At 40.3% G+C, this 576716-nt stretch overlaps 12 protein-coding genes, 2 long non-coding RNA genes and 3 other non-coding genes across 43 annotated transcripts; 12 read left to right on the plus strand and 5 right to left on the minus strand.

Annotated features, from left to right (window-relative positions):
• Nucleotides 1-22100: 22100 nt before the first annotated feature.
• AHSG (alpha 2-HS glycoprotein) lies at nucleotides 22101-28766 on the plus strand. Its single transcript, XM_065672633.1, has 7 exons — nucleotides 22101-22382; nucleotides 23786-23896; nucleotides 25117-25201; nucleotides 25922-26085; nucleotides 26367-26480; nucleotides 27214-27294; nucleotides 28138-28766. Exons 1-7 carry the CDS (start codon nucleotides 22179-22181, stop codon nucleotides 28414-28416), a joined length of 1038 nt encoding a protein of 345 aa, XP_065528705.1. The 5' UTR covers nucleotides 22101-22178; the 3' UTR covers nucleotides 28417-28766.
• A 4599-nt stretch (nucleotides 28767-33365) lies between these two features.
• FETUB (fetuin B) lies at nucleotides 33366-43200 on the plus strand. Its single transcript, XM_065674459.1, is given in 9 exon segments — nucleotides 33366-33689; nucleotides 34611-34717; nucleotides 38343-38453; nucleotides 39444-39531; nucleotides 40066-40232; nucleotides 40991-41104; nucleotides 42024-42113; nucleotides 42619-42724; nucleotides 42727-43200. Coding segments are annotated over 8 exon segments (1086 nt in total). The 5' UTR covers nucleotides 33366-33689; nucleotides 34611-34618; the 3' UTR covers nucleotides 43038-43200.
• Nucleotides 33440-36648, minus strand: LOC136011913 (uncharacterized). Its single transcript, XR_010611505.1, has 3 exons — nucleotides 36515-36648; nucleotides 34091-34153; nucleotides 33440-33531 (listed from the first exon to the last, which is right to left on the minus strand). It is a non-coding gene; the product is annotated as an uncharacterized LOC136011913 (long non-coding RNA).
• Nucleotides 43201-51873: 8673 nt separating the features above from the next.
• On the plus strand, nucleotides 51874-63124 carry HRG (histidine rich glycoprotein). The gene is made up of 7 exons (XM_065674456.1): nucleotides 51874-52182; nucleotides 55614-55721; nucleotides 56762-56849; nucleotides 57380-57546; nucleotides 59240-59356; nucleotides 60849-60935; nucleotides 61626-63124. Exons 1-7 carry the CDS (start codon nucleotides 51964-51966, stop codon nucleotides 62658-62660), a joined length of 1821 nt encoding a protein of 606 aa, XP_065530528.1. The 5' UTR covers nucleotides 51874-51963; the 3' UTR covers nucleotides 62661-63124.
• A 2559-nt stretch (nucleotides 63125-65683) lies between these two features.
• Nucleotides 65684-83895, plus strand: KNG1 (kininogen 1). The gene is made up of 10 exons (XM_065674458.1): nucleotides 65684-65988; nucleotides 68879-68989; nucleotides 69941-70025; nucleotides 72407-72579; nucleotides 74270-74377; nucleotides 76427-76508; nucleotides 77608-77774; nucleotides 79233-79340; nucleotides 80981-81070; nucleotides 82598-83895. Exons 1-10 carry the CDS (start codon nucleotides 65794-65796, stop codon nucleotides 83384-83386), a joined length of 1908 nt encoding a protein of 635 aa, XP_065530530.1. The 5' UTR covers nucleotides 65684-65793; the 3' UTR covers nucleotides 83387-83895.
• Nucleotides 83896-100042: 16147 nt separating this feature from the next.
• EIF4A2 (eukaryotic translation initiation factor 4A2) lies at nucleotides 100043-107388 on the plus strand. Its single transcript, XM_065674460.1, has 11 exons — nucleotides 100043-100148; nucleotides 101310-101355; nucleotides 101448-101580; nucleotides 101835-101974; nucleotides 103145-103313; nucleotides 103508-103617; nucleotides 103745-103888; nucleotides 104292-104429; nucleotides 104716-104805; nucleotides 105045-105124; nucleotides 106585-107388. Exons 1-11 carry the CDS (start codon nucleotides 100120-100122, stop codon nucleotides 106727-106729), a joined length of 1224 nt encoding a protein of 407 aa, XP_065530532.1. The 5' UTR covers nucleotides 100043-100119; the 3' UTR covers nucleotides 106730-107388.
• On the plus strand, nucleotides 101686-101755 carry LOC136012439 (small nucleolar RNA SNORD2). Its single transcript, XR_010611737.1, has one exon. It is a non-coding gene; the product is annotated as a small nucleolar RNA SNORD2 (small nucleolar RNA).
• LOC136012436 (small nucleolar RNA SNORA81) lies at nucleotides 103936-104114 on the plus strand. The gene has a single exon (XR_010611734.1). It is a non-coding gene; the product is annotated as a small nucleolar RNA SNORA81 (small nucleolar RNA).
• LOC136012484 (small nucleolar RNA SNORA63) lies at nucleotides 104513-104639 on the plus strand. Its single transcript, XR_010611785.1, has one exon. It is a non-coding gene; the product is annotated as a small nucleolar RNA SNORA63 (small nucleolar RNA).
• A 917-nt stretch (nucleotides 107389-108305) lies between the features above and the next one.
• On the minus strand, nucleotides 108306-123075 carry RFC4 (replication factor C subunit 4). Its single transcript, XM_065674461.1, has 10 exons — nucleotides 122775-123075; nucleotides 122163-122241; nucleotides 116957-117036; nucleotides 115666-115785; nucleotides 114673-114816; nucleotides 114267-114387; nucleotides 113688-113813; nucleotides 111394-111474; nucleotides 109532-109648; nucleotides 108306-108533 (listed from the first exon to the last, which is right to left on the minus strand). The coding sequence occupies exons 1-10, from the start codon at nucleotides 122906-122908 to the stop codon at nucleotides 108438-108440; spliced, it is 1098 nt and encodes a 365-aa protein (XP_065530533.1). The 5' UTR covers nucleotides 122909-123075; the 3' UTR covers nucleotides 108306-108437.
• Nucleotides 123076-131557: 8482 nt separating this feature from the next.
• Nucleotides 131558-312284, plus strand: MCF2L2 (MCF.2 cell line derived transforming sequence-like 2). Of its 9 annotated transcripts, none has more exons than XM_065674463.1 (34): nucleotides 131558-131660; nucleotides 168886-168969; nucleotides 180742-180856; nucleotides 190623-190713; nucleotides 191934-192053; nucleotides 197611-197727; nucleotides 200907-201056; nucleotides 202065-202189; nucleotides 203782-203896; nucleotides 206918-207037; nucleotides 208323-208514; nucleotides 209329-209520; nucleotides 209906-210083; nucleotides 219860-219963; nucleotides 223407-223495; nucleotides 268885-268951; nucleotides 270077-270192; nucleotides 271503-271572; nucleotides 279356-279448; nucleotides 279968-280060; nucleotides 283755-283880; nucleotides 286489-286710; nucleotides 287999-288091; nucleotides 288521-288599; nucleotides 291810-291882; nucleotides 295072-295181; nucleotides 299149-299244; nucleotides 303151-303240; nucleotides 305349-305420; nucleotides 307139-307225; nucleotides 309428-309546; nucleotides 310108-310220; nucleotides 310827-310930; nucleotides 312100-312284. In XM_065674463.1, the coding sequence occupies exons 1-34, from the start codon at nucleotides 131558-131560 to the stop codon at nucleotides 312198-312200; spliced, it is 3819 nt and encodes a 1272-aa protein (XP_065530535.1). In that variant the 3' UTR covers nucleotides 312201-312284. The 9 variants fall into 9 exon arrangements, with proteins under 9 accessions (XP_065530535.1, XP_065530538.1, XP_065530534.1 ...); XM_065674466.1 differs by having other exon boundaries at nucleotides 131586-131660; nucleotides 191934-192047; XM_065674462.1 differs by lacking the exon at nucleotides 131558-131660 and adding an exon at nucleotides 153997-154138.
• B3GNT5 (UDP-GlcNAc:betaGal beta-1,3-N-acetylglucosaminyltransferase 5) lies at nucleotides 226040-246222 on the minus strand. 9 transcript variants are annotated; one of them, XM_065674477.1, is made up of 4 exons: nucleotides 246090-246222; nucleotides 245621-245792; nucleotides 244734-245229; nucleotides 226040-229199 (listed from the first exon to the last, which is right to left on the minus strand). In XM_065674477.1, exon 4 carries the CDS (start codon nucleotides 228871-228873, stop codon nucleotides 227749-227751), a length of 1125 nt encoding a protein of 374 aa, XP_065530549.1. In that variant the 5' UTR covers nucleotides 228874-229199; nucleotides 244734-245229; nucleotides 245621-245792; nucleotides 246090-246222; the 3' UTR covers nucleotides 226040-227748. The 9 variants fall into 9 exon arrangements, with proteins under 9 accessions (XP_065530549.1, XP_065530553.1, XP_065530552.1 ...); XM_065674481.1 differs by having other exon boundaries at nucleotides 244734-244803; nucleotides 245621-245904; XM_065674480.1 differs by having other exon boundaries at nucleotides 244873-245229; nucleotides 245621-245904.
• Nucleotides 312222-345427, plus strand: LAMP3 (lysosomal associated membrane protein 3). Of its 2 annotated transcripts, XM_065674473.1 has the most exons (8): nucleotides 312222-314792; nucleotides 318461-318672; nucleotides 322311-323101; nucleotides 324430-324552; nucleotides 327299-327356; nucleotides 329244-329411; nucleotides 336764-336904; nucleotides 345261-345427. In XM_065674473.1, exons 2-7 carry the CDS (start codon nucleotides 318627-318629, stop codon nucleotides 336901-336903), a joined length of 1326 nt encoding a protein of 441 aa, XP_065530545.1. In that variant the 5' UTR covers nucleotides 312222-314792; nucleotides 318461-318626; the 3' UTR covers nucleotide 336904; nucleotides 345261-345427. The 2 variants fall into 2 exon arrangements, with proteins under 2 accessions (XP_065530545.1, XP_065530544.1); XM_065674472.1 differs by lacking the exon at nucleotides 345261-345427 and having other exon boundaries at nucleotides 336764-341755.
• A 1855-nt stretch (nucleotides 345428-347282) lies between these two features.
• MCCC1 (methylcrotonyl-CoA carboxylase subunit 1) lies at nucleotides 347283-368571 on the plus strand. Of its 6 annotated transcripts, none has more exons than XM_065674484.1 (19): nucleotides 347283-347388; nucleotides 348559-348605; nucleotides 349580-349719; nucleotides 350143-350238; nucleotides 350404-350525; nucleotides 351554-351701; nucleotides 352241-352362; nucleotides 353318-353429; nucleotides 353749-353830; nucleotides 354889-355016; nucleotides 356700-356883; nucleotides 357382-357491; nucleotides 358855-359071; nucleotides 360118-360204; nucleotides 360780-360829; nucleotides 363099-363236; nucleotides 364569-364676; nucleotides 365731-365802; nucleotides 367333-368571. In XM_065674484.1, exons 1-19 carry the CDS (start codon nucleotides 347330-347332, stop codon nucleotides 367450-367452), a joined length of 2142 nt encoding a protein of 713 aa, XP_065530556.1. In that variant the 5' UTR covers nucleotides 347283-347329; the 3' UTR covers nucleotides 367453-368571. The 6 variants fall into 6 exon arrangements, 4 of the variants coding, with proteins under 4 accessions (XP_065530556.1, XP_065530558.1, XP_065530559.1 ...); XM_065674485.1 differs by lacking the exon at nucleotides 347283-347388 and adding an exon at nucleotides 348380-348447; XR_010611507.1 differs by lacking the exons at nucleotides 364569-364676; nucleotides 365731-365802; nucleotides 367333-368571 and adding exons at nucleotides 360973-361040; nucleotides 362221-362401 and having other exon boundaries at nucleotides 363099-363187.
• Nucleotides 368572-376777: 8206 nt separating this feature from the next.
• On the plus strand, nucleotides 376778-396665 carry DCUN1D1 (defective in cullin neddylation 1 domain containing 1). The gene is made up of 7 exons (XM_065674494.1): nucleotides 376778-377277; nucleotides 386471-386687; nucleotides 387989-388157; nucleotides 388731-388861; nucleotides 393331-393413; nucleotides 393663-393759; nucleotides 395189-396665. The coding sequence occupies exons 1-7, from the start codon at nucleotides 377275-377277 to the stop codon at nucleotides 395266-395268; spliced, it is 780 nt and encodes a 259-aa protein (XP_065530566.1). The 5' UTR covers nucleotides 376778-377274; the 3' UTR covers nucleotides 395269-396665.
• A 2633-nt stretch (nucleotides 396666-399298) lies between these two features.
• Nucleotides 399299-469716, minus strand: ATP11B (ATPase phospholipid transporting 11B (putative)). Of its 5 annotated transcripts, XM_065674490.1 has the most exons (32): nucleotides 469606-469716; nucleotides 455431-455547; nucleotides 454520-454609; nucleotides 452202-452282; nucleotides 448022-448129; nucleotides 447723-447851; nucleotides 447471-447574; nucleotides 445947-445994; nucleotides 443986-444050; nucleotides 443334-443415; nucleotides 441927-442077; nucleotides 437199-437396; nucleotides 436748-436906; nucleotides 436279-436451; nucleotides 435818-435886; nucleotides 434959-435032; nucleotides 434769-434872; nucleotides 434450-434631; nucleotides 433519-433722; nucleotides 433095-433248; nucleotides 429614-429716; nucleotides 427794-427939; nucleotides 426584-426643; nucleotides 426161-426288; nucleotides 424601-424739; nucleotides 421121-421186; nucleotides 420725-420828; nucleotides 419918-420083; nucleotides 408306-408439; nucleotides 402869-404660; nucleotides 401657-401726; nucleotides 399299-401490 (listed from the first exon to the last, which is right to left on the minus strand). In XM_065674490.1, exons 1-30 carry the CDS (start codon nucleotides 469630-469632, stop codon nucleotides 404579-404581), a joined length of 3447 nt encoding a protein of 1148 aa, XP_065530562.1. In that variant the 5' UTR covers nucleotides 469633-469716; the 3' UTR covers nucleotides 399299-401490; nucleotides 401657-401726; nucleotides 402869-404578. The 5 variants fall into 5 exon arrangements, with proteins under 5 accessions (XP_065530562.1, XP_065530561.1, XP_065530563.1 ...); XM_065674489.1 differs by having other exon boundaries at nucleotides 399299-401726; XM_065674491.1 differs by lacking the exons at nucleotides 399299-401490; nucleotides 401657-401726 and adding an exon at nucleotides 415819-415904 and having other exon boundaries at nucleotides 404572-404660.
• Nucleotides 469717-516326: 46610 nt separating this feature from the next.
• Nucleotides 516327-527199, minus strand: LOC136010905 (uncharacterized). The gene is made up of 4 exons (XR_010611055.1): nucleotides 527091-527199; nucleotides 525614-525683; nucleotides 518017-518092; nucleotides 516327-517324 (listed from the first exon to the last, which is right to left on the minus strand). It is a non-coding gene; the product is annotated as an uncharacterized LOC136010905 (long non-coding RNA).
• Between the last annotated feature and the right edge of the window lie 49517 nt (nucleotides 527200-576716).

Raw genomic sequence — 576716 nt, forward strand, 5'->3', positions numbered from 1 at the left:
TGAGCTGCACAATATGTTATTTGTCATTTTTTGCTCCAATCCTCCCCCTATAAACTCTGCTTGTTCTACTTGTATTTTGCTACACGGGTGAATCTGGAAGAAATGATAAAGCGTTTTTCATAGGCATCTTAATTCACACCTATAAACACCTTAAGAAGAAAATGACCTCCTGCCTGTTGGATGTGTGCCTCATATCACTATGGGTCATTTATTTTAATTATTTAAATTTTCGACATTAAATCCTCCACCACTAGAACAAACAAGGACTTCAGCCATTGAATTTAACAGCAGCAGGATCAGACAGGTATTTACTTTCAGGCTCACAGGAAAATGAAATAAGATAAAAAGCCCTATCTGTTAAGCATGCAGTGCCCCAGTATTGATAACCTTTATGTCAAATATACATGGCACAGGAGATGACTCAGCGGCTACTGGATTTTCAGTGCAGATGGAATATCAGTGTCCCTGTATGAGAGATTTCTATACACCTGCTTCTTGCTGAAGACACTGGTTCCAGTCACGGAAGCAAAGATTTTCTCTCCAAAGCTGGCTTTGCTAATAATAAGTGTGAAATAAGGATATTTCTCAAGGGGATTTTCTAAATTTAAAATGTATTCTCCTTCTTGACACCTCCTATCCTACTGAGTGCTTTAGCCTACCACAATCTAAGTGCAGTAATTAAATGTAAGTGTAATTGTTACAACTGTCTGTAGTTGGACAAAGGTAACTCTCAGGGAACTGTCATACCACCACACTGTCCTCCTTCCAGCCTGTAAGTCACGGCTGTGGGACCAAATTATTCCTCCTGATTCCCCTGCAGTTCCACTCCAGTGTATTTAACTTGACTAGTGGTAGCATGACAAATATTAGTTACAGTCCATCCAATCTCTGTTCAGAAAATGCAGGAATATGCCATATTTCTCATTACATGACCACAACAAAATCTCAAACAGCCCCAGTGATATTTAACTCCCTCGATTCTTTTACTCCTAATATTGGTTAAAAGGAGACACAGAGCCATGTCTAAATGTGAAGCTCAACATTTGGTGTCTTTATGGTTTTTACACCCTCTGTCCACTCATATACAGAGCAATGGCCATTTCTACCCTAAAAATAAACCCATCAGCCAAATTCTTTGACAGTCCTTATGTTGATCCATTCTGTCGCTGTAGCTTTATTTTCTGAATTTTTATATGGAAACAATGACTACAGCGTATAGCCAGAAATTGTTTTCAAGGAGTAAATAGTAGAGCTGGGAATTAATCACAGGGCATTTGAGATGGGCCAGTAAGCTCTCTTTCTTTGCCAGTGAACACTAGCTCTGCAGGGCTGCCCCCTTGCCATGCTGGCAGTGTCTCCAGGCCCCCTGGCTGCACTGCAGACTGGGCTTTGCCAGCCCAGCAAGGGGCAAGCACCACCTGAGAGCATGCCAGTATCTGCAGAGAGTTGCATCTATGGATGCATCCCCTCCTGATGATAGTTGCATCCCCTCTATGGAGGGGAAGATGGGGCTTGTAACACCAGCAAGAAGCACATGTAGGCTGGTCTCACCTCCATGGGAAGAATCCAGTGTTTTGGGAGCAGGCTGGTGGGCCACTGAAGGGTGGAAATGGCCTAGTGCTAGAGGGTCTGCAAGCAGCACTGAGGTCCAGGGCTGAAAAGGCAAGGAGGGTGGCATGGCTGGGTACACATGGATCAAAGGACCCTCCCCCAAAACCCCCACCCTTAGGTGGGCAGGGTCCTCACTGCCTTCCCCTTCCCCAGTTTTCCAGCCCCCCATCTGCTCCCCAGCACCTCCTGGACCCTCCTACCTTGCAGGGTTCACCAAAAGGGCAGCACAGAGGGCAGAGCCTGTGGGAAAAAAAGTATTAACTGCTGTAAGAGGCACCAAGTCATGGGAGCTGGGTGCCAAGGGTAGGGATTGCTTCAATTGCTGCTAGCTGCAAGATGCTTTGGACCCTGCAGGGACCAGACCCAGGATCTGGGTTGTTCTTCTGGCCTGGCCAAATCAGGCCATCAGCTTTCTTGTTTCCTGCCATGTGACAGGGGCTGGCAGAAGGACAGAACTTTTCCCCTGTTCCACAAAAGCATCCATGTGAAAAGGACAAAGCAGGCTATCTCATCTCTGTGCTCTCACAAGACCTTCTTTCCCCAAGAGCACCTGGGAAACAGTGCTAATGGCAACACAAATTTGTGCCCTCCATCTTTTTTCAGGAATTTTGGAATGATCCTGCTTAATGAATCTCAGTGGTAGATCCAATCATCCATCCTTATTCCATTAGTTTTGCTGCTCTAAGAATGGCAGGCTAGATTTTCCTGTAGCCCTTCTGAATTTCATACATTCTTTTAACTCTCAGCATTTATTTTCCCTCTGGAGTCTAAAGTAATATGAGAGAGCAACGAGCCACTGCACCATTATAAGCCCCAGTTTCTCTATCAGCACAGTCCAAATATGCTTCTTATTCTGCTCACTTCTGTAATAGAGACAGAGTTTGTACAATCCACCTGGCAGAGATGGATGGTACACAGGATAGGTAGTTTCTGCCCAGAAAACACAAAACATTATTAGGCAGTGCACAGTTAAGAGTAATACTTGCTAAGATTCAACTAAACTTTGCTGGTTTCCCCATTTAAGGTGACAACAAAGACAAGGGAGACTTTTGTTGCGTGTATGCTTCACCACTGATGTGGAGGCGGCTCTTGGGTGAGATGAGTTAGCATATTAATGTGAAGAAAGAAATATTGGTCAAGGTTGACTTGATACAAGTTTTTCCCTTATAAGTGCACTGAAATTCCTAATGTTCACACAGGTAAAATGGACATCACTTTAAGTCACATTGGGAAACTCTCTGCCTACCAAATTGCCTATCACTTGGTCATTAAAGGCAAAGTTCAAAACCATTTTCTGTAAGTCCAGTGAAATATTATTTCAGAGCTTTGGTGCTTTACTCGACAAAAACAACTTTCTCATTTTTAAATGCCATGCCAAGTGTTCTAACAACTGTAGCTACGGATCATGTAACTGAAAACCTTCTTAATGTGAGCTTGAGAATTTTTACTAGCTCTGAAAACAGCTGGCCATGAACATACTAGTCAGAAAGAATACAAAACAAAAGTAGTAAAAAAAAAGTGTTGATTGGTAGCTCTCTCACGGGTATATTTAACCATTTCTTAAATACATTTTGCCTGTCTGAAGTGAGAATATTTACATTATTTATTTCACAGCTATCTGGGAAAAAAAACCCACCCTAAATTCCTAATGAAGTACATTTGTTTCTGACAGATACTTCTAAATTGAAACCTGGTGTATGTACTTAGACAAACAGTTTATTAATTTTGACTGTTCCAGGATGAAGCAAAACTCCTTGAAAATGAGTCCTAACCTCAAAAACATTTTTGAGTAGATTTCAGGGATCTGTCTTCTGTAGTTCTACAAGTGCACGCATATGCATGTGAGTGTAAAGGTGAGGGTGCATATCTACAGAGAGAAGGCAGACCCTGTTCATTCACTATTGTGGGTAAGCATCCTTGCACTGAATTCAGTGGTACTTGGTTAGACTGTACCAACCTGTTTGCTCATAAAATCTATAGGAACCTTTCACTGACTTCACTGGGGTCTAGACTGGTTGCTAGCGTTGGTTTTAATCACTAAAATTTTTAGCATCAGTTACCTAGATACAAGTAATGACTAGGAACCAATACTACATGTTCTCAGTAATCTTAGCTTCAAGGGCAATACAAAGACACACTCAAAACATCAGTCAGTAGGCATTGGTAAACTGGCTTTTATCACATCTTTGCCAATTACTGTGCAAATGAATCATGCACCTTTTTACCATGCAAAGCTGTATTAGACTACAGCGGAAGACAGATGAACAAAATATGCCTTCTGTTCCTATCACTGCCACAATAAAAAGAAGTAGATTTTTTTTTTCTCAGACATTTTAATGAATAGTTGAAGTTTTGCTATAAAACTTAGAAATTTAATATAAGCCCATTCCCCAAAGGCTGGGACAGTTATTTTCAAGCCATTCCTGGTCAAAACAAAACCTGTTCTTTAAGATGTTAATCTCTTTCTATTTATACTGTACATGAACTTCAATAGCTGGTAGCAATGGAGCCTTCAAACCAAAACATAGCTCACATTATCACTAAAGAAGCAGAAGAGTCTGGGTGGTTCATGTAGGTTAGCAAGTATTTGACTGACCTTTCACTGCCTGCTGAAAGGAATTGTCATATTGCAAATCTGATTTCTCCCTTTAATCAGTCCTCACTGAAAATTTCTGAGAGTATGTCTAAGAAGAGTACCTGAATACTTGAAATCCAATAAGGAAATAGATTAACACTAGTGACCTCTACCAAAAAAGGTCAGAGGGAAAATTCCCTTTCAACTCCTCATCAGCTCTTAGCAAATGAGTGCCAGATCCCACACTTTCAGCTTAACAGTACCATGGAAACCGGTCCAGGTGAACTGCTACCCGTGACAAAAATCTGTGTTAATCACATGCATATGGATGATACAAAAGTGCTCCCTGGGCTCCCCTGTGCAATGAAACAATGAGACTTAATGGCATCTGCAGGATCCTATGTGCAAAGGCAGGAAAGAGTAGAATTTCCTTCAGAGATAATTAAGATATGGGACAGATACATCAGTAGGGAAAAAAGGTTAAAATAAAGAGTAAAAATCTATGCTGCTGTATCTCAGAAGTTTTCCACCTTGGCCTTTCATATCTTTGCAGTAATTTTTCAGAGTGCTTCCCCAGTGCAGGCCAGAGAGAATTTTTTATGAACTCCTGAAAATAAATTTAAAATTCACAAAGTCTCATAACAACCGCTGTGCTTCCTGCCATTCTCCTATATGGTCATTTTTCAGCTGAGAACTCAGCAAAGCTCAACAGACTGACATATGGCCGTGACTGGGCTGCTAAACACCCTCTGATGTTGAGGAGATGATATTCTACAGCCTTTGGCTTGTGTGATTTTTAGCGGATTCAGATCTAAGCCTCTTTAGGCCTTTCAAATCCATCAGAAAGATGATGTTACTGGAGATGCATTAGTACCATCTACTGTTAGGAAGTCAATACTGCACCTTAGGCTGTTTGTATGCCTCCGTGCTTTTTGTGTTTCTGCTTATTCGTCTTTCAAGATAATGTTATGTTTATCTTGTAAGGTAAGATTAATAAAAACCCAGGCCACTTAGGCAGGTCTTGAGAAACCAGTGCTCAGGAACTCACAGGTGGAAACACACTGCTGAAGCCAAACCACAGTTTGGCCTTAGAGAGCAGGGAAATGGAACAAATACAGCGCGATGGCTTGGGAACAACTTTCTCACTTCCCCAGCAAGTACTCACACAATAAAGATGTCCCCAACTCATGAAATGAGGAAAGACTTCTTTTTTATCACTAATTTAAGCTCATTGAAAAACACAGCTAGCTCTTTTACATAACGAAATCAAGTGGCTAGGTCAGAACATTTTCTGGTAAAAATCAGCATAGCTCCAGGGACCTCTGCTTGAGTGGATCTGAGCCAATTAACTCAGCCTTGTGTACAGAGGTCTGATAAGTAAGCCTGTGCTGGGGATTAAGTCACCAAAAAGAGCACAGACAGGGACAACTTTTATCTGCTGCTGTTTGTGAGCAAAGGTGAAAAAATTCAAGCAAACCAAACCAGGCTAAAAGCCAACTGCTATAACCTCACTGACTCCAGCAGAGTTACTCCAGATTCAGGTCTGAATAATGGAGGCTGCAATACAGACTCTCCCCCGCAACTCTAAGGCATTTGACTTCATGCATTTGTTTTATCTGTTTGTGATGTCAGATCTTGAACAAGCCTTTGCAATAGATCTCAAGTTTTGGCTGTTTTATCAGCATCCTCCAACTCTCCTTTTTAAAGGACACAAATACCTAATATTTCTGCAGTCAGTGCACACCCGCCTCCCACACAGGGGAAACAGAATTATCTCCATATTGCTGCTCCTCATCTCTGCAGTTTCTCTTTTTATTATTTTTTTTTTTCAGATGGGCCTAATTAGGGCTGTCTTTGGTTCAGCGAAGGCCATCGACAGGCCTGCAGGGACTGGACCATGCCTAGATCTGGAAGTCCACAGCAAAATGCAAACATAGGCTGTGGAAGCACAGGTGAACTGCATTCTTTCAGACAGACAGACTGGTCAATATGTCCAGGTTCTAGTGACTGATAAAGTCCAACTACAATCAGGCTGTACTGTTAAAAAAAAAAAGGCCTTCTTTGCTGTTAACCCCACCTCAGTCTTCATTTTCCAAGAATAAAAGAGCTACTCTTCCCTAGTCTGCTCCAGTATAGGAGATTCTCTGCTCATCTTAGAAGCCTTTTCCTACACCCACCTCCACTACATTCAGTCCAGAGCAGAGTCACCAGATCAGGTTATGGCACTGCAGATGTCATACTGGACAAAGATGTCATACTGTGAATACCTGGACAAAGGTATTCACACTTCCCTGGCTGGCTACTCCTCAAGACACCATCAGGTGCTGCATTTCTTTAGCAGATGCTTCATGCTAACAGTCCAATCATCCTGAAATCAGGCTAAATGCCCACATTTTCCTGTCCCCTATGCTACTGATGAGCTTGCAGCACCATGTTCACAACCACACCGCCCCACTTTTCTCTTCTTTAAGTTTCATGCCACTTCTCAAGGTCATCTGGCCATTTATCTAGCATATCCTGATCCTCCTTTACTAATGGTGCCCTCTTAAATGCTGACAACAACTTGCTTAAATGTGTCCCTACCAGCAGTGCGCATAGATGTTGCTCAGTGTGCTGAGGACATTAATGCATATATTAAAGCAGGATCAGTTTCAAGACTAACCCGAAGTATCTGGGAAACGTCACTATCAGTTTTCCTTCAAGCTGATACTTTCAATATTTATAGTACACATTTTTGTCTCCCCTTAGCCAGAATTGTAATATGAAAGTTAACATCTTTAGTAACTCCCCATATGGCAACTGTCACTTACTAAAGCCCAGGAGATCTACCACGGTTTCCCTGGCTGTGAAAATTTACTATCTTGAAAATTATGCTGTGATATAACCCAACACTGGTTAAAGCTTGTTACATTTTATTCAATATTCTTCTGCCTCTCCTACCTTCCCTTTCATACTGCTCTTCCCTCCAAGTCTATTAGTAAGCCTTACATGCTACTGTTACAAGTCTAGCAACCCTGTTGTTACTATTTGTAAATATAGGAATTTTTTTTCCTGTTTTCCAATCACAAGCCTGATGACCCATTCACACATTTGTTAGATATTTGTGGGATAAACAATTCCATGTGCCCAGTCTGAAAGACTTCTAGGACAAAAAGTGCCTTGTCCTCAGTGCCCACTTCCCACTTCCATCCATGAAAGTGCACAAAGCTGTCCAGATTTTGCTGGACCATTTTCTCTCTTCTACTTCTGCCAATGGCTTTTATATTCTTTAGGGAAGGAGAATCCAGGCAGTTTGCTGCTAATTCCTGTGGCAGCCAGAGCAAGGCTACAGATTGTGACATAATGAAGAGATGCAGCAAAAAAATTTATGTACCATTCTCATTGGGCATAAATGGACTTGGATTGTCCATTGTATGGACCGCAAACTCCTTGTGCATGTCCACAAAAATCAAGCTCTTTTCAAGATGCAGTCCTCTAGTTAACTCATACTCAGCCTCAGACCTGCTCAGCTATTGAAGCATCCTCTCACCAGCCAGCAGTCTCCAGTTCTGAACCCACGTAGTGTGGGCTTGCTTTGGGGAGGTCCTCCTCCCCTGAAAGGAAACCAAGCTCTGTTTCTTCCCTAACACAGGACTCACAGGCAAGACCCCTGCCATGGGCTGAGGCCACTAACATGGTATTTCTTACTTCCTCCACCCCTTTCTGTTCTATTACCAGCCTGGCAGACCTCTTTTTCAAGAACCCCACAACATCTGTCACCAGGCCCTTCCTTCCTCTGGAGAGGATTCTAAGTCTTTCTCTTCTAATTTTCATTTATTTATAATATTTTCACACAATTCTCCCTCAGACGTCTCTAATAATATGAGGCTCACCTTAAGGTGTATATATGCACTAATACTTCCTGCCTGCAGTTAATACTTTCAAGGCCAGTGCAGGATTTTTGCATGAGGTTCTCAAAAATGTACTGAAGAACAAGGTGAAAGAGACTGACCATGAACTTCTCCTTATTGCATCACAGTGTGATGGTCTGGGTATTTACTAGAGAAAGCAAGTGCTTTGATGTTGACTTAAATGTTGTTCATTAACTTCTTTTCCATCTCCCATGTTTCAAACTATGCTGAAACAGTATTTGTTCCTTTGGAGAACATGTTATGTAAACTCCTGATGAAAAGTAAATATTTTTTTTGAAGGGACTGGTTATAACTGATCCAGTCTGAAACAGCTACTAGAAAGGAGCAAAGAAAATTTCTCTTTTCTGACATCATTGTGTTTAGGTAGGCAAATATGACAGCCATTATCACATCAGGAATAGCTTCCAGGCAACCACTGGTTTTATACCTTCTGAGAAACAGATGAATATTTAGTACTGTGTATCATCCCTTCTTCAATGACATATGGTTGTATTTTTTCCATAGGCTGTGAGTAGAAGATTTAATATTTGAACAAAATCACCCTTGTATCTAAAACATTAGTTCACATCACAAACACTACAAAGGCCAGGAAAACCACAATTCCTATCTTTGGCACCCAGCAGCACTGCGTGGTCTTGTAAGTCCTTCATTTTAAGTCAGTACTTGTCAGTACTTGTCACCTACAGATCTCCAGATGCATCGCCAAACAGTGATCCAGCTTCATCATGGGGTAACCCCTATTCCGCAAAGAAACTGACACTAAAAGAGCCAGTGCTTCCAACCACGACTGTAATGCCAGTGTTAGTCTTGCTTTGTGTCAGCGGTTTGCCCAAATGATCTCCAGAGATCTCTTCCAGATGAGTTTCTATGATTCGGTGACTTGATTAACCTTAGATTATCCAAGTTCCCCACTGGCTGCTTTTTTTTTCCCATGTGCCACCTCACTGGATCTCTGTGAACCCAACTCACACAGTGAATGTGCCAGAGAGCTAACCTTACCATAACGAATGATTCATTTTCTGCTGGCATAGCTCCTTGCATCACCTCACCGCATAGTCAGATGAATGACGGAGGAATGCCAGGGAAGGGTGAGAGCCTGTGGCTAGGAACAGGGGACGGGACCTCCCCTTTCCGCAGCAGCTAGTGGCTACATCAACTGGACTGGTAATGTCAACCTGTGCCTCAGGGGCAGACATGGGAATTGAGCCTGATCCATTCTCCACGCCTGCCCCATTTCCACAACCTGTCACAGCGTCACAGATGTGGTTGAGTACCTCTGATGGACATCTGCCAAATTGCCCCGAGTTTCCTGCAGTTGGGAAGCATTAGGCATGAATTCTGGCATTCGGTCTGCAGGCACCAAGTGCAGTGGCAGTCCCGGAGTCCAGTGCTTAATACCTGTTACTAGCACCATCTCCTTAATTTTCTCCCAGCATGTTCACCATCTTACTGAAGGTACAACCCCCTTCAACCAGAATGTGTTTTTCTGGGATATATCACTGGTTTGGGTTTTCCAGTTTTCTGAACACTAAAAATTACAAGCGTTAAGAGAATTTGGCTGCAGGCAAAAAGTATTTAACCCCATACACAGCACCTCCCCTAGTTCCTAGCTACTTTGAAGCAACTTTGGTTTGTCAGTTCATGTTCTTCTGCCTTAATAGCTTCTCTTCAAAAACATGGACACCTTTCTGCTCAGGTCTGATTTCTTTGACCTTTGTTACACAGCAAACTTGAACTTCTACTCTAGGAAAGCCTGTTCATCTGTCCCTCTCTCCTACCACAAGCTGCCCATAGTATTCTGCAAGTCTGTTTAGCACTGTTTTGATATTTCTTTTGCTCTTGGTAACTTTCCATTCTGTAGTCCCTTCAAACTTGGCTAAACTGGTTTCACAGCTCAAGTTCTCTGTTTAAATAACCATAACCCAAAAGCCTAAATACAATCTTTAGTGTTAACTTTCCCACATTGTCCCTAGTCTGAGGGGACGGGCTGTAAATGCAGTCAGTAAGCGAGAAATGTTTTTTAAAATATCTTCAAAACTTTCAAACTGGCTCTTCCAACCTGATTAGTTTCAGTGGAATTTAATGGGCTTTCCTATTTTTCCCTCCCTCTATTGTTTTCACAGATTTAGTTGCTGGTAAGTTTTAATTTGTGGTATCTAAAATCAAAAATACCAGATCTCCAGTTCACCTCTCTGCTCTACTCAAGATACCGACCAGTCTAGCTCATTGCACAAAGGTTTTTTTTCCAGAGGCACTACTGCACCCTCTCCAGTGTTTTTGGTAAATATAAACTGGATTCAGACAGAGTGGGAACTGAATATGGAAATGGCTATTTCAGAAATAACCTAGTATGTGGACAGTTCTGCCCCCAGACAAGGTGTTTTGTGTTAAACCCCAGCTACAGAAAATGTTTGGGGCTGGAACAGGGGAAGTTACTCCTGAATAAAATCTACTGCTAGCATGTTGGAGCCACACACATCTTCTCACAGACACATACTTCTCAAGGGATCACTACTTTCTCTGGATTTATTTGCGGGCACCTTTGGGGTGAGTTACAGTTGATTTCAGAATGTAGAAGAAGCCAAAGAGCATATATTCCTTGGAAAGCAATTAGTCATTTCCTTGCAAATGCATATTGATCCTAACAGTGGGACCTAATTTTGACTGAGTCTGTAGGCCCTAATAGTTTATTATTTTTCCAAGAAAAGGGTTCCCCCCTCATTATTGTCATAATACAGAGCAGAAATTGTTCATTTCATCTTGCCTTAGAGTTTACTTTCAGTAAAACTGAACAGAAATTATTTAATCAGTCACCCTCTATTTACCTTTGATATCAAAGCAAAGTTAACATAGGCAGCTCCGTGATGCATGTAAAACAAATCCCACCAGAGACCATTCCAGGATTTTAGGGGAAATTATTTGTATCATTATTATTCTATTGGGCTGCCTGCAATTTTCAGATCAAATCCAGTACATTTTTCCCCCAGTATCTGCAATGACTTCCAAAATTATGCAGATGATTATTTTATTAGCCTGTACCCAGATGGTAGACTGCCAGGCACAGTTACTGTCATTGCATCTAGCTCTCAGTAATGCAAGTGTTACTAAGAAAACAGCACATTTGGCCACTGGTTATATAAATTAAGACCAACCCAACAGTTACAAACTCAATTCAAACAAAATCAATAAAAGGCATGTGAATCATCAAAGTGGTAACATTAGACATAATGTTCACACTAATCTTTTCATTTAAGATGTCTAGCACAGCACTGAGATGTGGGAAATGTCTGACAAGCTACTCCTGCCCCGTATCATCATTTCTCATTGACTTTATTTATAGCCAGTTCTATTTAAAACAATTCATCACTGATGTTGCAATTTACACTATTGGTAAACAGTGCTGAAAGACAAAGTCCTAACAGCAAACTATAGTAAACAAGGAAAAATACATATTCACTTTAAAAGATAATTTTTGGATCGTAGCAATCACGTCCATTTGTGACATTCACCATGACAGAATGGTAGTGGTGTTTATTCCAGGTCTGTATTTTTTATAATGCAATGTTTGCCTCTTCCTACCTCAAAGAGATTATTACCCTTACAGTTTGTAAAATCATTTTGGATATGAAAAGCACAGAGTATAATACTGGCTGTGAGGATAAAGTACCCAGTGTATTGTAAGATTACTTATTGAATCACAAAGCCACAAAACTGCATGGCTGCAAAGAACTTCCAGAGATGATTCTGTACAAGGAGGCTGGATCAACTGTCTGGTATGTACAGGGGCTAATGAGTTGTTTGCAGCAGGCAGCCATCAGAGTTCCAGTTATTTGAGCACCCATCCTGACTCTAAGGTTTTTTCAGCTGCTGAACACTCCCCTCCTTTCCCTGCTTTGATTTTTTTCCTTTGGGTGTCCATCTCATCTCCGTGGCTCCTTTCAGCAGTTGTGGACTTCTTCTCTGGCATCAACACTAGCCCTTCTTATTGGGCAGTCACAGTGGCCAGCTTGCCTCAGGTGTATTTACACTTAGCCCCAAGACTGCACAGTATTTCATTCTTGCTGGGCACACGGACCAAATATGGTCTGGGAATTCCTTTCCCCCACTAAATCTTGGTCCCCTCTCTCTTCTCTGCAGTTGCCCAGTGCACTCTGTCTGCCTCCCTAGAAAGATCCCTGGGAAGGAAGGTGATGGCAGCAGAAGTCACCTGGCTTCCTCTGTTGGACTGTAACAGGTAGGTAAAGAACTGTGGCAGTGTTTGCTGTTTGGAAAACTGCTCCCCATCTTCTTCAGGATGATGCAGAAGGCCAGATTTGGCCCACAGGCTACCAGCTTAACCCCATGGGTTAAGGCATGCCCCGAAAGTGTGAAAGCATAATCCACAAGAGCAGGACTTAGCATATCAAGGAGACAGCAATATAAATACACCTTACACTGTTTCAGAAATCTGTTCTCTATCTTTTCAAGCACAGCTGGGAAGACTGTACTGTTGGATCTGGATGAGCTCGAAGCCAAGTGTTATATTAAAAACCGTATGCCACAGGAGGCTTGTGAACACAGGACTTTTGTTGAAATGTACTATATATACTATATCTGCAGATTGGGTTTAGCTTTACACCTTGATTCTTCTGGCACAGCTGTTCACATTAGGAAAGTCAAACATGATGATAGATCTGATGGCCGGCACTGTCTGATGCAAACATGGGAAGCAGGAAGCAAGCAAAATCAAAGAAGAAAAATGCTTCTCTCCATTAATGCACAACAGCAAACAGTCCAGCCATATTCTTGCTGAGAGGAATTTGATGTCTCGGTCAGTGCTTTGCCTAATGAGCTACCAACATCAATCTGTCATCATCTGTATTATTTGAAATGGCCTCTGCTGACACAAGGTATATTCATGCACTGGCCCTCCTGGGCACTTGAGAGTTCAAGTCCTGGCCAGTTTATACCACACTGAATGATAATGAAGGGTAACAGAATAATCATTGCCTTCTTTCTCTCAAGGGGAGGCAAGAATGTTGTTGTAGGGATCTCCCCCAGCCAAGAATGGCTTTTGATTACAGAGCAGGGAATATGTTCTCTGTGCACAAATAGTCTCTAGCAGATCTTTGCAACTGTGTTTTAACTCTCTATAGCACATGTAGCACATCCGTATTGGCATTTCCATAAGCCTGTCCCAAGTATCTGACTCTCAAGGACTTGCAAGGCTATATCAAAAGCTGAGAAAGACATGAACACTGACAGTAGTGGGAAATTTTAGGCAAAGAAATCCCCTTTTAGCACTCTGTCTCTACCTATTCCTATAATACACACAAAACATTACACAATAATCTTCAAGTACTTCAGCTCAGAAAATTATTTCCTCTGGAAATACCTACTGAGATTTCAGATTGCAAGACTTCTAACCAGTACCCATCAGTTCTCTCAAAAACTGAATAATTAACTTGCAGCATTATACAACAGCATAATGTAAGCTTCATATGATGAAGCAAATAATTTGTCATGAAACTTCAGCCAAATGACATCTACTATATTCTTACTGGTGCAAAGTTAACAAAGTCTTGCTTCCTTTCAGAAAGTACCTGGGAGTTGCCATACCATAATCCTAGTCAAACCTTATATTTCTGTGTTAATGCATCCTAACAACTGTAGCTGAGTTCCAGGTGACTTATATAGCAAGATAAATAGAAATGTTTAACTCCAGTATTAACAACTTTTCTGTTAGGAACTCACAGGTTTCAAAATGTATGAACTCATTTCCTTTTCTGTAGCAAGTAAATACTACGTGTTCCATTTTCACAGTGAAAGGCTTTCCTCCAGGTATGCCAAGGACAATGTTGTTTTCAAGACTTGTGTGTGGACTACAAGATGGTTTCCTCCCTCCTTACATATGCCAACATGCATAATTTCCAAAGAAACATTTCATACCAAACTGCTCTTGGTAAGCAAAGAAGATAAGGCAAACCCTAGAGTGGCATTTCCATGTGTGCTCTTAGAGGCAGATTAGGCAAATAGCTGACAAAACAGAAACACAGCAGACAAACTCACCATTTCAGGTGGTTTTCAATCATTTTGCCTTTTGGAGTCCTAAATTTTTCCAGTGTAAGTGCTGCCCTCTGTGTAATAAACACAGGTTTAAAAGTCATGTTACACGCTACTAGAGATAATGTGAGAAGGGCCCTGTGAGAATTCAGAGAGGTGATAACCTCGAGGACAAACTGAGAAATGGGATTTTTTCTGAAGAGAGTGAGAGACATACCTGTCAGTGTCATGGCTGAACGGCTCAAAGAGATTGTGATGGCAGAGGGGATGAGGTGAGCCCCACATGAACAGTTGAACAAGAAGGTCTGGTCTTGGCCAGAGCCTTGCAGATGAGAAGAGAAAATTGGGTTTGATGTTCTCATTAATGGGGAACTGCTTGGAGATACAATGACATATTCAGCAGACTAGTATAGAGAGTATGAGCAGTGGTTGTGCTTAAGAGAATATTATAAGGAAATTAGCCTATATGAACATTTTGAGCTATAGTGACAGATAAAATAGGGATTTCAGACATGTTTGGAAGAAAGAAAATTATGATGTAGACCCAGATTAATTGTGCTAACAAAAGAACTCAAAAAGACACAAGATTCCCTTCAAGATACAGGCTTGTGTGCCAGGGAAGGGGTGCTGCCACCAGCAATAAAGAGCTGAAACAATTAATGGAAAAATCAGAAACTCATTGAGACCAACAGTGCTCAACAGAACAGTAGAGGGGATATGCCAGAGGCAAAGGCTGAGATGCCCACTACAAAATCTTATAGCCTCACCAAAGCGGTCCTGTGAGTTATCTTTACCTGTTTTATTCATAAATCCACAAGTACAAAAGCAGTATTCTGCACTAGCCAGTTATACATTGTGTACACATTCTGTCTGGCAGAATTCTGTATACAGTGTACACATTCTATCTGGCAGGATTTAACATTACTTTTAGGTTCAGAATTTCTGGGCTAATCGTAAACAAAAGTATAGCTCTTTTTTCTTTGACATTACAAAATTTAACAAATTCACAAACATATCAGGAAAAGGTGTTGATCTGCACTTCTTTATATAAATGTGTCAGTGGATGTTATTTTTAATCAGTTCACGATGTGTACATACACATCTCCCTTTCTTTTAGACACTAAGGAGAAGGTCACCTGGGCATCTTTATCTATTCAGAAGTCCTTATATTTATTGCTCCTGACAGTCTGGAGTCCCTGTTTGCTGTGAATCTGATGTTGTGTAAATTACGCAAAGAAAGCTGTAAGCATAGCTACTTTGTTGTCATAAAAGTCATCCATACTTTATGTCTAACATGCAAAATTCCTTAAGCAGGAATGTCTATATAATTTCTTTCAAATCCCACTTACTTGGGAAGACCCACTTCCCCTACTGCAAATGTGTTATTAATATACTGTCTCCATGTTATTAAATTAAAATGTCCCTGTCATGTTTCCTATCCCAGTTCCAGTTTTTATCCATGTAGCTGGAAGTCAGCAGAAAGAATTGAATAAATGGGTGATTTAGGGACATGTAGCAGTAAAAAAACCTTCTTGATCATCTGCCTCACTAAAAATAAATAACTTTAATTTTTTAAAAACCCTCTTACTTGTCAGAATTATGTAAATCTCACTGGGATATTGATTGAGGTTGTCACGCTCCTGAAGGAGTGCTCCAAGGTGAGAAAGCCTATCAGTTTGCCAGCCTCTCACCTGCCATTCCTTAGTCCTGCCTCTAAGTAACATTATGAACCCTCCTGCCACTCATGCGAACGAGCCTCGACATGGAAAAACATGCACCACTGTCAAAACAGTAGCCCAGTGTAAGTAGGTAACAATTTCATGTTCTTAGACTGCCACAGCATGAGAATGAATGTGTAGCTTTTTCTACAAAACTCAGTGGAAAAAGCACGCGCCAAGAGCAAATTTTGTTTCTCACATCAAAAATATGACATTGCAGCTGAGCATGTGGGAATCCAGAGAGCACAGCAGGTTTCCCTAACACTTGCTACTAAATTTCAGGATTTAACTCAGCAAGGGAAGATAACATGTGGAGTTATCATGTGGAGTTCTCCATCAAAGAGACTAACGGCATCATAGAACATGACAGCATCCAGACCAATTGTGCATTTACATCTTCAGACATTCCTGTAAGTAGAAGAAATTCATGCAGCATGTTTCAATTTGCCTTTTTTAACTGGTGCCATGTGTCTGTGGGTAGCCTGGTGATGCCAGGACAGTCATTGGTTCTCACAGTGAGTGGAGTTTAAATTCAATTAAGTTGACATGCTGTTCATGGAGACAAGGAGAGGTCAGTTTGACTGCAGGGTGTCTGTTTACTCAGTGTGAAATACCCTGTTTCTGCAGTCTGATGCACTGTTTGCACCTGCTCTTTAGCTCTGCATTTCCTTCCCAGGTATCTTGCTTTATTTGTTCTAGGTTCTGATATGGAGCAGTGGTCACAGGGAGTACCCATATAATCTGTAAACCCAAACTATACCATAAAGACAAAAGAAAAACTTTAGTAGCTGCTAATCTCTGATTTCACAGTTGCCACCTATCCATCTCCAACACAGCTTTCCCACACCCATCAAATTGCACAGGCATGATACTGAGAGAACCATGACATCCCTGCAGGGCTGAAGCAAAAATATCCCACTGTTACGAGTTGCATGGCAACATAAATAACTTTGACCTTGATAAAAGGGTAAAAATGTATAAAAATTTAGGAAGGGGGTGTTACATACCAGGACAGCATAACACAGGGTAAGTCATACAGGGGCTTGAAAACCCTCAACTCAGAAAAATGCTCTTGTTACTGACTGCAACATCAACACACATTGCAGAGAAAATGCAGATATGGGGAGGAAAATTCAAATCAATCAAAAACTTCACTAAGACAAAACATCTTATATAATCTTCCCACTGGGAAGAGGAGAATAGACTTTCATGTAAAAAATGCTAGTTATGTCACTTGATGTACTTCTGGAAGGCACTCAAGTATTTCAGTGGCACAGACAATAGAAGAACAAAATGGAGCAAGAGAGAAAAGGACAGAAATAGACTTGGTTGGCTTTGTATGGGTCAAAACTCAGAATTTTCGTTACAGTAAGAATTTCAGAATTCTTGCCAACTTATCATGCTCTTTCAAAAAACAAACAAAAATATCAGTACAGTTTATGAAAAGAAACTCCAGCAAATAACATTTCTCTAAAATAATAAATACTAAATCTGGGAGCCCAAATTTCAACCCTTTTAATCATGCTACATCTCCATTAAGTCCAGGAATCCCTAAATTTTTACTGACTGGCATCTGATTTGTCTGAGTTTTAGATTCCTCTAATGCTTATGCTTTGAATAGATCTTTCTACCCAGCGATATCAAAACCTTTTACAAAATTCAGTGAGTTACTTCAGATCACTGAAGTAAAATGGAAAATAGTTATTTCCATTTTACAGTTAAAATTAAATAGATATTAACAGATTGAGATCAGAAAAGTTGAGTGTGAAGGAATCTCTAGCTGGGCACCCAAAACTAGAGGCTCCCAAATTAGAGGCCATGTCTGCACATTTTATTTTGCACAATAAGGAATCTCTCAACTGCAAATACTAGAGCAGACCATGCCACATGATCAGCCTTCCTTCTCTTAAAGATTCTCGTATATGTATAAAAAAAACCCCCAAACATATAATGTTCTACGATTACAGTCTGGTAAAACTGTTCACACTTAACAGGTTTTCTGGTATGGGAACACTGAGGGACTTGGACTGTAGCGAATCTGAGTCAACTTATATCTGCTGAAGATTTGCCCGTGTAGTGGAAAGGGGAAAATAAGACTATGCAAACCAATTAGTCTAACTTGTCTTAAGGTTTTTCTCAGACTTATTGCATTTTCATACACTTTATTTTTAAATGCTGATTATACTGTCATTTAAGGAAGCAATATGCCGCCTTGACAAGACTGGTCACTTTAGCTATCTGACATTTTCCCTGCAGACATTTTCTTGCCTTAGCGTGCAGGTTTCTGTGTAGGTGGTGGCTATATAGAAGACAGCCCTGATGTTCCAAGATCTTGTGAACTCTATGATCCAAAAGTAATGTACTTAATCAAGTGTAAAGCAAAAGGTGATTAAGTTTTGCAGTACTGTACAATGCCTGGCTGCTCAGAAATGCATCTTTTGATGTGGTGCAGAGAATTGGAACAGTCCTGTCTGCTTTACCAAAAAATGACGGTTTAGTAATCTGAAAAGAGAGCCTCAGAAATCCCCACAAGTGTTTAACTTTGATCTGAAGCTTTAGAAAGATGATATTTATCTGTTTGCTTGTTTAATTTGTTTGAATTTTAAGCTCTGGAAGGTGTCAGCTTGACGTCTTGCGGAAGTAATTCTTTGCTTTTTTTCCAGATGAGGTTGAGCAGGGGCAGCAAGTTTCCAATCATCACCAGTTGTTCGAAGCATCCAACCAAGAAAAAAAAGAAAAAAGAAAAAAGAGAGAAAGCAAAAAAGAAAAACCATCAACTCACCTTTCCATTGTGGTTTATATGAATTATTAAGAACTAAGAATCAGAGGTGCCTCAATTCTTGAGCATAAAATCAATACTATATTTTATATAACAAGGGCAGTAAACCCAGCTTGTTCTGCTTCCAAGCCTTGTCAAGTCTCTCAGGCAACCTAATTCACTAGGGCCAAAGTCTAACACTACTGACATGAAAGGTGGATTGAGGTGGATTGAAAACTGGCTGAATAGCTGGGTCTGGAGAGTAGTGATCAGTGGCCCAAATTCTAGTTAGAGGCCAGTGTGACCCTCTGGCAGTGTACCCCAGGGTTCAGTCCTGTTTAACTTCTTCATTAACGATCTGAATGACGAGGCAGAGGATACCCTCGCTAAGTTTGTGTATGACAAAAAATTGTGAGGAGTGGGTGATATGCCAGAGGGTTGTGCTGCTACCTAGAGGGAACATGACAAGCTGGAGAAATGGGCTCACAGGAACTTCATGAAGTTTAACAGGTCTGAAACCTTGCACCCTGGAGAAACAAAAACCCATGCACAAATATATGCTGGGGCTCACCTAGCTGGAAAGCATTTGGCAGAAACAGACCCAGGAGTCCTGTCGGGCACCAAGTGGAACATGAGCTAACAATGTGCCCTTGCTGCAAAGAGGGCTAACAGTATCCTGGGCTGCACTAGGTAAAGTGTTGCCAGCAGCTTAAGGGGGATGATACTCCCCCTTTACTCAGCACTGGTGAGGCCACACATGGAGTGCTGTGCCCAGTTCTGAACTCCTCAGTACAGGAGAGACAGGGACATACTGGAAACAGTGCAGCAAAGGGGTCTAAAGGTGGTTATAAGTTGCTGGAACATCTCTCCTAAGAGGAAAGGCTGAGAGAACTGGGGCTACTTAGCATAGGGATGAGAAGCTTTGGGTGATCTTAATGTATATCAAGACCTGAAGGGAAGGTGCAAAGAGGACTGAGCTTTTTGCAGAGGTACCCAGCCAGAAGACCACAGGCAATGAGCACGAACAGAAATAGGAGGTTATGTCTGAATATCAGGAAAAAATTTTTACTGTGAGGGTGACCAAGCATGGGCACAAGCTGTCCAGAAAGGCTGTGGAGTATCCCTCAGAGGTACTCAAAAGACATGGTTCTGGACAACTCTTTCTAGATGGCACTGCTTGTGCAGTGGCGTTGGACAAGATGACCTCCAGATGTCCCCTCCAATGTCAACTATTCCATGATACTGTGATTCTGTAAAAGACTTGTTCACTTCAATGGGGTTGAGATGTGACCTTCTGCCCATGGAATTTAGCTCACTTTCTTGTGCTGTAAGAACTATTTGCAGCCATTACTAAAGGACAACTTTTTACTATGTTCCAGACATGAAAGAGAGAGAATAGATCTCCACTGAGTTCACTGAGAAGTTATTTCTGCAATTACTGCATCTCAAGTGAGGGTGACAAAAAAAGGCCAGTCATGATGGGACACAGGCCTGCAGGGAAATTACATCAGGAATCCCACTTTCAGAAGGGAATACTCAGGCAGATCTGTATCAGTCTGTATCCAAAAGGTGAAAGGCTCCTTTGTTGTATTACCCGTAGCCAAACTACTTGATTGCACTTTCAAACTCCATTTGCAGACATAAAAATCAAATAACAATTTCTTCACACATACAACAAGCACCCAAAAAGTGCTAGCTGCAAACATTCTGCATTGCACTGAGTATTAATAATCATGTGGGCACATTTTTGATCCTCTCTATGCCAGCAAAGAAATTCATACCGTCACCAAGAGGGGAAAGTCTTCAGTAAGCCTACAGAAAAACTGAAAAGAGGTGCATCAGACTTCAAAGTATTTCATTTTGTCCTGCTTAGTAAATGCAACACTGCATGTGAGTGACAACTGAGAGGGAAGAAAGAGGATAATAAATCCTGGTTTTGCTATGAGGTTTTAAGTTGTTCCTTGAAAATGGAACCTGAAGTTGACTGAATTGGGTTATATATTATATTTAGAAAAATATATTATATTTAGGAATACTTAGAGCTTGACTGCAGAAATGTTACACATCCTAGAGTACTTGCAACTCTGAAGTGGAGAAGATGTAACCTAAGAAACTGAGTAATGACCACACTAAATTTATAAATAACGATTATATGATACTGAAGTGAAAACCAGTTTCAGTGCTCGGCTGTTGGAAGTTTTCCTCAATGTTTCATATCAGAAAAGGAAAAAGGGAATTAAAAGATTCACAGGATAGAAACTGACCTATGGATCGAAAATAAAGAGTAAGAGACTACATTTTAAAATAAATTTGTCATGATTCAAAAGATACTCGCAAGGATCACCCAGAATATGTTTTTGGAACACCAAACCTTCATCTTTTAAGTGTTCCAGGCCAAACTGAAGAAGACAAATGATCATCCACACAAGAGAACAAATGCCAAACAGCACCTGCTTCAAGTGTCAGGAAGAAACAAATCATGCTTAGAGCAAATTTTTATAGCAAGAGAGAGGAAAAGCCTTTCTTTCCCCCAGGAATCTCTTCAATATGCAAATCCTAGTATTAAAAACTTACCTCATCCTATACAGCTCAAAAAAATCATTCCATCTTTTTAGTCTTTTCCCATTCTCTTTCTTCATCGCTAAACGCGTCCAACTGAACCATTTCTACTCAGCTACATTGTAGAAGTTTTATTCTGCTCCACAGAACATTTTTGTTATCCAGTTACTGTTTTGTAAACATGTACACTGTGAATGTAAGTCCAGCACTCCTCAGCATTAAAGCAGCTAATTTTCATCTACATTCTCCTTAAAACTCTTTTGTGTCTTTTAGGTCCTTCTGCCAAATCCTCAAATCTGTACATGTTCCAGAAAAATTTCTGCAAGATGCCTGGCTTTGCAAAATAAAATTCCAGGAACTACTGGAAATATTCAGATTATTCAGAAAAAGAAAGAGCTGATTAAAAAGATCTAGAAATTATGTCTCATTTCCTAATCCAAATGAATTTAGTAGCAAAAGTTGCTATACAATTACATTTACTGTTGAATGTGATCCTTAGAACTGTTTCAAATTCCATTTTCTAGTTTATCATGTTACTGATCTCACAGTTTAGACTGGTGTCTGGTGAGATTTTGGCCCTAACAGAATGTGTCCTGTTTACAAGAAAGTGCAATTAGCTCTAGCATCTAGCTCTACACATTTAACAGGAGGGATCATATTCTTCTTGCATGCACTGTATTTGTTTGGTAGAAAAGTGTGTAGAAATTCTGTTATATTTTTGCTGATGCTTTCTTCTTCAGCTGCTTTAGCAGACTTCGCAATATCCTACCTGATAAAATTTACTTTGGCCAATATTAATCAGTCAGGTTCATGTCCTAACATTTACTTTTCTCTTTTGTTGTTTGCAATGCCTCTTGGAACTGGGACAAATATCAGACATGTGCTCCTGCAAAGTCTGTGGTATGTACTATATAAATGAGACCCCAGTTCTAGCAACCTAGCTACCATCTGAACAGTATTCTTAGATCTTTATTTCTGAAAGGGACTGTTTTTCCCCAGGTGCCATGAAGGCACTAGTAGCTTTAATATTGCTTGTTCAGCTTGCAATTCACAAAGCTGTACCAGCAGCTCCCCCTGCTCCCTTGGGCTGTGATGACCCAGAATCTGAAGCAGCAGCTGAAGTAGCTGTGAATTATATTAATGGCCACAGTCAGCATGGATACAAGTTTGCCTTAAACAGAATCGAGAATATCCGTGTGCTACCCCAGGTAAGTGAGGAGCTTGCAGGCAGAGCACTGTGCTAACCTGGAGATGCTGGAAATGACCAACAAGCCCTGCCAAGAGCTGTATCCTCACACAGGGTAAATCAGCATGGCTCTGTTGATTTAAATGGGGCAGTGCCACCTGGTAGCAGTAGAGAATCCAGGTCACTGGAATGTATCTCTCAAAGAGCAAGACAGAGGGGGAGAGAGAAATGTTCAGATATTTTTGTACAGTGCTTGAAAGGCCTGAGTTTAGAAATGCAGTATGCTTGCTAGGGCAGGTCCTTCACAGTGCTGATTCATGAGCCCGGTAGCTAATCTGAAGAAAAACTGTGAAGATACTCTTCATGATGCAGGTAATTATTTATTGGCTAAATGCATACTTATCATAATTCCATGTGATTAGTGATTTTGTAGTAGGCATTAATTTTACCTAATACCCTATTGAGCTGACAAGGAAGCCGAATAGAAATAACTGCATCTCATTTTCACTAAGATCTATTGCCATCATTGTAAGCATCTAGAAAGGCCATAGAAATGGTCATGAATACAATGTATGTGCCCATTCAGAACCTGTGATTCTCTCAGATCATTGAAAAATGTCCCAAATATTAACATAACTGAAATTCCATGGTTGTTTTCTATTTGTTATGAGAGACAGGATATCAAAGTCATTTACAAAAGACTAAAACAGACTAATGAGATTAGAAGCATGCCCACAGTTACCCACACAAAAACACTGGTGACACTGCTTTGATCATATTTACTACTTTTATACTAAAATAACTTTATTGGTTTAAATGTAATTGCTCATGACTCAAACCTCAGAGTTAATCTTGGAGCTAGGGAAGCTCACTTCTGCCCTTCCCCTCACGTCTTATGTTAGAGTTGCAAAGGTTCGGGAATAACCATAAAAGACCCTGCAGTCTATAAAAAACATTAATACTGGGGCTGGAACTTAGCTGGTGCAATTCAGTGCCATTCCAATGGACTAAATGGGACTGGCCCATGTGCACCAGTGTTTACTTGGTATCTGGTTTTAGAAACACAAAGGTTTTTCATCAACAAAGACAGCTGTTGTTTTTTTAAAACTACCCAACAACAAAAAAATCAAGTTAACTTAAGAGAAGTGTTCACTACATACAGGCTGTGTTTTCCAACATTTATAGGCTAGTTCCTTAGCTGGAAAAATATCAGTGTGACTGTCTTGACCATGACACTTACTCCAGCTAAAAAACCTGTGTTCTGTTTCTTATGAAGTTATATAGTAAAGACTTAGTTACTCTAGTCTATACCTGGAGCTACCCAATGACAATCAGCAACAGAAACCACAGCACAGCTCCAGAAAAAAAATCTGATGATGTTTTTTGAAGTAATTACTACAGTTCCTGTGTTGGGTTTTTTTCCAGGGGCTGAATAATGACATAATATTTATTGAACTTGACTTATTGGAGACCACATGCCCCATTCTCAGTCCTACGCCTCTTGCAAATTGCACAGTAAGGAGCTTCACAGAACATGTGAGTATCTAAAACACTACTAGCTTGGTCCAGAGGTGTATTTTCAGTACGTTGATGCTAGAGGCTATCATCAGATTTCCAAGCAAACGTTGTATCACTGTTATGGTTTGTAACCACCCAATCACCTGTAACCTCCTTGATGATTTTGTTGCCTTCATGTTATGAAGGATTTCTCTTCTAGTTTTCTTTTATGTCTTATGTGAAGAGGACAGGTCACTGTCAGCATAACATTCCACATACAGTTCACGGATGCCATGAGGCATTGTTTAGGGCCTCCACATTCAGCCCTGCATGGTCAGTTCAGATTTCATTGCATCACTGTGAACCACAGACAGGGCAGGTTGTGAATCTGTGCAAACACAGCCTTCCATTGGCTACATGTGGGGTGTTATCTAGTGAAATGCTTTCAAGTCTAGCCACCTAGTCCTGGTCAAGACTACAGAAGAGCTATTCCCTTCAGACAGGGCTTTGCCTTCGAAGTAACGCCCAGCTGGAATTTACTGGCCTCAAATATTTTGTTCTTATGCAAGTGCCATCCAACTGTGAAAAGCTTTCCATAACCATGCAGTGGAAGTGTTGTCTGAGTATAGGTTTCTAAGCAGAAAACTTAGAGAGCAATTGACAATTTAAGACTGCTGTTTCTAGAATGGGGCCCAATCCACAGAGCTCATGACTAAATTTGAATTCTGACCCACCCCTGTATTCATCAGGGCTCAGATCCCATTTTCCATCTTGGGGGAAGTAACTCTAACTGTTCCCTCTTCCCGGAGACTCCAGCGTTGCCTTTGATATCTCCCCTCCTGGATTGCATTGCATGTGAGCCAGCTTGCACAAGGCAGCACACTGCTGTTAGCATGGCCACTGACCAGCTGAGATTAGTGAGAACATTATCAAAATGCTCTGCAGAAGGACTTAATTCAAAAGTATTCATATTCTTCTTCTTTATGAGGGAGGAACCTGAATTAAATGTGCATAATCTGGCTACACTGGCACTTCTGATACTTCTGAGATCCAGATTTGGATCCAAATTTTGCAGCTCTGGTCTGTGTTTTACAAAATCACAGACACCTGGACATGCCTCAGCAGCGCCTTTGCAATCAGACTGATATTGCCAGGAACACTCGGCCAGGATCTCTCTTTTGAATCTAGTAATAGTCACCCTTTTCATAAATTCCTATTTATCTGAACAATGTAACCCTTTGATTTTTTACTCTGTCCAGGCAGTTGAAGGTGACTGTGATGTCAAACTGCAGAGGGTGGATGGAATATTATCTGTACTTGCTAGTAAATGCCACTCACATGCAGGTAAAGACTTTGCTATTTAAGTTTGAATCTCATTTCCTTCACCTACAAACCCAGCCCTCTTTCTTTGCTCCTTTCTACTGTGACTACTAGACACTATAAGACTCTCTGGGGAGCAAGCCCCATATTTGACCTAGAGTTTACTGGTACTGAGACTTTTCACTCAGAAGTTTAGCCTAGAGAATTTGATTCCTTGTTGTTCTGAATTTACTGAAGCTTGCTGATATTCAGAGTCCCTTTGCCAGATGCAGCTTATTTACTAAATCCAGCATTTTCAATATTGCCACTGGTCATATGAGATCTCTTTGCTCTGTATGAGATATCTTTAGTACTACTTTCAAAACTGGTGAGTTAATGAAATAACACACTCATGAAAAAAAAAAATCCCAATAAATGAAAATACCTTCATTTTCCCACCATTTCTTGGTGAGCTGATACGTATTTTCGTTGGTGTCATGGATAGTTTGCCTGAAAGAAAATTTATTAAAACCTGAGTAAGAACATTCGAAATGCGCTGCTGAAGTCCACAGCACTTTTAACTTGCAGACTTCAGTAGGGCAAGTCGTGTGAAACACTGCCATCTATAGTCTGTACTGCAAAAATTCCTTTCGCTGTAATTTGGGACTGATCATGAAACAGTATTTTCTGTGGCTGAACAGCTCTACAATGCCTTTCAAAACAGCCAATCGGATCGAAACATAATCTGTTTGATTCCTCCCACAGACTCAAGTGAAGATGTTCTCCAACTCTGCCCTGACTGTCCACTGCTGGCAAGTCTGAATAACACTGAGGTATTAACAGCTGTTACAGCTGCACTCAGTGACTACAACAGCAAAACTGCTGATGCTTACCTCAGACTCCTTGAGATTGGAAGAGCCAAAATACAGGTAATTGCTAGAACTATGTCTGCCTTCCATGTGAACAGAATATTTCTTCAGGGGTAACTGTACAGTGCTAACTAGGTATGTTTGCAAACAGATTGACCTTGCTCTTATTTGCCCTCCTAAATTGCTCTTGATTTCCTAAGCATTTTGTGTCATTTTAGCTACAGGATTCTTTTTCACTTCAGCGAGAGATGCAGAGTTAGAAACCACAACATTTGCCTCTTATCTTTTGTCAGCAGCTCTCTCAGTGCAAAGTCATTTAAACAATTTTCCTGTATTAACAGTATCACCCAACGCATACTGTCTCTGTTGAGTTTGCCGTGGCTGCCACGAACTGCTCAGCAGAAGTCGCTAAAGTTAATGTGGAGGCTTGTCAACTACTGCCTGAAGATCAGTCTGTAAGTAGGGGTGGAAAAGCAGCATACTGTGATATGCTCACACTTGTGCAGGAATAGCCCTTTGTGAGGATGAAAGTACAAGAGTGGTATACCATCATTACATGCTTTTCAATATATGATTCCTAAAGCTATATCACGCCTTTCTTTTCTCTCTGAAGTATCTGCACTGAAATCTGATATATTTGAATACATTTCAAAAAGGCCTGAGGACTAAAATGTCTTTAACACAAAATATTTTGAATCAACAGAATATATATTATTTTTTAATTCTTTTTATCATGAGCACCTGAGAAAATCAGGCTGTTTGTACTGGGCAGTACACAAACACATAGCAAAAGGGCAGACTGTTTCACCTTCCTATAATTTAAGTGCAGTCATTTTGCTTTGTTCTGACATATAGGCTCTTGAGAATTATACTGTACACTTTATAATGCTATTTTATTTTTTTTTTTTATTTCTGATCAAATTGAGTCCTAAGCAGTTTTAGTGGGTGGGAAGATTCCTATATAGTCTTTCCCTCATCATATCCAGACATACAAAGGATATTATTCTAGAAGAATGCAGGCGTTTCGCTGATTTGCTGGTTAGGCATTTAAACAGCTTGGCTTTTTTGTCCAACAGACAAAACATGAGAAGATGTAGCTGTTTCTAAATATACTGATAACTAAATATCGTAATGCAGATCTCCTGTATTTTATAACTATTTCCTATTGACTATGTTCTGCTTTGCCAGAATTTTGGTTTCTGCACAGCAACAGTGGTAACACGCCCCTCACAGCATCTCAAAGTGGACTGCCAGCTCTATGGACATCAGGTACCAACACCAGATATTCCCTTCCTTTCCAGAGTATTCTAGCCTACTAAACTGTAGAAACAATCCCTGAGTTTACTTCTTTTGCTGTCTGTGATAACTTGAGTTTAATTTTGTACCCTAAAAAAACAGGTAAAGTAGCCCCTGATAATCCCATGGATTTCTGTGCCAGGAGTTATGTCATCTCTGCCATCCATGCTTTTTTTCCAGTTTTTCCTCTTAACTATCTGGAAGCTTCACATGTCTGATGGAGAAAAGGGAACCAAACTCTGCTCAGTTAGGGGGATGAAGCAGATAGATGTCAAACATAAAAGAGCCATTGTGGTAGATGAAATCAGCTGGGTTTTTTTACTAGTAGTCCTTAGATGTGACTGAATTCAGGGAGCCTGATCTGCGCTGCTACAGCAACAGGAGGGAAACATATACATGCTAGCACCAGGGTGCTCTCCAGGTAATTTAGTCTCCATTTGGTTTGAGAAGTACTAGGTGGTGGTTGAATACTTTCTATGGACCAGAGCTCTTGGTAACACAAGAGCTGTCTAGGAGGTATATGAAATAAAGAGTAAGACAGCTAGTTTTGAATGCTTCCTCAGCTGCATAGGTGGCCCTGAAAGTTCATGTAGCACAGAATTTGGTGCTAATGATCTGCCTGATACTAAAAATGTGTTCCTGGGCTCCTATGTATGTGTTAAAATGCAAATCAAACTTCTGTGATGGTCACGAATATTTTGTACCTGATTGGAGGTCTATATCTAGTTGGGAGCAGGGTACCTATTAAGAGGTCAATCATGTTTCTATTATGAATCCCAAGATACTGAACACAAATACAAACTTCTTCTTTTCCAGCCTGGAGTTACCTATGCTCAACCAGGCCAAGGTACATCAGCTGGACTGGTGCCCAGCGTTGTACAAGGCTTCACAAACCACAATCTCAGGCTCTCCCACAATAACCCTGTTGCCTCTGAATCCAGCTCTTCAGAATTTCCTACTTCTGTGCTCTCTGCAAAACCTGTAGCAAAGAGAGCAGTTGCAGAGGTTGCTCAGCATGACAAAGTACCTCGCCCAGTTGGCTTTGTGCCTCCTCCTCCTCCATGCCCTGGGAAGATTCGCCATTTCAAGATATAGGCTGTGTTACAGACATAGCACTACAGCTAAGTGAAGCACCAGTATGCAGCAGCAGCATCAACACACAGGCCACAGCATCAAGTGCAAATAGGTGAGAATGCTTGACTCTGAGCCTAAATGAATTTTACCCTCCAGAGGGCAGAGCTGTGGCCAGCATCTTGCAAAGGCCTGGTTCAAAATATAGATGATTGCTACATACAGCAGTTCTTTTCCCTACATACAAGGATGCTCTAGTTAAAATACAGAAAATAGTGTTTCAATGAAACTGTTGTAAGACCTATACAGCAGTTGCAGCTTGTGATAGAAACATCACCTGAAATGTTATTGCACAATAAAATGCTCAACAGAAATGCTTGGGTATCTTCTATCTGTATATATTTTCATTTAGTTGCAAGTATCTCCTTCACAGCATTATGAGTCATATTGTAGGCTTGATCTCAAAAACAGTAAGCTCCTGCACTTCTCATCAGCTTCACTGGGATGTATGGGTACTGAGCACTGTAGAAAATCAGGTCAGTCCTTTCTTTTGATCACACACCAGTAACACTGAAGAAGTGGCAGGAAAAAAATGTACTTATCCCTTCCACCTGTAGTGTTTCCTAGCATGTACCTACTTTTATTATCTACCAGAAGTACTTCAATACTTTTGGACATGGCATCCATGTCTATGAAAAGAGCAAAGAATCAGGACGCATTCAAGGCTGTACAGGCTGAAAGCATCAACCCTTCCAGCCACACTGAAGTGCATTCTCTGTCTTCCAGCAAATACACAGATGCAATATGATCATGGGTACTGCATGTGCTATGTGTATATGAAGGAATACCAATTCAAGGGAATAAAAATATATTACAGACATATATCTTATGTAATAGGAGTCAGACAGTGATGGCAATTTACCATTGCCCTAGCAGTCAAATCTTCCCAAAATTTCTGACACATGTTAGAGGCAAAATCTGTTCTAGGTAGAAAAGTAATAAGAGACAGGGGCCAGAATGATCTTTACTGCCAGCCAGACTGGAATTCTGCAGGCCCTGTGGGAGCAGTCTCTAAGACACTCATGAATCTTTAACCAGGAACAGTGCTTGCTACAAGGTAATTATCATGCAGGCAGCAAAAGCTGCAGAACACATGTCATTTCGGAACTGTTTCCAATAACCGACACTGTTCTCCTAGTTACAACCTTCTAGTATTCAGAAAGCAACACAACTAACATTTGTTCTTGGTGACAGTGCAACAAGTTGCTATACAGAAAGGTTCTGCTCTGTTATACCAATGGCGAAAGAAACAGCCATAGGCATTTGAATCAGTGCTTCAACTGGGTGTATGGAAGGGAAAGAAAAAGGACAATCAGCCCAGCCTATAAGCCGTAGTCGAATGTGATAGCAACATACTGAGGAGAAGCTCTCCCTATGAAGGCAGCAGCTGTCACGTTTCAAGAATACAATGCGTTCTGGCAGGAAGTGTGCTGCAGACCATTGCACCAGCTACTGCCAGTCAATTGCTAAGTGAGTTTTTGCTTCTCTGTAAAGCAGTGACTCCAGTATGTTCTGCATGCAGCTATTCATTCACAAAGTGCTAGCACTAAGCTATAGGAATTTCTCAAAGCGGTAAGGTAAGTGGTCCTCCCATCCTACTGCATAAGACACAGTACAGGATTTAATTAAATGGCTACTATTATGATCTGCATTACTATAACAGCAGATACATGAGGATGAGTTTTTAACTCACCTGGGGCAATTAGTTTTCCTACCTTTTGTATTTTAAAACCAGGAATTGCCTTAACCATACAAATTGTCTTTCATACAATGAAATGAGCACTAAGTTATAGAAGAGACAGTGTTTTCCGACTTAGAAAATTCTTTATCTGATAGCAGAAACAGAATGTTTATAAAAGGGATCCCTGCCAGTGGGGATCTCTGAACTCCAGAAATGCTGCATTGTCGTCTTATCTTTTCCAACCACACAAAGCAAGGATATGTAGTAGAACACATGCAGCCTCCACATTTCACAGATGTTCTCCTACACTTGGGATAACTATTCCATTGTTTCCCAAAAGAGGGAGAAAAAACCCAAACCAAACCAAACAAAAAAAAAAGGGGGGGGGCAAAATTGCTCTGTGCATTCCAGTTAGTAGCTGCACCTCATCTTTTCCTTAACACTTGCCCTCTTACGAACACATTTTTCCCCCTAAAGGATACATTTTCCATGGCTGTTTTGTCTCTCCCCTGAATGGCCCCGTATTCATGCACCTGCACCTTAGCAACAGATTCAGTATTTAATAATAGAGTCTATGAGCAGCAAGTGTTGCAAAATGGCAGTACATAAAATACAAATGCCTCCTTTCCTGAAATGCAGCAGTAGTTCTGCATCACTAGCTGACAATATTTTTCAGTTTTTTGAAGCACTGTTTTGCTAAAGCATACGTACTTCATGTGCTGCTTTGGCTGGACATGCTCAGATTTCCCAGCTGTGACTGTGTTTTGATGTCAGCTACTTCAATAGAGAAAAATTTTCCTTTCCAGTGGGAGGAAGAGTGCAAAGAACAGTCAGGGATATGATGATTATAAGAGGCACCGACACAACAAGTACTAACTGGCACCCATCTCCGTAGAAATGCCTTGCACTGTATAGATAAAGAAAATGAGTTATTATCCTTTAGTTCCAGGGGAATCATCCCCAGGAACAAGGAACAATGTGAGTGAGTCTTGAGTTGCTGCTTCTGCTGTTCCTATACTATGGCTACAGCAGCATTTCTCAACATTCATCCCTTGTGTCCTTTCCCTCCAAGATACAGTCCATACGTTATCCCTCACCCTGAGCCTGCAAAGCAACTGGTAAAAACATGAGGATGCTCAGTCTAGCAACCATGTGCCCCTTCCAACCAGCTATTTGAGTTTTCCACATCTGCCATCAGCCAAAGTCTTCTTATAAAAGTTTCAGCCCCAGTGCTGTTGCAGGTCTTCTTGGCTCTATGTATAATCCCACCCAGCTTTCCATAGACATGCTCTGGGACAGACTCTGGTGTCTCCCAGAGGAACATGCTTTGAGCGCTTCTGGGCTAAAGAGCTGAGATTCTTTATACCACCAGTAAAACCCCATGACAACATGTAAAATTTTTAACTCGCCAAACTTTACATGAGTATTAGAGACAATTATGTCCTTCACTTGCACTTTTCCTTCCTTACTCAATGCAACCCTCAAACCTAAAGGTCCCCTGTCATCCAGCAGACAGCTGTGATCATACAGACTCTTATGACAGAAAATGAGGGCCATAGATAGAGTTACCCGATTTCTGGTATTCTTCAAGGTGAAACTGAAGAACTGCAGAATTGAACTAAAGAATTGCTCCTTAGTAGGAAACCAATTACTTTCACTGGATCCTCCCCAAGTAATTGTGGTAGATCTTCAAGATAACAACTATCTGTACAGCTATTTTACTTTATCCCCAGCATGGAGCTCCTGACAGGTTAGCCACAAGGCACACTGATGTAATTTCAAACTGAAGTTTCTCCAGGCAGAATTTTCAAGGACCTTTGAGGGGTCCTTCGAGCAAATCCTGAAATGGAGCCTTCAATACCTTAAGACTGTTCTGATAGCCCTGGTTCACTTATTGTCTATTTCCTCCAGTCTCTTACAGTAGCTCATTTTGCACCATCTCACTGAAAGAAATTAAGTCTTTGGTGAAAGAACAAAACCTATCACGTCTGTGCTAATGATAGAAATTTCTGCTTAGGAGCAGGAACTGTGATGAAACCATTAATTCTTTACAGTGCCTTGTTAGGATGTTATCTAAGGGTATTTAATATCTTGAGCCACTTATCCACAGGCTTCACCTGCTACACTAGCAACCGTTTTCTGCTGGGGGGGGGTGAGTGTAATCCTTTGGTGGTTTAGTTGTAGGCATCACTTAGGGAGAGGGCGTGCTTGAGGTATTGGCCTTACCTTTCCGGTCCTTTCATATTAGGGAAGGTTAGTCACAGATAGAAACCGACCTGGGTTGCTCCGATCTGAACTCAGATCACGTAGGACTATTAATTGTTGAACAAACAAACCCTTAGTAGCGATTGCACCACTAGGATGTCCTGATCCAACATTGAAGTTGTAAACCCCCTCATTGATAAGGGCTCTTGGAGGGGATTGTGCTGTTATCCCTGAGGTAGCTTGGTTCATTGGTCAAATTTATTGGGTCTGTGTGCTTTTAGCACGTTGAGGGGTAGCTCTTGGTTAAGGGGTTATAGCCTTGGTTTTTGGAGGGTTTGTTTTTCTCCAGGGTCACCCCAACCTAAAAATATTAGCCAGTGTTTTGGGTAGTGGGCCTGGTAGGTTTTGAGTTAGCTGTTGGGGTGGCTATTGATTTTAAAGTTCCACAGGGTCTGCGCATGGACTGCATTTTGCTAGCTTCACCTGCGCTGAGGGTTAACATTCATCTGTAGGTATCCAACTGAATAGAAATGCTCAAAAAATTAATCCAGACTGAGCTTTCTATCCCAACCAAACTGACCGCATATAACAGAAAGTCAGTGTATTTGTTTACAATTAGAGTTTAAAAACAAAGTGTAAAATTGGTCAATGTTGTGGCCCTTATCCAATTCCCATTCAAATTACTTGGACCTTTGTCATTATCTTACTTGGGAAAAGAACCAGCTCACTGACAGAACGGAGCTGGAGACAAACCCGTCCTGCATGTAGGTCTATTTAAACAATTCTGGTTTCTTAAGAAAGCAGCTTCGCGTATATATTCTTGTCCACTGCGATGAAGTCAAAGTTATACAATCTGCCCAGTGAAGTTTGAATTAGAAATGTAAAGAATGAGAAAGTGCTCTCTGGTCTCAGAGGGAGCAACAACACTTTTGTAAAACCTTGTAATCATTGACTTACTGTTTGCTGTTGCAGCTGTAGGTTTAAAGGTGATGGTCAGTATGCAATAAAAAGAGGACACAAGTTTAAAAAGAGACACAGCTCAATTTCAAAAATCTGATATTTCATGCAAGTCTCAGCTTCTCCATACTGACTTACCATTTTAATCTGCTGCACTGGTTTACTGCGCAGAATGGTTTTACTTGGTTCAGTGCTCTTTGGCATACAGGCGCTTTGCTTCTGGGCTGCCTCTCCTCCTGCCAGAGAAGTACAAGCTGCATTGCTTTCCCTCACCTGTGATGACACTGCTGCAGAGAAGGCTGCAGATCTGGCTCTTTGCCAGACCAATGCTGACAGAAATGAGGGCTACATACTCAGCCTGTACTGAATTTTCAGTGTCCAAGAACATCCTCAGGTAAGTTGCCTGCTTGTTCTGTATCAGTTTCTCCCATTAAGAGCCCTGTGCCTATCACTATTCTTTAGCAATATCTATTCGAACTAAGAAATATTTCAAGAGGCAAATGTAAAGTTACACTCAGAGGACTCCAGAGGCCATGTCAGCTTTATGCACAGATGACTAGGAACAGTTTCATCACCACTGTGAGCAATTAAGAGCAAATCTCAGTCACGATTCTCTGCTGCCTGCCGCTGGAAAAGCTCCAGGCATCAGTTCAAAATTGCTATGAAACACCACTACTCTGATTTAATTTAATTTTACACCTTCCTCCCACTGCCTTGAGCAGTTGAAGTGCAAAGGCTATTAAGTCATTGTACGTTTTGCACAAAAGATGTAAGCACTAACAGGTGTAAACATACCCAGCTTGGGACCAGGGAATTCCTTCACAGACCTCCAAATGATGACTCTTCTCCAGAAGAAGTCTGAAATGATTTCAAGTACAAAAATTACGCTGGAAATATCTATGGAATATCACTCTCATACACTCAAGTATCTTGTTTCTCTCTGTGTGCTTAATTTATTATTATTTTGTGTTACAATAGCTGAATCTATTCGCACTAGCCAGGGACTACCTGAAATGAGTGCACAAGGCCCAGAACACATAAGGTATAGTGGAAGCATGTACTAACATTCCCTGCCATGGCTTGCCTACTTCCATAATCTTAACCTGAAAGGCTGAATTCTGAACCTTTAAAGAAAATCAGGCTCATTGCCAGATGTTTAAAGACCTGTACTGGCAAGAATTTGACACTACCTGCTGCTCTCACAAAGACATAGCTTTTGCAGACATGCTGTGGCCTCCAGCAATCTGAGATCTCACAATTACAGATGTGCGCTTCACTGTGTTTTACACTATGTTCCCTACACTGCTTTGCTCAGGTGACAGAATGTGTCCACTAAGCAACTGGATCAAGTCTCTTGAGAATTTTTGCACATGGGATGCCTCTGAGCTGGCGCAGAACCCACATCATCACCCACGGAGTCTGGTACTTAGACCCCCATCCTGGGGCTTTTTCTTACCGACAATAATTAGAGCACCCCTGTGCCCACCCTAGAGTGCAGCATGGTGGGAGCAGACATGCTGTAAACCACTTAATTCATCTCCATGCTTCTCCCTTCACCTGTGCCAAGAATATCTCAGCACAGGAGAATTTTGGTCCTTGTTTGTGATTTGATCTGTCACTTAATTCTGTAGATGCTTAAATTATTGCCTTAGGGCATGCTGAGCTCTTCGTTAATTTAGGAATTTAATTTACTTTTTTTATTTTATTTATTATGCTTATCCTATAAATAATTTATTTCAAGACAAGTAGACAATCTAAGCCCTTTGTCACATTTTCCTGCTGCTGGAACTTAGTACATATGAAGCAGTCAGCTATGACAGGGATGTTCATGGACAGTAACAACCTTCTACTTCACTCAAAAAAATGGAGAGGTTTCTTTTATTTCATCAGTCAATGGTCCTTCCTCCCATTTTTTTACCGATACTCAGGATAAAAACATTTTCAAGTTACTTCAAATTCAAATCTGCCCTTAAGCAACCTACATTTCAGTTTCGCTCTAATTGAAACTAATGAGACATTTGCTATTAACTTATATCCAAGTAGGACAAAGCCTTTCTTTCATACAAGATACTTATGATTAGTTTCACTGACAGTCACTTAACCAAAATTACAAAACATGTCAAAGTATTTCATTTCTTTCCCTTGCACCAGGTCACTCTGCCACAAAGGCACCTCTCTTCTGATTCCCAGGCTCCCCAGCATGCATTCCAGTGGCAATCCTAGCATCAGCACTGCTGAGGAAGGGATCTTTTGGCAATGCAGAAAAGACAGATTTTATTCAATACTAAGCAGACATCAAAAGGCCTTTGCATAATGGTCTTTTAATGAAAATTAAAAGAAGGATGATGAAACCTTCAGTGATCTGCTGAGCTCTGAATAAACCCCAAATTATTCTTTCCCCAATGGAGGATGATACATACAGAAGCAAGTAGACAAAAATATATATGGAATTTATAATAACCTCATCTGCGTATTGGAGCTAGTATTATACAAGAGAGCCACAGGCAACAGGAAATTTGGTCCACCCTGCTTGCATTTAGAATTCTCAAGATCACTAAGCTTTACGATCAGTCTTCATGATTCAGCTGAGTAAACTCATCTACCTCAAACATTTGACTCTTAAGAACACTTCTTTAATGAGACCTGTGTGTGCTTTTGCCACCAGAATACCTTGAGCAGCCAGCTTGAAAGCTCAGGTCATCAGTCCCAACTTTGGGACTCCTTAAAGATACACATTTTTCTTGGTTATTACTTCCATGCAGGATAGTCTTAATGGTGTTTTTTTCCTCGTAGAGGATATACTTAAAGTAACAGGCTTGTACTAAATCACAGAACCATAGAATCATAGAATAGTTAGGGTGGGAAAGGACCTTAAGATCATCCAGTTTCACCCCCCTGCCATGGGCAGTGACACCACACACTAAACCATGTAATCCAAGACTCTGTCCAGCCTGGCCTTGAACACTGCCAGGGATGGAGCATTCACAATTTCCTTGGGAACTTGTTCCAGTGCCTCATCACCCTCACAGTAAAGAACTTCTTCCTTATATCTAACCTAAACTCCCCTGTGTAAGTTTGAACCCAAATGCTGCACTACTCAACAATACACCACATTTTTAGCAAATGGCAATTACTCTTTCACAAGTTTTACTTTCTCTTTACTGATTTAACCTATATTAGGGCATAGTAAGGAGACATATTATCATGGTATTTAGGTACCTTGTACGTAAACAGAAGATTATGACTAGTTCTTTCCACAGTAAGATCTATGCAGCCAGGTGTGGGGATACTGTCATGCCACTGTACACAGAGCTGCTGCACCTCAGCTTCACTCTTTGTCAAAACAGCTTTTGATCTTTTCACAACCTTCAAAACAACACAGATAATTAAACCTCAGAATTAGTGTATGCAAACCTGAGAGCTAAGTGAAAGACATTACCACATTATTTCACAGAACACATAGGGAAAAAAGGCGATATGAAAATACAAAAAAATCATATAAAACATTGTAAGTTGCATATGTGAGAATATAAGAGACAAAGCTAACAATTTATTCACTCTTTATATTTATTTTTAATTTCTTTTGCTCTTTCATATTTAAAGGGTTCAGTATTACGTTTACAAGTATATATGGTAGAGCTTACATGGAATCACCATCCCACTCTCTTTCAAGAGATCTCTATACTATGAGAACTCAGAACTCAAGAACGGGCACCTCTTAGTGTTTTTCCAAGCAATATAAAACCAAAACCTCATCAGTACTCCAGCCTTCAGATGCCTCTTTCGCTGGTCTTTAGTCACGGTTGAACAGAAATCAAACCTGAAACCAAAATTGTAGAGACACTGGCCCCAGACTTCCACAAGACTCTTGCCCTATAGAGCATTTTCTCCATAAAGCAGTGAAATCAACTAGGAATGAATGAATACTGCTCTCATTCATTTTCAGGGTTTCTCTCTCTTCAGCAAAGACATAATCTCAGTCTAACTATGCAGCTAACACTCACATCCAAATTCTTTAAGATGGATAAATGACAGCTGCTCTCTTTCCTGTTTTCCACTACAGAAAATAAAATATAACCCTGCTAAGCTGTATCCTTGATAAATATCCTGGAAAGGTACTTACCCACATCTACAGTTTAAGCAGAACCAGGAGCTGCATCATGCAGCACCTTGTCTTTCTGTACCATATGATGTAATCACTAGATACATAGAGCTGTTCTTTTAATCTTTCCCTGTCCCTCTCACATGGAAACACGTTTGCCCAAAAGCTGAGCCCTTAACTGCTTTGTACGCCTGTGCTGCAATGAACTGAATAAAGGTTTTTGGACTTAAGCACAGGCTCACAATTTAAGCATTGGACTGAAGCTTTAAGTAAGTCACAGACATGCAAGGTCTCTCATGGGACTTTCTGATATCTGAGAGAATATTTAAGTTATCTGCATCAATGCACTCATTTCCTCTTTACGGCAAGTGCAAAGCATACATACTTGAAGAAGACACTACTCTAAGGAATAAAATAATAAGATACTGTTATTTCTAATGCCTACTGAGAATGATCCACATCAGCTGTTTGTGGTTTTGTTTGTTTGGTTGGTTTGTTTGTTTGGTTTGTTTTTTGTTTAGTTGGGTTTTTTTAATTTTTTTTTATTTTATTTGTGGTATTTCTCGCCTCATTCTTATTGAAGGTAAAATAACCTGCCTTTCAAATCTAATGATAAAGTGCAGTTGATGATGGAAACATCATCATATTTAATCCTTATTCTTGGGTTCTGGTTGGTACCAGAATCAGAAAGATAAAAATTATTCCAAAGAGCTTTTCTTTAATTAAAGCTGGCTAAATGCAGGTCCAAGCCTGTTCTAACACAGCCTGAATCTCTGGCTATTCTCAACATGGCCACTCTCGAGAATTTGTCCCACAGTACTTTTGGTTTTCAGAATATCTATGTGTCACACCTGTGTGTTTTGTGTTTCTCCATCTCTCCCTTTTATGTGTCCCTACTTTGGTCTATCAAATCTGGGATACTACCTTTTCTTTTTTTGTTTTCAGGAGATCACTGGTTCTGTCTTCTATCTCATCTTGGATGTAGCAGATACCGAATGCCACGTACTCAGCAAAAAGTTGCGGAAAAACTGTATGGCCGGATTTGATCATACAACTGTAAGGATTTTATTTTCTTATTTAATCTCAGGTACAATGAGTTATGCAAGTACTGCTGATGACAGCAAAACCCCTACACATGCATTTTTAGTAGGCAGCAGAGTTTAGAAGACGTCAAACTCCATTTTTAAGCTTCATGGTTTCCCTCTGTATTTTGTAATCAGTTTCAAAACTGGTAAATCTCATTTTTAAAAATGAAAATTAAAGGAAAGTTTTTGACCAGAGCTAATAAACAGACATAACCAAATAGCCATGCTAGGACACTATTTAGAATAAAGAGTTTACTTTTATAGCAACTCTGTAAGAGTTTATTTTAAAGACAGCCTGTCAAGAAGGGAATAAAAGAAACTGACTTTTATGTAATGTGATTTTTTGTTTAGTTTAATTCCACTTTTATTCTGACAACTTTGCAAAAATTGCAACAAAAGAGTTAGAAAAAGAAAGTTCAGCAAAATAAGCTGCAAAGACAGAAAGTGATCTAAGAGGGTTGCTACAGGTGACCAAAAAAGATTCCGAACAAGTGAAAAAAAAACCCCTAACCAAATCCTTATGTAATTAAGAATGACAAGAAAGAAGCTTCAGGTGGGAAAAAAAAAAAAAAAAAGTTATGATTAAATTGTCCTGGGCTGCTTCTTAGGTCAATCAGTTTTCAGTTTTAAACTTAGCCCTCCTGCTCACTTCTACTTACAGAGCTTTCAGCAGGAAAAGGGTGCAAAGCATAAATGGGCAATGTGTCTTCTGAGAAATCAAGAAATAGAACCATAGAATCATTTAGCTCAGAATTACACCAGTGGAAGATCTGGCCTTTTGTTTTTGAAGGGGATACTTAAAAATGTGCTTCACTAGCACTTCAGGTGTATTAACACAACTTTTTCCTTGACAAGAATACCACGACTGCAAGCTAAAAATGAATCACTCATTGTCCAGGTGCTAGTTAATTGGTGCAAAGAGTGCAATATTAACTGTTTCTCAATGTTTATATTGTTTTAGGTTTACGGTCAATGCAAAGCAATTATTTACATTAATCAGGCAAGAAATTTTGCTCACCTGAATACTTATGAGTGCATTTTACAACCAGGTATGTCTTTATTTAACACACTTTAAAAGAGGACTGGTAAAACACTCTTTGCTATACAGCATTGCTACAAATTTTAATTGCAATTATGGCACCACCATGTCTCTATTAGCTCTCAGCTGCCCTAATTTTCACAAGTCAGAGATCATAGGGCCAGTGTGGACCTGCAGCTCAAAACAGTCAATAACTGTTTTCATCTCTGGGAAATGCAGCAGAGCCTCTATATGGCCTTTTACCTTCTGGTCCAAAAAGCATTTTTATGGGTTTGTAAAAGGCAAGTACAAGCAGCAAGCCCACTGCCAGCAGGTTGAGCTTTTTTCTTGCAGTGTCTCTGCCTCCACTGCAATATTTTTACGAGTCTGAAATTCATGAAGATTCAGAATTGTTGAATGAATCAAACCACATATTGTTACTCCAGGGGACTGTAGGACAGGTGGGTAAGGCTGGGGGCATAGATGCATTTACAGAGACCTACACTAACAATATGCTCCAATGATTATGCTTTCTCTAATGACATTGTTTTGTTTGAATATAAAGTTCCACCCAGATATATTTGGACAGTATGTCCTGACTGCCCAGCTGATGACAATCCAACTGAGCCCAAATATTTGGAAGCTGCTGTTCAAAGCCTTGCCAAGTTCAATGTAAAGAGTGAACAAACTCATTATTTCTCTGTCCTCAATGTCACAAGAGCTTCAATGCAGGTAAGCCAAGATTCATCTGATTTGTTTTAGCCCTCAAGAAGTTTGGATCCAGCTGTTATATTTCATATGAATTGTTATGTCTTACAGATTGTTTAGAGTTTGTATCTGTATTGAACAGAGAATATTTCTATGGAGAATTCCCCTGGGAAATGAGGATTTGCACTGATTCAAGACTTTGACTCCATTTATTGCAAAAAAACCACCAAAGTTTAGAACTAATTTTAGACTAACAGAGAGTCTAACTGATCTCCTGGGTAACTCCTGTTTGTTTACCACAGGAATATTTGGTCTCTCTAAAATTCATTATATATAGATAGCAAAGCGGTTTTCACTCTTTGTCTCAAACAGATATTACTACAATATCTAATTGCTCCTATTTTCCCTCCTTCACGTACTTGCATTTCAGAAATATAAAAAGTGATCCTGTTCATTAAAACAGCCAGAAATTATAAACAAGGCACTGAAGCAGGTCTTTGGACATGTAGTTCTATGTGGATGCTAACTTACTACTAAACCCAAACTAATTTCAACCATAAGTTGAAAACCATAAGTTACTAAGAAGTAAAAATTAACCAGGCAATAAAGCAACACTGACAAAAAATCATTTTCCTGTAATACAAATTAATAGTAATGCCCCAAGTGTAACCTGCTGCTTCCACACTTAGGAGGAGTTTTACATCTATTTCAAGGCCTGTAGGATTCTTCTTTCTTCCTGACACACGTACAAGGTCTAACTTACACTATTCCCTCATTTATAGTGGGTTGAAGGTCCTGCATATTTTGTAGAACTTTTAATTCAGGAAACATCCTGCTCCAAAACTGACACGATTGCTGACATCTCCAAGTGCAAGCCACTTTCATCAGAACTAGCTGTGAGTACTTTTCCTTCTATAAATGTCTATTTCTCAGATACTATGATTCCTCAGTGAATATGTAGCCTATCCCTTTGGTTCTTTGCAGGCAAGAAGCAAAGCCCACACGCATCTTTTTATGGGTTGTAGCTTTATACAGACTTGCAACTGTGTAAACTGCTTTAGATTAGAGAAAACATTTCAGTAAGAGTTCTGAATTCTTACCTAAAAGTCCATGAATAAAGAAAACAGAAAAAAAACCCAAAACACCCAGAAAAAGGCGGGGAAGACACTGCCTTACAAAACTGATTCATTCTTAAGGATTTTCTCCAAGTAAACAGGCATAGACAGTAAAGCATAAATAATGCATAAAGAGTATATTCATACAGCAATCAGGTCAGGAAGGAAAACATTTAGGAACTAAGGAAAAGTGTAAGAGAAAATGAAAGAATAAATTAGCATGCTGCCAAGAGATAGTCTTTCAAGCCCCTTCTTAATTGAGATCCAAGCCATGTCACCTGCAGGCCAGTAAAGCCACAACTATTAGAAACAATTTATTTTTCTTATGGTTTCTTTCAGTAGTGTGGTGTGAAATTGGTTTTGCCTGAAAAAAGATGTTATGTTCCATTACACAACTTGCCTGCATGGCGATATTCTGGTACAGCAGAACTTAAAATGTGCTGTTGTAGTTGGGCCTTAAGTGGCCAACTTATTTTTATTATCACGTTACCTAATCCTCAATACAAATATAAAGTCTTTTTCAAAATGCTGCCTAGCTTTGTAAGCTTGCCAATCCCCAAGTAGAAGTTTGACCAAGCTGCTTATCCCTACAAATACACACAGAAGCTATAACTATTCAGTCCTTCTTAGTCATTTTACAAGAAGGGAGCTAATGATCAGTGCCACAATGTGAAAAAATGTTTGCACTTTCTTCTTCCAGCAAATAGGCTTTTGCAAAGGCTCTGTAGTAAACAGTCACTTGGAACAGGAACAGTTTGTCACAATGTCCTGTGGAATCTACCATCTGCAGGTATTTCTTAATCTAATCTTAATATTGCAAGAGTAATACTCATTTACAAAACAAGAATTGAACTTTTTAAAGCCCAGACATTCTAAAGTTTTTTTATTCACAAAGATACAGGCTTCAAGAGAGTGATAAGACCAAATAAGAAAGAAATCTGAATTGTGATAACACAGAATGTTGCTAGGTGGACAGAGATTGTTTCTAGGTGTTGCAGAGGCAATAGAGTAAGTATAGAGTCAATTGTACAGACTGTGTTCAGAATGCTCTACAAAGAAACTGTAAACATCAAAGGTAATACAAAGAGTAATAATTGTCTAGTTACCCAAGCTTCATGAACCCGTCTCCACTGGCATAAGGAGTTCCATCTGTCTATCCTTTGACCTTCTGTTCTGCAGCTGGTCTTTGCAGACTGGAATTGCAGCAGGTCCTTAGTGTGAAGGGTGATCTTCTTTATAACTGAAAGACTTTGGAATAGCTTCAAAATAGGTAATGCTTATTGCCTGTTATATAGGATCCTGCCACTGAAGAGGGGAAACAGCAAGCTAATCAGACACCTGTAAATTCCAGCCAGAATCATCAACAAGCTTTCCCTTCAGAAACCGATCCTTTCTCCCCACACCAGAAAAAACAGTGGGCTGGGTTATGATTCTATCACCTTCAACTGAGGAGATCTCTTTCAAAAATCTACCAAAAAGTCAAAATAAACATAAAGATGGAAAGCCAGTTCCACCTGAGGCTGTAGGACATATGCCCAGTCTCGATGGAGAAAAGACTCAAGCAGACAAACCAGACATGACCAAACCAGTTACTGGACCAGTTATTCTCCCTTTTCCTGAAGAAGTTTCTTTATCAGACTCATGCCCAGGAGAAGCAAGGAAGATAAATTCCTTCCTCCAGCCTTTGTTGCCTCAAAAGCCTACCAAATTCTAGCCAGCATTCAATCACTTCAACTACCTGCAACAAAATAATAGCCACATTGCCAACCTGGTCTTTCAATTTGTGTAACATCTTTAAATAAATAAATTGCTTATTATAGTCTTCATCTTTGAAATTCTCAGGTTTAAGAAAGCCATGAATAAATTAGAAAAAGAAATTTAGCTGGTGCTTTTTCCAACAAAAGTATTTGGCTTTTAATTCTCAAATTCCTCTTCTCAGTAAGAGCATGAACTAAAGTTAACCAAGAAGGGTAAAAGAACTTGCAGGGCTCAGACAGCCCAAAGGCATCAGAAAAAAACATCCTCAGTAGCAAAAATCTGTCACAGCACAGTGCAGGACTGCTACTCCCCAAGAGATAGATGGAGCTGAGCATGATAACCAGGCTGGCAGGGCAGGAGCCTGTCCCACGGAACCTAAGCAAGGCAAGCAGGGCAGACCCAGGCATGGTAGACAGGTTATGGGAAAAGGCCAGATCACCACGTAAGTTCACAGGAAATGAGGCAAGTCTGAGGTGAAACCAGCAATATGAGTTAGTGACTTATTGTCAGGATTGGATCTGGTTATGGTAACCGGAGTCGGACACAGCCCAGTGGTCTCCAAACAAGTCCATGGTGATGAGACAAGGGTCTGCCCAGAAAGACAGGCTGCAGGACTGCATGTGGATCAATAATACCCATGTCCAGGCACAGGCACAGCTGCAATGCAGCAGGAGCTGTGTAGCACAGGCAGTGCCCAAAACGCTAGTCTCAGCTTAGCCGCCCCTGTGGGAAGTGGGGCTGGGTTGGCTCTGGGTGTGGCCTCCCCACAGCACTGCCTGGGACCGTGTCCCCAAGGTCACCAAGGGAAAGGGGAACAGCCTCAGACACACTATTGCTGAGTTGGCCCTGAGCCCTGGTGGCCAAGCCTCCAGAAGAAGGGATGCTCTGTGGGCCCTTACAGAGTCATACCCAGTATAATGGGTGTGACTCTGTATAAGCAGGCAAAGAGAACTTCAACATTGTTTAGCATTAAAAGCGAGTGGTTTTTTATTATTTTATGGGTTAACTTCTTAATTGTAATGCAATGAGCTTAGCCCATTTATTTATTTTTTTTTTCCTGTGGAAGATCTCACAAAAGATTATTTTTTCCTAAGGCTTTATAACTTCACTTAAAGACAGTGGAAAAGGCTACCCACATGTGAAACCTCTGCACATAATTCTCACTGGTGTAGAATCAAGCCCAGGGTATCCATATTCTTACACTTTACTAACCCTGCTGTGCAGGAAAAATGACGGTTCACAAAATCAGCCTAATTCTTTCTTGAGGTAGGTCATATTAGCTGTTTTATAATAAAAACCACAGGGACACTCTACAGCCTGTAGCTAAGAAAAATCCATTTCACTAAAGCGAGACATAGCAACTGTACTGACAATAACAAATATAAATAAATAAGAAGACAAGAAGAAGAAAAAGAGTGAACATGAAAAAGAAATGTCATTTGTGGCCAGAAGTACACTGATATTTGCAATAATTATGCAGTTTGTATGAGACCAGAGAGCCTTTCTTTAGTGGCACCAGATATGTAAAATCATTTGTTCAAAACAAAATCAATAAAATATTATTGTTTCTGAAGATTGTATGCTGCTGAATCATCCCTCAGGATGCTGGACAATTTCTCCATACAAAGAGTCTTTCTGGAAAAAAATATGGGCTTGTTGGAGTATTCTGGCATTGTGCAATTTGCTTAAAATGGATTATTTTATTGTTATAAATAAAATATAAATAAAAGTATTATTTTATTTTGAGTGGATACAAACTAATATGGAAATATTGTATGGAGTTATGTTCACAACAAATATGTTTGTTTTTTCCATTTGAAAAGCTCTTAAAAACATAAATTTTACATAAAGGAGTAATTTAATTGCATCCAAGATTAAAAAAAGCCAAAAAGTGATATTTGAAACATAACAGAGGCAAAAATAATTCCATTTCAATTCAACATGATATGAAATTTCAAGATATTTTCATTTTATTCATTACAGAGTAAAAAACAGTTCAAAATCAGGTAGTTCTCAAAAAATCATAAAATTCAAATCTATCTAATTCTTACCACAGTATGAGCTGTTGGCTGTGTCGGCATTCCCCTTTATACTAAATCATCAAATTGCAGCATCTTGTTTTCCCTTTGAAAGTTTCACCTTTGCCAGCTAGGTTTTGCCTAGCATGACCAGTGTGTTCTACCTCCCTGCACAGGCGCTGCTGATTTGCCACATACCAAAATCAGGGATAGCAGACATCACCCCATGCCCTTACACAGAGCACTCACTATGGGCTTTAGGGAGTCAGAGGACAAGAGCATTGGGGCAGCAGCCGATTCCGATTTTCAAAATGCTTTTTTTGCCCCTGTCACTTCAGCTGTTTTTTAAGGCAGTCTATTGCATTAATTGTTTGCATGTTGATTCTTATCTCACTATCAGTTTAATGACACTACTGAGATTTATATCAATATGAATAATAAAACTGTGTGGTTCGGTTGATACGCTGCAGGGAACAAATGCCATCCAGAGGGACCCTGACACACTTGTGAGGTGGGCTGATGCCAACCTTATAAGGTTTAACCATGCCAAGTGCAAGGTCCTACACCTGGGTCGGAGCAATCCCAGGCACAGCTACAGGTTGGGCAAAGAAGAGATTCAGAGCTGCCCTGCGGAGGACTTAGGGGTGTTGGTCGATGAGAAAATGAACATGGGCCGGCAGTGTGTGCTTGCAGCCCAGAAAGCCAACCGTATCCTGGGCCGCATCAAAAGGAGCGTGACCAGCAGGTTGAAGGAGGTGAACCTGCCCCTCTACTCTGCTCTTGTGAGACCTCACCTGGAGTATTGTGTGCAGTTCTGGTGTCCTCAACATAAAAAGGACATGGAACTGCTGGAACAAGTCCAGAGGAGGGCCACGAGGATGATCAGGGGACTGGAGCACCTCCCGTATGAAGACAGGCTGAGAAAGTTGGGGCTGCTCAGCCTGGAGAACAGAAGCTCCATGGAGACCTCATAGCAGCCTTCCAGTATCTGAAGGGGGGCTATAGGGATGCTGGGGAGGGACTCTTTATCAGGGACTGTAGTGATAGGACAAGGGGTAATGGGTTAAAACTTAAACAGGGGAAGTTTAGATTGGATATAAGGAAAAATTCTTTCCTGTTAGGGTGGTGAGGCACTGGAATGGGTTGCCCAGGGAAATTCTGAATGCTCCATCCCTGGCGGTGTTCAAGGCCAGGTTGGATGAAGCCTTGTGTGGCATGGTTTAGTGGGAAGTGTCCTTGCACATGGCAGGGGGGTTGGAACTAGATGAGATCTTAAGGTCTTTTCCAACCCTAACTATTCTATGATTCTGTATGTAACCAGATTCTCCACCAAAAGGAGTACTGGGAAAGAAATCCACTACATCAACTACTAGCCACAGCCAAGAATACCCCATTTTGGTTAGTTCTCTTTCTTTGACTACAGCTGCTTACAATAATAAATTGAACAGCCGCAGCAACAAGTGAAGATAAATGTAGTGGGGTTGGTGTGAAGATAAATAGGGAGTTAAAGAGAACATCTGAATGTCTGGATCCAAAGTTTTGAGCATTTAATTTGGATATTGGTCAGCCTGTTCCATAGACCAGGCTCAGAAATGACATTTGACTCAATTCCTTTTCTAGCATTGATCTGAGATTTAGGTTCAAAGATTTCTCTGATTTAAAAATAAATACCAGAAGGGGTATTTATTTAAGTGGCAACTGTATCTACAGTATGGATCAGCAAGCATCAGTGGTCAGTAGAGATTCCTGAGCATTTCCTTTATTTGCTGTGGCTGCTCCAGCACCAAGTCCTGTACCCAGCTTTCACATCACCTAGGCCACCACCAATGTTTATCGTAATTGAGGCCTGGCATTAATATCCAAGGCTGAATTACTGAAGTACAAGTAGGAGACTGTAGATGTATAGTTTCTGTGTTTATCTTCAGGACACACATATTGCAGTGCTCCCAGGTGGCATTGATACGATTGACAGCTGATAACGTTTAGTCATCACTACTTCAAATCCTGCTGCTGATTCAGCAGATTTATGCAAATCTTTGAGTGGGCCACCACTCCCACCAACATGCCCACAGGGACAGATAAGGGGACAGGATGCAACGTATCTGGTCACCACACATTTACTCTATGTGACAGCACGATCAGACAGGACTGCAGCAAATCTTCTAAAACGAGGCCCAGACAGTGCCAAACCTCTCATCTTTGGGCCTAGTTTCTCGGCTTCTAACCAAACTGAGCAAAACAGCTGGCAGTAACACCCCACACCTATCTTCAGTCATACCCCAAATGGTTTCTTCTTCTGCTAGGACTGTGAACTCCCTGTTTGTGCTTGAAGCGCTGCTTCTCCTTGTCCAGCAGAGAACAGGCCAGTAACATAGAGAAGCCATCCATCTCATCACTGGAGATGAGAAGCAGGAAGATTTTGGAAGATAATTCCCAACTCATTTTTCAATTTTGTTTCACAGTTTTTCAACAGTTATTGATTTTACAATATTAAATAATCCATTATTAACTTGCTGTCTGGGCAATGTCCCCTAAAATCTGGTCTGATGTTTTATCTGAGCAAACATTCCAGTTTCACAGGGACAATGTTTTTTATTCAGGCACAGATAAGTAATGGTCAGTGACCTCTGGGGCTGTTGATGTTCTTACCAGATACTACCAAGCCTTTATTTCTGAATATAGATGAAGCACTGTAAATGAAAAAAAAAAAAAAAAAAAAAAAAGCCAATACCAGTCAAAGGTACAGAATAAGATGTGCTGGCTTATTTATGCATGCATTGGCTATGCATTTTTTTAGATTTTTAGCTACCTGAATTTTCAGCTATCTGATTCTGAGTCTATGATTCTCTTACACTTACCCTTGGCCAATCAAAAAGTTTTTAAAAAGCGAGACCCAGATGTCAAAGTTCTCAAGATGGACTTAAAAATCAAGATTTTTTACAAAATACATTAATTATTAATTCTATTTATAACTTCAGAACCAGCCCATTGAACACATTTCATGGTTAAACATTTTCTTCCACATCTGAGAGATTCTAAATATTAAACCGCTGTATTCAGAATATACATATATATCAGAATCAAAGAATGGTTTGGGTGGAAAGGACCTTAAAAACCATCCAGTTCCAATCCCCTTGCCATGGACGGGGACACCTTCCACCAGACCAGACGTCCAGCCTGGCTTTGAACACTGCTAGGCACAACTTGTCAGGGCGACCTGTTCCAGTGTCTCACCACCCTCACAGTGAAGAATTTCTTCCTAATATCTAATCTAAATATCCCCTCTTTCATTTAATGCCATTTCCCCTTGTCCTGTCACTACATGCCCTTGTAAAAAGTCCCTCTCCAGCTTTCTTTTTTTTCCCCTTTAAGAACTGGAAGCTCCTCCAAGGTCTCCCTGGAGCATTCTCCAGGCTGAACAACCCCAGCTCTCTCAGCATGTCTTCACAGGAGAGGTGCTCCAGCCCTCTGATCTGCTTTGTGGTCCTCTGGACTTGTTCTAACAGCTCCATGTTCCTCTTGTGTTGGGGGCCCCAGAGCTAGACACAGTACTCCAGGTGGGGTCTCATGAGAGTGGAGTAGTGAGGAAGAATCACCTCCCTTAACCTGCTGGCCAAGCTCCTTTTGACACAGCCCAGCATACCGGTTGGCTCTCTGGGCTGCGAGTGCACACTGCTGGCTCATGTTGAGTTTCTCATCAACCAATATATTATTTTGATTTTAAAGGTATAATTTAAAGACTTCCAACTAGATGTAATCATAAATACTATACAATCACAACGGTTGCAAATACTTCCCTTATGTTAATCTACTACAACTTATAAGCATGAATTAAAGCTTAAATATTACAAACAGTATCATGCCTCAAGCCCTGAAAAAGTAAAATCCCTTGGAACTTCCTCTGACACCAACCTTAACATTAACTTCTTAACCTCACCTTTTTCCCCAGCCTCTCAAGCCTGACAAGCAGATCAGTCTTGTACCATATCCTTAAGGACATCATCTTACAATTGGGGTATTTTTTTCTAGAAAGCAGTTTGCAGCCAATGACACTGAGGACAAGACAAGGAATACTAACACCCTTTTTATTCCCTGTATTAGTTCTTGAGGCCTCCTAAGTGATGAGACTTCATTGTTAACCTGCTCACTTGACAGTTGGTCTCCTCCAAATAGCTTTTGAACTTTAGGTTTCTTTGAACAACATTTTATAGACAAGGTGATGAAGCTTCTAAATATTTCATTAAAAAAATGGTGACTGGTAAAGAAAAATAAGTCATGGGAGGGGAAGCTATATGACCGGGGTGTAAAATCAGGCCATCCTGGTCTGAAGCTAAGAGGCATCACAGACTGAAAAAAAGGTAAGACGTGTTAGCCAGGATTTCACCTATAAGTGACTGGAGCCACATGTGTCTTTGTTAGCTCTACTCTTGCTTAGCAGCAGAAATAACAGCAACTGCAGAGCAGCACAGGCTACAGGACGGGTAAGGTCTTGCCACATGCATAACTGATTGAGCTGTATGATTTGATAACCCCAGCCTATGAGTGAAACACTACTGCAGAAGGCAGAGAACAGCCAGCTAGCGTAATAGTTTCCTCCCAGGAAATCAGAGATACCTGTAAATACTTATGGCTATACTTTAGGAAAGGAGTAATTGGTTATTGCATATTACCTCCTTTATTTGTCAGCTTTTATTTTCTTTCCCCCCTAGAATAAATTCCTATTTATTAAGTGTCTGGCACACTGTTTTCCAAGTGAGGAGGATAAATCCCTTTTTTGTGTGTTTTCCCAGATTTCTAGAGGAAGGTTTTGAATGGATGTTTCTTACAAACTCCTTAAAGTTTGAATGCGGACCACCTCTTACTCTTGCAAGTCAAGTCTTGGTAAAAGTCATAAAGATAAACAAGCTTTTGATAAGGTAGTCAAGAGAAATGCCATGTTTGGATAAATATTCCTATTCCTGTCAGCAACCTCTTTATAGAAATAGGTTCATTAAAGCAACAATCAAAACTTACAAGTGATAAATATAAAAACAAAATAGGTATTAAAAAAGATATCAAACTGGATGAGAAATACATTACACTAATTCAGCTATGACCGACACTTAATCAACTGCTCTGACTGTGCCTGGAGTGCTTGTCCATGCTGTATTCCAATAATAGAGTCCAATCTTCCTTTTCCAAAGAAATTAAGGACAAAACTCTTTACAGAGGGAACAGAATCTTACTTTTACTTCTGCAGTCAATTTTGCAGGAATTGTACATTTTCTACTGTTTATTCATAGTGCTTCTATTTCATACACAAAAAATACATAAGCCACTGTCAGGAAAATGATTGGTGTCACAATGAACAGCACAGAACAAAAGGAGAAAAAAGAACAATATGCAAACAATAGATGACTACGGGAATTATGTTCTAAATTACCTAATCTGATGCCTTTCTTCAATATGACGGCCCATTTGAAAAATTAAACGGTATTGTAAGTAATGAATGGGTGTGCAACTTGGAACACAGCAATGAGGCGAATATTACTTTTAACTGATGGGATGTATTTCAAATGTCTTTGATTATTTACATAACATTTATTTCACCTTTTTTTTTTTCAATCTTCCAGAAGAAATTCTGAATTATTATAAAGAAACATTATAAAAACATAGATAAAAGAAATGCCCCACTGCATCAGAACAATGGTTCACCCAGCCTAGTATTCATCTCTCAAAGTGGAAAGACGGTTGTGGTTAAGAGAAATATATGACATGCCCTCTTTCTGCAAACCATTCCTCTGGTATTTTTCCCAGAATAGTTGTTCTAGGGATTTTAAAAAGCACATATCTGCTTAGTCCTCCTAGCATCTACTTAAGGACATGCTATCTATGAACTTTTCTAAGACATTCTGACACTGCTGATACTGTCTGCCTCTGTATCTTTGTGCATCAACAAGTTACAGAAGTTCTCTACCATTTGTGTGGGGACTATTTTCATCCATTTTAAACTGACTCACACTAGTTTTGAGTATCTCTGGTTCTAATATGGTAAGATTCTCCATTTAGCCTATCTACTTCCTGAGAACTGTTAAGTGTGTCCTGAAGTAACTATAGAAGAAAGCCACTGCCTCAGCTCTGCTATTTAAAAATATGGTTTCTTAGACACCAGACATGCATCAGATGGATTTTTTTTAACAAGGATTAATGAAATGAGGTAAGGGTTAAGTATGACTACGCATTGTATTTCCCAATGTTTCTCTCAAAAATAAATAAAAAAACCCCTCCAAAAATTTTCTCAAGGTGGAAGAGTAGCAGGTACTCACATAGCAGCTACAGACCACCAGCTTGCAAATGCACTTTAAGCTACATCCCCTTCCAAATCTGAGTGATCACCTTGTTCCCCTTTCACTACTTCTCTGCTAGGTAAGGATCTGTAAAATCAGTCATATGGATATAGCCATCATTGGACCACAAATAATTTCACCATATTTTCAGTTCAACTGTTTTTACAATAAACAGAAAACCAAGATTGCGTAACACATGCATACATAAACTGGACCTTCTTAATCTCAGGCTCAGCAGCACATTGTTAGAAGCTACATATTTTTCATAGTAAAACACTATTGCACAATGTCTGCTAAATAATCACATAGTCCCTTTGATGGGCCTTATAAGGCCTACCTTCCTCAAAATCTGCTAAGTCACTATCTAATCATTTACTCGATGTTTCTAAATGTTAATCCAGGTTCAAGGTAATGGCCCTCTGACACAACACTCAAATTTATATAAAAACATGCCCTTCTAGCATTCACTTATAACTTTGGTGGCCTACTCTGATTTAAATTTAAAAGCAGACTACTGACTTTATTAGAGCATAGGCAGATGAAACCTGATGACACAAACAAAATGCTGCTTCTAGCTTCAGCTTTTTTCCTAATACTACTGCAGTGCTCTAATGCCCAAAACAAAACAATTACACCTGCAGACTGTAATACCATTGAAACAGATGCAGGAGTGGCCCTGGATTTGGTCAACAGACATCGCAGAAGTGGCTATGTTTTTGGGTTATTCCGTATTACTGATGCACATGAACTACATATAGTAAGTATCAATTTAAAGGCTGATTTACACAAGACTTGTGATTTTGAAATAATGACTCAACTCTTTAAAAGCTTATGTTTATTGCTTTTAACAGAAGAATGTTGGTGTAATTCAAGGAATCAGTTCTGATTTACATTGTCTCAGTATTCATTTGTGCATGGTTTATTGTACATAAGCTTGATCTTGAACAATGCTGAATGCCCTTATTCTCTTGGCTGACAAGATCTTGTTGTAAGAGATGCTCCAAACAGCTTTATACAACACTGGAAATTATTTTGTCCTGCCTATTGTCATGTCTCTTTTGTGTTCAAAATTTATATTTGAAGGGTTTCTTTAATCTGGGAATGTCTAATATTAATTAGATCAACCTATCCTCAAGACTGGCATTTTGTTATCATCTTAATTCTGGGAGATGAAAATGCCACTCTGCAAAACAGGGGAAGGGCTGGATAGAGAATCTGCTTCAGTCATTTCCTGTTTCCTTCCTATTTCTATTTCCTAAAGAGAATACATAAGCCTTTGTCAATGATTGCCTAAATGCCAAAGCAAATCAATAGCAGAAAAAGCAACAGAATACAAAATTTCATCAACTATTAGATAAAAGAGACCAAGGACATAGAATCATAGAATCATAGAATAGTTAGGGTTGGAAAGGACCTCAAGATCATCTAGTTCCAACCCCCCTGCCATGGACAGGGACACCTCACACTAAACCATCCCACACAAGGCTTCATCCAACCTGGCCTTGAACACCACCAGGATGGAGCACTCACAACCTCCCTGGGCAACCAATTCCAGTGTCTCAGCACCCTAACAGGAAAGAATTTCCTCCTTATATCCAACTTAAACTTCCCCTGTTTAAGTTTTAACCCGTTACCCCTTGTCCTGTCACTACAGTCCCTGATAAAGAGTCCCTCCCCAGCATCCCTATAGGCCCCCTTCAGATACTGGAAGGCTACTATTAGGTCCCCACGCAGTCTTCTCCAGGCTGAACAGCCCCAACTTCCTCAGCCTGTCTTCATACGGGAGGTGCTCCAGTCCCCTGATCATCCTCGTGGCCCTCCTCTGGACTTGTTCCAACATTTCCATGTCCTTTTTATGTTGAGGACACACAATACTCTAGGTGAGGTTAGACAAGAGCAGAGTAGAGGGGCAGGATCACCTCCTTCGACCTGTTGGTCACACTCCTTTTGATGCAGCCCAGGAAAATATACTAATGCACCTGACTACCTTTCAGCTGTTTGCCTGTGAAACTAGAATCCAGGCACACAGCCACTGTTTAAGAAATGCATGGCACATCTCAGTATGTCAACTGAAAAAACAGGCAGTGTTTGATGGAGGTGCTTAAGACTGCCTGTTAGGACAAGAAAAAGGTCAGGAAGTGACCCAAAGCCCAGATTCCAAGGATGTGGCAAGTGATACTTTTGGGTTTTACACAATAGCCAGGTAGTTAAAGAACTCATCTAGGGAGCAATCAGCCTTCTTAATCTTCAGCATTAAGAGAGTAAAGCCTCAAGTCTCCCATTCTTGAAGAATGCTGCTGCCATGCAACTAGGTGTGTGCCACCCTTGTGAAGGGGAGCCACTGGACAGTAAGACATGCAAAATTCATGGGATGGATGAGTAGAGCCATAGTTATTTCTAAAAAGAAAAATCTCAGTGTTTTTACATTTTAATCAATTATTAACTCCACAAACCATAGAACCGTAATTTGGAATAGGGATCAGAGCTGAGGATTCACATTTCCAGGTGAACGGTATAACCACTAGACTACCATGATTATGGTCTGCTTTATACCCTTAATGAATTCTGCTGTCTTTGCAATCCAGGGTCACAGCTTCAGCTATCATACAGAGCCTACAAGAACAGCAAAGACCCTTCTGTCTATCCTATTGCTAAAGAATTCTCCCTGTAAGGTCTCTGCACCTTCTCAGTTCTAGAATGTCTGGTATGGCAGCACTCAGTGGCAGTGCGGCTTCATTCAGGCTATGATAGTCTACTGCTAGTCTCTGCTCTCCATTAGACTGTCACACTGGCCATATGGCGCTATTAAAGGGTGAATGAATGAACATTTTTTGTGACCAATGACTATTACATCAATGTAATGAATGTTTATAACAAATTTGTTATAACACACTCTGGTAAGATCTGTTGTAATCTCAATACTTCATGTCCCATGTTGGGCACCAAAAAGGATTGTCATGGTTTAATCCCAGAAAGCAACTAAGTACCATGCAGCCACTTGCTCATCCCCCACCCCGGGTGATTCCAAGGGGGTTCCAAGGAGAATTGGAAGAAGGTAAAACCCGGCGGGTGGGAAAAGAAGAGTTTAATAATTGAAAAAAAGTAAATAGTTATAACAACAACAACAACAATAATAATAATAGGAAAAAGAGAAAAGGAGTAATAAAATTCAGAATTTAGGAAACACAAGTGATGCACAATACAATCATTCACCACCTGTTGACTGATGTCCAGCCAGTCCCTGAACAGAGATCAGTGGCTCCCAGCCAACTGGCCCAGTTTCTACACTGAGCATAACAATCTATAGTATGGAATATCCCTTTGGCAAGTTTGGGTCAGGTGTCCTGTCTCTTCTCCCTCCCAGCTTCATGCGCATCTCCTCACTGACAGAACATGAGAGACTGCAAAGTTCTTGATCAGGGTAAGCGCTACTTAGCAACAACTAAAACATAGGTGTGTTACCAACCTTATTCTCACAGTAAAGCCAAAATACAGAACTGTACCACCTGCTAGGAAGAGAATTAACTCCATCCCATCCAAAACCAGGACACTTTTACATTACAAACAATAATCAGCTTTGTTGCGCTGCTCCTTGAATAACTTGAGCAGGAAGCAAAGTTCTGAAAAAGTATCTGATCACAAAAGTCATTTGAGATGGATGTAGCTATAGAATTGGCTGCCTAGGCAACTGATTTCCTAATAGACCAATATGTTCTATGTGAAAATCAGAAAGACATAATGGCAACTTTTTAACACTGGCATTTTCCCTACTTGATGGATGACAGGATAACAACACACTCTTCTCACAGGTTCTCAACAAAAAGGTAACAGTTGTAAGTTGCAGTAAGGGAAATTCTCACTAGATGTAAGGCCAAAAAATAAATCATGGAGAAAGTGGTTAAGTTTTTCTATGGAAACTGGAATGGCTTAGAGAGGTTGTGGAACATCTTTCTTGGTGATACACCAAACTCATCTGAATCTAACTTTGGAGCTAGCTTTGCTGTGAGCAAGTGGCTGGACAAGATGATCTCCAAAGTTCCCCGCCCCCCTAAACCCTTTCTAGGCTTGTCAGCTCAGAAAAAACCTTAGGAAGCTACATTAAAGATTAAACATACCTACTTCAAAGAAGTTTCCTTCAGACCAAACTTCTTATATACAAACTCTTTTTAACCTGCAATTCTCTTCCAGGGAAATTCATCTTTCCTCTACTTAACTTTGGATGTGCTGGAAACTGAATGCCCTGTATTATCCAGAAGACACTGGGCATCCTGTGAATACAGTGACACCTATTCCATGGCAAGTAATGGCACCCAGGCAGAGTCATATGTCAATAATCCATTAACTTGATCTTCAACTAACTGCCCAGAAATTTCTATGTCACAAAATCTCTAAGACTAGGCTTTAATATGGCTCACTATAAAATAAAATCTATGGAATTCTAGACTTATTGAATGTAAGCTAAAGGTTTGGAAAAGGGTTGATTCCTCAAATAAGTGCAGCTTTATTTATTTGTCTTAGAGAAGATATACTCAGCATTCCACTGCTGGTAGCAGTACTGACGTTTAAAGAATAATTTGCTGACAACTAAAGGGCATTAGAAATTATTTTTAAAGCATATTCCTAGTATATTAGCCAGAAATACTAGTGTTACATTTTGTCAGTTTCCTGTCATAGCATTTGTTGTATGACAATATGAAATACTAGTAGTGTCATTATACATACAATATGTAGCAATACTTACCGTTTATTGTTGCAGTCCACTGAAGCAGTCTGGGATGAGAACCACCAATCCAAAAGTTTATCTAAATAGGAGAGTGGTGGAACTACCACACAGGACAAAAGAGGAAGGCTGTGAGGAGAACAGAGAGAGGAGAGAAGAAAAGAGGAGAGGAGAGGAATGGAGAGGAGAGGAACAGAGAGAAGTTAGAAGGGCAATTTATTCTTTTTATTAAGTTGGGGAAAAGGAATGAAAGAAAAGGTCCACCCATTTTTTTGATATTTATGTAACCTTGAGTATCTCTGTCGTCCTAACATCCCTTGTTAGCTAGTATTATATTAGTGTAAGTATTAGAATGACTGAGAAGGCTGGTTTAGTTTTTCATTGTCTACTCAGTCATGCAAACTGAGAATTAAAATAAAGGCTCTTGTAGAGGGATATCCCATTTTATTTGACCACAAACTTTGGGAGCTACCAGATAAAACATTCCACTAATGACCACATCTATTATTCTTAGAAGTACTGTACATTAAAAGGAGGCATAATTTCTGTGATCACCTACATCCAATTAAATTTGGAGAAAATAACATCATAATCTCATATCCTTTTTTCTTCTCAGGACTTTGGGCAGTGTAAGATTATCATGCATACAAACCATCTGCTGCAGAAACCTCAACTATATGGATTCAATTGTACATTAAGTCCAGGTAAAATAATCACTGTTGTAAGCCAATGCATTCCTCAAACCAGCCCTAGTACCAAATTACAAGTCTGTGTATTACTATATATGGTAACCATATAGCAGATTCATTCATCTGCTTGCAATTCATTTATATTTTAGATAATTCAAATGGAATGTTAAGAATTAGTAATAGAATTGAGGTTACCCTGCTCTTCTAAAGCAGACTTTATTAATGTCAGATGATGTCACCATTCCAGTCCACCCTAGCATGATAATGAGTATCAGGACAAACCTAAACTTAGAATGGATGCCCTTCTGGGGCGGTAAGATTCTAAAGTGGAGCTAAAAGACTTATAAGAATATTCATTTCCACAAGTTTGTATTTTTTCCACATTATAGGACAAACCCATATTTGAGAAGTGAGGCATGGGTATTATACTTCCAAGGAAATGTTTGCATTTCAGTTTCTCATTATGAGTTCACATTAAAGGCATATGCACACTCCCAAGAGTATTAATATCCATTGCAATATTAGTAATTTTTCTGTTTTCACAGTTCCGCCAGATTTATTAGAGTGCAAAGATTGTCCTGTGAAAGTTGAAGTCTTAGAAGTCACTGAGCAACATAAAAATATTGCTGCGAAGGCCCTGAAGAAATTCAACAATGAGGGTAACCACACAAACTACTTTGGCGTGGACAAAGTTGAAAAGATTTTAAAGATGGTAAGTGGCATTTTGTCCTAAAATTACTTATAACTGACAACATTTTGTGAGGAGCTCAAAGCCATGGGACCAGAACTCAAAACTTTCTAGGATCAGAACTATTGCTTGTCACCATTCAGTGTAAACCATCTGCTTAAAATTGAAGGCCCTATTTCTGCAAAGACTTGTTATTAACTTTAATTCAGGCATGTGAAAGCAAAAGGACTTCATCTGCTAAAAACTACGGCAGTGAGATGGCAACCAAAATGTCAGAGCCTTCTTTGTGTACCTGTTTTTATTTTGAATGCCTATTTACCTATCATACCATAACATACAAGAGTGTATTTACTACTGAACAGAGTTCTTCAAGATGCACAGTCATTGTATTATCACAGTCACACATTCTGCCAACCAAAATCAGATAATTTTCTACTCTTAGCATATTTAGAATTTTGAATCTCTGCTTGCAGAGCAAAGCAGCACTCCAAGAGCTCTGAATGACAGGAGGTATGCGTCTGTGCTGTACCTCTTCAAGAACTGCTGGCTCTAGTAAATAACTCCTCCATCTTTGAGTGATGTCACCACAAAGACTTATCCTTTGGGTGATTTGAAGTATAACTCTCACATCACCACAATTTCTTGTTGCTAGATACTGGAGACCTTCACTCAAACAGCACAAGATCATCTGCCAACACATGTCAGTTCAGGACACCTCAGTAATGAGGTCCCATGGCCCTTCCCATAATACATGTTGATCTTGGAAACTGCCAGAATTATAGCATGCCAACCACACCTCCCTGCAGCTTTTAATATTGCTCAGAAACACTACAGTGTTCTACACTGCAGTCCTGTGCAGTGTATCCCTACCCCCATTTAGCAAGTGGCTGTTTTCAGATTGCCTGATTCATAGATTTGTCCCTAAAGGCTTTGCCTTCACATTTTGCTGCCTTCAGCTACAGTGACAATTTAGATTGCACCAGTGGATTTCAATAGACTTCACAGCACTTAGAAACTATTAATTATGATAAAACATATACCATAAAGTATGTGCATCCACTTTTAACCAATTTAGTTAAGTTAATGAAACGTGTGTGCACACATATGCTATGGACATCTTTCACACAGACTTAAAATAAACTATTCCTACAGTTGGAAATTAAAATGAAACACCTTTTTATGGATTTTACTAGGATCACAAAGGCTTTCTCTCATGTTCTTATGGAACAATGCCTTCTCTATGAATAATGCCACTGACAACAGAGAAAGCAACAATCTCATTGTAACTGGCAAAATTTTATCTCAAAATAACATCAGCACTGTAGTACTACGCATGCCCATCACTGGATAAGCGGTGGTTGTCATCCAATAGATTTCTATACTTTCAGAGGAGCAGCAGCTCAATTTGGGGAGAAGAATCTAAGGATGCTACTTTCTAAAAACACAGACTGTAAAAGTAACAGGTCTTAATACATACACATACCAGACAAAGAAATAAAGCAAACATTCCTGGAACTCATAAAGGTGTTCAGAAAGTAAGGTATAAAATATATAATCTATTTTCCTTACAGTATATACATGAACATCTGAATAGCACAGGTAATGAAAGCACGAGGTAGGTGGGATTTTGACAATGATATGAAGTATGGTTGCTTTTAAAATTACAGAACTTTAAATACACCTAGTTGCCACTTCTTGTTTGACCTCTTCGTTTCAGATTGGATCCCGTGAAGGTCACATTTTAGGATTTTCTATAAAAGAGACCAACTGTTCCAAATCTGCACGACAAGCAGATCAGGCATTGGAATGTGATTTTCTTGATGACTGGCACACTGTAAGTAGTCTTAGAATGAAAACTGATAAAATGAGAGGCACCAGGAAGATCTTCCCACAATATTTCCAAGTATTTCTTATAAGCATGCACCCCAACTCAAAATTAAAAATCCAGCATGTCCATGTCCAGATACTAATCTTACAGCTGCTCCTTTTTATTCTATAAGGAACCAGTCTGAATTCTCGAATTTAAAAGTAACTGGAGTCTGGTATATTACAGGCCTACAGGTGAGCTTTTCAGTTTATATCTGGCTTTCATATTCAAACTGTGGCCATTCCCTAGTAAATCATTCATACAAACTTTTACACTAACACGAATCACAGATCTTGAAAAAAATGCATGTGTTGTCATCCCATTGGGCCCAGGGTTACTTTTTTTTTCCTCTGCTGCAGGGGAACGGATAGTGGAATAATTCAGGCTTGCCTGCAAATTACTATCAAAGTACTCTCCTCACCCACCTTCCCATTGCAATAATAATCTACACCAAAGAAATAACTAGGCAAGGTCCTAATTTCAGAATAAATTTCAGAAATTAAATTGAAGGAATCAAATAAAATATGGAAAAATAAAACATGTAGAACTTTCATTTTATCTACATCCATTTTCCGCTCTGGCTCTTTATATTCCAGACAACTGGGAAGGGTTGTGAATGGACAGGTAGCAGAAACAGAAGTTCACTAGAATGAAGGAGAAGCCAGAGAGATAGCTCGAGGTTTTGAATTCTGTTCTCAATGCTGCCACCACTTGTGTGTGCATGTAAACTGCTGTTAACATTTACAACCATTGATCACAACAGGCTACTAATGGCTCAAACATATATCAAGACAAAGCACCCACTATAGAGAACATAGAGAACATACACAGAACACTTTACCTGAGTTCTGTGCACTTTCACATGAGCAATTCCACACACAATGGCGGGACAGCAGGTGAAAGTCACAGCAAACAGAATGCTAACGCTAAAAGATTATGAAAAATTACTTCTCAAAAATACATATGGGTGAAAGCTCTACCTTGAGCTTTGTCTGAAGCAGCATAGCTACGCAGTGTCTGGTTTTGAGGACTTTGAGCAAAACTTCTGAGTAGCCAGTCTGAGCAGATATTTGACAAGCAAAGACAGAAAAAAAAAGTAAAAAAAAAAAAAGATCAGTCACCCATGGGGTACTCATTTTGGAAACATCAGTAGCTGACCAATCAATTACTTACAGACATCAAAAGAGAAGTAAGTTGGAATGTAGTAGCCCTCTACATGCCCATGGCAAAGTGGTCTTCACAGCAAAGAATACTAAAAAATGGCACATATTTTAATCATGATTAATCACTGACAAGTATCACTGGTCAGAAAGCTCAGGATCTAGCCAAGTTACATAAACATACTTAGGTATTGAAGGAACTAGCCTAACTTTCAAAATGTTAAACTTCCAGTAGCTTCTATTAACTCCATCACAAGAACCCAGATGTGCATTTTTTTTTTACTTTTTCCTTTGCTTAGCACGTGGGATTCTGCAAGGCAAGAATTATCAGCGGTTCAGATGAACCTGATGGAACAGATATAAGCTGTGAAATCTACCATCCCTGGGTATGTATTCACTTACTGAAATATTTCTGGTTATATCCTCATGCAGGCTACATAATCATCTGTTAGTCCAGACAGACAGACGATTGGAACGACTGTTTATGCCCCTTTATTATTGCCTGGGTGTGATGCAGCATGTCAGGACAGGCTGGCTTTTGACTGCTAGGTCAATCAGTGAATGAATTAGAACTCAGCTATCCCTACTACTCCCTCCAAGGGTGTCTCCTCCTAGTCCAATTGTACTCCTTAGTTAAAGTGAATAGAGACTGGCAAACAAGTTCAGAGGAATTTTAGAAAGCAAGAGGAGGAGAGATGCTCTTTACCATACTTGGCACTCCAGTTTATATTATGACAGCTACTCCAATGTGGGGTTTATTTTGTTTTGATACATCACAAATTTTGCTCATTTTGCTCATTTCATTTTGTTATGGTGTAGTATTTCCAGACAAATTTCAGTAATTTAGCATTTTATCATGTACTCCTTCTCTTCTATCCTGAAAAAATGCAGAGTTTGGTTTGGGGGTTTTGGTTGGGTTTTTTTTTTTTGTTGGGTTTTTGTTTTGTTTTGTTTTTTATACGATCACCAGATCCATAAATGCAAACCTACTACCTCTCACTTCTGCCTCTTTCTCACCACTTTCTTCTGTCCTATTAACATCTTAATACTACCTCCCCTGGTGTTTTTACAAACAGAAGCATGGCTATGGGAAAAGATGCAGATATTCAGCTCTGGGACAACCTCACAGACATACTCATCGTCATTTTGGTCACAGACATCATCATAGACATCATCACAGGCATGGATATCCACCCTCTTCTCAGTCCAGACCTGAAGACCCTGAGCATGACCATAGTTTCAATGAAGAACATCAAGACGGCCATGAAGAACCTGCTCCTCCTCCCCTCCATGATGGACCACATCACCACCTTCACCCTCCACACCACTGTCCTCCACCTCCTCCCCACGGTGGACCACATCATCCCCCTCCTCCTCACCATGATGGACCACATCCTCCTCCCCAAGAAGAATCACAAGATTCCCCTTCTGCTCCTCCTGCTGATGATGCACCACATCCTCCTCCTCATGGTCCCCATCATGGACCACACTGTCCTCCCCCTCCTCATGGACCACATCACCATCATCCTCCTCCCCATCATGGACCACACTGTCCTCCCCCTCCTCATGGACCACATCACCACCATCCTCCTCCCCATCACGAACCACACTGTCCTCCCCCTCCTCATGGACCACACTGTCCTCCCCCTCCTCATGGACCACATCACCACCATCCTCCTCCCCATCATGGACCACACTGTCCTCCCCCCCCTCATGGACCACATCACCACCATCCTCCTCCTCCCCATCATGGACCACATCACCCTCGTCATTTCCATGATCACCATTTTAGACATCATTGCAACAAGACAAACATGTCAGGAAAGTATATTCCATTCCAAATAACAGAAGCTCTCTATCGCATTCCAGTTCTAAATCAGCAGGATTCTCTCACACCTCCCACTGCAAACTTTCTTTATCTATTCCAAAGCAACTCTCATTCTGGTGAAGGTATTCCCTTCACTGGCTCAAGTCTCAAGGAGATGCCAGAAGCTCCAGGTTTTCTAGATCAACTTACACAATCAAAGTCATGCCCAGGAACGCCCAAACTTGTTCTTCCAAACATTTTGCCTTTATTTCCACATAGCTCCATGGCAGAAAAATCTACATGACCACAGAGAGAGATGTTCCTGGCTTGAGAGTTGCAGGGCCAATGACAGCTGTACAGTGAATGAAAATGCCATGTGGAGAAGGGGGAAAAGTATACAATTTCTAACAAGCAGCACAAAAACTAATGCTTAGGTATTCCAGCCTGCCTCTTGATCCCCTCTATCTCAGACTCCACTGTAATGGAAAGGCTCTAAATTCTGAGTCCCTCAGCTAATGTGAATGGACTCCATCCAAATCTCCCCAGCGAACAATATTCCTTTAGTTCTAACAGAAAATTTCCTAATAGTCAAAACTACTATGTAAAATCTTTGATTTTCTCATAATTCGTAATCATAATGTACTTTTCTGAGGAAATCTGACTTGAGGAAATCTGACCAATTTCTATAAAAAATTATCCATAGCACTACAGTCATGTTTATAAAAATTCAAAGAAAATAAAAATATGTACGCTTTCTTTTTTTCTTGACACAGTTGCCAAATTTTGTCTTTTTTGTTACTATGTAAGTTTAGCTGCACAGTAAACATCCATGAGGCATACTCTAAGACATATTGACCAATAGTGGTTGGGTTCCCAACATTATTTAGAAAAGATCTGAGAATAGTTAATAGCTTGGAGTTTAACACAGCAGGGTGGCCTGCGACATTGGTATAGTTACAGGTGATGATATGCCAGAAATACTGCATTCAAGGACCGCCCTTTCAAACAGTTCATAATTGCTCTCACAAGAGGAGAAAAGCAAATGCATGTAATAACTATTTCATGTAAATGTTTTCTTCATCATTGAACCTTCCTCATTGGAAATGGAGCTGGGAGGAGTAGGAAGAAAGATTACTGGTGTCTCTATGAACTCTAGCCCCCATCAAGTTAAAGTCCATTCAGACACACCTGGGATGTCAATGAGTTAGTTCAGAATGGTTATCTCATAAGAAAGAACATGGGATTAATCTTAAAAAATTAGTTATTTGGTCCTCAAAGTAGATTTTTAATGGCATAAAGTAAAACACAGTGTGAGGGCTATGCTGGAGAAAAAAGAAACAAAATGGGAAAACAGCATTTTGTGTAACTGAATGGAGGTTGTCTAATTTTTTAAAGTGCCTTACCACGTATGAACAACCTTATTTCTGGCACAGTTTATCCACAAAGCCTCTAAAGTGCATTTTCTTTAAGCAAAACTTGTAGCAAATGCAGTGGGTTGACCCCAGCTGGACTCCACCACTCCCCTCTTCAGCTAGAGAGGGGAGAGAAAATATAACCAAAAGCTCGTGGGTTGAGATAAGGACAGGGAGAGATCAGTCAGCAATTACTGTCAAGGGCAAAACAGACTTGACTTGGAGAAATTAGTTTATTACAAATGAAATCAGAGTAGGATAATGAGAAATAAAACTGCATCTTAAAATCACCTTCCACCCATCTCTTCCTTCTTCCTAGGCTGAACTTTATTCCCAAATTCTCTATCTCCTCCCGTTCCAGTGGTGCAGGGGAACAGTGAAAGGGGGTTGTGGTCACAGAATCACACATTGTCTCTGCCGCTCTTTCCTCCCCAGAGAACTCCTCACACTCTTCCCCTGCTACAGAGTGGGATCCCTCCCACAGGAGACAAGCCTGCACTAACTTCTCCACCATGAGTCCTTCACATAGGCTGCAGTTCCTAATGAACTGCTCCAGTGCAGGTCACTTTCACAGAGTGCAGTCCTTCAAGAACAGACTGCTCCAGTGTGGGTCCCTGCTGGGTCACAAGTCCTACCAGCAAACCTACTCCAACGTGGGCTCCTCTCTCCATGGGGTCACAGGTACTGCCAGGAGTCTGCTCCAGTGCAGGCTTCCCACAAGGTCACAACCTCCTTTGAGCATCCCCCTGCTCCACCATGGACCTCCAGGGGCTACAGGGAGACAGCCTGCTTCACCATGGGCCACCCCATGAGCTGCAGGGGTTTCTCTGCTCCAACACCTGGAGCACCTCCTTCACTGATCTTCATGTCTGCAGGGCTATTACTCTCTCATATTTTCACTCCCCTCTCCAGCTGAAGTTGCTATTGTGCAGGTCCCCCCGCCCCCGCCCCCTTCTTAATATGTTATCCCAGAGTCACTGCCATTTGCTGAATGGCTCAGCCTTGGCCAGCAGCAGCTCCATCTTGGAGCTGTCTGGCATTGGCTCTATTGGACACGGGGGAAACTTCTAGCAGCTTCTCACAAAAGCCACACCTGTACATCCCCACTACCAAAACCTTGCCATGCAAACTCAATACAGCAAGATACAACTAGAACAATGGAGCTGAGGCAATCCTAAAGCATTTGCAGATTTAAAGCAAAGCTATTTGGTACTCAGCACTGGAGATAAGCACCAGATGTTCCCACAGATGTTCCCAGCCAGCTCTAATTCTGGCTCTGACAGACACAGGCAACATTACTTAATCACTTGTTCTTGGGCATCACTTTCCCTGCCTGTAACAGTAACAAAACATTCTGAAGACTAACCAATCCATGGTCCAAAGGTAGCTGTCATAAGGCAGCAAAGATGGACCCTTCCAAGAGTAGCATGAAGGACAAGGTTTATCAAGTGTTATTGAAGAGTTACACGACATTCAATGATATGCATCTGTCCAAAGGCTTTTTCAAACATGTTCTGACTTCTCAGAACTATTGCAGTCTGAACACTAAACAGATCTATAAAATTTACAGGGTTGTTGTCCAGAACCAGAACTTCATTGCCACTGTGACCTTCTTGGGTGTTTTACTTAAGCCTTCAAAAACAGATTCTCAGTAGCAGTTTAGACTTAAAGAAGCTAGAAACCTATAAACATTCTGCTTTCTCTTTTGCCTGGGGGCCATCCTACTTAGTCTAATCCTGTCCCCAGCTGCAGCCATTTATCCTGTTATCTTGATGGCAGGTGGATAACCCTAGTGTCATTCTGGTGACCACATAAAGTTCATATAGATAAACTCAGAAGTTTATTTGCAGTATAAACAGGGTATGATGAAAACCAACCAAACCCAGCAACCCACTCATTCTGTTTACTTAGCTGTAGCTCCTGAAAAACAGGAGAGGTGACTAAAACCCTGTCAAGCATTCCTTTTCCATTTGGTTTTTAAAGAGCCTTCTAATTCGGGGGGGGGGGGCTTTTTTAAATCTAATTATGATCTATTTTATTGTAGTAGCACTCTGCTGTAGCTTTTTCTCTAGCAGAGCCACCCCTCTCCTATTCGAGTTTTTGGACTGTGATGATCCTGATGTCTTTAAAGCTGTCGACGCAGCACTGAAGAAATACAATGGAGACATAGCAACTGGTAATCAATTTGCTCTACACATGGTGATGGAAGCCAAGAGAACTGTAAGTAGATTTTGAAAGAAAAAAAAAAAAGAGGTTTGAGTTGTTCATGCACTCTGAATCAGATTCTCTCTCTCTCCTTCATAAGAAAGTAAGCATGACAGCAAACCATATTCCAGAACATTTAAAAAACCCAAAGAAATTACTTGCACAGTAAGATACTCACTACTCTGACAAGGAACATATATTATGTTCTTATCAACAGAACTTTGTGTGCTGGTGAACCGCTTATTAATTCAGGGACTGAAGAATAGAACGTTTCTACCACTAATACAGTTTGTGTCTTACTAGTCCACTCTCAATTCTCCTTTCTGTGCTGGGAATCCTATCCCTTTCCATCATCAGTAAGGTTGTCAGATCAATGGCAAAACCATACTTTCTAAAAAATGTGAATATTACCTTGATTTGGGAAGAGCTGGTAGCACATATGAAGAAGAAAGACCTCATAAAATTTGGCAATACTGGGAATAAATTATCTGTGACTCTTATTTGATTGACACTAGTCCCAAGTCACAGCTCTATCTAAAAGCACTAGGTAGCAGTTTAGACAAATAGGGTGACAGCTAAAATTACAGAAGAAAAAAAGAATGAAACATGATCCTTTGCCTGGAGTCCTTCTGCATAGTGTTAATCTAACAAAAGGGTATTTACCTCTGAGAGGCATACAAAGAAGGCATTACCATAATAATGACAAGCATTACTTTACTTGAAAACATCATTAGCATTTTTTTCTACTGGATTGGCTTTTCAGATGTAAAATATAAGAAACCCAGTGTCAGAGAGAATATTTTGCACTACAAAACCACAAGACACTTCTACCCAGAAAGGGGACATGAATTGCTAAATGCTTTAGAGTAAACTACTCACGTCCCATGGTACCTACCCTCTGATTTTCCTGTTTTCAAACTGGGGAGATTTTATCATGTAGTGACAAAGACTAAAATCTGGCAAACCCTTTATGCAACTAATATTAAGCAAATGGATAGTCCCACTGTCCTCATTGAACAACACACATCTTTAACAACAGCCAAATGCAAATATCATTATATCATAGCTGTAACATCACCTTCCTTTTGCTGACAGTCCCAGAGGACAGGTATTAGTTTCAGTATTTTATCTTAAACAATGTTCTGTTTTTAAGAACATGTTTATTGCAATTATTATTTATCTTTCTCTAGATATCCATCTTTTCTTTCCTTAAAGATCTGAGACAGAAATCAGTTATTACTTTGAATCATTGATCTGACTATGATGTTAAGTAAAAAAAAGGAATCTGCAATAGAGATTTCCTCATATTCATTACTCTTTTTCTAAAAAGAGTATAGACTTTGCTCATCATTAGTCTCACAATGTTGAATGCATTAATTAAATAGCTGGGTATTACATATTCATGTACATTCATTATTGATAAGGTAATAAAGCATAAAGGCTGACTGGTGAAAGACTGAACCTGCCCCAGTTAAAGGCATAGCTATTCATTATAATAATGAAATAGACCAACAACAAATACAGAAACAATGTCTTCTCTCAGTTCTTTCATTTACTCACTGAGTTGATTTACTGCAGACTTAGAACACTGTAACAGAAAATGGAATTCAGCTCTTTTTAAGTCCACATCCCCAATAATATGATCTGATGCAGCTCCATAAATGTTAATTTATACCTGCTGAGGATTAAGCCCATTACATTTTTAGAGACTCTTTCATCCTGTTTTACAACCTTCAACCATTATGTCAGGTACCTCTACACTTCTGTAGTTGTAGCAATATGCAACAGAAACTGAGAGAACACAGAATCTAGTTCTGTGTCTACACAAGTGTAAATCCAGTATGTTCCACTTGCATCAGCTCAGCTTCAATTTCTTGGTACCACTAAGGCAAGAATTATAATTTATTCTCCAGCAGTATCATTTGAGAATAACTGGTGTTAAAGTCCAGCAGCTGCCTGCGTTTGTACTAGAAAAAGCACTTCGGAAGAGCAGCTTTAGTGGCTGTGAAAGACTAGTGATTTCCGGCTTTATATTTCCTATACAGGATTTACCACAAACCTTGCCGCGTGTTAATGCTACCTGTAGGCACAGCCTCTCTACTCAGTTTATGTCAAGGAGAAACTGCCCCTCCTAATTTACCAACATCAGAAACTGATCCAGAGGCCAGGCCTAACTTCACTTAATGCATTGTCTGTATTTTCTCTTATGGATGAAATATCATAATATACTTATCTATATAATCTACCCTCATCAGCAGCACAGCCTTCAACGCCTAGAGGAAAACTGCAGGCACTGCCAAAGGCTGTCTCCAGAGCATATGCTCTCCTCACCCCTTTCCACCAAGTAGGCAAGGCAGCCGACATACCCTGTTACTATAGTGTAAAGGCAGTTTGGGCACAGCCAGCCTGCCTGAGGGTTGCTGGCTGCTGTTTCTGGACTGCCTATAGAATTGTACAGAAGGAAAGTAGACAGATCTGGGAGAAGGCCAAGAGTAAGAGTGAAGGAGTCAGACAGGAGCACAGTCCAAGCTGGTAATTATGCTAACTATTTGAACAGCAACCCAAATTTGCTTATTTGGAGTACATTTCAATATGAGTATGAATATAACTACTTATTTCTGGTTTTAAAAATCTTGGTACTATAATTTAAAATGAAGGTGGCTGAGCATACTGCATCTATTGTGTCAACATACTTCCAACATATTACCTACCTTTGTAAATAAGGGCTCATTAATATAATTAGATAAGTTAATTGTTGAACTATGAAGACTTGGGAGACCTTGTATGGAGACCAGTAGCTAATCTGAGACAATACTATAAAATGGATAGTGTTTACCTTTTGAAGCTCTTATCTTTTCACCTGATCTATCACTACACAAACAATGACATGCATATTTTCATCCAGGCAGGTCCTGACGCACAGTTCTATGTGAAATATGGAATACGAGAAACCACTTGTGCCACTGAGGAAAACAAACTCTGGCAAGACTGTGATTACAAAATATCTGCAGAGGCTGTAAGTATCTGTTCTCTTTAAAAGTCTTCTGTACAGAAATATCAGCATAATGACCAGGACTGCAGCTGCTTGGGGAAAAATATAGCAGAAAATTTAGCTTTTGTTGCTTCTGAGAGAATTAAAGTACAGTACAGAAATGTTTACAACATTAAAGTTAACCATTATAAAATGAGTTTACCATTATAATCCTGAATATGTACAGAAGGGAACATTTCAGTGCTTCAATAGGAAGGTTCACCATAAATTCAACATAAGATACACGGAGAGTATGAGGGCTATAAAACTTTCTGTTAATTATGTATAATGGAAACTTGCACAATCAAATTTACTTCAGATCTGCACCAACAAAAATACTGACATGGAAGCCACCGTGGCAGAAAATTTACAGAGGACTTTTAGCAGTATAAAACATGTCTGGCTCATGCTACTAGAGAGCACCTAAAGGAAATACAATTTGGGCACACATAGCAGGCAGGAACACTACATATATCCAGTGGAAGTCACTGTTATTTCCCACATTACACAATGCAAAAAAAGGGATGGTTGTGATACCATACGAATCAACGTGAAATGCCATGGTCATTGCGGCATATCTTGTCCTAGCAGCGTGGAAATGATGCAAATACAAAATTTACACAGACTTCATTTATGAGGATGTGTTCAGTTCCATTATTCTGACTGCAAATTCTTTAGTTAATTAATATGCATCAATCATGATACAAATCAATCTTTTAAACTATCTGCTCAGTTCATCTCCTATTCTTCTCACAAACAAAACTGTTCCTTTTTGGGTAACAAAACAGCAAATTAGATATTACTGCAAGTGTAAATATGAACTTGTTCCCCAAACTCAATCTGCAACTGTCAACTTTGTTCAACAGCTACAGGAATATATAATATTGCCTTTTTCTTCAGCAAGTTTAAGACAAATGTTATCATATGTTTTTGCAGAAAACAGGAGAATGCACAGCTCGGATTCACATGAATAATGCTGAAAAAACAAGTAATGTTTCACAAGACTGCAAAATATTTCCAGGTATGGAACTGTTTGGGGCAGCATTCAACAAACACATTGACAAGCAAGAATGGGAAATACATAATACTGCAACTTTCAGGTGATTTTAAAGATAGGAGCTCCTTATTGTTCTATTCAGACATTTATAAATAATCATCCTTAAGCAATGTCGTGGTTTAAACAAAGTCAGCCATAAACCAACTACATGTTAAAGACAAAATTTCACTTCACAATTATGTACATATAGACTAAGTCAGTGAAGCACTGTCAGTGTCTGTCCAGGGTAATGAAAACCAGCACGTGCAGGTGTAGTAAGTTTCTTCAAACACTGGAATTATACCAAATTACAATGAATTTGGTTAAGATGAAAACATATCAGTAACTCAGAGATTCGATACCGCTTCTCATGCTTTGAATTTTGTCTTTATTTATTCAAGTATAAAATTGCACCAGAAATTATTAGCAAAGAACTATATGACAAAATTGTATCTTAATTTTCTCCAAAGTAAAAATTACTAATTATTTCTGTTTGTACACTAAAATAACATTTACCCCCGTAAAAAAAAATTATAAAATAAAATAAAAATCTAGCAGTTACATAATTATGTATAAGAAACTGTGATATCTTTTAGACCTTAGCAATAAGCAGTACTACATTTCTTGCCTGTAAGACATTCATATATGACTATGTTCACATAGTAATTTTCTGTATTACAAAGAGATCAGTGCTTTAAAGCTTTACAACTGAGATCTCTATGTGCTTATGCCCCGTGTTCATGTAAGACATATCCAAGCTAGTTTTAAACTAACCGGTAGCTGGGAGCTTGCGGGTTTTTGCTCCTAATTACCTTGTTTAAAGCTAAATGTCTATACCTACAGCCAGTGTCATTCTAGGAACTGCAGTACACACAAAATCCATGTTCTGCTACAGAATAAACACCACTTGGTTTAGACGGATCTGTGGGGCAATGGTGACATCTAGTTGCCAGTAGAAGCTGTGTGAATCCCACAGAGAATGCATGGGAAGGAAATTTGCATTTGAATCTTTGCTTAGAAAACTAATAAAACATACATAAATTAATTATCTATTCAGCCTAAGAAGCTCATCTCCTTTTAGCAAGTCATTGCATTCTGAAAAAAGAATACACGTATGTTCAGCACTTATGAAAATGTTGGTACCATAGTCACTTTATGTTTTATTATCTACTTTGTGATTACTCCTTGGAAACATGGTCACATTTTTCTGTAACATGCATATATTTGTCAGTCAAGAAAAGTGATGGTAAAAATATGAAGGGCAGGACTTCACTCAAGTACCCCTTGGAGAGCTAAGACTAAATAGTATTGTTTACACTGAGATATTCACAATGTACAGAAGAGACAAACCAAATCTGAAGGATTAAAACAGAAAGAGTAAAACAATAGATCCTATCTGGTGAGGGATTTCCCCACCATGTCAGGTAGCAGCCTTCTTGGTAGAACAGTTTATTCATACTGACTCTGGACTGGTTTCTGGCTGGTGGAAGCTGGCTTACCTCCATTAAAACCAGTTTAAGCCAGCTGAGGATAAGGCACACAAATTTTACTTCAATTCCATAGAGACCACATACTGTCCCACTTTCATTCTCAAGCTCACTGAATCATGAAATTAATTTATGTACTGAACTATAAAATTAATGTATGAAAATCCAATCCATGATTACTAGAAAGGAAAGAGAATTAATAGGATTAGCAGTAGGAAACAGAAGTTTGAGCATCCCCATCAAGCTTGTCTATGCACAAACAATCCAGTTGGTTAATCCTGAAGGTAACACCATGTGGTAACCGGCGACCACAGTGACTAGCAGGGGTTTCAAACAGCACAGCAGTAACATAGTTCAACTACAGTCCTGAAGAAGCTCAAAGTCAGAGCAGTTCACATGGGTGAGCCAAAACACACCTGCCAAAGTCCCCACCCTGAAACATGGGGAGGACAGTAAGCAGCTGCCCACAGTGGTTGAGCTTTGAAGAATCTGAAAGAACATCTCCTAAGTTGTAGCCTCCAGTGGCTCTAGCCTGACTGAATGAGTGATGACTTTCCCTGGATGGTGTCAGGTTCGGAGATTCAATGACTCCTGAACTCACCCACCCCTTTGAATGAAGTCTGCTGCTGAAACCACGCCTAGATCCTAATGTCATGGATGCCCCACCCCCCCCAGACAAAACCATGATGCAGTGAATGCCTTCGCAGGCCCTGAAACTGAAATGTGGGTTTTGCTCATCCCAATTAAATGCAAGAAAGGTTCTAGCTCATTGAGCTTTTTCTCTCATTCCCACATAGGAAAAATTAAAACCTGGGGCTGTTTTACATTAAGTCCTTTTTTTTGTTGTTGTGTTGTTTTGTTTTGTTTGTTTTGTCGCAGCTACGCCAAAGATAACACTTACTCAGGCTACATGTCTTGGATGCTTTCATCCTATATCAAGTGACAGTTCAGTAGTGTTGGAAATTCTGAAACAAGCCATTCAGAAGTTTAACAAGCACAGTGCTGAACCTGCCCTTTTTAAGCTTGTGGAAATAAAAGAAGCTACCAGACAGGTTTGTGTACGATTTTTCTCTAAATTTTACCAAAAAACCCCCCACAAAACTCCAGACCCTGATTGTTTTATGTACATGTTTCTGATTTCTAAGTTAGCTTATAATTCACAATAAAAGTATACAAAATACATATAGAGTAGACCCTGTAAATAATTCTCTTCATTTATGAGAAATCATAAATCGTTACCTACTGGATTTTCGGAGCTTTCAACTTTACAAACTGATGGCAAACATACTTTATCTGCAGTTCCATCTAACCAGTGTTCAGTCCCATTTTATTTGCATTCACTGCTGACACAGGCACCTTGTGTCATCTTCGAGACTCTTGGGTATTCTACTTGGCCTCATCCTGAAGCTCCAGCAGGAGCAGATCTATCCTAGGTGCTGTGCCAAAACTCCCAGCTAGCACAGATGTCTCATATACACTTCAGCCACTCAAACAGCAGCAGTCAATGCATTAGGGCTCATATGCAGCAGCTGCTATACACTACAGGACAAGTAAACCCCACATGGGAAAACTGGGTAAAAAAAAACAGAACACCAACATGCTACTTGCTGAAAAATTTCTGCACACAGGAATATCTGCTTTGCAAGAAGTGACTTCTCAAGTTGCAGAAATTCTGTGTCAGCTGGTATTGCAAGCAACAATTATTTCCCTGTGAAAGGCCTTCCCTTGGATAGTGTGATTGCTGCTAGAAAGCAGAGTTTCTTATTTGTTTTTTAACCAGTATATAACCTAACACAAAATACAGATCCTTTTCTTTGCATGTATATGTATTTACCTAGCCAAAAAGCATTTCTATCTCATATCAATTTGACCTCATATCAATTTGAGATTAAATTCAGACTGTCCTCTCTCTATTTACTGATAGCAATGATCCTCTTAGCTGAAGGACAAGATTGCACAACATTTAAGCTACATGACAAAATGTCACAAACAGACTAAAATCCAGCAGCTGGAAAGAGAACCATCATGTCACTTCTGGCCAACAGAGAGTAGTCAGAGACCTCCACTTCATTGAGTTGGAATGGAAAGTTCTTATATTTGATTCTTATTTCCCTTTCTAGCCCAACACTGTGACTTGGAGAGATTTCATGGGTGAGCAGCAGTAGCCATAGTGAGGAAAACTGAATCACTTCCAGGACAGAAAATGAAAAAAAGGGTCACAAATCTGGACAAAACAGAGGACAGGGGAAGGCAGACAGAATTATAGGTAGATGATAAATGCAGGACAGTCAATAACAAATGATGTCAGCAGTTACATTATTCAGATACTTCTTTACTATGTCCCATGCTCAGGAACATAGGACTTGCCAAGCTATATTAGTATAGTCATCTATCTAGACCAGCTTCCTGTCACTGGGAGTAATAAGTTACACATACTTTGGAGAAAAGCACAAGAAACCAACCATTATGAGGCTGCAGGCTTCCCAGGAGAAGTGGAATCTAAATACAAAGTGTGCTTCTAGAGTATGCAAGACTTAGTTTAACTTTCGTATCACAAGAACAAGCTTGGGTGTTTTTTTTTTTTCTCTCCATGAATATTCTATGGCTCAATGACTGCAAGGTGATCTGATGGATGGAAGGCACGAGAAAAGTTGTTTTGTTTTCTTTGCTAATCACATTTAATTGTTTAAGTTCCAAGTTTATATTGGTTTACATAATGTATCTCCAAAATATCTGTTCTAGGTGGTAGCTGGATGGAATTATGCAATTAAATATGAAATTGAGGAGACTAATTGCTCCAAAGACCAATTTCAAGATTTAACTCCAGAGTGCAAAACCACTTCCAGAGGTGTAAGTAATCTTCAAAATTCGTTACTTGAGAAAATATCATATTAAAAAATAATCATTAGTATCTAGCTCAAGAAAATATTTATAGTCTTGCTTCACTTTGCGAATGAAGTTTAAATCCAGGCTTGTAGACAGCTGTCTATTTATGCAATTAAAACATCTGTCTTCTCCTGAATTGGTTAATAAGATGACCACTGAAATGCTTACAGATTGCTCTACAGAATCTAAAGAGTCTTACCCATATAATAAATCCCTTGAGAAGCTCTTATCCAGATATTCAAGGAGTTACTCAGGTACAGCCCCAAACCTGATAATTAAAATAAGTGCTATTTTTCCATCTTAAGACATATTTTCAAAGAAAAGTACTTTTCTTTGTACACTTTACCCCTACCATAGTCCAAATAAGAGAGCTTCAAAAGACACTCATTAACAAACATACATACACTAGCTAAACAGTATTGCAAAACCAGGTATTTCCTCTGATCTGGAACAGAATTAACTGCCTCTCAATGAACGAAGAAAAGTGCTTCTGCAAATACAAGGTAGAGGGCAGGAACATGAATAGTAATTAACAGTGGTGGCAAATGGGAGGGGAGGAGCCACAGGAGTCCCAACTCACATCTGCTTCAGCTGTTCTGGAAGTGCACTGTTAAGTGTTACATTCAAGAGCCTCTCTTGCTCAAAACTTACTCCTTGGATGTCTCAAGAATGCTTTGGCATGTTTCAGAGGCATTGATCAAAAAAGGAAAGAATGACAACACTGGTAAATAATAGAAGAGTTAGAATAAACTAGGTAAAGCAAATCTTTTAATTACCCACACTTGCCCTTAAACCTCAAGTAAGTTACTCAATCTGCTTGAGCCTGAATTTTCCAGCCTGTCACCTAGAGGTAATGACTTCTGTCACCTCATTCACATAGTGCTTTGATCACACAGGGTTAGTGGGATTAGATTTTTATTGCTTATCCCCTGAACTGCTAAGAAGCCTTGCTAATAGATCATCAGCAGATATTATTAGAATATATATTCCAAGAATATTCCATACATTGGAATGACCAAATTCCATGGATGTTGTTTCACACCTTTGTTTAGCTCTGTACTATTCATTTTGAAATGGGAGGATACAGGGAGCACCCTGTATCCAACATACATGTGAACCACAGAACTACTTCAGTGGAGCATAATAGCATTCTCTTTAACCTGGACAATAAGCCTTGATATTATTTTTTATTATTTTTTCTAAACCAACAACTAAGCAGATATTTTTATGGATGCTTTGAAAACAGTATCTGTCAGAGCCCTAAGATCTTATTCTACAATTGATTAGTTTCTTTTAGAGTCTTTGATAAGAGACTTCACTGAAACCTTTTTTAAAATCTACATATACTTTATCAACAGGTCTCTTTACCCACTTTTCTTGATGCTTTTGAAGAACTTTGATAAATCTGCAAAATATGACTTCTGTTTACTACAGAAACCTGGGTCTCTCCTTGATGTATTCATGCCCCGTAATTTCTTTCCTTACAACTATTTCTAATCACTGGAATGGTACAGACATCAGTTCTATGGGTTTATAACCTTTTTAAAAAAGAACTGGATCGATAGCTGCTTTCTTCCAGCTCTAAAATACCAAGACAATTTTAAGCAAGCCATCTACCATTGTTTCTTTAGAACACCTGAGTAAATACAAGAAACTTAATAATGTTTGATTTGTTAATTTCGTAATATTTTTGGTCTTCACAGTTTGAGACAAAAATGCCAGTGAGTTCTCTACTAAACAGGATTCTGGCTTGTAAACCTCCCTGTTTCTGTAATGAACACATACAAATAGTCCATTTAGCTTCTCTTTTATGGTTTTATTTTCCCTGAGTGGTCCTTTTGAACCCAAATCATTTGTTGGCTCTGCAGACTGCCTGTGAGGCTTCTTCTTCCCAGTATATTGAAGGAAGGAATGAATTATTAGTAGTATGCTTGACTTAGCAGTATGCTCACTTAGAGCATGAGCTTGTTCATTATTTCTAAGTAACAAGCTGTTTCATGTTTTTTACTCTAGCGTGTAGGTAAATGTGATGCCAAAGCATATCAAAGTCTTCAGGAAGTGATTGTGGACATTGCAAGCCAGTGCAAGCTTCCAGGTATGTCACAGGCACTATCAATTTGCCAAGTTCTGCACTTTTCAATGTTTTTTTACAATTGTAAAAATAAAGACAAAATAAAAATACAAGAGATGAAAACAGATAACAACAAAAAAGTAATTCTTCTGGGACCAGAAAAGCACTGACTCTTAATGAAAAATGACCACAGACTTTACACTTCCTACAAGTATTTCTTATATAGCTAAAAGTTAAATTCTATCTGCCCTATTTCTATTACATGGAAGTGGTTGCTGACTCTGACTTGGAGATTAACAAACTCAATGAGTATAACTGTCCTACAAGAATTAATTCCTTTTCCACCACAATGACAAGGAAGTTAATATAATATTGTTTAAATAGTAGCTTCTTCTAACATTCCAAAGAATGCCAATGTATTCTTTTGAAAGCAAAAAGAGCTGCGGGCTTTAAGATTTTGTCCAAAATTGGTAATTCATCTAATGATGCTACCATTGTTCATTTTCTATTGCATAGCTATATTTACGTTTATGTTAGAGGCTTTCCTTTTTCCCCAGTAAATAAATTCCTTAGAATTTGTAAGTTCATTGCAGTCAAACTCCCAAATGGTCTTCTTATTGCTACTTTTTCCTCCAACCATCTATTTCAACACAGGTTATCATAGCTTCAGAGCTTTACAACAGGGTATACAGTATTACTCCATGTAGTAAGTGATGCATTCTCACACATTCAAACTTGTTTTCGAGAGATGATAATGGCATTCTTCCACACACTCATTCATTGCAATAACGTACACCTCTCATTTCACCTGCGTCAGGTCTTTCCACATGCACAGATGTTCTCTCTCTTTATTTGCTAGCTACCCACAATTGGCACACACCATTCGTGTTTCTGTGAGTAAACTGTTAAGCGTCCAATGTGACACCAGGTGCTGATGCAGTACTCTTTTAGATAACCAAGACCTGATCATGCTGATCATAAAAAACTCTAAGATATTTTGGTTTCATTTGATAGAGCCAAATATGAAGTGTTCCAGAAGGCAGAGGTTTATAACTTTTTTTCCAGCCATTATCTACATTGAGTTTTTTGTTCCTTATATCTGAAATCTGTTGGTTTCTTTCAGTTGAAGAGACAGTAATTCCTGCCACTCAAACTGGTTGTCCAAAGACTGTGGCAAAAGACAATCCAGAACTGAAAGAACTACTGAAGGTTTCCATGGAGAAGTATAATTCGGAAAGCAATGATGATTTCTACTACAAAAGTGGAGAAATTGAAGCAGCGACAGTTCAGGTTGGGATATACCACAGAGATGAGGAACAGACATGGCAGTGTTATTGGTTTGAGCTGAATGTTAGCTAAAGTTTGTATTTCTATTTAAAATAATGTTTTTCTCTAAGTGTTGATAATATGTGGTAACTGAAATATCAATGCAATTTTCCTTGCTAAGTTTTATCCATCTTGGCTTGAATTCAGAACTGAGTTAAAAACCTCCCATCTCTTGATTTTTTTATATTTTTTTTAAGCAACACAATTTTAAAAGCATGGAGAGAAGGTTGATTCAGATTATCTGATTTCTGTATATCTACTCCACTTTTAACCAGCCTTTTTTAACATACCTTAGACTTCTAAAGTAAAAAAAAAAATGATTAGATGAAACCACTCATGTGGTTTCACCACACCAATATTCTCTATGTTATTTTAGACACTGTCAACCCTATTCTAAGCTCCAAGAAATGGGGCTTTACAGTTTCCCTGAGAAATATGTTCATTTATATACTGATTCTGTTAATAAAAATACTCCAGCTAGATTCAGTGTATCTGCGCATAACTTAAGATGTACAGATAAATAGAGCTGGGTAAAGAAGAACAAGGAATTAGGAGGATAACATTGGTCAGTACTTGCCTTGTTTACAGTCCCAACGTATTAAAACAGAGGTTGAGGACAGAAGTGGAAATAAGACAGTGGAGTAATTTAGAAAATACTTTGGTCACAACGTCTGAGTATGATGGTACTAGTGGAGAAGGCAGGAAAAGCACACCAGAGTTTTTCTCAAAAGCTCACTTTATCTTACTAATAATATCAGTTCTTTTTCTTTTTTTAAACCTTTTTTCTTCGTTCAAATATTATTCTTCTTTCTCATCTTTCATATCATGGTTGATATTGGCATGCATACACATTAAAAACACCTTAAAAGAGACAGAATTTCATGTTTTGCCTGCTATCTCTGACACAAGATATGTTATCTTGGGCTCTGTAAAAAATACTAGGAAAACTTGTACCAGGCACATTCTTGAGCCTATGCAGTTTCTCTCCTTAATGCATTTGGCAAATACGTTCATTTTCAACTGAGCCTGTTCATCACACACTTCATTTTACGCACATTCCACTTTTCTTCCATCATATCTGGCTCTCTACAGAAGTATCTCTAATGACTTCATTTGTTATTGATGAAATTGCTATAGGCATCAACTACAACAAAACCAAACCTGTGGGGCTGATATTATTGTGACCTTTCTGTTTCCTTTAATTTCAATACTGGAATTTTTGAGAATGAGAATTGGAGTAAAGTAAGTTGATTAGAAGCAGATAGGTTTGCTGCCAAATATTTTTATATTGTTCTTAACATATATTGTCCCAGTGGTCAGGGCTTGTAGAATGCAAGGAGTATAAGCTCGTAGAAAAATTTCCTGTGAACCCTTTTCAATAAAATGTCTTTACCACAGAAAGTCTTCTTGCTAATTTTCCAGGAGGTTGCAGGACAAAAATATCATGTAACATTTGCAATCCGGAAGACAAACTGTTCAAAGACAGACTTTGAAAAAATTAATGAAGACTGTGAAGCCACATCAGACAGTGTAAGTAATGATGACGTTGCCAACTGTAATATTCCTCATGGACAAATTCATTTGCATTAGAACTTGTAAACACTTAAGTAAAATCACATCCAGAGTTCTCTTACCTCTTTCAGTAGACTTTTGTTTCAGCAAGCAGGACATGTTTCATTGTTTGTAACCCCAGGCAGTGTCAATGTTAATAAAAAATGAAGCTGAAACTGAGTGACGCTGAGTCACTCCAACTGAAGGATCAATGCTTATGGCAAAGCAAAAGGAACTTTCTTCTGATACTAATGAGCCAAGGAAAGGGAGGAAAGAGGCTGCTGTGAAAAGAAAGAGTTACAATACTCCTGATTCCATGGACTTGAGAGCAGCGCTGAGGAGAAAACTTGGGGTTATCGGTTGATGCAAAGCTCAACATAAGCCAGCAGTGTGCACTTGCAGCCCAGAAAGCTAACCATCTGCTGGGCTGTATTAAAAGGAGCGTGGCCAGCAGGTTGAGGAAGGTGATTCTCCCCCTCTACTCCACTCTCACGAGACCCCACCTAAAGTACTGTGTCCAGCTCTAGAAGCCCCAACATAAAAAGGATGTGGACCTGCTGGTGCAAATCTACAGAGGGCCACAAAGATAATCTGGGGGCTGGAGCAGCTCTCCTATGGAGACAGGCTGAAAAAGTTGGGGAGACCTTGTAACAGTCTTCCAGCACCTGAAGGGGACCTACAAATAAGGTGGAGAGGGACTTCTTACAAGGGCATATAGTGACAGCACAAAGGATTTAAACTGAAAGAGGGGAGATTTGGATTAGATACCAGTAAAAAAATCTTCACTATGAGGGTGGTGAGACACTGGCACAGGTTGCCCAGAAAAGCTGTGGCTGCCCCATCCCTGGCAGTGTTCAAGGCCAGGTTGGATGTGGCTTTGAGCAACTTGCTCTAGTGAAAGGTGTCCCTGCCCATGGCAGGGGGATTGAAATTAGATGAGCTTTAAGGTCCCCTTCAACCCAAACCATTCTATGACTTACAGCTAACGAAAACATGAAAATGGAGTGTTACTGGTGTGCAAAGGAATGATGTTTCTGGAATGCATACTGCTCATGCCAGAAAAATGTGTTCCAGACACTGGAAAGTAATGTTGGTAGGGCCAGAAACCATTGGCAAGGGATTTGGTTGGGAAAAAGAGGCTTCATTTTCCCTCTCTTTTCCCATTAAATGAGCAGTATTTACCTGTGAGAATTTAAAATCCATTACTGCAGCAGGCTCTGAATAGGAAAAAATGCTGTTCAATTTCCCAGTTTTTTAGAGAGATAAATATCATCAACAAACTATATTTCTTAGGAATATCAAGATTAAACAGTGCTCCAAGAGTGCTGGAGATGAAATATCCAATTTTTCAAGATCCAATCTTCAATCTAAAGTTAAATTCAAGTGTTCACATAGGTATTCTGTAACCTCAGAAAGCTATGCAGATGTGTCCCAGTAAAGAAGTCTCCATTACTAGGATGGATTTCATAGATATTTGGGTAAAGTTCTAAGTATATTTGTATTTAAAAGTATTACTAAAAAATAATGTTTGTATTTGTTGGTTTGTTTGGGGTTTTTTTTGGCACAACTCTTCCTTTGTGTTTGATGCCTGAATGTGTTGGGTTTTGTTTTGTCAACAGGTACCATTGTCATGTGAAGCACAAATTCATGTGATCCCATGGGAGAATAAAATCTTTCCCCAGGTTAACTGCTCCAAAGAACGGTCAATGGTATGATTCCTTTTCATTACCCATCATCGTAAGTAGAGCATAGAACCAAGGCAGTCATTAAATTCTTTATCCATTCCAAATGAACACATGCTTTGTACCAAATATAAAGGAACACATTGCTCTTTTAACAACCTCAGTAATGTCACACTCCTCCCTCTCAACCTCTAACCTCAGCAACTTGTTACACTGGAGTCAGTCTCATGACAATGTGAGACGGGATAACCCAGTGACTACGGAAATATAAAGGCAACAGGACAGAGAGAACATTCTGCTTGTCAACTACTCCTTTGCATTATCAGTTAAGCTCTGAAATATGAAGCCCCAGCAGCTCCTTTGAATTACGTTTCATACGAGGCTTAAAAATTGAGACAAAAATGTATTTGACAATGCAATGATTATTCTCCCCAGATTTCAAAAGCATCTGCAAATCTTTTCATATGAGTAGTGCATCTCCTGCCATGGGTTGTCAATTTCTGCAAGAAGATCTTTCAGTTTCCTTTGTGCCCAGCTCCACAATTAACTAGCCCTGAACATGGGTCACTTTGAAAATTTCAGAATGAAATTTAAATCTCTTTTATTGTCAGAACTTTTGTAGTTCTGATGATTGCAGGTTTTTTGATAAATGCATGGACTCCCATACTCCCTAATGAAGAAGATGCTCTGAATAAAGTCAGATTGATTAACTTGCATTCATAATCAGTAGCTTCATTGTGCTCAGCATCTTCATAACTACATATTGTTTCATTATGTATCAACAATAAATGTCTCTCTGCTTTGTTTTCACTACAATATCCATATCAACTTTCAAGTTTAGCTCCATCCCAAACAACTCTGAATTGCAGCTAGAGACTGCAAATGGTGGAGAGATATGAAACTCATACTGGACAGTGACTGCACATCATGCATTCAGTCTCTGTCTTCTAGTTTAACAGAGGTGGGAAATAGAGATTATTCAATAACAAATGAATATTTCATATTATCAACTTTAACCTGTATGTATTATTTCTAAGCATTCTTACGAGATGCATATGTCAAATCTAGAAACAAAAAATTGAACAGTTACATTTCACACAACAAAACAACCCAGATCTTTTGTGCATTCTGGTACTGAGTACTCAGATATGTGTTTGTCTTTAGCACAAACCGGTTTTATACATCGGAGTGTTGTATTCTAACAAGTGCAGGGACATTTAGTCTTAGAAATCAGCTATATTTTCATAAATTAAAACCAGTACATATTCTTCTCTCTATAGTACCATTCCCATGTTAAATTGGCAATATTTCAGCGATACTTAAGTTTTTCTTTTAACATATAACTGCTAAAATACTCTGGAGTTATTCAGGAGGATGTTTGTTTCCACACTTATCACAGATAGAAAAGATAATTATTTAGCTTACTTTAAAAATATAACATATTTCTGCTAAATGATTCATATACTGCAATGACCCAACTTCTGAATCTCTCAAATCTGAAATGATCATTCTTGTTTATGTAAGAAATATGGCTATTATTGCAATGTTTTTTAGGCTGTATTACTAAGAAGGCCTCCTGGATTCACACCTTTTCGAAGCCTCGTTATGCTAAATCAGCCAAACGAAATGTCATGCTCTGATAAAAATGAAGAAGAAAATCAAAGACCTGATAAAGAAACGAAAGAAGATGAGCAAAGACCTGATAAAGAAACAAGAGAAGATGGTGGACAGGAACCAGAAGGCGAAGGTGAACCTGAGCATAAACACAAGCATAAACACAGGCATGAACATGGGCGTGAACACAGACATGAACACGGACATGAACACGGGCATAAACATGGGCATAAAAAGGATCATGAGTCTGACAGAAGGTATAAACATCAAAGTGGTTGTAGGCACAGAAATGGTCATGGGTGTGGGCATAAAAAACACAGTAAAAATGGGAAACATAAACATCCAACCCCCAAATCTTCTGAGGAGTCCAATGAAAGTGGTTTTAACCAAAACACAACTCTCCCATCATCCAGTGCTGAAACAGCATCAGAGATAGTTAACCCAGGGGTTGCAAGAAAGGAAACCAGTACACCTGCAGAACCACTAATGCTTCCTGATACTTCTCTATTTAATGGGTTGTCAGATCGCCCAGAATCTCCTCTCCCAAGATGCCCTGGAAAACCATGGAAAGAAATTATGGACATTCCAGCTCCTTCTAGCTTTCCCAGAGAATTCACAAATGAGGATCTCTTGCCTTCTGCAGTAGAAAACAGCAGTCCAGCCACAGAAAACTCAACACCTTCCCAAAATGAAATGAAAGACTTTGATCTCTCAGATGCTTTACTATAATTCAAACACTGTAGTAGCCTTTCCAGAAATTATATATAGAAAAAGAAAAAAAATATGGCCTTTCAAAATGTTTAAAATGTGAAGAGGCAAAAGCTCCTATTCTGTTAGCTAAGATACCCAAGTAGGTCACCACCAGTTCTGGGGACCTAGGACCATAAGGCAATACTCTGCATTTTCATATATTTGTAAAGATGTAAATCACGCAATGGCACCGATGCTTCGGAATCTGTCTAGTAAAGGCACCAGGCAAGTCAACAGCCTTCAGCTGCAGAAGTTAAAATTGTATCTGCCTCAAATTGCTATAAGTACAAAGTGAATCACTGCATCAAATCTCACTGTATCATGTTTGAAAGTGCCACAAAGTATTTTGCAGATTACATGAAGACTCTTGATCAAATATGGATAAGACAAAAGCAAGCCAAGGATGCCTTTCTTAGATATCTGAAATAGTATTTCTCTAATTTTCTGGAAGGAGCTTTTAAAGAACAAAATAAAACAAGTGAACTTGTTTTACCTGTCAGTTTCTTTAAATAGGTTAGTATTACCACCACTCTATCACTAGCAGTTGTTCTGTTGAATGATATAACCAGGAACAACTGGAAAAATCCTGAATAATGCAGCTCTTTTATTCCCTATGAACATTATGCTAACTACACCGCAGAGGCACTGTGATTGACAGATTTTCATGTGGTAGAGGTGCACAAATACGACAGATGAAAAAAATGCAAACACTTTAGTTGCTTACAATTTGTCTGCCTTCTTCTATAGGTTGTGCATAATTTAGAGAATGGATTGTATTTTCTGCTCTGGATATCTTCCAAAGGTTGAGCTTTTGGTGTGATATATTACCTAAAAAGCACCAAGTATTTCTGTCAACTTAAAATATGTTTTCTCTTTATGGAGCCAATGATTTATACAGCTGACACTCCCCCTCCAGCCCCCAAGAAAAAAAAATACCCCCCTCAGAAAAAGAAAAACAAACCAAAACCAAACCAAACAACCTCAGCAATAAATAAATACTTTAACGCTAGATCACTTCACCAGTTCAAACTACCATTTTGTCCTGTAAAAGGTTATTGAAACCATAAGGCACTACAAATGGTAACACTTCACTGATTCTGTTGCAAAAGACCACATTCCTTGAAAGCACAGTGTAAGTACCCTCCAAAAAATCCAGAGAAACAGAAAATATATTCTCTCAAATTGTTCATCCCAACTGCTGGGATTGCTGTGGCATCAAGATACATACTCAACAGCTGGGAATGTGTCCTTCTTTTGTGTACTATGCGTCTATTGCAACACCTCACTGGTTAGGAAGAATTAGACAGATGAAGACCAGTTAGAGGATGCAAAAGAAAGGGATGAACAGGATCAGGAGGTTTTGGCACAGAAGATCCAGTGGAATCTTGAAAGAGAAAATAGCTACAGGAAAGGACAGAAGACACAAAAGTGGAAAAGACAGAGTAATAAGGATGGTGTGAAAAGAACAAAAGAAACCAGCAGCTTAGTGGCAAAAATGGAAACAGAGTAAATGGGATAGAGAAGCAGATGAAAGTTTTGCTCCATGGGCAAGGAGAAAAAAACACAACAAAACCCAGGAACTGGGATCACTACAGTTTCGCATGTGCAGTTTCTTTTTCTTCATTTTTTAATAACTGCTTTAAAAACTACATTAAAATTATATATTTGAAAGGCATGAAATCCAAAATCAGGAACTGTCCCTGTGAGTATAAATTCAGCCTAGTTACATGCATCTAAACTTTTTTTTAATGTTGTGTAATTTGCTGCCATATAGGCATATGATATAATAGATGATAGACAGATAGATAGATAGATAGATAGATAGATAGATAGATAGATAGATAGATAGATAATTATGTGTCATGACTGGTGATATATGATCAGAACTGCTATACATACTTTCTGAAAACAAATAACTCGTGGATCTATGACTAATCAAATCCTGCATTTTCTTCTTTCATTCCTTTCCTTTCCTTGCAGGATAAAATGCAAAGTCAATCTTTTCTTTTTAGCATGTGACAAGTAAACTTACAAAGCTATGCAAAGGAAAGCCTTGAGAGTTATCTCTAGTTGTTTGCTTCTTTTTTTTTTTTTTTTTTTTCCCTGAATATTGACTGCTATGATTTTGGCTGTAGCTGTGTATTATTTTTAGTATAAGCTCAAAACAGTTTTTCTTTAAATTATTGTAGTAATTTAAGTAATTAACGCAAAAATATAATAAAAGAAGATGCAAAGATGAGAAAAACAAGATTTTCTTCCCGTCTTTGATCTCCCTCATCTGAATGAAAAGATAGTCACACTCTTGACATATGCTCCCCACTCAGCATACATACATGACCACAAGTAGTGAGACATAAACTGAGTGGTCAGAGCAGGATAATAAAAGCCAAGACTCCTAAATTCTTGTCTGCCTTGAATTTACAATATGCTATAGTTGAATGATGTGAGGATTCATGAATGTTTAATACAAAGATGACAATTTCAATTTTGACTTCTTGGTTTTATAATGTAAAAAAAAATATTTTTTTAATCATTTTGGAATACAAATCAAAGTACTATAGCCTAAAAAATTGGAACAGAATATTCTGGTATTTTTAGAATGGAACATTTCAATTTCTCATTGATGTGTTCCCACAGAAAGTTTTAATTATAACAAACCAGCGCTTTCTGATGAAAAATATACTATCAGAAAGCTACTGGCCAGATCTATTTGAGATATGCTGCTGAAGAGCTCTGCACGAAGACCAGTTTCTCCTATCGGGGAACAGCGCTGTAACGCTGCATCCAGTGCACCGCGCTGCTTAACAAGTACTTTTTTCCTTGGCCAGCAGATGGCAGAATTTTTGCCACAAGGTTTAATGCGCAATTAGGGGTTTGTGATTTCCAGGAAAGGTTTAGCAGGCTTAACACTCAGCGTTTCTTCTGGGCCAGTAACACTGTAGATAAAACCACCACGTCTGTGCAATCTCTTTTGTATATTAAGCTCTATCAATAGAGCATTAAAATATTGCCAGGTACTTATTATGGGCAAGGTACAGAAATAATGCCCTAACTGTAATTTCATGAATATAAAAAATAATAGCTAGTCCTGCAGCAGAAAAATTGAATATTTCTGATACAGATAATTGGAACTAAGAGGCTGGGGCATGAAAATATGTCTGAATTAAACCTTTGTTGATCATACTGCTGAGATGCAGAGCCACCTGATGGCCATTCTGCAGTTGTCTGGATTTAATGTGCTCTCTCTAGTCCATTCCATCTGTGACAATGAGATAAAAATACGTATTTTAACTGACGTATAAAAAATTCCTCATCTTTATTATCGAAGGCCTACTGGATTTTTTGCTATAGTTCAGACATGACCTTTTAATCATACTTGGCAATTCCAACTATCCTGTAATGCTGTGCTCACATAGTGTAACTAGCCAAGGGAAAGAGATGCGCAAGCACCTGACAACAGAAAATGTGGAGAACATTGGCATTTTATCTGATGTAAGAAACAGTTTCTTCCCTTGTTTTCTCAGGTCTCTCAGACAGCAAGCTAATTACTCCCAATTTAGAAATACCAGACCTGAGGATAAAATGGGTCTAATTGCCTGGAGAATTAGAAATAACAACACTGCCTGGTCATTGTCACATAGACAGAGCTGTACCAAATTCAGTGTACAAATTCCTCAGATATAACAAACAAAAACCAAAACCAAAACAAAACAAAAAAACAGGGGGGATAGATATTTTCAATTTTGTGACTACTCACACTTGACTCCTAATTCTGCCTCGTTTACATGGCTACATTAGTATAATTCAGCTTCCACAGTTTTAGTAAAGCTTTAAGCGAAGTTAAATTGGTATAATATGATTAATAATGCAGTGGTTCTACAGCATTCTAAAATAAGAAGGCTGCTTTAAGGAGAAAAGAGTGAAGGCTTTCCTAACTGGGTAAGGCATCTTGCCCAGGGAGGTTGTGAATGCTCCATCCCTGGCAGTGTTCAAGGCCAGGCTGGATGTAGCCTTGGGTGAGATGGTTTAGTGTGAAGTGTCCCTGCCCATGGCAGGGGGGTTGGAACTAGATGATCTTAAGGTCGTTTCCAACCCTAACTATTCTATGATTCTATGATTCTACAATGAATGCTAGTATTACTGCTGTTACTGAACTGTTTTCAATCTGCTGCTCAATGAAAACCTAAATGTAAGTTCCAAAGGAGTAACTCCTACCAGTATGAAGTAATAGGGATTATAAACCTGTTAGTGATTCTTTTCTCTTCTGCCATGAATACTGATAGTGCTGGTCTGTGGGTTGAAGATCAGGCATTAAACTACTGGTTTCACACAGCAAATTATTTCCCTTGCTGTTTTAACTCAAAGTGAGTCACAGAGAACCAGATTTCCCCACAGAATCCAGAGTCGTGCCAAAGAAGTATAATTGTTGTAAAACTGAAGAGCCTGTACCCAAAATATCTTTCATGAGAAGTCGCTGTATGAATTCAGTGGATGACTCTCCATCTTCCACTGGATACACTTATTACAGAAGCCCTGACAGATCTCTTGGCTTGAAATGAAAATATAACTGTGAATAAAAAACAAGTGAGTGAACAGGCAAAACTGATTAAGGCAGAGAATGAATGAGGATGTACCTTTTATCAAGGGAAAATGAATTTTTAACTGAAAGTTAGATTACTATAAAAAAACTCGAACAGCTAAAGACAAGAATGGACAATTGTTGATTTCAAGGGGTAAACATAATGCTCACCAACAAAACAGGGGGAGCTATAGCATGTTTTAAGAAAGACTGACTTACATGCCCAAGACACTATAGTTCAGTACACTGAAAAATCCACCAGATGCATGTAAAGAAATTTAAACAATAACGGAACGTTGTTTTAATTTTTTGTTCTAACCCTTAAGCATGACAGCAGAATTCCTTGCCATTCAATCCAATAGAGAAAAGATTAATGCCATAAAGCATCACAGAGAATTAAATCTATTATAGCTGAATTCTCTTCATTCATATGTGCCAGCTGTTCTACTAGCTGTATATTAAGTAAGAGTCATAATGCTAACAAAATTAATAAAGGTCAAGGGATATAATAAGTCATAGCTCAGCTTCCCTGGAATCAAGAAAATAATGGCAATATGTTTTGTAAAAAAACAAAAAAAAAATCATAAAGTATCTAGAATTCAGACTATCATTTAAGCAGTCTTGTGACTGTTAAACTAAAATCTCTTGTTTGAGTGCTGAGGCCTGATTTTCTATTATGCTGAGAAGCCTGTGCTCCCATTAACTTTACCAGCATTGCAGGTATTCAGCATTTCTAAATATCAGGCCTTAGAGCACTCAGAAAAAGCCTACAGTGTAGAAAACTGATGCTACTTGGAAATGACTGAGATGGACACTGAGCAGTGCAACACCTCCTTACAAGCAGGAAAAGGTAATTACAGGCAGTATCACCCATCAGTATACCATCTTATATTTTGGAAAGTTTGGGGTATCAGTGCAGGTCCTGGCATTAACCACAACAGCACTAGCGGCTTAACAGCTTTATTCCTGGCCCAAATGCAGATATTACAGTGTTCTGGATAATGTTTTGCCATACTTCCTTACTCTCTTGACCATTCCCACAATATAAACTAGATGGAAGAAGCAGGAAAAACAAGCATAAGCTGTAAGATTGCCTCTTTCTTCAGCACAAATTTATGGACAGATGAGTAGATTTATAAACAACTCTTTTGCTTTGTTTACCTTCCAAATAAGTTACTTTTTATCATAAAACATGTCTCTTTTATCATAAGAGATGCTTCTGAAACTTTCTCTAAAGTTGGTAGATCTGTTGATTGTACCTGACAGTCTAGCATAGGAACAGTGTCAACATGAAGATTATGTATCTGTGCTTCACTTCACACACTGGACACAATTAATCAACCAAGACATTTCCATATTAGTGCTGCTGTAGCTCTTCTCTTTTCCACTCTAAATATTAGCCACCATCAACTGGATCCAGTGAATATACATACTATTTGCAAAATAATAACCTGTCAATTAGCTATATTGTGTTTCTGGCTACCTGCTTTTGTCAATGAAGAACTATATTAAATTGATCTAACACTAACCTTCCACTAAATCTTTATTTAAAGCAACTAAATTTTAGTCTGCATAGGGACCAACCGTTCTTCTTGAACAGTTACTCTATAAAAAGGTGTTTATTATACAGTCATATTTGTTTGAATAATCCCCTTAGATCTCTGAAGAACCCAAATAGGTTTGATCCAGAAATTCAGTAATCTATTCTGAAATGTAGTGCCTAATGTTCTGTGGAACTCAGTGCTAACACGATTATTCACTCCAGCAGGATGCTAACAATTGTTTGGAGCAGATGACTAAAACTCTCGCTGACATTGAACTAAATCACAACCACTTGTATTGCAAGGGTTTCAGTCATGGATTAAGTTTGATCGCCATGTGTGCTGGCTCAAGGGACCCATGCAAATCTTAACGGATGTCATCAACCACTGACTGCACTGGGGACTTTCATAAATAAAAAGAATGGTTCTGAAGACCACTGAAAAAACCGTCTGCAGCTAATGGATCTGACTCAGGTAGTCTGAATCACAAAATGAGTCTGACTAGTAAGAACACACTTTAGACATCAAATTCCTTATGACATACCTTTGAAATGGCAACAATGATCAATATACTTTACATGGTGAGATTTCCTGTAATTGGGAAATGGCATGTATGAGCTAAGTGCTAGAATCTCAAAGAATAGCAATTCCACAGCGAGAAACTGTAATGCTAAGAAAAATTCTGAATCCTTAATATGCCTTTATTTATTCTTACCCTGAACTGCTGATTCTCGATCCAACTAACAAGCTGCTATATAAGAAATTTACTCTGACCCAGTCTTCAGTCTTCAAAAAGATACCAGGAGAAATAGTCAAACATCATTTGATAAATGGTCATAAAGTGCAAAAAAGAAAAATTGTAAGGAAGGGCCGTTCTATCCAAACACACACAATAATACAGCAATCAGATGGTGAAGCAATATCAAAATACTAGTATCACATATTTTAATACAGATACATTTTAATACAGACAGAATTAATCAGCTCAAGATTATGCTGAATTTTTTTACTGCCACTTTCTCTTCTTGGTTATCTACCTACTCAGAGTCACAGCTGTCTTTACCCAGGGTAACAATATTAATGCCAAAGCACTACCTATAAGCAGCTATCTGGAAGCAGCAGTATTTTCTAAACGATAAAGTCACTCCTCTTCTCCCTGCTTTCTTCGCAGTATTTCCTCCTGAAAGCAAGGGAGTGCGCTTGCTTGCTTGCTCATCATTCTTGCTGCTCTAAACAACTGAGATAGCTTTGCTCTTCTGCACCAGCAGTTCTGCTCATGAACACTGACACTGAATTTCCTTTTTTAGACAGCAAGGACGCAGACTTTCTCCCTCTTCTCCCTCCTTCTGCCTCCCCTCCCCCTCCTACAGTCTTTGCTGTGCCCTCATCTTACCTTCAAGAGCAGAAGAAATCCATGCTGCAGTTTTTTTCCTTGTTAGCAGCTCTATGGCAACAGCAGCTCTAAGGCAGCAGTCCTTTATGGTTCTCACTCTTCTCTCTTTCCTTCTGCATAAAGATACACAGTAAATCAGCAAAGACAATTCTGATGTGATGTAATTTAACAAACACAATTCCAGTGTGTTCCTGGGGGTACAAACTTTAGAAGAGCTGAATGTTTGCAAGGTAAATGAACAGTAAAGGAAATCAGAGAACTCCTTTTGGGTAATAAACTGAAAATCACACTTGTAACTCAGCTTTCATGGACAGAAATATGGAAAAAAGAAAAAAAAGTCTGAGCTTAAGATACACAAAATATCGCACCCAAATGAAGTCCTGAAACTCTAAGCATCTTGTCATTGTTTGACTCTATTTGTTATTGACATATAGATTAAATCAGTGGTTTGTTTGTTATATTCCTGCTGAAATAAAAGGAATAAGGTCATACAAGATCTTGTAGTCTCACAACCCATAAAAAAGTGTATATCAAAATATGTTTAAAAATGATAATACAAACTACAGGGGACAAAAAGGCAAGCAATATAAAAAATCAGTAACTGGATTGTTACCGAGTAGTGTAGTATCTGCCTGCTTATCAATTGGCATTTTCCTGACTTTGCTACTTTTAAATTAATTATAAGAATGAATTACAAATAAATGTTGAAAATGATAGCAAATAAACCACTCCTTAAGACTCAGAAACAATTATTACCAGAAGCTTTTAAAGTACCTAGCACAAGATAAAACTGCTTTGAACAGAGGCATATATCTGTTCTTTATTTATTGAAAACAATGCCAGTAAATTATAATCTAGTCACTTTTCAATACATGCATGAAATAAATGAACCAATATATTCCGAAATCCAGCATGAACTCTCCTGCTGTGTAAAGAACAAAGGTTTTTGGCCACTGCCAATTGCTGTGACATGGCATGATAAAATGCATGCCCTAGATTAGCACAAGCAATGCCACAGTTACTACTGGCTAAAATGTGATTACCTGTATCCTGTCTGTGCTTGCATCAGTGCATGTCCACACTTGTTTGAGTCATTGGACCTCAGGAAAATGTGGGTAGCTGTTCCTGGAGGTAACCAGAGATGAAAAGAATTAATTCCCAACTGTCCTGCAACTTACATGTTTATTTTTGTCTCATTTGGTAGTATAGTATATTAGCACACGAAATAATATATAATAGTATTCCGGGATAAAGCGCTAACAATTGGGACTAAGGACTGTCTTGCAGAGGCTTTACAACACTAAAAAGAAACCGCAAATAGCAGAACAGAACAGCTACAAGACAGTTTCTCAGCAGCCCATTGGGCAGCTTAAGCTTCTTAGGCACATATTCCTGACCCAGTCATGACAATAACAAGTGTCTATAACACCTAAAGAGAAAAGCTTTGCTATATTTTTAATCCCCAAAAATCTCAGAAGGATTAACAAACAAAAAAAAACACCCCATACGATTGAACAAGTTGCAACGTTTGTCTTGATGATTTTTTCAAACTTTAACCCAGGTAGAACCTCAGCTTCACACCCAGTACTGGCTGCTTTGTAGGCTGAAGCATAGCACATCATGCAATCAGTCCCAGCCTTAAACAGTTTATAATCTAAGAGTTGCTTCAAAGAGGGGACATTGTAATTTCCATTTTAAAGGCAGGTGAAACAAAGGCACAAAACTGAAACTAGTTGTCGCTAGTTTCATATTAAGCCAGCCTCAGTGACAGAAACAAACCTCAGGGAATCTGAGCTATAGTTATCTGCAGAAATGAATAGTCTCTCTATTTTCCTTCAAAAAGTAAAGCTCAGTAGAAAACTTGTAGTTTGTAGAAATTAAGATTTCCCTTGAGACACTACTTTGTACTACACAGCTCATTTTATTAATGACAAAGTATTTCTCTTTACTGTTAAAATTTACATGTTGTAATGAGCTCTATAAACTGCAAAATACTGTTTCGGAGGTTAAAATGCTCTGCTAGAGAAGGAGGAAGAGTATTTAACACACAAGGCTGGATACGGACAGAGAAAGCTTCTGTTAAAGAACAATTAAGTAATTTTTATGATATCTTACTCTTGCTGTTCAGGGAACAACATATTTTAAATATTCTGACAATAAAGGCCTGTAAGACATTTATGCCAAAGCTTCCTGTGCAATGCTGTATCAGTAGATACAACCTAGGCATTTTGTTGTTTCTAATCTGAAATGGGCCCTCAGAACTCACAGCACTGTATGCATACTCTGAAAAGCACTGAGTGTTTGCTCTGATGTCTAAAAGTGCAATTTGCATGGGGAAGAACAGAGTTGTATGACTTGGTCTCATCAGTCAGGACATAGCGCGTCTATCATGGTAAGCATATCTACACGACACATTACAGACTGTTATTTTTTTACCACAAACTCTGGCCCCGTGAATATACTCCTGGAAAATCAATGAACTGCTTGGCCTTGGTGGTGTTTTCATTTTGGGCTTGGTTCACATGCATTAGGTCCTCCTACTAGTAACATAACATTCAACTTTTTTACCAATGAAGAAAGGTGCTCAAAATAAAATTCAGAGAAAAGGTCTGCCTGTAGTGGCTGTTTCAAAAATTAAACAATTGAAGTCAGCTCAGCAATAAAAAAGCTCAAGCTTTGTCAGTGGATTCTAAATTCTAACCATCAGCATAACTAACTTTACATAGACAATTAACCAGTATGAGAAGGAAACATGTTTTCCTCAAAAGAATGCATAAGCTTATATTTACCTTTCTCTTCGAACTGGAAAAAATGCTCTTTGCAGACTGTTAAACAGCAATATACAACATGTACTATTTCATGGTAGCATGGAAGTCTTCCAATTGACTTAAAAAATGAATGCAACTACAGTGCTCTGCCAGGATGTTATCAGCAGCTGACACCTGCTTAATCTCTCAAGCTTTCTTTACTTTTGTAATGAAGGAAAAAATTCTACCCTGAAAGTACACATGAAACTTCTATCAAAGATTTTTAAGCCTCCTACCATTAACGATCTCCATGTTTTTCAAGCTTTTGACCACACATAACCTCTGAGGCAAATACCCCTGTTTTACAGAGGAGAAAACTGGAGTGCAGTGCAGAAAGAGCTCTCATTCCAATAAAATGCAATGGTGAGTCTCTAATATATGTCATCTGCTCAATTTTAGTGCTACAATTACATGTCTGCAGTCACACTGGGAGTCTGTAACAAAACAGAGAATAGAGCTAAGCTGACTCCATGTCTTGGGCCTGACTACAAGCCTTAAAAACTGCAAGAAAGAATCTAATCACTCAATCAAGGAGAACATTCGAGACATAAAACTACAACTATTGAGTTTTATAGCATGGAGAGGAGTGAATGACTAAAAGAATCACTGAAAGAAAAGTGTATTTCCATTTCAAGTATTTGGTTTGGGATTTTATTGTGCCAATGTTCTTCTTATTACCAGAAGAGTTACTAAAATTACAAGACCACCATAAGTGATCCCATATGATAGTTTTCTTACTTTTATACTTATTTAAGGAATTAACAGTAAGTTAAACATTTATTCTAACAAAGGACAAGGAGGAATGGCTTTAAGCTGAAAGAGAGTAGACTCTTCACTGTGATGGTGGTGAGGCACTGGAACAAGTTGCCCAGAGAATTTGTGGCTGCCTCATCCCTGGCAGTGTCCGAGGCTGGATGGGGCTTTGAGCAATCTGCTCTAGTGAAAGGTGTCCCTGCCCATGGCAGGGGCTTGGAACTAGATGATCTCTTCCAACCTGAAGTAAATTGGAAATGTCACAAGTCCAAAGGCCACAGGATGAAACCATATGTACCTACTATAAAAATAAGTATTTAACTTCCCTTAGTTCTTTAGTTTTTTGAACCCTTGAGACAGGGTTGAGAATACCATGTTCCTCTGAGGCCCCAGAACATTTCTGCCACTTCCTCTCAGCAGCAGGTTGCAAGAACTTTCCCACTGTATAAAAAACAAACCATCTTGCTTAAACTCACAGAAAACTTGATTATTCCAGAATAATAACTTCAGAACTCTGAAGGCACTAAGGTCACAATAACTCTGAATTAAAGCTCCAGGCTCTAAGAGGAGATGAATTAATGGATGAGTAACCATAAATAAGGAATTCTCCCAACTTTGCTGTTTGGTGGTTTTGTTGTGGGGTGGTGTTTTTTTGGTTTTTTTTTTTTTTTTTGTAGTTGTTGGTGGTTTTTTTTAAGCAAGTAAATTAATCTTAAATAGATTAACAAATGAGTATCATCAAGAAAAATAAATCTTACTCAAAATGAGAGAACTTGAGTTGAGAAACGAAATATGTGAAACTTCAGCAGGAACACTCCTTGGAGACTTGTGCTCAAAGCAATTAGGGATCACAAGCCACAAACCACCAAGCATACATTTCAGGCAAGTGAGTCAGCTGGTCAGCAAAAGATCCTATCCACCCTGTATCTTCTGTGCCAGTCTGAATATCTTGAAATACTTAACGTGTGGGATAATTAAATTAACTAAAGCAGCTAAAGTCCCACTGGCTTTCTTTAGTGCTTGGCTCCTAAATCATTTAAGCATTTTTGAAAATGCTCCTTGTTGGTCTAGCGCACAACTGTTCAGTGAGAGAAAACTTCAACTGAGAGAGGAAATTCTGTGTCTGGATGCACTTACAATTCATTCAACAAAGACATCACTGAGATTTTCCAACACAAGTTTGCTTAGTTACAAAGGGTAGCGATATCTATCAGAGCGTAACAAAGTTGTAAAATAGCTTTAGAAAACGATGACAAAACAAGCCTAGTAGCTTAATGTCCTTAAGTCATCATAATGTGGATTTCCAGTTGCACCATGATACTAAGGAATACAAAGCGAGCTTTCTCAGTGCATTGAAAACACTGCATCTTCTAAATTCTTACTATTTTGTTTGTTTAGATTATAATTCCAGTGGAATGACCAAAAAAAAAAATATATATATAAAAACTAAAGGCATAAAATAACATTAATGAAACCCTGTGACTCCATTTAAATAACAAGCACGGGACTCCTGGATTTTTGCTTTCTCTCTCCCCTAGAGATTTTCCAAAATCTTTCCTATCCACTCCTACGTCTGAGAAAGCATACTTTTGTTTAGGATCCTTTGGGAGTGATGAACTGAAAAATACTACTTCTTGCTAACAACACTCTAACAAATCATCTCGATCCTCAAAGTGACCTACTGGGAGTCAACTCTGTTTACAATTACTTTCTTTGCCTTGCTAGTTGTGACAAACAAATAATATACAGTAGGTACTCTAGCATCAGACTTGCAAATGCAGAAGAGAAACTCGGGATCTTCCAGGTTTCTCGTGAAGTACCTGACAGCTTCACAGAAAATTCAAATCATGGTATGAGATTTCTAAAAGGAGATTTCTGAGATCTCCTAATGCAAACCGTGTCATCGCCTTTGCCAGAAAACTGATGAGCAGGGAATGTTCAAATGAGGCTGTGTTTCAGGAGGTGTCAGCTCCTACTGCTTTCTTTAGATACATCACTCTTTACTTCAGTCTGCATGAATAATGACTGGAAACCCAGCTGCTAAACCAGCTAGTCCATCTGCTACCCCCTGTTAATAAATGTATAATTATGTTCACTCTCACTAAAGAGCTCATGAGTCACTAGGGTTGTCTTTTGGGGAGACATCTACTGAAGTATATTACGTGCACATGGAAGTGTGGATCCTATCTTTAGTAGTACAGACATATTAGTATCTTTTTGGTATCTCTTCTGCCTGATGATAGCATGAACGTGGTCCTTGAGGAGCAAGTTTTCAGTTGAGACTGCTCTAGAAAGCTTAATAAGATTTAAAGCCAGGGGGCTTTAAATCCCAGTGTCAACCCAAGATTTTTGTTAGTGACAAAATCTGACCTTTTGATACCTCCCACTGTGATGCTTCATATTCAGAACAGAAACACAGCTTGGCTACTGCCAGTCTAAAAATACACAAATTAGACACAAGCTCACCAATGAAATGGCTTTTTGCCCTACTATAGCTTAAAAGCTATCTCTCAAACACTGTATTCAGGTACACAGTGTTTTAAAGAGAACAAAATGTCAAAACTTTTTCCTGTAGCACAGTTAGGGTCACCGTTAGGACAACAATCTTGTACTTCTGCTACTTTGTTTCACAAAAATAAAAGAGGACTGATACAGTGTTTCCAATCCTTTGCTTATAGGAACATAATGAAACAAAATTTCTTTCCTCTTTTCATTTTGTGAAACAGGCAATGATTTTCACCGGAGGAACCACCGGATGCATTTCCTCTTTTCCCTTGATGTGGAACATCCATATGAAACACATGATTTGTTTCTTAAAACATAATTTCATAGTTCCAGTCATACAAAACACAAGGCAACTAGAGAGCATCTGACAAGAGGCCACCTGGCTGGGGACTGTCTGATTCCATAGCAGTGGATTAAAATAATGAACATGGCCAACTAATCAGGTTTGTCAAACTCTGCCATGACCATGTGGCAGGAGATATCAATATGGTCACAGTCTTTTCTTTATATATTATCACCAGGTAAATCACAGATGACCAAAATCCTCAGACATGGAAGTTTCAAGCTCCTCAAGGAGGAGTAGCCAGGGGTCAGGAGCTCTGCAGGGCACATAGCGCTGTTTGCCTTTATAGTTGCCTAATGTCTGCATAAAGAAATCTTGGCATCTGCCTGAGAAGCTCCTTGTTACCATAAAAATCCATTAAAAAATTGTCCCTTGATTGAAGCTAATGGCGAAAAAAAAATAATTCTAAGGGGTTTTGAGGAGGTTGAAGAGTTTTGTTCTGTTTTTGTTTGTTTTTGCTTTGTTGTGGGCTTTTTTTTTGTTGTGTATTTTTTGTTTTTTTTTTTTTTTTTAAGGGATGAAGTTTGGTTAAGTAAAACAAGACTTGGAGCAAATTAGAGCAATGGGAGCAGTTTCTCCTATAATTACCCTTAAAGAAAGCTAGGAAAGCCTTGTTAGTTAAAAACTTCTGTCAAAACCAAACCTTCAAAGTGATTTGGATACACAGGTATCAGAAATAACATAATTTATTTGCAAGAAAAGATAAACTAGATGCTTGTTTCTGAGATGACAAATGCTTTAAAAAAAGTTATTTAAAATCTGTGGAAAATGATGGCTTGCCTTCCTGAAATTCCCATGGTAAGAAATCCTTTCCACTCAGGTTTGCAAATATACTAAGACCCAATAATAAGAAGAATATAATTCCACAGCTTTCTTAATAAACGCTCAAGACCCTTAATTAAAACAAATATTCAGTAATATTATTTCTTCTCTCTTTAGACCCAAAGTATTTTTTAATGGGAAATCTAAGTGTGCCAGCTTAAAAAAACCCCCACAAACGTGTTCATGAACAAACCTGCATTCATGTCCTTTCTTCAAACCATCCTGTTTTCTTTTACAACCAGAGGTTTAATGGTCCGCACAAACTGCTATCATTCATTTGAAATGGCCTCTGGTTATTGTTGCTTGACTGTCTAAATTGCAAATACAAGAAGCATCTTCAATATTTTCTACCCAGCAAAGGGTGGACAAAACCTGAGAGGATTAGGATGGGTTGACAGAGAAGCTGCATTTACATCATTATCTGGGATATTGATAAGTGTTGCACTATTGCTACAGATCATATTGCCCCAGCAGATGCTACCATAGGAAGAGCTGAGGTACATTAAGTCTTTCAGAGATACCCTTTATGGATATTCTAGATGGTTCCAGACAATTTACAATATTCTAGACAAGGAAAGGGCTGAGTTTTTCAAGCACTGCCTCCATATCTCCATACATAATCACTATGGAAACAAGTCTGAGACGTGACACCCATGAACCTCTTACAGCTATCACAAATTATTGCTTCCAATTTATATTATTTGTCTACACAAGAAATATTGATGAACAGATTATTGTAAAACCCGAGAAGAGCATTAAAAAGATCAATGTTTTTTCTACAGCAGCATGAAAGCAACGGGCACGATCACTGATCATTTAATTTTCCTTACTGCTTTATTCTGGACAGCACTAACCTTTGCGTTAGCCCCGACAGGCTTTTTCGCGGACATGGCTGCACATGAACTGCTGTATATCACAGCACCGCGTTCTCAGCAGCGCCCTGAGGACCACCCCGCCTGTCTCCTCCAAATACTCTCCAAATACGCCTTCACTCCCTATAGAAGGCATCCCGCCTTAACACGCCGCTGACAGTAGGGAACGCTTCAGCCCGCTGCAGCCTCAGCCGCAGTCGGGCGGAGCGCTGGCCTTGCCGGCCTCTTCACCGCGGGGCCGGTTTGCATCCATGTCCGCGCAGGGCCGAGCGTGGAGCCCTCAGGCGCCACCATGTTTCGCCCTCACCTCCCTGATCCGCGGCCCCCTCGCTAACTAGCCCAGACTCAGCCGCTTCCTGCCCCTCACCAGAAAGCGAGGGAGAATTCGGGTTGTTTTGCCCGGCAGGGAGGAAGCAGCCATTTCGGGGGGGGGGGAGGGGAAGGGCGAACTCCGCGGCCCGGGCGCCGGGCCTGGCCTCCCCTTGTTCGCCTCTGCCATCCCCCGACTCCAGGCAGCGGGGCTTTAAAAATAACCGACATAGCGGGGGACCGCAGGCATGGCGGAGCCGCTCCATCCGCACCAACGGCTTCCCCAGTGCCCACTCCGCCACTCTTTGGCCCGGCTGCCCGCCTCGCCAGGCCCGGGCCTCCCGCGCCCCCTCCTCTCCCATTCGCGCCCACGCCGCACTCCCCCTCCCCCGTGCTGCAGCAGGGGCCGGAGCGGTAAACCCCGTGCGCAGGAACGAGCGCGGGGGGGCAGGGGGGCAGAGCGGGAGGAAGGAGCGGGGTACTGTCACGCAGTCAGTGGTGCAATATCCTTCCGAGCTCTGAGGAAAAAAAAGTAGGTCTATGTTTCTCCGACTTCTTGGCCTCGAGCGGCTCAGGAACCCCTTCAGGGTACCTCAAACAGCGTAGTGAGCAGTATCTCATGGGAAGGGGGCTCAACTGCGGGGGATTACTGTATTTTTCCCTGTGGCGTGAGGTGTATATCCATGCGCAGAGCAGAAGAAAACGAGTCCGGCAGCACGGCGGGTATATAAAGCCGGCGCCGCGGAGGGCTTTCCTTTTCAGTTGTGGACAGAGCTGGTGATCGGAACATGTCAGGCGGCTCCGCGGATTATAGCAGGTATGGCGCCGCGTGCGAAGGCCTTGGGCCCCTTCCTCGTGAAGGGGCTCGGTGGGTTTAGCGGAGGCGGCCCTGGAGAGAAAGAAGAGAGAGTATATTCCGGGGGGTGGGGTGGTGGTGCCTGCGCGTTCGAGGTGAGAGCTCTGAGGGCGGCTCCGGGCTGCGGTTATACAGCTCTGGTGCCTCAGACCCTCCAGCTTCTAGACGTTTCGGTCGCATTTCTCTCCTTACTCGCCTTTCGGCGAGGGTTTAAGTTCCTTTTTTGGGGGGTCGTTTTTTCGTTGTTGATTTTTCTTAACAATTCTCACACTTGGAAAAAAAAGAAAAAGGCTATTTTTAATTTATTCGCATATACTGAGCTACGTGGTAACTAAAATGTTTGAGCTCCTTGATGAGGAATTTAGTTCTTAAACCCGTCTCCCCTCCTGCCCTCCGCCGTTGGTTCGCCCCTTGTTTGCGGCCCCGGTTGAGGGCGAGACCATTTTCTCGGGGAGGGGGGAGGGCGCGGCACCCTGGGCGGCCGACCGGCGCCTTCCTCCGCCTGCGCGCTGTGTCCAATTTGCGCAATCCCAGGGGTGGAGCTCTCGCGAGAGTTGGATAGGGCGGGGCGGGGGGAGCCGCAGCGGAGCCGGGAGCCCGCCCCCCTTCTCCCGCCACCCCCCTTTCTTCACGGCAGGCGCTGCGGCTGAGCTGGCTTAAGAGTGCGCAGCGGCAGCCATTGCCCCGCTCCGTGCCCACAGCTGCGGGCCTATCGTGCACGGCCCTGCTCTACAAGGATGCCTTCTTGAAGGGGGAGCTGTACGCTGGGGTGTGCGGTTGTTGCTTTGCCCGCTAGGTGTTTGGGTTATTTTTTTTTAAACTCAAAGTCTGTTAGCCTGGGGTTGAGCCATATTTTTCTGGTAGGTTTTTCTTAAGTCTGAATTTTTGCCGTGAGCCCCGTTGTGGCAAGAAGGCTCCTGTCACGTTGAGAGCTGAGGACTTGGGCTAGTGGCACTTTATCCAGTGGGGAGAGGGTAGGAGTTCAGCCACTGGCAAAATACCAGAGCACCTGCTATAATGGTCTGTCACGGGTTTCAGATATGGCTTTTGGCAGCCAAGATGTCGACTTGCTTCTGCGTGTTACTTGCTGCTGTATTAACAGCTTGTTCTGTTTGGTGACAGAGACCATGGCGGCCCAGAGGGAATGGACCCCGATGGTGTCATTGAGGTAAGCACATGAGAACTGACTTTGAGAATTTATGATCACTGACAGAGATCAGTGTTGGATTTAGTATTTTGTATTTTTTCCCTTTATTACAGAGCAATTGGAATGAGATTGTTGACAATTTTGATGATATGAATTTAAAAGAATCCCTTCTGAGGGGCATTTATGCTTATGGTTTTGAGAAGCCATCAGCTATTCAGCAGAGAGCTATTATTCCATGCATCAAAGGTATGTGGATGATTCATTTATTATCAGTATTCTATAATTGGGAAAATGTAAAATATATGCATGGGTGAATTACGGTGCAATACCTGTTTTTAATCCTTACTAAAAAAGTGACATGATGGTACACCATCTTTCGGGACTGACCTGAAATGGAGAGAACTCTTAATACTGATCACTTACTTCAAAGGGGATAAAATAAACTGGAAAACATGAATGACCTGTGTGGGAGCAGTAAATGTCTATCTTACTTTTTTTAGGGTATGATGTGATTGCTCAAGCTCAGTCAGGTACTGGCAAGACAGCCACATTTGCTATTTCCATCCTGCAGCAGTTGGAGATTGATCTCAAGGAGACCCAAGCACTAGTATTGGCCCCTACCAGAGAACTGGCTCAACAGGTATTGATAGTGTAGCTAAAATAAAAAACTGCTTGTGTGTTGCATAGGTTTCAGGTTTCACAACTGTGAGACAAATGGACTACTTAAGGGGCCGTAGATAAAATATCCATTCAGAACCCTTTCTGTGTTGAGTCGTGGGGGATATAAACTGGCCTCTGTCCCACAAGTTCTCTGCTCAAAAAACGAGTTGGTGCATGTGGAGGGTGTGCTGGGGCAGGGATGCAGGAGCCAGCTGCAGTGCTGTGTATACTTCTGAGGGGGCACCTTCAGCAGAAAAACAAAATACAAACCCCTTTATTACAGTGTTCTGAGTGGAAGCATACTTTTTTGAAGTTACTTGAATTTGTGTGCAGTTGTGCAACATGAAAGCTGTGGTGTGCATATGGTCACTTCTGTAGTTTTGTGATGTTTTCCTGATGGTGTTATTGCATGTCTGCTTCACCTTCAAGGCTAGATACTCTGTTTCACTAAGTGGGAATGTTTAACAAAGCTTACAGGATATTTAAATTTCAGGATTAGTACATACCAGTAATGTGGGGTCTTAAGATGAAACACTGAACAGAGCTCAAATAGAATAGAAAGTAGATTATATAAAACTTCCTATTCTCATCAACTAGAATATACTGAGATGCCAGTGCTGTTGCGAAGATTCTTGAAGGTGAAGCTAAACACAATAAGACAGGAAAGATAGGCAGATCTGTGGAACAAGAGCCTGTGATCAGAATGTTCAGCCTTAGTTCTACTCTGAAGACAGGTGAGGTTAGACATGCTTGAAGCCTGGCATATAGCAATGCACTTACACGTTCTTTTCATGATCTTTCTGTAAGTGTTTAATATGCAGACCTTAACAGTTGGAAAGTTGAAACAGTTGAAAAGCAGAGTTCCTGCTTTTTAACTACTGCCAATGGATGCATTCTAGTCACTTCTTCAGCTAGTGCAACTAGTGAGGACAAAAATGTAAGTACAACTCTGACTTCAGCTTTCTAGTAAACAACTTCAGTAATAAGTAGTGTGGGTGAAACCATTATTAACAGCTCCCTGTTCTGACCATAAGAGATGCATTGTCCTTGTTTGCTCTCTTGGCTTCCAAAGTCTGTAAGCACCAACGGTAACAGGGCTTAGTCTTCAATGTACTAGGAGCTGCTACTAACAGAAGGGCTTTATTTTTAGATTCAAAAGGTAATTCTGGCTCTTGGTGACTACATGGGAGCAACATGCCATGCTTGTATTGGTGGTACAAATGTCCGCAATGAAATGCAAAAGCTTCAGGCTGAGGCTCCGCACATTGTGGTCGGGACTCCAGGGCGTGTGTTTGATATGTTAAACAGACGCTACCTTTGTAAGTATGAATTTAATTTTGCACTTGATAATAAATTTCAGTATAAATTTCACACCAAGTAGGAGCTTAAGTAATATATTTGTTGTCATTATAGAGTTGTACTGGAAAGCTTAGTGCTAAAGGAGAGTGGTGTTAATAAAAATAGTGGTTTTTTTTTTGAAACTTAAAAGAGATACTCTTGTTTTCTTTAATAGCACCTAAATGGATCAAAATGTTTGTTCTGGATGAAGCTGATGAAATGCTGAGCCGTGGATTTAAGGATCAGATTTATGAGATCTTCCAAAAATTAAGCACAAACATCCAGGTAAAAAAACACCTATGTGGTTAAATTGATAGATGCAAATTTAGTCAAAGTGTACATGAAAATTGCAGAATTGTCTTAAATCAAAACTGATGTCCCTAAGTATGCACCTAACACTAATACATTTTAGGTTGTGTTGCTGTCGGCTACAATGCCAATGGATGTGTTGGAAGTGACCAAAAAGTTCATGAGAGATCCCATACGTATTTTGGTGAAGAAGGAAGAGCTGACTCTGGAGGGTATCAAGCAATTCTACATTAATGTTGAAAGAGAGGTTGGTATCAGTTGTACTTGATCTGCCTGGAAGAGTTAAGTTCTCTCGCCTTCTTGTTATAGCACTGTGCTAAAATTACAGAAACCAAGGGTGAACTTTGGTTTCTGTAGTAATGCTAGCAGAGTACATGCAAGAAGAAGAAGAACTGCACTGGATCAAAAAAGACTAGGGTGGACCTCTTTCTTAATGTCCGCTGTCCTGTGTCTTAAGACTTGGTGCAACAGTTGATGCAGAAGCTTTGATTAGTGTGGTGTTCCAACTTCACAGGTTTTATGGGATGTAAGTGCACTAGGGCATGGATAATTGGTTATTGCTTTTGATTTTTAGCCTTTGTTTGGGATTCTTGTTATGCCTGAACTGTCAATGGCACAATACAGGTCCTGACCCTCTCTGTTCTGTTCAGGAGTGGAAGCTCGATACTCTCTGTGATTTGTATGAGACGTTGACCATTACACAGGCTGTTATTTTCCTGAATACAAGGAGAAAAGTAGACTGGCTTACTGAGAAAATGCATGCCCGGGACTTCACCGTCTCAGCTCTGGTGAGGATTGATGTTTCCACGTAACTTCTGAGATGTTGCGCGTGTACTGAAAACCAAATCATAATGAGCTGTATGCGAGTGAAAAGCAGGAAAGTTATGATATAGCTGTGCAGTGCTGTATTATCGTTCCCCCTGCTTAAAGAAAAATGTTTCCTTCTATCCCTGCCTGCTTTGTTCCCACGGCAGGTGGGGACGCTGGGTTTCACACATCACTTTGGTTTTTGAGGGCTTTCCCAATCTGGAGTATTGGAACTGTAGTATTTACAGGTTTTTTTTAATTCTGCAGCATGGTGACATGGACCAGAAGGAGCGGGATGTTATCATGAGAGAGTTCAGATCAGGATCCAGCCGTGTCCTGATCACCACTGACTTGCTGGTGAGCATTCTCTTCCCACTCAAGATGTTGTTTTTAAAGCTGGTGCCAAAAGCTTCATAATTTGGTGAAGGTTCTTGTAGCCTGAACTACTTGGAGCTTCTTGGAAGAGTGAAGACTACGCTCCACTATGGGCTACACAGTTGTAGTTCATCACTAACCATGTGGCCGACAAAAGCATGGGATAAGTAACTTCACATATAGCCTGTGATTTGAGTGACTGACTCTGTATTGCTTTTCAGGCTCGTGGCATTGATGTGCAGCAAGTGTCATTGGTTATAAACTATGACCTGCCAACCAATCGTGAAAACTACATTCACAGGTTAGTTGGCTCTGTCCTCTATTTGGTGTGCAATGCTGAGTGTCATGTCCTCTGCAGAATTGGCACCAAACCTCACCTGTTCCGTCTTTAGTCATTGCCAGTAATGGGGAGTCATGCATCCATTTGTACAGTAGCTGCTAAAAAGCTAGCACGATATAACACCAGTGGTGCTTCAGCTTTAAAAAGCCCTGACTTGCACAGCTCTGATTCTGAACAGAGGAAGGAGTGGGACTTCTGGACAATAAAGCAAACCAGTGGGAAAACTTAGATAAGCGATGGATTCAGTGATAGCTGAGATCTGAGGAAATTGCCAGTTACTGAACTACCTTTGTCACATGGGTCATGGAGTAGGATTACAATGCCCATTTACTGACATAGCATCTTGACAGCAGTGTAGCTCCATGCGTATAGGTCCTAGCTAATCCTCAGTTGCTGCTCAGTGACCAAACCTTAATACTGTTAGCAAACTAGCAGTTAAAGAACTGCCTCCATTTTTGGAGGCCCAGCTGTGTTCAGGCTCCTAGAACCTTCTGTGCTCTTAGTGGTTCCTCTTAGATTCTTTCCTCTGTGGTGTGTGTCTTCTAATAGCAATCTGAGTTTTGTTGGCCTAAGTTTAGTTAACTGCTTATAGTGACTGTCCCTAAGTTAACTGTACTTTGTTACTTGATATAAAAAAAAAAATACAGGAGTTGCTAGCAGCAGTTGATGACACAAGATGGTGCTCAAATGGCGTTGACGTCATTTAGGACGTGGATTCGTTATTGTCACAGTTTGAACAAAGAGCGAGTTGGTGTGGTTTTTGTTTTTTTGTTTTTTTTTTTTTCATGATTACTCACTGACCTTTGTGAGCCAGTTTCGTGTATTTAGCTCTTGGACAAGGTGCTTTATTGTGCAGTCTGCAGGAAGGTAGAATTGATGGTGTAACTGAACTGTGTGCACTCATGTAAGGGACCAATTTGGGCTTAAATAATGTTGAGCTTGGATTTCCGTTAAACAAAAAGCACAAACCCTTAAGTTTTCCCACTGCAGATAGTTGCATTTAATTAAAATTCTGAAGTTGAGTGTCCTGTCCTTGTTAGTGGCTGTAATTGAATAAACCTGGGAACAGTCTGGTTTGTGAACAAGAGCTTCTCTGGATGCAGGTATGGGTACAGATGTATTGGCTGAAGATGGGGGAGAGGTGCAGTCAGGACTTGATCCCACAATACCAACCATTAAATTCTTAATTTGCAGGCAGATGAGTAACCTTGTCTGCTCTGCTGCTCTCCTTAGGATGGACACTCTTTGTACTGCTGGTTTTTTTGTGACCAGATAGGACTTTGGTAGCAGCCGGTCCTGTAAATACAGTATAACATGGCCAGTGGCAGATACCAGAGCAGTAGCAGTTAATGATGAGTGGATCTTGCAGCCATTTGCAGTGGATAAGTTAACATCTGTGTAAATGCATTGTTTTTGTGCAGAATTGGTCGTGGTGGTCGTTTTGGCAGAAAAGGTGTGGCTATAAATTTTGTCACTGAAGAGGACAAGAGGATCCTGCGAGACATTGAGACTTTCTACAATACTACAGTGGAGGAGATGCCGATGAATGTGGCTGATCTCATTTAATCCCTGGGATGAGGTGGTTTGATACAGTGCTCGCTGTTGCTGAATAGGCGATTCACAACGTGCATTGTGCTTCTTTCTTTGGGGATATATTGAATCTTGTCTCAATGCTCATTACGGATCAGAAATACAGAATTTTGATAAGAGAAGCGACTTCTTGTCGTGAGCTCTTGTGGGGAAAGCCATTGGCTTTATCCACTTTAGGGTTAGACTGTTGGGGTTGGGTGGAAAGTCATGGGGTCTGTAAATTTTTTCTTTATTAGAAATTTATTTCCTAGTTCCATAGAAGTGGTTGTATTAGATGTTCTTTATCATTTAATAATTTACTTATGGACTAAAAGATACAAGTGCTGTATAAAGTCAGCCAATTATGTTAAACTAGCCTACCTTCCTTTATTATATGTGCTTACACTTCAGATCGAATTGGAAAGGCCTTTCAAAATCTAAACTTTTATAAGAGCATTAAAATGCATTTTTGTTTCATATGTATTTATTCAATAAAGTATTTAATTAGTGGTAAGTGTGATTTGGACCCTGTTGCTAAGCCCCAGCAAGCAAGCAATCATACTATTGTCTTAGTTAGGGTTAAACCCAGTAAAATTTGCCATATTGCACATGTCTTAATGAAGTTTGAATGTTCAATAAAATAACTTCTATATTCACTTAAATCGTAAATACTTGGTTCTCGGGGGGGGCTCCTCTCACCGGGGAGGTGCTATGGCTGTGTCTGACCAGACTCAGTCTGGCATGGAAGGCAGAAGTGCCAGCTGCTGGGGTTGAGCAGGCCTGGCTCTACACAGGTCCTCTTGTCAAGGACTTCAGAGGCTGTTTCTACAGTAGAAGATGGAGATCTTGAAGTGCTAGAGACTGTTTCTGTGTGACACAGTGTTACGGACACCTGTCCCATCTCCCTAAGCTGAGACACCCATCACACTAGGAAATGGCTGTCCTAGTACTCTACAAAAGTCTAGTGCTTGCATCACTGGTGTGCACTGCCAGGCCCTGGCACTCTGCTACCAAGGAAACCCAACAGATGCTCAAAGCAGCATCCATGAGAGGAACTAACCTGGAGATGCTCAACTATCCCATATTCTGTAGCCAGGCAACAGATTTAAAACTAACTATGCCAGCAAGGACAGAAAGATAATATAAGCCACTTTAGAGCATTACCTCCTCTTCACCCCATGCTTTTTCTTACATAGCTTGAGGGAACTTAAAAGTGTTGCAATACAGTTAACAGTGAGTTTGGCAGTATTTAATGCTGAAGGAGCAGATAGAAGATGGAGGCAGCATGGACCATGCTCAGCCTGAGGCCTCATGGTCTGTAAATACGTGATTGTTTTGCCACATCAGTACTTTCAAAACCAACCAACCAATGTCAACTAAGAGGGACAATTCATGCTTTCTTCCTCTGCTTTCACTTGATGACTTCAGTATATACACTCATTTTCTGATGTGTTTACCTTTCCAGGTACAAGTCTACAGCAACAAACTGCAAAGCAGTAGCACCACTGTCCCCTCAGCAGCTAGAGAGCACTCAAACCTAGTGTGAAAAAACCACCCAAATACTTCAGCAGGATCTTTTCCCACTGCTGAGCAGCCCTTTTATTGCAAAAAAAAAAAACCCCAACCCACTACAAAAACACCCAGGTCTCTGCTCTCAGAACCTTAGCCACCTGTGAAAAAAAAGCTGTTCATGCTGCAGGAGTCATTAAGTGTTCTGTATTAGTTGCTGCATCACCACAGCACAGAGACTCATCAGCTGCAAGTATTCATCAGCACCATCTGCCAAGCATTTGTCTACTTCCTGCAACAGAAAAGAGAAGGTAGAAGCCTCTTAAAATGGTGGTGCTCAAGACACTTGTCCCTTTAGTTACAGTGGGGAACACCAGATGATGTTCGCCAACTGTTAATCCGCAATGACACCTCTAGCACTCACACATCACACAGCCATCACACCAACCTGGGACAAACTACCTTGATCTTCTCAAGAAGGCCAAGCCATGATAGCTTATAGGAAAGGATGCACCATTTGTTCTGCAAGTAACTGCTAGGAACAACACTATTGACTCTTCTTTAGTGACTTTAGCAAAACCTCCACCACAGCTGCCGTGTCTTCTTGGTCAAAATTTAGCAAGTTAATGAGCTCTTTGGACAGAGCACATTTTACGCACCAGAACAAAACTCTGCAATTTGCAGCTCCTGATTTTTTTTCTTCAGGTGCTGACTTAATTGCTGGTGCCCAGTGATAGGATGAGGAGCAACAGCCATAAATTAGAACACAAGAAGTTTCACCTCAATGTGAGGAAGAACTTATTTACACTGAGAGTGGCAGAGCACTGAACAGGCTGCCCAAGCAGGTCGTGGAGCCTCCCTCTCTGGAGGGATTGAAAACCCACCTGTACGTGTTCCTGTGTAATCTGCTCTAGGTGGCCCAGATCTCCAGAGGTTCCTTCCAACCATAACCGTTCTGTAATCTCATCTTAATTTTTCCTCCCACCTTGTATTAAAACAAGCCAAACCCCTAAACCCACAACCACCACTCCACCCCAAAAAGAACCAAACCCCAAACCTACAAATCTCCTTCTTGAGTCCCATTAGAACAATATAATATGACTAATAATTCACTTGGTCGGATTTCAATTCCTTCTCACAAAATTTTTCGGGACAAAAATATGGGTTCCACCAAGAAACATTCAGAACTAAAAATCAAAATAAAGCAGCATTTTGGGAGAGAGTGCCTAAACAAAAATTAGTGGAAATTAATGTTGTTTCATTGTGTTTTAACTCAGGCTACAGACTTACCGCAAGTTTCTCGACTATGACAGATTTCTGCTTGTCACTGTAATTTTCACTCTCAACAACAGCATCATGCAGCTGATTTACAAGCTGAGCAACAGCATACCCATCATTTATGAGATTCTGTGTCAGGCAGAGAGGAACACAGAAACAATTCAGCAGCAGAAACACCACAAACTGGAAGACCAATCTAAAAAGCTGTCTGAACTGAAAGACTGTACTGAAATGTATTATGGAGCTTTTACATCTTAGAGGATGAGCCAGTAGGTTTGCATGCAGTTCAGCATCCCACCTGACAGCAACCCCAAGCGAGTACCTAGGAAAGACTGCAAGAGCCTGGCATGCACATAACAATAATTTTTCCCAAATATTCTTCCAGCTTCTGAAAATCTACATTTTGTGAGCTTGAGACATTTTAAGCATTTAACAACCTCCAATGAACCTGTCCAATCTTATTCTAAAATTAGGAAAGCATCCACAGCATCATGTGATAGTTTCACAGGCTTCACATTTTAAAGTGCCACCTACTTTATTTTCCTCATCCAGCAGTTGCCAGCCTCAGGCCCACAGAGATCTCTGCAGCCAAAAGCTTTTTAATAAAATAAAACCCATGGCAATTAATGGTCACATTTATTTTTCTTTTCAAACCAGTAGTGCCCAGTGACAAACCCACCAAATACTGAGAACAGGTGTCCAGGAAGCCATTTATGCAGAGAGAAGTCTATGAAATTAGAAGAAGAGCTGGTGTAACCTTCTTTTTCTGTACGGCAAAATATACACCTGCGCTTTGCAGAAGCATGCATTCAAGTTGTGTCAACTGCATATCAAGCACTAATATTTGAAACGAACCCCCACCATTAAGTACCTGCCGAGGAACTGGAGAGCAGTTCCAAACTACTGCATTAGATTTGATAGTGGTTTGATGAAAGACTATACCAGCTCTAAGGATATAGAAAATCCGTATCAACACATCTTAAGAGCAACACATTTTCAGACATCATGGTAAGTAAACGTGAAAGTGGAAAGCAGTGACATCTGCACAAACCATTCTAACATCTGCTACCGGTTTCCAGACTCAGAAGCAGAGGTCCTGCCAAAACCACCCGACCAGGCTCAGCCAAGGAAAAAGCAGGAGGCTGACCAATACCAGCTTTTTTCACATGGGCATGGAACGTTTCACTGGAAGGGAGAACGTACTATGGCTTCCTCACCTCTGTCAGGGACAACTCCTTGATTTAAAATCCAGTTCAAGACTGACTGAGCTTCCTTTAAACTCCTGAGATGAGGAATTACTTCAGAGGGAGTAAGAATCTCTATTAAAGAAAACAAATCTACCTCAATGAGCCCTTCCTTAGCCTGTGCCATCTCTGGCAAGATCTATTTTAAGACACTGCAGTTCCTAAGACAACTGTAATCACTGTTGTACTGCAAGACTGACGTGAAATATGCTAAAACTGAGGACTTACTACAACTTTATTCAGATACTTCTCATCTAATGCAGCTTCCGTGTAACTAAGGAAGGTAGTAGTCTAGAGACTAGCCCAGTTCCCTGAAGACACAGTTCTAAAGCCCTGCGCCAAGTGTCTTGCTAGGAACTCCTACTCTGCCTAATTCAGCCTAACAGCTCCACATGTCACCACTTTAACTCAGGAGAAAGGCAGTCACACTGGTATGGAATCTTATTTGCAACTTTGACAGCTCTTTTGACAGCTCAGAAGGGAAAGATCAGGGTACTAACTGGTAAAAGACACACTTCCTGAAATATCAATCCTAACTGACCTGAGGCCAAACATTCTTCAGCCCAGCAAAGGATTCAAAAGGCAGCAACCAAGAAAAACATTCAGGCTAGAGCACCAAGAGGACTCTACCTTTGCCAGTGTTTCCAGTTTCTCAAATGAACCACTCCAGCAGACAGACAGCAGTTCATCAATTTTTTCTCTAGGGATGACCTGTAACAGGAAGTTACATTTCTTAATTTCAACTCTGTAAGCTTAAATTGAAGTTGACGCTACAGTAACAGATACAAAATGTTTATGAAGGAAACCATTTTAGGGTTTCGTTCCTCTGCACACTCAATCGCTTTCAAGCAAGTATATAACTAAAACTACCTAAATTCTAAGAGTCAGAGCTAGGCTGCAATGTTTGTCCTACTACAGTAGTGATATTAAAATAGAAACTATACAGTGATAGTGAATTGTCAAAGTCACCCTCATAAACACACTTATTCAGGACACTAAGTGGAGGGCCTACTTCAACAATTAGATCAGCCAGTGTTTTTGAAACCATTCTATAACTAAGTGAAACAGCAAATCATTTCTCTCCAGTGACACACCAGGGACATACTAAAAAAGCACAATGCAACATGATCAGACAATAAATCAGAAGAACAAAACTTAACACATGTCATTATTTAGCTTTGAGGAGGGAAGCACTGCCCACGTTCTCTTCTAGTCATTGTCATTCCTGTTGACTACCTGGACCATTTGGTTTCAAAGCTTCTTTTTTTATCTTTTGGACGAAGTTCACTCCACGGTCACAAAAGTTATGTACAACCAAGACCCTGAAGTCTTCAGGAAGATGTAAAGTTGGGTTCCTTTGGTTTTGTCGTGGTTTAAGCCCAGCTGGTAACTCAGAGCCATGCAGCCGCTCGCTCACTCCCCCCACTTCTTCCTCCTCCCAGCTCCCAGAGGGATGGGGAGGAGAACTGAAAGAATGTAACTCCCACGGGTCGAGATAAGAACAGTCCAGTAACTAAGGTATAACACAAATCACTGCTGCTACCACCAATGATAATAATGATAAGGGAAATAAAAAGGGGAGAGAATACAAACCACTCACCACCCGCCAACCGATACCCAGCCTGGCCTGAGCAGCAATCTAGCCCTTCTGGGTAACTCCCCCCAGTTTACATCCTGGGCATGATGTGCTGTGGTATGGAATACCCCGTTGGCTAGTTTGGGTCAGGTGTCCTGTCTCTGCTTCCTCCCGACTTCCTCTCCTCCCTGGCAGAGCATGAGACTCAAAGTCCTTGGTCGGAGTAAACATTACTTAGCAACAACTAAAAACATTGGTGTTATCAGCCTTGCTCCCAAGCTGAAAGTCAAAAACACAGCACTGCACCAGCCACTAAAAAAGAGAAAAATGACTGCTACAGCTGAACCGAGAACAGATTTATACAAGCATTATTCAATAACGTAATTTCATGCTTTTCTTTCCTATCATTACAGTCAACTTCTGCCAGGTTTCTCTGAAATTCTGACTTACAGATATCTGTAAGTGAAATCCAGCTCTTTCCTACAGCCAGATACACAAAACTGAATGAGAAGTTCACCAAGGAAGTTGTTTAAAACTGTTCTGTAAAACATGCACAGTTGCAATAGCCTCTGGTTCCATCAGAGTGAGAACCTCACAATTAGCTACAATGGCAGCACCTTCAAGGGAAGTGTGTCCACCATTAAAGCCCATTTATTTTTCAGCTCCTCAACTCCTGATCTCACATTTCTTGCTTTAGAGGGTAATTGTTCTGTTGCTATAGGAACACCTTCACAGAAGTCTTACTTAAATGTCTTTCCTCTCAGGTTTCTCTTGTCCCTGTCAGTTTTCCCTATGTCTTTCTAGAAGACATTTCTGCTGTTTTGTTAAAAACCAACATCCTTGAAGAGGCGCTGTCACTGTGAACAGCGTGAAAATGAGTTAGGTGTTACTGTGTTAGGTGAAAATGAGCTGCTACTGAAAGCTACTCCCCTGTGGTGTTTCTAAACCATATTTTGCAATGACCTATACTTATATACACCCACATACATATAAATATACACATTTATAAAAGTGCCAAAAAGATGTTCTAGTCCACTGTCCCACAAAAGGCAATACATTTTGCCCTCACGGGCAGAATATTTCAACTTCTGTAAAATAGTCTTATAATTGAAACTGATCTCCATGACTTAGAGAATAAGGTGTTAGAAACTTGATATATAATACGCGTACAAAACCAGGCCATCTTTAAATTTCTGGTGGGGTGTATTGGCACCATACTGCAATATGAATGAGTATAAAACAATTTTTTAGTCAAACTTTGAGCAAAAGTAGATACAGGTAGTCAGACGACTTGCTACACAAATGCTTTCCAGACTAATTACAGGAGAAACTGTAAAGCATGGCTTACCCCAGCAATTTCAGTGACTATCTTCTCTGTGATCTCTTTCCCACCCATTAGGCGAGTGGCACTTTGAAGAAAAGTAATTGCTTTTCTTAAGTCCCCTTCTGACACTTTAACAAGGTACCACACTGCCTGGAAAATAATATCAGAAAATGCCAAGTTATATGTTCACTGTTAATTAAAACACAGTAAGCTTTCTCAGAACACTGATTTTAAAACATTAAACAATGTCTAGAGCAGATGGTCACAGACAGGCACAATACACAAGTTACAAAGCAACCTCTCTACTTTTATAAATGTGTGATGGCAATTTCATAATGAAGCACGGTTTAATGCAAGTATACTCAGCACAGAACAAAAAGCTCTATAGTTTTGCTTCAGTTTTCTCTGGTGGACATTTCTCTGATTTTACAAGACTTAAAATTCAACCCATCTGTGGAAGGAGAATAACATTTAAATGAGGTTATATATTTCCTCTAAATACAGTTGAGAAGTCTGGAAAAGTATGCTGACTTAGCCCCTTTCAGTGCAATGCAATTATGCACTGTATTAAGCAATAAAATTACATGGCAACTATGAAGTTACCTCGTTACTGATTTTCACTTGTTCCTTCTCAGAAACATCCAACAGCCTCTGCTGTTGGATTTTGTCTGACAAAGGCTTGAAGCGGAATTTGGAGCATCGAGATGTTAAAGGTTCAATTATTCTGAAAGAAAGGAAGGTTAAGTGTTTGGTAAATGAATGCATGGGTCAAGTTCATACAGCTGAAGCTATCAAGGCAGGAAAAGGCAAAATAACCTTAAACCCACAACTCTGTGAAAAATACAAGTTGAAACCTAAACATTGTCCTCAGACTTGTATTCACATAGCTACACCTCTACTACATCTCTAACTGAAAACTGTAGGTCAATCTCTCAGCAGGAGGGGGCAGGAAGAAACTATAGGAGAAAAATGGCAACAAATCCAAATAAGCAACAAATTCCACACATACCTGCTGATGTAGTTACAAATAAGGCAGAAACGTGTTGTTTTAGATTCTTTCTCCATTGTGCGTCTTAAGGCTGCCTGAGCTGCTGAAGTCATTGAGTCTGCTTCATCCAGGATTACAATTTTAAAAGGAGGACAAACTTTACCACTGAAAAATAAGGAATCTTTTATCCAGGAGACATGCGGTGTACAGACCAAGTTAAAAACCAAACCAAACAACAAAATCTCCATACCAGTGCAAACAGCAAGTCATACTTCATTTATTTATACCTGACAAATAGAACATATTCAGTAAAATTTTTTCTGATTATGGACTGGTATTTGTAATAAAGGGGGGGGATTGAGTTCCCATAAAGTGTCAGCCTTTCTAATACTACCAAAAGTCCTCAAAAATAATGTGCTCTTGCTTTAAGTTTCTTCTTTTAACAACTAATGCAGCTCTTCTTTTCCAAGCTTCCTGATTCCCTGAACTTCAAAGAACACTGCAACAGACTGATTTCAGTACATAAGACCACTTCCTGCCAGACAGTCCTGGCATGCAGTCTCTTTCTGCTACTTTCCACTATCTGTTTTTTCCACACATATTGGCTTCACCCTCACAGGCCTTCTCGCCACCTTACACCAGAATCTTGTTAGCATCTTAGAAACTAGCACCTATCTTGTAAGCAATGCTGCAGATTAGACATACTAGAGAAACAACTTCCACCAAAATTTACCCACAGAAGCTTTCCTGTGGTAGTCAGACTACATTTACAGAGGCAATTACCTATCACCAAATCCAGAAGACTTGATCTTTTGGGGTTTTCCCTGTCTGCCTCTAACTCTAACAGAACTGGTAAAATTTCCTCCCAGGTATTCAAACTCTCAACATGAAATTACATGAAGTCAAAGCTTAGTCCAAGCACTCTGTGCTGCAAATTCCTGGGCAGTGCTGACCCATTATTTGTGTCAGAATTATAAACAAAAAAGAACCACAGGCTTTATCCTAAGCACTTACTCTGAACGGCTTCCAGATGCAGTAAGTTGAGCAAAAGCCTTCACTTTTTCCCGAATTACTTGGATTCCACGCTCATCAGAGGCATTTAACTCAAGGACTCTTTGCCGGAATAATTCAGGACTGCAAAATTTTTGTTACAAGATATTAGTTGTTAGTTCTTGTAATGATGCATTATAAACTATCTCAATAACCTGTCTGGGCTTTCTGAACAGCAGGTATTATTTTTGCCAGCATTACTAAATAGCATGCTTCGTTAAAAGACAGTTGAGGTATGAATTGCCATCAGCTATTTTTACAATTGTGTCCCAGACTGTGAAAAACAATGACGTGCAAAATTACATCAGTTATCGAGGAAAAAGAAAGCAGGAAGTTGGCTTCATAAGTTCAGAGCACTACATAATATGCCTTTCTACTTATATGTTGTGAGCAACATGGAAGAACAAGTAAAATGCTCAGATACAGTCACTGGTAGGGCTCTGCCATTGCAATGCTACCAGAAAGAAATATCTAGAAAGTATAATACAGGCAGTATTTAGCAGCAATACTATACAGTGGCACCTCTGATTTAAAAAAACAAACCAGCCAGTGGATTTTAAGTTCTGGGAATTCAAATAGACATAAAACGTGAAACTGTTTTCCTACTATTAAAATAGAAGTGTCTCTCTCTAAAAAGCAACATAAGCCAAAAATTAAAAACAATGATGGGGGGTGGTAGGGAGAGGTACTAAAGTCAGCATTAGAATTACATTTGATCGTAACATCAAACCACCTTCTCATCCATTTTTTTTTCCTTTTGGGTCACTGAATTCACTACTCACAACCCCCAAGTGTTACAAGTGAGTTGATGAACGTACACATGCTGAATTTTAGACTCCCACTATGATTTCTAGACACAATTCAATGGTGCATAGCAAAAAGACTACAATTCAGGCATCTTATGAACTACTTTGAGATCTATGTGTAGCTGTCAGCTTACTGAATATTCCATTAAAACTGGGATCCCTTTACAAAGTTCAGTAAGGCATATGCAAGCCATTTTTTTCATACTCTTTGTTACAGTTATATGGCTCTTAGTCTGAAGTGTTGAAAATCTGTATTAGTAACAGAAAGCAAAGACTTGTGACAGGACAAAAGAGAAAGAAATCTCATATTAGAGCTGAATTACAATGTGAAGGTACTCCTGAAAAAGACCTAGAAGCTATGTAAGAGCAGGCAATGGCCAGAGACACTCCATCACATGATTAGAAGACGTGATAGTTGATTACACCAAAGCAACTTGATTCCAGCTTACCCATAGAGCTCTCTAGCAGCTGCTAAAATAGTGGAAGTCTTTCCAGTTCCAGGTGGGCCATAGAACAACAGATTGGGAAGCTGAAACAGTAACGCACCATTTTATGAAAAGCAAATAAACAAAACAAACCACAGACAGGAACACCTACTAAAAATCTGTGCACCTCATAGACCAGAAACTATCTACTCTTCCTGCTAAATAATATCAAGTCTTTCACTTTTAGGTCATTACAAATAGTGCTGTAAAGGAGGACAAATCATTGCTGTTTATAACACAGTATGAACAAGTTGTTATTTGGTGTTATGTTCTATCAAAATTAATACTTCAGTTTATATTTTATTTTGATATATTCACTCCAGGTCATGTTTGAGATTACTAAAGCTTACAGAACTTACTGTTATGACTGCAGTGACATGCAAATTTATCCAAGAATGTCCCTGAAATAGTCTGGGTAATATTAGCAGTGCATGTGTCTCAAAACCTGTCACAGGTTAACTATCCCTTACTTTCTCAGCTCCCCATGTTCAAGCCATGCCAAGAACTCTGTGCTGTCATTAACTTCACTGCAACAAATACAAGGTAGCTTGTGAATGCTGTAAGTGCAATGCAGACACAGCCTAACACTAATCACAGAGATGCTTGTAAGGACTGACTGAACTACCAGCATAGTGCTGGCAAATTTCTACATCCATCCAAGGATTTTTCAAAGGAGGAGACTAGATTCTTAACCTGATTTCTTTAAGACATTAGGTTACCTGATCTTTCAAATAATTTCATTAATACCCTCAGCATGAAAAACAGGAATGTGTTAAAGAAACAGGCTGACAAAGGAAGATCAAAGCAGCACAGCAAAGACTGCAGTAATGATTATAGGATGACATTTAGCAGCACAAAGCATAAAATCTCACAGTTTGAGAATACAATTAAGTATCTGCTAGATGTCCGGAATTCATCAGCTGGAATAAACTAAAAGTTGCCAAAAGTCTGTCAGTCAGAGGAACAGTGTAAGCCTGTTTAACATGGTAGTCCTAAAATGTGCACTTTCAATGCAGATGGAAAATTACTGATACTAAGAAGGGGCTACTAAGGCTTAATCAGAAAAGCTACACACAGTTCATGTCATCCTTAGTCAAGGATGACGAATCCAAACTGGGAAAGGCGATTAAAGGAGTAAAGAACCTATCTTATGGGAAGTGACTGCTTTTTTTTTTTTTAAAGAGTGTGATTTAGTTAGTTCAGCAAAACAAAAGCGAAGAGGAAATATGACTGTTCTCCATGAATGTATCAGAGCAACACATAAGTTGGCAAAAATCAAATTTGTGTAACTTAGCCATGACTACATTTTGGCTGAAATCAAGAAGCTTTCTAATTAGCACAGGAGTGCTAGCTTTCTGTACTATCAGACTCCACTTGAAAACTGCTGCCTTCGACAGGACAATGTTCCAGGTTTATGTTCTTAGAACAAGAATCTAAGAGTCCCTCTGATGAACAGCAAAAAGACAAACCTCTCAGTCGGACTTGATTTTCAGCCCCTAATAAAGGTTCTATTTTTAAAAAAGATCAACTAAAATTAGATTAGAAGATTTTATTCTGAATACAGGAAGCAACGTAGACAGAATGGGAACAGCAAAACCAAACACATCCAAGTAGCACAGAAAAATGCAGAATTACACAACCCATAGTCAGAAAATGAAACAGAGAGACCAGTTTGGTAACCAGCATCCCATTTTAACAACTGTGTAAGACACAGATAACAGATTCAACTGTGTATGTACTGTAAAAGAACAGAATATTTTCAATCTTCCATCATTTTATAGCAAACAAACCCATTTCAAGTTTTGCCTGCTCTACCAATCATTTGATTGTTTCCCTAGTTACTGGAAAGTAAACGGTACCTAGTGCAACCAAACACTTTTCCAAGTCTGATTAGATGCCACAACAATTCTACCCCCCTGTATCTTTTAGGAAAATTCCAGTGAAAGGAAATGTTAACTGAATGTCAGCTGAAAATTCACCAACCACTATGTTAACACACTGCAATGATAGGCATTTTCACGGAGATTCATAATTTCATGGCTCTATGCTAATTCACATTTTACTAGTTCTCAAATCAAGCATTATCAGCTACCAAGTTTTAATAAGAATGTTTCTAATTCCATTAAATCCATACTTTATTAATGTTTGTTACAACTTCAATTATGCTTGTTTCTCACTAAAGTTATCATCAATACTTACACCACTTTTCCATCAAGCACAGCCTACTCCTTTATGCAATGGTGGCAGTATTTTTAAACAGGCTGCAACCTGATCTGGTTATCCATTTTTCCATGCTTGCCAGGCGTAAGCAGCAAACCTGCAGGCATCACCCTGCTTATGGGAAAGTTACCGCATATAGTGTGAACCTCAATTACTTTTCTAGAAGTTTCAGCACAAGTGAAGAGAAAAATTGCCACTATAATCCTATCCCTAACTCTCTTTTTTCAGTCATTAAGGTATAATCAAGTAAATGAAAACTAAAGAATACTATGATATTTCTCAGTTTCTTTGCAAAAAACAAGAACAAATCAACAGTCCTGGAAGACGGAAATCGGCTTCTCCAGTTCAAAACCACCTAGACTCTGGTTTCTCCAGTTTCTAACAAGACTGCTGTTACAAATGGAGATATATCAGGGACTTAAAAGTTCTGCTCCATTTAGCAGCTCCAAAACCAAGGCTTACAAATAGAGGCCAATCAACAAAGGACCCACTTTCCATTTTCAATATTAAGGTTTAAATAAAGCACATTACACAAACCTACAGCATTGCCACAGCTGTTTCTTTGATCTCATCAGATCTCCAAACTCAGTAAGAACTTCTGAAATAAGTACCAGCCACTTTAAAGATCGAATTACACTATTGCCTTTTTGACAGAATGAGTCCTTTCAAGAACTAATAAAAATGTCAAAATTTTAAAAGTGTCAGATATTTTAAAGTACTTCCATGATTTTGTTCTCAAATGCCTTGCTGGATTTGGGTAGCTATGGCAAAATACAAAGCCTGTAACCACAACCAGAAGTTGTAATTTGGCTTTTTAACTCAGGAGGCAAAAAGCCAACACAAGTGTAAGAGGCTCATAATCTAAGAAACATTGCTGATTCAGAAGCTGTAAGGTTTTAAATAACTGTTACTCAAAATAGAACTTCATAACCCATCCCCTAAGCGATGTTCCACAACTGATACGTCCAGACAGAGTAAGTGGCAGCATCTCCTTTTTCCTTAGCTGCTAGTAGTTCCTTACTACCTCAACTGTACAAATACATAGTATACAGTACATAGCAACACTGCTATTGAAACACAAATTTCTCTGGGTACAATGCTACATGACACGGTCACATTACAACAGCATTCTCAAAACAAATTGAATCTGGAGACATGAGCCAGAGAAAGAAATTATAACGAGTCTTCCTGAGTTCTGTCACACCAGCTCCATTTTGGCTCTTCACACTTAAGGTACTTCTGCTTTTACAAGTTCTGATTAAATCAGTATTTTTAGATAGAAATAAGCTCATATCAGTCAAAACCAGAACTACAGAGCAAACTGCCTTAAGGTAAAATTTTCAAATACCAAAGACTACCTGTGCATCAGAGCACACTACAAGTGAAAAATTTCTTGAATAAAACTCAGAAAGGTCCAAATTGTTTGGTTTAGGTCTCTGTGAGCAGAAAACCGTATCACAAATGTAATTTTCAGAACATCCTTACCAACCCCTTCCACTGGCACTTTCATGGCATTAGCAGTCCAAGAAAACAGAAGCAGCTTTTGGAGCACAAGAATGACACTTCTAGGCAAAATGTGGAACAAACCCAACCAACCAAAAAATCTCAGCATGTATGAGGGGAGGAATTGTCCAGATCTGCAGAAAAGCACAGCCATCTCTTGGCTACCTACTTTATATCTCCCTTCAGTCCCTCCAACTCCCTCTCACCTGGTTTGGAGGAAATAAACATTGTTCATACTGAGTATTTACTAAATGTTTATTCAAAAGCAAATGCAAGTATAAACAAAAGCAACTGAAAATGCTCTTAGGTCACAGAAGCCAACACTGCAGTGAAGTTAGTGCAACTGTCATACTTAGCTTTTCAAAACCAAAGACTTACTTAGAAACTTTAACCCCAAAACTCTAGAACCGGTATCTAAGTAGTATATACAGTTATAAGCATATACTGTTATAAGTGGCACTTAAACTTCCCTTATGACCAACAAGTATATTTGTTTTAGTTTTTAGCAGTTTCACAGAAGCAATGATAGATCACTAGAACCGTTTGGGAATGACTGGCAATCCAGACTTTTGTATGAAAAAAAAATTCCCTCTTCTCTTAAGCAGGAATATCAAAAGTACTCTCTGAAAAGCAGCATAGAGAGAACAAAAGCCTTCCCAAATTTGAAACTATTAACAAGAAGTCAATCAACTGAGTTTTTCCAGAAAGATTCAAACTACATCACAGAACTGACAATTTTACAATGTTAGAGTGCTGGAAACATCACAAATTTTATGCATATTTCACAACATGCTATGAGGAAGCCACTTGGCTTGTTCATAAAGTACCACTGGAAAAATCATTGCCTTGGTTTTGGCTGGGGTAGAGTTAATTTTTTTCTTAGTAGCTGGTACAGTGCTGTGTTTCAGATTGTGTGAGAACAACGTTGATAACACAACAATGTTTCAGTTGCTGCTGAGTAGTGCTCACCCTAAGTCAAGGACTTTTCACTTTGCCATGCTCTGACAGTGAGGAGGGGCACAAGAAGCTGGGGGAGGTAGCAGTCACCTGAACTAGACAAAGGGCTATTCCATATCATAGAACATCATGTTCAGTATACTGACTGGGGGGAGTTGGCTGGTAGCTACCAACTGCTGCTCAGAGACAGGCTGGGCATCGGTCAGTGGTTGCTGAGGAACTGTACTGTGTATCACTTGTGTTTCTTTAGTTTTAGTCCTCTTTTTCCCCTTTTCTTATATTATTTCAATAATTAAATTTATTCTTATCTCAACGCACGGGTTTCACTTTTTTCCCCCAATTCTCCTCCTCATGCCTTGGGGCAGGAGAATGAGCTGCATGGTACTTAGTTGTCAGCTGTGGTTAAACCACAAAAATGACAACTGCTAAGTTAGAAGTTTTCAAAGTTTCTGCCTAAACACACTGATTGTGTAGATGTTATTACACTCACATCAGCACCTTCCAAGGACTTTTTCAGCACAGCAACAACTTCATCCTGGAAGGCGACTTCATCCACATTTTTTGGGCGACTAAACAAGACATCAAATGCAATTTATTAGCTAACAGTTTCAGAAGAAAATAGAAATTGAGAAAAACAACACTTCCCTTTCTGATTACATCAAGCACTGAAGAATCACAGCTGATTTCATAGTTGAGGTCAAAATCATAACAAGATTATCTGCCTAATACCTCTGGTCTGTATCACTGAAGTGATCTAATTATTCGGGAAGCAGTTTGTCTATTTCTATTTTAAACACCTGCCCGATCTGTTTTTAGAAGCAGAACTGTATTGCAGACTGCAATATTTTACCGTTTTGTCAGCTGTTAAAGGCTTCTCAAAACCAAAGCATTTCCTACACTTTCACACCAAGCCACAGTGATGAAAGGGCACAGCTTGACAGGGGCGAGAGGGGCATTTTCTGCAACAGGAAACACCTACAGCTGCAACTGCCTTTGTTACCCACCCACTCCCTCTTCCAGACACCCCTCCAGAACCAGCCCCACCCGCGATCAGCAACTGCAGCCCCAGCCAGCGACCCCACCGCCTCAGAAAAACCCTTACTATTTCTCCACCCAGGGGATGGGTTTAGGCCTCTTGCCCTCCCCGCTGCACCCCGCTGCGCCGGCGGCACCCCTCTCCTTAGCAGAGAGGGGCTTGGTGCTGATGGCAGATGGGCCTTTGAGGAAGGCCTGCATGGCTCCGGCTGTCTCCTTCACCTCAGCCCAGCCGTCAGGCCGAACGCAACGGCGCACACACACCGGCCGCACCGCAAGCACAGCCACTCACACCGGCGGGCCCTACCAGACCTTCCCGCCAACCCACCACCGGCCGGGGCGGGGCCGCTTCCGCCCGCCCGGGACCAACCACAGAGCTCGGCCCCGCCGCGGAGGCGGGCGCTTACGTAACGCCTGGGAGCTCGGGGCCCGCCAACAGCTCTGCGCATGCGCCCGCTCCTGGCGTGAAAGGCGGAAGGGGGAGGACTTCAAGGCGCCATGGCCGGGCGTCTGGTGGGGGGGGGGGAGGTGGAGTTGGCGCTTTGCCTGGCTGCGGTCGCTTTGTGGTCGATCATCGTCAATCCTCCCAAACGCCCTAAGCCGCTGGACAAAAGCAGTGTTGAAATCTAGCTGAGGAGAGGGCCCTCCTGTCAGGAGATTGCGGCATTAGGCAGGAGCTGCTCCCGTTGCCATGGCGGCTGAGGTGCATCTTGGGGGGGGGAAGGGGGTGTGGTGTCTCTGGAGGTGAAACGCACGACAGCGAGGTCTGTCCGAGGCCTGGCCAGCTGCGGCTGTCCCTAAGGATTTGTGATCGTATGGTCCTCACTGTCAAAACCGGCCCCGGCCCTTGCTGTGGCTATGCGAGCAGCTCCCCCAGGTGTACGGGCGCGGGGGTTTCTTGTGCAAAAGCTACTAGTGAGGGAAAAGTGAATCCTTTTTGTTTTCACATTACTTCTAGTAATCTCCATTACAGTAAAGCCAAGGGAACAATGAGGGGTGTGATGTGACAGTTCCCTTTAAATAACAAAACCACATCCTAGTAGATTTGGCAGTTGTGCTGCGTGCCCACATCTTAGAATCATAGAATAGTTAGGGTTGGAAAGGACCTTAAGATCATCTAGTTCCAACCCCCCTGCAGTGGGCAGGGGCACCTCACACTAAACCATGTCACACAAGGCTCTGTCCAACCTGGCCTTGAACACCGCCAGGGATGGAGCATTCACAGTTTCCAGGCAACCCATTCCCCTGCCTCACCACCCTCACAGTAAAGAACGTCTTCCTTAGATCCAATCTAAACTTCCCCTGTTTAAGTTTTACCCCGTTACCCCTTGTCCTGTCACTACAGTCCCTGACGAAGAGTCCCTCTCCAGCATCCTTATAAGCTCCCTTCAGATACCAGAAGGCTGCTCTGAGGTCTCCAGGCAGCCTTCTCTTCTCCAGGCTGAACAGCCCCAACTTCCTCAGCCTGTCTTCATACGGGAGGTGCTCCAGCCCCCTGATCATCCTCGTGGCCCTCCTCTGGACTTGTTCCAACAGTTCCATGTCCTTTTTATGTTGAGGACACCAGAACTGCACACAATACTCCAGGTAAGGTCTCACAGGAGCAGAGTAGAGGGGCAGGATCACCTCCTTGGACCTGCTGGTCACGCTCCTTTTGATGCAGCCCAGGATACAGTTGGCTTTCTGGGCTGCGAGCGCACACTGCCGGCTCATGTTCATTTTCTCATTGACCAACGCCCCCAACTGCAGGGCTGCTCTGAATCTCTTCTCTGCACAGCCTATAGCTGTGAATCACATGTAGCTTTATGCACTGTGTAGCTACAGCTTACATGCCCAACTGTGTACGAGCATTGTGGGTAAAAATTTGAAGTAATTCTGCTGTCAGCAGCTGTATATTGTGTGGTTACAGATGTTCTGCTTTACTATTTCACCTTGGCTACTTCTGAGCATGAGGCACAGCCAGAGTGGCCTGGGCAGCCATGGTAGTGATTACCCGGAATAGAACCTGTGCAATGGAAAAGAGAAGCTTTGGAATGGTCTCTATGGCAACAGAAGAACAGTCTTTGAAAAAGGAGCTGCAGGAAAGAATTTAGGCTGAAAATACTTCATTGTGTCAGTGAAGCAACTCTATAATCTTTGTCTGGACAATTTTAAATAAGCTGTTTCCTCTCATCTGGCATTCATTGAAGCATGAAATCCAGAGCATAGCCTTAGCAGCAAGAAGTGCCTACACATATAATTACTGAAGTTGTCTTGTTCTAGATGAAAATACAATGCCTTTTTTATATATATTTTTTTTTCTCCCACTGTGATTATATTTGGTAATTCTAAGTCATGATAACTTGGAAATGGTAAGGATGGAAAAGCAGCTATAACTGATTAGCTTGCTTTCTGAAACTGTAAGAAAGCTTCATTCTCTTTGGTGGTCTATATTTGATCCGTTCTCCCTAACTGGGCCGCTTTAAATATTCCTGGCATTTGAGCATTTTGTGAGCTATGTATGAGTCTCAGGTTCAGTTCAGCAGTGCAGTGGAACTTCCTGTCTGCTACATGAACTTTGTAACACAACTTTTTGTATCATTAACCAAAGTTAAGAATTCCAGAAAGGAATAATGAAATGCAAGCTCCTCTCTCTTGGTCCCTGTTTTTCTCTCCCTTTCCCTCAGATATACAAGGACTGAAAATTCTGCTTGCTCTGTTCTACTGAATTGCATTCACTCACCATCTTAAGGTCCAACAGATCAAACTCAGAAATAATGAGTTTGATTGAGTCATTCGCTTGACTGTAGTGTTTCCCATGCAAAGACTGTTTTTCACTAGCCTCATCAGTGCTCCTCAGATGTAGCCCATAGCAACTGCTGATCTAATGCACAGAAAGGCCAGTTTAGTTGTAAGATGCTAATCATTTGGTGGATGCTGGATTTGTTTTCATATAAAACTATTTATTTTAATTTATAAAACTATACAACCTATGATGTGTTGGTCTTTAAGAAATACAGTATGCCAGTGGCAGATAACTCATTACTGATACTGATTGAAAGCAACCTTCTTCATTTTCATCATAGCCAGATCCTCCAGCCACACTTGAACCCCAGTATCTTCCAAGTACCTCAAATCTAGTTTCACAGTTATCAAGAATAAATCCAGCAGCTCAGTGAAATGATCCAATTCATTGCACTACTACTAAGAAAGACAGGAGGTAAAAGTGGGAGCTTTTGGTGGGATGGGTAGGGACTACGTTGTTTGGTGGCAGAGCAGTATTGAACTGCCAAGGCAGCTTGAACTGACCTAAATGGGACGTTTGGTCTGCTTCTTTCCCAGTCGTCTTATGTCGGCATTTGTAGGTGTACAACTATGGCATGGGGGTTCAAGAGCTTCTTTAGTGGTAAGGGGCATGGTAATAGGACAAGATAATTGATTAGGGGGAGGACATCTGTCTTTATCAGTTACTCTGCCTGCTGCCCTGGAGACCTGGCCATGCCTACATCAATCTAGACCTTCATCCAGTTGACGTTAATGCTTTCTGGGTGATGAGTTCGAGTTTTTTTCATGACACTGGAAGTGGATAAGTGGCTTCCTTAAAATAAACTGCATAGAATTTAAGAAGTAAACTCACCTAGAAATTACAGGATCACTGTCCAACAGCTTTGTCAAAAATTCAGGCTTTGTTTTAAAAGGGGAAAGTGTTGAAAGAAATTAATGCGGTACAAATAGGTATATATGGATTTTCTTCAAAGTTTAACACAAACATTTTTCTAATAACTTTCAGCACTGGAAGACTTCTCAGAATTATATAAGCAACACAGAGCAGACTGAAACTGGTAGGTTTCACTGTGCAAGCTGTGTAAACAAGAGAAGGTTCAAAGCAAGATGGCAAGAATGCTGAAAAGTATGAATTGTATTTTTTCTTTTTTTTTTTCTTTTTTTTTCTTTTTTGTATGAAGAGATAGCAGCTAGGACAGCATTCGGCTCAGCTCAGGAAAGAGTGCCTGAGGGTTGTGATCACTGTATGGAAAGTCATGGCTAAGATGGGTACTGTGAATAGGTATTACTCATTCCTTCTCAGGAACCACAGGCCTGAAATTGAACTATCAGGATTCAGATTTAAAACCAAAAGAAGTTTGTTTCTTTGTTTTCACCCAATGCATTTTTCAATTCCAAATCTTGTTACTACCAAATGTTATGGCTATCAAATTATAAATAGATTCAAAAAATAACTAGGCAAATTCATAAAGAAGTGGAGTGTTAAATATGATCAGGCAAATGCAAACCTGGACTCAGAAAATCCATGAACTACAGATTGCTACAATTTGAAAGGGGAATACTGGAGAGGAGCTCTCTCTTTAAGTGGCCTGTTTCATACACTCTTTCGTAAGGGTGTATTAATGGTCCTACTCACAGATGCGCTACCCCCCCCAGTCTATGTCAGGACAGCTTCTTCTGCAGCATGGACAGTGAATGATTGATGTAAATGATGGTGACAAAAAGGTTTATGATGGGGAAGGAGAAAACGGAAAGGGGCAGAGAGCTTTGCTAAAACTAGTGTCTTCAGTGTCTGGCTCTCTTTCTTCAGAAAGGATGTTAGATACAGTTGTGCTCCTTTTAAAGTAAAGTAGCTGAAACAGCATCTGAGGCAAAGCAGGTTAGGCTTTGCCATGCTTAGGCAGGAGGTTAAGTGTGAAGGCAGAGACCTGGGCACAGATTGGTAGCTGTGTTCAGTAGAAAAAGCGTACATACAGGTTTCAGCAAAGAGGCCCAGATTTGTCACTGGAGCTGACTGAAAGGGCAGTGGAGAGCCAGGGAACAGCCAGGGAAGCCCTAGTCATGTGACCCTTTTAAAAGCTAGGCAAGAGCACTGTTGAGTGAAATGTTCTAAAATGGACAGAAATAAGAAATCTTGAAATATGGAGTGGTATTTTCATTTACTACGTGGTTAATGTTACAGAAAGGAAACAGAACTCTGTGTGCCTTCTTTGTAGGTATGCATCAAAGAACTATCTGACTCATTTACCAGTTTCTTCTAGTAATGGAAATGTGCTGCAGATCTGAAGTATTGCCATAACCATTCAGAGTGTTGACAGTGTAATTGTGTTTCCTGATTGTGCCAATAGTGTTAGAGTTCTTCCCAGTGAATAATAGGGCCCTGGCCTTTGATAATGGGTATCAGACAGTCTACAGACAAAAGTTAAAGGAGGAAGAGCTATGATGCCAAATTAGCTGGTTTAGAGAAGAAGAAAACTGGGGAAGGGATTCTCAGCTTTTCTGTTATTCCATCATCCTGCCTTTTTTTCTGGTATGAAAGTGTCTTCAGATACACTCTGTACACCAGAAAGTTGTGACTGTGTTCTGGAAGGAGATTTTCTTGAAAAACTAAGAGATGGTTGAGCCTCTATAGGTTACGTAGGACTAGGAAAATGGAGATAATGCAGTGAAGGAGATAGGCTAGTTTCATGGGCAGTCCAATTCTGATCTTTAATAGCCCTTTGGTTTCAGTTGGCTGAATGGTTTTTAATAACACAAGAAAGAGATATATAGCAATATAAGATGAAAAAGAAGGAAAAATCAGATTTTTGTTGTTGTTGTTATTTTTTAAAATTTTATTTCTTGGAGAGTTTCCTCTTCCACCTGACCAGGCCGTAGGATCTTGTAAACACTTTCTGTTTGCAGTGTGGAATTTACTATTTATTTAAATGGCTTACCATGGCCTCAGCTGTTTGATTCAGGATCTAGTAAGTGGCTGGTGATTTGTCAGGCTGTCACTCTATAGAGCAATCAAATTCTTTTGCCCGTTGGCCATCATTTTAATAGTGAATCATGGTGTTGGTACAGCCCTGCTTTCTGGTGAGACCCTGGTTTGTGCCTGAAATGTAAATCATCATCCTCTCTACCTCTAACACGTGTAACAGCAGGGGTTTTATCTTTCAGAGGGTGAGTCTGTATTTGTGATAAAAGTGCTGGCTCAACTTCACAAGTATTAACAGCACTGGAAATTGTTACCAGAACAGTGATGGACTAAGTTGCTCCAGCATCTTTGAGCCATTCCTCAAGCGGCATGTGGAGGTCTTTCATTTCCCTGTAGTCCAGGCTCCTTTTTTCCCCCTCTTAATTTGGGACTAGAACTGTGGATTGTCAGCACTTTTGCAGTATTTCTGACTTGGTTGAATCCCTGTGGCTCTTCTATTTGGGAATTTGTAACTGCTATTCACACTATGGACAGCAGCCTTTTTTAATGCAGACACCACTGAATCTTGGCAGTGTAAAGAAATAATCCCATAACTGGTAAATGGTGGAGTTTACTGTCCTGTGGCTGTATCCCACAGCCCTAACCTTCCCACCAAAATAACCCAGATTTTCCTCCTTTTGTTCACTGTAACTCACTTCATAGGATGGCACCCTCAACTTGGACTGAATCCTATGAAACCCACCCCATTGTATAAGCTGGGCAGGGAGCAGCAGCAAAACATAATTATTCAGTCTCTGCTGCATGCTTTCCCTTTTCAGATTTTGTACACATTTGCTAATTTTCAGTGAACCTGTAAGAACTAATTTTTGTCTCCTGAACTGGATTGCTATTTACCAACAGATTCAAAAGTTATTGAAGGTATAGTGGAAAACTGGAAAGCAGACTAAGCCAGCAGACCCAAATAATGAATAAGAATCTTAAAACAGCAAGGGTGCATGTGTCTGCAGTTACTGATGCTGAATAACCATGTTGGTATAGGAACATACGTTCTTAAAATAACTGAGAATTAATATAGCTCTTAGCTATCCTTGATGTTCTTGAACAGCCTTGCTACAGGAGTAGTGAGAGCAAACCATCTACACCCCTTTTTGGTGGAGTTTATTTCATTTATGAATGGGATTATACAGTGTCTGGCTGCAGGAAAAAAAAAAAAAAGAAAAAAAGAAAAAAACAACCAAAAACCAAAACCAAAATGTTAAGTGTCTGGAAACACTATGACTTTTCTAGTCCCATGTTCCTACCTGCAATCTGTAACCTCCAAGAGCAAAATAAAGCATCCCAGGTCTTTCAGACCCTTCCAAAGATTATATCTGCATGTCAGTCTTCTTCCCATATGCTTTTATTTCCTGATGATGGCATCTCTTTCCTGGTTGAGGGAATCCTTGTAACATTGGTCAGGGTCCTTATAGTTTGAACTTTACTGCACAGATGGGCAGTAAAAAGAGGATCTCAGGAAAAAAAAAATAATGTTTTCTGCTTTAATCCCAAAATGTTGGCAGGTGGGTGGCTCTGAAGTCATCCTCACCAGTTGTTTTCAGGAGACTTGCTGTTAAACTAACTGAACAGAATTACACAAGAAACCTCTCAGTACAGTTGGTCAAGCATCCGAAAATGAGGACAACAGCAGAGAGATTCAGGCTGGCTTGTAGGTCAGCCAGCTGATTATCGGATTTTCCTATTACAGAGGTAGATGAAACCTTTTGCAACGGCAGGACTGATGCACTAATTGTGCTGTAAGATCTGATGAATCCACAGGGGTATTTTACAGCTCCAGCTTTGTGTATACATGTCACGTTCTTTGACATGTGTGGAAAGGTGAACCCAGGGAAAATCCTATGGATTCCAGAGAAATCTGGAATTAAAGCTGAATCTGTTCTGCAGGAATAGAGCAGAGCTTTCAGACAGCTGCACTCTTCTCTGTTTTATTTCTTCATTTTTAGATGCATAGTAAATTTTCTATTTTCAGAAGTGTCTTACATAGAGCTTCAGGTAGGCTTCAAAGGAGGAGGCGAAAAGAGGGAATGGAGACATACAAGTCTCTGTCATGCTCTGCCCTTTCTCACTTTCTTGCCTGCCTTACTTTTCCTCTTCTCAGATCTCAGCTGGGTCTGTAGCTGGGAGGGTTGATGGAGCTCTCCTGTAGCTCAGCAGCCAGTTGCCCTATGGCAGTCATGCATCTGTGCAAGGCTCAGCTGTGTCCCTGGCACCCAGGGCCAGCTGCTTCCAGCAGACGTGCTCTGGCCCACTGATGTCCACCAGTGCCTGCCTTCCCGTGGGCACAGCTGAGCAACATGGCCATGATAGCAGCTAAGTCCTGACCACCCAGGGCTAATTAATTCACCCTTCTTGTACATGTGCAGCTGTACAGGATCGTGTGGGCTCAGTAACACCAGGATTCTGGGGATCCTGTCCATGCAGGGGGGGCAAAAAAATCTCCGGCCACAACATCCCTGAAAAGCCCACTGACCCCTTTGTACGCAGCAGCCCCATTTGTCAGGCAAGGGCTTTCAGAGAGGGTGGGAGGAGAGTCTCTGGGGACATTGCAGGGTTCCACTTGGGGACAACTTGCAGGGCATCTGGGCCCCAGGGGCCAAGGGGGAGCAAAAGAGGCTGCGGGTGGGTTTTTCTCGACTCCAGGCAGGCTGGTGAAGAGAGTGTTGCAGAGCAGCTGCTGCTGTTAACTGTTCTCCTGCCAGCTCCACTCCTCCCAATGCCATTCCTACCTCCAGGATTTTTCCCTGACTCACAGCATCACCATCCAAAAGTCTCCCTGGAGGAAGGTATCTGCCTGCTGGTTTGTCTCTTTATCCTTCGCCTCATCCGCGGGAGACGGGAGGGAAAAAAAGCCATAAGCAATCAACTCGCCTGCTTCTTTTTCCTTTTTTATTTCCCCCCTCCTGCTTCCTTCGTGTTGCCAAAGGGGGTAAAATCCCCTTCTGGAGGGAGGGTTTCCAGGTCCATGTGTGTACGGCAGGAAATTGGTAGAGGTGAGCAGTCGGCAGAAGATGTGAGAGCTGAAAGGGCTGTGCCGTGGGAGTGGTCCTCGCTTTGTGTGCAGGCGAGGCAGTGAGTGTGCAGCCTCCCACTCTGGGTGCATCTTTTTTTGGATGCTGTGCAGTTCCCTGTGTGAAATGCTTTTTTGGTTAAAAGAGGAAGAGATGTCACATCAGGAGCTCACCCAGCGACTGACTACGGTTATCACCCATGTGGGTAAGACATCTTTTTTTTAATTCTCACTACATTTGCATAGATTTGGGGGCCCTGTTTCCCCAGGAGGTGCTGATGTTCTGTGCAGGCAGGAAGCCTTTGTGTGACAATATCACACCTGTGCATGAAATAGGAGCCATCAGCAGATTGCAAACCCATGGCTATGAGCAACTAGGTACCCTTTTATTGATGGTTTTATTCATTTTTCAAGCATGCAGTTTTTTAAAAAGCAGAAACAAGAGGATTAAAGAGAGTCATACCTGTGAACTGATCTGTGTAAGATACCTAAGCCCAGTCCTTGCAGAGAAGTGATAGAGAAAAGGGAGTGATGGAACAATGATAGAGCAACAGCAGTGCTGATGTGCTTTTAATTTCCTTGTGATACTGGAATAGCAGCCCATTCTCAGTCTTTCATTGCCACTGATGTTTCAAGGGTTCTGGAAGGTGCTAAGACAGGATCCGAAAAGCTCTTTTCCATGTCAGGTTTGATTTTACTGTTTGTGAATCTTCACATGCTAGTGAACACAGGTAAGGCCCTATACTGTGCACTGGTATTCTTACAAGTGTGTGCTGGCTACCCACTTGCTAGCATTGGGGACCAAACTACAAGGAACCAAATAACCTGAAACTAGCAAGACAGTGGGAGATGCTGGTGATGAAAATATCAACTGAGAAAAAAATTTGGGACCCTTTTTGTTACATATAGTTGAGTGAAAGCAATTGTGGCTGTGTTCCATCATGTAAAGACAACATTTTTAGTTGAATAGCATGGGATCCAATTTTAGCTGTCAGTGTTTGTAATGGATTGTATGTTGTGAATGCCAAGGATGTTTTACAGGTTCATGGAATGCCTTTGCCATTTACTTTGCTCAATATGTATATAAAATGTGGTGTGACCAAAATGTGGTTTTTGGAGAACATACAATCAAGATTTTAGACCACAGTTCTTCTTGGATTTGATATTAGTTGTAGCAGTTGAGCTAGGTTTAAGAAAGCAAATGCATTTGGTAGCTTGCCTAAAGAAAGAGCACAAAAGCAGATTTAAACTGAATAAAATACTTAAGATCAGGTCCCATCTGTCCAAGCTCTTCTCCAAGGATCAATCTTGGTGCTTCTGGTAACCTCAGCTGGGGTTTGGTATGGGAGAGAGAGTATGATTGCCAGGAGAGCTTGCAGCATCAGCCTGTTTGACCCAGTGATGCCAACATGAGTTGCTTTGCAATTGTACAAATTCAGATTGACACAAAGTCACATGAAATCACATTTTTATTACGAAGATTTGGGTTTTAGTATGAGCCACGGTCGGCTTGACATAATGTCACATGAATTCACATTATTTTTATGACAATTTGGGATTCAGTATGAGGCACATTTGATTTTTTTTAGGAAGAGTATTTCAGTGGAGCCAAAGAGATTTGTGCATCTCCTGGTTTTCCTGTTAGACTCAATACAGGTCCCTATCATCCATGTTGAGGACCCTTCTTGATATCAGGAGGAATTTGTTAATGGTAACATAGCAATATGTTAGCATTTAGCAATGTAGGAAATCGTTCTGGTCACTAGAAAGATGTTAATGAACCTTTCCCCTGTTCCTTGAAAAATACAGAGGTTTCTGGGTCATATGGCTGAGGCTAGACAATCTCACTGATTTCTTGGAGGTCAACCAGCAGGTCAGTCCTACAGAGAGGAATGAAGCTCCCACCATTTTCCCAGCCATTTAAGACCTAGAAATCAGAATCTACTTGTGGAGTCTGCCTGCCTTTTGTAGGTGGTGCTAATTTTTTATCAAATCATGTAACTGGAAAAAGCATCTGTACAAAAATGGAAGCAAGTAATGTTAAAAAAAATTGTTACTGGCTGAAGGAAGAACCCACTGATGATACATGATGTTTATGAATCACACTTTGTAACATGAGTTGCCTTAGCTGAGTCAGCAGTAGCTTATCGACACAGTAATTCCTGCGTGGCTGCAGGGGTCTCTTCAAAGTTCAGTGGGAATCTTTACAGCTCCAAGAAGAGAAAGGAATCTTCTCCATAGCAAACTGAGGGGATCCCTCACCATGAACATACTTTATAGTGTTTAGTATTTTTACAGCATCTATCATGCTAATATTACTGCTTGGACTGATGGCATTCAAGCTGTCTAGAATGTAGCCAGCTCTTGGTTGGGAGCACAGCTCTTGCCTCACCCAATAGTAGGAGGGAATAAAAGAATTGCAAGAGGCCAAACAGAACTTTATAAGAGCATTAAAAAGAAATACTTTTATATTTGCGGCAAAACCTTTGTGGGATCACGTTGGTCTGTGTGAAGTAGATTACACACCAGTTTATTTTTTAATGCGTCAATAAGGGTGTCACAAACACAGTTAATTGCCTGGAGCTCAACTTACCTGTCCTGGGCAGAAGCTTTGGTCCCTCCTTAGCTGGCTCATGTTATGTTAGGCAGTTCATGTACTCATTTGAAGAAAGCCTCTTAGCCTGCTACAGACTTCACATATAGCTACCTGCTTCACGCAGGTTAAAATCAAAGAACTGAAGTTATTTACCTACCACCACAGCATCTGTCTTAACTTGGTGCTTTTCTAGTACCACACACCCGTGACATGAAGCACATCTTTACACAGTGTTAAAAAATAGAGAACCAGATTGGATCTTTTAAATAGCCCTCTGCTCCCTCAGCATCTCTGAGATTATTCCTGATTGCCTTGGTCTGTGTGAAGTAAAGGAGCCACTGCAGGTGTCTAAGACAGAAGTAGTTTGTGAATGCTAGCAGACTTTCTGTTTGCTGTGAAAGATTTACCACAAAATGTTGCTGTCTTGTTACTAAAACTTCATCAAAATTCTTTTTTTAACTTATCCTACTTTCATTAAACTTGATAGTTGGGAGGTGTTAGGGAATACTCATCTCGTTTGAAAAAAGCTTGTCCTTTGGGTAGGTGGGCAAGTGGCATTCTTCTGTGATGGGAAAGGAAGAAGCTTTGCTGGGTGGCATGTCTTGTGCTGATAGCAGAATTGTTTGCATGTGGGAATGGTAGAGCTCTTCCAGCTTGTGAAGTCCACCAGAATATGCTTTTGTGCACTTGCTACCCACCCACACTCGGTGGTTGGTTCCCTGAAGTCTGATGCCAGGTTTGCTATGTGTGGGCAATGTCCTGGGCACAGTTACACACACTGCCACCCAGTGCCCCATTTTCCTCAGATTTTTATTCTGAAAATGATTTTGTAAGAAGATAGAGCTTCCACAACTGACAGCTGTCTCAAAAGGAAATAGCAGAGCTTGGTTCTTCTTTGTTACCAGTGAAGAATTCCACAGCGCATTAGAAGCAGGGTTTTGTTAGAGGCTCCCTTAACTTCCAATTAAGTTGTAAGAGCTCCTCACATCTTCAAATGACAACTGGATCCAGATGAGCTCTGTCAGCATCCCTGGTAGGGGAGGCACTGATGTGAAACTGCAGGAAGCAATACATTGCACAATTGATATATACAAGAAAAAGACCCGTATATTCATATTAGCTTTCATCTGGTTTTACACTCTTACTTACTCAACAAGAATTTGCCCATGGCGGGGGCGGGGGGGTGGGGGTGGGGGTGGGGGTGGGGGGGAGAAGAGAAGAATTTAAGCAACTTGATTGAGATCAAAAGGGAAACCAGTGACAGAACTTAGTTTAGGGTGGGCATCTCAGGGCTTACACAATCTCTTAAAATTCCTATCTGTTAACCATGGTGAGTCAATTCCTACCAGTCTTGGCTTAACCACCAGCTCTGAAGAGCAGAATAAAATACCTGTGTATGTGAAAAGAAGCTGTGCTACAAATTGGGACAGGAAGTGGAGGATGATACTGCATCCACTTGACTGTGTGAGAGGAATTTAGGTCAGCAGAATGGAATAACCCAAGCTGGCACTTGTCCGAGGCCAATGGCTTAGCACCACAAGACCCAGAATCTGTTTTATGCTGCAAAGCCTTGAATAATCTAATATGTCACAGCTGGATAGATGGTTGCAAGGTTTCTGATCTGTGCCTGCCTACAACAAGAACACACAAAAAAGATTTTTTAAGAAATTGGCTTCCAAGGTACCATATCGAATAGGTCTTCTGCTACTGTTATGCAAAGGCTTAAATCAAGGCAATGGAAATTCCACTGCCTGCAACAGAAAATTCTTCCCTTTGTTTTAGAGCATTCATGCATTTGAGGAACTTTTCGAACCACTGATTCTACAGCTCTGTCCTACTTACAGTTTTCTGGTGAGCAGCGGGAGGCGATTGGTCTTTTCCACTGATCACAGCACAACAGGTTTCCTTACCCAAGCATAATATGCCAGCTTGGAATATGCATCTATCACTGTGTTCCCAATGAAACAGAACAATAGAAAACTGCAGAAATATATTTGCTAAATTTGCTTGGGATCTCATGCTAACAAAAAGTGGTAGTGTAGAGTTCCTTTGCCCGTTTACCTACATCTATTTTAAAATTGATCTTCTGTGACCATATTATCTACATCCTTTTTTATGTACCCCAATAAAGCTTTTGAACTGTTGGCCAATTTTTACCTGATTTGGTAATGTAAGTGATGAAGGTCACAAAATAGTAAGTTCATGCAAATTATGAAAATAGTGACTGAAGAGAAGAGAAAGATGTAATTAGTGAAAAAAAGGCTAATAAGCTCATTGTATTAGACCTCAGAGAATCCACATATGACAGTGGCATGGGGGAAAGGAGAGGTAATACCAATTTCTCTTTTCTAGTTTCACAGCTTTAAAAAGCTACTTGGTTTCCTCTGTGTTCCTACATTGTGATTATTAATTTTACCCCATTCTAGATGCCTTATTCAGTGCAGATGTTTCACTGGGAACTATTTAAAAGTGTTTTGCTAATGCTGCAAAGTTTATGTCTATAAAAAGTGGAAATCAAGCTTTCACAGAAATCCATGACAAATGTGCAGATGTGCCTAGTGCACTCTCCAAAATGTAGAATAAGCTTAAAGCCCACCTTCTAACCTTGGTTGTTGAGACATGATTAGAATTAAAGTCCATAAGAAATGGTCATGAGGTAGGAATCCAGAACACTAATTTGGCTTTGTCTCAAGGCAAAATATTTATGTGATAGTTTGGCCTGATGTTTAGGGAGACAGAGGTGACTGAAAAGCTTCCCAGAATCAGTAGAAAGAGTAGGATGCACTAAGGCTGCTTCTGCTTCAGGAAATGTCAGCTCAGAGGGGTTTCTATTCTACATTCCGACTTTTACTTTAGCTGTATACTTTTTCATATGGGATGTGACTCTGACTCTGTCATTAACAGAATTCAAGAGAAAATTACAAAAATCCTGTGATATCCAGGTATGTTGCCATTAATAATTTCTCTTAAAGCAGCATGCAGTAAGCAGAGCCATGCAGAGTTGCGCAGAACTGAAAGGCTGCTTACAGCCTTAGCTGTTTTCTCATTTATTGCTATCCTCCCCAAAACTGGCTGCTAAACCTTGAGCCTTCATTCTCAAGCCAGTAAGATACCAGTATGTTGGGAAGAAAAGGGAATAGGAGTAGCTACCATCCACCATCTGCTTGATACAGGGTTTTCACACTTCCTACTTACGCATTTTGTGATGGCAACTGTTGGAGACAGGGTACTAGGCTGGATGGAGCTGAGGTGTGATCCAATCTGTCAATCGGTAGGTCACCATCTGTTTCAAAAGCCTCCACATTGCTGCTGTTAAATCTAATGTCTTTCTCTGTCCTTTATTTTTTAGCCTACCTCAGTAATGGCTTGTAGGTGTTTGTTTCTTGGAGGGGATGAATGGAAGAGTGTTTAACATGCAAGGAAATTATTAAAGCAAAGTCAGGAGGCAGGATCCAAGTTTTGCTATTAGCACTGGTGGTGCCCATGGTCCCTTCCACACCTATGCATGCCAGGCACTGGGTCCTGTGCATCCTTAGAAAGCTCTGCTGGGCTCTGTAGTTTGTCTGTTGGTGCCTGGAAAGTAGTTGTGATTCAGACGAATTATTCTAAGATGCATGTTTCAGTTGCAATCAAGTCTATATGTGTGCTTCTTGGGTCAGCTCTTCTCATGACTTTCCTGAACTGCCTCTGCCTCAGGGCTGTATTTCAGACAGTGTTAGTCCTCTGTGGCAGTTTTACTACAGCAGAAAGCAGGAACTACTGGCTTCCAGAGCAGGCTTTTACAAAATACTCCGTGGTGGTTTTCTGGGTTTTGTTTGGTTTGATTGCCATTTTTTTTTTTTTTTGAGGGTGGGAAGGTTGGTTATAAAGTAATAATTCAGAAAAGGAAGAATGAGGTAGCCTAGGTCACAAACAAGGAAAAAGTGTTTTTTTGCAGCATCATTCAATGAGCTAGTCATTGAGCTCATCGACTCATTGACATTGAAGAGCTGTGGCACTTCCCCCTTTCCTCTTAAACACCCCAGAAGAAGCCCAGTGTTACTTGGAAGGAGTAGGCTGGGGGATTCTCCAGGGGAAAGCAATATAGGAGGTTTCCTCCTATGTGAGGTCTCTGGGTCAGGCACAATGAAAGCTGCTGGTGCTGACAGAAGTCGTCGCTTGCTAACAGGGTAGGTAGTTGTGACCATTCTGCACTGCTAAGTTCCAAGATTAAAAAGGAAATAGGGCCAAAGGGAGGTAGAGAGAACTCCCTGTCTGTTCCCATCTCTGTGGCAGAGGGAAGATCAGATGGCCTCGTTGGAAATTAAACTGAGCTGACACCTACCAGAATTCCGGGCAGCTTGCTAAATACAAGGGCCTTTTTCCATTTGCCTCATCTTTTATTTAATTCCTTTTCTCACCTTCCATATGGGACCTTAATCCAAGACATCCTCTGAAAGGACATCTCTCTGGGGCAAACAGGTTCAGCACTCGGGAAGCTACTTGCAGCGCAAGACTGTCTGAATGTATACAGTATAAGCTAAGCAATTTCATTGCTGTTACTCCTTTCTCCCTTCTTTGGCGCTGTTTCAGGCTTCTTAGCTCCTGAGGAATGACTCGACATTCAATCTAGGATGAACCTCTCTGGATCAGGCTTCGTGACTGTTAAGGTCATTTTAACAGCACAGAGTCTGGTACATGATACTAGTGCCATTTGTATATTTTCTCCTGTTTTTCAGTGCTGGGCTTGTGTTCAAGCATTAGGGAGAAGATAAACCATAAATGTTTTGTGTTGATGCTGATGCTGTTGCTCACTGACTGAGCCTCTTGTACCTCACTTCAGAGTTCAGCATCTGGATTTCCCCAGGTGGTCAGCCGGTCAGTGACTGGGAGAAATCTGAGTTCTCTACAAAGCTGCCTGCTCCTACTCACACAGGAAAATGCTGGAAAATGATGTGGAAGGGATAACATGGCATATGGATCATTATTAGTCATTCAGCTTTGGTGACTCACACTAACCAGTGCAGTACACACAGCAGGTGTTGAAATCAAGGAGCAGTAGGGAGACAGGGTGAAGAAACAGACAACTTTCACATGCCTAGATGGAAAAACATCGCTTGTAAATACCTTAAGTGATCTGTAAATCATGGCAAGGAGGGAGGTACTGCTCTGAGCCCAGAAACACTGTAAAGAAAACCTCATGTGTTTAGCAGAGGAAAAAGCACAGCAGGCTCCTCTTTGGCATAGGAACATATGTGTAGGGGACAGTTGGTTTGAGATCAAGGTATCCTCACGCTCTACTGTCATATAAGCACAACAGAGATAACATCTGTGAGTCAGAGCCATAACTGCCTCTGGGGAGTCATAGGCTTATGAACTGGAAGAGAGCCACATCCAGCACGTGAACTCAGGCTGGTATAAGTCTGAAGCAACAGCATTTATTCAAGGGTGAAACACACTGTGTTTGTATATGCCCACTTGTCATTTGCAGTGCAGCATTACAGGAGGCTTATTCCTTTTCAGCAGAGGCCTGCAAATAATTCGGCATTAACGAATAGTCCTTTATTCTGTTTTCTATTAGAATATTCCTTACAATGTAGTAGTGGATGAAGCACTGAACTGAGTTAAACAATTCCAAATTGCAGTGTACCCTAGGACTTAGTTTACAAAGCTGCTGTGTTCTGTCTCCATCTTTTCCAGCCATTTGAGAGACCTGAATTCTGCACAGAGCTGCCGGCTTCTACTCACATAGGAAAATGCTGGAGAATGACGTGAAAGGGATAACATGGCATATGGATCATTATTAGTCAATCAGATCAACGTCCCAGACAAAATGGCCAAGGGAAAGACAGGCTACCAGGATCAAAAATCCATGCTATCATGAAATAATTGTCTATTTTTTTTACCATAATATGCACACGATATCTCAAAACCAGCGTTACATCTTCTGTGCATTTTATTTTGAGTGTTCTTGAAAATGCATTGTTCTGAAATCACTGCTGTCATGAAATCTGAGTCCTGAATCCTTCAGGCAAGTCAAACTAAACAGGTGCAGCCAACACACTGATTGTCCATGCCTTGGTAGAGATGCAGTGCCACTCATTTCAGTATCATTTCCCTGCCTGCCTCAGAGATGAATTGTTCCCATGGTTTGACTCTGGTATAAAGTACTACCATCTAGTGCCCTCTTGATCTGAGGAAATGGGGTTGTATGGCACTTCAAGGCAGCCAATCCAGCTCTCCCTCATCTTGGCAGAGGTTCCCTGATTCCAGAGCTACATGAATACAACAGAGATGAAGTTCTCCGAGAACTCCATTGCAGTAAAGGCAGGATTATTACAGTGAATGCAAAGCTGACCCTCTGGAAGCTGAAACAGAGGTTCAAAGGTCCTTTTCAGGTTATTAGCCCAGCTTTTGGTTTTAAAAGTAATTGATTCCTGACCTGAATTACTTAAGCATGAGAGTAAAGGTTAAATTGCTGCAGAAGCCAAAATCCTTTGAAACATTGCAAAGAGGTGATGGGAAATGATCCCGTATCAATATTACAACAGAGTGGCTCTGATCCAGAAAGGTGCAAAGACCTCTTTTTGTGTGAATAAATGGGGACCTGCTGATATTCAGCACTCTGCAGGACCATGTATTTCCATATGTTTTGAGTGTACTCAGCTGTAGCCCCTGCTGCAAACTGGTTTAAGAAGCAGCACAGTGCAGGCATTGCCCTGGGAGCTGAGGCTTATAACCTACTGTCTGAATTGCCCTGATTTCATTTAGGGATCTTGGGTCAGTTCCTAGAAGATCTTGAGTCAGATGCCCCACATCTGTGAATGCAGGCTATAATCTCTGTGCTTCCAGTCAGCTCCATCTGCATCTCACAGATCTTGGACGGAAATCAGCAGCTCTCATCCTGAGACTGTTTATGCACCCACCCATATCACCTAATATACGAGCAGCCCAGTGGTACTGCATTTCGGTTTTCATAGTATCAATCCATATATTAACACCATATGTAACAGACTTCATATGAGAAAGGCTGGATCTGCCACTTCTGCAGTGCAGACTGTTGCCTAGGGCAACAAGATATGAAGGGCTGCAAACCATTTAGCTATTGCTTTCTCTGCATGACTGTGATCTGTATGATTTCCAGTTTCCCTTGGGCAGTGGATTCTGTACAGCTGGCACTGGATACGAGAGCAGCTATCTGCAGTTCCAAGACATAAATACAAGCCAAACAATGCAACAGCATTTTGGTCTGCCTGGCAACAGCTGCTGACAGGACTCTTCTCCTTCAATACATGCCTTGAGCTCCAGAGACTTTATAGGAGGTACTCCTAGTTAACAGTGGACAACCACTTCAAGATACTGGGACATGGAGACGTAAAGAAAATCTAAAGCTGGAGATGGTATCTTTCAGGAGAGTGATTGTTACCTTTAAATTCTGAGACCTTTAAGGTAGCTGCCATGTTTTAATTATACATAGGTAGAGGATTAGTCCACAGTTACTGGCATCTCCAGTTATAGTTATTGCAGTATCTATAGTTTAGTTAGGACTGGTTGGTGCAGTCAACCTTGGCAGGCTGAAGAGGTGGACCAGTATGAACCTCATGAAGTTCAGCAAGGCCAAGTTAAGGTCCTCCACCTGGACTGGGGCAATTCCAAGCACAACTACAGGCTGGGAGGAGAATGTCTTGAGAGCAGCCCTAAGGAGAAGGACTCGGGGGTGCTAGTTGATGAGAAGCTCAATATGAGCCAGCAGTGTGCACTTGCAGCCCACAAAGCCAACCAGTATGCTGGGCTACATCAAAAGGAGTGTGGCCAGCAGGTCATGGGAGGTGATTCTCCCCTTTTACTCTGCTCTCATGAAACCCCACCCTGAAGTACTGTGTTCACCTGTGCAGCACCCAGCATAAGAAGGATGTGGATCTGCTCAAGTGAGTCTGGAGCACCTCTCCTATGAAGACAGGTTGAGGGAGCTGGAATTCTTCAGTCTGAAGAAGAAAAGGCTCCAGGGAGACCTTAGAGCTAACCCCTAGTACCTAAAGGGGGCCTGCAACAAAGCTGGAGAAGGACTTTTTACATGGTCATGTAGGGATAGGACAAGGGGAATGGCTTTAAACTGGAAAGGGAAGATTTAGATTAGGCAGTAGGAAAAAATTCACTGTGAGAGTGGTGAGGCGCTGGCACAGGTTGTCCAGAGAAGCTGTGCCTGCCTCATCCCTGGCAGTGTTCAAGGCCAGGTTGGATGAGGCTTTGGGCAACCTGATCTAGTGGAAGGTATCCCTGTCTGTGGCAGAGGGGTTGGAACTGGATGATCTTTCATGGTCTCTTCCAATCCAAACTATTCTATGATTCTGTGATTCTGTCACATTCGAAGGATGTGCAAGTCCTGACAGACAGGTACTGGGGGAAAGAACTGCAGCAAACACATAGCTCTAGTAACAATGACAAGTAGAAATTAGATTGTTTGGATGTGGGAAGTGTGGATATGCTGTTAATTACACATGTAACAACCTTAACACTTCAAATACTTTTTTTTTATTATTATTATTTTTTCCTGTTATGGAGTTAATATTCTAATAGAATTGCTGTGGCTAGAATTACTACCAGGAGAGTTTGTCTCTTGTTATCAATCAATAATCCTTCACATAACAAGGGATGACTATAAATATTTCTTCCCTTTGAGTCTGAAGTTCACTGTTACCCATTACATTTTAGTCCAGAGGTCTCGGAAGCCAAAGCTTGATTTCTGAAGCGATCAATATTGGTGTTTGCAGCATAAAAGCCAAAGCTGATGACATGCATAGGAGCCATACTATTGATCTTGCAATATTCAGAGAAAAGGTTATTTCAAACACAAATAGCTATGGCCTCAGTATGACCCTGAGCTGTAATCAGGTTCATAACTTATCAGAAAGCTCCCAGCAATTACATGCCAGTAGTTGGTGCAGGAAGCCTGCTGGGAAAATCTGATTAATCTTTGTTGTGGTGATCAGCTTTTTTTCTTTTGTGAAAACAAAATTGCTAGTTGTTTTAAAAGACAGATTCAAAGCTACTCTCACCATTTCACGTGTCTCATATTTGCACTGTTACCAACTTCTAGTATCTTTTTCCCTTCCACACTGAAGTCAGAAAAGGCTTCACAGAGACTTTGAAGCCACTGTTCAGTTGAGGTAGACTATTTGGTCCTTTATATGTAGCTCATAAAAAGCCTACTTTCTGGCTTTGTTTTCAGCTAGGGGAGAATGCAGTTTCAGCAATGTGCAATTGTCATTTTGGATCACGTTGAATTACACTGTGGCTATACAGCAGAGCCTTGTGCATAGTTGTATCTTGAATGGGAAAAGAAAGCTAGCAGCCAATGCACTTTGAAGAGCAGTATTGTTTGAACAGAAGCAAAGAGGAGTTTGTCAGTCATATTCTGTGCCCATTCTACCCCAGTAATTTCAATAGCAGCTCTGTACAGGCCACGCTCTGCCTGTCCCACTTTTCCCTTCAGAGCTGGATTGCCACCACCATGCAAGGCTTACAGTCCAGCCACAGGAATGAGGAGAGATGAAACACAAACAGTCATCCCCTGCATCCTCATCTGTCCAGCAGGATACCAGAGCATGGCTGCTTCCTGGCGAAGGGTTTGTGTGGATCTGTTGGTCTCAGGAAGGCAGCTGCTGTTGCTAGTGTAGCCTTATCCGCTGCAGGGGAGAGGGCACATCAGTGCCATTTTGCACTCAATCTCTACTCTCAAAGTGTCTCAAAGATATGATCAAGCCATTTAATCTTCCTTTCTCAGATGAGCTGAAAGGCAGGGTGCCCCAGAAGTGGGCAGAGGAGCCTCACTCCCTCAAGCTCCTTCTCCAAGAGATCTTATGGCGCTGCGGGATTTGGTACCCAGGCATTATTGTTGCCACAGAGGCCCGTCAGATGAGGTTGAGGTGGTCCCCATCGCTGCGTCTTGCAGAGGAGCTACTAGAGGGCACAGGAGGGAGTAACCATTTCTCTACACAAACCCAAGAGGAGAAAGGCCACCTCCCTGTTCATACTGCAACAGCATCGAAGTGCAAATTACCCACACAGCACGAATTCAGAGAAAGGCATGGTCTCCAGAGATACACAGCCTGTGAGATAGGTGCTGAACCTTTGAAGATTGGGATATACAAGTTCTCTATTTAAGCTTCTGACCTAATCTGGGATTTACTACAAAAAGACATAGCTTGACTACGTATGTGTAATTCTTGATCTCCTTAGGAGCTAAGATGTCTAAGTTTTAAATAAAAGCCATTTTCCTATTTAGGAGTAAGAACATCCCTTCATTTTAATCTCTAGGAAATACAAGAAAGAGCTAATCTTATGGCAGCTTCTCTTCCAGCAGATGTGAGACTCTGTTGTGGTTTTGACAACTTAGTTGAACCCTGCAGAAGTTATTAACAGTCTCAGACTTCTGCCAGGAAACACAAGGATTAGGAATACACCTTACAGGAAAATAAGGCTGTCATTACTATGATCATTCTCACCCCCCAGAGAGCAGTCCCACAGTACTTGAGCAGAGATAGTGACAGATCCAAATGACATATCAGGTCAACGTTAATCTAGCAAGTCTAAACCAGGTCAGGAAGAGCAGAGAAATCAGCTGACAACAGCATTACCCACAGCATAAGAAAAAGAGGGACTAGGGGCTGTCTTAAATGGAGCAGCTGGAGCACTGTGGGGGAGGGTGTGTTGGTGGGAGTCGCCAGTGAGAGTGCTCTGTCATTCAGTTAAGGCTGATTAGTGCACCCAGGACCCTGAGTGCACTCTGCTGCCAAATGCAAAGTATCTCCTCAGTACAGCCCACATGCTCTAAAATACCTGCCATGTCCACTACTAGTGATGATATTGGGATCAGTCATAGAATCATAGAGTAGTTAGGGTTGGAAAGGACCTTAAGATCATCTAGTTCCAACCCTCACTGAACCTGGTTTTAAAACTCACTTATTAGTATTATGTTTTCATTGCAACTAATTAGATCATTCCTTGCAGTTTCAGTTCAGCCTTCAATATCAGACCTGTTGCCTCTGAATGCGTACATAGTAGTAATTAGCTTGACACAACACTACAAAACCTTAATAAGCAAGACACTCTTTTCAAATACAGTGTTGAAAAGATGGGGATATCTACAAATGATAAAGTTGAGTAACACTCTGTGTGCCATGTTCAAGGCTGCAGCCAAGAAAGGGATATTTCTTGGTATGTCCCCATTTATCTTCCAGCTTTACTGCAGTAATTGCAATTGATCTTAGACAGATTGAATACTTTGGGGTTCAGTTCCTAGCTGAAGATTTTTCCTTATGCTTTGTTATTTGTATTGAGATTTTAAAGTTGGTTGGTGGGTTCTTACAATGCTTCTGACACAGCTAAAATATTGTTGTTTTTTTTTTTTTTGCATGGTTGTTTGCTGTTCTTGAAACAAATATATTTAAAACAAGAGACATATAGAAAAATACTGTGTAGAATTATGTTAATTTATGTTACAAGGGAGCAGCAAACAGAAGGTTAAAGAGGGGCTGAAAATATTATTTCCCCACCTGAAAAGCAGGTAGCAATTAGGAGCAGGTGTTATCACTAATAGTGGCATGGTGAACGGCCACTGGCCTGTTCCAAAGGACCTGTGAGAGAGATACTGCTGAAAGAAGAATGTAGATTTTTAGGTGTAGAGAGAAATATAGAAGGTTGTATTGTGTGTAGGAGGTGGGGTTGGAAAGCTTTGGTAACTCAAAGGCTGATCTGAAGCTTGAGTGATGTGTGGGAAGCTGCAAGGGTGTCTGGAAGAACTGAAGGTTGTTAGGAAGCTGGGAAGATGAGTGGGATTCTAGAAGATAGTGAGACCTGGAGGATAGGTGGGTGACTGGAAATTCGTGTATTGTATGGAAAGGCTTGGATCCTGATCTGAGTCCAATGTTATCAGTTCACATGATTCAGAGGCTTAAGAAGGAAATAAATATAATTACATGTGAGAGATTCTGTGGGTGTTCCAGAGCCCAGGGAGGCAAGCAACAGTTATGGTTTATTTAGCAGCACATTAAACAATTAGATTCTCTTTCAGTTAGAGTGACTGTAGATAGTAATGTTGTGCACTCAGTTGTTAACCTAGAGCTCTTGGAGCCTTCAGGGCTACAAGAGGTGAAAGAAAAAGTAGAGACCCTTCAGATGTTATAGCATCTTAGGAGGAAGCAGCATTTGAGAAAGAACAGATGAGGCCATTTACTCTGAATGTCTTTATATTACTTAAGAATTAATTCTAGTGATATGCTGGATGGAGACTGGCTCTAATTCTCTTTCATGCTACAGCTGGTTTTCAGTGCTGTCTAGAAGCATTGGTTAGGTGAACAGGGTGGTGCTTGAAGTCTGCCAGTGATATTGCTCTCTACTGGGATGTGGAGTCAGATGGTACAGAAGTCCTCACGGTAAGAGAGATCTCTGCCAGCTGCCTGTGCTGGTGCAGCAGCAGGTGCGCTGGGAGCTGAAATCCTTCTTAAATAAATGCAGCCTCCAGAAGATGTGTCACCTGCTAAAATCTACTTCTTTTAGTGATGCATATGTACGGATAATGTGGTGTTCAACCTTGTTCACTGCCCATATGCAGCATGCCTCTGTCAGTATCTGGAGCTATGCTCCAAAGCTAACTGAAAAGGGTGCTCTGCTACTGAGATGGTGTTGGCAGATATTTCTAGTTTGCAGGTCCAGGAGAGGTGATGCTAATCTACATCCATGTTGCTGTAGGTCTTCAAAACAAAGGCTGATTGCCTGTAACTCCAGGTGGTACCAATGCAATCACAGGTCTTTAGTACCTCAGAGAATCAGAAGTCCAGTGTAGACAGACCAATATTTGGGAGTAGTTATGGATACATGTAGTAGTTAAGGATAGCATGTCTTTTGATCCATATGCCTCTGTCTACTTTAAGGTCATGTCAACAGTCTTTTTGTGTTAGCTCTGTCATAGTTTAATTCTTGACAACAGAATAGTCCTAGTTGTGAATCTACTGCTTTTAGCTGCTTTCAAGCTATTTTGCTGTTGCTTCTTTAAGCAGAACAACTTTGCACTTAAAGATTCCCCTCAGTATAATCCAGTTCAAAGGGCTCTTGAGACAGTGGGAGGTGTTGCACATTTATCACCGAAGTTTGGTGGCTTTTGTGGGGAAAAACTAGGTGAAATTATTCCTACCCATTCCTTCCCTCCCAAGCCTTCTCTAAATGGTTCTTAGGTGCATACTTTAAAAAAACAAAAATATTATTCTTAAACTGTATCCTGTTATTGGCAATTAAATGGAAAAATGTCTATTTCATAGAAGCAGCAGTATCTCTGTGGTGACAAAGCACTCAGCTGAGAATCACTGGAGAAGTACATACCCTTATTCAATGCTATGTTCCATGAAGTGGACTAGGCCTATTGAGACAAAGGTCCATAAACGGATGTGGGATTTACGTATATTTTATTGAGTTAATCTGTGCTGGTCAGCAGAAAACGTTTATAGTGGAGTTTCCTGGCAGACTAAAGAGCAATTTCCTATCTCGTCAGCTGCACCACTCAGCTTTGAGGCCAGTGTCTTGGCCTTTCTGCACCCTGGTGCATAATGCAGTGCTCTGGGTGGGGAGAGATAAATGAGGTGTCCACTGATGCACATGCTAGCAGGTTATCCTGCTTTGGTGTAGCTTGAGGAATCACCCTGTAGATTGTGTCTTTTTAGAAACTTTAATCCATTACAGGTGATGGCTTAGAGACAAAGCCGGGGAGGATAAACTGGGAATAGCTCAGGGGTTCAAGGCTGTGGGTGGATATGTGTAAGGAACAGCTGTACAGCATCAGGTGCTGAGCAGGAAAAATTCCTACTGCCTCTGTGTAGGTGTATGCCAGTGTCCAGCTGCTCTGTGTGATTGTGCTTGTGGGGGCACACAGAAGAAAATGCTGCAGCCTCTCATTTGCAGGTGCCTGCCTGTGTGGGCAGGTCCTTCAGGACAGACCTCTGGTTTCTGACAGTAGCCTTGTCCTAGGAAAAAAGAACATGTACTTCACAGTTGCCCGGCCAGAGGGAGTCATTCCTCTTTGACTCTATCCTCAGTTCCCTAGAAGAGTGCAAGCCTTGCCTTAGGGGATGTGAATGTGTTTGATGTGTATCTGCCAGCTGAGAGAGCTCAGCTGAAGCCTTGGTGTTTAGAAAACTCTAGATAGGACCTCCTTTTTCTTTGTGGACTGCTCAAAGTAACTCGGTGAACCTCAATACACAGACATGCAAACAGGAAAAAATCAACAGTCCCTAAAGCCCAATATCCCACCCTATATAGTAACTGATATTGAGTGTTTGAGAGATGGCAATAAAACACTGGAAATGCCTTTACTGTACTTTGTAATGTGAGAAGCTGTTTCTTCCTATTTGGCATGTGTCCAGAAGACTTGAGTATGAACAAGCCTTGTGATTCTTACAGATCCTATTTTTATCCCTGTGTCTTTTTGGTGTTCTCCTTTATCTGCTTTAAGTTATGAATTGCAGTAACAAAAAAAATATAGTATTGCTTCCATGAAGGAATGTACACAGTTGCCTCTCAAGGAAAGAAGCTGTCCTGGTGGTCTTTGCTGCATGGATCCAGCAGCTGTTCTGCACTGTGAGTGCTCCAGTGGTTGGTTGTAGGGAGAAAAAAGTAAAGGAGGAGAGAAAAAGGAGCAGTGCAATGCTCTCGGTGCTAGCAAGAGTCGGGGTTAGCGTCACAGGGGAGGTGACTCAGTGTGTCAGTGGCAGAATACAGAGAGGAGAAAAGTGAGTTCTCTTCTTGATGCCCAGAGACTTTACAGCATTCATACTGCTGCTGGAAGGCAGTGTCACAAAGACTGTCCCTGTGCATCCACCTCTCACAGTGCGTGCTACATTGGTGGTAAGGTGATCATGGTGTTTAGGAGTGTGGAAGAATGGTGGCCTGACATGCTGTTTTATGGATCACAACTTTCTCTGGTTTACTGAGTATCTCTCTCATCTGCTCCTTTTGCATTGTATTTAATTTCATTCCCCTATCTCTTTAAGCCAAGAGCTATATTTTAGGTATGTACTGCACAGGAAGGCTCTTAGCCTCAGTTACATCCTTAGGCATTTTCATTATCAGGACTGGAATAATTTTGCATCCAAGCCTAGGCCCTGCATCTAGCTGCTCTTTGCCCTTGTGCCAGTTACAGATTGGTAACTTTGGGAATCTGTTTATCTCGCCAAGCAGATGCCTAGCAGGACAGAAATGCCTTCTGTTCTTGCTGGTGTGCACTTGGCTGCAGAGGTCAAGAGAGCTAGATAAAATAAACACTGAAGGTGCAGCAGCAAGTCCTGCCCAGTGCTTGACCTAGGAAGATTCCACTCATCTCCTGATCTCCTGGGCAGATTCTCTAGTCCAGCAGTGATGGCACTGGCTTGTTCTATTTTTTTCAAATAATAATGGTAATGGTCCTTGATTAGCCGTGGATGTCTATACAGGTTTGAGATGGCAAAAAAATGTTCTTTGGCTAGGTTGTCTTCTGATCTTTGCTATACTCACTTCTGCTTTTGGCAGCTCACGTGGGAGTAAATGTGTGCCAACAGTGGCAGAGTTCTTGTTTCCCACTGTTGAAGATGACCAAAAATGCTTTGCTCGTCAGTTAGGAAATCAGTTTAAGCAGATCAGTGTAATGAGATTCTGAAGCCATATGGCACTGGAATTAGTGCCTTCTAGTCCAGTAACTGCATGTAGTAGTTGCAACAGTGCTGTATGCTAGAGGTAATTTCAAGAGCAAAGATTTTTTTTTCTCTGCTTCTTCACTGGGGCTTAGAACAATGCCTGAGATGTAGTCCTTTATTAAAAAAGGAGGGGGAGGGAGTCCTGCTCTGCTTTAGTTGGAAGAAAATAAATGGAAGTTAATAGAAAAGACCAGTTTCCATTTTCTAGCTGAACAATGGAATGGATGCTACCTGTAACAGCACTAAGCGTGCTCTGACGGTAAACCTTAACTTCAAGCTGCTGAAATGCTTTATGGCTTATCAGATTCATGATCTGCGTGCTGGGGGAGGGAGAAAGAAGGTCATGGAGGTATATGCAAAAGGAATAGTGTGTTTCAGCATAGCTATCAAAGAACAGTTTAAGCATTAGATAGAACATCACATAAAAATAGTAAAACCTGAAGATAGGGTTTTGGGAATGAAATACAGAATTATTTTTTTTTCTTAGATGTTATGTGTATAGTGTCCTTGGATTTAGATTACTTATTTCTCAGCTTTGTAGAATACTATACATAGGTGGGAGAGCTGCTGATCTTCAGGAGTAGATAAGCTTTTTCCTGGTAATTTTACTGGGCTGTGGGAGTTTTGTTTGTTTTTAAATCATTGGTGGAAAAGGGAGGCAATTTTTGAGTCTCATCTACTAACCTTTCTTGAAACAGGCTCAGTTGGAAAAGTGATGCCTGTTTCCCCACAACTGTTTAGTGCCTGTGTGGGGTTAGTTGCAAGCAGGGAGTGTTTCACAGTATTTTCTAGCTGCCTCATTTTACACATGCAGCAGAAGCAGACTCCTTTCTCTGTCACATAATGCTTTCCCAATCTCAATTCTTGACTCTTCACAAGAAATTTTGTCCATTGGGCCCAGCATCATTGAGACCCAGTATGTTTGTTGCATGTTTCATGGTTAACAGTGATACCAACCATTGGAGCACTGCTTTTTGGGGCAGAAGCATGTTATTTTGTGAGAAGAGATATGGGACTTTAACTGATTTAAACTGAATTGACTTTAAATTTATGGCAATCCTTTGGCCATACAGTCATGACAGCAAGCACTTGTCAGCAAGTTCCAATTCCAAGGTGAACTGGTATTTCTAATGAAACTAGGAACTGGTGCAGTCCTTCGGGCTGTTTTGGTTAATGGCGTTTAAGGATATCTGTGTGATTGTTGGTTGGGTTGTTTTTTGGGGTTTTTTTAATTTCTGATGACACTTTCCTTCATTTGTTTACTTGCTTTTTCATTGACAGACCAACCCAGATGATGTTGCTAGGCAGTGCTGGCAGCTCATGAGCAGAAAAAGTTCTCTTCCTTAGCTTTTCCAAACATTCTGTCATGGTTGTCTGGAGCAGCCAGAAAGCAGACATTCATTTTGTGTTATCTATGGAGAAGACCCAAAGAAGCATGCTTGCCATTTTCTGTACCTGCTCCCTCTGCTATAATCTGCATGCCAAGAAAAAGAAGTTGCTTTCAGTCAGATTGATACCTTTCAGCTCACAGAGAAAAACTGTGAAGAATCAGTTAACTATGCTGAGGATGTTTCATGTTACTGCCAGCCCTTGCAGCAACACCTGTGCAGATATATCCAGTGCAGCACAGAAGAAGTAATTTTTGTAGCAGGAAACCGTGCAGGTCTCTTAGTGCTCCCTTGTTAGAGGTTTCCAGTATGTGTCAGGAGAAGCCAGACGAGGTGCTTGTGAAATATAAATGAAATGACTCTTACAGAAGAATAAATAGATCCTTCTGTCCATCCATGCTAGTCCTTCTAGCACAGCACTTAATCCCTGAGGTAAACCTTATGTGCTTTATTGCTAGATGTATAGCACCTACAGTCAGCTTATTTTCTTTCTGGAACTGGGTGATGTCAGTGGTACCCCACACATCAGAGATGTCTATTTAGCATTGTAATGGATTGGGGTTTCCTAGGGAAAGACTGAGACTTAGATGATATTAGATAGTTTCCTTGAGGTGTGCTGTTGGCTGCCTGTGCTTCAGAAGCTCACACCTAGGGCAGTTTTCTTCTTGCATCCCACTTCCAGCATTAAATCTCCCCCTTGGAACAGGGTCTCACAGGTTCTCCTATTGCTAAGCTAGGGGGGAACAGTGTACGCAAAGGAGGCTGGTAGACAGAAGTGTATTGGTACAAATGCTGGATTCTCCCCCATTGTATACCTACCTATATGCAAGGCTGAAGTGCAGTTATGCTGTCTATGTCAGACACATGTATGAACATAGTGTCAGACAAGCTTGTTTAACAAGGTAAGTCATGTTTGCTTGTGTAAGGAAGGACACCTTAAGCCCATGTAATATCAGAAAAGAGGATGGAAGAAAGGCTTTAAGATAAAACTGCTGGGTTATATTTCTGATTTTCTGACCTCATGACGACAGTTCACTACAAATTAATTCTGCCTCCTGTGCCACTGCTCTATGTAAAATATTGCAGTCCCCTGGGAATTTCTTTATGGGAGCTCTGATAAATATTTTATAAATGCTAGTAAGTCAGGTCAACAGCTCAGTACATCACTGTCCTCACTTTGCAGGCAGGGTTTTGGCAAAGGCAAAGAGCAGGAGGGTGACCAGCTTCATGCCATGCAGCAAATTGGGAGGGGAGGAGGGAGCACAGATCTTTCACTTGAACAGTGGAAATCCCATTTATAGCTTCCTTTCATCAAAAGGAGAGGTCCTGAAACTCACTACTCAAATCTGGTAGCTATTTTACTGCATGGTCAGTTTGTGTATGCTGGGTTAGGAAGCTTAAACAGCTCACTGTGTGGCTGAGAAACAGCAGAGTTAGCAGAGGAGAAGCTGCATGAAGTTTGCAGAAGCTGAAGTTTATGGAATGGGAAAGAACTGGAAATGAGTTGACTTCTGTATGTTTTAGCTTACAAGCATTCATGCCTGTCCATCTAGTTATTCACCATTTAATTAATGGCATCATGTGAGACTCTTTTCTCCTGGGCATCTTTGTCCCTTCTAGTTCTTTCTCTGATTTGTATTAATTAGGCTTCTCCTTTCCCATTCCGTATCTAGGGATAAGTGATCTGAGAGGGTCATGAAATGAACAATACTGGATGCAACTATGTAAAGTGGCAACGGGTAGTAGTGATTGAGGCAGAGGAAGACAAAGATTCTCCTGGCTTGTGTATAATATCCTTGCAGGAACCTTGTTCTGTACTCAGGTCCCTGCAGTTGAGCTCTGCGTTGCAGCTCAGCCTGATTCAGTAGGTTTTTATTGTATTCTTTGCACTGTCACCAGTGTTGGCCTTGTGCCTGTTCATGCCTCTCCTGTGCAGTCCTCTCCCTGTTCCAGGGAAGGCTCCCTTTTTTTCCTTCACCAGGCTCTCTAACCAATGCTTTGTGTTATATTGGTTATTAAAATGGAAAAAAGTCAACCTAAACATCCAGCCCCTTCAAAAGAGATATCTGAATGTATGTTTCATATTTCTCCTTTTGGTGTCAAACTTGATGGATCTAAGTTCTTTTTAGACTGAATTTGGGCTGGGGATTGCACAGCTAGCAGAGCATGTCTGCCAGCAGTATTTCTCTTCTGTCCTCCATTTGCTACTCTGTTCATTTAGATTGTCAGATCTTATGAGCAGGGACTGTGCACATCAGCAGCGGGCTTTTCTGTACCGTTGCAGCCTCCCAGTGCCACTGCCAGGCGTATGAGTAATTGGTTGAGCAGCTCTGCAGAGCAGTCTCCTTGCACCGTCCAAGCTGAAATGCAGCAGTAAAAAATCCATTCTCAGTGGTGAATCATAAAATCATAAGCACAAAGGAACAAAAAATCATGAAGAAAAATATTTTCTTAAGAAAAAAGTCTTCATGATTATATCTGGCATGCTTTTGAAGAGACAGTCTGTGATCTTGCAATGTGCTTCTGGAATCTTCTCTCTTCATAATTGCTTAAAAGATAGCTTTAAATTAATGATAAGGAAGCCATTCAGGGCATGGGCTGTGCTGAGGTTCACAGCTTTCATTCTGAATGAGAGAAAAAAGTAAACTGATATTGAAAGGAAGGAAAGAGAAACAAACACAGTTAGTAAGCCTATAAAAGTCTTAGCCAATTGCAATGGTGAACATCCTGCTGGCGTGGGTGACCTTGAATGAACTAAGTGGGATAAAATCACCAGCCTGGACTGACGGCTGAAGAATCAGGCTGAATTCCAGCAAACTGAAAGAGCAGATTCCTGTCAAGAATCTCCTGAGCTGTGGCAATGGCTTCTTGGTGTCGGAAATGTGGACAACAGGTGCCCAGGAATCTACCTTTCACTGCTGTCCGGATAACAGAAGGAGAAATGAAATCTTATCATGACTTTATAGGAGGATGCATTAGACTGGAGCGCATGGCGAAGAAAGGTATGTGCAGCATCTTTAAAAGAAATAGCAGCTTCTCTTAGTGGTAACTGCATTTCATTCCTAGGAGATGTGCAAAAAGAGATTATTTTTCTAATGCTTTCTCTGAGGAGTCAGTGGTAAATAAAGGCAACTAGCTGGATTTGAGTATATACTCGGGTATGAGTGCATCATTTGACTTGGGTGTATATTTCTGGGATGCTTGCAGTGATTTGACCTAGAGGAGGTTAAAATAAGTGCTAGACTTATTCTGAATAAATGTTTATTTCATTTGAGTGTTAGACACTGGGGTTTCTGTGTATGCCCAGAGCAGGTATTTGTTGTGCATGTAAAATAGCTTTTGATATGAATGTTTGTGTTAGGGCAGTAGGTTTAATGACCCCATTGACCCTCTCACCCTGTAGTATGTTAATATCTTTCTCATTGTAAAGATTCTGGTTTCACTGTACTCATAACAGAAACTTGGGCTATCAAGCTTTTTGTGCCCCATGTGATTCAATCTTGGTGTAGGGCAGTATTCCACTCTGAGCAGGTTGCTGCTGGTGTCCTGGCAATTTGTGCTAACTGCATGTTAACTCTGAAGTGGAGTGATGGTAGTTGAGATCTAGGCTGTTGGCTGTTTAGTCACTTATCAAGCTTGCTGAATCATAGAACATTTTTTCTCTATGTGTCATATGAGAGAAAGATTAACAAAGAAACTGTTTGGTGTCGTTTGCTCTGTTAACTTGAATGAATACTTAGCAAACCTCAAATCCAGAAATTTATTGCAAGTTCACTAGTACATGACAGAAAGATCCCCTAAAGTATGCAATATGATTCTGCATTCAACTGAAGTGTTTATTATATTTTAATTATCTCTTCAGCAAAGAGTTCTATTCAATCTGGTATGTCGAGAATATTCTGCAGAAAAAGAGGTGAACCAGAAGCAGGTCATCTGCTAGCAAATTGGGGTTTGCAGATGCTTTCTTTAATAGGGCTCTAACACACAATGCCAGGGCTTGAAAACTGCAAAGCTAGTCTGTTGTACCTCTGCTTCTACTGGCTATCTCTCCACACTGATTTTTGGGCTCAGTGCCTACTTACGTGTTGTTTTATTTGGCTGACCTTTCAGTAACACTGATGTTTCCAGTTGCACTCTTTGTAATGAGGCATTCTGAGTTCAGCACAGCATGGCAGAAATGTCTGGTATCTGGGTAAGAGACAGAACAGAGTTAATTGAAGTTCCTTCTTGAATCTTCAATCAGGTGCTTCCAGGTTGCTTACAGCTTTGGGGGCCCATGGGCCTGCTAGAGGCAGAGCTCAGGCACCTGCTGTTCATTTTCTTCCTGTAGGTAAAGAGGGGAAGACACTGGTTAGAGCTTTGCCATGGTTACTGTTCCCAGGGAAACACCTTCCCTGCTTCTCACATAGAGAGATGATCTGGCACAGTGGATGGGTGGAAATCCCTTGGAAAATCATTTTCTGCTAGAGAGAAGATATGTCAAGTCAGTCTGAGCCTGTTGCCATTTTGTGAAGCAGAAAGCGTCTTCACTGCTTTTATTATAAATTCTGCCAGTGAGGCATCAGGAGGGACAGAAGTTAGGTAATTTCTAGGGGCATGATGCCCTCAGTTGCATGCAATAGAGCTGTGTGAGCTATGAGAATACACTAGTGACAAACACTGCATGTCGTGACAATGTTAGAAGGTGGCTGAGGAGCTGGAAGGAGGGCACAGGAATTCATAACACCAACACTGCCTGGGTTCTTTGCTCCTGCTCTGAACTGCCTCTGACCCTGTACTCATCTCTAGTTTTGGCATTAGTTTCCTTATCTGCAAAGCAGAAACAGTGGGAATTACCCACCTTCATCAATAGTGGATCCTGATGATGTAGCTATCCTTGAAGGTTAGACCAGTTTCCTGTTGCAGTAGGTGTGACATAAACACAGGAGAAGAAAGATGATCTGTCCTAGAGAACTTTGGCTCTGCCTGCCTCATCTTTCTAGTCCTTTGATACTAGTAAAGACTCATTGACAAACTCTGGCTGTGGATGTGTGTCTTTTTCTCAGGCTGGCTCTGTCTGAACATAGTGGCAATGCAGGATTATGGATCTCTGTGGTGTATTCTGACTTCATTCTCGCTTAGGGTCAGTGTAAAGATCCAGCTGGGGTGTAGTTGAGGACTAGTTGGTATGAAAGGTTTTTCACATGCAGACCACACCTTTGGAGCGCTGTGAATATTATGTGGCAATTTTCTCTCCTGTACTAAGTATCAGAATGAGAAGAGATGGAAGGCACACAGGTAACTACAGCAGAAATGGAGGTCATGTAGTGGTTACAGTCAGGCCTGCAGTGGCCTGCCGTAACCTGCCTTTCATCAGCAGTACCCCATAGCAAGCAGCACTGTGCCAAGCTAATCCCATTACTGGATCATGCAAGTTCAAGGCTTCTTTTGATTCAATGTGATTTGTTTTGATGAGTGGTTTAAAGCTTGGTTGTAGTTTTCTGTTCATGTAAAAAGATGAAAACAGCGTGTATTTACAAAAAGAATGTACCACTGTAAGGGGTTAGTTGAAGGGCAGCTTCCCTATGGCTCTGTGATGACTGCTGAGAGCTCCACAGCCCCAGCTCCCAGCAACAGGTAGAGGAAGGACCTTGCTTTACGAACTCATCTGCTGGTGATGAATTCCTCTCTGGAATCTGATGTACAAATGGTGCTGCTTTGAGTACCAGTATGTGACCTTGTGAATCTGAGAGCTGCAGCTCCAAGTTGCTATAACTGACAACCAAAGGGAAAGAGCTCGCAGAAGCCAGGTGAGAAATGTGGCAGGGACTCCTGTCCAGAGTTGGTCCTCCTTGTAGTGCTCTCAGTTCCTCACAAAAGAAATACTGAAGCTGAAAGCAAAGCATTAGCCTCATGTCATGAAATATCTCATTCTTGGAAAGTGGCTCATATGCCTTTATAGCACTGACAAGACTATTCATGTCACCCAACTGCTAGTTAACAACTTCTATGCCTGGGGACACCTCCTGTGAAAATGGACATCTCTGGCTGCAAATGCTCTTAATTAGCTTGCCTTGTTGTGATGCTTGAGTCCTCCAATACAACCACACATTTACTAGAGCTTTACATGGGTGGATGAGCGTTGGCTGATTAGACTATGCTTCTGCATGCTGTGGAGCTTGAGGCTGCATGCAGAGCATATATTTTTAAGTAAGTAAAATGTGTGTTTTTTCATCTGTGCTCAAGGTTGGTGGCTGCATGCTCAGGGTCATGAGTCTGCAGACACTAAGGATTGCACAGCTCAGGGGAAGTTTAGGTTACATATAAGGAAAAAGTTCTTTACTGTGAGAATGGTAAGGCACAGGAACGGGTTGCCCAAGGAAGTTGTGAATGCTCCATCCCTGGCAGTGTTCAAGGCCAGGGTGGACAGAGCCTTGGGTGACATGGTTTAGTGTACGGTGTCCCTGCCCATAGCAGTCCTTTCCAACCCTAACTATTCTATGGTTCTAAGATTACTGAGGCTATTCAGGATTTTGCTGTTGCTGCAAAAGCAGGAAAGATCCTCCTTGCCAGTAGGATGGGGACCTGTCTCTTGTGCTAACAGAGTGTTTCTGATTTAGTCCTCCTGTAGGAGAGAAGAATGCCGCAGTTCTGTCTGTCCAGTAGTCATGGGCACTTGTTCTCAGTTCTACTGCTGTGTCTCTCTTACTGCTGGAAATGAAAAGCAGTTCTGCAGATCTGTCTGTTCAGGGAGGAAAAGGGACTGGTTTATTTCTGTCAGGATGACCTTGTACTAGGGTTTAATATTGAGGGAAAGGAGTGCATTGTTTATGTGAAACTAGCTGAGGTACCTGGCCCTGGATCAGAGGACTTTTGGATATAAACTGGGAAAACTGGCTTTTTTGAGCTTTTCTACCTTCAATAGTGAAATAAACGAGAAGTGCTTTTCCTTTCCCACATGGCTGGCCTTACCACAAAGGTGCTGGTTATTGGAGAAAATGACTGTTTCATGTGAAGACTGAAATCTGCAGTGGAAGTGTGTAAGTGGAAGATATTTCTAAACTCCCTTCAACTCAGTCACAGTGCTTCCCTGTGCTTTGCTCAGAATTTTGCTTGGTTTATTTTCATACTGTATCTATTGTCTTTAATATAAAGTGCTACCAAGGGAACCTAGGATAAATGTTTTTCAGCTGGCTCTCACTGCAAAGAAAATAGCTAAAATAAAATATTATTATGTTTTCCACAGAAGTTTTTCTGAGAAAAGATCATCTTAAATGTTGTCTCTCTTCACCTCTTCCCATTGATATGCAGCCTGCTCTGCTGCTATTGAGCAATACTGTTCACCTAATCAGTAAAGTCCAGAGAATGGTGATGAATATAGGGAAGGCGTAGCTTGATTTCCATTTAAAAGGAGTTTTGGGAGATAAATGGAATGTAGTACTGAGAAGATCAAGAGAACAAATTCTTGAAGGGCAAGTTATAGCAGAGGCCTTCTGGGTATTTATGTTTTTCCCTTCCTCCCATGATACCAGAGCAAGAAACAACTTGAAATGGAAAAGCGTTAAGCACAGACAGATTGCTGTAATTGGTAACGTTTTGTTAACTTGTGGGACTTATTACCACAAGATAATAGCTCAGTTTCCTTTTTTTTTGTATTGCCAAAATTGTAGTGTAAACTGTCTAGGGAGATTTCAGGGGGAAATTGTGCAGAATACACTGGAAGGCTGGAGAGCATCTGTGCAGAGCTCTCACCCTGGTTGTGCTCACAAAGCTTGGTCTCCATTTTCAGTTCTGCTACTTCAAGTCCTGTTTAAGTATCCAATTCCGCAGTGGTAATATGTTAATCTTGTGTACAAGTTATGCTGCTTCTTTATTATCTGTATTTTGCTGTGGATTAACCTACCTAGTGAGCTTTCTAAGCCATGGACTCACCTCCTTCACCACCTGGATGTTATCCAGTAGAATTATTTGTGCACAATTACAAAAGAATGATAAATAAAGTTTGGTTGTAGCAGCCCAGCTTTCTATGTGTTAATATTTGGACTATACCAGGGGTCTTGTTGCAATCCTATTAGTTCATTCCATTTCTCAAGGGGGGAAAAAACTCCTCCAGGCTTTTACAACAGACAAGAATTATTGAGCAAACATTTACTTTTTTTCACCTTTTTCTAAGCCAGCAATGTTGTTCTGCACAACAACAGTACTTTATTCATATCCAGAAACCGTGACTGTGTGTCATCAAATTGGGGATTGCTGAGTTCAGGCTATTTGTTTAAACCCTTGAGTCACCACCTTGGTGCAGTATGCTGCTGTTGGGGCCTCTAAAGAGCAAAAGTCTATATGACTGAAGATCTGATTATGAAATTGGGATACTCTCAATTAGTAAGGTCATCCTCTGCTAGCACTTGGAAAAGCTGAGATGAGATAGGAAGAGGTAAAGGAATGGGATACTCCATTCCATTTCCCTTTGACCCAAGACTCAAGAAGGGAGATCTACCAGAGAAAAAATAACACTGGGGGCAACTAGCAAATTTTTAAGTCAAAACCACAATAAGAATCAGTTGGCTGGAAGTTAAAGTGAGAGCTTTGGAGCACAAGCCAATTTATTTGTGTTAGGCCAGCTTTAGGGGGAGAAGTGGATTTGTAGTTGCCTGGAGTCTTTGACATAAGATTAAAGAGCTTTCTAAAATGCTGGTTTAATCCAATTTCTGTGAACTTCTTGTGTGTTCACTAAGTCAAACACAATGAACCTAGTGGTTCCCCCTAGTCCTGCAGTGAAAGAATCTGGGAGGATGTTCTCTGAGGTAGAGGCATTTAGGTATAAGCCATTCCTTGTCATACATTTGGAGACCCATATCCACAGGTGTGAACACATGATCATGTGGGATCTGATGCTTGGATGATGAGAGTTATTTCAATGAAACTGGGGTGTATTATAGAAAGGAGGGATCAGGTCTTTGAATTTTTTTTTTTTTAATTTTTTGATTTTTTTGATTTTTTTTTTAAAGTGAACTTCCATATGCACTGCAGATGTTTGCCAGTAACAAAACCTGAAACATCATTGTTACTATATTTCATGTGCTGTATGCTGATGGGACAATATTTGGATAGTGCATCTGTTGTTCTACTGAGACACAACTTAAGCCTTTTCAGCTTGGCAAAGACATCTTACAGATGCACATTGAAATTACCTTTACTGATTATGCAAATGAAAAAATGTCAGAGACTTGTGAATCTAGCTTACGAAATTGAAAGTGCCGCCTGATGAGCTTCCCTTTGAGCTTGTAGCAGACTGAGAGGAATTTCTTGGTTCCTCTTCTACAGTGAGTTCATTCCTTATCTCAGGAATCCACCATAAGGCTGGTTATTTACGTTCATTTGCAGAGTAGCATTTAGTTTTATAACTCTGCAGCTGTATCTGCTACTTCTGCAGCATCTCTATGCATGGGGTTAAAATGATTTTTAGAGCGTAACCATCTGGCACATTTTTAGCCATTTACATTGATGTGAACACTTGTCCATAACACTTTGGAGCTTCTTTGACCTCTGCTCTTAGAGAGGGTGAGTCTCTGCAGGAAGGTTAGGAATGCTGCCAGGGAGAGGGCAGGGCACTGCACAGGGGTCTGGCTGTGGAACTCAGTTCTGCACTGACTCTGCTGCCTGTTGCAGAGCTCCCACTGAAGATGAGCTGGGTCTCTGTGAGTAGCTGGGCTATTGTGTGTTCACTGTGCACAAGCAGAGCTGGAGGTGAATCTCCTACTCACAGCCTCCCCTCCTAAGAGCAAAATGTGTCTGGAATGAGCAACAGATATTGGCTGTAAATTAGTTATATGTGGACATTTATATCGGTATAGGCAGCAGAGAGTAACATTACACACTCACTGCAGCTGGTAAATTAATTTGTTTAGCATGCAGTTTGGAGATTATGTGGAAATAAACTGCAATGTAAAAACATACTCTACACCTTGCTGCTCTCCTAGTCTACCTTTATCCACCTAATAGTGTCTGTCTGTAACAGGTGGGGAAACTGAGGTTGGCTGGTGACCTGGATTCCTCTCCCCATGGCTTAATTTCTCTGTCTATAAACCAAATGGCACTTGTCTTTTTTGAGCCTGACTGCTGGCAGGACACAAAACCCGAAGCTGTTACTACTACATCATGCATCCTAGGGGAGAACTGCTCTGCTGCACCCTAGGTAAAGAGTGACTTCTATCTGAAGTTACTGACCTGCTGGGGTTTGTGGTAGTAAAGGTACAGTTTTATCAAGCAGCTTAATGATAAAATGGTGACTCGGTATTACTTCAGACAGCTATAGATGCCATGTCACCAGTGCCGCACCTACAAGAAAGCACATGTGAAGTCTCTTCATGTGCTGTGCAAACTTGTGTCCTGAAGTATTTCTTGAACTAGAGATGTAGAACTGATTATTCCACTGCTCAAGAGCTATCATCATGTTTCTAGCCAAATTCATAGGTCTCATGCAGTCTTCTCCTTTGTCTTTAAATAGCACTACTATGCTTTGGTGTGTGGGTGTGCCTTTGGGATAGTACACCAAGACAGCCATTCATAGCAGCACTATTGGTTTCCCTTGGCCCTGAATACTCTACTATTTATTTTAGTGAGAGCACTTTCCATGCCTTAGGCTGAGCAAGTGAATTTGTTTTGCCTCTTGTTGTGATGTACCTTTGTTTGTGCTAAGCTGTGAATTCCTCCAAAGTGTCTAAGGGTCTGAATGGAGAGCTGCCTGGGAGGGAAGAAGCCAGCTGTACCTTAGGGAGGGTTAAAGCCTGGGTATGGTATGTCGGAGGTCTCTGCTGTGGTTTCCGTTGGAGCAGTTACTAAGCAATTTGTGCAGTCTCCTCCAGGAAAGCGTCAGCTCTTTGGTGCACTGTTGGTTAGATCCAGGACTGCTTCCACAGGAGGCTGCTTCTCCATTCGTCCCCTCTGCCTCATATGAACTCATTACCACAGACAGACTGCAGAGAAGCCAGCCAGCGACACAAGGGAGGGCACATGCTTGTGAGTGTGTGTGGGTCTAAAGGGGAGGCATCACTTTTTGCAGTCTGTTTCTGTTGCCTTTTCTGATGGGCATCTGAACTGAGATGGTGGTGACAGCTTGGAGAAGGCTGCTGAAAGGGTGGCTGGGTCTCCTTGGGCAGAGAGGTTGGCTGTGAGTCCTGTAACTGAGGTATATGTTCAGAGTACTGCTGGCAACAGCGATGGCTGCTCTGGCTCACTGTTTGTCTCCAATGGTAGTAACCAGGGAAATATTTTTGAGCTAACTGGCCTCTGTTCAGGAGTGAGTAAGTAAACAGTACTGCAGCTCCTGAGCCAAATGGTCCCTCAAAAATTGTACGAATAGGCTCTGAAACAATTTTGCTGGATACAATAATTTGGAGCAGAGACAGTGGGTAGAAATTTTCTAAGATGCTGTTTCAGCTGTGGAACTGTCTGCTGGCAAGTTCTGGGGAGGGAGGAATGAAATCTGCCACATAGGCTGCCCTCTTTTGATGAGCTTGGTCTGCAAGTATTGTCGTCAGTGAATCTTAGCTTTGCAGTTTGTGACGTGCTTTTTGTTAGTCTTGGATTTTAACAGGACAGTGTGGAAATGTGAAACCTTCTTTTGTTGTCTTCCATTCCATGAGCATGAATTTGTGTTCTAGCATACAGCATTGTTGTGAAGCATGGTTTTTGGAAGGAAGATGAATTAACTTTTCTCTGGCAAAAATTAGAAACCATCAAGTTTTTACTACTGAGGGACTAGAAAGGAGCTGTGCCATACTGCTGTAAATCTGGACTAATTTCTTGAAGCTGATGCTTAGACCTTGGCCTGTAATGCCTTTTATTGGAGAAGTGTTTGGGGTTTGTTTGGAAGCAGGATATAAGATCCTCTTATAATATCCCAGTGTGTGTTTTGTGAAATCAAGCAATGTCTGTCAAACCCCCCTGACAATTGCTGGGCAAATGATGTGGAATGGTGTGTTTCTTTAGCTTTCCTGATTCTGGATAGTTCATAATATCCTCGCCTTCTTACTTGGACAGCATTCAAATATCTCCTTTGGAGGTTGCCACTAATGACTACTTTGAGCCTCTCTTGAATCTTTTGTTTAGCAAACTTGAAGCATAGTTTTCATCTTTAGGATGGTAAGATTTTCCAGTTACCACAGTGATCCAGTATGCCTACTCAAGAAACTGAACATGAGCAGATTTCCTGTTGGGAGGATGTTATTTCAGTTCTTTGATACAGCTTTCTCTTCACCCTATTCCAAGTTAGCCATAGTAGACTCTTGGTGTGTACTATGCCTGCCTGTAAGAACAGCTTGTTTTAAGTCTGTAACCACTCCTGGAGCATGGAAAAACACAACCACTAAGCAGGTCTTTTCAGTCTGTGACCTCTCCACTCCTGTAATTTTATGTTAAAAGTGAACATTAAACTTAGCCAATGAGATGAACTGATCCTAAGAAGTACTTAGAATTGGAAGAAATGTTTAATGTGCCTGCAAAGCAACGCTCAGGTAAACTTGTATGTCCTTCATTAGGTTGCATAGAATGCTTTGGAAATATTGATTGCAACTTGCATAATGAAAGGAGAAAACTTCAGAGCAGATATACTGTGCAACAGAAGGTCACATCAGGCACTAGTTCAGCTTCTGCCCAAATAGACACTGAGGGTCACAGGGTTTTGAGCTCTTCAGAGAAAGGAGTGCATTTCTAACCTTTCCCTCTTTCAGGGATGTTGTTTTGGAAAGCTTGCAAGGCAATTCTGTCCACACCATGGTCTAGATCTGTGTCTTCTCAAGGGATGACAGCATATCATGCATGGATCACTCAAGACAGTTGGTGTGTTGCTCCTGGCCTTGCTTGTCCAGATTTCTACTACGTTAGTGTACACAAAGTTTGGTTTGGTGTAACAGTTAAAAACAAGCAAACAACCCACCAAAAAAACCCCAAACCAACCAACTGAAGAAGCAAACAAATATTTTAGGGATTCCTCCAAACGTGAACAGAGTTACTTCAATATTTCAGAAGAATCTTCTGTCCTTGGAAGTTAGCTAGCAAACTTTGCTATGAAACTTGCCTTCAATGAGAATAGAAACTGCATTTCAACAAATACACTTTGTAGGTTTTATAGTTGTGTTTGGTTAGCAAATAATCTGAGAGAAAAGATGACACCAGTCACCTACCTATGCTGCATTTTGGCTTTTTCTCTAAGCTGATCTAAGTGTGATTCTCTGCTGGAAGAGGTAGTCCTAGCCTTGCCATTTCCCACCCGTGCCTTACTAGCACTTGTACCCTTCAAGATCCTTTACAGAGAGCTAACCCACATAAGAAGCAATCAACTAAGAAAAAATTGCTTCACTTCATTCGAATAAGAAAATAAGAGAAAGGATGGGATTTCCTTTCTGTTTATAGCTGGAGTTTTAGTTCTTCTTTAAAGCAAACAGTCTGTAGCACAGCCAGCTTGTATCAGGAGCTGATCTTGCTATTTCTCTCTGGGCTGAAAGAGTAAACCTTTCCAAAAAGTAAACAGAAGCCACAAATGGTGAGAGAGATAAATAACTAGAATTACAAAAAAATTCCTCGCAGCCAAATTCAAACCAAGAGCTCTTTTCTCTGATGTAATAACACTGAAGTTGGTTTTGGCCTTCAGGAAGGGAAAGGTTTTGCTTAAGGGTTCGCATTGGAAATTCTGGTGGACAGAATATTTTTTAATCCTGTAGACTGCTTAAACCTTGTCAGTGAAGACAGGCAATTTTGTCTCCTTAGTGTGTTTGATTCTTGAAATCTAACTAAGCTCTGCTAGACTCCTAGTTAACTGCTGTTGTTCAGGGCAAGCAGACACAGGACTTGAGAACATTTGAACTGTAGGTACTTTGCAGCTTTTGAACTCTGAATTTGTGTGGCCTTTTGGTACTTTTCAAGAAGAATTAGCACATAATATTAAGTGTCCTTTCATGCTCTTAAAATTAAATCTCTGGCCTTATGCTGGAAATTTGTAATCCATTATTCCAAGAGTAGTGACTTTAGATGGTGGATTGAAGCACCTCCCTCCCCTTGTCAACAGAAGGCCAGGCAGTTGTAGCATTCACTCACTAAAAACCAAAGAAATACTGTTATGGCTCATAGCTTTTGTTTGACTTTCATGAAGCAACAGGCACTGCTGTGTCAATCTACTCAGTGCAGTCCAGTCTTTCACTCCATCAGGTCATCTTTCCAATACTGTTGGAAGCCATTAGTTCCCATTAGCATATAAACTAGTTTGTCTGCTCAGAGAAGAGAAGGGAAAAGATTATATTGCTTGTTGCTTTTAATCAGCTGCTGTTGGTGTAGCTCTGAAGGCAGCAGTCTGGGCTGTGCTCCAGACCTGCTGCAGGAATACGTACAGCTGTGGCAAGAAGTAAAATAAGCAAGTATGTGTGTGTGTGTAAGCCAAAGCATGTTTCATTTTTGAGTGAGGCATTATGAAGCATAACTGAATGGCTTTCCCCTTAAAGATTAGATAGCACAGTTGCAGCTAGCCTCCCTAGAGGTTTGGAAGGGAGGAGAAGCTGGGTCAGACAGATGGCTATGGTAAGTGCTTTTCTTTTTCTCCTTCTTCATAGGAAACCTTGGCAAGCAAAACCATAAGGCCTAATTTTTCATCTCTCTCTAGGAATTGAATTTATAGCAATTTTAAGAGGAGAACCAAGAACAGATGAACTGACTTTATTTTAATTGTCCTGGCAAATTCAGCTAGCTCAAGTAATGAAGAATTGCATGGTATGCATAAAGATTGAACTTTGGTGACCTATGTAGGGGACTGGTGGTGTTTCACTTAATACTGTTTGATCAGTTAAGCTTTTTTCTTTTTTACATTTGAGAAGCTTATGTGTGACTGCCTCTTCAATTAAAAATAAATAAAAAAATAAAAATCTAAGACCACAAGAATAATGACAGAGAAGCTAGGAAATGCCTGAGTCAAGGTTGCCAAGATAGCCATGTTTCAGCCACTTGCCTGGTATATGTTTTGATGTGATCTCTAGTTGCATGGCTATACAGACTTTCTATCAGAGAACAGGACTACTTTGAAGTGACCAGGAGTTGTCCAAGATCTTCTTCAGATATTAGCAAGGTGCAATGAAGCAAGGCAGCTGTTGCAAAACTCCAGTGGCTTGTCAGGTTTCTAAAACTTTCTCATTGACTTTTTGGACCCCATGTAATGAATTAAAACATGTCCATTGTCAATAAGTAAAAAGCAGGGTTTTCTTTGCTGTGGTATGTATCCTGCAGGAAAATAGCACATTTCTTCCACCTAGGAGGCTGAACACCACTTCCTGCCGGCTTGTGACTTGCAGTACACTGATCAGGAAGGCTGCAGAGCCTCCTGGAATAGATAGTGGAAGATATGAATGTATTAATGCTCACTAATGCTAGGTAAAATGTGTGGCTGTAAAACTAAACCAGAACTCTATTGTCTGGTTTGCTTTTAAAAAATTTTTCACACTTTTATTTTAGTCAATGATTAAACTTCCTTCAGCAGCCCCAGGTAATCATATGTTTCCAAGGACTAGGACTTCTTTTGCAAGCTCTGCTTTGTAATTATTTGTAATAATGCTATTACAAATTTATCGATACTGAAGAGTAACAACCTTTAAGCACTGTCCTAAAGGAAGATGGAAGAGGGCAAATGTGACCTTGTGTGCTGTTGGCTACAGCTGCTGACATTTCATAGCCACATCACTGGATTTTCCATTTGGGCTTGTGAGGCACCTTCTCCTTATTTCCTCAGATTTTCTCAGTCTTCTGCTACTTTCTTATGCTACAAATTCTTTTCCCAGCATGTCAGTGTATGAGCTATGCCCTTTCTTGAGCGTGTGATTCCTAGTCACCCAATTTATTTTATATCACCTTTCTCATCAGCTGAATGTCTCTTGCTGAATGTGGGGTTTACAGCAAATCCCGTGTGGCACAGCTTGCCCAGGCAGGGGGTTTGATGAGAACAAACTGGCATTCTGCAGTTCTTGTTTCTATTACTTCATCTTATCCCTACACCACAAAATTCTTTTGGTAGAAAAAGGGTATTTAGGAATCAGAAACCAAGCTATTTTTAGAGCAACTTAATAAAACATCTATATGAAGGGGGGGAGAGGGGATTTCTGTTTTCTCAAGACTGGTTGATATTAATGATGCCTTCATACTGGCAAAACATCACTGAAACCAAGCTCTTTAGCTGCATTGGTTTGCTCTTCCAGTTATTGTTAGCCACCTGCAATGTCAAGAATCTGTGAAGCTGATAGTGGGGTGCATAAACGATATGGAAGTGAAGATCCCACATCAAAACCATCACTTATTCCAGGTTTAATTTTCCCCTTTTTAGTTCAAAGGGAGGATTTACAGAATCAGCCTTTTGAGTTTTTTGGTTTTTTGGTTGGGTTTTTTTTTTTCCAAATTGCTTGGAATTACTGCCTTTTTTGTTCATCAGCCAAAACCTGTGCAACTTCTTCCGATACTGTGTCACCATCTGTCTAGGAGAGGGCAACCAGTTGCTTGGTTACTTTGTCTCAAGTCTTTAGTGAAGCATTTGAAAATGAACTAAAAAGTTTCCAAGTAACATAGTGTCATTTAAAACCTAGAATCCTGAGTTCTGGGAAGGATCAGAGTGGATGTCTGAAAGCAAGATAAGAGATGGCATTTTGCAAAGCAGACTAGGATGCAGGGGAAAGAAGCTGATTTCTAACCTCTCTGACCTCCCTCTCTACTTCTGGACAGTTTGTTTAAAACCAGGTGTGCTAAAATATTTCAGTATTGACGTCAATGAAAATCTTGATGCTTAAGCAGGGCAACTGCCTGCCTTAATTAACTCTGATCTGTGGTCTATCTGGACCCAGATTTCTTCTTTCCACCTGTTGTCTGGGCAGTTAGAGATGAGCTGTAAAAGCCATGACTGGTTGTTCTGTAGCTGTACAGTGGCTAAAGCCTAATAGGTACTATTGTAACATAAACAGGCAAGCTGGCAGATACTCTGGAGTAAATGTTGCAGGTCTGGGATGAAGAATGCAGAGAACATGTGGGTGCACCTGCTACAGAAAGAGGTCAAATTAGCTCAATGTGAGATTATAGTTGCTGGTCACTAAATAGATCACACACAAAAATTGTGATTCCACACCCCACACACCCCCCCCCCCCCCCCCCCCGCTGTTTGGCATGTTATTTTTTAACTTCTCAGTGTTTACTTCAAAAGAACAGGCTTTGTTTTCACGAGAAGGAAGCCTCATGGCTCCTTATTTCCTCCTTTTACTATGTACTTGCTTGTAGTGGAAAAAGCATTAGCAAAGGAAACTGTTCTGGATTGGTTGGTTACGCAAAGTCCTGAAGCAGAGACCAGGGAGTTCAGGGTGGAACATGGCACTGTGTCTGAAATAGATCTTACTGTTTCAAAAAAAGGTAAAAGCTTTTAAAAAACTGAAAAGCTGCTTCATGTGGGAGGCCAAATGCCATGGCTTAATATGGAATATGAAGAAGAAAGGAACAGGCTGACAGCTTCAGCAAACCTGTGACAAGCTCTGCCAAGTCTACTAGAGCTGTTTTATGAAAAGCTCTCTGGAATCATAAGGCAATAAAGTATGTACACTGCAGATGAGACTCTGTAAGTATCATAAACTTCTCTGTGACAGCCTGAACCAATACTCAAGCCAGGCTCTTTTTCCTTTGAGTATCATCTTTGTTTTGATGGAAAATTGTCGTTAAGGTTTTATGAACTCATTGAATATTTCTGTTTCCACTTGCACAGATGAAATCATGCAGCAGGAGATACGGCCGCTGGTTGCAGTGGATATAATAGAGCAGCTGCACAGGCAATTTGCTATCTTGTCAGGTAAGAAGCTGCTGTCAATCACACACTGTGATTCTCTCAGAAATGTGTTGGAATCTGTCATGCTGACTGTCGCCCGTCAACTTTGTACAGCAGTTGCAATGGTATTTTTATATTGCTAACGAAAAGTGCTTTTATAATCAGTCACAGTGTATGGAAGTGATAAATGACAACTTGCTGTGATTGTTTTTCTTGAGGCAGGTGAATTTTCCATGCTCTCCACAATGGGGTGCAGGGGAATGGATTCGGAGGGTAAGAAATTAAACAAATCATTCTGTACATATATTTGCACAATGTCTGATCATCTGGTTTGTGGGAAAAGATTTTGGTCTGTCGGTTATTCATGACCTTCCTCTTCTTCCTCATTTGCCTTTGTTTTAGAAATGATTCATTTCTAAAGTGCAAGGTTCTAATCTTTTAAAGATTTGATTATTACATGTTCCTTTGTTTGCCTGAAGTTTGCAATCACGCACAGTGACACAGTTCCTGCCCTGACTGAATAACTGATATTGAAATGTGCCAGTTTGTTCAATACACTTATTTTGGGTACTGTAGACGAGAAATCCTTATCTGGGTCCTCAGATGGCCTCTGGCAACAACTTTTGTGTCTGTTTCTGTCTGTTCCGCAAATAAAGAAATTAAGAACTTGCTTTCCTTCTTTGCCATGGATACACAGTGAAGCATCATGAATTTGCACAAAATACTGAGATGTTCGTAAGGTACTTTTGGACAGCCTGTCCCTCTCTGCTTGGTGGAGAGGAGCACTGGGTACACAGTGCATTGGAAGTACACAGACCCAGTTCTGCAAATTATCAACTCAGCAGGACCAGTCCTTGCTGCATCTTCACATTTTTAAGCTGCCAAATGAAATCCAAATCTTAAATTACTCAGAATTCTGTTTATGGAGCTCTGATTTTGGAGGTTTCTGTGCAGCATCCTGTGGCAGTTTCATAAGCTTAATAACTAACTGTTTTGCATTCAGCAGCGGTTATTGACTGAACAGAGATGGAACCAGCTGTCTTTTTGTCTGCAGTAAAGCATCTTGGGGTCACATCTTCCTAGATTTCCTAATAAAGCCAAATCTCTGTGGCGAACAGTGTTAGCAACTGCATAAAATTGCTCAAACCTTTTGTATCCCACTGTTCTAGGTGTAGGGTAACTAGGAAATGTTAGTGTAGCATCATTCCTAAGGCAATTTTTGTTGCAGAATTCTCCTTCAGCTGTCCAGGCATTTGCCTGCATACCATGTGCTTACTATAGCTCTGCCATGCCAAACTGGAGAGGATAGTAACTTGGTATCGTTAAGTGCTCCATACCTGACTGCCAGAGATTTTAATGCACAGATACCACAACAAGGTCTCACAAGCATTAGGTGATCAGAGAAAGCTGAGCATTCCTTTTCCTTAAGGTGCTAGTTGCTTAACAGCAAAAAATAATGATTGATGGGTGGTATTTGGCAGTCTCTTAATCCAGGGACTGTTGTCAAGTTTGAAACTAATCCTCGCTGAAAACTACTGCTTTGGGAATGCTACTTATATCCCTTTTATTAGTGCTAAACTGATGTCAAAATATTCCAAATACAAGGAAGGGAACAGGGAATCTAATCACTATTCAAGTCTGTTTGGGTGGTGATGTTAACTTCAGTCGGATCACATCTGGGACACTTGTCTGCTCTTCATAAACAAGAAAACACTCATCAGCTGAACTCTCTAGAATACTTTGCTTACTTTTTCTGCACCAGGCATGCAGAGCTGCTGAAACCAAGGTTCTTGTTTTCAAGGCCTTTGACTTAACTGATACATGAATGCCTGACAACACTTGCATCAGTGTAAAGAACATCATGCATGTTGAGAATTCAGTGCCTCACGTATAATGCCTATCTGCAAAATGTGAAGGACTGCTTTTCTCAAACCCCATTACCTTGCGACATGTAAGGCCATTAATAAAAGGCAAGTACATTATGAAATGAACAACTTGTGGAAGGGGCTTTACTAAGCAGGAAGAAAACTCTATTTCCAGTTCCAGCTAGAACATTAAACATGGCACAAAAATGTCACAGATAAATATGAAAAAGAATTTTCTTATTTCTTTATGGACTCAGCATTTTGGTAGTGTCTGTATTCTCACCTGCTATATTTTAGCAAATTCAACAAATTCAAATCTTCACATTTGATGTACTTCTTTTATTCTTTAAAGTTAAATAAGACTGTTTAAACCTGAGGTACTTAAAGTCTTCAGAAATTATTCTTTATAGAAGGCAGGGATGAGAGGTTTCTTTATTAGGGATTGACAAATAACTGGTTCAACAGCATACAAATACTAATAACAAATACTGGAAGTGAGTGAAAAGGTATCTTTCATGCCCCTATCTACATAGATAGCAAATCCCATTTGAAGAATTTTCAGGCTTATCTAAAATCTCCACAGTACAGTCCAGAAATAATATCCTAGTAAGAAATAGGGCAGTATAGTTCATAGTTTCTAAGCTGATTTTAGTCTGAGCTTTACAGCTAGATTTGGAAACTCGAGTGCTTCCATTCTGAAATCCCCATGGTAGCCTATGAAGAATCACAGAATCATAGAATAGTTAGGGTTGGAAAAGACCTTAAGATCATCTACTTCCAACCCCCCTGCCATGGGTGGGGACACCTCACACTAAACCATGTCACACAAGGCTCTGTTCAACCTGGCCTTGAATACCACCAGGGATGGAGCATTCACAACTTCCTTGAGCAACCCATTCCAGTGCCTCACCACCATCACAGTAAAGAACTTCTTCCTTATATCCAGTCTAAACTTCCCCTGTTTCAGTTTGAACCCATTACCCCTTGTCCTACCACTACAGTCCCTGATGAAGAGTCCCTCTCCAGCATCCTTATAAGCTCCCTTCAGGTACTGGAAGGCTGCTATGAGGTCTCCAGGCAGCCTTCTCTTCTCCAGGCTGAACAGCCCCAACTTTCTCAGCCTATCTTCATAGGGGAGGTGCTCCAGTCCCCTGATCATCCTCGTGGCCCTCCTCTGGACTTGTTCCAACAGTTCCATGTCCTTTTTATGTTGAGGACGCCTGTACACAATACTCCAAGTGAGGTCAATCATGAACATAAAATCATCTACTCAGAGGTCCCTTTAATCCAGTACCTTATTCTATTGCTGACCACTGGTGGGTCACAGGTGTAAAATATAACAAGAATATTCCTTACTGTCCCTTCTTGCCTCCTGCAAACTGAGTTTAGGTAAATGTCAGAAACTATTATACTTTTAAAAAATTTGTTTATGTAAAAAAGTATAGCTTTCTTTTTCCTCTAGCAAAAGATTGGTTTCTTCATCCAATGAAAACAGATCTGTGCACTCTCCTGTCTCATTTCACTTTTAAAGTAATTCACACATAAATCACCTCATTTGATTTTGATTATTATACTTTTGTTTCCCAGGTGGCTCTGCAGTTTTTCCTTAAAGTCTACAGCTTTTCATTATGCACAAGAAACCACAAATATTTTGGTGTTTCAGTGCTTGCCTACGAGGAGACCAAAAATCTCCTGATACTTAGTTTATTTCCTCATTTTCCATGCTGGTATGTTCCAGGTCAGTAGCCACTGTCTGAAAAAAAACCCTCAACCCTCTGCTCTTTGGCTTCATTAATATAGGTAAAAGACATTCCCAACTTACTTGTAGAGTGTACTAGGCATATAATAATGTATTTTTCAGAACAACTTCATAAAAATAGTATATGCTGATTTATACTAGTTTGGGTTATTTCTTTCCTTCTGTAGGCTGCAGCCTCCAGAGGGCAGCTAGCCAACTCTTCCTCGCATGCAGCTTGGAGGGTGTTAGCAGTGAGTTTGATTTGTGCTACTCCAAAGCTTTTTTGAGCTCTCCTGTTCAATCCTGTGGACCCCAGATCCATTTGTCCAGTGTTAAATTGTTGACTGTTGCAGTGTGTTATAAATGACTGTTTATTTGATTAATACAAATTTCATTAACAGCTGGTGACAGAAGCAGACAATGAAAATATAAAATTCCCTTGCAGTAAACAGAAAAGAATAGAACTATTGAAGTCAAAGGCTCTTTGTTTTCTGTCCTGGTTTCAGCTGGGATAGAGTTAATTTTCTTCCTAGTAGTTGGTACTATGAATGCTGTGTTTTGAGAATACTATGAGAATAATGTTGATAAGACACTGATGTTTTAGTTGTTGCTAAGTAGTGCTTACCCTGACCAAGGACTTTTTGGTTTCCCATGCTCTGCCAGTGAGAAGAGACACAAGAAGCCAGGAGAGAGCACAGCCAGGGCAGCTGACCCAAACTAGCCAAAGGGATATTCCATACCATAGAACATCATGTGCAGTATAAAAACCCTGAGGAGGTGGCCAGGAGCTGCCACCTGCTACCTGGGGACAGGCTGGGCATCTGTCAGCGGGTGGTGAGCAATTGTATAGTGCATCACTCATGTTTCTTGGGTTTTATTCCTCTCCCCACCTTATGATTATTATTATGTTTTGCTTTATTTCCATTATTAAACTGTACTTATCTCAACCCATGGGTTTTACCTTTTTTCTGATTCTCCTTCCCAGCACATAGGGTAGGGGAAAGTGAGCAAGTGGCTGCACAGTACTTAGTTGCTGGCTGGGTTTAAACCATGACATTTTCTCTGGACATGACTCGTTAGAAATGCGTTCCTCTACTACTGCTGTGTAAAAACTTCTTAGAAGAGGATCTGACTGTCTTGCAGTCTCTGACCAGATGGTAGGAATTATGTAACAAGCCTAATGAGCTTGGTGTTTGATTGTGTCAGGGTCTAGTTACAATGAATGTGTTATATACTAACACCCTCCTGTTTGTCCTGACCCTCCTGCTACCAGACTAAGACTACTCTCCACACCAAGAACAGGGAAATTCCCCAAAAGTTTCCCTGGTTGCTGTGGTCATAGAAAAGACTGCAGTGTAGTGTGATGATGTCCTTAATCATGTAGTTCTTTGGTCATCTGTTTTATCATGTGTTGATCTAGCCCTGCTTAGCTTGTGAGATCTGGTGGCAGTGAGGTTCTTGTGGTTAAATTCTGGTTTTGAAACCACTGCCTAAAAACTGAACTCACAGTTACAGGAGTACAGCTGTGACAACATAGGAGTGCACAGCTATGTTTGTTTCCTGTAGCTGTTCAGGGAACTAGATCACAAAGTTGGGTAGTACTGAAAACATGTCTATTCTACACACAGCAGTTTTTATTGAAGAATGGTAAACCACTGGTAAAGTGTTGTTCTTGTCCTGACAGACTAATAACCCGCTCTACCAACCTGTTCTTGGAATTAGTACTACCGCTACTTTTTTATCTACAGCTTCACAACCTGTTCTCATCTGTAATTACTCTGTCAAAGAGCCCAATCTGCCATTTGCAGCAATAATGGATGCTGTTAGTAAATCACAAATTTATTAGACAAACTGTCACAAAGTGTACTATCAGAGATGCATTTTCTTTGTATTCTGCTCCTGTTAAGTCAACAGACTTCAGTGGATGGGAGACTATATCTGAAAATGGTAACTGACTCTGAAGCCAGTTTATTTAATTTCCAAAGCCTGGAGGGTGTTTGGCCATCTGCTTCCTGTTTAAACTGAGTCTTTTGGAAAACCTGGCCTGACCTCACCAAAAGGACAGTTTGGAGTTTACAGTTTGTAAAAAAACCCAGGAAACATGATTTAGCTTTAATAACAAGTTCAGCATTCACAGTATGACTTAGGGAGGTCTCCGCACGTGGGCAGACCCAAGCAGTTAGCCTGCACGCATCAGCAAAATTTGAAAGAAAACTTTCCACTCTCCAGTGCCAACTGATGAGTTGGTGTCTGTGGCAGGCTGGGGAAGAGAATACTGTAAACTTGCAGGCAAACTTTTGGATCTTCTACCCATAGCCTGATTGGGGGGGGGGGGGGGGGGGAGGGAGGGAGAAGAGAGAGGGGCTGCTGTTCTTTTTATTTTGGAGTGGGAAGGGTGGGGGATTTTGGGGGGTTTTGGGTGGGGGTTCTTTTGTGGGATTTTTTTTCTTTTGGTATGTTTTTTGTGTGTGTGTGTTGTTTTGTTTTTTTTGTTTGATTTGATTTTTGGTTTTTTTTTTTTTGTTTGGTTTTGGTTGTTTTTTTGTTTGTTTGCTTGCTTTTGGTAGTTTTTTGTCTGTGGTTTGTTGGTTTTGCTGTTGTTGGATTTTTTTTTTCCTTCCCTAGAGATTCAGCATACTTGGTAAGCTGTAGTTAAATATTACTTTCTGAATCCTACCTTTGGTGTAACCCCTGATTGCCTAAGTCATAAATATTCTTGATCCCTGGACAGGAAGTATAGGTGGGCTAGAACTGCAGAGTGTGGGATTTCCTAGGATCATCACTGTGTTCAGAAACCTAGCCTGCAGTTGTTATTACTCGCTACTTTTACATCAGTCCTACCAACCTGCAACTTCAGGTGTGAGAGCTCTCAGAACTCAGCACTCGCACCTCATTTGTCAGTCACACCCTCCCTCTACACTGCAAAGCAAAATTCAGTTTTCTCTGCTGCCATACCCTGTTCTCCCCTGTGCATCTTCCTCCCCCAAATACTTCAGCTGTTTTGTTTCCACAGCTGAATTCTGGCCCCATCTTCACTGCAACAACTAGCCAGGCTGCATTGGCAGCTGGAAAGTTTATCTAATAGGAACAACTATGAACACCGTTTTGTGTCCTGGGACTTGGGGAACTGGCACATGCAAGAGGGAGCAGAGGTCACATTACTGTGCCCTGTACTACCCCAACACTGCTTGTGTTCTACCTCTCCTACTTTTCTTTGCCTTCCATATGAAATCTGTAGTTTTTGTCCTGTCACCCTGGTTCTTCCTGTCCCTTTGCCCTTGGGCCACAAGAGAAGGGGAAAAGTTGAGCAAAAAGCTGGCGTGGAAAATAAGGAATGTGTCCAGGAGAAGGAGTAGAAGGGATGCTGTCAGTCTGAGTAGCAAACGAGGCAGAAGGTCAAGTTGACTGTAATCTTTTCCTCCTAAATCTTGCCTTTCTCCAGACAGTCTAGCCTTCTGCTCCTCCAACTCCTGACATTGTCTGCCTTGTCTGTGCTCCAAGTTGTTGAGTTTGACACACCTCTGTGTGTGATCCTGAATGCAAATGTTTTAACTGCTTGCTAATAGTTCACTTCTGATCATAAATCAATATCCTTTAATCAGAATGCCCTTCCCTGAGCAGCAGCAGAGCAAAGGAACTGTACCTTTGACATAATGAGTTTGGGTTGGATGCAAAGCGAGTTGCTATCTGCAGAGGTAGAGAGCAGAAAGGAGATGGATCTATTGAAGGAAATTGATGGAGCTGAATCAGGGTGGCAGTGTTTGTGGGTGCTGAGAGAGGAGCTCAGGTCTGCATCAGATGTTAGATGAAGTGTTGCTGAGTTTCCCCATCAGGCAAAACCGGGGCTAGCTGTGACAGAGCAGCCTGTGGTCTAACTGGGGAGCGGTGACGCACAAGAGATTGCCAGCAGGATGGCCTGACTCCGCAAAGACAAGGTCAGGAGTGAGCCTCATGTTAGGTCAGCCGGACGATAGCAGTTAACCTCCTTTCCTGCCAGCTGAACCTCCAACACTTGTGGCGGCTCCTTACAAGGGCCACTGCCACCAGCTGCTGCTCTTTCCCTGGCCTGGCACCATCGTTTGGAGCTGCCCGAAGGTGTTGGAGGTGGCCGGGTTGCTTGAAGAGTGCTGCAGAGTGGCATCTAATGGCGCCTGCAGGAGCTGCAAGTCAGCGAGGCAGGCCTATGGTTTCCATGAAGACGGCAGGCAGGCATGTGGCTGTGCTCCTGCTCTCTGGTTTTCAGTGCATCTTTGTTTCTGTCTCTGACTGCACTAAATTCGAGTTATTGCTCGCTTCTCCCGTGGGGCTCTTTAGCTGAGCTCGTGCCTCATGATGCTTTGGCTTTTTGTCAAGCTTCTTTGCTCCTTGCAGTCTTTGGGCCCCCTTGCCTTGCTTCACAGACACCGCTGAAAAGAGCCGGCATGCCTCAAGTAGCCGTAATATAACCCTCTCAGCTTTGTGCTGTGTTCATGTGGCTCGCTTCAGCACTTCTCTTCTGTCTCACTCCGACAGCCCTCCAGCATTTAAAATGGGTTTGGGGGGGGTCTTTTGGTGGTGGTTTTTGTTTTTTGTTCTTTTTTTTTTGGGGGGGGGGGTGGTATTTTTTTTCCCTTTTGAGGACTATTTTTCTTTTGGACTTTCATGGATCTTAATTCCTTCAGTCTTAATTATGACGAATTGTAACATTTTCTGTTCAGCAATTCAGTTCTTTTCAGAAATGATGCCCAGGAGTGCGGGGGTTATGCACAGTCCCAGCACGTGCAAGGATCATAGACAGACAGTCTTGGCACCAAATTCCATGCACTTAGTTCTTATGGCTGTGGAGCTGACTGAAGACTGTCCCTGTTGGTTTTTATTTTGTGCTCTCTGCCCTTCCAAGACAACGAGTAGCAGTCAGTTAAATGCTGCTTTCAAGGACTAGAAGAAATCTAGTGGCAATTCCCTGGTAAGTTTATGGCCCAGAAAAAAAGGGCTGCAGCTTGTCAATTCACATTCTGCAGAAATTTGCATACTGCAGCAAGTCTTGGTTTAGTGTCAGGAAAAAAAAAAAAAGGCATTGACATTTAGATGTATTGAACTGCTTTCTTATCCAGAGGAGAGAGTTTTCCGAACACCCTTGGCGTATAAGGAGCTTCCTTTGTATCCCTTAATGTTCAGTCTTGTTACCTTGCTAGATATATGGATAAATGGTTATGGATCATTTTCCCTTGTACCTCAACTACTTTTTAAGCTTCAGATATGGGCAGGAACAAGCCACTCCTAATGTATTTGTGTTATTACTTGTCACCCAACGCTTCAGACATTCCTGCTCTCTCCTTGTTATAGACTTAACAATTTCTGATCACAAAACTCTCTCAAATTGCACTGTAATTTCATGGTACGGCAGGAACTGAGCATTTCCTTATTTATTTCCTTGTCTGAAATACAGCTACATTCAAGAACTTCCTGAATGTTCTTCTGTTTTGCTTACAGCAGGAAGTGCTGACTTCACACTGGAGAAAGAGATGGAGCCTAAGAGCTAAGAGTGTGTGGCCTAGTCAGAGGCAAGGAGCTAGCTCCTGGCTCTTAGCTGAATGCTTCCCAAATGTCCTCTTAGATTCATTGCCAGGTGAGGGGAGGAAGTGGTGTTCAGCCTGCTTACATTCATTCCTTGGATGGCTTTTCGTAGGAGAAGATCCTGTGACAAAAAATACACACCCACATACATAGAGTGCATCATCAGCCTGCCTTATCTAGCTCAGGAAAAAGAGACCGGGGAAGAAGAGCACATATATGAATGTGGATGCAAGAGAAGTAGAAGATAAAAGGGACACAAAGAGGTTCAGGTCAGCAGGAGCATTAGGAGTTCCATATGAAACTTGTAGTTTAAACAAATCTTGAGTATAACTGCAGGTAAACTGTCAGGTGTTGAAAGAGAGGATCCAGGGGAATCTTTATTTTATCCGCCAGGGGCAAATACTGCTGCTTTAAACCAAAATTTTCCAGGTTACTCTCATCTTTCCCATTTAGAGTATCTTCACTTATTTGAAAGAGGTGAATGGGTAAGCTTGGTGCCCAGGAATCATGTGACTGCTTACAAGATACCATCTAAGAAGGTATCTTGGCATGCATTGAACTCTAAGACAGAGCAGGCAAGCTCCCAATTTCATTTCCTGGTATTACTGTTTGTCTCCAGCAGATGGCACTGAGAATCTGTAACAAACCACCCTCACTAGGTACCTGCAGTTTGTTCCTGGTCTCTACGGTGGTGAAATCTGGGGGAAATCTGACTAAATTTTCATGACAACATAATCTGTGTCACTGCTGACTGCAGGTAGTGCACCTAGAGTGCCATGAGATCAAACTACCAGGCATCAGCATTTGCCCTTACCCCAAGGCCAACGTGGAGGGCAGTGTGGAGGCTGTGGCTCTGCTCAGCATTTGAAATACAATTCACTGCAGTGTGAATTATAATATTCCTTCTTTGCATTTTGGCTGAAAGCCTTCTGAATCTCTGTAGGCCTGTTTTCTCACTAGCAGAACTAATTTAGTGGATGATCTAACACAACTGAGCCATTTTCAGATGTAATTAAAGCAAGAATCAACCTTCAGAAAGGAAAACAAGAACTAATGATAGTGTTCTGATAAAGCCACCATATCACGAAATGTCAAGAAAGAAAAGGGTTTCCTTGTTAAAATTTCCTGTTTTCTAGAGCTCTGACTTTTGTTTTATGTGAACATTGTATTCCTCACAGCGTCCCAGTTCTCTGGCTGGACAGCACAGAAGGGACCTTAAATAATACAGCTGAGGGTGGGAGGGCTGGGTAGAGGCAGGAACAGGATGAGCAAGGGACTGATCGCTCTACATAGAAATAGCTAGGAATTAATAGATCACCCTCTGTGCAATGACCACCAAAACAGGAGTAGGAGCAACTGGTTTGTGGCATCAGCTGTGGTTATCAGTAGGGAAAGGCAAGGTATAGGGATTTAGAGGGTACTTCTGAGGAATGAGAACTCGTATTTTTCCCCCCCAGTGCTGTTTCCTCCCATGCTCCTAGTAGGATAACTTATTGGATATTTTCCTTGAGGAAGGTAGTTTTCTGTCTCCCCCCTACAGCTTCCCCTTCACTAAGGGAAACCCTAAGTGTGGCTCTTCCTTGAACAAGAATCTTCTAAGGGTGATAAATGACTAGAAAAATTGTGTGTGCTGCAGGACTAGGCTTGCTTTTGGGTTGGTAAACAATTCCTCAGCCTGGTGTAAAAAACAGAGATTGCAGAGTAAGGAGAAAGATTCAGGGAAAAGCAAGTCCTTAATGCCCTACCTCAGCAGTGCTAAGCAATAAGGTACCTATAATGAAAGCTTTATTTCATCATCTTCCTTTACGTGCCACTGCCTCATTAGTCTGTTCTTGGCTTTGAGTCCATGTTGGTGTGAAAACTCCTGTTAACTTCTGAGTGGTTTGAGTGATGCCCAGTTAGGACTGGTCCTGCAAGTCAGCAGGGTTTGTGCTGTGGACTACATCTTCTTTAGCTGAGCATTGTGTCAGGAGAAATGTAAAGGCTGCTCAGTTATAAAGGCTCAGCACCATGCTTCCCATAGCCCTACCAGAGTTTGAGTACTGCTGTTTGGATCAGAGAGTCCCTCAGAGAGGGAATCTTCTTGACCTTGTTGCTTATGTCTTTCCTGTGCTTTTTAATGGAGGCTTGATGGAAATAAACAAGATGAGAGCATTGATTAAGTACTCCACGCACTTTCAGCATTTTTTCTTTAAGAAAAGACCTAAGAATGGAATGGTCCTAGGCCTGTGTCATGGGTTATATGTGTGTATTCAAAGCTTCCATGCTCTAATACTTCATCTCCTTTAATGTCTAGAAGGAATTAGAAAGTGCTGTAACCTATACACAGATAAATGTAATATTATCACAATAAATTACTTGGAAATGGGAAACAGAGAACCGAAGAAAGCATGTAATCAGAACTATGCAGCAGGTTAATGAGAAAGCTGAGAATGAACAATAGAGGTTAGAATCTCAGCTGGAGTAAACTGAGGTAATGAAACTCCAGTGGAATATAATGTCAAATGGGAAGCTGATCACATGTACTGAATTTGGATGCTTTTCACTGAGAAGTGCCAGTGTTTCCCATTTGAGTATTGACCGGTCTCCCCTAAGGCATAAAATCACCTTCTCATCCTTACAACCTCTCTTTTGCAGGAGGAAGAGGGAAGGATGGGGCGCCAATTATAACATTTCCGGAATTTGCAGGATTCAGTGACATACCTGATGAAGATTTCCTGAACGTGGTCACATATCTAACCAGCATTCCTAGGTAAGGTTAAGTACAAGTGTCCGTTGATTCTTCTGTGCCTGGCAAAATCTTGGAGCAGATTCTCCTGGAAGGCATGCTAAGGCACATGAAAAACAACAAGGTGCTTGGTGACAGCCAGCATGGCTTCACTAAGGGCAAATCCTGCCTGACCAATTTGGTGGCCTTCTATGATGGGGCTACAGAACTGATGGACAGGGGTAGAGCAGTTGATGTCATCTACCTGGACTTGTGCAAAGCGCTCGACACTGTCCCGCACGACATCCTTGTCTCTAAATTGGAGAGACATCAATTTGACGGATGGACCACTCTGTGGATAAAGAACTGGCTGGATGGCCACACACAAAGAGTTGTGGTCAATGGCTCAATGTTCAGCTGGAGACCGGTAATGAGTGGTGTCCCTCAGGGATCGGTGTTGGGACCGGTCTTATTCAACACCTTTGCTGGTGACATGGACAGTGGGATTGAGTGCACCCTCAGCAGGTTTGCTGATGACACCAAGCTGTTTGGTTCAGTTGATATGCTGGAGGGAAGGAATGCCATCCAGAGGGACCTGGACATGCCTGTGAGGTGGGCTGATGCCAACCTTATGAAGTTTAACCATGCCAAGAGCAAGGTCCTACACCTGGGTCGAAGCAACCCCAGGCACAGCTACAGACTGGGCAAAGAAGAGATTCAGAGCAGCCCTGCAGAGAAGGACTTGGGGGTGTTGGTCAATGAGAAAATGAACATGAGCTGGCTTCAGTGTGCACTCGCAGCCCAGAAAGCCAACCGTATCCTGGGCTGCATCAAGAGGAGCGTGACCAGTAGGTCCAAGGAGGTGATCCTGCCCCTCTGCTCTGCTCTTGTGAGACCTCATTTGGAGTATTGTGTGCAGTTCTGGTGTCCTCAACATAAGAAGGACATGGAACTGTTGGAACAAGTCCAGAGGAGGGCCACGAGGATGATCAGGGGACTGGAGCACCTCCTGTATGAAGACAGGCTGAGGAAGTTGGGGCTGTTCAGCCTGGAGAAGAGAAGGCTGCCTGGAGACTTCATAGCAGCCTTTCAGTATCTGAAGGGGGCCTATAGGGATGCTGGGGAGGAACTCTTCATCAGGGGCTGTAGTGCCAGGACAAGGGGTAACGGGTTAAAACTTAAACAGGGGAAGTTTAGATTGGATATAAGGAGGAAGTTCTTTACTGTGATGGTGGTGAGACACTGGACTGGGTTGCCCAAGGAAGTTGTGAATGCTCCATCCCTGGTGGTGTTCAAGGCCAGGTTGAACAGAGCCTTGTGTGACATGGTTTAGTGTGAGGTGTCCCTGCCTGTGGCAGGGGGGTTGGAACTAGATGATCTTAATGTTTTTTCCAACCCTAACTACTCTCCGACTCTATGATTCTATGATTTCCTACAGAGCTTTGCTTCTTCAGTGACTCACTGCTTTTAGTGGTGCTACCAGGGTGTACCAGTGATTTCAGCATCCATCCAGTCCATATGAAACTTTCCTATGTATAGGAGGACCTAGGAACCACTTACACCATCTGTATGGGAAAGCAAGCTTTACACAGGCCAGGTTTTCTGTTCAGGGCTTGAACTGGGTGCAAGGAGGTATAGATCTGAAAAGCAGCAGTAAAAATAGCAGATCAAAAAGGAGCTAAGAAGGGAAACATTTGTGAAAACTCTCAGGGGTGCTGGATGTAACAAGGAAAAGGTTGCATCTGGAAGGAGCCAAACTTACATAGGTTCTATTACTGTTTATTTGAGTGCATCTTTCTGTGTAAGCTTTCTCTGTTTTGAGAAAGCAAGCTAGGTGACCTGTTGACAGGATTCTGGCAAGCACCATGTGCTTTCTGATGCTTCATTTACTGGGAGACTGCTCCACAGCTAGGATGTTTTCCTTGCTGTTTGCTTGCAGCTGTACAAGGATAATGAAACAAACTCCCTTCCACTGCTCTGAGGAAATGCACTAGGGCATGGCTGCTGAATTACTTTTTGTTGATCCAAAAAAAGAGATTAATATTTTTTCAGTCCCCTGATCCTGTCTCTGGACCATGGCTGTTCGTGCTAGTTGGAAGCACAGCAGGGATTTACTATTTCCTGTGGTCTTGTGTATAAAGCTGCTTAGAGGATGATGAAGGGAAAGCATGCCTCCTCCAAGTTTGAGTAAGAAATTTTCCAGCTCCACCTACATGTATTCCCCATACTAAGTTGCCAAAGCAAGCTGAAAGAAACCGCATACTGTGAACTTAACAGCTTCATTGTTTCACTCTGCTCTGTAGGGTTTTTGTTCCGACAGGGGAAACTTTGTTTTACGTATTTCTTCACTGGAGGCAGGACTGGGAGGATGATCAGCTTCAGGGTTAACAAAACAACAATAGTAGCTGAGAAAATCACAAAACTAGTTTTCCAGTTCTTTGGTATGCTGGTGGGTGATTCCCAGTAATGTTGTCACATGTTGGGGAACTAGCATGTTGTCAGTGACAGGCAGAAATGCTTTATGCTGCTTCAGCCTGTGTGAAAGCCAAAAGTACAGATGGGTTCAAGTGAAATTAAACTGATTAATGAAGGATAGCTCTATCAGTGGCAGCTGAACTCAATGGCTCAGATGCAAACTCTAATTGAAGAAATTTATATATTCCTTAATGCTGGGACTTGGGAGAATATGCCAAAAGAAAGATTGCTCTCTCTTTTCACCTTGCCTCAGTATCCACTACCTACCAAACACTGGAGACAAAGTATTGGGCTAGATGGACCTTTGCTTTGATTTGTTTACCAGTTTTGCATTTTCTCTTCCCCTGAGAAATCACAGAGCAATGTGCAAAGAATGATGAGTTAAATTTCAAAACTTTGTAACTCAGGAGAGCTGCAATATGCTTATTTTACAGGTGATGAGGTATGTATAAGTAATATCTTGCATTACAGACAGGCTCACCAAAACTTGTGTTGAGTAAGTGACTATTCAGTTTGATATAAATGACCTGCTCAAGGTCAGTGACAGGCTGGGATTTGAACCTTCATTTTATGCAGACCAGCACATTGGTTTGACACTCAGGTTTAATTACAGATCACGCTGTAGGGATGTGAGTTTTCCAGGGAGTTTGCTAGTATTTGTTACAGTGTTTTTAGAAAGATTGACTGCATTTCTTGAGCCACTATTTGAAACTTGCCACCCTTCATGTGGATGGTGAGGGACAAAGGTAGTAATCTAGAAGAGGAAGAACTTGAGCAGCAAGCTTTGGCTGTGTGATTTATGACGTAATTATATGAAGTACAGTCTTAATGTGGCATAAATGGAAGACCTGTTTGGGTACAGCAGAGCCTTGCTAATTTGCAATTGCTGGTCCATGCACCAAGACTGTTTCTCATACCTCTCAGCAAGTAGTAAAGGAACTGCTTTGTTACCTTCGTTAGCACTGTTATACTACATACTACTGTGTGTATTACAATAGCATTCCTGTACATGTTGTTTCACTGCTAGTAGTTCACCTTTTCTTTTGATTCTTAAAGAAGATGTGCAGATATCAAACAAAGTGATGAAGAGAATAGTCTCTAACTCTTGTGGAGTTACAAAGGCTATGACTGAATCAGGCAAGATGAAGTATAGTTTGAAAAGCAGTTCACCCTGTTTAGTTTAGAAAATACTTCCTTCTTCATAGCTCAGTGAACCAGAGTAACCAGCACCATTTTTCAGTTAAAGGTGGAAATAATATCTTTTTTTTTTTTTTAGTGTCTGTTTCTGCATATCCTGTAGAATAAGGTTAATCTTAGTTGTGGAGATAAGATCTGTTGTCACAAGATGACAAGATTCAGTTAACTTTCTAAGTCCCTCTGGAATGATTGATCTTATGTGCCCATATGACAAAACATTGAAAAGATAGGCAGCAAATGTTGTTATTCAGTGGTACAGGCATGCACTTGTCTTTGATGTTGCTGAGCAAATTGGAATAGCACAGTGTTTTGGGGTGAGTTGTAAGTAAACCTTGCACTCCAGGCCTTCAAACATTGACTGCTCTCCAGAATAGAAGATCAGCCCAGTGATATTTTTGTAATTGGATTCATTTTCTCTCTGGTTGAACACCTGCTCATGAGAGTGCTCCCCCAGAGGGGTCTACGTACATACACATTCACATTGGGTAGCATCAGTGTATGCACATGCATACCTCTGTGCAGGCACACATACAATAGATAGGTCCAGAAAGGCCTTTTTTACTTTCTTTGAATAACAAAATCATGGCCAGAATTCCCTTCTCTTCCAACGTGGATCAACTACTTTGTTAAACAAGTGCCCCTCTCTCCTTCTAAAAGAGAGAGGTCAGGGAATTGGACGTCTCCTGGCCTCCTCAAATCAGTAATCAAGGGCCAACCTAGATCAGAGATATTACTGTAGAGATGTTACAGTACTGACACTGAGAAAGTATTGATAGAGTGTGTGTGTTTGTTTTTAAACAAACTGCCTTCCTCTGCATACACACGAATGGGGTTTCTTAGCTGCACATCCACTTGCACTGAGGCTGCCGTTGTGGCTAGTTTTCCTCCCATGGCTGTTAGCCTGCATATGTGTTCCTTAGTGCCAAATGACATTCAGACCATGGTTTGGCCTTTTCTTTCAGCATGCTGACTGAAATAGGATAACTTGCTGACACTCTCTCTGTTTCCCTGGCTAAATTTAAGTCTTAAATCAGCCCTATCTAGTAAAAAAAACCAATCAAACATACATACAAATACCATTGGCTTATCCTGGTGAAGACAATTGATACCACAGATTCATAGAATCAACTATGTTGGAAAAGACCTTTAAGATCATCAAGTCCAATGTTTGCCCCAGGACTGAGATGTTATGTAGGCTCACACAGAGCTCATGTCTCCGAACATCAAGGTGAAAGGCAGGGAATAACATTGCAGAAGGCTGAACTCTAGCTTTGTATCAGGTCCATTTTGAGTTTTCTGTTGTCCAAAGGCACCTCTTTTCTCTAGACTGTTGCCATGTTGCATCCATCAACCTGTGGCAGCAAAGATTTACAGCCGTGTATCTCTGGCTTGTTTGCTTCTTGCCTTTGTGTAGTCTGCCAGAGTGATCTTGAGTGATGTATATATTCTCCCACATTTTCTTCTGTGCCCTTCTTAGCTGCTTTCCTTTTTAGCACCATGTGGTTTTCTCATCTTCTCTCCCCACTCTTTTCCTTCTTCAAATTCTGAAGTTTTCAAGTCTATTCTCCAATTTCTTAACCATTTCTTCTCAGACAATGTAATAGATTCAACGCTGTAAATTGTATGTACTGTGATAGTACCTGAATTGTTTGCTTAATGGCCTGATTCTCATTTTACCCTGACAAATGTCTTTTGGATCTCATGTTTTGGCTTCTTTTTCATACTCTTCTGCAACTAGCATTGTACCTGAACTGTTTGTGTAATAAAGTGTTCTGGCCTGTGCAGTGTTCTGGGCCCTGCAGCCCCATACGCTAGGCACCACTTTTTGGCAGGTTTGGCAGCCAGTTGCAGTTACTACACTTGGTCTTGGAAAGAAATCTGTGAGCAGCACTCCACCATAGCTAGACTGCACATTTAATGGTATTTTTTTCTTCTTCACTGTTTCCTCATCTTTCAATCCAAGTCACTATTTAAGTATCTATTTCATCTTCCATTTCATCAGTCTGTCTCTTTAACTGGCCTGCAACACTGTGTTGTGCAGTGGTAACTGATAAGCAGTGTTCCTATTCCCATATGTTCATTATTCCTAGCTCTCCCCACCCCCAGGACCACTCCTGCCAAGCCTAATTTCATGAGAAAATTCTTTTGCTGCTTCTCTCTTGCATTTTTGTGTTTTTGTCTGTATTTCATAAACTTTTGTTCCTATTATCGATGAATGCAATTTTTTTGGTCCTCTGATGCCTGGATGCTTTTGTGGTGTTACAAATCCCTGCGCAGAAGAACATCTGAAAAAAATGAACTGCTCATGAGCATGTACTTGAAAAAACAGCAAAGGTCATTTTTAAGTGACTTCTGCTATACGTTTGAGGGACTTGCTTTTAAAAATAGGATGTAAGAGCTGGTTCACATCCACAGAGGCACATTTGATTTGGGAGAAATACTTTCGTGTTTGTTTAAACACTTGTTGCTTTTGGCAGATGCTGTCCTGTCAGTTACTTCCATTGCAGTTTGCTTAGCAAAGTGTGATTATAATAATAAGGGTCTGATTCTGAATTCTTTTAGGCCTTCAATCCTCCATGTACCCTGCTAATAGAAAGCCTGTAGTCAGTCTCTCAAACCAGGTAGATGGGCAAAACAAGGCAATTTTTATGTGTAGGCAGCTTGTGTGAATATGGCACTTATGGATATAGTTACTTGTGGTTTAGCTACAGCATAAATTTTGTCAAGAACATATTTTCCTAATTTTTATTAACCTGACAGTAGTTGAATGATATATTTCCATAGATCTTCATCAGAATTTTGTTAGCTTCAGCTAACACACCTACTTGTTGGGAATTATGTTATAAATCACTGGTTTCAGTGGTACTGCGTCAGATTTGAACCTGATTCTATGTAGCCAATTATTGTTCTAGTTGTTCAGCAGCTACTAACTGGTTGCACCAGTCTGGGCTGTAAACATAGTTAGATGCTGATTCCAGTGTATAGTCTCTGTTTCTCTGGACTAGACACCATATTTTTGTGACCAATTTGACTCAAACTGTGGGTCTTACATTCCCATATTCCTACTGCTTTAACATAGTTCTCAAAATTAATATGGCTGTCAAAAATATATAAAGCGTATTAGAGACAGCCTTTTCCAAGGTCATCTGAAATATGTTACTGTTGAAAGGGAAATTGCACTGACTTAGTTCCCCCTTCATGTCTCACCATTTTACTAGTAACTTTGATCTAAACAATCGGCTAGTTTCAATAGCACACTGTAAGCAATGTGGATGTTGATTTGTAACCTTGTTCTCTTGAAACAATTAGTCACAACAAGCATTTTTTTTTTTTTTTTGCATTTGTTCTGGTTAACCATATATTTGGAACAAATCCTGTTCCCAGCAAGAGTAAAGAAACCCAAGGGGGGTGTGTATTCTGCGATTACTCATTTCTCTGGTCATCTGAAGAACTGTGAATCCAAGAGCTAATTTCCACTTGTATGGGGCCAGAGCATGCTAGAGTCTGTGCTTTACCAAGAGGCCCATGAGGGTGCTGGAGCTGGTTTTGGGAGCACTGGATTGCAACAAGTGTCAGTATTATCAGCATCAAATGTTTACAAACTTTATTCTGGATTAGTCAGAACTGGTGGATCATATATGTAGGGGAGTTTGTTAATAACTCATTTTGTTAATGACTGTAATCCTGTCTTTTACAAGCCAGTTTTCTGTGCACTGGATGGTCAGACAGCAGCCAGTGTTGACTGGATGGCCTCCTGTTCCCTAGGCCAGGGAACTGTGTGCAATGCACCTCAGTCTGGTTTTTAGAGTGTGTTTATTTGACAGCTTCTCAAAGGCGTTTTTGCCTTTCGGTGTGGTCGTGGTTGTATTAGTTGGAGGACTGGGGGCTTGTAGCTTCCAGTTTCATCTGTAGCAAACAGAATAACTGAGGTGTTGGCACCAGGATTGGCAGACCAATGTGCCCAGGGTGGATGCAGCTCTGATGGTGAGGAGTGTGGGGTTCCAGCCTTTTGGCTGGAACTTCCTGGAGTGAGATGCTGTGCTGAGGTGTTAAATAAGAATAGACAAGCAAAAAAGCACTCTTCCTGTCTCTTGCGACACCTAAACACATTTGTTCCCTACAATTTCTAGCAGTTGTTTTCTTTCTATAGTTGTCCTAAATGTTCCTTGGCACATTATTAAACAAAAATGTTTGGGGTTTGGGGTGGGTTTTTTTTGACATGTATTACACAATCAAAGGAGGAAAACGATGCATGGCTTTGTGCTTGTTTTGATTTCCAAACTATCAGCAAGTTTACCACAACCTTCTCTGTTTGATATAACCAGAATTCCTGGCACCAGTGCAGCAACACTGGTTGCCAAGGCAGAGAGAAAAAGCCTGCCCTCATCCTGTATGTCTCCATTAGGCAGGACAGGCACCCTGTCCACAGAGATACTTCCTGGTGGTCTGGAGGCTGAGGCTGATTTGCCCAGGCCTTTCATGACTTGCAGCCTTCCAGAGCAATTTTTGGTCCCAGCAGCAGAAGCAGTTTGATAAAAACAGTGCAGATTTTTGGGTACTTTAGGAAGCCCCCAGGTTGAGACTTCTGTGTTTAGTTTCTCACGCCCTTTCTGTAACAGTCTGTAATACGTACAATTTCTTTGTTGCCTTCATCTGAACATTTTTTTCCCTAACAACTAGAGCAAATGCATAGATACCAAGCTGGCCATTTGTATTCCTTGAACTAGTCAAGGACATGTATATATTTGTGTATATATATATCTGGAAAAATGGATTAATTACTTCCCCTGCTTGAGAGGCTCTGCTGCAAACACATTTTTTCTCCTCTAAAGAAAGAGCTGCATGTTGCACGACTTAAGAGGAAAGGTCATCTATTGTCATTGAATTTTGTTGCTCTCAGAGGAATGATGTAAAAATATTGAAGTGGGAAAACCAGTGAGTTCGCCTTTTCCAGTATGAACTATTAAGAACACTTGCATAGCAACTTGGGTTTGCATAACACTTTGGCTTTCAGGTTGCTGTTCTTTATCCTGCAGAGCTACAGCAGAAGTTCAGTATTGCTAACATTGGTGCTCTTTGTTGATTATTGACACAAGTTTGCACAAAATGACCCATGAAAATGGTGTTCCTGGGTTGCTTCTTTTATGGACAATGGAAAAGGGATCAAGGAAATGTTTTATAACATTTCTTTTGATTTAAGTCTGTGATTGGGTGTTTGATTGCAGTATGTCCTTTGATTATGTAAATTATGATCTTTCTGCATGCCTCTGTTTTGTCCAGAGATGGCTGAGCCAACCTGCTATAATAACATTTCTGGAGATTTTTCTCTGTGTGTGCTTATGGCTTCCAAGGACTTCTCCCCAACTCTGAGCACTCCTGGGAGGCAGAGTACAGCAGTCCCACTGAAGCTCTGCTCACCAAAATGGGATTTCTGTGAGAGATAGAGGATGGGATATTTAGGAGGCCTACATAGCTGGGACAGAGCATTAGATCACTGCCTCATAGATCCTCCTTGAAAAGTACTGAGAAGGAACAGTAACCCTTATTCTAGCCAATATGTTAAAAGGATATTTGAATGACTTGCAACCCTAGAACCACTTTGTGGTCAGCAAGATAGAGCTCTTCAATTCCTGCTTTGCCTACCAGAATTCCTGTGGCATTGTGTACACAAGCAAGGGTGAACAGTTGGGAATACAGGCTCCCTTGGAGCCAAGTGTCCCTGTCAGATATAAGCATACTTGGAGAATGAAGACTGGAGTGCGGTGTCCAATAGCTTGCATTATTTTGAAGAGAAAACAAGATCTGAGGTTTTTGTCTTCCATACAGCACAGTGTAATTCATGATCCTGAACTATTCATATCACCTAGTTTGGTAGCAGGGTAGTCTAGCAGCTGAGAGATTAAGCAGATAAAGTATTCATGCCTTCTATAAGCTGCTAGCCTCATGCTGGAAAGAGAAAATTTGTCGGCTTTTGTTTTCATGTGAATTCTGCCAAATACTCATTCTTTCTACTCTACGTTGCATTTTCATAATGGGCTTACAGGGCGATCTGACGGAGGCTGTGTTTTGCTGCAGTACACTTCCTTGGAACGGGAGTATCTCCATGTAACCCAGCATACTTATTTCATCTGTTTTGCAGTCTGGAGGCTGCCAGCATCGGATTCATCATCATCATAGACAGACGACGGGACAAATGGAGTGCAGTCAAGGCATCCCTGACACGGATAGCAGTAAGTGCTTACTTTTGTTATTTATCTTCTGGAAATTAAAATTATCTGTTGAACCTTCAGCACAGGATACAGTTTCATGTGCTCATTTTTAGCTCACATTTTCTGGCTGTGGATGCATATTCTCCCCTGCCCTGTAGCTCTCGAGTGTTAAATAAAAGAGGGAGGAAGGTGCAGAAACAAATTATACAGCCTTATTTACTGCTGAATTAAGACAAATTCCTTATTTGCTGGGTTGACTGCAATACAAATTCTATTAATTTGAAGTTGGTTCCTAGAAGAGTATAACAGACGTACACTTCTGTGCACTGATGTGACGATGTGGCCTCCTTATGAAAGAAACAGATCTCAAGGGGCTTCTGTTCACGTGGTAGTAAGCAGCCGCTGTCAGAAACTCATAATGGCTTATTCTATCTTGTTTGTGAAGGTCAGAGCTAAGCACTGATTTTCAGTGCCAACGAAAGCAGCTGGTTTTATACACCTATTACTAGGAATATGTGCTGTGAGAGCAAGCACGTATACACAGAAGTGTAGGAGGGATGACAGAGGCACCTTTAAGTTTTTTCAAGGAATTTAAGCAGAATTGCTTTTCATTCTCAGTTCTTTTTAGCTGCTCTCTTCTAGAAATTGTTCTTTTTTTAATGTTGATGAGCTCAGAGGAGTGTGTGAGAGATGTAGGATGGGTGTTGCAGACAGAGCCATGTCTGATGAATATGTTGAGTGCCTGTGTGTGGGGAAGAATATGCGAGGTTAAAATTATTAAAAACCTGTTCCAGAAGGAGAAGGTGGGTCAGCCTGGGGAGTTCCTCTGCGCCACCGTCTTTTGTCACTAAGTCCAACGTTGGTAGCCAGTTTTGCCCTCTAGTGGCGGCACCCTAGGAAACGGGAAAACCTGTGGCGTGGTAGTGCAAAGGGAGCCTGGTGTGGCTCAGATCTCGGGGAGGAAGGTGCTAGTGAAGAAACTTTAGAGCTCTCTGCTAAATCCATATAAGAAAACAATGCATGGCTGGGCAGTAAAAAAGGGCCAGACTTTCTACCAGCTTTGGAAATTGTGACAATGGGCGCATACTGAATGGACCAGCTGATACTATTAGCAGCTGGACTGAGCAAGGTTCAGTAAGTCCTACATGCTTTGCTCTCTTTAGGAAACACTTGGCTGAAAGTTCCCGTGGCCTTCCTGGAAGGCAGAGTTATGCCTTCTAATAGTTCCATGTTTCTTGCAGGGAGCATTTCCAGGAAACCTGCAGCTAGTGTTTGTCCTGAGACCTTCCCGCTTTATCCAAAGGGCAATCGCTGACATTGGCATTAAACTCTATCGAGATGACTTTAAAATGAAGGTACCGGTAAGCATGCATTTTTTGCCATGTGTTTTCTTTATCTCCCTGTTTGCAGTTATCAGGTGTCAGCAACTTCTCATAACCCAGTAAATGAAATTTTATTGTATGTGGCAATGGGGACTTTTATCTGGGTCTGAATGGTTTCACAGAATCACAGAATCCCAAGGGTTGGAAGGGACCTCAAAAGATCATCTAGTCCAACCCCCCCACAAGAGCAGGGTAACCTACAGTACATCACACAGGAACTTATCCAGGCAGGCCTTGAATATCTCCAGTGGTTTGTATAATAGTAATGTTAAAGAGTTAACTACCAGCGGATGCTTCACAGTATTAAATGGGCATGCTCCCATGTCAGTCTAGCTATAAAATGTGACTTGGTTTTTAAGTATTGACATATAAGTCCATTGGAGCCATTTCCCTGATGCAGGTAGAGGTAGATCTTCTCACTTTGGTGATAAACATAACTATTTAGGATTACAGAGCGGTGAAAGGCTATGGCTGAATTCTGCACTATTTTATGTATTATCCACGAGACTGCTGACAGTGCCTTGTTAAATGCTTGCATAGCATTGTCTGTTCTTAATGCCTTTGATCCCCATGCCCTCAAGATTCAAAGTCTGGTTTTTACTTCCCTTTATATACACTTGGCATATGCTGTAAGTTAGCATTCCTAAAAGAGTTTAAGTTTTAGATTATTCTAAGAGAGCTCTTTAGGGAGTTGTTCACAGCTGCATGTTTGCATGTGGTTTCAAAGTGGTTTATAAACAAACTTGAATTATGGTTATTGATGGTATTTAATCCTGGACCAGATTCATACTGTGTTCCACAATGACTTTACTGGAATAATTTCATATTATTGTTTTGGATTTTGCTTGTGGTTTTATATAGTTTTGCAAAAGATCCATGGCTCTCCTCCAACAGATTCTAGCTCTGTCAATACCTAAGTTTGAAGATCAGGTGTTTAAAATACTTTGTGCTTCTTCTGAAGTAAGAGACAGTAGCTTATTTATTACAATGCATACAGAAAAGGAACCACAAATATTCATTTGATTATTGTGGATTAAACTGTAATGTTGACTGTGGTTTGTCAAGGGTTACTTTTTGGTAATCGGAATGCAAAATTGATGTAAAAATACATGTTTGGCTACAAAACAAAATCTTTTAATTTTATAGCACCTTAAAAACTGGATGTTCCTGTATTTAATAAGCCACAATCTGTTGCTATAGCAACTGTTGTACCAGCAGCTGCAGCCTAGGAAGGGACAACTTCACCAAGAATTAGCATTTTCTAACAATTCAGCATTTTCTATACTTTCAGCAATTTATTTGATGGCAATGTTGAATTTCAAATTCAACTTGAAACTATGAAAGTTGGAAGGGAGGTTAGTTGTCAGCAGGGATCAAGCACTGCAGTAAGTATTAAATAGTAACTCATCTGTCTTATGGGCAGGAAAATCAAGATCTGAGTTTACTTTGGGATTGTCTTGGCCATTCAGATTTTGAGCCATCTGGGGTTTGTCCACAGAGCTATTAGGGCAGTCTTACAAAACTAAGAGAATGATCTGCTTGTTGCTAGATCTGTCTGCCTCCTGCCCAGATAGCTGTAGACAATCTTCAGATTTATATACATGCTGTCCATATATGCCTGATGCTATCATAAATTGCTTAGGGTTGTGCTAAAGGTGTCTTAAGTTCTTGGGTTTGTCATGATCTGTGGAGGAGCCTTTCACCTGTGTTTGCAGCCCATCCTAAAAAGACTGCTCCAACACAGGCATGCCCCTGTGTTACCCCAGTTTCAGATGGGGTTAGTTACTGAGAGTGACATCTCTCTGTCCTCCTTGAAAATTGCATCCTACATGCCAAGCATGAGAAGGGGGCCAGAGAATTTTCATCCCACTGGAGGTATCCTTACTCAAGCAACTAGGTGTCAGTACCTATCTTTAATACCACCATCAGCTTTTAGATTGTTTGCAGGTGTTTGTTTATGTTCTGCATTTGGCACTACGACAACATAAATGTCATAACTGGGCTGTGGATGAGTTGCATTTCCTATCACAATAAGTGAGTCAGGGCTAGGACGTAAGCATTTGAAAAGGGGCTTCAATAATATGGTGTGCATTTGTTAAGGAAACATTTGTTAAATAGCTTATCTGAACTATCAGACTGCAAATATATTCACTACAGTAGATTTGCTGGGTTAAATCAACACTGAATTGACTAGAAGCCAGAAGGTCAAACAAGAACAGGAAATAAAGGCTGAAATAATAAACCAGGCACAATAAGGAAATGCAGGATTTATATGACTTATTGACATACAAATGTGGTCAATAAATCCCCCAGAGATAAATCTCTATTGAGATAGTGATTTGATTAAATATCATTACCCAAGAGCAAGGTACAGAAATATAGGAGATACACCCGGGTTCATCTGAAATAAAATCTGGAAATTTGAAAGGGACACCCAGAGATTTACCTAAGGAACCTCCCCTTCTAGGAAGTGAGTTAAACCAGCTTCATAGTGTACACAAAAAGCTGAATAATCTGTACATAGCAAGCACTTCTTTGATCTTTGTAGGCTGTGACTTCTTTCAGATGGCCTAACCCATCACAAAGCAACCCCACATTAGATCTGTGTCCTGTGCTGGCCTGCCTACGCAGGCCTTCCTCTTCCAAACTGCTACTCTCTTGTATGGTACAGCTTACTGAATGTGGATGTCTTCAGTCTGGCAAGAAGTGGAAGATGCTACGCCTCTGTAAGACTGGTTTCTTGGGTGGATGTTGGATTGCTCCTAGGCTTCCCCCTGCAGAGATGCCTGCAGGGCAAAGTCTTGTGCCCTGTCAGGTAGCACCATAGCTGGTGTGCTTTGTGGCTCATGCTGAGCATACCGGCTTAAAGCAAACATCTTCCTAAAAGAAAAGCCCAGAGAAGTTGTGGATGCCTCATCCTTTGAAGTGTTCAAGGCCACATTGGACTGGGCTTTGAGCAACCTGGTCTAGTGGAAGATAGCCCTGCCAGTGGCAGGGGGTTGGAACTAGATCATAGTTAAGGTCTCTTCCAAACCCAAACCATTCTGAGATTCTATGACAGTGTTCTTCTGTAGTTTCAGTGAACTTTGGATTATCAAAAGGTTTCCAATTTGTCAGCAACATCTCTCATGAGGAAGAGTTACAAGGCAGTTAAGACCTACTTTCTTAAAGGTAATTTGCAGTTCAGAAGTAGTGCATAGACTACATGTTCCAATCTGAGGCTACTCCAAGATGATGTGGGCTTTTGATTTTTCCTGATTATAACAAAACAGTGTTTGGTAACACATTAATGGAATACTTTTCCCTTTTAGCTTTCACTCAGATACTCTGTGCTTTCTTTGCCTCAGTTTCTTCAACAACAAGGTCTCCTGGCCTCTATATTTAGCAGCTAGGTTCAAGGTGAAGATGAACCGCTGGAAGTAAAGAACTACTGAGTTAAGGACTACCTGAGAATATTCAACCCATACAGGTTCATGAGACCAGATGCATCTCCCACAATATTCTTGTATCCAAGTTAGGATGCTAAAATCTGGATGGGTAGACAACTAGATGGATTTAAAAACTAGTTGCATGATTGGGCTCAGAGGGTAATGGTTAATGGGTCACACTCTACCTGGAGGTCGGCAACAAGTGGAATGATGTAGTCATATCTGCTGTTTAACATCTTTATCAATGACATGGAAGAGGCAACATGGTGTGCTCTCATCAAGTTTGCAGATGACACTAAACTGGGGAGCAGAGGGTACACTGAAAAACAGAGCCACTGGGATGTAAGCTCAAGGAATGGGCTGACGAGTATATCATGAAATAAATAAGGGAAAAATACAAAGTCCTGCAACTGGGAAGGACTTTCTTCCTCAGTAAGGAAGAGCCCATGTTCTTCTGTCCCAGCAACAAACAGTGTTGTATTGTTGACACCAACATGGGCTGTAGCCTGACTGTCCATGGAGCAGCTCTGTTGACAAGGACCCGAGAACCTGGTTGACAGAAAGCCATACATGAGCCAGCAGTGTGCACTGGCAACAAAGGAATCTGTCTGCATCCTGCATTCATAGCAACAGTACTGACAGAAGCATAGCCGACAGATTGAGACGTGATTATCCTGCTTCATTTGGCTCTTATTAGATCGCTTTGAGAATACCCTCTCCAGTTTTGGTTACCCCAGTACAAGAAAAATATTAATCTGAAGTGAGGTCAACAGAAAGCCAACAAGAAGGTCAGGGCTTCGAATGTGTGCTCTATACAGAGATGCTGAGGCAACTGGGCTTGTCTAGCCTGGAGAAGGGGAAGCTTGGAAGGGTTAATGCAACATACCAGCAGCTTTCCAGTTTCTCAAAGTATGCAGCCAAGTTGTGCATGACTGTAGGAGAGAAGATAACTGACACAAAGTGAAGCAAGGGCAGTTCTGACTTAAGGAAAAACCTTTTCAACACAAAGGTTCAAAGAGGTTGGACAGTCTTAGTCTTTGGAGGCTTCCAGAGTGCCCTGAGCAACCTGGTTTGATCTCAGCTGACCCAGCTTTGGGAAAGAAGTTTGACTAGAGAACTGAGGTTCCTGCCAATCTAAATTATTCTAGTATGATTCTGTAACAAAGATCAGCTAAAAACCTGTTCAGGTTTGTTCTCAAGGCTTTTCTTAGAGCACTATCAACCTAGAACCATACATCTTCTTACCTCCACACATCTGTGCTCACCTCATTACCCGCAGAGTTTGCAAGTGTACTTACCGTTCTCCCTTGGAGCTGCTAACATGCATAGTCAGAGTGAAGTAATACACTTGACATATATTAAAGCTTTACATTTCTAGTCATTTTTTGCTCAAAAGCTTGTTTTCTGTGGTTGAAATCATGGTGTATTTTCTAGATGTTAGACAAGGCATAATTAAAGTGTTCTCCAAAGGTAATACTGCTTACCCAAAGCTGAATGCAAATCTAGGTTTGCTTTCATTAAGCAGGTCTAGTGGTAAGGGGACTCTTTAAACTAAGAAAACTTGTTTAGGTTTGTCTCCCATTTCTCTTTCATTATGGTTTAAAATGGAATAATGCAGTGTACTCAGTGGACATACAGTGCCATAAAAATGATACAGCTGAAAGGAAAATCTTAATCTCTCTGGTCTCATTTCAGCACTTCCTTGGGTCAAGCGGTTGGTGTTGAGGGAGCTGTTTAACCTGTTTGCTCCTTGATTTCTCTGTAAATAGCAATTACCTAGAAAATACAAAAATTATTTCATGGACGTTTGTGAGAACATTATAAACACTATACTTTTGCTTTTGATGTACATGCAGGATGACTGTATCTTCAGCCTAGCAAGGAGCAAGATGATGCCAAATTATGGTTAGTTCAAGAATAGCCATATGTATGTTGTGATGAAAATCTAGTGAAAATAAACCATCCATTGCATGAATACATAACGGGAACTTGCTGGCTATGGTGGAACTGCAGTTTGGTCATATGTTTAAGGCAAACCCAGATCCTAGGAATGATGATTGGAAGGGCTTGTTATTTCTCTCAGTCCATTGTGTCTGGATTTGTTTCAGATCATCATGTTAAATTCTGTCTCTGATCTGCATGGCTATATTGACAAAAGTCAGCTGACCCGAGAGCTGGGAGGAACGCTGGAGTATGGCCACAGTCAGTGGATACATCACCGAACTGTGAGTATTGGTGTTCGTACACACGTCTACACCCAAAATTGTCCAGATCATGAATGTAGAACAACTACTAAGTAGTAACTCTTCAGCTGCATTTCAACCTATGGATTCTTCTAGGGACTCATGTAAAGAGGAAATCCATGACTCATTGACAAAATAGAGAAAGGTAAGTTCCCCAAATGTCTTGAAAAGAAGTAGTGATCTGTATCTCACTGTTGACCTGGACTATGGCCTTACTCAGCAAGGTTCTTTGGCACATTCCTATCTTTTGACTAATTGATGACATTCATAGGCCTTTAGTTCATGGTTGAAGTTGAACATAATTTTTAGCGCTTTACTGAATTGAAGGTCAAAATTCTCACTTTAATGTTTAATTATGTCCATGGCTTTAAGAGAAGAAAAATACTCAAAACACTTGATTTTATTTCTTTGGTTTTGTTTTAGTGCTATGTAAATTGTAGTCCAGCTATGTGTTACTTTGAGCAGTGGAAGGCAGTTAATTGTAGGAAGGGAGAAAACCTTTTTATTCTATTGCCTTTGAGGAAACTTGTTACAGGTTTGATTGTTTGTGCTCCTTTTGGGTTGGTCAATGCATTTCAGTGGCTGCTTCAAAACAATGAAAACAATTCCTTATGGCACCCAGAAAATGTAACAGTTTACAAAAAACAGACCCCAAGCCCTGGAAGATTAGCAGCCTAGATATTTTCTCATCCTATCTAAGTAAACATGGGCAAAGCTGGGTTATGATCCTGGAAAATTAATTAATTTCCCAAAGACTGAACTCAGTGTTTGAATCTATGGGTCTGCATGCGAGGGTGGTATGTTAGAACTGATACCTAAGTAGCCCCAAGGTTTTGCAGTGTTCTGAGCAGTCTTGGGTTTTAGTCTTTTGTTGCTGACCCACATGTTAGATTTAACACTTTCTGAGGTAGGTTTTTTAAGTCAAGTCAGTTTTGTCACTTTCATCACTTCCCTGTTATCATTTTCTGTGCTTTACTGTCCTTATGAAATTAAATTTTACTATCCTAGAGAATCACCAAATATTTCAACCTTCTAAATATGCAAACACAGAATCTGAATTTCCTCTAACACTGGTCTGAACACATTCATAGCTGTGTTGACAACACTGAGGTTAGACTTGAAATATATGAAAGGCTTACATGTTAAAAGTATCAAAAATATGCGACTGTTCTTGTAGGAGGGGTAGTCTCATCTATACGAGCTCTCAAACAGCTAAAGGCTTCAAAAAATGAGGAAGGGGAGTAAAAAGAGGTACAAGAAAGGCTGTACTGTTTATTAATGACAGGGGTTTACAGAAAGCATGAATATATAGTTTTGGAAAATATGCAGATAAAAATGAGCCAAGATTTGAGGTGATGTAGTCCACAGATCTTTTGGTTAAATTTGGTTGAAAAACTTTTACCAAGCACAAAGACTTGGGAGAAAAAACAAACCCACAGATGTAAACTAGGTATATGAAATAATTTATTACTCATACGCACAGGAGAGGGTGGAGGCATCAGTGAAACACCGATAAGCTCATGATGCAGGCAGCCAAAGAATTTCTGCTGGATAAGAAGCTGTCATCAGGGCAGTGTCAGCCTCCATGGCACCTTGAAACAACCCAACTTTCAGTCTTGCTGAGCTACAGCCTTCATGCCTTTTGCTGCTCCTCTTAGTGTTCTCATGTGTTGTCCTGCCAGGGCTTTTTTTCTGAAACAGCTTTAAACTGTTGCTAAATGATAGTGAAACAGCAATCTCCCTTTGTAGCTCTTTGTTTCTGCTTTCTGATCTTGAATAGCTGGGAGCCTATGAGCTTTCTTGCTCACGAAGTACTTTTCTGGTTGTTAGTAAACGGCCTTTGGTTATGGATGGCTCTATCTGTGCTGCAGTCAGAAGTGTGACATTTCAGCCAACTTTAATCCAGTAGTTTCAGTGATGAGAACAGCAGGCTACAGCTGCAAAGAACTAAGCCAGACCATATGCAGGTCTGTACTGCTTATGTTGAAATCAAGCAAGAATTTATGGGAGAAAAGGGAAGAAGGTTAAGAACTCTGCTAGCATTGACTCATCTGGGACATGTTTAGATCACATATGTGGAATGTAATTTCTCTCTGCATCTTTTGAATGATGATCCACCTCTAGTTTGTTTTTCACTGAGCACACAGCATGGTTTTAACTGTCATGGTTGCAAATCGGGAATTCCCATCATTGCTGGAGAAGGGAATGCAACTTCCAATAACTATGTAGTGTCTGATGGTATAAAAGCATTCCTAGTGCTGTTGACTGACTCAAGCCATTGGGTGGGTTAGATTAGAAAGTGTTAAGAATAAAATAATGTTTTTCTAAACTAAACAATGCAGTCCCTAAAAAAAACTGGGGCATGATCATGAAAAAAATATCCCATGCAGTTACTTGCTACTAGATAAAAAGTTTTTTATCATAACTCGCAAGTCTAAACAGTATATTCTACTCTGAACAGGCAGCATTGTTTTTAAGCCTTTCTCACCTCCCCCTTCTTCAGAAAAAACAAAGTTTTCTGACAAGTTATGTGTCCATGCACCAAAGACATAAAGAAACAGCAGTGCTCCAATGAATTTATGTATTTAAATTATATTTGCAGTGAGTCCTTCTTGTATCTGTGTACTAATATGAACAGATGGGAGGGAGTGACTGGACTGCATCTAGTACAGATAGGCAGGATGAAGATGCACGTTTTTGAAAGCCAGGGGGAAGACAGATTGCTGCTGGGTGATTAATGGCTGTGTAAATAGAAATGTAAAAAGGCTTTGCCCTAAATACTTTCAGAGTCCCCTCAACTTAAATAAAGCCTTCATTAAAATTTTGAACACAGTAAAGTTTCCCAGCAAGCATGGGCAGAGGGTCTGAAGTTCCAGTCCTGACTTTGAAGTTGATGTCCTCTGTGGTTTCATTATGTCTGCTAAGCTCTGGGGATTCCCCAGCTGGTTCATGGAGATGACAATACTTGTAGGCCTAAGAAAAGATCATTTGTGACACAGGGATTTATTTTGTCACTTTTAGCATATCCGTCCAATGAAAGGCAACATGGCCAGGTTTACAGGCATGTAATACTTGCAGCACAGTATGCCTGAAGGACTAAGCATTGTTACAAGGCTAAGGGGAAATAACCAGTCTGTGACTTTATGCTTCTGCTTTTCCAGGCTATTGAAAACTTTGCAATGACAGTAAAAACAACAGCACAGATGCTACAGACTTTTGGAACAGACCTAGCAGAGACTGAACTTCCCAACGATGTGCAGTGCACAGAGGAGCTCCTCTCTGCACACACTGACCACCACAGCAAGCTGAAGGTGAATATTGTCTCAAGACAGCACCATCAGTTCAATGTATAATTATTGATTCAACAAAATTTGCTGCCATCATTTGGGATTCCATTGTCTGGAAATTACAGAAGAGGACAGAAACCTGGGTTCAGGAGGTTGATTTGATTGAACTATGAAAAAGGACTTTTTGCAGCTTCAGGAATAATAGAACAGGGAAATGTCACTTCTGTATGAGTGTTATAGGGTCACATCTGGAATAGCATAGGCTCCTGATGAAGAGTTTATCAGAAAGGAGGAATTCACACTAGACCAGATTTAAGGATAATCCAGAAAGAGACAGAATGATCTAACTAGATGATGACTTGTTTTGTTTTTCAAAAAGAGTTGGGTCAAATTTAGCTTTGTAGAATAAGGCTCAGAAGAAAACATTGCTGCTGTCAATAAACACCTAAAGTTAAACACAAGAGAAAAAAATACTACTTAAGCTATATTAGCACAAGTTTCACACAAGAAGTGTGCAGTGATGTGGGGACTCCATAGCTGACATGTTAATGTTTGCGCTTCATTGTCCTTTCCATTGTTCATGTTTCATGCTTGGAAGACACCTCCTTCTGTGGATGACTCCTTGATGACTGACATACTGTGTCTCAGCTTGTCACAATGTTGTTTAAGGAAATTCCATTATGAAGTACTATGTCTCAGCACAGTCCCTCAGCTCACTGAACAATCTGCAGCACACATTCAATTTGTGGTAGAATAATTTATTTTGCAAGTTGCCAGGTCAGAAATGCAATCTTCTCAGGAGTTATATACTATTCCTTTTCTTAGAAACATATCTATCATTCAATGTGAACAGATTTAGTCTCTACATTTCTAGAAAAAATGTCATCTTTAGTAAGCATTTATATTTTGTTCAAAGTATTTAACAACCTATGAAAGAATCTTCCTTTAGCATTGCTATGTTGTACATCTGAGAGATGTGACCATTGATACAGTAAATACATACAATTTGTTTGGCTTGTTCTTTCCCCTCAGGATGAGCTGAAACTAGCTGTGAAGCAGGGAGCCACCCTACTGACATGCATTAGGGAGCCAGTCACCCGAAGTGCCAACTGCAAACTCAGTTCAGATGAACTGGAAAATGTTGCAACAGTAGAAAGGTCAGTAAAGGCAGATTACCTTGTGCAAGTTGCTAATTTATTTGTAAGAAATGCAAGCGTAACTTAAATGATTTAAATATGCAGGTGAGAAATTCCCAGTGGTTAAGCTGTTCAGGATATATTTGATATGTAATTCAGAGAAAGGAATAGCTTTGAGGAAGTTACCTGATTAAACCGTCAAGGCAAGTTCAAACCAGTCCTGAATGTCTTCGTAATTTTTGGTTGGACCACTAACTACCTGGCTGAAGATCTGATGTGAGACTTACTTTCCCTGTAACATATCCATCCTGCAAATTCCTATGCCTGCTTAGAAAGTGGCATCTGAATCTATGTAAAATGAGAGGGTATACGCTTGTGCATGTTTGTGAAAACACTGGGGGAAGAACAGATGAAGGTGATACTCTGAAGCATTCCTCTTCGTAGCTGCACAGAGAGAAACCCCTATTCTTTCCTGCAATATTAGTTATTACCATAAAGCTTTTAGTCACTGTGTAGAAGTTTCTACTGTGCCACGTGATGCAGTGGAAAGAGAAATGCCGTGCCAGTGTTTCAGTGTGTTTGCATTCGCTGGGAACAAAGCAGCCAAAAGTAAAGCTGAGCTGATATTTTTCACTGAATACTTTAAAATCTTTTAAACAGTCATCCCAAAGGAATTTGCAAATTCATCTTGAATTCAACAACTACCTTTGATTAAAAACATGTTTTTCAGGGATAGATTGAAAACAGGGCTTTGTTTTTGAGAGGAATAAGATGGAGCTATTAGCGTTTATCCCAATATGATGATTCCAGTACTCACTGAGCTTGTAGGAGATCAGGCCTGGTCCCCTGCCTGCCCAAAGAGCACTTATTGAAATACAGTATCTTCAGAAAAGACTTGTTTTATTTTCCTTTTCCTTTTCCTTTTCCCTTTTCCTTATTTTCCTTTCCTCCATTTAAATTGTTCTACTTTGTAGTACAATTAATAGATCATAGAAAGACTGTGAGAATGATTCACTAGTCTGGTGTCAGACATTTTACTCAAGATGTATGATGCCTCGATACTAATTTCTTTGTGAATAAATGTTCTATCATTTAAACAAAGTGAAACAATATCCATGAGAGGCATTATGAGCTTCTAATCTATTGTTTTTAATTGACTGGGAAAATTATTCAGTCTTTGCCTATTTCTGATGGGTGAAGAAAACGAGCAAATTGTAGAGTTCTGCTTTAAACATTCCTTAGAATAATAATTGCATCATATTCAGTCTTCAGTAGTCTGGGGTGAATTACGGTTGAATTGGGTGGAAGCTAGAGAGAGACAGCTGCCTTTGGCTGCCAGCATGTGGAACAACTCCGTGTTCCTATTGAAGGTCAGGAGGCAGAACTGTGACTGCCATAGTGGAGCCATGTAGTTGTCACTCTTCAGCCACACTCCTGCCTGTCCCACTGCAGTTTTCATTCTCTTTTGTTAATGGGAAAGTTGACGTAGAGCCTTCTTACATTATAGGCTCCCCACCATCTCCCTACTCTGCTTTCTGCCATCAGCTGGTGTAACTGAAAAGTAATGAACTATAGGAAATAAATAAGTTCTTTTAATTCTAATTTCTTAACAGGTTGTTAGCTCAGTTGGATGAAACAGAAAAGGCTTTTGATCAATTTTGGACCAAGCATCACCTAAAACTAGAACAATGCCTGCAGCTTCGACACTTTGAACATGATTTTAGAGAGGTATTTCATCAGTTCATTTTATCTATCCTTCCCTTATAAGATCAAATTTTACTCGTACTCGAAGTATACTGACAATAAAAAAAGGAGATTGCAAGAGAAGCCCTTCATTGTGAAACAGGGAATGGATATTCAAAAATTAAATTGACAGCTATCAGATATCTTACATTTGAAAAAGGCGCAGTGAGGAAAGTGCCTCTTTAGCCAATGTGTGAAACACCAACCTCTCAATAAATCATTTTGCATTTATGTGTGATGTTACCAAATATCACTTCTGTGATGGTAAATGCAATCCCACCAGAGTCATGGCCATAGAGTTCAGGAAGCCCAGCTGCCAGCCCAGAGGCTGAATTAATGCAGACTCTGGAATATTATAGACTCTGGAGTCACAGGTCTTCAAAACTATGTGGGCCTAAATAGTGAGAAGCAGGGCAAGTCATAGAATCATAGAATTATAGAATAGTTAGGGTTGGAAAGGACCTCAAGATCATCTAGTTCCAACCCCTCTGCCATAGGCAGGGATACCTCACACTAAACCATCCCACCCAAGGCTTCATCCAACCTGGCCTTGAACACTGCCAGGGATGGAGCATTCACAACCTCCCTGGGCAACCGATTCCAGTTTCTCACCACCCTAACAGGAAAGAGCTTCCTCCTTATATCCAATCTAAACTTCCCCTGTTTAAGTTTTAACCCATTACCCCTTGTCCTGGCACTACAGTCCCTGACAAAGAGTCCCTCCTCAGCATCCTTATAGGCCCCCTTCAGGTACTGGAAGGCTGCTATGAGGTCTCCAGGCAGCCTTCTCTTCTCCAGGCTGAACAGCCCCAACTTCCTCAGCCTGTCTTCATACGGGAGGTGCTCCAGTCCCCTGATCATCCTCGTGGCCCTCCTCTGGACTTGTTCCAGCAGTTCCATGTCCTTCTTATGTTGAGGACACCAGAACTGCACACAATACTCCAAATGAGGTCTCACAAGAGCAGAGTAGAGAGGCAGGATCACCTCCTTCGACCTACTGGTCACGCTCCTTTTGATGCAGCCCAGGATACGGTTGGCTTTCTGGGCTGCGAGCACACACTGCCGGCCCATGTTCATTTTCTCATCAACCAGCACCCCCAAGTCCTTCCCTGCAGGGCTGCTCTGAATCTCTTCTTTGCCCAACCTGTAGCTGTGCCTGGGATTGCTCCGACACAGGTGTAGGATCTTGCACTTGTGGTTGAACTTCATAAGGTTGGCATCAGCCCACCTTACAAGCGTGTCAAGGTCCCTTTGGATGGCATCCCTTCCCTCCAGCATATCAACTGGGCCACACAGCTTGGTGTCATCAGCAAACTTGCTGAGGGCACACTCAATCCCACTGTCCATGTCAGCGATGAAGATGTTAAACAAGACCGGTCCCAACACTGATCCCTGAGGGACACCACTCTTTACTGGTCTCCAGCCGGACATCGAGCCATTGACCACAACTCTTTGTGTGCGGCCATCCAGCCAGTTCTTTATCCACCGAGTGGTCCATCCATCAAATTAATGTCTCTCCAATTTAGAGAGAAGGATGTCATGTGGGACAGTGTCAAATGCTTTGCACAAGTCCAGGTAGATGACATCAACTGCTTTACCCTTATCCATCAATTCTGTAGCCCCATCATAGAAGGCCACCAAATTGGTCAGGCAGGATTTGCCCTTAGTGAAGCCATGCTGGCTGTCACCAAGCACCTTGTTGTTCTTCATGTGCCTTAGCATGCCGTCCAGGAGAATCTGCTCCAAGATTTTACCAGGCACAGAGGTGAGACTGACTGGTCTGTAATTCCCCGGGTCTTCCCTTTTCCCCTTCTTGAAAATGGGGGTTATATTTCCCTTTTTCCAGTCGTCGGGAACTTCACCTGACTGCCATGATTTTTCAAATATGATGGCCAGTGGCTTAGCAACTTCATTCGTCAGCTCCTTCAGGACCCGCAGATGGATTTCATCAGGTCCCATGGACTTGTGCGTGTTCAGGTTTTTAAGATAGTCTTGAACCAGATCCTCTCCTACAGTGGGCCCAAGGTCTTCATTCTCACAGTCCCTGTGTCTACCTTCTAAGACCTGGGTGGTGCAGTCAGAGCCTTTGCCAGTGAAGACCGAGGCAAAGAAGTCATTCAGAACCTCAGCCTTCTCCAAATCCTGTGTAGCCAGTTCTCCTGAAAGCTTCCTCAGGGGGCCTACTTTGTCCCTAGTCTGTTTTTTGTTTGTTACGTACCTGTAGAATCCCTTCCTGTTGTCCTTAACATCCCTGGCTAGGTTTAATTCTAACTGGGCCTTAGCCTTCCTAACCTGGTCCCTAGCTTCCCAGACAACATCCCTGCACTCTACCCAGACCGCCTGTCCTAGCTTCCATTTTTTATAAGCCTCTTTTTTCCTTTGAATTTTCCTCAGCAGCTCCTTATCCATCCAAGGAGGTCTCCTGGCCCTCCTGCTGCACTTCCTTCTAGTTGGGATGCAGCACTCCTGAGCCTGTAGCCGGTGATCCTTGAATATCAACCAACAGTCTTGGGCCCCCCTGCCCTCCAGGGCTATATCCCATGGAACCTTACTAAGCAGGCTCCTGAAGAGGCCAAAGTCTGCTCTTTTGAAGTCCAGGGCAGTGAGCTTGCTACACGCTCTTCTCACTGTCCTGGGGATCTCAAATTCGACCATCTCGTGATCACTGCATCCAAGGCTGCCCTGGAGTACCACATTCTCAACAAGCCCTTCTCTGTTGGTGAGCACAAGTCTTTGAGGAATAGTTGAATGCTGCTTTATTCTTTGTTTTTTCCAGTTTGGAACAAGCTGAAAGACTAAACTTGATATGCAGGAACAAACTGAAAGAATAAATTTGATATGCAGACTCTTCTAAAAGATGTAGGTGAATGTTTAGGAGACATAAGTTTGCTATAATTTTATGAGTATCTTGTGATGGGTTTTTCAGTGGGGTTTTTTTGTTGGGTTTGTCTGTTTGTTTGGGATGGTTTTGTTTGTTTTATTTTTGTTGCTGCTGTTGTTTTTTAGGTAAAACTGGTGTTGGATAATCTCATGGAAGCACAAGCAGGCTTTGCTGACATTGGAGACAGTGTGACTCGAGTGGAGTACCTCCTAAGGGAACAGAAACAACTGGAAGAGAAAGGACAGGTTTGCACTCGATATAGTATTCTACCTGCTAAGGTCATAATCTTCTAGGCACTTCTCTGTCACTTTCCTTGCTTCATGCTTGCTTTCTTCTCATGAATCATTATTTTAAATTGGAAAACTCAGGTCCTAATTTCCAGCAGCCAGAGTTGTTCAGACCCAGTAGTTCCAGTGCATCTCTTGGAAAGCTAGAATGCAGTTCAAAAATTGTTATTTCAAACATGCAAAGGTTAGGTCCATCTTTGCAATCTGAAAAGCTCAGAACACTTAACAGGTTACCTTGGCCAGACTTTTAAGAGCATTCTATTCAGACTCATAGCAGTTTGAGGAACACCTATGTCTTCCAATAAACACCTTTTCCAGACATTTGGACTTTGTAATGCCGTCAGCTGGTTAGCTGTGATATACATCATATTGAGTATTATTAGAAAGCATTGAAAAAAATGTCTACGTTGAATTAGAGGAGGATGCACATGAACAAATGAAAAAGCTGGTGATCATATTTTTAAAGAACAGGGTTAAGATTTAGAAATATTATGATCTTTGCACAGCTCTTCCGTAGAAGCGTAAAGGAAGAAAAGTTACAGTAACATGCATCTTCCTTTCACTGATCATGTCACATAAGGTATTGATGTACGCTCTGTTCCTGTTAGCCACCTCTAATCTCATCCTACTGTGATTAAGCTTATGAACTGTACTCTGAAGAGTTTTCCAAAGTATATCTTGAAATGAAAAATAAAGTAAAGCATTATAAACCAGCAAATAGTAAGTAAAATAATACAAGGGGTTTTATTATTGGGAACTTTGTAGGGAAAAAAACTTGTATAATGAATGTCCCCAGTACCTGAGAAAGAAGGTGGCATACAATCACAGAATCACAGTTATCACAGAATAATTAAGGATGGAAGAGACTTCTGGAGGTCATCTTGTTCAACACTCCTGCTCAAGCATGGCTGCCTAGAGCAGGGTGCTCAAGATGGCAGGTTGTTCAGATGGCTTTTTAATATCTTCAAGGAGGGAGAGTCCACAACCTTTCTGGGCAACCTGTTCCAGTGCTTGGTCATCCTCACAGTAAAAAAAAGTGTTTCCTGATATTCTGATGGAACCTCTTGAGTTTCAATATACCCACTGACAACAAAGTGGTAAGTATAAAGTAAGACATATCAGCTGGATTAATATCCCAAACCTTTACCTCCAGGCTACAGCAGGGGTTACAGAGATGGAATGACTTTTGTATGCATGTAATTTTGACATCTAACTCTGGATTTTTTTCTCATTTACTTGCCAGGAACATTTGGAGAAGGCCCAATCTCTAGCTCTCCATGGAGAACAGCTCATCCAAAACAACCATTATGCAGTTGACTCTATTAGACCAAAGTGTGTTGAACTCAGGCGTATTTGTGATGACTTTACCAATGAGACCAAGAAAAAGTATGATATTCTGGGAAAGTCTCTTGAGTTGCATAAGCAGCTAGATAAGGTGAGTGAACCTTCTCATGCAACAGCCCTAGTAAGGTTCTGCTGAAAATGAATGTTTTTATAAGCTCAGGTAATTTGGATGAAGAGAAAAGTATTCCTTTTTTCTCCATTTCATTCAGAAATTGTTACTATAAAATTGGAGCAGTAGTTCCCCATAATTATGGTTTTTAAATGATGAAAAGTAGGAAATAAAACTAAGCAAAAATGGGCTAGGCCTAAATTTGAAATGAGAACCAAATGTATTCCAGTGCTTAAAAATTAACAGCTTACTGCTTGTTCAGTTGTTTCCCCTTTTTGTGACCTAGACAGAATAGCAAGCTAAAAGCTTTGAGAATGTCTGCATGCTATTCCAGCCTCATCTGAAACAAGAGTTATCAATGTTTTACAGTAAAAAACTATTTTGGAGCATTTGTCATTTGAGTTTTATGGGGGGCCTAAGAAGTTTTGGGAAGTTTTTATAAGATTCAAGTATTCTTTTGCGGTTTTGGATAATTGTGTGACTGAACACAGAAATGAGGTAGTACAGCTGACAGATTTGATTTGTTACCACAGTAACACTTACCCTCTTTGCTCAGATTATTATTATTTTACATGTTACTGGATCATCTAACCCATAAGAGCTGAACTGAACTTGCTATTGTTCTACATATCTAGGTGGGGTGACTTGTGGCCAGCAACTGCTGGGTGCTATGAAGGAACATTGATTCCCTTTAGTGATTTTAGGGCAAATCCATATTTTCTGGAGTAGAAGCAGCACTTCACAACGTGGTCTGTCAGTGATGATGGAGTCCTTCTTACCCCATCTTTCTCTAAAGGCAAGCCAATGGTGTGAAGCTGGAATCTACCTCTTAGCTTCCCAAGCTGTGGACAAGTGCCAGTCACAAGAGGGAGCTGAAACTGCACTCGTTGAAATTGAAAAGTTCTTGGTAACAGCTAAGGAACACCAGCTCTCTAACCCGAAGGAGTTCTACAATCAGTTTGAGATGATCCTCACCCCTGAAATAAAGGTAAACCCCCTCGAACTTAGAATTTCAAAATTACCAATTGTCTTGTACATGAGTGTGTACTGGCCTATGTATTTGAGTTTGCTCAAATATGCCTCTTTTCCTACACTGAAAGGGCACAGAGGTGAGCACTTGGGGCAGTAAGTTTTACTCAGATAAGCAGTTGTCAAATACATGTGATTTTCTTCAGAGTAGTGCTAGAAAGACTGTATGAGTCATCATGTCCTACCCAGTGACACCAAGGTCTGTGCAGAATGCACAGGCTAGGTTGCATTAAACAGCAGCACAGTATGATCTTCACCTCTAGTCTGAGTCTGGGTAACAGAAGTCCTTTCTTAACTTGCTCAGTCCAGCACAACCATGTGTTGTTTGCCTTTTCTCTGCCTAGGCCAATGCCCAAAGAATTCTACAAAAACTAGAAGATGTACAAGAAATGTTTGACAAAAGGCAAGTAAGTCTGAAGAAGCTGGCGGCCAAACAGACGCGGCCGGTACAACCTGTTGCCCCACATCCTGAGTCTTCCCCAAAGAGAGCATCACCAAAGATTACCAGACCAGCAGGAGTAGGTAGGTCATGAACAGCTACTTTCAGATACACACCAATGTTTTCTCCACATGATCATGTTTGAGTTTTGTTATCAGAATGAAGACTTGCATATGATGTTCAGTGTCAGCATTGTGGGCTCACTGTTAAAAATGAACGTGAAATATCTGTCACTGCAAACATACTAACAAGGCTGAATAAAAAAACAATCAGCCTTCTCTTCTTAAGGCTAATTCCCAGAGTACACTTCCATGCTGTTTCTCAGTGTGTCTTAATACAGCTAATTCTTGAAAATCCAAACAAAACAAAAAAAATTGTGCTAAGCACTAACCAATTTCACATTGCATATACTGTAATATGACTATTTGGCTTTAAAGGGTCGCAATCCTTCAAGCTTCAATCAGATACTTGCAAAAGTTAAGGGTTCATTAGTGACAATGACATATTGGTACAACTTTATTTTTTTCCCTCTACATAACTGTTTATTCACTTCCTAGTGTTGTCCTCTACTAACTACATAAGTTGAATGTTGCTTTTGTTTGGAATTTACTCAAAGTTCCTTACTTAAGCTTAGCATATACCTATAACCAAGATAGCGATTTTCTGCAAAAAGAACATGGGTGAAGCTAATTTGAAACAGTGCATCTTGCAGCTACCCAGTAGTAACAAGAAGGGGTTGACCCTTTTCAGCAGAGATGCTTATAAAAACTAAAAAAGGGAAACTTAGGGCTTTTTGAAAAGGGCACCTTCAGCAGAAAGCTTTGTAAAAAGCTACTTTGCATGAAGAACATACAATAAGCTTTGCTTTCTCAGCAGGAAGATTAGGACAGCCAGTAGCCTGACCATTTTGCTTTCTAGGCATGCTATCACAAGGTCATACAAATATCCCTCTTGTTCTCCTCTGCTCCCTAACACTCATCCTTTCTTACCCAGGAAAAAAAAATTCTCTAAGTTACTATGCCAGTTTGACATCTTTACATTTTTCCCCTAAACTATGTGTTTTTAACACACAGTTGCTACCTCAAGCTTCGGCTTTGCTGTTGGCTTAAAGCAAGCTGAGAGCACATTTCCTTTGAAGAGGGCCTGTTCTGCTACCCGCACATCCTCCAGTAATATGTTCCCCTTTTGCACTGTTGTTGACAGTCAATTAGCTGTATGAGTTGTGATTTACCTTGAAAACTCAATGATGTAGCAGTTAGTTTTCTATAGCATGAGCTAACAATGGGAGCTCTGGGGATCGCATAACCCAATCACCCTGCTCAAAGTGGCACTAACTTCAAAACTGATCAGATTGTTCACTGCATGGGCACTACTGCTGAAGCAAAAGAAGTTGCAGAAACATGTGGTTAGGTGGTCAGTAGGTCAGAACTAGCTAGTCCCTGCTAGTGGTACTACAGAATGGCTTTCACCTATTGTGAAACTGCATCTTCAGGCTAAATGCTAGTCTTGTGGTTTTGTGTATACATGCAGTCTCTTGTGTTTCTTGAACTTCTTTCTTGTCATTTTAGAGCACTTGCAGACTTTTTTAATGAAACTTTTGGTATAGATACAACCTTAAAGAATAGTCACTAGTATATAAATGACAATGCTTGAAGTTTTAATTCTCATTCATACAGCCAACCCTGTACTATGAGCTCTTTCATAGAAAATCATGAGATGAACCCTTGCTTTGACCCTTGCAGTATAGTTCAGTGTTAAACACATAATACAGGATAATTGTATGACAAGGATTAGCCTCTGATATCTTGTTGCAAGTTACTAGGTAGTTTAAACTTACTTTAAAATGTTACTCCAGTTGTTCTCTGAAGAGATGCAAAGTGCAACCCAGGCCTGTTTAGACATTGATAAGTAGACTGTAGCATCTCATTCAGATTCTTCGTGCCTGAAGATGGTTGACCTAGAGTATTCTGTACAAAAAAGAAAGAAAAAACAACACCCCAGTTACTTCAACTGCCATGAACAGTACATCTACATATTCTGTGTAATGGCATCCTTTGGGTACTATCCAAATTGTCGACTACGTACTTTAAATTTCCGAAGTCCCCTTTTCCTCAGAATGACAAAGATATTGGCAAGTACTGGTGGTAAGTATTTTAACATCTTTTCCTCTGAAAGAAAACTGAAGCACAGATAAACTGAGTGATTCACCAAGGGGTTTCACAGTCTGAGTCTGAAATGTGGCTGAGAATAGAAACAGGGACACTGAGTTCTATTCCAAGCCTTGAAAATGAGGCTGTAAAATTCTGCTTTTCTTGAAGTTACCCTCTCTTGGACTTTCCTCTGTGCCCTCCTTTCACATTCACAGGATCAATGCAGTATCAGCATTTATTTGTGGAGGGAATTTACTGAACACCCTCTTGGAAAAATGAGAGAGGCTAAGAGCACCGTCTTGAACTAGATATTGTAACATGTTACTATTTGTTACCTGAACATTTCTAAAAGTTTGCAAAATAGATTATGGCAAAATAAAATACCATACTCCTGGGCTGTGTAAATACAAAGACAGGCAAAGGCAATAAAAAGTGGTAAACAGAAATAGAAGGCCAGAAAGAAAGGCTTTTGTCCCCAGGCAGCAGATGTAACAATACCATGGCAGCATTGCAGTGATTGTTTGTGCAAGGGGAAAAATAAGTTACTTTCATTCCAAAATAGATTTTTTTAGTTTTTTTTTTTTTTTTTACTTGCTGACTATGCATTTCCCTAATAAGGAATGGTATGGGAAATTCAGTCTAATTCAGGGTGATAATGGAAAAAAATCTTAACATATGTGAAGGTTCAGGCATGAAATACTCCATTATTGTAACTGTGAGACTTTTTATTTTACATGGCATATGTGCATACAGGCAGAGCTGATACCATATATGAGTGAAAGGGCATATTTCTGTCAGAGAAATGACTGGGACAGTTTCTTATGTCCTTAATAGTCTCTAGTGACTCTTTGCAAAGTCTTAGCTTGGAGATGACCCAGAAAGGCAGCTCAGAGCTGAACTGTAAACTCTACCTCACCTAATACTGCTTTTCTGTGGATCTGGAAATTCTGAAGCATTTTTCTTCATTTTTCTTAAAGCTTTTGGTTTCACAAATGAACTTGGAGATTTTGTGGGGATGGGTCTGTTCAGCACTGAAAAACTGGTACTGGAATTATAATGGTTGAAACTAGATGATCTTAAGGTCCTTTCCAAACCAGACTATTCTTTGATTCTATGATGCTCAAAAGTCTATGCCAGCTAGATTTGGTGCATATTTTAGCTGTGGGAATCTGCTTAGTTATTCACAGATCAACCCAGAAAATCCTCTGCTGACTCTTTTATAATAAATACCTTAAAAATATTTGATTAGTATATATGACACCTTATTTCAAGGAGAACTCTTTTTATTCCCAATGGAAGCTGCTTGAAAACTAATAATGGCTAAACTGGTCCATGTATAAGTTGAGAGAAAAGAAGTGGCACTTAATGCAGAAATCCCTTTGCTCTAGTTCACTTCTGAGAGTATCACTTTTGATTATTTGACTACGTATTTGTGGTCTGTGTTTCTGTACAAAACTCCTTAGCTGGAGTGAATTGACATAGGTCCACAAAATCAAACCGTGCAGGCTAGTATTGCCCACAGGCTGACAGGCACAGTGAGATAAGCCACAGAACTGTAAAAGATAGTACAAGCTATTAGGGATGACTGTAGTTAGCAGTTTTCTATTTTAATTTGCTTGTAAGTCTCCCAAACTCTAACTCTTTGAAATGAAATTTTCCCAAAGGCTATCTTCTTCAGCCTGACACTTCCTTGGAAAACTTAAGTAAAAAATTATTTGGCCATCTCAGTGAAGAAGGCTAGGAAAATAGTCTCCCTTTACTTACCTTTGGTGAGAGCTGGAATGTAGCACTACAAAATAGTTTTGTCCCTTCCTAAAGTGCCCAGATGTGGCAGAATTATATGCACTTGGAAGGAAAAAAAAAAAGCTCATACATGTTCATTATATATGAACCTGCTACAGTTTAGCTCCTGTAGTCTCATTTCCTTTGTTGTTAGCAAAAATCTTTGAATCACACAGACAAAATATGTTTCTTATCCCTGCACTGCTAGTTTCCTTACAGTATGATCTCGCGGCAGCTTAAGCCCTCCTTAATGCAAGGCTGTCAGTCTCCTTCTCTTCCCTCTTCTTTGCCCAGCACAGCAGTGTTTTGTAACTCTGCTCTCTCTTGGAACTTATGGTCGCATAACTAGTGGGAACAAAGGAGGGAACTGAAAACTGCCACTGGGGATGGATGGATGTTTTGTTTTGGCTAGTTCAGCTCCTCATCATCCGGTTCCATGAACAGCAGTGCTGACACAAAAAGGAGGCAGAAGTATGTGGGCAGAAGTTGGGAGGAAGGGGAGAGCTGTACACAGTTCAGATGAGTTTCAACTGTTCTGGGGTCATCCCTGACACTCTGACTACGTACTGCTGCTTTTATTCCTGTGGACATGGGAAAGAGTAGCTTGTAGGTGTAAAGGTTTCAAGCCTGTTAAAAGTCCATGTGGGTGTTAATGTGATTCAACTTAGTGCAATTTTGCAGGGTTGTTTTTTTTTTTAATGACTTGTGCACCTATATGAAGAAATCTACAATGAAAGAGCAATGAAAGACTGAAATCAGAATTACTGGGTAGGGCATGTTCTCTTCGATATGTGAAGTGGCATATAGTACTCAGTAATGTGAAAATTCAGATCTAAAAATGTCAAGTTGGTCTCCCAAAGTAGTGTATTCTCTTTTGATCTTTATCTATGGAACTCAGTGGGCTTGATAACAGCCTGTTAGCCCTGAGAAGTGTTGTGAAAACAGCTCAGTAAATATTTACAAGGCACTTGAATTGTAAAAAAGACTATTAGAAAAAATACAATTACTTTCATAGCAGGGATTGAAATAGCATATGGATAGTAAGGCTCTGGACCCCTACTGAGAAACACAGATAAATCAAAATAGTGAATAGCTGCTCATGAATTAAGTGGTTTTGACTTCAGGCACTGAATGAGGCAAGGATTCTTATAGGGGTGTGAACCAAGATGCATTAGCAGCAAAGGGGCAAAATTAGGGCTGCACATGTAGCTGAGCTTCTGGCACCTCCTGTTTTCTAAATGCTATAAAATATTTACCTAGGGATTTCTTTGTGTGCAACATAAATATGAAATACAGGAGCAGAGATATCAAGATTTCTGTGAGCTCATTAAGCGAATAACATGTTCAACAGCACATTGCACATGCAAAATCCATGACTTGCCCTACAACCATCTTAAAAGGCCAACCTGGAACATGAAATGCATAGGGGGAGACACATCTGGAACCTTTTCAGTTCTTTAAATAATAGAATTCAAACTGGTTTAATCTCAGTTAAATGTGTACAACTGCTCATTGGATCCATTCCACCATTCCTCACAGTCACTAGTGCATAACACTCACTAACTAATAACATCTGGATAGAGAATAAAGGAAGAATGTCTTGCAGAGTCTGGGGATGTGTGCAGGAGAAGTGAGGCTGCAGAGGATTAGCTGACTCAGAAAAGATGGTGCATGTGATTTTCATTAACGGTTTTGGGAAGCCACCAGTTTCTATAGTTCAAGATATTTCTATAAACAAAGTAGAGAAAAGATGCTTTCATTTTTATGGCTGTGGAGCTGCTATCACACTCAGACAAGTCTGAGGAAACCAAGTAGTATGTCTCCCTGCAGAATAATATTCCACATACATGGGTCTTGCTCCATGCTTCTTATATGGACAGATGTTCAGGGAGCTTGAAGACAATTTTGCTAGAGTGAAGAAGTATAGATTATATTGCCTAAGAATGGAAAAGACTTTCTCTATTAAGCCATTAAATGATAAACCTTAGATGCTCTACTTGTCTAAGCAAGCTGTTTTGTCACCTCCAGCATTCAAAACAACTCTTAAGCCATTATCTTCAAACTCATATTCCTGTGAGACCATGTGAGCTGTAAGACCCAATAGATGCTTTAGCAGACTAGGTGTTTGAATGCCTGCTCTTAAAAGGAGTTTGACTATACTGTAGGTGATTAGTGGGAATGCATAAACTCTTCCACAGAAAACAGATGGGGAAGCATGTGGTTGGGAAATTCAAGCAAGACCTAAATGTAAAGCATATTTATTTAAGTGGGGCTTCGAATGTCCTACAAGTGCTGGGTGTGTGTCGTAACCCTTGACTACAGAGTCTGTGTCTTGGTAGCTAATGAGTTACGTTTACTCTAGCAGGAACAAACCTGAGACTAGTTACCCAGATGGGCTAATCCAGCTGTGTCTGAGCACCTGCAACCTGCACACAGTTCTGTTTGTGCTTCATTGTGTGTTGTAGCCCCCCCCCGTAAGAGATGGTGGCAGTACCCTGCCACGCACAAGCAGGGTAGGGAAATGGGTGAAACCACAGCCTTTCCTCACAAGCAGCACAGCACATTGCCTTCACTACATTTTTCTCAGTCCTGGAGTGGTGGAGAGGCTGCAAAGCATCAGTAAGCACGAGTCTACATCTTTTTCTAGCACCATTAGGGACAGTACAGTCCACATTACCATGTGCTGTAGGCTAGGTAATAAAAGAGTAATTCTGTATTTATCATGCAACTTGTTCATAGAAAACCAGTAAGCAGTACTAAAGCCCCATAGAAAAAGCCCAATGGTGCTCCAGGTGCCTGCAAGTGATAGACCCAAACCCTGCTTTCTCGGAAATATCTTTGCAATAAAAAGTTTACCTCTGCATACAATACCCTCCCTTTAACAACATTTGCTTTAAAAGCAGCATCAAGCAATTTAAAATATTAATGAATTCAAAATGAAATTTTCATTACTCATTATCCATGGAATACTGTGAAACAATAGGCTGAGACAATCTTGAAACCATTGTTTATAGATATTATTTTCCTTTGTTCCTGGGCCTTTGTTCTTTCAGTAGGCAGTTGAACACTATAACTCTCAGCTTCCTCAGCAGTACAGTACAATAATGACCTTGAAATGGCCAACTGTACTGAATTTTGTAAGGGAGGTTCCCTTACAAAACATTTCACAGTAATTAGTCCAATCATAATTGGCAGGTATTTGGGCTGTTTCTTTCTTAAGTGCTTCAGAAAGTACGTAAATGTAGTGACATGCACGTCCAGTCAATAACTCAGAAATACTCTGGAGCATAACAGGATTGCTTCCTGATTTCAATTCATTTCTGGGTCTCATTGAAAGAGGAAAGTTGCTGTGTCAGTCTGAATCAAATTCACCCCTGAAATAGAATTAGTTGCATCTATCTGCTTCCTCCTTTCTGAAAAGTGTCATGCTGATGAAGCCAAGACTAAAGTGGTAAACTGATCTGCGTAATTTGCTGCTGGATCAATGAGCATCTGCACTTGGGCTTTTTATGAACCTGTCATCTTTCTCTTAAACTGCCCAGTGCTCTCTTTCCTGAGTTTGCAAGTTGCGATCCAGACACCAAAGTCCTAACTTTGATTTCCATGTTTTCTGTTGACTGCTTTTAGTCAGGATTTTCATACCAGTATCAACCATCCCTTCAAGCTAGAAAGTTTTCTGATTAATGGATAGGTCAAACAACTTGGTATTGCTGACTATGCTGTTCTAAGAAGTTGTTCTTGGGTTTCCTGAAGCTATGTTCTTTGCTTCCATTCCTTTTAATAACACATCCACTATACATAAAACTTTGGAATTAGCTTTGTAGAACAACCCAATGGGCTGAACTCAGATTTAGATACAGTAACTGGACAATGGCAGAATAACTAGTGTGTTCCGAAGTGCCTGGTAAGCATGCGGGGAAAGAGTATGAAACAATATTTTTGTTTCTTTAATTGAATCACAATTTTTGTGATCGAGTCTTAGATTATTTTCTTAATGCTGCTTTTTTCAACGTATAAATACAGTATAGTTGGGAGAGGCTACAAGAGACAATATTGTTCAGTGTGATAGGTATGATCACAGCCTGCATCTTGTCAAGGCAGCAGTAGATGAGAATTTAAGGCTAAACAGAATCTTCAGTATGCATTAGTATGGAAGCATTTGCTGATGCTTGTAACCACTTTAATCAGGTATTTGTGGGAAAAAAATATAAAAGGGCCTGTTCGAAAATTTATCAATGAGTCGATGATCAAATATTCTGGTTTTGTCAGCAGTAGAAATCATCCTTCCTGCAGATTAGAAAGGTATGAAGAACTTTGACAATAAGTAAAGAGCTTATATGCGTTACATGTTGCCTTGGCTTCAAAATGTCAGTACGCTACTTCTGGGGTGAAATAACAGTACCTTTGAGAGAACAATTACTACTTTGTGAAAAGCTTTCTTGAAGATGGGAAAAAGGCATCTGTTGAAAGTAGTGCCCAGAATCAAAACAAATCCCCTGCTGTATATTCTGAAAGAGAGTGATGGAAGAACCAAGGAGTCGACATTTTCATTTCAGCTCAGTCCTGGGAACCATAAGAATTTTCTAGTGGTTGATTATAGCTGCTGGTAGCTGCCAGACTTTGCTGTTCTGTTGAAGAAACTTTCTAATATGAAGTCATTGTAAGAAACTAGTAGGCATAAAATGGACATTGCCAAGTTCTCATGTCATTCAGCAGGCAATAAAACCAGGAAGATTTAGGGGAGAGCTGGAAAGAAGCTGTTTTAATTAATTCTCTTCACAGCTGCATGGTAAGGTGGTTGAAAAGATATCGGGTAGAAGAAACATCAGCTTCTATTTTATTGCCTATGAAACTGATATGTTGTCTTTTTACCTGCATATAATTTAGGGTGTTTCTATGCTTTTTTTTCTCCCTTTTTTACTACATTAAAAAATAATTTAATGACAAGAGCATTTGAAAATTTGCTGAGTTTCTTAAAAAAAAAAGTATTCAGTCCTCTCCTACATTAATCTTTTGATACTGTGACCTCCTCATTCAAAGATGTCTTCATCTTTTTATTGCATCTCTCAGCTTCTCACAAAGAAAAAATTAGAGACCACCAAGACTCTCAATGCCTCAAGACATTGGATTTGGTGAAATTATCTTAAACAGAGTGTTACCAGATGCATTTGAAAACACCAGCTTTTATTTTTGAAAAAGTTCTTGTTCAATTGGAATTTTTTTTCAGAATAAAACTGAAAAGGACTTAATCTCAAACTTGCAACAATTTTGTTCTTTGTTGCCTGACCCAAACTGTTTGATCACTGTATTAACTAAGCAACTAAGAAAAAGGAGGGCACTGCTTGCCTTACACACATATAGCATCCACTGTGAACTTATTGTCAATTTAAAACAAAAACTGTAATAGAGAAGCTATCTTTTGCTCAAGCCAAATGTATGATGCCTCTTCTCATTGTTCATTCTAGAGCTTTTCCTTGGACAGCAGTCTCAGGATAAGTGGGTTTGTTTTTTAAGGTGATTTTCTAGTAGCATTAGACAGCTCACTGTCAACTGTGGTTTACTGAGGCTGCAAGGCCAAACAAACCTGACATGACAGAGCATATACTGAAGCAATTTCCACTGATTCACTGGCATTACATACATGGTCACAGTGATTTGCTGAACACCTGTATGATTACGCTTTTCAGACTTGTTCATGTGATGAAACCTTACAGAGAACAGTCCTTTGTAATCTGACATTAGCAAACCATTACCAGAACCAAAATTTCCTTGCTTTGGAAACCCACCCACACAATTCAGTTCTCTAAGCTGGGTTTCAATTGCCACTAATGTGACAGGATCTTTGCTCATAGTTTTTATTAGGAAGTTGGATTTCAAACTTTAGCAGACATTTTCTAATGTTACTTTTTTTTTTTTGACTCCTTCAGCTACCAACAGGAGGTCCACAGAAATTTCCTGCCCTCCAAAGACCATTTCTGAAGTAGAGTTATCAAAAAAGAAAAACATTAAGAAGACTAAAGGTGGAATTAAGGTAGGAGGATCTGTGTTTTGGGTACATCCCATCTCACGAGAGAACTTGGCCTTGTTGAACTTCACAAGGCTTGCACCGGACCACTTCTCCAGCCTCTCAAGGCCCCTCTGCATGGCATCCTTCCCCCCAGGATGTAGACTGCACTACACAGCTTGGTGTTGTCAGCTAACTTCCTGAGGGTGCACCCAATCCCTGTCCATGTCACCGACAAAGGTGTTAAACAGCACTAGTCCAGTACTGACCCCTGAGGAATACCACTCATCACTGATCTCCACTTGGGCTTTGAGCCATTGACCACAACTCTTTCAGTGTGACCATCCACCCAATTCCTTATTGACCAAGTGGTCTGTCTATCAAATCCATGCCTTTCCAGTTTAGAGACAAGGATGTTATGTGGGACAGTGTCAAATGCCTTGCATAAGTCCAGGCAGATATGTCAGTTGCTCTTCCCTTATCCACCAGTGCCACAGCTCCATCACAAAAGGTCACCAAATCTGTCAAGGCATGATTTGCCCTTAGTGAAGCCATGTTGTCTGTCATCAATCACCCCCTTTTTGTCCCTGTGCCTTAGTATAGTTTCCAGAAGGATCTGCTCTATGGCCTTGCCGGGCACTGAGGAGAGACTGACTGGCCTGTAGTTCCCTGGGTCTTCCTTGTTTCCCTTTTAAAAAATGGGGGTTATATTTCCCTTTTCCCAGTCAGCAGGAACTTCACTGTACTGCCACGACTTCTCAAATATGATAAATAATGGCTTGGGAAATACATCCACTAGTCCCCTCAGGACCCATGGATATATCTCATCTGGTCCCATAGACTTGTGCACCCTCAGGTTCCTTTGATGGTCTCAAACCTGATCTTCTTCTACAGCAGGGGGTTTTTCATTCTCCTACTCCCAGCCTTGTGATTTGGGTAGTGTGGCTGGAGCTCTTGCTGGTGAAGACCAAGGCAAAAAAATCATTGTGCACCTCAGCCTTCTCCATGTCCTGGGTGACCAGGTCTCCCTTTCTTTCCAAAGGGACACACATTTTCCCTTGGTCTATGTACATGGTCTAAATCCAAATGTTAAATGTACCTGCAAGATACAGGAGTATCACTGACATTGTATTTCTGTGCACAAGTGTTATGTAGCTTTGCCACCATCCCCTTTAGTTAAAAGTTTACCAAAGACAGAAATCAAATCATATTCAATGCCATTCACTTACAGCCTTTTAAATAATAACTTTGGAAATAATGTTCTTGCATCTTCCCTTCATCAAGATTCATGTATTATTAGCTCTTTAGGGCAGCATATCATTAGAATAGTAAAAAGTGCTATTCAAGGTATATTTTGAAGAAGAAAAATATGAATGTGTTGAGGGAAACAATACAACTAATATTCAAAAAGAATAGCAAAAGAACTTGAGTAGTATGGGAGAGATGTATGATCTTGATCAGATCTTGACTGCCTCATGAAAGAGTGATAACAGCAAGTATCCTTTTTTATACTGTTCAGCAGTTTGGGGGAAGAAGAGGGAGGGAATAAACTTTGTCAATACATTTCTGGGGAAATGTCCCAACCTAAAATAAGTTAGACGCCAGGGAAACGAGATGACACATCAGTTAACTTTTTCATAGGTCATCAGTTATTTTAAAGGTGGTTTTTACAGGTGAGCTCTGTAAGAGAACATATCCAGTAACAGAGATCACATTTTATGATGAAAGTTCCCTGGGTGGTTTCCACTTTAGCCCACTGTTAATGAAGATATTCTTAAAGTAAACATTTTGGACTTTCTGATTTTTAGTGAGTAACCCACAGAACAAGACTCATACTTCAGCACTTCTTACACCAGTAACAGCCACACATGAAAGTGCTACTTTGCTTTAAATATAAAAAAAGGGTTTGATCTGATCTATATGTGATTTCTGCACAAACAGGATTAAAATTAGTTGTTTTGGGGCGTTGTTAGTTTATTGGTTTTTATTTTCTGGGAGGATGGATATATTCAGGAGGCAGAAGGGGAGGAATAGTGTTACCCTGAGGCACAAAAAGCTAAAAATGTATCAAGTGTCTACCTGGCACAATTCTAGTGAACTTTTGATATAATGCAAGCTACTTCAACCCAACTCTTCTATTATTCATACCGATGACTTGCTGACATATTTGACCTTTATTGCCCAAAGGTGAAAAGCAAAAATTAAATTCAGTTTGTTTGCTGAAATGGCCAAAACAGCCTTACAGCTTCACTAATTAGCACAAAATAAAATCTAGTTATCACCAGCATCATACAGCTGTTCTCACCTTTATCTAAACTCACATAAAGTGACTTTGGAATCAGTCTTACTCTCATCAGCAATGCAGGTGATCAGCTGCATTTCTCCCACAGGGTTAGGTATATGCAACAACCTGGTACAGGCTTCATGAAAGCATCCATTCATTCATTTTTAAATCTACTTTACAATACTACAATGCAAATTATGCCCACTCTCATTCCTTCCCATTGTTGCTACAGAATTTATATTTTACTTCTGACACTAGTTCATGTGAGCATAGTTTATTAATGGTTTCTACCATCACCAACCAGCTAATGAATTTGGCTACATAGACCGTAAGACAGGCCGCTGCTTTTTCCCCCAGCCAGAATCAGCCCTTAAAAATGAAAGTGCTCAGGAACCTAAAAGACTCTGCTGGAGTTTAGATATTGTCTTGGATTAACTGCAAACACAGCCACTGAGTTGTTTCACTGAATTTGAAGAGATGGCCTTTGAGTAAGCACAGTAGTGCTTGGTACTTTCAAAGCCACAGGCAAAAGGAGGAAAAGCCTGCTTAAAAATTGCCCGGAGCACACTTGAAATGATCCAACTTTGCAAGACTGGACAAGGAAGAAGGTTAATGTTTCTTAAAATACTATGTAAAAAGCTTCAGTCCCTTTAACCTGGGGACAGCCCTTGCAAATGTATAATGTGCTCAGTATTTGAGCACATATGTACTTACATAATACCGCTGCTAGTACAAAGGCACTTCTCAGAGGCACTTCTCAGAGGCACAAGACAGTTTCCCTATGCTTCTTCAGATGGCACTGTACAAAAAACTCTGAAAACATGAAGTCTTTGGGCTGGCTTCAGGCAGGAAACAAAAAACCATAGTATTTCAGAGTCTAAGGAACAGACAGTTATGTCTGCAATTATCCACATTATCAGATAATGCACTTTCTGTGGCAGAAGAACATAATGACAGTGCCTGGAGTCAAGAATGCCTCCCATACCAATACTGGGCAAGAAAGCAGAAAAATATAGAGGAAGTAGTCTTGATTTACAACCTACACATCTAGAATTATTTTAACTTGTCCAGTGACTTACTAGACTAGGTAGGATCTGGTTTTATTATTTTAAAAAGTTAAAAATTCTGTAAGTAACAACATCAGCAATTAAGTATTTTCAGTTATACAGTGTCCTTTTTTATTTAGATTGAAGTGATGCATGAAGCCAGCCAAGGAGGATCTAGCAGAGTCCTTGTGATGAGTGAAAGTGATGAGAACCTGTCAACAAGGAGGAGGTAAGGCTGCACATTTGAACCAGTATCTTTTTGTTGTTCTTAGAGTGCAAATAACTGCATTTATAGTACATTTTATATGATTTAAGTTCACTATTTAGATATAATCAAGACCCTGAAATGCTTATAGACATACATTTATACACAGTCTATCAAGCTGGAAAAGCAAGCAAGATTTATCTTTTGTTTGAGGTTAGTGGTTTAGTTGGGGTTTCTGGCTGTGTTTTTTTGTTTGTTTGTCTTGTTGTTGTTGTTTTTCTTGGAAGCATTAATTACATGACCTGAGAAGTCATTAGAATAAACCTTGCATGTATTTACCAAAAAGAGCCATATTAATCTCACTGTATTCAGGATATTCATGTTTGACTATATGCTTTTGAGAAGCTTCTGTTTTCATTAAATACAACCAATAATCTTTTCTTCCTTTCTGCAAAGTCTTGAGAAAAAGATTATTAATGATGTATTCTAAAACACCAAATAGTTAAGTCATTTAGTTTAACAGAAAGTACCATGCAAACCCAGTTTTAGTTGAACTTCACTGTTTCTGGGCCAAAGGGAACAATTAAAAACAGAACCACACCAAAAAAAGCCCACAAAAAAACCCGCCCCGCAACAAGCCAAAACCCACAGTCCTCACTGACATAATTTTCTTTGTTCTCTTCTTCAGCATGATTTAGATAGTTTATACTTAAGTTACGCCTCTCTCCCACACAGCTATACACTGAAATTACTTTAAAACACTACATTTCTAAAAACAGTAGCTTGTCTATAATGCTAGACAAATTGCAGGCACATACAAAAATGCAACTTATTACTATCTGAATTTAATTGCACCCTATGAAAATATTACGGCTGGTCTCCAAACCATCAGCTAGTTTTCAAAAGGTGCAAAAAGTGTGATCTGAAATAGAAGTTATTTAGATAGATACACATCTCTTGAGGAATGATTACAGAAAGAGAACATACAACTTTGGAGTTAATATTAACAAGCAAAGCTTCTAATATCTGGAGGTTTTATACAACTTTAGACCTAGAAGCTTGGTAAACAAATTTTTGAGCTGTCTCTTTTCTCAAGAGCACTTACTTCACCTTTTATTCTACAAAAGGTTTGATTCAAGGCAGAATAGAAAGCAAGCAGGGGAAAGGAGGGGGGAAAGCAGTTTGAAATCCTCTAACAAGAGGGATTTCAGAATAGCATTTCAGCACATCAGAGGTAAGCCTGTCAGTTACAAAGAAAGCAACAAGAGATATTTACCTTTGTTTTGTTGTTTCATTTTTTAAAAGAAATGTCTGTTTATTCAAAACAAGTTTTACAAAACAATTGTCTTTTTGTGGTACAGAGCAAAGTTTAGGAATAAATATTGAATATTTTGTATAAAAATCAGTAATATCAAAGGGAAACTGATGCAAACCAAACAAACAGGTAAAAAAATAGCATTAAATATGCTGTGCAACAATGTCAAACTCAATGAGGAGTGACCATTCAGGCTGCTACAGTTTTATTTGCAGAAGTAAAACCTGACAGCCCTGCATTGGAGCACCGAGACTATTGTTAAAAAAATTTCCAGATAAAGGTGTACAAATCTTAAGTCAAAGTTTAGAACCAGAAAATAAGAAGTTTTTCTAGCGTCTCCATTTTTTGAAAAGGAGTGCCTTCATGCTTTCTTTATTCAGCAAGCAACTTCTTTTCACTGCAGCAAAAGAAAATGCATACTACAAACATCAAGGCTCTTTTAAGATTAATAAGCAACTTAGAAGTCAAACCAACTGTAAACCAAAGTATTTCAATGGTCAAAAGGGACTTTCAGATAATGGCAAACAACATTTAAGCAGCGTTTTAAATGTTAGTTAATTTAAGCTACTTAAAACTTACTTTACCTTTGCCTGTGTGAGTGAAAACAATAAATACCAACACATAGTCATGCTGGAAAAAAATGTAGTCTTAATAGTACATTTTGGTTGCAATACTGCATACGAAGACCCTCTTTCCATACATTGAACAGGGTGGCTTTTTCTAGTAGGGCATTTTGCTGTGCAGCTTAATTTAAATGGCTCACAACAGGTCAGAAATTTGATGAAGCAGCTTTTCTTCAGTACAGAATACTGCTTTTTCTGTATGTGGATTTAATTCTCCATAAGCCAACAGGTTATATACATCTAGGGTTGTCTTGGGGTGGTTGTTCTTGAGTGTGGGTTTTGGTGTTTTGGGTTTTGGTTGTTTTTTGGTGTTTTTTTTTTTTAGTACTGTAATCAATCTGTTTAGGCAAGAACAGGAGCTGGATTTGTTCTTTCTGAAGCACAGCTGTTAAATTCTTCAGTCATTCCAACACTGATGATATATCTCTGGGCTCTTTATATACCCGACATTTGGGTCCAGTTAGGATTCTTATTGTTTTCCTTCTGGAAAACCAATTACAGAAAGTTACATGTTTCACTTCATTCCAATAGCTACCTACCATCCATCTGAAACGGCAGCCTAGAGAACAGTCAGCAAGCTCAATCCTGGATTTGGTCTATGCTAACATGTACCATTAGCTTTTCAAACCATTAAAACCTGCAGCACAGCTCCAAGAACAGTAGCAATCAATCATTTAAACCAAGTTTACTACTCACAGCTTAAAGCTGCCAGGTCTTGTATAGCTGTTCTAAGGTAAAGTCAGAAGACACAGGTCAGCAATGCACACAGTGAGAAACTTCAGGCAGAAGAAAAAGGCTAGTCTTAGACCGAAATCAAGTAGTATTGCTTCTGTAATTAGTATATTTCGAACAGAGGCTTGATAATTTGTGAGCTTTTGCATTATTATTGCTCTGCTGATAAACTTGACTCAATCAAGCATTCAGAAGTAGTTCCCCACAAAAACTTGTTCCCATCAAATAAATCAGTTCACAAGAAGTATCCGACTGTACCTTGTGTGAGCTGTGTCTACTCCAGGAACAGTTACCACAGGTTTGGCAATTAGCTAAAATACCTATCCTGAGAGTCCGTGAAAACACCATTAGTGAGCTATACAAGAAAAGACTGCAGACATGCTAGAACTTTGGTTCTCCTATATTTACATGGCACCACAGTACAACTTATAATAATTGATGTTTGCATATCACTTAGTTCTAGCCCAATTTACAACACACAGGTGTTCTGTTCCTCATGCAGCTGATATTGCCATTGAAACATATTCAAGATACACGGGGTTGTGGGCACAAACTACCCTAACATTTTAAAGACAATCTTGTACTTAAGACTCCAGGAGAAATATTTTAGTGATTTTGACTTGTGTACTGAATTTCTGTGGATCACCATTTCCTTACCCCTTCACTGTGAAGTCAAAATTTGTGCAAAAATACTGTCTCTCTTTGTTAGTACAAGCATGACATCTTGCCTTTTAAAGTTTTTAACTGTTTTAAATTAGCTACAAGTAACATTGTCAGGGACTTATGCTTACTTCTTAGTACGATGAATACTGGAAAACAGAAGCATTGTTAAACCTCATTTAGCTTATTTGCTTACTAACAATTGGACTGTTTAAATATACTGCTTCAGTTTTCAGAAGGCAGAAAGATTAGCAAAACCAGCTACATGGAGTAATATTTTTATTTTTTCAAGTTGTAAATGAAGCTCCTTTGTTAAAACAATCAAGTCAGAGGGCATTCAAACACTGTTTCCCTATTTCAAAGTCTTAGGGAGCTTTGAGAGAAAGACTGTAGCAGGTCTTCACTTCTAGCACTCACTGTCAGTTGTGCAGGTCTAGACTTACTTTCTGTGAAGCATTGAGAAATGGTGAATATTTGTAGTATTTTGCCTTAAACTACTGCAAGTCTCATCTATCAACTCAGTTCTACTTTCCTTGTGTTTTAAAATGTCTATTCCATTTTGTTATAGCAGACTTTCATCATGTGTCTTAGTTCACATAGCTTTACTGACAAAAACATAGTTCACATAGCTTTACTGACAAAAGACTTACTGACAAGTTCAAAGTAACACATTTTCATCATGCATTTCAAAGTGTAGAAATCAAGTCCATTATAGTTATTTAATCCAGACTTGCATCCCTTGAAGAATGTAAAAAACCAGGCTACAATGTAAAAATTTGCAGTATAATAGGAGAGCTATTCCAGTAAGTTTCTGGATAGAATTTAGGACCGTCTTCCCTCCCAACCCCATTCACATGTGATTTTTACCTCTTTATCTTTTGAATAAACAGCTAAAAAGTTGTTGCTCTGTTTTGGCTCAGTGGATCTTCAACACAGATATTCAAGTATTAAGCAAATGCAGCTGAACAAGGATATGTGTCCTCATAGTATAGCTTACAGAGAAGCATTATATTGACTATCCTGCAGTATATTCTACCCCAAACTCCCGAAGAGAACTTTTTAACTTTAGGATCTGTAGCCTGCTTCCATAGCTGTTGAAGGTCATATACATGTCCATGAGATGTCATCATTTTGTTATAAATGCAGGGATGATACGGAGCCTTTCCTTCCCCAGAAAAAAATACATGATGTTGTGGTACAATTCCCATTTTATTGGCACAGAGACCCATGAAAACATCATCTATATAAAGACTTGTATTGAGAGTCAATGAAGCCTCATATACTTTAGCTGCTACATCATTTGATATTACATATGCAGCTCCTGCTGTGTAGTCAGGATAAGAGGGCCACTGGTACATTTCATATGGAACATAGTATTTGCTACTCTTGTCTCTTACGGGAGGGGATCCACGATGGACACGACCAATCCAGAGGTCTTGAACACCCATTTGTGCTAGACTTTGGAGATAAGCAACAAGATTTGGCATATGGATAAAGATATCATCATCTGCAGACATAATGAACCTGGCATGAGGACAGTAGGCATTCACCCAGCTAAACTGCAATAGCAATTTAAGAGTAAGATTGTGAAAAGTATCCAAGAAGTCTTGCTGAATCAAATCATTGTATTTCTGGTCTTCGAGCCGAAGTTCTCTTTGCAGCAGGTGATCTGTTGGTCGTCCTAAAGCAAAGAGAGTTTTAATGGTGGCATTAAGTTTAGAACGAACGTACTTCTCATTTCCCCAAGTTTGTCTAATTGCATCTCTCCGATGACGGTTTTCAGGAGAAGTCTTCACAAACAATAGGAGAAGAACATCCTGCTGCTGACATTTCCCTCTGTGGTTGATCAAGTACTGGTAGCTTGACACTCTGTCCAAGTTATCCCTGTTGATAGACAGGCTGTCATTCACAAAATGGTAGCTATTTATGAGGTATCTGTATGAATAGGACTTCATATGGCTCACAATGTGATTATCAAATGGTCCCCAAAAAATCATGAGACACAGTATGAAGCACATGGCAAATATCTGCAAAAAATGGCATTTTCTGACTCTTCTGGGACTAACAAACATTCTGATGCAGTTTCTATAATCCTTATTCTTGTTCAGGATCAGTTTTCACAGTGCTTGTGTTTCAGTTTAAGAGCACAGTGTTACCCCTTCAAGATAAGTGTCCATTGTAAGGCATATTGTCTTTCATTCAGCATCCTTGCAAAGCCAGCTTTGTTCACAAGTCATCTTTCTCCAAAAATGTTTTTCTTTGACTGAAAGAATGCAGACAGTTTTGAAAGATGAGACTTGTAGATGAGTATTTTCCCTTTAGGCATCTTGGGGTGAACACCACAGTTCTGATCGGATCTTCTCATGTGTTTGTCTCCATGAAGATGACTACCTACCAACTGTAAGGAGGTGGGAGAGGAGAAAAGTTTTAGTGAGCTGTCATTAACACATCAGATTTTAGGTTTGGTCACGGAACTGAGCTGACTACTCAGACACTCCCCATCACCACCCACCCCTACAAATAAGCCTGGCAGCACGTTAGAGGTTTGTCAGTGGCACAGAGCACGGTCGCAGGAGGCTGTTGAAGGAACCTGACACAGAGGCTTCAGTTCTGCACAAGGAGCTCATTCTTAGAAAAACCCACTGCCAGTAACCAACGGATGACAACATTTTGTTTTCATTCCTCTAAGCTCGGAAGGAAGGCACACCCTACAAATGACCGAGTTTACAAGTTGTCTTTGGGTGGCCTGTTTGACAGCAAGACCCACGCAGAGACGTAGGACCGCTCCTGGATGTGGGAGCACTGGGGAGCCCCCAGAGAGCTCCGCCTCCCTCATCGCTACCACCGACCCGCCGAGAAGGGCCGGGGCCCGAGGAGAATGGAGCCAAGCGGCGCAGCCCTCGCTCTGGCCTGGCTGCAGGCCGCGCGGCGCACCTTGGGCAGGGCGGCCCGTGCCCAGCTCCTCACGGGGCTGCCGGCTCCGCCCTGAGGGAAGGCGCCGCCCGCACGTCGCCTCATCTCCCGGATCCGTGCTCCCTGCCCTGGCCCTGGGAGCAGCCAGGGCCCCAGCGCGGCGCTGCTCCCCTGCCTCGACCCCGCAGACAGGGCTGTGGTAGGGCAGCAGCCGTGTGACTACCACGGCCAGCAGATAGGGGTTGTTTGTAAGCCGAGCTGGAGTGCAGAGGTCAGTTAGGCAGTAAGCTGTACCAGACTCTTCTGGTAGGCACCCCTCTGTCACAGATACAGCTATTAAGATCAGACAGTTAACAATGCAGCACTGCTGTCTCTGCTACCAGCTAGTTCTTAGTGAAGTATCCAAAGCACAAAAAGCCACCAAATCCAGCCTTCTTACCCCACATTTTGTAAAATTCAGTTCTTGTAGCTAGTTGTCTCTCCTATCTAATAAACAAGAACAGCCGGAAGTAGCAGCTACTTGCTCATCCTGTAAAACCCCAACAGTAGAGCACGCTTCCTGTCAGGCAAGAAATGTCAGACTAGCAGCATAAAAAGAGAGGCACCCCACAAACTAAGCACCTCTAAGACAAAAAAACCCCAAAGCGAGAGAACAAAAGCTACCATTATTACATTTGAAGTCACATGCAACACATTTTGAAATTGTTTTACCCATTTGAGGTCTTGCAACTAGATAGCATGATGAGACTGCAACAGACTATAGAGATAAGAAAACTTAGAGCAATTTTGTGGTGTAGTTATCTACCACAGGGAGAGGATGGCATCCTCAAAATGGAAACCATGCACTGGTGCTTTGAGGATTGCAGATTACAGCGCACAACAGAGAAGCTGTATGGGCAGTTTGGTGAATAAAAGTCAGCGCTTTTTATAGTATCAGTTTAAACCCTTTTTATTTTGAAAACAGGAAGTTAAACAATGCACCCCAGAGTTATCAACTCAGCAACTTTACAACACAACGCTATTGCAAAGCTTACTCTTGCAGATGAGATGCAAACAAGCTGCAGTATTTCAGGAATCCAGACTTTTGATAGCTCCTTTTGGAGGAGTGGGTCTGAAGATATCCTCACTCTCAGGAAGTTAGTGGGCAAGTTCTGGTTTCCCCCTACAACTTGTGTGCTCATTTCCAAAAATCTGTACTCTGCATGAAGGTGGCCAGTTAGCACAAATGCTGCAGCATCAGCTCCCCCAGTTACATTTACTAAGTCTAAAAAAAAGCACAACCTTCATGATAGCTTAAAAGCAGCTGCCTGACTTTTCTGAAAGGGAGCAGGAGGAAAATCTGTTTAACCACTTGAAGCAAAGTTTACCTTGGTAAACGCAGGATTACACCAAAGAACTATTTTAGATTACACTTGGCTAAGGTGTTTTGGCAACAGCCTTCAATTGCCCATGTCATCTGGTAAAAGACAGCAGCAGTTAACACCACAAGGTGACAGAGGTCACTGAAGACTAGCAGTGAAACTAGCCTACATGACAGTTATTGCCACTAGGTAACACTAAAAGTCCCCAGATGGTGGGAGGGAAAGGAGGGGAACCACGCACACACAAAAGAAAACCCTCAAAAACCCCCAACCCTCCCCTTTCCAAAAAAAAAAAAAAAAAAGCAAACAACCAAAACGCTAATCAAAAAAACCTCATCAAAAAACAACAACCACCCCACCGATAACCAAACCATCGGAAACCCACCACAAAACACAAGTGGCCACAGAAACAGCTTTAATTATGGGACAGATATCAGGGACAAGAGACACACACAGACTGAGTTTTCTTCTCCCTAGCACCCCAAATCCCTGGAAGTCAGGGATGTTGGGGAGAAAAATTAAGCTTTTGCTTGAAGAAAAAGCAAGCCATAAAGTCAACTGACTGAAGGCTGGAACAGTCTGGTCTGTCATTTCCTTACTGTTGTTCAGGGGAATTAGATCAGTCTTTAGTGGAGGGAAGTTCAGAATCTTCTTCAGAAACATACCTCTCAGTTAAAACTTTAAATTGCTATTTTATAATGTATATATATAGATAAGCAATACTGATGAAATTTGAGGAGGCCTATACCTATCTGCCCATCTCCCTCAAAAAAGCCTGAAGACTGGCTTTGAAGGTGTCTGCGCACAGTCTCTTTCATTTTCAGAATTTTTTATACCCATTTGCAACACACATCCTTTGGGCTTAGTCATGCCCCTTCCCTTAACAAGGGAACAGACTGAGTCACCATAGGAGCTATTCATTGCCAGCTGATTCTCATAATTCTGAGGAAGAAAAAACCCAGCCACACCACCAAACACACCAATACGTTCTCCTAGGAAGAGAAAGCATGGTGGAACAGAGATAAAAACATGCTTGATGGTCATTTTTCTGACCATGATTAAGGTTTTTTGCTCTTGGCATGCATTTGCTTGCTTATGGCTTCGAAGCTTTTAGATTCACTCTAAGATAGGAGAGAGAATGGGAGAACAAAGTACCCATACACAGTTTCTATAGCTGCCTTCTTTGCCAGTAGATTAAAGATTCACAACTTTCCCCAGCTGCAAGAACTGCAAGCTTTTCTTCACCCTGCAGCAATCCTACTGTTCCCTAAACAAGTTTGTTATTTAACCTTTTGGTATTTCCACAAACATTACTTTCATTTTAATGTAGCAAATGTTTACAATTCTGTACTTCGCATTCAGCATATATTTTGGGATGAAAGTGAAGCTAGCACAGTTTTTTACACAAACTCCAGAGTCTGTAGAGTGACCACTGCAGAAAAGCAGATGTTTCAGGGAGCTACTTTCAGTGTTCACGGCAGTTGATATTTGAAAAAAAGTCAGTTTTAAGTTAATTTCAGGGTAGAAGTAAAACAGTTTTGGAAAGTCCACTGAGGAGAGGCAGACAATAGAGGCCCTAAAGAAACTTACAGACACTTCAAATGTGAAAAACCAGAGGCAGACCCTCATGGGAAGAACCATGAAGAGACAACAAAAAGACACGCCAACGTGGAGATTTTTTCCAACTACCACCACTCTGATAAAACTTAAACCTGAGAGAGACCAACTAGATTGGCCAGAGGGAACACACCGTAACTCTCAGCTCCAAATTTTCTCATGTGGTACGATACACAGGCTGGGCTTCAATTAATTTATCAGACAAAAGATAAGTTTAGATCACAAGTGGCTTTCCCAGGCAGTGCAGGATATTCCAGGAAACACTATTTTAAATAGAACCAGTTTATACTATCAACTTGTAGCAACCATCCCTTTCATATCAACAACTTAGATAAAGAAAGCTTGGAAGATATACAAGAAGGAACACCTCAAATATTGCCTAGTTTCAAGCATCAGTCATCTGAAGAACTGCTGAATCTCTTGTGTCTATATTTTGTTGGCTGTATCAAACAACCACTTAGTTTAAGGGTGCAATTCTATGTGATCATTGAGATCAATCAGAAGCTTACTGCTGTCAGTTTGGGTCTCACTCTTTCCTCAACCCTGCCCTCATCCTCACCGCATTGACCTTCTACAGCTTGCAATAGCTCAGGAGCTTATGTGGTTGCTCAACCAACCAATCAACAGCTCATCGCAACCTCTTCCCTTCAAAAGCAGCTTGCTGAAACCCTGAAGTATCAGAATTGATACTTGGTTGATTCAGGTCAAGCTGTATCTACAGCCTAACCTAAGTGCACAACAGGACTCAAGGATTTCCTTGTAGAACCAGGTGTAATACGCATTGTTTCTAAAGCTTTCGGTCTTTTCAGTTCTTAGGCTAACAGGCTGTGTATTACTTAGGACAGGCTTTTAGGCTGAAGTTAGGATATTCCTGTCACATGAGCTACTCCAGATCAGCTTGTTTGATAGTGGAGTGAGATGTCCAGGTAAGAAGGCACATTGCAGAGATGCTCTATCCTGCTGCAAGACTTCAGATGTCACATGAACCTAAGCTGCAATACCACTTCTACAGCATTAATGAAATGTGCCCACAGAGGTGACAGAGAAGCAGACACACTTCAGTTAAAGCTGCAGGGATGAAGACTAGCCCTACCTGGATTTCAATTCAGACAGTTCTGTCAAGCCTAGTGTAACAAAGAAGCAACCCTGAAAAGAGCAGGTTGGATTTTCCTGAAGCTTTCAAAAATCTGTTTAGAAAGGATCTACAGGGTTCAAAGAATGCATGTTTTGGCACATTTGAGAGTTTCGTTTAAGTAGAGCTTAATTTTTTTTTTTTTTTTTTTTTTTTTTTTGCTATATGTGGTTTCTGAGCAATTTAAACTGTTACAATTCCTATGAAATGGAACTATTAATCTCCAACAGTACTGATTTATGTACTGCTTACACACCAAAAGACCAAAGGAAATCTAGTCCAGTTAGCACATCAAATAAGCCATCAAAACACAAAGTTACATGTTTATCAAGATTTTCTCTTCCAACTGACTAAATTAAAGGGTAAGAAAGTATGTGCCTAAGTCAATATAGGAGCAAAGCCTGAATGGACATTGCTGCTTACAGCTTTAGCTACAAGATTATAAAACCCAGGCTCTTCTGACCATTTTCCAATTGCTGACATATGCCTTCATAAGTCATGCTGTCATCTCTACCCTGGCCTGTGTCCTCCTCCCACACTCCCCAGTATCTGAAGAAACTTAATGTATAATAAGTTGATTTGAAACTAATCTTCAGGTTCCTCTTATACATGAGCTGTCTCACAAAAGAGACCTGAGCAGAACACTGAGCAAGTTACACCCCTGACACTTCAAGGATTTCCTGCCATAGTGATAGAAGTTAATTTTAGGGAAAAAAGGGTACTTAGCCAACTAAGCCTTCATTCATAGCTTGCAAGCACCAAGATGGAAAGAAAGCACAAGCACAGAGCCTGCAAAGAAAACAATTTCAAGTAATATCAAAACTTCCACTGTTACACCTTGCTCTGTACAAAACTGGTGAGAAATGGAAGGCAAAGTGAACAGATATCCTGTAGGGAAATGTGGTCAAAATGACAATGGGGTTAAAAAGGAAAAAGAAACAATCTAAAGCTCTAAAGATCTATGGAAAGTTTAGAGTCAAATCACAGATCTTGCACTGATAAGGAGCATTGATGCATGGAGGACTGACAGTAGCTTTCCAAATTGCTTTAAGAACGTTTAACCCATATTCTCCATTCTCATATTTGATTGCAAGTTCTTTAACAACTTGCAGACAGGGTACAGTTTCCTGGGATGGTAGAATCAGCATTCTTAGAGACTTTTTATGCATGCTTTGAGATCTTCTTAGATTGCACAGACACACGATTTTCTGAAGGTGAACAAACACCTTCCAAAACATGAACTCCTGAAATGATTCTGAGGTTGCTCCATTAAGAGCAATCCCCTCAATAAAAAAAGCCAAAAACCCCACAACCCCCTCCCCCCAAAAAAACCCAAAAGAACAGATCAACCAAACAAAAAAACCCAACCTCATATCCCCCCCCCAAAAAACCCCAACCAACCAACCAACCAACAAAACCCCAACAAAAACACAGAACCAAAACCAAACAAACAAAACCAAAACAAACCCAAAATGACATTGAAGTACAGCACTTCTGCCAGGGAAACTTTGTATCAGAAAGAACTACAGTAGCAAAAATAAGACATTGAAAGCTGTAACCAGTTGATGCTTCTCATTGATATGCAACACTTCTAAGTGCTGGGGTGATCTCTGAAGCGTTTGAAGGATTGCAGAGAATTAGATGACAATTGAATAAAGCACTTCAACTCCTCCAGGGCTGGAAGCAGAATCTCTGCCAGGAAACAGCTAGCTGCCAGCAGAGATGTTAGTTTCTAGAGAGGGTTTGCACTTGCTATAACTACTGGGGGGAAATGGAGAGGGGAAAATTAAGAAATCACTCTAAAATGAGCAGTAAGCTTTCCAGCTGCTATAAGCAAATATAACTGAAGACATCTTCCAGAAAGGCCAGACTTGCCTTGTTATATTGCTTTCATCAGGATTAGTAACTTGAAATAGCTCTTTTGCAGGTAGCAGGAGCAGAGCAAAATCACATCTTTGAAGCACCAATCTATCTATATTTAGACTGCAATTTTCAGTTGATTTAACCTAAGATATCCACTGCGGACTCTTCCCTGTACAAGCTAGAAGGGAGGACTGCATTTTCCATAATGAAAGCCTCCAAAATATGAGTCATTTAGTTCAAGGGATTCTGCACAAAATGCACAGGCACCAACATGAAGTTCTTTGCTTTGTGTTCAGCAGTTTGGGTTAAAAGAGACAACTCTTTATACTGACATTAATGATAATATTCCAAAGTTTCAGAGTCTGTCAGTGACATGATTGAGGCTGCATGCCCTCATTTTCTGAGGAGTAACCAAGTTCTTAACTTTCATGCAGACAAGTCAGAGCTCTAAAACACAGCTACAAAGGCTGGAATGGTACCGATTGCACAACCCGGTGCATTTGTTTCAGCAGATGCCAGTGATGAACTCTAATGCTAAAGCTGAACAGCAGTCTGCATTTATGTAAGATCACTTTTACGGTGCCAGTATTTAAAGCCATGCCAAATTGGTACATGTCCCTTTCAACTCCCATGTACTAAGGCAAAAGCACGTGGCAAAGAGGCAGAACATATTAGCTGCAGCTGTTAATGTTACCCTGTCAGGTGTGGATGGCAGAGCTTAAGAATCAAAACTAGTTGCACAGCACCAGTTTTTCCTGCTTCTGAGTGAGACTTCAGTCAGCACTTTTTATAGCCTCCAGAAAGCCTCCCACCCTCCAATTTTATAGTAGATAATTTCTGTTCATATTCGGAACCTTATCTGGAAGCTTCTCTACAAGTGGTAGAAGGAATTCTCTACTGACTATATATCACTTAATCTCAGAATATTGCAAATACACCTTGCCTGCAAAAGTGGGTAAGGCATTACAAAAAGGGCTAGCTTGCTACTGCTTTCTATCCTACATTAGCGTATACACCTCTCTACAAAAGCATATTCCTGATAACCTTGCAAGAAGGACATCCTGTTACACATGGCAGCTTTGAGCTGAAGACTGACCAAAACTGAAGTTTGAAGAAAATGCTTTTCCCCATACTAGAGAAGGCAATTGTGAAATACCAAGCAGTTAAGGATCCAGACCAAAGCTCAACACTGGTAGACAAGAAAATGCAAATTCCCTAGTTATACATTAAGGCTGAATCCCTGTTTCATAGCATGTTAACATTGAAGAGCTACAACATTAGAGCCCCACCTAATCAGTAATTCTTTAAGCTGCCAGTTCCAAGTAAGCCCATTCAAATATTTATTTGCAGCTAGATCTAGAGATGTTATGTCCTGCCTATTTTCCCCACAAACCTAAAGCGATTTCTGTTCCACTCTACAGGCCATACCTGAAGATCAAGCTCAACAACTATCTGAGGCAGACTTTTTCCATGCTAACTGCCAAACTAAGAGAGGAAGTCAAATTTAAGACTGACACACCAATTGCAAGACTAGTTTAAGCTGTCTTTCTGTGGGGCCTCACTTTAAAACTTTTGTTTTGCTTAGTTAGAATACTTAAAAAGAAAACAGCAAAAAAAATGAACAACAACAAAAAAAAAAAAAGAGGCAAAAAACAAGAAACAACAAGCCAGTGAGTTAGAAAGTGTATAAAGGATTCATTTAAACAAAAGGCTAACACTGTTGTACTATGGCCCTTTCTAAACCAGCCTAGACTTTTCTATCCTAGTTCCATGTTTTAAGTTTTTCAATCCAGAGCAAATATTCTCTCATCTGCTCTCCAGGCTATTTCTCTTCCTCAGACAATACTCTAGCCTGTGATCCAAATTCAGCATCAAATTCAAGACAGATATCCCATATTGCAACAAAAGTTTACAGTTAAAATTTGGATGTTACATGCGTCAATAGCATATGGGCACTAAGGCAGGAAGACTGACAAATGGCATATTCAATTTGTAGATTAGAAAGTAGGTTTCTGTTCCTTTTTCTTCTTTCAGTTAGACCAATAATGATAAAACCTGTTGCAATTAAAGTCAAGACAAGTACTGGTTAACTTACAGGCTACAGGAACTGGTGGTTTTTTTAGTGTTGTTAGACTAGCTGTCTCCAGATTCAAGTTAGCATAGATAAGAAATATGTGAACTCATGAATCCACAGTGTTATCCCATCTAGTCTTCGCAAATTGTCTCAGCTGAATAAACTTGCCCCTCTCTCAAGCATGGCTCATCAACCTTAGCCAAGTATCATGCAGACTTCCATCTAGACACCATTTACACTCTGTATACAACTGAGCAACATCCTGGATCACACCTTTTTGCCTTAAATGTTTTTCCTTCAGTAATTTATGTTCCCAAAGCTATAAGTAGGGACCTAGGAGACAAGCCTGCAGGTTTACTTGTCTACCTGCAAACCACATACACAAGATCTGGAGGAGGCTGGGCTGCAAGACACTAGTGCTGGTTCCCATACTAATAATACCTGGTCAGTAAGAGCCAACACCACTTTTGTTAAAAACTTTTTCACTAAGGTGACCCAAGTAAGGAAGTCAGGAACACTGCCTGTTTTTCAGTTCTTTATACGCCATCATAGAAATTAAGGAGCAAATCAGGTCCCAGTCCTATGCACAGGGACACCAAACAGTATAGACTAATTTTCTCTGTGTCAGAGAAGTACCTATTTCTTCAATTTCAAGGCCGTGCTTTCCCAAGCATATATACACACTAAGCAAGCACAAGGTGTAATGCTAGGCTGAATCTACCATGTACAGAGATGTACCTTAGCAAATCACACACCTGCATGCAAAGGCCTCCTAGTAATTTAAGATACTCCTCTTAAAGCAAATATAGGATCAGCTTAGAAAAGAAGCAGCTCTTTGGAGAAAAACAATACTTTTATCAATATCTAAGAAAGCATCTGCATATACAATGAAATTTAAAAGATAATTTTTCTGATGAGGGAAAAACTTTGAGTAAAAGAATGTCTTTAGGATGACCCCTTAATGCCTCATCAACCCCCCAGAGGTAGCAGAGCTGCCATTGCCACAACACTTCAAAGCTCTCCTCTTGAGATCAAGAGCAAGTATTGCTTAAGCCACTTCATTGTTCCGTACACCCACAGACCTACAAGCACTCAAGAACAGATAGTCATTGCACACCCTGTTCCCTTTTCCCTCAGCCCATAACAGAATCATGCCTTGTTCATTCTCACCCCCTCCTGTTCACTGCTGTGCATAGCTGCTAGCAGCTCTTAAACTGGAGGAAATGTATTCTACTCGGGGCTGATGGAAGAGTTATTAACAATCCTGTCTGCTTCTTGGATAATCTCATCTGGTGGGTTGTCCTCTTTTATTAATAGGAAATTCATCTATTTGAATCGAGCAAGCAGTCTATCTGACCATGTATTCACTTCTTGTTTAGCATTAATACTTCAGTTACTTTAAAGAGATTTATTCCCATTTGGAGTATTTCAGCACTAATTTGCTAAAACTGTTTCAAAACATGCAGATGCAGTGTAAAAGTGAAGTATATATTTATACACTATTTACACACTGTTTTTCTATAGAAGCATTTTCTGTTGTCATTCATGATACACCAACAGAAGTTAAAGAACTTACATTTTTAATTAATTTAAAGTTACATAAACAGCACCTTGAATTAAGGAGTCACTCTAACTTTAGGCAAATTGTCGTCTAGAATTAGCAAACAAACTGTCCATTTCTCCCAAGTACGAACTTCCAGACTGCAATTCTTAAAGCATTCACACAGTCTTCACTGGCATGGGAAAGCCCCAAATAGTTTTAAGTTGAAACTGAATAAACATGCTAGAAGCATTATGTTAGGACGTACAGGTAGCTTGAGTAAAATCAAACTTCTATCAAATAAATACCATCCAAAACTGTTTAGTTCATGCTCTCCAATCTATCTTTGTCAAAGATACCATGTCCTGTGGAGTAATGGTGAGGTCTGGGGAGAGAGTTAAAGAAAGCAACAAAGGAAACTTTGCTAAAGCCAAGTGTACTGGAAGAGCTGGCAACCAAAAAGAACTAAGAGTAGAATGTTTTCTGCATTTGCAACAGCTGCTGACAGAAGCCACCACCTTCCAGCAATTCCATGAGATCTGGATTCATACGGATAGCTAACCTTTTCCTTTAGCTCAGTAGTGAAGTGTTAAGCTAAGGTCTAGTTCAATTACTTTATACCACTACATAAATTTCAAGGCTTTAATGTAGTTTTCACATTTTAAAAAGTTTAAGACAATCAAATATTCCACATAAAGAGATGTTGGTTCTTTGTAAATTTAAAAACAGATTCAATACAGAAGGCTTCTCCTGTATTCATGTTAATGGTGTCCATGTTTGTTTCAAGCAAGACAGGAAGACATAAACATCTCAGTTTTTTATGATAAAGTGGATTGAGAACCACCTCAACATATACAAAGGCACTGCATATTGGCTGGAATAATAGTGCAAGGCTTTGTTTAAGCCCGTCTGCAAACTGGGTGGGATGACTTCTCTTAATCCTCTCTTACTTCTGTGGGAACCAAGGAGAATTGTAGCCTTTTATACAGCTTTTTCTGCAACACAGAAAGGCCTGGTATTGAACAGGAGGCACTTGTCTACTTTTCATTGTTATGAAAACATGCCTCATGATAGAAAAGCAAAGAACCAAACCAACACCCCCTATATACACTTAAGAGAAACATGACAGTATAGTAAGCAAGTAGCAGTGAAGAACCACATCCTGCAGTTTCTAGCTTACCACACTTGAAGTGTCCTGAGAGCTGCTAACAAGTCACTAGCTGTAACAAGCCACAGAACAGAGGACTAAACAAGCAATTCCTCAGTCCTAGCTTCAAGATTCAAATCAGATAAGAAAAGTCAAACAAAGGAGCTGCAAAACACTCCCAACATATTTAATAAACAGTAAGATTTCTCTAAGACTACAGTCTTTGTAAATTATGAGAAGGAGGCTCGTGCAATGGCATTTAACCAGAAGTACTTTTCTCAGCCTGGGAGAAATGGATAGTAGGTCACACTAAAATGTGAGGAGCCGGTAAAAACAGTATTTTGATATATATAAAAATACATCTCATGTATATATGCACACACTTCTATGCAAGATTAACATAAGGCAAAAATCTGAACTATATACAGCACTAGCATATACACAGCACCAGACTGAGAACTATTGTGATGACAGTTTAGTGAAACAGAGTTAAAGAGAAACTAAAAACAGAATTTATTGGGATACAGACCACACTAGAAAGAAGCTACAAAGATGGGAGCAGAACTTACAAGACAGGGATGACATAAGGCAGGAGGAAGAACAAAAGCATCCATGAAAGAAGCTGCATCATTCTAGAAAGCTGAGTTTTAACAACAATGCGATAGAAAGTCAGTACTTGCAATCACCACAGGACTTTGCTCAGGTCTTCTGGACAAAGCAGCCAGAACTTTAGAAAATAGTCTAAAGCATGATACACCTTTGCCACCCCATTATTCACTACAAGAGTTTCCTACTAATATATATAGTGAATAAATATTTTATAGGAAGTCAGGAAAGTTACAAGGAAGAGTTCCAAAAGCACTCTGTCTAGTCTCACCAATAAAACACACAGATTATACATCCCAGTATACAGCACAAAGTGAAAGACTAATCTTTCTTTACTAAACCAAGTCAAGTAGAAGAAAATCTATCCACTTCCGTTTCTTTTCCCATGGAAAAAGATAATTACATTCCATGAAAATAAAACATGAATTGAGTGCTGGGGAAGGGGCTGCAGTGGTGTATGTTGAGTAGCAGTTTGAAGAAGCAAAGCTGTAAGTTTCCTGCCCTAAGAAAAAAGGCCAGTTTAAGTCAATCAGCACAAGCCTCTTCAGGCCTCAGCAGAAGTGAAACTGAAAGAAACGGAAGTTTAAGGATATAGCAGGAAAAGATATGTGAGCAGAAAGTGACTTACTGGGCCAACTGCAAGTTCAATTCAAAGCAGCTTTTCTCAGCTCTAAATAAAAAGGACCAGCTAAAATCCCTTCCTTTGCCATTGCATCCCCAAGCACCTCCAACAATGTGGCCTGTGTTAACAAAAGGGGTTCTTTATTCCAAAGCGGCTGCACCTGGGGCTGAGCTGCTTCACACAAGAGGTAACAGTGTATCTTCAGAGCATGGCAGCACTCCTGGGAGCTTTGAGTGACCAAACATTTTTTTCAAGTTTGAGACTACATCCAGCAATCTAGAGATAGTACTAGTCAAGCTTGACCTCATGAAATTGGTTTGCAGCAAGCAAACTTGATCCGTACTACAATGTGGGAACTCCTCCAGTCTGTAGTCTTAGCAGTGTATGTCCCTCTTCAGCACTCCTTCACTTACAACCCTTTTGAGGTCATGTGTTCAGAGGTTGTTTAAGCAGTCTTGGGATCTGCTAGATTTCCTGAGCTATTTGGGCATGTAGCAGCAGCATCTCCAAGCCACAATTCCATCTAAGTTTAAGATCAGACTATGCAGCCACCCAGGCAGCAGGTAAACTTAGGACCAGTACAGGTTCATTCTAAAAAGTTGCAATTCCAAAGCAAAAGAGGTCCTTCATCATCCCATTTCCATAATTTTGGTGGTTTCCCCATTAACTGCAGAATTTAAGTTCAAAGATCCTTTTATAGCATTTCTCCCCTCTCTGCCAAGGGCAAATCTTATGAAACAGAGGAAGCCTCTCTGTTGTCCATGACTATTAGGGTAGTCTTTGAAGACTCAGGAATGCACAGATTCAGTTCAGTGTGAGGACAATTTTCTGAATATTGCTGAGATTCCAGGTACACAATGTCTCCTGTACCAGTAGAAACTACTGCCATTGCTTCTGGCTAACCTGACAGAGGTGGACTATGCTGCTTTCCCTGGAACTGAAAGATTCGTGAGGTCTGCTGAATAACCAGATAGCCTCACTCAAGATGTGCATATCCTAGGAAGCTGAGGAAGGTACTTCACTAAACTCTGCAAGCACTGTATGGAAGGCAAAGCTGGTAGTGCCATGCTAATCCACCACTTTCTGGTTCTCACCACTTTCTTGCCAGTTGCAAGGCACAGCAGACCTACTACAGTAACAGCAGCTTCCCCAAACGAAACCCCCTCAGTACTTCTGTACTTCCAGTAAGTGGCATCTTCAAATTAAAGTATTACCTAGATAATTCCTCAGGCACAGACTGATAATGATAGGAGATGAGGCAACACTTGGTACATCCTAGATGCTGTAACACTGTAGATACACTGTAGATGCAAAATAACACCAAACACAAGCCACTGGCATTTCAAATGCTAAGCGATGTCTTGCAGGGTTTTCCACATGCTTCTCCCTAATCAGTAGGTGAATTACCATTCCCTGCTTCAGTACTCACTACTCCAGTTTGGCCAGATGTCAGAGAGACTGTCCCAACTGCTGCTTTGGGCAGCAGAGCTGTTTGTTTCCTTCTCAATAATTTAGAAACTTAGAGGAAGCAGGAAGTGATCCAGGTTTGATTCACTCAATGAAAAAGAACTAGTAAGCAGAGACTGGTAGTACATTTCTAAGCAGAGAAAAACAGAACCTTACCAGTAAAAAACCCCCACATTTTTACCAAGATACTGGATTTCTGTACATAATGGATATTGGGCTTCTGTGAAACTAGTTCTGTGCAGAATAACCAGAAACTCCCACAATACCAGAACAACACCCAGCTCTATGTCCAGCTTTCTGGAACACTGCTAGAATATTCCATGGCTGTTGTTATCAACGGTCACTTAACGTCTCCTGCCCAACAAGGAAAAGTTGGCATTTATCCTCTCTTTGATTACAACTATTTTCCCTTTTTTAAAATCATCTATGCCTTTGCTTAACGTCACCCTTTTCCCTTCCCTCTTTGGGGTGGAAAAGTGAGAACAAGACTGCATCATACAAAATATACTTCAACAGTTCTGCTAGTAGTTTTGATTCAAAAAAATCACTTCACAGTACACACTGTAAAGCAGAACGCAGACCTTTATTGGTGCCGGGAGCACGTGGGGGTTCAAACCTCCATTCACATCTCCAAAGCACAGTAAATTCCAGGATTTCTTATACTTTACATTCTCATCTTGATATAATTTTATCTAAAGCATCCATACATACAATTTGGTAAGTTATATAAGTGTAGTCCTCTTATCCTACCTCACACTTGGGTTAGGGCTACAATGCCAGTCTATTGGTTACCTTTTAGCTTTCAACTGCTAATACCTGGAGCTACATGCTTAGTTCTTTGTTCAAACTGTTATCATATCTTACCATTAGGGATGTCCCTGCTTAGAAGCAATTTACAGAAGCAGATGCAAGCCATCTACAGGCCTGAATTCTAATGCATTGTTTATTATGCCTCACCAGAAGGGCAGGTTCCCACCCTCAGAGGGGCCCTCTGTTGAGCGAGCATTCATGTTTAAGTGCTAAATCATACTCATGCTAAAAAGTAAAGTTATTTGAGCTAAGGCCTAGTGTCTTGGTCTCAGTTTTAACGCTACTGCTAAGAGATCCTCAGGCATAAGCCTCAGAAATCACTAGGCGAGGATGCTGCAGCGCAAGAATGCAGCATGTACTGAGTTCTCCAGTACTTTACATAGCTGGAATAGAATGACAGGCTTCGTGGTTTTTTTTGGTCATTGTCTTATACTCGAGCTGCTTACATTGGAGTAAAGATAGTATTCCATCTCTACGTACTCCAAGATCTTGCTCAGAAGCAGTTAAAGCTGCTTCTCCCAGTGTTCTCTCAGGTGTTTCCTGTGCTCCCCACAGTGGGATGAGCCAAGGCGATTCGCCCGTTTCCCTCGGGGTCCCGCCGCCCCACTCCCCAGCCACAGCTCCCACTGTACCCCCCGCCCAAAGCTCTCCCCAAACCCTCTAAAACCCAGGCGTCCTGGTTTCCGCTCGAAAATACTCGGAAGCTCGCGCTGGTGGGGCTGGAGGTCCTGTGTGTCCATGTCCCGCCCCCCGCCAGTCCCGAAATCGGCCCAAACCCACCGTTAGCCTTCCCACCGCTTCGCCTTCTCCATCCGCATCCCCCGGAGCACCCGCCGAATCCAGGAGCAGCCTGGGAGGGGGGAAGGAACCAGCTTCCAGCCAGGCGGGGGCACAAAGCGGGGCCCAGCCCCTAGCTCACCTCCTGCCGCGCCCCGCCGCCACCCTACAGTTTGAAACTCCGCAGCCGGACCGAGAGCACAGACAAAAGAAGCCGTTTTCAGCTTCGCTCAGCGCGGTTTGAAAGCTTTCTTCACCTAATGCGTTTTTCCAAGCCAATTTTTCCTATGGAGTCCCCGAAAGACTGACTGCTCCCTGCTCCCTCGGGACGGCCGGCGGCCTGCATGCCGGCTTCCACCGCGGAGAGGAACTCCCGGCTGTAATTAGGGATCTAATGAAGCCAGGGCGGGAGGGTTGCCGTAGTGCTTTCGGGGGTGCGTCCCCGTGTTGCAACCCAGGGCTGAGCGGAGAAGAAACTCCCGGCCGGATTTGCGAGTTTCTTGGGTGGGAACAGTTAAGGAAGAGCAATCAGAAAAATGAAAAAAAAAAAAAAAAAAAAAAGAAATAAAATCACATCCCCCACCCCCCAAACCAAACCAAACCCCACTTTTCCTGCAGGGAAAAAAAAAAAAAAAAGGAAAAAAAGGCACTAAATAGGAACCCGGGAGGGCGATTAAACAAGAGGCGGGAGGAAACAGCACTGCTTTGAATGGGCTATTTCACCGCAATGCTCGGGTGGCCTCGAGTTTTCCCTCCACGGCTCAGGGGACGAGAAAGACCCTGAAAGGCCACAAAAAAAGCTTCTGAAGGTTTTTCTGCTGCTCCACCCTCCCCTTTTTCTAGTATATTTTTTTTTAATACTAAAATCGACCGCCAGACAATGATCATACCTTTGGGGGGAATCTGCTAGAAGGTTACCCAAAGCAGGTAGTAGAACTCCACTGAAGCCTGGGTCTTGTTTATCACAGAAATTTGAAATCCCACGGCCAGTCAAACCCCTTCTTTAAGGTAGGCGCAAGGCAATTGCGCACGGAGTTAATGGATGCGGTCTGCAGCAGAAACCTTTTAAACAAAGCAGCCGGAAAACTTGTTTGTTCAAAACATGGAACCGCAATTCCAGAAACGAGGATAAATGAGACACCCTCCTTCCTGAGCAGACCAGCCCTTACAACCTCTGAAGCCAAACAGAGAAGAGAAAAAAAGCATTTAGAAAATCAGTATTTTCGCTTAAGTTTAAATTACCCAGCTGCTCGCTTTACACATAGCTGAGGAACGAACAACCGGCTGCTCTGCGCAAGCGAACAAACTTTAAAAGCACGGGAAACGGGACAACACCCAGCACAGATTTACGTATCTCACCAAGAAAACCAGGCAGCGAGCTGCTTCTCTTCTGCTTGCCTTTTTTTTTTTTTTTTTTTTGCTTACTTCCTTGGGGACAAGAAACCAGCCCAGCCTGGGGCCGGCTCGCAGCATATGGGTTCCCTGGGCCCTGAGAGCCAATCGGCTCCTCCTCCCTTCTTTCCTCCTCCTTCTTCTCCTCCTTCTACCGCTCTCCCCCCCCTCCTTCCTTTCCTCCCCGGCTCAGCCCCGGATCCCCAGGTTTCCACAGGTGTCCCGCTGTCCGTAACCACCCTGCCGCCTGCGGCACTGGGTGCCTTCGGGATTATCCACACTCCCGGTGCGCCAGATCTATGCAATCTTCTTTATCACGCTTCTCTCTCCCGAGGAGGTGGTGAGAGTGAGATTCCAGTGCGGTAGGTGGAGTAACTGTCTTGCAACGACGCTCAAAAGCACTAAAAGTAATGTTTTTTAGCACTTCAGAAATACTTACATGTTTAAAAATGTCTTAGGCACACAATAAAAGCTTACCTAACTGCTGCTCTAAGTGTCTGACGTGCTAAATAACATCTACAATAAAATAGTAACACTGTTGGCTAAATAACATTGTTGGGCAGTTAATTTGTAGGTCACAGTGAAGCTTACTTCACTTTTTTGTTGAAAATCTTCAGAGGAAGGAAGAATAAGGTTTTGGGTGTTTTTCTCTTCTACCTTCCCTGCAAACCTTGGTGACTTATTTGCATCATCTTGAGGGGAATGTCTGATTCATTGAAGTACATCAATAATAAGTCAGTCTCTGAGGTCAGTAAACTGAGATGAAAGTATTAAAAAAAACCCCAAGGGTAAGCACTATTAGCATGCCTTCTTTAAATACACTTTGGCAAAACTTTTGTAAAGAGCAAAACTAGCTTAAGAAAAAGTGCTCATTTAACTGAGTTGAAAAGCTGCTATGAGGCAGTGCCTTGTATGGTTTGTTGGATTTCTCACTGAACGTAAATACCAAACACAAGCCCATTGTGTATCTCCTATTCTTTCACATGACTGTGATTGATCTGAATCATTCCTGACCTTATCATGGACTTCATAGAAATTTAACTATTGCATATCAATCATGACAATTAGTGTCTTGTTTGGCACTTTGCAACCATAAATGTGATATCTTTGTGAGGTGAGGAATTGTTTTCTCACAGAAGAGAGAAAATCAGAGATAAAATACTGTCGTCATGGCTGCCAGCAAAAGTAGAGCAAGGGTAGAACCTGAGCAGTTAATGATCCCACAGGAGGAAGTGTTGCTTTGTACCACAGGTTTTGTTTGGGGACACTTCAAGGCCTAACGAGTTTTTCACTTGATCTTTCTTTCTCCTGTTATATGTCTTAATATGACTAAACACTTCATGGCAGCCTTCGATAACATTTATTACATAGAATCATAGAATCAGCTAGGTTGGGAAAGACCTTTAAGATCATTATCTTTCTTTGACACTGAAGTAAGACCAAATACGATTCTTGACAACTGGCAGTTCACCCTAGCAGGAAAAGTTTTTAGATCATTGCATAAATTTGGCATATTATCTAAGCAGTGTTTAAATAACAGTAAAAATAACCTTATAAACAAAGCATTATTATTTTTTTCTTACAAAAATTGTTATTGCTGATTCCTTTTCTAATTCACAAATATGCGGGATTTTGTTGTGGGTTTTTTTTCAATAGATTTATTCTCAATTCTTACTTTTAGGTATTATCCCATTTGAACACTATCTGTGATAAAAAGACACCATTTCAGAAGTGGAAATTCTCAATGACAGGCATTAAAAAACTTAGAGTACCAATTTTCTGGCTGGTGATACCCATTTTTCCTGGTTTTATTTTCAGTTGAAATTGGTAAACCAGAGAGACGAAAAAAATAGCAGCTAGATTCTTCCTTCCAGAACTAACTGTAAAAAAAGGAAAAACCCAGCAAACCCCCAAACCATAACTGATTTATGCTTCAACCAAATATTACTAAAAGCATGCAATTTTAACTTAATATTTTTAATGTGTAGGAGTCCAGCTTGCCAAACACATGCATTGAAAAATTCTCAACTCAGAGCCTTCCAAAGTCAAATATTCCACAGACACCTAAAAATTAAACCCAAACTATTTCTGTGTAATCTGTCTTGATAACTCAGCTTCCAGAAAACAAAGCTTCAAGGAGTCACACTTTCAAAACCAGGTGATACCTTTAAAATTTAAGGTATGTGTAAAATTAAGAAACAGATTACAAGATTCTAAGAACTAGGAAAGCAAAGTCAAGGTTATTTAAGTTATTGAATAAAAAATGGCTGCTTCTCATCTGCGCTGCAAATAGACTTAATTTGCTGTGACTGAGTTTGTATTACAGTTGTGTCCACTTTTTTCCTGAAAAGTGACATCTGCTGAAAGGATCAACAGTCTTTTATTTGTGCTCCCTAATTTCCTATCTTTGTTGATTTGAATTTTCCTTAATTTAAAAGGGGCATCTGTGTTAATGAAGGAAGCAGACTTCATCTTGCTTCTGACCTGAAATTACAGTAGGAGAGTTTCTGTTTATCACTTCAGGGATTTTATTTTCTAGTAATAATTTTTAAAAATTGACTTACTATCTTCTGTCTCCTTTCTTGCATTCTTTCTTCTTTTTCTTTTTTTATGGTCAGGACCTCTGTTGAGATAAAGCTCCACCTCTTCCATTTCACCAGTACTGTTGTTAAGGAGGGGTTTTCTTAGAACATCACCCTTATTTGTTTATAAATTAAACCTTTAATAACCCATCCCAGCCATGTCTTGTCCACTTTGGCCTTGGCGCTGACAAAGGTGCATAGCAGGTTGCATATCTAAACCAACAAAAAAGAAAACAACACTATTGAGCATGCTACTCTAAAAAGCAACCCACACATTTTTCTCCAGAAACGCCTACCCTATGTGTTAATCACACTCTGCCATACACTACTACAGTGTGCACAGGCTCAAGTCTTCAGAGGTGTTGAGAGAGCAAAGTGGTGTAAGGACTAATACTTGAGAATGGATGCCAGAGTACAGTTGCATGCTTGCAGGAATGGGATTTTAGACAGGCTGATTCCCTGCATGCATACAGCTACCTGGCACAGTTGGCCTGACATCTGGCTGGAGACTTCAGGCCCTATTTCACTATAAATAATGAGTTGATGAGATTCAACAGAATAGAGAGAAATACCTAAGTGTTACAATTTTGTGGAATGAATTGCAGTTCCTGCAGATTTATGTTAAGCTGCTCTGCCCCTATTGTTTCTTGCTCTATTTATGAGCTACTTTCAACTATTCTTGCCCAGTGTGAGAGGAAGGTAGGAGAGAATTCCCCTAAAGGCATTTGTCTCTAGAAAAGAAAAAGTAACACAGAAGCCTGCTTACCAATGAAGTATTTTCACATTTTCACAGAGATCTGTCATTTAATTCTTTTTAGTCTACGTGGAGCCCTGACGAAATTGCATATTGCTCTGAGAGGGGTTGTGGTAGGTGCCTCTAGCTCATCTGCTGCACCTTTATCATGTATACCTTGATGGAGTATCATGATCAAGCAGCGTCCGCATGCCCTAACTGTTGTGTTGTTCAGTGCAGCCCAATACAGAGAGTCTGGGCCTAAAATTCATGAGAGGAAGTATTTATTTAGTAGAAAGACAGTTTTAAAATCCAGAAGCACAGTTCAGTTTGGTAAGACAAACCAGCACCCTCCACTCAAAAAATTGTAAGTTTGGACTCTCATTGCCTTTATTTTCAGATGGCCTTTGTAGCTGTCTTGTTATATTCTAACCGACAGCCTTTCAGTTTGCATTTTCAAATCTTTCTGTATATCCATGAGATGGTTCTTGTATAAGAACTCTGATGGCCTTTCAGAATCACATGCCTCTGAGCTTTGCCTGTAAGTGTGAAATAGTTGGACATCTTTTATAAGATCACAAGAAGAGCATTGTGTTCGTTGACACAAATGGCTGTAGACAGCCTGTATCGATATTGCAAACTGACCAGAGTCCCTGGAGTCCTAACTACTGCAGTCAGTATCTTACATGCACTAACTACATTACTGTGATATTTTACAATTCATGTTCAGACATTATTATGGGGAGCTGATTTAGTCAGATGTTCTGTGGTATCATTTTTTAAAGGAAATCTGATTCATAGGTCTGTTCTGGTGACAGTTTCACAATCAGTCTAAGCTCATTTAGTGCTGCTGCTACTGTCCTTTCTTCCTCTTTATCTCCCCAAACCCACGCCATGTTGTCCCTTCATAGCCCATGTATGGGCCTAGCAGCTGTGCAGCTAATATGACTCTTTTGGTTTTTGTGAAGTTATTTTTGAGTTGGGTTAACTCATCTTGCTCACCAGGTTATCTGAGCACTCATGCTGGTGTATAATCACTGCCAAAGGCAAGGGGTATGATATGAAACTGAATTTCCTGTAAATTTGGAATATTTTCTCGTTGATTGGCTTTTGGATCTGATTCACCCATCATTTTTCTAGTCTGCCTTGCCATAGGGGCTGGGAGACCTTGTTAGTCATTGTTAGTTTCCTTTGAAAACACAAAAGTATGACATCTGTTCCTGGACTTTCTGATCACAGCTTAACTCTGCATGAGATGGCTGCCCATATCTTGCTCATGGTCTTGATATTATCAATGGATTGTCATCATGGCCTTGACATGGCCTGTTCACTAGCAAGCACAGCAACATGTTTAATGAAGCTGTAGGTGTGCAGTGGCAGGAGTTACAGTAGTGTTACTTATTTCTGATTTTCATTCATGTCTATTACTGCTGAATAATAAGCTGGAAAATTGCAAGGCACTGGTGGTTTTATACTCAGTTGTGGCATGTCACATAAGCAGCATAATTTCTGCTTTCTGAATAAAATTCTTATAAGACTGTAAGCTCTCCTAGAGCTTATATTCAGATAGAGTTATCTTCAAGAATGACTGTCTCTAGACTTGGTGTCTGAGGTATTATTTATGAGATTTAAATGAGAGAAAGTCAAATAAGAATATGGGATGGCCCTATCTATCACATATGCATGGAGCACTTCTGTATACGTGGAAAATAGTCTCCGAGCTTGTACACAGTCCAGACTCATTGCTTCTCCTGTGAGCATGCACATGAAGTTTGCTTTACATGCTGAGGAAACCTGTGGAGCATCTGGCATCACTTCTGCACACCAGCAGAAGCTGTCACTTTGCAAACTCACATCCTGTAGTGTGCAACCTGCAGGTCTATTCCTGAAGGTGCTTACACTCTGAAATGACAGGTTTCAACTGCAGATTTGGGTATGATTTAAATATAAGAGTCCTTTAAATTCAGTGTATCTTAATATCTGGGTCAGGCCTCCCCTCAGTGATATTTATCTAACAAGAACTGGGAAGCTTCATAAATCAGCCTGTGCATCACCGAAGATGAGAATAACTAAGTGTATCAGCAGGTTGTGTGGGCAGAACAGGATAGCACTTCTGGGTAAAGAATTAGAAGCTATTTTCAGAATGAGAATATAGTGTCAGAGCCCTATTCTAAATCAGCAATAGAAAAGTTGAGCTGACATTGGTTCTGGGAATTGCTAAATTTAGGTGTGGACTGTCAGAAATAGTAGTAGCTCAGGGAGTGCTGCTAAAAGCTTTGGTGTCCAAGTGGTTGTTATAATCATCAGAGCCGTGTATAGTAGGAGAGAGGACCTAAGATCCACTACTTTATTAGCTATTAGCCAAAGATGCAGAGCTTTTACAGGAGGCAGAGATAAATCATAGAGTGACAGAATGGTTTAGGTTGGAATGGACCCAGAGATCATATAGTTTACCCCTCCCTTCCATGGGCAGGGACACCTTCCACTGTGTCAGGTTGCTCAAATCTCTGCCCAACCTGACTTTGAACACTTATAGTGATGGGTGGACACTTCCAACCTAATCGGAACGCTTCCAGCTTCTCCAGCTAACCTGTTCCAGTGCCTTGTGACCCTCATAAAAATTTCATCCTTATGTCCAATGTAAATAATTTTTAAACGATTGCCCCTTGTCCTGTCACTACACACCTTGGTAAATGCCTGTTTCTTATAAGCCCCTTTGTATTTTGAAAGGCCATATTATTATGGTCTCTCTGGAACCTTTTTTTTTTTTCCAGACTGAAAGACCACAAAAGGAGGAATCAGTTTCTCCTTTTATATGGCATAAGTAAAATCCATTGCAAAGTTTTCCCTACAGTGTGTAAATGCAAGATGTTACAGATTTCAGAATATGCTATGCCATGCCATACCATACTACCCTTGAGATAAGGTGGTTTGGGTGAGTTGTTGAGACATAAGTGTTACAATAGAACCCCAACAATGTGTCTTTCCAGTCTAATTTCCAGAGTCAAGAAAACTTTCAGCTGGTTGGAGACTACATTTTAAAAGAGAAGCGGTGTTCTTAACTTTTTTATTAGGCACAGAGAACTGTTTTCTTTCACAGGCTTAATGAAAGAGCAGTCAGCAGGAGAAATTTCAAGAAGCCACTAGCCAGTTCTTGTTTGCCATCATCTCTTTCAACCTTTACAGAATCTTTGTTTTCAGAGAAGTTTCGCTTTTGGGCAGATTGGCTCCAGTAGTTTCAAGTCTTAATTACAGCCTAGAGGGTTGGGAAGAATTTTGAAGTAAAGTGTATTCTGCCATGTAGGGAGATCTTGCTGCTGATAGAGGAGACATATTCCTGCTATAGATCCAAATAGTTCTGGGAACTGGGAAAATTATTATGAACAGGAGAAAAAAATATCTTATTGTTATAATACAATGGTTTGCCGAGTGTTCTGGAGCCTTCCTGAAGTCCTTGTGTCCTTGCTCCCAAAGAATCTGGCAGGTAGAGAATAGCTGAAATAAACACTCTCAACATTCACATGCTTTCTTACAAAATTTGTACTTAATCAGGTATTAAAGAGGGGCAAGCAGCCACTTCTGCTATTATCCTTCACATGTACTTGCATTTGGATACTAAGTTTTTTTTAAATAACTCTTCAGAAATTCCAGGAATTCCTCAACTTATTTTCTGTGCAGTTGTTCTGCTGCCCGCTGGCTCTGGGCAGGCTCCTGGAATGTAGCTGGCCACATGCATATACTGGACGGTTGGTTTGTTTTAAGCACATGGGGAGATTAAGATCAGATGTATCTTCTGTCTTGCCCTGTGTCACAGGAATGTATGCTCCACCTGAAAAGCATTGGAAACTTCAGCCAGCACATAGTCAGTGGGGGGCGATCTGTATCCTCCATTGAATGGCTACTTCCCATGCCTATCCAGGACTTTACAAAGTTCTGCTCTCTCCCACCCCTTGATCCATCTCCGGGTTTATAGAGCATACGCAAATAAAGGCTGCTTTGTGTTGGCCTAGGACTGGGTGCATCTTGTCTGAAGAAGCAAATGTGGGCCTGAAGGCTCCTGTGTTTGTTTCTCCCTTAACTAGCTGTATCACTTCGTAAGAACCTTGCTTGCTCTGGCATAGCAAGTTAAAAGTCCTTGGGCTTTCTGTATTTGCATGAAGGACAGCTAGAAATTCTAAGTAGCACAGTCACAAGTCAAGAAGCAGAGGATGTTAATCAGCCCTCTTATCACTCCCAAGCTGATGGACAGGGAAAGAGAAGGGGAGGCACAGGAATGATTTTATACCACTTCAGTTCAGATGGTGCCACTTTCTCTTTAAAGCACAGGACAACGACAGGCTAAGAAACCAGTGAAACAAACTAGAAGCAATCACACCTCTTAGGTTTAAAATTCTCCAGTCAGAGCTGCCAAAGCAGCCCTGTCTTCCCCATACACTGTTAACAGTTCCAATGAAATCGGTTTTTAAACTGATCTGAAATTAAAAGCATGCAGCCCCTGTATGTGAATTAGCTCATGAAGGAGTGCTGAGCACTTCACATACCATTTACAGCAGTACAAAGAGCATGTCATGTTGCCTAATCAGGACATCTGACTTGCTCTCAGACAGGCCTGATCTAAATAATTGCATGTTTTGCAGGACAGTAGCAGACAGGACGTAGCAGATGGGAGATCACTCAGTCCTGTGTAACTAGTGATGCAATGGTGCAGTGATTTATCAATTGCACTGTTCAGTAAATCACTGCTGACTTTACTTCCTGCATTTAACAAGCTGCTCATTAACTGGGAATATAATAACCAGGTTTGGAAGATTTGTGACATATTCATGTTTACGATGCTGTATTTACTTCTGAAAATTCACTTACTTTTTTTTCATCCATCAGGAACATTCTTTCCTCATATAGGTTTAAAAAGGAATTCTGTTCTATATAGTATTACTTGTAGGTCAAGCAGACCCTCTGCAGACTCCGCAAAGTTCCTGTGTGTATCCAGGTTTTTTAATACACTGTTGCCGATCTTTCTCTGTAGCCTCTAGTTTGAAGGCACTGATGCTTTATTTGCATTTTTAGTTACTGCAAACCTGTCTTCAAATGCTGTTCCCTGGTTAATAGCCATGTTGGACAAATTACTATAGACAATCTTGCCTTTATGGCGTCTGACCTGAATTAGAGCTAAATAGCATGGCAGTGAGCGTGCTGTTCTTGCTAAAAGTGCATGGGTGCTCTTTGTGCTGGCTCCCCCACTAGTAGTCTCAGGCCAGAGTTACTGCATGGGTAAAGGACACCAAAAGCTCCAACCTCTGTAATAGCTCTGCAGGTGTAATGTGCCCTTACCTTGTCTCGTCACCACTGCAACTGCACTGAGCCCCAGTTCTAACTACAAACACTGAAGTGGCAAAATAGACATTTCCCCTGTAGGCAAGATTTGTGTTGGACATGTAACAGCCACTGAGATTAATAAAACCAAGCTTCCTATTCTTCCAGGAAAACAGGCAGAGGAATGGCAGTTCTGGATGAGCCCAGAAATCTATCTGTCTCACTGTATTATCTTGGACATTGGCCATTAGCAGCTGCTTAGAGAAAAAAGTGAGAAACAGGGGTAATATTATTACCAGAATATCATGTAATATACTCCCAGATTCTTGCAATCTGCAATTGTGAGAATTTTATGCAAAGCCCTTTGAACACGTTTTCCAGCTGGCATCTGTCCTACAGTTCTCTAAAGCTGCTTTCTAAGTTTGGAATATCTTCCAACAGACAGTGTCTCTCCCTCTTTCTCAAAGTTTATCATAACATTCTGCAAGCACGTTCTACAGGTGTAATAGGGAAGGTTGTCCTAAGTATAGCTTTAGTAAATGGATATGGATGTTGCTAAGAGCTGTGATTCCCAGTCACTGCTGGGTGGAGTGTGGTAGCTGCAGGTGGTATGATCCTTGCCTGCCCCTCTGTCCCAGATTACAGCTGCAGAGAAAGCATGACACACAAAAGAAGGATGCATTTGTTCCTCAGCTGTGGCAGTTCACAACTTACTAATATAAATGTGCCAAGAAGAGATTTACTAAAGCAGAGTATGTGTTCCAGCTGCTTCCAAAAACTCCATTTTAGATTGCTGGGATTTTCTTTCCCTGTTCAATTCCCACTGTCATGTAATTAACACCTGGTTTATTTCCCCCCCAACTCCACAGAACACTGATTCTTGAAGACATTTAAAAGCAGGATATATCCGACAGATCTACCAAATCTCAGGCAGTAGGACCAGCGATTTTAAGTCTGGCACAATGCTGTTTCCTATTATAGGGTGAAGCAGATTTTGCATGATAGAATTTCTTTAAGGTCATGTCTCAGACTGAAATCATGGAATCATAGAATTGTTTAGATTGGAAAGGACTTCCAAGATCATCGAATCTAACCATTAACCCAGCACTGCCAAGTCCACCACTAAACCATGTCCCTCAGTGTCACATCTACATAGCCTTCTAAATACCTCCAGGGATGGTGACTCTACCACCTCCCCGGGCAGCCTGTTCCAGTGCTTGAAATACAAATGAACATAGGAACCAGGCATCTTCATAAAATTCATTCCCTCCCAAGTGCAACATGCACTTCTTTGGTCTGCCCTCTCCAATGTAAATTCAGGGCTGTCTGTAAAATCAAATTATTATTAATTTTAAAAATAGTTCCTTATTCTACCCAAATGTCCATCCAGTGTCTAGCAGACCAAAGATATCAATGGCAGATCTGTTATGAGAATCAAAACTGTTGAAGGTCTTCTCTTCCTCCAGCAGTAAGCTCTGCAGATAGTATTTGTGTTGCCATTTGCATGAAGTGAAAAATAGTTTTGTGTTCAGCTTCTCTCTCCCAAACTAAAATGTCTCTGCATGACATGGTCCTTGCAGGGACAGGAGGAGGATGAATGAGTACAACAGGCGTGAGAGATGTTAGTCATACCACCAAATGCAGGTGCTCTAAAGTAAGTATTTGGATGATGTAGGAATCTGTAGCAAGCAGAATGCCAAAACCCCTCTTTGTCACACCACCTCAGCAAGGATACCCACCTGAGATTACACAGAATTTTGGAGAGAAGCCGTGGGCATGTTTTAGGTTTGCTTAGTCTGAGCTCTAGTAGTCAACATGAATTCTCGGTATAAATAGTTCCCACCAAGTTTCCTTTAGCCTACTTTTGGGGTTTAGCTTTTTAGTCTTGTCTATTCAAAAGTTTCGGAGGTTTACCACTGTAACTTTTGCTTTTTCAAGAAAGCCCTTTTTCAAATACCATGCTTTGCCACTCTGTGTGGAAAGATCCACGGCACTGTCAGCCTTTATCAGATTTCTTGCTCAATGAGGTTAACTGGCATTTGGATATCATTATAACTGCATATACAAAGGAATGGAAAAAAATACACTGCATGTAAACTGAAAGTTTCTGTCTTAAAAGTCAGGTTCAGCACAAAAAAAAAAGCTGTAAGCCAGTTTTTGCAAAAGTCAGAAACTGCTATGTATCTAGGGATCTCTTACCTGCTCTATATCCAACTTTTAAGAAAAAAGCATTCATGACGGAAATGGCTTCCAGGACAGAGGAACACTGTGGATTTCCCATAATGATAGGAAGTATGAAATCTAGAGTGCTTTATTTGAGAGGTCTTATCTTTTGAATATAACCTGTGACTGTATGTTCTAGTCCTTACTAACTAGGAACAAGTGAGAGAGTAATCTCAACATCAATATATTAATAACATTTAATTTCTATACATACATGTATATATTTATATCTTTATATTTTTCTACTTTAAAAAGCAGTGACCTTCCTTTGTTGGCTGGTAAACTTGAGTGCCTTAAATTACTTAAGTTCAGCAGATCATATTCATTCTTAAGCAAGTGTAGTGAAGAATTATTTCTTTCTCCCCTGTTCTGACTCTAAGTGCTTTATGCAATATACTTTGCTGTAATAAATGAAAGATCCCGCTGTACTAGATTTGCCTGGCTCTAAGAATTCAGAAAGTTTTCTTTTGATCAGATAATGTTTCTAAGGAAGAATAGTGGGATTTCAGTCATTAAATTATTTCTGTGGCCTATATGTAAATACTCATAATCTCAAACTAGCAAACAATGCTAAGAAATTATGTGGAAGTCTCCACATATGGGAGCATCCTGTTAACCTGCAATGTCTCGGTAACATGCAGATATTTTACAAGCATGTATGTGGAGTAGCTTGGGTAGATAACGATCTACTAGCAGCCTACTACAATCTACTAAAATGTAGCCAAATACTAACACCACTAAGCAGTTACATTAGTAGCAAATTTGATCTACAAATTATTCACCTACTTTTAGCTAATTGATTACTCAGTGTTGAGATATCCTAGAGCTATATATATCTTTCACATCAAATAGGATGGTGCAGCAGCAAGGTTAAAAGACCAAAAATCACAAGGCGGGCCTGATGATTAGTTCACAAATATGGGTAGTTGACAAGTATTTACACAGCTACTCAGCATGTTATTTTGGCCTACAGTAAGGACCAGTCTGCAGCATCCACATTGTCTAAAGCTAGCTCAAATTTGTGTACAGAGCCACATAATTTCGGTTGAGATGCTGAGATGAGAAACAGCTCTTGCTTGACTTTTAGTCCTCTATTCGTATTATTCCCCTCTGTAGGTGATTTAATTAATTTGCTTCTCCATTAACAACTATGTTCTGGTTCCTATAATGTAGGTCAACTAATTAAGATATATAAAAATATTTCCCCAAGGTCATTTGTTTTGGGAACAATGAATGTGGGACAAAGTCTTACATGTGCATAGATCAGATCATTTCAGAAGCAGCAAAATATTATAAATTATAACTTCGATTGTGAAATATGTTTCTATCAAAGATACAGTCCTGCTCAGGAGAACTTCCATAATAACCTGAGCAAATCCATTTAACACTGAAGCCGAATCAGATCACCTAGGCAGGCAATTACAGTATCTTCACTAAGGGGCACTAGTTTTCAGACAAGATGGAGTGTACTACCCTACTAAAACCCTTATGCTTCTCAAAGTTGATTGGTTTGGGTTCATTTGCAGCAGTGAAATGTACTTTAAGAACAATCATTGTTCTTTAAAGGCATCGCTCTTTTTCATTTGGGAACAAAAAAAAAAAAAAAAAGGAAAAAAAGAAAAGGGTTATGTGTCAGAGAAATCAGAAATGTTTCCTGTATCAACTAACAAATATAAAGTTCTTATGTCCAGAATGAGCTTTCATTCCACTTTAGGAGGTAAAGTACAGCAACTGACTCATTACTTAAATTTCACTTGAGCTGTTGCACAATCTCAGCTGAGAATACTTTTCAAGTGAAAAAGGCACTTTTAGCACTGTGGGAGATGAAAAAAAAAAAATCCTCTCAAAAGCAATTATGTAGGTGGAACGGAAGTTTCCTCTACACAGCAGCTGACATTTCTTTTGATTCCATAGCACAGAGATAATTCTGAGATTTTAAGGTTAGACCTGTTTTAGAATTTCTTGTAGCAGTTTCCAATTCAAAACCGGATGTGCTGTTTATTGATGATTCTGTTTCCACTGGGGCAGTGAGATTTTCACCATTTACTACCTTCAAAGTAGATACCATTGAAAAGCATAATTTTGTTATATTTTATGTATATTTGGAAATAGAAATTTGACAACACTTGAAACTAGCCAGAGTGCTGGGCCAAGAAGGTCTTTTAACACTGTCCTCACTTTTGCAAACCAGATATATTTTTCATTCTCACTTCTCTTGTGTCCAACTCTATCCAGCGTTGTTGTTTATTCTAAGTGTATGTATCTGTTGCACTACACACAGTGCCCTTCAGTACTTTTCGGTTTTTTTTGAGCCTCAGATATCAAAAGAGTATTTTCAATTTAAATTGATATATTTGTTATGTATATTTTTTTTAATTTTTATTAACTTAATAAATTCCACTGAGCATTTTGCTCTTGCACACTAGTGTTCTGCTGTTTCAGTTGCTGAAAATGTTAACTTTTCATCTTCCACCATCATTTAGTTTTGCAAGACAGATATGGAGTACCCATGCATGAGTGCCACTTTTGCTGGTCCCACAGCAGTCTTACAAACAGGTTTCTGCAGCATGATAATTTTGGAGCACCAGTTATGATTTATAGGTGGTTTTGGTTTTGGGGTGTTTTTTTGAAGGGGGGGGGGGGTATTGGTTTGTTGTGTTGTTTTGGAGGGTTGTTTGGGGTCTTTTTGGTGGTTGTTGTTGTTTCCAAAAAAGCTCACTGGTTCAATTCTATTTGATGGTTCCAATTCCTCTTTGCGGAAAAGACTCCTTACCAGGACAAGTCCATGTGACAGGAAATGCTGGCGTAAAACCGAGATCTGGGAATGGAAGTAAGCCAATGAGTTTGTTAGAAAAGAAGCACAGCTATGGAAACAAAAATGTTGAATTAGTTTTATGTTGCCATCTGAGCAAGATGTACAAATAGTAACTGTATGAGCAAAAAGCCATTGAGATTTAGCCAGAGGATATACTAGTAAGTTGTGGTAGTCTCCAGGTATTATTTCTGCTTAGTGTTGCACTGTATTTGGTATGATAGGGTTTTTTAAGGTAGCACATGTCACAGCAGAGTAAACATCTGACACTGCTCCTACCAGAATTGTGATGCAGACCTGACACACCTTGGGAGCATGGCCAGCCATTCAGTTATGCTCCCTTTTCTTCTGTCATCAAGGAAGAAGGAAGGAGGAAGAGTTGTTAATGTATAATGGGCTGGTACATGTCTTCCTTATGGTCACCCTGGTGAGGACCTTTCTAGTAGTGTGTTCTCAGTTACCAGAAGAAGACGGTTCCTATAAATACCTATTGACAAAGCTTTGTTCCAACAAGTCAGTGTAGTGCAGGATCAGTTCATACTTGGCTAACAGCATTGCTGATTTCTATATTTGGACTATTTGCTACAGTCCGAAGTGATATAAATAGCTACATTTGGTCTGAATGTCAGAACAGGCAGTGACAGATAGAGAAATGCACCACTTCAAGTGAATTGTGCTAATTAATAGCAGCATTTACCTCAGTTTCAAGGTTTCGCTTACAACCTTGGCTGAAAACAAGTCTCTTCCTTACGCTTTGCTGTCTTTTGCAATGCCTATATTCTCACCCTTGTTGGAGAGGATTCTTTATACAGTCATTTATTTTCTTCACTTCAGCATGGCATGACTAACTTACCATAGGTCAGAGAGAGCACTAATGACAAAGTAGAAAGAGTTTTCTGTTATACTTTCTCCTTTCTTATTATCCTTACTGTGCTAGGACTGCAGTGCCTCTAAAAGCTAGGAATGGTGGAAACTGGCTCAATGGGTGAGATCTTAGTAGTGCTGCAGGGCCACAGAATGTCATGGTTGCCAAAGCAAGAATAATCTGGCCAAAGGAAACTGATGTGAGATCACACCTGTGGGAGATGTGGTCTTAAGGTAACCAAGGCCATGACGTTTCATTAGAAACCCGGCTCAATAATTCAAAGAAATATGAGCTGCTTCCTGCATTTTAACAGTTTCCCATAATGAGAAGGTTCCTCTGCTGGAGGCACATGTGACATCACACACAGTGGGCCTGTGTGTGATCACTCCCTGCCACAGCCACATCCTAATTCCACCGAGTTATGGTAGCAGCAAAGGCCCTGCCATCCAGAGTGCTTTGCCAGGTTAGTGGTGGCTGAACCCTCTCTGCTAGAACATGTAGTAAACTCCCTCCACAGAGAGAAAGCTGGCCTTGCTCTCCTGAGCAGTGTTTCGCATTACTAGTTCCGCACCAGGAAAGCTAGTGAGTTGGGATTTATTGGGACCGGATTCTTCCAATCTGGTGAGTCTGTTTCTTTGGGGAAGGATCGGGTATATGCCAGTGGAAGGAAGTTTTACAGGCAACAAGGATGACTACAGATAGGATCTTAGTGATTTCTAAGACTCAGTGGAAACCTTAGACCTTCAGATGCCTAATCATTCACCATCTGTGTTGAGATGGCCTGCTAAGTTGGGAATGATCCTGGTGAGGAGCTATCCTTGTGAGAGCTGTCCATAAACTTAGCCAACTCAAGAGTTTTGTTGTCCTTGGACTGCTGCCATCAAACTTCATATTCTTGTAAAACATCTCTGAAATGAAGGAACAACGGAGTGTGGAAGGTGTCATGTGTTTCGCCCCCACCACCTTTACCTCAGACGTTCCAGTTACACCTGTTTTTTTCTCCAGTTTACTGTCACCAAGGGGAGTGTTTGGGTCTTTCCTGTAATCACAATAGTGAGTCCAAAGTCGAGGCTGCAAGCTGCTTCTAATCTGAAATTACCTCTTGAATCCTCTCAGACACAGCCAACTGCAATGAGCCCGTTTATAGGATGCAAGTCCTCATACTTACTGGCCAAACCATGAACGCTCCCTTAGCACAAGGGGAAAGATTTCAAGTGGTCCCTCCTGGCTCCATCTCCTGTTTTCATGTTTCTCTGTGAAAGGGAAGGAAATAGAAGAGTAGGTGGGATGGCAGATACATCAGTGCTGCGGCTGCTGCCAACTCAGCAGGAGCAGTGTGCTGATTTAGGCTCGTGCGGTGTGTGTGGCAACCCTGGAGGCTGGTAGAACTCTTCATGAAACTTTGCTGGGTACTTTGGACATGGACACAGGAAAAAAAAAAAGAGAGACTGAAGGAACTATGAGTTAGGTTTTAAACTAAATATAGTAAGGGCCTGTATCTCTGGTCTGCCATTGATCATCTTATATTCTTATTTTTTCTGATATGCTTTTTCATTCCTTCACTGTTTCACTTTTTGTTTAATTTCTGATATTACTGACAGAAACCTTAGCGTGAGCCCTGTACTTTCTTCTTAGCAGTTAGAAAGACAATGGATTAGTTACGTTTGTCTTAATTTTTCTCTAAGTTCCAACGTCCTTTCTCTTTAGAAATCAGGTATGTTTACATTTGTGATACTAACTTCGTTCAGGTGTTGGACAGTGTAAAGAGGAGTTACGATGTAGCTGATCACCAGGAATGACTTCCAACCTAGCCATGTTTATTGAGACAACACAAGAGAAAAAGGGGAGTGGAAGAACCAGCTGTACAAATAGTCCCATCAGTTGCTCTATCCTGTTTCCCTCAGTCATGACACTCACAGCAGCTGCGTACCGAGTTATCCTCGCTGCCCCATGTGCCCCCCAGTGCCTCGGTGATCTGCAGTGCAGGGCTGCAGCACAGCACTTGTGTATCTCAAACCGGGGACCCTCAAGGGAGGCGAGAGACCAGTTGTGAGCCTGAAGGGCAGGATGCGGCAGTGGCGCTGGGGCCGTGTCAGCTATTCCATGAGCAAAGGTGCTCCCGGCTAAAAGCCGCTCCGTGCTCTGCACCCGCCGAGGCTCCCCTGCTGCCAGGCTTGTGTGCTAGTAGTGGGCGGAGCAGGGAGCAGAGCTGTGAGGGTGAGTCCAGGTAGGGGGACTCCTCTGCTTAGGGACAGGGCCTGGGATACGGACGGTTCCCTGTCCTCTGTCCGACCAGCTGAACACAGTGACTTAAGGGACAGAGGGCAGTGGTGACAAGTTCCTGCCTGGCACAACAGGCACATCTCCTCTGCGCACTCGCATATTATGTGTGAGGATCTGCAAGTGGAACCAAATGACAATGGTTTGGTGTTCATCCAGCATGAATGGATGAACATGCTGGATGAATGATAAATCATCCAGCATGGAGGTGTCACCGAGGTTAAGTTGGCCTAAGCCCTGCATCAAAACTGCTTCCATAAGGAAAAAAAGACAGGTGATTGTCGCAGGAGACTCCCTTCTGAAGCTAACAGGAAGACCAATATGCAGGCTGAACCCACTTCTTATGGAAGTCTGCTGCCTCACTGGGGCCTGGATGTTGATCACTTCTCCCAATTAACAAGCAACAGTACAAGAGGAAATGGCCTCAAGTTGTGCCAGGGGAGGTTTAGATTGGATATTAGGAAAAAAGTCTTAGTCAAAAGGGTTTCAAGCACTGGAACAGGCTGTTTAGGGAGGTGGTGGAGTCATCATCCCTGGAGGTATTTAAAAGATATGTAAATGTGGCATTTACGGATGTGGTTTAGTGGTGGACTTGGCAATGCTGGATTAACAGTTGGACTTGATGGTCTTAAAAGTCTTTTGCAACCTAAATGCTTCTATGATTCTGTGACACACTGGAAGAGATTAACATTTCACATTTCACCCTTTGTAGCTTAATGTAAATTTGGATGATGTCACTGCCAGTTTTCTAGGCTGTTAAACTATCTCAAATGCCATTCAGTCGCTTGTGCCATATAGTGAGCTCTCTACTTCATCATTTACCAAGCTAGTATGCTCACACAGTGCATGTAAAAGAATCTCCTTTACACCTTCTTGGTGCTTTTTCCTGCAGCAGCAAGGTACATTTAGGTAGCACTTTACTGTTCTTAAACTGCATCTTTGTCAGGGCAGTTCAAAGGTTTGTGGAAGGCCTTGACCAAGTGCCCAGCTTTATATTGTCAATAGTTTGACAAGAGAGTGATTCATGTGCATTGGCCTTTAATGTTTGAGATTTTGCTGCTATGGTTGTTATTTGGAGAGCAATTCAGGGAAGTTACTCTGGGAGCAGTGGAGCTAAGGCTTTTCTCTGATGGGTTTGTGCTGGGTGTTCCTGGTGGCTGCTATAGCACTGGCCCTCTTAGAGAAAGAAATACAGAATAACACTTTCAGAAGAATAGTGTTGTAATTCTGTAAAATAACATCTGGAGACTGCAGGATGGGCACAGGTAAAGAGATGGATGGATTGTATCAGGCAACACTTTCAACCAGTGACAGCCTTAGGAATAGAATTTGCAACCCCCCAGCTCTTTGCAGGAGTGGGAGAGGTATTCTGCTTTGGGGATAGTGGGAGGCTTAAGCATGTAGCTCCTATGTTTCAAGCAGGAAATCCCGGAGAAGTACTTGGGCATGGGTACTAAGAGGCAAGTGTAAAAACAGCCCTAAAGCATGTGTGCTGACTCTGACAGAGTGCTGAATGTTTGGTCAAATTCCTCTTTTTTCATATGGACACAATTTATGGTTAGAAAAAGACTAGAGTTAAAAACAAAGAAAAAAAAAACCAACAAAACCCAAAAGCAAAACAAGAAAAAACCCACCACCACCACCCCCCCCCCAAAAAAAAAAAAACACAAAAACCAACAACTAAGAGGCAAGTGTAAAAACAGCCCTAAAGCATGTGTGCTGACTCTGACAGAGTGCTGAATGTTTGGTCAAATTCCTCTTTTTTCATATGGACACAATTTATGGTTAGAAAAAGACTAGAGTTAAAAACAAAGAAAAAAAAAACCAACAAAACCCAAAAGCAAAACAAGAAAAAACCCACCACCACCACCCCCCCCCCAAAAAAAAAAAAACACAAAAACCAACAAAACCTGAACAATGAAAATCTTATTTAGGCAGCAAATCCTGGTATCTCACAGTGGAGAAGTATTGGAAAATGATTGCCCTTTATGTACAGACTCATGGTTTAGAGATATGAAGCTCTTGAAGTCTAACCAGGAGATGAAAGGAGTACCTTCATGATTTTGTCTCTGTTTTGTTGTCATTGAAACTGAGACAATAAAATTACTAATGCTACCTTTTCAAGGGTGAAAGGGTTAATTATGTAATTTTTTCATAACACTTCATGCTAAAGCATTTGCTCTGAGTATAAATCTACAGGTAGAATTCAGATAAGTAATAAAATAAAGAAATGTGTTAGATTTTGACAGGCTCATAATTACACTGGCAGTATCTTAGGAGTCCCAAAGAACTTCCTCTAGTAAAACATTCCTCATATGTGATTTTTTAAATTTTTTTTTATTATTATTTTTAATTCCCTTGAATGGACAACGTTTCCAAACAAATTTAGGATTGGTAAATTAATTAAAACCCCCCAGATTTCTTACAATGGGGGTTCAAGAGCTGCTATTCTGTGTTAAACTGAGATCAGAAAAGATTGAAAGGATTCATTTTTGCTTCATCTTTCATAGGAGTCTGGATAATAAAACATCCCATAGGCCTCTGTTCTACTTATTGGGTTACTTTGAATTGTGCTTTTGACAGGCACCACACTGTTTGTTTATGACAGCTACTAGGCAACCTATGGACCAATAATTTGTTTTTCAGGTATAATTGTGACCTAAGTGTTGGGTTTGCTCCAGAGTCAGTTCTCATTAATCTGTTAGGTAATAGACTAAATAACATCTGGAAGATCTATGTCTTGTTTGCAGGTAAATAAGCATCTTTCAATATTAAGATGAACGTAAAGATTATTTTAAAACTTTAAAACATAAAGTTTCTCTGATGATTTTATCACACCTGCTCAGTTGCATTTTCTTTTGTAATGCTGCAGCAGCTCTTCAGAAGTTTGAATTTGGAGCATTAAATAAACTTCATCAAGTTCCAGGTGCTCAACATGAAATTTTAGGTCTACTGGTTCTGGAGATCACAAACAGAAATTTAGGTTTAAATTTAGGTTAGCACTGAAGTTAAAGATGGTATTTCAAAACTTATAACTGATGGAACAACCTTTTCAAACAGTGTCAAACCTCTTCTTGAATTCATTAAATAAGTGTGGAGCAATGGTTCTTAGGTCTACCAAGGGACCCAAGAATATAGCCATCCTAACAGCTGTTAGTGGCTTGCTAAACTTTTGACTCCAGAAACAAGCTGTGCATTGTCCTCATGATTTCTTTTCAGTGCTGTAAGTGGTAGTGATGCTAGAACAGTAACAATCTGCCTGTCCCCCTTTGCATCTGGTCTGTGCAGTAACTTCAATAGCTCTTAAAAAGAAAGGCATGTAGAACCATAAAAGTTTCATTTGTTTCAGTCAACTGTAAAAGCAAGTAATCATTTTGGGGCAAATGGCCCCTTAGGGTGTTGACTCTGCAGTTCTCATGAAGGTGCGTTAAAGTGGCATATATCATAGAATGGTTTGGGTTGGAAGAGACCTTAAAGATCACCTAATTCCACTCCTTTGCCATGGGCAGGGACACCTTCCACTAGACCAGGTTGCTCAAAGTGTCCTCTAACCTGGCCTTGAACACTCTGAGGTATGGGGCAGCCACAGCTTTTCTGGACAACCTGTGCCAGTGCCTCACACTTTTCATGGTGAAGAATTTTTCCTGATATCTAATCTAAGTCTGCCCTCTTTCAGTTTAAAGCCATTCCCCCTTGTTCTATTGCTACTTGCATGAGGTATATCTATCTCATGAGGAGTAATCTAGTGCTTTGACCCTACCCCAGACACGTTTTCCAGCTCAAAGATATGTAAAATTCAAAGAAATGTGGGCAATGCCTCTTCCATGGGTTAGAGTCCAAAATGGCTTGGCTTTACATGAGGCTATGCAAAGTACTGCAGAATCCCTTTGTACCTGTGTTTGGACAGGAGTGTTGTTTAGTCATGATTAGGCTGCAAGCATTTTCAGCCTGTTGTTAGATTTGGCTTTCCTGTGCATAAATATCTCAATTTGAGATCAATGTGGAGGTCAACTACTTGGAATCAGGACTTGTGCAGTGTGTAGGTTATAACCATGACCCATTTCCCTACTTTGCGGTAGTTCACAATTTTGTCTTTACTTAAGGCATTATGGCAAGATACCGAAGAAATCCCAGTTATTTTAAAAGAAAACTTGAAACATTATGTGTCAGATAAAGGTAAACTCTAGTTTTCTCAGTATTTATGTTTCTTAATCAGTGGTTCATAGAGCAGTAATGGCATGTAAAACCAGAGTAAGTGGTCCTGACCTAGCCTGCAGAACCATATTGCCTTGAAAAAGGCCCAGTAAAGATAAAGCAAATCAATGAATCTATTTTAGTAACCTAGTAGGGTTTTAGTCATGCTTTTGCATTTCAAGTTGCCTGAAATGCAAGTATTTTACTTTCAAATGCCTGGCCAATCTGAAAAAGAGCATCCTAAAAAAAATGTGGAGAATGACAAAATCCCCTTTCAGTGGATGCAACAGTACAAATGTGGTTCATGATATAAGTGGCTAATAGGGTCTGGCTGATTACATGACTGTTGTGTGGTGTATGAAAAACAGGTAACCAGACATAGGCAGAGCAAATTTCTCAGAAGTGACAGAAGTGACTTCCCAGACTTTGTATTTTCCTTTAAAAAGCAGCCATGAGATACTTCAAGCTTCTGGTGCTAGGCAGCAGAAGAGCAGTTTTCTATCTCTTCCAGTATCTTGGAGAGCTTTTTACTAAAATACCAGAAATCTGTATTTTTGCCAAAATATGTGGTTCCTATACCATTTACTCTGGAGGCTTCCCTTCAGACACACCGTGATGTCTTTGGCCAGTAGCATGCTAGGTGAATACATTTCCAGGGCAAAACCTGGGATTAATGGTAATGATTATATATGTAAAGTGGCAGGTAGCTCCTGAGGTAGAGGGGTCTCCAAGCATAAGACACCTTTCTTCTTCAGCCATCACTGATTTCATCCTTATCCTAATGTATGTAAAGGGAGTTATTTGACAAATGCATATGCTGGTATTGATGCCAATAGTTGCCTAAACTTTACTGGCTTCAGGATGCGTGCTGCTTATGACTGGCCAAATGCCAGTTCCTCTATTCATTACTCCCTAGCATCGTTCTGGTGGTCTTTTTTTGCTTGATGTAGCTGTATGGTTACAGAATCTTGTGAAGCATAGACCAGGAAAGAAATACTAGGCATTCGACTTGGAGAAACTGCTCAAACCTCTGGAAGAGCTAGCCTGGAAACTTTGTTCATAAGTGTACTGAAGACAACATTTTCTTGAGAAAAAAAGTTGAGGGATTTATGCAATTTTGACATCTAATTAGTTATCTGTCCAAAAGTGAATTGGTTACATTCATGTTTCTGTGAGATAAATCAGGCATCTTCGATTTACCTAGGAGCACTAATCTAATACTAGATATGAAAAGTTCAAAATATAGTGTAAATATTTCACTCTAATTTGCTTTCATGTTTAAGGGTTCTGACATCATCCTGTTGCCTGTTTTCGCAATGAATTAAAGAAAGGGAGCCTGAACACCAATTTTGTTTATTTTATAAAAGACAGCAAAACAGAAATGAAACATAGCCTTGGGACATATAACCCCCTTTTGTTGACTATTTTTAGCTATTATTAGAAGGTAAAATCTTTGTTTGCCTTCTGGGCATTTGTAGTCTTTTTATTCACATTTGTAGGTATAAAAATGACAGAAGCCAAAACAAAGTTTAAAATGAGCTAAAAAAAAAAAAAAAAAAAAAAAATTAGTCCAAGGCATGTTTAGGCCTTTTAAGCTTCTCAACAAGGCAAAATATTCAAGTGTGGAGAAATGACCTTCAGAGGTTTTTCCGTGTAGAGGCACAAACAGAAATATGCAAGGAAAAATGTTTTTTTCTTTCATGTCTGCTTTGTTAAACTGTTGCTAAACACTGTAACTCTCCACCTTTCTTGTCTTTTAGCCACATAATCAATGAGCTGATAGAAACAGAACGAGTTTATGTAGAAGAACTTCAAAGTATAATAGAGGTAAGAAACTCTTCTGAAATGACTGCTGGTGCTTAACCTCTGAGTCATCACTGTCAATGCACATCCTTCATGGGCTGAGCACTCACCTCCCACCTCCTGCTTAGAGTACACGGGCTCTGTTAGCAAGATAGCTCAGCCCTGGGGATGGAAAATGGGAAGGGTGTTTAGAATATCTTCCCTCAGGGCTTAAAGGAAGAGGCACCTTCAGACCACAGAACGATGAAAGTTGCAAAATCCTCAAAGTTATGGACAGAGAAATAATTAATAGGGATGAGAAACAGCACCCTCATTTTCCATTGGGACAGACACTAAATTTTGGTGAATGTAGGTCTGGAAAATGAGAAAAAGAAATGCCCTCTTCCCCCTCTTGTTTATTGTCCCATGTAGTGTTGGTACACAGAAAAGAGCAGGTCACACTGCAAATACAACTCCTGAGCTTTTGAAACCTGTGGGATACATGCATGTGGAGTCTGAGGTCCTTAGTCTCTGGAAGAATGGAGGCTGAGTAGGGCTTAATCATGTTTGTATTAGGTTGGGACTTGAAGGGCGGAATAGTTGCTTTTTATAACCATGCTGTTGCTTCTTTACTGGATTAGATTTGTGTGAGCTGACCACTCTGGTAATTGATATTACTCTTGGATTTAAAATGTGCACTCAGAATGCCCTCTCAAAGTTTTTATTGAAGAAAGACAATCCAGTTTCTACAAGAAACAATGAAATAATCAAGCCAAATACCACAGTTCAACAAATAAATCCAAAATAATCCTTTGGCAATGAAGCAGTTTAGCAGAAAGATATATGTCTATCAAACTTAGCATTTTCCACCCCTACATGAGCAAAATGACATTTGAATCCTAAGGAGATAATTTCATCTTTTTTATTGATCCATTAATCTGTCCACTTGTGGTTAAAAATGTGTTTCCGCAGCTATCAGGTAAAAGCTCTGGGGAAAATTGGAAGCATCAGAAATTAATGGAAGCAACAAAGAAGCAGTCATAAGAGAATCCTTTGTATGCTCAGTTGAGAACAAAAAGCACATAGACTTTGGGCCTCTTCAGTGTCCTGGACACAGTACTTTTTCCTGGGTAAAAACAGAATACTTTTATTTTCCACCTTTCTCTCTAGGGGTATGCTTCAGAAATGGACAATCCCAATTTACTACATCTGATTCCATCTGCACTCCAGAACAAGAAGGAAATTCTGTTTGGGAACCTCCCAGAAATCTACGAATTCCACAACAGGCATGTGAGAACTGGTGGTTGGCCTGCGCACTTGGGTGCTACTGTCATTTCTACTCCTTTATGTGGTGTGCTTTGACATACACATACGCAGGCAGGAAAAGTCATCCTCACTTTGCCTCTGTGTGTATCCTATAAAGCCCATGTGTGGAGAACACCTCCAGGATCATCTATTTCATCTTTTTTGTATTTTTTTTCTACTTGTAAAAGATTATTTGTGCATTAACTAGTGATTTCCCCTGGCAATATTCATTTTGAATGTTTCTCATGCTGACTGTTCTACCAGTTCTCTTGGTACAGTGGTAGATGGTGGTGGACTAAATCCTAATGTTCTTTCTCTGGCAAAACTCTCTGTGAGGAAGTTTTCTTAGTGTTTGGCATATTTGTCTTATATTTCTGTTATCACATCAGAAGACATTATATATTTGATAGCACTTCTTAAAGGAATTTTATCCTTCACATGAGCATAAAGCTTTCTAGAAGCCTTGTCCACACTGTGGACAAAGGTAGTCTAGTACTCATAGCTACAGAATGCCAGTTATAAATAAGATTAATCTATATTTTATTCTCTTTCAAAACACAAAGCTTAGGGCTACTTCTGTATATTTCCTGCTTTTCCTAGCCTTCACTAAGTAAAACTGGCTGTAGCCAAAGTGAGAATTTAGGAATTATTTTGGATAATAATTACCCCTAAGTTGTAACAAACAGTTAAACAAAGAAATTAAAACAAGCCTCTTATGTAAATTTAAACATTATGCCAGAGTAGTTGATACATAGTAGAAAAATTCTTTTCGAGGTTATGTATTATTTTGAAAGAATGTGTCTTCCATCTGAAGAATGACATTCCCCTCCATTTGCAAACCTGGTCTTTCTTCCCCTAAACGCTTAGTTCATTGGCCTCCACAGCAGAAGCCTTTGGACCACATGCCATATTTTCGCTGCTTGCTGATTAAGCTACTGCATCTGACAGAGCTTTTCTGTCTTTTCTAGCTGTTCTAAAAAATCCTCATAACTAAATGAGATGCAGGTGTTTGGGCTACATATTGGAAACAAATCTCAACAGCCAGAGGAACCAGATGTATCAGATGCGTGTGAGCAGATGAAAACATGATACTAATGGTGATTCAGGCAATCAGCTGTGAATCACATCCCGTTTTTCTAAAATACATATTTCTTTCTGTGTCAGAATTGTTACCTTCCCCGTTGAATCCTCTTACTACAAAAACGTAGATTTAAAGCTGGATTTACACAGAAGATAGCACACAGTTGGAGTGGGATGTTACATTACTGTTTGCTTTATTTCTCCCTTTTAGGATTTTCCTTAAGGAGATAGAAAATTGCATTGAAAACCCTGAGCTTCTTGCCCGATGCTTTTTGAAAAGAGTAAGTAAATTCTTCTGCAGATTTGTTTTTCTGCAGATTGCAGAAAAGAATTTGCAGATATCTAGGAATATCTATGGTCTTATCATACAGTACTTACAGATTTATTCCTGTCTTTTCACTCAGATTATTTTTATGAATGAGGGAAACCCGCATAAGCAGATATTCCCAAATTAAGCAACAGCTAACAAGTGTGGTTTTTGAAGTCCGAACTTTTACCTGTTTACTGACAGGAAGAGGTCTATTACCAGTGTTTTACCAATGTATTTTAAGCCCTGGTTAAAAAAGAAATAATCAGTAATCCAAATATTTAATGTGCTTTTTATATCAGACAAATGTATACCTGCAGTCTAATGTATTCCAGACACCACCCGACTGTAAATAAGCACAGAATGGTGTCACAGCAGATTGCTCTGAGTGTAGATACTACATCCTGTTCCTGTCTTATCATATATATCTTTTTCTGTGCACCATTCAGGAGAGTTACTCTCCTAGAAGTTTAGAGGAGTTAGGGTTAGCTTTTATTAATAAAAAAAAAGTAGAGTGATCTCTGTTCATGGGAAAGCCCACAGGCAGCGGTGGTTTTGGTCACATCCATGTATCTTCACTTTCTGTGACTTTCAGTACCTAAGTTCTGCAAATTTCTCCTCCAGGAGCTCCCAGTCATGTCCCTCCCTATCCATCTTCCCCAGGGACTGTTAGTTCTGTTACCTGCACTCATTTTATACCACTTATATAGTTTGTATAGCACTCATATAGTTTTTGTAACACTCATTCAGATGCCCCACTAGTGGCAGGGGGGGAAGTTTTGGTGGGTTGCTACCATTTTCATAGTCTGACAAACTGCTTGAGTGAGACTGTTTTACACGGGAGATGGAAGAGGCATGAGAAATGGGAAAATCTGTCCTCTTCCCTATAGTCAAAAGTACCTCCTGTTTCTACTCTATGCTACATCTATCATGTGCTGCTTTTCCAGAGTATGTGTTAATTTTTTTTTTCAACAAGGTGATGTATGAAATACAAATCTGAATGAAACATACACATGTCATTTGTCAGAGATGTTGAGCGTGTCACTAAGATTTCAACGGGAATTATGAATGTGTGATACTTCCAAAGGCTATGCCCCCAGTTTACAAACAAGCCAGGCTGAACAGCATCGTATTTGAGTGTGGAAGGAGCTGGCAGATGAGCTCACCAAGCCACTCTTCATCATTTATCAGCAGTCCTAGTCTGTGAAGATCCCAGAGGGTTGGAGGTTTGCCAGCATGATACCTCTCTACAAAAAGAGCAGGTAGGAAGACCCCAGAAGCTACAGGCCTGTCAGCCTGACCTCAGTGCTGAGGAAGGTCATGGAGCAGATCGTCCTGAGACCACACAGCACGTGAAGGAAGATGAGGAGATCAGGCCCAGTCAGCATGGTTTCATGAAGGATAAGTCCTGCTTGACCAACCTGATCTCCTCCTATGAGGATTTCTATAGCCCCAGAAGGAGTCAGGACAAAGGAGGAGTTTGCTTTGGTAGATGAGGATTGGGTTAGGGATCAGCTATGCAAACTGGACATCTGTAAATCGATGGGTCCAGATGGAATGCACCCACGGGTGCTGAGGGAGCTGGCGGAGGTCATTGCTAGGCCACTTTCCATCATCTTTGGTAAGTCGTGGGAAACGGGCGAGGTGCCTGAGGATTGGCGGATGGCAAAGGTCACACCAATCTATAAGAAGGGCAAGAAGGAGGACCTGGGTAATTATAGACCGGTCAGCCTTACCTCCATCCCTGGAAAGATGATGGAACAACTTATTCTTGACTCCATCACTAGGCATATCAAGGATGAGGGGGTCATTAAGAACAGCCAACATGGTTTTATGAGGGGGAAGTCATGTATGACCAACCTTATAGCCTTCTATGAGGAAGTGACTAGGTGGAGGGATGATGGTAGAGCGGTAGATGTAGTTTTTCTTGATTTCAGTAAGGCATTTGATACTGTCTCCCACAGCATCCTCACAGATAAGCTAAGGAAGTGTGGGCTTGACGATCAAGTAGTGAGGTGGATCGAGAACTGGTTGAGAGGAAGAAGGCAGAGAGTTGTGGTCAATGGCGCAGATTCTAGCTGGAGGTCTGTGACTAGTGGAGTTCCTCAGGGGTCGGTGCTGGGACCGGTGCTGTTTAATATTTTCATCAATGACCTGGATGAGGGAACTGAGTGCACCATCAGCAAGTTTGCTGATGACACAAAACTGGGAGGAGTGGCTGACACACCAGAGGACTGTGCTGCCATTCAGCGAGACCTGGACAGGCTGGAGAGTTGGGCGGGGAGAAACTTGATGAAATTCAACAAGGGCAAGTGTAGAGTCTTGCATCTGGGGAAGAACAACCCCATGTACCAGTACAGGTTGGGGGGTGACCTGCTGGAAAGTAGCGAAGGGGAAAGGGACCTGGGGGTCCTGGTGGATAGGAGGATGACCATGAGCCAGCAATGTGCTCTTGTGGCCAAGAAGGCAAATGGCATCTTAGGGTGCATTAGAAAGGGAGTGGTTAGTAGGTCAAGAGAGGTTCTCCTCCCCCTCTACTCAGCCTTGGTGAGGCCGCATCTGGAATATTGCGTCCAGTTCTGGGCCCCTCTGTTCAAGAAGGACAGGGAATTGCTTGAAGGAGTCCAGCGCAGAGCCACAAAGATGATTAAGGGAGTGGAACATCTCCCTTATGAGGAGAGGCTGAGGGAGCTGGGTCTCTTTAGCTTGGAGAAGAGGAGACTGAGGGGTGACCTCATCAATGTTTACAAATATGTAAAGGGTAGGTGTCAGGATGATGGAGCTAGGCTTTTTTCAGTGATATCCAGTGATAGGACAAGGGGCAATGGGTGTAAACTGGAACATAGGAAGTTCCACGTTAACATCAGGAAGAACTTCTTTACTGTAAGAGTGACAGAGCACTGGAACAGGTTGCCCAGGGGGGTTGTGGAGTCTCCTACCCTGGAGATATTCAAGGCCCGCCTGGACAAGTTCCTGTGTGATGTACTGTAGGTTACCCTGCTCTTGCAGGGGGGTTGGACTAGATGATCTTTTTAGGTCCCTTCCAACCCTTGGGATTCTGTGATTCTGTGATTCTGTGAGGAGGTGACCCAGCTGGTAGTTGAGGGAAAGGCTGTAGATGTTGTCTATTTGGACTTTAGGAAAGCATTTGACACTGTCTTCCACAACATTCTCCTGGGGAAACTGGCTGCTCATGGATTGAATGGGTGTATTCTTTACTGGCTGGATGGCAGATCCCAAAGAGTAGTGGTAAATGGTGTCACATCTAGTTGGTGACCAGATGCTAGTGGTGTCTCTCAGGGCTCAGTATTAGGGCCAGTGTTGTTTAACATCTTCATTGATGATCTGGATGAGGGGACTGAGTGCACCCTCAGTAAATTTCCAGATGACACCAAGCTGGGTGGAAGTGTTGATCTGCTGGAGGGTAGAAAGTCTCTGCAGAGGGATCTGGGCAGGCTGGATCAATGGGCTGTGGCCAGTGACATGAGGTTCAACAAGGCAAAGAGCTGGGTCCTGCCCCTGAGTCACAGCAATGGGGTCTCGACCCCATGTAACGCTGCAGGCTTGGGTAAGAGTGACTGGAAAGCTGCTTGGTGGAAAAGGACCTTGGGGTGCTGACTGACAACTGAACATGAGCCAGCTTGTGCCCAGGCAGCCAAGAAGGCCAATGGCATCCTGGCCTGTATCAGAAACAGTGTGGCCAGCAGGGCCAGGGCTGTGATCATCCCCCTGTACTTGGCACTGGGGAGGCTGCATCTCAAATACAGTGCTCAGTTCTGAGCCCCTCACTACAAGAGAGACATTGAGATGCTGAAGCAGGTCCAAAGAAGGGCAACAAAGCTGGTGAAGGATATGAAGCGCAAGTCTGATGAGGAGCAGCTGAGGGAGCAGGGGCTGTTTAGTCTGGAGAAGAGAAGGCTCAGGAGGGATCATATCACTCCCTACAACTACCTGAAAGGAGGATGGAGGGAAGAGGTGGCTGGTCTCTTTTCCCAAGTAACAAGTGATAGGACATGAGGTAATGGCCTCCAGCTGCATCAGGGGAGGTTTAGATTGGATATTAGGAAAAGTATCTTCACTGAAAGGGTGATCAGGCATTGGAGAAATTTCTCCACTGGAAGGGTGATCAGGCATTGGAACAGGCTTCCCAGGGAAGTGGTTGAATCACCATCCCTGGAAGTGTACAAAATCTGTGTAGATGAGGCCCATAGTGACATGTTTTAGTGGTGCCCTTGGCAGTCCTCAGGTAACAGTTGGATTTGATGATCTCCAAGGTCTTTTCCAACCTAGTTGATTCTGTGGTTCTATATGAGTGTAAATGTGATTATAAGTCCACTGAATTATTTTCTGTTTAACAGCAAAGCATTTAGAGCTTGAGTAAATGACACTACTAAGCAGTATGTTGTTACTCTAAGATTCAGATGCTGAGCAGGAAAATACTGTGGTGAAGTCATTATACAAAACAGGATAAACAGTCTTTGAAGAATGCAGACCTTTGAAATCCAAAAAGCGTAAAACAGTGTGTATGTTGCAAATATACCTGGATTTGGAGATGCAGAGAAATTCTTGACACTGAACTGATCCTGTAATTCTGTGGGAAGTTCAAATTCTATGCTCAAATGCTGTAGCTTGTGTCTCTCTCTGTAAAAACAGCTATGGAGCCCAATTCTCCTCACTATCCTTATGAGTATAAAAGCAGCACTAAAGCTATGGTCCAGGTGTGAAGTCAAAGAAAATTGGTCCCTCTGTCACCTTTGCTTATCAGTTTCTCTGGCCTAGTCAAAGAACACTGAATGTATTGAATAAGAGGTTAAATCATTCATTTGATTTCTTCCCATGCCAAATTTCACACTACGAAAGCAAAGGCGTCTCTTGAGATGTCTCTGCTCACACAGTAGCACTTTTGATTCAAGAACTTGCCCTTATGTTCTGTTTTTAGAAGAAGCCACATAAAGTCCAGAAATTTGTTGTTTCTGTTGGATTGCCCTTAGGAGGCACAAACAAAAGTCTGGTTGTGTATTTGTGCTGCCCATGATTTGGCAGGCTTTCATTTCTTCCTGCTGAGCAAAGGCTTCTGGCTTGCCCTGTGAGTTATGACTGTGCTTGCTTTGGCATGTGAGGAAACTAAAACGGCTGCTATTAAGAGCTGATACCAAATTCTGGGAAGAAACTTGCATTGTTGCAGATTCACTTCTCCATTGCTCTTTCTTTGTGAGGGTGTAACCATCCTGCCACAACATCGTGGTGGGCCTTCAATTAGGAACAGATTGATTTTTAGATTCAAACTTGAAGAATGCTACCATGTCTGATCACACCGCGACTTTTCAGTCTGATTCCAGAGCTGCTTGAAAGCATCTGTGAGCTGCAGTTGGGACACCCTGGTGCCTGAGTCTTGCTGTCTGTGGCAGGGATGGCACAGATGCTCAGAGAGGGGTGAGATGTGTACTGAATGCTTTGCAGGATGGGTGTTCTAGTGGTTTTATGAGCAACAAGGACACTCTGGGCTGATGTGTGAAACACACGGCTGCAAAGCAAGAAAGCTTACCAAACCAAGGCAAGAATGCACAGGAAGAAACAAAAGGTGTGTGAGACTGCTTACCAACTTGTGCTGTGTGAAGTGCCTTGCAGAGGTGACTCACTGTGGATTACCACTGTTTACTTATTAATATTGTTAACCTTGGGAAGAGAGAATAATAGAATAGGTTCCAGCAGATGGGACATCTGGTTGTCCTGAGAGAAAGAAGATTTTAGAAAAGGAAGCTATTTGTGAAAGGACTGTAGCAGCTGATCAGAAACCTGTGACTTGGATTCAAAGGGCAAAATTCTAATCTCAACCAAAATTTATTCATAAATCAGCAGTCAAAAAAGATAATTGGAACTGTTCATATATGCTGTATGCGTGAAAGCTTACAAAGATCCAGGATACAAATCACCATGGAAAGAAAAAACATTCCAGGAGAGATGGGCATGGTATAGAAGTACCATTAAGAACCCAGAACATCTGGATATGAAAATAGAGATGTGTGAAACATTCAAGACTGTGATTTGAGTAATCGGGCAATTAATCATTTCTTGGCATTTTAGAGTCTGATCCTAGTAATTTCATCAGGAATTTCCTATTCCTTACAGTGTTACAAAATTCAAAGCTGTATTTAAAGATGTAAGTATCTTCCTGAGCAGGTGTCACTAGTTTGGGCAGTAGTAGAAACCTCATTGGCATAGGGTGGTTCCACTGTAACAAATTACTGGTAAATTATTGATTATTGTACCTTTTCTTTAAATTTAAATTGGTACTTTCCTCTTATGCCTACTAGTGATCTTGACTGTTGCCGTCTCTATTGCTCTTGCCCGGTCTTATTAGGCTTCTGTGGGCTAGGAACAAATTGTAATGCTTGGTTACACTTTGTTCCTACTTTTATATCTGTGTGTTTTACCTCCTGCTCACTTCCTTCCAAGGCAACATGTGCAAGCAGTTCTATTTTTGAGGGGAAAATTCTGTAGCTGTTTTGAAATAGCTCCATTAATACTCTATTAAGTTGCAACAAAGCTTTTTGTATTGTGTAATCCTTAACACAGCAAAATGTTGCATGGCATAGCTCTGCTTTCACATCCAGTTCATCAGAGTGATGTCAGTTTAGGTCTATAGAGGAAGGTAGCCACAACACTGATTTCTTCTTGTAATTCTGTACAAAAGAAAATGCTTTCCCTCCACCAATGTTGTCCAGGCACTGCCTAGTAGGCTGAAAGCAGAGAGGCAAGGGCCAGGAATTCCTGAGATTTATTTTTAGTGCTCCCTGATTCACTGAGATCACATCTACCAGGATAGGTGCTGACAAAGATGGGAAGCTCCCAGCTGGTCAGACACAGTCAGTCCTGCTTTGGAATCTCTATGGCACTGCTCCATGGTCTTCTGGGCTGCAGGGCTTCTGTGCTGACTGAATCTAGCCAGTGAGCAGAGAACCTGGCACAGGAACACCTGCCTGTCTGTCTGCACCCACCCGTGGAGCCTGGGGATGTCTGTCTGCACCCACCCATGGAGCCTGGGGAACTCAAAATACACCTCTCAGGGCTTTTATAGAGGTTGGGTTTTTGTTTGTTTGTTTTTTTTTTTGTTTGTTTGTTTTTTTTTTCACTGAAGTCAGTAAGATTTTTGACACTGACTGGAGAGCATTTGGAGTGTAGTCATAGGTAAACAGGTCAAGTGAATCCACCCACTTCTAGTTTGAACAGGACAGGGTTTAAGTACTTCTCCCTGCCTGGCCTGGTACATCAACAAGACAAACTTGCTACTTTTTAATTCAATCTTGTACTATTGGAGAGCCTGCACTCTTCAAAGTGTTTAGAACATGTGAACCTTAGCTAAGTGGGGAACATTGTTAGCAATTACCAGCCTACTAGAACTGTTAACAAAATTTACATTTCTGACGCTTTTTTTGTTTGTTTGTTTTTTTGTTTTCACACCATCTATTCCCCTCCCTGGAAGATAGCAGTTTTGCAATTATATGATGTGTCTTCCAGTCTGCAATCTCCTTGCTTTGTGCAAAAAGTGAGAAAAGTCTTTTTTTTCCGGGTGTATTAAACTTTACAAGAGTAAAAAGCAAGTTTGGTAGCGGCAGTGTATTTTTACATACAGAGTTATCCGTGTGTATTAATTACTTCATGTGTTAGGATGGAAGGTAGGAAAAAGTGTGACTCAAGGCAGATGCTCTGTGGATCCTTTTTTCTTACCTTGCCTTTAAACTCTCCTTGTCTTGCAGAAAGAGGACCTCCAAATATATGAAAAATACTGTCAGAACAAGCCAAGGTCTGAAGCTCTCTGGAGACAGTGTGGAGACAGCATCTTTTTTCAGGTGGAGTTTAGTTTCATTGCAGACTAGCAGTGCAAGGCCATCAAAGCTTGTTTTCCTTCTGTACCTCTTCTCTCTTTAGAAAACTTAGAGCAATAAACAGACTTTTCTGCACCCTTCTTATTCTGATGGCAAGTGCTCAGTATGTGTCAAGGTGTTCTCTACAAGAACCTAGGTAGGCAGAATTTCTTAGGTAGGTAGATCTCCTGGGCAGGAGCCTGACTCTTCAGGCTATACCCAAACCAAAGAACTGCTGGCTTCTTTGTAAACCCCAGATAATTGCAAGCTCCTAAACAGTGCATACCACTTTAGAAACTAAATTGAACCTACGCATTTGCTCTTGTTTAGATACGTTTTCACTATGGCATAGGTAACCTGGAAACTCCTATGAAGATGGAACAAATTTATCTTTCAATTAATTCACAGACATATAAGCTTCAAATTAGAAAATGATAATGATCTCGGTGTCTTGCCTGTGTTTCAAGACACAATTGTATTTTTCTTCTGTGTTGTCTCTTACAGGAATGTCAGCGTAAATTGGATCATAAACTCTCTCTAGATGCTTATCTCTTAAAGCCAGTCCAGAGAATCACCAAGTACCAGTTGCTGTTAAAGGTAAGCTCTCTATGAGAATGCTAAGAATTCCAATGCATAGCTTGTTTTACTTACAGAATTGCACATCAGCAATGTTTTCTGAAGTACTACCTGGGAATAAATACTCTGTTACTTCTTGAACAAATACTTTGTAATGCTGTGTTGGAAAATGGTAACAAAGAAAGGACTTCCATTTCAGAATAAGAGCTGCTATTACTTAGCAATACTTCTATCCTAAGCAATAGCAGTGTATGGTCATACGTACCATATGTATGTATGGTATATGACCATACATACTGTTATATATACATAAAGCAAGGTATTTTATATAGTATTTTATTTACTCAGTTATTATTTGTCTTTGAATTTGGTTTTATTGTATTAGTATACGGTTTTACAGTTTCAAAACAGGAACTGATGCATTAAATCCTGTCTCTGACATTTGTCCATGTTTAACAAAACTCAGCTCTCTGAACCTGGTATTTTACCATGATTGTAGCCCAGACGTGTCAGAAGAAGCCCTACCCTCTTGATGCTTCTGTTTTAAAGACCCAGCTAGGAACAAATAGCCTATAACTTTTCCACAGGATAAATATGTGAACTCCCATCTTGATTTGGTTGCAGCTGTGAGTGGTCCATGCTTGGAATTTTGGTCTGAACTGGACAACAGGAAATAATGTGCTCTCAAACCAGTAACATTTTTCTGAGATGGTGGCTTAAATTTCTGTCTTCCTCAGTTCTTCAAAATAATGTTTGTTGACTTTCCCTATGGGAAGGTCATGAAGGTGAATTACAGGCAATTCTCAAGCCTCTGGACTTAATGTAGTGTTGTGTACTGTCATGAAATTCAGCATGAAATCTGCAGAGAAAATACTAGGCTGCAATTTTATTTGCTAATAGCTAGTAACTACCATGGCACTTGTCAAATTGTGTCAGTTTAAGCCATGTGAGGATCTGGCTGGCCATTCACTTGCGCAGTATTTCTGTGACCTGCTTATTGACTTCACACAAAACTGTAGAATCCAAATATTGAAAGAGGATATTAACAAGAATGCAACTTCATTGATTTCAGTAGATTTACATCAGTGTAATCCAGAAGTAAATTTGTCTTATTTCTTGAAACTCTTCTGTGACAAGGGAGAAAATTTCAAGGTCTTTAGAAGAACAAGAGTAAACCACATTCCACTTTTAATTTGAAATAGGACTGTAAATAAAACCAAGATTAGATCAAGGGGTAAAATTCTCAGGCAAAGCAGGTTGCAGCTATTGGGGTTGAGGCTTGTCAGACCAGTTTTGTACTTAGCAACAACACACTGGCACAGATATTTACTTTGTCAGGGATTATGAAGTCTATGAAGATGGTGTACATTTTCCCTGGCAGCAGGAGCTTTTAAAAGTAGGAAAATGGGAGTCTGCAAATGGTAACAAACAAGTGCTTAAGAAGCTGTGTGACTTGAGTGATGGGCAAATTCTGAGTCATGATTATTGCAACATTATGGTTTCAACAAGTAATAAAATTCAACAATATTCAACTAATATTGTAAAGCAACAAACCCACTATACAGAGAGCAGGGAATCCATCCTCATCCTAGAAATTGTGCAACAGGTGCTACAGGAATGCATTATGCTTTTACCTTCTAAACCCTGGTCACCCAAGCACTTGAGGAAACACTGCTGCAGTTTGGGGTTTACAAGAACTACCTTTTTGCAGTCCTGTTTTATGGGAACATAAGTGCCTCGACTTTTGGATTAAATTATTTCCAAACTCAAAATGTGTCTGAAAATAATATGCCTGAATGAAAACCATGTCAATGGCCTCCCTGATGAAGGGGTCTCATTCATACTATAATAAAGATTACTAAAGTTCTTATGAGTCTTGATTCATTTCTGGGTATATTTCTGGATTATGGTTTCTGTTTACATTGTAGTCAGCATAAGGAAACAAAATGAAACTCACTTACTGTACAGTTCTTAGTGAGCTGCTATTATTACAAGAATTTCTTCATGGCTTGCATTTCTGAAGTGAAAACTGTATCCAGCCAAACACTTCTTTCATTCCACTGGTAGATGGTAAATAATGGGATGAGTAAATAATGATGAATAAAGTGATTTTTTGATTATGAATTATGGAACTATTGTCTCATTAAAAACCAATAAACTTATTATTTCAGCTGAATAATGGACGCAGATTCCAAGCATCAAAATTACAGGTCACTATATATGATTAGTTAGTTTACTACTTTTGGTTTCAGTCATCTTACTATTTTTGTTTAATGGTAGGAATTCTGATTAGGTTTGGTTTCAAATTCTGTGTTGTAGTGTTGGAATCTTCCAGATGCTTTGAGACTCATGTTTTCCAAAGACTGTACAAAACATGTGTGGGTTTATATCTGTTAACCTTTTCTTCCCTAGATGCTTTTAGCAAAGACACAGAGTTTGATTCTGATCTTGAGTGGATACTCATTGGTGGTAACAGTTTTCTATACAATAGAGTGGGGAAAAAAAATTGGTCTGTGTATCTGAATCAGCAGGGCTCCTCTGTAGGCAGAAGAGCAAGAGGCAAGGCAGTTAATTTCATTTAAAATGAAGATTTTAGTGTCTTTCAGGATTTACATAGGACATAGCCATTGGTTACAGGAAGATAATTAAATCCTGAGCTATGATAAGAACTTCTCAAGCAAAAGACACATACAGCAATAAGAAAAGTCATCTTTATAAGGAGCTGCACTGGGCTATATGAGTACTTTGCCCTAAATATTTGGAACTTTGAGTAGGATCTCTGTGTATGAATTGAGAAATTGAGCCCTCAAAAGGTTTTGTTTCTTTCTTTGCTTTGCGTATGTACTCCTGAACTTGTCCAGAACTTTGTTTCTTGTTCTTTCTGCAAGAGTTGGAAGATGGAATAACTTCTCATATTTGAAGCAGAACATAATGTTTGATGAGCTTTTGCTAGAGGTCATCATTGTTCTCCAAAATTACTAGCTTTCAAAAAAAGCTTTCAAATTTGCAGACATAAATCTGTAGACCATAGAGGTAGAGAGTAAGAGGTGGGAAAGATTTATAGCAATCTGGCCTATTTTTCCTCAAAAAAAAAAAAAAAAAAAAAAAAGAAAAAGGAACAGCTGAAAAACCTGTCTTCTAGACTAAAGAAGTCTCAATTAATACAGGAAAAGAGATTTGTGAGGAGATTTGACCAGAAGTTTACAAGCATCTACACAAGAAGTGACTTCTTTCCATGCAGAATTTATTTATCTGACAGGAGTTAACTAAGACCTGATTAGTGGAATGTCAAATATACCAAATTCAGACTAGAAATTAATTTATATTTTTCACAGCTGTAGGAAGTACTGTGTGGAACAAATTGCAAAGGGAAATAATGAATTCTTTAACACCTGAAATCATTGAGTTTCTTCTGTAGCAGATGTGGACTAAAAAAAAACTGGATGTAATTCTGTGATGTCAAAAAAAATCATTGTAGATATGTCAGAATGGTCTTGTCTCATCTTAAATGAACCTGTAAAACTTGAAAATGTCCAAAAGGTCAAAATGTATGTCCTCAGTGACAATCCTAGTGAAAACCCTGGCTTTTTTTGGTGTTTGTTTTTCCTATAGCTCTGCTACTTGTCTAGGCAGCACAGATTTCAAGGGATGATTGTCATATGGTGGCATCTGATATAAGAAGTTTTCAAGTAGTTTTGTGTCTTTTTCTAATCAGGAAATGCTGAAATGCAGCAAGAATTCGGAGGGTACTGCTGAATTGGAAGAAGCCCTAGCCACGATGCTTGATATCATCAAATCAGTAAATGATGCCATGCACCAGATAGCAATCACAGGATATGAGGTACTATTTGCTGTTGCTTTTACTCTGATCTTAACCCATCCAATGTTCCTCTCATTACTGATCATGCTGTGCCATGGTTAGTACACTTTGCAGGAGCCTGTGCCACATTCTTGAAGGTTGCCACTCAGTGACCAGAAGTACGTGTCGGCATACCTGTCATATGGAGGTGGGGGTGGGAATGTGGTGAGGAAGTGGGACAAATGCAGCCCTTTTGAGTAATCATACCCAAAACTCATTTGCAGGTGAGATGTAGCAAGTGTGACAGACATAACTTAAGAAATTTGCTGGAACTTTGAGATCCCTATGCAACTCAAGTGTTTCCAAGTCTTTTGCACTTAGGGGTGAAAATTTGTTACCCATTTAAACTGGGTAATAGAATCCATCCCAGTGACTGGCAAACTCATTATCTGAAACATGATATAACAACCACAGTACAAATCAAAGGCCCACAAATTTATATATCTCTCTAATGAAGCTCCATTGAAGTCATATGACTTTCAAGAACTACTGTTGCCTGTATGAAATGAGCCCTTAAGTGAGAAGTGGAAGTAAAAGCATGCCAGGTGAAATCAGGCCTGAGGGGGATGTGGTTGCCCATTCTGAGACAGCTGCAGGGTGAAAATGTCAAGGAGAAACAATGTAGTGAAAAGTTGGGCTCAAAGAATTATTAGATCAGAGTAACAAGACTTAGTCTGTACACCAGAAAAACAGTGTTTTGTGCAGAATGTGACTTCCTGAGAAAGTGCTGGGGTCTATACTGACTGAGTGGGAGGAGTTATTCTGTGTTAGTTTTTTTTTTTTCTGCAGGATAGAGTGGCTTGACACAATCATAGAATAGTTGGGTTTGGAAGGGACCTTAAAAGATCATCTAGTTTCAACCCCCTTGCCACAGGTGGGAACACTTTCCACTACACTAGGTTGCTGAAAGCCCCAGCCAACCTGGCCTTGAATACTTCTAGGTGTGAGGTCAGCCACAACTTCTCTGGGCAACCTGGGCCAGTGCTTCACCCCTGTCATTGTGAAGAGATTTTCCTAATATCTAATCTAAATCCATCTTCTCTCAGTTCACTACATGCCCTTGTGAAAAGTCCCTCTCCAGCTTTTTTGTGGACCTCATTTAGGTACTGGAAGGCTGCTCTAATGTCTCCCTGGAACCTTCTCTAGGCTGAACTAGCCCACTTCTTTCAGCCTGTCTCCGTAGGAGAGGTTCTCCAGCTCTCTGATCATCTCCATGGCTCTCATCTGGACTGCTCTCCAACAGCTCCATGTCCTTCTTATGTTGGGGGTCCCAGAGCTGAGCACAGTATATGAGGTGGGGTCTTACAAGAGTAAGACAGGTCAAGCAGAGAGGGAGAATCACCTCCCTCAACCTGCTGGTCACACTCCTTTTGATGCAGCCCGACATTTCTGGGCTGTGAGTGCACATTGCCAGCTCATGTTTAGCTTCTCACCAATCAACACTCCCAAATCCTTCTCCCCAGGGCTGCTCTCAATCCAGTCTCCACCCAGCCTGTATTTGTGCTTGAGATTGCCCTGACCCAGGTGCAGGATTCTGCACTTGGCCTTGCTGAACTTCATAAGGTTCACACAGACCCACTTCTCCAACCTGTCAAGGTCCCTCTGAATGGCATCCCTTCCCTCCAGCATGTCAACTGCACTACGCAGCTTGGTGTCACCAGCAAACTTGCTGAAGGTGCACTCAATCCCACTGTCCATGTTGTTGGCAAAGATGTTAAATAGGGCTGGTCCCGATACTGACTCCTGAGGAATGCTGGTTGTCACTGGTCTCCACTTGTACATTGAGTTGTTGACTGCAACTCTTTGAGTGCAACCATTCAACCAGTTCCTTATCCACTGAGTGGTCCATCCATCAAATCCATGCCTCTCCAGTTTAGAGACAAGTATGTTATGTGGGACAGTGTCAGCTGCCTTTCAGAAGTCCAGGTAGATGACATAAGTCCCCCTGGCTTCTTGGTACATTTACTCCCTATTTGCACAAGGCTGTACAGCATTGCATAGTTTGCAGATGGTGAGCTGAGAAATTGTTGACAAAGCTTTTAAAGAAATGCGAGGGAATTACACACCTACTTACCTCTAGGCACCAATCTGTCTTTAGACATCTAAGCGTCCATCTTTCATGGTTTTGCACAGGAATAAAAACAGTTCATAGCATAGCCAAAGGTGAAATGAGATCTTTCAGGGCCAAGCCCATCACTTGGATATCTGGACTGCACTGTGCCTTCATACTGTCTTGGAGTAAGGAGTCTTGAAACTCAGTTCTTGCCATAAGGTGCTTCCTATGAGGTAATCAGATGGGACAGCCTGTGTGTCAGACCCAAAGAGGTCCTGAGACAGATCATAGACACTAATTATGAGTGAGGAGTTATGGGCATGGAAAGCAATAGGTTAGTGGTTATATGAAGAAACCACACAGATTTAGCAAGGAGACAAGCAGCTGGGATTTCAGCTGTAACACGTCCACTGTCCAACACATGGGATGCCAAAGCACATTTCTGCCTGGAAGCTTAAACACCACTGGGGGAAAACTGTGCCTGGGATTGCCCTAGTTTAAATGTGATACAGGCTGTCTCATTTCCTTGGTTGCTAGGGTGATGTTAGTGAGCTTGGCAAACTGTTGATGCAAGGTTCCTTCAATGTGTGGACTGACCACAAGAAGGGACACAACAAGGTGAAGGACTTGGCTAGATTCAAACCGATGCAGAGACACCTCTTCCTCTATACAAAGATGCTACTTTTCTGCAAGAAACGGGAGGAGAACACAGATGGTCATGAGAAGACGGCTTCATACAGCTTCAAAAATTCTTTAAAGGTAATAAATGTGGTAATGGTGGGGGGAGAGAAGTAAATCTAGTGTGCTCACAACACAGGAGTGCTTCCTTGTGGAGACTGAAGAAGGTATACATCTAGAGCTACCTTACACTCCTGAGTAAATGAAAGCTCCCATTTAGTTTTGATCTGAAGACAAACACAGCCATATGTCCTGCAACTCCAGACGTGAAGCTTGGTTTTGCAATTTGATACAAATGGGCATCTTTCCCAGTGTCCCATAAAGGGAAGCAAGGGACCTGCATATCTCATTGTTCTTCCTATTAGCATTGTCCAAGTTCATTGCAAGTTTTACTATTGATATCAGTTGAACAGATATATTCTGTGACAATAATAGCTGCGGATAAATCAGTGCAGTAGAATTGCCCTTTTATTTGCAAGAGTGATATTTCCAGATATGAATCAGGACATCTGTTAAGATGGAATTCACAAGCAGGCCAAATTTTCTCTTTAAGCACATTGGTGTGACACTTGTGACTTCAGACAACTAACATGGGTCATTGAGTGTAATGCTTCAAGCCTATTACAGGATAACCAGACAGGAATTGTAATAGAACCTGGTTCAAGGAGCAAATGAATTCATACAAATGTTTGAAGTCTTTCTGAGGAGATAGCAGGAATTATGACATAATCAAAGCTATTTAAATCTTCACATCCAATGCTGAGGCAAATCAGAACAAGGGGGATGAACAAATTAGGAAGAAGATGGGAAGCTGGTAAGTGTCATAGCAGCTAGATTTCAAAATTGTGGTTAAGAGTCTATTGCTTAAGAAATCTAAAATTATTTTCTTCAGTTCTTTGTTCATCTTGCCTAGTTAGGCACTTAGCTGCTTGCTCCCCTCTTTTTTAAATTTTCCTGAAATGACACTGAATTTTTCGTGTTGTCCGGATTTGCAGATGAGTCTCACAGAGCCCTGTTCCATCCCTTGTCCTCTCCCACCTCGGCAGGTCACTGTAGTATAGGTTTACAGAAGCCAAGATAGGGTTGAAAACTGATCCACAGTTCAAGAAAAGCAAAGCAAAGGGGGCGAATTCATGATCAGGCATTAGCTTGTGTTACTTTTGAGCACTTATTTTTTTTCCTAAAGCAATCCGAAACATGACTGATAAATTAGATGTTGAGAAATAACATGGTCTGAATTTTACTTTTAATGACTCCCTAAGGTGCAGAATTGCTTCTCAGAAGAAGCAGAAAAATGCTTTTCAGATAATAGTTTAAAGACTGTTGACATTTTCCAGATTCCAGCTGCTTCTTTACTATTTTGAAACAGATGAGCACGGTGGGCATTACAGAAAATGTAAAAGGGGATAATAAGAAGTTTGAGATCTGGTATAATGGCAGAGAAGAAGTCTACATAATTCAGGTAACAACAATCTTTTTTCATCCAAGGACTATACTTACTTTCGGTTGAACTCTTTCTAAGAAAGTTTTCAGTTTCATGACTTTCACTGTACTGTACACTCAAGAACAATAGCCATTGGAAGTCTCATTGTTGTGTTGGCACTGAAATTATCCATTTATCTAATTTTAAATTGTGAAAATGGTTGTGATTTGGGGTAGAAGAGGAAACAAAAAGTGGAAAATTACTTGGAACACTAGACAGAAAAGCAAGGACAGGATTTCAGATTCATGGTAAGTCTTCCTTCTTGAAGACTGTCTTCTGCTTTGCTCAAAGCTGGGCACAGTGTTTCATTCCTTGTGAAAATTGAGAGCAAATGTAGTTCAGGGCATCCGAGCGATTAGCAGCCTGCTTTAACTAGATCTGCTTTGTCTTTTCCCCTTGTGTTCTCAGGCATCTTCTGTTGAGCTGAAAAACACCTGGATTTCAGAGATTCGCAAAGTCCTGACAGGACAACTGGAAGCATGTAGAGGTAGGACACACAGAGAGTGAGATTTGGTGATGTTGCCTTCCTTCTGTAGCTGTGTTTGGCAACATGGAGCTGGAATAAGTTACTGTGCTGTCCAATATCACCAGGAAAATCAGATCTTCTATGTGAGGATCGGTTGGGTGGTTGCAGCATTACTGGCATTGAAACTCTTGTCCTGATCAAAGAAAATGTCTTAGAACTTTAGAAATGGCATAAATCATAATCCCATTCATAGTTAGTCTGAGGAATATGATGTTCCTCTGTTCTTCCTCTCAAGTTGCAACCCTAGAAACATCCATTTGCATCAGCATGGGAGATGAGGTCCCAGTATTCACTCTGTGCCTTCTCATAAGACCTGACACAAAAGATCTCCTTCTACATACATGGCCAGACACAGCAACTGTTCCTCTCTGTCCCATTTTTTGTTTTGCTTTGTTGGGTGTTTTTGCTCCAAATCTAGTCACCCTCTTATGTTTTAAATGTCAGTCAGTTATCCCACCTTTTTGTCTAGGTGACCTCCCAGTAAAACATGATTAATGACATCTTCCTCTCTCATAGAGATGTCACTATTAAGCTGATTCGTGATGTGCACAACACAAGTGATTGAAGCCTCATTAGTACCTAAAATAATGACACCTCTTTTTTTTTTTTTTTTTTTTTTTTTTAAGATATTGAACTCAAGACAGGTAAAATTCAGTTATTCCAGATAGTAAGAGAACATATTGGTGAAAGCTATCTGAGATACTATTCTGTTTATGAGTAAGAATGTACAGTGTCCTAAAAGTAATTTTTCAGGCTCTCGCAGGACAAAAATCCCATAGCTGTGTTCAGTAAGGACTTTCCCTGGGCCCTGGCATTGCGTCTCACCTGACCTGTCATATCCTGCTTCTGTCATACACATGCCTCTCATTAAAGCAATGCCAGCAAGGCCTCACTGCCCACAACCTACAGATTCCTAAGCAGATTTTGTCCTAGGTGGAAACCTGTGCCTATGCTTTAACTTTAGAGGTCACCTTTATTTTAATTGTCTGTTTCAGAAAGACAGTGTGTTCTTATAAGGTCCTTAAGTGGAGGGAAACAACTATGCACATTAGCCTCAGCAATTTAATCCAACCAATAACAATACGCCTTTTACAATGCTTACTACTCAGGTCTTTTGTTACTGTTCTTGTCTTCATCCTTTCTCCTTTTTATTCTGAATCTCAGTGTGGTCAGTTCAGCAGGAACTGCTGAGGAAAGATTTCAAGATTCTTATCAGTGCATTTCCAGGACTCCATCTGGGGACTTTCTGATATGGTTTCTAATATTTACTTCTGAAGCATAAAAGCTGGCTTTACGTAGAATACCACCAAAGGGAAGAGTAGCTTATGGAGAAAATGTATATATGTAACAGGATAGAGTGCTCATCCTCCATGTGTGTTTCTAGACAAAGAAAATGAAGCTTTTATGTCACCCAGATGAGCATTTGTGAAATCTTTGTAGCGTACAAGACCTGTATGCTAGAGTTACTATGCATTTTCTATGCATAGAGAAAGCTATGCAGGAATCAAGACTGAAAGTTTTTGAAAACATTTATATTTTTATATTCTTTATTGTTTTGCCTTAAGATCATAGGATCACAGAATATTTCAGATCTCAAAGGACTTCAGGACATCAGAGTCCAGCGTCCTGCTCAACACAGAGTCAGTTATTTGTCAAACCTGGTTACTCAAGACTTTATCCAGTCTGATCTTGAGAAAATTCAAAGATGACATTCATCCTACTCTATGAGTAAAGTCAAGTTTTTCTTCATTGTGAATCCAGCTTAGCAGCAGTCAGAGAGCAAAAATAATATCTTATATGTTATTGCAGCTCTCCCCATTACCTTTTCCCAAATGATCACGCGAATCAAAGCCCTTATTACAGTACCGATGACAGGAAGCAAATGCTTTGTCCTGTGTTTTTAAACAGTTGTTTCTATCTCCAATGACTCATGAAAGAAGAGGCTTTAATTCATGCTTAATCCAAGACTCAATATTTCTCCAGCTGTGCATTGTAATGAGAGAAGGAAGAGGGACACGTTTGTCTGGGATGTTTTTAATGACTGTTGTTAGGAGTTGCAGAGGGATTTGGAATGTTGGAAGGAACCAGCTGAGATGAATGAGTGAGTAAAGGGCAAAGAAGGTGGCCAAAGGTATGTGATAAATAGTTTAACATATAAGTCATTAGTGTCCAAATACTTAGTATATATACACCCCCTATCATATATTGCATTGAGCATGAAAGGCTACCAAGGCTTTGGGTAACACCTTTATTCCCCAATTCCAAAGAGCATTAATTGTCCCTTGCAGGCAAAGGAATTATGGATGCAATTTAAGTGATTTGTGAAAGGCTGTGAATCTGTTGCCAAAACCAGGAACAAAGCTACTTCTGACTCCCCACCCGAACTGCTTCTTTCTCCCAGCATTCTCACCCACAAAAAACTTTAAGTTTAATCTTTCAGTACTGCCTCTGTCCCTTTGTTCACCTTTCATTGACAAGAGCTTTATCTTCTTTCAGAATGAAATAGCCCTTCAATCCTAGAGCTTAAAGCAGCTCCTTCCATTGCTTCCTCACTTCTCAGTGTCAGATTCTTCTGTCCTTGAAAGCCAGGTTGTCAGCATCTTTCTGACCATCTTTCTCTGCTCAACATTTACCAGAAAAATGAATCTATTGCTACCTTGAATCTGTGCCGAAAGAGTGAACGGGTGGCATCTGAGCAACATTTTATTATTGCTGTTTGTTCAGGATGCTGAGCAAAAGCATTCTTCAGAGGGATGGGGATATATTCTACTGGAGTCTGCATGTGTAAAAGGACTGATATACATGTGTTACTAAAGCCAGAAAAAGCTGTACAAAACTTGTATTTTATTCTGAGAAAAATGCCAATATGTTCATTCTCTAGATTCATGTTGTGCATGAGCTAGGAAGAGGTACAGAGGAAAGAGAAAGTGGTAGGGGAAGAAACCTCTCCTGCACTTAAAAAACATGGGTAGAAGAGCTGTTTGGGTGAGCTACATTTTCAGCCTTTAAGATCACCATATGCCTTTCTATTCAAGTACCAGTGTTCCATTTTTATTGCAGTAGCAGTCATAAATCTCTCCTCTCCTATCTCTCTCTCTCTCAACCTTCTATGCAAACAAGGAAGCAACTTACATGAATTGGAGCAATGTCTTTTTACTTTTTCTTTAACAGAAGCAAGCCAACTGCACCAAAGAATCACTGAGAGTGTATATCATGCACCAATGGATTCCTCCAATGCAAGCAGGTAACCACAGCTACTATGGCATATCAGGACCAAGATTTGTCTTGCCCTTGTGCTTTTGCAGTCAGTAAATTCTCAGTTTTGTGTGCTTAGCTTCCTGGATATGACTTACTAGTTTATCTTCAAATTCTTTAGAGACATGTAAATACAGATAAACATTCTGCTCATGAAGAAACTAAAATCACAATGCAGAATTAATTTCAAACATGATCATTTGGTTTTGCAAATGAAAAACCTCCAGATTAACTCTAGTTTAGGCAAATTGTATTGGAACATTTCCAGGAGCTGTCAGCAAATTTTTGTAATGACTCAATAGCTGGGCAAGTTTAATGGAAGTTGGTATGGGATATAATTGCAGAATTTTAGCAGGATCAACCACACCAAGAGATCCCAAGTAAAAAAGCCAGCCTTTGAGAGCTAGACAACTGAGTGCAAGAAATTTTAAACAGATGCAGTGCTGCTAATCCTGCACCATATTTTCTATAAGCTTTGTTTAAGGTTTAAGCTGAAAAGGTTTAAGCATGAAAAATCTTTCAGCAAAACTACCTCAGGGATATAAGAAAATTATTCCAGTAAAATATGAAATGCAATCACAAAAATATTTGAAATCAATCCAGATGTATATCTCTCTTATAAGACTCTTAAAGTGAAAAATTTCAGAGCATAAATTATAGACAAAATATGTTGACAGAAAATTAATTAACTCCAGGAAGAAAAGACATGTGATTAGCTATTTGTCCTAGAGTGGGTTAAACCAAAGGAAAAATGAAATATTTGTTATCCTTACTCTGCCAACTATCCCAGAGAAGAAGAGGTTAGATGCATCTGCTTCAAATATTGGGGTATTATAGGGACAGGAAGAATATCGTAAGTCTTCATGAAAGAACAATGTTCTAGGCTTTCATGAATAGCACAAAGTTCATGGTGTCCTGTTGGCTGCTGAGAGCAAAGGCCATCTTGATCCTCTGTAATATGTGTCTCAAAGAGAAGCAAGGACTGGGGAATTGCAGCACAAGGTGGCTTTGCCACCTGTGAATTCTGGAGTGATCCAGAATTCCTTAGACTGTGGAGCTCCTTCTGCAGCCTATTTTGGGATGCTGGGTTGGGGCAAGGAGAGGAAGGAAGAAGCTAGACTTGTGATAGCCACCCACGTGGTCATAGTCTGTGTTTATGACTGACATGACTAAGCACCCCCAGTTGTGAAAGGTGCTACAAGTAAGCCAGTGGTAGACAGTACGAGCAACCAGCATCATCAGTGCTCAGCCAGTAGTTGGAGGCTAATTAGTTATTGAGATTTTACCTAACCAGTAGACACCCTCTTTTTGGTTGGCCATGTGTAACAGTGACTCTACTTATTAAGAATTATTTTTTATAATTCATTATAATATATTATAAATTAAGAATTATCAAACCTGTACTGTAACATTGGAGAAATCTGGTTTCAGGATGCTCTCCCTGCCCTGAGCATCCTTTGTCATTTGTTCAGTGAAAAAGACTACCTCTTGTTCATATGCTGCTGCAGCACTGAGAGCTGCATTTCCATGAGATAAGGTAGGACTGGGCTGATTTGTGATTGGAGCTGAGGTGTTGGCAAATGGACGCTTGGAGTCAGTGCCCTTAATACAGGTGGTTATTGAATGTCTCTGAGTCCTGTTCGATCTATTCAAATTCCCTTTGTAAATTCTTCCCCAGAGTTTCATTTTAATCCCCAGACGAGATGTCCTGTGGTATTTACTGCTGCTGTATCTCAAGGGATGGCTGCTGCATTTCAGTGATAATGAAATGATCCCATTGTATTATTTTCTAATCTAGTTAAACATATGAAACTTAAACAGACCATTGTTCTAACTGTTTCACTATCTGCTTTATTGGAAGTGACTGATTCAGTCATACATCCATGTAAAAATATCCTGTGCACATGATATATAACAAAGACTTAGTTTTACTACAGATGCTGTTTCAGAAAAGTCGGTGTGTTTTCTTGGTATCTTTCTCACAGCTGTAAATCTTTAACTCTGGCAGCTGCATGTTTCACCATTATCTCAACCTAGCTGGGAAGGAACAGATTAAAAAGAATAAGGAAATATGAGTGTGCTTTGGATTTGCTCCCATATTTATTTTGAGCCCCATTTTATACCTGACATCAGGCTGCAAAATCACATTTTGATTTAGTACAGGAGGTAACAGAGACCTATGTTAAAGTTCCATCAAAAACAGGTCAGAGGTTCAAACAAAAAGCGATGAGTCCCAGGCTGCCTGTAGTTAGAAAAGGTATTCACAGTATTCCAAATGTTTTAAAGTTTTTAATGATATTTTGGACCTTCCCTCACAGCAAAATAAACCATATGAATGTGAAGTACAACTGTTCGTATGTTAATTCTAAACACTATGTAATTGTTGCTATGTTAATAACTAGCATTTTAGGAAAGAATATTTGGAGTGTGCAGATACAATGAAATTGTGGAGCAGTCTGCCAAAGATAACAGTCAAACACCCAGACTAAACCACCAGACATTTGCAAAACAGTAAAGATAAGAACCATGAGAAAACCTTTCAGCTTGAATGCAGTGCAAACTTGGGGTGGGGGGTGGTGGACAATTCCATCCAGGATTACAAGGCCAGTATTTGCGCAAATCTGGCAAGATGCATGCCCTCGTCTGTGGTTCAGCTATACACAGGGACATCCTACTTGGATTTGTGTTTTCAAAGAAGAGAAGAAACAGCAGCTGGAAGATCCTGGAGCCACTGGAATCTCTATGTTCCTCTAGACATAGTATGACCTCTACATGCCATCTGGTACCCATTTCTCTCCTGGAGTCAAATACACTTCTTCTGCAAAGGATGGAAAACTGAGGTCCACTTTTCTAACCTGATTCCCACTCCTGTCCAAATCTGTTGGACTTACAGAAAAGGCTTCTTCAGAGAATCAGCTTGTTCCTCAATTTTTCCCTTCTCAGCTCTGGCTAAGTACATCCCTTATTGTATGGCATGTCAAGGAGGCAAGGGTGAGAATGGCTTTTCCCACCATATGTGCCTGCACAGATACAGATTTATATAGCACACAGAATTTTAAAACTTGCCCTTTATTCCTTTGGCTTCCATATCTGAGGGTAAAAAAGAATACTTACTGCTCAGTGCTCCATCAGGTATTAAGCAGGAATGTAACTATTTTTGTATTTCATTTGTCCAAAGGTTTAGCAGGAAGTCATCAAATATATATGAAAACAAATCTGAGACATCGAACGTGGAAGCATCTAACAATAAAAACAGGAATTCCAGTCCCAGCGCAAGACAAAAGAGAGGTAGGAGTTCTGAGACAGAGCTTTTTGTGTCCGATGGCTAATATATTTATTTTTGCACACTCATTTCTGAAGTTTTATGAGGATACTTTAAAAGTGTGTTATTTAAACCCAATGTCAAAAAGAAACCACAACAGTGCTATAAAGCTGAGTGACTGTGCCATGAAACTTCCTGAACACCAGTTCAGGATTTTTTAAATGTGAGTTTTGATGTATTACAGTGCTCTTTATACAGCTTGTGTTTTAAAAAAACAAAATTTGGGGTCCAAATAGCATTTTAGCCTTCTATATCCTGGCTAAGTTAGTTTCTAGTCATATTTAATTTTAAGACTCTATGGGCTTTGCTAACTAATTTTTTTTTGCCTCCTGTGTATAGGTTCCCCTCTAGTGTATAGTAAATAAATGCACATGTAGTCACAGAAAGTCCCTCCATTATTTGAGGGCATGAGTAAAATAGATACATTCTATACAATGTAAGTTAAAATGAACACTAAAAAGAAACTGGATATCATCTGGTAGCAGCAGGAACAGAACATATTTCAGCAGCAGTTTCTTTTTTAGGTAGTATTTTGAAACATTAGAACAAAGGCTTTTATAATAGAAAAAAGAAAATTGTGAGGTCTGAAGAGATTAATGTCCAAATCAGGCTTGAAGTAACAGCAGGCCCCTGTATAAATAGAGATGATGAAGAAAAAAAAAAAAAAAAAAAGAAATAAAAGAAGTTGAATGAAGTTGAATACTTTTTTCTTTGAAAATTAGGCTACTTACCAAATGATTTTTCATTGCAATGTTTTCATTCTGGGGAGAAAGTTAAGGATTCTTCATCAAAAAATCCAATGTTAAAAACCTGTTTCAGTATTTTTTCAGTATTATTTCAGTATTTTTCATAAATATAAACTTTTTTTTTTAATTAATCAAGCTGAAAAGTAGGCTTTCATTTGAAATTCATAAGCCTTCTTTTAAAAAATATTCAGGAAAATTACTGATGTTTTTTAACTGGTCCAGTATGAGAGCGCTGGGATCACCCTATATGCTGATTATCATTCTTCTGTCTTCTGCTTTCCCATGACCAGTTCCTCAGGGCTCTCGCTGTAATTCTGCTAGCTCAGCCGAGAGCCTCCTCATCCTCTGGTATGTGGTTGCTCCTGCAGTGTCGAGCAGTGTGTCACTTATCATTTTGTGGTTCAGGGTGTGCCTGTGCATGCTGGGCTGTAAAACACACTGTGCAGAGAGCCGGCGGAGAAGCTATCCGACTCTCGATGTCCCACTGAGACTTTTTGTGTCCTTTGAGGCACCTCTAGCTGGGACTCTGCAGTCTTAAAAATGTACAGTTAGGTCCTGCTTTCAAAGGTGTGGAGGAATCCTGCTGCGGACTTCTGGGGAGGGCATGGCTGTGCTAACCCGCGGTACACAGGCAGCGTGGTCGGGTGCTCTGCCAAAACTGTCTCTCTTGTGCCACCTACTGGCTGTGATACTCGCAATATCTGTGTAGTTAATGTGAACAGATAATTTTAAAATACTGTTTTCTATGGTACGGAGGGGGAGGACACTATTGGCAAGCTATTTCAGTCTCATTATTTTTATGGATAACTGCCTGTGATTGAGTTATCTACATATAAAACAGTTTCGTGTGGGCTTGATTGGTAGATTCACTGACTTGAAGCTACATGGGAGCCAAGGTCTGCAGGAACCGCTGGAGACCACCTAGCCTAACTACTCTGCTGAAAGCTGGAGCAAGTTGCTCAAGGTTGTGTCCAGTTGGCTTCTGAATAGCTCCGAGGATGACGACTCCACAGTTGTGTTGGGGATGTCATCCCAGACTTTAACTAGTGTTTTCATGGTTTTTTTAATGGAATTTTCCATATTTCAGTTTATGCCCATTGCCTCCCTCATTCTATCACTGGGCTCCACTGAGAAGTGTCTGACTTCATCTTCTTTACTTGATAAGATCCCCCTGAGCCTTTTCTTCTCCAAGGTGAACAATCCCAGTTCTCTCACTCTTTATTCATGTCAGCTACTGCAATCCCTTAATCATCTTCATGGCCTTTCACTGGACTCATTCACATACCTCCACGTTTCTCTTGTTCTGGGTAGATCAGGCCAGGACACAGCACTCCAGGTGTCTCGGCATCATCTTCCTGGACATGCTGGTGAGGCTCTGCCTAATGCAGCCCAGGATGCTGTTGGTCTTCTTTGTCACAAGTACCCATTGCAAGCTCATTTTCAACCAGTTGCCCATGAGTGCCTAGTCCTTATTGTGTTTGGAAATGATTTCCAGGGTTATTCGGTATGCTACAGAATGAAGGATAAGACTTGAAATAACTCAGGTGGAGACAACATGTCTTTAAAGACCAGTGTCTAATGATTGGCTGGTGCTGAGAAGCTGTTGGGGCTTATGAAATCCTAAGGGGTCTCTCAGTGAAATGATATAATGGCATAGCTGAAGAACTAACATACAAACCCACCCCTTCCACCTACGCACTGTTGTACTTGCCGCATGACTCTGATAATGAAGTACTATGGATTTTCTTGCTCTATGCAAGCAGAAAGTAAATGTATTTTATACGCCAGTTTCTGGATTCTTTAAAAGCTACAGTATCCTTACAAAGATTGCCTCACAGTGAGAGCAGACATGGCAAGGAATGGCTCTTAGGCCAATACATGCAGTCTGAAAGCCAAATGCTTCCCAGTGCTCCACTGCTGAAACCACTGCTTAATAGGGGTTCCTTACCAGGTACACCTGCCTGATCCAAAGCTGGTGTCAGGCCACTGGGTAGGAGGAGCTGAACCCCACCAAAACAATGCTACTGTATTATTAAAAATCTGTTCACCTCACACCCACCTAAGCATGCAGGCATCTCAGCTCCTGGATTATCTTGGTTGCAAATCAGGAAGTGATGGGATGAGCTTTCCTTTGGAAGCACAACTTGTCTGTCTGTTGCTTGTCTGTCAGGGTGGATTCACTGTCTCCTCATATTCCTGTTGTACTTCTGGTGTTTATTTGTCCCTCTGATGATTTTTACTTGGCTGTGTATGAAATAAAGAGGAAGAAAAAGCTGTTGGTTAAATCCTAAGGCACAGAACCAGGCAGCCAAAACACAGCTTTTTTTCCTGCTACTTTGCCGTATATCTTCTGCGTGTTACCTGCCCACACAAAGAAAGGGGCAGATGCAGAATTTGGCAGGAATGCGTGGATATGGGGGGTTGATCTAGGTCCACCTGTTTCCTTCAGTGCGAGTAACTGAGCGTCTTTCAAACCCAGAGTCTCCAGACGTAGATCCATCTGTGACTTACCTCTACAAAGGCAACTGTCAGGCAGCATGGCTGGCTTATCCATGTGTGAGCCTGGCATGTAGCTTTGCTGGCATGGCAATCCTTGTATCCCAGCAAATCATGAAAGCAAACGCATGACTATATGCCAGTTTCAGAGGCTGTTAGAAAGACTTCAGCAGGGAAGGCTGAGAGCATATCAGCCATAGAGCTGAGGATGGGAGACTCTTCAGTGCTGGTACTGGATAGCAAAAAGTGGGACTGCTCGTAACACTTGGTGTCTGTACATGCACTGTAAGGATTCGTCTCTTATTTCTCCCTACAACCTTGCTGTTCCAACCAGTATTTTCATGCTAAAACACACTAGATCCTTTTTAATGAGCTTGCTGCTAAGCTGTATTTTCCTTTGATGAGAGCTACATCCCTTCACCTAGTTTTCTTTGGTTTTGCTTTTTGTTGTTGTTCTCCATCAAAACTCAGTGAGCCAAACTCAACCCAGCGGCTCTGTTTGGCTCATCTGGTTTAACCACCCTCACCCCATGTCACCTTCCTGATTGATTAGCTCTTGCTCAGGCTTGAACTGAATCAAAATTTATTTATTTATTTTCTGTTGTCATCTAGTGCTAACCTTTCCTTTCCCATAAGCTGAACAGCTGACCCTTCCTTCCTTATTTGTCTTCCCTCTCCCTCTCTCTCCTAGTTGATGCTTCCACCAGCCTTAACCTTGAGCGCACAGCGCTTGCTAGAAAGCGATTCACATTGCAAGGTCTTTCCAACCGCAGAGCTCCACCCAAAGGTAAAATCACCCCACGCAGCATTTGGTCTCTGGCCATCTGTCTCCTGCACTCCCACAGTGTTCTCTCCATCCCATAATGCCATCCATCAGTATTTCCTAAAGTGCTGCTGCATCTCGCCAAAATGCTCCTGTCTGATGCACACACATGGCTTCTCTTCTCAAAGATGCTGTTAACAAGAATTGCTCCCATGGCACTGTTGGCAAAGCACCTTTGAGATGACTGGTTGGGTCTTTTGCTGATGCACAGTGCAAGTAGCATTTATTTCCAGTTTCTCCCAAGGGCCAAAGTGTGAACTTGTTTTAAACCACCAACCTAGCTTCCTTCAGCAGTTTACTGACTTGAAGGGAAGAATATCATCTCTGTGTTGAGTTACACGAGGTTTTCATGTGTTAAATTGCTCATTGGTTGGACCTCTCTGTTTTTTTCACATGTTGCTCAGCCATGGCCTAGTGGCTACACTAGAGAACCAGAATTCAGAAGATCTGGGGTTTATTGCCGTTTCTGCTTAATCATATGACACTGTAAAATGGTGTGTTTGGAGTCTTTGTGCATAAAGATTTAGCAGATATTTAATATCCACCAGTAGAGAGCATTGCATATTCCTGTGATGGCTGCACAAGGAAGAGACTTCAAAGGAAAGAAAGAAATGTGAATATAAATTAAATTGAATAACTATTTATAATTATTTTCTGGAAAGATAATATAATTCTTTTTATAGTTGTTATATGGCTTTTCTTCTGTCTGATAAATAATGTGTCTTACGTGAGACAAAGTGTTAGAGCATCCAAAGAGGAAGAAGCAAGATTAAAGAATACAAAGAGAAATAAGGAAATAAGAATATTATAAAGCAGATGAAAACACACCAAGAGCCAGCACAGCCATAAGATTCTGGGTGCAAGGTTATGGCTGCACTTGGTAGTAAGGTCCAAGATGGACAAACTAGTTCAAGATTCTGAACACAAAAGGGAGTGGCTTTCAGATCCTATAACTTGCCGACACTACAAAATACAGATTTCAGAAATGCAGGATAATGTAATTTGAGTGAATTTACAATTTTGGTTTGGACCTCTTTTGCTCTTTTATCTGAATTTTTCTTATCATGTGAAATGTCTTGCATTGTATTCAGTGTTCCGGAGAGCAAAGCACAGTTCAGAAGAGTTCATATTAATCTGTAGGCACTCTCAACTCAAGTCTTTCTGGGTCTCGTTACTTGAGATTCCTGTGAAACACTTCCATTACACAGTGTCTCATTTCACTTTGTTATGCTGTTCAGTTACTAATCTGGTCCTGGCATGGGGGAAATGAGTTGGCAAATAGGCTGGATGATTTGCAGTGTGGTCATTTCTGCAGGAAGTGACACCAGAAAGCCGAGCTGGCACTATATGGACTGGCTGTTGTTAAAGCAGATTGGAAGCTGTGCGAAGGTAACAGGGAAATTACTGCAATAATCTTGTCCTGCTCTTGACTCCTTTGAGGATTCATTAATGGCTGTGGTAGGAGATGGTATACTTAGCTGAGCATACTTTGGTTGAGACCTGCTGTGTCTGGTCATGTCCACAATACATGGGAATAAAAGGGAAGATTTAGACTATAAAATAGCAAGATTAAGCAGAGGGAAAACAAGATTGCCTGATGAATATTAGATGGCAGTGGAGTATGGATGCTCAAAGCATTGCTCAACTGTCTACCCAGGTTGGATGTGATGGGGTAGAAAATATTGTATATAAGCACCTTGGCATGTTGGACTAAGAAATGCTGGAAGAGAAATTTTACCATCTTGCACACCATCAGTGCAGAGACCCCCAAGGCAGCTATATCAGAACTGGCACCAAGGTGTATGAAACCTCACACTCATAGCACTCTGTATCTCCCCACTCTTGGGTCAGCATTAGCTGTCTTGGTTTGCAGAGCTAAGTTCATATTTCTTGACGTTGTCACAGGGTCTCTAAGAGCTGCATGATATGGTGTAAATGTAACTCAACATCTTAATTATAAAGTGTAAATTTCCTTGTATTATAATGAGGGCAGCTACAGCAACCTAAGCTAGGAGTCATCTACTGTAATTATCACTGAGAACAGAGTTTAACCTCTTCTTTCAACTTTTTGGGGACCTGTGAATAGGGATGTACTTGAATATATGTGCATTTATGAGTAAATTAGATAAGGAAGTGCATTGGCAGATATAGAATTTACAGCCTTTTTACAGCAGCCATTTTACAGTTAAAATTGCACTGAGATTTTAAGGAGCTAGTATGGTTTCCTGATATTTTGGCGTAATAAGACATTATAGGAATTGTAGTTCAACCAAGCACATTAATTTCAGCTCCACTGAAAGCAGATAATGAGTGTGACATTTACTAGGCAGAAATAAAACAAAGTAAAGAGGAATGTTGTGCAACTGAACATTAAAATAAGGAAATGTGAAGATGAGGGGTGGGAAAGAGAAATTTAAGATCCCTGGTAAGGAAATCTTCACAGTAGTATAGCTCTGCAGAGGACATTTTAACCCGAAATATAAAATTGCCTGAAACTCCATTTACTCCAGTGCTGTATGCCAGCTTACCATGTGGGAAAAAAGAAAAAAGAGAGAGAGAGAAAGGAAGATGAATGTGGTAAGAGAAAGGAGACAATTGAAACAGAAAAGGCCCTCTGAATCACAGGCACCATCTCAGAGCATCTGGGCTAAGATTCCACAAAGCATGTAAGCATGTGCTACAAAGAGTTTTGTGTTAAACACCTCTTCATCTATCCCAGGATTTTTTATTTTTTTTTTTTTGGTGAAAATAGAAAGAACTATTTAATTTTTACATAAATATTTCTTTGATATTTTTAAAGATCAAACCACAAAACTCACAAATAGTTTTTAAGAAATCTGAAAACCTTCAACAAAATATTTAAAGCCATGTCTAATACCATTTTCAATTGAGGTTGTGCCCTGGTAGAGTTAAATGTTCAAGTACCTTAGTGAAACCAAGACATGAAGCACATGAATAGCTTTATTCATACTCATTTGGCTAAAGCAGCACATGTGCTTAGAATGTTTTCAGCAAGAGACAAAAAAGTTAATCCTGAAATATTTGTAAGCAAGAAACTTTTTCTCCCAAGTGGTGCTGCTGTAGTTGGTAGGTGCAAGAAGTGTACTCATGTGCTTGTAGATGTGTAGGCACAGTCTTTTAAGAGCTGCGCAATGACATAGAATTGTTTTGAAACATCGTGTACTCTCTGAAGCTAGACGACAGTTCATTCATTATTAAATACTTTGAGTCAAAAATGCTATTCACATCTCATAGTGAAATCTGGGAAGCTGTGTCTTCAGTCCTAAGTGGACTTTGAGAAAAGACAGGATCCTATCTGGAATAAAGAAAAAAACCTAGCTCTGTTGCTTTCACTTTCTCCAAGCTGATCTACACCATTCTACCACATCCTAGGTAAGGATGGAGGCTCAGAGGGTGCTTTCAGGCATTCACGCAGTTAATTTCTATAAATTAAAATTGTGAACTTCAAACCATTCCTGCTTGGTTTTCAGTGTATTTCAGTCATCACAGAACAAACAGTTCCATGTCTAAATAGTCCAAACCTCACCTGTAGACAAACATACCATTCTAACCATCATGCTCATCTCCTTGTGTTTTGTAGCTGTACTTAAACACTAGTTGGTTGCTAAAATATTAATTGGCATAAGTCTTTTTTCTGAAGTATAAAATTGGTGCAATTGGAATTGCTTTGAAAATAAGTTCATATAAACTCCTCTCATTTTGTTGAGGGTATTTTTCCGGGCTGTTTTAGAGGAGCAACCTACCTTTTATTTACCCTTTTCTAGCTGCTGCATTTCTTTGGACATCTTTTACCCTCAGTGCTTATTAACCTCTAATCCTGCCCTGCATTGCATCTGTCTATTCTCCCAGATCCAGAATCTAAGGAAAGAGAAGTTACCCGTCGCTTTTCCCTAGCTTCCTCCATCAGCACCACAGTTAATGCTTCTGCTGTGACCAAAGGTATTGTCATGCTGCTTGCTTAGCTACCCTTCTCGTTCCTGCTGACTGTTACATATACTGCCAAATGCTGTTCACAGAGTGAGTGCATCAGGCTCAAATTTTATAAGTGCAAGGGGTTCCAGTAGAAGAAGTGTCAGGATCAGTATAACACCTGCAGAGAGGCAGGACATGACATTCTGAACATCCATCAAGGTGTGCTGCCAGTGCGCACAGTGGCTCTTCCCAGTTTCTCCATAACAAGCTTTAAAGAGTGGTGCTAGTTCCCATGGAAACTATCTATCTTAATTTTTGGCTGATGTGGAATTAGGTTTCCCAATTTCTCCCTTGTTCAGATTAACTGAAATTCAATAGAAATTATTTCTTAATTTCCCTGAAGCTGTTCAGGAATTTTTGCTTTCAAGGAGAGAATCTTCTCACTTCGTAGCAGATATCAGATGGTAAGCAGGCCAGAAATCAAGCCCAAAATGGAGCAGTAATAGATGCCAGCTTGAAGCATATTTAGTGTAATCACATTTATGATTAGAAACTGTGTTTGCAAGGACATTTTTAGGCACGTGTAATGGAGCTAGGTGCCTAGACTGCACTGAACTCTGCAGTTTATGTGGGAATTTATCATTTTTATTTTGAGCTGTAATTATTTTGAAAAAAGGCACTTTTACAAAATTTATTTTAAGTTACTGCATTAGTGCCTACATTTAAACTCAAAAGCAACCCATGGGATTGTAGGCACCTATGCCTACATGTTAGAGTTACTTTTGATAAGAGAACATATGGTCTTACATCAAATTCTGAATATACTGTCCTTTGTCACTTCCTGGAACAAAGTGGAGGAACTGATTTGCAGAGCAATTCACAAACCGAAATAGAAGGAAAAATGGGCTGAATTCATTTGTATAAACATATTTGCTATATATTTGTCAGGAAGAAGGTTGCAGTGTTATTTTGTTCTAAATAGTTGTGAAGGATATGAACCATATTCTTGACTGTGCAATGAGCCAGTTGTGAAATGAGATCATGGTGGGGTTTATTGGCAGAGGAAGGATGTGATATTACTGCTACCTACAAATGTTTCTTTGCCAACTTGTTTAGATCAGAACGCTAAAACATCATCAGGTAGAAATGATTGGCATAGAACAGGCGAAGACATTTTCATAGCTTTCTGTCATCGGTAGCAACTTCAGACATATGTGATCAGTTACTAAGTTATGGGAAGACACAGTTATTTCCTAATATTTATTAACAAAGCTGGGGAACACAGAAAGAAGCACATATGCACAAAGAGAAAGGGCAAACATGTTGTTCTTTAGTGCGGTTTATCAAAGACAGCATGTGTGAATTACATTGAAATTCAAACTTTGCTACAGTTTCATATAAAAAATCCTGTCCTAGGATCCTGTCCACCATAAGACTGTTGGCAACTTCTTTGAATGCTGAGAAAACTGCTTTTTGTAATGATTTTAAAAACAAAGGGTGATGGGGATGGGAGATCAGTGATTTTCTGTTAAGTATTTTATTTACAGCATCTGCTTTGAGAAAATATTTCAGTTTAAAAAAGAACTGAAGCCTGAGTCTCGATTCAGCATCAGCCAAATGCAGGTCTAGATGGGGTGTTTGGATCATCACGTGCAAGGCTGCTGCATACTTCTGCACACTGATCCTCACTGCTAACAGTTCAGCTCCATCACATCACCAGTCCTCCACATGTGGCAGGATACTGGAGGAAGACCTATGACGGATGCCTTCCAGTCCAGTGGGGCATAAGTGCTGGCTTTTGTGGGCTCCTCCTTGCCAACCTCACGGGTAAAAAGCTGAGATTGTGTCTCAGTCTGGTTAGTGCCATCTCCTGGACAACAGTGGGAAAAAACAAAACATCTGCGAAACGTGATTGGAAGCAGATACACTTAGTTACTGTCCACTGTCTTGTAAAAAGTGGACTGTTTCCTGTCCACATCACAGAAGTGTTAATCTTCACCACCTAGAATTTAGGGTTTGGTCATTCTTCTGGGTGTGATGGAAAGTATTAGGCAGGTAGTGTTTCTAGGAAATGGGAAAGCAAGTTTCTCCTTTAACAATATTTACAGCCTTATGACTCTGCAAACTTCACACAGGTCCCCTTGTTCCTGCAGTTAAAGTCAAGAGACATGAAATAAAGAGTGACCCAACTCCCCTGGGGTTTGAAGGTACGAGTGTTTCTATCCTGCATGAAAACCTGTTTGGCAGTCTTTTGATATTATTCACTGGATTCATATGTCGTCACTGCTAGCAGACAACACTGGAGTCCAGTAGGGGCTTGGTGTCAGTTATCTGTTTAACTGTGATAAATACAGCTTGTCACCCTCTTGCCTGTCCCATGCACTCATTATATTTACCAAATTTCACCTAGGGATGGGCCTAAAAGAAAACCATAATTCTCTGTCTGTTTGGGGAAGTAATGTCTAGAATATCATCTGGATCTGGACTTTCTGCCTGGCTTTTGCCTCACTCTAAAGAGTGAAGCAGCAGGGAGCCAAGGGGTGACTTTTCACTTTCATCTGCAGTCTGGTTGCTTGTGTCCATCTTCCCTTGTTAGTGTCTACACCTCTATGAGAAGGAGCCATGTGCATGAAGACTTCAGAAGAGGCTAGACTGTGCATTAATATCCATTTAAGGTGCAGTGTTTCATTTCAGTCAAGCAGAATTTCTACCTATTTCTTTCAGCGGACTCATCAGTTACTGTTTAATATCACCAAAGTGTTCAGCCACTGGAAGATCAATGGCTTCCATTGCCAGCTTTCTCCTTTACATGAGGATTTGCCATCACATGTTGAATTGTGGGGCACAGGCAGTCAGGAACCCCTGCTGCAAGACAGGGAGGAGAGATTCAGGCTGAGGAATCCTTTCTTAGGATTGTTCTGATCTGCACAGAACCTTGGCAGGGGCCAGATCAGTGATGGAATCAGTGACATATCACAGCTATCTTCTATGTTTCTCTCAGCAGAAGAGAAGACTAGAACAGAGAGGTTGGAAGAAACAACTCAGAGGCAGCAGAGGAAATATTTTTGCTGTTTGCAGAATACGTCCTTTTGCCAGTGACCACAGCAGTACATTTTGAATCATCCTGGTACCCAGTACCAGAGTTTCCCAAACTGTGCTGTTTATATCTCACTTTCATCACTGGCAGATACTTCTGATCCAGCAAACCATGTGGCTGCAGAGGTAGGGAGTATTTCAAGGTGCAAGTACTGTCCACAGGACAGAGCTGAGTTGATTCTCAGTAGTTAAAACATGGTCCTACACCATCCCCTGCAACATCCCTCGCCAAACTGAGCGGGAAACAATGAACATTAGCATCCCTTTACCAGGAGATACTGCTGCTGTTGCCAGGGCTCTGACAGAGTTAATAACACAAAGGATTTGATGTATTTGGATAAAAACTACCCCCACAAAATTGCATTGCATTCATCAAGTGTGAAATCATTCATTTCTGGCTGGACAGGAGAGTCTCCCTGGTCTACTTTCATTGCTGTATGGATGAGCATCAAAACCATATGCCATCACCTACAGAATTATTTAAAATGCTGCAAGGAAAATATGTAAAAAATGTGTAAGGAAGCTGTAGTGAAATAGAACACTGCACTGTTCACCCATCAATCATTTTCCTTAATTAACATCAGTATTTCCGTTTGATTCAGTTGCCTGTTTGCTGTCCTCAGACTTACAGTTTTTCTGTGGAATGCTGCTGTCTTTTCACTTATTTGTGCTGGTCACATGTCTCCTCTTTTGTAACTCTTGGACCCCAGTCCACCTGTTTGTTAAAGGGACTACCAGTTGCAGAGGTGATTGATACAGGAATTCACTTCCTACTGGTTGTCTAATAACTGTTTCACCCTGAAGACACAAATTGTACTTCCTGTCACAGATGCTTTTGAGAACACCATATTGGCCCAGACTAAATGTAATACCAGCTCCACTGTGAGACCTGTACCTAGATCTGCTTCACAGACAGGTAAATGAAATTAAAACATTTATCGTCTCAATTTGAGAGTGTAATATAATTTATGATAATATTTACTCTCTCCCACTTCAAGAGATTTTTCTTTTTAAATGAGTATTATTTCCCATGAAAGCAATGAAAGAACAAGCTTGGATCACTGGCAGGTAGAGAAACAATGTCCCAGATGCTGGTTTTCTGTAGCTCAGGCACAGCTAAAAATAATTATTTTAATTGATGTCAGAGAGCTCACAATTTGATCTGTGTTATTTTATAGCTTGAAATAGGTACTTACTACTTAGGCTATTTCTTAGTCTCTGAAATTAGAATAGCGATTTCTATGGAAGAAGAAGGCCGATGCATATATTTGTAAGGAATCCTTGCGGTTCAGGTTTCTACAGATGACAGCTGCAAATGATAACTAGAACTTTTTTGAAGGGGAAGAGAGATGTATTTTTCTTTTGTCTTTTGTAGCCCAACCTGTGAATTTGAACTGAAATTGCTGTAATGGTTTGGTGCTAGATAGCATCAATGTATTCTTGTGCATTTAGACATTTGTTGGTATTTTGCTGGTGTGATTCAGCTTATACTGATACAGAATATGGGGTTCAGTTCTATATGCTGCATGATCTGTAACTGAAATTGTCTTTTCTGTCTCAAAACTCTGTTGGTATAGACCTTTACAGGGACTCTCACAACCTAGTACATGAATGCCACTTCAGTGGCTAGTTTTCACCTTGAAAAGTTCCGATGACCTAACAATACCTACAAGGTTATAACTGGGGATGATGCTCCGCTGGAAGAAGGTCACTGTCTCTCTTGTAACCGAATGAGGGCATTTGGGGCAGTCACAACCCCAACATAAGAGGAGGGAGAAGAGACTGCAGAACTGCATGACCACAAGTTGCACCAACCAGTGCCCATAACAGGGAAGATGTGCATGGGGAGGGATTAAATAAATTGATGAGTAAACCTATTTTTCTCAGATTAGATCACTTTTCTGTTTACTGCCTGAACTGCCAGGCTTGGGTTTTATATTGTCTCAGGCCAGGTTTTACTGTGGGTTATGACGGCTGGGTTATGCATAATCCCACTGCATGAGCGTTTGTCTTCATGCCTTGTGTCAGAGCAGTACTTTGCCTTGTCAAGAGCAACAGCCCACAGCCTGTAAACAACTTGATTCAGCATCTGCTTAGCCCGAGTCCCTGTGAATCAGCTAATGCACAACAGGCGCATTAAGTAGGAAGGCACATTGATTTGACTAACTCCATGCATTTTATAATCTGTTAAGGCTATTAAGGTTTCCTCCTAGCTGGACTGTAGTAATTCCTGTGAGAAAAGGGACAGGTATCAAGTATAAAGGAAAATGCAGGTTATGATTGCCATCCCTGTAGAAGAGGCTGAGTTACTTTTCCACCATAGGAGCATCAGGCAGGTCTTATAAGGCTTAGCCTAAATTTCCGTCAGGACACATCCTCTGGATATGCTTTTGTGGGTAAAGAGCCTGGCTGTTGTGCTTGGGCTGTAAATCTGTCATTAAGTCCCTTCCACTGGGCTGGGTGGTATTGGGTTCAAATCATACAATAAGACTGCTAACAGCAGAAATTAATGAGATCTTCTCTACCTACTACCAAGGTCTGGTTGTCTTTGTGCCTTGTTCACTCTGTCCCTTCCCTGCACTTCCAACCTGTCCCAAGGGATAGTTTTGCAAGTTGGTCAGGTGGTAATATTACCTTAGGGTGACAAGGAGATAAGAAGTCAACCAAAATTCAATGACTTCAGATTTCAATTTATAAATAAACATGTGGAGGTAAGGTGGAAACTGAATGAGCGTGATCTTCTGAAAATCACATCAGCAAAAGTTATCATTTGCTATGGTGCTTGCTCTACAGAAATATTGCTGGTGCTTGTTTTATGTACTTCTGGAACTGAAGAGATTTAGCAATGCCAAATGCTCAAGGTAATGATGGGCGTGCATACTGTGGCCACCTGTCTTCACTCCCACAAATGACAGCAAGCAGTACAGGCTTTTAGAGGCAGAATAATGGTTGCAACATAATTTTCATGGCAAAATCAGAGAACAAGCTGTAAAAAGGCACAAGCAATTCAGTAAGCGGAATAGTGGGAAGTGAAGTTGAAATTTATTTTTAAAAGACTGAGTCTGAAAGAGGCTAATGACTGATAGCTAACTCTTTTTATTTTACTTCCTTTGAAAAGGTTGGCCCAGCAGGCAAATGCCATCTCTAGACACATTTGAGGATTTTGAAGCCATCCCCTCAAGCACAGATGAACTTTCCAACTCTTCTGACTTGGAGGAAGAGACCAACCCTAACAATGTAATTCTTTTTTCAGATTACACTGCCTCTTCCCAGTGTAGCCTCCTCTTCTCTAAAGATCACAATTTTACCTGCAAAGTTTGGGGTTATACCAGCCCTAAATTCATGGCTGTGTGGGAATAATGAAGATGGAAACTCATCTGGAGTGTTGGGGGATTATTCCAAGACTGCTTTGTGGATCAGGACCATAAAAACTCACCCCTACTTGTAAGCTGTAGCTTTACCTGCTACTGAAGTGAGTTACTGAAAACTCTCAGCCTTTAAAAAAGTAATTTCAGACTTTTCCAGGTAATGTGACCTGGTGTCACAAACCCAGTTTTTGTGTCAGAATAATGGCTGGCTGGTTAATTCTAAAACCTGAGTGCACAGCACAGTTCAGACCCCGGTTTGAATAATATATAAGCTGAGCATGATAAAAAAAGAAGTGACACAGTTCCCTACAGAAGAAATCTGCCAGCTTGAAATGCCCAATTCAGTATTTAACTAAACTTGCTCTCTCTTGCACAGTGTTCTTTCATCCATAGTGACTGTATTTCTGGTGCATGATTTCATTCCTTTTAGGGGACCAATCTTTTTCGGGTAGAAGGCAGTTTTGACAGCTGTTTCCCGGATTCTTTTACACTTGAGGATGGAGATTTAGTGCAATTTGTGCAGGAAGGAGAGAACGGTCAATGGTAAGTACAGAAGAGAGCCAGAATCTTACAGATAGAGCAGCCATAACTTTCCGGAAAAGATGGAAAATATTCAGAAGAATGTTCAAGCCTCTCAAAAATCAATGCAAATCCATTCATCCTATTGACCAAAATATGAAAGAATATTTTAAGGTAATTTGAAGGAAGAAGATCTGATCTCCTAGAAGTGCCCATGCAGTCAGACCCTTCACTCAGAACTAACACGTAGCTGAGATGGGAACAAGTCCCGCAGGGTGAAGTAGGTGGGAAGTGAGCTAAACCCATCCATCCTGAATGGCATTTACAGCAAAGGGGATAGATAATATAAAAGATTCATTTTCTTATGCTCTAAATTTGATCAAGGGTCTCAAACACAGGCCAAAGACACTGGTTCCTTGTCATATAGTCCGTTTGCAAGTGTGCTTGCTCTGGGATATGGGTCACCATATGAGACTGCTGAAACTTAAGTCACTGGCTACCTGTAGGACTGCCCAGGTCCTCTGCCTTCTTCCTTAGTTTAGGAAATAGCTGCTCAACGTGCCCCTCTAAGAAACACAACCCAGGGAAAGGGAATCTAGAGAAATTCAATGACTGTTCTCTGAATTTCAGGTTAGTGAAGAAACTCATCTCTGAGAAAAGCGACTGGGTTCCTTCCAGTATATTGCAGCCAGCAGAGGGGGACAGTAACAACATAATCAAGAACAGCAATGCAGGTAACAGAAAATGTATTACTGGCATTTGGTTTTGGGTTTTTTTTTTTATTTTTTTTCTTCATACCAAAGAAGAATGTGATGAATGCTGCATCTATAACAGTGCCTCAGCGTACATCGTGCTGCAGCCTCTGTTATTGCAGCTCAGCTAGCCTGAAATTTGATGATGTGGGTGTCAGATCTAGTTAGAGCAGCTTACCTTGGCATGATTTACTTGTTTTTCCTTTCCTGGGCCTTGAATCTCCTACCAAATTCCTGAGGCTTCCAGTACCCAGGCTGGCTACTTTACAGCTAGCCCAAGTGTGTCATAGGTAGGGTATGTTATAACTGAAGCATAGCTTTCATCCTGACTTGGGTAGTTTCTGGATTTAGATTAGCATCTGGGCTGTAGTTCTGGTCTAGGTTTGAAAACAAAATCTCATGAACCATTATGGGTTTCATCATATTTCACTGCTAGTTCCAAAGGCTGGAGGACGGGCTGCTCTGGTGAGCGTTCAGCCAAGTCAGCACTAAAAGTCATCCTTTCTTCAGCTTTGGTTCTGACCTAACAACCAAACAGGTTGCACTGGCAAAGCTGAATCTCAGCTACTCAGATTAAAGGTTTACAGTTTTAGATTCATTTTTGCCCATCCTTAAGTATGATTTACCAAAATGTGTCCTGTTTTTCTTCTGCTAACAGAAGCAAGCAAAATCTGGCGTTGCCATTTCTATGGGATCTGTGATAGAGCTACTAGAATTTTATTCTGAGTTACATGTTTCTTTTGATTTTAGTTTTGGGTTGATTTGGGGTTTTATTTTTAAGCAGTTTGTTGAAGTGGAAAAAACATTTCTGAAAGTTAACCAGGGTTCTTTGCTGTGCTTTAAAGGGAGTTTGGTAATTGTTGCTCCTTCACTTCCAAAGCAGGTCAGTTCTGTCTTTACCCTCAGTGCCTGACTGTGTCTTTTCATTTCTTTGACGTGTGTAATGCTTCAAAGGAAAAATAAAGCCATACACACATTACAGTTAGTTATAAGCCAAAATAACCTCCATTGCCTTTAGTGAAGGAATTAGGAGAGCAGTGGAATTGTGATTATTTATTTTTTATTTCATGTTTTTAACAATAAACCTCAAGACTGTAGATGGGATGTCCTTTAGACAAATTATATGATAATGCCCATATCTTCCTTTTCAGACATGTACAATGATTCCTGCAGTACAGCCTCAGTAGAATCAGACACCAAGGAGAGCGAGGTGGCCAAAAGCTTCCCAGCAGAACAGAAGGCTGGCAGCTGAACAGCAGGACCATCCTTCCTCAGGACCTCATCCATCTCTCTTTAATTTTGGGTGGACACTGGATTAAAGTTGCCTTTCTCACAAGCTCTGAGGTTCATCATTCACTAAAACATTATCAGCATGAACATTTGAGAACAATGCTGTCCACCTGGCAAGCTGGGAAACACAACCTTAAAATGAGCATTAAACATCCAAAAAGGATTGAAACCCAATTCTCAGTATTAGAGGAGAAAAATCCTTCTCACATTGATTATCAAACTGTTTCAGAAGATGTAGCCTAAATTAGGTCAACAGCAGAGCTGAAGAGTTACTATGCACACACCTTTTGGCAACTTCACTTGAACACCAAGTTACTGCAGAAGGGCACATGCATGGTGATGAGTTCTTGCTCTACCATGGGGTTGCCTGGAGGTTTTTCTGTTTGCTGGCCTCTGGCTGTGCCTTCCCCATCCTCCTTAATTCCAGCTGATACATCACAAATGTGCCCTTTTTGCTGATGGTCAACACCAAAACCATCCCATTTTAGGTGGTTGTGGTAAGGAAACTTCTGACTTTGACCATCAGAGAGGTTTCGTGCAGCAATGATATGGCTGCTTCTGGAATGGCACAGCAAATGACCTGATGCATAGAGAATTGTGTTGGAATGATACAGATAGCAACTCCTGGCTATGAGATGGAGGTGCAGGACTTAGGGAAGCAAAGATGTGTAACAGCTACTGTGACACAGAACATTTGAACTCTTTACAGTATAAGTCATACCCCTCCCCCGTCTGCAGTCTGTGGTTGCTGGATCACAATCCTTTGCATTTGGTGCCGAGAATTCAATTGAACACCATTTTATGTCGTATGTTTGATTAGACTGCATGCTTTCTTTGTGTGCTGCGCTATGGAGTAGATAGGTTTCATCCCCCATTTGGAAGATACTTTAGCATTGCAAATAGGCAGTGAGCATTAGATGCTCCAGGGAGTGGGTAGATTATTGTTAAATACTTCTTTCCAGGACATTTGATTAAAAGACTACCAAATCTCTGCCATAAGGCTGTAATGTATAATATAAAATGATCACAGATGTTATTATTCCTCTATAAGCCATTAGCTCATTTAGAGTAGCTGTTAAGGCATGAAAGGGTTTTGATGGTAATTGGGTCTTAGGTCCCACAAAAGCTGCTAATAATTTAGTAAAGAGAAGTATTGACTAAGGGTTGTAAACAGGCAAAGATCAGCCTGGTAAAAATTACCCTAGAAGCTCAAGAGTGAGTGATTGGCTTTCACTATTAGTTATTTTTGGTTTAATACTGAGACTAGTGGTGCTCTATGTAAATAACAAAAAGGATGAAAGCACTAAAAATAGAGATGACGCAAAACCAAAACCCACTCTTTAGTATCTGAGCCTCTGAGCAAGTTGTAGGGCTCAGTATCATTACTATGATTTTTTCAGGGACCTGCATGCTTTTCCCTGTGTCTCTGGAGGCTGGCATTGCAAATATCTTAGTGTATGAGTCAGGATAGCTGTGAAGAAGGTAGATAGTCCCATTCAAGAAAAAGCCTTACAGCAGGTAAAGGCTTACTCAGATTTTGTTTGCCTGTGAAGGCTTGTTGGTCAATTATGAGTTGTATTGTGGTGGTTAATTCCCACGGTTCTTCTAACCCTCAGTATCGAAATTCTGTGATTTCTGACATTTTTTTCATGACTAAAGGGCCTGAGAGTTCTGTACCCTTTTGGAAGCTAATTTTGTCCTACAGGCATATGAGCTTGTCTGATGTGTGTTGGTTACTTACCTTAAAAATTACACATAGCCTCTCAGGAGCATGAATCCTATTAGTCTCCTGTAGTCATGACCATCTTGAGGGAAGAATTGATTCCTTTCAGTCCCCTAAGGAAATATGCAGTGATGTTTTCTTGCAGTGCAGTTACTTTATGATCTCCCCAAAATGAGTTCATTTTGGTTTCTGTATTGCTTTGAGTAATTTTTGCATGACCTGATAACAGTGCTTCTGTCTACACCTGCCCTAAGCATAGAAGAGGAAATGGGCAGGGAGCTTTGACTGAACATTGATAAATATAGTAAGCTTGTGTATGTATGTGAGAGAGAAAGATAGGGAAGGGTTACCATGGGTATATGGAACTGCCAAAACTAGGACTTGTGACATTGCTGACAGATGGATAGATGCAAACCTGCACTTTGGAGTTTCTTTACAGGAATCTCATTCTAATGATGTGAAATGGCAGTGGGAAGGCTCTGTTTGAACAGGAAATGGAAAATCAGGTATTGCTGGTCCATTTCCCAGCTCTGTTGTGTGCAGGGTGACAGTGTGCTAGTCCTATATCCCTGATGCCTCAATATCTTCCTAAAATTGGAAAAAAAATGGAGCTATTTGATTGAATTATGATGCTAAATTTTAGCATGTGTTCAAAAATCAGGGACCCTCCAGGGGAAAGCAAAACATTCAACCCCATATGTCCTGCTGTACCCTCCATGAGTGTCAGTAGTGGTATCCTGTGAGGCACCCTAGAGCTTGAACAGGGAAGACAATTGCTACAGAAATGTATCCTGTCACCCAACTCACCATCTCGTCATGTCAACTGCAAAGGTAAGGGTTGGATTATAACAGTTTTCCTCCCTGCTTTGCTTTTGAAAACAGTTTGGGGTTTGGTTTGTTGGATTTTTATTTTTTTTCCCTCCCAAAATCTTGTGGTTTGTCCTGTTTGACCAGAGTTTGAGTCACTTCTGCACCATGAATATCCTGAGGATGACAAGTAACTCACTGCTCCATGGCTGTGGGCAGCAGTGGCACAGCATGCTGGCTCTCAGTGGCCTTTGAGAGCGGGTTGTATCACAGCTATCCTTGGACACTACTGAACCTGAGCAGGGAGCCCACAACCACTAGTTGTGTCTTAAACCTTCCTGCAATGCCAGTGAGCCAGAGGCTGTTTCTGTCTGTTTCTGTCTCCACATTCCAAGCTCAGACCATTCTGCAATCGCGGCAGCTGCTGCTGAGGAGTAACCCAGGTACTTTGCCTGGTTGATGCCTTTGGTGCAGATGTCAGTGCCACACTGCTGGCTTTGTGTTTTTCAAGAATGAAGTTCCATGACGGACCAGGCTGCTGACAAGTCTGAGAACAGCCAACAAGAAGTAACCCTCTGGCTTTGCTGATGAGACAAAATGGGGTTTGATTTTTTTTTTCTTTCTTTTAATTAGTAGATGGGGTAGTCTTTTAATTACTGTATTTCTGTCAAGCAAGGCGATAATTAAGGGAATGACTCTTCATGTACGGCCTAGAATATGATTTGATGATGTCTAGCAAGACTAATGTGTGCATTAAGGTGTACTTATCCTGTATGTAGGTCTTTGACACCACAATTTTCAGGTAGATAGACCTAAAAGTCATAGTTTTCAAATATGGATTTCATTTCAGTGTTTGGTGAAGATGAGAGTGAACAGAAGATCATTTAAAAGTAATGGTTGCTACTAAGCTTCAGCTGTAGAAGAGAAAATGTCCAAGGTGTATCTCTGCTGTAGCAGGACTCATGGTGGAGCATTGTACCCTTGCTGCTTGACCAGTGAGTCCCTGCCTGCTGCCTGGTTGTTCTCTCTGGGTTGAACTAGTGAGACCTGCCCTCAGGGCTGAGGTTTTGATTTGGATTTCCTCCCTCTGCTCTGCTGCCATCTTCTGTGAAACTTTTAAAACTTCACAACCTCAAAACTGCCTCTGCTCAGCTGGGTGTAGACTCCTTCCTTGTGTGCTGTAATGACAAACAGGTAGATGGGCAGTTGCCATGATACACAAGTCTTGCTTTTAGTAAGCCACACTAAACTCTAATGAGGCCTGACCCTCTCCTCCTCTTCCGTCTAACCCCACTGGGTGGAGAATCAGACCAATGGTCATTGTCTTGATCATAAATGGCTGTGGCCAAACCACATCTGAACACTGGCTTTTCTTGCCAGTGGCAACAAAGCTGTGTGTATGTCTTATATTCTGGTTGTGTATGTGATGGAAAGCCATTTTATTACTCATAGTTTTCTTAGACTCTTGAGATTTCAAACAGGATTGGGTATGAGGAAGGCCATGCACTTCCTTTCCAGAAATACTCAGCTTCAAATATGTATATGATTAGAAATATATAATAAGAATAATAATAAAAAAGAGCCAAATTGTGTATTTCTTCTTGCAGCTGGAGCTGAAATAGCTGCTAAGATTTCTTCTCCCCAGCTAAGTGGTTTTTTTTCTGACATCTTTTCATGGTGTTGATAATGATGTATTTGTATATTGTGACTGATGAGAGATAATCAGACAGGGAAAGAGCACAGAATTACCTGGTCTTTTTTCCCAGTCAAGACAGAATGTATGAATTTATTACAAGAAAAAATAGTGCAAATGAACTTCCTGTCACCAGGCCATTCTGACCTGTGTAAAACCACACGTTGTTTGAAATTTATAAAAATTATAACTAGTACAAAACATTGTGGTTGGTGTCTCTATCTGAAGTAAAAAGTCACTTTGCTTTCTATTCAAAATAAATGAGTGTCATAAAGGCACATCATCGTGGCTGAAAAAAACCCACACATCTATCCACTATAACTGTATTTGTCCAACACACATGTCACAAAAGGCACAGTGTTTTTTTCCTGTTACCCATGTCCCTTAGTCATGTTCCTGAATCCCTGAGGCTATTAGGAGAGTGCAAAGGTTCACACAGTTCAGTGCTGCACGTGCTAATGCTGCAGCCAGAAGGAAAGGAAGTTGTAGGATAACTTATAAGATCTCTGCATACCTTTGGCTACCAGTGTTTTATTAGGGAGTGCTGGTTGACCCAAATGCATGTTGTGGATCATGTAGAAGGACAAGCAAGTAAAAATGGGAATGTAAAACCGTAATGCAAATAGAGAAAAATGCATTTGAACTAATTTCATCCAATACCCAGGTTTCTGGGATCAAACTTCAGTTCACTTGAGTTTTCAAGTCATCGGCTGTATCATGTTACTGCAGTGCAATATTGGTATGAGCAAATGAAGACTTAGGACCACATCAGATCCCATGTGTGGGTCTTGCTCTGTTCCTGTTGTGGTTTAAGTCCAGCCATGCAGCCTCTCTCTCACTCTCCCCCTTCCTCCCCCAGCTCCCGGAGGGATGGGGAGGAGAATTGAAAGAATGTAACTCCCACAGGTTGAGATAAGAACAGCCCAGTAACTAAGGTATAACACAAATCACTGCTGCTACCACCAATGATAATAATGATAAAGGAAATAACAAGGGAAGAGAATACAACACCTCACCAACCGATACCTAGCCTGTCCCAGCAGTGAACCAGCCCTTCCAGGTAACTTCCAGTTACATCCTGAGCATGACGTGCTGTGGTATGGAATACCTCTTTGGTCAGTTCGGGTCAGGTGTCCTGTCTTTGCTTCCTCCCGGCTTCCCCTCCTCCCTGGCAGAACATGAGGCTCAGAAAGTCCTTGGTCAGACTAAAACATTTGAGCAGTAACTAAAAACATCGGTGTTATCGGTGCTGCTTCCAGGTGAAAGTCAAAACCACAGTGCTGCACCAGCTACTAAGAAGGAGAAAAATGACTGCTACTGCTGAACCCAGGACAGTTCCCCACACCAAGCAGTCCCCATGGCAAAGGCTGAGGGCTGGAAATCCAGCCACACACATGAGCAGGTGTAACATTCTCCAGCTGCAGATCTCTGGTGCACAGCTACACATGCTGGGACCTGCCTGTGCAGAGCCTGTCCCAGCTTGGCATGGTTTTCAGGGGGCACTTCATGGGTCATAGGTGGGGCATTGCTATTTGCCAAGGAGTGTGTTTGGATGTAAGACTAATGGTGGGTCACCACAGCTGATACACCTTCTACAAGCTTAGCCCCTGGAGCAGGGTTGAACCAGACAGCAAAGGCTGCTGACAGTCCCTAGCTGGGACCAGAGGGCTTTGCTGTGCCTTGTCTTGCTTTTAGCAGGTGCTCTGTGGAGTTGGTATAGGATCCTACCTCTCCCTTCTGTGCCCTAATATAGAAGAAGGAGTTTGGCCCTAAGGAAAGTACTTTTTAAAAAGAACACAGGAAAAGCACAGATTTACAGGTTGTACCCTTCCACTGGGGCACAGCTGCAGTCTGTACCAGGTTATGAAACCGGAGAGAGGTGCATGAAGCTTTATGTGGCAGCTAGAGAGTGAGAGCCTGTCCTCCCCCCCATTAGCCCCGTTAGCAGTCCCTTCTGTTTTCACTTCCTGTCCTAACCATAATTTATTTTCTTCTGCAGTAGTTTACAGATGAGAGGCACGGTCTCCCTCTCTCTCCCCACCTCCTTTGCAGCCATGTGACTGAGCACTCCCTGCACCAAGTGAAACTTTCCAGTCCCCAGGAAACCTTGATCTCCTTTCTATTCGCTCCACAGTGAGAAGCAGCATCTCTCAAACCTGTTGGCCATGGGGAGGAGCACATGGCAACGCATCTTGCTAACCTTCACCTGTGGTGAGTAATATCCTCCACCATTTCTATGAGGAAAATGAGGTAGACTGTGCTGGCTTTGTTTCCTTGCAGTCAGGACAGCACCTAACAGACTGAAAACTTTAAACAGTTTTGTTGCTAGCACTAAGGGCTTTTAGTAAAGTCCCACTGCTAAGAAATAAGTAGAAATACATTCCATTGCAGCTGGTATAGTTGGTCAGATATTTTCCTGTGAATTTTCCCTTGCAGTCTGTGGTGACAAACTCTGACTGTGTGATGGAGTGAGTTCAAAATAGTATAGAGGCAGACTTTTTTGGGCTTGCTTTTCTTAATTAAAAATTATTTCCAGACCAGCAGAACTGACAAGCAGAATAAGAACTATGGAAGTGCTGCTTGAGTAATTTGCCTGCATTGCAAGATGCAATGATCAAGAGTGAGGTAGAGGCTTGGAAAAGGCAGGCTGGGGCTTATTTCAGTGACAAACCACATCACAGTCACCCTCCAATCCTTAGCGCTGCTCTGTGAATCTGTGGAGCCAGCCTGACGAAGGATGTGACCCAGCATGTGAAGGCAGCCCTCAGCACCCACAGCAGTACAAGATCTGCCAGATTAAGAAAGACAGAGCGTGACTTAATCTGTGTAATGGCTAAAGGTTTGAGCCCACTGGTGGGGCACTGGATTTCTGCAGACGGCTTTGCCATTGGCACACAGGGATCACATAAGTAACAACTTCTGTCCCCCTCCCAGTGCAGTGAACAGGGAAACATCTCAGGGACTCAAACATAAGCACCTCATGCTGTTATCTGCTCTGCTTTCCTCCAACCACTTCATAGACAGTCTGTTGAAGTAGCTTCCAAACGCATACATGAAAGGAGAGCAAGATCAGACTGAGGAAGTAACACTAATAACTCGGGGTCAACAAGGAGCTTTTTGACCAGAAAGAGCTTGCTTCCTCAGCTCCTTATCCATTTTTTAATCATTCCTTGCAAAGTTCTATTAATGCCACAAAGTCAAGTCTTTCTGTGCAGATAGGGAATTACACATAATCAGAGTTTAAGGGATAAAGGTCTAATGGGTTGGATGCTTAAGAAATGGCTCCTGTGTTAAAGGGAAACTGACAGTACTGAAACCTCTCAGGAAATCTTGGGGCTTTTTCAGTTCCTCAGACACTCAGATCAAAGCAGATTGTGCTGGTGAGAGTGTTTTCTGTGATTGTATGAGCTGGATCAGGTTTTTGTGCCCACACAAAACCAGCCAGCTAAACATGGGCATTTCTTCTGGGCAGCATAAAGCGGAACAAACCCACTGGGTGGCTGAGCAGCAGGAGCATGAGGTTAGACAAGAAGGGGAAAAAGTCCTCTGAATTTTTTCACCCACTCCTTTACAGGACAGCAGGCTGAGAAATGTCACAGCCAGATCCTGGCATCGAGTGCTCCACTTTCCACTGAAAGCCTGGGAGCAGAGCACCATTATTCATTTGCTGGCATTGTCTAAAATTTGTCACCAAAGCACAAAAATGGGGGCTCCAGGCGCAGACTGGGAACAGTGAATCTCCAAGAGCTGCCCTGACCCTTTTCTGAGGGGCTTATTCTGGAGCATCACATGCAAACAGACTTGCTGGGCTGAAACACAGCCCTCGGCATTTGTAGCTCTCATCTTCGAAGCCAAGGTGTGAGGAGGAGATTGCAGCTTTCTCCAGGAAGTCAAACCCCAGGGAGCATGTGTCCCTTGAGCAAAATGTTTGTTGTGTGACGTTTTGAACTGGATTCATGGAAAAAAAAACCAAACCAAAACCAAACTGGGGAGATTAACTGCATCTGGGATGCAGAGCTGCGAGTATTTGTTGTTCTTTAATGGCAGAGCAGTGAAAGGGGCTGGGGATGGAGAGCTGTTCAGGTGGCTTCTTCACTGAGATGTTCCAGGCTTCCTGAGAGGCAAGGCTACAGTGATGAGGGTGCCATGGTGAAGACTTCCAGACCTTAGCAGGAGGGTAGGACTGGCACTCCACGGGCCCACCTGCCCCTTCACTCAGCAGAGCTACCCAACTACCTCCGACAGCTACCCAGGAAGAGCAAAGATCATTAGGAGCAACCAGAGAACAGTCAACAATTGTCACCTATCCCTGGGAGCTTGTGTGGCTGAATGCCTCTTGAGAAGATGACCCAGGCCAACAGGTTTAGCAATGTGACTGTGCCCTGACGGAAACTCCAAATGCCTGAGAGCTGTGGGAGGCTGGAGGAGCTGGCAGGTCACCTGGTGACCATGAGCTATGGGCCACTCCAAAGACATTTCTGACTTTAGTCCTCAGTGACCCTATCAGGCTGAATGTTTCTGTAATGAAAAATAGGTTGAAATGATCTTTTGGGGAAAATAAAGTTTCATTTAAAAGCTGGGGCTGGCATCCCAGTGAAATAACATATCTCTCCCTGTCTGTAAGAGAAGTGTTATCTGGTCAGTAATCGAAACCAATCTGTTGAGTAAAAAGCTAAGAAGTACTGACTATTTAAGACAGGTAAATTTAAAGGTAATTTATTGTGCAGGCTTACAGGGGGGAAAAAAGTGAAAATGGCAACTTCTTTTTTGTTTTTATTGTGGTAACACATTCAGCTGTGGCTGCCTATGGCTGGTATATGGCAACTGCTCTGGTTTCCCACCAGCACACAGAGAAAGAGGGAAGTTATCTGCTTTTCAGCTCTGCCATAAGGTGTGGTAAAGACTAAAGGAAAGTGAAAAAAAGAACTAAAGTGTCATATGAATTATGGCATTTTTAGGTTCCTTCTGATAACATTTGCAATCAGGGGAATCTGTCCTGTTGTTTCTCTGTCTTTTCAACTGTACCGGGTTGCACTACTTTGATGATAGCAGCTGCACTGGCTGTCAAGTTTCTTACAGCACAGGTCCCTTCTCTCTCGAAAACAGAGAATTCATCTCTGTCCTCAAGCTAATTTAAAAAAGCATTTAACTACACCTGAAGCTTCATGCACATCAGTGAATTCATATAAATCAGTGATTTATGATTTCTTTTAGCTTGACTTTGTCTTTACAGGGTCTTCTTGCATATTTATAAAGTGTTGTAGCCAGGCCAGCTTGAACAAAACCAGAAGCAAATCTGGAATTTCCTAGTCTCCCAGACCAGTTTCCCAGACTATTGTGAATCACTGTAAGGCCATTACACTGCCTCTCTTCCTTCACGCATAAAAAATGTCCCGTTTCCCCATGCTTTGTTGGTAAGTAACCAACCACGCTTTCCCCTGTTACACACACTTCATCTGCCTTTGATCCTAATAATTTTCTTCTAGCAAACCTTACTGTACTACTGCCTGCAAGAGAATTCTTGTGCTGTCTGGGGATTGTGTAAGGTCTGCTCACACCTCTGGCATCTTTTGGCTTCTTCAGCCATAACAGTAGTGCAGGGATCTGGGAGCCAATGTGCTTCACTGCAGTGGGTTTATTCAGAAGTGTGAAGATTGGGAAAGTGTTGAAAAGTTATAGATAGTCCTACAGCATGTCTGCTTTTACTCTCCTATCATGACTGAAGCCAAATGAAGAATTAAATCATACTGGCCATTTGATAGCAAATTCAATGCAATTATGTTGTAGGTATCAGCAGAAATGTTAAACATAAAGGTTTTCAGACTACTGACTTACTTGTTTCTTTGCAGCATTTTCCTCCTGCTTTGCTGAAGTGGCCTCAGGGGTCAAGGTGTCTCCAGAAACTATATCCTTCCCACATACAGCTACTTCTCAGCCACAACCCCGTCATCATTCTTCATCCCATCAAGGTACCACAGTTCATTTTAACAGCACAGGCTCTCTTAAAACAACATCCATGAGCCATAGAACAACTGTGCAGACAACAGACCAGCGCCAGATAACAACAGCACCAGGCCATCACATGACAGACCAGGCAGCAGCAACCACTTCTCAAGTGATCAACCAGGAATCTCCCATGGTGGTATCCACAGTATCAGCAGACAACACAACTGCAGCCGGTCAGATTACAACCCAGGCAATGGAAACAGTTACACTTGTAGTGAAGAATGCAACCATACACCCTGTGTCCTCCACCAAGGAAGACAGACCATGTGTGAGCACACAAATAACAGCAGCAGCAGCCACAAACACAGCCATAAAACATACAACACCAAACACACAAATGACAGCTACTGCCATAAATACTACAGCCGCCACCATGCAAACTGTAAAGACCACCACAGGATCTGGAAATCAAACAACACTACCTGAAAGTTCAATAGCCCCAGCCATGACAAATGCAACAACCGTTCATCCAGGGACTAAAACAGCCATCCCATCTACTATGATGACAGCAAGACCCACTCTTGCACCTCAGCCTTCTCCCATCCCCACTGGCACATACACCATTTCCAGTGGGAACAGGACCTGCATCAAAGCAGTCATGGGTTTGCAGCTGATGGCTCAAAATGCACAGAAGGTGAGGTAGAAGCACTACGAGGCTGAGCTTTGTAATGACTTAACTACAAAGTTTCTTCTTTAGCTGGAATTGATTCTTTTCAAAGCAATTTTCAGAAGGTAGCTTGTATGATAAAAATAAGTGGTCTGCTACCAGTCTAAGGCCTTTCTGTGCCACAGCATCTTGGTTCCTGCGCTTTGGCTTTTATGATGATGTCAGTGGGTCATATGGGTGCTTTCTTATTTCACTGATGTATGTGCAGTAGCAGTACTGGGGGAGTAGATCAGCCTTCTATTATTTGTGTTTTCTGGAATGGGAGACTAGTTAAAATCTGAGTTGACTTTGGTGAAGAGCTTGACATTGTGAGTTGCAACAAAAGCAAGAAATTATCAGTTCACAGACTTGGATCCAGGGATGGGTTGCCCTGGTACTGGCACATGAAGATTTTGGGATCACAGGAACTGCCAGGCTGGACAGGAGCAGGGGTGCTGGGCAGCTGGTACCTTCTCTTAGCAGTGGTGAATGGCATGAATAGTCCAGCAGAAGATGTCATAAAACCTGAAAGTGTGATTATATCACTCAGACTTTGGTTTTGTAGCCTCCATTAATACAATATGTGGGGTTACAGCCTCAGGCTCTGAAGTTCATATGCCTTGGGCCAAACCCATTACATGTTTGGGGTTTGAAAGTTTCTTACATGTCTAATATTGTTAAAAGTAATTTTCATCCCTCTTCATGACAGAAGCCAGACAAGAAAGCATGACTCCCAACCTCACCAGACCATGGTGAGATGCTTATTACAAAAGAAAGGTGTGTTTGAGATGAAACTGAAGGAGCCAAACTGTATTCAGGGCTGCAGATCTTTCCTTTCAGACTACAGTGTGGGTTGGCAGATGCTAGAGATGAACTATGCAGGACATAAAGAAGAGAACAGCTAGATATGAGGAGCAACACATGTCAAAGGCAATTAAACCCTTATCCGTTTCTGTCTTGATCTTTCCTCTGCCTTCACACACAATTTCCCACTTCTCTCTCTCTTTAAATTACCACTGGCACTCATCTGACCCTGCTCTGAATTGTATCAGTTCACTGAATGAGCAGAAAACTATTACTTTCTGCTATCTTACACACTGGAACAGGTTGGTGATGTGTCAGACAAGTGCTAGTGCTGGTTCAGGAGCGGGGAGCAACCCTGGCAGACAGCAATTAGGCTGCTACCACCACTGGCCTGTTCATTCAGCCCCAGAGCCTGTCTGGGGGGGAAAAAATGCTGCTATAAGTATCTTTTTCTTATTAATCTTCCCCTCTCCTCTTCATCAGCAGCCCTGCAATGTCTCTTCTCTCCACAGAAGCACATGGAGTACGTGACTGTCAACCCCAATGCGACGCAGACATTTGGAAGCTGTGGGATGGTGCAGTCTGAGCTGAACATAACTTTCAGTGGAGGGTTTGTTAACTTCACCTTTGTAAAGGTAATTGTTGCATTTAGAGAGAAGGAGTGTTTAGGATTGGGGAGGTGGAGTTTAGACAGCCTTTAAACCAGTTTGCACTGTGTGAAAGGCATTTCATCTATCTCTATGCTAGTCTTGACCTGTATATAAGGCACCTGTCCTTCCCAAGAGGCTAGAGTCACAGAACCACGGAGTAATTCAGGTTGGAAAAGACTTCTGGAGGCCACCTGATCCAAACCCCTGCTCAGAGCAGGGCTAACTTCAACGTTAAATTGTGTCTCGTCTAGTTGAACTTTCAGTTTGGAAAGGTTCATATATGCAATGAAGGGTAAGTACAGTGCCTTGCCATCCTCTGATAGAAAGTGCTGTTTGAATTGGAGCGGAACAGAGGGGGAACAGGTTTGGGACTGTAGTCCTTGCAGATGACTAAGGTATGTGTGTGGGGAACTCTGACTCAAACTATCAAGTTGCTCTTCTAAAATGGCGTCTCAAGGACCACTTGAATACAGGTGAGGTTAGTCATTTGCTTCCCATAAATGCCAGGTATCACATCTGCCCAGCCAAAAGCCAGCTGTGGTTGCTAAATTGAAAGGGCAATCTGTGCAGTTGTAAGTGTCAAGGAGTCACAGCCTATCCACAGCTGAAAGGGACTAATGTTAGCTAATTTCTCAGTGGAAAATTCCAAACAAGTGAACTACAACAGCAAAATTGTAGATAAGTGCCCTCAAAATGTACCACACCAAGGAGACTTATAAGTACACAGAGAAACTTGGGCAAGAGAGAGTCCCTACTTACATGGTAGGAAAGCAAGCTTTCTTTTTGACATTGTGTCTGTTGGTACCATGTTCCCCACTGGGACTGCATCATACGTGGATGAGGCTTTAACATAAGCTACCAAAAGTGCTATTGCTGTTTTGGTAACCACAGGAGAAAATGGCTGTGTGCAGCCATACTCTTGCTTCCTCAGACATTTGCATGGTTTACACATTTTGGGAGGCAGTGAGCAGTACTATTTAACTGAAAGCTAATATGTCTGGGTGGTAATGCCAGCAGAGCTAACAACAGAAATTAATACTATGTATAGAGTTACTAATGGGCAGGGAGGAATACAGTGTGGTTTGGATCCCATCAAACTGTAAATGAATGTTACATGCAGTAAGGCCATGTCCTGGAGCTCCATAGCAGTTCAGAGCTGTATTTGGCCATCAATGCTGATCTGTGTCCTTCAATTAAACAAGCCAAAATGTCAATCTTACAGCCTGGTTCCAAGCCCAAATTAATGACAATTAAGTACAAGTGCTTAATTAGTCTTTTCCATAGAAAATCCAAGAGACAATAGCAAATTACACCACTCCTGAGTCATTAATGCTTGAGAAGAGAAAAGGTTTTGGTTAACAGTCATCTTGATTTTAGTTTATGGCAGAGTGTTTTCTAAAAGCTACAAAGGAAAAGTGAGGTAAAAAATCAAGGAGCTGTTTTAAAACAAAGGATCAGTTCAGACCGTAAGTGTTTGCTTTAAATGTATGCTTCCTGCAACAAGGCGAGCATTTTCTGTGTTACAAGGATCCTTAGAAAAAGTCCGATGATTCAAGTACCCATGAAAGCCTCAGCTTGCAGCAATGCTAAGGAGAGTGACGTGAACCTTAAGGAGATACTTGACCTGTCTTGCCCTGAAAAAGGTGGTTGTTGGCACAGAATTAGACAATCCGCCCTTCACTTAAAGATAAGCCTCAAGAGAAGAGCAGGGCCCTCCTCAAACTTCTTTGAAATCCAAGTTAATATGAAATAATTTCGCTGCTGGTTTTTATGTGTTTGGCCTCCACAGCCTCTCTAACCACTTTGAACCAGGAGTGCTCCCACCGTGGCACTTCTGATTTTCACAGGTGAAAGAGGAGCTGGATCAGGCCACAGGGCTGGGGTGCTGGTGCAGGGTAGCAGGAGGTGAGAGGCTGGCTCAGTACTCACTGTTGCAGCTGCCTTTTGCAAAGAACTTGAAAAAAGGAAGTTTTGTAACCAACCCACAAGACGTGAAGTAGGAGCAGGTGTTTTCCCCAAGCCAAGTTACTAACTGTGGCCAAACAGAGCTGCCACCAAAAAAAGGGTAATATTTAACCTCACCTTTTTATTCCTTTAAGTAGGAGTATTACTGAGAACACAGAAGCTCTTTTGCTTTCTGCAGTTTGCTCATGCAAAGGGCATCTACGCATCAAGTGCTCTGCAGCACTGGGAGTCCCGAGTCTTTCTGAAGGTGCGGGCTTAGGTCCTGCAAGCAGTCAGACTGCAGGTCAGCATGGATTCATTCAGTGCAGGATCACTCAGGAGAGCACTGTAGTGACTCTCAGTAAAGCAGAACAGGTGAATAAAAATAAAATGTCCTTATAACATACCTGTTAATTTGTGCAATGTATACTATTTGTTTAACTCCCTCCTACTTTTGGTTGCCACAAGTGTCACGCAATTGTCTAGCTTTAGTAGTCTGTGTAAACTACACCTGTATGGTTCGGTTTCACTGAACTGAGCAGAGCTGGTGATGTAGCTGAAGGGGCTGCATGACACCAGCTTCTTAGCTACTAGATGGAGTGACTTGGAAACAAAAAAGCAACACATCCAGGCAAGTTGGTTCTTGGGTCCTGAAGGTGGAGCTTTAAAATGTGTTTCTTTGGGAAACACTTTGTGACAATTTTGGTGTGGTGAACTGTATTTTTACTTTTTTTTTTCACACAAATATGTGGATGTATTGTGAATAAAGATACATCTTCTTTTGCAGCAAGCTCCAAGCTACTATGTCAGTAAAATTGAGACCAGGTTACAGTCATCTTCTGAAGGTTAGTGATTCTTACATTGTCTTAATTTCATATCAAAGTCTTCTGGGTGTGAGATAGGCTCTTATATCCCTAAAACACTGGATTTTTGCAAATTATGTTTTTTTATCAGGCTTTCAACATGTCATTCACCTAAATCTTATGGTATGAAAATGCAAGAGAAGGAACTAGGATGCAGTTTTATCAGAATCGTTCAATTTTCCTTTTGTCTTCAAAAACTGTCCCTGCCCCACCTCTCTCTGAATAGAGATTACTTGAAACCTAAATTTAATATATAAAACAGCCCTCAAAGATTTTATCTGCAGAACCACAAAAATTCTGTGACTCCAGTTTGGCTGGATGCATCTTTCCAATCTAATAAGCATACTAAATGAATACAGTATCTGGATAACAGAAATGCAGAGCTGGATCCAGATTCCAAATACACCAGTATCAAGAGGAGGCTTGTCTTGATTTTGTAGAAATAAGAGCTGGACCCAGGCTGAGGTTCTTCATCTTGAAATCTTAGACCTTGTCTCTGCTCTTCTCTTTCTTTTCCTGATACAACCCTGCTTCTCACAAGTTGAACAGTCAGGAGCTGCTCCAGTTGTGACATACCAAGAATTGCTAAGAGAATATTGTTTAGGTCAGAGAGAACAATTCTAAGCCATCACCTCAGTTTTTCTCTGACATTAATTTTGCACAAGTTCTTCCCAATATTTCAAATCTGTGACAGGATAACGACTATGTTATTTCACTTCTCCATTTGTTACTCATAAGTATTTGGATTGACTTTTGTCCCTGAAAGAAAAAAAACAAAGCAGGAGCTTGACCAGGTGTGTCCTAATAGCACTGAGCTTTTGGAAGCTCAGTGCCTAGTTTTCTTCTCACTGATGAGTATTTCTATTAACTCAAGTGGAGCCTATTCTGATCTACAGCAATTAAAAGCAAAGCTGATCCAGATGACATGTCTCCTAGGGATGTTCTCAGTCTAAAAGATCAAGAGTTTTCCTGTGCATCGCTAAATGCAAACTGCAGCAAATACAAACTAATCCGCCTAATCATAAGTTTTAAAATCTTCAAATATACTGTGAGTCCTCCCAGTGGTGCTGGCAAGAGCTGTTGCTATCTTTGCCTGCTTGTTACTGCCTCTCTGCCAGATGCTGCCGTTTCACAGACCACCAGCAGTACTTTTGCAGTGAGCAAACCCGTATCTTTTCAGGGATAAAAATCACTGAGCTATCTGTATCAGTACACACTGGTGTACTGGTTTTGACTGAAGGGGACCAAGAGTGTGCTGCATGCTGTTGTGCCAACAGTTTTGCTTGAGATACAGTGATGCGGAGTTGGTAATGTGGATGATTTTGCTTTAAACTGGTATATCTGCTTATAAAGGAGGATATGCATAAAGGATGTGCCTAGGTTATGAGATCTTTTTATGCATTTAATTTGAGCCGTATTTTCCATAAAGTACTGTGACATGGTAAGACATTTAAAAACATATTTAACGCGTAAAGCAATATAGACTAGATATTCCCATGGTATACATGATATATGCATACAGAGATGGTATCTCTGTTTTGTCTAGAAATAGCTGTGCTGGAGACCTAAGACAGATGTCTGTTCCTGTGAGAATCCTAAGCCCTTCTTGCAGACTCAAGTTGTTAAAATATGATTTGAAGAAGCATCTGGAAATTTAACCACCTTTTCAGACCCAAGCTCAGCTGAGTTGGACTCATTTAAACATGGAAGAAATGTAACTGATACTTTAGGGGGGAAACATCCATGCTTTAGTCACATCTGTGACTGCTGCTCTACCAAAGCACCATGGATCCTCCATTTTATCTCAGAAAGATGTTGGTTCCGACAGTTAGTGTGGGTTCTCATTTTATCTGTCTTTATGCCCTCCAGGTATGCTTTACTATGGAGCTATACAAGAGAAGATGTTTACAACAAAGCTGGGGAATTCCTTTAAGTGTGCCAGCAAGCAAACCTTCAATTTGGAGAAGAACTTCCAGCTACTCTTTGTTAATATGCAGCTGCAGGCATTTGATATTGTTGGTAACCAGTTTGGAAAAGGTAAGGAGAAGGATAGCTTTTCCACCCTTCTGGGATTTACATGTCAGCACTCTGGTAGCCTCATAGATATAATCTGTTAGATTATAACCGTACACACACGGTGATCCTGTTAACACCTATAGCACAATCACAACTTTGTAATAGTTTCTAAATAGTGTAACCTGCCTGATACGGTTTTCTCACCCTTTTCTGAATCATTTTCAACATAGTTCTAATACCTATGGAAGATGGAAAAGTACCTTCTCCTCCTGCATTAAGTACCCTCTGTTTCACCTTCTCATTGTTCAGCTCTACAGCCACAATTTTATTCTTCATGCATTTTCTCCCAGAGCAAGCAGAGGTGTGTTCACTACCATTGCAATGCCCAAACCTCTAATACATACGGACCAGCTCAAGGTCACTGTTCTCAATATAGTCAGATTTTATCTATTTTGCAAGGTTCTTGACACTCAGGAAGTCCCACAGCTGCAGCAGCAAAACTGCCAACTCAGAAGGAATATTTGTGAATGCAGGATGATACTTTCAGAGCAGCTGTGTCTAGACATGATGAAATGTGCTTCTGAGGAGGAGCACGATTGGCATGCTCACAGATTCAGAATGAATGTAATGCTCATCTCTGCAATTTGTCCCTTCTTGAACAGCACCACAAAGAGGCAACCGTGTAGCTTAGTAAAAGATGAAGACAGACCAGTATTGACTTCCCTAATCTCTGGATTGCTTCTCTTTCACGGACAGCCCCCTTGTTGTGGGGAAAGGCCTTGTGTGCCCTTGTGAGGTTGGGAGCTATGCTGATGGTGGCATATGCCTCCGGTAGGGTCTCCCATGCCAGACAGGTCTCAACTGAAGGGTCAGACAAAGTGTGTCCATGGGCAGGATGGGCTCACTATCCTTCGGGCAACCATCCTAGGAGAAGGACAACTCTAACTTCAAACCTGGGCAGATGGAGCTTGTTTAGCCCTTCCATCTAAGAGAAGTTTAGCCCTTCTATCTAAGAGAAGGATACTCTAACCAAACCTACGACCCGAGGACTTTGCTGTCACCGTCCAAGCTCGCTAGGCCCTGGCAGATAAACCTCAGGTGTAAAGGGTGGGGCCAGCTCCGCGCACGCTGTGCCTCACCTTAAACATCCACTGCTCAGGCCTGAAGGGTTTACCCACACTTGCAAAGCCCTGTAGCGACAGGGGAGGAACAAAATGGCAGGTGACAAGGTGCACTGGAAGTCACAGCCCCAGCCTTGCATGCAGGCGGTTCAGGACATTGGTCACTCCATAACACCGTTGTCTCCTTTGAGAACTCACACAGAATTAACCTCGAGGAGAAAAGACAACGTAGAAAGAATCATGTCCCGCCTATACCACCCAAGGAGACCTTTCATTCTGCTTTTTGCAACCGGATTTGCCTATCCCACATTGGCCTTTTTAGTCATCAGCACTCTTGTAGTAAGCATGGGTAAAGCCCTTCCCAAATCTTCATTCGCGAAGTCAAGCCATGATGATGGATTGCTTACACTGGGAGAATGTACCGGGGCTCATAACAACTTCTTCCCTACACCTACATCTGGGGCTCCTTCCACAGGGAAATGAGATGTCATCCTTGTTTCTTGTCCAGCGATGCAGCCAGGGCCTGACCAGGCTGAGGGGTCCAGGGCTGCTGGGTGCACCAGGAAACTCCTGTGCCCCACAGTATGGATACTCTCACGGTCTACTGCCATACTTTGAATGAGATGTGTACACATCTACGGGGGTATGATATAATAGGCATCACAGAAACATGGTGGGATGGCTCCTATGACTGGAGTGTTGGAATGGAAGGTTACAGGCTCTTTAGAAAGGACAGGCCTGGCAGGCAGGGAGGGGGAGTTGCCCTTTATGTTAGGGATAGGCTGGAGAGTATGGAACTCTGTCTGGGGGCAGGTGCGCAGTTTACAGAGAGTTTGTGGGTCAGGGTTAAAGGGAAAACAGCTGTGGGAGACATTACTGTGGGGATCTGTTACAGGCAGCCTGATCAAGGAGAACCTGTGGATGAAGCACTCTACAGACAGATAGGAAAAGCCTCACGCTCGCAGGCCCTTGTTCTCATGGGGGATTTCAACCACCCTGACATTTGTTGGAACGATGGCACTGCACGGCACAAGCAATCCAGGAGGTTTCTCTATTGTGTGGAAGACAACTTCCTTCTGCAAGTAATAGAGGAGCTGACAAGGAGAGGTGCCATACTTGACCTTGTGCTCACCAACAGGGAAGGGCTTGTTGAGAATGTGGTACTCCAGGGCAGCCTTGGATGCAGCGATCACGAGATGGTCGAATCTGAGATCCCCAGGACAGTGAGAAGAACGTGCAGCAAGCTCACTGCCCTGGACTGCAAGAGAGCAGACTTTGGCCTCTTCAGGAACCTGCTTAGTAAGGTTCCATGGGATATAGCCCTGGAGGGCAGGGGGGCCCAAGACTGTTGGTTGATATTCAAGGATCACCTGCTACAAGCTCAGGAGTGCTGCATCCCAACTAGAAGGAAGTGCAGCAGGAGGGCCAGGAGACCTCCTTGGATGGATAAGGAGCTGCTGAGGAAAATTCAGAGGAAAAAAGAGGCTTATAAAAAATGGAAGCTAGGACAGGCAGCCTGGGTAGAGTACAGGGATGTTGTCTGGGAAGCTAGGGACCAGGTTAGGAAGGCTAAGGCCCAGTTAGAATTAAACCTAGCCAGGGATGTTAAGGATAACAGGAAGGGATTCTACAGGTACGTAGCAAACAAAAAACAGACTAGGGACAAAGTAGGCCCCCTGAGGAAGCTTTCGGGAGAACTGGCTACACAGGATTTGGAGAAGACTGAGGTTCTGAATGACTTCTTTGCCTCGGTCTTCACTGGCAAAGGCTCTGACTGCACCACCCAAGTCTTAGAAGGCAGGTGCAGGGACTGTGAGAATGAAGACCTTGGGCCCGCTGTAGGAGAGGATCTGGTTCGAGACCATCTTCAAAATCTGAACGCGCACAAGTCCGTGGGACCTGATGGAATCCATCTGCGGGTCCTGAAGGAGCTGGCAAATGAAGTTGCTAAGCCACTGGCCATCATATTTGAAAAATCATGGCAGTCAGGTGAAGTTCCCAACGACTGCAAAAAGGGAAATATAACCCCCATTTTCAAGAAGGGGAAAATGGAAGACCCAGGGAATTACAGACCAGTCAGTCTCACCTCTGTGCCTGGTAGAATCTTGGAGCACATTCTCCTGGAAGGCATGCTAAGGCACATGGAAAACAACAAGGTGCTTGGTGACAGCCAGCATGGCTTCACTAAGGGGAAATCCTGCCTGACCAATTTGGTGGCCTTCTATGATGGGGCTACAGAATTGATGGACAAGGGTAAAGCAGTTGACGTCATCTACCTGGACTTGTGCAAAGCATTTGACACTGTCCCACACCACATCCTTCTCTCTAAATTGGAGAGATATCAATTGGATGGATGGACCACTCCGTGGATAAAGAACTGGCTGGACAGCCGCACACAAAGAGTTGTGGTCAATGGCTCGATGTTCAGCTGGAGACTGGTAACGAGTGGTGTCCCTCAGGGATTGGTGTTGGGACCGGTCTTGTTTAACATCTTCGTCGCTGACGTGGACAGTGGGATTGAGTGCACCCTCAGCAAGTTTGCCGATGACACCAAGCTGTGTGGTCCGGTTGATACACTGGAGGGAAGGGATGCCATCCAGAGGGACCTGGACACGCTTGAGAGGTGGGCTGATGCCAACTTTATGAAGTTCAACCATGACAAGTGCAAGGTCCTACAGCTGTGTTGGAGCAATCCCAGGCACAGCTACAGGTTGGGCAGAGAAGAGATTCAGAACAGCCCTGCAGAGAAGGACTTGGGGGTGTTGGTCGATGAGAAAACGAACATGAGCCGGCTTTAGTGTGCGCTCGCAGCCGAGAAAGCCAACCGTATCCTGGGCTGCATCAAAAGGAGCATGACCAGCAGGTCGAAGGAGGTGATCCTGCCCCTCTGCACTTGTGAGACCTCACCTGGAGTATTCTGTGCAGTTCTGGTGTCCTCAACATAAAAAGGACATGGAACTGCTGGAACAAGTCCAGAGGAGGGCCATGAGGATGATCAGGGGACTGGAGCACCTCCCATATGAAGACAGGCTGAGAAAGTTGGGGCTGTTCAGCCTGGAGAAGAGAAGGCTGCCTGGAGACCTCATAGCAGCCTTCCAGTATCTGAAGGGGGCCTATAGGGATGCTGGGGAGGGACTCTTTGTCAGGGACTGTAGTGACAGGGCAAGGATTAACGGGTTAAAACTTAAACAGAGGAAGTTTAGACTGGATATAAGGAGGAAATTCTTTCCTGTTAGGGTGGTGAGGCACTGGAATGGGTTGCCCAGGGAGGTTGTGAGTGCTCCATCCCTGGTGGTGTTCAAGGCCAGGTTTGATGAAGCCTTGTGTGGGATGGTTTAGTGCGAAGTGTCCCTGCCCATGGCAGGGGATTTGGAACTAGATGATCTTGAGGTCCTTTCCAACCCTAACTATTCTATGATTCTATGATTCTATTCTATGCATGAAAGATCCTACAAAAATCAGAGATGGACTAGATGGGACCCTGCGGTCACTTTCAAACTGTGCATCTTCTCATTTCTGTGACTTCCTCTTAGGGCATTTCCATACAAGAATTCAGGTGGACAGACAAGCTCATCAGCTCTCCAGCCCTTCAGATGCACTAATAAAGCATTCCCTTCTGACATTTGACTTTCAGCATGATTAAAAAATATTGCCCTGTAGTCTTCTTTTTACTTTAGATCTGACTTTTGGCTGAGTTTGGCTCTGTTTGACTGATTCTTTCTTTTGTTAAGTCACCATTTTGGCTGCCTTTTTTACTCTAAGAGGAATATAATAGGAAACAACATTTGGAGCTTTTTGAGACTTCTTTTTTTTTTTTTTCTTTTTTGCATGCTTTTCTTTAAAAGCCACACTGAGAATCCAATCTATGCTCTCATTCTCATCAAGGTCCCTTTGTCAAGGGATAACACTGAGCTGAAACAACTCATGAGATCCTGTCTGGTCCCCACATTCCCATTCAAATTTCTATAGTGAGTGAGTTCACTTACGGCTCTTGGAAGGGCCTCACCTCTAGCAGGGGCAGAGCTTAGAAAGACTCTCTCTTTTCCTCCTCCTCCCCCATCCCAGGGTCAGGCTAATCTCAGCTAATCAGTACCAATACAAAATTAAATTAGTTATGTTCTTAACCAACAGGCTGAGAAAGCAGCTACCACCACTGAAATAATTCCCCAGTGGCCATGAAATGGTTATGAGACTGTTACGTACCTCTGTTGTTTATGCAGATTTGGAAAGATAAAATCATCAGTAATGACTTTTCACCAGCCTCCTCCCTTTGGGTGTCTCAAGACTGCTAGTTTTACTTCTGTTGTTCCTGATTTGCTTATATTTAAAAGGGGAAAAAAAAAAAACCACTAATGATCATTGGTTTTAAGTTCTTTACAATTTTGTACAGGCTGCAGCAGTGTTATTTGTTTGAGTCTGGAAAGCTGTAAAAGCGTCCTCTGAACTACATGCACTTCAGTATATCAGAAACAGTTCCTGGAGTTCATAGCCCAAGGTTTTGTCAAGGCAAAATGGCCAATTCAAACGTGTCCTGCTTTTGCAATACTTAAATGCAAATACTTTTCAGCTCACTTCCTTAACAGCAGGTTACATTAACCAGACAAAGCTTTTAAAAGGCAGCATCTAGTAGAATGCTGGTGCTTCTAGCTTTGGGACATTGCATCATGTGAAATCACCATCCGGATCAGATGGGAGGAGGATGAGATTTTGGGCAGAGCCATGTGGAGGCTCTGGAGCTGTGATGTGATGTCATATATTCCACATGCTCCCTGGGCTAACTGCCCACAATCGGCATAAGGATTCCCACTGGCAAAAAGCCAAGCTAAGCTATGATCTTTGCCAGCATAGTCACCAAAATTAGACAATAACAATAGAGGGTTTTGTCTTAGAATGTTGTTGAAATCTAACTTGGAATAGTCACAGGGAGTGAAAGAGGCAGAGGGTGTTGGATCTCCCTCATAAACTGGATTAATCTCTATTCATCGAGATTCATTCAGCTGGATTCGTTGCTATGCTGGGAAACACTGTGGGGTTCAGCTGATCAAGCTACTCTGCAAACGGCATAGTTTGCTACGCAGGTGCCACTCAAAGCATCATGTTAGAGATCTTGGTTTCCCTGGAGCCCAATGAAGGACCCTTCCTATAGATCAGATGGAAGACACAGGACTGATCCTGTTCTGGGATAACACATTAGTGATCTTTCCCAGACCTTGCCTTCACTCCCAAGGCTACACTTGCTGTATTGTGAATTTGAGATTGATTCTGCCATTGTCACTCAGTAAATATTCTGTTTATATTGGTGACCCAGATGGTGCAGTCTCTTCACAGGAAAGCCGACAATTTACCCCAGTCTGGAAGTTCATTTTTAAGTACTGAGTTTCCATTTAACCAGAAGATGACTTGAATATTCATTTGGGTAGGGACTGGTTGAGAAAGTCAGTATTTTCCCCCTCTGTAGCTAACAGATGTGTTTAGAGTGAATATATCTTTGGATGATTCTTAAAAGATATTATTTGTGTAAAAAAAAAAAAAAAAAAGCATAAACATTCTATGGAAACTTTTCCCGATGTTATCATATGTGCAATAAGATTACAACAGTACTGCTAAAGCAACCCCCTGGACTAAGTCCAAGTCTCCTGTCAGCTCCGGGATGTTCTCAGCCACAGTTATCCAGAAATATTCTGAATTAAACACGGAGAACAATTACAATTCGATTTTTCTTAGGAAATACTGACTTAGCTAGGATCCTTTCTGCGTCAGTGATGCGCTGGGCTCCCTTCTCTGCTCTGACTCTTCGTACTGGGCAGAAGCCATTAGATATGACAAAGGAACAGTTTTTGTCCCTGCAGGATGTATCTTGCTCTTTACTTTCAGACTTGCGCTTTGTAGTGGGATGCTCCACATTTGCTAGCAGAAAGAAAGCCTCTTACTTCTACATGTGTATGTACTGGTCTCGGTGGTAAAACAATTACTGCAGACATGAAAGAGCAGAGTCATTCTCCAGTGAAGCATTTAGCTGTTTTGAATGGGGTGAGTGTTGTTTTCTTGAGGCAAGGCTCACTACAGATAGAAGTGTAGTAAGTAAAGCTCAGGAAGGAGAAAGAGGAAAAAGAAAAAGAAACCAAAAAACCAAGGGTTTGGAAAATTCTGCCTTGTATTTGCCAACTTTTTGTCTTTTCTGGAATGCAGATGTATAGTCCAGGAGTACATTGTTCTGCTGTAACACATTTCCTGATCTGCTTTTACTTTCAGAAGAAGAATGTTTTCCTGATAAAAACAGCAAAGCAGCTCCCATCGCAGTGGGCCTGAGTATCCTGGCATTGTTAGTCATTGTGTTTGCCACTTTCCTGATTTCCAGAAGAAAGCCACAAAGAGGATACGAACGTATCTGAGGTGCACTTGTATTTCCAGATGTGTGCAGCAGGTTGAGAAGTCACAGGAGTTTTAGCTTCTACCTGGCAATCTCACTACCCTGAAGCCACATTTTTAAGTGATTTTAAGGGATGACACCATGTCTTTAAAGCTAATATTTCTGGTAACCATTTCTTTAAGGTGGGAAGGAGAGAACTCACACCATCTACTTTAGGCTATTCTTAACATCTAGTTTAGATGTAGTTCAGAGGACCAAAGTGAGGAGCTTAAATTCTTTATATTATCAACAAAGTAGGCAGTTCATACCACCTAAGTCAGATGCCTAAAAATAGCTTAAAGCAAGCAGTATCACTATTCCCCAGAAAATCCATCAGGTTTGTTAAAGATAGCATTTAGATTTATTAAAATAGATGTGTCCAATAATGCAACCTTCAAGTGACTAAACCAGAGGTCCACAACTACGGACAACCTTGTTAAATAAATGCTCAGTGAAAGTCTTGTGGGAACGGTGCGTATGCTGAAGTCTCAGGACAAGTGTGTGAGTCCCATTCGCAAGTTCTCACCAGTCCTGTATGTAACAGGGTTACATTTCGCAAGTCCTTGTTTTTCCTATTAAGCCCTTGACAAGGACAGAGCACTAATATGAGATTCTTATTCTGGAGGCAGTGTTTTTAGAAAAATTTCTAGTTTCCAATGACTGTGGGTGCAAATAAGAGATTACCCAGCTGAGGTCACACAGGGCCGCCTGACCAGTGTGTGCCTAAATTATCAGTTCCCATTGCTTGTTTCAGCACTGCTACAAAAATGTCTGAACTTCTTGTCAATAATTCCTGGGCTGCAGTCTCATAAAGCACAGCACGTCAGAGCAATCTGACACTGGTAAATTTATCCTGAGGTGTTATCTTGCAAACTGCACAATTCAGGAGCTGATTGACAAGCAGCTGAGGTGTGCAGCAGAACTGGGCAGGAGTTTGGAGGCAGTAACTGCATCCGTCTTCCACACCAGGCCAAATTGCCCTGCTTGTCTATTGGTGCTCAAGACACAGCATCCCTTTGCAACGTTTGCCATGCAATGTGGAGAAAGCTAACATGAGGGTCTGAAAACACTGTGACACATGGGCTGATGATTTTACATGATAAATTCAAAGAGCTTAATATTCTGTGGTCTTGTGAGAGCTCATAAATCACCCCCTTTCACCTATTCAAACAAAGATCTGATTCAGTGCCTGCCACTGAACTTGGTAACTCCCTCTACTGAGATAGCAGCACTGTCATCTTTCTTAATCCAGGAAGATACCATGGTCACTGAAAATGCCAGGGAGTAAGGGGCCACAATTGCATTAGACCTGCACAAAGTCCATGAACAAAGAGAAATCCACTATGATGGGGTATGTTCAAGGCTTCTGTGGGAAATAAAAGCATGCACAGGCCTTGGACAAGCTCTCTGCCCAAAGTGAATGCTACTCAGCATGCTCACAGCTGAGGAGCTGAATTTTCATATGGAAATAATTTGGAGCTGTTTTAAAGAACACTAATTGATACACTCTGTAGTCTATTTCCTGCTAAGCAAGTGATAAAGGCATCACACTTGCTTTTACAATTAAGTTCAGCTAATGTTCTTTGCTGTAACAAGGAAAAATCTCCTTGTCAGAAAAGATTTACAAAGCTAAACATATGCCCAGATATGCACAAGAACACACATGTGCATGCACCACACAATCTGTTCACTGCAGAACATCAAAATTACAAGAAATTGTATCTGAAAATCTTGCCAAAAGAGAAAATAATATTAAATAAGAGAAAAGAATGTTAAATAAGAGCACACCTTCCCCTTAGGAGTCAGGGTAGTGGCTTAAATTTTACCAGTTAAAGTTTTGCTTGGAAAAGGACTGTGGAATGGCACCCATTAAAAAAAAAAAGACAGACTGAAGTAATCTGCAAAAAAATCCTTGTTGACAGTTGAATCTGGATCTAAACAAAATAGAAATGCTGGGAACTAGTTTAATTTGCACAAATAATGGCCCATATCCTGACCAATTATTAATAGTGGTGGAACCTCACTGGATTTTCACTGGGTTAAACTGATGATGATATCTTGTGTTTAATTTCCCTTAAATAGTTTTGATATTTTACTAGTGTTTAATCATTGAGAGTTTACTTATTTAAATTTAGAAAAAAAAAGGAAATCCTTCCATTCTGTCAATTACTAAAAGATGCTGGTCTGCGTCAAGCAGGAAACATGGTCATACTGTTTCATAATTGACAGAATATGTAGCTGTGGAAGTAGTTATGTCTCCAGAAATGTTCCCTTTGAGTCTGAACGAACTGATAAGTAAGAAAGATAAAGACAATTTTTAATCATTTCTGCACAGTACCAGCTGTGAGCAAGGGAGGCGGTTGAATATGATGATGAGGTAAAGTAGAACAAGAAAGAGAATACTGAACTTTCAAGCCATTAATACAGATACAGTGATTTGAACTGTATTCAGCCGAATACTCAACCTGAAATTTGAGTATTTCAATTATTGTTTTGTAAAAGGCTCCAGCACTTTTAATATTGCTCAGTGAACTTTACCTAGCTTATTTTCACACTTCTTCCTTCATCCTGTTAGTGGGCAAGCAGCCCATTGAACTCAGCGGCATGGTTCAGGCCCTGGGCTTAATAAGATCCCTCTGGTTCTTAAGGTTAGTTAATACTGTTGATCTGTTGTTTATAAAGCAGATTTTTATACTTGATTAAAGCACTCACTTTTTTAAAACAAGAGAATTTATGACATGGCCAGCAGGAAAGGTAAATACATCCAACCTGGTTGATTCTATGATTCTATGAAGAGCTTCCATTTGAAAGTGAGCCTATGTATGCAGTAGTGATGTTACTGTCCCAAACTGCTACATGTGGACATTTTAGCAACAAACACTGCATAAAAAGCTCAGCACCACACATGATCTGAGCCTAAGCCATTCTGACTAGAGATCAATAGATATCTTTCCTACTCAAAACTAAATCCTATTTCACATGTTTGGGTTGTTGGGTTGCATGCTCTATAGAGTTTGTTACTTCTACTGATATGGATATAGCATTTTCTTGTGATGTTCTGTACTGAAAAATCCCTTTATGTTAATATTCAGTCTTTTAACATTTGATATCAACATGAAGAGTGAAAACTTCTTAATGACTGATAATTCTGTGTTTAATCTTGTGATACCCTCTGGCATTTTTGCCAATAATGCAAGGTTAATGTTTTTCCCCCCACGCTTTTTTCTTTCTGTAGTGAATCAAACTTTGGTATTGAGCAATGTTTGGATTCAGGTTTACCTGATTTGTTTTTATGCTTTTTATTGCTATTATTTGCTGGTTGTATGAAGCTGTATACTGTCCTTTCTAGATGAATAATACTCTAGGCTTGCTTTAAACAGCACGGGGGAAGTGCACATGGCATAAACCGATGAAGCAGTTGGATACTCCCATGAAATGCGGCCAATATGCAGCAAAATTAATCCAATGGGGTTAGTGCTTCGCAGTGGTAAAGAATCCATTGGAGAATTCTTTACTGCATCGGGAGATCCCAGCCAGTAAGTGCAGCCTTCCTTCAACCTGCAGGCCAGCCTACATGCCATCACCTCCTTCACTGACCACAAAACACACAAGCAGCCTGTAGCAGAGGTGTGTCAGCATGCCAGCATAGCACGGAGTGCTGCCTCTCTGAATTTAACATTGAACAATAATTAGACAGCCCAGCTGCTCCCTGAGTTGCCATGTGCAGCTTTTACAGCTGATATCTATTTTCTGCCAGAATTTAGGAAGATATTTGGCTGGCAGTTTTTTATCTAATGGAGTTGCTCTAAGGTCCTCCTCCCAGCGGGAAGACTATAGGTGTAATTGGTCTTGGTCCTGCTAGACTTTTTTTAAACATCTTGTCTGAGGAAACATTTTGAACAAAAAATCCCTAAAAAAACACCACACAAAGGAGAGGATCTTCTGATAAACTAATTGTATACTAAGTGAGCCATAATAGTTACATCATGGGGAGAAGTGTACAGTTTCTTTGCTTCCTGTTGACATGGATTCAAATGAAAATATTATTTTCTAAGCCTGGCAGATTGCTTCCCTTCCAGGGCTGCTCTTTGCCATAGTCAGATGCTTGTTCACAACCTGCTTACTGCTTGGAACAGAGAGTTACCGACCAACCTGCCCTAAAATTCTGCATGCCCAAACCATTCATATAGTCATCTTGAGCCCATGTACCCAGACAGTAGAGAGAAGAGCACAGGGAGGGAGGAGACAAAGTTGCAGCTGGGTCCCAGTGAGCAGCAGCATTGGTCTCAGCACCCCCAGCTTACTTCTTCCCCCAGCTGCAGGCTCAGATCAACCCATCCCTGAACCAGAATGATGACATGATGCACCCCATTAGGGAAGCTATACTGAACTCACTGGCAAGCATGTGCTGGTCAGGAATCAGTGGGGACACACAGGTTAGGAGGTGAGCACATCCATGTACCTCGCTGATCCTTTGATGCAACTCTCACCCCAGACCATTCACTGTGGTCTCTTGCACACCCAAGGTAGACCAAGGGTATCCCATGGGTGTGATGATGTCATACTTACCCAAATCACCAAGGAGTTTATAAAGCAAGATTTATTTTCTTTCAGTACTTTTTGCTCTCTTGTGGACAAATTAAAAAACAGCTGTTAATTCTGGTTGAAAGAGGGAGATGTAGATAGGCATCTTGAGTGTATGAAGATGGTTTGGTTGATCACTTCTAGCTTGCTATAATATGCGATTGCTAGAAAATAATTCGCTATGAGAAGATACACTCTTTATTTTTCTATTATTGTTGTTTCTATAATAAAGGTCATAGTTAGTCATGAAAGTGTGCATTTCTGTGCAATTATTTTATCTCTCAACTGCTGTTTCACCTAAACTGCTTAAAATACAAGTTCAATCTAACAAACAAGAAGGGTCCTATGAGCTCTGGACAGAAGCCACAGACACAAATATGCCTATATCCTAAATATAACTTTGATGATTATTTCTTCCATTGCTTGGACAGCTCATTTCACATTTCTATGTTTGTTTCATCAGCACAACTTCCAGAGTACCTAAATTCACTATATTTCTTTATACAACCAAATGTTTTTGTTTCCTATTGGACCAAAACCCACAGACCATAACTCACAGCAGATAATGATGGATGCTTGTTACTTCATGTTTACATTGCTTTCACAGATAATAATCTTAGGCATTATGATGAGAGTCTTTTGAGAAGAATGCATCCTTCCAGTGTGCAGTTATGGAAATTAGAGGAAATAAATAGCTAGGGAAATACCACGCATAAACCAGAGAATTCAAAAGCTTCTAAGTTTGCCAAAGGAATTTCCCAAAGGATGGGGCTGGACTAAATGATTGTTAAATGTCCTTCTCAACCCCAATCAGTCTATGGTTCTATGTGACTTTGCTGTGATGTTTCTGTTTGTCATGTCAACAGCCAATTTAATATATCCAAACTGTGAGACAGCAGTGTGAGGTAAACTTCTCAATAAAGAGGGGCACTCAAAAATTCTTCAGCTTCATCCTTAAGGCTTTTTCAAAGAAACTTGAAACTAGATCTGTCTAGATCTACATTTGGCTAATAACTGCAGTCAGACCCTGTTTTGGCTGCAGGCTCCTGTAATGCCTCTAAGGTCACTGTTGGCCTGTGGCATGAGAGAGCTCTCTGCCTAGGAAGGAGAGGAGTGGGCAGATGTGAGAATAGAACACTATCTTCTCTGTAGTGAGACTAGGCTCTAAAATGGCTGAATTAGTCTCACATGGCATGCTTTTCATGGCTAAAGAAGCTAAAGTTCTTGGATGGATTGCAGGAAAGCAGAAGACATGGTAAAGTTGGTGGAGAAAAACCTCTCTGTTGCCAGCAGCTGGTTAAGGAACTTATCTGCTAGAGAAGTGCCAATGAGGGCAGCAGAGAGAAAGTGTATCAGTGATAACATACCATAATTATGTTTCAATTGCTACTACTGTTTCTAGTGTCAGTGCACATCCCTACATGATGGATAATTTAACGCCTCCAAGTTGCAAAGTGAAAACGTCAAAAGCCCCTTCAGTAGAAAAGCATGGCTGCTGGGAGACCAGAGTCAGTTTGCTCTGTTTTTTTTTGCTTGCTTGGCCTGGTACAATATTAAGTTTGGTGCTGGGTTCACTGAAGTGGACAAGGTTCCGGGCTTGTTCGTGTTAGTTTTTGAAGCTGGGATGATAAATACACATTTGGGAGATGTATTTCAGCTGAAGAACTAGGATTTATATGGGGCCTTCTGCATTTCATTGGCTGTGGGTTGGGAGTCTGAAGTAAGCTTTAGAAGGCTGCTGGATGTCTCAAAATTCTCTCTTGCTTGACAAACTTTAATGGCAGATGGAGGAATACTCAATCATTTCTCCTTTTAAGGCAAAAAGCCCAATCTGTAAGTCACACCATGGACTGTCCTAGAAGCACAGAGGTTGAGAATTCACAGAAGAAATGTTTTTACATCAGAGTGTCTAGAAGAAAAAAGTATTTTTGAAAGCGTTAATTTGAGGAAGATAACAAGGGTGAGGAGAGAAAGATTTCTATGAAGGTAAACCTTCACTAATACGGCGACAAGACACCTGGAGACTACCCTTTCTTTCTTACATCCATGGCTGCGGCCATTGCATGCCAATAATGCAGGGGTATATATGTCTGAAGTTTATCAGCCACAGCAATGCTCATACTCCTGGGCTTTCCCAGCTAGCCACAAAATGTCACAAACCCCTCATTTCCCTTTTTCTGCAAGTCCTGTTGCCTAAGAAGTTGCTAGATCCCAAATGTTTTATTAAATTGTAATTTAATTGGCTCAGTTTCTTATTTAACTCTTTCTTCAAAAATTTAAAAAGGAGTAGGTGGCATTTCCCACATGCAGAAACAAACGCACAAGAAAAAACAGAGCTGTTGAGAAAAAGGGAAGTGTTCAGTTTGAATCAGAAAATCTGTGCAGACTGGAGACACAGATCTTGGGTCTGAACCTCAGCTTTGCTGGGGCTTTCCTGTAGCCCAGAAATTTCTGAAGAATATGATTCATGAGTCCAGCCAATGTTTAACCTCGTTAGTTTAGTCATGAGATGACCTTTTCTTCATCTCTTCAAGGAAAACTAATTCATATTTCAAACAAATTATGTTCACAACCTGCTCGTGGAAAAAATAATAGTGAGAAAAGTACTCAAATTATTAACCTAAAGAAGCTTTCAAGACAAGCTTCCACAATAAAATTTAAATGTTGCTAATCCAACCTAACCAATACATCATTAGGTTCATCACAGTGCTGGTGGCAGTGAGAAAATTACTACTTTCTGCATTTCAGTTTTATTACACTGCACTTTCAACAATATGTGTATATAATCTGGTGATCCCACTTGACTTTGCAAGCCCTAAAAGGCGTGCTTGCAGCATGCCTTTACCAAGAGCAGATTTGCAATATAAATGAGTTTGCAACTTCCATTAGCTCTACTGTCAAAAGCATAAACTCTTCCATGACCTCTGATTTACGCATTGTGAAAGAGCTGTAGCTCTTCCCAATGTTCAATGGCAAACTACGTAAAATGCTGCCATCTTGCGTTTACAGACAAATTAAACAAGCTGAGTGTATTTTTAAATCTGAATTTTGAAAGACGAAGGTAGCGTCTACGCTGCCAACACATTATGTTGAAGAAAAATGAAGGGAATGAATTATGGAAAAGTGGAAACTTCACCTAATAATTCAGTTTTCAAAATTTCATCTTTAGAGCAAGTGCTGAGCCCACAGCCTCTTGCAGTCAGGTTCAAAGGACCATATTATATCCCCATGCTGATCCTGTGTCTGTTTAACCTACTACAGCCACTGAGTCCTGGTGTGAGAGATCACCATGCCGAATCACAAAAAAAGCAAAGGTGGAACAAACAGAGATTACCTCCATACCAACAAAGATCTGTATGTAAGAAATAGTGTTAATGCTTCAGAGTATGGAAAACACATAGACATGTGAAATACTAGTACTTTTATGACTGATAGCATGTGTATTCCTTTTGTGAAAAAGCATGGTTGCTTTGCTGTTTGTAAACAGCAAATAGAAATACTTATTTTGACTAAGTGCTGTTTGATTGTGGGGTTTTTGTTCTGGTTTTTGTTTTGGTTTGTTTTGTTTTTCTATCTATAAGTAATATTAAAAACATTGTCATGGGAAATGCTACTTTGAAAACGCTTTATTGTAGTCAATCAGTATCACAGTTCACCTGAATGTTATTGTTACCCTGAGTTCAGTAAATTGGCATGATTGAGGAAATAAGGTGACTTTGGTGATTTGCCCTCATCTTGCTCTGTTACAACACCCAGGTCAAAATGGACAATAACAGCAGCCCAATGATGGCAGACCACAGGCCCAGCTCCCCTATGCACCTGGGAGGACAGGAGGCGTACAAGACCATGCAGCAGCTGGTTCCATAAACCTACAAATCCTGAAGAGCAAAAGTGGCCTGGCCTGGCCTAGCATAGCCTAGCCTAGCCTGCTTGCCTTGTGTTCACCACAGGGCTGGATGTGCTCCTCCGCCTAGCCGAGACTACAGGGCATGCTCCTCTGCCTAGCCGAGACTAACCTACCTAAAATACCCTAGCATAGCCTAGCGAGTAGCCTAGCCTAGCCTAGCCAAGCCAAGTCTAGTGCCTAGCCTAGCAAGCCTAGCGCCTATCCTACTCCAGCCTATCCTCGCCAATTGCCTAGCCTAGCTCCTAGAATAGCCTAGCACCTTGCCTAGCCTAGCCTAGCACCTAGCCTAGCCTAGCACCAAGCCTAGCCTAGCTGAGCTTAGCCTAGCCGAGCTTAGCCTAGCCTAGCAGAGGTGAGCCAAGCTGAGCCAAGCCTAGCCTAGCGAAGCTAATCTTAGTCTAGCCTAGCCTAGCCAAATTGAGCATAGCCTAGCTGAGCTGAGCCTAGCTTGCTTGCCTTGTGTTCACCACAGGGCTGGATGTGTTCCTCCGCTGTCGTGGTTTAAGCTCACACATAAATCACACATTTGCTCCCTCACTCCCCCCTTTTCCTTCCCCTGCTCCCAGATGGATGGGTAACTCCCACAGTTTGAGATAAGAATAGTCCAGTAACTAAGGTATAACACAAATCACTACTGCTACCACCAATGATAATAATAAATTAAATAACAAGGGAAAAGAATACAACCGCTCACCACCTCCTGAGCAATAATACCCAGCCCGACCCTGGCAATGAACTCGCCCTTCCGGGTAACTGCCCCTAGTTTACATCCTGGGCATGACGTGCTGTGGTATGGAATACCTCTTTGGCTAGTTTGGGTCAGGTGTCCTGTCTCTGCTTCCTCCCAGCTTCCCCTCCTCCCTGGCAGAGCATGAGGCTCAGAAAGTCCCTGGTCAGAGTAAACATTACTGAGCAGTAACTAAAACCATCGGTGTTATCAGCGCTGTACCCAGGTAAAAGTCAAAAACACAGCACTGCACCAGGTACTAAGAAGGAGAAAAAATGACTGCTACTGCTGAACCCAGGACACCCGCCTAGCCTACCCTAGACTATCCTGCTTGCCTTGTGTTCACCACAGGGCTGGATGTGCTCCTCCACCTAGCCTAGCCCAATGCAGACAAGCCCAGCCCAGCCAAGCCCAGCCAAGCCAAGCCAAGCCAAGCCAAGCCAAGCCCAGCCCAGCCATCCCAGCCCAGCCCAGCCCAGCCTAGCCTAGCCTAGCCCAGCCCAGCCCAATGCAGCCGAGTCCGGCCTAGGCTAGGCCAGCCTATCCAGCCCAGCCTAGCCCAGCCTACTCCAGCCCAGCCTAGCCTTAGCCCAGCCCAGCCTATCCTGCTTGCCTTGTGCTCACCACAGCACTGGGTGTTCTCCTCTGACTAGCCTAGCCTAGGCTTGTGCGCACCAGAGGCTGGGATGCACTCCTCCCTTTAGAGGACACACTTCTGTGCTGGGGAGTTGGGCCTGGGCATAGGATCCCCGTGAACTTCCCAACCACCCTCACGTTTCATGTTGTTGCTCCATTGACACTCTGGATGTCATTCCCGAGGGAACACCTTCAGCTCTGAGCCCAAGGCATCCACAAATAAAGCCAGGAGTCCTGCAGCGCGCATCATTTCACATTTGTATGAATTCTACTCGATCTGCCGTTTTATTGCCCAGTTTCTCGGTGTCATGCAACCCCGGCAGCCCTCCCCTGGCCTGCCCCCCGATAGCTGTTTCACACACCCCCTTCCCCGGTCGCTCGGGAGGGAGCACACCGGCCCCCTCGAACCTCCCCTCCTAGCCACGTCCCACCGCCCTGCGCGCTTTCCCTCCCCGCTCCTCGCCGGGCCCCGCCTCAGCACGCCCCTGCCGCGCAGCCACTAGCGGCAGGCCTGGCGCACACACCCCCGTCCCGCCGGCCCTCGCGCCCACCAACATGGCGCTGTTGCTGGCAGTGAAGCGGTGGAGTTGTTGTCTTTGGGCTCTGCGGCGTCAGTGAGTGCGACGCGGGGATGTGGTGCACGGCGTGCAAGGCCCCTGTGGGGCGGTGGGCGCTTCCTCTGCCCTTTCCCCGGGGGTGGCCTTCCCCGCTGGGGCGGCGCGGTCCGTGGAGGCTGTTAACGGGGGCTGGCAGGCAGGGGCAGGGACGGTCCCTGGGGGCGAGCCGGCGACGGGTGCTGGGCCTGGCGCGGAGGCAGGCTTCACAAAGCCGAGCCTGGGGCTGGGTTGTCGGAGGGAGGGAAGGAGAGGCTCTGCGCCTTGGGAGGAGCGAGGGAGCTGAGCCGCCGCCTGCCCCGCTGCTGGCGGGTGTGTGCGTACGTGGGATGCTGGTGCCCTGGGCTCCTCTGTGGATAGAAAGCAAAGAAACCACCCAGGGTTTCAAGCATAGTGTCAGTAGTTGGTACAGGTTCCATGAAATTGTCTAGGGTGTTCGGCCTTTGAAAGCTCGTTGCCAACCCTCCGCCCGCTGGAAGCCGGTGCAATAGGAATTGGTGACTCCGACAGCGGTGTATAAGGGGCCATAACTTCCCTCGCTTGTTATTGAAACCGAGCCTTTGGTTGTGTGATGTCAAGGGCCCCTCGTGTCTTTTTGTCTAATATTGTTTAAGAATTGCTGGACCTGATCCAAGATTCTAAAGTTGATGTATGTGTGAAATGAAAACAGTTCTAGGAATTTACAGTTTCTCCAAGACACTTAAGCTTTCACAATCTCATTTCTTTAGTATTAATTGGTTGAGGGTTTATTTTCAATTTCAAAATAGCTCTTCATAGCTTTTATTTCTTGTTGTCTTTAACATTATTTATCTCTACAGCTTTTCTCTGTACGAACAACTCCTATTTCCCATATAAGCTTTTTTAGGTTGTGGTTGTTCATGTCTTCTTGCCCAAATACTTCAAGTTGCCATCTCTAATAAATACCGCTGTCCACTAAAAGAGACTTTGAATGCTGGTAGGAAAGCAAGGGAATAATTTATCTTGTGTCTAAATGCAAGCAGTTAAGGAGAGATCTAGTGAAGTTTGCACAAACCTTCCTTGAACTTGAGTGTGTACTGTGTAAGTAATTATATCATAATTCTGTTCTTCTCTTACCTGAAAATGAAAGTAGAGCAGTGGCCAGTTCTTCATACACTTTTCTAACACTGCTGTGTATTTGTAATTCTACAGGCGATGGAACCAAGTACAAAGATTTGTGAAATGTGCCTCAACGATAGGTATGAAGTTGAACTTCTTTAGCCACTAGGTTTAATTGCTTGTGTAATGTGGGTGGTTTTACAATTAGATTTAGACCATTAGTTGTTGAAAAACTGTACACTTTAAAAATAAATATTAAATATTTGTATAGCTTTTGAAAACAGGAGTCTGTAGCTGACCTAACAGAAATATTCTTTAATGTGCAAACAACATTTTGAATAATTTTGTCTGCCATATTTAAGTATACTCAATGAAAAGTATTTATTTTTATGGTGTTTTCCTCTGAGTCCTTTTCTGATACAAATGTTGTAAAGTGTGAGAGAATTAGGTTTTTAAGTAAAATGGTACTTCAACAATATATGAAGGAAAGTTAGAAGTATATGGCAAAGTGATTTAAACTGACCCTGTTGTCACGTTGTCTATAAAGATATGTTTCAGAATTCAGAGGTATGTTTTGATTATATTAGTTAGTTTTAAGCTACTTAGTTATGCCTGTGCATATTTCTGTACCGTTGTAACTGTCATGAGACTTCATAAAAGCTAGTGAGTCACTACTTAAAAAAAACCCAAACAAAACCAACAAACAAGCCAACCCCCAAAGCCTTCATGCCTTGTTATTAGTTTGTGACTGTGGCTGTGACTGTGCTCATCAAAGAAATGTGAATTACTTATAGGGGGTGAGGAGCCAGTGAGGACAGGTGTTAATTGTTTCCTAGTTGGTCCAGGAAGTACACAATAAAAACATAAGCGTCAGCTTTTATGTTTCAGTGTTTTAGTTTTAGAAAATATTTCTTAGTTCTAGAAAGAAAAATAAAGGAAAAAAGTTGAATTAAACATACTTTTGCATAAAGACTCTAAGGATAAAACTTGAAGACTAGCATGGAAATGGTTTTTGGTGAAGCATGGTTTTTTTCATTACTGGAAGAAATGCATAAATGGTGTAAATGATTAAAAAGAAATCTGAATTTTAAGATGGCTTCATCTTTTCAAACAGGAGGTCACAACATAGGGAAGATTCTTATTGCAAACCGAGGAGAAATTGCATGCAGAGTGATGCGAACAGCAAAGAAAATGGGTGTGAAGTCTGTAGCAGTTTATAGTGAAGCAGACAGAAATTCCATGCACGTAGCAATGGTGAAGTATATTCATTTTTGATTGATGTTCATTAACAACACTATTTCTCATTGACAAGTTCAATGTGCAAGTAGATTTATGTGCTAATGCAGTTTATTTTCACCTCTGTAGAGTGACTTCCAAGTTTTTCTTGAATCATTGAATATTTTGTCTGGTCTCTGTCTCAGCACTTGACATCTTTACAGGAGATGCATTAAGGTTTGGCTTTCTAATGCTGGAGTATCCAGGAAGTTAGAGAACAGACTTTGGTTTTGGGAAAAGAGTCAAAACTCTTTCACCCAGTTGAGTATGAAGAGAGGCAGTGATGTAAACTGTTGCATGCTAGCAATCTGATAAACAATGTAATTGACTCAGAAATTCAGTTAAATTTGCTTTTTATTATCTATTAAACAGCCTGTATTAAATGTATTTTTTCTATAACAGGCAGATGAAGCATACTGCATTGGTCCAGCACCCTCACAGCAGAGTTACTTGGCCTCAGAAAAAATAATGCAGGTGGCCAAGGCCTCAGCAGCTCAGGCAAGTAGATCATGACCTCAAATCTTCTGTTACTAGCATGCCCTTTAGTTCTTTATTTTTGCCTGTGGTGCTTCCATCTTGTGTTGTCTTAGTGAAACTCTATGGAAGTTTCAGGGTTTTCTAAGGTAAACATAAAAATAGGCTGGTAACATTGTTCTGTTGTAGGCTATTCATCCAGGTTATGGTTTTCTGTCAGAAAACACAGAGTTTGCAGAGTTGTGCAAGCGAGAAGGAATCATCTTCATAGGTCCACCTTCATCTGCTATCAGAGATATGGGTATTAAGAGGTATCTATTTCTGCTTTTTACTTGACTATGCAGTTTACAGTTTGCCAAAGCTTATTTTGTTAATGAATGACCAGCTGCTCCGTAATGGTTTTATTCTGTCAGGTTTTGTTGTCTTTTGGGGTTTTGTTCAAAGGAATAATCTCTAGGTTTATAGGTGATCTATAGATCTGTGAGATCTATAGATTCATATAGACTTAGAAACAGTCAAGATTGTTCAGTAATTAAAATTTTGGTAATTAAATATGTAACTGACTCTAGTTTTCCAGAATTGGGGCATTGCAAGGTTACATAGGTAAGGGTTCAGCAGTCAGATCAGATGTTTGTATACAGGTCAAAAGAACAGTGGAAAAGAAACACCTATATTATCAGGGGTTAGTGTGGTTTATTTAAAATGGGGTGATAAGTTTTGTTGATCACAAAGGATCCTATTCTTAGTTACTTAAAGAAATGTTTCCAGGGTATGAAGCATAACTCAAGAATATGGAAATAAAGTGATTACTAACCCATGAACTATGTAATACTAATTTTAGATAATTAATTTTTTTATCACTTCCTAATGTGAGGGTAAATTAACTCTGTAATTTATCTAACTTTGCATGCATATTGGAAGCCAGAGCTGTTATGCTGAGGTGTTTTATGTCTGGTATGAATCCAGCCTGTATCCTAAAAAGAGTTTTGCCTTTGTACAACTTTAAATATAGCTTTGGCAGGATACAGTGTTGTAATTTGAAAATGCTAGGTTTGGCTTATATGATGTGGCTCAAAAGATAGGAGAAAAGCATAAGCCTGAAATTGACTATGCTTTTGTGTAGAGGGCTTGCATGAAAAAACCCAACCAATCAAACATTTGAAGCATTTTATTAATTACAATCCAGTTGTATGTAACCCACTTGTGTAAGTAGTCCTGTTGAGGTCAGTGGAACTACTTATGTGAGGAGAATTAACACTGAAAACATAGACAGGTTTGGAGCTTAAAGCAAGAAAAAGAAGAATATTATCATTCTAAACATGAAACTGTTCTGTCAAAGCACTTCCAAAGCTATAATGTCTGCTGCTGGCGTTCCTGTTGTTGAAGGGTATCACGGAGAAGATCAATCAGAGGAGTGTCTAAAGGAACATGCCAAAAGAATAGGATATCCAGTAATGATTAAAGCTGTTCGTGGAGGTGGAGGAAAGGTAAAGAAACTAATCTGTTCATCACATGGTGTAAAGTTATATCATGTCTCAGTGTCTGTAACAGAATATTCTAAAATAAATCTAAAACCAAAGAAAATAGAAAACTGCTTTTCCTTAAAATTTATTATTAAGAGCCAGTCTAGCACTACAAAATCTCACTTCCTTTTGTTGTGTGGTGAGGCACAAGTAAGTAGCGTAAGTAGCTGGTATGAATTGGAAGAGTTTTGTTTATTTCAGGGGATCTCTGGTAATTCACATAAGCAGAAAGTTGTTTGATGGATTTGTGTAAAATTAGATGACTTTAAATTGTTACGTTGATGGTTTCTATGACTTTTTTTTTTTTTGCTAACAGTTTTAAATGTTGCCTAAGAAGTGGTTAGAAATACCATTTAAGAATTTGACGTCAAGACACCATGTATAGTGAATTCCCTGTCTAAAGCTGATTTTACTCTGAAATTTCTTGCTCTTTGTGTACAACAAGGATTTTTATTGTGTACCAGATTATTAGACATTTAGGTATGCTTTTTTCTGTATTTTAGGGCATGAGAATTGCTCACTCGGAAAAGGAGTTTCTGGACCAATTAGAATCAGCTAGGAGAGAAGCAAAGAAGTCTTTCAATGATGATGCAATGCTGATTGAGAAATTTGTAGATAATCCAAGGTGAGAAATCGATGTTTTAGTATAAACACTCTCATATTTCTTCTCATGTTAAAAAAGAAAAAACAAAGCAAAATGGCAAAGAAGTACCACACAGCTGCTTGTTCCCCCACTGTGAGATGGGGAGGAAAATCAGGAAAAGGTAAAACTCATGGGTTGAGTTAAGAACAGTTTAATAATTGAAATGAAACAAAGTAAAATGTAATGATATATTTAATAATATATAATTATATACTATATATTATATAGTATATGTCATAATCTATGTTATTGTATATTATGTAATGTATATAATTTAATATATAATATATTATGAAAATGATTATAATAGCAGCAGTAATAACAATAGTAATGACAGAGAGAGTGAGAGAGGAATAAAATCAAGAAACACAAGTGATATACAATACAATAGCTCACCACCAATGTCCAGCCTGTCCTTAAGCAGTGATTAAAGGCTCCCACCCAACTCCCCCCAGTTTTTATACTGAGCATGATGATCTATGGTGTGGAATATCCCTTTGGCAAGAGATTGAAAAGTCTTTGGCTTAGCAACAACTTAAGTGAGCACTGCTTAGCAACAACTAAAACATCAGTGTGTTATCAAGATTACTCTCATAGTACAGACAAAACACAGCACTGTAGCAGCTAGTAGGAAGAAAATGAACTCCATCCCAGCCAAAACTAGGATGCTTGTTTATCCTTTGGTGTTTCACAGCAGTAGCTGGCATTTAGAATTCTTTTTCATTTAGGACACTGAGGAAGTCTAAACCAATTGAAATCCTGCATAATAGGAGCCACATTTCTACATTTTTGGTTATCTGAGGACAGCCATTTAAACCTATAAAGTCCTACTGAAGTATACAGGACTATATACAAGTTCAAAGTCTGTTGAGGTGAAGTCGGTCACAGGATTGGGGCTTTACTGAAATTCACTGAAACATTTATTATTATGGAATAGGCATGTTGAAGTCCAAGTATTTGGTGACCAGCATGGCAATGCAGTGTACTTGTTTGAAAGAGACTGCAGTGTGCAAAGGAGACATCAGAAGATCATTGAAGAGGCACCAGGGGTGAGCAGAAAGTTCTTACAGTACCTACATATTTTTAAAATAATTGCTAGCCCTCATGAAATGTATTTAGCAGGTAGTAATTTATTTCTAAGTCTCAGTACCTGTTTCAATTTTGCTGCAGAAAATGTTCTAAATGAAAAAATTACTTTAGCAAAACGATTCTTGGGGGAAAAATATGTAGATTTCATTGATAAGGATTTCACTGATAAGGATTTTGCTACAGTTACTAAATATTGCAAAATGTTCATGCATAGTAGGTTTAATATCACCAAAATTCACAATAATTTATAACATTTTGTATAATTATTACTATTTACAGCCAGGAATTAATGCTGAAGTTCGAAAGAGACTTGGAGAAGCTGCTGTCAAAGCAGCTAAAGCAGTTAATTATGTGGGAGCAGGTAAGTCTGTGAAGGTATGGCTGCTCTGGAGGTATGCTTTTAACTTAGTAAGACTATAAGACTCAAGGCAAATAGCATCTGTTTGTTTTGGAATCTGATACACATCCCCCAATTTTAATTTTTTTTTTTTTTTTGATGTTTAAGGAAGTAATCACATGGTTAAATTTGATGCAGTTAACATGTTTAAATTTGCACACCTGGTCTGAGCTCAAGACTAATGCCAGCTGAAGAACAGAAGGAAAAAAAAATTCAGAGCAGATAATTCAATCAGCTAGATTGTCTGATGAAAGAAAAATTATTTTTACCTTGCTCTGATCAAACTTACTAACATTCATAATGCTCATTTTCCAACAACAAAGAAAAATACTTTATATTCAAACAGTAAAGCCTTTAAGAGAAAAACAGCTCACTGTCTGTGAAGTTCACACTATTTCCCAAGTGAAAAATAGCCTGCTAAAATTATTTGTGACTTTTTCTCACTTATTTCCTTGGAATTTTATTTTATTTTTTTTTCCAATAATTGCATGTCTTATACATAAACACAGTAATTTAAAGAGTTTTGATCCACTTTTTAGAGCTCGTAGTGAAATGCATCTTTTATTGTAGAAGAGAATCATAGAAAAGTTAGGGTAGGAAGGGCCTGTAAGATCATCTAGTTCCAACCCCGCTGCCATGGGCAGGGGCGCCTTATCCTAGACCATGTCATCCAAGGCTCCATCCATCCTTGAACACTGCCAGGGATGGAGCATTTATCACTGCTTTGGGCAACCTGTTCTAGTGCCTCACCACCCTCACAGTAAAGAACTTCTTCCTTGTGTCTAATCTGAACTTCCTCTTTTTAAGTTTGAACCGGTTAAGCACAGGATGTGTAAAATGTGCAAGGAAACACTTCTGTTTTCAAATTTCAGTTGTGTGACCCTTTAAGATAATTTATGTAGAATTTAATGAAACTCATGGTATCTAATTTTGAAATAATAGTCTTGTCCTGACATAAATTAGGTGTGTTAAGTATCCGTTCTGAAGAAGTCTTGGTTTAAAGTACCCTTTTATTACTTCAGGAACAGTGGAATTTATTATGGACCCCCAACATAATTTTTACTTCATGGAGATGAATACCAGACTGCAAGTAGAGCACCCAGTTACAGAGATGATCACTGGAACAGACTTGGTGGAATGGCAGCTTAGGGTGAGTGTTAATTGATTTTACCTGTAGAATTCCTCTTATCTGGTGAATAGCGCTCCTTGATATTGCCTGTGAGAGACCAGGTAGGTTTTCAGATCCACATCTCTTATTCAGCTAATAGGGTAGAGTTTCCTTTGCTCTAAAGGAACATCTTGTATTACTGTATTTGTAGAGCATTGTACAGATGCTCAGAATTCCAACAAATTCTTCCAGTTGTGTAAAGAAAAAGCATTTTAAAAAGTTATATTTAAAGAGATTATAGAGAATGCAGAAAGCAGGAGGAAGTAGGGTTTTGGTATTTCCCTTGCCATGCTGAATTTTTTTGGAAACTAGTTAAAGTGTATCTCTGGCCCAAAAATTCTTGGATCAGGCTGTAGGAGAAAAAAAATCTTCACAAAAACATGTGTCTGGTGTTATACCAGTATAGTCACATTCTAGAATAAATGTATAGTTGTGTGGACTGGAAGCAGGCTATTTCCTCACGCACCCAATTTGCAGAGGGATTACTCATGCATTCAAATGATAACAGGAAGTTTTGGACCTTAGGGAACTGGAAATGAAAAACAGTTTTTGTTAGATAAATCAAAAAGTGAGGACAGCAGCACACATTGAGCTTAAGTAGGTGGCAGGGAGGGGAGTGTCTGTGTAACCAGGCAGAAAACTAAAATGGCAAATGCTTTTGCAAAAAGGAGGAACTTCTGGCTTCCTGATGTGGGAATGGAAATTGAGCATTGAGTGCTGAGTTGGAACAGGGATCAAACAATACTTGAAAAAAGAGATAAGGTGGAAAGATACAGTGCTGTTGGCATGTGGTTTAATGAGTCAATAGACGAAAAATGTCTATCAGTGCTTGGAGAGATTATTTTTGTGAATCCATATAGTGCTACTTTTTCTTTGAAGACTAAGTTATATTCTGCTGTCTATGCTGAAATCCATAGTTTGGTGGCAGAAGGCAGAGTATGGAAAGCCCCTGACGCTTAAAAGATAAATTGTTGCTATTTTTTCAATAGGAAATTTTATTTTCCCATGTAGATGAAAACTGTGTAGCTTCCTGGTAAAGTCTTCTCTGTGCTTAATTGCAGCAGACTTCTTGTTTTTATTTTGTCCCTAAAAGCCCTGTTTTTTCAAACTGGTGTGTTGCTGGTGTTTTTCAAACTGGTGGTATTCTTGTATTTGTAATGTGAATTCCTTTGAGTAATAAAATGATGTTTCTTGCCCCATTAAAGGGTCTTAAATTGTTAGTAATCCCTTTAAAGAAGCATTCCCTGAAATGTGCAAGTCTGACAGTATACAGAAGAATCAACAGCGTATGCCAGTAGTGCTGGCTGCCAGTAATCCATTTTATCATCTGCTCTTGGAGCAATTTTTCTCTAATAAAATATTATCTTAGTTGACCAGGCTTTAACTTAAACATTTAATTATTTTTTGATGTAACTAGTAGGAAAAAACCCCACTATTTTTCTGTTGTGTTTTAGGTCTGTGAAATATTAGGAGGTCAAATTACACAATAATAATTCGAAATCCTTTGATTGGTGGCTCCCAGGCAAAAGCAAGAAGTAACTTCAGAATTAACTTTTTATGGTGTACCACTTTTTTCTCCTTGTGCATTTTGAACGTGTTTTCTATGCATTCATGGCACTCCAGAATATTGATCCCACATTAAAGAAAAAAACCTATTGTTTTCAGGTAGCAGCAGGAGAGAAGATTCCCCTAATGCAGGAAGAGATTCTGCTCCGGGGCCATGCATTTGAAGCTAGAATATATGCTGAAGACCCTAAGAATGACTTTATGCCAGGGGCTGGGCCATTGTTGCACTTATCCACCCCACCACCAGATAGTTTCACCAGGATAGAAACTGGAGTCAGACAAGGTAAAAACAAGGCAGAAATGTTTTGCATCAAAAGCTTTTCTTTGTCAGCATTTCCCTCTTTGGCCTAAATAAGTTTGTCTGTCAGGGTGTTGTTATAATGACAAATCTCTACAGAATTATTCTTCCTTGTCGTTGCCCATTTACTTTTGGTCAGTAGCTGAATATTTTATTTACCTCTTTACTTACTTACCTGTATCCAAATTATTGGCCATTGGATCATGCTGATTATATACTCATCACAATTTATCAATCCTGCATTCTGACTGCAACAGTGAAAACTGAATTTGAGTAATGTTACCTCTTGAAAAGTCTGTACTGAAGTTGTCCTTGGAATTGAAATGCCAGGTCACATCATTAAAGATTAATAATCTTTAAGGACACAGAAATGTGGCCATCAATTATGTCAGAGTTTAATGCCGTATGGTGTGCAGTACTATGCATTACCAACTTTCAGAAATACTTGGGTTAGTCTTACAGTATATTTTAAATATATTTTAGGTGATGAGGTTTCTGTTCATTATGATCCAATGATTGCAAAGCTAGTTGTTTGGGCTGAGGATCGTCAAGCAGCACTGAGAAGGTTGCGATACAGTTTGCATCAATATAATGTAAGTACAAGGAACCCAGTATGATTTTAGATATTGAACCAAATTTGTAAAGATATCAGGCAAACAAAATATGGATAAAATACTACAGTAAACCAAAAGTAGTTTCTAAGAGGGAGCCTGCTTTGCCACTACCAGTTAAGATTTATTATTTGCTTGGAGAAACTGTATTTTTATCTCATTTGCAATTGGTGGAGGGAGTAAAGATAACTGTGAAGTCTGGTTTTAAGCATAAATTTCTCTTAAGTTTGTGGTATCTTCAGCTGGGTGACGCAGCTGGGACTTTATAGAAGAGTAAGGCTGAATAGCAACACTTTCAATTGCAGTGTGACCTTTCTGAAACCTAAAGGAATTTGTAGGTAGAATTTGTGTCAGATGATGTTTGCTTGTAACTTCTAAGTTATAAGAACCCATAAGATTTAAATGACACATGTGGTAAAGAAATATGGAGTTCTTTTTAAGAAGTGGTCCCTTTTTCCCCTATAAAAACTACAGGTGTGTATCTCTTTTCAAAAGAGGAATTCGGGAGGTTTGACTTGAGGTGAGACTGAATATTATTTGTGCAGAATTTGTACTTTTAAATGAAGAACAAACATGGTTGAGGTACTGAAAATGTTTGGCCCACGATTGTTTTAGCTAAAAGATTACTGCAAGTGAAAGAGATGGCGGGGGGGGGGGATCTATTGGGTGTTTTGTGGGTTTCCCCTCCCCTGAATTTTCTTAATAGTTCTGTCAATAAATATTACAGCACAATACAGCTACAAGTTTCACTGATTTCTCTAAAACATTTCTAATTTCTTGTTGGTCGGATAGTAATTTTGCAGTACAGGAAATGGATAGTATCTAGTAAACTTATAAAAAGTCGCTGTTCCCATTTCTTACTCTTTAAAGATCAAATAAGGAATATTTGAAACTATTATAACTCATTTTTAGTAAGAGGTGCTTTTCATACTAGTAATCTTCTTTTAAATATTCAGAGAATGATTTTCTGAAACAGTAGGGTGGGATTTTGGTGGGTTTTGGGGGGGGGTGGTTTTTTTTGTCCTTTGAATAACCTCCCATTATCATTGCTGGAAAACTTTCTTTGACTTCACAGTGGACAAAGGTAGCATTTTAAAAATAGTGCTTTTGAGAAAGTATTCATATTGGTTTTTTTTTAATTTTAGTTTTTCTTTTTAAAAGCAATGTTTTCATTGGTAATAAAACAGACCAGTTGAATTCATTACGTTTTATTGATAAACTTTGTATTTTGCTAGTGCTATCTGAAGAAAGATCAACCTTTCATCTACTCATAAATTAACTAGAAATCTATATACTCACTCGTAACTTCAGTTCAATTTGGCAATATGTTTCTTTTTCTTTACAGATTGTAGGATTAAGCACTAATATTGATTTTTTACTGAGTCTGTCAGGACACCCACAGTTTGAGGCTGGAAATGTGCACACTAATTTCATTCCTCAACACCATCATGAACTATTTCCCACTAAAAAGGCAACCCCACATGAAGTTATGTGTCAGGCAGCTCTAGGACTCATACTGAAAGAGAAAATGCTAACCGAAGCTTTTAGAGATCAGTCAGATGGTAAGGATCATTCTTTTGTTTTATTTTACCTGTGACTGGATGAGACAGTGCTGTGAGCTCATGTGCAATATTTAATTTGTGTGCTCCTTTTTTGCCTTACTTTTTGCTGCTCAAAATTCTGCATTCCAGCATCTGTCAGATATTTACCCAGACAGCAAACTATAACTCTTGTTAAGGGACAGATATTGCATATATCAGCACTGTAATGTACTGACTCCTTCCAACAGCACTTCAGATAGGCGCTATCTGAAAGACCTTGGTATGCATAATTAGTGTCACTGTGTACTCTTTGTTCTTTACAAGCATAAACAGTGAGTATCTGTCACTGTTATTCTTACAGTTGGCCGAAGGTCTTCAGAGATAAAATTGGCCTTGCTAGAACTGGGAGAGGCAATAGGGTTTAACTGAATGAACTGGACATTCTTGAGTTCTGACACTGTTAATGGCTATACCAGTTGGGCATGTGATTGCTGTTAAAAAAAGACTTCATATAAATCTAAGACATGCTGCCAACACCCTTGTTAATTTTCTTCTCCACTTTAACTATGCTGGAAACATGGGAGAGTGGGATTGGAAAGATTCACATACACTGTTGCTTTGCTTTAAAAGATGATGAACTAATCAAGCAATATCTGATAGCTATATATCTGATCCATCCTGAAAAACACCTCCATCTTCCCAGACAATTTGCTGCCATGTTTGGCTGCTCTTACAGTAGGAATCTTCACCTAAAGGTTAATCTGAACCAGCTGTGTTGCAGTTGAATTCCCATATTTCTTTCCTGTTCAAGGATCTCTTCATGGAGAGCAGTCAATATCCTTCTTAGTAAGTGCTGTTAGTGTCATGTTTTCTGTAGGTTACACAGCATCAGTTTATTCATTGTTCAAGCTTTAGTGAGGGACTGTTACTATTACAGTGGTTCCTCAATCTTTAATGTGCAATATAAATATATAAGTAAGATGGTAGAAATAGTAGGATAATGATTTTTGTGGTGTAAATTGCTAAAGTACAGTTAAAGTAACATATCTATGTATTTTGTGTTTTAGATAAATTCTCACCGTTTGCATCCAGCACTGGTAGGAGACTAAATATATGTCATACTAGAAAGCTGTCTCTGCTGGATGGGGAAAACAGTAAGTTAATAAAATGTGTGGAGGGAGAGGAGGTACTTGATGGATAAAATTATTTCAACTGGTGCTTGAGAATTCAGGCTAACCAACAGCAAATAGAAGCAGTATGAGTTTTAAGCAGTTTCAGCTGGGAATTCACAGAACTTAATGCTTAATCCACTTGAGGAAATTTTTTGAGGAAATCAAACCAAATTAAACCAACACAACTAATGTTTATCATTTAAATGAATAAGGCTGAGATTTTTGAGGCATGAGTGCCATTGACTTTTTTTTTTTTTTTTTTACTTCATTTTGGTATGAAAGTACTCAGCACTTTCTCCCATCAAAACCTGCTTTCTGTCCAGGTAACTTAATACAGATTTCAGAGCATGGCTTCAGGTGTTCATCTTTGAAAAACAAATTGTCTAGAATTCAGTGTGTATGAAGCTAATCTGAAAATACTTGTTCTTAGTATTGGCAGGTCTCTCTTTTTATCAAGAAAGATGCACTAAATATTGTGTATACGTTGTTATTCTCTAGATCCTATAATTAAATCTACTCATATGCACCTTTTTTTTTTTTTTCTTTTATTTGAACAGCTGTGGAAGTAGCTGTAACTTACAATCAAGAAGGATCATACAACATGCAGGTACAAGTCCATATTTTATTTGTTTCCCAGATATTTCCTTAGGTAAAAGAAGAAAGTTTCTTGTAAAATTCTCTTGGTATTAACCATTACTGAAGTTCCTTGGTAATTACTGATACAGGACTCTGTTCTTGGTTTGCTTGCAGCTGGTGTTGCAGTTCTAATATTTTGGCCTGAAATTATCTTTGCTAGATGCTGGATTGGCATGGAAGAGGTACTAAAAAACTTCTGAAAATAAGGCTAAGAAAAGCATTTGGTTTTCCAGTGTTTAAAGATCAGGCTTTGTTTTCCTCTTCCTTAAATTTGTCTTTCTAAAACATTGAGAGTTATGTTTAAATCTGCACTTAAAAAGGCTTTTTTTCCATGGGACTACTGTTTTATTCTGTGCATGAAATGGATCTCCTGAGGGATAAATAAAAGCTTTCTAGAGCATTACCTATAAGATAACTTTTTTTATTTTGAAGATGCAAATTGGAAAGTGATTACCAAACAGGATAAGGAATGAGACTAGTAAATCTGGTTAAATGACTGAATGATGCCACATAGAATTGTCTTCTTTCTCTATGTCATTAGAGATCCTATAGGACACCACTTAAGATGCTTTAAACATAGATATTTGTGTATGTGCATGTATGATAGTCTCCGGTTGTGTGGCTTATGGGGGTTGTGTTTTGCTGAGTGTGGAATATCCTTCTTGCATCACCTAGAGGTAAATGGGTTTTCTCTTATATTTGGCACCCAGAATGAATGTATGTTTAAGAATGCAGTCTCTCTGTAGTTCAGCTTCTTGTTTCCAATATTCAGAAAAGGGGAATTAGGAGAATAAGGTAGTATTTATGAACTGCTTAGACTGTATAGAGAAAAGCATACCAGAAAAATAGTGAGAAAATTATTGTGCTTTCAGGTGTATAACCACATGTTGGGAAATTCCAATTTCTAGTGATATGAGATAACCCACATCCCTCAAGTAATACCCACATGATTTTGAGTTTTAGAGATTACATACGTAATGCAGGAGAGCTTTTACACATTACATAAGTAATGTCAGTGAAAAGTAAAAAGAGGCTGGAAGTGAAATGAAGTGAGGCCTTCTGGGGAGGGGAAGGGCAAGGGCAACAGCTCAGAATGTAGACTCGCAGGGAAGAAAGGAGAATGGGTGTTGAGATGGAAATGGAGAGAAGCTGGAGATAAGGGATGGAGAAACAGAATTGGGAGCTGATAATGAGGAGCACAGTGCCTTTGGAGGACTATAAAACCTGCCTGGGGACCAAGCAACTAGAGCAAGTTGCTGGGCTATGGAACTGACAAGCCCTCACAGTGCTGACCAAGGTGTTGCCCAGATTTGCGCCCCTGCTCAGGATGCTGATCAACAAACTTATTTTTTTTTTCCTCAGGGATCAATATCAGATCAACAGTATCCTTTTGATGCATGTTAAAGTCTTCATTCAGTGGAAAAATAGTGTGGGACTATATAAATGAAGACTGAATTTTATCTCAACTTGTAACATCCTGAAAGATCAGCAAGTCTCTTGAGTCTTTGCTCAGTGATGTTAGAAATAAAAGTATCAGTTAAATGTAATGCACTTAACTTCATATTCTTACTATCTTTGTATCTGAAGTTGTGGCAGAGGTGCAATTTCCATTGATGTAGATGAAAAGGTTGCCTACAAATAAATAGCCTTTCCATTTGGTATTTCTTTTGCAGATTTGGTTTCTAATTGACACTGTTTCCATTACCGCTCTCCACTACTCCTTTTGTAGGCTTACTGAATATGTTGTAGTTTCTGTATTATAAGCTTCCAAGACTGAGGAAGTTGCCTATCTTTTGGAGAGCATTGTGTAATCTTATGATGTCAGCTGAATAGTATGCATTTTTCAGCCTGATAGAAGTCAATATGCTAGGACAAATTAAAAATATTGGGTTCTGGTATCATCGCTAAACAAACCACTTTGATTTCTGCTGTTGTTGTTTTTCCTGATAGTATACCTTTGTATTTTGAATGCTATTCATATTTGAACTATTGCATAGTTTATGATAAAAAATGTCATGAGAGAACATGTTAGCTAATCTTTGGAGCTGATTGCATGGGTTATGGAATACAGACTGTTAACAGAAAAATAAAGGATATGTAAGATAATTCTGGAATTTGAAAATCAAATCTTTAAAATCTAGGAAGAATCACGTTACGAGTGTATACTACAAATACTAGCTTTTGGTTTATTGTTCGTGAAGGGTTAGCTTTTTGTCCTTATAAAAGTATTTTACTTTCAGATTCAAGATGAAACTTTCTTGATTTCTGGAGAGATCTTCAATGAAGATGATTCGGTTTACTTGAGGTCTTCAGTAAATGGAACAGTGTGTAAGTCCAAATTGGTCATTTTGGACAACACAATTTATCTCTTCTTTCCGGTAAAGTTCCTTTATTATTTCAAATATAAAATTTCAGAGCTTTATCCATGTAAATGAATAATATAAGCTGCAAGAGAATGTGAAAGAGAATCATAACTTCAAGTTCAAAACATTATGTTGGCCCATAATGTTTTGATACATGTTGGGTTTATAGCTGTAGTTAGAAGTTAGTTGCTTATGGTCAGTGAGTAAGAAAATTACATTTAGAAAGATAAAATGTAATTAGTTGAATGAGAATTGCAAATAATGGTTTGGGAGGGGAAAGCACAATATCAAAATGTTTAAGTTTCTAAGTTTGTTAGATTTGAGAAGAGTAGCAGTTACTTCAAATGGATAATTATTTGGATGTGCTTGTAACTGATACTTCAGTTACATTTCTAAAGTTACAATAAAAAAGATTATATTGGTCTGAGGAAGGGTAACTTCAGCTAATATTAAAAAAATTGAATTATGAGTTACCATAGCCTTATTTGTATTGCATGAATAATGTCATTTGAAAGAAGAGGTGCCCCAATTTGCATTATCAGGCTTGTAACTTTTTATTTGTAGTTAAAATGCTGACAGGCCCTTAAAGTAACTCAATACAAATGTAATATAAATAAGTAAATTATGTATTAATTTCAGTAATTAACCTCTAGCTCTGAACTCCTTAAGACTTCCAGTAGACTGTATCGAGAACTTTGCTACTCCAGTGATGAGGACAAAATAATTCATGCTGGAATGGCAAAGCTCAGTTCTTGTATAGTATCAGAGTGGAGTCTAGGATGGGGGGCATCTAGAAGAAATCAGAGGAGTTTTAGGGTATGGGCGGGATGTGTGGGAGAATGAGTCTTTGGGAAACTCTGGGTAGAATTTTGAATAACGGTGAGAATTTCTCACTAAACTCTGTGCTGAATCCACTTTATTGTAAATTGTGAAACACTCGTTGATAATGCTTGGCAGTGAAGATGCCAATGTCTGGCTTGTTGCATCAACCTGCCTTTGCACATTTTCTAAAACCTTCTGTGCTGTTGCTGCATGAATAGGGAAGATGTGGGTTTGGTACATAGATCCATGAGGAACCTCTTTTTCCTGGGGGTAGTTCCTTCCTTGCTTTCCCAGGGGTAGTTCCTTCCTTGCTGATCCTTGGCAGCTGCCACCATGGCTTTTGAGGACGTGGATACTGGTGAAGTAGTAAGCATACTGACAGTGATTTTGCTGCTCTGAACCTCTTCCACCCTGAACAGTTGACTCATTTCACTGAAGCTGGATCTGTTCTTTCCCTGTTTGTTAGCATATTGCACTAGTAGTATTATGTTGTTAACTCATATGTCATTGATTTTATTTCTGTAGGAAGGTAGTGCTCAAGTTGGCCTTCCTGTACCCAAGTACTTATCTGCAGTGAGTTCAGTGGGAATGCAAAGTGGTGCTGTAGCACCCATGACAGGCACAGTTGAAAAGGTAATTATAATAATAGGGGTAGGACATGAATTCTCCAATATATGTACAAGTTTACTCTTCCAGAAATGGTGTTTGCTTCTGTACTGCCAGGAAAGAAAGAATTGGGATCAGAAATGTCAGTGCTATGTGACTTCTTCCAATTGGAAAATGCCCTGTTTACTCTGAGTTTTCAGCAGCCCCAAGAGTTGTTCAGGCTTCTAGTCTTCTTTTTCTAGAGCTCTGGAAAACCTGAATATTTAACTAACCCCACTGCTTAAATTATTTCTTCTTCATCTCAATTTCTTTTTAAGGTGAGGTTCCCTGAAGTGTTACAGGCTTTGTTCGGTTACAGTGTTACAGTGTGATCCATTATATCTAACCAAAAGAGTGAGATGCTAGATGTACTTGCCAAAAAAAAAAAAAAAAAGAAAAAAAAAGAAATAGAAATGCCTTTTTTGCTAGGCTATGTGTTTTGCTGCTTCTGTTTGTTTTTGTTTCTTTAGCCTAGCAAGTCTTGTGTATTTCTCTGTACATTGACAAAGTTTCAACAGAAAAAAAACATTTCCAGGAGAGTTTAGCCATTGAAAGAATTCTGTTAGTGATAAAAAGGCATAAACAACAAAAAGGCATGAACCCTTTCAGAGGATGTACACTGAACGTGGATCTCTTACATATAAATTGGTTACTGTAGAAAAACTAGGTGTCTTCTGCAATCTTCTATATGGATTTTCTTTTCAAGACTTTAGGGACTCCAGGAAAAGGTTCTGCACTTTCTCCCTCAAAATAGAAGCTTATAAACCCAAGAAGGGTGGAATGTACATTGTCTTATTTAGTGTTTTTTCTTTGATACATAAAGTGCTTCCTGGTCATACTGTTGGCTGTTACTGAACCTGTATCTATAGCTTCTGACTTCCCTTGAGTATTATCTAGAGAACTTGGATACCCAGCTCAACAGTAATAAAGATATCAGGCTATTTTGCAAAACCAGAGTCACTCTGTGCTAGGCAAAGTCAGCTGATGATGTTTAATGGTACAGATATGCATGATTTCTTCTCAATTTTCTCTGGAATTGTAGGTGTTTGTGAAAGCAGGGGATAAGGTTCAGACTGGAGACCCTCTGATGGTTATGATAGCTATGAAAATGGAGGTAGGTGAGATGTAAAAGGTTCTAATTACTGAGAAAATAAAATTCTGGTCATAATTTAGTCATTTTTGGTTGTGTTATTGAAGTATGGTGCAGTAGCTTGCAGATGCTGGTATCACTTCATATGCTGTAAAGCAAGCATTGTCTGACTAGATTTTAGAGGATTATATTTGCTGTTATTAACAAATGATGATTATATAATCCATGGTACTCTGCAGATGTTTTAATGTTCATTTGGTTAGCTTTCTCAATCCTTCTCTCCCCTTCCCTCCTTTCACTTTCCTAGCAGAAAATTATCTGGGTGTATCTCTTGCTCACTGTTTGAGATATAAGCATATGTAATGTCTGCAGCTACTTTATACAGAAATTTAGCTAACAGTGACCTTGTAAATATGCATAGGACTTTTTTTTAATAACATTTTTATTGTTGTTTACATAAAGTTTTACCAAGAGTACACTAAAGATACTTTGTAATTGTCCAGGTGACATTCAGTGGACCAGTATTTTGGCCATTGTATGTTGTCACATTGCTTGACTCTAGCTCAGATTGTTTGAACTGTAGTTTTTGTGGCCTGTACTGGTTTGGTTAAGCTATCAGTTTATTTTAAATTTCAGTTTGTGGTAGCAGAATTAATGTTGTTGAGAAAAATTGCCTTTTCCTTACCATGTCCTTTTATAAATGACACTAAAATGGCATGAAATATAACTGTGCACTAAAAAAAAATTACACCTGAAATTATTTGCAGTTGGGTGCTAAATTTTTGTGCCTCTCCAGATGATACCTTAGACAGACATTATCTGAGTTGTCTTTTTTTTCAGTGCTATTGAAATAAAAGATGCTAAATTGAATAAACAGTTATTTAAATTAATACTTGCTTAGATGTGAGGATTTAATATCTAATATTTAATATTTGATATTAGACTAACCCTATGTAGAGAACTACCAAGAAACAAAACTTCAGTGGAAAACTAACCTGATGCCAATCCCCAAATTGGTCTACTTGTTATTGTATGTAAACATACTATTTCATTACTGTCACTAGCAGTTGTATTTGTATTTCATCTGGATTTAGCCAAATATCTGTTTAATTAAGACCTTTCCTGGCCAGCAAACAAAAATAGCTTTAGTAATCTGCAGACACCACTTAAGGGAACAAATCTGCCATATGATTAACATTTTGGATTAAAACTGAATTACCTCTGCTTGGCATTTATTATAATAACAGAATCCTAGAGAAGTAAATAACATTCAGCTGTTCGTGCTTCAAAATATAACAACATATAGTATTTTAATCTTCAGTATCAATATCAAAATAAATATTGATGAGAAAATAAAACTTGAAAAAGGACTAGGATAACCTTTTTCAAAAAAAAAAAACAACCAAACAACCAAAAAAAATTTAAAATAAATATACATGTCAGATAAAGTAATTGTGTTCTGCTTTAATTGCACCAAAGAGTAAATACTAGCATTTGCTGGAGGGTGAGGTGCAAAGTACTCCGCTTGTTCACTACTGATCTGTTTCTATGCAGCATACCATAAGGGCTCCAAAGGCAGGAGTGGTAAAAAAGGTTAATTTCCAAGAAGGTGCCCAGGCCAACAGACATGCTCCATTAGTTGAATTCATGGATGAAGAGGCAGAAACAAAATGAAGTTCAAGGAAGCTGCATTTTATTTTTTCTACTTTGCTGATTTTCTCTCAGGAGGAGATGTCTTCATATTTTCAGCAAGCTGTTTTGTATAGTAGATTGGGGAATTGGTTTCCTCAGCACTTCCTGCATAGTTTGACAGTAAATTATGGTGACTTTACTGAAACTTGGATATCACTGTACTGTAATCATATATATAACTTGTGGACCTATGTGATTGTTGTTCAGTGGTTATGTTTGCCTGTGAAAAGGCATTACACTGGAAGATGTGGAACTCATACAGTATGGGAGAGGTTAGTTAGGATTGTAAGTTACACACAGCAGGGGTCTTCTGCCTATTTTTTCATTCACAGCTGCTTTTTCTTGCCTGTGAAGTTACAGCATTGATTTCAAGAAAATCTGAAAGGTGACAATTTTTTTATGAATCCATTTCTCTAGAAAAATTCCTGTTTGTGGCTTACATTTTTGCCTGAATAGGGAATTTGGGATTGTTCCTTAGCCCAGTATCTCTCTTCAGTTGGTTTTGGTGCATCTTTTTTCCTATTTACCTCAATGAGTAGTGAAAATTTTTTCATTTCAAAAATATACCTTGAAATATCTGATACAAAGCATTTTTCAAGTACATATTAGCATTTGCTACACTAATCAGTTGGAACATTTGCTTTCAAAAAAATCACTTTATCTTCAAACATAAAATATTTTCACCTTTTTAGTTAAGTTCTGCTTGTCATATGAACTTTTGATATACTAATTTAAGACAATAGTATGATTGATACTGCCGAAAGGAACACCCACAGATGCTACAGTGATCCCAAACTTGTAGTTACATCTATGCAAATGGATCCTTATACTTACATGAAATCTCATTTTTTTAGTCAATATATGTCATAGGCAGTTCTCTGATCTGATGCTGTAACTGTGTAGTCGTGCCTGCAATGCAGACAAAAATTGTAAAACTAATGTCTCTGGATGGTCTACATGTTAAAAGTATACTGTAATACTTTTCAATTTGCCTTGTAATCCAATGGCCATCTGACAAAAAAAATGAGTGATCATCATGTAGAATATTGCCACAGTGATTTTTTTATTTACTGCCAAATAAAAATTAAGCCTAACTTTGAACTTAGCTTTGTTTTTATTTTTCTCCATTTTGTTCTTTCCTTGGTTGCTTATGTTTATGCATGAGAGGGTCTTAAGGAGCCGTTTGTCAGATATCATATGATGATAGATAGACCACAATCTGCAGATCACATTTAGGTGGCAGTAATCCAGGCAGTTGTAATGGGTTTCGCTGCAGGTAAGTTTAGTGACTTGTTTTATCTAAAAATGGAATCTACATATAGAAATGTGAACTCGGTCCTGAAGAGATGCTGCAGCTTGGCATTTATTTTTGAATTTCTACATGTCACTGCTGTGTTTCTAGACTTGCTTTTCTACACTGAATCTGTAGCAAAACATTAAAACTCACAGCATGAGGTTCTCTGTCAGGAAGTCTTCGCTGCTTCCTTCAGCCAGTGAAACAAGAATGAGACAAAAAATCCTCCTTTAGGAATGGAGACGAATAATTTTGCCAGTTTAAATTTTCCTTCACTTCTGAAAATTAGCAGGGGGTTTTTTGGTTGGCTTGTTTTATTTTTTCTTCCCCCTGCCCCCCCCCCCCCCCGTAAACTTTCACTGAGATTGATTTTTCAAGCAGTGAAGGCTTTGTTTATTTCAGCATAAAATCTCTTGCAGAAGTAACTGTTGGAATTTGCACACTTCAAGTGTTTTGCAGTAATGTGATTTAACTGAGCTTAGAGATAACAAAGTGATTAAAGGTAGGTGGTTCTTGTAACCCAGGACTTTAATTTACAGAATATTCAGAAATTTTGTTTATTACAGATAAAACCTTGTATTATAAATGTGAATTGATAATAGCCATATGATGCTAACATAGCTGTTAACTAAACTGTTGTCTGTAGAACACTTAGTGATAGAGTAAGGGAGAAAAAAACTGGTAATTGTTTAAAATGCAGTATTTTATATTCAAGCTAAAAGGATAATCTCTGACAGTTGTTCATTATTAATGTACCTTTTTCAAACAGTGATGTAGTTCTGATACAAGAGTAACAGATGTTACAGAAACAAGGAATCTGAACTGATTCTAATTGTAATTACCTACTTTTGCTGCGGAGAGAGAGAGGGGACCAAGTCATGGGATGTGTAGTTCAGCCACAACTGATAGCCTACAGGAAAGAACAAGGGCACTAGTGTTCCAAACTATGGCTTTTGTGAGATGGGATCAGAGTGTAACACTTAGTGTCAGTTGGTTATACCAGTTACAGAACATCCTGCTTAGTAGTGTGAATGTTATCATACCAGGACAGCTCTTCATAAACTTCAGCTACCCACCTGTGGGATCTCCATCTCTCTTGCACTCTTCAGCTGCTGTTAATTACTATAGCTTATACCCAGTGAAGATCTGTGGTGTGGAGCCTGAATTCATGCTGGATCAGTGATTAGGACACAGGAAGAGGAAGGCAGGTCTGCATTCTTATTTCAGCCACTGACTCACCGTGACTTCAGACAAGTCACTTAATAGATACTTGCCTGTGTTTCCTCCTATTTAGTAAGGTTGATGTTAATCAAAACACTGCAAAATTTGTGGATAGACTTATAAATACTTATTTTTCCATGCCTGCTGGTAAAACTATAGTTTCAGGTGTAGACTTTTAACTTTTTTTTTTTAACCTTTTATACAGTAAATATATATACCAATGAATTATAAAGCCTCAAAGTTTCCAATGTGTATTGAGTCCTTTGTTGTAATGGTTATACTACCTAGTTACCAGAAAATCCTACTTTCTGTCTTCAGGATTAAGAAAATAATACTTAAGTGTTTGGCAGGACCTTTGAAACTCAGTCAGTTTGGGGGGGGGGGGGGGTGTGACCTGAGCATACTACTGTCTTTTTAAATATTATTTTTATTGAAGAGACTTGCACCTATTTTAAAGGGCTTATCAACCAGCACAGTTATCATTAATTTGTTGATTCTTCTTCTGTTCAGTGAGATCAAGAATTATTTGACTGTGTTTTATCTGTTCTGGATGTAAAAAGCCCAGCAGTGTTGTGCTGAATGTGTTTATGGAGCAGTCAGTGGGTTAAAGTCTGAACTTGACAGCTTTTACACAAGGTGTGTTCTCAACAGATACTCCAACTGCTGTGATTGCTTCACTGGTAAATGCCACGTAGTATCTTTAGGATACTGGGGCATAGCCCTCTGCAAAAGAATTCCATTTGGAAAGCAATATACATAACTGAATGTCATATTTAAAAAAAAAAGGGCAGAAATTCACAGTTGAAACCTTGGCATTTATTTTTATGCAAACTGATGTGGATCTCTTAGAACGCAGGCTCTCTTCTTTCAAAAGTAATGCAGTAGAGGTAATGATATAATTTGATGTTAGCTTAAAATCTGTTGATTATACAATGAATCCATGTTAAAATAAACATGGATATTATGGTTGAATACCCCACAATTTTTATCATAGGAGTAATAAGCAAGTAAAATGCCTGTCTAGAGTCCTACTGGATTTTGAAATTCTAACAGTAGCTGGATTTTAGCTTTTATCTGTGTCCTGGTTTCAGCTGAGTTAGAGTTCATTTTCTTCCTAGTAACTGGTACAATTCTGTGTTCTGGCTTTACAATGAAAATAATGTTGATAACATAGTGATGTTTTAGTTGTTGCTGAATAGTGCTTACCCTGATAAAGGACTTTTCAGTCTCGTGTTCTGTCAGTGAGGAGGGACACAAGAAGCCAGGAGGATGCACAGCCAGGGCAGCTGACCGGAATGAGCCAAACAGCTATTCCGTACATAGGTTGCCATGCTCCCTATAGAAACTGGGGGCAGGTGGCTGAGAGGCAATGATCACTGTTTGGGGACTGGCTGTGTGTTGGTCAGCAGGTGGTGAGTGTGTCACTTGTGTTCCTTGGGTTTTCTGTCCCTTTGCTGTCTCCTTTTTGTTATTATTTCAATTGTTAAACTGTTCCTATCTCAACCCACAGGTTTTACTTTTACTTTTTTTTTTCTGATTCTCCTCCCCATCCCACCTGGGCAGGGTGTGAGATAGCAGCTGCTGGCTGGGGTTAAACCAGGACAATCTGTTTTCAGTATAAACAGTTTGGTGCCAAAAAGTTGCTTTTGAAATGGTAATTGGTCTCTGTGAATGGCAGCCAACATAATCACTTAACATCTTCCACTTTCCCTGCTTCTTAACCCACTAGAGCCAGTAAAGCTCCAAAGACTGACTGGTGAAAACAACTGCTGCCAAGAGCTGCATCCCTCTTTTGCCTTTCTGTAAAGAGACATCTTACCCTGGGCTGTACTTTTTTATTTTCTCACTCACCAGCATGCTATGGCACACATGGAAGCACTCAGAGATAAACACTGGAACAGAAACTGCAGGCAAGGACCCCATGCGTGTTCAGTGTCCTCCGCTGAGCATCCCAGAAACATAAGACATAGCTCCTGCTCTATAGAGTTATAAAATGTTATCAAGTGTGTACTAGAATGAACCAATTTAAAACCAGAATTATTACGTACAGATGTGCTTAATGCATATTCTCCTTGAAGTTTACCCACTGTACTGATGTTGGTAGCTAGTCATGGGCATGGATGTTTCAATTTGCCACTTTGATATCAGAAAATTAATATTGCTTGGGTTTTGTAGACATGTTTCCAAAAACCATTTTGCTGTTATGACTCTGTGAGGAGTGGAAACAGCTAAATGTGTAACAGGTATGACAGGAGGTAAGAACCCTTACTACCCTTGCTTTGTATGTCTGCATTACTCTTGCAGACTGCTTATCTCAAGACAAAAGGCTCTGACTCCCATACATGTAACTTAAATCTTGTTTCATATATTAATAGCAGAATGTGCTCTGAATTAGCATAGCTTATTTTTATTAAGTTAAGCAATTAAAGATGGCATGTACAGAAAATTCCCTATGAAACACCGTGATAGGGAAATAGTATGTTTCAGTCTCCTGGATTCCTAAAATTGCCTATAATTCTTCGTAATGAGAATGGAAAGCTGCTTATAGTTCACAGGTATAGATTTTAATAATGAAGTAATAGTTATGATGGCACTGTCTGTCTGGTTCATAGTTTGGGAAATTTCAAGTCATTCTGTTTATAAAGATGCCTTGTTTACAAAAGTTGTGAGCTAAGGAAATGTCAACTAGCTAGCTCAATTTTTTTAGCTCTCTGATTTCTTAATTCATATTACTTAAAATGCCTTAATTTTAGTATATGTATCTCAGTACTCCTGATGAGTTAAAAAAAAAACAAACCACCACCAAAACACACAACCAACCAAACCCCACCCCCAAACCAAACCAAGAAAACAACAAAAAGCCCCAAACCAACCAACCAACCAAAAAACCCAAACCAGTCTTGCAGACTGTTGCCCATTAGTTGTCCTGGACAGTCCCATTTTTTTCAGGCCTGCCAGGGTACATAGACTGAAAATTTCTCATGTGTACAACTTTCTTGGGCTCCCTGATCTGACTTTTCTTCCTTTGTCACATAAACCTGTCCTGCTTCTTCCCAGAGATAATACCATGTAGAACAGTGCCATGGACTGGGCGTAGTAACATGTTAGCCTCTTGTGTAATGCATGAAGGATGAAAAACTTAGTAGAAGGTGAACACCCGTCCCTGCAATCTATTAACAACAGTCTTCAGCCATCAGTGATGTGCCAGTTTGCAGGTTAAATTGCTCAGATACCTACAGGAGTTCTTGGACTGTTTACTTCCTCTGTGCTTATTTCAATGCAGAAAAAAATACAGACTGGTAGAGACGTTCCAACCATATCAGCTGAACAAGTGGGTTGGAGCAGACCATTGTGTCTGTACCTGTGGGTGCTAAGGAACTTCATGAGTTTAGAGTGGCATTAAAACTGCTGTGCAGAACAGTTCATGGACTTTGCTCTTTTAGTTAAACATGGGGTCAGCATTTGCAGGCAAAGGGCCATAGTTGTAACCACTTTACAACTATTCCATCAGTGTAAGATGAATTGGTGGTTTCGCTTTCTAGAGCAGAAAGTAGCTGACAAAAAGATATGTGGGTTAGAAAGACATTTCTAAGCCAAGCTGTTCCAGGTTACTGTTATCCTTCATAAAGCTTGGGGCTTCTTCTTCAGAAATTGCTCTAACTGGAAGTTCTCAACAAGGGGATTACACTAAATGGATTCTGCACTAATACCACCAGAGACCTTCTCTGCCTGCTAGACAGCTCAAGCCAGTGTAAAAGAGATCAATGTTATATTCACAACTATGCATTTGACACACCTGGATTTATAAAAATCACTGACTGGTTCTTCTAGGGTTCACATGAGATGATAAAACATCATTGGATCTCACAACAAAGCAAAGCAAGCATGTCAGCATTACCATAAACTAAACAAGTCATTATGTACTGTGGTCACAGTGATTATGCTGCATGCAGATTGCACAATGAATAATATTTCCTCCTAGTCTGTATCACTGAATGTGTGTCATGTTTACAAATAGCAGAGCTGTTTATCACTGGTCTGACTTGGTGTGCCATCCTGGATGGAGTTGTACAAAAGCTAAAAAGCCCAATTTAGACAATTTACTCTGAACACATACACGTACACTTTTTGGCAGCCTCATGGTGCCTCTTGCTTTATAAAGCATCTCCCTCTGCCCAGAAATTCTGAAATTCAGATGGCACATACGTCATTGAACTGCAGATCTACATCTGCATATGTACAGCCTGCCAGTAGGCATATGGACATGAATGGAATTGGAGCCCTCTGACTGTGTCCTGAAGCATCTGCTGTGCAGGATATGCCTACTGCAATGTGCTATGTATGGGGAAGATAACTCAAGCAGTCTAATCAAACTGGCTCAGGCTGAGGCACCAGATAGCCTGGCTGTGGTACTGAAGAGCTCTTACATTTGATTTGTCAATTCAGACATACCCATGGAAGCACTGTAATAAAAAAGACAGAAGAGCATACTGTATCTCCCACTAAAATCAGTAACACTAGATTTACAACTTAAATGGCAGCAGAAAGCCACTCATTTTCTTGTGTACAGTTTCACCTTGTAACTGAAACTGAAAAAACACCAAACCAAACAAACCCCCAAATAAAAAAAAAACAACCCACAGAACAAACAGAAAAAAACAAAACCCAAGCCAACAACAAAACAGCATTGCAAACAAAGCATGCACAACAGGAATAGCATTAATCTGCATTTCACACATTTTATTTGATTTGCATTTTACTGAATTATCTGCTTTTATCTGCCCTAATAAGAAGCTCCTGCAAAGCAGTTAAATATGATTTTTCTATGTTTTATACAATAGTAATTCATAATGTGGAGTAATTTAGTAAGTTGGAGAGATCAAATCACAAGTCAGTCAAAGTTGGAAGCAGACTTCAAATATCCTGACTCCCAGCAAAAAAAAAAAATGTACAGCAGGAACAATTTCTGAACATTAAAGTATTGAGAGTAAATTCCACCAGACTTGCAGCTAATTTAAATACTTCAAATTAGTAACTCAGGCTGACAACGAATATAATAGATTGAACTAAAGGTTGTAGCAATGGTGAATTTTTCAAGGAATATTTTTAAACTTACGTTGAATGCATAAAATCAGCTCTACCTTTTTAATTAGGTCCTAAACACGAAAACATTCAACACATGCTTAGTACATTATTCAGTGAAGAAGCAAAATGAAAGGAAGACTTTTTCAACATTCTTTGAAGTTAAAATAACCTTATGTACAACTTGTTAAAAGAGTAACTAAGCACAGCGTGTCCCCAGACACACACTCAAAAAACCCAACCCCAGCAGACCCTGCACTAAAGAAAACCAGGAAGACTCACAGATACTAGGGAAAAACAAGCCACTTGCAAATCCTGTCTCTGTCCTGAGGAATCCAGTGCAATCACAGGTAATCTCTCAGATTGCTACATGTCACAGTAATTCCCCAGGTCTGAATTGTTTTTTCAGATTGTAGGAGGACTGTCACAGCACATTACAGTGATGGCAGTTAGCTAACTCAGTGAAATAGATTTTCAGGTTTGGCTTTGCCTCCCATGCCCTGGTTCACGTGGACTGGGCTGGTCTGCAGTGTTCATGGCTGTTTACACTGGCCATTTTGCAGCCATCCTCGATTCCAAAAACCACGCTTTTCAGTAGGATTCAAGGTATCCAGGCAACTAGCATCTCTCAGGATAACTGAATTCACACATATTACCATATACTTAATATGAAGACAACTCTTAAATTTACCATTTCAGAACACCAGCAAAACTGGATACTCCACAGGTCAGGCCTCATTCTCCTCTACAAATAGTACTTTAACTCCTCACACTCCCATCTAAGCTTAGCTCTGCTTTTTAGTGAAATAAGTGAGGAGCAATTCAGGCCCTTTTCTTTAAAAAACATAAACCCTGGACATCAGTCATGGAGAATGGTTTTCTAAGGTCGTATGTGTAATTTCTTTTGTGTATGTGCCATCATATCAGTCATGTAATACAAATACAGAAGCTTATTTTAATAGCTCCCAGCTCAGCAGGAGATGGAGAGAACAAGAATGAGATCTCAAACCTTTGTCCTTCGCAACTAGCAGTTTGCCACCACTGAAGAGTTTTATCAGCAAATAGTCTGCTTCCCCCAACCTCCTCAGCTGCCAGAAATCTGCAGTAGGTAAAGTAAGCTTTCTTGGGAAAAATCAGCTGTCTCGGATATTGGTACAAACTGTGATTTAATGCTTATAACCTCTTTTATTAGCACGTCTATACTACTGCAGAAAAAGCTGCATCTGTCAACAGCCCCTTGGAAGCAACAGCTGCCCAAAGGGGATTACAACCTCCAGCAGGAGGATCTTGCAAGTATGGAGAGGGTCCCGTAGGAAAATGCCTCTAGCAACTTTAGTTGCTAGCCTGTGACTTCACCTTCCCCGAGTCTCCGTGGCTGCTCAGCAAACGTCTTCTGCATCCTTTCCGAATCCATCCTCAAAACCCCACGGGCTTTTTCCATCCCACGTCTTTTAACTCCATGCGCTGGGGCTGTGCCCTCGACAGAAACCGCGGAACACCGCTGCAAGCGGGGCGCCCGTGTTCACCACGCGCGTGCACACCTCGCAAAACGCTTTGATTTCAGGTGTCTGAGAAAATAAGGAATTTCCCAGGCAGAAAAGGGACGCGGGGCTGCCGCGGCTCCCGGCGGTCGGAGGCGGCAGAGGGGCTGAGGCACCCGGGCGGCCCGCGCCCCTAAGGCGGCGGCACCGGGCTGCGGCCACAGCTGCCCGCTCCTGCTCCGCGGCCTCTCCTCGCCCAAGCTCGCCGCGCGAGGGGAGCCCGCCCCAGCTCCCAGCCCCGAAGACACCGGAGGTGGGCTCGTCTCCCTTCCCTTCCTCGAGCCAAGGCCCTCCTTTCCTCCCGCAGCGCGGCACCCCCCACCTCAGCTGCGTACGACGACCAGCCCGTCATTCGCGCTGCAGCCACAAAAGCCGCGCTGCTAGCGCCAGGCGCTCCAGCAGAAAACCCGGACGGGGCCAGGAGCGGCCAAGGGCTGCCGCGCCGAGCCGAGCCGAGCCGCCCCGCGGTGCGGGCTCCCTCCCTTTGCGCCGCGGCCGCGCAGCATCAGCTCCCGGCGCGGGGGATGCGCCGCACTGCGCATGATCGGGAGGCGGCGGAAGGGCCCGTGAGGAGCTGGAAGCTGCCGCCGCCGGAGGAAGCCGTTGCCGCCGCCGCCCTCAGTCTCTGCCTGAGCCGTGAGGGAAGAGGCCTGCACAGCTCTCAACATGGTGAGTGTCCTCCCGGGCTACCCCTCGGTTCTGCCCGGCCGAGCGCCTCGGGGCTGGCCAGCTGCGGCGGCGCCGCCGCAGGGGCAGCGGGGCCTAGTCGTGGCGGGCTCGGGTGTCCGGGAGCGGCTCGACGGGAGAGGCGACAGAGCTGGTCCCGAGGACTCCGCAGAAGGAGCATGGTGTTTTGAGTTTGTAGGCTCCTAGGTCCTCCTACTAGGCAGGACTGGGAGAGCGTGTGGAGTCTGGGAGGGGCTGCGCAGCGGGTCGGGGCCGCTGGCCGCGGGGCTGGCGGGCAGGAGCTGGCCCCTGGGCAGGGGCCTAGAGTGGGGGGCGCCGGGATCCAGCGAAGGCCTTCGGCGCGCGGGGGTCTGTCAGGCCTCCTCCCGGCGACGAGGTACTTGCTTGCACCTTGTAGGAGGGTCCAGGCGCCTTTGCACAGGACAGTGGCAGGAGAGATGTTTTGTGAGCAGCTTGTCTGTCCTGTGTGGGATGGTGAACAGCGTCCCACTGGATGGAGTACAGGAGGCTGCCAGAAACCAGGGGCTACTTGGAGTTTTTTGTCAGGATTTTAAGCAGGTCGTGGCCCATTAAGTGCTGTCAGTGCACTGGGAAACTTGGGCATGTTGATGCCTCTTGAACTGAGGTTATGCTGGAGAGTTTCTGGATAATTGTTTTGTGGTTTTGGGAAGGCTCCTATTCATATAAATGTTGTAAAGGAAGAGCTATCTTGTATTTTCTCCATAGTATTTTTTTTTCCTTATAGCTGAGGATTTGCTATGGATCTTCAAATCGGCAGACATTCTCCCTTTTCTCTTACAGAGGGAAACCGCAGTGGTTGGAACAAAATATGCTATTTTTGTTTGACTAAACAAAGAAAAAGACATTCCTTAGCTTTAAATAAGGGGGCTTCTTATTGGTCACTGGCACAGTGTCTTATGCACCCGAGGGAACGTATTTATAGTCATACTTCTAGGCATCCTCTGTGTACACAAGTTGTACAGCTTCAGCTACACCTGTACAGTTAAAAGTTGTACTTTCTATTGCGGCTGTATTGTCTTAGGATGGGTGTAGGAGGGAATTTTAAGATCTACTGGTATATACTTAGTGGTATAAAGATACCTTATACCTGCAGTTAATATTATTCTGGCCAGCAGTGTTAAAAGGGTACTAAAAAAAAAAAGTCACGTTTAACTGACGGAGTTATAACTGAGTGAGTTATGTTGGCATAAAAATTTGGTTACCGAGAATTTAAATTAGTGGTGCCGTATTAGATGGTGCCTCTATAATAAACATGTCACTATGTTACTAGTCTAATTTTTAATTAAGTAGTTTGATATAGATCTTCACTTGATTTTTTTATTTATTTTTATTTTTTTTTTAATGGGAGCTTAAAACTAAAGTCTGGGTAAAGTTCGGATCATAGAGGTGTCTTACTGTAACCCTGTAGTTCTGGGACTGTCTCAGATTGCACTGATGTAGCCATGTTACACAAATTTTTATGAAGACTTTTTTCCATGAAAATCACCTAGCCAGTCTCGCAATATATTAAGTGTAAGTATGCAGAATAAGTACATTATTGGTGTCTTGTACAGACAGATATTATTGGCTGGCTATGTGATTAGAAATGTGAATTGTACAGTACTCGAGCAAGTGGCAGGATAACAGAAATAATGAGGCATGCTATCCTCAGAATAGCTTTTTGTGAGAAACAGCAGAATGCTATCTGCTTAAGTCTTCTTGGAAATACTTCACTGAAAAACTAGCAGATAAATTCTGTGGAACAATACTATACTGATAGATTGGTATTTATCAGATTGGAGGAAGTATCTGAATACTCTAGTCATGGCCCTGGGCATCGTTGTTAGGCCCTATGCAAACAACTATGTTCCAGGTTGTGCTCATTGACTCCAACACCCAGGTGAAAGGATGACATAGACACTGAAGTGGGATGAAATGACAGCCTGCAGCTGAAGGAGTAGTAAACGCAGGTATGAATTATTTCTAGTGGCCCGGCATAGGATTCTGTACCTATACTTGTGGTATGTCAAAATTCCCTATTTAATTAGGGGAAAGAATAGGGAGACTTCTTCAGAGATTTGAAGATGTCCATCCAGACACTTGAGATTCAACATTGCATTTTTCTGACCATATGCACTACTGCCCTGGCTAGTCCTTCCAGTGGCTGTGGCATGTTCCTAGGGCCGAATTGCTTGTCTGGCATAGTAAGTGCTGCGGAAGAGGCTTCTGTAGCTGAGGCCTGGCTCTTACTTGCCGTGTAGCGCTGCCAGTTAGAGCAGTTCTGTCTCTGACTTAGTCTTGTCACTCGCCAGTGTTTTTATGTCTGGTGTTTTTTAGGACACAGGTTTCCTGGTTTTGAACTGTCTTTGTCCAATGTGTGGGAGTGACACCATTACAGCAGCCTGTTAGGTTCACTCTGGCCATTTGGGAAACTTGAAAAATGTTTTCTGTCCAGTGCTCAGGTACGCCACCCTGACAACATTCCTTGGGTTGCTGATAGCAATCTGCCTCTTACCCACATTCTCATTTGAGCTGAGCAGCATCTGTAGAAGTGGTCTCCTTCACCTTGCCTGTTAGTATGTTATTGCTTCATCTCACCGCAAGGACAAGTAATGTGCCTGCGAATCAAGACAGAGCAGCAAGCTGGTCCATTGTACTCTCTGAGAAGAGCCACTACCTGTACTATTATGAATAATTTAATGAATTTAGGACTATGTGTGATAGTCAAGGCAAGTGTGTGAGTATCCATGTATTTATCCAGAGACAAATGTTAACCTTATCTCTGTTTACTTTACCTATTATATTGTACAGTATAGTCTCTGAAGAATATTTCTATGCTGATAAATACATAATTTCCTACTGCAAACCTCAGGTGACAGGAAATTGTAAAAATTTAGTATTACAAGAATTTCATGTCTGACGCTGTCTCCTGTAATGGTATTGTAGTTCATGACATTGTTATGCAGTGTTTCACTCAACAAGCTATTCTGTAAGGCTGTTTTTGTGGTGAATATTCATGTCTATAGCTGTTTGTTGATATTAAATGTTTTTGGTTTTGGTTATCCTGTAGTAAAACTTTGAGATTCTTGGCATTACGCTTAGGATGGAGTAGTCAGAGTGCTAGGCAAGATGGTGCATGATCTTGTTTCCTCTTCTAGCTTACCAGAGAATCCTTTGAACTTGTGCTGTAAAATCACTTTTAACTACAGCCATGAAAAAAATTATTCAGGAATATGAACTACTTTGAGAGCAAGGTGTGAGAAGTATATTATGTAGCTCTTGATATTTTAGTTATGTTTTATGGTGCCAATGCAAATATAAGCTATGAATGCAGCTTCTGACCTGGACTAGAGTTAAGAATGCTAAACAACTGGCAGCTTTATTTTGTCTTTTTTAAATAGAATAAGTCCAGATTTTTGGTGTTTCTTTCACCTCTTGGGCCAATGTGAATGACCTAAAAAAACTGTTGCAACTACTGCATTCTTCTAGGTAGCTTTGTATTGATGTTCTAGGAAAGACTTTCTGCTCATACGCAAGTACTGAAATTGTTTCATCCACTAAAAAGAACATTAGAGGGCATAAAAAGCAACTTTGATTTTATGTTGCTTGTTAATTTTTTTCCTTAGATTTTATACCTCAGCAGACCTTGTAAATCTTTGTTTTGTTCCATTCCACTGCAAACAAATGGATTTCACATAACTTTGAAACAGAAGCTTAAAAATTGCCTATCTTACTTTGTGTGTCCTCTTTTTGAGAAGCTGCTGTAGAAAATACAAAGTAGTTGAGGGATATGTTTGTTTACATTATACAGAAACTATGGCTATTTACTTGAATTGTTTTTGTCTTTACCTAGGATTTTACGATGGTTTTGGTAGTATACGTGTATACCATCGCAGATAATGGATTCAAATGTAATAAAGTGTATTCACAGACTTCTGTTGTGAATTTTGTTTTCTCAGAAAACTAATGAAAACACTCATGATTTTGCCATTTAAGCTTTAGCTATGTATTTGTTGAATATAAGCAGTGAACCACATTATTTGCCAGATGTCTTGTATGGTCCTTTCATGGTTACAGCCCAACGTGGAATGATTCAGACACTGTAAAGGAACAATATTCTCTTGACCATTAGTGTCATATAAAGATGCGACAAAACTGTCAGTCATGATTTGTGAGGTTATTATTACATGCACAAGCCTGTTCTGCGTGTGAGATGAAGTTATTCTGGGTTTGAACTGACGTCACTGGGGTCCTTAAAAAGTGCAAGTATGCTTCCCGCAGCCTTGCTGGAGTATAAATGCAGTTAGTATAAAAGCCTAGAGTTTGTGGAGGTTGATACTATTTTAGAATAGGCTTTTACCTGTCACATGCATGAGAACTTAACAGGCTTTCTTTGACTCCAGAAACAAAAGCACAGGTATCATCACGTCATTCAAATTCCTGTAGTTAGGAGTGAAACTAGCTGTGGCTGGGAAGGGAAAGGTGAAAATCAGTTACTCGTTGAGGAGTAACTGTGTGAATGTCTTCTCTGGGGGCCATAAGGAGTTTTGGCCAGTGATACTTCAAACTGATCATACACTGTTTGTCTAGCTGATGGCTGCATATAACCTTTGAGCAAAAGGCATGAATGGGATTTTGGTAGGAATCTTCAGCTCTCCAGTCCAGGCAGTGTGAGATGAAGATTGTTACTGTTTCCCATGGATGTTATCCAGGACAGTGGAGCCCTCATACAGCTGTTAGCTATCCAGAAAATGTTGATGACCATTGGGCAGAGGTGTTCATAGAATCATAGAATGGTTAGGGCTGGAAAGGACCTTAAGATCATCTAGTTCCATTCCGCTGCCATGGGCAGGAGTGCCTCACCCTAGGCCATGTTGCCCAAGTCTCTGTCCAACCTGGCCTTGAACGTTGCCACGGATGGAGCATTTAGCACTTCTTTGGGCATCTTGTTCCAGTGCCTCACCACCCTCACAGTGAAGAACTTCTTCCTTATATTTAATCTGAAAGTCCCCTGTTGAAGTTTAAACCCATTACCCCTTGTCCTGTCACTACAGTTGCTGATGAAGAGTCCCTCTCTGGCATCTTTGTAGCTCCCCTTCAGATACTGGAAGGCTGCTTTTGAGGTCTCCATGCAGCCTTCTCTTCTCCGGGCTGAACAGCCCCAACTTTCTCAGCCTGCCTTCATATGGCTCCAGCCCCCTGATTGTCCTTGTGGCCCTCCTCTGGACTTGATCCAACAGCTCCATGTCCTTCATATGTTGAGGACACCATAACTGCAGACAATACTCCAAGTGGGGTCTCACTTGGTGAATCTGAGGTGACTAAAAATTGAATGTAGAAGATAAGGAAAAACAACCATGTAGTCAGAGTTGGCAGATCAGTTGTACCATTTTTTAACCTTACACTGGGAAAGCCTCCTCCCCTAGATGAAGGGACTTTTAGTCAGGCCAGAAATAAAACCCCACTGACAACTTGGAGTGGGGGATGCACAAGTAATATTATTTTTTTAATATTCATTACTAATCTTTTACTGAAGTATCAGATCAAGGATAGGTTATTCAACTAGAATTGTCAAATTTGGTACTTTGTGGGAAGAGGCAAATTTTCATTTTAAAATCAGTGTTACAGCATCAGACATTCATTAGAATAATACAATTATTGTAGTTTTAGGAATACATAATGTAGCTGTTCATTTGGAGAATTTATTCTGTGTTTTAAAAGTAAGTTCACCTTCTGTCTCCTGTGACATCCTCATTATGAGAGGTAGCTTGGGTATCACACAGACTTGATCAAAGGCTTGCAGATCTGAGTTTTTCCTTTTCCCCTTACCCCAAGGGATAAGACTTACTAGAAGATTTGTTGCATTTGTTTTCCGTTGGGTTTCACTTGTATGTTTTAGCAAGGTAGATACCTGTCGAAATTCTATCTTCCTTACTAGTGTTAAAATTGAGGCAGTTTAAATGAATTGCATTGCAGTACAGCAGGTACAATTGCAGTGTAAGATATTTGTTGCCTGATGACTACAGGATTAAAGGTTATAGGGTGCTCTGGCTTCTGTATTGCACACTTAAAACAATAATAGACTGTTAGAGGTTGGCTTCTAGAAATAGCCCTTAAAAATGCAGAGAGCTTGGAACCTGTTCCTCCTTGAAGTGTGGGTTTTTAATGTGATGAAAGAAGAGTTGTAATAGCATAATAAAAACTCAGCAGTATTTTCTTCTCTTGCTGTCTTGCTTGTTGTCTAGTCACTTGGGATGTGGAGTGTCTCATCTACATTGGCAAGCTTCTGTGGAAACATTCATCAAATATAAAGAAAGGGCTTTGGCAGTTCTTCACTAAAAATAAACTTGTATTTGACCAGTAAAAATACAGTTGTTTCAGAGAAAGATTATGGCTGAACTGTGTGATTTATTGCATCTTCATGTATTAGTGAATGCTGTACTGATTAGTGTCATTAACTGCGTGACTCCTGGCAAGGTCAGTGTTCTTTTTAAAAAGGTTTTTACATTGTGAGTATCACTTAGGGAGTCCTAAGCACAGGAAGATCTCTTGTGCATAATAGGATTTAAATTTTATCATAAAAATGATTTACACTGCAGTTTTTTTTATCTAGTAAGTTACATTCTCCTTTTAAGCGACAGTACTCAAAACACGCTACCTTTTGTGGTCTTGAGCATCCACTGCGAAGCCATTTTAAACTTGTTCCTTGACTTTTTGTTGTATGTCATTGACTCTCTGTTGTATGTCATTGCTTTTAGAGTTTACCCTTGCTGAAGCAGGGCAGAACAAAGCCTCTTGAGGTTCTACAGAATACTCATTGTTAAAAGGGCTGTGTATACTTATGTGTATGTGTTAAAAAAAAAAAAAAACCCCACAAAAAACCCAAACAAAGCCAACTAATCAAAAAATCAACCAAAAGAAAGCAAAAGCCCCCCCCAAAACATAAACAAAAACCTAATGATTAAAGGTACTAGCTTTGTAAAGTGTAGCTGAATCTGTGTCTGTAGTGATGTGGCAGTCTGGTTGTGTGGAACTGATTTGAGGAAGCTGGTAATTGGTACAGAAGATTAGCCTTGGGATTGTTTCATCTTCATATGGAATTTCATTCAATGGTTTGTTTTAATATACCAGAGTTTACAATATATTTTTAAAAACTGCAGCTAAAAATCCATTAGTCATTACTGGAAGTCATTCCACATGGTTTTGCGAGCATGTGTGATTTTTGTGGAAGCTTGAGCTCAATATTGTAAGGTGCTGAATGTCTGCTGGGAAATAGTCATAATAGCATAGTCAGCAGTGGGTCTTTTCAGGACCTGCTCAGATGGTTTTACCTTTGTCTGGAACCATTTCTGAAAATCTGAGTAGCAAAAGGTCCAATGTGAGAAATTTATTCAAGAGACTGAAATAATGCAGCAACACTTTGTAACTTTAGTAGTATAGCCTAACCTAGTGTCGCTGTTTGTCTGGAGTGTGCGCTGAAATTTTGGCTTTAGCTAAGTATTGTAGCTACAGGGTTGTTTTGGTTTGGAGAGTTTATTTTTTAATTTTTTTTTTAATTTTTAAATTTTTTTAATTTAAGGGATCATAGCTCAAAGGGTTTTGGTCTCTTTAGTATATTATGGAGGTACTAGTTTAAGCCAGATGTGATTCTGTAGCATTCACATTCACTGTCATCAAGCAGCAGAAAACTGATTTTGACTTTTAGAACAGATGAATTTGTGTTCTGAAGCATTAGTTCTTTTTTTCTAATGAAAAACTAATGATCCTCTGGAATGAGGAGCTTGAGCTCATACTACTCCAAAGCCATTTGCTCTTTAGCTAAGGATAATTTATCATGTCTAGAGATTTTTTTCTCTTTTTCCCCATAGTCCCTGAGAAGGAGCCATGTCCTTGGAAATTGCACTAATGAAAATATACAAGTTTTGGTTAGAATGCGAGGTAAACTGCAAATGAAATATTTGTGCCATGTAAGAAACCTAATTCCAACTTAAAAGTCAGAACTTTTATTTACCAAGTTGTAACATTAGGAGTCTTTTTGCTTTGAATATATCAAGTGAACTTTAGAACTGAATTTGGATTCAGTGCTGTATGAAGGCTTTCTCCTGATCAGCAGTTAGTTTTGTGTAACTAATAACCTTGAAACAGTGAGTGTGCTTCTCATAAAAAAAAAAAAATATCCTTGGGAATTCGTCTATGCTGATAAATGACTGGCAGCAAGTTCTCCATTCCGTTTTGCGCTAGAGCAAAGGGATGTGTCTTGGTCTGGGCAGGGGGCCTGAAATTCCAGAGCTCTCACCTTGGCTACATACTCCCCTGCTTGCCTTTGGCAAAATTACTTGCCCTCTTTTTAATTTTTTTTTTTTAGCTTCAGTTGTTGCACCTGTGAGCTGAGACAGTGCCTTCTCACAGGAATGTTGTGCAAATCACATAGGTAGAGTTGAGCACCTTCAAAGTGAAAAATCTCTAAAAAACTTTCAAAACATATCTATTCCCTTAAGTTAGCTCAGCGTGTAGCTCCGTGAGATGGATGACCCAGCCTAGTTCCTTGCTGCCATCAAGAGACACATCAAGAGATCCTGTTCCTGGCAGTATGGTTTTGCCCCTGGTCCTGCACTAGCTGGTGTTTCTGTTAGTCTGGTCAGCTGGGACTAACAGTGCCAGCCTTTGGTTCAGTGATGGTAATCTATTAAATGGCTTGATCTGCTGCGTCTGTTGAGGCAGTTAATCTGTCGAATAGTTTGATAGCCATGGGTTCTATTTAGGCATCTCAGTTTTCCTTTATTGATAGGTGTATCATTCTTCTATTAAGAGGAGAATATTTTGGGTTTTTTTTTAATTAAAAAAAAAAACCCAAATTGGTTTAAATAGAAAGGTGTCCCAGCCTACAGCTGCATATGAATTTCCAGTGCTTTTCAGCTCTCTCACCAAATATGCAGTAAGAATATCCTTTTTTTTTTATTTCTGTCATTGCTTTGCCAGCATGATTTTTGTAATGATTTAACTCAGTCTGGATACAATGTGGAGTACCTAGAATGAAGGTAAGGTGAGTTTGTTTGTTTGTTTTAATTTAAAATTGTTTGGTTTTGTTTGGATTTTGGGGTTTAGGTACTGGGTTATTTTTTGTGTGTGTGTCCAATAGAACGTTTCTAGTTACAGTGTTGTCTGTTTTTACTAGAACAAGTTGAAATCATCACAGAAGGATAAAGTGCGTCAGTTTATGGTCTTCACACAATCTAGTGAAAAGACAGCGGTGAGTTGTCTGTCTCAAAATGACTGGAAGTTAGATGTTGCAACAGACAACTTTTTCCAAAATCCTGAACTTTATATACGAGAGAGTGTTAAAGGATCATTGGACAGAAAGAAGCTAGAACAGCTATATAACAGATACAAAGGTGAGTACCCTGAATTTTAAGGTTTATTTCATAGTTGTATGTATGTATTCTTAATTACAATGTATCATTGCAGCTGTGCTCTTGTGCTTGACAATCTTGACTCTTTCAGCTTTGGTTTTCCTATTACTAGTACAGGCTTGAAGGGGAATATATGTAGGCTTCTGCTTCACAAGGATTATGTGTGATTGCTTTACGTGCTCAAAATATACACACATTTATACGGGATAGTGTCTTGGAACTGGAATTGTGTGGACAGTGAGTAAATGTAATGGTTAATGTGGATTTTAGGTGATTGTTCTGGGGGAAGTGCATCACTTGGGACTGGATCCTGACACAGTGACAGGTTGCATACCAAGGATGGATTCTGTCTTGATTTTTATTCACCTTGTGCTTATTATCAAATAGTTACAAACAGAGAGGAAAACAAAGTTATTTAGCCAGTGCTGAACTGATGATATCCTACCACAAATAGTAAAGTGGTCTCAGTACAGTAGAGCAAATTCTGTGCTTTAGCACTTCAAATAAATCTAAAAATGAGTGCTATGTTTTCTGTCATTTTTCACATGTGTGTGTGATCCAAATTCCTGAAGTCTTTGTTGGCTCAAGTTAGTAGATCTTTGTTAGTGCACTTGAAATGTGAGCATCTCACTTCCAGACCAGATGTTGATTGCTTTGTGGAAAAAGGAGTATGTCTGGCTGACTTGGAATCAGTAATGGGGCAACATAACTTTCCTCTTGTCCTCTTGGATTGCATTTACCTCTTGGATCGGTCCAATCTCATGCATGCTGGTGTTGCCATAAAATGCATAAAACTAAGATTAATTTAGTTTATGGTCAGATTTGATTATTCTGACCATAATCAGTATCAATACAGCTTGCAAATGGACACTGCAGAATTGTTTGTAATGGTACACAGATCAGCAGTCTTACCAAAGATGACAGTAGTTAAGTGTGCTGGTGGGAAAGGACGACTGTTCTCTGTACGGAATGAGTCGCAGTATCATGTATATTATTAGGCAGAAAACAAATGTTTGTGATGCTTTTGTCTCTCAATGAAAATAACATAAGCTTTATTGTATGGGAGGCTTTATTGTAGTAACTCCTTCAATTCTTAAAGCTTCACCATTGAAAATATTAATTTAATTTTGCTTTTAAAATACTCATTCATAAGGCCTGATCCCCAAAATATTGTCATGAAAATGTCTGAAATATATTGTCATGCAAATCTTAAATGCAGTTATAGAATAAATTAGCTTTTTCAAAAATCTGTTTTTCTTGATACTTACTTTTATATCCCAAAGATCCTCAAGATGAAAATAAAATTGGTATAGATGGTATACAGCAGTTTTGTGATGATCTAGCTCTTGACCCAGCCAGCATTACTGTACTCATCATTGCATGGAAATTCCGAGCTGCAACACAGTGTGAATTTTCAAAGGTGGAATTCATGGATGGAATGACTGAGCTAGGGTAAGTATGCAGCAAGTATGAGACATGGACAGTGTAACCCAGTGTCAGAAACTGGAATGTAACAGTGAAACAGCCCTGTTTTGGGGAATTCATAATCACATTGTCCTTTCAGACTTCAAAGACTTTTTGGAGTATAGCATCCCTTGTCTGCCTCTGTAAAAATGCATCTGCTGTCTTTGTGCTAGATGCTTAGTGACCAAACAAGTGCAGGCGGCTTTGAGTGCTACTTGCCTTGGTTGTGTTTCAGTTATTTGCCATAGAGCTACTCAGGTGGGTAAAGCAAGGATGTCGGTCTGCAGTCTAGAATATCTGGGTTTTCTTTGCCTTATGAAAATGTAATAGTCTTTATCACATTTTTCTAAAAATCAGTTGAATTATGGAATTCGGTGTATGAGCTAGAGTATGCAAATGGGAGTGTAATAAAGAAGTGAAGTAGTTGTATAGGTGCAGACTAATTAATGGCTTCCTGATTTTTTTAATAATTATATTGGATCCCACAATTATTTAAGTTATAACTCATGCTTTATGGAAAAATTAATTAATACACCAATAAACATGCTTTTTAAAATGCAGATGTGACAGCATAGAAAAACTGAAGGCCCAGATTCCTAAAATGGAACAAGAATTAAAAGAGCCAGGAAGATTTAAGGATTTTTATCAGTTTACTTTCAACTTTGCAAAGAATCCGGGGCAGAAAGGTTTAGGTATGTATTCTTAATTGTAAATATTTGTTCATAAATATGGGAAATGGCTGATTAAAGCAGTAAGTGAAAGTATTACTGTGATCCAGTGAGTCCAAAAGATTACCTCCTTTGGGATAAAATACACCTGTCTGTTGTGAAAGATAGATGTCAATTTGAGGTGTTAAAATTGATGGAAATATCTGCATCATTACTATATTCTACAGAATTTTATGAGAGAAGGTTTATTCTTTCACAGAGAGTATGTGCATTTCTCAGTAAGCACAGTGGATTATGGCCTTACACTAAAGGCATAATTATACTACTTAGAATTTGCAGCGCTGAACAGATTAATTGAATGTTCACTTTTAAGACAGATTTAAGCTGTAAAACTGATTTCCGTGTAAGTACACTGTACAGTCTCTTGTATCACCAAAAATGCTTGCAGATGTCTTGGCAAAACAGAAGTGGAATAGCACAAAATAAATTTCTATATCCTGGTCTTGATGCCTGTTGCTGTGCCATTGGTGATAGGTGCCTACCTACAGCCTTACAGCCTTTTTCCCTTTTTTTTTTTTTTTTTTTTTTCTCCTCAGCTCACTGATTATTGTTATTTTTTTTCATTATTTCATGGCTCTTCTACTGATTTTGCTTTTGTGTAACAGGTGAAGTGAAAGAATCACTTATTAAAAATAATGGCACGACACAGTTCTGATGGAACTGAATGAACAGTCTGTGGATCTGTCTATTCAAAAGGGCAAAAATGAGGGAACAAAAATTTCTTTCATGTTAACCAACCAGAATGCACGTTAATTTATATACAGAGTAGTTCAGATCTTACCCATAACTAGCGGTATGTCATGACTCTCTAAATGCTGACTTAACTGTTCTGCTTCTGAGCAGAAATAAAATACTGAAAGGCTAGTAGGTTCTTACTTGGCAGCTTGTGAATTTTTTAGTAATGAAAAAGCCTTAAACCAACAGCTACTGACCAGGTTTGTATTCACGTGCTGTGAAAAAATAAGCATTCTGTTTTCATTTTGTTGTCTTCTTTCTATATGTAGACCAACTTCTGGCTTAAAATGAATGTTGAAAAATAAGTAAATACGCAAAATCTCCATGTCTTAGTTTTGACTCTGTCATTCTTAACATCTTTCTGTATTCTGGTTTTTGTTTTCAATTGAATTGTGAGTTTCATTGTCTTTGAAGAAGCTAAAAGAGTGCTGCTAAACTGTTTGAAAATACTTGTGTGTGCATGTAATCAGATCAGAATCCTGCAAATAAATGAAAGGGCTGATTATTATTTCTTGTAAAAGGTGTATTAATTTTTTTGGCTGCTAGAATGAGTTAAAAATGGGCAGTAACTGAATTGTGAGAAGACAGAAGTTAGGTTTTGGAGTGTCGTCGAATCAGTTCTGCAACATGAATGGTTGCAGGGTTTTGTTTCAGTTTTATGGTTACCATTTTTCTGTTGGTTTTAGTTTTTAAACAGCTTTACACCACAAGGAGTATTTTTCAAAACCCTTGTAAGGTGGTAAAAGTGAAATGAGAAATTACAATGATATCATAATTAAATGATCATTTTTAATATTCTCAAAGTTTCAGAATTCCAGAACTGTTTGTTGGTGTATTTACCTCTTTATTTTCTTTTTCACATTTCTTAGGTATAAGGAAGATTTCCATTCTTTTTCTGAATTTTTTTCCCCTAATCCTATATAGAAATTATTCTTTTGAGTATCCCAGATGGAACAGACTTCAGTAAAAACTATTGACCAGGAAAACTAAGTCCTTTGCTTTATTTCTCATTCATATTAAAGCTTTATGCAAGTTAAGCTCTAACAGTGACAAAGACAACCACAGTTTTCTCAGATCCATATAGCATATGCATGGTACAAGGTGGTTTTTTTTTGGTTGTGTGGCTTTTTTTTGGTGGTTTTTTTTTTTTTTTGTTTGTTTTCAATTTGGGTTCGGAAGTGATGTAGAACTGTGCTTAAAATCTGGATGCTTACCAGCCCTTTTGGTGCCAATAAGTACACAGATTCAGGCCCGAATTTAACAATATGGCAGAATAATTCTGGAAACCCTGAAGCAAAAGAATATTGGGACAAATACAGTGCTGAAAAGTGCGTGCTTCTTGTTAGGCAATTAACTTTGGAGTGTCTAAATAACAGCTTGTAGGAACTTGCAAATTGATTTTAATGTATATTGGTCTCTAATCTTCCAAACATTGTGTAGCAGTTCAGGCATAGTTCTGGAAATGCGTTTCCTCTGCATAATTGCTTACTACTCTGTAAGTACTGGGGTTGTCTTAAAAGTTCTTGTGATATTTGCCTATCAGTTGAAAATACCTTTTAGCTGATACTTGTCTCAAACATTGTTTGCATCTCTCTGGATAAAACTCAAAAGGGAGCATATATTTTGAGACTTTCATATTTGATCCATGAGGACTTTCTGAGTAGTCATTCACATATGAAAATGTAAAATTTTATCTTTCCAATTTTGTGATTTCATAAAATTCCTTTCAAAACATGTAGTTTGTCCTGAGGCATTATGTCTTCATGCTTTACGTATATTTTATGGATTCACAATACTGAGTTTGAGGTTGGAGCATCCTGAGGTCTGTTTTTTAAAGGCCTTTGCTTGGCCACAAGAATAATCTGAAAATTGTATAAGCATGTCAAAATGCACAGTTTGTTTATAGTGTTCATTTATAAACCACTGTGAATATGCAAGGATTTTGCATTTTTTTCGTATGCCTGCTATTAATGCATCACAATTAAATAAAACTCAGTTTTATAATTGTTTCCTTGAGAAATTGATCAGCTTAATCTGAAGTTTGTATCTAATTTTAGAAAGAGTGTCATTTCAGTTGAAAGCTGAAGTGGACAAGTTCCTGTGTGATGTACTGTAGGTTACCCTGCTCTTGCAGGGGGGTTGGACTAGATGATCTTTTGAGGTCCCCTCCAACCCTTGGGATTCTGTGATTCTGTGCATATTTTTGTATCTGAATCTTCTGTTAAAAATGGATACCTAGTTTGTTTTTTTTTTTTTTTAGCAAGTTCTCATTTTCACATAGAGCTGATTTCCTGGGGAGTAGTGACTTCTGTTTAATTTGTTTCTGCTCTTAAACTTACAATTTTTTAGTGTACATTGCTTACACTTTTGTCTGAAATCACACCCCTTTTTAGCTGCTGGAAAATCATTCAGTAATTTTATTCTTTACTTTGGTCAGAAAGCATTATAATGGGAATATTTTGTTTGAGAATTTTTGATATCAAAAGTAGTAAACAGTTCTGGAACTCCCCCCATCACCATCTATTTTCCCTCCAGCAACGCAGAGTTCGTACTTTGTTTTGTTTGCTGTTGATTTCATCTCTGAGATCCACCTCCCTGTTTTTGAAAGAGTTCCAGCATCTTGGGTTGTCAGGTTTTTAGTTTTCCTTTTTTCCTGAGGTGCTGTTGATCATGCGCTTCTCTCTGCTCTCACGAGAGGATTGCTTATGGAAGATTACAAAATAGATAAGAGCTTTTGTTAAGAAAGACGTCACTTGACTAGGTAGCCTTTTGGAGTTACTGTATGCACTTGGTGATGGGTACTGAATTCAGTAAGATCGCAGCAGCATTTTGTTACACAGTCAGAGGTCCTTGTTAATGCCTGGTAATGGAGATCACACTAGGTAAAGATTTAGAGCTCAGATATGCAAGTTTCTTTTATCAGCTAACAAGCTGCTGTACGCCACTAATAAACAGTAAATGCATGTCAGTTTAGCCTTTGGCAAATGCCAGGGAGGTGAGGGTTTTTTTCCTTACATGCTAGACTAACCAGTCTCTTTTTCTAACTGCTACACTAGAACAGCTCCCACTGCTGACAACAGCGTGCACTTGCCTGACCAGAAGCAGGTTGTTCTTGTTCCTGAACTGTGTCAGTTCCAAAAACCCTAACCTGACCAAAAAAGGCCAACAACAAACCAGCTATCTGCTTGTACAGTACTTATTTCTTCCAAAAGGAAACCTGAATAAACACTTGACAAAAGTCATGTTTAGAAAACCAGCAGCTGTAACAAAGGTGCTCTAAGAATGAAATAATAAAAAAAAAAAACATGTTACGTGAATTTATATATCAAAAAAAGATTAAAGATCTTACTACAGAACACTACAAATTTTCAAGTCAACAGCATTTCTAAAACATAGTATTTCACTGAATTTTAACTATTGTTAGATATCAAAAGGCATATGACATTCTTGTGTGTTTTGGATATGTTAGATATTAATATTGGCAATTTTCAGTTCCTCTGTATTCAATTGATAGTATCAAAATCTAGAAGATACTTGTATAACGCTTTATTTATGGTTGCCTTTTTGTAAAGGGTCTATATGTGCATGATGAATCTTTTCACCTTTATGAATATATGGTTCATCTTAGTGTTTGATACGTGTGAAGTTCATATATTTGATATGTATATCTCTAAAAGTAATATATTTTGATATTACAGATTTAGAAATGGCCATTGCCTATTGGAATCTAGTACTTAATGGAAGATTTAAATTTCTAGACTTGTGGAACAAATTTTTATTGGTAAGTTTAAATCTTTACATAAACTGGACTGCAGTATTTTCAAAACTTGGAAGATATGTTTAAATTACTGAGTAGATGAAATAGACTATTTTGACCCAGATCCCAGATACTGCACTTTACATAATGCGTACAAACAAAATACGTTCTGGGAATATGAATGTGTCCAAGATAGTAGAAACAAATGTGTATAAGGGGTTTTAATTTATTATTATTATTTTTTTAATATTAATTTTCCACCGCTCCAAACAGGAACATCATAAAAGATCAATTCCTAAGGATACCTGGAACCTTCTTCTAGACTTTAGTACAATGATAGCAGATGATATGTCTAACTATGATGAGGAAGGTAAACATTTCCATTTTCTTTCATTAACTTCTGTGTTTTATACTACATTTATTACTGTGTATCTGCTTTGGCACATCTGTCTAATAGCAGCATAATTAAAATATCACTGGCAATGTAATGCCTGGATAGAGCTACTTTTAATGCATGTTATCATGTTTGTTACTGCAGGTTTAAAAAATAAATGCTGAAACTTTCTTAAATCCATTTTCTTTTTTTCTTCTGTCTGAGCTCAGACACTAATTCTTTCTTACTGAGGCAAACCTTGCTATTGTTTATTTAGAAAATGAAGATTTTCTGTCAGCACAGTTCTTGGCATCTGCAACTAAGTAACTGATTTCATGGCCTGTATGCTTCCTTGTATGGTCTTCTGGCTATTGCATTTCTTAGCTGAGAATACTTTTTGATTGCTTCAATTTATGTGAAGACACATGATAACGTAGAAGTTCAGGTGGCAGCATACAGGGATTGTTAAAGCTGTTATTTCCTACCATATGTGTTTCTTGTAAATTTTTCTATTGATCTTTGCTCTTCCAGTCAGTCTGTAGCCAAGAACAGCTAATTGCCTTCAGTCACTGGTGGCAGATCAGTTCAGTGAGTGGAAGAAGCTATAAACTTTTGACACTTCCAGCGCAGAGGGAGCAAGCTTCTGCAACTTTTATTCCATAAATACAGGCAGTTCTCTTTCCCTTATCATTGAGCAAATGGGCTGCTGTCCACAATAAATGAATAGTTGAGAAAGTGTAAACCAGCCCACAGTTGTTTTTAACCTTCACATGACAGTCATGCACATGGCTGGGGACATCTTTGGCTGCCTGTAATATGTAAAATGTTGACAGGCATTTTAATTGCCTCTTGATAAGAAATACGAAACAGTATATAGTGTAACACCAGCCTTCTAGGGCATTATACTATCTTGCTTCCTGTTGGAGAGCATTTTGCTGTTTTCAGGTATGGTTAAGTATGCAGATTCAAACAGATGAGTGTTGCATTCATGCAACATTGTATTGTGCTGCAGGAAATGCATGTTATGATGTACTGCTGCTTACAACATAGACTGCTTCATCCAGTGTTCAACATTTTTTTCAAGCATCTGCTGCCATCCTGGAGGTCACGTTTGAGTTCTAGGGCTAAACCCAGGACAGTTTTAAGCTAGAATTTTTGTCAGGGTTTTGTTTGTTTTTCAGAAAGATGAAGAAATTTTGACCATCGAAAGGTATGTATATTAACTGGGTCTAAAGGAAGTAGAAGTCTTTAACCAGCTCTCAAATTTTAAGCAAGAAAACCAAATTGCAGTGTTGGTTGTTTAGGTTTTTTTCTGAAAACTGTGCTTAGTTAAGACTGGGAAGTAAATAGCTTGTTTAGATCCGAAGCTTTAAAAATAATGCCTTGTTGAACCCAGTTCTTATGGTGTGGTGTTTTTTTCTTTTAGGGGCATGGCCAGTGCTTATTGATGACTTTGTGGAATTTGCACGCCCTCAAATTGCTGGGACAAAAAGTACAACAGTGTAGCACTAAAGGACCCTTCTAGAGTGTACATAGTCTGTACAAATACCTGAAATGGAAAATTGCACAGTCAATTTCTGCTGGCTGGACTGAACTGAAGATCAATCCTCACAATATGGCTGAGGGTTGAGACAAACCTTTAAGGATACATCTTGGACCATATCATATTTCATTCTTCTACCGGTGGTTTGGGCTTTTCTTCTAGTCTGGACCGCTCTTGCCCATTGAAATTCCAACATTGTGGATTTCATCATGGATTTTTTTTTTTTGGTGGGTTTTGTGGGGTTTTGTTTGGTTGTTTTGTTTTTTTTTTTGGTGGACCACCCTGGTTTCATCTCCCATAAATCCTAAGCTTTATAATTATTTTGAGGTTTCTGGTTTTGCATAAAGCACAATGCTGGTCATCATCAGGCAACTGTTGTATGGCATCTGAATTACACAGACCAACATCAAAACAATTTTTAAAAGCATCCTTAAATATACACTTGGGGCTAGTTGCAAAGACTTATTGATAGCACTTCCTGTAAGAGTGATATATTTAAGTGTACTGGGTCCGATAACTTTTTTTTTCTGTTCTGGAAAAGTACAGGTATCGTCTAAGTGAGTTTGAGTATCTGATAAAAAGAATTACAGAAATAACCAAGAAAACCCAAGGTTGTTGATACTGGGGTATCTAGGTGCCTATTTGAATGGTTTGATTGTACATCAGCTGACTGTGAGAACAGTTGAAGTACGACTCAACTACTGTGCACTTAAAGCACCCGTGTTTAATGTTATAGTCAGCCTTCAGTGAGTGTCATTGAGATCAACTGTGTGCGTCCTGATAGAATCTAATATTCTCTAGGTTATTATCTAAGAAATCAGATTTCATTACAGTTTTGAAATGCTTATCTGTCTGTCAAAGAAAGGTTTTTCATTTCTGTGGAAATCTTAAAACTTGAATATACTGAATTTGTGTCTTAAATGTTTGCTACACAATACAGTATTTTAAATTGAGACGTAATTTTTATGGTTGAGGTATGATGAAACAAATGGCCCTATTGTTACAAGAAGCTGGCGAATTTGATGTGAATCTACGTTTCAAATCCATTATTCTGAGAAGTAAGTTAACTCTTTATAACATAGAGGTACTGCCATTATGGATGACATCCTTTTTCTTTTTTTTTTTTATTTTTTTTATTTTGTTGAGTTTTCCTTAAATTGACTTATCACTATGGTTGCCAAATACGGAAATTGAGAGTCAAACTTTCCCAAACAAGCACAGATCAGATAGCTATAAAATACTATACTGGCTTTGTTTGCTTTAAATTATTTTGCTGATCATCCTACTTCTTATTTTCTTATCACATTTAACTAAATCAAGTTCATGTTTCTCAAAACAGGTTTTATCAGCTGCCATTCTTTATTCTTAATATTACAAGAACTTGAGAGCTCCTTTTGTGCTAAATGTGGTGGTCTTTTACGCCTCACTTAGTTACTTGTGAAGATATTTGAGAAATACTGGTATGTAAAACAAGCTGGAAAAGAACAGGCGCCAGGAGAAGATAGGCTGTCATTACAAGTAAGGATAGATAAGTTTAAGTCCATGCTCTAAACAGTCCCATGATAAGGCCAGCATTATATTTGAAATGAGTCATTGGCACTTGCACTGAACAGCAGAATGCTTTTATGAAGATGTTAAAAGAACTGTTAAAAGAGTATTTGTATTCTCTGAAGTTGAGCATAAGGCGAACTCCCCTTGCAGCAGTGCCCTGTTAAGAAAATCCAGTTGTGCATTTATTTCAAGAATACTGTTCCACAAAAACATTGCAAACATTCTCCAGCTACTGGAATTGGCTATGCCAAAAATTGTGTGTTTTGCTGCTTTCAGTATTTCCTTTCTCAATTTTGTGTAAATATAAATGGGGACTTGAAATTATGGGGGGGTGGGGGGGAGGGGGCGGGAGGGTGGAAAAGCTCTACGAGGTATCTATGCGTGCTGTTTTATGTCTTGAGGGTTTTGGTACAGTTTCAGATTGATTAGTTCAAGTATGCTGTGTTTGGAGAGAACTGACTTGCTTTTCATCCCAGTACAGACTTGTCCTTCAAAAAAGTCTGAGATTGGGTAGTGGCATAATGCCGTGGTGTTTTAAAGAATATTCCTTCTGAATGCAAGATCTTTTCAACAAAATAGTGTTGTCATCAGTTTGGTACTACATGCTTATAATTACTGTGTAATTATAAAGAAATACATAAACCTTTGACTAATTATGTTGCAGAAAAGGGTTATTTGTGCTATGATGGCATCTTAAAAAGTTCTTCAAAACAAGTGACTGAAGTTGAAAGAAACACTGATTTAACAGGGTGTTGTTCTAAGGACAAAATGCCTGGTTACAGAGAATATTTAGCATTGAAATGTGCTCAATGTGGCCATGTGTGGTTTTTTGGTTTTTTGTTTTTTTTTTCCTCCTATATTTGTGTGTTTTTTCTTTTTTTTTTAAGAATGCAGCCAGTTGCTTACTTGGATTGCTTTAATTCGTAAGTGCTTATGTCTTCAATTTGATGATCTCCCCTTAAATGGATCAATTTAATTTTGCCAAATGTCAAGGAAAAAAAGAAGGCAAACATCACGTTTATAACCTGTTTTTATATATTAAATATGTACAAAATTAGAAGTGCCCTGATATAAAACACTTAATTTCAAGATTATATTTAGTAAAAAAAACATCATTTACATATCTCTGTAAGTTCCAATGTAACTTCTTACAATCCCTCTCATTACCAACAGAGGCAATAAAGCTCCAGTGAAATTGCCATGGTGAAGTCTTCTCATGCATTGTTTCAGTGTATTATTTGTAAGACATTTCTAAAATGTACTTTTAAGCAGGGGAAAAAAGCAGCATGGCATACTCTTCTGCATAAAATACACACTATTGGTAAGCCTTTTTTGGGGGGGCCGGGGAGAGAGGGAGGGTTTCTAAGAACTGCTGCAACCCCTTGCCTACTGCTTATTCTAAATGTTTGCAAGTACAAAATGGAGCTGATCCTGTCCAGCCATGCTGCACAGACATCATATAGCATGTGAAGGAGGACACCACACACAGTGCATATGTTTAAATATGATTGAAGACTACCGTACATAAGTGACTTTTTTTATTGATCCTGTTAATTATTATGCCTTAACTCAAAACTGTTTTACATTGAAATCCATACTGAGAAATCCTTATTTAAGAAAGATATACTTTTTTAAGAATGCATTTAATAAAATTTGTCATTCACATTTTATTTAAATAATGTTGCCAGAAGTCTCTGTAGATTTTATTTGAGTATGACACGCTGCCTAAGTTTGGCTTTCAAACCTGTGGTGCCATTCAGGCCTCTGAGCTCTCAAAGAGTAGACTTTCCATTGAATACTTGGTAACCTTAACTCCAGAAATAGACCTTACCTTTGAAACAGTAGTTGACTGGTTTGGTACCAATATGTAGCAGTAGTGGCAGGATTAAACACTTTGATCCTGACTGTTCAGACACCTGTAACTCAAACGCAAGTCTGGACATTTAAACTGGTACAAAAAATTCTCCCTCCTTCCTCCCCCAGTCTGGAAGTGCATCCAGCAATTGTCTTCAGGTTCTCAATTTAAAAAAAACATATCATTGATGTTTTTCATGAAATTACAACTGTTTTTACAATTCTGTATGTTCAGAACATAAAATTTCAAGCCTGTGAGGGAGAGAAATGATTGAACTGTAGATGTGTGGGGGAGAGGCTGGGTAGCCTTTTGGAGGCTCAGTGCCATGTGCTGTCGGAGGCAGAATGAAGCCGGAAGATGGTCGACTCCACTGTGAGCTGGTGCTTTTGGTCAAAGTGGCCAAGCACAGCTGCTGCAGGGATCCCCACTCCCACCCACGCCTTACGGGTGGACTCCTCCAGCCAGAGAAGGCAGCAAGCTTGGGCAAGAGGCACGCTCCATGCTCATGCTGGTGCTCTCAAATGGAGCAGCAAGCCTTGCATTACTCTGGAGTATTTTCCTCTAACAAACACATCATTAAAACAGACTCAGAAGCGAAAGATTTATTTAATAAATATAATTTTCATAAACCATTTTTAAAACAACTTCTGCTGACCAAGCTGTACAATGAGCAAGCACACCGACCCGCTGTCAGAGAATCAAAAATAACATGAGGCAGCCACAGTGTCAGAGGTCCAAAATTCCTTGTACTAATTATTGCTACAGTTTCCAGTTGTCAATGCCCCTTATCTGCCTAAAAGTAAGGCTCAACCTCTTTAAAAAGGTACTTCCTACAGAGATGATATCGTTCAAGTTTTTTGAATTCAAAAAAGCAGGATTTGATCACACTTCAGTGAAAAATAACAACCAACCCAGGAGTCTAGACACTGTTATTTTAGTGTGCATAGGACCTGAAATCTCTCATGGGACTGTAACTAGGAACTGGGAAAAATCTGTTCTTTGTTGAAGTAATGAGACCTTATCTATACCTGAAAGTGGGTCTCATTTTTAACCATTTTCCCCTTCCTGAACTATATGGACCTTATATCCCATTGCAAAAATATAAAAAGGTTGAGAACATGCTTGTAATTTCTTTAAAAATGGCTGAGGCAAAATCAATACAAACCACAGGCCATTTAGGTGCACTTCAGGGTTTCTTTCAGGCAAGTCAAGTCATACTTTGTGTCATAAACAGCAGCACATTTTTTCCCCTGAATGTCAGACGCAGAGGTCTTTAACATTTCATCTCTGCAGATTTTATTCATGTCTGTGCATTTATACTAACTGGAAACAACAACCAAAAAAAGTCATATCTACAGTAATGACAGTTGTATGTACTTATTGTAATCAACATCATCATGTGGCAACAGCTAGAGAAAAGGTGCGTACTTCAAAGTGGTGAGAACATTCCTTTCAACAAAAGCCACAGAAGCTTGGGCAGCACACAAGGTCTCTACCGAGTTATTTCTGATGCCTCTATGAGCAGTATTTAGCTGAAGGAAAAAAACATCTATGGAAAGCAGAAGCCTTGCAAATACTGATGCAACTGCACTTCTGGCAGAGCTGATACAGCCACGAGCATCCCATCTTTCCTCCTGTTATAAATTGAGTCATTCCAGTAGAGAGCAGAAACCAGACAAATCATGCCACTTGAAGCAAACAACAGAAGCGAAGAACATACAGAACAACCACCAATAAAAAACATGAGCAGAAAAAAAGTCTAAAATCAGTCCATAATGATGGGTTCACCCAGCTCTAGGCACAACTCTTTTAAAGCAGTGATGGCTGTAACTGGCAGTGCTGGTGGGAGTTACTTACTTGGTATTTTACACCAAGAAAACAATACTCTCAAAATGAATGGTTCAGAAGCATGTTATGATCAAACACTTTTGAACATCGAATTTCACCAAAATCACTAATATTTAGAGTACAGAAGAATCAGATAAAACTATTAAAAATAACGTAGACTACAGCTTTGAGACATTTCTAACACTAGAAAAATGAGATTTTTTTCCCAATATAGAAGTTGTACTGTCATAAAAAAAAACCCTGTTTGCAAGTATTACCAAAGTTTTCCAGTAAGAAATTATAGTTGCCTAATATGCATTCTAAGTTGCATAATCATTCCTCAAATCAGCTTTTGCACTAGAAAACAAGAAATCATTCTGCAAATGTAAAGCCAGTTTTCAGCATTCCTTCATTTGCATTTTTTGTTCCCACTCCTCATAACCTTAAAAAATACATAGAATATCTTAAGCATAATATTTACATTTGAGTTTGTGAAACAATTCAGAGCATCTTCGCACTTAATCTTTTCCACTGCACCTTTTAAAAAAGCATAAATTTGGCAACTGTGTATACAAACCCAAACCCTATTTTTCCACAGAACAAGAACTAAAATATGCCTAGAACTCAGTCCCATTCTGAAGGGAGTGAAGGAGAAGGTGCTTTTAAAGACACTGCATAGTAAAGTGACTACACATCATTCTTAAAACAGCTACTCCAGGCTTTTCTGCCGTACATTACAGATTGCGAGGCTAGGAGGTAATTCTAAAACATTTGCTTCCTATGGCAAATTCTTCCTCATCCATTCCTACTGTAAATCAGCGAGATGAATGCTAGTGAATTAGCTGCCTTTTGTTCAGTCTTCTTCATGAAGAATTCTACACTGTACCCAACGCACAGTGAATGGTTTCACACACTTCAGCTGCCACAGAAATACACAAAATCTGTCTTCTTACTAGAAGCAAGTTTAAAAGATTTCTGACATCAGCACAAAACCACAGTCACTTCTTGCATCCAAAGTATTTGTCAGACCAAGAAATTCTGTCCTATGCAGACCACTCCTATGTTATTACTAAATGAGAAATGATGGATTTAGATTTACTGCAAATAGAAAAATATACCTTGGCAGACGGATTCTTAAGATCTTCCTGAATTGTTTAAATGCAAGTTTCTTCGGTGACCTTACAAACACTGGGAAAAGGGAAAGCAGGGGGAGAGGAAGGAGACGGAAGGTTTTAAAGAAACACATAATGAACATAAATTATTCTCCAAATATAGGATGGTGCTACTTGTGTGCAAATAAAAGCCTATCTATGTACAGAGCCGAGCCAGTCTCAATGCTTGGAGTGGGGTCATATATCCAAAGCCTCTGCCCTCTACTACATAAAATGGCAGTTTATATTTCAGTACATGATACACTAACCACACAGAGTGATGAGCTTGCATGGCACACAAATTGAAGGGATGATAAGAATGCTGTGTTCGACTTGGACAAACAAGTACTTCTGAAACATGGAACACTGACTTGGACATAAAAGATACAGCTAAACAGCAGATACCTGATTAGGGTACTTAGGCACCCATAGCAGTACAAACTTAGAATGAGGAACTAAGAAGGAAATAATTATTTTAAAAACAGATTTAGCATTATATATACGATATATAAAGTTACAGGAGAAGGTGAAAGAAATTCAAGTATATTTCATTACTATTGCTTATGTGGATAGAAGTCCTCTTGGGGACTGGAGAGCTGACAATCAGTTTATAGCTTCTCTGCATAGGAACCAGGTATCAAACAGACTCAATTTTCAGTGAATCTTCATTGTCTGGACACTCAATGTGGGGATCTACTGTACAACTGAAATTCTCAAGCTTAACCTTCACTGCACTTAGGTATTTGAAGGCATAATACAGATATGAGCTACAAACACTGAACTAAACAGTTACTTAAAAGGAAAAATTGCTATATTTTGATTTTTTTCTGTTTCATCATTAATTTTTAAGAGCTTTTTAATTTGTGAACTGGTCTGTCTTCATCTACACCAGTGAGACAAAAACCTCAGGTACTGCACATTCAGATCACTACAAGTTTCGAAACAAGGTTGCAGTGACAATTTCTGTACTACACAAAGGTTGCCTTGAACAACGGGATCTGGAAAATCCAGCAGTAGCTGCAGCCATCACTTCAGAGTGAAGCTTCCAGTTGTTGAGACTTATTTTTGAATTAAGAGAACTGGAATAACACTAGTTAAAACATGAACAAGAATAAGGAATAGCAGAGCTGTTTGCAGGTAAGGAACATCCAAAACATTCGATACAGAAAAAGTCAATACCTTTTGAACACTTCCTCTCCTGCAGCTCACTGAAGTCAGGAGGATTTGGGACGACCATAATGAGGGATACACTCCCCTGGCAGCAGGCCAGGCCCCACTGTGATGTCATACCAGGAGGATAAGATGTGGCTGCCTGAATTACAAAATAAAGAGTATTTGCCATGTAATTTGCTTGGGGGACAGTACTTAAGCCCAAAGTGGAAACTTGTGGAGGCAGGGTGAAAGCGGCTAGTACTGTTTCTGTTCAAATCTTATGCTTAACCACATCTTTATTAAAGAAGTTCTTGTAGGTATTTACAGTCTGTCTTTGATTTGTAGTTTATGCCACCCAGAGATAATCCTAGTATGCAGTTTTACATGTTTTACTCTCTGATAGGAAGATTCTGCCAATTACTGATGTGACTTCAGTGTCAAAGACTGATTTGAAATGGAAGTGCTGCCCCCAGGGACAGCCACAGAGCATGCCTTAGCTACAGCAGCTTTCATGGCTAGAGGCTGGTAAAAATGCTGCTACTTCTGGGCCCACATTTGGATAGCTAATTTATCTCCCACATACGCAGACAACCATAGGTTTAGTCATCCCAGCTGGGCAAACAGGCAAATGTTGCTACCCAGCCCCAAACATGCACATTTATACTGGGACAACAGATGTACGTCTAAGATGTACCATGCCAAGCTCCATCTGTGCAATTTGTTTTTATTGGCATACTTAGGTATCAAAACATAGCCATCAATGTCTCAAGATTCTTCAGATATATGAAGATAATTAGGCATTAACTGTATCTTCAAAGTACAATACGACCAAATATAAACACATGAAAAAGAATAAAACATGCAAAAAGTCCCCAACTTTAAAAGGATTAATAATTCAAAGTATTTATGCTAGTGAGACTTCTGCACAATCCACTCATTCTTACATGCTTGTTTTCCCCATGTAAGGATCAAGAATTGTTAACAAAACACACAGGGCATAAGAAGATGACTGGCTTCTGGATTATACTTTAAGAAAACATTTACCTGTTATATCCCTTATTATTCCAAATTATTGATTTGTCAAAGTTAACAGTGTTTTATCAAAGCCCTCTATCCCTGCATATTTCCACTGTGATTTGTACACCAGCAACCAGCATAAATATCTGAATTGTATTTAACTCTCAAAAATTACTAAACGGATTGCTTATAGAACACAGTAACCATCCATAGAAATAACAAAATTGATCTGCAAACTGCTAAGGCAGCATCTGTAAGAGACAAGTCAAAGTGAATGTGTGTTTGAATGAAGGGTCATCATGAAAAATGAAACTTTAAAGTTTAATTGTGCAAATTCAGTTCTACTGGATCATTCGAATTTGGGAGGTTTTGTGCTACAGCAATGTCTCAAGTATCAAATGCAGGATTCCAATCTGCTCATACAGTAACAAAAAAGATTAAATGGTCAGAAGTAAAAGTATTCCTTAAAAAAAAATAAAATATATATATATGATGTTGATATATATATACATATATAGTTAGCAATTTGTGGATATAATTAGAAAAAAAATCCTGGGAGTGATTAACTGTCCAGATGACTTACACTAGGCAACAAGACAAGCCACAGTTTGCATTTAGCAGTGGTACTAGTATTTCCTAGGACAGGGATGTAGCACTGAACTCGCTTCAGAACCTACTATAGGTATGTGAGCTTCCACAAGGCATTTACAAATGCCCCTGTTAACAAGTGGGTGAGTCCATTGTGGAGAGAGTCAAGATGCTTCTGTCGTTGGCATAGAAGGGATCCGATGAACTCCATGATCTAAAGTAACAATAAAAGAAAAGTTTGGCTGACTGGGAACTTATAATCTAGAGGTAAGGAGAGAAGTCTATGAAAGCAAAAGATAAAAGTGTTAGGAGATTAGGTAAATATAACTCCATCTACTAATTTCATGTAGGTACCTGTAAATCATTCAAACCTTTGAAAATAGACTACAATTAATTATGCCTACTATGTAATTAACTGTTCTATGGTTACCTTTCTGTCAAACTTACAGCTACAGATACTTTCATCACTATGAAAATGACCAGACGTTTATCCACCAGTTTACAACTAAGGTTTTAATATCATGCCTCAAGGAAAATCTTAATGTTGCATGTGTAAACTGAGGTGCTGTGAATGCTTTGGCTTGATACAGCCTAAAGTCATTCTAGTAAAGCCTTGTGGAACACACAGTCTGTTTGTGGTAACCCTGTATATTGGTGTTTTAATGTTCACCGTCCAGGATGTCTAAAATTGCAGGTAGGCAAAACTTATCTACAACCATGAATCTACTTCATCCCTTAAGTTAAAATTTAAGGCATCAGGAAAACTACCTAACATGTCATTTTTTGATTTGGATGACATTTGCAATGTCTTTCTGTTAAGGACTAATTACTACGTAGGAAGAAATACTCTTCTTGGTTGAATGATATTATAGCACTGTATGTGAAAAGCTGAAAAATAGAAGGTTGGAAGGCAAGAAATCAAAAATATAATAAACTTATCCCTCCAAGTTTGCCTCTGTCAGAAATCTGCTGTTTCTTTAGAACTTTAACATGCAATGCCTTGACACAAATACGACTGAGAGATCTGAACAATTCAGTAATGAATCCTACTGTACAAGAAATGTAGGTGATCCAGCATTCTTAATATTTTAGTGACTGACAAGTTGACAGACAATTTAATGGAACAGACAGACAAAATGCATTTTATCATACCACACCACACATTGTATGTTCTAACTGGTGATTGAAGCTATAGAAAATACTTCTCGAATACATTTTACAAGCAGTAGATTAAGTACAAGAGATTATATTCCTGTGGCCTGCTACTCCAAGCATTTGTACAACTTTGACTCAAAGTTTCTATCAAAATTTGATACCATGTTTTATTTCATATTCAGTTATTGTATTTGACAGAATATCATATTTGACAGAGTATCAAGAGCACAAAATACAACACATGCTAGCTACAGCAACATTATTTAAAACAGTGCTCGTCATTCTACAGCACTCTCACAGACAACATTTATCAGCATCACTTCACTCAAGAAAAATAATATGCAGCTACCTCCTGGTTGAATAAGAAGCTGTTTTATAAAGCACAAGCACTCAAAAGGCCATCCTGTTGGTGACTGCACAATCTGTGAGGATTTAGGTAAAAATCAAGGCAGCTCAAGCTTGTGAACAAAGGCTGAACAGTTTTATAAGCATTTTTACATCACTAAATAGATTTCTTTACTGTACCTTCAGAATTTCACAACTTGCCTTATGTGATTTAAGCAATTAGTACATTAAAAAAATAAAGACTTCCACATATTTCCAGGAAAGTGCAGGGATAAAAATAGTCTTAGTACCTTGACTTTTAAACTAGGTTTTAATTGTCAATGCTTAGTGGAAGGAATCAAAGCCATTGAAGAAAGCACTTATGACTGAGATTTTTTTTTCTAGTTGTACTGTACATAAAGTGAAACTAAAGGATGGTTCAGAGTAACTTCAACCACAGGCAGAAGCAAAGACTACAGAACTTCAAGCCCTTAGTGTAGCACCAAGATAGTCTTGCATATACTTTAAACATAATACTAACTTTTGTGTTTTAACAACTCTAATGTTATTCAGCCTGATGGAACTTCATCTGAAAATTACACGAGGTAAGCAGACAAGAAATCTGAGAAAAAGCAGTGTTCAAAAAGTGTTTCAATATTCTGTCAAATATGAGTTACCTTCAATAAATATTTCTAAGTTCTCAAAGACAGAAAAACAGAGGGGAAAAAAGAAGACATTGTAAAAATGTAAATTCACTGCAGAAAAATAAAACACAGCATGCCTACCTTATAAAACTACGCATTACTAAGGCAAATGTTAACTATATATCTGCCCTAATTAGGTAACAGTAAGTAAATAAAGTAGCATGAGAAGTTCCTCATTAGGAAAGTAGAGAAGTGGGAAATACCCAAAAAACTCACTGCTACCAAAATGTTGATTTCTTTTAGACCAATTCAATGCTCACCTTGTAGATTAAAAATGCTACTAAATTCTTTATTTTATACATCATGCCCGCTTTCTATACAGCAAGAGTCTGAATTAGAAATGTATTTAATCATAACATTTCATTTTTCATATGGAATGAAACATTTTGCATAATCGTACCCTAGGATTTGTAGAAATGTTGAATTAATTTCACAAGCAAGCCAGAAGAGAGAAACTTACTGAAACCATAGACACTGTGTTCAACACGAGTTCAAAACAGAGATGTACTACATACCAAGTCAATACCTAAAGGCAGAATCAGAACTGACAAAGCTTGTCAGTGAAGTTACCCACACAAGATTTTACACGGAATGAATGATATCACAACCTTTAACCAAAAGAGACAAAGTTGTTCAAATACAAAATGAGTTTCCTTGAAAATGTCTGAAGTGCAACTTTTTCACGCTTGCCTTTTGACCATGATATCATTCAGGGACTGAGAGATTACGATATACAAAAGACTACTTTTATTTCTACCCCCAAATATTTCCATGCTTGTTAGCTATCCATCTTAACTGGAAATGGGGAGATGGCACATCAGCACATTTAGTAAGAGTTTCTCTCACGGTTATGCTGATCACAAGAGCAGTATTGCTCCTTCGATGTATTACATTAACATGCTTTTATGCCACTGAAGTTTGGTTTATATGTGGTTTGCAAAGGAAAAAGATTTATTTAGCACATACTTTGGAATGGCACACATGATTTTGACAACATACCTTCTAGAACAAAAAAAAACATTTAAAATTCTTATAATCTGAAGGCTCTGTTCTGTCAATTACTCTGATTTTAGAAATAGATTATAAAAGTTAGACTACAAAAATATTTCATCTTCATATCAATCAATGGCTCAAAGATTTAAAGACTCTCCATCTAACAATAAAGTTATATTTAAGGGGGGGAGTGTGAGCCTTTTGTATATCTTCAGGAATCATGCAAGCTCCAAGGAAAATATTTGGAGGTTGTACATCAAGAACTAAAAGGGAAAAGTCTTTTGACTTTACAAACAACTCCTGATTAGTGAAGGCAGTTAAGAAAAAAAAAAATCAGAAAAAGAAGAACAAAAACAGCAGCAAGGTTTGATTTTCTAAAGTGAAGGACGCACAAATCAAGAGAAATTAGGATTGATACAACACAAGAACTTGTAAATCCAAACTAAATTTTAACAGAAATAATTTGAAAACTTTTCCCCCCTCCCCATCCCAAAAGAAAACGCTCAAAAACAAACAAGAAACTAATATTTTAGGATGAAAAAAGTACAATAAAGAGTTGCATTTCCTACTTAAATAAGCAAAACCTGCAGCTGGTTTGCTAGACATCTATTGCTGCAGGCTCATCAGGTTCCAGTTTATAGGAGAATCGTCTGCAGCAAAAGCTATTGAGAGAAATGCCACACCTGTTGACCCGGGTTGGGCTACATCTTCCCATTAGTCGTTCCAGCATTCTTCTAACAGATGTGCATGCTGTTTCCCCATCTGAGAAGCAGCACATGGAGTCCAAGCAGTTGATACCTGAACCTGCCTCAGTAAGCTGGAAAGAGGGAAAAAGAGAAAGTAAAAATAAATCAGTACTTGCAGATTTTAGCAATGAAGATGTTATCAGAAAACACATAGCAAAAGCAAGTTTTCTTAGAGTGTTGAATATTTTTCAATAGAAACCAAACAGCAACTTCCTATAATAATTTACATTATATCACTACCACAGATACCCTTAGCTTGATGTGGAACAAAAGCACATTCCTGATTTTGCAAGTATCTTTTATCTAAATGCAAACAAGGGTGATGTTAGAAAGGTACAGTCATGTTCATGACAGCATGAAGAATAATTCTACATTAGCATAATAACTTCTATTGTTCATTCTTTGTAGGTGAGAAAAAGACCCAAACAACATTAAAGTAGTAATACAGAGATGTATGGTTGAAGTTAAGCGCCATCTATCACTGTGCTCCTCTATATTACTTCTTCACACTAGTCAACCACAACATAACTAAATCTAACTGCTGGAGAGAGAATATCCAAAACCTACTTCAGTATCCTTTCCAAAAGGAAACAAAGAATGTGGAGTGTGGGGATGCTTTTAAGTTAATTTGAACCTCTCCATGACAGCATCTAGTCAAACAAATACTGAACACACAGGCTAAATTTAAGCATTCATTATCCTCAAGCTCACTCTCAGACACCAGTGAACGAAGAAACCTGGGTGGAGTCATCTTAAGTCTATGATAGGACAAAGCTCACCTAAGAGCTTCCCCCAGGTTTTCATCACATGAGGGTCACTGGCTGTTGGTCTAAAGACTTCAGTTTCCAACCCCTTTTTCTTTCATGACATCTCCACTTGCCCAACACTGCATGGGAAGCAAAGAACCTCAGTTTCCTAGGGGAACAATTTACTGTAAGTGGACACATTCCTTCCTAATCCCCCCAAACAGGCAACTGGACAAATTACTGCTGCATAGCAGAACAAGTCCTATACTACAAAGAAGGAGCTGCTAGCAGAAACAAGAGGCATTTGGAAATCCAAGAGAAAATCCCAAATGGTAGGACAGGAAGGAAGCACACTCACAATCAAGGGATTCAGAATTAGTATTTCCATGCATCTTTTACTTTGCCTCCTCCTTCCCTCAACTCGGTCCCACATTCCCCATGGTCCCTCCAGATATTCCCACCACACTGCTTAAAGTGGTGCTTACAGGACTGTCAGTTAAAACTGGATGAACTTACAGAAAACATACAAGCTGAAACCATTGATTTAGTTACTGCACCTCAAAAGCCATGAATAAGTACAGGCAGAACACACACTTCTGACTAACTCGCACTCATCTGAGAGATCTTCTGGACACAAAATGAGCATTTACTACCACAATGAACTTCTGTAAAAGTAAGAGACAGGAGCAGAAACATTACACTAAGAGGGTTTTGGTTAAAACAAAATGCACCTCCAACAGAACTTGGATCCCTGAAAGCCCTTATTTGATGACCATCACATCTGGTCACAATTGTACTGTCAGTAAGATAGCATAATTAGGAACAGCACCACTTGCAATATTAGCAAATATGACCTTTACAGCCACTTCATACTGCACTCACCAGTGTATCAGACAAGAAATTACACAGGGCACAGGGAAGAAGGAATTCCTATTAGGTCAGAAAACAAGCTCCCTGCTGCAAATGCAGTGATCTTTGTGGCTGTGTTCCCAGCAATACAAAACAAACTATCAACATTTTAACACTTGGAATTTCAAGAAGAATATTTAATTCATCCATTACCTTGAAGACAACCAAGTAATACCTTTAGAGTTGCTGTTAAAGGTCATATCAAATTGGATGTATGTAGGATCAGATGGACCAGACATTTCCCCCCCTCCTCTAGAATTTGCTGACCTGAGAGCTAGCACTCCTTGATATTACTCAAAGACTGGCAAAAAGAAGAACCAAGAGTAACCCAAACAATCTTCCAATGAATGAACCCTCAGCTCCGGATTTTGGAGGTCTGCTGTCTCTTCTAGTATCAACTTTGTTCTTCCCAAGTTAGATACTCATAAAAATCTAGGATCATGCTCGAACCACAATTTATGGAAAAGCTGTTATTTTCAACCTTTTTTAAATGGGTCATTTTAAAAATGACCTTACATAAGTCTGGAAACAACACTTATGTTTTATCAAACTCACAGTTAATTGTAATGTAACACTGGGAGATCATTAAGGACAACATAAAAATAAGTTCAATCTTATGTGTAGATATATAGTGTCTCTCTCCCTGGTGAACATGGATTTTTACATTTATATCCACTACCTGGAAGGAAGGTACTTATATTATGCTAAAAAGTCCCTTCTCTGATTTTTCTCTCTGTGGCAGACAGCCATGATCATAGTTTTAAATCAAAGTAAAATCTCACATGATAAGGCAGTACAGCATAATGGTCTCTGAAGACCTGAAACAAACCTTCACAAAACAAAAAGCAGAAGACACAGTGCTTTAAAATAGTAAGTACAGAGAAATATGTTAGTAATATTTGGGCTGCAAATCAAGTATTTTCATGAGGCAAGATCCAGGATTGCAACAAACATCACACTTTATATGATAATGGCCCATTTAATGTAATAACTCAAAAAGCAACTGAAGTGCAGAATTAAGGAATGATTCAGCTCAACAAGGTGTGTGTGTGTGTGGGGGGAAATCAAACCCACACACTATGATGCAAATTTTCTTGTGGATACCAAAAATATGGGTATTTTGGAGATGGCTCCATGACTGTCTACATATGATACGTATAAATATATATACACACACATTAGGGTAGAACAGGAGTACTACCTAGTGAACGTAAGTACTGTCGGGTAGGCTAGATGGATCTAGCAGTTGCCTATTGTCCTCCCCTCTGTGCCTGCTTTCAGCAAAGTCACATGCTGAGCTGACTGAACCCTTATCTTCTTCCATCTAGAAGGACAGAAAAGCAACAAGTCTTATAAAGCTCCATGCTTGCATTGCTTTAAAACAGTTACCATTTTTACATGAACTTTCATTTTACAGATCTGTTCTTGAGAGAACAAGGCATATTCACACGGTAAAAAGGCTTTTTTTTTTCCAAGTTAATCGGTGGATCAAACACAGTTTACCAGTGCACAAGTATTAGAAGTTTCTGTTCCTTCTGTGCACCATAGACTACAAAAGGGAAGAACTCAACAAATTTGAAATCTATGTCAACTTTTCAGTTTTTCAGATTTTGCAGTTTTGTTTGGTTTTCCCTTCTAATAGAAAGGGCAATTTCAGTTTGTCTTACTACAGGGTATTCTGCATGCCACAAGACAGACATTTAAACTAAACATTTAATCACACTGAAATATACAGTTGGGACTTTGTTGAACAGGGAACATATTTAACCCTGTACATCAAGGTAAGAACACTGCAGCATATTTTCCTGAGCCCAGGTCCTAGCCACACAGATATTTCAGAAAATATGAGATGGTTATTACTATTCCACATTTAAATTAAACCTTGCTCCCAGCTGTAAAGCTCACTTTCTTTCACCCTTAATATAATGTGTATTAAAATCCCAAACTATTAGATTTAAAATTTTAAAAGAAAATATATGACTGTTGATATCTAAAAACTTCACTAGCACTTATGTTTTCAACATTTTTCTACTCCTCATCTCTTTGAATCAAATATACCTAAAAATGGCAAACTATTTCATTATTTCAAAGTCATCAGACAAAAGTATCTGCAAGGTAAGTAAATATGTACACTTTTGTGACTTAGGATGAACACAAAATAGTCTACTCTTCTCTCATTTATTCCCTCTTGCTGCGATGGTCTATGGACTAGCTAACAGATCAGCACCAAACTATGCTAACACAATATACAACCCTGTAAAGGAAGATGACCCTTGTTCAAAGTTTAACATATTAAGATGTTCTCGTATATTCCACTAGTGCAAATGCATGTTTGCACTTGAATAGTCCTCTTGGAAACTATACGTTCCTTACAGAAAACAGATGCTGTATAAAAGGAACGGAAACCTGTCCTTGACTTCTGTATAGCTTTCATATCTGGATCAGGTATGTAGGCTATTAGGAGGGGAACCCTATGACACAGTAACTAGAGGAAAAAATACAAACAAGTAATGAAGGCTGTAAAGCCAGGGCCAGGAGTCTGGAGGTCTGGTGACAGCTAAAGCAAGCAGAGAACAGAGATGAAGGAAAAACAAGCTAACAACAGACTCATGGGACTGCAGATGGAGAAGTAACAGGGTCTTGGCTGCGCTAAGGCAAATACTACAGTTTGAGAGTCTCAGATAGAATGTTATGCAGTGATAGCCTTGCCTGTAAATAAAAACTTTTGTGTTTTATGTTTCCCTAGCATTGTGTACAGTTGTAACACACCGTCCAAAGGTGAAAACTCTACAAACACAGTTAATCCCATCTGTAAGCAGAATTAAAACATCTGTCCTAGCAACACTTAGCACATGTGGCTTAAGATTTCTGACAGTTCTTATAAAGCACAGAGACATATATACATACATAGAATCATAGAATCAAGCAAGTTGGAAAAGACCTTTAAGATCATCAACTCCAACCATTCCATTTCCTATTATAGAAAGAGTTTTATAGACTCAGAATATACCCACAAAACTTCATTTACAAAGAACAAACTGACATGAGATACTAACTGGGCCCCATTGTATCTTCAGATACACATTTCACATGTTTCAAGAACAGGACAGGCAGCTACAGAGGAAGGAAGAAGCACTGAGACAGTCTCCAGTTAAGCATAAACCCCACACCTGACCTGTGCTGATAGAGCTCCTCTTCCTCCCAAGTTACTAAAGTGACAGAAAAGTTTAGAGGCAAGAGTTCAACAGGCACACATAAGACTGCATTTCTGACTTACTGGAATCACATGGGCACTTAGAAGACCCTTCACCCTTCCCCCTCAAAGCTCTTAACTGTACAGCACAAATTTACTTAATATAAACTTGAACATTTTTTGCACACTGTGAAGCCTATAGACATTAAAATTTATTATAACAGACTTAATTTGCATTCATAAAGGTATTCTTTTGTGCAGCAACAGAACAGTAAGCACATTTGTAGAAGGCTGCATAACTTGCTGGTGCTATAATAATTTTGAGGGTTTTAATACATACTTAACAAGCAACAACAAATTGCCAAAGTCTGTTTATCAATATACATACATTCTGCAGTCACAGAGTTACTGGGTGGGCATGTACAAAAGGGGGTGACAAAATTAGCTGCTTACAGCTACATTCACCAATCAGCTGTTTTGTTTCATGTTCCTACAGTCTTCCTCTGCTCTGCTGCTTTTGGAAAAGAGCTGCCCTGGACAACTACAGAGACTAATCCATGGTCTTCACCCCAAACTGGTTTGTTTGTAAGTAAGTTGTTTCTATCTATTAAATGTTCTTCTTTTTTACTGCTTTAGGGTCCACAGGACAGCTTCTGAACTTCGTCTGAAGACTACAAATAAAGAGCTAGAGAAACTCAAATCCTTACTTCTTCCTTGTAACATTTTACAACTTCAACTGCATAGCATAAGGCAATACAGTGATTATATTCCAGGTACCTCACTACGAGATATTCAAGTGTAAAAATTCTGACATACAAGAGAACTGAATTTGCATAATTACTTGTTACTCATGGACAAAATTCCTATTTTTTCCAACCATTTCCCTAAGCTCAATACAAAGAAAATCCCCTCAAGTTAGCAAGTGTTCTGGTTTTAGCGTTTTAGTAATGACGGTGCTGCTTTTTTTTTTCCTCACCATCCAGCTGCTTAACCATTAAAATGTGTTTAGTTTGGGAAAGCTTAACGATCTTTTATTTTAAAACCTTTGGTGTAGATATCATACACCACACAATTCACTTAGAAAAGAGAGTTTTACTGGAAACCACCCCCATGGCAGGCGGGTTGGAACTAGGCAATTTTTAAGGTCCCTTCCAACCCAAACAATTCTACGATTCTATATTTATACCAAAATTTTAAAGAGGTATCTTATTTACATGACACTGATAAACCAAGAATTTTAAAAGCTACTTTGGGAAAGCTGTTACAGTGGACTCTCCCCCCTATGTTGCTAAGTTTACTAAAATTCAATAGGTATACTGCAGTTTGCTGATTTTAAAGTTAGTAAGGGCTAAATTAAGAAAAAAACAAAACAACTAAACAAAATAAACCCCAAGAACCCCCAAACCAACCAAACAAAAACCCAACAAACCAAAATAAACCCACCCCACCACTACCTCCTTTGGGTGCTTGGAAATCTAATCTGATAGGTTTCACAGTGGGACATTTCAAGTTTTGCCTTGCAAAGGTGTAGCACATTCTCAGAAGAAATACAAAGCATTTCTTTCCTCTCTCTTTAAAAGAACTTGTATCATCTGTTTCAATTAGCCACTAAAAATTGTCTGCTAATAATTTACAATGATTCCTTCTTGATTCCTAATTTCCCTCATTTAAACAGTAATTATTTCCCAAAAATGCAGGTTGGTTGGTTTTTCCTACCACCTATTCTCATATTTTTAAATAATGCAAGTCAGCTTAATCAAAAAATTACTTTAAAAGGCAAAATGCAATTCTTCACATTAATTCTTCCTATAGAAGTAAAAAAGGGTGGGATAAAACACCAAACAGGTTACAACATTATTGATGTGTATGAATGTTTTAGTCTCACAAAGGAGGATCAGCATTTAATAGCATTTCATGTACTGAACTCTGTGCGAATCATAATGGTTCACACCTACACAGACACATGTACACTTTCTTTAAATCATGTTCGAGGTCTTCATAGCCAAATGCCTTTAGGAATATGTATCTATACACATTGAAAACAAACAACACTCACTTTACAGATGCACAAAACAAAGACAAAAAGCCTTAGGCGCACAAGTGTATGTACGTACCCAAACATAAAATATTTTCTGCTCTTCCAACAGAAGAGAAAGCAAATTAAAATGGGCAGACAATTCACAAAAATTGCTGCCTGGAATATATGGACCTTCCTGTCACAGCCTTATGAAGCTGAAATTATCCAACATGCAAAAAGCACTGTTAATTTTGATCATAATGAAATCAAAAGCATTCTACCCATGCTAGAAACTGTGATATAAAAATGGATGCAAGAATAGCTAGATTTGTACTCTGAAAGTTGAGCATCATGCTAGGGATGTTTTTTCCTAAAAAAGCACGTCCAATGCATGCTACTTAGGAGAAGCATTTGCCTCAAAAACACAGAGCAAAGCCAAGAAATAACCAAACTGAACATTTCTGCACTAGAGGCATTGCCCTCTCAACCCACTAATATTCATGCCTCTTCCCAACTCTCTCAGCACTGGTTAGTTCACCTTCAGCATGCATAAGAGTTGATGAGGAACTGTCCCTCCTACTCTACCTAATTTTGCTCAGCTGATTCCTTGCCCTGGACAATGGCTGCAGTGCGATGAACTCGTCACTTAAAGCAACTCTGTTGGAGTACATCTACAATTGGACAGAGAAGGGATGGAACATACATGTCAGTAAGTAGCAGCAGTAATTTTCTAATAGAAAGACACAGGACAAGACATTGTTATTTATCTGGAATACACATCATATACAGAACACAAGCCTAGTACCTTGAGGACAGCTCCTGGGATCATCACAGCCAGTTAACTCTTTGGTAGGACCATTCTTAAGTATACCTTAGCTTTCATACTGAGAAAAAAGGCCCATACATTTTTACATCTATACTTTACCAGACATCTTTATCCAGTATTACCTTCTCCCCTCAGTAGTGCTGTGATTTGTATTTACCCAAAGATTTATATTTTTATTTAGATTTATCTTACTGTCCACTTCCTCTTATATGATCCTGTAAGTGACCTATAGTCAAAAATTACCTAGACGCTACTTCAGGGCAACAGACTGAAGTCAAACATAAGATGTATTTTCTTGAAGGCCAGCAAAAACCACTTTGGAACACAGAAAAAAACCCAAACAAACAAAACAAGAAATCCTACACACATGCACTTTCAGTGCATTTAAGGAAGATAAAATTAACCGAATTCATCCCTCTGGAAAAGTCAATCCATGCTTGCCTCTAAAATTTTTGATATACTGACTTCCCACACGGAACAGAGGTTTTTTTGTTTTTGTTTTTGTTTTTTTTTTTGTTGTGACAGAACAATTTTTTTTGTTTGTATTTAGCAGAACCTCTTAGTATTTCTCTCTCGTACCAGTTAAACTTCTTTGCTCTCTTATGAATGACTTAGCTACACATAACATCTAACTGCTGAGATGAAGGCTGACTGTTGATGCTGTAACCTTATACTAAATAAAAGATAGAAAATCAAGTTCCTTATCTACTGAGTAAGGCAGATGCCTACCCATGCATTGTGTATTGTACTCTGAAGTGAATTCAGGGCACTAGGTTGCGCAACTCACACAGCCAGTGTGCTTATAGTTTCTGAAAAATTAGAACAATGGGGACAAGCATTTTCCATTGAGAAACTTGTGTTTCGCTCACCGCTCCTGGGAATATTTTAGAATTTAAGTAATGGTGGACAGAAACAAATAAATAACTGCAATTCAAAAATCACTGACTAGTTCACATAACAATTTATCTTGCCCTCATAAACACTTAGCAACTGTAAACTAAACTTCTTTCCCATAATATACTAATTTAGTCTTACAACTAAAAAAACTCCTTTACACAGAGGGTGCACCTACACTACAAAAAAAAAAGCATTTAAAGGGGCAATATACAAAGTTTCATATTCAGTCTTTCAATGACTTTCAAAAAAATATCCTTAGCATTTAGGACAGACATTTCCAAACTCCATCTGTTTCTATCTGAAAGTCACGAGTCCTCTCCTCTGCCCTGAAAAATATTTACCAGAAATTCTAAACAAATCTAATGAGGTAACTCTAATGAGATACAATAATGAAAGCAGCATTCTGTCACTTCTTGACAATGAATGTGCTAAAGTGGTCATATGTTCGCCTTTCCTCATGTCTAGTTCCTCACTACAGGAACAGCTGATGAAATCCAGTGGGGCTGATTGTCCCATCTAAAGTAAGAGTGGGAAAATCTCAACAGATTAAACCTCAAACAAGGAATAAAGAGGTGTCTTCTTTTTGCAAATACATTTTAAACTATAATTTCACTATCAGACACAAAGACAGAAACCACCTAATGGCTGCTGATGCATTTCTGGTCAAACCAGATTTTAGATTTTTAGATTTGGATTTAGAATTTAGGTTTGCAATATCTGGTACTAAATGTTTTCAGAAAGAGACAATATTTTGGTAAACATAGACACAAATTCTGACACTATCAAATCCCAAAGCAGAATGGGAATAAGGGGAGAGAAAAAAAAAAAAGAAGAAAAAAGATTACTAATAGATATGCGCAACGCAAAATCCTGCAGCTATGAATGAAGCAATAGCCACAGGAAAGGTATTAGACATTCATGAAGATTCCTTCTTTAAAAAAAAAAAAAAAAAGAAAAAAAAAAAAAAGAAAAAAGAAGTCCGACTGTGTCCTTGATGACACAACTGTAATGGAAGCAAACCGATGCCAGAAATTGTTTAGAATCGATGCATAATGCAGGAGAATGCAAAAAAGAAGCACACAGATAAAGCTAGGAAAAAATTATGTGGGCTTTTTGTTTTTTAACTGAAGCAACTAAAGAACATGAGAAACCTCAACAACCATGCTGATACACTGCGAAACAGCTGATGCACAGGGCGGAAGGAAAGAAAAGGGTTCAATAAATCTTACCACTAGTTTTTAAGGATGAGGAAGGATGAAGGGATGGGGTAAGAAAGATAAGTAAGTACTCTCCTTACCTACAGATTTTTTTCTAAATTAAGACTCTTTAATCCAAAGAGTGCAGTAATATGCAATCAGGAGTCTTATCACATCTAGTTGAACAGCTTTCTGAAAGCTAGTGGTTATTTACCTTGGCTTTTAGATACTAAATTCAAAGATGTGAAAAAACAGCTAATATTCCAGTTTTGAAAAGTATTTTGGCTTGCAACAGGTTTCTCTGCATGATGTCAATCCTAGGCAAATCAAGAGAATGTCTCACAAATTTTTTTTTAACATACAGATTAGAAGGGTAATATAATTTAAGTACATCAACATGCATGTACGTCAAATAATTACAAGGTTAGACGCTAAAGTTAGCTACTGATGTAAAGTAGTTATGACGTATGTATGGCACATAGCTCAGCGTAATTTGGATTAAGCAACTAGGACACAACAAAGTCGATACGGCACACAAACGGACTAAAAACTGCTAGCAGGCATCAGAACATAACTGTATATACGATATCTTTGTCAAATGGATTCTTCATTCACTTTCTTTTTCTTTTTTTTTTCCCTGTGCTAATTGACCTCTCATCAATGACCTGGAAGAAATCAACCTAATCACGTGCAGATGAGAAAAGAGATGCAGAAGATAACAGGTTATTGATGCATATGATTTCATAAACTGAATACTGGTCGGGGATTCTTTATTTCCATGTTTGGCAGTGATGTATGCTGTGTTATAATATCATGTCCACTGCTGAAATCCAAAATTCAAGATAGGTTGAAGAATGGTGAATATTACAGGAGAAACACAAGAATGATTAAGACTGGAAAATAATCTTTTTGACAAAAGATGCAAGCCAAATTTATTCATCAGTGAGAAAATTAACTTGATTAAAAACCTAATGGTGAACAAGGCAAAAACCTGTTAACAGAAGCCTTTTCAGTTTAGCAGAAGTACAAAAAGACAAAATTCTGAAAACCGAAACCAGAGACAGTAACTATTAGAACAATGGGTCAGGATGACTTCTCCATAGATGTTACTTATAACACTCAAACATAGATATTTACCTGACAGACTGACTAATTGCAACATGATTTCAAGGAGTTTCTGTAGCCTGTATCTGGTAAAAGGTAGACTGCATTATCAAAGCATATCTTTCGACCTCTTGTGTGAATTTCTGAAAATGCCACATGGGTGTTTATCTTTAATTACATAATCAACAATCAAATACGTGGCATATGGCACAATCAAGATTTAAGAAATCCTAACTAAACCCAGTCCGACTAATTTAAAAAATTGTTTTCATCACATTTTAAGAACTATTCAGTGCCAATTGCAGTTGGAGAGGTTCCGATATGTAGACAAAAAGGAAAATAAGTTACCATCTCTAAAGAAGTACAAAAATGTATAATATGAAACTCATAGAGTTTCAAGTTGAGATGCAGACTCAGCTATCCTCTTTATAACCTAATACCAGCTAGACACAAATGTTATTTCCTTGTAAAATGGTGTCCTCATTTTTATAGTTTTAAATTAACAGTTATCTTTCAAAATTAAAACTCTTTTAAGCATTAAACATGACAAACATAAAAGGATGATTAAATATCACAGGAAACTAATTAGTTTACAAGACAGATTTTAACAAATGTTATCTTCTAACTATTGATAAAGTTGGATACAAAGGCATAACATTACCTGAGCTTTTTCAGTACTTGTTGGTTGTAGATGTCTGTACAGCACTTTCTTCACAACATCAATAAACAAACAAGCAACTACTATAACGATTATGGCAAACCAAGCAGAACCACTTGACAACAGTTGAACAAATACAAAGTACATGTCCTGTGTATGTAAAAATGGCCTGAAAAGTTAAAAGAAGTGGCAATTACTAGAAGAAACTTCAAGAAACAGAAGAAGGCAGGCTCAAGCGTACCCTATTTTACATCAAGCAGCAAGTCTCTCAGGATGCAATTACAACTGCATGGTGTCCATGAAGTCTAGCAATCCGCTGGACTTGACCTGCAAAGAAACTCTAGGGAAGGAGGGTATTGAACTTTGGAGGGCAATGTTCTGGCTTAGTTTTAAATTGTCTTGCAGGAAATCTGTTGCCATCCTCTCCTTCCAAGACCCCAAAATACAAGCAGAAATACATTCCCTTAATAATTCAAATTCTAGCATCTTTATTTCTTTTTTAAATATTTACTTACTACAAAACACCTTTGGGAACACAGCTACTTTTTAAAAACAAAAAAGCCTTTGAAGCCACAGGCTGTCAAGAGACAAATAATACCTGTTCTTGTGCACAGGACAGCTTAGGAGCATTGCTCAAATATCTAAAAGAACCACCAAAATCAAGTGGCTACTCTAGGTTTAAAAATTTGATTTCTAACACCTGTCACAAAATTCAGAGCAAGATGGTAGAACATAATATTTCAATGTTTTTTTCATGGCTTCATCTATCATATGTGCTAGAGAAAGGGGGGGTGGGAAGGAACCACTTACCAGATTATTCCCCCATAAAACAAGGAGAATATGAAATAAAATACAATGGATCCCCAAGTAACAAAATGGTTTATCCATGTCCAGAAGTGAGTTTCTAGTGCCATCTATAAGAAAGATAATGTCAGTGAAGTTCCCTTTCCCCCCATGTCACAGAAAATAATAAATACCAGTCTGAACGTGCTTATGAATTTCCAGCTCAAACACTAAACATGGTAACATGCAAAAACTACAATGAGAAAATTTAATTACCATTGAAACCAAACATAAAAATCGCTTGGCTGGAATCCTCAAGAATCAATTAATTCAGTATAACTTTTGGATAAATTTTAAGTTACTGTCCTATTACATATTTGCCTATATATCCAAACACAAAATGTAATTAGTATAATATCATACCTTCATTGTAACAGTTATAACCATAACAGTGAAGACCAAAGTACCAAATGTCCAGTTTCCAAACATCTAAGAAAACAGCAAGTCACGAAAGAAAAAAAATTAGTTAAGAGCATTCATGGTAAGTCAGATGCCTCCCAAGGCAGCTACACTAATGAAAGAAGTCTGTGGACGTAAGCTTATGACAACTAATCATTTTGAAAACACAATAAGGGTACAACACAAACTACTTGAAAATACAGCTTTTAAGAGCAAAATTAACAGTCCACAAGTAGTCTTTCTCCTTGGTTCAAAACAGATCACCACAAAGGCTACATGAAATATGAAGAAAGTACAAAACAGTAACATAAAATGATAGGAATATGAAGATACCAATTTGCTCAATTAAGTAAAAACATCCAATAGAAATCAAATACTGGGTGAAAGGTATGCACTTTAACGTAAGTGCAAACCACGCTGAGTTTAAACATTTCCAGATCATTTTCAACATGCAGCATCACCTGAAAGTTCATTTTACCCCAAACACAATTTAAAATTCAAAAATAATGGTGCCACTGTAAGAAAACTCTAAGGAAAAGACACTTTGTTTCAAGGCTGATAAACACAAAACGAAACTTCAATTCTACAATGCAGGATCTGTCACTTCCGTATTCTCTTGCCCATATAAATTAAACTACTGAAACTCTGAACAAGTTCTACAACAATAAAATCTCAGCTCTGACAACCAAGCAGGGATGCCGAGTTTGTAATGTATCTACACACATGCTACTCAGACACACACTGCGAATCTTCAACAGGTCCAACTGCTCTGCCCTTGGAAGCAGTCTGGGTGCTGAAGCAGAACACACTGCTGTTTCGTAGCTGTTTGTGCCACTACGATACTGAACAATGACCAAATCCTTTACTCTATTAACCGGCAGCAAACTAAGCAAGCAAGGAGAAAGGTACCACATGCAGACAGGCAATCAAAATCATCCTAGAGCTGATTTGTTAGTACAGCACAGAGGCATGGAACTGGGATTCGCACAGTTGTAGTCCTTGTTACAGAGCTCTGACAAAAGCAAACAAAAAATCCCAACAGCCTGATGACAGATCTCACAACTGCTTTTCTCATCTTTACATAAGGTACAAAAATGAGGCAGTCATGAGTCTCTAGACTTGCTGATAATTTGAAAGATATTTGTTAAAACACATCTTCCAAAGCCTTGTGTTTACTTTTCATACTGACAGTAATACTTAATAAGCAACATGCTCGCTATTAACTGCTGCAATAGTATCTTAAAACTAGACTACTGCTTCTGAGTGACCTGTGAAAGAAAGTGTCTTTGCTAACACTGCTCTCAAAGGTCAGAGTTAGAATGCAAAACATGAACATGTTCTTGCCACCATTCTATTTTTGAACTCATTTACACTGTTGATGCTGCATCCTTTAATCTTGTGAAGTACAGATACAATATTTTGTATCTCCTCCTCTTCTAAACTCTTACCATTTGCCTGTTAGGTTTCAATATCTGACGACATGCACAGCATGAAAAAGGGGGGGAAAAAAAAGAACTAAAAGATCAAGTTGTTGCACAGTATGTTGAGGTAAGCCTAACAAACCACCAACATTAACAAATTATTTACAATCTCTTCTATTCTGCTTTGCTTCAAACTGTGAACTTAAATGTGAAGCCTTGCACGAACACTATACCGCATCACCCATTTGCACAAAGTGATCACAAAGTCTTGAAGACTTCTTACAAGAAAGCACGTCAGCAGCATATGAGGTTCTCTTGCTCTTAACCTGGCTTTTTCAGGCATATGTTAAATTTGCAACATACTTTATGCACTCCAGATATTTTACTGTAACAAAAACACAGTTCTACCAGTTCAAATAACCATCTTTCAGAAGAGAGGTACAGAGTAACTCCAAACAAATTCTAAGACTTTTTAAAGTCACATCACAGGAAACATGAAAAGCCAAAGGGCATCTGAATGCTTTATGTCCAGAATGCTCGTACACTAAGTATATTTAAATAGTCTTGAGGTTAACTTACAGAAGAAACCATTAAAAGAACCTTCTCCACAAAGCCTACATTAACATACAGGTGTAGGCAAAGAATAAAATCTGCTCCCTAAACTAAACATCTGTTACTAAGTACAATGCAAAAAGTCTGTTTCTGCCCTGTGAACATTTAACAAAGCAATTTTGAAGCAAGGTGTTTTGACAACTAAGACGGATGCGCAGATTTCCACAGTGCAAACTTATTTCATCAGAAGAGTACTGAAGGCCCTTTACCAATTCACAGGAACTCTGAAGTCACACAGCTTGTAAAAAATAATGACAGGAGAGGGCAGATTCATACCTCAGCTGTAAGAGGCATTTTAGTCTAAAGCACAAGTATTTTAACTTTCTTCTCAAATGAAACAGGTACCCCAACTAACTGCACCACTCCCCCTTCACTGCTCCTTTCATATGCTCTCTGATTTTAGTCACCCAAGACAAGTCTGGCCATTGTCAGTACATCATTATATGGAAATTATTTTTTTGGCTAAACTTCCTGAGCTCATGCCCATTCCAATTCCCCCATAACCACTGTGAATACAGTATAATGCTATTTTTGTACCTTTGCCACAATACGCAACTCTAACAAGCACTAGACAAGAATCAGCAAGCGCTTCATGTCAGTAGTATGAATGGCACAATGAGAGAAGCAAATGTATTTCTGCATTGCTACCCGTAAGTTTTATGAGAGAAAAACTCTTTACCTAAGAGTTCTAAATTGGGTTAACTAACTCAGAACCTTCCTTGGGGGGAAAATGAGGAAGCAGACTTGTAATGGTTTTATCCAAGCTTTAGGAATTTTTTGTATATGATTTTTCCTATGAATTTTAACATCTTTAAAATAGAAAGTGCCAAATTAGTAGTGGATATCATTAAGTTACTGTCCTAAAAATATTTCTTGAATAAAAACTGTAATTTAAGAGCAGCTTGCACCACTTCATTTTTTAAAATTCTGAGTAACTAGAATAATGCATTTTCAGGAGAAGCTTTAAGACTTCTGCCAACTTTCAGTTTAAGTCTAACTTCGTAACAGATGCTAAAAGAGAAGCCATCGTTTGACACAGCAATTAAGTCCAACTCCAAAGCAGTTTCGAATGACTGAACATAAATTTTCATTTACTGAAGTTATGACATATGATTTTGACAAAAACAGTATACAAAATAAAACAAAGTTTAAGACAAACATAATACATTTATTATCTTGAAAGATATGTTCTTCATGGACACACACTTTCTGATAACATGTTAAAGTTTCCACACTAAGAAATATTACTCTTGAGAGTACACATCAATACGGGCAAAGTATCTTTGGTAATTATGTAGTTCATAAAAATAAAAAAAAAGTGCATTTTTCTGATACAAGATTACAAAAAAAAAAAGGCATTAAGAAATATCATCACAAATACAGTGGTAGAATAATTTTTATGGTATGGTACCTGGCCATTTCCCAGCAGAGAAGTATCTTCTCCCATTAGAAGATATGAGCCATAAAAGAAAACAAATGCATGGAAGAAGCCCAAGATGGTCCAGTAAAGAAATGGTTTAAATCCCAGCTGGGCATTTTTACTGATATCTCTGGAGAAATAAAATAGATTTAGAATTTCAGATTGTCTTTAGGTACTCATCAGCTATTCACATTGTGTGACTGCTACTACTTTGAATAAACACAGCTTTCAACTGCAGCAAGATACACTTAACAAATGCTGACATACAAAAAAAATACACAACTCATTATTTGCCTCTGCTTTATGCAGGAACTGCCAATGGCAAGGGCCTCAAATGGGTCAAGTTTAGGATAGCACTAACTATGCAAGAGGAAAAAAAAGCCAGATCTCCTGACACTTGCCTTTTGTTCTGCTTAGAAGACCTTCAGGAAAACAGAAACATAGAATCATAGAATAGCTAGGGTTGGAAAGGACCTTAAGATCATCTAGTTCCAACCCCCCTGCCATAGGCAGGGACACCTCCCACTAAACCATGTCACCCAAGGCTCTGTCCAACATGGCCTTGAACACCCCCAGGGATGGAGCGTTCACAACTTCCCTGGGCAACCAATTCCAGTGCCTTACCACCCTTACAGTAAAGAACTTCTTCCGTGTATCCAATCAAAACTTCCCCTGTTTAAGTTTGAACCCTTTGTTAATGTGTAATAAGAAATTAAGTTCTCTCCTCAAAACATCAACAATCTAGACAGAGAGAATATGTGCTGTGGAGGAGGAGATGTCCACTGGAGGGGTGATGTGCTTTATCCAGCATCACTCAGCACATCAGAGGCAGAGCCAAGAAAAGACCCATGGTATCTCATAGCCCTGTCCCTTGCTTTCCTCTTCCTTAGCTTACTGATTATAACTTCTCACTGTTGCATGCCTATTACTATCTTCCAGTTCCTTGGAGCAAGAAATAAGCTGTTTGGTACACTGGAAGATAAATGGGTATGATGATATTAAAAGTTCAATTCCACAGACAATTCAATAGTGCTTAAAATATACATGTGGTGTGTAAAAACATCAGCTTAGGTATTTATTTCTAAGAGATGTCTCTTTTTAACAAAAATACAGATTTTTTTTGTCCAAAAAGCTATGTGCAGTGCAATGTGCTACCACTGGGAGGACATGAAATCACTTCCCCTTCCAGTAAAGCACATCTTGCAGTGATTCCCTCAACCACAGTGTCCTAGTGATTCATTTGTGTGTTTGATCCATTTTCACCTCCTACTTGTAATGGAAGAGAAAGCTGTCAATCATGTAAGCAGACTAAGCGTTCTATTTTCTTCCAGTCTTAACATGACTGACATAAAAAGATGATTCTCTTAAAATACTCATGTTAATTAACTTTTTAGGATGAAAACTGTAGCTGCAGTTCTCTCTCAAATAGTTACTAAAAATTGTATAAATTACAGATAAAAATACTGTAGGAATGCACAGTTCACAGACTTCTGCAGATGCTGCTGTTATTCTAAATGATGTTCTACTGTGACAATATTAGAATATACATACCGATAGAGCACAGGTTTACTCTGTAATACATGCGGATGCACATGCTGCTCAAAAAGACTGTATATGAGGACAGGCAAGGAAGTGAAACAAATATTGTACAAAGTCAGGTATACACTGTCATAGAGTGTCTGAAAATGGAAACAAGTATTATTTTGAGTCTTGTAAAGAAAAAAGTTTATATTTATTAAAATTTATCAGCACACTATAGCAGCAACAAATCATTATGTGAATTCACTAGTCAGAAAAAAAGCTATGCTCATGTAACCATTCAGTAACACCAAGCTATCAAATACAAAAAATGAAGCTGGATATTTGTTAAGCGTAAAATCTTGCCATTCCTGTCTAGTTCTTTCCCATTTTTCTAATTATTTACCCTGAGTGTTTAATTCACATTTACCATGATGTAAGGCACATAATACTTACTTGTTGCGAAAACAAACAGAAGAACTGATATAAAAATTGTGGTGTAATAAAGCACACATTCTAGGGAAAAAAAAAAAAAAAGTGAAGAAATTAGTTAAACAGTTAATCCTCAGTATATGTCTCACAATCCTGAATGAAACTGCTAACTCTTAGATGCTGGCAAAAATACACAGGGAGGGTATAAAGCATTTCAGCATTTTACTTGGCAAAGTGAAGTAATATGCTCTGATTAAGAGTGTATTTTGTTTGTCCTTTGGGACAATGAACCTGAAAAATATAAACTCTAATTGCAGTGCTTGATGAACACAACTCTTTATAGGAGTACAAACAGTATTAAACGAGGAGAAACCCATTCATTTCCCCCTTAGTTTCTTTTTAGTAATTTCCTTATGAAATAGTTTCTGCATTTCGTTCAAGAAATCATGTGACCTGCTCATGAGCTTTCTGCATGGGAGTAGGCAAGATGGAAACCAAAACTTAATACCATGCTGTGATCTTTAAACAAAAGCAAACAATCGAAGATAAAATGTGGCTTGGTGGCCAATGCTAGAATCTCTGATAAATTTCAAGTAATATCAAAGACATTCTGAGCAGCTCAAACACCCCATCCCGTGACTGAGCTCTTAGGACACTCCCGGCCCATGCCCCCCAACTCATCCTTCTAGCACTTGGCTTAAGCTCACCCTTCTGCACCATACCCATAGCACCTCGATGCAATGTTTCTGAAGTGAAGACTTAGAATTTTCTTAAGGTGAGCCTGCCAGCAAAGAGCATGTTCTCTCCCCACACACCTCCTACTTCCTCTCTCAACTACTTCCTATGCTCCTTTTTCGTTTTAAGATAGATGAACAGATTCGGTTCATATTAAATCAATAAACAAAAAAGGTTATACTTTTACATCTTGCTAAAAAATGCATTTAATGTCGAGCTAGTAATGCTTCTTTCAGAGAGCAAGCATGTCTGCTTCTCAGCCTAGGCAAACTCACTGTGGTATTTAAAACCTATTTCTAAGTGGAAGTTCTGAACAATTTCACAGAGAAGCTACTGCATTGGGTTGTAAACTATAAAAAAAGAAAGTTGAAAAATCATGTCTGAAAAGAGATATTTAATCTGTTGCCAGAAAAAAAATCTTAGATCTGAAATAAATTTCTTGGTGGGAAAGAAGTTACACATTTTCCATGAACTTCACTGGCACTCTCTGAAGACTTACCTTATAAAAAAAGTACTGTACAAGGGTTGCTATTCTAATATAGTAAAAGTGTCCATGAACAAAAAGCAACTTGGAGAGGAATTTAAACCGTGCTATTGCATAGTCACTGTTTCTTACAGCTTGTCTTCCTTCCTTGCCCATGATTCCTGTAATATTTGGGAAATGAAATAGAAAACAGGTAAAACATTCAAAATAAAGTTTAAAAAACCCAGTGACAACAAACTGAAGCCACATTTCTGTTTTTCTGCACTTCAAAATCATAGGCTTCATTAACTTTTAGTTCCAAAAGAAGGCATTATTCCTGACACTTTGAACTAATAAAAATAATTTAGAAATCCCACCCACCAACTATTTCCATATGTTACACTTAAGAAAACACTTATCAGCAGAAACAAAACAACAATACTTGTACACAACCAAAATTCCCAAACCAAGCAAACCACATCTTTAATCACCAATTTACTTAGTACGTTTTACTTCGGAGAGGTTCTTCTTACAGTATCTTCTGGGAATAATATGACCTATATCAACAGCAGAATAAAAGAAGTGCTGTTCTTGCAGCAACAGTTTTCATAGTCTGGTGGGCTGAAAGTGCTTGTCACTTGTCACAGCTGAACACAAATTAATTTCTAAAAAACTATTACTAATGTTAGGATAAACATACACAGAGAAGACAAACTGTTCTTTTATACAAGAAAAATGGTCCAGGACTCTTGAAAACCAGACATTTGAAAGTGCTAGTTGCTTTTGAACAGAAAACAGTCTAAAGGCCCAGTCACCCTCAAGAGCAAAGACTTGTTGGTTCTGACCAGTGTACATGTATGCTATAAATTACAATAAAAACTTGGATAATTTTTAATAAGCTTCAGTTATTTGACAAACTAGCTGTAGCATAAAGCATCATTTTCCATATACATATATATATATATATATAGAGAGAGAGAGAGAGAGAGAGTTATATTGTACATAAGCCTGTAACCTTCTATAGCAGACTATACCCATTGTCTTTTAAGACCCATGGTCTCAAAAATCAGGGGAGTGTGATTTACATGATAAACATTACGTGCACCTTTTAAATCACACAGGGTGACAGACTGAATATCCTTATATACTAATACCTTAGGTAATACCTTCAGATTTACTATTGTAACAAACACCATCCAACAAAGTTAGTAAAGGAAATATCAAAACACATCATAATGGGTAACAATTCAGTTTTATGTATGTTTGGGTTTTGTTAATTCAGTTATATAACACAGAAAAAAAAAAAAAGTTTAAATAAAGTCCTGGCCAGATAACAGAAATCTACCAAGCTTACCTGAGAATCAGTAACAGTCTCTCAAGAGAGACAAAGAAATTCTTCTCCTCAAAGCCAAACTAGACACAAACGGCACTTCTACAGTAATACAGATGCGGTGCAAACAGTGTCACTTGAGCACAAAGAAAGGTTTAGAGGCCAAGTTTACATAGGAACTTAGAACCTGACAATGTCTGAAGTCAGACATAACCACTCCCAATACCTGGCACTGGGTACTTCTGAGATTCTAGCTAGAATCTTTGGTGTTCTTACGTCAGCATAAAACAGGACCTTTAATTATTGGTGGACTACATAATAAACCTAAGATTTCTGAAAGCAAACAGCCTTAGATTTTAATATTCATTAAAACTCTGCTAGAATGGATGACTCATATAAACACCCTGGCATTCACAGGTGCAAAAACTTTAGAAGTTTATCTGTTTATAAACACTATTCATGATCTAATACTCTACTGAAATTTGCATGTTATTTGCCTTTATTTTTTATGACAAAAGAACATTACCTATGCCAACATGTGCTTCTTGTATCATGCTCACATCATTAGCACCATCACCAATTGCTAATGTTATAGGTTTCTCTGGGGATGTTTTTAACAGTCGCACTACCTGGAGAAAAAGAAAGGAGGGGGGACAGAAATTTTACATATTAGACAGTCTACCAACAAAGCATGCCACTAATTCCCAAGTACTTTAGTTACCTTCCTGTAAATATAACTAATATGTTCTATGAATATGCACATGGGTAAAACACATCTTTGGCATATGACATGTGCAAATTCATTGCTCCTTTAGAAAAGCTCCCTCTTTGGGGCACAAGCCTTATTTAAATATTATGACTGCCTTCAGCTTATTTTGCTGTTCTTATTTAGATGCACTTTTACAACTCTTAATTTGGTGGTCAAGTAAAAGGCAGAACTGAAAATTTACTTAGGGAGCAATCCAGATTTAACATCCTTTACTAAATGTGCCCAGATAATTCACATTTTCCATTAATGGAACTAATCATTGTAAAAGAGGAATCTGAAAAAAAACCCAATATATTAGATCAAAGATCAATACATACTGTTATTCAGAAAAATAACTTCTTTTTAAAGTAACTCCATTATCAACAATGGGTATTCTCAGTTGGAAAAGTCACAAAGAAGATATGACGGAGTAAAAAACTGTTTACATACAAGGCTCTAAAATACTCAAAAGAAGAGCAGTTATATCTGCTCTTTGCAGAAAGGAAACAGATCTTTAATGTAAGTGCCAACAATATTCTTAATAGACAGGAGTTAGTAAGATGAGGCTTTTAGTTAAGGATTTAGTTAGTAATTCATTAACCTCCCAGACAGCTCTAACTAAAGTTAAGGGCTTCAGTAATTCAGTCATAAACAGGCTGAAGAGATAAAGGTGAGAATGCAGATCCAGAAGGCTTTCTAAAAACAATGAATATTTATCTACAAAAAAATACTGCATATTCCCCCCCCCAGATTCCAGAAAACTCAAAGTGGCAATAATGAACAGAGCAACAACTGCATGAGGTAAGTGAACAATTCAAACAACTGAGTTCTAGCTAGTATGTCACTGTGTTTATTCATAGGAGCAGTAATGCTTCACACAAGGAACACAACAGTGATTAAACACAGTCCACAATTCAGATAAATCCACCTCATTGTGGGAACACATTCCTTAATTACAGGTATTAATATTCAAGTTTTAAAACTCCCCATTCCTAAGGGGTAATTATTTCAAGTAAATTTAGCATTAGATCTTATTAAGCAGCCTTACTGCATGGCTGCAGTATGTCACCCAGATCAGTTCTCATGAGATACCAAACACTGTGGTAATTTAGACAGACAAACATCTACACAAAAAGGTCAAGACAAATCCTCTGGCAAATATTAACAGAAGCAAATCTGAATTACTGACATGAAAGATGCTTGAAAAGGTTTCTGAGCCATAAAATATAGAAAAGTAAGTAGTGAGACTGTTAGCCATGTATTGACAAGCATTAAAATTACAGGAAAATACGTGGGAAATATTAAGCTGAGTTCCGTCTTAACCCTGGAATAAACCTCACAAAAAGGGTGCCTACAGCAGTGTCGTGGCCATAAATCAGAACCACACAGTCTACTCCCTCTCCGCTTTCTTCCCCCCTGCTACCGGAGGGATGGGAAGGAGAATTGAAAGAATGTAACTCCCATAGGTTGAGATAAGAACAGTCCAGTAACTACGGTATAACACAAATCATTACTGCTACCACCAATAATAAGGGAAATAACAAGGGAAGAGAATACAATACCACCCGCCGACCAATACCTAGCCCGACCCAGCAGTGCACTAGACCTTCCGGGTAACTCCCAGTTACATCCTGGGCATGACATGCTGTGGTATGGAATACCTCTTTGGCTAGTTTGGGTCAGGTGTCCTGTCTCTGCTTCCTCCTGGTTTCGCCTCCTCCCTGGCAGAGCATGAGGCTCAGAAAGTCCTTGGTCAGACTAAACATTTGAGCAGTAACTAAAAACACAGGTGTTATCAGTGCTGCCCCCAGGCCGAAAGTCAAAAACAGCACTGCCCCAGCTACTAAGAAGGAGAAAAAATGACTGCTACTGCTGAACCCAGGACAAGTAGAAAATCAAAACCAAGGGCTAAACTGCTGTACAATTCTCTCCCTACCCTTCCCTCCTATGTTGTGCATCATTTACCTCAGTGATTTATCTACTTCAGTGTTTAAAGCCACTGCCATAAAAATTAGGTTTTGTTGTACTTTACGACAAAATACAGGAAATAATTGAGATCATCTAATGGACAGGAAAAGAATTAAGGAAAGCACTATTGGCTGTTCTGACAAATTTTACAGTACAAAATACATTATAAATGAAGTTAAATGACAAAGTAAGAACTAGGACACAACATAGGCAAATAACTATACATTGAAGAGAGAGGACGGCAAAAATTTAACCTGAGAGAGTGTATATAAAGTGGACATAGCCAACAAATGAATTTTCTTATTGTAGTTACAAACAACTTCTTTTTAACATTTTATCAGAACTACTATCATACCAAGTTTTATACACAACTGAATAGTTTTATAATGAAGTGATTCTAAAGACTGCATTAAGTGCCTAACTAGATGTTGGAAGAAGGAAGAGCGACCTCAAAACAGGTTACTCATGCTATAGTAAACCAGTCTCTTTTGCAAGTCTAGTACCTCAGATTTCCTGCATCTTTAAGGTAAAGAGATGTCTTTTTTCCTTTTCTTTTTGACAAGGTGTAAAAATAGAGTAGACAACAGTGCCTTTTCAGAGTCTCAATATTACTGGAATTACATGCAAAAAGCCTTTAAAGCATATACATAAGCTAAAGGTATAATATTAATAATATCAATCTTATAATTAAAATTATAATAAAGAATAAATATTATAGCTCTTCAGAGCTTAGCTTTTTAGAGTAAACAAAAAATCAAAAAATCCACAATCTAAATTTGAATTTTATCTGACCTGTATTTAAGTAAAATTAAGTACCTGTGAAGGTACTTAATTAAGGCAAACCTCCTAGAGACTAGGCCCCAGCTTCTTTTCCCTTCCCTTCTACTTCCTCCTCAAACTTGTGTATTTTTTTAAATCTTTAAAGAAGCACACTTTTCCATATAGCTTCATGAATTTTCAGTTATGGTTTGGAGAAGTGATGGAACAGGCAATGCCAAAGCATGCAGGTGATCAGGATAACTACCGCCTTAAGAGAAAACTTAAGAGGCTGATTAAAGATTAGCCTTTTTGTTGCAGAGCAGCAGTATTTTGACTGTCTCCTCCATTCACCTGCAAATTTTCACAAATGCACTTACAAACTTAGTAGCAAACTACTACAGATCAACAGAATTTAAAAGAATTCAAAAGTCACACAAAAGGGCAGACAGAGAAACAAAGCAGTTCCTGAAGTCCTTACCTCTTTCAAAGCATGACAAAAATACAAGACAACCCTGATTATATTCTCACTTACTTTTGCTTTCTGAAGGGGTGCCATGCGACAGCACAACACTGCAGAACAGTTTTTGCAAACTTCCATGAACAGTTTTTCATGTTCCCTGAGTGCAAGAGAGAGGCTGGTCCCATCCACAACAAGTCCATGCTGGATAACATGGTCTTCTTTTATTCTATTAAGAACAAAAATGTTGGCTTTGTATCACTGTGATGGAAAAATTTAAATGTTGTTATGAACTGTGCAGTTGCCCATACAACAGATAAAGAAGTTAGCCTGTCAGAAAGACTGCTTCTTCAAATCTGGTATTATACTACAAAATAAATTTTATAAAAAGGTAATTTCATGTGTTTGGCACATACATCAAAGAGATTATCATAAACTGAGCATAAAAGAAAACAAAGCTAAAATCATCACTGAGATAATGACATCTCAGGTATTTTACCTCTTGGCTAGCTGCCTCAGTTGTTCTGCGCATGTACTGTCTGACTTGTGTTGCACAAGCTCAAGGATGTTCATAGTTCTATGAAAGTGTCCACACGATAAGCTGACACTAACAGCTGTTTCATGCTTATCTCCAGTGAGTACCCACACTTTGATACCAGCCAACCTGAGTGCTTCTATAGTTTCTTGGACTTTATCTTGCAGTCTAGAAAGAAGAAAATCTTAAATAACCGATCAAAGACTTTACAAAAAAAAAAAAAAAAGAGCTCATGTCGTAACTCCACGTTACTCCTGTCATGATGATATAAGACTGCATTTCCAGTGTTACATTTCTTTTCAGAGAATCACAGTCTGGCAGGCGAAATTCTGTTACCAGCAATAAAATGAAGGCTTTGATGAAATAAAATTGAACTTCAATCCTGCTAAGTGATCAAAAATTTGTGTCTTAACTTAAATTAGGCACCATTGCTGCATTTGAGAAGTTTTAAAACAGTCCACAATAATTACTATATTCTGTAGTACATGAAAAGCTTTTAAGTGTTTCATCTGTACGCTCCAGTGCATAATACACCCTCTGACTTACAGAATACATACTATGCAAGCAGAATGCTTTGTAAAGTAGCTATGTATATAAATTTTCCCAAGAAATTAGCAATTACTCTAAATATTTAGTGCAATTATTCTGTTTCACATACATTAAATCTTTCCTGATGAATACTACTGTATGACATCATTATTAAGCCAATAAACAGATAGCACAACATGTGTTTTGAATGTTCCTCAATCCAAAGAGTGGTAAACATGCTGAACAAGAATAGCACAGAACTGTCAGCTGCTGTAGAAGAGGTTTTCATGCCGTACATCATATTTCAGCTATAAAACCTAATTTCAATATGGCTTTGAATGTAATTAGCAGAAACTCCACTGCATACTTGTCTTCTACTCCCGTAGCCCCAAGTAATTCCAGATCCCTTTCTATGAAGTTGAATACATCTGCTAATCTTTCTTCCCGTTGTTGTAAGGCAGTCCTAGCCTCAAGAAGCCGTTTGCCAATTTCTTGATACTCTTCAGGTGTGAATCTTCTGTAGGCTACGCACAAAGTTCTTAGTCCTTTCTGTGAGAAAATAAAAGAATACATTCAGAGTAGATAAGATTCTGATCTAACAAAAAAGTGCCACCTGCAATTTGTTCAAGTCAGAGAACTTGCACCAGAATTTTCTTCTGATCAGCTGGGCAAGCATTTACACTTACCAAAGCAAATTCATCCACATGTATCCTTGTTTTGTCTATTTCTCCACTCTTACTACGAGGAAGAATGGAAGATTCTGCTCCTTTTGTGAATAAAAGCTTTTCCCCTAAAAAGTAAAATGGAACAGAAATTAAGAATACATACTATTTAAGAAGTTCTCCACTGCAGCTTGTGCAACTTCTGATCACTTACCTGAGGGACTCTCTACAATGACACTCATTCGTCTGCGATTTGGATCGAACTCCAAAACATGAAGTAATTTATACCTGCATTTTGTGTTTCAACAGAAGGGGGAAAAGGAATAAAATGTTTTTAGAAATAAACTTCCAGAGTCAGTTACTCATAAATATACTGTAAGGTTGCTCCACCAACAGGAATAGTTTTCTGAACATGAGCTTTGCATCTGGAGATTACAATCACCTCCTATCTATTCCTTTACCCTTCTATCATTCCTTCAGCTGTAACTTTGAAAACTATGCTTTGTTTCTAACACTTGTTAACAACCTACACAGCCAAAGAAGAGTGTATGTTCCCTTATAACTGGACTATTTTTTATGTTACCACTAATTTAGAAAATTAACTTCAGACATTCAAGCTTAAAGTACTGCCAACTAACTGAAACAGATCCAATGGATATAAGGTGTTATGACATACTGCAGCTATACAGTGATCAATAATATATTTACTCATTTGGGGAAATTTTAAAATATGTAATTAGATTATGCATGTTTGATACGGATTCTGAGAACTTCTGGAGCTGAAAGCACAAACAATAAGAGCTGAGTACACAATCCAGTTTTCCAATTCTACTACGGTCTCAACCTTTGAGGAATGGGCAAAGGTAAACTGTTAAATACACATCTACACAGAGCAACTAATGCATACAAAATTCTTGCATCTCAGACTCAATTGGTAAGAAATAAGATGCAAGCTGTCTTGAAGATACAGCACGCTGTGCATAGGCAAAGTTTTCTTATAAACAGAGAGAATTAAGAGAACATTGACTTTCACTACTGTTCTGTCTCTCAACAGAAACAATAAAAATGACTACCTTTCTGGTTTTCCAAGACTTTTTACTTCCATACTGTCCCCAGTAGTTCCAGTAAATACTACTCCAACCCTAAAATTAAAATAAAATATACATTTAATCATAAAACATAATGTCTATTGATAAGGAGGGGAAAAAAGGAGAGAACCCATTACTGCTCTTTACTTTGAGACAATAAAAAATGCACACTTTCTGCACTATTTAAACAGAAACTATAATTTCTCCATTATTGTGACTGCAATTCACTATAATAATCAAGAATTTCCATAAATATTTTAAATAGTCACTTTTTGATATGCCTAGGGTTTTGTGTATTTCATTTTCCTAAGATTTCATAGTGAACTGACATTGCCAGGCCCTGGGCTTTACAATCTTTCTAAGCAATTTTTAAGGTTGCTTTTACCATGAACTGCATGCCCTAGTAGGCATTTTCTACATTAGATAGCTTTGTCATTACAACTCACCGGCTTGCAGCTTCAACTAAAGCTTTCTCATCTGGTGAAGAAGCATAATACTCCAATGGAGATGCTATTCCATTGGCATGCCAGGGGCCATCAGCACCATCTGTCTGATCTGCATTGATCTGAACTGTATGACAAAGACAAACAGCCTTCAAGAAGAGCTCCTCCTCTTTCATCTATAAGAAAGATGAAACTTAATTTGTAACACATATCAACCCAGTTTTCAATATATTTTAAAAAATATTTTTACTTTAAAATCTGCCAAGTATTCCATGTTAAATAATCACATCTCAACATGTTCAATAGATACTTTTTTTGGTAATACTTAAGTGCTTGAAACTGTTGATAAGTTCTAATTTTTTATTTTTGATTTCTTTGAATGCTGATGCTAGAAGAGTATTTCTCTGAAATAAACCACTTTCTGTCTGGGATGCCTAATGGGGAAAAAAAAAAAAAAAAAAAGAAGTCTTACCAAACTATGTGTATTTCCATCCGGTGAATCTTCAGAAAACCCCTCTGGAGTTAGTTTACCATTGACCTCTTGGTACTTTATGCCATTAATGGAGCACTCCCGAAACTGCATCTCATTTTCAGTTAATGTACCAGTTTTGTCTGTAAACACATACTCTACCTTTTGTCAAATAAAAAAAAAAAAACAGACTTTGAGTTGCATGTATGTATTAGAAGGAAAAAGTAAATATCTCAACCCACACTCTCCACGAGAAACCTTTTTTTGATCATGTTAAGACTTTTTATTTCTGCCATCAGATGTTTATCGCTTATTTTAAAATTAATCTGAAATCAAAGTGCAACCAATAAAAAGATTTCAGTAACGAATTTTAATATTAAGAAAGGAGTAGAAAACAGAAGGTAAAAAAAAAAAAAAGGAAAAAAAAAAAGAAACAGTTTATTTTTTACTCTACCTGTCCCAATTCCTCATTGAGGTCTGAAGTATTTACTTGTGCTCTCTGGTTTGTTTCTTCATGATAGAGGTCAAGATCCCAGCCAATAAAAAAAGATCCAAGAAATTTCTGCATCTCAACAGTCACATAAAGTGAAATAGGTATGATAAAATTGTAAAGTACCAGAAAAGCAAGAAAATCTGAAATAAATCTGAGAATCTAGAAGAAAAAAAAAAAGAGAAAATGTAAAGATTGCATCACTAAAGCAATGTGGTGCAACATGGTTATTTAGTTATGTTTCAATATGCATGAAAAATGACAAATTGACAGAGCTGGAGGAGACCAACTCCCACATATACATGAGAAAGACAGCACACAGTGACAATGCAGACATTTCCAGGTTGCCCCAGTAATGCACCTTCAGACCGATGCAGGAAGACTGCCTTAAGCTATGACTGGATGTTTCAATTCTCAAGTTCATTAATTTTTGTCCTTCCCTACTCAATCTGTCAGGAAGGCTGCTGACTAATATTACCTGTCATGGTGATGCTGTTTTGAGACAGATATCTAGAAAGAGTTCGGTATGAAAAAACTTGTGTGCTCCCCATTCCATCAAACAGGCTTTTCTAAGTAACCATAACTAGTGAAGGCAAACAACTGTCATTTCATGTTGTCAGAGGAACCTTCAAGTATTCTGTACTGGTTTGAGACAGCAAAGAGACAAGAGGGTTCCTGTCTACTAGCATTTCCCAGTGACGTGGGTGATGCAGACAAGAAAAAGACTGTGGATTTCAATGGCAAAGGCTTCTTTTACGCTTCTTTAATCATTGTATACAACCATAGATGTTTCAAGTAAAAGGCTCCATAATAGGACAGAAATTTCTATTTATTAGGTACGATAATTTCAAAAAACTCTGAAATGCAATATTAGTCTATTTGAAGTCTCTGATTTGCAAAGAAAACCGTATCTAAATCATACTTTGGGAAGAGTCTTATACTAGTGTAGGAGAACATTTTGAAGAAAGGGAGCATAAAGTCTGCAAAGCTAAATAATGTCTGCTCTTCTGAATTAGAACACTGCTATAATCACTTAGTATACTAAGTCAGTACCAATAATTAAGGTGTCTGACAAAAACTAAGGAAGTTCTGTGCCTTAAGAGATCTTCCAAACTAAGTAAGAGACAGACAAAGAGCAGTAATTCATTTAAGAGAAGATAAACTGAGATAAACTAGAAGGAAGTGCAGCAGGAGGGCCAGGAGACCTCCTTGGATGGATAAGGGGCTGCTGAGGAAAATTCAAATGAAAAAAGAGGCTTACAAAAAGTGGAAGCAAGGACAGGCGGCCTGGGAAGAGCACAGGGATGTTGTCTGGGTAGCTAGGGACCAGATTAGGAAAGCTAAGGCCCAGTTAGAATTAAACTTGGCTAGGGATGTTAAGGATAACAGGAAGGGATTCTACAGGTACGTAGCAAATAAAAAACAGACTAGGGACAATGTAGGCCCCCTGAGGAAGCTCAAGGGAGAGCTAGCTACCCTGGATTTGGAGAAGGCTGAGGTTCTGAATGACTTCTTCGCCTCGGTCTTCACTGGCAAAGGCTCTAACCGCACCACCCAAGTCTTGGAAGGCAGGTGCACGGACCGTGAGAATGAAGACCTTGGGCCCACTGTAGGAGAGGATCTGGTTCGAGACCATCTTAAAAATCTGAATGCGCATAAGCCCAAGGGACTTCATGAAATCCATCACCGGGTCCTGAAGGAGTTGGCAAATGAAGTTGCTAAGCCACTGGCCATCATATTCGAAAAATCATGGCAGTCAGGTGAAGTTCCCAACGAGCAGAAAAAGGGAAATATAACCCCCATTTTCAAGAAGGGGAAAATGGAAGACCCAGGGAATTACAGACCAGTCAGTCTCACCTCTGTGCCTGGCAAAATCTTGGAGCACATTCTCCTGGAAGGCATGCTAAGGCACATGAAAAACAACAATGTGCTTGGTGACAGCCAGCATGGCTTCACTAAGGGGAAATCCTGCCTGACCAATTTGGTGGCCTTCTATGACAGGGCTACAGAACTGATGAACAGGGGTAGAGCAGCTGACGTCATCTACCTGGATTTGTGCAAAGCATTTGACACTGTCCCACACCACATCCTTCTCTCTAAATTGGAGAGATATCAATTTGATGGATGGACCACTCGGTGGATAAAGAACTGGCTGGATGGCCACACACAAAGAGTTGTGGTCAATGGCTCAATGTCCGTCTGGAGACCAGTAACAAGTGGTGTCCCTCAGGGACTGGTGTTGGGACTGGTCTTGTTTAACATCTTCTTCACTGACATGGACAATGGGATTGAGTGCGCCCTCAGCAAGTTTGCTGATGACACCAAGCTGTGTGCTTCGGTTGACAGGCTGCAGGGAAGGAATGTCACCCAGAGGGACCTCGACACGCTTGTGAGGTGGGCTGATGCCAAGTGCAAGGTCCTACACCTGGGTTGGAGCAATCCCAGGCACAGCTACAGGTTGGGCAGAGATTCAGAGCAGCCCTGCGGAGAAGGACTTGGGGGTGCTGGTCGATGAGAAAATGAACATGAGCCGGCAGTGTGCGCTCGCAGCCCAGAAAGCAAACCGTATCCTGGGCTGCATCAAAAGGAGCATGACCAGCAGGTCGAAGGAGGTGATCCTGCCCCTCTGCTCTTGTGAGACCTCACCTGGAGTATTGTGTGCAGTTCTGGTGTCCTCAACATAAAAAGGACATGGAACTGCTGGAACAAGTCCAGAGGAGGGCCATGAGGATGATCAGGGGACTGGAGCACCTCCCGTATGAAGACAGGCTGAGAAAGTTGGGGCTGTTCAGCCTGGAGAAGAGAAGGCTGCGTGGGGACCTCATAGCGGCCTTCCAGTATCTGAAGAGGGCATATAGGGATGCTGCGGAGGGACTCTTCATTAGCGACTGTAGTGACAGGGCAAGGGTTAACAGGTTAAAACTTAAACAGAGGAAGTTTAGACTGGATATAAGGAGGAAATTCTTTCCTGTTAGGGTGGTGAGGCACTGGAATGGGTTGCCCATGGAGGTTGTGAGTGCTCCATCCCTGGCAGTGTTCAAGGCCAGTTTGGATGAAGCCTTGGGTGAGATGGTTTAGTGCGAAGTGTCCCTGCCCATGGCAGGGGGTTTGGAACTAGATTATCTTAAGGTACTTTCCAACCCTAACTATTCTATGATTCTATAAGAAAGGACAATTACTAAGGTTAGCAAGTTTCTTCAAGCACTGTCTTTTAAATAGCAATCGGCATGATATAGGAGAGATGAACAGAGAAAGCACTCCAAGTGAGGATGTCAGCATATTGAGAAATGCAAAGCAGACTGCGGAAGTGAACAAGGGAGAGAGAAAAACAAAGACATGGTAGAAGGAGAGTGACACTGCAGAAACACAGATGGCTCTGCATGCTCCTAAAGGCAAAGGTAAAGGAATGGAAAGATTGAGTATATCCCATTCTATTCAGAACTGAAAAAGCTCCACAGGCTAGTCAAACTTACATAGCAACTACTTCAAATTAAGAGAAACCAAGAATTTACTTTACTGACCACTTCAATAGTTGAAAGTGTGTTAAGTGGGTGGAGGTAATAAAAACAAAGTCACTAAATAATTTCAAAACTTTTAATTTAGTACTTTTCAACAGTGATACTTTCAGACAAGATAATTTTAGAATATATTGAAAAGTATTTGGTAACTGTAGTGATGACCTGAGTTAGTAATTCTAAATTAACTGGAAAAACATCTCAATGCTGTGGTTTAACCACAAAAACACTTTGCATGACAAAGCTTCTGAGAAAGTTGCATGTTTTACAAAAATGCCAGTAAACTTGTAACTCTCCTTGAATCAAAGACATTCTCGAATTACTTTTTTCCTTCCTGAACCACTGTGTACTAACTGTAAATTGCACTCTACTTGGAAAGCAGAACAGAACTCTCCTGACTCGTGATTTGGACCTCTCCGCACACATGGCCCCTAGTAAGCACATTCAATTCTCCAGTCTCTTGGAGAAGAAGAGGGTGTGGGTATTAAAAGTATTTGACACTACTTCACATGTTGAAACTGGATTTCCAATTATTCTGCCCGCTCAAGAACTGCTTTGGTAGAAGGTAGACTTGTACAGAAATCAAAAATAAAGCAGAATACAGGAAAATACAGAATTATTTAAAAAAATAAAAAAGATAATTAAGAAAAAAATGACACTTCTCAGAACTGCAGACTTATGGAACTCTTCAAAGTGCCCATCCAGTCTTTACAGAAAAGTGAGAAGGCAAGCAGAGGCTTGAATAAAATTGCCTTACAAAATTGTCTGAACAATCTCAACATCACAGAAAGTCTGGACTGCGAAATCACTGCAATGGAACATGCACAAGGACAACCATCTTTTTTTATTTAAGGAATGACAGGAGATACCCAAAAGAGCGTATCTATAATAAGAACATAGAACATCAGAAATATGTCCTAGTAAGACCCAAAATTTTCAAAAAGCTTGGTCTTTTCATAAAGAAAGAAAAAGTCCAACCATTAGCAGAGGTAAGATATTTCTACACAAGAGTGAGACTACATAAGACTCTCTCAAAAATACTGAGACAACAGGACACAAATTTGCAAGTGGATTATGTGGCAGTTATGCCTAAATCCAAGAACATAGATATAATATCACATTGAGTATATAGTGGTTGAGGGTTCCTCAGATATGCAATTGGTTAGAACTACATTACCTTACTGCTGTTTCTTTCATGCTCTGTTTTTTCATTATACCAAGGCTCATCCCATTTTTCTTCAGCTTGCCATGCATACTTTAAAATAGTGCTCAGAATGGCTTCAAAGAGGAGGATTATTAGATATATAATCAAAAAGGAATTCATGGACCTACAAAGAAGCAAGATAAAACCAAACAAACCCAAAACCAAACAATTTCAGTTTATTTTACTTAATCTGTTGACAAACTGTGGTTAACTGGACAATTAAAAAAAAAAATTAATAAGTACCCTGTGTTCAATATGGATAGTTTCTACATCACAAGCAAGCAACAGAAGTGAAAAAGAAATCCTACATTTGACTACAGTATAGTCTATACACAGCAATATGTAGACTAGATTAAGGTGCAAGAATACCCCAACAGCTGACTTGTGTGACACTTGTCCAAGAGTTTCGTGAGTGACTTATCCTTCTCTTCTTCCACAAGTATCTAGCAAGGCTGTGAAGGCAGGTCAAACACCACACTGGAAGTCCAAGGCTGCACCTTTTTCTTCAGTTAGAAGAGTACTGGCATGTGCATCTGAATATTTAACCCAGCCACTGCTATACCAGGATATAGTCGAACTTGCCTCTATATTCTGTAATGCTAGCCAAACCACCTTTCCACTCCTTGCTTTGATGACTGAACTTTTCCTGTGCATTCTATAGTTCAATACTGTGTTTGCAAAAGAATGCTGGACGGCTATCTCAGTTTTTAAGTAAGTGGAATAAAGGCAACATACCAGAATTCCATTTTCCTCTTAACATACTTCACGAGGTTCAACATATATATCTCTATTATAATAACACCTATCCCATAACTACACACAAAGATATTTTAAACTGAACCCTCAACTTGTGCTAGAAGCAAGATTCATTGCAAAACGCATCTGGCTAGGCTATATATCCTTTGGACTATGTGAAACAAAGCTATTTTCCATTATATCAAATACTACAATTCAGAACAAAGATTTTTAAGTAATTAAGACTTCATTTCAATCCATCCTCTTTAAAGGCATGATGCAGTTTTACAGTAAAGGATGCAGAGAAGAGAGGAGGCTGGGACCTGTTGTGAAAACTATCTCTAAGCATCTAGTTCAAAAAGCACTTCTTCTATCATTAAATAATCTCCACATCTAAAAAATAAACCTGAACTTTTCCCACTTTAGTCCTCTTTTAAGCATGGGTATTTCAACTTCGTATGCTAGTGAAAGAATCAATAAAGGATGAAAAATCAAGAAGCTCTTCAGAGCTTCCTGAAGGCAAAGCAATTAGCTTCTCTTCCCTTGCTTACAACCCAATGACAAGTTCTTCAGGGTTTTAAAGTTACTAAGCAAAATCTAAGTTAAGACTCTACAAATAAGAAAGATATTAGAACATAAACATACTTTTCTACTGCTGACCGTTTCTGAGATTTACTCTTGTAATTTAATGCCATCTTTGTCTCCATACCTGTATACACTGCAACACCTGGGAAGGAATGGGAGGGGAAAGGGTTATACCTTATTTTCTGCATATATACAGTTTGCATAATTTTTTGTTTTAAGAAACATAGGATAAAATCAAGAGGTGATACTACTTTTGTGTTTACTTCAGTACAATAGTGAGACAGTATTAAGTATTTGCAATACTCTATTATAGTAAAACAGTACTACTGAACTAATTTTAACACCTACAAATATGCTGTTCATGATTATGACTGTACTGCTCTTCAATATGTATTTTATGGAAATCAGAATGGTAAGTCTCAGGAGAACATGTTGAAAAATGGGTAACAGTAAAAACAGTCCTTTACACATTGTAGTTAAGTTATTCCTTTATCAAACCACATCAAGTATTTTCACTTGAGCACAGAGCAAAGCCGGAACTTTATATCCTTAGAGATTTTTCAGCATAATATCATTACTTTCATCTATAATCATATTCCTTCAGGTAACAGCAAGATTATGACAATTTTTTCAGTGCAAGTAGAATTAAACCACAGTTCATCAGTATGCTTTAAGAAGAGAATACTCTTTAAATATTTAGATGTCTACAAACCAAATATTTCTTTAGTGTTTTTTAATCTTGCTCCACGAAGTAAGAGACTTTCAGGCCCAAGAGGTCTAAAAAGAAATAGAAATATCATCACTTAAAAATTAGTTGTTTTATATTACGTGAAATCCAGTTTCCTATGCAAATTTGTCCTATACCCTCTATGAATTTCCACTGCAACAACTATAACTGCACACCCATTTAGGTCCATCTTCAATGCTCTTACCCCTTTTACCATATCTCACCTACATATCTCCACAGTGCTCTTGGTTTCCTTTCATGCCTCCTTTGGTCAGTGCCATCCTCTCCCACCACTGTTCAGTATCCCATAATTAGTGAATGAGCTAAATCATAGTGCAGGAGTGCTGTTTTAGGTTTGGTTTATTAACCTATCTTACTTCTACCCCTCTGTCAAACTGAAACGATCTAACAAGTTAAAAAGTTATTAATATCAGAGAAACAACTAGATGGACACTAAACCACCACAACAGTGCTGCTTTCGAATACAAGAGTAAAATTTATTCAACATGGAGGGGGTGGGGGTGGAGGGAATCTATCACAACACAATTTTATCATAATTTACATTCATTCCATTTGCTAAGTTAGCTGTAAACAATGTTGTGAAAATAAAGGTCCAGGTAGAATCAAGGCTCATATTAGGTTAGAGCGATTTCTTCTACTCCAGTGGCTGTATCATCTTTAGAAACTGACAGTTTGAAATAATTAAAAAAAAAAAATAATTAAAAATTCACTATTTTTGCCAGGGTTTCAAATGAAAGCAGAAATTGAACTGCGGTGGCCAGGGTGACATACTGGGTATAAGCAAAGGAATTCCAAGATCATATACCAAGTGCTACAGCATACAAGCCCTTGGGTTTGTCTTACTTTTCCATCAGCTGTACCACAGGCAGTCCATGATTATCTTAACAAAGCATTTTTAATTTGAAAGCGTAACTCAGAGTTACTAAAAATAACCCAAACGCACACCTCACCCCCCACAGTTAATATTTAACTTAAGCATTACCACAAATGTGACAGTTACCACTACAAATACTGTGTGCATCAATTCTGCACACAGATTATGATAGGCTATTTAAATTACATGTACATATGTGAATATTTTAGGCAAGACTCAAACTTTAACTGATAATTTGAACTAAAAGGGACTAAATGTGTATTTCTGGATTCAAGTATTTTTGGAGTTTGTAAAACCAGTCTGAAAAACCCAAAATACAAACCAGTTAACTAACTTGAATGCTGAATATTCCTGAAAGTCTGGTCATTTCTTCAAAGTGATTTCCCTGTCTTTATTTTAAACCCTGACCTTTCTTACTCCTGTTCTTCCTCTTTTCTCTCCTGTCCTATTGTGATGGTGGGAAGTGAATGAACAGCTGTGTGGATACTTGGCTGCTAGCTGGAGCCGACCCACCACAATTAGCAACGTTTGAGGAAGTCCATAAATGGATGTGTAAGTGGCTTCACATCTCTTTTTGTATTTTATATTTTCACATGTGTTTGTTTAGGTGTATGCTACTTGCTATGACTGACAGGGAAAGGTTGTGAGCATATGACTAAATCCACAGTTATGTGTTGACTATTACAGATGCAAGGATTTAACTGTACAGTCCAGGTAGTATGGTAGTGTGAAACATATACTAAAAGCTACACATTTGTAGCAGAGGCTTTCTTAAAACAAATTTCAGGAATTTAGTTACAACAAATTTTTAGGAATTTCAAATGCAAAAACATCTCCTCAGTGACTCTGATAAACAACAGTTTTGCACAAAACGTAGTAATGAACTTTTCTTAACTAATTTTTTTCATCTCCATTTAAGTATGCAGCTACAATTGATACTTACAGTAAAAATACCCCTCCTTTCACATATTCAACAGTAACTCTTTCTTATGTTGGTCATTTTAATCAACTCCATCAGTTCTAAATATTAATCTTACAAAATTTTAATTACCTTACAATTTCTTCAATTTGTTGACTTATAGTTATTCTTCCAACAAACCTATGAAAGATGGCCATGCGTTAGGAATACCTACACAAAGACTCAAAAAATATAAAAACCTCCTCTGTTACAAAAAAAGTCATTAGTGGTTCACAAGTACAAAATAATCAACTTTTATTAACAATCAAACTTAACCTATATGGCAACACTGGCAGTAATTTTACAAAATATATTTTACAACAGAAACATTTATCCTTCAAAAGAACAGTCATTTGAGAAGCCTATTAGGTTTCAATAATAAAGCCACAAAAGATTATATTTCTTTGCTAAAACAGACTGTGACTTCTTCATGTTTCAATAACAAATAATCATAGAACCATAGAAGAGTTAGTGTTGGAAAGTACCTTAAGATCATCTAGTTCCAACTCCCATGCTATGGGCTGGGACACCTCACACTAGACCATGTCACCCAAGCTCTGTCCAACCTGGCCTTGAACACTGCCAGGGATGGCGCATTCACAACATCCTTGGGCAACCCATTCTAGAGCCTCACCACTCTCACAGTAAAGAGCTTTCTCCTTATATCTAACCCGAACTTCCTCAACAAATACACGTAAGCATATTAGCCATCAGAACTAGTAATTTTTCATTTAACAAAACTGATCTACTTGCTTTTAAAATCTGACACTAGCACATTTAGCATGACCCCAGCTTCTATAGTAACTGTACCTTAACTTGATGTTCTTACACATTGAACCTGGCAAATATTTCAACAGCTGTTCAAATTAAGTATCCTGGCTTTTAAGAATCTAATATTTCTCAAAGATCTGAAAGCTTACTTAAGAACTGCTGCTGTGTATACTTGGATCTTGAAAACAGCTACTTGACTGCTACCATTTTCCATTATACAATTCAGGAGAAATTTCAATGGGAATGTAACTTCTTTACCTATAACGCTCTTTTATTGAGTCTAGGTCATTGCTCGCTGATGTTAAAAGCCAAAATGTAGCACAGTCAGATACCACTGTTTTTAATCTGAAGTTTTGCTGCTGAAAAATGGAGTTAAAATCTGCTTTTAACCATAAGCAAAATAAATGTGACAAACACATATCCTTAGAATTAACGTAAGCTTACAAGAATTTGCTACAGTTTGGCTGAATTCTATTAAGAAAAATATACTGCGTAGGCAGAACTTTATGCAACCCTTTCTCTAACCTGCTCAGATTCATATGCCATTTAATTTTTTAAGATCTGGAAACAAGTTTACTGGTTAGAACAGAAATGTACCTAAGCGTCATGATTAAAACACAAAAGACAAATATTATCCAACAATTTTGATTTACTATTGAAATCCTCAAATTTAACTTCTCAGTTGCAATTTTCACTAAGTTCATATGTATAAACATGCTAATTATTAAAATCTAAAATTTAAGCAGATATATGAAGCTATTTTAATCCCAGCAAGACACATAATATTCCTACTGTTAAACACCTCATTTTGATTTAATTTCAAAATATTTACTAATAAGGTGATACCTGTATAGATCCGCTTCTGGCTGCTGACATTCTATAACAGCTACAAGTTTGTCCAGGTTGGCAACCGACTGTAACACTGCTGTTTCTGGGACTGCAACATGTGTCTGTAAAACAGTGTCCACTAAATTAAATATAAAGGACTATGGGGCTGGAGGGGGTGGTGTGTGTGTGAGGGGGCAGTTATTTCAACAGTCTAAAATAAAAATGGCAGAGCAAATCAACTACATTCTATTTCATAATGGTAACCCAGACCTTAAGATTGGTCTCTCCATCCAAACTTGCAGTAGTAACATGGCATGAACCGTCCACTCGATCAGATGACAGAAGCACCAGATCAACAGGAAAAGTCTCATCTTTGGCTACTCTGACAATGTCCCCCACCTAATTAAGTGAACACAAAAGAGAAGCGCTTTAATACAGAGTTTTAAAAGAGAATTCATTTCAGCATTGTTACTGAATCATGATGAAACAGGCCACAATGACTACTAATGGAAGAAGAACATCAGCTATGCAACAGAAACACAATTTTCAATTTGTCCTTAGGCACATACCCGAATGTTTTTAGATCTAGTTTTAACAAGGCCACCACTTCGAACAACATACACTGGAGCACCGTTCACTTCATTGTCTGCTTTGTGTCGTAGCCAGTCTTCATAACCCTGTGGAAAACACACACAAATTTACTTTTTAAACAAGAAACCTACAAAGAATAACAAGTATCTTCCAAGCAAATGTTCTTCAAAGTACTTCCTGTACAGCCTGAATACAGTTACTCATTTCTGTTGAGCTTCTACTACAGCAGTTACTCAAGAATACGGGAAACCTCTTAATTTTCACTCACTTTACACAAGTAAGGGCAAATAAAGTAGCAAAAGTAGTGAAAAAACTTAACAGTCCCATGTTCTGTCAAAACAAACAGGCAGTAACATTTTCTGCAGATGAGATGAACAGGCATCAATTCAATCTTTTATCTGTATGGATTAATATAATACAAAACTGGCAACAGTGACTTCTAAGGGTTTTTTTGTGGTGTTTTTGGTTTAAGAGAAATAACAGACTGAAATTATTTCCTCACATCATAACATATAACACTATAGTTACTGCCACAGCCTATGCATGAAATCTTAAGATTTCTTCATTTTGTACAACATGATGTACAGCAAGAGAAGATGACTGAAAAAGTTTTAGTTCTTTGAGTCCTAATGCAACAGTTCTCAGCAAGTGAGTTTTTTAATGGATAAATTAAGCAGTTTTCCTTTACCCAATAGCTGGCATGTCTTTAAACACCCTTTTCCCCACTCAAACACATGCAAACATTTATGAGTGAATCCAGGAATATTATTCCTCTCCAATTTTCCTAAACAATACATTGCTTATTTAATCTTGTAGCCTGATTGTCAGTAACAATCTTGGTACTGTTTAGAAAGCCCCATGAGGAAGCACAAGAAGTGGATCAGCCTATGCAGGAAGTTCAAAGGCTTTTACATCCTGTCAAGACTCCTGCAACACGTTTGCAGTTATAAAGACATTTTCCAAAATACTTTTCTGCAGGTATAAAAACATGTGAAAGAGTTAAAACCACTTCCTTGGAAGTGTGCATAATCCAAATTCATCCTAGAATGTTACAAACATTATGTGAATGTTGTAATACATAGAGTACTAATGCAGATGGAGTTTATGGAATTGTGCAGTTGACTGGAATTTGCAGGAAATTTATATGATGAATTTAGCATGTTAAAAGTATAGTTTTGCAATTCTAGCTTTGTAAGTTTTTAAGCTTTATAAGCCAACTGCTTAAAACTAAATAATTAAGTGTGTAGGAATAGCAGCCACACAGAGAGATACTGGGAAGTCAGAATCCTCAAACCCCTAACACTTTTTCAAGAATCTTTCCTGATCAATATGAAAAAGCAAGTCATTACCTACAGCTCCTTGTTAAAGGTGACTGACAGAAGAAAACAAGGATTTAACTAACATACAGTAACCTTGGGGCATTTGTCTCATAAACCTGAACAGCTGCACAATATGGGCATTTGGCAAAGAACTGAAATTAAATCTTCTTTAGAAAGTACAGATTCCAGCGCTTTCTCCATATGACCCCTATTGTCTAAAACACAAGTGTGACACCTCACACCAGGGAATTCTTAACTTACTGCAGTCAGTTTCAATCTCCCCAAAATTTACCTACTGCAGCATTTTTGAGTGTTTTATCCTCACTTGCAAATACTGCAAAAACACTGCGAAAAAGAAATATTCAATAGGAGTACAGGGAATGCTGCTTAATTGCATGAACAGAAACAAAAGATTTAAAACCCTCAATTATGTTATATTCTTAACTCCTACTTGAATAACTGCTTCAGTGTACTTAGAGAAAAACAAACAAAACAAAAAAACAAACAGGCCTGCATATTATATTAGCAGTTTTTTGTTCTCAGTAGGCCTATATTTAATCAAAACTTGCAGTTAACCTGACATTTGTGGAAACATCTATGCCCAGTCGGCTTATTTGCTAAACACCTATGAACCTATTGAAATGGACTAAGTTTTTGAAAGTTCCTTAGGAAATCTCTTTATTTTGTTCAATTTTGTTTGTGGTTTTATTTTCAACTTTCATTTTTGTTTTATTTATTTTGTAATTTTGGACTCCTCTGAGGACTGCACAGGCATCTTCAGAAGTGTAAGGAGGAAAGCGCTCTGGCTAACAAGATCGACAAAATGACACAGCATGAATTGCATCACTTTGCAGTCTTGTACGTCCTTCTGACCAAGGTGCAATTACACTGCTAAGAAGAGAAAGTTCAATCACCTTGGCTGAGAGTAAAGTAAAGCTGAGCTTTGCTAGAGGTGCCACATTAACTGGCCTTCTGGAAAGAGGAGAGTTTTTATACCCACTACTAAGCTTCTCAAACCTGCATACAGTTAATGCTTCTATTTTTCCCCCTTCATCTTTTTAAGATACTAAAAGGTTATAGTTTAACATTTATCTTGCTGAAACTTTGTACAGAACCAGTGCATCGCAGCTTTCAGAAGGAGTTTCTTCCCCTAAAATCTGCTTCCTATTCCACTTCTGGTTTGAGGAATTGGGAGCTGGTTTTGAGACCATACTGGCTATTTTCTGTATTCCAACAGCAGATTTATCTTTCTTTATTTTCTCAGGACAGCCTGTTGGAAATAGCACAGTGAATTGTCTTTCCAAGATAACAGCTTGTGAACACCGTTTGCCTACTTTGTGGCAGGTAGGATAAATGTTAAGAGTCCATTACAGCAGTTTAGGTGGTTCCAATAATTCTTGCAGAGAGATTAAGATAGTCAGAAAACCTGTGTTGCTTAGCAAGTCATGAATGATTTGAAACTTCTAGAAGAAATGCCAGAATCTGCTCTTTACAATCGACAGTAAGATACTTAAACTTCCCAACACAAGACTGCACATCTGGAAACAAGGCGGTGATAAGTTTATTTTGGACTATTTTAGACTTACACAAGTCCAACTTCTTTCTGGGAAAAAAAAAAAAAAACCAAACCCTTGTAACTAAGTTGCACAATCTTTCAGTTCACATGGCTTTAACGGATATTTTCTACTGCCTACTTATTGCCACAGCTCTTGAATATGCGATTTTTGGGGGTGATGGTGCAACTGAATAGCATTAGGGCACTCTATACATACACACTGCACAGAAATAAGAGGAAATGTTAATTCACATATTACTCCAGCATTAAGATTCCCTCTGCTCCAAACATCATTCTATCCACTTGAAAGCTAGAGTTATTTTTACCTTGCCCTATTTCAGGTTGGCTTTGGGTGTTACTGGCACAAAACAAATTGAAATTCCAGCTGTAGGTCTGTAACAATCTCCTGCTTACTTTTCAGTTGCTATGACTGCATCTTTTCCCCAGACAGCATTGTCAAACCCTTGGAAAGGGATAATTCCTGAAAATTACCTCCCTGCAGAAGAAGTTATAGTTTTATCCACATGACCTCCTTATTTATGTGCTTGTTTCTTTCTCTTCTTGCTCTAAGGGTTTAAAGAAAACAGAAGACTTTTCTTTTTCTGTTTTTTTCTTTTTTTTTTCTTTTCTTTTTTTTTTTTTTTTAACATTCTCTTTCCAGGGCATCTAGGTCTTAGTAGGATATGGTATGGTGCTTGAAGAAAATTTCTATTAAACTCATACTTTGAAGATTATTGTTATTTCAAGCACCATAAAGCACTCCAAAATGTTTTATGTAATCAAAGAAAAACAAAACAAAAACCAGAAGCTTTCTAAACTGGATCTTTACCTGGTACAGGATTACAGTTAATATACATTTTATATCATGAAACATACTCCTTGGGGCAAAATTTGCCTTTTAACTACTGACAAACACAGGTTGCTTAATCTACCCAAGCTCTCAGTGTGTGAGGATTGGTTTTAATATGTAGCGAGGTGTGCCAAAAGAATAAGTGAGGAGCTTTCAGAAAAGGTCTTATAACAAGTGACATGTAATGCTTAGACAAGAATGCTGTCTGACAGTCATTCACTGTCCATTTGAGGGTACCATAGTGAGTCACTGCTTGACGACTAACCAAAATGCTCAAGTTCAAGCATCTAACAAGAGATGTTAAATATAAAATCCTTTGTAAGAATGACACATTTTTTATTTATTTTTAGTATATAAACAATATGTTGGTCAAACTCTGTTAAGTAATTTTACCTTAGAAAGTCTTTGTGCTACAAGGTTTTTTTTCCCTTTACCTGTTTTATGGCTGTCACAGTTATGACAAAGAATAATGGCAATCCACTGGTAATAGGACTGGTAGGGGTATCTATCATGAGCTAGGAGAGAGGAAAATATAAAAATTAGACCCAGTTTTATTTTTATAATTGCAATTTTTTTCAAACTCCTCATTGTGAGTATTTTTACTGCACTTCCTGCAGTATTTCTGAAGCAAAACTCAGTTCCTGACGATGTTAATAATGATGCAAACAAAGGTTTTAAGGCAGAGAACACTCAGTCACATTTGTAGCACGTGCCAATTCTAAGAGTCCTTAGCATGTTTTCATCCTACAAAGATGAATTCAAAAGTATATTACAAAGGAAGGAAACCTAGATTTTGTGAAGCTGTTTCAATACTCCACACAATCTACTGCTTAAGAGCAATGTAAAGTATAACAACATCCACTTCAGAAATGAAAATAAAGTTAAAAATAGTAATTTACAACAGCTTAGATACTAGAAAACACTTTCTTAGACTGCTCCTGTCTGGTTTCATCAAGTTAACATGCAGTTTTTCAATATGTGCTATTACTGCTGGCATGCCAAAAGTGCAGTGTGTACACTAAAACTCTGTATGTGGGGGGGATGTTAGTGGTTTGCCTCGGCTGCAGATAAAAAACAACATGGTCAAGTGCTGTAAAGAAAATATACACAATAACAATTCAAAACCACAGACATCTATTTGATCCACTTTACCTGAGACTTGTGGCATTGCTTTGGGAACCATTAAAGAAGAAAAAAAATAGTCACACATGAAGTTTACTCTGTTAAGAGCCAAGAACCTCAGACAGAATACAGATTATGCCATCTTACCACACATGAATGAGCTTGTTTTTTTTCTTCACTGAAACTGTTTATAGAACACAGCAAAAAAATCAGATCTAGCCTGCAATATTGTCTGTTCTTCAACTGTAGCACTGCAATTTCAGCTTGGCAGCACGCTGTCCAAGAAAATACATGCCAACAGCATCTGATTTTTGGCTGGATGGGGTTCCCATGCCATTTTTGCCATCTACACTCTCCTCCTTTCTCAAGGGAGGCTCATACATGAAAATGGAGCAAGTTTTGTGATAGTGGAAGTGACATGGATGGCAGCCTGCTCCTTTTGCCTCTTTCACCAGAACACCATGGTCATTTGTCTGCTACACAGCTGGACTCACATGCATCACACAACTGGTGTGGAGCCTCACAGGACCAAAATGCAGTCTGTCACCATGTTTCTGGCATGCATCAGTGTGGTAAATAACGTGGACTGAATTTTGCTGCATGTTTAAATCATATAATGAAAACCTGCCTCAGGTCTGTCATCCACAGTGGAATACGGTGGTAATGACAACCACTGCATCCTGGTCACATGAGATTCATATGACAGAGAAAATACCATGGTGATCAATTTTTAAAGGTACGTTTGCCTCATAAAAAAAAGAATATTAGATGCTAATGAACTTCCAAACAGGATTTCAATAAAATCAGAATTCCACCCCAACAAATGAACAAAAACAACTGCAGCTTTTCTCCCATTTAATTTCCAAGAATACAGACATATACACATTTCCCACACAAATTAGGGCACTCACTTGAGTCACAAACCACTAGAAAAGGATTACACTCTGAGTAGTTCTGCCTTTAGATCCAAATTTTTCATGGACATCATCCAGGTATTAGTAAAGTCTAACAGTTTGAAGAGAATATGACTCAAAAAAATCAACTGAAGTGGTACATTTGTACTGAAAAGAAATAAAAGCCTTAAAAATGCAACACTGTCTATGGTTACTTTAAGTAACATTTATGTTTCATGTCCAGCATACCCCCATATTCCTCAAGTTATAATATTAAACAGCACAAAACATTGTAACAGGAATGACGAAGTTAATATTTTTAACTAGGAAGATGGAATGGACAATACATTCTGTTCAACTAAGTTAGAACTGTATGATTTTAGTAACTCCCAACACAGGAATTTTCAGCCTATTATAAATTTAATTCTTTCTAAACGTGAAAGAACAAGGGACACAGGATTAAAAACTGCAGACAGTTGAGTCCCTGTGCTGGCAGTGCAATGGACTTAGAAGCTGCACCCTTAAATACATTAGCATTCATGAAGATAAAACCTAAAGACAGTACATAAATTTGGACACAATTATTTTTAAATTATGTTATTTTCCAAGGCAAACTGCAAATGTGCTGGTTTTTTTAGAGACAGAATACATAAGTAGAGAAGTTAAATTCACAGAACAAAAATCAATGGCAGAATTTACAACATAAATTGCAATTTCCTGAGTATTATTTAACTTACCTGAACCAAAAATATAATCAGAAAATAAAAGTTAGCTACTCTTCTGAACTGCTCAAATAGGTTTTTTGGAACAAAATTCCACACCGTATACTGAAGGGGAAAAAGAGAGAGAGAGAACAGTTATGACATACAGAACAATTTTTCCGTGAAATTCAGCTAAATCTTTTCATTTTCCATATCCCCTCCCTCAAACCATCTGGTCTTGCTCTACTCTCACAGAAAACTACTGTACCCTTTGGTTTCTGGGTAGGTTGTTTTGTTTTGGTTGGTTGGTTGTTTTGTTGTTCTAAATGCAGGTAGCAGGGAAGCAGGGGCAGCAACTGGGTTGCCTTTACAGTCACAGTTTTAAATATTTTCCTACCAACTAGGATAGAAGCAGCTGGAATTATTTGTCTGCTTGCATCCTGGGTAGCAGAGAACAAATTAATTCTTGTATCTGTAACTTTGTCCTACACCACAGTGACAACACACATCCCCACCATCAGTTCTATTGATTTCAATCCAAAGTCACACTAGGAGGGAATCTGCAACTGCAGTCCATTGCTGATTTATTTTATGCAGAGTATTAGCTTACATTTTGGCCATTTTATAAATCTTCACAACCAGCTTCATCCTTCCTTTTAAAAGTGGTTCTGTGCATCACATCCAGACACAGGCAACAATGGTTTAAAACCTACTTTTCTTCCAAAATTCTGACCAACAATTAATTGTTCTGTACTTAGTCAAAGTCTGAGGAAGTAGGCATGAGAGCAAAAACTACACAGGAAACAACCTAGCTTTTTCCTCCAAAAAGATTAGCCTCTTTCATTTTTAATACTGTTGATGCACCATGAGACATAATACACACATGCACATTCACTACACAACTTCTTAAGTACAAGTGGCTTTCCCATGCCAAACTTACTCCTTACCTTGGATGATACAATTCTGTTGTCCACAAACTTCTGAGGAACATAATGGCCATGCTGGGGAAAACGATTAGCTATATAAATAGTTCTTGTATCGCTTTGATGTGGTGGGTCAAAACCCTAAAACACAAAATCAAAAAAAACAAACTGTTTTATTAACTGTAGTTTTGTAAAATTATCTTTGTCCTGAAAAATGACTTCCAGGTATCAAGCAGCAGTTTTAGAATAGTGGCTTTTTAATAGGAAACAAAATTAACATGTAAATTAATGTCTTCACAGCCATCCTCCTGATAACCCTAATGAAACAGATTATGATCAAAATAAAAGATTAAGAAAAAAGTCATACTAGTATGCTGCAATAACTGGATTTTGAGGATTCCCACCAGCTTAAAATAAAAAAAGCATCTGCATGTGCCTAGACAACAGTATTTTCCCAAACAAGTTCTATCTCCAAGAACTAATATTTTGTCTAATCTCAAATGTGATTTCCTAACATCACCACCAGCAGAGCATTAAAAAAAAAAAAAAAACCACCAACCCCCCCCCCCCCAAAAAAAACCCACCAAAAAAACCCCTCAGAAATACTGATCAATAGTTCCCTGCCAAAACAGAAGATCCCTTGGAACCAAAGCCCTGTTTTCAGGTCTACTAGTCAGTATTTTCATCAACTGTCTCTGGGACGGAAAGGGGAATACAGGTGTTAAATCTGCAGATGACACCACCTCAGGACAGCAAGAACTCCAAATGAAAACTTTCAGTATCACCTTGACCAACCATACACACAGAAGACTGAAAGAGGCAGCAGTTACATACAACTGACTGCATCTACAAAAAGAGAGTAGAAGCCTGTATAAACAGTTCTGAAGATGACAATCAAAAGGCTACAGCTCATCACAGGCTTAATGTGAGTCAGTAATATCATCCCATTAAGAAAAATGATCTTTGGCACTATGGAGGCTGGAGGAGGAGTGGGAACCACAACTGAAGCACTGTGAATCAACTGGACACTATCCAGAGGAGTGGGCCATGAGCCACAGGAGATCCTAAAAACAAGACATATAATGCAAGGCTGACAGTCTAAAAAGCCAAGGGCAATCAAATCGGAAACATTTAGCCTAGAGGAGAAGAAACTTGGGATATACTAGCACATCTTCTGATATATAAAAGAGTGTTCCACTGAGAAAAGGGGTAATCTGAAGGAAGAAGAACTAGGCTTAAGTTGCAGTTAGGAAAACTTAAGTTTGGATATTGAAAAAACAGGGAAAAAAAATCCTTCCTTATAGAAACAAATAATTAAAAACCAAAATAAGTCACATGGGAAGGTTGCAATGTCTCTGTACCACAAGGGCTTATATCTAGGTCATTCAAGTCTATCTTTAATTGAGCCTTTCCTGGGGCTACATGACTCACCAGAACTCTTCCTAGCTCTAATGTACTGACCTGGAGAAGCAGGTGATGGCAAAATACAATAAGCAAGACAGTAAACCAGCAATAATTCAGGCCAAAAATACTACTAAAATAAAAAACAAAAAGCTTTAAGACATGTAACAAGCTAGTGAAATTAAGTTGTTTGATAATGAATCAGTGATAGTCCAAAAAGTGGTGAATTTCAGCATGAGCATCACATATTCCTAATCTTAGAACCAACTCTATACTGTATACAGTTTCCTTGTTCTTTGATGCCAAGTGAAAAGACATCACCAATTTCATTACTAGAGGTGAGGAAATTACCTTTGCAGTTGTGTTGCTCCACTTGTGAAACCAGGCTCAGACCCTGATCTGTGTCAAATAAAAACTGACACTTTACAGAACTCCAACAGAAGATATTTCTGTATCAGTTAACTACAGAGGATGAAGAACAGCGAGCACGAGCTACATAAAAAACGGTCGGTTTAACCAACCAAGAATTTCCTTTAATTCATGACTATCTCTAACACAGGTTGTTAGGTATGGTCACATTCAGAATGGTGTCATTTTAAAGTAAATGACTAATTTTAAAATCCTCTCAGATATATATATATATATATATATATTTTTTTTTTATTTGGCATCATTACTACAGAAACATTCTCCTTCAGAAAGGAAGAGGTCCAGAAGAAAGAAGGGAGAAAGAAAGGAAAGGGGATTTTTCAAAGAGATTTGAAGGAGAATGAACTTTAGATGACAAGCTGTGGAAGGCTGCTCTGGTCACACACTCCAGTGTGAAAGCTTGTTTAAAGATAAGAATGGAGCAAGGAGAGAAAAAGTAGATCGGGAAAATGAAGGGGAAAATATACATACATGTCAGAAACAAGAAGAAAATAACTGCTCATGACTTTCAGAGAAGAGATACAAGCATGAAAATAAGGTGGGTTTTTTTTTAAAAAGTACCTGTTAAATGCTGACACAAAATTTTAAAATTTTGGATATTTGACATTAGTGACATATTATTTCCAAATGAATACAGAAGATGCCACAACAAAAGTGTTTTGCATGCAAGAAAAAAAGTGCTTAATTAATAAGACTACGTACACAGCTCTTCTCTCAGAAAATGTCTGTCACTCACAAATTGCCAGACATCCTCACTTTGGAAAGTCATATTCTACAGCCTGAAACCCCTCCACTCTAAATCAGATGTAAAGCAAGGGAAAAAACCAACCAAACCAACCAATCAAAAAAAACCAACCAAACCAACCAACCAACCAAAAAAAACCAACCAAACCATACAAAGCAAAGAAAGCAACAGGCAGTCACTTGCGATAAATACTAATTTCCACATCACTTGCTGAAAGTTAACAAAATATTTCAGAGTGACTAGTGTATCACTGAATTTTTTATATACCTGAAAGTTGATGAGTTTAGTGACATTTTTATTATGAATAGTGTAGACCTCCATACAACTCAAGGCTGCAGAAGGACTTCTATCAATAGAATACCTCTGCTGAAGCACACTCAATTGATTAAAAGCAAGGAATCTATTTTCCAAATCACATATCTGGTCATATGAGTTTACAGGTGCAGCTGGGCATTTAAAACAGCTTAAAATTTCAGTCTAGACACATTTAACTCTGTTTTGCTGAAATTTTCCACAGAGTAAGCACAGAAGCTGTGCAGTCAGCAGATCTATGGAGATGGCAATGCACAAGCCAGGCAGGCTGGGGTCAAAAACCTCTTCATTTATCAGAGCTGTGGTTGGAAAAGGACACATCCTTAACAACCTTAGTCACTTGACTGTAATCACAGCAGGAATTAAGTCAGAGCTGGGAGCAGAACCCAGATTTCCTAAGTTTCATGTCTGTAACTATGAAAGATCATTTGAAATTACCAAAAACCCCTGTCATCACATAGTCAGCTGATGAGACTGCAACCAAGCAGATCTTCCAAAGAAATTTTAATTCTGCATCTCTCCAAGGAAGATTGTGCACAGACATTGAACTTAATTGTTCAAGAACTGAAATACCTTGAACTTTTCTGTATATGAACACAGATCCTGCTCCTGACACAAAAATTACTTATACTCCAAATTTCTGCCTAGCATGTATCTATGAACAAGCCAGCAAAGATGTACAGAAAGCCCACTGTTTCCTAATTTCACTTGTGGACAGCTCTTTCTCTTTCTAATGTCATTATCAAACTCAGCTGCAAAACCAGGGTAACGTGCCCTTGTCAAAAGATTTTTGCGGCTAAATAGCATGAATACAGAATCCCTAAAATAAATTCTGAGTCTTGCAAAAAGATTCAGTTGTCACCAGTATATTTAAACAAAAGTTAAGTTTTCCTGCAGTTATCTAGTGGAGTGATTTCTACCTAAATGCATAATCATTACTTCATAACAAGTAAAGCTGAGTTTATTACAAAACTTTATATTTAAGGCTCATTAATCAGGTGTATTACATGAATCAACTGTAAATAAAACAAAAAGAAGAGTTTTATATTGCTACTGAGGAAGTATTATCAGCATGAACAACAAATTAGGCAACTGGAGAAAAAAGCAAATGAGAAGAACACTATGAAAAAGAACTGTGCAAAGGATGAGACTGCCCTCCCAACACCTACAAGTGTAAACAAACAAACAAAAAAAGAAGAAAAAAAGAAAAAATGCTTACTCAACTTGTTGGTGTAATATATCCCATCTACTACAGACTCATTTCTTTAATACCACTATTACCTTATGGCAGCATGCATGTACATACACCCTCCCCACGTACTCTTCAACGCCGTTAAATAAGACAAAAAAACCCCACAAGTCTTTCAGCTATGATTAGCAACATGAGACCAGTACACAACAAATCAGTTGGTGCTGCAAGCTTCACAAGATATGCACTGATAATTACAAATCATGTGACAAGCAGATTTTGCTTATGACTTGCATAAAGCTAGTATATTTTAACATGATCTCCCAAATGTTTTGTATTCATCATTCACAGTTTTTTTTTTGGGGGGGGGGGAAGGCAAAATTACATTTGCTAAAAGAACTTCTGTTATGCGACCATTTTTCAGTGAAAGGCATTTGAAAGAAGGAAGCCTCAATTACATCCTCTTCCTCCTTTCAAAAACCGCACTGAAAGCTGCTAAAGAAAGTAGCAGTTTCCCCAAAGGCATGGAATACTTTTCCCTGTGTTAGATAAGATGATCTAGTCACACTTCCATACCCATTTTCAGAAGCCTGTGTAAGTCTGTACTCAAAACAGGCAGCCAATAATCCTTTCAGTCATGTAACTGGGCAGTAGTCAAACTGAATTTGTTGTATCAAAGGTTAGGGTGAAGGAAGAAACAGCCTCTCACAGCAATTTTAAACACTGCTCTAACAATTAAAGCAGCGAATCAGCTGAAGCATCCTGAGGTTTACATAGTGCCATGCAATTTGCTCCTCCTCTTTGAAATATCACTCCAGTAAATAGATAAAACAGTACAAAAAGTCAAACACTATTCATGCAACTTCCTCTTCCAGCTTACTGTATCTACAGTCATTTTTTAATATCTGACAACAAATTATATTGTAGCCTCCTAAAAGACTCAAGACCAAACTACATTATTTTGTGAAAACAAGCACTCAAGGAAACAAGGCCCAAGAAAACATGAAACAATAATCCTTCCTTTTACAAAGGTAAAAAAATGCTTAGTACCGTAATTAGAAGAGTCATATTGGTGCTTGGAACAAAATCCTAGATACATACAGCTCAAATTGTTCTGACTTTACCTTATTTTGTCAAAATGCCAACAAAAAATAACTTGGGAAAATCCCTATTTAAAAAAAAAAAAAAAAACCAACCTATCTTCTCTTTATTTATCTGCATAAATAACAAGCAAGCTAAACTGGCCTCATTCACTGCTACCATACTTCCCTGTGCCGGTTTCTCTACTCAGGTGACTGATGCCAAACATACTGGTCTTGTAACATCAATAAAATCAGAAAGCAAAAGCAAGCTGAGCAGGCAAGTTAGGCTTTCTAACATAACACTCTCAAAAATGGTTCCGATATACCCAGTTTCTCTTAGTAGTGAGCAATTTTAAGAGATTTAGGTACACTGCTTAATTTTAAAATAGTCCACCTTTGCATTAATTAAGGAACTATCTTTCTTTTCCTCCTCTACAAACCAAATCAGTATTTATAAAGCATAATCCATTTTGGACTTCATATGATAAAACAAACCTAATGCTTTATAACAGCTATTCTTTTGTGGCTGTCTTCAACAGAATTCCAAGCTTTCCACTTTTGCCACAGGATTATTAGAACTCTTATCCTCTCGCATTCAATGTATTTAATCAACTAAATGCCGACCATACATTCCTCATTCGTTGTTTTGTTTCAGGATGTTCCCGTTCATACTCAGACACACAGATTATGAAAATTAAAAATAATGAACAGATCCTGTGATACTTTTTCTCAGATGCTTTTTGACATAAAACAGACTTTACAATAAATGTGTCTTCAACTCAATTAAGCAAACAACTTAATGAACATTCAGATTTTAGAGAAGCTAGCCTCAGAGTAAGGGCTAGTGGCTCCCAAACTACTTTGCAAGGCCATTCAGTGCTCTCTAATTTTTTTTCCTAAGAGAGACAGATTTAAAAAAGCATTATGATGAAGTACCAGTGGTCTAACAGAACTTGAAGGTTGACTGTATCTGCGTCTAAAACATTTGGTCTTTTGCCATGACTCCCAAAGTAGCCCACTGCTCTGAAGAAGAGGGAATGAAGATGCCTCTGAAGTTCAAACCACACAGTTTTAATTTCAGAACTAACAGTTTTCCTCCGTGAGCTCTAGCAATTAGTTATCCTTATGTACACCATCTCCCTCTCAGACACATACAAACCAAGAATACGCAAGATTTTCAAAGCTGAAGGGTGACTTTAGACACCCATGAGAAGGTAACTATAGGGAATCATATTTTATAAAATAAGAATTGAGATCTCAAAAATCAATAGCTACTTTAAAGAAAGCTGCTCAAAATATATGAGGTACTTGAGCATGGAATATGCTACAATTCTGCAATAATCAATCACACAGAAATAGCAGTTACTAAACAAAATTACACTAAGAAATACAGAACCAATACAGTAAATGAAACATTGAACATGCATATCCTATACCTTGAACAAAAAAAACACTATCTCAAAAAGACAACCCCTAATGGTATCCTTTCTACATAGTCCCTGGATTCATTTAGGTTATTGTATAGCAGAAATATTTTTCTTTGATTTTCAGCATTAAATAAAGCATTCAAATCTGTGACAGGTTATGAACTTTCATTTAAAATTAGAAAGCAATTTCAACTTTGTAGCTAGCAATTTCACCATACACATGTCAAGTCCATCACAGGACAAATTCAGAGGAATCATATATTTCTTCATGTGCTTGCATACTGTGTGCTATTGCCTTAAAACAAAATGCTCTTTACCTGCTGCTTTGAGTCATTTATAAAACTGTTTTCCGCAAGCATGAAGGACTCCTGTTTTGGGCTACTTGCGTGACCATTATCCCACCAGAATATTGAAAACTACTGTATTTATATTGGTTCCAGCAGGCTATAGCTACTTATGCTAGTTCACATTTACCTTCAGTATGAAAAAAAAACCCAATAAACAAACAACACTTCTCAAAAAATTCTTCCCCCACAGCACCCCTAGATAATAAATCTTAAGGCTTTTTCAAAATGTGCGCCAAAATTATACTGACAGTTGCCCTGACTCTTGGTGCTCAACAAATTTCACAGGAAGATAATTTAGTTAGTTATAGCAAGAACTGTCTAGCTCTTCCTTTTAATATGCTTTGATAAAGCATGTTCTGTAAAAATTAACATTGCAGTTTTTAGTCTAATCCACTCAAATATCACTTTACGGTTTAATTCCACTACAATCATGATTTATGAACTAAGTATCAGTTTAATGTCCTGCTTTCAGACATGTCTACAAACTAGTTTACCCTCAAAGCTTGCTAAAACTTAAGCTTCCTTTCTATTTTGTTGTAATCTAAAGATCTGCAAAAAAATTAGCAGAGCCATCCATAAAACCAGACAAAAAGGGGCAAAAGGGAGACGAAACAGGTAACAAAATGTAACAATGTGTATTTTTAGGTATAAACCACATAAGACTTCTTTTCCTGGCAAAATATTTCAGAATAAAAACAGCTTGCCTTTGTCTCCATCATTCTCTCTCCTTCCCATTTACAGGAAACCTCTCCATTCCCATGCTTATTTTACTCAAAGTAAACAAGAAAAAATTCCATTTAAATCACAGCATGTGGGAAGCCAAGGAATTGCAGAGGTTTGTTTTTTAAATCATGGTGTAGCTGTCAGTCCTACTGTATCTCTTTTCTACCATGGTCTGTACTGTTTGTTGCTAAGTGGTTTTTTTCAACAGCAGTTGAAAAGAGGTTTATATTAAAAAAAAAAAAAAAAAAAAAGCCTAGCTGCAAATGTCACCTGTGTTTTGATGGAAGATACGACCTTGTGTTTACAGAGGCGCTTTGTCAGATCTATTTTGCTGCAGCTCTTATTTGCTCTCTTACAAATAGATTTTGTGCTAGAAATTCAAGGAGTTTTTCTAGATGTGTATTGTAGATACCTTTTTCATGGAGAAATAGTTACAAAACCAGTTATAACTACCGAGGACACGACAATATAATAAAGAAAACCAGATGACATCATTAGTGAAAGGCAAAAGTCATGTTTTTAATGAAATTCAAACAGAATTTTTTCTCTTGTAACTACTCTCTCCACCCCAGAAGAAAGCAAACAAGTTTTAATGAATTTAATCAACCCATCCAAACAAGAAAAACAATTCCAATGATATCCAAAACACATGTTGAATGTTATTAAATTCAGCACATCTTTACTTGCTTTAGATTACTTTTACCTCCTGATGAGAGTTCACAGGCAGCCTCTTAGTAATAAACAGAAGCTTCTACCCTGACCATCTACCTACCAACCAGAACACTAAAAGCTTTTGCTCCCTGTCAAGAAAGTGGTATTTTTCTCACTCAGTCACACAAAACATAAATAGACGGTAGCTATTAAGGGAGCAGGACACTGTTATTGCGGGAATATCATACAGTCAATTGAATGGTCATATTATTGCATGACAAGTGGAAATCTGGCACAATAAAAATCTGCTGCTGCAAAAATTCATGGCCAGGCAAAAAAAAAAATAATAAAAAAATAAGGAATAGAACAAGATACAGGTCAAGCATCCAAGTCTCACAGCAAGAGAGCTGATCTTCCCATTTTTAAAATGGTCTTTAAAAGAAACAGTGTCATGACTGATTTGGTTTTCATAGGCAATTTATAAATTTACAATTTAATTTTTATGAGATGGTAAGATTTTAAAAATTAGACAGGAAAGAATGGATGTCTCCATTTGGAACTGACAGCTGGCTGAAGACAGGGCCAGGTTCTGCATGCTTTGGAACACACTGTGCTACAAATATATTACCCTTCAGCAGTCACAGAATATAAAAAGAAAATAAGGTTAGAAGACACAAACACAATAGAAGGACTAGTCCAGCAGATCACAGAGTATTTCAAACAAAAAAAAAAAAACCAGGGCCACACTTTCTCCCATATGAAGTTATAGGAGGGGAGTCATTAACCCCCAGTTCTCAAATTTCCCAAATAACCAAAGTAGTTTCATTTGTTCTAACACATCTCACTAATCCTTCTGGCACAACACAGAATGTATTAGCTGGGTAGTCTGAACTAGAGGACCTCTTCTGAGCAAATATGCATGCTTTTATCCAGTATACAGCAACAAACACTCACCTAATTTTAGCCAAAAAGGGGAATAGACTTCAATGACAACTAAGAAAGAAGGGGAAGTTGTACTTCAGAAAAGCAATGTGATTTCAAGACTAGGATTCTCTGTCTGGATTAGTTCAAAGCACTTGCAACATTCAAAGAAAACACAGAATACTTTGGGAGAGGTGTGGGAGAGGAAGTAGTAACTGCATTGGTACAATTCTATGAAATGATTAAGTGAAAATAAAACACATCCGTGCAAATAATGAGATCAAATACTGTCCACCTTGTTCAGAACGCCAGCCACTACAAGCTATCACAGAACAGCATCTGCCCTCTCAGAACATCTTAACAGACAGCAACACCTGAAAGGAAAGGGAAGAACATCCCAAAAATACAGTCCTCTAGTGCTAATCTATTTGAGGACATTTCCCTTGTTACTAGAAGAAACTTTTATTAGAATGAAAAATGAACAAGAACACTATTACAAATATTGGTAGGATGAGATGATCTTCAAAGGTCCCTTCCAACCCTAACAATGCTGTGATACTGCCCTTGGGGCTAGAGGTGCATGGGGTGTGACAGGGACAACCAATGCAAAGCAGCTGAAAACGTTCCCTGAGGTCACCTCTCAATGCAGGCTGCATACAACTTCTGGACTAGATGAACTCCTGATGTTCCTCACAATTCAAACCTTCCTATAACCTTTATATAAAATAGGCTAGTAACTAGGTTTTCCAGTCAGAAGAAACTGATCCAAATGAATTAAGGAATTAATCCATATATTCTGTCTTTAACTTCCAGTTAAACAGCAAAGCTGCAAGCACCTGAATACCTTGTTGTTGTTGTCAGTGCACAAGAGCACTTGTATTCTTCAACTGTAGGAAGAAGATACTCTGCCAAATATAGCATAAGTCTTCTTCTCTTGAACTATCATTTAAAAAAAAAAACAACACAAAAACAAAAACAAAGAGAGACTAGCCAGCTCTTAGGTTTTGTACAATATTGTACATCACTGAACTGTTAGACAACAGATCAAAGTGCTCAAACTCTACATAACAGTAACTAGAATGGAAATCCAGAGACCCTTTTTCACTTGACAGGACTAATAGGTCAAAATTATGCAGCTAAGATCATACATACAAAGGTGTTCTATCACAATTTTGGGAGACCTCCTTGCCAAACAACTGAAGTTGTCAGTACTTTCTTTTAATACCACTGCAACAGCTCCTAACACTCTATGTGCACCACCAGGACATTAGCACAGTCCAAACAGTGGCATAAATCTATCAAACTAAAAGTGGTACAGAAAGTCTCTGAGCATTACAAATGCCACTCTGCACTCTTGTTTTGTGTTGGCACTGCACACACTTGACCAGGAGGGCCACAACAGCACTCTGCTGTACACAGAGCTATGTAGTCTAACCCATCATATCTGGAAATGCAAATAAAATGTGCTGTACTATTCCTGAATATTAATTATGCTTCCTATCAACTGTTATTTACCCGTTTGCTTTTTTTCAAGCAGAGCTGGGCTGTGCCTGTGGTGTTATGCAACCCTCAGCAAATCCACATGCCTACTGCTCCCTGAGATCTCAAGGTAACAGAGCTGGAACTTGAAAGCAGGCATCTTTCCTGCTTAAAGCTTCTCTCTGAAATACATCAGGGCATTTTACTAAAAACAATGGCTCATTAAAAAAAAATGAAGAGACAAAAAGAGTTACAACTAAAACTTGGTAAAACTATCTCATGATAGTGAGATAAAACTATAAAACTTTATCATAGATCTCATTTATATCTCATATAATAAGATACAAAACATAAAACTATACCATGATGATGATATAACTAAAACGTCAGTATTTCCAACCATTAACTAATGACATTATATTAACTTCATAGTTCCACGCTGTTAATGACTTGCTATGCAGCTTACTTTGCATGGGACAAATGAAGGAAAACTGATAAACTGTTTGTGTACAGTGGTGCTGATTGTTTCTGAGCAAACAAAGCAGACTAAAGACCAAGATACCAAACCAAACTGACAATTTTTGAGAGTCCCACGTAGGCATTGAAGACTGAGCAACATTAGCACTATCATCGATTTCTGTTATATCATGGAAAAGACAAATAATACCTGAGTTAGAAAACCATTTTGGGCCTGTAAGACCACGATAAAGACGAAGAAAGTATTACATTTTCAGCATGTCTCCTGTTCTTAAAAAGAACTGAGCTGAAATAATTTGAAGTCCCTACCAGATCCTCTCATTACTTACCTCTAAGACCACCCAATTCATTTTCCCTGCCCCTTTAACAACTCTTGAGAATGCAAGTTCTCAAGACCATACGATCTCATTAATTGGTATATAAAATACTGTCCTCTTAGACAAACAAGAAGTTGCAAAACATTTGTGGGTTTCATACAGACAGTACTTAATAATTACCTAAAAGCATCTTCAGCAAAGTACCAGTCAGTCTGTCCCCCTTTCCCCAATCCCTGACTAGTTTCCAACATTTCTGCACATCAACATTTTTCTTTTGTACTAGTAGTACAAAAACATCCCACTTAAATCAGTCCTACATATTTGCCTGATTCCAACCCTCCTGTATGGATAAGAACAATGTTTTCAAAACCTGTTGCGACATCAAGCTCCAGTACAAATACACACTCTAAAGGCATCCAACCTCACATTAGTGTCTTCTCCTATCAGAAATAAATCAGACACAGATCTTGCCACCCTTTGATTCACATATTGCTGCCACCCCACTCTTTCCACTCTAATTGTTTCTCAGCATCTTTTCCCAGTTTTTTGGCCCTTTGACATTCTTTCAGAAACTTAACATCATGGACATATGAAGAAGCAAACTTATGGTGGGATCTACGTTTAACAAACTATTATGCAAAGGATGAGTTGTCTGAGTGTCCCTGGAAGACACATGCAGTGTGATACCTACCTTAAGCCGTTTTTCATCTCTGTGAGCTGTGAAACTACTAATTCATTAACATCAGTGAGGTTTATAGAAAACACAAAACATGTAGAATTACAGTATTTTTTCTTAATTACATATTTAAATGCCTGTTCGAGCATCTTGACTATTTATTATTCCATTCTTCTACTACAGTAATCCTTGCCTGTCAAAATTAGTGCAAGTTTTCAACAATTATTTTGCTATCAGTTTCCTTTAAAAGAACAAAAACCACTTAGTGCTAGGTTTATTGCTCATCTTGTTACAGTAAGCTTTTACTTTCTATTAATGGCAACCAGATTTCTGAAAAGCTGGTCAGTGTACTTACAGGGAGGGAAGCAATCGTGTTTGATACGTGAATTCCTACCACTGATACAGTCCTAATCTAGATTCTGCAGAAGACAACTTAATGCTGCTTTAAAAACCACACAAACCTCAAATCACCTTCAAGGGGAAAAAATGATAGCTACATTACACCAAGCATGCTTTATTCTAAAAAAGATATGCATGACAAACAGAACAGAAGAGTGCAGTCAGAGCTCGGACAGAACAATTAATTCCCAGTTCAGTAATTCTTGGTGTCAAACCAAACTAGTGAGCACTGTCAAGCTGGCATTGAGACTATCAACACAAGCTCTGTACTTCAGACACAGATCTGGGAAAATCTACAGGCCATGGGAAAGGAGGTAGGGGAAAAAAAGCTTATACTTTTTTGTAAAAAGGGATGTAACAAATTAAAGAAATCATTAGTAAGACATTAGAAGCTTAAACCATTAAAATATAAAAATCTTTAACTAATGTAAGCTCTTGTACTAACCTGGACAACATCTGTGATGCAAGGTAACTCCAATGAATGGGAAAAGTAAGTTTGTAAATACATCACTTAGAAGGAACTTTTCCATTTCAGAAAAGGCAAGATAAATAGTTCTGAAGGGGCAGGAAGCGTTCCACCACTTCAAATCACAATAGCCAAACTTACTGTAGTTCTGTGCTACAGTACCACAGACACTGCAGTCACCGACGGCTTACTTCCCTTGAACGTTATAACATAAGCACTACAAGCAGCGCCTTTTTAACAGGCTACAGACACTGTCTTAACTGCAGCCTTTTTCAACCGGATTCCTCCCGAAAAGCATTTCACAGATGTTTTTGTTCAATTTCTCGTCACTTTCAAAGCCCTGACACACACATAGAGACAACATCTGCAAAGCTCTCAGGTACAGGGAAATACATGAGACGGACGTGCACCGGGTGAGAAAGCCTTAAGAGATTTCGCAACGTGAAGGAGGAAGAGAGGCCAGCAAATCTCCTAAGTGTCCGTCCACAGAAAGAGGCACCGTCATTCCTCCGTGAAAAAAAGTTGGGGAGCCCTTCCCAACTGAGGCCAGAGGTAAGGGAATGCCCTTTTCTCTGTGTCAACATGGTTTAAAGGGAAAAAAAAACCAAAAACAACAAACCGAAAACCAAAACACCACCACAAAGACAAACCCGAAACACCCCAAACCTTCCAATACATGTTAAAAAGGAAACTTAAAAAAACCACTGGAACATGTTCCCCAGAGAAGCTGTGGCCGCCCCATCCCCGCAGTGCTCAAAGCCAGCTCGGACGGGGCTTGGAGCAACCTGGTCTAGTGGAAGATGCTCCTGCCCGTAGCAGAGGGGTTGGAAATACATGATCTTCTATGTCCTTTCGAACCCAACCCACTCCACGATCCCATGATCCAAGTGAAAACTGCAGGCCTCTCCAGCCTCTGCACCTCCCCGCTCCCGGCGGCAAAAGGCCTCTCCTCCCTCGCACACTCCAGCCCTGTGCCCCGTCAATCCGCCCACCCGCCCGCCCGCAACCCCGCTTCCTCCAGGGATCCCACCGGCGGCAGCGGCCCGGGCAGAGACGTCAGGACGGGGCCACCCTGGAGCGCCAGACCGAGGAGAACGAGCACCCAGCCATGTCCCGGCGCCGCGCCCTCCCCACCTCGCGGCGGCGGGAAGCACCTACCAGCTGCTGCCGGACCCACCGCAACATCCCCGGAGGCACAGGTCGCGGCCCCCGCGGCGGGGCTTCCTTGGCAATGCCGCACCCTCCGCTGTCGCTGTCGCTGTCGCCGCCACCGCCGACTCAGGCCAGCCGCCAGCCGCGGCTCCTCCCCATGGCGCAGGGGCCCGACGCCGATTAGGAGCAGCACAGCCCCCCCGGCGCCCCCAGGCGCCGCGGCTGCCGGCGCCCCGCGGCCGCCATCACAGGGATGCCACTGACACCCCGCGGAGGGCGGCTCTCCGGCCCGCCCCCAGGAAGTGACGTGTTAGGGCGAGGGGAGGCAGGAAGAGGTGTCGGGAGCGGGGGGGTCGGGGTAAGGGGCTGTAGGTGGGGGATCCGGTCCGTGGTCTGCCCGAGCTGGGGGGGGTGTGTGTGGATCGCTGGTCTCCCTTTCTTCATTGTCCCGAGGTGCTGCTTCTGCCCAGTAAGCTGAGTCTAGGTAGCCCCTACAGAGTCTTGGGCAGGGTTGGCCAGAAAACATGCCAGCCTCCATACCGGAGCCTCAGCCGCAGCCTGTGAACGGAGGCTTCTGCGGCTCTTGAGACTCGCCTTTTCTACTGAAATGAAAACAACTGAATTGTTTTTACCTTTGTTTTCTTGTAAAAAGATACAGCACATGCATATGTTGAATAAAGACTTAGAAAAGAGGCCTGATAGCTACTGATTCAAACTTGAAAAGCAAGTGCACAGCCCGTAGGTATCCCAAAGTAAGGTACACATGTTGGGAGAATCTGGTACCATTCTCTTTTCCTGCTGCTGGCAGTATGGCGCTAAACTGCTTTTTGGTCACAATTGGGTGTTGAAATGTGTTGATGTCAGGCGATGATCTCTTTGAAATCTTCTACTTTGCTCTGAAAACAGCTGCTGCTTATGAAAACAAAACAGTACTCAGCTTCAAGCACAGGCACACCAATACAAGTCTGCAGCTCCTGGGCCTGTGTGGGTAAGAACTAAAGGAGATTATTTTAAGCAGTAAAGACCTGGGTATTTGTGACCAAATAGTGTTGTCAGTAAAGTCAGTGACAACTTTGACACTGACTTAAAGAGAAGTCTTTTTGCATGTGAAGAGCAGAGTACTATTCCTGCCATTCCTATTAGTTTTCAGGCAAATATGATACATGTCAATGAATCATAATCATATCTGCTATAGAGCTAATGTAGTTTTCAATTAGAAATTTAGAACATAATTTAGGATTTAAGATAGATGATACAATGTCTGAATAACTGAATCTTATGGTGAATACTGATGGTTTAAGCATCTGCATTTAATTAAAAAAAAATAAGCTTAAAACAGTGGGAAATAAAACTATTTTTATTAGGCACTTAGGAAAGCTAATGTTAGCAAAACTATTAATTTTTTTATTAAAAATAAAGTAAATTATTTTAAAATTTAAAATTTTATTTTAAAATTTAAAATTATTTTAAAATATTTAAATACATCAAAGCTGAGTTTCACACAGCTTGCACTACCCTATTTATCTAATATGAAGTCTAAAATAACAGTGATTTCATAGCTATGGCATGTTGCCTGGAGAGTGGCCTTAAGCTAGAAACTTAACTAATGCACTCAATATTCTTGTGTTCCTCCTTTATGACCAAATGTAAACCAGGATCCTGACCACTACATGATAAAGTCGTATGCCATTTCTCTGAAGTGCAAGTGTATCTGTTGCAGTGACACTGCCAAATTCAAGTATGAGTTGCACTTCCTGCAAGCCTCTATTTCCATGGCTTGCAGTTGTGTTATGTTAAGCTACTTTACACTTTGTTCCACACTGCTGTAATGATACTATTTCAGTAGCCAAAATTTGTAAGCAATTTACAAGTTACTTGAACCCTGCAGTTCATATTTTTCACTTTAAAAAAGTATGTATTTTAGTGGATGAAAGTACATTGATAGGATGAAATTATTTTGCCGTGTGTGGCAGAAGGCTCTGACTGCATTAGTTTGCCAGTATACATAAAAATTCCACCAGAATAACATCCTTGCCTAGCATTCTGGCTGGTAAAACTTTGCACCTTTAAAATTGTTCAAAAGCCCATGCTAGACATTTGTGAAGTTTCATCTCACCCTGGAAAGGTAAATAGTTTTCAGAAGAGAAAAGTTGAAGCCAAGCAGCCAAGCCAGATATTGATTAGCCAATGAAACTCCAGCACTTCTGAAATCAAAGGTCAACTGTATTAAGAATGAAGATTCCCATATCAGAGACCCCATTTTAAAATATTGCCCTGGAGCCTCACCTGAATTTGCAAAGCTGGCTTATATGGAAAAAGCTGAAGAAAAAAGTCACCTTCTGATATGAAAATTAGGTTTAGCCCGTCACCTAGGCTTTGTTGATGAGACTCCAAGCTTTCCAGTTAAGTATGTATGAGAGCAATGACTTCAGATGTCTGTTTAGGAAGACGAGGACACAAATGTCTGATATAAAAATATGTACACAAACATAAAAGCACACATGTAAATGTTAGGTCCAGCAGGCTTTTAATTATATGTGCATCAGTAATTCTTATGTAATCAATGGTACTACTTTTAGGTTTATAAAATCATTGCCTGAACATGTAACCATCACATTGATACTGGGACTCCTGGTGTTATGCCCTAAGCATTTCCATTATTCTTGGAATAATTGGGGGGGGGGGGGGGCATTCTTCAGCAGCAGCTGGTGAAGTGTTGGCATGCTGTATGGCCCCATGTACCCAACGATGAGATGAGATGGAAGTGTGTCACTGATGCCAGAGGGGTGGGCTGCCTCCAGCATTCCTGCCTTTGAAACTTTGTGACACTTGGTAGCTGAACCTTTTCACCTGCCACATCTCAGGGTGCACCAGCTACATCGCACGCTGCTGCTGCAGTGCAAACAAGGCATGTGACAGCAAAGAGGGCTGGTGCACTCTGATGCACTGGCAGCGAGGAAGCCCAGGTCTTGTGCTGCATCTAGTAAGCACCTTTGTCCTTTGGGGCCAAACGGAAAACCCACAGAGCCTAAGAGGAGTGGAGCAGCAATGTAGGCTTGTGTAGCAAAGGACTAATGCTAGGTCCTTACAATACACTGTTTTCCTGGTGAAGAATTCCTCTCACTTACTATTTTGTTTATAATTAAATATTTTGTAATTTCTTTAAATGAGTATTTTAATCTATGCATTATTTACTTAGGTAACTACGGTGCTTATTAAAAATGTACATAAACTATAAAAATGCCTGTTTTGTCTCTAATCCATAGAGAGAAAGCTGCTTGCAAGACACAGGGTTTCTTCAAGGCATCTTTATTCCACAGGCGTTCAATTACTGGTTGAAGCACCAATTATATATAGATAATCAGTGGCTGATTTTCAGTCACAAAGCACTTCATCTAACCACACATGTGGATTCTTGCCTAGAGCAAGCAGTCTTCAGGGAAAAAGTAAGAGAGTTGGAAAATGAACTGAGTTTTTTAAAGGAAAACCTTGTGTGTAGTTTGTAGTTTTTCCCTTTTTTTGTGCCCTGCAAGAAGAAAGATGGGATTAAATTACAGGTTGCACAAGGTGACATTTCCAAGACACTGGATCTACACAATAGTGCATATATTTCTTCTTTTACCCATTCCCTCAATTGCTAAACCTGGATTATGATGTAAAACCTCACCTTTCTATTGCTAGTTTTTTTTTTCTTTTCACTTGAAGGCTTTGTTTACAGTGTAGAGATTCAACTTCTACCTAGCATATTAAGCTCAACAGAGTCAGATCCCAGAGCACCAGTTGGAAGGTCAAATCTATCAGGTTCCCTGCACGCACATGGCGGATTTTGCACTGCACCACACTCCACAAAAAAAGATGTTCTGCACTTAGAATCATAGAACCATTAAACAGTTTGGGCTGGAAGGGACCTACAAAGGTCATCTAGTCCAACCTTCCTGCAATGAGCAGGGATATTTTCAACAAGACCTTGTTGCTCAGAACCACATCTAGCCCAGCCTTGAATGTCTCCAGGCATGGCACATCTACCACCTCTCTGGGCAACCTGGCTGTGTGGAATAGCCTGGTGGGCTAAATGCAAGTCAGAGAGTTTATGGTCAGTGCTACCCGGTTTGCAAGGCCCCAGGAAAACAGTGAGCTTTGGAAAAAACATAGTTCATTCTCTCTTTCAGCCTCACTGTTGACTTTTTAGTTATGTGTTGCCTGTAAGCCAAAATATTTGGCTTGTGGCTTTTTCTAGAACTGCTTGTTTCTCCCTAGGGAAGCAGTCCAAGATTAGAGGAAATAGGAAATGCTTAAAAGCCATTCCTTATCTTCATGAAGTTGAGTATAACCAGGATAAAGAATAAAACTCTGGTTGTTCCTGCCCCTTCCCTTCCTTTTCTTCCTTTTTTTCCCATTTTTTCCTCTTTTCGTTCTTTATAACGAGCTAAATTTTGAACCCATAGCTCATAAGGTTTGGAACATCTCCAATGGCCCCTTGTTTGATGGAAATTGAACTCATAATCTTGCAAAACAGGATTTTGTGAGGAAATGTGTTAAGATTAGTCAAGTTAATTGCTATTATATCCTCGTCAGTGACATCATTTTGCTATTCTGCATTTTAAATATGGATACCTTATAAAATGTGAATTTTTCTCCAGCCTCTTTATTGAATCATAGAATGGAAAGAACCTTAAGATCATCTAGTTCCAACCCCCCTGCCATGGGCAGGGACTCTTCACAATACACCATGTCACCCAAAGCTCTGCCCAGCCTGGGTTTGAACACCGCCAGGGGTGGAGCATTCACAACTTCCTTGTGCAACTTGTTCTGGTGTCTCACCACCCTCACAGTAAAGAGCATCTTTCTTTTATCTAACCTAAACTTCCCCTGTTTTAGTTTAAACCAATTGCCCTATCGTTACATTCCCTGATGGAGACTCACTCTCCAGCATCCTGGTAGGCCACCTTCAGATACTGGAAGGCTGCTATGAGATCTCCACACAGCTTCTCTCCTCCAGGCTGAACAGCCCCAACTTTCTTAGCCTATCTATGAATGATTTATAAAAATATACTTTTCCAACTATTTCACTTAGACTCACCCTGTTATTACAGTTTATTTTTCTAATTTATATGCTCAAGTGATTATTGGACATATTCATAAACCACCTCATTGTTAGCCATGTCCTGGGTTCTCGCTCCAGGAGTGGGGGGAGGAAGAACGGTGGGGAGTAAGTGAGCGGCTTCATGGTTCCGAGTTACCAGCTGTGCTTAAACCAGGAGAAGCCATTGTAAAAATTTGCCAGGCAGAAAAGGATGTTGGGATTTCTTGATAGATGCTCATCTCCTAATGCATTCTACAGGGAAGGTTTTCCTGCTTTGTAGCACCTCAGTTAAGAACGCTGAGTAGATAATGAAAGATTGAATTTTGGAGAATAAACACAGGGACTAATATCTAGGTCTCTTGACATTAGTCTCCTAGGACACTACCATGACAACTGTAACACAGACTCATAATGATGTGTGTTACTTTGGAAAGGAGTTCGAGATCTGTGTGGGAAATAAGCATAGTAATTTGGTTCTTTGCTGTACACACTCTCTCTTGGCTTAACAGTTTATTTCAAAATAGCGTAACATGTACTATGTGGTATGTTCTTCAGGTAGGGCGAGGTAGGATTTCAAACAGCCTCATGTAGAACTTCGAATTCCCATGTCTTGTATGACAAACTACTGAATTTGATAGAGGTTTTTTGAAAGCACCTTCTGGTGCAGACTTTACAAGTCATGTAAGCAGGAAAAAGCTTTGTCACTCCATTTTAGTGGATTTAGATATGAAGTAAGCTTGTCATAACTAAGTGTATAACAATACCTTTTGTTTCCAGGGCTCAGCTTTTCTAATATTTGGGCTAGCTTATATAAAACTAGTTTAGATGTTCCTATCCTGCACTCAAATTACAAAGTCGGTATTCCTCAGGGTGTTCCTTGCTGTGCTATTGGCTGGGTTGTAGCTAGCTCGAATGCTGAAAACCTGAGTGTCTATGGATCTTACCACTTTGAGTAACAATGAGCTCCTTTTCAAGGCTTTTCCCTTCTCTCAACTCATCCAAGGATAAAAGTAAAACAATTTAGGAGTGCCTTAATTCAGCAGCACTCAATCAATTCTTTTCCATTCAAGCATGTGCCTCAATAGTAACTGACAAGATATTACCCATATCGGTGAATTTGTACCTTTCTCAAGAGTATAAGAGAATAACTGGTGGACGGTGATTATGCCTCTGTACCTGCTTTTTACAGGTGTTTTAAACAGTAATGGTTACTCCCTTGACCAAGTATGCCCATGACAACGCACAGGGCTCCAGTGTGTCTGGGTTACAGAAATGCCTCAGCAAACAAGGCACAGACAGCTTGGAGGGCCAAGACAGACACCTTGGAGTGATAAAGAAAATTTCAGTGCCTCATCTAAAACTGATACAGCCACCTTGGGCTGTAAAGGACAAAATAAGAGAACTTTGCCAACATTGGCCATGAATACAGGTTTCAGATATATCAATGAGTATGAAAAGGTCTCACAGATCAAGACAAAACCACTAGCTTGCACTTACTGTTGAGGCTGTTCATTAGTACAAGCTGTAAAGCATTTTTTTTCTAACAGAGATGCATTTTATGCAGCAAATGGGTTTAGCAAAAGCATTTGCCAAACTGAATAAGCTTGCAAACAACTTCTTTCTTCCAATAGAATGTTTACAGTAAAAGTTTTGGCACTTCAGAAATTGTAAATTAATCACATCTCCAGCTGCTATTTGCAATAGCACCTATTTGCATCTTGGAATCTTCAGTATCTTCAGTCTCTTAAGCACCACCATCCTTCCTACCTAAAGCAAGTCCTAACATGTGTGCTAATAATAGACTCCACCTGCTGCCCATCCTGCCCCAGCTACATCCTGGAATGCCAGTCTCCAGTCCAGTCCAGCTATGGATCTTTTGGTTCAGACCCTGCCCTCGTTTCAGCTCCGTCACCTTAAAGTGGTGATCTGGTCTCTTGACTGAATGCGGTCAGGCTTGGTGCTGCTTCCTCGCTAGGGTGGTGGGATAGATCCTAGCCTGTGAGGGGATCCCCCACTGCTCCCTGGTCCCCTGTGAGCCCCTGTCCCATGCTGCACTCTGTAATGGTTTATGCACATCAATAATGCTTTCCTAACCCCCAAACCCAGCACGTTGTAGTTTAGGTTAGGCTAGCACTGATGTACACTGATGGTTTTGAATAGCAATTACAAAAAGCTTTTTGGTTGGGTTTTTTTGACCCTATTTATTTGGGGATAAACAGAGTAAAGGAGGGCTATATATACACTGCTCTTGGGGAATGAGATTTTACTGGCCTTTAGGATAGAGTAGCACAACTAAAAGATTATTTTTTAGCACAAGTTGTGTATCATATAGCATGAGTGTATGCAGTCTAAATGACAGATCATGGTACTAGTGGCACCACGAGTTTCCCATTTCACTTCTTGCTAAACTTCAAAAAGTCACATAGGTTCAAAAACCTGTTTATAATTTCAAAGTCAAACTTCAGAACTAACTACAGGAATGAATAAAATCACAGGAACTGTTCAGCAATTCTTAAACTCAAGTTTTATAGATCTAAGCTGGATACTCAATATTTGGGTGCCTGTCTTCATATATACATTTATTTACTTATTTAATTTGAAAATCCATTTGTAGCCTAGTATTCTGGAAGTAGGATGCAATAATCTACCATGTAGGCATGTCCATGGTCTCTGCATACAAAATATATAGCTGTGAACATGACAGATGATGTTCCTGCAGCAATATGAGACAAAGAAACATATGGCTGCTCTATCTGAAGTTCCTACAATGATTTATGACTTCAAAGTGTAGCAAACATTGGCTGATTAACATAATTAAAGCATTTTACAAATGATTCCTAATTATTCTTGCAAATGTAAATGATGATGCTGACATGGGAAATTTTTTGCTGTGCTTGATGAATACCGAGTTCTCATTTTACTGAGTACTGTAATCAAATTTAGAACAAATGTTATATAAGTACATAAGCAATCCTAATCCTAATCCCTTTTCTGATGTCTCACTTTCCCCGCCTATGCCTACTGCAACTGTAAATCTATAAATCTCCCATATTTCATGATTTCACTGCATACTTTTTTGTTTCCAATCTCCTGTCTTTTTCTGAAAGCATATAGTTTTAGTTAATATTGGTTCTAATGGAATGAGAGGTTTGGTTTTCAGTCTTCTACCATCTTTCTTATTGTATATTTGATGACAGCAAAGGTACTTTACTGATGTTACTGCTATACTATCTTATAAAATGTTAAGTTTCACGCTGTTGAAGCAGCTATTGGAAAAAATTCTAGAGGTCTTTAACCATTTTTAACTCTGTCCTTAGTTGGGTATCTGTTGTTTTCAGTGTTTTATTAGTATCAATTGGCTGAAGGTATGTCAACAACAATAATTCAAAGTAGCCAGAATGTATCAAAGATAGCTATAAAAAATCTAGTTTGGTAATAAATCAGTTGTAAATTTTGAGCAATAAATTCTCTGTGGGCAACCTGCTGCTGCAAACAGCAACCTGTTTCTGATTTTACCCTCGGATTTGTGCCACTGGTATAATATGAAATTATTTCACTGGCTCAATGAAAAAGGGACAGGATCCTGTACAGATTTAAATGCTGGACTCAGTAAAACAAGGGGAGAGTGCTAGTGGTTGTGTTTTGTGATCTATTTCCAGGAGATGTTTTGGAATTTACCAGCTTCATAAAATTCACCAAAAACTTTATGAAATAATTCACATATCAATTAAATAACTTTATGACAATTATATTTCTTATTTTTTACAAAAAAGTAAATTTTATTGAACTTTATCTTTTATTTGCAGTATGTCTAAAGGTGAACAATAGCAAATGATAACTATTACAGTTGAGTGGTTTACAGCATATAATTTATCCAGTTAATTTTATTTCTTTGTATTCATGTACAAATTGCTTATAATTTTATGTAATTAATTCATTACATGAACCTAATTGCTAACACAGCTGTGAGATCGTCCAGCTGAAATAAAGAGCAGGCTTTTCATTGACCTGAGTGGCAACAGTGCTAGGGCACTGGAGATTTATCCCTATTCTGTAAATGTTACCAAAGTTATTCTTTGGGAGTACTGAAAGTATGAGCTGTTTGACATTTGATGAATTATTCCTTCTATTTCTTGCTTGCTGTAACAGAAATCATCCTTAACTAGAGAATATGCACATTTATAAATCAGTGTGTTGGTGAATCCTGCAAATATTCTCCAATTTTAATATTTTTTTTTTACTTTCATGCCTGCCAATGAATCTGTTTGCTAAAGTATATGTAGAAGAAACCCAACAAAATCACTGTAAATGTATTTAAAAATTGACACTTAGAGTAATTCTTTCTGTTTAACTAAAGTTGCATAACTAACCTTTGGTGACATATTACCTGTTCAGAGGCTAAAAGAACACATGCAGTAAAAAACTTAGTGCCTGTGAATGGAAATAAGAGCTCAGGTGCCCATCTTCTTTTCCGGTTATATCGATTGGTTTAATTACTGCTCTTTCTACTTCCACAAGGTACTACAATCCCATGCTAAAATGTAAGCCAACAGCTCAGCAAACAGTCCTTAAGTGTGTTACTAGATGACAAGCAACGGCAAGTAAAACAATAGCGCTACGAGTTTTTTAAGTAACTGCATTTCCTTTTGCTTTGCTCATCTCCAGTTTTGCTCATTCCACAAAAATATATTCAGATTTTTCAATATCTCTTACATCAGTGGTGATTTAAGTAACTATTTTCTAGAAAATAAAATGGGCAGTGGTCTTCCAGCCCCACACTCCTGCCCAAGGCAGGGCCTGCTGCACCAGCCAATCCTGGTCATCCAGCTGCTCCTAAAAATCAATTACAAAGGCTCAACATCCCCCAAAGCATTAAATTTTCCTGAATCTCTAACGTAGATCGTCTTCACCAGAAGGTAAATTTTTTGCTTCTTATCCTACCCCAAATATGAGAAACTATAGTGAGCAATATCTTTGTACTATCTGAGAATAGTCCTTCCTTTACCTGAAGAACACCCAGTTTACCCAAGTTCTGTCCATAAAATCTGTGGTTAGTTTTGTTGTGCTTATCTGGACTTTAACCATTTGGCCACCTCCTTTCTAAATTGCCAAGTACCAAAAGCCAGTACTTTAACTGAGACCTTATCTGTGCTGCATAGAATGGAAAAATCATTTTACTTGTCTTGCATAAATCTTATAACCCATACAGCATTACTCCCCCTCCCTCATAGCTATTACTATTACTGTTGAGTACTGTCAGTGTATGCTCTGCTGTGACATTTTTAACTTTCATTCCCGCAGGCCAAACCAGTCACTTTGTATCTAATATTCATGAATTTCACTATTCTTAAGTAGTTCCTATTTTTTTTTTTTTGTCTCTCATTTTTCTAGCACCACTCAGACTATTTATCTGGTTTAGAAAGATTATTTTGGATTTGGCTTCCTTCAAATTGCCTCCCAGCTTGCTATTATCTGCAAATATAATAACAGAGTATTAAAAATCTGAATGATTAAGGAAAATACTGATTATTATTGGACCCAGAACAGATTCCCAGAAGAAACATACTTCCATTTTCACAATAAAAATGGTTTTGACCACCATTAGCTATTATTATTAACCTAGACTAGAGTTATCCTTAGAAAACAGTGCACCTGTCCTGCATGGCTACCCTGGAGCCTTTCTTGAGATAAATAGGATTCTGGGTTAGTCTAAGAATTCATTACAGAGCACACAGATGGCTAAAACAGTTGTTATTGAACTGTGTTAGTCCTTTGGAGAAATGCCACCTGAAAGTACCTGAAAATGGTATGGGTAAAGTGCAAAGTCCACAGTCTACCTTGTAGATTTTTAACAATATTCTGCAAGATAAATGTACAGAGTGACAGCTGAGTTAGCCCCTCTGCACACTTCCAAAAAAAAAAAAAAAAAAATACTGCAGGTGACCCAGAAAGTACAGCAGTTTACAGCTGAGGTTAGATCATCTACACAATTGCTAAGCTTCCTTATGTTAGTTTTTCACTTCTCATTTTACTGCATTTCCAGTTCTGGTGTTAGGTTTATGCTACCCTCCAGAATACAAATCTCGGCTGTAAAACCACCATGAAAGCCACCCCAAAGAGACATGTTCTGATCTGTCTGTCACACATGGTCAGACCAGCAGGCATTTTTCATAGAATCATAGAATCATAGAATAGTTAGGGTTGGAAAGGACCTTAAGATCATCAAGTTCCAATCCCCCTGCCATGGGCAGGGACACCACACACTAAATCATGTCATCCAAGACTCCATCCAACCTGGCCTTGGGAAACCCATTCCACTGCCTCACCACCCTTACAATAAAGAACTTCCACCGTATATCCAATCTAAACTTCCCCTGTTTAAGTTTTAACCCGTTACCCCTTGTCCTATCACTACAGTCCCTGATGAAGAGCCCCTCTCTGGCATCCTTGTAGGCTCCATTCAGATATTGGAAGGCTGCTATGGAGTCTCCATGCAGCCTTCTCTTCTCCAGACTGAACAGCCCCAACTTTCTCAGCCTGTCTTCGTACGGGAGGTGATCCTTACCCTGATCATCCTCGTGGCCCTCCTCTGTACTTGTTCCAACAGTTCCATGTCCTTTTTATGTTGAGGACACCAGAACTGCACACAATACTCCAGGGGAGGTCTCACAAGAGCAGAGGGGCAGGATCGCCTCCTTCAACCTGCTGGTCACGCTCCTTTTGATGCAGCCCAGGATGCGGTTGGCTTTCTGGGCTGCGAGCGCACACTGCAGCTGCCTCATGTTCATTTTCTCATCGACCAACACCCCCAAGTCCTTCTCCACAGGGCTGCTCTGAATCTCTTCTTTGCCCAACCTGTAGTTGTGCCTGGGATTGCTCCAACCCAGGTGTAGGACCTTGCACTTGGCATGGTTAAACTTCATAAGGTTGGCTTTGGCCCACCTCACATGCATGTCAAGGTCCCTCTGGATGGCATTCCTTCCCTCCAGCCTATCAACCGAAGCACACAGCTTGGTGTCATCGGCAAACATGCTGAGAGCGCACTCAATCCCACTGTCCATGTCACCAACAAAAATGTTAAACAAGACCAGTCCCAACACTGATACCTGAGGGACACCACTCATTACTGGTCTTCAGCTGGACATTGAGCCATTAACCACAACTCTTTGCATGCGGCCAGCCAGGCAGTTCTTTATCCACTTTATTTGTGATGTTTTGGGAGGAAGCCCAGGGAAATTGAGGGACTCATGGGCATGTTAAAAATGTATGGAGAACAATCCAGGTAAGGTTTATTTATTCTTAATAGATTTTTCTTTCTTGACCTTACCTATCTTCCTATTAGGAACACTTGTATCTTTGAGCTGGATAAAGAACTGGGAGTTTCTTGTGTAAAGGTACACATAAATTAAAAGAAAAAATCATTCTTTTGATAGAAAAGGCTGTTGCTCGGAAAAGAAACTGTAAGGAAAGATTATTAGCTCTTTTATTTCATATTTGAGAATCTGATTTTCATTGCAAGATTGAAGCAATCTTAACAGTGTTATTTAGGTGTCAGATTTACCTGTTCTCTTCTGCTGCCATTCTGTATTTGGTTTCAGGGTTCTAATGTTGACTATTAACCTATTTAAATATTCACCAACAGCCTTCTGCCAAGGTAGATAAATTCACCATCTCGTGTCCCTGTCAAGTTGTCAATTTGTCAGATATTTTTCAGTTGCCAGTAACATTTATAGTGACAATGATGGCATACAGCTGAGCAACATTTTTTCTCTTGGTATCTCCTGTTATTAAAGCTCTCCAGTATTTAAGTAGCTAAATCTTTCTGTCTTGGCAGGTCTTAAAAATAGTCTTTTAACCAAAAAACAAGAACTGTATTCATAAAGGAACTGACGTACCATCTTCTTTGATTTATGATGGCAAGGGCCTGTAACACCAATATGAAAGTTGACTCTAAAACTAAAGAAACATTCTCAGGTTTTATGCCCACTTTATTTTTCATCCAGAACTCTGAAGACATCAGTACTAATCATGGCTAGATAGCCATGTCCAGTGATGGCCAAAATTAACCCCATGTCAGTCACTGATAGTATACAGAAGCATTATTTTTTTACCAAGTCAATAATTAATAATTAATTACCATTGTTAATTTAATGTAACATTATTTTATAATTCATACCAGTGCCTTAAAAAGCAAAATATATTTATTCTGGTTACCTGAACTATTAGAACATCTTTCTGGGGGACACATTAATCAGAAATATTCAAGGCATACTCCTGCAACTGGTGATTAGTATATTTTTCATGATGGAAATCAAGTCAGCTGCATCAAGCGCACAAAAGGTTCTTTCATAGCTCAAGTACTTCCAGCTTCCAAGTGAGTATTTAAAAAACCCAAATCAAATAAAACAGTTTTCCAAAGCAAGTAAACTCTATTGAAGTTTATAGAGACAAATGCTTATTTATATAATTTGGAGGTATTTAGGAGTGGCAGTCACCCAGGAAGAAGTCTAGGTAAGCCAGTGGAGTTACAATAAGAATGTAAATGGGATGAGAATGATGCTCTTGGGTTCCCAGACATGCACCCCTCCCCAGGAGCTGTTTTAGGTCAACATACCACTAAGGAAAGGGATTTCCTTAGACATGTGCCCAAAGGCATATCTGATGCAGAGGGTGAGAAGAATGCACCCCAGTCTGACAGAGGGTCAGAACCGCAATAATTCATAGTTGCCACAAGCATCCCAGATAGTCATTGCCAGAAAGTGGTAACCACAACATGGCCTCTTCAAGCTGAAATCTCTCTAAATCCATGCCCAAGGATATGTGCAGAAAGACTTAGAAGAAACTCTAGGTTTAGCTAGAGGTCTAGCTGAAAACTGAATTTTCTCCTTAATTATGTAGAGGCCCTGACTGCTGACACACACTGACTTCCCAGTAGCTTAGTTCTAAATCTAGAGAGGGTACCAGTTTTCATTTAGTTAAATGTAGTAGAAGCAGAAAAACATTTACCATGTGTCCAGAAAGTCTTAGACTCAAAATCATTAGCTGTGTTAAAAAAGATGAGTAAACACACACAGATATGCATAGTTAAAACTATAGTCAACTGTCTGACTAGAAATAAGCTGAGCTGATATCCTATCCCATTTGCTAGAAGCAGTTTGCAGACAGTGATAGATTTCAGTGTGGGCTGGCATTCTGTTTAGCAGATGCTGTATTAGCAAATCTATCATTAAATAAATATGACACGAATGTAATTCTACACATGAGGCTGCTATCACAAGGCTTTGGACATGTTACAAATTGGTACATGAATAGACTGTACTGTGTAAGATCACTTAGCTAAGGTTGCAGCCTGTAGTGTATACATTTCCACTCTGGCAGCAATATAATGATGCTGCTAGGTTAAGAGTAATATTAAAAAACAAGTAACAAACAAACAAACCAAAAAAGAATTCCCACAAGAGATCCCTATTTCCTGGAGAATAATTCAATATTTTTTTTTTCTCATTTTAATGCAGGCTGAACAACAGTGTTTGAATTGGAAATAGGAAGGAAATTGAAAAGGAAGGAAATGATATGTGGGTACAGAAAGCCAGCCCTACCAGGTCCATGGAAATTAACCTCTTTCCATCATCCTCAGGCTCCAGTGATGCTCCTGAAGGCACTCAGCTGCACAAGCAAGGATTTGTCAAACAGGAGCATAACTGAAGTTAATGTGGTACACATTATGTTAGTACCCAAACCAAGTTCCAGAAGAAAGCTAGTATGGTCAAATAGTTACTCGTATTTGTTTGTATTTTTTGTTCATATTTAGTCCACAGGGCTGTGAGCTGGCTACACCAACAATGTGTTTCCCAAGTGACAACTAGTCCCCACCCTTCTAACACTGTGATTAAAGTAAAGGCAGAATGTTCCTATAAATGTCACAACCTGGCTTCAAAATACTGTATGATTTTATTGTCACCTATACCTACAGCTTTCCACTTTTTTTCAAATAGCAGATAAAATTTAACTTCTCTGGTCTGACAAGAACTAACAACACTTGATACAGACCATACAGAATAAATTTTTAAATCATTGGTGTTTTATTTGCCCCAGTGAGCATACCTGATACATAGAGATGCTCTTCTGAGGTACTTCTCATACACCAAGAAGTAACTGATCATTTTGCAGATTGTAAGAAAATTATCTGTTCCAGTCTTCTCCTTGGAGTCTTCAACAGCCTGGTGAGTTGGGAGATCAGGGCTTTGTGCCTTCTTGTAGTGTTGTTCTCATTACATTTCCACAGTTCACAGCTCTTCAAGAGCTGCTGGGGAATTGCTAAGTTAATTTTAGAGCATTTATTTTAGTGTTTAACGATCGTGTAGATTCACAGGCCAGTCAGACGTTTTAGTCTAGACTTTCTCCTCCCACAGGCCAGGCCGTTTCACTCACATATGCAGATCCTACTTTTTGGTGAAATTTGGTATTTTTAGTCTTTAATAGATAAAAAGAACCAATTGTTTATTTAATGACTTCAAATGAGGAGGAGCCCAGCCTTTTCTTACGAAGCTGTTGCACTATCCAATCACCTCTTTGTTAAAAATGGAGGCAAGACTTTACCCTGAATCCGATTTAAGGTACCTATTTGATTTAGGAGTCCCTTGTACTTTAAGGTCTAGAGAGTCCAATACTATCAGATACCTTATTGATGTAAATGTTTGCAAACTTCTGTCTAGTTGCTACTTCACCTTTGCATTAATCCACTAAACAGATTAAGCTTCCCACGATTTTCACTGCGAACTCTGTTTATTTTCCAGAGGTCAGTTTGCTTCCCAAACTTAGTCAGAAGCAGAATGAATAAAATATTACAGACAAAAATCAGAAAGAAGCACCAGTGAAGGCAACTACACCTGAGCATAATTGCTTGGTGTGGGAAAATGGTAATGCTACCTGGCACACCCCAACAAACCCGCGGATTTCATGCTGCCAAGACCCAGCTTCCATGCAGCACATGCTGCCAGGGGGTTTTGCAGAGATCTCACACCAAAACACTTCAGAGATGAAATACTCTTCAGGGTGCTGCATGGTATATGGAGAGAGAGAGGCTCTTCCCAAAATGGCCAGTTGAGGTGCTGTAAACTGAACCCCTGGCATGAGCATAGTGCAGTGGTTTCACAGCTGGGTTAAAATAGCAGGAGCTGGCCCGATGCACTGCTGCTTTGCACTCACCTTCCACCAGGATGGAAAAGGATTCAAGACACCCATTAGGCTCACACCTGCCTTTTTTTGTTTGGTTGGTTTTGTTGCTGAGACCAGCTTCCATATTATATGGAGACACAAGAGCAGGCCCAGGACTTCACATTTCTCAGAGGCGCCTTTGCAGCTGTGGTACGAGCTGGGGCAAAGCCTCACCACCTGCAGCTTCCTCATGCCTCTGTGCAGGAAGCAGCAGAAGAATGTCACACCCTAAAACCAACACTGTGCAACAGTCTCCTGACGCATACATAAATGCAACCTCCGCCAGAGAGGATAACAGGTTGCTTCTGCCTCTTGGTAGCCCTGGATGCACCACAGTAAATCCAGCTCTCCTCCCAAAGCCCCTGGGCTCAGTAGAAAGATATTGCTGCCAGGAAGTAGCAAGTCGCAGGAGAGAGGTTACAGGCATGACTGAGTCTGGACCTGCCCTGTTCTGTTCAGGCTGGAGGGGGGCTCACCCTCCTGGGTTCACTTAAGTGCAGCCCCAAGTTTTGAAAGGGAATGCAACACAATTCTTAAAGGGCAGAGAAGTAATTGGGTAATTGTCTTCATGATTACATGCTCAGCTTTCCACTGTTTGTACAAATGAATGACAAACAAGAAGATTGATACCACTGGAAACCTTGGGCTACCTCTTGAGGCAGAGAGAATCCTTCATCATAGTCAGTAAACAAACAATAGCATTTTACACTTAATTTGTCAGCCTACAAGGCATGGGTTGTATTCATGTTTTATCTCTAGACCCATCTTACACAGTATTGTCATGCAATTTCTGCTGATTTTTTTTTTTTTAAATTAGCAGTAAGTAGAAATACACTACTGAGTAAATTATATAGTCACTTGCCATTTCCCCAAGAAGCACACTACTGCGCTCTATTTCAGTTCTCATATTCATCTGCACCTGCTACAGGGAAAAATTCAATATGGCTGGAAAACAGAATCAAAACCAAGCTGAACCACTCCAGAGAAAAATGGTCAGTATTTGTGAAGTACAAATATGCCGGTACTATTGGCTGGACTAATCAGCATTATCAGCATTTCTCAAACTACAATTTCAGATATTTGCTACAAATATCTGAAAGATACTATGAGGATTTTTTTTTCTTTTTTAGTTTAAAACACAATGAAGAATCAGAAACAAAGAAATGCCAGTCATACGTATTTTTGTGAAAGCACTGATGCCTATTTGCTTGCCCCAGCAAGGTCCCAAGAGCTCTCTGGTCATTTCTGAGAACTCAGAAATGTCATGGGAAGACAGTCCACTTCCTGCATGCAGTGGAGACTGTTGCTTGGTGGCATTTGCCATCTAAGTAGAAGAGGATGACACAATATTCAGCTTTGGGGGAAAGCAAAACCCAAAGAAACATTTGCTTTAAGTCTGACATTTACTGGTCCTTCTCTGTGGACCATTCTCACTATCACTGCATGATTCATGGCCCTTAGCGGCACACAGAAAAGGTAATATGAATTTTAATGGCATCAACCTGATGAAGGACACCTTGGGACTGAGGTGATGAATCTCTGTTCCTGTCAAGTCATAGACTGTACAAATGGAACATGATCATTTAGTCTGCAAGGCCTGCAATAACTGAGGAGACTCTTCCACCATTTTTTAAACGGCTTTAAACTTCCAGCCATTCCATTCACAAGAAACTGCTTTTACTCTGCCTGTTGTTTGTTTCTGGTCCATGAACACCATTTCCACTGAAACAGTCTCAGTTTCAAAGCCTGTGGAGAACACAGTTCCTCAAAAATCTCCATAAAGCATCTGTAACCTGCACAATATTTATAAATTTCAGTAGCTTGGAAGCCAAATGTGCATGATAGAAATGACACTTAAGCATGAGCTTACAATAATTTAGAAACTGAATACAGTACTGTAGAGCAGAACAGCTAAAACTCTCTGATTTACACTGTCTTCTTTCAACACAGACACAAGTAAGGACAGTCAAAAATTATCATTGGCAAAGTGTGAGACAGGAGTGAAAAATACAGTATCCTATGCCATTTGTTGGCAGCCAATATACTACAAAAAATGTTTAACATTGGGTAAAGAAGAGCTCATGTGGGGATAGCAGCACCTACTCTTTACCAGCACATCTTCAGCTTGGTCTATATGCCTAGAAATTCTAGATATATCTGCACCTTGGCAGGATTTCCCTTTCCTGGTTTGGTCCAGTGTCTCACATCACATCACGCTACTCTGCAAGAAAGACACTGTCTTAAAGATATCCACAAACAATTTCTATCTGTTTGTTACCAAAGCCGATGCAATAGAAACATTTCTCTGTCTGGGAATATGTTTGTAAAGGGCTTGGCACTGGGAAATGAGATCCATTCATTTCTTCAAATAATAGCTGGAAATCCCTAAAATGTCCTGCTCATCTGTTACTACACCCTCAGTGTCATTTCCAGTGTGTATTCCCATTTATTTGCTATAATGATGCTCCAAAATCTATCAGCAAACTCTGTAAAACTGATGTATATACACATATAATAAAAGCAACATACTGCATCATTTTAGAGACAAGGTAGTCTGATGCAGTCTTTCCACCAAGCCTCCCACTTCAAGTCACATCTTGGCACTCCCCTGATTCCCGTATTACCCTCTCACATTCAAGTGGTGCTTTTGTCCTGCAACACACCTTCAAGCTGGGGGTCCCTTTCCACTACTGCTATCTCCACTGCCAGGGTCTGAGCCATTTAACTTCTGTAATGGTTCTTTCACATTAAATCATCCTGGGTTTGCACTCCAGGTCAAAAGACAGCACCAATGAGTAACATCAGGGCAGATTTCCTTCTGGTTCTAATAGAATGCAGGAGAACCAGGCCCTACTAAAAATTACAGGGTCCAGCTGTTTGGAGCAATAGAGAGGTACAAGCAGTACGAGCCTAGGGCCTTTGCTTATAAGGCTCTTTAGAAAATAATTACTGTTCTGAAAGGTGTCAGTAAACTTAGTCTTCTATTACAATGGACTGTCTTATAGTCTCCCTTGCTTTCTGGCCATTCCTTATTCATACCACTCAAATTACTTGGATCATTATTCTGCCATTATAACAGAAGTCCAGTTAAGTTTAGCTTATTTACTGTTTAATAATAGCCTTTGTTTTAACAAAGTAACACATACGTCTGCATTTGCAGAAAGCTGGTATGTAGTGAAAGCAAGGGAGTAAAAAAATCCATCAGGGCTTTTAAAGACTGTAATCATTCACGTAAACAGCCAGATGACTGAAGTCATTCAGAATAAAAATAAAATCAAAACACACAGACTTCCCTAGGCAAGTGGATAGTTCTTAAAAATTACTAACCAGACACAGTAACAAGTTAGTTAAATGAATATTGACTGATCTATCCTGTTTTTAGAAACTGATAATGAGAGAGAGAGCACAGAATAAAATAGATTTTCTAAGTGTTCTAGCTGCATGGAAACAGTACAAAGCAGATTGCTTCTGCTAAGGAGGCTTCAGCTCTTGCTTCTCTTCTTAAAGAGGTTGTGTCACTAGGATTTTTTATTAATGTGGACATAAGCTTGCCAAGGCACTCAGCTTTATGCTAAGAGGTCTCAGAGCAGATTTAAGGGTCCAATTTGGTACCATGCATAACTTCAAGTAGATGCTTAACTTCAAGCTCCGATATTCCCACTGCTAATCCAACAGAAATCAGTTTAGATTGCCTACGTTGGTACCACAGCATAAAACGGAGCCCCTGAACTGGGGGCTTGTGCCCTCCTTGATATATGGTATCTCCTGTCAGATAGGCCACATCTACACCTGGGCCTTTATTATTTTTTTAATGTAAGTTATTTTACACTTGTGCTGTACACTGCCAGGGGTGAATCATGATTCAATTTGCTGCTGTCTCCTCAGACTACTCTGCTGTGTCATGAAAGCACCTTCCCAGCTTGGGGCAAGTGAAGGACAATGTCACCATTAACTATAAAATTTCTTGGTTTTTATGATCTCAGTGTTACTTAAACTAGAAAAGAGAGAGTATTAGAATATATATCAAAGTCTTAAAACCTTTCAGATGAATTCAAAGGGCATCTAGGCAGTCTGATTTGAAAATTGTGGCTTAAACAAATCGTTAAGATGAGTAATACCAAATTTTCCACCTTAAAATTTTTGGTGTAACTTTCCATATCTGGATCAGCAACAAGCCAAGTACTGTGGGGGGAAAAAACCAAAAGAGCTCTCTCTAAACATCTGCAACCAGTTCCAAGAACAGAGCTGTGAAAAAGAAAAGGCTGTTTGCCACATGGTAAGATCTTCAGGCAACCACTGCTTTGCAAATCTGCTGGTCTAGAGGCTTGGAAAATGGGGCAGGGTTTTCCAAGATGGAGACATGCCCAGAGACAGCTAAGAGCAAGAATTAAGGCTTATCATCCTTGGTGAATGTTTAATTTCACATTGATGGATTGTTTCAACTCGTAAAACATGATAATTTAATGTTAGCCAGAATCTCATGCAAGGAGCTGAAAACCACATATGGAAATGCTAGCTCCTACCTGATAACTCTTGTTACATCTCTCTTGTTACACAAGATGTTGCCTTACGAATTCTGCTGTGAGTAATACATTCGATTGAATTACTTTATCAAAGTGCTCTTAATAATGTAGCTAGGTCAGGATAGAGTAAAAATAACTTCTGGAACAAGCTATCGGAAAATTAATTAGTTTTGGGTGTAACCCAGCACTCACTGCACTCCATGGAAAACCATCAATGTAAGCACAAAGAATGGCAGACCAAGCGTTCACATGATTCTTTAACCCTGGCCAAATTATTACAGAAATGCAAATCCATGATAGCACCAGCAAGTAAAGAACTGAGGATCAGAAGCTGACTCTGTCTCTAGCAGCTCATAGAATGGTTAGGGTTAGACAGGACCTTAAGATCATCTAGTTCTAATCCCCCTGCCATGGGCAGGGACACCACACACTAAACCATGTCATCCAAGACTCCATCCAACTTGGCCTTGAACACTGCCAGGGATGGAACATTCACAACTTCTTGGGCAACATGTTCCAGTGCCTCACCACCCTTACAGTAAATAACTTCTTCCTTATATCTAACCTGAACTTCCCCTGTTTTGGTTTTAACCAATTGCCCCTTGTCCTGTCACTACAGTTCCTGATGAAGAGCCCCTCTCTGGCATCCTTGTAGGCCCCATTCAGATACTGAAAGGCTGCTATGGAGTCTTCATGCAGCCTTCTCTTCTCCAGGCTGAACAGCCCCAACTTTCTCAGCCTGTCTTCATACGAGAGGTGCTCCAGTCCCCTGATCATCCTTGTGGCTCTCCTCTAGATTTGTTCCAACAGCTCCATGTCCTTCTTATGTTGAGGACATAAGAACTGTACACAATACTCCAAGTGAGGTCCCACGAGAGCAGAGTAGAGAGGCAGGATCACCTCCTTCGACCTGCTGCTCATGCTCCTTTTGATGCAGCCCAGGATATGGTTTGCCTTTTGGGCTGCAAGCTCACACTGATGGCTCATGTTAAGTTTCTTGTCAGTCAAACCCCCCAAGTCCTTCTCTGAATCTCCTCTCCACCCAACCTGTATCTGTGCCTGGGATTGCTCTGACGCAGGTGTAGGACCCTGCACTTTGCACTGTTGACCTTCCTGAGGTTGGCATTGGCCCACCTCTCAAGCGTATCCAGGTCTGTCTGGATGGCATCCCTTCCCTCCAGCATACCAACTGCACCACATTAGTGTCATCAGCAAACTTGCTAAGGGCACACTCAATCCCACTGTCCATGTCACTGACAAAGATGTTGAATAAGATCAGTCTCAACACTGATCTCTGAGGGACACCACTGGTTAGCGGTCTCCAACTGGACATTGAGCAGTTGGCCACAACTGTCTGTATGCGGCCATCCAGTCAATTCTTTATGCACAGTATGGTCCATCCATCAAATTGATGTCTCTCCAATTCAGAGACAAGGATGTCATGTGGGACAGTGTCAAACGCTTTGCACAAGTCCAGGTAGATGACGTCAACTGCTTTGCCCCTGTCCATCAGTTCTGTAGCCCCATCATAGAAGGTCACCAAATTGGTCAGACAGGATTTCCCCTTAGTGAAGCCATGCTGGCTGTCACCAACCACCCTGTTGTTTTTCATGTGCCTTAGCATGCTTTCCAGGAGAATCTGCTCCAAGATTTTGACAGGTATAGTCAGGTCTGTAGTTCCCTGGGTCTTCCATTTTCCCCTTCTTGAAAATAGGAGTTATTTTTTCCTTTTTCCAGTTGTCAGGAACTTCACCTGGCTGCCATGATTTTTCAAATATGATGGACAGTGACTTAGCAACTTCATTCACCAGCTCCTTCAGGACCCGCAGATTGATTTCATCAGATCCCATGGACTTGTGCACATTCAGGTTCTTAAGACGATCTTGAACCTGATCCTCTCCTACAGTGGGCCTAACGTATTAATTCTCACAATCGCTGCATCTGCATTCCAAGATTTGGGTGCTGTGGTCAGAGCGTTTGCCAGTGAAGACTAAGGCAAAGAAGTCATTCAGAACCTCAGCCTTCTCCAAACCCAGGGTATCTAGTTCTCCTGATAGCTTCTGGAGATGGCCCACATTATCCCTAGTCTGTCTTCTATTTGCTACATACCTATAAAATCCCTTCCTGTTATCTTTCACATCCCTTGCCAGATTTAATTCAAACTGGGCCTTAGTTTTCCTGACTTGGTCCCTAGTTTCCCAGACAACATCCCTGTATTCTTCCCAGGCTGCCTGTCCTCGCTTCCACCTATTATAAGCTTCTTTTTCCCCCTGTATGTTTCCTCAGCAGCTCCTTATCCATCCATGGACATCTCCTGGCTCTCCTGCTGCATTTCCTTCTAGTCGGGACGCAATACTCAGGAGCCTGGAGTAGGTGATCCTTGAATATCAACCAGCAGTCTTGGGCTACCCTGCCCTTTAGGGCTTTATCCCATGGAACCTTACTAAGTAGGTTCCTGAAGAGGCCAAAGTCTGCTCTCTTGAAGTCCACGGCAGTGAGCTTGCTGCATGCTCTTCTCAAAGTCCTGGGCATCTTAGACTTGACCATCTCAAGGTCGCTACAGCCAAGGCTGCCCTGGAGCATTCCCAACCAGCCACATTCCCACGCAGCCCCTCCCTGTTGGTGAGCATGAGGTCACGCACAGCACCTCTCCTTGTCAGCTCCTCTATTACTTCCACATCGTCGAGGAACCTCCTGGATTTCTTGTGCTGGGCTGCACCATCCCTCCAGCAGATATCAGGATGGTTGAAGTCCCTCATGAGGACGGCCTGTGAGCATGAGTATGCTCCTATCTGTCTATAGGGTGCTTCATCCACAGAGTCACTCTGATCAGGTGGTCTGTAACAGATCCCCACAGTAATGTCCCCCATTGCTGTTCTCCCTTTGACTCTGACCCACAAGCTCTCTGCTGACTGATCACCTGTCCCCAGACAGAGGTCCATACTCTCCAGCCTATCACTGACATAAATAGCCACTTCCTCTCCTTGTCTTCCTGGCCTGTCTTTCCTAAAGAGGCTATAACCTTCCATTTCAGCACTCCAGTCACAGGAGCCAACCCACCATGTTTCTGTGATGCCAATGATATTATATCCCTGTAGCCGTACACATATCTCTAATTCCTCGTTTATTCCCCATACTACAGATGTTTGTAGAGAGGCATCTGAGCCAAGCTCCAAATGAAGCCAAACCATTGGCTGGAGTGGCTGAAACAGCTCTACATTACTCCAAGTACTTATTACAGGTGCTGGCAACTGACTGGGAGCATTGGGATGGATCAATGCCCCCCTCCACCACCACATCTAGTTTAAAGCTGCCTTGACAAGCCTGGCAAGTCTCCCACCAATGTCACTCTTCACCTTGTCAGACCAGCTCCACCAGCCTCCAATAGACCTGGCCTCCCAGATTGAGTCCCATGTTCTAAATAATCAAACCCTGACTACGGCTATTTATTAACCTGCCAAATCCACCTAGTCTTTTCAAGGTTCTCCCCACTGACTTGGAGGATTGGTGAAAAAACTATCTAGGCCCCAGAGCCCCTAACCACCTTTCCCAGTGCTTCTAGATGATTCCCAGACTACTGCTGTCAATATCGCTAGCACCCAAATGGACCACAAGAAGCAGGTAATAGTCAGCAGGACTTACTAAACCAGGCAGCCTCTCAGCAACATCCCTGATTAGAGGCCCTGGTAGGTAACACACCTCCCCTGAGACTGGGTCAGGCCAACAGATGGGTGCCTCTGCACCTTTCAAAGTAGAGTCACCTACTACTATAACCCATTGCTTTTTCCTGGAGGCACAAGTAGTAATCCTCTTTACTGGTGCATCAGCAGGTTGTTCATTTGGTGTGGTGTGTGTTTCCGCATTAACCCCCTGCAGAACCGCGAAGCGGTTCTGGGTGGGATTTTGGAGGAAGCCCCTTGGTTTTAATTGTTCTTTCCTTTTTTTTTTTTTTGAGAGGGGGTGGGGGTGTTTCTTCTTTTTTTTTTTTTTTTTTTTTGGTTGGGTTTAGGTTTGTTTGGGGTTTTGTGGGGGGTTTTGGTTTGGTTTAGTTTTGTTTTGTTTTTTTACTAGCTCCCAGCTTCCTGGATTAACGCCTTCCTTTTCTGTATGTGCTACTGCGGACACTTGTGGTCCCTGCACAGTTCGGACCTGGAGCACGCAATCCAGCTCCCTCTCAGCTTCCCCGACATCTCTGAGCCTTCTGACAGCGTCCCGCAGCTCAGCGACTGCTGCAGGAGGACCCCCACCAAGGCGCACCGAGTGCCCATTGTGCACCCTCGCCCCAAGAGAACAGTGCAGGCACTCTACACCCCGAACTCTGCGCTGCAGCCTCCCGTCTCATCGGCTCTGGTGCCGACGCTGCCACCCCCGGGGCAGCCACAGCGGGGCAGCCACAGCGGGGCAGCCACAGCGGGGCAGCCACAGCGGGGCAGCCACAGCGGGGCCCCCAGACCAGGCCCTGGCTCTGAGGCGAGCGCGCGCGCGCAGTCAGTCTCACCTGCCCCACCGCGCCCTGCTCGCCGTTCCCCGGTGGCGCCCGCTCCCCGCGGCGGGTTTTACCAGCTGGGGGCGGGGCCTTCCCCCCTGGCTCCGCCCCCTGTGAATGCCCGCTCGTCTCAGCGGAGCTGCGGGCTCCGGGGTAAGGTCTGGTGAGCGCTCGCCGCCCAGAACTGAGGCTCCTGGACGTGGTGTTTCCCCTCGCTCCGGTGCTGAAGGGTCCCCTCTGGAGCTACTCACCTAGGCAAATGTAGCTCACTTCAGACATTTGTTCGCTGGTCCTGCTTCTCAGCTGAAAGCAAGTTATTTTAAGTTATCTTGCAGTTGTGTTGTACACTGCCAGAGGCAAAATGTGTTGAGTTTGCAGCTGTGTCCTCAGAGCACATTGCTGTGCTGTGAGGGCACCTTCCCAGCTCTGGGTAAGTTATGGACGATGTCACCATAAACTGTGAACTTTCTCGCTTTTGCTACTTTGGTTCATGACCTGAACATCAAACTAGAAAGGAGAAAGAATTAAAACACGTCCAAGTAATCCAAGGAGAGAGTGTGAATGACTTCCTAAGCTTTAATAAACTCTCAATCTTTTTATATTTTTCCTGTGGTATTCCCATTCTACACCTATACTAAGTAACTCTAGACCTCACAGCCATGGGGTACTTACCTCTTCTTTGTGGTATTGAATTCAAGAACTGCATTGTAATGCTTTACTTTGGTATAACTCTGCTGGGGAAGAACGACAGTTACTATGAGCTATGAAGTACTGTTATAAATCAGTAGTGTTGTACTGATCTACATCTACACTGGATCTGCTCTTACCAAACCACTCCTCAATTACACCAGTGCAAATGAAAGGCAAACCAAGATATAAATATCAACTACTAGTTATGACTAATGTATAAAAGTTTGTAAACTAAGGCAACAGTTTTCATAATAAGAAGAATACATAAAAATAATGCAGTTGCATTCTCTGGAAACCAATATAAGTAGGAATTAGCAGTTCAGTAGCTCACAGAAGGATGTAAAGTTACCCTGAAGTTGGTGGACACACTCCAATTTCTAACTTACTTCCATGCCTCAATCCAAGGTCTCTCTTCTAAGCATGTTAAGTACCTCACAGGAGGTATCCTTAGAAACCTGATCCAGGACTGAAATGCAGACCCAAATGTACATCACTTCTAGGTGAAAGCTGTGACTATCAAGCAACAGTGTCCTGTGGGATGCAGCCTGCCTGATGAAACATTTTCTTAGCAAATGAAAAAAATAATCACTGGGACAGAAAGAGGCTGATTTACACCACATGTGGTTAGGACACCCACTTGAGATTTGTGTCCAGGTCCTTATTACATAAAAGTGTTGGACCATCTTTGCATTGCATAAACAAATGAGGGATTTAGGATTCCCTCTCTAGCCCACAGCCCAGTGACTACATGCCTCTAAGTACTTCTGCAATATAAATCAATAACTATGGTTAAAATTACAATATTACGTCAATTAAGACTTTTACATGGAAGCTCCAATACTTTTTATGTGATACAATTCAGATGATGTATCACTGAATACATGTAGTTTTCTGTCCTTTCATCTGCTTGAGTGTTTGTGCAAATGGGACAAGTGACTCAATCCTCAATAATTACAATGTAATTATTCCCGTATTTCAGATTTTAGAACTGTAACTTTTTATTCCATCAATATAAATGATTAAGTGGTAATATTAATGAGGAGCAGCTACATATCAGCTGAGCTATAAGTGACCTACATCAGTGGTTGATCTTACTTCTTGATTAGTGTAAGCTTTAAAGCTCATAAGCTGTATTCTGCACTAAGACAGACATTTAATGAGTGATAATTAGCTAGTAGATTGCAGTTTTCTAGTGCTAAAGTCTACCTAAGATCATCACAAATCATTCGTTCTCTTTATACATGATATTAACAAATTTTGAGCTACTCTGAAATTGCATGTCTTTATACATGAGCCTTGGGTACAATTCTCTCCTCATCAATATATACTATTAACAACAATTATGTTATTTAAACAAAATTGCTAATGGAAAACCTTTAATAAACCTTTTCTGAGGTTGATGGCTTTCTTGAATCTAATAAGGATAGCCATAAAGCTATCACATATAAATATGTTTGTGTATATAAATACATACATATGAACAGCTGGCCTGAATCAGTCTTCCAAAATAGTCAGGAGTAGATTAGGAAAGGAGACTAACAATAAGGGACACAGTAAGGGAGTCCTCCTTATAATTGGATGGCAGTTTTAGGCAGTGTATGAGGACATTGTAGTTATTGTCATTCTTGGGTATTCTGCAGAGCAGTAGTTTTGAAACTGGACTTGGCAAGGTGGGGGTGAAAGGAGCCTCAGGGCTTCTATTTCCTAACCATCCCTTCCAGTACAGGTATACTCTCTGTGTTACTGCCATGTATTTCCTTCACTCATGTCAGTCTGTCTGCAACAGGATAAAGTGAGGATGCAGCGGCTGCAGATGAAATGGGAGGAGAAAGAAACCCTGTGGCTACAGAAGAAACTCATTTTCTTAAAGGCAGAATCCCCTGGACCATCTTATTCGTTTGCCTTCACACTCAGAGCACTGTCTGGGTGCCCAAGTGAAAGTTGCTCTGTGAAATGGTCAAGTACTGAGGCGATAGATTTTTAAACTATTTAAATGGCTAATGGTGCAGACAGGCAATTAGTGGGACTTTCAGATTGCATTTTCTAATTGCATTGTTAAATACTTGAACATACTTCATAAAATTTAGTCTTTATTCCTTCTAAGATGAAAGTGAAGGGAGAAAGAATAGGACAAATTACAAGCCAGCATGTTATCAGCCTAATTTTTGTGCCTAAAACACCCATGTGAGAAGTGCAGTTCCTCACATCTTTCTCAGTGTTACCAGTGCTGCCTGGCTTTGAATTGCTGAGCTGGGCACTGCAGCTGGGCTGGAGCTCACCCACAACCCATCCCAGCTTCCAGGCAGCCCCGGTGAGCAGCCAGCCAGCAGCTGTAACCCTACCAGCCACCCTGGACCAAGCCAGCCCCACCTCTAAATCAAATCCTTAACCATGTCCCCAGGTGTGAATTGGAACCACTGAGCAGGGCTATGGGTAGTGAACAGGGGAAGGCTTGTTTTGAGACAGTTGTCATGATTTCTTTTCCATTTTTCACTGATTCAGTAAATATTCCAGGTTGGACACTGTGGCAATGCAAAAGCTGCCTCCAAAATTGGTGGGGTGGGGTGGGGGGGGAGTGGTAGGAGTGGCACCTTGAGGGCAAGACAAGATGCTGAGGTAACTAAAAAAATCTACAACACATTAAAAACATCAAGGCCTTTCTGTGATTCAGAGCAGTTTTTCTGGCTAGTTTAAATATCTCTGCCAGACACTGGCAGTTACATGATGTGAATACCCCATCAGAAGTAATTTTTTTTGTGGATTTGTTGTTGTGACAGCTCAGTTAGTTACACACCAGCAGTTACAGAGAATAACAGAAAAAAAAAATCTACTTACAGCATAGCCTGAAGTGAAGTGACAAGAGAGATTCATCTCTGGGGAAAATAATAAGAAAATACCTTTGAAAACAGGATCACCAGAGGGTTCAGAAGGTCACTGCTGAGCATGGGAGGGCAGGGTGTGAAGGTAGGTAACAAATTATCGTAAGGATTGCAAGATGAAGTGCTCTCGTCCAGAGGAAATAGTCTTTGAATAAACACCCAAGAACCTTCTGTGTGGCTTTGACTGCAAGTTTTACGCTGTTTCCAACTTCCACATTCATCCTTAGCACTGCTGATGGCCTGTAGCTGACCTGAATTGCTCCCCACCTTCTAACTCCAAATCAGCATCTCCAACCTGTGCTCCCCTGAGCCTGGCAGTTATATTTGTGGTATCTTCTGAAACTATGTGCCTCCTTCTCCTCCCCATGCTTGGTGGACTGTTCCAGCTGAGGTGCGAATCCCTGTGGGTATTATCATTACTGCAGGTGGAAAGGCAGGCATATGGAAAGATGGAAAATAAAAAGGGTTTGGAAGCACTAGACACACTACTCTCTCGATCCAACCTTATTTGAAAACAGAAACACCCTTCTTTGTCCCTCTCCATGCATACAAATGTGAGTGTGAGAATGCTTTAAACAGTCCAATTGGAGATGTCTGTCTGACAGCTCCTGCACTCTGTGGGGAGGATGTGTTCTGGGTATGTGATAGATTTCTTACCTCCCTTTGAACAAATCTTGGACTTCTTCTGTCCTAAATGTGCTTTGGGTCCCCAGCTTTCAGGCAGGACTTAAAGATGCTTAACTCATACAGCCAGCCTCAGTCTTGTTGATCTCACCCACTGAGGTGCCTTTGGAAACACCAAAGTTGAGCAATATCATCCAAGTACTTTCTCCCTCAGAAATGAGTCTTGGAAATGCAAATGCTGGGGGGGGTGGGGGAGGGAGGGAGGGAGGGAAAAGATGTGACCCTGAAAGGGTGGTAAGTTTGTTTTTAAGCATTTGCAGGATGACTTTTCTCTTGCTTTTCCAGTGCAATAGCTGGCTCTTCAGGTGCCCTTGGAAAACCAGCGTAATCAAAACACCAGGTGGATCAGTACATTACCAGCTGCCAGTCAATCCTTCTTTTCCACTGCATCCACCATCCACAGACCATTTTAAAAGCAGCCGTACTGCAACACTGTGTTACGTTTCTCACTGCCACTATTTTTTTGAGTCCAGTTCTAAAGTTAGATTCTTTTCCAGAACAGTTAAAGAGCATTAGTTTAAATCCCTCTGATTTAAAAGAACAATGGCCAATCAGCTGACTGGCAAGCAAACAATGTTGCCATTAGCTTTGAAAACCAAATGTGCTTTCAAAATAACCAAAGAACAAGAGATTAAAAAAGGCAATGCCTTTTGTGACTGAAGCCTGTGACAGAGGCAGGCTTTAAAAAGCTCACCCATCACTTTGGGTTGTTCCTAGCATACATTATTTATCCCTGTAATCAGTACATTGTGGGAGCTAAGGTAACAGGAGCTAGGTAGGACAGTGCACCATACGCTGATCATTTTGGGCTCAGTCACAATTAAGCACTTTGCAAGTGGAGTCGGAGCTGTGCTGGTGACTACTGAAAGCTCAGAGGTGAGCAGTTTGTCAAACTTGCAGACATGCTTGGGCTTGCAAGGATGTCTGATGCAGTTTTGGCAGAAGTCATCACTTGCAGCAGAATAACTGCTATGTCAACAGCAAGTTTCCAAATCTCCTGTTTAGGAGAAGCGAAAATACCTCTTCTACAGAGTTTAATGATGATGAGTAAAATTCTGCTTGAGGAGCATTTTGAATTTATAAGCTGATAGATTGTCTGGCATCTAAAGCTTTGATTTAGAACAAAATTGTCTTAAAATAATATTTACTATCTGATGTTTCCCTAAGGAGTCATGCTTGCTTAGTGCACCCTGCAGTTATGCATGTTCCCCATTAGTATTACTGTGATTTACAAGACATTCTGGTCTATTCAGGCTGAGGTGGATTCTGTACAGATTTACAGGAACCATCCAGGTGGGCTCAGTCCTGCTGCGGGTGTTCAATACTATAGTCTGAATTGTTGAAAATTAGAGAAGGATCACTTTCTCTTACCATTATATCACAGATTTAATAGATTAATATCACAGTTTTCCCTAACTGTATCGGGGAAACAATGTTAAGGAGGGAACTATTTCAGCTAAATAATGATTTCTCAGCTTTTACTTATATAAGAAGGAAACAGTCACATTTTTTCTCCTGTGTATCTCTTGTTTAAAAGATAGATTTATTATTTCCTCAGCAATATAGAGAGGCCCAGGCCTGGGAAAATCAGCAGCTTCACTTTAAGCTTTCACTCATGGAAGTTCAAATGCACAGTATAAAAGCAGCTGAAATTAGCATATGCCAAGGTTGAGAAGAACACAAACGCAGTATTAAAAACTCAGAAAAAATACACAGTTGGCTTATTGCTGATTTTCAGAAGATACGGGAAAAGGGATGTTTTTAAATTTATTTTTCTTTTTGGACAGTAAAATCAGATTTTTTTTTTTTTTTTTTTTTTTCCTCCCCAGGAAATGCTGTTGAACTTCTCATTTCCAGCTCCAGTGAAATATCAGTGACTGTCTGATCTTCACAGAGCCTCTCACAGAGCAGGTTTCATATCCATCTAGAACAGTTTGCAGTGAATTTTACTACTGACATGCACCATACTGTAGCTGAGCTTCAGAGCTAACATGCACCACAGCCTAACAGGTTTGCTTCTTCTCCCAACACTATTATCTCTAAAGGCCTGTGGATTCAAACCATCCACCATCAGATGGCATTGTACCAGAACAGAGTTCAGCCATATTTTGGAAGTTACTTTCCCAAGCACTACAGCCAAACGCTTATGTTTGAACACAGCTACACTGCAAACTTCCAAAATCTAAACACTAGAAGACATGCAAATTGCCCGATTATATATATGACATGATGATGCTCTGCCAACAGGTGTGAGACTTCAGGAATCCTCTCACAAGGAAGTAGCTCACAGGATCTCTGGCTTTCCACTAAGCAATAATTTGTTGTCACTGTTGTTTTCAGCAGAGGAAAAGAAATGTATTATTAATGATATGGTCTGGCAAGCATGATGCCAACAGTGCAGGCCAAGAGCCAAACCTGCACTGTGTATGCTTCTGCTTCCAATCCCGAGCTGAGCACACCTGGGCAGAGAGCAGATCATCAGTGCAGAATTGCTGCACCTGCGAGGCCGTGCTGCGAGGAGATGCTCAAGCACCATCTAGTGGGAAAAAAGAAAAACAAATCTCTGTAAGGTCAGATTTACACGGACCCAGGGATTGTTGGGAGTGATACGCACTAAGGAAAAAGAAATAAACCCAGGTATGGGCTTGATTCCCTGTGAGGAAATGTTCTCATTTCCCTCTGGGAGGCAGTCAGGGTACAATCATAACTGACTAAACAAGTTGGAGCTAATAAATAAAAAAAGGAAAAAATCCTATTGGGATTTAAGGATTTAAACTCCCTGCGCATGTATTTCACTCTCCATTGCTTCTGCCATATCCATCTTGAGCTTCTCATATGCTCTCACTGCTGTTTATACTCCTCCCACATCAGAGGCCATGTACGGGCTGGCACAGACTGACCATGCAAGCAGAACCAAGGAGGTTTAAAGAAAAGCTTTTACTCATTTGGCTCCATGCTACCATATCATAACAGGGTAGTAAACCACCCTTTCCTCATGTGCAATGATGCAGTCTCTCCAAGCTTTGTTCTCCCAGCACACACAGGGTCCAACAGCACTGGGGTCCCACTGGCTCTTTGAGTGTGTCACTTTATAGCCGGGCTCTTCCAGCAAGGACAGCTTGAATTGAACAGTCCTCCTCTGAGGGTGGTACAAAGGTCTATGAGCAAGCATGGTTTTTTTCAGTAGACACAGTCATGATGGCAGCTAGCACATTGCTCGGCTGGCAAAACAGAGGTCTTAGATGGAGATCTCTGAGGCTGCTGCTGGGTGGCACTGGAAGCACCTGGCTGTACTAGGGAGATGTGGAGAGCCAATCCAGCAGAGTCATAGCCAATATTCGTGTCCCTGTTTATTCATCTATTGCCACTTCTGCTTACTGCTGCACTGTTTATGTCACTGGGCCCAGATACACACCAAAGAATCTCAATTACTTGTCTTAGTTCAGAAAGTCTACCTTCAATTAAAAAATCCAATCAAACAAGAATTTTTTCCCCAGAAATTTTTCTTATTGGTTTCTTTGGACACAGAATGCATGTGTACCAGGAGATAAACCAATGATTAACAAATTAATCTGCAGGATACTGTATTTTAGTGTCACAGATCCTACGTATCTTTTACTCCTGAAGTCAGAGCAGTTTTCTTCAGCACTGGGTCATGAAACTGTAGTCTTTTAACATGTTCCTCTCACTTTCTGAGCCTCACAGGCTTTTCCTGAGGACAAGTCAGCAAGGGAAGTCTTACCACTAACATGGACAACAGCAGGTTGGTGTACGCTAGTGGCTACACCTTTTTAGTGCCTACACCTTTTTAGTGCCAACGTCAGAATTTTTTTTAAAGGTAGAGATCCCTGAGGAGTTATGGAAGGGAAACACAGTCATACACTGCAAGTGCCACAGCTAAGGTGAATGCTTGCAATAAAGATGTTTTCTTCTGGATCCCATACTGATGCCAGGCTGATTGCTTCCTATTTTGACCTCACAGCAGCAAGAATAAATAGTATCTACTCTTTGATGTTGTGCTTGGTCCAAAGGGAGAAATTCATGTGCTGGACTCTGAGATCCAGTCTACCTTGCCATTTGAAGGTTAGGAGCCAATACAGAGCACTGACTCCTAATAAAGCCATGGCCCAGCCGACACCCTGGGCTTGTATGATGTGAACCACCACTAAGTTTTGACCTGCCTTGTCTCAAGATGCTGCAAGTTTTTGCTTGGCTTCCAGATTCCATTAATAGATGATGTGTGTGTGTAAATCCTCCCTATGGCTCAAAAAAACCCTGTGATGCAGAGCTTTAGAAAAATGAAGATAAAAACTTAATACCTTAGGTTATTAAAATCTCAGCACTTCTTTTACTGCTGCAGCTTTTTGCAATATCTACTAATCCTTTTCCTCCATAAAACTCCCTATCCTATCTCACAATATACTTTGCTGTGTTACTGCTAATCTTTAAATTTGTGCATGTTCTTCAGTAGGTGGACATTAACACATGCACTGTGAGAGTATTAAAGAGTATGCTGGATGTGTTAGCTTCAGCAGTAAACTCAGGGTAAGATAACTCCTTCGCCCATGCCGATCCCACCAGCACCACTGGGGCTGGGGTAGGAACTGCAGCAGGGGAGTAAGATGGAGCAGGTTGTGTGGGGAAGGGGAATTTTTAGCAAGGCTTTCCTGCTAAAGTCAGGTTGTTACAGAGACCAGCATGTCTTAGAAACCAGCTCATTCTGCAAATAGTGGGATGTTCTTTGCATATTGAAAATGCTCCTTTGTGTCTGCTTTACAAGAATGAAACAGTCAGAGAGAGAACTAGAAAGGCTGGTTCTACAGTGCCACAGGCTCTGTTTACAACACTTACAGGTTCAACAGTGACAGAGTGAGTTTTGTCCATGTCTCTACCAGCAAAGATAAACTTGTCATTCTTTTCCTGAAAAAAAACACCTCCCCCCCCCCCCAAAAAAAACCAACCCCCAAAACACCAACCCCTAAACCAACCTATACTTTTTACTCTTCAAGGACTTTTATTTTTTTATATTTTTTTTAAGAGAGAGAAAAATGATAAAGTTTAAATTACATTGTATTTGCCTATGGAAATAAATTTTCAGTTATCTTTGTGGTTGGCCACATATAAAGCAGAAGTTCATGCTAAGTAAGGTACATGTCCCTATAGAAAACAGAATATTGTTCTGTTAATCTGCATAGAGAACCTGTCTGTGATGCATTTTCCTGCACTTTCATTTTATATTAAAAGTAAAATGCTTGCAATAATAAAAATGCAGTGGTTGATTGTATTCTAAACTCAAAGAACCACTTTGAGATATAAGACTTTTCAGAAAAGGAACATATCAAAACAAGACGTACATATTAAAAAAGCAGTTACCTTTATAAAGAATACAGGAGAAAGTAGGAGAAAAGTACAGAATTTAGGTGTGTTAGGAAATGAAACCACAAAAATCCATAATACACCAGTTTATGCAAGCACACAACTGGCCCTGGCATGGGCAGACCTATATAGAACATGGCCGAAGTTAACTGTGGAGTTCTGATCCTCATGTTATTTAGCCTTCTCTGCCTGGGCCCATTCTGTCTCCTGCTGGATTCAAAAGCAAAGGAGATGCTGGCACAGCCAGGACAGTATCCTTCAGTGTTTAGGTGCTTCATTTTTCTTCTTCAAACGCAGTTGCAATCTCCTCTGCTTTTGTTTCACTTCATCAGTAGCTTAGGAGCTCACATCCTTTGATTGACTTGGTAACATGAGAGCTTGTTCCCCCTTTTGGGCCACTGCCATGTTATCAGAACTGTGAGAGAAGGCCTTCAAAACGCTTGTCCAGCACTTTTATTTGTTATGCTGTAACATGGCTGCTGGAGTCACTGAATATGTAGATTTAAAAGTAAGTTTTTAAAGCAGCACTCAGGAAGTATGTGTGTTAATCCCATTATCTGATAAACGGATTTGTGAACACACCTCCCACCATCCTGCATTAATAACATATCCCTCAGTGTCACTAGGAAATGTAATTTAAATGCTCATGAGGACTCAATAGACCATATTTTCAAAAACATGGAATTAAACAAAACAAGTTTATGGAAAGCTGCAACACTGTCAAGATCTTATCCTCTGCTCTGTCCTTCCAGCTCGCCCATCCTACAAAGTCACCAATTACACTTGCTACAGATTTTTTTGCAGATTTGTTGAATGCTACTACACACAGTCTTCCCCAAAGACTAACTAGAAGCCAAAATCTGTGGCACACTGGAAGCCGAAAGCTGTCACACAAGACCCGATAACTCCTGGAACTTAGGAAATTTAGATTCTCCTCCAAAGACAGATGCTGGCTTCTGCTCCCAAGGAAGCCATCAATTCTTTATCTGCTTCTAAAATGCAACAAATTCTATAATATGGGGTATTCAAATTCACATGCTTACTGTAATACGCCTATGTGTTTTCAGGGGTTTTCCACCACACCAAAGTGAAGAATAGCAAAGAAAACCTTTTGGAGGCCAGAAAGCCAAAGCAGTTGATGATCACATCAAACATTTTGCACACAAGCTACCAGTCCAAACTCGATATAGGCTGCCAGTGACTCAGACCACTGGCTTCTGTTCATGTGTACTGAATAGATACAGAGACTAGGCTTACAATCTCCTTATGAAGACATACTTTCAGGGAAATGACTTATCGGCGGCCTTGGAATATTTGTTATCAGTGGTATAGGTTGCTTCCTTAAAAATCTATGACGCCATACACCGCAGTGTGTTTTTACTGGTTAATGGGGAATCTGAACTTCAAAGTTCCCATGAGTGATGGATGCAAAACTAAAATTTGTTTGAGGTTTTTGTTTTGTTTGGTTGGTTTTTTTTGGGGGGGTGTGGGGAGGGGGAAGGGGAAGAATCTTAGGAAATTTTTTATCATAACCTGAAAAAGTTAATACAAGATTTTGGAAGCCAAGCTTTTTACCTGCTGTAGCGTAGCTCAGTCAGGTTTTCATTGTCAATATTTCCATTCACAGTTGCTCTGATCATTCACATAGCTCTTAACAAGCACTTTTAATCCCCAAATTGTATCATGGTTTGTAAGTTGTATGTTAAAGCTTTGCAGCAGCGGGTGACTACTTCGGAGCTTCTAAGTGCCCTCAGTAGGCAGGGTAAATTACAAAGGATCAGGCTTGTCACAATTTCCCCCCAATATTCAGCTGTATAAAAAAAAAAAAGGACATCATCAAATCAAGGACTTGGTGACAGCATACACAAGTTGCTGGGAATAGGCTGGCATACAAACTTGCTATCTGCACCACTATACCTCACCACAAACAGCCGTGGTGTGCAGGAGAGGCTTGAGTAACATCTGCTTCCAAAGCATAGGCTCAGGACAGCACAGGGCATGTGCCAGCAACAGCCCATATGTTTCCAAGGACTCATCATTGACATTACTGTCCTACATCCTGTCCTACTTTTCCAGAGAACTCAGTACAGTCTGCCCATGAGGTCAAGAAGTTGGAGAGAGATCACATGATACAATGCTGCAAATGCCCAAGATGCAGCCACTGCAGTAAGCAGGGAGAGGGAAGGTGAAACAAGCAAGTCACACACTTGGCACTTGAGATGTAAGAGGCCTACAGTGTGTCATTGTAGTGACTGAGTAACTCACACCAGTGAGAGTGGAGACAATTCCTTCCCTTCCACCCATGACCTCCTCGGGTGGCCTTTTTTACTCTCCACAGATAAATACCTGGGTCTTGAGGTGTCCCATTATCCTGGGCTGGAGGCACACAGTAACAGAGCACGTTTGATTTTGTAGCCCACTTGACCAAGGAAGGAAAGAGCTGTTTCAAGTCTCTGCAGTCCCAGCTCTATTAACTTAGCTTTAAAGAAGAACTTGCTTTCCAGTCAGGAGAACCAGATCAGCTGTGGGGTTCAAGTACAGACTTCCAATCAACAAAGGAGTTTAGCTTTTTGCTCAGGAGACTATTGCAAATGAAGGAAAGGTTGGTGTTTTAGTTATTAGGTGGAAGTTGGGAGAGCTAGCATCTGTCCCTATCTTTAACCAACACAAAATTCATGTCAACACTGCTGAAAAATGAGATTTATGTTAACAGTTCTACATTGTCAGGGAAATGGGTTGGATAACAGCATTTCATATTTCCTAAGCTGCTGAGATGTGAAGTCACCAGGAGCCAAAGAATAAGATGCAGTGCACTACACGCGTCGGTCCGCTAAAGGGAGCTCCAGGCTCAGAGCTCGGCGCTGGCTCCCATTTAAGCGAATTTCACCAAAAACGTTTTCTATCCTCTTGCAGTAACTAGGTACATAGACTTAATGGTGCATTTACAGGGACATTTGTGAAATGTAATTCTACTCCTTAACTTTAGGTTTGCAATACAGGAGCTACAAAGTCTTTTGGGAACTTAGCACCTTGAGACAGCATAAGGCTTCTATAGCATATCACTAGATATTTCCTGGGAATGTCTTCAAGATACATTTTATTTTGGAGCTGAACAGTCATAGGTACTTACAGCCTAAAGTACTTATACCCTAAACTTGTCAGTATAGACTCAATAAGCCCCAATCCCATTCATCTCTTTTTGATGAGTAAGATTTTAAAACCACTACTATGCATCACATTCAACAACACCTAAAACAGGAACATGCAAGTCTGCAATAAAGTACATCTCTACTGATTTAATGTGAACATCTTTGAAGGGGTGATGCATTACATCTGAATATTTTAGAGTTACAAAGCCGAGTTGCAAATCAGTTTCACACTAAAGCAAAAACCAGTTTCAGATGCCCGTAGCATTGTCAGTGCAATCAGGGCCTATCAGAACTGATATATTGCAACAGATAAGCAGGACAGTTTAAACAGAAACATCCACTGGATTGTTACCAGGAAAAAAATGCCAAAAAATCCCAAAATCAAACCAACCAAACCCCAACCCAAACCAAAAAAGCTCCCCAAGCCCCCTCAAAAAGCCCTAGTTGGTTTGTAACAGCAGTGTAATTTAAAATTCAAGCAGCTTCTGCTGTATGTGGCAAGCACAGCCTCATAATTTAAGTATCTTTGAGGGAAAAAAATCAAAACCTTTAAGGATCTCCATAGGCAGAGCAACAGTTGAGAAAGGCTGCATCTGGGGCTGCGGACCAGGCAGGAGAGTATTCCACATTTTGTTGAAGTGTTTCTAGTGGGTGATGAAACTATAGAAGAAGCTGCTTTCCTGATAACAACAGTGGTGCCCTTCCCAAATTTTGCTGGCTCTTCTGAGGGAGCTCTGATTAGCCAGTTTTTTTTCTGTCACTGCTGGAGTCAACTGTTTATTAGTAATGAAAATCCCATTTTCTACATTCTCTTCTAAAATATAAATAAAAATCCATGGACTTGAGGTGTTGGTCAGAAATGGGCTACCTTGAGGTACTTTTTGCACATTCTTTGTCTGACAGTGGAATCATGAGTCAATAATATTTTCATTATTAATTATTAATTTAATTAATTAATTTAATGCAAAGAAGTATGTACAGTGCAGAAAGCAGTAGGAACAAGGAGGCAGTCTCAACAAGAGCTGAGAAGTGTCTGAGAGGAAGAAAATTCCCCTCACCAGCCTGTCTGTTATGCCAAGCCTGTGACTGTATAGACACAAATTTGTGAGTATGCCAGACAACTCATGATTCACTTGCTTCTAGTTCCTGCAAATATTTACAGGGAAACAGGAACTTTGTTTTTCTTAAGGGCTATTTACTCTAGCACTGGCTCCTCACCTGAGAAGCCATGCTGCAGCTACAATGAAGATAAGCGACAGTTTCTCTCCCAACTTTGATGAAACCCCAGTCAACTCCATCCATGTTGATGGCCTGCAGGTTTCTCGGCCACCCGTTAGGAAGAATAAAATCCTCCGATCAAATCCAATAAAACCCCCAAAATCACAGACCCTGCACTTAATAAGATAGGGTTATCTGCTGCTAACCCTGGCTGGCTGCTCCCCATGGGGCATGGGTTGATGCGGCACCAGGAGGGAAGTGGGGAAAGAAAAAACTCCTTTAGTTCACACTAGCGCAGAGCTCATTATGTGCCCTGCTGCCTATTGCTGCGAGAGGTTAGAAATGCTTCTTTATTTTCCCTGCCCTAATGCACTTGCTGCCTTCCCCATTCTGTTTATTTTGTGCCACCAGAGCCGTAGCAATCAGCTGTGTGAAGCGTTATTCCCCAGCCTCCTTTCTGAGGTGAGCGCAGTCCTGAAAACAGAAGCAACTTCCAAAAAAAGAAAAAATTACTGCCACATCAATTTCTATTCAAATCTCTTGGCAGATTTCCTTAGTTCCTTTGCTGGAGACCAAGGTTCACTTCCAGCTCCCCAGCCTTCAATACCTCAGGACAGTGAGTGCTGGCACAGACTGAAACCTGGTGACCTTCCTTTGAGAATATTAAGTCTTGCTGGAGTTTCTGTGAGGTTAATCGATTCCACTCAGCCCTCTTGTGAAATCCTTGGACAGGAAAGAATAAGGAGAGAAAAAGCCAAGGGAGAAAAAGCCAATTCTTATAGCCTCAAGATTGCTTCAGTTTTTATGGTGTTTGTCTTAGTCTCACCCTTGGAAAATATGCTCCTAGATACTCCTATTATTCCTTATATAATATAAAAAACCCCCCAACCAACCCATGATTATTGAGCCGCATCTTTAATTTGCCAAGACCACCCAATCTGTGCCACATTCGAAAAGCTATATAGCAAAATACATGCAACATCATATCAGTGTAACATCATGTCAGTTATCAGAACTGCTCGAGATGCTATCTTACCTAGAGCTCCCAAAATTTTGTGAAGAGATTTATCTCGTAGAGCTTGACACCCCAAAACGCAAGTGCAAGGAAGCTAGTTCAAGTGGTTATAGTCACATGGAGACTCACGTGTTAAGCTCTGGCCCATGGAGCCATACAGGCAACAATGAGCCTGATCAGCTTGCCAAACCCTCTTTCCTCTTTCCCACAGTTGCCAACTCAATTTCTGTTGAGTGGGCACTGACAAATGCAGTTGTACTGAAAGGCCCAAACTCCTTGTCACTTTGCAGCAGCTAGAGCTCACTGGTACCTCTGTATTTCTCCTGATGGGATCCATAGACTGACCTCCAGGCTTTTCTCACTCTGCCTCTCATCATGAACTGCACTGCACCTGTGGCAGTAGTGAACCTTTATCTAACATGAATGTTTCATGTGCTAAAATATTGAAGAAAGTAAAGTGTTAACATCACCTTAGCTCCTCCCTGAGTAAACTGGTCTCCAAAAGGCTGTCCTATCAAAAGCACTGATCTTATATAAAAATTTGGCCAGACTTAAGCTGTGTACAATATTTAGTGCATGAGCACTTGAGTGGTGTACACACAGGTGGGCTGAAATGGGGTCACTGGCCTGCTCAGGACCAGCAAGGACCATTGGTGGCCTTCAGGGCCCTGTCATATACAGAGCTGCAGAACACACAATGAACTGTTGAAAACAGCGGATCTGATCAAAACAATTTTTCTGCTGCCAAAACATCCCCATTCCAATGCCCGTGCCTTGCCTTCTGTGATCAGTGCTGCCTTTGATTTGACCAGGATCACTCTGTCTTACAGGTCCCTAGCCAAACTGGCTAGCAGCTTCAGCAGGAGAATCCTGCAAGCAGCAGAATAACTGGGCAAGTACTGCTAGCACATACCAGCCTTGCACAGCACTCAATCCATAAACAACAGTATGAACAAAAATACTTCAGTTTGGACACCTGAAAACCAAACTGGGGCACAAATATATTTCAATCAAGAAGTAATTTCTAGAATGCAGAGTGTTCCCTAATTATTTGCCACTGTTCACAAAATTATACTGAGAGCTGCTACTAAACCTCATCACTTTCAACCCTTTGAAATGCTACACAAGTGTCACATGAGTAGCTGAAATTTTGAGCACCAATCTTTCCATTCATTCAACTTAAAATTTTTCGGGTTTTTTTTCTGTTGCGGACACTGATCAAGAGTGCTATATAATCTTTGGATTCGTCTGTCCAACAATCATCTAATTAATTAATCATTGATAATTAAAATGACCTCCTTTTGACTGATATCTGATCTCAGAAAGGTTCAAAAGAAACTTGACACATGTTGTGTCATGTTCCAGCATAACCTACTACAGGTATGTTATAATGTTATGCCACATCTGGTTTCCAGAGAACAAAATGAACCCAGGGGCAAATTGAAGGAGGAACCAGTACGTTGGAAGCAGTTCAAATATATGGTAATGTACAGGAGCAAGTAAACTTCCAACGTACTTGTAGGACCATCAGTAACCCCAGAAATGGCATTATTTTTAGATATGTCTAAGCAGGGACATCTCATAACACTGTATTATCTGTGCAACACCTGCTGTACTTAAGTGCTAGAAGAACCCTTTTAAGGCAATCTGACTAAAATCTCAGCTAAACTGACAAGAAGTATTCCTCAGATTTTGCCTGCACAAGCACGGAAAGCCATAGACAGTGTATTTGAGATGTGCAGACCGTAAGGGAAATGAATCAGCCATCATAGATCTTCTGTGATTTTCTTAAGCATCTCCCAGTCTTACATGGTAACTGCAGATCGACCCACACTTCTTGATCCCTGTGGGTTGAAGGAAAAAGTTTCAGGGTTCCAGGTGCCTCAGATGAAACGTCACCATGAGAAGCTCAATTCTCCAACTACAATAAATACTGCTGTTCAGGGAAAGCTGCCACCTCATCATCCCCCAGCCCCACCCCATCCGCATCCAGCAGTCCAAACCTCAAAGAGTGAAAACAACATGCCTCAAGGGTACACAAGTAGTCAGCCCTCATTTGCCTTTCCTAGGTGTTTTCTTCTCAGGAGTGCTTTTCTTCCTGGGAAAGTAATGCACAGTCCTGAGACCACCCTTTACATTCATTATAAGGCAGTGACAGCATTTACTTCTCTCTTCATGGATATTTTTGTCAATTTGAGGAGGAAGAGCGTTCTATGGGAACAATAATGTCAGCTACAGAGCTGGAGTCCTACCCATCTCACAGTAGCACATTTCCATTGAGCTGGGCAGGCTGACTGGTGAAAGCAAAAATAAACATTTACATTCATTTTATGCTGAGGCTAAGCAGGAGCTTTTTAAAAAAACATGAAACACTAGTGAACCAAGGGGTTTAGGGGCAGAAAAGCTATGCAACTGTAATAAGTTGTGGGTCTCCTCCCTACAGGATATTGGTTTTCAGTATATGATTAATAACAAGAAAACTGTATCCTGACTTTGGGGTCCGCATGAGCATCCTGGAACAAAAAGGGCCATAAATTAGCATCAATTATGTATTAAAGTTCCAATTAACCTGTCTGACACTGATATACTTTAACAAGGTACACTTAGATAAAAGAAGCAACTCTCTAATTACTTGGAACGGGACCTCCTGACCCATTCTGCTCTTTTATCCCAATGTCAACCTAATGAGGAAGGAAGTGAGAGGTAGGAAACCATGCATAAGGCAAGGCTGTAGCACCATAAGATGCCCCCAGGGAAATGCTTTTACCTTCTTAAAACTGCCAATGATTAATATTTTATTGCTCTCAGTGCCTTTTAACTGCTCTCAGAAGAAGTGGTTTTGAGGCTGAAATTGCTAATATTCATTTTAATGTGGAAATCTGCCATCTAATGAAGGTCTTGGTCACCCATTCCTGCTCTGTAACACATCATGCACACAGTATTTGTGGTGATGGCACCCAGGATTCCCATACACAGATTGAAAGGGTGCTTCTTGAAGTGAAGTATCTTAGTCCAGGCAAGAGGACTAAAACCACGATTAATGTACACCTTAACCAGAAGAGTTGGTTTAAGCATATTTTTCAGCACTATGCAAAGAGTAAGGGCAAAAGGTAGACCCGTATAAAACCTGTACTGCCAGTAGGGAGAGCTACAACTAAATGATGAATAAGGATGTAGTCAGGAAGGTATATACAGAGTATCTAATAAGGCACATAATTTTTCTTCCTTTTTATGTTGGTTGAAATAAGATAACCTTGGATATTCAGGGGGATAAATCCACATCCATCTCCTGCCCCTTAAAAATTTAATAGTTGCAGAGTGTATAACCAGGCAGTTTGGTCATGTTCAGTTCTGTTAATTGTTGAACATTTCTACCTTAGATTGACTGAACAGACTGTGAACAGATGCAATTATACAAAGTGCAAAGAGGGCTGGAGTTTTTTTCTGGTGTTTGTTGTTTGGGTTTTTTTTCCCCAATCACTTGAAAATGTGGTACTTTACTGTTGAATAACAGTTCTCCAGAACAAGGCAATTTCCTTAATGAGAGCTGTATAAGAACTTGTCCCTGAAGAACAATCCTTTCTCAGTGCCAATCCTTTCTCTGTGTCATGTTATCAGCACTGTAAATGATTTTCAATTAATGATGACACTGTCTCCTTTATGGTTTTCCAATGAAATACAGTTGGAGTTTTCACTTTCACAGTTGATCTCTGACTAGCCACCCAAGCCTTACTTCTGTCCTCTTGGAGAAGAGGTATTGGTGGAATCCAAAGGCACTTCGTAATGATAGTCACAGTCTTCAAAACTCACAGGGAAGCAAACTCAGCGCTGGGATTTCAGCTGGATGACTCCTCCAGCAAGCACTTTCCCATGTCCTTGTAGTCAAAGGTTACCTCACATATGCCATTGTCAAAGCTTAACTTAAACATGTTGGGTCATACTCTTCCCTAGATGGAATTTCACCGCACATTGGGGGAGATTCTCCAGTGCTGCCAAAATGCACAGCACTGGAAGAGAAGCTTAGCAGCTCCCGGGCCCAGGTTTGTGACTCCTTTCCCAGTGTGGGGCTGTTGGTTGCAATGTGCTCCATTAGCAAAAGCAGTCAGCAGACAATTGCCCAAATTACAGCCTCTTCAGCACAACTTTTAGTGTTTCCTTGCTTTAGTTAGGAATTTTATCTTTATCATCTTCCCTGTAACTTCGAGCAGACCTGCCAAAGCCAGAGGAGAATGAAGACAGAAATGTAAAAAACAATTGTGTCTCTTAGAAGTTGCTAAGAGGGTCAGAGTCAGGTCACCTGAAGGATTTGAACAGTTCAGCAATGTCCCAGGCTAATGCTGCCACATGCATTCTTCCCCTGCCCTGCATTTTCTGGAAGAGTATGTCTGGATCATTCAGATGGCTTGCGAAGATGGAAAGTGAACTTATACAATTAATTTTGGACTTTTGTGACAGCCCCAGTTACTTCAGTAATCCCTTGTGGAAAAAGACACATCCATAGTTAATACATGATGCATATGCCTTGATCTATCTCCATTTAAACCAAGGTCTTGTCAGACATCTGTGGGAATTGAAGCAGACCTACAGACTTTTATATGTACACCACAGGGGACTGGCTCATGAGTCTCTCGTGGTAAACATGGTACTTATAGAGTATCCCATTCACATAAGTGACCTACTTAACGGTTGCATGTTGTAATTGTTGCTATTTTGATGAGAGCAATGTGATCCTTGCTGTTCTGCTTTGAGTAAAATTTAGCCTTCTGGTATAAGAAGTAGAAAATTTTACATCCGTGTAATAGAGAACAGCCATATACATTCAGAGGGGGATTTTCAAAACCATTCATCCCTGGCATGAAATCAAACATTGATAGGACAACAGTGAGCTCTTAAAAGAAAATATCCTGCCCAAGGTATACTAATACATAAAGTACTTTGTTGTGAAGCACTTGTAGGATTTGCAAAGCAGCACAGCTGCCGAAAAAATAGAAGCAAAGCTAAAAGTATACATCCTCACCTCTACACAAGCAGCCATCTTACCGTTACCGGAGCTGTGTCATTCAGACTACACATCATGTCAGGGCACCATTTTTTTGATCCACACACGCTCCATTGTTTCAACAACCCCGTCAATAAGACAGAAAAATTTTCTAATCGACTGCTCGGTGTTTCCAGAAGGAGACTACATACAGAAAGGTTTGTGAAGAGTTGCAATGAAAGCCTGCAGGCAGAGCTAATGCGGTAACTTGTAGCACTCAGCAGCTCAGTGTTTGTACATGTAATGGGGTAACTTGTAGCACTCAGCAGCTCAGTGTTTGTACATGTAATGGGGTAACTTGTAGCAGTCAGCAGCTCAGTGTTTGTACATGTGCAAACGCATTGTGAAAAGTAACTGCAGAAAAGAGGAAAAAAAAAATAAAAATCGCACTGCTTTGCTCCTCGCAGGAACACGGTCTCTTAATAAATATCCAGGTGGCTTTATTCTCTAACACACTAGAAAATGGGCCAAGGATCTGGGGAAACAGGAGAATTCTCTGTTACTGCTCAGCTGCAGGTATATAGGAACATTAAGGAGCACGGTCTTCTCTATTTCTTATTATTTGAAACAAAAAGTCCAGTTTCTACTGGAATATCACTAATGTAAGAAGATGATAAATGACAGCACTTCAGCATTTTTGCCACTTTATGCTGCTGGTGAAATAAATTCATCATCTTCTCTGTAAGACTTGCTTTGAAGTGAACTGAGGTGAAATCCACCACAGCATATTCAAAGAAAAACATCCTTTCAAAATGCCATCCAGGGGAAAAAGCTAGTGTTGTCCTTGAGATCTTATCTCTTTTCCTTCCAGCTTTAACCCTCCATCATTTTATTCAAAGCAAAGTATCATCAAATCTCAGGAAGAGCTATCCTTATCAGCTAGGGATGTCGTGGTACACATGCCTCTATACAGTAGAAATACATACACACTCTGGTTCCCAGTTCAGATGACTGTCCAATGGTGAATAGTATGTGAAAGCCCTTCAAAACTCCTCAATGAGCCAACTGTGACAGTTTACTCAACCTTTTGTAACTCCTCTGACCCTGCCTTGTTCAAAGGAAGGGTTATTTCATTCCCTCCTTAATTCCCCCTACTCCCTCTTTTAGAGGAATGAGAGAAAATTTAAGTGCCCTGCTTTGACACTCAGATTGCTGCTTGCATGCAGACAGCTGCCTCCCCAGTTCTCCCCTGCACTGTCAATATGCTCCTCTTGTGCCAAGACAAAATTTATAAATAGATTTGCCCAGTCAGTAAGCCCTTTCTCTTTAGAAAGACAGGGATTCAGGCAAAAAGAGGATTATTGATAACATGCAACATCTTTATTATGGCAGAGGCTGCTATTGCTACTATGGTTAAGGACCTGTCAGCATTTCCATTGTAAGATTTATTTTTATTTTTTTTTTGTACAAGGGTTTAACTTGGCAGTAATAATTTACATGTACATGAAACTGGATTTTTTCTTCAAGAATTTAGCAAAAGGGTTAGACACAGGACTCTCTCCTCTACCCCTTCCCAATTAACAATTAATTCAGTGAGTTTTAGAGCTTCTCATGTGAATGTGCCTCTCTGTTTTCTGAACAGTGGAGAGTAACACCTGATCCAGCATCAAGGAGTATAGATCAGAGGGAAGAGCACAGGACAAACATATAGGGCCCACATCCTGTCCTTATTAGCAATGGTGCTTGCATCACATTTGGCAGTTACAAGAGTACATAGTTTTGGCTAGCATCCCATGTTTTCATCTATGAAAAAAACAGCCAAGGGAGAGGCTTAAAAAAGTCTTTTCAAAACCACCTCATTTAGGTACTTAATTTTTCCTGCAGTGCGTGCTGGTAGGACAGAGCAATCTGCCAATAGGTGAATGTATTATATCTTGGGAGTCACCAGCACCACCTCTTTTCCCTGGTAGCCTGCGCCTTTCTCTTCAGCCTCTGGCAATCTGCTTAATTTCTGCACTGCCTCAATTTCAGCATTCAGGATGGAAAACAGAAAAACTCATGCAAATGGTTCTGCACGCAGAATTCATTCTGCTGCAGCTCAAGCACCTGCTGGCAGGAAATAATCCGTCTCCCTTTGACTTCATCAGTAATTAGCCCGAGTGCAGAGCCATGGCTTGTTATTGCAGAATTGCTGGCATCCATAGACTTGCAAAACTTCAAGGAGTCTAAGCAGTCTTGAAGCAGTAATGTGTCCTCATGAATTTTCTCCTCTTCAGGTTAAAAAAACCCAAACCCAACAACTAACCAAGAAAAAAAAAAAAAACAAAAACCAAACCCCCCAAAAGAGGGGAATTTCATGGGTTTCCCACTCTTTATAGGAAAAAAAAATTGTGGCACTGAAATACAGCCACTTATTTTCAGTGAGATCTGTGGGAAAAAAAAAAAAAAAGAAAAAAGAAAAGGTATTAAATGAGGGCTGCAGGGGTGGATGGAGGAGTGGCAAATATATTTTACTCTGCCATGCTTCTCATTGGGATGCTCTATGTCTTTTTCAGACATTTGCCACAGAAGAACATTTTGCATTCAGGCTCTGAATATCTTTCCCAGCCTCAAGTCAAACCCTTAATGTTGTAAGAACATGGGCCTTTTTTGGGGTGCTTTAAGCCCACCAGTGTAAGTTGTGTAAAATCCTTTAAACACAGAGTACAAAATATTCTTTGGCTTGTATGTCAACATTGGTATTTGTGGTCAACTGAGTAGCATCTTTTGTTCACCGACTTGTACAAAAGAATACTACTACTCTGTTTTGGCTGTTGACAAGATCAGAAAGTCCTACTGCCCCTCTGACACACAATCAAAATTTAAAGTATTACATTTCTATCTACCTTTACTTTTATGACATGAAGGTTTAGCTAAGACTTTGACACCATGGAAACTAGACACAGGATATGATCCTGTTCTATCTAAATATATCGTCTGACTTTCAGCCTTTTATATTTCATGAAAACTGCTCTTTAGCTTCCTCCATCTATGTAACTTTTTTGGCCAGCAGGATCACCTTGCACCCATCCTTTAGGTTTCATCACCAGAAATTACCACTTCAAGAGAGAATCACATACATTGAGTGCAGGGGAGGCAATTCAAGAAACCAGACCATTAGGAAACTTTGATGTAGCATATTATTAGGGTAATTCTCTGAAAAAAAAAAAAAAAAAAAGTGTTAAAAGGAAAGCAAGTTTTAGCCTTCATAAGTGCCAAATGAAGGTTTAATTGAGAAAAGCAGATCAGCTTTTTCCTTGTGCTATAACAAGAACCGACTGTCCATTTCTTAAGCTACCAACTCCACTATAGATCTTTAGTATTTCTTATTACCATCTTCAGGCATTAGTTTTTATGGCCTCTTATAGCTTGCAATCATAGCACTCATTTATGCTTCCTATCTACAAGGTTGGGCGTTACTATGTTTTTCATTTTTTAACTAACAATCTATCCCTTATAGCTGGCTCAAACCTGTTTGGGTAAAGGAGATAGGAGGGGCAAGTCTGAAATGTAACTGGATGAAAATTAATTTTTTATTTCAGTGGGGATTCTGATAGCTACAATTCTGGAGACAGAAAATTTATATCTCTGTTAAAACCAGCTTCATGGGCTGATGGGGGTTTTCCTATGACAGTGAAATAGGATGCAAATGGAAGCAGAGTGAAGAAACTTAATATAGTTATCAGGTAGCACAGGTGCAAGTGCTCAGCATGGAAGATGGGGCTGCTTTCCTTTCCACTCTAACAAAGGCAGTAAACATCCCTAGGAAGGCCAAAAATAATTCCCCTTCCAGACAAACAAAAATCAGTATTTCTGCCCACCATGGGCTAGCCACCTATTTTTAAACAGCTTGGTTTAAATGCCAGCATGTGTTATTTTGCCTGCACATGACAACTGAGCTGATAGCTGAACGAAGCAGGCAAGACATTCAGGAGGAGTTGGACCAAATGTCTTAAATTTTTGAACCTGTCTGTTTTGCCAGTGACCCATACAGTGAGTAGCTGTGTCAGCTAATCACTTAGCTGGCCACTGCTGACAGACAAATACCTTGCGGTGACATCTGATGGAATTGTTACAAAGCATCGACCTTTTAGGGGCTTGTACACTTTCAGAGCTGCAGATTGTCCCGCACACATTGCATGCGAAAGCGTGGCGGCTGTGCACGAAGGTACAGCACAGCCCTAACCAGTGCCCAACCACACACATGCAAACTCAGAAATGTTCAGATGAATTCTTTCAAGAGAAGGAATTTGTGTTTACTTGGGCGATTTTATTTTAATCCACTGATGATGATTAACTGATTAATAATATCAGTCATCAAAAGCAACAGCATCTTTTCAAGGAGCATGCAACAATAGCTAGCTGCTTTTGTGGCTTTAATTGTAAAAGCAAATAATTACATCCTTCTCAGGGCTTGAAGAGAATTGCTTTCAAGTGTAAACAAAAACTATGAAAATAAAATTTTCTAACACAGCACCATGTTTAAATGGCCAATTTAAATAAAATTAAAAAAAAAAAATAATCTTGCAACAGCTGTGTTTCAGGTGCATATTTAGGGACTAATTACAGATATGGACAGTACCCAGTCACACGAGGCTCTGGTCATCATCAGGGTATCTTTACCCATGAATGGATTTGGCCCATGTCATAATTTTTTAATTTTTAATCCCTACAGGTCTCCACGTGCAATGCTGACCACACTGGGAGGAATTCAGGTCACCTCGGGACTGAGACAATTCCTCTGTCATATACCCTACAAACCACTGCAATGCCTCTTTCCAGTTCTCCCAGCACCTGACAAATCTCACATTCTTTGTGCACAGTGAAACAGGGACTTGTTGCAAATTCTGGATGCAAACCATAGAGGAAGGCAAAGCATGACATTTGTCATTTGTCATGCACACCTTTTATATTCTGACGGTATTTGGTGCCTGTGACTGATCTATCTATAACCTGTGCAAGCCTAACACAGATCTCCAAGGATCATCCAACAAACCATACCTTCCACCTGACACAGACAGCAGGGTTATTATGCCAGCTTTCTTCTACTTTGACTTCTCTGGGGTCTGACCCAATCCCCCCAAAGAGGCAACAGAACTAATGGACTAGAGCTGGATGGAGCTTTGCAAACAAATGATACCCCAATTAAGTAAACAAATTTTGAAAGTTTGGTCTCAAAACTCAAGTGCTTTAAAAGCCCATTTTTAGACGCTTACACAGGAAGGGGCTTGCCAACTTGCGTGTGAAGTATGAAGTGTATATGGAGCATGGAGTTAGACCAAAAGTCCCTTTCACATCAGCAATCTTAAGCACTCAGCACTGAGCATTGTTGCTTTAAATGTTTCCAGCTCCTGAAGCAATTCCAGGCAGACACGTTGACAAAAGAATAATTTTATCAGCATATGGCTGATCACAGCATCCAATTCCACCAGTATGAAATGGCCCCATAACATACACTAGCATTTCTGTATACAAGTGGAACAGATGCTGTAGAGATCAACATAATATCAGTTTAATTAATTCTAATGTCAAAGTCAAATGCTTCCTTATTTCCAGTTGACACATCCCTAATTTTGTGGTTGGCTCTATTAATTTTAAAAACAGGAGAAATTTGATTCCGGACTTAAACACTGAAGAAAGACCTGATGAAATGCAAGAGAAGCACACCTCCGTTTTCTTATCTTCTGTATCTTTTGTATATAACACTGAAGTCATAACATTGTCCTTTGTCCACGCTTTGTTATAAAGTGTTTTACAGACAGTTTTACTTTTACAAAGCAGACCCTTTCATCTGTTACTGTGAGCAGTCCTCCTGCATAAATGCATAGCAGCATCATGGAGCTACAATGAGAATAGTTAAGACTGGAAAGGATCTTAAGATCATCTAGTTCCAACCCCCCTGCCACAGGCAGGGACGCCTCACCCTAGACCATGTTGCCCAAGGCTCTGTCCAGCGTGACCTTGAATGCTGCCATGGATGGAGCATTTAGCGCTTCGCATTGCAGATGATGTAATGGGCCAGGGGTCTAGAGACTTGGCTACAGTCCTCACTCTGCAAGTAATGTTTTTCTGTCAGGAAAAGGTACACCCATTGGACCTCCTCAAAATCAATTTACCACTAAAAAAACCTCGTTATATTAGAGTGAGATTTCATATCCCACAAACTGAGATAAACAATCAATATTGCATGATTCCTGCCCCAAAACACCTAATGGAGTACAGCAGATGAGCTGTAGAGGTGTAGGAGAGGAAATGCATGGCCTTGGACAGGTCACTGATAGCACCAAGCACTATCTGCATATTATAGTACTGGAAAGGCTGGACATCCTGCATCTCCCATCAGTGCCCTGCTCTCCAGGTCCAGGGAACAGATACGGGAAAATCAGCAAACTTAAATACATTCAACATGCAAACATTGTACCATGACTTCTGGTCAGGGAAGTTAAGCAATTTGTTAGCAAAACACTTCTAGGCAAGACTGACACAGTTGTGGCCTGGGTAGCATTTGTATTGTCACAACAGCAAGAAGAGGCAGAGAGTGGTGAGTGATTGCTTGCTGCACAAAGTGTTATTATGCTAAAGTGTGTTTAGCAAATGTTTATTCCACAGGCAGGAACTACTGTTGCCTGTAGTGGTCACTTAGGGCTGAAACCCAAGATTTCAGTGATTCCATTTGAATGCATTTGCTGAGCACTGGGTGACATTCACCAATACAGGCAGCTTCTCAGGTTTCAGCAGGAACTAATCTACCATCCTTCTGCATCTATCACTTCCAATGACCCAAACTAAAGAGCATCATGCACACCCTGCCTGCTCTGACACTCAGTGGGATATCACCTCACAATTAGGACTCTTCATCCCAATGTATTTCATTAGTAAGAGAAGATGGTGGAAAGGACTCTGCACATGTTGGCAAACAAAGGCAGCCCAGATCACAGCAGGCACCACCACAGAAACCCCTCACCCCTCCAGCAGCCCCCTCCCATCTTGAAACAAAGGTTGAGGGGAGAAGTGACAGGGAAGGAGGGAACCCTTAGCAATTCTTAAGCAAACACATTTGGAATGAGGGTTAAGTTACTACACATGTCAAGGGATTTCTTCTTTCCTCCTCCCCCTCATGTTGCCAAACTGTTGATGACCACAGGCATGGAAGCCTCTCAACAGGGGACCAGCAAACACCAGAGGCAAAAGGATGGGGGTGTTCGTTGTGCAGAGGAAAGCATCTGAAAAGGCACATCCTCCGTGTGCTTTTGTTTGAGGGCTATGCTTGACTAACAAATCCTGTTACACTAAGATTTCAGGCTGCAGATATCCTAACAAAAACAATACCAGAGTACTGTCTGTACATCCAAACGATTTCAGGGAAGAGCTGTTAACAGCAGGATGACAAACACCACAGTCCTTGAGCTTATGTGTGCAAATCTGAAACAACTCCTTGCATTAGGGTATCACACAGAAAAATCCCACAAATCAAACACAGTAATACCAAGTGCTTGTATAGCATGTTTTACCTGCAGCTCTTGGAGCGATTACAAAGAGAAATGAAGAAGAAAGGCTCATTACAACCATTTCACAGATAAGGAAACTGTGGCACAGAAAGGAAGTGATTTGTCCTGCAGCCCAGTGGAGGAACAGGGCAGTCAAGTCAAGCCTCTTAAGTCCCAGTCCGATGCCCTCTCCACTGAACTATTGTAGCCGACTCTGACCCTGCAGGAACTTCACACTTGTCATTATGCTTTACACCTTGATCATGAGGCTGGGTGTCTTCAAAGCACTGCCCTCAGCTCCTTGGCCAGGAGAGGAAAAAGCTCCCATGTACCTAATCAAATATAATTGCCATTCCTGGAGAAAAGAGATTCCTTCTCAACTCCTCTGGATGATAATTCACCCTGTGTTCAGGTGTAAATGTAATGCTATATGTAAGCCAAGATAAAAGTAACTCCTCTGACCACTTTTAACTTAACATCCCTTATGCAGTAAATTTCATACATAGCTATTGAAATAGTGCCAGGAATTGGCTGTAATTTTGTTGTCTATTCATATAGCTTCATATAGCAGTTTTAGAGTAGTATTACTAAAATGTAGGCTCCAAGGAAAGCTTGTTTAACAACAAAAGCCTTTCACTTTTAAACACACAGATTGCAGAGGATTAGTTTAACTACCGAACTGCAACTGGGGGATCAGCTTCCAAGAAGGCACTGGCCCAGCACAGATCCTGCAGCCTTCGAGGCTCAGGCATAGCACTTCTATCCACTCTCGCTGCAGTTACATTGCATGGGAACAGAGAAATAGCCAGTACAGGTATATGGGTCAAAATCAGCACTTTAAAGTTAACCTGGAAAACAGTAAATCACCAGTGGAGATTCCAGAACATGTGCACAGAGTGCTTGAAAAGAGGGATGCTGCTTAAGAAGTCATCTGCAGTGTAGCTCCCACGATAAGCGGTGGGGGTTTAGGATGTACACATGAATACAATCTCATGAGACAGATGAGAGCATCCTGGTGGGTAGACAGCAGGTTTCTTCCCTGTGTTGCTACCAAAAGGTCAATACTGTGACCGAATCAGGCAGTTAAATTACCAGACATGAACAGTTAACAAACGGGGCCAGGGAGGAATGGATGTTTTCCCTTAGGTGCCTTGTGTAAACTTGCAGCCTGCTACACACTAAAGGTGGCCATAGGTGACTTGTAATCCAGGCCAAAAGCAGAAAATCACAGGATTAAAAGTGGGTGGTCAGATCATTCAACTTGCAGGGGGAAAAAACCCCATGATATCTGCTTGTAGACGACAAGCAGTTTTGCAGGGAACAAAGAAATCTCTCTCACAGAAGAAATTGGTCTGCCAGGAACTGAGGCCATCTAGCTCCTCACCTCCCCACAACCCTCCCCATATCTTCTCCTCTAAAAGGATCTTTTCTGGGATTCAGGGAATGCGTGTTTATAAAATAGTTCCATTCAATTAGGGCACAGAGTACAGCAGCTTTATATCAGAGGCAACCCAGAGCGAGTGCTCTGTGGAAGTGCAGGTACATGGTAATGATGACAACCCTGCACTGGTTGTAGTGTCATCACCTCTTATTCTTAATCAAAAGGCTTCCAATCCCTTCTCGACGTGTGCACTCGGAAATGAAGGGACTGCTGGAGAATCATTTGAATGTGGCAGCCCTAGATAATGATGAAACGAATAAAAGGCTGACTTTTTTGTTTAGGTCTGAGGAAGAATTCAGGATTCCTCTCGTGAAAAAGCAGCAGTTTAATAGCAGCGAGGCACAAGGGCTTCTCGTTATCTGCAGAGGCTGCTGTAGGCGCAGCACTAATGGCCACAGCACGGGCTTCCCCAGAGCGCTTCCCACACCGCAGCTCCCTGAGGAGGTTGTGTGCCTGCAGGGTGGAGAAAAGCTGCTGCAAGACACTCTGCACAGGCCTGGAAAACAGCACTGGGCTGGAGTGCATGGGCTTTCCTGTATGGAAAGGGACAGAGGGCAGCTTTCCTAGGCTGTACTGAGCAATGCAAGCCATGCAAACCTACAGCTGGCCAGCTGAGTATGGTGCATTGGTGCCTCTACCTCCACCTTCTTGATCTCCTGCTGGTGTGGCAGCTGTGTAAGTAAATGTGATCCTGCGTGCAGTGGAAAAACAGTGCAAATCAGCTGTGGGGCAGGAATTGCTTCTATGGAAGCAACATGGAAGCAATCTTAGGCACATAACATCACTAGGCTTGGAAAAAGCTCATTGATAAGCTATTTGTTCTCATATACTGCCCTACAAGGTGGATTTTGGTATTAGATTTGCATGAAAAGAATGGAAATCAGCTAAGCACTTTGCTTCTCCCTGGGGGTCTTACATACCTCAACACAAACTTAATATCTCTTGCCATGTTTTTTGCAGTGTCTTTTGTATACTCCAGGAACCAGCCACTGTAACTCACAGGATCTTTTGTCTGAGGGAGGTCAAGAGCTGTGCTGAATGACCTATTGGATACCTGTCGGTTCTGTTCAGTGAATACCAATGCCATGCCAAGCAAGGGTCATAGAAAAAGCTTCTTGTTTGGTTGATTTAAAAGGGCATTATTTCAGAAAAGAAATTCGGGTAATGTGCTTTTCCAGTGACTTAAAAACACACAGAAATAACTTTTGCTTCTATTTAATTATTGGCCCCTTTGTCCTAAAGTAAAGTTTTTACTAAAAACACCCCTGATATGTGCAAAATTGCAATTATCTTTAGGGTTTTGCTCAGCCCCACTCAGACATTCACATTTATCTATACCAGAGCAAAACACACAAAACTCAAAACAATGTCTGTTTAATGCTAGTGAAAGCTGCTCTGTTCACCACAGTAACATTTGCCCCAGATGCAGAGCTAGCAAGGTCAATAGTTTCACTTTTTGTGCTTCAGCTACATTAAAATAACAGTTTGCCATTGCTCTCTATTACTATGTATGTTCAAAGCTTCATAAGCTATCATGAACAGCCTGATCTCTGACACACAAGACATGTTAACAACAGCTTTTTCCATTTAGAAGGCCAGCAAGAAAGGGAAGTCAGACCTTTCAATGTATGTTAAGTAACAAATATAAGATCTCCATGATGTCCTACATGATGAAACACCTTACAGCAGGTTAGAAAAGGAAGTATGTGGAATCAATACATTTCTTCTCACAGTTACATAGCTGCATACCTCACCACTTTTAACTTCACTGTCTTCAATCCAGCCCACTGTGTCCACAAGTAACATCACAGGGACAAGGCTATAGAAAAGCCAAGGACATTATAAATGAACAATGTGGTTATTCAGCACATACATCTAGGGTTAGGGCATAGTGACCAGTGATTTAAAAAGCCCAGAACACTGATAAGATTTCACTGCATAGAAATACCTGTTAGTATGAACACCTAATAAGAAAAAAAAGCTGATAAAATAATCTTCCAGAGAGCATGCAATAAACCTAGTCAAGCAGAAGTACAGAACATACATATACACATGATTTCAGGAATTTTTCTCCAATCACTACAAAAAAAAAAAAAAGGGAAAGAAAAAAGCTTATAAATTAAGACAGTTGTATTTGGTCTACATGGCGAGGTTTTGGTAGTGGGACATGGGCTGTAGGGGTGCTCCCCATGAGAAGTGGCTGGGAGCTATCCCCATGTCACACAAAGCCAGCTCTAAAACAGATCCATCAATAACCAAAGCTGAGCCTATCATTGATGATGGTGGCACCTTTGGGAAAACACATTTAATTAAATACTGCATAACAATTATAATAGAGAGAAGTGAGGAAAATGTGCAAAAGAAACAGCCCTGCAGACACCATGGCTGCTGAAGGAGTGAGAGGGTGTGTTCCAGGCAGGGAAGAATATGATTTAGTAGGCTGTCACCCAACACCCAACAGGAGCAGATAACCACACAGCACCAGGTGGATGTGCCCTGATGGAAGCTGTAGCCCATAGACAGCCACACTGGAGCAGGCTTTCCAGCAGGAGCCAGAGCCTATGGGGGGCACGTGCCATGCTTGAAGAACTGCAGCCCATGGGAAAGGGCCCACATTTGAGTAGTTTCTGAAGGATTGTACCCCATGGGAGGGACTCTGTGCTGGAGCAAGTGAAAAGTTCAAGGAGTAGAAGCAGTAAAGTGTAACAAACTGGCCACAGCTCCCCATGCCCCTATGCCAGCTGCAGTGAGGAAGTAGAAGAGTCAGGAACAGAGGAGTGAGGTTGAACCTGGGAAGAAGGGGTGGGGAAGGGATTTTTGTTTCTCATGATTCATCTCTATATTTAAATTGGAAATTACTTTTGGTTTTGTTTTGCTAATTGGTAAGCAAAAAAGGCATCTCCGTCTTTGTCTTGACCCATGAACTTTTTTAACACCTCATTCTTTCCCCCTGGCCTGTTCAGGAGAAGGAGCAAGAGAGCAGCTTGGGGGGCATCTGGCAGACAGCCATGGCTATTCTACCAGAACTACGTTATCTCCTACATGATAAAAAACAAAACAAGACTCCACAGCTCCCTAGAAATCAAGGATCACTCCAGAAATGTGGTTCAAACCAAGATAATCAAAACCATTGTCAAAAAAGATGAAGAAAAAATTAGACTTCAAACAACTTCTTTCTTTCACTGCAAACCAAGCAAATTAAAACATTCTACACAATAACTCTTACCTAAGTTCTTCTTTTGTCTAAAATTATTCCTGTGTACTCGCAACAAAAATGCCTTCTCTTTCTTTTCCTTCCTTTATAGCCTCTCCACTGTTCTTAGAGGCAGAAAGTTACCTCACCTGTGAGTTGAGGTAATAAGCTCAACACCTTCTTTTTCCATTGGTCTGCTTCTTCAGTTATTTTCAATGGAGCAATTAAAAGGCTTAACCAGCTGAAGGTAGTCTTCACCTGATTTGCAGGTGAAATACACAGCAAGGAGTCAGCAGATGAACATACATGTGAACTTCAGTCAGAACAAATCCCTGAGAAAACACTTGATCTTGGATCATAATAACTCTTTTGGGTTGAGCTGGGCCCATTTCCTAATCATTTTGAGCTTCATCAGTCATAGAGGTGTCAATTAGTCATAATTACATAGACTTTAAAGATCATCAAGTCCAACCATTAGTACAGAACTGCCAAGACCACCACTAAACCATATCACTGAGGGCCTCATCTGCATGTTTTTTTTGACACTTATATAGACTATATTTTTACTATGCTTTAGTTGTTAGATGGTCAGATGAAGAAAAGCTGAATTGAGAAACTTACCTGGTCAGACTATCTTTCCTTATTGCAAACACATTAATCCCAGTATGGTCAGATAACACGAGAGAAGACCCAGTACATATGCTTCTCTAAAGCACGATGAAATCCTCACCTCACAAAGCTGCTGGGTGGATATATACTCTTACCAAGGTAAATGAGCACCTTCATTAAGTATAAATTAACTGTAGACAGTTAAGCACCCTACTTAGCTGTAATCCATTATTTGTATTAATATATTGCTCCAATTAAATGTGCCCCTACAGTGTATTTTACTCAGACTGAATAAACATCTTGTAATTAATACTAACCTACCTAATTCCAACACTGTGGTCTCCTATAGATGCCAGTAGCTATTGCTGGTTGATATTGGCAGAGGCATGTTTTGGCCATAAATCAGCAGCTTTATGGCACAGTCCTTGTATTCACTTTGAGAAAACCCGTTGTCATCACTGGCCTCTCACACAAAGGATACTCTGTGGAGGCTTCACTGGAGCCCATTGGGAGCCTTGGGGAAGGGAGCAATGGTTAAAATTAGTCATTCTGAGGAAGCCTAAAACTGACCAACACATGATGAGATCTTGACACTACAAACGTGGGTGGAATAATAGCTATTAAGAACTGCAGATCAAATCCTGACTTTTTCTCTCAACCTTCTGCTTCATCTGTTTAGGTTGTAAACTCTTTTAGGGGGCAACTGCACAGGGGCCACAGTCTTACCAAGCATAACCTTGGGAAGATTATTTATGACTGTCTGAACAGCTTTTCCTGCCAGTTTGGTTGAGAAGTGCTAGTGGCATGCATTAGAAGATTTTCAGTCTATTGTGCTTTTGGATTCAGACCTAGATCTTATCACATGTAAATGCTTCACTTAATGCATAGTAGGATGCGATATCCTGCATTTTGCACCTCTGTATCATTATCTGGAGGAAAGAGGGAGAAGCAAAAAGAACAAAAAAATCTACCTTTGTGTAACTAAAAACCTCTCAGTGGGATTTGTTTAGTATGAAAGAATGATTAGTAATTTTTCGTGATTAGCAGTTTTCTCCCTCAGGTGGCTGTTCTGCATTCCTGTGGAGCTCACGTACACAACAGGCTTGCCAAATGGGAAGAAAAAGCCGAGACAGAAAACACGACACAGCAGTGAAAACTCTAGCAGGCATTTAAAACAGATATATTTTGCTATTTTTAAACAACAGGTCTAATCAACAGAAGGAATATAATCCTTTTCTCTGAATCACTCTGTGTTTGTGCAAAATTTCTCATAAATACCTCCAGATCTCATACTGGCGACATAATCAACCTAGGGAGCACGAATATAGGTAACTATATATGAATATGGATTATAGATACAGGGAAGAGGGGAAAGCATATCTAGATATTTATATAGATAAATATGGATGTAGATATATATATAGATAGAGATATATAGATGTGCTTTCTCCTCTTCCCTGTATTATTTAGAATTGAGCAGAGATGAAAAAGACCATGGTTATGCCATTTTTTTTGCCCTGTGTGACAGGCTGAGGAAATTGTACTCTGGTGTGCAGTAGGACTGGTTATCTCTGCCCCATTGTGCAACAAAAAAGTGATTATTTTTAATGTGGCTTAGAAAGAAGATTTTTTTTTTCCTTCTCTCTTTTCCAATTGATTCTATTGCAGAAGGTATCTTGCTTTGTTTTTTGAGTGAGAGACAGGAGGCCAGATTCATACAGGCGTATCATTTACTAAAGATGGTGGAGTTGCCTTAGGGATGGATTTGACCCATGATCTGTTTTTTAATTCCTTAACTGCAGCTTGCCTGCAAAACCTTAGTCATTACACCTGGTTAGACAAGAGACTTGACAACCTGTGTGGCCTTATCATTTCCTTTTACGAATACCTTGTCTCATATAAAGAAATCCAGGACAAGCCGAACACAGCTGCTTAGCTTGACAGCAATCACCCACTAGGCCCACATCGGGTCTGTGCCTAACCTTTTCCAGGAGTTGGGAAAATATTCTCAGCTTAAAGCATCCCATTTAATGCTGCTTTGGAACATGAACAAGAATCTTCACTATATTTATTGTTGAGAAAGGTGCTGGAGCAAAACCATTGGAGACCAAAGTTCTACATGTACAGAAGTAGTGCCACCTCCTCCTAATTGCCTCATTAATGTCCTAGCCTGGTAGCCTGCCGCAAGGAACAGGAGAGCAAATTAGGGTCTACAGCCAGTCAGCCTTAAACCAGTAAAGCCAGCAGCAGTGGTGGGTTTTCACATGCCTGTTTCATGTTAAAGTGACCTGCTGACATTCTGGAGATACCACTGAATGGCCTCTGGCTCAGAGTCAGTTCCTAAGGTCCCAGTTGTTTTCTTATGGAAAGGCAGAGCTCCCTCCAGGACTGCATGTGAACTGGCGATGGAGATAAGCTATTTCATAGCACTTCCAGCAAATCTGAATGGCCAGCTGGGAAGGAAGCTGAGGAAATGTGGAGTCTTTCCTAGTTCCTCAAGTCTTTCCCTTCAAATTTGTTGAAGTCCTGAAGCCTCACACAACCCAATGCCCTAAGCTGAATCACACTGAGAAATAGCTTATGATATAACCAAATCCTATGCATGCTGAGAAGCAGATTTAAACAGAGAGCTTTAGAAACATGCTGAGTGGTTTTTGTTTTGGTTTTACTTTGCTGTTTTCCTTTTGAGTAAGATGAAATTATTTGTTCTTCATAGTTCCTTAAAATTTACTTAGTGGACGAGGCCACCTTGAAGGACAGGATGTAGACAGATTGTAAGCTTTGTGTTTCACTTTTATTGTGCACTGATCCTTCAATGGATAAAAGATGTGCTCTGGTATTGCAGCACTAGCAGCTGCATTTTAATATTCAGGCAGAGGATACACACTTACATCCTTTCCATCCACCCTTTCTTCTTAAAGTTGATATACTCTGTTGTGGTTTTGCTATGCCGCTATATCATGGACTGTATTACTGGAGCTGGAGTCAACAGATGTCCTTCATGGACTATATTCATAGAGCTGATTAGAAAAAACTTATTTTCCCTCAAATCAGAACTGCTGGAGACAGCCAATGGAGAGTGAAAACAGCAAATCAACAAAGTGGGAGAGTTTAACCTTTTAAAGCAAGAAACGCTTAGAAGCAAGCCAAGTGAAGACTTCCTAACTTTTCTGTGCAAATCAGAAATAGAATATGTTGTCCAGAAATAGTGTTTAAAAAATAATAATTAAAAAAACATTCCAGATAATAACTCTGAAGCCTGATTTCACATTAAAAGAGAACAGGAATGGAAAGTTTCCAAACCAAATATTATGTTTGTGCATGCACACAGGGTGTTTCATGACCAGCCCATTTCCTCAGCTTGTTGCTTGCACTGGCTCGATATTTGCCCAGCCAGCTTGAGGGATGGATGTTAATCTGATTGTATTTTTATATCCTTTCTTAGTTGCCAGAGGTTCCTCATCTACCTGAGTGATGCAATTTGCTTTTTCGGCAATGATGGTTGCCCATGCAGTATTTTCCTCCCAGCATTTGGCGTGTATGTGTATATAAATTAGTCCGAATGGGGCTAAGGAGCACTTGTGTATGCTGCTATTGCAGAGGGGAGGGAATTTTTAACGCAGGCAACAGCACTCTCAGCTTTAGGCAGGCTGCTTGGCAAAACCCCTCTTTATGTAGTACCTGCATTCACGAGGGACCTGGCAGCCCACCCTGGGCTCGGCATGGTGCCATTAGAGTACATGGATACAGGAGCATGCACAGCCAGGAGGCCAAGCAAGAGCATCCAGCAGGAATGATGACAGCAGGGATGCTAGACTCAGGCTGGGACTGTTAAGATGTTTGGGCTGTCATTACACATTGTTACAGAGATATGCCAGCCCTCTTCAGACTTCAGACTAGATGTTCTTTGCTGAAGAAATTCTGATTTCCCAGTGGAACAAGTTACTTTTTAAAATTATCGTCTTATTTAAAGTCCAGGCTTTACTATGAGTGTCTCCATAAAGAAGCAAAAGGGGATTCTATGGAATAGGTAAATTTCTATTTGTTTAATATTAGAGTTAAGAGATACTTACAGAGGAGGAGGCATTTCTTGATGAGAGCAGCATTTTCCAGGTGCTACTTCTATTTATTCCTTCTGTTGTTCCCAGGAGTCAGATCCTTGATCCATTCATTCTTTTTGCTCACTGTTTTTTGCACTTCTAACTCACGTGGGAAGCTTCTGACCTCATACACTGCTTTTATGTCTCATAGTATCACCGAACTTCACAGGATCCCTCTCCATTTACACTGTAATGAGCAAAGAAATTAGTGTCACCCTTCCTTGAGAAGGGAAAAATGAAAAAAACATCTGTTTTAGTACTAGTTTCACTATCTAAGAAAGGATGGCTACAAAAAGATCCCAAGAATAAAAGCACCGTGGAAAGTCAGTGTGGAATTTGCATTAATGAAGTAAACTGAAGCATAGTCATCAAAGTGATGTGACTAATTCCATGCCAGCTAATGCCCACTAGAAGATGGTGCCTTCCACTGATTCAGTAAGCGAGAACTGGTCCAAGAAGTCTAGTACAAAAAAGAAGAATGGAATAGTTTGAAGGAAGACTGCAACAAACAGAACAAAGACAGTTACGCTAGTGTTTGGTTTGGAAGCAGAGTGTATACTTAGGTGGGAAAGTGTCCCAGCTTGCAGCATATTTTAGTTTGCCTGTGTACCGAGAGCTACTTGCACTTTTCATGATAATCGCTTTCAACCTTTTGGAGAAGAATGACAGACCATCCATTTGATACATGACAAAATGAAGAAAACAGAGGCCAAATAAACTTAGCAGAACAACCTGCCATAAAAATCAGTGTTTTCCTTCTATTTGGAAGGTAATTAAACGCTAGATTTCATATTTCCTGCCCTATGAAAATTAGATATTTGTCATATTGACTACAATTCTAACATTAATTCATACATTCTTCAAAAAAACCCTGGCTTATTGCTTTGACCACATCCATGTCAGTGTAAGACCTGGGTCTGAAAATGCTTCCACAGATAGCACACTGCAGTACCTGCAGATCAGGTGGGTGATATCACTCTTCACCTTTCTCTTCCTTACCACCTTACGTAATCCTCCAGTCTTCATGACTGGTCTCTATGTTAAGAAGCTGATAACATCCTGCAGGCCAACTTTTGAACTTTCAGGCAGGCACTTTCACATTTTCCTGCCTGCTGCCTCTTGGACAGGAAAGAGCCACTTTTACAACCATGCTTTTTCTCTCCTTCATGTTCTTTTTCAATGTACCTCTAAGATCTCAAATGTGGTCCAGCCCCTTTCTGTGTCCTGTGTTATCTCTTGTCAAACCCCTGGAGAGGGAGCATATTGGGTTTGGTTTTGCAGAACACAGCAGGACCATGACTGAAGCCTCAAGGCTCTACCACTGCACAAATGCATTTTCCAGCATGCTGGGAAGAATTTTCCATAGGGAACATACAGAATCCCCATTCTGCTGTCAGCCACTCTCATACAAGTCATGAACGAAACCACTGAAATCATGGTTTTGCCTGTGTCAGGGCCACATAACTAATGACAGAGCTCTTGGCAGGGATTGCTTTAATTATAGGTGGAGTAGTTGACCAAGACAGCAAACCCACAGATTTCATCTAGAGAAACCAGCCCAGGGACACCTGATCAACATGGATAAGAGACAACAGATATAAACTGGTAGAAAAGTGTTCTGACTAGATATAGGGAAAACTGTGTCACCATGAGAATAGTCAAACTTTAGAACACGTTACTCTAAGAGGTTGTGCCATCTTTCTCCATTCTCTGAGGCTTGAGCTGAACAGCCTGTCCTGGTCTCAGAGGACACTGCTCTGAGCAGGAGGTTGGACTGGAAACCTCCCCAGAGCCTTTCCCAGATGAATTATCTTATTACCCCATCACCCAGCAGCAGCCAAGGGACCATATCTGCCTGCAATGGGTGATAACAGCAGAGAACCATCCTGACCAAATGAGGCAGAATGAGTTCCCTTCTCCCATTGGCAGGGTCCTCACTGCCTTCCCTTCCCATCAGTGCTGTACCCTTGCTGTCCCTCTAGAGGAACTGTAGGGGAAGCAGCTACATTAAGGTGTAAGGAAAGAAATAAGGATTTTCAGAAAAAACAAATGCACTTGTTAACTATAGAGTTGAGATGTCCATTCCTGCTTCCAGGATCTGCTCACAAACTTCAGTGATGTCCTTACAGAAGGACAAAGTGGGGATACTGAGAGGGGATCACCAAACCTCCACTTTCCTACCCACTCAACACAAAGTCAGCTGAACGTGCATATTTGTTTTGTTCAGAACCAAGTTACCTGAGTTCTCACCTTTGTTGCTTGAATTCTACTTCCTCCCCAACCCCCTTTTTTTCCCTAGGAACCTGAAGAGCTGTTTGCCACATAATTCTTAGCTCAATTCCGTTTATCTTAATTTCTTCCTTCAGTGCTTTGGTTCAAATTCAGCTTGACTCCAAAGGATCCTGTTAGTTAGTTAGAAAGTAAGTACTAAGTACCTAGTAAGTGGTACTGTACTAAGTACCCTAAGTACTGTAAGTGGTCTTCAGGATATCCAGTCTCAGTTTAGTTTTCAGGAGCATACCATTCCTTCTGAAGCATTTTAATTGAAGCTATCATGCCCTGAATTTCCAACCTGTTACTTCCAACTCAAGAAGGCTCTTCAAGCCTCCTCTCTCCAGGCAGCTTTTCTCATAGGTACCTACCACCACATCCTCAAAGTCATCATCTCACTCTCTCAGGATGAGATATATTTCCATGGAGATTATACTCTTTGTCCAGCATTCAGATGCTCTCTCACCCCGAGTACTTTGTGGTTTTTTTTACTTTTACTGCTCAGGAGCCTCAGCTGATCACACGGCAAAGGCACCTACTGACATTCTTTTTTTCTGCGCCTGGAAAGGGGCAGCTGATGGTGCAGGAGACAATGTGGAGCCTAGTACACCTTTACACATCCAGGGAATAAGTATTTCACGTTGTGTTGTTTTAACCTTTCACTATGCAGGCACTTAGCTGGAGAATCTGTTCTCCTCTTTTGTATCTGCTGACGTTGACTGGATCCGTGCCAGTCCACATGACTTATATATTCCAGCTCAGTGCTGGCCACCGCATTATGCATCCTCGGCTTTGCAGCGATTTGGAAATAATCCCATTTCTCAGCACAAGGCTTTTTCCAATTTGAGATAATATTTTTCTCGAACAAAATGGAAAAACCACGCTGCCAAACTTCCCCAGTTTGGGAACGCTCATGCCACTTATCCACTAGGTGACACTGTTTACCTACAGATCTTGTTCAATCTGTGCGAAACCCCGCAAACCTTTCAAAAGTAGCATACCGTATGTTTTGCTCTTAAAGGAGACTGGTTGCAGAGGATAAAGCAAATGGGCTGTCAGTGAGGTACAATTAAGGGCAAACCTACATTTACGAGACTTTATGGTCTGGTTTCAAACTATTTACTAAAATATATTTTAAAAGCTTTTTATCAGCCCCATTTCAATGCCCTAGGAAATTGTTTTATTTAAAGAAAGGGGAAAAAAAAAATAAAGGCAGGCGCTCACCATCAGCATAAATCTCAGCCTTGCTCAGATTTTGTCTTGGAGAACAGTGTGAACAGAATTGCATGGTAACAGAGCCATGGAGGAAGGAGAAAACAGAAGGATATCTGCAAACTCATCTGAGGAAAGCTTGGTGGAAAACTGTTTTCCAATCTTGTAAAAATTTCAGAATCTCACATTTTCTCTCCAGTCTTAAACAGGACTAGAAATGGTAACCTCTATTTCTTAAACTTGGTAGTCTGAAAGAAACAAAACCTGGTTAGATGCCGCTTGGATCTTACTGAAACATTTGGACATTATTTTGCACCTAAATGTTATTTTTTCCTTAATATATTTTTCTATAGAATCATGCGTTTCTATTTGAAAAAGAATGTCTTTCATTATGAAATGCTGACCAAATCAAAATATTTAAATTGCCCATGAGATATGCCAAAATCAGGGGCTTCCCCCAAGATGTACCAGTTTTTGATTAATATTTTTTAATTAGAAAAATACTCAGTTGGAAAATTCCTATACAAATCTGCTTCTGCACGCTGCTTAGCTCAATGCAGAAATGATGCAGTTGGTGATTCTATTAGGGAAGTCTGTGCTAGTCTTAGCTGTGATCTGGGACTGACACTTGCAAGGAAACTGTACACATCTGTTTGAATTGGGCATGCATTTTGGAAAACTTTGGAGAAGTCTGTTTTCTTTCTTCTCATTTGTGGCTACTGATAGACCAAAAGAAACACCTCTTGTCTGAAGTCCTTAAGTTGGTGTTTCAGAGCTACTACCTGCAAGTGTCAAGGGAAGTATATGGGAGCACTGGGTGTCCAGGACCTCTAGGAACAGGTTGAGCACCTCTGGAAAACAGGGAGGATTGCATGGGAACATTCCAACTCAATCCTCTCCCACTGTGAGTCAGCCATTTTTTTGTAACCACAGCACATAAGAAGCTTATGGCCTGGTTCGTGTTTAAACATGGCCATGGTTTTCAGAGATCGCCTTTCATTCCAACTAGAATCTAATTGTCAAGCCACATTCAAATATGGGATTTGGCTATGGCTGCAAGCACTCTCACAAAATATGTTTTTGAGAAACATTTCTGGATGATACTGTTCATGCTTGTATGGGAAGATACTCTTTTCCCTTTTACTTGGGTTACTGGGCATTTTCCTTCTTAGCTTTGTACTAGCTAAATTAGATTATTTTCTGAAACCCTTTTCCTCATCTGCCTTCATCAGATACTTCGTCAGAGTTTTCTGATGCTAGCCTTGGCTAACTTTAAAGAAATAGAGCATCAAGCCTATGAAATGCAAATCCACCTTCCCACACTACTTCCAGCATACTCTGGTCCCTATTACATCCAGAAGACTGTCCATATACCACAACCAAAGCAAGGACCTCCTCATGCTTTCTTCTGTGTATTGGTCTCTCTTAATTTCTAATTGCTCATACTGTAGCTCAGGGCTTTTCTAGATGTTTGCAGATGTATGGAAATACATTAGGTTGAGTATCACTCATCGCTGTTGGCAACATTTGGTTCACCAGAAGTTAGTGATGGAGCAAGGGGCAAGCCTTGCTTCAAAGCTCTTGTGATCAGAGACCAGAAGATAAGAGGGTGTCAGAGGTACAGGAGTGCTCTGGGGATTTCTGTCCCTGAGCTGGGAGCTTGCAGCAGAACCGAGGTGCATGTGGAACTACTGTGGCCAGACACAGCCATGCTACTGCTGCTGTTTGTGTGATCCACCACAAGGCCCATGCTTCAGGCACTGCCTCTTTTGAAACCCACACAACATAATCGATAACTGTGTGAAAATCCTTGGGGGTTGGACACAATAACAGCAGTTTTACGAGCGTCTAGAAGACACTTAAAACTTTAATGGTGTTTTTGATAGAAAATTATTATTTTCCCCGCTGTTCAATGCACACAGTAGCTGCTGGCATAGTGTCAGTGGTTAGGTGGATGATGTTATTTTTACATTTTTAAAGTGATTTTTGGGCCATGCACATTACAGGGAGAGAAAGAGGAACAGGGGCTATGTTAAGAACCAGTGAAGCCCCTAATTTGTATTGCAGTGTGGACAGAATAAACTTTTATTTGACTGTAACCCCAAATTGGACTACAGCTCCACTCTCTACAAGCTTTTGACTATGTCACTTTTCTAAAATTGTTTTTACAGTATGGAGAAATAGGAGAATATATTGAGGTTGAGGTATTTGGTTTAAGAAGACGTGGAGCCAACCAGCACAGCAGGAGCTTCTCCCAGCAATGTTCCTGATCCTTAGTCTCAAATCAGAACACATCATGTATTTTAGCTCCAGTTGGGGCTCTCCTGACTCATGAGTGCTACAGACAGAAAATATTTCAAAAACCTTAAAGCTTTGTGAAGGCAAAGGGGAGGTGTGCAGGAAGAGAGAAAAAGGAACTGGTTCTCTAGGGAGCCGAATCTAAAAAACTCCCTGCACTGGTGACACCATCCAGATTCGAAACTGCACCTCCAAAAGCAAAGGGCAGGAGCTAGTTTGTTTAATTCTGAATATTTGCACATCTCTTTCTCTTGCTGCATTGATATCAGATCTCCAACAATCTATTAAAGCTTTCATTCGAATAGCCATTGTATGCCTGAGAATGAAGACTAGGCTCCTTGGGGCCATTTAGGAGTAAACAAATCATTTGTGGCACATGTGTTGTTCAAGCTTCAAGCAAGGTAAATGGAAAATACAGATTATGGTGCCTCAAGTTCTCTCCATTTTCCCTCTTGTCAAACATTCCCAGATTCTTCAAAAGGAGAATCTAGCCGTATTATTAGCAATAAAATAGCTTATAGCTGAAATTTTGAAAAGATTTAACAATGTTCTTTGCAGGAATTGTGTTTCTCATTACATAAATCTCCAGGCCCTCAAGCAAACCTCAACCACCACAACGAGCCATTATGTCCTGCTGTGGCAGTGTCTCCACTTAAAAAAGGTAAAGATTCAGGGCTATTTGACTTTCTTGTTTTCCATTCTTATTCCTTTTAAAGAAAAAAAGCCACCACAAACCTATAACAAACCAAACAATACATTTACCACTGAAAAGTCCCTTCAGATTTATCTGCGCTGGGCCAGATTCAGTCCCCATTTACACCAGTGGCCTAAGAACGGCCAGTGATGAGCTGGAGAAAGGATGTGGATGGACGGAGGGAGGGAGGGAACATCGAGGTCTTTGACTACCATCAGGAATGGGTGCAGGCTCCCTTCCCACCCTGCTCTTCCCCACCCTGATGCTGCTGGGGGGGAGACACAGGCAGATGAAGGCTCCAAGAAACCCCACACACTATACATCGGCAAAGCCAGGAGGAACCTTCCTAACTTCCCTGCCCTCTGCTGTGCCTTCTGTGCCTGTTCTTCAGAGCAACATAAAAGCTGAAATTACCCCTTAGCTAAAGACAGAGTGCTTCTGTTGATGGTTGTGGCCTTTCCCAGCCTGCCACCAGGGAATGATGTGTCTCACAGGCTTTATCCCTGCTACTCATGTCTGCTGCATTTTGACCTGGAGCCTAACTCTACACATGGAATTCTGAACCTGAGATGCGCATGGTGAAAGGGAGGGTGTGGATCCTTGGTCATCTGCTAATATGCTTGGAGAGCAAATAGTGGGAATAGAATAAGATAAAGTGAAATCCCAGCAATCAGATGCTGGAACTGATGCAACTAAATTTTTAAATATTCCGTTGAAAAATATGCTGTCAATTGACAGGCAAATTTCTCAGGTTGATATGGCAACTGGAAACACTGGAAATAAAAAGCTGAGTGAAAGTTCTTAAAGCAGAAAAATAGTCTTGCTCCTGATCAGCAGGGATTTCCATACTTCGTTCCTCAGCCTGCCTTCCTTTAAATTCATAACCTACAGGAACAGCAATGTCATGAGATGACACTGATTTTCTTTCCATCATCAGAGGCTGTTTCTTGGAGGTTGCAGTAACACCTTTGGGCTTTTGTGTGATGGATCTACAGTCACAGCATAGCTGTTAGCCTCTTTTCAGCAGTGGCTAGCATGGCCTGATGCCCCCACCAAAGTAATATTACTCTTTTATTTAACACTGCCAATATGTGGAGGGTAGGGTGGGAAAAAGATACAGAACTACTGGTTATCTGTGTTATGACTGTATCACTTATATCACTTCTTGTCTAAGCAGAAAGCTAGTAACATCCAAAGAGTACTGATTCCTCCTGAGCACATTGTGTCGCATAGCTCAGTGGGAATGGGTCAGCAGCCCACACAAAGGCAACAGCTCAAACTGGGTAGGAGAGCCTAGCTGGCAGGTTGGCTGGGAACAAAGGATTTAATGACCCATAGGTGTCGAAAAAGCAGCTACAGGAAGAACATAAACAATATTTGCTTAGTTTATGTACTGCCTTTCCTCCATGCCTAGCCAATTTAGTATTAAACAGGAAAGCGAAATGGTCATCAAGCACCCAAGGCTGCCACTTGAACTAAACAGGACATTCACATTTGTAGGCCAGATTCTTACTCCAAAAAGTTTTGGGGAGGAGAATTAGGATGAGAGGAAATAAGGAATAGTTGAAGGCAGCATTCTGCAGAACTTGAATGCTGAACTTGCAGCTCTAATGGCTGGAACAAACATAAGGGACCTCAAGAGGAAAACAGATGAGATGACTAGGAAATTATCCACCTCTTAAGATAGACCAGGACTATTATATTCTAGTATCTGACTAATAATTTTTTTTTCATTTCTAATCTCTTCCTTTCAATCTCAAGTGATATAAATAATCTCTAATTTACCACTACAAGAATAATTTACCAATAAAGGTAAAAATGGCCTGTTCTAGATATGCTAAGAAAAGTGGTGGGTGCAGCTGGCATAGATGCTGGGCAAAAGAAGATGGTGCTTGCTATAAAATGTGATGGTCTGTGACAAAGATTTTATTACCTTGAGCTAAACTTTGGGGGAGGTAGTAGACACCTGCCTTGCAAGGTGCAAATGGCAGTGTCCTCTATAGCTCTGGACAAAGCCAGAAGACTCTTCTGTGTGTTCTGATCACCATGGGGTTTGATTGGAGGACACAGTCACACACAGCCTAGGATGCAGGACAGGAAGAGACTGGGGTTCTTGGGGCAGTTCTAAGCTTGGAGTCTCCCTTCCAAACTTTGGAGAACCCTGTGCTGCTTCCCATCACAGCCTCACTGCTGACTAGTGTCTTGGGACAGGGGGCTGCCCACTGTGACTGCATCAGTGAGGACAGTAACGGTGCCAAACAACTGGCAGGAGCCTGCTTTTGGGGAGGACACCTATTCAAGTGGACAAACCCTCTTTCTCCCTTTGCTCTCTCCCTTCGAAAATGCTGAAAGCATTTGCAAATCATGACAAAGCCTCTCAGATGCAACTGACTCTTCTCAAACCAGAGTCCCGTAGATAAGAGTCAATTAAAATTTATCCGCTGATGGGAACAAGAGAACATTAAAAAACCTACCTCAGAAAACCAGAGGGGCAATCAGCTCTTACTTTATATTTATTTTATCTTTTCTTTAAACAGAGGGTTGCTATTCTTTTCTCTCCCCGCAATGAAGTTAATAGATTTATTCATCAAGTGTTCCAAATTTAGACATCAAACTGATGTTTTTCACCCACTGCTAATTTTATTCTTAGCAGCACTTACATAAAGGCAAGTATTGCAATGTGACAAAAATATAATCGCCCTCTGACCTGGAATGTACCAGCAGGTAAAGTACAGGGGTAAGTACAGGCAACTTCTCAACCAGGCTCTCCAAAACAGCAGGTCTTGAACCAGAAGTTTCATTTATTTATTAAAATGAATAAAATATTTTTTAACAAATTATTAAATAAAACACATTAAAAATTATTTATTTAATAAAATAAATAAAATAACTATTTCAAAATGGTGTTTTCTCTCACGATCTGCATCTGACCTATCTGCCTTTGTAGGCTGGCTCTGGACTACTAGGTTGTGTGCTTGCGTTGACACAGTGGTTCTGGATGATGCTGTGTCTTGCAGGAAGGCCAGGGCTGCTGGCCTCAATTCAGCAAGCACCATCTTGTATTTCTATGGGGTACACGTCCGTTCTTAGAGGCTATGTCCATGCTCCTAAATTGTTACGTGTCAGCTTCTTCCTAAATGCTGATTTTCCTCCCAACATGTTTCTCTACACACACAGTCATGCTCAGACTTAGGCTCCTAAGCACATACCTTAAGTTTGCGTTCTTGCATCTGGCCCAGTTTGGATGACCCAGGCAAAGCAAAAGAAGCTCCAGCCCTTCATGCTCCTTCAGCTCTTTCAGGGTGCTCTGCATTTCGAGGCAGTGGCCAGCAATGCACTGGAGGGTAAGCATACAGCAGAGAAGCTGTGCCTCTGGTGATTCCTCTTCTTGCAGAATGGGCAACCTGCAAGAAACACGTACAGCAGGGTCTCAGCTTTTTCCCACCTTTCCCATTTCCAAAAGTAGTGCTGTTTAAAGTAGGTGAAAAGGATGCTGCATGCCTTAGCCACCTGTGGGCTGTCTGCTAAAGACCCAAAAATACACCCATACATACGTCCCAGAGAAAGAACCACAGGGCCAACTTCAGGACCCATTGTAGAAAGACACTGAGCAAAAAGGCAAGACCAAACCTAGTTTTAAACCCTGCTGAGCACACAAGACACTCTCACATATAATTACCACTAGAAAAGAATGGTTTGTGATGCCACCATCAGCAACGGTGAACCCTCTTGGTGCTGTTCATTTCTATTACAGCACCCATTACTGTGCACCCCATCCCATGGCATCCTGTGTCTTTGCCTGGTAAAACAAAACCCAGCCCTTGGTAAAAGCTGCAGTTTTCCACCAGCTTTTGTGACTCCACTCTGGAGTCTCACACATTCCCACTGGCCCTGGTCGTGCCTCATTAGTTTGGCTTAATCAAGTGACAAGCATCACTCAAGACCGGGGAACTGCTGTAGTCAATGCAGTCTATTCTCCACTGGATAGACACATGTCACAGCCATTAACATCAATGGGAGTTAAAAATGCACAGAAGAGAAAGGCCCCAATGTGTCTACAACACATTAGGAAGGAACAGAGGGGCCAGTTCAGCTCTGGGGTAAGAGTCTGCAGCTCGGTCATGCCTTGAAGCAAAGCTGAAATTCAACTCAGCTTCAAACCGGCCCAATGAGATAATCACCAAAACTAAGAAAAAACAAACAAGTATCACCTGGTAGGTGGCTGAGTACTATGTAAAAACCCCAAACAAGAAGGCTGAGAGCCATGGCATGTACAGCAGGCAGGTGTCCAAACACCCAGGCGTCTTTTCTGAATGGTGTTGAGGCTGCAGGTTTTCAGCAAGGCTGTGTCAGGAAAATTTCCACTTCTGCGGTACTTCTGTGGCAGATACAAAGCCCACAGGCTTTAGGATTGTCAAAGGGATATTTCTCAACAGAACCAAAAATAACAAATAGTTAAAGGCAGACAGGATGGAGATGCTGAGGACAGCCTTGGGGATGGCCAAAATGAGGAGCAGGCTGTGTGTCAACAGCAAGTGAGAGAGGGGCCACCACATCTTCTGTGCGCATGTTCAGGCACCATCCTTAGCTGACATAAGAGGGAATCTTCATTTGCCCCTGCCAAAGATCTGGCCTCATACGAGTTACGTCTGAGCTAAGATAGCTGGGTCAGTCTTCGGGTTTCCAATTTTAGCAAGGCTTTTTACTTTCTTTTCTTCTTTCTTTTTCCATTCAAATTGCTACTCATTCTCCTTGAGATTTAAAACAAAATTTAAACAGATACTTCAAAAAGGCATTTCTTCAAATATTATCCCAACTTGGGAGGTCTCATCTATGTTCACAGAGTAAGAAGAGGGAACCTAGAGGGTGTCATGGCACATATTTCAGTGCTGTGCATAGCAGAAATGTCAAGTATTACACCAAATGGTTTTTAAATATTTTCTTTTCAATTTGTGCTTAAATTACCTCGACTTTGTCAATACAATTGGACACTGGGCTCATATTAATCCCTCGTGACACTGTTTCACATGTTGGTGTATTACCTAGGCACAGGGCATGGTCTTTCCTGCATCTGTACCTTTCCCCTGGAAATTTCCAATAGAACTTTGGTGATGTTGGGCTTGACTTACCTATTGTGAAACAAAAATCCAGTCCAAAATGTGTAGCTCTATATCAGACTACAAGTACTCCACTGGTACTCCAAGAGTTAATAGCTGTAATGTATATCCCAACAAACTGTCTTTAGCTTTCTCCATATGCTAATTCCCTCTAATCCTGTTATCAGTACAGGTAGTTGGACAAACAGTATGATAATAAAGCAGTATTTATAATACATGTCCTTCAGTCCTAGATTAACCATGAGATTTTGCAGGCACCTAGGGATTTGATTTACCTACTGCGTGCAAATCACCAGTATAAGGAAGTATCCAGGAAAAGATATTTGCTCCTACACTGAACTGTTTACCGTTTGCTTTCTCCTTGATCTGTGTGTGCGCCTGATCTATGCAGTTTATTTATTCTAGCCCTTCATGATAATTTAATGCAGGGTCTAAGGATCCAGGACATTATCAACACACTGAGGGAGTTCTCTGTGAGCAACTGACACACTCCTTCATGTCTCCCAAGTGCTGCCCCTTTCACCACAATCAAGAATTAAAAAAGCTGAAAGAATACAGACTGAAGAAGCTCTTTCCCCCATGGCTGCTACAGGTGCCTACTTGGTTCTGGATAAATGCAGCTCCCTTCTCCACCCCCCACCCCCCCCCCCCCCCAGCCCACCACCACTTTTTTTTATTTAATTCCTCTCAACGTGTCGTAGCTTTATATGAGGCTAATGGAGCAAGGCAATGCTCAAACGTCAAATTAAACTGCACAGCTCTGTAATCACTCAGACTGACATGGCATAAAAGGATAATTAGTAGTTCATTACATGGAACATTGTTTGTTCAGCTAAATTGATTTCTCTCAGCTGCCCATGTTTTCTGTTTACTTAGTGAGTGCTCCACTGCACATTCTTATTTGTGAACTAGGAAATCCCTTCCCCTGAACTTTTTTTTCCCTCTAATCAGCACTGAGGTTTTTAAATATAGTTTGCTGGAGGTAGATGAACCCCCAGAATTACAGACAGGTGCATGGCAACAATGGCCTGTGTGGAGTCATACACAGTGCAAAACAAGCTGTGGTTAAGGAGACCTACCCAAGTGTCCCAAACAGGGCCATGTGCACCCATCTGCTTTGTACATTGAAATTCCTAGCCTGGTTGTTTGCTTTTCAACTTACAGTGAACTTGCCTTTATCACATAGTGGAAAGAAAAAAAAAAAAAGAGAAAAAATAAAAGTGGGGCTATAATCCTTCAGTGCTGGGAGTGGAAATTCTGCAACAAAGTCTTCTTTAAAGCCTCCCTTTTTCTCATTGGGACCCAGAGAAAAGAGGAGATTGTTGTTTTAAACATGCTTTTCTCTCTGCTTGCAATTAAGGCTGAGGAGCAACTACCCAACTTCAAATGTTTCTAAACTAGCTGCCTCATGAAACCTCTCAACTCAGCTGAATTTCAAAATCCTGACAGTAGTTACAAGTAGATGTCTTGGAGTTATCAACTCCCACACTTCCAGTGTCAGTCTCAATACATTTCTATTTTGCTTACTAGTGTCAGTCTCAATACATTTCTATCTTGCTTAGCCCTAACTTTTGATGTAATTTTGATTACATTTTAAAAAGGGTTCTTGTTTAGGTAGAAAATGTGATCCTTAATGAGTCAGAACATGGGAGAAAAACAGACAAATGACTTTCTTTTTTGAAGACTATTTGAAAACTTTTGCTTCAGTGCTGCCTACAGCATCCCAGTTGCCACCAAAAGAAACCCACTTTTCCGTGGGCCTTGCAGATACTACATTATCAGCGCTGGCGTGTTTGAATTGAAAGCCATGCTTGTTTTTTAAATCAGTTCCTGAAAGAAGTTTACTCTGTTTCTCACAGAGACCCTGTAAGAAAAGTGGTGCTCACTTTCTCTAAATTTCAGTGACATTTAAGGGCAGGCTTCTACCCTTAATGGCAATATCAAACTAAAATATTCCCACACCCTGCTGCTCATCTGGCTTCTACCCCTCCCTTATGTGTGTTGCCACAACACTGTGAAGTGGATCATGGAGCTGAAAAAACTTACATTTGTGCCAGGTAATCTTCCAGGATGCCTCAGCCAGCTCTGTGGCCTCATGGACCATGGGGCCAGGCAGGAAGGGGACAGGAGGGAGCAGCCAGGATGAACTGGTTGGTAGGAGCTGTTTGGGCTCACAGCATCATGAGAAAATGAACTTAGAGCTCTGGGCAGACCAATCCTCACAACACTTCTGCCCTGGCTTTACTCAACACCTCTGTGGAGCCTAAGGTAGTGCCCATGATCCACAGCACATCCTAGCCAGTCATGTTAAAAAGCAAAGCAATTTCAGTGCCATGTATATCTCTCCAGATTTGTTTCTCCTTGTCTCCTCACAGTCACATACAGGGACCCCTTTCACTATGTCCACAGCAACAAATAATTTTCTTTTTCCTTTAATCACTATCTTTTTCTACCTTTTGATAGCTGCTCTTGGCATCCTTTGATTTTATCCCCACCAACTAAACACAGATCACCTTTAAACTTTTTCCCACTGTTACCATATCATTTTCAACCACATGCTATGAAGATACCAGGGTCTCTCCTTCGGGAACACCTAAACAGGTCTGGAGGCCATTTCAATGGCAGCACACCCACGGCTTCAGCTGCAAAACCAGGCATGCTTACGCATCTAAAAGCTCAGGGCAATAGGAAACCCTCATCTCCTTTGGACAAATACATTTCCCTGAGCAACTATTTCTTTGCTCACTCAGCTAGGGCAGGTTTGCAATTTGTCTCCTAACAAACCAGTCTGCACAGGGCCACACCACTGGCATGCACATGCTCAGGCCTGTTTAGCCCCATGGGAGGGGAACACCATGCTTGCTCCAGCCGTGCGGCAAGCTCCCTCTCTTCTCTCTCTGCATATACAAGTCTGGAGAGGCAGAGAAAGTAGAAATGTCTTCTACTGGCTAGGGCCAGGCAAGCATTAACCATTTTGGCTGCTGAACTAAAACCTGCTTAGAAAATTACAGAACAAAACAGTGCATTCCTCCTTTCTTGACAAAATGGGAAAAAAGAAAAAAAAAAAAGGAAAAAGACCCTTGTGCTTTATGTAGAGGGATGTGATTGATTTGGCTTCTTCTGCCCTGAACTGAAATAAAAATAAAATTCTGTTTGAGTAGTTGTAACAAAAACAAAAGATGAAAGATAAGCCTTGAAATATCTTGTCAATGATCTCTTCCTTCAATTACCAGCTCAGTGACAGAGCCTGCACCAAAGGCATCAGCGATTTCACTTCAATTCCTTTTTCTGCTGAAACCATTTGAAAAAATTACTTCAAAAATTTGATTTCCACCTGCAATTACCTTCAGTGTGATGGAAACCTCATTTTTCGAATGAGGAAACTATTTACTAAAAGAAAATAGGTCCAGAGTGCATCCTGACCGCAAATATGAGTATCAGCAACAAAAGTCCCTCTGAGTGAGAGTGACGCTGCTCAGGGACCACTTCCAGCAGCACCTCCTCAGCAACGATCTAATTCCTCTGAAGGAAATGGAGGCTTTTGTGCAGTCAGGCATCACCCTTTCAAGACATTGTATAATATTTGTGCTATTGCCTCCTCCAGTACCACGGAGAGACATTTTACTGTAGGGCTAATTTCTCTCATGTTATTTTTCCTCTACCATTTTCCTCACTACCATGGTTTGCTACTTTCTGCCACAATAATGAAGCTTCTTGCCTGGATCTGGCTGGTGCAGAGCATGGGTAAATCACTGCAATGGCCAAGCTGCAGGCCTCTCAAGATGGTTTTGCCACTCCCCAGCTATGGGTCCAGCTCTGCAGCAGGTTCTTCTGATGGAAATGCTAGCAAATAACTGTCTCCTCCACCTGTACTGGTGAATTCTCTGATTCACCCATGCTACTGTGGGGCTCCTCTCTGCTACTGGCCATGTGAATTTGGAAAAGGGACAGGTCTTGTTTCTGCTGCAGACCAACATGAGCTCACAAGGCTAAAACCCCCAGCAAAACACTCAATGTTTAAGCAAGTTTCAGTCTTTTTTTTTTTTTTCTGGAAAAGTCCTGCATCATGTAGCTATTATTACACTACCTGTCCCTGGACAATTTGTTCACTGCAAGCTAATTGCCTGCAAATCATTCATTTGATCCAAGACACGTCTTTAAAGGGAATTTCCACAGGCCGTTCCTGGCATTTAATACAAAGTTTACCAGTCATAATGAAATCCAAAAATTAGCTCATCTGCTATCTCAGCTCTCCAGACTTTTGTTTTGCTCCAAGGATCCAAATTTCCAAGTATTTTGACAAATGCACATTTCTCCATAACTGTCTCCATTTGAGGGCAATTAGGTCATTTGGGTTTTGACACCGCATTGCATATGCTTCTGAATGTATCTGATCTAGTAACAGTTCTGCTGGAGCCAGTATCCAATGTCCCCATGTATTTTCCAGGTCCTACTGCCCTTTCAGCAATGAAACTTTCTCCTATAGTTGTTTTACCACCCAAAACGGAACAAGCAGTTCTGCAAGATAACGAAGCTAATGAAGCCAGGTTTCTTATGTATTTACCTCTCATCACTGCCTTTGGTGTCTGAGGATGAAGTTCCTGTAGAAGTATTTGATATAATTTGTCATTTATATGTATTTTTCCCTCTTCTATGTTGATTTTATAGTTTGGGCTCTGTCACAAGACTAATTTGGAACCTCTTGAAACCTGTAGGTTCCTTCATGTTTGTCAAGTTTACATGAAATCAGCAAATGAGTTCCAAAGTCATTAGCAGGGGGACACAGGTGAATACGGACAGCACACCTTTGGAAGCCTTTGGTACCACAGGAAAACAGGTGAGCAAAGACCATGGTGCTGAGGACTGCAACTCATACTGTGCCACCACACCCTGGCAGAAGGCCTCCCCCAGACTGGGAGAGGGATGCTAATAGACCCATTGACAGTCTTCCATGACCCACCTCTAACAGTCATGGCATCTTTCACAGTGCTGGTGTGTAAGTGAACTACTCTCACTAGATACTGCACTATTGCAAATTGCTTTCATTTAACTAAAATAACTTCTACTTTCCACTATTATTTTTAAATATCTGAAAGCAGACTAGAATCCCCTTTCCCTCTCACTTACTTTATAGATTCACTTCCTGCATCCTTGGTAGTCATCTTCCACAGTGTCTGATTCCACCAACTCTTGTACTGAGTTTGAATGATTTTGAGTAAAAAGCTCTTTGTTGGTTTTGTCTTTCTTTAAAGTTACTGGATAATTTTTTCACCCCAAAGATTAACATTACCTTTCCCAAACGATTTCAGACCATTAAATATACATATTAAAAAAACCCCAAACAACACATTCAAACACATTAATACATATCGAGTACATTGAAATGAACTTTCAAGGACAATTCAGTGCTATCACAAAAACACATTTGGTTTGTAGGCAGGTGGCAAGAGGAAAGCAAAAGTTCAAATGGTGGTGAGAAGGGGCCTTGACATCAGCAGACCCGAGGACTTATGGGGCAGAGTAAAACCCACTCCAAGATGTTCCAATAATAAACAGTTATTTTTGAACTAATACCTTTGAAGAACTTTAGCCTTAGCTAAAGAGATCTATAAACCACATGTAAAGAACACCAGTGAGTAGGTATTAACATCACCAACCACAAAATGCCCCATTTCTAAATGGTACCCAGCTCCTTCCCCTCTCCTGTAGTATTCTGCACAGAACAGCAATGCTGCAATGAATAATTTTTTTCATGGTGATGAATACATAATTAGATAACAAATTCATGTCAATCTTTGAGAGTCGAGTTGCCATCTACCCTTTATAATGGTTGGAGAAGAGTTTCAGTGAGATTCACCTCTCACTGAATACATTCTCGCCTACCTAAATTTGTTAAAAAAAAAATAATAAAAAAGCAACCAAAAATCCTACAGCCAAAAATCCAGCAATCTCTTAGGACAATGTCTGTGCCACTTGCTCCTGTGAAAGGGCTGCCCATCCTGAGATCCACAACCAGGTGCCTCTTTCCCATCACCTATCCAACTTACTGCTTACTGACATGAGAGACTATAACTGCTGCCATTGCACCATAACTAATGAAGTGTCAAAGTGACTGCCAGCACTTGTGCATCTGCTGTGGAGAATGCACAGGGAGAGAAAACAAGTCCTACAGCAGAGCTAAACCTGCAGCTGCCAAAACCTCTCTAGGACAGGGTGGTGGAAACTCAAGTCAGACACTGAGGCTTGGTTCTCCTGGTTTTCGATCCTTATCATAAGAAAACTCATGTGCGTAAGGTCATGAATACAAGTGGTGTCTCTGGAGCCAAGGGAACTTTTCACATTAATAGATTTTCAAAGAAAATGCAAGGATTTACAGGATTAGGGCCTGAAAGTCTTGGCTTTATGACTTTCAATGGAGTTATATTGTGCCAGTTACACTCAAAAAATGCTATCATTTTAAGAGACCGGATGTTGTCAAATGTCAGGAACTTTGCTGGAGATGACATCTGGGGTCTTCTTACTTGGCCAACCTGATGAAACAGGATTAAGCTTCAAATGAGCCACACTGCAAATTGAGGCTATAAAGGTCAGTGATCCTTATTTTCTGGCTGGTGAAAATAGGAATTTGCTCCTCTGACTTTAGCTTCTGACCATGGTGATTTTTAACGATTATTGATATTTTGGTCCAGACCCAATAGATAAAAAATGTTTGCTTCTATATTCAATTTATAGTACGAGATTTTCATCCCTGATTTTAGAAATAGCTTTTTAGGAGAGCAGCAGTAGCTATTTGCTTGAGTGTACTGTGTTTAGCCACACACTAATTCAAGATTATGTGCCTAGAAACTTGGATAAGAAGATATAAAAAAACTCCAGCAGACACAAAGATCAATGAGTGTGAGGTGTCCCTGCCCATGGCAGGGGAGCTGGAACTAGATGATCTTAAGGTCCTTTCCAACCCTAACTGTTCTATGATTCTATGAGTTGAATAAACAAACCCTATTTCTCTCTACAATGGGCCTAGCTTGGAAATAGCCCAAGCTCTTTTAGCTCCCAACCAGATTTCCCAGTGTCACCTCTAGATCTTTTCTTCATCAATTACCAACATGCTATCAGTGAAGGATTTTGCATCCAGCTCAGGTACATGAGTCAGTAAACCTCAGTGGGGTCATCTCCAAATGTTTCTTGTTTCCTGCTGCATGAAAGTGATTGCAGCATTTTGTCAGTAATTAATCTGTTCATTCAGTTTTGGATTAATAAAATTAAACCTCAGTAAAATTGAAGTAGAAAGCAAAGGCCAGTATAAATCAATGCACATTTGCAGAATTGCTTATTTTGGTCATGGATAGAAGGATTAATGTTCTCTTCCTTTCTTACACTGTAAGTGAAGTGTTTTTTTGGTCCCCCAGCTTCTGGTGAGTAGATCCAAGGCAGAGGGGAGAGAGGGGCATGTGAGACTGTAGAAGGCACAGAGGGTGCAGACTCCAGGAGCTAGGAAATGGGAATTACAGAGCAAGATGGCCTATTTTTTATACTCTTTAATGTGAGGCCTGTTTTTTTAAACCTCTCAGCAGGAACAGCAAAGTTTTCCAAGTCATCACCTAGCAACAAAACCCAGAAAAACATTTGCAAAGCAGTTTTGCATCACTGCCATCCCTGGAAGAACTAACTTGTTGAAGGCTGAATTTGCTATGGAGAGGGATTGAATGCTCTGTTCTTATTCAGAGTGCTGAGACGTGCAGTCCTTTTTCACTGAGAACAGAAATTCATTAATGCACATACACACACATTAAGTGTAGCTTTGGAGGTGTTCTCAGACAGAGTTTTTGGACCACAGGGGTGTGGCTTCAAGTGAAAACAAATTAAAACAATTTCTTCTTTTACAGTATATGATTTTGTGTTACAAACTGTGTCTGTGTCCACTTTCTGCATGGTGGATAACAGGATCAATATTTAATCTCTAAATCTATTCTTAAGAGCATTTCAGTTCAAATTAAAATAACTTTGATAAAAAAACCCCAAACAAAACCCAAATCCAAAAAACTCTTCAGCAGAAGAGGTCTTTTTTGAAGTCACAGTGAATGACCTGGCTTGATATACCATACATTTTTATGAAAAAAAATCTTTTTATTATTATTTACAAAAAAAGGGATTTGCTGAAAGATCATATTTTTCTTGTAAGATTCTCCCTCTTCACTTCCCACTGAACACAAGGAGTTTTCGTGACCACTGAGGTTTTCAACTGTCATGACTGATGGGAGCAAGACCCTACAGAATCCGTTACAAAAGGTCTGCCCACACAGTGCAGACTCATGCTTTCTTAGACATCCTCCAGTTTGCTCAGAGTGCCATCAACAGCCATTTCTTGTCAGCATGCAGACACACCAGTTCATAGCCCAGAAACAATATAACTGTGTCAGTGCAGCATTACATTGTGTGAATGAACTTGTGCTCTTGGGATGGCTAATTAGTCCAGTTGCATCACTGTGCTGACTTTGTTTCTGGTTTTCATTAGCATCACCTCTGAAGTGTCTGTACCATTTTGCACTGCACAGTGTAAGCAAATAATGGATTTATTTTTCCATATTTAGTGGGCAGAAAGGATATAGATATTATTGGGCAAGGAAAAAAATAATCCAGCTAATAGTAAAGTCACTTGGTGATAACATTACATGTATTTACACATTCATCTTTCCTTACTGCTGTAATTGTTAGACTTTTGCTAATGGGCCAGCTCTGTGGCTAACATGTGCATAGAGTGCAGAGCAGAATAGTCACATTCAATTCAGTATGGCATTTAACTTGAAAATCTTTCCAGTCCAAATTGCAGATATATTTCTGAGAGGCATTAGTTGTACATAATCACTTTAGACCAGGTCTGTACAAAGAAGAATCTACAGGAGGACATGGATTTAATCCCATGCTGGTTACACATAATCACTATGCAGCTTTGCATACGGCCTTTTTGCAGGATTGGTTACATCCCTTATCACTGTGGGAGTTTTACACAGTTTCCAAATATTTCCTGGGATATTTTTGTCCATTACCACTTTCTTGCTTTTCCTAGCTTTCACCAAATAGTGAAAAACATGTGGGACTTCACGAGGCTTGCAGCAAAAAAAAAAAACAAAAAAAACCTCACTCATGAAATGTTCCCATCTTATTGGGAAATGTTTGCAAAGATAGAACCTTTTCTTTCTTTTCTTTGCAGCTAAATAAATGGTTAAATGCCGAACTCTCAAAATCTTCCCAAAGTGTTCATAGGCCTTGGGGAGCATTAAGTAATCACAGGTTTGTGACCCGCCCACTAGGGGTTAAGTGCTCCTACACAGTTCGTTCAGAAGGCTTGCAGCTCCTTTCCTCCTAGCTTTATGCCCTGAAGTCACTGGGGGTATCACGCATGCAAAGGTGGTGTAAGAGAGTGAAGAATCAGACCCTTCCTCCTTGTGTTGTTCAGCAGGTCCTGCTTTGTCAACCGTGGTTCCTTGCAAGCATAAGAGGGAGGACTGACCCTCTGAGTTCTCATTTTTCTCATTTGATCTCGGCAAACCTTTCATCCTGTCACTGCTTCCTCTTGTGTTGTACCTCATCTTTTTAACATCTCTGTGTAACCTCAAGTTAGTTACCACTCACAAGGCTAGCAAGGGCAAATGCAATCTATGGAGGGGTTGCTTTCCTTTCCTGAATCATCTTCAGCAAATATCAGCCTGTCTGTTTCTCTTGCTCTGATTTCCTATGTTTATTTTACTTCCAAACTATTACCAGGTGGACAGTGGTTGTTAGGTTGACATGGAAAGATGGTCTCTCTCAAAAATCAACATTTCAGTGGGACATGCACTGCTGCCATCATGGACTTCAAATTTGTGGCTGAGTTACACTATTGATAGTCTCTTGCCACTACCAGGTTGCAGAGAAGACAACAAACGTACAACAAACATCACACACCTGCAATTTCTGTGCTTTCTACCTAATATGAAACAAAGATCACAGGTCAGAATTTTAATAATGCAGTACACATTATAAGTACTGAATATGTGGCCTTCAGCCACTGACACATCTGCAGCAGGATGCTACACTCAGAAGAGAGCATTTTGGAGAGACGGAAGTTTTCTGGCAATTACAGTAAGGGCCTGAAGGCCAAGATGCTTGGCTACTACTACTTTTTTTTACCCTCTTTTTGCAAAATGGGGGTAATATTTTCCTGTGATACTCTTTGGACTGCTATACAGTTTTAGTGACTTTTGTAGAAGACACAGATTCTCAGAAAGGTCATAAAGCAAAATTTAATCAATAGGGTGCCATGGTGGAGACAGCTGTGCATTCCAGACAAAATTCATATCCTCAATCTCCATCTAAATCATAATAAAAAACTCTTACACTTGTTTCATCAAGTGTTCATGAGCTGTTGCTCTGCACAAAATACTGCCCAGGTCACCTGCAGCTCTAGGCCTGTTTGCTCAGTTTAGTCTCTATCTATTGCCTCATATTAATAACTTCTCATTTCCTTGTATATTAATATACCCAGAATGACAATTGACATAGCTTCCAGCTGCATCATACTGAAGTAGAACAACAAGCCACATTTTAGGGGCACATTATCAGTTTATTATAATAAAGATGCTATCTTGGAGCCCTCATTAATGTCAATATTGCAGCTGTACATACTGCAAGTAGATGCATAATCAGTGATACAAAGCTTGTATACAGCAGATGGAAACAAGATAAGGTAAAATAAAAGCTGTAAGATAAAATATGTAGTTGACTACTCAGTGAAGCCAACAGAATTCCTGAAATATCTGTGGTCTAAAGAATCTAATATAAGCCTTTTAAGAAAAGCTTATTAAGAACACACAAACTGTAGGTCACACATACGACATACTAGCCCAACACGAAGAAGTGATAAATGGCTATGCAGGAAAAAGCAGGAACTGTCTGCAGCTATGTCTGTCCTGTGTGTGGAGCAAAGCTAAAAGATGTCACCTTCCTAATAGGATGCTGGTATTGGACTAGAAATAAGGACAGGACATGGTACCTACCAAAAATTGACATTTTTGCAGCAAGAGTGGCCACAACACACTGAAGTATATTAAAGGAACTAGCTGAGAAGTGCTATGTTAAAGTAGTCTAACATTAGAAAACAGTGGGGATGAAGACACAATCTACCCACTGAAATATTCTTCCATCAGTGCCATGACACTGAGCTTACAGAGCAAATTTTCCCAAGGTCTTCTCTTACATGAAGTCTCTGGGATCCAGCAGTCTTGGTTGAGCAATGGGCACTACATTGAGCCTCTTTCTTCCACTCTTTTTGTTGGAACTTGTTTACAAAACTCACTAATAATTAGCATCTCTGGAACATTAGTCTTGCCAGGAAATTCAGTTCAAATTGGCTAGTAGCTTGATTTGTACTGGAGAAGAATAAGTGATGGCCAGACCTGACTAAATAAAATTTCCTTAGGAAACCAGACTTTAAATTATATGTGGCATTTCACAGAAGCTAGCTGAAGAACAATCCCAGAAAAATAATGGAACAGTTTGTTCGGTATTTTAATAACAGATAATTAGTGCCAAGGACATAATTCATACCAGGGTATGTATTAGTATATTTTTGACACAGCTTAGGAATTAGCAAACCTGTCTGGGAGGTATTTTTGGGGATGGGAGGGTAGAGTAGAAGGGTTATAGGGCAGGCTCATGAAGACCATTTGTTAGCATAGGGTTCTTGAACTTTCCTACTATAAGTGAAATTTTGCATCAAGACTTTTGTTAAAAGGAATCACACAGTAGTAAATCCTTTCAGTATCCTGAAACCGTTTTTGTGATGAGAGCAGTTTTTTAAGGGAGAAATACCAATTAGCAGGATAGATTTAGAAAGATGCATAGAAAAAAATTAGAACGTATTCCCCTATGGACTGGCAGTATTTAAAGATTGTTACCAACAACCCGTGTGATAATATACAATTGCTGCTGATAAAGTTTCAGCAGACATCACTAAGATTCATTACTATTACAGAGTGAGCTGAATCTCCTGGTCAAATAATCGTGATTCAGTTTGGCTGCATTTAATACAGCCAAATGCAAGGTGATACATCTGGGAACCTGGAGGGCAGATTACAGCTATAAAATGGAAGATTCTGTCTTGGAAAAAAGTGACCCTGAGCGAAACTGAAAAAGTCAGTGGAGATAACAGCTTCAACATGAGCTCTCAATGCAAAGCTGCAGCTAAAAGGGCAAGCGTGTCATCTTCGTGTATGAAAAGGGAGCTATCAAGTTAGAGGTGGGGAAGCAATCCTGCCTCAGCAGAGAGCTACACCAGGATCATGACAGCAAAACTGTATCTACTTTGGAGGTTCATTTCTGTATCTGGAAACAGTAGAAAGAATTCAGACAGGAACCACAAAAATGATACGGAGAACTAGACTTTTGGCGGAAAATCTCAGGAGCTCAGTACATTCAGGTGTTTGAGGAAGAGTCTGGGAGGAGACTTGGTCATTACAATGTTGAATGAAGAGGTTCGCAGAGGGGAAAGGCAATCTCTGCTCCCTCAATAAATTTTGGCATGTTGCCACATAAGTACAGCAGAACCTTCTGGGTTTCCAGGGAAGACAGTGCTATCAGCACCTCTGGGGAAGGAATTACATCTGGTAAAAATAGACATTGGCACATGCTATCAGTTTTACCTCTGCTCCACACAACAGCAGACTTACTTCGTTTCAGAGAAAGATTGTCAAAAAGACTATCACACTGCTACATCCAAACTTTTATCATCTAGCTTTGTATTGACTTTTAAGGAGGCCAGGTCTGCAAAATACTAAGTGCTCTCAGCTGCAGAGGAGTGAAGGCTTTCTGGCATGATTTATTTATTTTAAGTTTCATTTTATTTTATGTTAATTTTATTTTTTTTATGTCCTTGATTATACATTTATATATAGTTGTATAGAAATATAGTAACGTATATCAGCTAAAGGGAATTTTGTCTCTGAAATTATCTTAATGGTACATATCTCTCTGTACTATTCCTAGACCTGCATATATAGGTAGTTTGGGGGGATATTCCATTAATATTCCAACATGAAAATAGGCTGTGAAGATTGTGCTCCTATCAGTTTCCCTCTCGATGATCTCAATGAACAGAAATCCTAAGCTTTAAATTCAGAAATTACCCCGTTTTATAACAAGATAGTGAGTTAACTCCATTTTCTAGCTCTCTGTGTGAGGATCTACTGTCATTCCTAGAGAAGTCAAAGTGGTTCAGAGCAAGTTTGGGGTAGTTCATGTGACTACCTTAAAAAAAGCCACATAAGCGTGTACTGCACACAGCAGTGACTATTTTGAGTTTCTGCTAAGTGATGCTCCCAATTTTGCTCAATGATTTGCAGCTAATTCCAGATACTTGCCCTGGTGTGGATAACCCCACCCACTAATTACCTGGAAAAGAAAAAAAATCCCAGGTCAGGTGTTCCTCCTGCAGTAATACCTGGCAGCAAACATAAACCAGACTCTGTTTCCTGACAAACTACACATGACGCATCATGTTGCAATGTGAGGGAAGAGACATTTTTCCATGTTTACCACCCACTGTTAAACTTGCATAAAGAAATGCCATCTCTTCAGTTTGCTCAGCAGAGAGAAGCTGTTCAGACCTTTCTGTCCTTAGGCTGTCCAAACATTCTAGGAAAGCTGGTCACTGCTTCTATAGAAAAACAGGTCAGAGGCTTTTGAAATAAACCTCCCACCTAAAAATATTTTCCAAGCTCTAGGAGTTCAAGCGATCCTTTCCTTCCCATCCATTACAGATTATTTTCTTAGCCTGCATGGGGAGCAGCGCTGATGGCTCAGAGAAAACCCCCAAATATCAAGCCCTTCCGGGCCCCACAGGATACTGACTTTGCAAGTCCGGATTTGAGGTCCAAGCCCACTCTCACCCTTGTGACTGCCTGACAGAATTCAACAGATCACTTTCCACATTTCCATTTCCAAGATCATGGCACCTTGGTTACCTGAAAATTATGTCAATTGAAGGTAGAGAGCTGCATTCAGCCCAGTGACTGTGTGCCATGCTGGTGCCTTGGGAAATTGCTGCAATTTTACAGGCTGGCTCTATCAGCAAAGGTTACATGGCTCTTCATGATGAAAACACTGCAAAGATGTCACAGGCTATGTTCATAAATTGCTGTTGAATTCGCTTCTTCAGGTTAAGGAAAGTGAATGTTTTACATGCTTGGGTTTGGAAACTGAAATGCTTTTCTATGGTTTAACTCTCAGTGGAAAAGGCAGAATGAAGTCAGTTTAATGCCAAAGTTTTGGTGGGCATAGCCTTGATTTTTCTGTAGCTGAAATCAAGAACAAAGGCAGAACAATGTTTGACTGCTCTGAGAAGTGGCAATTGAATATTTTAAGCACATATTTAAAGTGTCCTGTTCTGTATCATGGCAGTTAAAGGTAACTCTGGGGGATACCTCCAGTATCTACTACAGTACCTACAGTTCTACGTACCTACAGTACATGTACCTTTCCTAGGAGAGTGGGGGAGGCTCCAGGAAAAAAAAAAAATCCCAATGAGAGATTAAATAAGAGGAAAAGAGAATATAATGACGGAAATGTCCTCAGGGTTCTTTTTTTTTATTTTTTTTTTCCTGCTCTCTGTTTGTTGCCAAGGAACCTTGGACCTAGCCTACACAGGCACCTTCCTTGGATCTATTTCTTGTCATAATCCTAATTTCAGCTCAGTTGGTATGTGCAAAATTCCTTCTCCCCATTTAGTAAAATGAAAGGTTCCATCAGAGCGAGCACATCTGCATATGCTAAAAATGGAAATGCAAAAGCAATGCAAAATCTATTAAACAAATATTTCCTTTTTTTTTTTTTTTCTGGGAGGGGGGAGGAGGAAGAAGGCATCTAGAAGTGCCAGGGCTGAACCACATAAAAATGAAACAAGATGAAGGCCTGAATCAGAAGCTTTCCTTGCCAAAGAGGTGTGCACAGTAGTTGAAAGAACGTGTGCTGCGTTGTTGTACTGTATGTCTGGCATTGTAAAAAGTCTCCTTTAACTGGTGTAAAAGCATACATGTGTGGTTCAGGTTTGTGCTAATACAGAAATGTCAAAATACCCACACACATAGTCCAAAGCCAGTGAGACTCGGGGAGGTGGAGGGGAGTGACAGAAAACTCTATCCATTTCCTATCAATCAGCCATCCTGGGAGCTGTCAGTCACTCTCATCTGCCCTCTTCCTGGAAGTCCCAGTCAATTCCTCCAGCTGTATAGGACTGAAGCGTGCAATGGCTAGGGATTTCAGAGCAGAAATTTCAGAAGTCCCCAAAACCGTGCAGCCTACCAAGCGTTAAGAAAATTCTTCAAGGGGAAGCACAGGAAAAAGTGAGGTGGCTTGAGCTGCACCTTGACACCAAGAACCATCCCTCTCCAAGCTCACAGACTGCTCTGTCATTTTCACATCTTGCCAGATATAGAGGAAATCCTCTTGCTGCCACATCACTTGCAGTTTTGTTACTGGTGATATCATCCCCAGGATAAATAAGATTTCCACAGTTTTAAACTGATCTGCACTGGAAAAAAATAATTTATCTTTAAAACACACAGAAACTCCTGCTTCTGCAAAGAAAGTAAACCCTTCAAAAATAAAGAAAAGATGACTGAAAGTTCAGAATTACAGTACCTTGATTCCTGATGAGTTTAAGTATTTAGAAAACAAAGAAATAAACATTCTAATCTCTTAATCACACTTATAGCCATGCTTATGATAAAATTATCAGGATTTCTCCTATTACTTTTCTTCAGATGGAAACTGCCTGAACCTGCTGAACACTTTACAGACCAGCTTGTTATCCTTAAGGTTCTGTTTTGTCTTTCACAGTCCTGACCTGCCTGGCCATACCAAGCACGCATAAGAATCAGAATTGTAGCTGATGTAAATCAGGTTCTATATGAGCTCAAGGTAGCATTTAGCCTTAAATATTTTAAAAGTTGAACTGCTACATGCATGTACATAGCGAATCAGAGGCACATCGTGTCACATATTTTGAATACCTTCATTTACTCTTAGTTCATTGAAAAAGTGTGGTTGCCTTAGAAACCATGAAAGTGCAGAATAATTCTAACATAAACCCAACTGATAGAATCACTCAGCAGTGGCTCAGATGTACATAACATTTCTATTAATCCCAAAAGATATGTTGCATTAAAAGCAGGGAAGGAAAATAATTTCCCCATTAAAAATGAGGGTAGAGAGAGGTGGCCGATTACCCTATAGAAGATGACAGATTACTGTATCGTGTTACAGGTTCAGATGGCCTTAGCCTGGGAAATGCCCGTGTTTGGCAGGTTAAGCCTGTGGGAAAGGAGAAGGGTGTAGGTGATGGGGAGAGCTCAGTCAGAGCAGCCAGTGTCTTCTGGGCCAGAATTTCATTTTGGCTCTGGAAAGATGAAGAAAAGCAGTACGTGTCTATTTCCAGATGTTTCTTATAGAACACGCTCCCTCTGCCTGCTTCTGCTGGAGGCATTTCCCCATCCATGTGAAGCACTCATTTAGGAAGTATAAATCTGCTCCCCTCCCCTGCTCCCCCTTTTCTCAATGCTGAAACTTGTCTGCACCAAGGTGATGATTTCCTATCTGAAGAACATAAAGCGAGCTCCTGAACGGAATGTGATCACCTCCAGCTAGTAAAAGTTTTATAACCAAAGACAAAAAAACCCCAATAAAATAAAAAAAAAGAGTCAGGCACCTCAGCTGGTGTAAATCAGCCCTGCCTAACTCCAGTGGAGCTTGCCTCAGGCAGGGGTGGAAATTCTCAGTTTTTCCAGTGTATAGACGGCAGGTTTATTGGAAGTCATTAAACACAAGTTTTATATTCCTAAAAACAAAACAAAAAAAAAAAAAAAGAAGAAAAAAGTATAAAAAGTATTCCAGACTTCTCCCAGGACAATCCTCCATTCAGATCTCTTCAGTGAATCACTGTATATGTTTAGATAGGTACTGCTAGCATTGAGCATTGGGTACATTAACAAAATAATTCACACTGATTGTGGCTAACCCCTGGTTTAGTGTGTATAAATGTGAATTTTTATCACCAATCCCCTTTCTGTATTGCGTCTTCCTATTTCTCCTATGTGCTTGCTTTTGGCTGCCAGAACATACTACTTGCATGTATGAATGGTATATCGTACCTGGGGCAAGAAACTAAAAAGTTTCTGTTGGAGAGGGGTGATGGTCCCAGTTTTTCTCAGTTTTATAGCTTGGGAACTGCACAATATTGGTCTGGTGCTACAAATGCAGCCACACCACCTGAACAGCCAGCAGAAGCACTGCTGCATGCTGGATAACACGCATGGCATCTCCTGTAGTTTCATCAGGGAGCAAAACTGTTGCTAACTTATTGACACACTCAGCTGACTTGGAAAAAAAACCCAGTTGTTTTGTTCAGAGCAACACCTTCCCCAGCTTCTGAATTGCAGCAGATTGCTAGATCTGGAGATCATGGTCTGAAGCAGGAGTGGGCATAGAATGGGAATAGGGCACTGTAACCATGAGGCACTCAAAGTCCGATTTATTTATTTAACATTTTCTGGGGCTTAGGTCCTGCTTAACCAGCCAGAGAAGAAATCTAATACCATCTACAGCAGCAAAATGGCAGCTTAACTTGAAGTCTGCACATCAAGAAGAAATGCCTGTCCTCAGGGATGTGCTAGCTGAGGTAAATTTGTTGAGGGCAGCACTCCCAGAGTCCAGTTTATGCTGGAAGCCAGGGCAGAAATCCCAATTATCCCTTCTGAATTAAACAGCAAAAGACCCTCTGTAAAGGCCCACCTCTATTTGACTACTACTGATTCTATCTAGTTCAAGATGTCCCTGCTTATTGCAGAGGTTGGACTAGATGACCTTTGAAGCTCCCTCCCAACCCAAACTATTCCACAACTCTATGACAGTAACTCGCTTGGCTATTGTGAACATTAAGCCTTGAATAAGTACAGAAAAGTCAAATCAATATGTATAAACAAAGGAACCACTTGTAAAAAGGTTGAGAGAACTCAAACAGTGCTTCATTTTACATAAAGGAGCTGATCCTTGGTTTTGACCTCATCCATCCTTCCCTCCCCCCCAAAAAAAGAGAGAAACAGAATACAAAGACCCAACTATGCCATGCAGAGGAGGAAAAAAAAAAAGGGAGGAGGTGCAAAAAAAGAAGGGAGGGGAAAAAAAAAAGCCAGATCACCAAGGTAAGTGTTTGACTATGAGCTATTCATTTCCCAGGACAATGATGCTAAGTTTTGTGTGCTGATCCTCCCCATTTGTAAGACAGCCTCTTCACCAAAGATCCCAAAGCACTTCCTGAAGCCTCCCGCAATCATTTCACATCCCCCAACCTGATGCCAGTGCTGAGAAAAGAGCCATGCAGCTTCATGCTCAGTCTGAAAAGAACAACCTTCCTGGATTATGAACAGAAACAGAAAGCCTGAAATAACAATCATTAGAAAAGGTCTGGAGAGCAAGAAATACTGCCCATAAGGGAGATGGCTTGTAAGGATAAAAGTTGTCATGGACCCACTTATATATGAAGTCGTTCTGCCAATCAGATAGTGTCTAGAGGTGCAGTTTGCCCCCCTGGGGGGATCTGATTTCAGACAGGAGATCACTGGATTTCCTTTTTCCTCGGTGCAGACTTTATCTGGAGATCAAAGCCCTGCCAGGAGCTGGTAAATAGTATATTCTCACTTTGATGGATCTGTAACTCCTGTGAATGCAAACATGGCAAGAGGATAATACATCCTTTATGTGACACCCTCCCATGTTTTTCTGACCACTCATATCGCTGGCCAGAAGAAACAGATTTAGAGGGCAGATTTAGTCAAATTCTGCTCTTTGTGCTTTTCCTCTGCTGTTAGTGTGCTATATTAAGGGTGATGAGGGATCTATTGCTTTCTTCTCCCCCTCCTTCTACTCCACTCAGTCACCCTCCAGACCAGGTAATATATAACTCCATTCATTGTGATGCTAACGAGTTCTATTTAGCTGTATTTAACTAGATATCATGACTCCACAAGATGACCTTTCACTCCTGGGAAGTAGTTTTAAATTTGATCCACAGCAAAGGAAAATCCCTCTAATTCATTGGCTGTGAAAGGTCACAAGTGAAATGTGTTTTGATGGTATCTACTTGTGGTTTAGTTCTCAGTATACCTGAGCATCAAGATGGTCTGAATCGGCTTTTGTCCTGGCAGTCTGGGTACCAAGCACCCTAAGAAAGCACTGTGGAAAAGGCAGCCAAGCATCTGGTAGTGCCAGTTAGTTTAGGCAGTACTTGTAGAGGAGATGCCCCATTGAACACAAAGCATGTGCAAACCCAGTATGAAAAACAGCAGCCCTGCTCAGCTTTATTAGATAATTTGATGTTTAGGAAATATATCTTGATTACACGATAGATACCCCCCCCCCCCCGAAGATATTGAATATGCAATTAAAATTCAGTATTAGGTAGAAACATACAAAGGTCTCATGCACACATCAGACAGTGATGCTACAGAATATGCTTGTAAATATGTGTCGTGGTTTAAACCCAACCACAAACCTCGTTCACTCACTCCCCTCACTGCTGCTGCTCAACCCAGGACAATATGACTTCCAGGACAGAAATGGAGGGAAAAAAAATTGCTAAAACTGTGTAACACTGGCATATTAAAACTTCACCAGCACCTCTTCCCTTCCTTTGTTAGTGAGTTAGTGCAAGTCATTCACCTTGGGATTTCAGAATTAATACTGCCAAAAAAACTGGACTTGTCCTTACTTCCTCCTTTGTGGCCATTCCCCCTGCAGAAGCATAAGGGCTTGTTTATCAATTCTTATCAAAGGTACTTGGCACTGGGTTATGGTGTACCCTATACAGGGTGGGAAGAAATGTTTGATTTCTCATTACTTATTGTTGGCATAATAACAAAAAAACTAGAGCTATAAGTCAAAAAACCCAACCAACAAGCAAGCCACCCCACCAAAGCAGTAAGAAGAGTATCCTCCTAAAAGCTTTCAATTACACTGGGAAGGGAGGAAGTACTGTCAGTCCACCTTTACAGCAAGTACCTTAAATGAGAAAGCCTAGTCACAAGGTTGTGTCAGAAAAAGCAACCAGTTTGGTGTTTGCTCTGGTCAAATTCGTACAGCTGTGAGCCTACTGCTGAGGTATTAAATGAGGTCTCTATATTTTAAACATGGAGGTGTGCCCTAATGGCGGTCTGAAAGCTTTCCTTTCCCTAAGACCTTAGTACACTTGCAAAACCTTGCTCAGACTAGCGTATTTGAAGTCACATTAGCCAACATGAAGAAAAAGAACAACAGTTTACACCTGCTTAGACATGTCCTAGCTATATAGTTAACTAAAACATGCTCAAAAAGTGCATATTGTCAGTAACTGAAACCCCTGCTGATTTCTGACAGTGAAAGTACAGAAAAAAACCCCCATGAAAGCAATTGCCAAGCCTGCCAGAGACATGAGGCACTGAGCAGCTTCATGGTTCTGAGTAAGAGGTGTTGATGCCTTCAGGGTGTTGCAGTTAAGCCTGTGGTCTTAGGATGGTGAGCAACCAACCTCTGTTCTTAAGAGCACGAGGATGTCTCCTTACTAAGTGAGCAAGTAACAGCTACAGGAAGAGGACAAGGAGCAGTAGGGTAAAGAGTGTTTGAAGTACAGTAGCTTACAGGCAGAAATGATATGACTAAAACCACCCCTTATTTGCTTACCTAGTGCCAAATGCATTTGTTCACAGGATGCTCAAGGCTTCCCCAACACATACTCTACTCCTAGTGACGTCTCTGGGCTTATCCAAGGAAAGAGCACAGCTGGGTGTTATCACAAAAGAGGGTCCTACAAGATCCACTAGAGTCCTGTCTGCAGCCACATATAAAATCTATACTCAGAGTACAGTGCAGAGAGCAAATTACTGCTTTGCTAGTACTACTGAATGATGGCCAGAGGGTTACTTGCACACAGCAAATGAGAACAGAGACAAGCAAAAATCAGGATGTTATGTGTCTTCTCTTTCCTACTTTAAGGTAGGTCAAATTTGAGATGACTCTACCTACAGCTTTAGTACAGCACTGGATCAAGGAAATACAAGCTATATTCCTACCTTGACACCTCCACTGCAGAAGAAGAAGCAGCAGTGCACAGCAAAACAACTCCAGCTGAGAGCTCTCAGGAATCAAAAGTTCAGCCAAGTTTCAGGTTTTTATGTTGTAAAAAACCCTCAACAAACAGCAAAACAAAACAACAGCACAACAAGACCTAGTTCAATTGAGATTCTACCTTTGTACTGCAGTCAGAATAAACCAACGCAAATATACTAGGGAGACCCAGCCCTTTAAGTTTCTAACCTAAAATGCAGAAGAAATACACAGGGAAGTGAGTTAATAAAACACACCTGCAATAACTCCTTTTGGAAACATGCCTTAGCTGAGGTACCTGGCTTCACTCCCAACACTTACAAACAATCCCCACATGTCAGAGACTGCTGTTTAACAGACAGCACCATTTCCAGGGGGTCCTAAGAAAACCTAAACTGACAGATTTCTTTTTTGAAATCCTGTAATAACTCATAAAGCTGTCAAAGTGTTTTATTATTATTATTATTTAAAACATGTTCCTATGTAAGTCCGTGTATGACAGATTTTAGCCAGCAGCTAATTTTTAAAGTTAAGTGGTAAACTCCAGAAAGCTGAGAATACATAGAAGCTCCAGCACAACTTTAATTAGAGGGTTGTAACCAGGTACAGGTAAATTACTAAAATGCTTTTGCTAGAGGCTCTTTGCCCTTAAAACATTACTAACACCTTTCCTATGTTGTTGATAAAATACTTTTATGCTGCTGAACGGATACATCTTCCTAATACAGAATTCAAAAGTAAAAACTTTTGACTTATTCTAATGAGTCCTTACTCGGCTTTTGTGCCTCTATTCCCCTTTGCTCTTAAGTAGCAAAGTTAGTTAATTAAATTTGGTCAAGCCATAGTTCTTCCTTCTGATGAGAAAGTCAAAAAGCAAAATACAGCTGACTCTCCTTACAAAACTAATTCCCTCACCAGTTTATATGTAAATGGCCAATGCAGGAAGGGTCTATGGATCCAACTAAAATGCAAACCACCTTTTCCTTGAGGCCTTACCTTGAGTTTCTCCCTCTAAATAAATAAAATTATGCACTCTGCTCCTGAGGTTCCCATTTCAAATGTTCCTCTCATTGCTGCTCTTGCACAGCTTTTTAGTTCCTTGTTGCTCCATCTCAGCTGTTTCTAGATACCTGCACAAACCTTTCTGATTGATCTCACCTTTCCCCTGGAATAGCTTTTCTTTTAATTCTTTCACAATAAATTCCAAATCATGCCTTACTTTTGTTCTACAGCCATCATAAAGGAAGGGCTAGTCTGGCTTGGGTTATAGGTTAAGAAATATCAGTAGTAGGTAAAACCAATGAAAAAAAAAAAGGTGCTTCCTTTTTTATCTTCATGGTAGCTTACATAATACCTGAAGATGTCTTTTGGTTTTACTTCTGTCAAGTACTTTAATTTCTCCATTTTATTGAAATCTCAAAAGTCTGAATAGGGAAACTGATGGAGGAGAATGCTGAATTCTTAGGATATATCTGACCTGTAATGTAGTATAGTGATATTGAGACAGTGTTAGACAATCTAGCCTGGGGACCACAAATGATGTAGGCACCAGAGCTGCTGATACCTGAGCTACCTCTACAGTCACATATGCATCTTCTCTGAATTTTCATCTCCATCCTTCATGTCTTCACCTTGTCCTACAACACCAACATCTTCAGGTCCAAACCAGGACTACAGCCATCCTGAGCAATGGCCTCATCACTGCAGGATGCTGAGCACCACAACACTGAGCAACTTCAGAAGGAAGTGAAGGGGCTCAGCACCCTGCTGGGTTGAGCTCATACTGAGCGATTTTGCGGGTGGGTGCCCCCTGAAGCCCTGGTCAATTCACTAAGGCTTGAGTTTTCTGCCAAATAAACTCCAGCTGAGGGAGTTATGCCCACTCAGGGGCTTTCTTCAGTGTACATGTTCTACTTAAAAAAAAAAATCTACTGTAAGTTTTGCATTCATAAACTGATGTTCCCCTTTGCCTTCCTCTTTTGCCCTCTCTGACTTCTGCCCTCCCTCCTCGGCTGCCAAGAAAGTGCCCCTTTGTGTGCGGAAATGCCCAACAGTTCACAGAAGTTAACTAGAAAAGACACATTCAGCCGCTTTCTGTCAAAATGCATTGACACTCTCCTTTCTGTCCAAAAGGCCCTTTTGCTTTGGAAAGGCCCCCATTGAACACCTCCCCCTCTTTCACTTCCCTCTTGAACTTACCGTGCAACAGCAATGCAAAATAAATAAGTAAAAGAGGCACTCCTCTCCCCTGCTCCTTTTGCTGCGGGTTGTTTTTTGGTTTTGGTGCAATATCCACTATTAATTTTATGCAGGATACTTGCAAAATCCAGGCAAGGGCAAAATGCTGCCACTTGGCATTATACTCACAGAACATCTATTTTTCTATCATGATGTTTTAATTTTGCCTTGACTTTTTTTCTGTGGCTTGGTTCCTTCGACTGTGGGAAGGGATCCTACCGTTCATGAGACCCTCTGGGTCTGTGTGTGTTAGAGGGAGGGGACCTTGTCACACATAGGTATGAGGACAGAGTAATACACACTGCTCTCCAGGTGTCCCTTGCCCAGAGCAATGCAAGCTCCAGGAGCACAGTCTGTTCAGTCCAGAACAGAAACACAAGGTTGCTCTTTTGGTTTGAAACCAAATAAGTAGTACATGAATTATCTCAAAATCAAAACAGACAGCACTGGAAGTACAGACTGCATAATTTTGATCAAATTTTCAATGTCCTTTGGATGCTTATCTCTACTCAAAAAGATATTAAGTGTCCTGTATGATTCCTATTAAGCTATGGTGCACTAGGGCAAGCATTAACACTATTGTTTAACTGAACCTTAGCTTTTTCTGTGGTATAAAACTTTCTGAGGCAGGCTGGGGAACAGGTCCTGTGATGAGTAAAACAAACATGTTAACTCAAATACGGTGTTAATAGTCAAATTTATTTATGGATTCCCTTTCACCTGAAATGGAGGGGCTTTGCCCCATGTGTATAAGCAGGCTAGAAATTACTGGAGTCTTTACACAACGATGGGCTCTTTGGAATTTGTAGCTATGTATTTTTAATACTGTCAATAAACTACTTCCTTGAGACACAGGGCAATAATGGGAGCTGTTAACAAAGTGTGAAAAGAAATGGGCAAGCAAAGGTTAATCACATGGCTGTCCACTAATGACCTCTCCAGCCCTGAGTTTAAACCCTCCGCTACTTGTAAAGACCAATCACGTGAATAATTTCCTGTCTGAGGTAGTCTTTATAGTTAAGAATAAAAGCTGAGCTTATTGTGAAAAGAAAGTGCTCAGCAGGGGAGAAGGTTATTATTTTTAAGCTGATCTAAACACCTGGGTTTTTCAGTAGACCCTATTAAACTTCCTCCATTATGTCTAAAGATTTCAATCATTCCTACCACAGTAGTAAATTAGTGTATTACTGCTTAAAGCAGATAAGCCGTAGCAATGGGGACATCCTAAGCTGATGCTGCTCACCCACCCTGAAGAGAGACCTATGCAGCCTGTTTCTTCCACATAAATAAGGCAACAAGGCCTGATGTCATCCCAGAATATCATCTCCTTTTTGTATGCTGAGGTGCGAGGCCATGGCACAGACTGAGCTTGGGGCATGGGAAGGCGCCTGTAAGCGAGATGCTCTTGGAACAAGGTTGCCCCTAAAGCTGTATGGCACAGGAAAGCAGATGGAAAAGTTTGTTCCCATCTCTTCTAGATACTTCCAACAACAGTAAGGCAGAAAGCAGAGAATACAGAGATATGAGATATTCCTGGTTAAAGGTTCAGCTTTTGTAGCAAAAGCAGTTCTGTGTGAGTGAGAAAAATAACACTGTTCTAGCTATTGGTTCTCTACACTCATTCCCTCTTCCTTTTTCTCTCACTCTCACATTATTCATGAGATTATTGTCTTCCAAGAGTTATGATCCTGGAAAATGCCTAGAGATCAGACACGGAGGGAGTATGCAGCCTCCCTTCCTCCCACCACAGCTAGCTGCTGCTGCAATCTCCACAGCTCACCAGCACATCACCACCCCGCGCAGCGCAGACCAGAGTGCTTTCCCGGTCCACTCAACTCTCACAGGGCTCTTTAGTTAGGGTAGCAGAGCCCAACCCCTGGCAAAACAGCCCTCCTGAGGCTTTACACAGCATGTGATGCTGTCCTGATTGTGGTTTGTTTATGGGCTCATATATAAAGAGTCCCATATTCTCAGCCAAGTCTAGTTTATCTCAGTGCAAATTGCACTTATGCCATTTATTTCAGTCCTGATTTACACACGCCAAACAAAATACTTGCAGATCATTTCCCTTCTCAACTTCCCCAAAAGGATCTCATCTGGCACATTTAAACCTAGACAGGCTACAAGAGCCGTAAAATGAGTGTGAAATTGTAACTCCAGTCAACATAAAGTGCCCACCTTACAGTCTCTGGAGGGAATGATATTATACCTTGTTAACCTGTTTAAAATGCTGCCTAGAAACTGTCTGATATTGCATGGGTGGTGGAATCGCTTTTCCTACTTAATAAATGGAGACCTTGAATTTTCCAAGTAAGCGCGAAACTCTTCTGTAAACAACTGTGTGTCCAGTTTCCATGCATGGATACCCAATTTGTGCATGCAACTGTAGTTATTGTGCATTCAAACAGGGCACACCCCTAGTCACGGGCATGGGCTTCTTGCCAGTTTAAAAGTCAGCCCTTCTCTATGTAGAAAGAGAAAGCAGTATCCAATAGAAACAGTACTCTGCATGCACTCACAGCTCTTATTCAAGGCTCTTGGAACAATGTCTAACTGTTAATCTTTGCAACACTGCCGTGAGGCAGGGAATATTTTATCGACATTTTACAGTCAGAGGAAACTGAGGTTAAGTGACTTGCCCAAGGTCAAAAGACAGATTTAATGACAGACTCAGGATCTAGCCATGAGAATATGCTGCCCTGACATTGGGCTGCTACACCTCGGGGTGGATGAGGACTAAATGTGTCCTTCCCGTAACATCTGTGTGGTGCCATTTGCTAAAGGTCTAATCCAAGGAAGCTCAAACAAAAATCTGCAGTGGTGCCAAGATTAGGGAAATATCTTCTCTGTGGTTGGGCTCTTTTTGTATTGTAAATGCAGAGGCTGAAATTTCCAGAGACGTGGATGCCCAATTTCCGCTAACATTAATAAGATGATGTGTCCAAATCCTGTAGGCAGCTTTGAAAGCCTGTTTGTGCTTTCCCTCTTCCTACTATTCAAGCATAGAGTAAGGTCAGGGCTTTCCCATACCCTCTCCCTTCTCTGCCAGTGGAAAAATTCTGGCCATACCTTCACTTACTCTGCAGTGAATGGATAATGTCACTGGGGATTGATTGATCTAATACCCACAAAAGGCCAGAGGAGAGATTCCCTTGGTTGCCACAGATACTGGATCAGGACCTTATCTTTTTATGGCATCCATATTACTCCCACTATTTTAATATCTGGACATCTCATGGTTTATAATATATTCCACTTTCTAACTAACCCATGAGATACAGGGGTAGCATTAATCACTTAATCCCATTTTACAGATGATGAACTGAGGCACATTAGACTCCATGTTCATTTCAGTCTGAGCTACTCTGAGACACTCCTGGCATAGGCAAGAGAATGAGATAAGCACCTGCAGCCAGGGATTTAGACACTGTCTTAGGAGGGGATACTACAGTAAGAGGGAACAGCCCTTTGGAAAGTGCCATTTTTACTCTGACTGCAGGCGGTGCCTGGATGACAAGGCAGTTAAAATCCCACCCTTCAAGACATCTACTCCTAGGTGAGATGAATCCCCTTCTAAAAGACTTGCCCAATACCATGAGGAAAGCCTGTGGCAAAGCAAGAAATTGAGTCCCAGACACAATCACTAGGCTATTTAACTTGGACTGAGCTTTGATGTCAGGCAAAGGATTTTTTTTTTTTAGTTAAGGCCCAAGAAATAGTGATAAGTTTAAAACTACCAGCTCTGCTTGGATTAGTCACTGGGAATCTCAGCAGCCAGGCTCTTGAGCTCTGGCCTCTTTGACTTTGTATGTTTAGATGTTCAGGCCCTAATGAGTTGATCTCGTTGATCTTTAGGTTCCTATTCATATGCAAATCCCTTCATTCTACTTTTGCTAAATAGTCTTTGTATTAACACATGAAATAAATTTTTAAAAAAGAAAGTCAGTCTGTGGTAAATCCTCATACTTAGGTTTGTTTGCATTTGGATAAATGATCATGGTCCCTCTTTATATGATCTCCTTGCTGTATCCCTGTTCGGAAAAGGGGGGGTAAGGGGAGAAAGCCAACTTTTAATCTCTTCCACATCATTGTAAATGTTTTATCAAAGCAAAAATTGTCCAAGAACCAAAAGATAAAGATTCAAAAATATGTTAATGCCACAGCTTCCTCTTTGGTTTCATTTTTTAAATTAACACAGAAGCATCTTCATTCTAGTGTCACCAGTGATCAGTCTATTAAAAAGAACAGATCTGTTTTCTAAGGCTCCAAAATCACGGACTGCCACAGATAGAATGCCTTTTCACGGGAAGATTTTGCAGGTTCACTGTGCATGTGTGTGTGTGAGAGAGACATATACATCACTGTGCCAGGCCAGAGCACACTCAAGAGATTCTGAGTGTGAATCCTGACCCTAGTAGTCAATGAAAAGCTCTCAATGACTTCAAAGAGTCTGGGATTTCACCCATCGTTTTTCAGACTCTGAAGCTTGCAGTCATTAGCGGTTTGCTCAAAAAGTCGTGGCTGCAGTGCAGTAAAATCATATGGGAATTTCATTCAACTCTGCAACGAACTTTTGCTATCTTTGTTTATACCCTGTGTATAGTACAGTTATATATATACTATTTACAGTACAGTTATATGTAACTAGGTTAGCCATGGGGAGTAATATGAAGCATAGAAACGCAGGAAAATTCTTATTGGGTCTTGAAACACATTCTGGACACTACACATATGTGTCTATATATTTACGGGTGTACGTATGCGTGCACTTAAACCTTTAAAAAAAAATCTTGGCCTTAATTTGAACAACTTGCTTGGAATTGTAGCTGAGTTTCATTTGCTAAAGAAAAGCTGTTTAGGAGCAAATGCAGGTTGCAACAAAATGTGAGGAACAAACTGTCCAGGATCTTCTTTCACAACAATCCCACGCGCTTACAAATCTCCCTTTAAGAATAAAGTGGTAGTGCAAACACCTAATTAAAAAACCGGCTTGTATTCAGAGTTACTAATTAAAAATCCTCATGTTCCCCCGACTTTTTCCCCCCTCTCTGGAAATCTGCAAGTTATTTAATTGAAGTCCCATTTTGTCGGTGCAGATGCACGAAGTGTCTGAATCATCAAACAGATTTAGGGTGTTTTGATTGTTGTGTGTGCCTCATTGCTATTCCCAGAATGTCGAGCTGAGCTTATGCTGATCGGCAGGACTTAGAAGCATGAAACAGTAAAAGAGTCCTTTCTTCTCAACCCAGCCCCATCCCCCTTGCCCCCCTGGATTTACATTGAAACTTTGCCAATCTCAGATCGCACTCTGTCTGCTGCCTCTGCATTAAAATGGAGCTGGCTCGCCTGTTTCTGTGGCCCTGCGCTCCATCTTCAGATTCCACTTCGCTGCCATAAGATGCCTCTCATGTTGCTTCAGTGAAACTTCTTTTAGAAGACAATTTCATTTTCTCCTTTTTTTTTTTTTTAATAAAAATCCGTCTCTGTTTTTACATTTGTGTGCTGTGTGAAAAGAAACGAGACAGGAAGAGAGAAGCCTGTTTTCGTCTAGAGGTGAAAACAGCCTGGTAAGCAGCAGGTGCAAAGCCCCAAAGCAGCTGCTTAGTGCTCTCAAGTTGAAGCGCCTTGGTCCCCCACCCTCCACGCCAAGAGCACTTCATATAATCCTCTCATGCAATTCACACTGTAATTGCAGATATCCAGACTGCTAGGGCTCATTTTATTATTATTTTTACTGATAACAAGATCTGCAAACAGGGGACAAGTCATAGTAATTAGTTGTGTGTCGCTAGGCAGCTTCTGCAGAAGCAAGTTGGATTCTTTTCCTTTCTTTTTCATTCTTTGAGGGTGAGAGGGGGACATGACTGCTTTGCCCCCTCTTACCTCTCCTCTTTTTACCCCTTTGAAGGCCACTCAAACTAGAACATGAGGAACTTTCCTCCTGGCTGTGTAGGTCCTTTTATTATCTTGCCTACCTCATTCATTCCTTGACGAAACCTGTTGGATGTGTGCTAGCGATGAGGATTATTGTCTTGAGGACCAGCTTGTTTTCTCAAGGCTCCGCTTGTTACATTGCTAATTATGGGTATATGGGATCCTTCTCTGATATTTGACCAATTGGCACAGATATCTGTGTAATCATTTCCCACTGAGGAGGGGATTTTTAATATATATATATTTATATTATTACTACTGTTATTACTATTATCATTATATACCTCAGGACAACTTTTTAGTAGCTTTTTTTCTGGTAATTGATCTTTCCTGTGATCTGGGAATTCTTTTTATTTTTAATCACATTATGGATTTCACCAAACACTAGTTAAAATGTTAATTGCTGGTAAATACACGTTCATTTTTCCCTTCTGTTCAGAATGAATGCAGATCCCATGAATGTGTTGTTTGTCATCAGTACCCCTTATGTGTTATCTCTGTCTAGTAGGACACTTGTTTACAGAATGAGAAGACTGAACATGGATATTTGGCTCCAAACTTTTGTTTCAGATTAAGGCTTGATGAGTTTATGCTTTTTGCTCAGTTTGATTTTTTAAAGCTAGAATATAAAGGAATAAAAATCAGTTTGATGACATTATTATTTTTAGTAATCTGAACAGATTTTGCAGTGCTGAAAGACACTATGCAAAAGCCTGGAAAAGAGGATCCTTTATTTAGCTGCAGAAAGCTTAATTCAGTTGCCATGAAGTCAAGGTAGTTTTCTTATGAAGTCAGAGGAGCTCTCATCACCATGGAAGACCAGAGGAGTTTCTTCCAATGTGCCCTGGTACCCCACCTGGGGTCCAAATAGACAAGTGTGGCTCTAGGCAGAGGAGTGGAGAAGAGAGTCTGGCACTGATTCAATTTCTAGAAATGCTTTCAATTTGCCTTAAAATGGATTATTTTCCTGGTTTATAACCATGTGATTTTTTGAAAAACTGTAAATTACTGAGAACTGTCTTTTATGCTGCAGTTCCAAGTTTTCATGAATAAAATTATGGCTATGCTGATCATTGTAAAAATATGGTTTGAAAGATTCAACAGCTCCAATAACCTCACTGTGAGAGTAATGCTAAGAAAATAGTGTTTGGCTTTAGTGGCGTTAAAGAACCTCAAGCCAGACTGACACAGAACTAGAATGGTCAAAGAATACCTTATTCTGGGGACCGAATAAGTGAATTATAATCAAGGTGTAAATCAGAACAGTCTAAGGCTGACTTGATCTGTGCCATGCTATTTAGGATGTCAAAGGCTTATTGTGGCAATAAGAGCACCCAAAGCATCAGTACACACTCAGGGAACACCTGCTTCTCATGGGCTTCTCATGTTGAGCTTCACACATTTTTGATGGCTTTTTCAATCACTCCAAAACTGGTATGGTATAAATTTTCAGCTGAAATATGCAGATCAACTGCAATGTTAGGAAGTTGTCAGAACCCAAGGAGAACATGGACAATAACCCATCCAAAACAAACTGTGCTGGTGCAAACCCTCCTTATTATTACATTGGCTCATAAATGGATATTCGTCTGAATGAACATAACAGCTCTGAGTTCTGCAGCCTCTGGTATGTTGCTTAAAATGTCTTATGGCTTAAGACCCATTTGTTCTTAAAAATAGCTTGGTAGCCTGTTCTCAGGTTTCAGACCAAAGAGCTGCTGGATTTGGAGCAAAGTAAACACTCCAATACCAATTCCTAGCAGTCAGTCCAAAAGTGCTTTTCCCTGGAGAGACCAACAGGGACGTCCACAAGCTCTCAAAGTAAACACAATTCAAGGTGACTCTGGCACAACAGGCATTGCATTAACGATATGTCAGAAGAAGTAAATTGCGGGCCGTCAGAGTGGGAGAGAGCAGGTCAAATGATATGGTGAAAAAAACCCACATTGGTTCCTATGAAACTTTCAAGCAGTTCAGTTGGTTCACTGTAAGTGCTGTTAGCTGTGAAACTACTGTGAATTTAATCTATAACATCAGAATAACTTGTATTCTTTGCTATTAGAAATGTGAACATCTTAGAGACACTCCTGAAGATATTTATGAGGCTAAAATGTGACAACACCTGAGTATTTCCTTGAGAAACCTATTATTCCATCTCAGCTAAAATTAAAACAGGTCAAGTAAACAGCTCTGAAAGCTGGAAAATTCAGTTTCTTGCCCACCCAATTATGCCTAGCTAGACCAGCCCATAGAATTTTCCATTATGGCTGTTATGAACTGTGGGTGGTCCTCCTGAGTGTACCATATGAGCTGGAGCGCCAGAGCACAATAAGGCATGTTAGGGGCTGTCAGCGTGTTTTAGGATCTCCTGATTCTTCACTGTAATCATACTGCTGTGTACAATACAGTATTTGAGCAAAAATCCTGCTTTCAGACATCCACAGACTTTGGAAATTTTGAGATAAATAATGTTATTTGACTTTTTTTATTAGATGCACAACCAAACCTCTGGGTGCCAATATACATACTTCCTCATTAGACCAAGACTGTCATCTTAGTTGCACTTTCAGGCTCCTCTTTTTCATCCATGTTTATGTATGGATTTTTCTTTTTATTTATTAATTTATTTTTATACCAGCCTGCTTTGTGCTGTTATCATCTGTCCTACATACTAGTTACTTTGCTGTGATTCATTCGTTTACTGTTTCAGTGCTGCTTGGGTAGAACATCGTAAAACCTTAAGTACCAGAACCTCCTGCGCTTACAGAGAAATCTCTTTTTTATTTAAATCAAAGCAATAAAATCCAAATATCTTTTGTTTTCCCCCTCCCAACGCACAGGTACTTTCCAGTAGTTACAGAACTATACAACCACCCTACCAAAAAGAGCGCAAATTTTCATCTCAGCACTTACCAGCTTCTTTAGCAGAGCAGATGGGCTGAGAGAGCAATCCTTCCACATGAAATCAAGAAGTTACAACATCAGCTTGGTAAACCAGTGAAAAGAAGCAGCAACACAAGCAGAATTTTTTGGAAGGTGAAAAATTTCTCATTACCTGTAGGGGTATGGTAACTATTTCAGAAAGGCCAGCAATGAAAGAGGAGTAAATGTCTAGTTTGGCACAGTCACAGATTCCTACCAAGGGCCTGTGAGAGGCAGTGTGCTCCAGATGGGAGCAAGATGGGATGCACTAATTACTGGGAGATGTCTGCAGTGATGGGGAGGGTGTAGAGGCCCTTAGGCATGGGAGCATGCCCTGTCTCATTTTGGAATGCCACTGCATAGCAGGACAAGGCTTCATTGGACAGGTTGGATTCAGCCAAGGTGGCATAAATCCTGGAAGGCAGGGATGGCGTCCATAATCACATTTATTATAGGCATTGCAATATCATTTGGGAATAAGTAAGGCTGTATATTCCAATGTGGACACCTCTGTGTTGCCATCAGCACTTTCCCTGCAGGCTGGTACCAATATTGGTTGTGTCCCTGTGTGGACTACATAAGGGAGGAGTTGCTCCTTTCTCCCCTTCTTTAAGTCCTACCCTGGGGGGGGTCAGGGCCAGTTACCCAATGAGGTTTCCTCATGTGCCAGCTGCACTTTAAGTTCCTCCTTCACAGCTGGTCCCTTCTCTCCACATCATTCATTCAGTATCAAATAGCTAACCCATCTCCAGGTCATGTCTGATACTTGTGGTCTAGTCACAAGGTTTTAAACCAAAAATATGTTTGAGATATGCCTTTCACTTGGGTAGATACCATCTGCAAAAGGTCTCCTGTCAAACAACCCAAAAAAGTAGGCAATAAATAGGTCACCAGTGTGCTAATACCAACCTGAACCTCCTGCCCACAGGACCATAGCCAGGAGAGCACTCATGTTCCACATCTGCCTGTATCTCTCTGCTGACTTCTGCTGTTACTGTAGCATAAGGCAAACAGGTGCTTGCACAAATCCTGCTCTGACCCTGAAGCTCTTAGATGCTATAATAATATTAAAAGATGCAACATAAACACATGCAGT

Source organism: Lathamus discolor, chromosome 3 (assembly GCF_037157495.1).
Source record: "Lathamus discolor isolate bLatDis1 chromosome 3, bLatDis1.hap1, whole genome shotgun sequence".
Lineage (NCBI taxonomy): Eukaryota > Metazoa > Chordata > Aves > Psittaciformes > Psittacidae > Lathamus > Lathamus discolor.

Bases quoted from the DNA above. Each gene is read 5' to 3' on its own strand.
- LAMP3 (XM_065674473.1), top strand. From the start codon at position 318,627: ATGGGGAGGAGCACATGGCAACGCATCTTGCTAACCTTCACCTGTG. The intron at 324,553-327,298 runs GTAATTGTTGCA...CTTCTTTTGCAG, and splicing joins TTAACTTCACCTTTGTAAAG to CAAGCTCCAAGCTACTATGT. The intron at 329,412-336,763 runs GTAAGGAGAAGG...TTTTACTTTCAG, and splicing joins TGGTAACCAGTTTGGAAAAG to AAGAAGAATGTTTTCCTGAT.
- HRG (XM_065674456.1), top strand. From the start codon at position 51,964: ATGAAACCTGATGACACAAACAAAATGCTGCTTCTAGCTTCAGCTTTT. The intron at 52,183-55,613 runs GTAAGTATCAAT...ATTCTCTTCCAG, and splicing joins ATGCACATGAACTACATATA to GGAAATTCATCTTTCCTCTA. The intron at 60,936-61,625 runs GTATGTATTCAC...TTTTACAAACAG, and splicing joins GTGAAATCTACCATCCCTGG to AAGCATGGCTATGGGAAAAG.
- RFC4 (XM_065674461.1), bottom strand. From the start codon at position 122,908: ATGCAGGCCTTCCTCAAAGGCCCATCTGCCATCAGCACCAAGCCCCTC. The intron at 114,817-115,665 runs GTAAGTGCTTAG...CTTATTTTTCAG, and splicing joins GCATCTGGAAGCCGTTCAGA to TGGTAAAGTTTGTCCTCCTT. The intron at 108,534-109,531 runs GTAAGTCTGTAG...TTTCTGTTGCAG, and splicing joins TCATAGTCGAGAAACTTGCG to GAAGTAGACAAATGCTTGGC.
- B3GNT5 (XM_065674482.1), bottom strand. From the start codon at position 228,873: ATGTTTGTTAGTCCCAGAAGAGTCAGAAAATGCCATTTTTTGCAGATA.
- ATP11B (XM_065674490.1), bottom strand. From the start codon at position 469,632: ATGTTGCGGTGGGTCCGGCAGCAGCTG. The intron at 447,575-447,722 runs GTCTGGGTTACC...ACTGTTTTACAG, and splicing joins ATGGAGAGACCAATCTTAAG to ACACATGTTGCAGTCCCAGA. The intron at 421,187-424,600 runs GTACCATACCAT...CTGTTTTCTTAG, and splicing joins CTCTGCTGGGAAATGGCCAG to ATGTTTGGAAACTGGACATT.
- MCF2L2 (XM_065674462.1), top strand. From the start codon at position 153,997: ATGGCTTCTTGGTGTCGGAAATGTGGACAACAGGTGCCCAGGAATCTA. The intron at 207,038-208,322 runs GTTTGCACTCGA...TTTACTTGCCAG, and splicing joins AACTGGAAGAGAAAGGACAG to GAACATTTGGAGAAGGCCCA. The intron at 305,421-307,138 runs GTACGAGTGTTT...TTCCTGTCACAG, and splicing joins AACTCCCCTGGGGTTTGAAG to ATGCTTTTGAGAACACCATA.
- DCUN1D1 (XM_065674494.1), top strand. The intron at 388,862-393,330 runs GTATGTATTCTT...TTGATATTACAG, and splicing joins TCCGGGGCAGAAAGGTTTAG to ATTTAGAAATGGCCATTGCC. The intron at 393,414-393,662 runs GTAAGTTTAAAT...CGCTCCAAACAG, and splicing joins TGTGGAACAAATTTTTATTG to GAACATCATAAAAGATCAAT.
- AHSG (XM_065672633.1), top strand. From the start codon at position 22,179: ATGAAGGCACTAGTAGCTTTAATATTGCTTGTTCAGCTTGCAATTCAC. The intron at 22,383-23,785 runs GTAAGTGAGGAG...GTTTTTTTCCAG, and splicing joins ATATCCGTGTGCTACCCCAG to GGGCTGAATAATGACATAAT. The intron at 26,481-27,213 runs GTAAGTAGGGGT...CTGCTTTGCCAG, and splicing joins TACTGCCTGAAGATCAGTCT to AATTTTGGTTTCTGCACAGC.
- MCCC1 (XM_065674484.1), top strand. From the start codon at position 347,330: ATGGCGCTGTTGCTGGCAGTGAAGCGGTGGAGTTGTTGTCTTTGGGCT. The intron at 351,702-352,240 runs GTAAAGAAACTA...TCTGTATTTTAG, and splicing joins TTCGTGGAGGTGGAGGAAAG to GGCATGAGAATTGCTCACTC. The intron at 365,803-367,332 runs GTAGGTGAGATG...GTTTCTATGCAG, and splicing joins TGATAGCTATGAAAATGGAG to CATACCATAAGGGCTCCAAA.
- EIF4A2 (XM_065674460.1), top strand. From the start codon at position 100,120: ATGTCAGGCGGCTCCGCGGATTATAGCAG. The intron at 104,430-104,715 runs GTGAGGATTGAT...TTAATTCTGCAG, and splicing joins ACTTCACCGTCTCAGCTCTG to CATGGTGACATGGACCAGAA. The intron at 105,125-106,584 runs GTTAGTTGGCTC...GTTTTTGTGCAG, and splicing joins CGTGAAAACTACATTCACAG to AATTGGTCGTGGTGGTCGTT.
- KNG1 (XM_065674458.1), top strand. From the start codon at position 65,794: ATGATCTATTTTATTGTAGTAGCACTCTGCTGTAGCTTTTTCTCTAGC. The intron at 70,026-72,406 runs GTATGGAACTGT...GTTTTGTCGCAG, and splicing joins AGACTGCAAAATATTTCCAG to CTACGCCAAAGATAACACTT. The intron at 74,378-76,426 runs GTAAGTAATCTT...TTTTTACTCTAG, and splicing joins GCAAAACCACTTCCAGAGGT to CGTGTAGGTAAATGTGATGC.